Source organism: Syngnathoides biaculeatus, chromosome 17 (genome assembly GCF_019802595.1).
Source record: "Syngnathoides biaculeatus isolate LvHL_M chromosome 17, ASM1980259v1, whole genome shotgun sequence".
In the NCBI taxonomy this organism is placed as follows: domain Eukaryota; kingdom Metazoa; phylum Chordata; class Actinopteri; order Syngnathiformes; family Syngnathidae; genus Syngnathoides; species Syngnathoides biaculeatus.
In genome coordinates, this window is record NC_084656.1 from 6,736,217 (window position 1) to 7,224,235 (window position 488,019).

The 488,019-nt window shown below is 41.3% G+C and overlaps 22 protein-coding genes and 1 pseudogene across 45 annotated transcripts; 10 read left to right on the forward strand and 13 right to left on the reverse strand.

The window, feature by feature from the left end:
• Positions 1 to 13,554: 13,554 nt before the first annotated feature.
• LOC133490752 (growth arrest and DNA damage-inducible protein GADD45 gamma-like) lies at positions 13,555 to 14,179 on the reverse strand. The gene is made up of 3 exons (XM_061801200.1): positions 14,079 to 14,179; positions 13,782 to 13,989; positions 13,555 to 13,668 (listed from the first exon to the last, which is right to left on the reverse strand). Exons 1-3 carry the CDS (start codon positions 14,177 to 14,179, stop codon positions 13,555 to 13,557), a joined length of 423 nt encoding a protein of 140 aa, XP_061657184.1.
• A 2,939-nt stretch (positions 14,180 to 17,118) lies between these two features.
• On the forward strand, positions 17,119 to 18,418 carry gadd45gb.1 (growth arrest and DNA-damage-inducible, gamma b, tandem duplicate 1). The gene is made up of 3 exons (XM_061801198.1): positions 17,119 to 17,309; positions 17,402 to 17,609; positions 17,724 to 18,418. The coding sequence occupies exons 1-3, from the start codon at positions 17,167 to 17,169 to the stop codon at positions 17,835 to 17,837; spliced, it is 465 nt and encodes a 154-aa protein (XP_061657182.1). The 5' UTR covers positions 17,119 to 17,166; the 3' UTR covers positions 17,838 to 18,418.
• Positions 18,419 to 19,297: 879 nt separating this feature from the next.
• Positions 19,298 to 22,890, reverse strand: nim1kb (NIM1 serine/threonine protein kinase). Its single transcript, XM_061800906.1, has 3 exons — positions 22,613 to 22,890; positions 21,173 to 21,441; positions 19,298 to 20,642 (listed from the first exon to the last, which is right to left on the reverse strand). Exons 1-3 carry the CDS (start codon positions 22,884 to 22,886, stop codon positions 19,875 to 19,877), a joined length of 1,311 nt encoding a protein of 436 aa, XP_061656890.1. The 5' UTR covers positions 22,887 to 22,890; the 3' UTR covers positions 19,298 to 19,874.
• LOC133490623 (coiled-coil domain-containing protein 152-like) lies at positions 22,732 to 39,837 on the reverse strand. Of its 3 annotated transcripts, none has more exons than XM_061800907.1 (9): positions 39,628 to 39,835; positions 39,378 to 39,483; positions 38,112 to 38,180; positions 37,197 to 37,261; positions 36,656 to 36,791; positions 31,213 to 31,340; positions 26,746 to 26,841; positions 25,459 to 25,631; positions 22,732 to 22,871 (listed from the first exon to the last, which is right to left on the reverse strand). In XM_061800907.1, exons 1-8 carry the CDS (start codon positions 39,688 to 39,690, stop codon positions 25,506 to 25,508), a joined length of 789 nt encoding a protein of 262 aa, XP_061656891.1. In that variant the 5' UTR covers positions 39,691 to 39,835; the 3' UTR covers positions 22,732 to 22,871; positions 25,459 to 25,505. The 3 variants fall into 3 exon arrangements, with proteins under 3 accessions (XP_061656891.1, XP_061656893.1, XP_061656892.1); XM_061800909.1 differs by lacking the exon at positions 22,732 to 22,871 and adding an exon at positions 26,048 to 26,106 and having other exon boundaries at positions 25,494 to 25,631; positions 39,628 to 39,837; XM_061800908.1 differs by lacking the exon at positions 22,732 to 22,871 and having other exon boundaries at positions 25,494 to 25,631; positions 39,378 to 39,473; positions 39,628 to 39,787.
• A 4,323-nt stretch (positions 39,838 to 44,160) lies between these two features.
• Positions 44,161 to 59,472, reverse strand: ghrb (growth hormone receptor b). 3 transcript variants are annotated; one of them, XM_061801776.1, is made up of 9 exons: positions 59,082 to 59,217; positions 57,131 to 57,209; positions 51,568 to 51,703; positions 50,160 to 50,338; positions 49,836 to 50,014; positions 49,492 to 49,636; positions 48,660 to 48,750; positions 48,408 to 48,477; positions 44,161 to 46,296 (listed from the first exon to the last, which is right to left on the reverse strand). In XM_061801776.1, the coding sequence occupies exons 2-9, from the start codon at positions 57,198 to 57,200 to the stop codon at positions 45,424 to 45,426; spliced, it is 1,743 nt and encodes a 580-aa protein (XP_061657760.1). In that variant the 5' UTR covers positions 57,201 to 57,209; positions 59,082 to 59,217; the 3' UTR covers positions 44,161 to 45,423. The 3 variants fall into 3 exon arrangements, with proteins under 3 accessions (XP_061657760.1, XP_061657761.1, XP_061657759.1); XM_061801777.1 differs by lacking the exon at positions 59,082 to 59,217 and adding an exon at positions 57,290 to 58,093; XM_061801775.1 differs by having other exon boundaries at positions 44,164 to 46,296; positions 59,213 to 59,472.
• A 3,887-nt stretch (positions 59,473 to 63,359) lies between these two features.
• c7b (complement component 7b) lies at positions 63,360 to 78,900 on the forward strand. The gene is made up of 18 exons (XM_061801797.1): positions 63,360 to 63,427; positions 65,283 to 65,344; positions 65,585 to 65,660; positions 66,484 to 66,625; positions 66,733 to 66,877; positions 67,873 to 68,011; positions 68,765 to 68,893; positions 69,005 to 69,248; positions 69,495 to 69,608; positions 69,688 to 69,854; positions 71,821 to 72,049; positions 73,747 to 73,918; positions 74,045 to 74,132; positions 74,280 to 74,412; positions 77,108 to 77,299; positions 77,982 to 78,078; positions 78,181 to 78,341; positions 78,689 to 78,900. Exons 1-18 carry the CDS (start codon positions 63,362 to 63,364, stop codon positions 78,859 to 78,861), a joined length of 2,529 nt encoding a protein of 842 aa, XP_061657781.1. The 5' UTR covers positions 63,360 to 63,361; the 3' UTR covers positions 78,862 to 78,900.
• A 4,340-nt stretch (positions 78,901 to 83,240) lies between these two features.
• Positions 83,241 to 107,448, reverse strand: c6 (complement component 6). 3 transcript variants are annotated; one of them, XM_061801890.1, is made up of 21 exons: positions 106,562 to 107,448; positions 106,218 to 106,390; positions 105,497 to 105,627; positions 105,156 to 105,321; positions 99,720 to 99,821; positions 99,460 to 99,616; positions 98,642 to 98,786; positions 98,226 to 98,367; positions 96,663 to 96,801; positions 95,054 to 95,236; positions 89,210 to 89,453; positions 88,541 to 88,663; positions 88,282 to 88,448; positions 87,949 to 88,174; positions 86,615 to 86,783; positions 86,379 to 86,490; positions 85,282 to 85,414; positions 84,989 to 85,183; positions 84,760 to 84,847; positions 84,429 to 84,673; positions 83,241 to 84,314 (listed from the first exon to the last, which is right to left on the reverse strand). In XM_061801890.1, exons 1-21 carry the CDS (start codon positions 106,682 to 106,684, stop codon positions 84,133 to 84,135), a joined length of 3,345 nt encoding a protein of 1,114 aa, XP_061657874.1. In that variant the 5' UTR covers positions 106,685 to 107,448; the 3' UTR covers positions 83,241 to 84,132. The 3 variants fall into 3 exon arrangements, with proteins under 3 accessions (XP_061657874.1, XP_061657872.1, XP_061657873.1); XM_061801888.1 differs by lacking the exons at positions 105,156 to 105,321; positions 105,497 to 105,627; positions 106,218 to 106,390; positions 106,562 to 107,448 and adding an exon at positions 100,557 to 100,690 and having other exon boundaries at positions 99,720 to 99,887; XM_061801889.1 differs by lacking the exons at positions 95,054 to 95,236; positions 105,156 to 105,321; positions 105,497 to 105,627; positions 106,218 to 106,390; positions 106,562 to 107,448 and adding an exon at positions 100,557 to 100,690 and having other exon boundaries at positions 99,720 to 99,887.
• Positions 107,449 to 108,709: 1,261 nt separating this feature from the next.
• On the reverse strand, positions 108,710 to 120,425 carry LOC133491223 (E3 ubiquitin-protein ligase RNF180-like). 3 transcript variants are annotated; one of them, XM_061802171.1, is made up of 9 exons: positions 120,258 to 120,425; positions 119,902 to 119,993; positions 117,626 to 117,721; positions 117,205 to 117,520; positions 116,446 to 116,706; positions 114,334 to 114,446; positions 112,295 to 112,529; positions 110,609 to 110,734; positions 108,710 to 109,245 (listed from the first exon to the last, which is right to left on the reverse strand). In XM_061802171.1, exons 3-9 carry the CDS (start codon positions 117,671 to 117,673, stop codon positions 109,073 to 109,075), a joined length of 1,272 nt encoding a protein of 423 aa, XP_061658155.1. In that variant the 5' UTR covers positions 117,674 to 117,721; positions 119,902 to 119,993; positions 120,258 to 120,425; the 3' UTR covers positions 108,710 to 109,072. The 3 variants fall into 3 exon arrangements, with proteins under 3 accessions (XP_061658155.1, XP_061658154.1, XP_061658157.1); XM_061802170.1 differs by having other exon boundaries at positions 110,508 to 110,734; XM_061802173.1 differs by lacking the exon at positions 114,334 to 114,446 and having other exon boundaries at positions 110,508 to 110,734; positions 116,456 to 116,706.
• A 1,324-nt stretch (positions 120,426 to 121,749) lies between these two features.
• Positions 121,750 to 124,036, forward strand: LOC133490808 (5-hydroxytryptamine receptor 1A-beta-like). The gene has a single exon (XM_061801319.1). It carries the CDS (start codon positions 121,750 to 121,752, stop codon positions 123,001 to 123,003), a length of 1,254 nt encoding a protein of 417 aa, XP_061657303.1. The 3' UTR covers positions 123,004 to 124,036.
• Positions 124,037 to 132,661: 8,625 nt separating this feature from the next.
• On the reverse strand, positions 132,662 to 143,827 carry LOC133490815 (uncharacterized). Of its 2 annotated transcripts, none has more exons than XM_061801345.1 (4): positions 143,713 to 143,827; positions 135,410 to 135,765; positions 134,600 to 134,987; positions 132,662 to 133,246 (listed from the first exon to the last, which is right to left on the reverse strand). In XM_061801345.1, exons 2-4 carry the CDS (start codon positions 135,562 to 135,564, stop codon positions 133,151 to 133,153), a joined length of 639 nt encoding a protein of 212 aa, XP_061657329.1. In that variant the 5' UTR covers positions 135,565 to 135,765; positions 143,713 to 143,827; the 3' UTR covers positions 132,662 to 133,150. The 2 variants fall into 2 exon arrangements, with proteins under 2 accessions (XP_061657329.1, XP_061657330.1); XM_061801346.1 differs by lacking the exon at positions 143,713 to 143,827 and adding an exon at positions 136,417 to 136,486.
• Positions 143,828 to 156,612: 12,785 nt separating this feature from the next.
• Positions 156,613 to 158,005, forward strand: LOC133490992 (dentin sialophosphoprotein-like). Its single transcript, XM_061801796.1, has 3 exons — positions 156,613 to 156,692; positions 156,848 to 156,920; positions 157,342 to 158,005. The coding sequence occupies exons 2-3, from the start codon at positions 156,861 to 156,863 to the stop codon at positions 157,828 to 157,830; spliced, it is 549 nt and encodes a 182-aa protein (XP_061657780.1). The 5' UTR covers positions 156,613 to 156,692; positions 156,848 to 156,860; the 3' UTR covers positions 157,831 to 158,005.
• Positions 158,006 to 161,135: 3,130 nt separating this feature from the next.
• On the reverse strand, positions 161,136 to 166,566 carry spp1 (secreted phosphoprotein 1). The gene is made up of 8 exons (XM_061801427.1): positions 166,463 to 166,566; positions 164,814 to 164,883; positions 164,527 to 164,571; positions 164,344 to 164,418; positions 164,170 to 164,235; positions 163,903 to 164,061; positions 163,053 to 163,397; positions 161,136 to 161,944 (listed from the first exon to the last, which is right to left on the reverse strand). Exons 2-8 carry the CDS (start codon positions 164,865 to 164,867, stop codon positions 161,660 to 161,662), a joined length of 1,029 nt encoding a protein of 342 aa, XP_061657411.1. The 5' UTR covers positions 164,868 to 164,883; positions 166,463 to 166,566; the 3' UTR covers positions 161,136 to 161,659.
• Positions 166,567 to 197,771: 31,205 nt separating this feature from the next.
• Positions 197,772 to 228,348, forward strand: sh3bp2 (SH3-domain binding protein 2). Its single transcript, XM_061801818.1, has 13 exons — positions 197,772 to 198,321; positions 212,900 to 213,039; positions 214,946 to 215,048; positions 215,199 to 215,316; positions 215,434 to 215,501; positions 215,610 to 215,695; positions 215,766 to 215,837; positions 218,092 to 218,824; positions 219,173 to 219,296; positions 220,033 to 220,088; positions 226,775 to 226,850; positions 227,032 to 227,091; positions 227,196 to 228,348. The coding sequence occupies exons 2-13, from the start codon at positions 212,904 to 212,906 to the stop codon at positions 227,319 to 227,321; spliced, it is 1,758 nt and encodes a 585-aa protein (XP_061657802.1). The 5' UTR covers positions 197,772 to 198,321; positions 212,900 to 212,903; the 3' UTR covers positions 227,322 to 228,348.
• Positions 198,328 to 200,344, reverse strand: LOC133491007 (uncharacterized). The gene is made up of 2 exons (XM_061801819.1): positions 199,978 to 200,344; positions 198,328 to 199,735 (listed from the first exon to the last, which is right to left on the reverse strand). Exons 1-2 carry the CDS (start codon positions 200,050 to 200,052, stop codon positions 198,977 to 198,979), a joined length of 834 nt encoding a protein of 277 aa, XP_061657803.1. The 5' UTR covers positions 200,053 to 200,344; the 3' UTR covers positions 198,328 to 198,976.
• Positions 228,349 to 232,483: 4,135 nt separating the features above from the next.
• vldlr (very low density lipoprotein receptor) lies at positions 232,484 to 263,130 on the forward strand. 3 transcript variants are annotated; one of them, XM_061801217.1, is made up of 19 exons: positions 232,484 to 232,818; positions 240,692 to 240,811; positions 242,295 to 242,417; positions 243,919 to 244,041; positions 244,488 to 244,696; positions 245,269 to 245,431; positions 245,609 to 245,731; positions 245,948 to 246,070; positions 246,485 to 246,604; positions 246,858 to 246,983; positions 247,489 to 247,660; positions 251,085 to 251,309; positions 251,439 to 251,557; positions 251,941 to 252,080; positions 253,721 to 253,862; positions 255,560 to 255,709; positions 261,077 to 261,154; positions 261,505 to 261,656; positions 262,308 to 263,130. In XM_061801217.1, the coding sequence occupies exons 1-19, from the start codon at positions 232,746 to 232,748 to the stop codon at positions 262,341 to 262,343; spliced, it is 2,517 nt and encodes an 838-aa protein (XP_061657201.1). In that variant the 5' UTR covers positions 232,484 to 232,745; the 3' UTR covers positions 262,344 to 263,130. The 3 variants fall into 3 exon arrangements, with proteins under 3 accessions (XP_061657201.1, XP_061657202.1, XP_061657200.1); XM_061801218.1 differs by having other exon boundaries at positions 261,508 to 261,656; XM_061801216.1 differs by having other exon boundaries at positions 232,487 to 232,818; positions 261,487 to 261,656.
• A 780-nt stretch (positions 263,131 to 263,910) lies between these two features.
• Positions 263,911 to 272,633, forward strand: kcnv2a (potassium channel, subfamily V, member 2a). Its single transcript, XM_061800426.1, has 9 exons — positions 263,911 to 264,048; positions 264,524 to 264,646; positions 266,201 to 266,379; positions 266,481 to 266,652; positions 268,961 to 269,161; positions 269,784 to 270,038; positions 271,012 to 271,128; positions 271,200 to 271,325; positions 271,512 to 272,633. Exons 1-9 carry the CDS (start codon positions 263,911 to 263,913, stop codon positions 271,788 to 271,790), a joined length of 1,590 nt encoding a protein of 529 aa, XP_061656410.1. The 3' UTR covers positions 271,791 to 272,633.
• A 134-nt stretch (positions 272,634 to 272,767) lies between these two features.
• pum3 (pumilio RNA-binding family member 3) lies at positions 272,768 to 318,335 on the reverse strand. 3 transcript variants are annotated; one of them, XM_061800424.1, is made up of 19 exons: positions 318,301 to 318,335; positions 304,074 to 304,179; positions 288,819 to 288,889; positions 288,550 to 288,738; positions 288,069 to 288,267; positions 287,394 to 287,469; positions 287,209 to 287,302; positions 286,841 to 286,907; positions 285,216 to 285,390; positions 283,417 to 283,520; positions 283,025 to 283,103; positions 282,468 to 282,566; positions 279,770 to 279,823; positions 279,553 to 279,633; positions 279,328 to 279,470; positions 277,172 to 277,394; positions 276,844 to 276,931; positions 275,936 to 276,026; positions 272,768 to 273,541 (listed from the first exon to the last, which is right to left on the reverse strand). In XM_061800424.1, the coding sequence occupies exons 3-19, from the start codon at positions 288,883 to 288,885 to the stop codon at positions 273,418 to 273,420; spliced, it is 1,953 nt and encodes a 650-aa protein (XP_061656408.1). In that variant the 5' UTR covers positions 288,886 to 288,889; positions 304,074 to 304,179; positions 318,301 to 318,335; the 3' UTR covers positions 272,768 to 273,417. The 3 variants fall into 3 exon arrangements, with proteins under 3 accessions (XP_061656408.1, XP_061656407.1, XP_061656409.1); XM_061800423.1 differs by lacking the exons at positions 304,074 to 304,179; positions 318,301 to 318,335 and adding an exon at positions 289,334 to 289,488; XM_061800425.1 differs by lacking the exons at positions 288,819 to 288,889; positions 304,074 to 304,179; positions 318,301 to 318,335 and adding an exon at positions 289,334 to 289,450.
• On the forward strand, positions 290,230 to 312,246 carry LOC133490411 (cilia- and flagella-associated protein 44-like). The gene is made up of 34 exons (XM_061800428.1): positions 290,230 to 290,505; positions 290,902 to 291,032; positions 296,040 to 296,202; positions 297,139 to 297,241; positions 297,334 to 297,550; positions 297,807 to 297,921; positions 298,023 to 298,187; positions 298,275 to 298,430; positions 298,505 to 298,552; positions 298,896 to 298,995; positions 299,779 to 299,873; positions 299,959 to 300,153; positions 300,358 to 300,468; positions 300,546 to 300,698; positions 300,861 to 301,043; positions 301,220 to 301,362; positions 302,673 to 302,952; positions 303,036 to 303,091; positions 303,240 to 303,402; positions 303,521 to 303,651; positions 304,001 to 304,206; positions 304,278 to 304,422; positions 304,539 to 304,716; positions 304,905 to 305,146; positions 305,319 to 305,529; positions 305,604 to 305,807; positions 305,937 to 306,126; positions 306,192 to 306,293; positions 308,266 to 308,396; positions 309,933 to 310,049; positions 310,173 to 310,374; positions 310,468 to 310,628; positions 311,255 to 311,389; positions 311,819 to 312,246. The coding sequence occupies exons 1-34, from the start codon at positions 290,392 to 290,394 to the stop codon at positions 312,080 to 312,082; spliced, it is 5,310 nt and encodes a 1,769-aa protein (XP_061656412.1). The 5' UTR covers positions 290,230 to 290,391; the 3' UTR covers positions 312,083 to 312,246.
• On the forward strand, positions 317,656 to 349,833 carry LOC133490406 (cilia- and flagella-associated protein 44-like). 9 transcript variants are annotated; one of them, XM_061800419.1, is made up of 35 exons: positions 317,656 to 317,806; positions 318,109 to 318,247; positions 319,572 to 319,717; positions 319,948 to 320,110; positions 321,482 to 321,584; positions 321,664 to 321,880; positions 322,627 to 322,741; positions 323,202 to 323,366; positions 325,170 to 325,325; positions 325,423 to 325,470; positions 327,101 to 327,200; positions 330,751 to 330,845; positions 330,920 to 331,123; positions 332,235 to 332,345; positions 332,431 to 332,583; positions 332,697 to 332,888; positions 333,596 to 333,738; positions 333,831 to 334,110; positions 336,294 to 336,349; positions 336,557 to 336,719; positions 337,311 to 337,441; positions 341,723 to 341,928; positions 342,007 to 342,148; positions 342,248 to 342,425; positions 342,651 to 342,892; positions 342,985 to 343,195; positions 343,261 to 343,464; positions 343,681 to 343,873; positions 343,957 to 344,070; positions 345,236 to 345,366; positions 346,090 to 346,206; positions 346,307 to 346,508; positions 346,583 to 346,743; positions 346,842 to 346,976; positions 347,390 to 349,833. In XM_061800419.1, the coding sequence occupies exons 3-35, from the start codon at positions 319,635 to 319,637 to the stop codon at positions 347,654 to 347,656; spliced, it is 5,181 nt and encodes a 1,726-aa protein (XP_061656403.1). In that variant the 5' UTR covers positions 317,656 to 317,806; positions 318,109 to 318,247; positions 319,572 to 319,634; the 3' UTR covers positions 347,657 to 349,833. The 9 variants fall into 9 exon arrangements, 8 of the variants coding, with proteins under 8 accessions (XP_061656403.1, XP_061656402.1, XP_061656398.1 ...); XM_061800418.1 differs by lacking the exon at positions 317,656 to 317,806 and having other exon boundaries at positions 317,817 to 318,247; XM_061800414.1 differs by lacking the exons at positions 317,656 to 317,806; positions 318,109 to 318,247 and adding an exon at positions 318,465 to 318,603.
• Positions 349,834 to 350,154: 321 nt separating this feature from the next.
• Positions 350,155 to 351,378, reverse strand: brcc3 (BRCA1/BRCA2-containing complex, subunit 3). Its single transcript, XM_061800427.1, has one exon. The coding sequence runs from the start codon at positions 351,231 to 351,233 to the stop codon at positions 350,451 to 350,453; it is 783 nt and encodes a 260-aa protein (XP_061656411.1). The 5' UTR covers positions 351,234 to 351,378; the 3' UTR covers positions 350,155 to 350,450.
• Positions 351,379 to 356,658: 5,280 nt separating this feature from the next.
• On the forward strand, positions 356,659 to 416,134 carry rab27b (RAB27B, member RAS oncogene family). Of its 3 annotated transcripts, none has more exons than XM_061801751.1 (6): positions 356,659 to 356,797; positions 403,514 to 403,685; positions 410,190 to 410,278; positions 413,112 to 413,215; positions 413,337 to 413,460; positions 414,887 to 416,134. In XM_061801751.1, the coding sequence occupies exons 2-6, from the start codon at positions 403,533 to 403,535 to the stop codon at positions 415,071 to 415,073; spliced, it is 657 nt and encodes a 218-aa protein (XP_061657735.1). In that variant the 5' UTR covers positions 356,659 to 356,797; positions 403,514 to 403,532; the 3' UTR covers positions 415,074 to 416,134. The 3 variants fall into 3 exon arrangements, with proteins under 3 accessions (XP_061657735.1, XP_061657736.1, XP_061657737.1); XM_061801752.1 differs by lacking the exon at positions 356,659 to 356,797 and adding an exon at positions 356,889 to 357,015; XM_061801753.1 differs by lacking the exon at positions 356,659 to 356,797 and adding an exon at positions 392,909 to 393,020.
• A 3,340-nt stretch (positions 416,135 to 419,474) lies between these two features.
• On the reverse strand, positions 419,475 to 483,246 carry LOC133491124 (uncharacterized). The gene is made up of 24 exons (XM_061802024.1): positions 483,143 to 483,246; positions 482,998 to 483,040; positions 458,815 to 458,928; positions 448,365 to 448,492; positions 440,841 to 440,958; positions 440,418 to 440,602; positions 439,004 to 439,082; positions 433,869 to 434,351; positions 432,109 to 432,387; positions 431,292 to 431,393; positions 430,875 to 431,033; positions 430,674 to 430,775; positions 430,359 to 430,417; positions 429,623 to 429,770; positions 429,445 to 429,549; positions 429,028 to 429,180; positions 428,063 to 428,230; positions 427,798 to 427,971; positions 426,462 to 426,551; positions 426,276 to 426,359; positions 422,412 to 422,533; positions 422,175 to 422,283; positions 421,648 to 421,811; positions 419,475 to 421,493 (listed from the first exon to the last, which is right to left on the reverse strand). The coding sequence occupies exons 1-24, from the start codon at positions 483,244 to 483,246 to the stop codon at positions 421,346 to 421,348; spliced, it is 3,420 nt and encodes a 1,139-aa protein (XP_061658008.1). The 3' UTR covers positions 419,475 to 421,345.
• LOC133491290 (5S ribosomal RNA) lies at positions 427,250 to 427,358 on the reverse strand (annotated as a pseudogene).
• Positions 483,247 to 488,019: the final 4,773 nt, after the last annotated feature.

Genomic DNA, 488,019 nt, shown 5'->3' on the forward strand with positions numbered 1-488,019 from the left:
CAGAGTATGAATTTTAGAAAGTTACAAAAGGAAAGAAAATTAAATTGACTTTCAGATGACACCTGAATGTGCACTTTTTACCAGCACACATCTTTGGGATTTACACAACAATCTCAAACCGTAAAGCAATAAAAGGCACTACTAGCTAACCAACTCATTGAGGCACTTTCCTATTGACACCAACAAGGAGCCAATCAGAAACTAGAGACTTGTTGTCACTAGGTAGAGATGAGCGCAAGCATGAGCTGTTATTGGTTCAGACTGGATTTCTTTGGAGAACAGATGATGTGTGCGTCCATATGGTAGACCTCTAGGCCACCTTTGTTCTGTGACTGATTTGCCTCCTAACTTTAAAGGTTGCCCCCTGAACTTTAAATCCCCCCACCCCCCACCCCTTCAGATGATCGTCTGGCTGAATGACGAGTCAGCTCCATGTTCATCTGACAAAGTGTGCCTTTCGTTTTGTACTCCGACCCCAATGACCCACCCAAAACCCACCCCACCCCTACATCCATGCGCAACCCATCCTCTTCTGCAGCCTGCACACTCCCAGCTCCAGATTTTGTATTTGGGGTGAAAGCCACCATCTCAAATGTCTATTGCAACCCCAGCAGCTGCTACTGGCCCTCGTTTTTCTTTAGGACAAAGGAGGAGAGTGGGCCACGGTCCCTATGCATCTTTGTCTGAGGCCCCTCCCATCATTTTTCCACTCTTTGCGTCTATTGAAGCAGTTGCAGAAGTGTTGGCTGTAGCTTTTGTCTGAGTTTTGTTTTGGCAAGAGGAGTTGTGAAGGGGGTGCTGTAAAAACACATTTAGCCACCTGATCTTTTCCAGCAATGCACACGACACAGAACCACAGCACAAATTCACTGAGGATTCACTACATGAGCTCATGTGAACGCAAAAAGTCATTTTATAGCAAATCTAGTCTTGAAAATCATTCGTTACTTAAAAGAACAATTCTGGAAAACTGATTTGGTAATGGGCCTTCTGCCAGCTGCTGTGGACCTAAACCGTCAAAAACGTAATTGTAGGAGTCTGAAATAGGACAATTTAGGTTTTATCTTGTCCTACATGATGAAATAATTTTGTTGCAGCATTATACAAAATGAAGATCTAACCATTTCAGACCCACCCACAATGGGTGCAAATGTAGGGATAAGATAAAAAACACATTTTTGATGTAATGATCCCCTGCTATTTGTCAGCGGATGGAAACTGGGCTAGACTTTTTTCAGCATTCAGCAATTTCGGGGTCCCCCCCCCAAAAAAAAGTACTTAGCCGTCAATATGTGAGGATGTACTGTACAATGGCGCTTGGACATACAATTTAGGAGTCTCAAATTTTGAGTAGTTGCTTCTTGTTGCTGTTTGTTTTATTGCATTGTGTAGCAAACAAATATCAGATGGACAATTGAAGGTTTTTATGTTTTTTTTTTCTAATCGATGTATATTCTGCCCTCTTTGGGTGCGCTGTCTGCAGTTTGGCAGATAGCGAACATTTAAAGCAAAGTTCAAGTGTGCTTGCTTTAAGCTGTTTATTGCCTCTCCCAGTTATTACAAAAAAAGGGGAGAGAGAGAATCCCGTGTCATGTATTTAACCAAACCACATAATTTATACATCCTAGAAGGGGTAATCCCTCCTTCTGTGGTCCTTTGGTCGAAGTTCCTTCTTTTTCCCCCCAATCGGGTTTTGAGTTTTGTATTGCCCAGTGGGGGGATTTCGAATCGAGGCTGTCACCGATCTTCATCAACTGTGAGCCTGTGAAGCCATTTGACACTTTGATGAGAGGGCGAGACAAATGACCACTTGAAATCTGCATGCACAAACCAAGCCACCACTCACAAACGCCACAAACATGGTTGACATGCAGCGCTAAATACATGTTTTACATACGTTAGGCTGCGAAGAGACATTTCGTTGATTTATTAATTGTAATAAAAGCAGTCGTGGGCTATGTATGGTAAAAATTATGGTGCATTAAATACAGTACGTTAAATTCATACCAATGCATTATACTGTTATTGAATTTGTCTTTTTAATGTAAAATGTATCAAAAACAGCCCACAAAAATTAATGAGAGAAGGATTTTTGTCACCTGAGGACAAACTAAACTCATCTCAAGGCACCACTGTATTTTTACTATTGTGTATTTTGCATTAGTGTAGAACTGCAATGTATCATACAGAATGCTATTCCCTTTACTCCGTGTACCTCTGTCACGGCCAGAACACGGGGTTGGACCCAAATGCACAACTTGGGGGACGTTGAGGCAGTTTGGGAAAATGTATTTATTCAGTCCAGTGTCAGGGATCAGGCAGGCACTCAACGGGACCAGCAGTAACAAAAAAGTCAGGCGTACGAGACAGGTCAGTTGGCAGGGCCATGACAGTACCCCCCGCCATCCTGAATGGCCGGCCCCGGATGGCCTAGCCGCCTCGGGCGTGAAAGTCTCTGATGAGGGAGGGATCGACCACGAACCGGGACGTGATCCATGATCGTTCTTCGGGACTGTAGCCCTCCCAGTATACCAGGTATTGGACACCCCTTACCCGATGGCAGGACGACAGGAGCCGGCACACAGCGTAGACCGGGGCCCCATCAACCATGCGTGGGGGGAGGCGGGGGTTCGGCAGGTGGGACCAGCGGAGACAACCGAACAGGCTTGAGCAGACTGACATGAAAGGTAGGGTTACCCGCATTGATCTCAGGAGTTTCAAAGATACTGCAACAGGGTTGATCATCTTAGTGACAGGAAAAGACCAACAAACCTGGGGGCCAGCTTGCAAGATTCCATCCGTAGCGGGAGGTCTCTTGCCAACAGCCCGACGTGCTGTTCAACTTTATAGGTCGGTGCCCTCAACCTCCTGGGGTCCGCTGCGGCCTTGTTGGTGCGCCCATACATTGGAGCATTTGTCTGGCTCGCTCCCAGGTCTGCTTACAGTGCCTTACCACGGCCAACGCTGACAGCACCGGTGAGTCAGTGTCTAGAGACAAGAAGAGAGAGGGAGGGTAGCTATGCACTACATGGAAGGACAACATACCTGTCGGTGCGGTTATGGGAATATTTCAAGCGGCCGAGCTTCCGACTCTATGAGGCGGGGTCGCGGGAGGCCAGGCAATGGAGACCGGTTTCCATGTCCTGATTGACCTGTTCGGTATGGGCATTGGACTCTGGGTGCTAACTCGTGGACAGACTCGCCGTGGCCCCTATCAGCAAGCAAAACTCCCTCCAAAATCGGGAAATTTATTGGGGTCCACTGTCCAACACCACGTTGGTAGGCAAGCCGTGGTACTGGAACACTTTGTCCAGCAGGAGCTTGGCTGTCTGCTTGACGGAGGGGATTAGGGAGCGGGATAAAGTGAACCATCTTTGAGAACCAATCTACTACTGAAAGCACGGCAGTGTGACCTTGTGAAGACAGAAGAGGGTACCTGTTTTTTTATGGTGATGTCATTAAGCCCTTGGTAGTCAATGCAGGGACAGAGGGATTTCTCCTTTTTCTTTACGAAGAAAAAGCCCCCTCCGGTGTGTCATGACGAGGGTCGGATGAGACGTTCTGGCAGCGACACCTCCACATAGTCAATCATGGCTTGGTGTTCTGGGCCTGTAAGAGAGAAGTGTCTCCCTGATGGGGGCAGTAAATTAATAGCATAGTCATACGACCGGTGTTGCTGAAGGGACTTTGCCCTTGCTTCAGAGAACACCTCCTTCAGATCAGAGTAGAAGTCAGGGACCAAGGTTAAATCCGACTCCTCCGGAGGTTCTGAAGCGCCTTGCAAACCATCCTTATCAGGGGATGCGAAGCACATAGCACATGTTGCTTGAGCCAGGGGCTCCCCAAGATGATGTCACTGCTCCGTGAATCGAAAACATGAAAACTCAAGTGTTCAGTGTGTGGATCTGAGAACATCATGTCTAAGGTCTGAGTGCGGTGAGTAATCCGGCACAAAAACTTGCCACTGGCTGCATAAGCATGTTGGATATGCTGCGTTCTAAATGTCTCTAAGTCTAATAAGTCAATCAATCACGGGTTCAGGAGATTTACGTCAGACCCGGAGTCAATTAACGCTGTAGCCATGTATAAACATTCTCCTGCGCTTAGAGTCACCTGAAGCAGAGACCATGTCGGGCCGCCCGAGGCGTAATTCAGGCTGAACGTCGTGTGTGCGGGTCGTACGGGTTTGATTGGGCAGCGAGTCACAAGGTGGTCCAGCCGTCCACAGTAGTAACAGTGACCCTCTCGCCGGAGTCCTTGTCGTTCCTCCAGGGAGCCGTGGACCCCCTTGACTTGCATGTGCTCCATCTCAACAGCCTGAGCTGGTTGGTGTGTGGTTTGTGGTACGAGCTCCACCAGGCATCCCCCTGTAGCGTGTCAACCCTCCTCTGTATTGTGACCCTCTGGTCGACCCTCCGGGCAAGGGCCATGAGTGAGTCCGGGTCTGTGGGGAGTTCCACTGCGTCAAGGGGCAAGAGTCCCTGAAAGAATGCGTCGAGGAGTGCTCCCTCGTCCACCGGCTCTCCGCCACTGGGATGCGGAACTCGATGAAGTAATCCACAACGCTGCGTTGCCCCTGCCGGAGCGAGATCAAAGAAGCCGCCGCCCTCTGTTCCGAAGATGCATATTGAAACACCTGTGTCATTGCACACACAAAGGCGGACCAAGTGCGGCAGGTATCGTAACCGTGGCTCAATTCGGCTGTGGCCGAGGCCTCTGCTCTCCTCGTCAGGTGGGATATCACGAAGGCTATCCGGGAGCAGTCAGTGGGGAAGGTGGAGGGCTGCAATTCAAAATGGGGATCACAATGGGCGAGGAGGGCTTTAATATTACCTGTGTCTCCGGAGAAGCGCTCGGGTCGGGAGAGTGGCATAGACATGATCTGCTGGGCGCAGGTGTGGATGGACTTGGGCTCGGGGAGGCAGTGGCTGTCGGCGTCAGCAGCACTGGACATAGACGTGAAACACAAGTCCAGCCGAGCACATATCTCCTGTAACCCGGTGATGAGTTACCTGGATAGTGGCTTCCTGCTCGGCGATACGTCTGCCTTGGGTCTGCAGGGACTGGCGGATCGCAGCTGAGTCGGCTGGGTCCATGTATTGGCCAGATTGTTCTGTCATGGCCAGAACACGGGGTTGGACCCAAATGCGTGACTCGGGAGACCTAGAGACGAACTGTGGAAACATATTTATTCAGTCCAGTGTCGGGGATCCGACAGGCAGTCAGCGGCAGCAGCAGTTACAAGGACGTCAGGCGTAGGAGGCAAGTCAGTGGGCAGGCAGGGGTCGGTAGACAGGAGATCAGGAACGGGATTACGAGAGTGCCGGAACGATAAATAAATCAACGATCTGGCAAAGGCCAGACCGTACGTGTGGTTCTATATAACTGGGACGGGATTACTAGAGACGAGGCGCAGGTGTGCGCCCCCACTGATTGCGGCAGGTGCGTGCCACATCGGAGACCAGTACGGCCAGGACAGGGACCGGCGAGCCATGACACCTCAAGCAGTTTTATTCCTTGCTGTTATTAGCGTACGTGCAGTACTACTGCTGCTGCGATTGTCTGAAACCCTTAAGGGCTCCAACCCTCCAGTACTGAATCAAGGGGCGTACCAATATTTTTGCAACAGCTGTGCATACGTGTACATGTGATGGTAACAATGGAGCATAACATTAGTATAGCTACCAGACAGGGTATAGCCCGACTATGACATCTTTACAAATATCTCTCATTCACAATTTTTTTTAAACAGTATAAATTGTCCATAATATAAATTGTACTGTAAGTCATATACATTCTAACTTGAACTAACTTTGGCTGCATGTGTATGCTGTCTAACTGGTAGTGGCTGGAATTTGCACATTGAATATACTTTCTTTAGTAATCAAATCCATCATTGACTAACGACATTCATTAATTCGAAATCACAAACACACACACGAGCGCGCACAAACGCACACACACACACAAATTAAATGCAGTCCATCAGGACCATCTGCCGCAGCTCTCTGCATTCAGAAAAGATTTTGGAGGAGGGTAACTTTCGCACTGAAGGGACACTTGAGAAGCACCATGTGGCTGCAGCACCAGACTTTAACAGCTTAGGATGAGGAAGAGGGCAGACAAGGTTGCTCAGTGAGAAATTACACAAGCATCTGTTTTAGCAAATGTTTTGACAGTTTTTACTATGAGAGGCAAAAACTGGACTTTCAACCCAGTACAGTGTTTCTCCAATATATTCATCATACCCCCTTCCCACAATAATGGCAATTTACAGCAATCGTTTTATATTATTATCATTATTTTACGATATATAGACAAGATTAAAAGTTGCGCATTTTCAGTGTAGTACCACATTGTGCCACACTGGGAAGGAATCAACTGAGATCCAGAAATAGTCAATGTTTCCGCTGAGCAGAAAAATGCATGCCGGTGAATATTATTGTGTGCGCTGCCTGCATGTGTTGCTGCTCCATGCGTTAAACTAGTAGTTGTTTTAAAATTTATAATTATATACCCATTCATCCATTTTCTTAGCCGCTTATCCTCACAAGGGTCACGGGGAGTGCTGGAGCCTATCCCAAGTATCAACGGGCAGGAGGCGGGGTACACCCTGTAGAGGTGGCCAGCCAGTCGCAGGGCACATCGAGACAAACAGCCGCACCCACAATCACATGGAGGGGGCAATTTAAAACAAAAGATAAGAAAAAGTTGTTACCTTCCCGGTTCATTAGGATCTTCAAAATGTCATAACTTTTTTGTTTCTCAACGGATTTTCATGAAATTTCAGTAATGATATCTGGTCTAAAACATTGCCATTTGCACTGATTTTCATTATAATTCCATACAAACCAAAAAATCTGGAAATTTTACCGATTGTGCAATGCGACCAACATTTTTGTGACCGTTAAAATACACAGTGCGATCAATCATATCACCTTCATATTTCACTTACGCATCGATAAGTACATCCATCCATCCATTTTCTGTGCCACTTATCCTCACAATGGTCGCAGGGAATGCTGGAGCCTATCCCACCAGAACATGCAAACTCCACACAGGCGGGTCCAGGATTGAACCCTGGACCTCAGAACTGTGAGGCCAATGCTTTACCAGCTGATCCACCATGCCACCAGTTTATAATTAGTCTATGCTAATTTACACTGGCCCATCTATGGCTCTTTCCATTGTATATAAGCATTAAGCTAAAAAGGACTTTGGTTACACAAATTATATGGATTGGTTGAATATTTTGCTGTTTAAATACATATTGTTGTTTAATAGATTTACAGTGAACTTCTACTGAGAGTGAATAATAAAAAGCTTGAAGCAAGTATTCTCTACCTCTTATTTGGAGAACTGTATGAATGAGTTTGAGAACAGCCAGTAAGATATATTTTAAATGTACCTTTTAAGTCATTTAAATGTGTTGAAATCATTTGGTAAGAGAACAACTATAGAAGGAAAATGATCAGCTCTTCCTATAATGCAACTTTTTACCTGTAGAACCTGCAATAAACGTGGGGGTTGCCTGTATTTTTGTTTTTTTATTTTCCCATCACATGACCTATCAGTGATATGGAGAAGCCCCTGCCGTTGTTACCCTTCACCCTCTTTTTCTTACGCTAATTCAAATGAAAAGCAGGTGGAGTAAGTGGTGGGTGGGTTGCCAGGGAGATTTAAAGTGCTGATTGCGTTTCAGCTGGTCCCGCTTTGTGTGTGACTGTTGGGCGTGGAGGCTACAGCAACTGTTGACTCTGCAATCGTTACACAATACTTGCCGGTCACTTTGACTTGAGAGTGTGAATTCAAAGTGACAAAAGACTACGAACATTGGCTGAATCGCAAAAACACAAGAGAAGAAAATCCGCGTGCCAAGTCCCAAATTTCACATTCATTATCCTGTACCTCTTAGTTGGGTGGAATTTATTGGATTTTATAATGAGAAGAGGATCAAGATTTGAAATGATGAAGCTGTACCTCTTGTGAAATTATTTGACCCCCTTGAACTTTTCAACCTTTAGTCACATTTCACGCTTCAAACATAAAGATATAAAATGATTTTTTTTGTCAAGAATCAACAACAAGTGGGACACAATTGTGAAGTGGAACAAAATTTATTGGATATTTTATACTTTTTCAACAAATAAAAAACTGAAAAGTGGGGCGTGCAGTAATTTTTGGCCCCTTCACTTTCAGCGCAGCAAACCCACTCCAGAAGTTCAATGAGGATCTCTGAATGATCCAATGTTGACTGATGATGATAAATAGAATCCACCTGTGTGTAATCAAGTCTCCGTATAATTGCACCTGCTCTGTGACGGTCTCAGGGTTCTGTTTCAAGAGCAGAGAGCATCATGAAGACCAAGGAACACACCAGGCAGGTCCGATATACTTTTGTGGAAAAGTTTAAAACCGGATTTGGATACAAAAACATTTCCCAAGCTTTAAACATCTCAAGGAGCACTGTGCAAGCAATCATGTTGAAATGGAAGGAGTATCAGACCACTGCAAATCTACCAAGACCTGGCCGTCCCTCTAAAGTTTCACCTTGAACAAGGAGAAGCCTGACTAGAGATGCAACCAAGAGGGCCATGATCACTCTGAATGAACTGCAGAGATCTACAGCTAAGGTGGGGGAGTCTGTCCATTGGACAACAATCAGTCGTACACTGCAAAAATCTGACCTTTATGGAAGAGTGACAAGAAGAAAGCCTTTTCTCAAAGATATCCATAAAAAGTTTCATTTAAAGTTTGCTACAAGCTACAAGTTTGGGAGACACACCAAACATGTGGAAGAAGGTGCTCTGATCAGATGAAACCAAAATCAAACTTTTTTGCCACAATGCAAAACGATATGTTCGGCGTAAAAGCAACACAGCTCATCACCCTGAACACACCATCCCCACTGTCAAACACGATGGTGGCAGCCTCATGGTTTGGACCTGCTTTTCTTCAGAAGGGACGGGGGAAGATAGTTCAAATTGATGGGAAGATGGATGGAGACAAATACAGGACCATTCTGGAAGAAAACCTGTTGGAATCTGAAAAAGAAGAGACTGGGACAGAGATAAATCTTCCAACAGGCCAATGATCCAAAACATAAAGCCAAATCTACAATTGAATGGTTCACAAACGTATCTAGGTGTTAGAATGGCCAAGTCAAAGTCCAGACCTGAAACCAATTGAGTATCTGCAGGCAGAGCTGAAGATTGCTGTTCACAAACGCTCTCCATCCAACGTCACTAAGCTCGAATGTTTTGCAAGGAAGAATGGGCAAGAATATCAGTCTCTCGATGTGCAAAACTGATAGAGACATACCTCAAGTGACTTGCTGCTGTAATTGCAGCAAAAGGTGGCGCTACAAAGTATTAATGCAAGGGCGCCAAATAATATTGCACTCCCCACTTTTCAGGTTTTTATTTGTTAAAAAAGTTTAAAATATCCAAAAAATGTCATTCCACTTCATGATTGTGTTCCACTTGTTGATTCTTGACAAAAATATATATATATCTTCATTTGAAGCCTGAAATGTGTCAAAAGGTTAAACTTCAAGCAGGCTCAATACTTTCACAAGGCACTGTATATACAACGTGTGTGTGTGTGTGTGTGTGGTGTGTGTGTGTGTGTGTGTGGTGTGTGTGTGTGTGTGTTTTTCAGCAGGAAAATCATTAAGATTGAACTCTTGTAAAATTAGGTAAACAAGTAAAGCACATTTCCATCATCAATGTTCTCAGCCGCTTATCCTCACAAGGGTCGCGGGGAGTTGTGGAGCCTATCCCAGCTGTCAACGGACAGGGCACAGAGACAAAGAGTCACACAACCACACCTAGGGGCAATTTAGCATCTTCAATTAATGCATGTTTTTGGGATGTGGGAGGAAACTGGAGTGCCCAGAGTAAACCCACGCAGGCGCAGGGAGAACATGCAAACTCCACACAGGCGGGTCTGGGGTTAAACTCAGGACCTCAAAACTGTGAGGCCAATGCTTTCCAGCTTAGCCACCATGCCCCTCAAAGGACATTTGTTACAAAAAAAAATATTCTGCCTTTAACATTCTTTTTCAGATTTTATTGATACTATCCATCCGTCTGTTTTCCATAATGTTTATCCTCACTAGGGTTGCAGGCATGCTGGAATCTATCCTAGCTATCTATGGGCAAGGGGCAGGGTACACCCTGAACTGAACACCAGCCAATCACAGGGCACATACAATCAAACCTGTTTGCGCATGCATTCACACCTACGGGCAAGTCCGAGTATTCAATCAACTTACCAAGCATGTTTTTGGAAGGTGAGAGGAAACCAGAGTACCTGTAGAAAACACAAGAAGGTACAACTCCACTAAGGCAGTGCTGGGATTTAAATCCCTGCCATTAGTACAATACACTCTCATAGCACAAATTCCAGAATGCACTGTACATTCCCACCTCACTATTTTGTTCCACTGTTGCCTTGGAAATATGATTTTTATACATGTCACCATATATATTTGGAATCAGATGTGTCTCAAGCTAATTTCCTAATTTCTACTACTTTATCTCGTGGGGTGTGCTTTAAGGGCAATGGACCTTTCCGACCTGTCAATCACTCATACAATCATAGCCAATCAGATAGCCACATTGTCTTAACCCCTGGCTGACACGCCCCTATCGCCATGTTGTCCCACAAGCAATGCTGGTTGTCAGTAGCTTGTGCTTAAAAAAGTTAATGTTACGAAGAAAATGGTCCTCAGATGCACTTGAGAAACATGCAATTCTGATGAAAGATATCCTGCCAGGTGACAAGGGTAATTTTCAAAGCCTAAAACACAGTTAACGGTGGATTAAGGCTCGCGGAAGATCGCACGAACAACTGAATGTGGACAGTATCTACAACCACAAGGCTGTATGTTTGAAGGTAAGTGACGGAGAAGTATCTTCTCTGAGTTTGATTGAATTATTATCAGTGCATTATACAATGCAGGAGAAAAACTTTCACTTTGTTAGTGTATCACTGACCTGCTGAATGAAGTGTGTCATGTTTTATGCTGAAGAGTCGGGTTAGTGATACGTAAATGCTCGATGTCATGCAAGAGAAATGTCTACAGTATTTGCCTATTTATATCACATCAGACTTTTAAGAGCACTGGGTTCGATTACGAGCCAAGTCAAATGAATACACCCATTCACTTATAAAGACTACAATTATATTACTTGTGATCTTTCCAAGTAAAAAGTACTCACCCTGCTTTACATGCTCAGTACGATTCCACTATTTTATCCTGTTGGGTTTCAATATGAAGTTTGTGAGGCATCAAACTTTTTTGCATCGATCACCAACATTTCGCTGTAACTCTGACATTTCGTCCTGCTCCGTCCAAAATCTTAATTCCGTGTACATATCCTTGTGTGAAATAGTTGAGACCTCTCTGTCGAACTCTCTTTGACAAGTCTGACGCATTTGAGAAAAAATATACCTCAATATTATCTGGAATACGCAATAGAGAATCGACTTCAAACGTGTTCTGTTCAATTGCCGTTTTGGAAGCATGTGGGACATGGCTGAGGGGGCGGAGTTTAAGATTGCCATTGGCAAGGTCCATTAGGGACTGGAAGACATGTGGGAAAGGACTGACTTGTAAAAGTCTATCTTTTTGTAGCATATGTTCAAATGAAGATTGCGCATTTTGATTATTCTTAGCCATGTCAATTAAGATCTGCATAATTGGGTTGATTTTTAACTGAATTATGACATAGAAACGTTGACTGATTAAGATGGCAATGGTGTATTCCAATGTTGACCAGAATCTGAATTACCTTTGTTTGCAAAGTAGGTAAAAAACACACTCAGAATTTGTCTCGGATATTGGAGCCGTTTGAGTACTGAAAAAGTCATTGCAATAAAAGGTTTTCAGTAATGTGGTTATGCCAGCACATTTCTTTTATTTTATCCATTTATTTTTTCACAATTCTGCAAAAAGATGCAGAGTCCTCTAGCAATTAGAACAGTTTGAAATTACTAATAGAACAATAGTCCAGTGCAGTGGCCACTGTGCAAGGGCTCCAAGACTTCAAGAAATGTATGCAGATCAAAGGGACTTGTAGTGCAATAATCTGGGACAATGTCAATTGTACAAATGGTGCAGATGCTATTCAATTACATAAGTGGCCAGAATTGTCCAACAACAGATAAGCAAATAGTGCAGAGTAGTGAGACTACTGCAGTGAGTGCACAGTAATTTAAAAGTGGCCCAACAGAAATGTGACATCAGGTTTTGTGGTTTCATATTTTACACTAAAAATGAATTGAGTATCACCTTAGATGAAGAAATTCACAATGTCACTGAAAAAACAAAAAAAAGGGACCAAAATAGAACAGCTGCATGGGTGTAAAATCCTGTATGATTACGCCTGTAGTGGTCAGTGAAACATGGTCGTGGTAGTCTGATGGTGTGGTGGTGCTTCTCCATTCAGGACCTGAACCAGAAGGAGAAAGTTTGGTCATCACTTGGTCATCACTTGCAATCATAAAATAGGCTCAACAATATGATTTGAGATATAAACCCTATGTGATTAATCTGTTGCTTAATATTATTTATTGATCATTTTATGAATTTATTGTTTTCAATGTCATAAATATCCTGACTTTGGGGATATTTCACTGTAATGTTTATTGACATTTTTGTGAGTCAAATCAATTAATTTTGCAGCAAAGTGCTTTTAATCTTGAGCAAAACAAACCACAAACAGACACTTCAAAGGAAGGAAGCTCAATGTGGCAAACGGGTCCGACAGGAACATAAGTATTTGCATTACATATTCAAAAATGGTCCATTGGCCACAGAGTCAGAAAAAAAAAACGAGAGATATGATGAAGTCAAATATTTTATTTTTTTTACAAATAACAATTCCTGATACATTTCTAAAATGGCCCTTTTTTCAAGCTTTTTGTATTTCATTGTTCTTTTTAAACACGTTTGCAGTTTAACTTGACCTTTTCCAGTCAATATGAGTTAATCTACTTAAAAGCTTATATTGTGACGTTGACTTTTTTTTCTCTGTTTTTTTCTTATTCGGTCGGATTCTAAAATGAAACCTTTAGAGAATTAAGACACTTCTGGAAAGTGGGAAAGATTTTCGCTGAGGTCAAGCATTGTGACATCACTCAGCCAAGAGGTCCTCTGTCCAAAGTCTCTTCTTCAGAAGTCCTCTTCCTTAGCACCGCTTCTTCTCCTGCTGCGCATGCTTCAACGAGCGACGTGTGCATGAGCTGTGAGAGCGCAGCTCACGCATGTTGCTTCTCCTTCCTCTCCAAACCTCATCCGCACAGAGAATGAGGGTCGATGATGCGTCGCTCTTGAGGCATACCTGACCTCATTCACATAAAGAATGAAAGTCATCTTGGCATGGGCCGGACCAAGAGGCGACGGTTCCACAGGGGCCCCTGGGGCTGGAGCCGTGCTGCCCGGATTGGGAATTCTCCTCAGGAGTATCCAAGGATGAGCAGAGACAGCCTCACCCTGTCTGTCAGAATGAGGGTTTCGAATATAAGAAGCTTCATCAAGATCCCGCATCAGCGCCCGGGGAGACTAATGTTGGGAACCCAGTCGTTCAGAAGCCGTCTCTCCTCGCAGAAATGGTGCAGCTTCTCCAGAGAAGGGTCCTCCCAAGCCCCGTCAGATGGGTTCTGTTCCAGCAGCGAGACCAGATGGAATTTAGACATATACACGGTCCACTCTCCTGTTTCACACAAATTTATTGGTCAGAATCCCAGAGGTAGATGAGCTGTACCCTACGTACCGTGATGAGGACACAGTGGGCATCTTCCAGATGCTCCGACTTGTCAACAACAATCTCAGCCAGATGCTGCATGTCGCTCACTCTGACGATATTGATGTCGTTGTCGAAGCAGAAGGACTGGATGAGCGTGAAGTGGATCTGCAGACCCACATCGCACTCGAAATCCTCGCCCACGGCCAGCACGCAGAAAGACGCACTGTCTGGATCTCTGGGAAAACACGGAGAAACTGCCTGGTTGGCTGCTGCAACTGATTTGCTTGGATGTGCAAAGACACATTAAGACTTATTTTTACTTACTCGGTCATGATTTTGGCACTCTCGTAGACTCCAACTGTGAGACGATCCTCGCTCTGCGCACTGAGCAAAGCTTCCTTCAGGGATTTTCCAGGAGACCACATGGTGAGGTTATATCTTACAGTTCAGTTGATGGTGAGCTGTTTGACTCCCCCATCTTTTATACTATCGTGCCGGCACACGCCTGCTGTCTGATTGGCTCTTTCAGGGTACAATGGATACGACAGGCCTGCTGCCCTGTGCCTGCCCACAGGGACGCGTGCCTTTAGAAGTCTTCCAAAGTCATCCTTTGAAAGGGAGGATCAGATGTAGAGACTTTCTGACCTTTGGATTATTTGGGATAATGAAACCACACAAGAGAAACACACTTCTGTCAAAGTTCTAATTAAAACCAACATGTTTAGATTGCGATTTGAACGTAATTCTGGACAATTCAGAATGACAGTATTTGAATTAGTTTGATTCCATACCATTGTATAAAATACATTTTGTCGATCTGCTCAGGAACCTAGTTCCAAGAGAAATATGTAACTAGAAATGATCAATTATTGGGTCATACTAAACTGTTATTGATTGTAGCCTACATGGACGTTTTAGGAACATTTTACCACAATGAACTGTCATACAGTGGGAGAAAACTTGATGTATAACTTTTTATGTATCTGTTTGTCAAAGCAATTATAATTGTGATAATAGTTAATTCAAAAAAACTGTTAATAGCAGATTTGTAATTGGTTTACACCAAAGATGGATAATGTGAAAAAAGGAGAAGTTGTGGAAAAATACAGTGTACACTCTTGCAACATTTTTCATTTTTAATGGTAACTGTTTGTGCTTGACAAAGACTCAATACAATGTCAATATATGTTGCAGTTGTTCTATAAAATCATAAACGAAACAAAAACGACTTGGTCTGCTCTGGCATGCTATTTTAGGGAACATAATTGCATCTTCTGGATGCGTCATGAATTAAAAGGCACGTCGAGTCTGAGTCAGACTTTTGCAAAAAGTTACATGCAACGACACGCGCCACTAGTTTGCATACGTAAAGAGAGACTTGACTGGAGGCGCGTGGCATCTGGAGCTATACATCCGAGTCTTATCTCTTCTGTCTGCATCCATCTCCATGACGACCGAGGGGCGCCATCTGTCCCCCAGGGGAAGGTGGGGCGGCGGGTTGGACAAAGGAAGTCGGCCAACACCTGCTGCGCTCAGGCAAGGCCGCACACGAGCCACTTTTGCATTTGTTCATGCATTCACCACAATGTGTGAAACCACAACAACAGATACGTAAATGTTTAGCGTCATTTGCCATTTTTTTTTAATGTGTGCAACCTCCTCAAAAACTTTTCGACACTCTCCAGTGGTGGTGGTGGTGTGTGTGTGTGTGTGTGTGTGTGTGTGTGTTGTGTGTGTGTGTGTGTGTGTGTGTGTGTGTGTTTTGGTTGTCCCAGCACGGATCAGCAGCTAACAGATCCCCAACTAACACCTGCCAGGGAGGCCTCCGTGAGGCAGATTTTACAGCTACAAAGGATCGCATCGATTTGCACGCGCCTGCCTCGTAGCCACGCCAGTGTAGGAATCCTCAGTTTCAAACAGATCCATGTGTGACAGAGCCTCTGTCACCTGGTAAATAATCCAATCTGCACCCGCAAAAACTGAAAGTTGCAAGTTTGCGAATAAACACTTTTTGTTATTGTTGTTGCTGGTGTTGATGGTGAAATGATGACCCGACAAGGGTTTGTGGTCGCACAAAACCCACTCAGCATTCTTTTCGTATGTTTGCAGCACACACTGCAAGTGATTTTATCATGTCCATGAGATAACACATTTAAGGGGAAAGTCTATTTTTTTTTTTGTGGGGGGGGGGGGGGGTCATTCAAATTGAATCAAAACTCAGACAGGGCACCTCACGCATTTCGGGACAAAAGATCGGTCGGGTTGACCTGGCTTGAAGAAAGAGGCGGGGGGTGTAGGGGGGGCTCATGGCGACACTTCTCCATCTGCCGTTTTGCCTTCAGTTGAACAATCGAGGGAATCAATCAGCAGCAGCAACGCGCCCGACGACTCAACTATTATTATGCACACATGATTTTAAAAAAGTAAAATTACGATAAATGCAGCAACAAATCAAAAGTCACCTTGGAGGAGTTAATGATATACTGTGCGAACAACGTGAATTGAACTACAAATTTTTAATCAATAAGTATGCAAAAAAAAAAAAAAAAAACGTTGGGTCGCACATGTCCAAAATGCAGAAAAGTTGCATTAAGAGTTCAAGTCCTTGGGGTCGCTACCAGAGTAATTAAATAAAAAGCAGACAAGGACGTTCGTGGACAGCTGATGATCACGTGGTGTGCGTGACTCCCTCACCTCCCCCCGCAGCAGCACGCACAAGGTTCTGGCACGCGCTGCTCATTTCCATTTGTATAGGAGCTGTGATAATAGAAGGCTTCTGCGCAACACAATGGGACTGTTTTATGGGGAGGCCGCCCCCCAGCACACAGATGGCATCGTCCACCTGCCCTTTCTCTGCGTGGACTGCTGAGGGTCGGAGAGGAGGGGCGGGGGCGGGGGGTTCCACACTTTCTCTATATGCTAGTACTAATATCAAAACAAACCTTAAAAGTGACACAAACACATCAAGTTTCATTTGCGCGTTTTAGGCAGGGTTGACGAATGACAGCAACATCGCTGTCTGTCGCTATAAGTTAAGCAAGTGGGTATAACTTCCACATGCTGCCGTTCACCAGTTTTGTCTTTCGCAACCTGATAAAAAGAAGCACCACGCTTTTGTTGTGTGCGTAAATAAGACTATTTTTAGGCCGCTGGATGCCAAATTGGGGGGGGGGGGGGTCGTGGCTCTATGACCTCCATCAATCTGCCACGAGCCAGAAGAGTGACAATAGCATTATCATACCAATACATGACGCGGCTGCAGCCAATCGGAGAGCAGCTCAGTGACAGCCCCGCACGAGCTGCTCTGCATAAAAGAGGGAAGCCTCCGCCGAGAGAGCAGCCCACTGCTTCTGCGGATCTACCGTACAGCCTTTCCGAGCTTCCTTTGCTTTTGAGGACTCTTCTCATCAACATGACTCTTGAGGAAGTTCTGAGCCAGAAATCCGGCGAACGAGCCGAGTGCACCAGCCAAGCACTGGAAGAGGTGCTTGTGGCCGCCATGGGCAACGACTCGCTCACCGTGGGAGTCTACGAGTGCGCAAAAGTTATGAACCTGTAAGTACTGGATTGAAGAGAACTGAGCTTTTGCAAATTTATGTCACTGATAGCTAACTGAACTTTTTTTCTCCCTGTGTGTGTTTTCCCAGTGATCCAGACAGTGTGTCTTTCTGCGTGCTGGCCGTAGACGAGAATTTCGAGTGGGATGTGGCTCTGCAGATCCACTTCACGCTTATCCAGTCCTTCTGCTTCGACAACGACATCAGTATCGTCAGAGTGAGCGACATGCAGCGTCTGGCTGAGATTGTCGCTGACAAGTCGGAGCATCTGGAAGATGCCCACTGTGTCCTCATCACGGTACGTAGAGTACAGCTCATCTCCCTGTGGCATTCTGGCCAATAAATTTGTGTGAAACGGGAGAGTGGACCGCGGACGTGACTAAATTCCATCTGGTCATCTCTGCTGGAACAGAACCCAACTGACGGGTCTTGGGAGGACCCTTCCCTGGAGAAGCTGCACCATTTCTGCGAGGAGAGACGGCTTCTGAATGACTGGGTTCCCGAGATCAGCCTACCCGCGCGCTGATGGGGGATCTCGGTGAACCTTCTCATGTTGGAAACCCTCATCCTGACGGACAGGGTGAGGCTGTCTCTGCTCATCCTTGGATACTCCCGAGGAGGATTCCCAATCCGGGCAGCACCGCGTGCACAGCACGGCACCACAGGGGCCCCCATGGAACCGTCGCCTCTTGGCCCGGCCCATGCCAAGATGACTTTCATTCTTTATGTGAATGAGGTCAGGTATGCCTTAAGAGCGACGCATCATCGACCCTCATTCTTTGTGCGGATGAGGTTTGGAGAGGAAGGAGAAGCGACGTGCGTGAGCTGCGCTCTCATGGCTCGTGCACATGTTGCTCGTTGAAGCATGCGCAGCAGGAGAAGAAGCGGTGCTAAGGAAGAGGACTTCTGAAGAAGAGACTTTGGACAGAGGACCTCTTGGCTGAGTGACGTCACAACACTTGACCTCAGCGAAAATCTTTCCCACTTTCCAGAAGTGTCTTAATTCTCTAAAGGTTTCACTTTAGAAGTTTAACAACGACAACAAAAGAAAAGATAAATATTCATTTTTAAACAAACATGCCTGTTCTCTAAAGGTTTCACTTTGGAATCCGGCTCAATTAAATTAATGCTAAATATGAAAGTATTGTACATCTAATTCTTGGAAAAAATGTTTTTAAAATAAATCTGATATTGTTGGAATATCATAAGTGGAAAAGAATAAAAAAAAAATCAACAGAAATCTTCATTGTTATTGTGTTTTCGCCTTATCTTGCAAATACTGTTATTTGAATACATGCAGGGCTGATCGAGGTGAGGTGAACGGCAAACAAAAGTTTCCAACTCCACAAATTTGCCTGGGGGTAGGTGGGGGGGGGGGGGGGGGGCTGTTGTCTGTTCACTCCCCCTCTTCTAATCTGCATTTGTAAAGATACAATAGCGCAGCTCCTGGCCTGTCGGCTCCAGCGGCCCACACACAGCCCCTATTGTCTGGCCCGCAGATGGCTCTGCAGCCACGCCACGCCATCTGCTCTTGCTCCAGGGGGGGGGGGGGGGGGGGCAGCCGGGCAATGGCTCAGAGAGGAGGAGCTGAGGCTCCTAAGAGGGACACGTTGGGTTTGGGTCTACTGCTTTGGGCCGGTTGTGGAAAAAAAGAGGTGTCCCACCATGCAGAATCTGCTATCCTGCCACAACTGCTGTCGTTTCTATTGTTTACCCGTGAAGACTTGGGGAAACTTTGGTAAACAGCCCCATCACTTACCGAGTGTGTCTTTTAAGTACATAGTGCAGCCTGTTTGTTTTCAGATTTACAGAAATATTTTCACATTCTTTGGTCAGCTCATCATCTGAATGGCCTAGTGTACTATCCGTAAAATTTCTGTAATTGAGCAAAATGGTTTTATTGTGAATCAGACGAAATTAATTATGTTGTGATTTCACAAAATTTTAAAAACATGTCGAAACAAACATCACACACGCACACACAAATGAAAAACCTGGACCTTGCATTTTATTTAAAATATATGAAATTATAAACAAAGCAACAGAAAACTATTTTAGATCTAGAAAATAAAGTTGTAGAGATACCGATGCTGTCCATTATCTTCAGTGCAAGACGAAGCTCCAAAATCTTGACTACTCCTGATGTTGCATACAAATATTAATAATTGTTATACGAATCATGCATTGACTGAGCATGGCTGATCATGCTCCATTAATTCAACTAATACAGTAAACAAACTCAAAGAGTTAAAAGGTCCGGTTTAAGTGCACATTGAGTACTTTCACTGTTTCAACTTTCAGTAGAGCTGCATACTACTGGCGTTGTTCTATGAAAATAAACTTAGTTTGATTTAACGCCAATTGAATTGAATCAAAAAAGTAAAGAACATTGCAACTTCCAGAAGGCTTGAGCTGGCATGTATTGCAAAGGCATCTTGGGTCTTGAAAACTGATTTTTGTTTCCTTGTTCTAGTGATTGGTGGGTAATTCAAGATAAATGAATAAATGAAAATGCAAAAGCTGAATAATAAAAACATTAATTTAAGCCGACCCAAAAACCATATTATGAAAGCACACAGAGTTTGGACGTGTGCCTTAGGCCCCTGTATGCTCTAAGTCCCTCCCGCTTGGGGTCCCTCACCATCCCTCGGACCACCGGCAGGCTGTCGCATCCCCTCCTTCTCTGCGCTCGGTGCAGCAGGATTCGATAGACACCTGTGACAGGGCTGCGGCTGTCATTTAGTCGATTGTTCTGTAAGTGTGTTGAGGTGAACCCAAGCTTCTCCAGTGAGCACTGGACCTCCTCCATCTCTTCCTCCTCCTCCTCCAGGTCCCTACTTTCAGAATCCAACAGGCCTTGCAGAGGGCTCGCTGGTTCGGGAGATGCCAACGACCAAGGGAATTCCACGGGTAAAAGCCAATCACAACCCAGCATCTGGTCAACAGCACAGCGCTCAATGGGATCTGCCTTTAAGATGCCCCTGATGAGTCTCTGACAGGGACCAGGAACCCACGGGGGTATACTGTATGCACCCTGGATGACACAGCGCCTCAGCTTTCCCATGGTTTCAGCGCGGAACGGCATGGTGCCGGTCACCATGAAAAAAAGGAGGACCCCCATTGCCCACACATCCACCGGAGGACCCAGATAGCACTCATCCCTGAAGAGCTCCGGGGCGGCATATGGAGGTGAGCCGCAGAAGGTGTCGAGTGTGTCATTGCGGTTGGAAATCTGCGTGCTGAATCCAAAGTCTGCCACCTTGACACAGCCGCTGCCGGTGAAAAGAACATTCTCTGCCTTCAGGTCCCGGTGGATGATGTTACAATTGTGCTGCAAAGTAAATCAGTAAATCTGCATTAATTTCTTATTATTGCAAATATTATTTTGACATGTCAGGGCTATGATATAGAGATGCAACCAACTTTCTCACTTGGTCAAACTCGCACATAATTTGGTTGCATCATTCTTGGGGGGATACAGCAGGACCTTAATTGTCCTAAATGTCATACCATAGTTTCATATCAAGTACCGAGTGACAGTGACTCAAGCTATATTTGCAAAACATTTTACAGTAAAAATGAAATTAGTCTGTACAAGCAGTGGCTGACAAAATAGGTAATGCAGAATCTATAGAAAAGAGAATGAGGGCAACTTTCAACAATGTGTAATATAACTGCGAGAACAGCAAGTATAGCAAAATGTATGGAAATATTGAACAGCTGGACATGTGCACACAAATATTTAGGTCCTATTACCTGTAGGTTATGGTGCATTTTAGGTTTTTCCTGAAATTTTAGTTGACAGGTGAACATATCCCGAACTTTTTGTGAATAGCGTAGTTGCTCACTGCATTGACTCACCAAATATTTAATGGCAGAGAGGATCTGTGAGAATATGATCTTGCTTGTGTTGTCAGCAAGTTTTCCCTCATTGCAGATCTTGTTGTGAAGGTCTCCTCCACCGGCGTACTCCAGCACCAGGTAGAGGCGACTTGGCGTCTCCACCACTTCATAGAGACGGATGACGTTAGGGTGGTGCATGGAGTTCATGCTGCTGACTTCCCTGGAGAGAAGCCGCTGAGCCTGATTGTCAAATCTTGTCTTGTCCAAGATTTTAAGGGCCACTTTATCTATGAGAACAAATGATAGGACTTCAAAAACACTGGCTGCCAAGATAATTCATGATTCATTCATTCCGAATTCATAATGCACTCACAAGAGCACAGTTGTACAAAAATAATTGTAGTTTTATATGTGACAAATCAGAAACAAATTTAAATTTGTCATAGTTGGGTGATTGATGAAATGAATAGCAATTCTGGTAGGACAACCAAAGTGTGTTGGCAGATTATAGTGAATAGTGACAGCTAGTAGTAATGAACAGATTATTGATTGACTGAACATTTATTTCAGCAAGATTAATGTGCATCCATGTATTTTTTGATATCGCATATCTTCGTAAGGGTTGTGGATGAGGTGGAGCCTATGCCAGGTGACTTCAGTTGAGAGGAAAGGTACACCATGGACAGGTCACATATAGACAGATATTCACACTCACATTTAGACCTGAATTTAATGTAACATGCATGTGTTTCCAATGTCGGAACAAGATGTAATATAGCCTGAGAACCCTTATGCAAGTTCAGGGCAAAGGTGCAAATTCCCATTCCATTCCATTTTCTAAGCCGTTTATCCTCAAGGGTCGCCGAAGCGCTGGAGCCTATCCCAGTCAACTTCGGGCAAAAGGCAGACCCTGAACTGGTCGCCAGTCAGTTGGAGGGCACAAATTAACACCATCACTGAGCAGGAATCAATCTTACGCTGCCTGCACCAAAGTCAAGTGTGAGTACCACTACACTATCAGTGACACATGCAAATTCCATAAACTCGAAATGTTCATGTGCTAGCAGTTCAGTTACCACGCTGCCACCTAGAATACTGCATTTTGCAAAATTAAAAATTTAACGAAATGTATTATTTGTTTAAAAATGTTATTTGAAAAAAATGTCCAAATAATATTTTTGAAACTTTCTATTGACACTGCTTCTTCTTCTTTTCCTTTCGGCTTGTCCCGTTAGGGGTCGCCACAGCGTGTCATCTTTTGCCATCTCACTAAATGTTAGGGCATCCAAAAATATTTGAGCAACTGAATGGAACGCATCCATGATCCAAAGCCAGTTGTGTCGAGCTAGAGTTAAAACATTCAACGAACAATCAACCCAATACAACAATATGATGCCACACATCTAGATGTATACAGTGAATCATAAACTTACAATATTGTATAAGTGATAAGGGTACCTTTTGTCAGAGCGTGAAAAGCCAGTTTGACTCGGGAGAAAGTCCCATGGCCAATCTCCCCCCTAACCTTGTAGAAGCCCACCCTGCGGCCGATGACCAGTTCCTTGATTATTCTGTCATCCTTGTGCATGTCTGATGTGAGCTTCTGCAGTGGGGTAAGGCATCGCGGTCCATCTGCTACGTCACCCTCTTGTTCAGGGTCTGAGCTGTCTGTCAGGCTGTAAAGGCTGTGATGCAGTTTGGGGTTTGCAACCTGTATCTGTCCAGAACGCATTTTGTTATGTTTTCACCTGCAAGTGAATCATAGTCAATTGTAAGCAGTAGAAACATTCTCCATTTGCTTCCTAATCTACCGTATGTCACAGAAAATGTCTTCTTAACAGAAATATACAGTATTTGTGAATATTTGCATTTGGATCTGGATTTAATCTCTTTGAATACATCATCACATTTTCATTACACCATATTGTACCCCAGCAATGTCTCAACATTTGCTCTAAGGGCTGTATAGAAAAAAGTGGATGTGTGACTTGGACACTCCTCAACTTTACGGTCTCAAAAACTAAAACCAACGCATAAAGCAAAAATATATTAAATATTCTGACAGACTGCTACAACAAAGCTTGCACTAATTATACTAGAGTAGCTCCTGCCCTGATCGGATCTCCATATTCAAAAGAAAAACAACATGAATCTATAATAAACTGACAAACTTCAAAGCTGGCTTTACTTGAGGTTGATAATAAATCAATAATGTTGTATGTTCACAAACAGAAGAAATTGGACGAAAACATGCTTGCTTCTGAAACTTCCTCTTGATTTATGAAGCATGACAAAGAGATATTTTGTTGTAAACACTGTTTGCGGTGACACGGTGTATGACTGGGTGCAACATATGAACACAGTTCTGAGGACCAAGGTTCAAATCCCAGCCCCCGCCTGTTTGGAGATTGCATCTCCCCATGCCTGCTTGCATTTTTTTCAGAAACATCCTGCCACTCCACTCCAGCCTTTTCCAACAGACAATGATGGTCTCTCATTCAGAGGTTGTGATTTCATCCCAACTGTTTCGCACTTGGCTGCAAACCCCTTCAGTGAAAGTTGGAGATCACAGTTTAATGAAGCCAACAGCACTACATCATTTGCAAAAAGCAAAGATCCGATACTAATGCCACCAAACTGAACCCTTCTAAGCCTCGGATGTGCCTACAAATTCTATGCATAAAAGCGATGAACAGAATCTATGACAAAGGCCAACCCTCAACGGAAATGAATCTGACTTTCTGCAGGCCACGCAGACAAAACTCTGAAAGTAGTTGGGCAGGAACTGAACAACCCACGTCAGGGGGTTCGGTAACCCATACTCCCAAAGTACCCCCCAGAGGACTAACCCTGCGGTCCCACTTCTTAAAAAGGGGACCACCACCCCAATCTGCCACAACTGTCTTTTTTCAACACCAACAGCGTTATGGGCCTTATCAAATATATATATTTTTTTGTGTATATGCTGCAGGCCCAAAAATTTGACCACCGAGCCAAGTACTGAATTATCAAACAACACTACACATATTTAAAAAATATATGTTCTTACCAAGTTTCCAAATTACTGATTGCCATCAAAGCAAAACTGTTGTGTCCATTTTAAGGGGCAGAATTAAACATCCAAAATCTAGGACTCTTAACCCATCACAGCCCTCCAATGCACTGCAATACTCTGATGGGGAGGAAGATTTCTCAGGCCACACCCCTCAAATCCACCCATCCGTTAGTCTTTTGCCTTATTGAGGGAGGATGTATTACACTGGTGTAATGAGCTATAATCCTGTTCTTGTTGAAGTCTGTCCCAACCCATTTAAAAAGCCGCTGTCATGACGAAAAATGAGGCCCAACCTTATCGCTAAGAAAGGTAATGACATCAGTCAAATAAAATATAGATGCTTTCTTTCTGTTCTGTAGCTGTGGAATGTGGCGACAACTGATCTATCTCATCTTTTGTGAGATGAAATGTTATACAACAGTATTGCATAATGTTCTTGGTAAGATTAGCACGAGGCTCGTTCTCAAACACCGTCTGAGTAGAACAGATAAAGAGATTACAAAGCCTCGCCAGTCGGAGCTTCTCCATTCAGGTGTTTTGTCATGGTGAGCAGTAGCGTGAGAACACTGAGACAGATAGCAGTACATTGAACCTTTACCTCAACATTCCAAAAACATGTTCAGATCATTAAGGACATCAGATGTTATCTAAAGTAAAGGTGGATGGAAATGGACGAGATACACATCAACCATCAAAAATCCAGAAGTTGAACGAGGCATTCATACATCCATTTTCTACAGTTTGTCCTATGGACTCAAAGAGATACCGACAACCTTTCACGTTCACCCCTCCTGAAAACTGGAAATCTGCAACTGAACTGCAAACTGAACCCTGCAAAGTCAGACAAATATGTCACATGACTATCAGTGCTTTTGAGTTCAGATAACTTCCAAGAACTCAATCATCAAATGAATTAATGTGAACTACCTAGGGAAAACATCAATAGAATTGTTTTTTGAATAGCAGTTGGTCTCGTGTTTTTCTACTTACTGCTCCACCTGCCTGCCGCAAACCACTGCAGGCGTCTGATTGGATTTAAGCCTCAGACAGGAATACAGCATGTGTTTGTGATCTCAGTACAGTAGTCGACTGCCAGCATGGCAGTGAAACTGCAAATCAATGTATGACAGTGCACAGTGCACGGGAGACGATTTCCTTGTTAAATGTCCCAATGAGCGCTCATATATCTGAACTCAAAGAATCTGGAAATGTACAGATTAAAGACGAGTGAACTGTTGCTCAAACCTACAGAAGAGAAATGGTAGCAGCCTATTAGTACTATTAGCCTTAAATAATTTAGATCCTTCTTTTCTTCGCACGGCTGCAGAGACTGGCAGTTCGCTGGCTGGCTTCCAGCTCTTTGATTCTCTGACGTAGAGCCCCAATTTCCTTGTTCTTCTCTTCCTGGAAGAACTGCAGTTTCTAAAGGACAAACACAATAATAAAAACATGTGCAACCTGGATACAAAGATTACATTTCTCAAGACATTTACTAATGTATCCTGTATATATATTTTTAAAATAAATTACTCTTTACTCTAGTCACAATTGAAGTAAGCCATTTTCCCATCTATTCAAATGAAAACTAATAACAAATACGTGTTTGTCGAATCCTTCCATCAGAATCATTTTTTTCCCCTACTATTTGATGTACATAGGTCAAAAGGAGTCTGTGACATGGTTTGACATCAATCTGTTTTGATGACTGAATAAAAGAGAATAAACAGCATAAGGCCAGCAAATCAGGTGAATCTGAGATCACAGATTGTTCACGAAGTTTTGTCAATTACTATTCAAGTATGTGCCCAGATCACGGTTGATAACGGTTGGAAACTCACAGCACACTGTCACGGGCTGCAAGGGTCACGGTGCAGAGGGGCTAGAATGAGCAATGCAACTGGGAGGGAGGGAGAAAAAAAAAAAAAAAAATCAAAATCAGCAACGGGATGACTGGTTGTGCTGGGCATGTCCGCTCCCTCCACACCTTAGCCAGACGGGAGCCTGCTGACAATCCCCCGAAGAGGACCGAGGTGGGAGGAGCATGTCACTGTGGTGCAAATGAACTGAATGCGCGTTCAGTGTACACAATACAAATAATCCCCTTGTGAGGGACAAGAGACTTAATGTAGCACCGAAGGACGTGATGTCGCTATGAATGCTTGGGCGCCCCAAGATTTTAGAGTGATGCTACCAGACACCAATCAGAGCCACAATGTTTTTCATATTTAAATTGTGGATGATCAGAAATCCAATCAAACCAAATCTCATTTACATGTCACATATTAATAAGAAATTTGGCTGTCTTAAATGTCAGGTGTAAAAGTCTAACTAGAACAATGTTTTGGGCATGTCCAACCCGAATTCTCTTAAGGGATTTGAGGATATCACAGATTATGAAAATGAAATAAAAGAAAAATGATTGAAGCCAACCTTTATGCCTTAACAAAAGGTCCAAACAAACATTTTATAGAACATTAATATTGCTCTTACCAGAATAAAAAAAAAAAAATAAAAAAAAAAAAAAAATCATGCTTACCCCCATGAAGAAATTTTTCAGAGTAAAATTTGAGTCATGGTTTTTGTGCTGGTGCATCTCAGCACTATGCTGAATTCTTCCCAACTTTTCACCATACTACAAGAAACAAAAAAAAAAACAAATTATAAAAAATGCAATATGCTTGGAACACATGAAACAATATTCAAAATCAAAGCATAACTGTGGCACAAAATTACTCAACTTTAGAGCAACTGTGTGAGTACAAACATTGCCTTGTAATGTGGAGAATAGCATTCCTGTCATTGTCATGTGACCTTAAAGGTCAAGTGACATCCATATAAACATTCTAAAATAGATAGTGAAATGAAAAATACATATAACATTATTCACTTCAATGCCTACACGAAAAAAATAATTATGAGCGGAGAGCGCATCATCCATGCGCAGAGTTGCGGAAGTCTCATTCGACATCCAAGTTGTCGCCATATTGGCTGCATTTATTGTCCGTGACGTCACCCTGAAAATACGGCATTGAAAACACGCTGTGGCCCCTCTTGTGGGACACGGCCCTTCAGACACGGAAGCTCTTTTCGAAGAAGAGAACGTCTCACAATCGAGTCAAGTATCCGGGGCGATGTTATCCAATCGTTTCGAGCCATATATAGATTATATGCGGATCACTTCTAACTAACAACAGACTCCCCGACAGTCCGACAGTATGTAGCGTACTCAGCTCCGAGCGATCAAAACGCCGCGGCCCGGGTGTGACGAGACGATCAGCTTCAGACGGGGTGGCATCGAGGTGGCTCATCGCGGCGCCGAGCTGGGGTGGTTTAATGCGGCACCGAGCCGGGCCGCTTTACGGTGTTGTTGTCACTTGCGGCTGAGTGCGCCATAAACAACAAATCATCCATTTTCATGACAGTGGCTCTTTAAAGGTCCACTGTCATGAAACCTAACCTAACCTTAAAAAAATAATAGTTGGGGGTGGAGGGGTGACGTAATCCTTAAATCAGAGGTGCTCAATATGTCGATGTGCCACTCCGGCCAAAGCCGTGATTAGTGACGAGCCACCCGGGCGGCGCTGGGCTGCGGTGACTCATCTTCATCGCAGAGGTGGATCGGACGGGGAGGTGGTTTAGCCACGCCGCCACCGTTGTTTATCACCGCCGCGGAGATGGATTCAACAGGGAGGTGGTTTGGCTGCGCCATTGTCGTCGTTCACGGGCTGCGGCGTCATTGCTCGCCGTCGCGGGCACCGTTGTTGTCCACCGAGGTGGATCGGGCGGGTAGATGGTTTGGCCGCATGCAGTTTGGCTGGGATCCGCATATCATTTTAATATGGCTCGAAACGATGGGGTAATATTGCCACGGTCACTTCACTCAGTTGTGTGATGTTATCTACTTGGAAAAGAGCTTCCGTGTCAGAAGGAGCGTCGGAAAAATTTGAATATATCTGTTGTTTGTCTCACATAGTAGGTGGCACAGTGTCTTTTCTATGGCGAATGTCCCAATGTGACGTCACGGACAGAAGATGGAACCAATATGGCTACCAGTTGAATGTTGAATGAGACTTCCGCCACTTTGCGCATGGATGATGTGCTCTCCGCTCATATTTATTTTTTCGTATAGACATTGAAGTGAATAATGTTATATGTATTATTCACTACCATATCTATTTTAGAATGTTTATAGAGATGACACTTTGTCCAAAGTAATAGGAATGGGAGCACACATTAAAAGTTAATAGATGAGGGTTCAGTGTTTCTTTTAATGCCAGAGTTATTCACAGATTTCACCAAGAAACTGCTCTAAATTGGAAAAGTATTATCAAAATTTCTCTCTCTCAGACATTCCAATGAGCCCGGCTGGAAAACTGACAACCAATCAGCGTTTGCCACGCCTGCAGTGCTTCCTGTTCTGACCTCCCATTGCTTGTGGATATGTTTCACCGAACAGAGAACGTCCACTATTGGATTTTTGTGAAAAAAATAATTCCAAACAAACAAAAAAAATTGCATAATGTACAATGTTCAAGCCTGTGCGCTTGAGCAAGAATACACACAGCGTAACTTGACATGTTGGAGAGGGGGCGTGGCACTGACGACGAACAATAATCGTATTGTATGGACCACTGAGATTTGTTTGATGCTTTTCCGAGGAGTTGATTTAGATGTAGAGAATATACAACAGAGGTGGTCAGACTTTTGTTACCCCAAGATCTACTTTTCAAGCAGCGAGCCTCTCGCGATCGAATGGCAGCGAGGGGGTGGTGGTGGGGGGGGACGGTGCGTGCGCATGCGGTGTTGCTATTGGGTGCTAAGAGCCAATAAAGCGAGTATAACAGCGGGTTAATTCTCCGTGTTATTACTACTCCCGCCATTGAGCAAACAAAACACAAATAATGTACAATGCTCAATCAATGTTTGAGCCAGAATACACACAGGTGATACTTGACGTGTTGAGAGGGGGCGTGACGCTGATGAAGGAGCACAACACTCACATAACATGGACCTCAGAGATCTTCCAGACAGGCTCGTTTCAAAAGACGTGTTCGTGTTCTCTTTGTGACCTAATGCCAACTGTGGCAGAATGCCAGCGTTGTCGTGAGTTTGTAAAGGTCGAACAAAAAAAATGGAGCGTATCGGAATGAACTTGGATCACGATCAACTTGTCTGCATAACATAGACACTAGATAATAGATACAAAGTTGTTTATTAGGATGAAGACGTGTTCCATATCAATTTACTCATGATGCATGAGCTGGATGAAAGGACCACTTGTACATCCAGTGGAAAATCGGTGAGTACACATTTTTAACAGTCTTGGATTCCTATGTGAGCTATATGAAAGCTATGGGCTATGTCCAAAGTTTAGGAAAAATGCGATCTTATCTTCTGAGTATGGTGTAGGATTATCTAATGGTTTATTTATATGTGGAATATAAAATGCAAAAAATAAAATAAAATGGCGACTTCCCTAAAGTCATTACACACATATATATCCATCAATCCATTTTCTTTGCCGCATGAGGGTCGCGGGAGTGCTGGAGCCTATCCCAGCTGTCAATGGGCAGGAGGCAGGTTGCACACACGCAGACATGGGGAGAACACGCAAACTCCACAAACGGAGGTCCGGGATTCAACCCGAGTCGTCATAACTGTGAGGTCAAGCTTTAAAAGCTGCGCTACCGTGCTGCCTCATAAAGTATGCTGTTGCTATACAGGACCGGCACGAGACTACAGTATAAGATAATAACCAGTAATGCTTATATGCGTGCAAATTTCCCCGGCTGATGAACGAGCCTCAACTGTGACCGCCACCGCTTTATCTTGTCAGGTTGGCCCCACGGGAGGTGAAAGGACGACAAATTTGGGTGCCTTTCCAGTTTGGTTCACAACATGTCGGCATCTTGGCTTAGCTAGAACGAATTGTCTGTAATGCTCAGCACCGTCGACGTCAGGGGCGGGATTAAGGACATTTCTTCCGGGTCTGGCTTTGAAGGTTGGCTATTACCCAGATTTTGCTTGGATTTAAAAAATAGTCTTTATTTTCAATTTTTTTTCAATTAATGTCCAAAATATATGTAATGATAATATTACTTGACATTGGAGGGTTTATTGTACATATGAATTTGGGAGAGTCTTTTTTAAGTCAACTAACTTTGAATAGTAGTCGGCTCCATAGTCGTGGAGACCAACCTGCGTCTATAATGTTTTCACTTAAACTGCTGCACTTAAATAAAAAAAATACAAATGCAAATGTTAAAGGTCAAAAGACATAAGTGTTAAAAAATTTTCTTGATTATTCTTGAACTGCTTTTCAAACCATGTCATTTGAAAGTGATTATATAGCAGATATACAGCAGTTAAATTAATAAATGATTCAGAATGCCATTTTTGCTTTTTGTATCTATTTTAGTGCCTTCCGGTCTTCAGCTAATTCTAGGGCTGTGAGGTAACACTAGCCCTTTTTTTTCCTTTTGAACAGCTTTTAGTTGGTTTGTCGTCGTCGTCACTGTCAGGTTCTGACCTCCCAATTCAGCATGTTCAGTTGGACACTCCTGTATGTTGATACTCTCCTTCTCCTCATATTCCAACCTGTTACTCATCATTGTGTATTGAGTGTAGTGCACCATGTTTGGCAATTCCGTCACTTTCAGTATAGAGTAACTACACACCAGCGTTTTGATTTTTGGGTGCGTTTGGGGACTGCTCTTTATGTGTCATAAAAACGTAATGTTTAGCTAAACTACAGTTGACGAATTGCTGGAAATGACTTGCATGTATTATTTAACATCTAAGCAATTCAAATATAAATCTTAAGTGACCCCATAAAGTATTTATTCTGCGACCTTTTGACCAGCTTGATTAAAAATGAATTAATAGTATTAGGAATGTACTAATGACTAGAGTATTAACTGGGGATGAAAACCAAAGATTTTTAATTATATTTTTTTTATCATCCTGCATTTAGCACTTTGGCTGGTGGTGCATGAACACCTACCTCAATTTCTAACTTCAAAATCTCACTTTGCTGTTTTCTCTCCTGGTCCTTTAGCTTCCGGCTCATCTCCTCCAGATTTAGATCCTTTTGCTTCAGTAACTTCGTGAGTTCAGCCTCTTTGGCTTGCACTGCAGTAAAAGAAGAGCTGGAAGAAGTGGCTGGGGAAAAAGAAGTCTGGGTATCCCTGTTGAAGCTCCTTCCTCTGCGACCCGACACGGAGAAGCGGTAGACAGATGGATGGATGGATGGATGGTGGATGCACCTATAAATACTCTACATAGTCATTTACAAATTTGTTAAGACAATCTGTCATAAAAAGAGATGAGTACTTCCATCACCATGGAGTGATTTTATGTGAAATCAATTAGTGAGCTCTCAAAAGTTTTGCAATTTTGAACAGGAATTATACGTTTCAAACGGAATTCAGTTATTTGTATGTGATTTTGAACCGTCCTGCTGAGATTTTTTGAGAGGTCCTCAATGCATTAAGCATAACTTCTTCTTCTTTTCCTTTCGGCTTGTCCCATTAGGGGTCGCCACAGAGTCTCATCTCAGATGAACGCACATTTGTTTGATACAGTTTTACACCAGATGCCCTTCCTGACGCAACCCCTCTGCATTTTAGCCGGGGAGAGAAGCTTACAGCACCTGGTATTCCCAGGCGGTTTCCCATCCAAGTACGACCCAGGGCCAAACCCACTAAACTTCCGAGATCTGGTGTTCTCAGGGTAGCATGGTCGTAAGCCCATTACGCATATAACATAACAGTCAACTATATTTTCTGTTCAGAAATAAGAATAAGATACACCCTGAACTGGTAGCCAGTCATTTGCAGGGAACATTAAAACAGACAACCATTCACACTCACAATCACACTGAAACACCTCAACCCTAAATAGAATAAAAATAATTCCTGGGTTAGGATTACACTGAATAAAGCCAAAAACTGACTAATGGAGCCACAGAAAAATAATGTTAGAGGTTATTGCAATTTGACTCAGTTTGACAACATTTACATCTTTCTTTCAGCTTGTCCCTTTCGGGGTCACCACAGCGTGTCATTTCAGATGAACGCATATATATGTTTGGCACAATTTTTACGCCAGATGCCCTTCCTGGCACAACCCTTCTCAGGGAGTGGAGGCCCCAGTGGGATATGAACCCACAACCCCTGGTTTACCAAACCAGTGCTCTAACCACTGAGCTGCGGGGCCTCGTTGACAACATTTATATATAGTTTTGTGTTCTTATGCAATGCAATAGGTGTCAATTATCCTCAGGTGTCAATTGTCACTATCACCTGCAAATAACAGGGGTCCACTGTATCACTATTGACACCAATAATAACAACATCAGTACATGTTAGAATAAACTGTTAAAAGTATATTTCCTGTCAAATTTTTGAAACTATTTTCAGTCATCTCTGTGTAGCATATCTTACCATAAATTCTCAAGTATAATGCATCCTGAAGTATAATGTGCACCCCCAAAGTTGACCTGAAAAAAATCAGGAAAACCCTTATGCCAATGTACAATGCGCATCACAAATTTGATGCTAGTCATATGCTCAAAATTTGGGGAACTATCTGTATTTATATTTTGTTAGGTTTGTACTTGTACAGGGTTCATACTCAGTCTGACCAAAAAAATTTAAGGGCTTTTTAGGGGCATTGTTAGGGGCTGACACGAGAAATTTAGGGCTGACACGGAAAAAATTTAGGGGCGACACAAAAAAATTTAGGGCCATCGTGGGAAATCAAGAGTAAGAAAAAAAGACTCACCCAATGGTGCCATCAACCGTTCTTGGTTCATCAAATGTTCCAGTACCTCAGTACCTGTGACAATGATCACCTATCGCCCCTTGTGGTAGTTCTTAATGATATGACCATTGTCAATGTCTTCACATAACATAACAGTATACAGAAAAACAGATTCTAACCACAATTGCAACTATATACACAAATGTCTTCTACTGATGTCTATTTCAGCACCCCTACTCTAGCTCCTTGAGCCTACCCAGTGCCTCCTCTATTTGTTGCTGCAGAGGTTCCAAAGTGGCTCTCTTGTCCTTTGCTCTGCCTCTGAGTGCATTGGCCTAGGTGATAAACCTCAGATTCCTCCTTTCTTCTGCCTCCTCACACAGCCTGTCAGCTTTCTCAATAAGCGTTGATATGTCAGTCTCTATTCTGGCTTTTTTGCCTTTGAGGCAGTCGAGATGAAAGTGGGCAGCGATGCCAAATGTAGCCAGGTACGAAGTCTTCCTTTCCCCACAGTGGTAGTTTTTAGCAATGTCACTGTCTGGAAACATGACCGCAAACACTTTTGAATTATTTTCACAAGATTTGTAACTGTAATGGCTGCACATCACTTTTAAAGTCCACACGATCTCTGCCTTTAACGAGTCCGTCTTCGTGTATTGAACTATCTTCATAAAGCCTGACTTCTGACTGGACAACTGTAGGTGCGCATTAGGGATCGCAACCGGTCACAAATAACCGGTTTTCGTTTTTTTTTTTAAAGAACTGAAACCGTAATCGGACTTTCGGAATCGGTTAAAATTTCCAATCTTTTCTTCCGGTACTCCACATTGTGCTATTTTTTTCAACATCATTTCCACTTTTTTCAAGTTTCGCTGTTAGAGTAAAGTTGGACTCAAAAGAACATTCAGTTAAATCAAACAAACATCAAACATGGCATCGAGGAAACGCTCCAAAGTATGGGAGTAAACTTGTTTTATTGGCAGACATCAAAACACTACTCGCATAACGGGGGGGACTCTGTGAACTCGTCATTCCGGAAGAGCAACAACAAAAACAGTCTGTGCGGAACCCTAACCCCAACTCGAGGTCCCGCAGGTGAAATATGTAAACACCACTATGGTACCGTTTTTTTGCTACAGCTGTTCGGTTAAAACCGGTTATGAAAGTAGGCGTTTTTTTGCAATCCCTGGTGCGCATGCACTGCTAGTACCACTGCCTGAAGTTGATGCTTCACTATCTTGATATTTTAGAAACAGATTCATACCAACGGAAGATGAGGGAGTCTTCGCCAAATCAGCGTGTCTCCTGTTTTTCCGGTGCAACTCCAGCGCTTTGACACCCATCTTTTCAAGCTGGTAACTCTGCTTGCACAGATGGCAGTAAAACATGTGCCGATCTTTTGGATCTCGATGAACCCATCTCCCAAACTCCTTACTTTCAACCCAAGCTTCTTGAAAAATACACTTCCCCGTGATACAAGTTGGATCGATGAAAGAACTACGCTACGTCGTAATGAAGACGAAGTGAAATGCCTACTCACGGAAACAAACAATGGAATATCGACAAGATGGTGACAAGTTGTCAACACGGTGACTTCCGTTGACAATTTCTGGCTGATTTGGGTGCCAGACGGATCGCTATTTTTTTTTTAAATAAAACATTTATTTTTTATCGAGAATTTTGGCGGTAGAGGTCCTCTCTGATTTTTTTTTTTAATTTCAGGCCTTTTTAGTGGCTTGACCGTTTTTCGCGGATTTTAAGGACTTTTAGGAGCTCCTAAATGCACCTTCGAAAATGTAGGGGTTTTTAGGGACTTTTAGGGCTGCGTGTGAACCCTGTTGTATTGTTTTTCAAAAAACTGTCTGTACAACTATCATAATCATTGTGCACGTGCTGATGTAGCCGTAATATAATCTTGGAATTCAGAATAGAATCCCTCAACCAACTAAAATAAATGCTCAATGATGGCATAACATATTATTAATACTGTTGATAGCATATTACAGTCTTAAATAAATAATTAACACTGTTTGACTTAAACATTTTTTGCATTCAATATTTGTGCATAAAACGTTTGTGCATAGTGCCGTTTATCCTCTACATTACACATCCTTGGCCAAGACTTCAAAAGAAACATCCGGATCATCTCCAGTCTGAAAAATATCCATCGTAGCTACCTTTGGTGACTTGGTCCAGTTCGAGTGCCTCCTGAATTCATGAACAGTGATCCTATTTTTCTCCAACAGCATCTCATCCTCTGAGACAATCTATAGCATTTGTGGGTAAACATTTTTTGAATCCCAAGAGTTTTGGTTCCGCAGCGCAGCCTCTCGCCCACCTGGCTATCAAAACAATGTGAGCTCAAACTACATAGAAACTAGGGTAATGGGCACATTATAAAAAAAGCGACTATTTCAATTGTGTGTGCCCTACCATTTTTTTTTAATGTGCCCATGACGCTTGTATTACGTAGTTTGAGCTCACACTGTTTTGATACCCACCTAACCTGAAGCCATTGAGGTGAGCTATCGTTGTTTCGGATTGCGGCGCCACTTCCGGGTTGGCAGTGTCATCGGCACAGCTGATGACTCATTTTTTTTAAAAGCAGCTGCACAACGAGCCGTTGTAGTCGACATTTTTTTGTCTTGGTTTAAATTAAAACAAACACACGGCCAGCCATTTCTGATCTTTGATGTAGTAGATAAAAACATGCTACGCTAACGATCATAAAATGCAAGCTCCCCGAGGAGGTCATAGAGTTCAGGTTGGGGGTGCACACTACCATAATAAATGTGTAACATAAGACATTGTATATCATTTCAAAATGTATATGTATACGTTTTTTTTAATCACTCTATGTACTTGTATACACCTGTACAATATGATTGTATTTTTTATTTTTCATCCATACCTAAATATAATGCACTCTATTAACTTTTTGAAATTATTTTTGGAAAGATTTGTACATTATTTTCGAGAAACTACAGTAAAGCATTTTTAAACAAGCGAGAAACAATGCCAATGTAATGATCACCAACACTACAACGTCCTTCCTTTCTATGACTGATCAGGCTATTGATTAAGCTCTGTTAACTATTGGTCAACTTCCATCCATCTATCCATTTTCTTTGCCGCTTATCTTCACAAGAGTCGCGGGGAGTGCTGGAGCCTATCCCAGCTGTCAATGGGCAGGAGGCAGGGTACATCCTGGTTGCCAGCCAATCGCAGGGCACATGGAGCCAAACAGCTGCACTCACAATCACGCCTAGGGGCAATTTAGAATGTCCAATTAATGTTGCATATTTTTGGGATGTGGGAGGAAACCGGAGTGCCTGGAGAAGACCCACGCAGGCACTGGGAAAACATGCAAAGTCCACAGAGGCGGGGCCGGGATCGAACCCGGGTCTTCGGAACTGTGAGCCCAACGCCTTAACAGATGAAACACCGTGCCGCCATTGGTCAAATTCTCAATACCTATTTGACCTATATTTGGTAGGTATTAGGACACACAAATTGCCTTGATTGTACCTTAATTGTCCAAAACCCTCATGTATGCAATATGCATTCTACCAGCCTACTGAGGTCTCACATATCATATTGGGTGGATTAAGTCAATAGCAGAGCTAAGTGAAAAAGCTCTTTACACAGTGAGGTGGGGTGAGAGTAATGTTTATGGCGCTTACGTTGACTAAAACCTTCTTTGTGGGCCTCTGCCACCTGTCTCCGGCAGTCTCGTATTACAGTCTCTAGCTCCCTCTTGTGGCTCTCTCTCTGTGCTTTCATTTCACTAAGGAGTCGTTGGATCTCAGCCTTTCCATCCTGATGAGACATAAACAACACACAACACAACCGCTTAAATGTTTTTCTGCTCAAAGCAAAACAAAAAAGAAAAGAAAATATCAAGTTAAATATCTGCACAAAGGATCCATACTGAGGTTAGACATTGCAAGTAAACTATTATCTAACCATTCATTTTATAGACAGTTACCTGTTCAGGCTCACACCTATTTCAGCAGAGAACAGGCTACATGCAAACTAGCTAAACCCTGGACTGGTTCTAGTCAGTTGCAGGGTACATAAAACCATTCACATGAAAACTAAGTGGAGTCATCTCACACCGCCTGCACCACAAGACAAGCGCATAAACCACAACTCAGTCACACAACCACATAGTGTAAATTAAGCGCTTGAATAAAGCCACCTCTTCACTGATTGAAGTTTTACCTCTGCTGTTCTTTTACTTTGTTGGTTCAAGACTTCCATATTGGTCCGAAGTGTCTCATTCACAACTAGAACATGGAGAAGATATTTGCACTGCTATACTTATAAACCATACTGTAACATCAATTTTATTGTGATGTCATATCCATCCATTTTCCATTATCTCCATAAGGGTTGCGGGAGTGCTGGACCCTATCCCAGCTAACATTGGGAAGGAGGAGGGGTACACCCTGATCTGGTTGCCAGCCAATCGCAGGGCACATAGAGCCAGACAACAATCACACCTAGGGGCAATTTAGAGTCTCCATTTAATGCATGTTTTAAGGGATGTGGAAGGCAACCGGTGTGCCAGGAGAAAATGTAAGGCAGCACAGTAGCACAGCTGTAAACCGTTGGCCTCACAGTTGTGAGGACTAGAGTTCAATCCCGGCTTTCCCTGTGCCTGCGTGGGTTTTTTCCGGGCACTCTGGTTTCCTCTCACATCCCAATGACATACATTAATTGGACACTCTAAATTGCCCCATGGGTGTGATTCTGAGTGCGACTGTTCTGTCTCCATGTGCCCTGCAATTGGTGTGTGTGTGTTTTCATTTATATATATAATATATATATATAAATGAAAACAAACACACACACACACACCAATTGCAGGGCACATGGAGACAGAACAGTCGCACTCAGAATCACACCTATTGTAGAGTGTCCAATTAATGTCTATATCACACACACACACACACACACCACACACACACACACACACACACACCACACACACACACACACACACACACACACACACATCCAAATATTTGGGGGATAATCTATGGAGAAAGAAATTTAAATCCTATTTGACTAGTTCATGACAGATGGCCAAATGTAACAATAATTATCCTAATGCAACACAAGCACTTGTATTACCTCTGAGGTTGGACTGCTCCTGTAAAGCCTGCTGTAGCTTGTTCACTGTGGTCAGTAGGGCATCCCTTTCTGAAAGAGGTTGGTGAAAGAGTGGAGTGTGTTTGATCTCCTAGTCAGTCACATCACTGAGTAGATTTGCATTGCTGATGGTGTCTCATAATGTGGCTTGACATAAGGTATTTTGTGTCCATATATTTTTTAGGTTTTACCAGTCACTTCATTTGATACACTTGCAGAATCTAATACATAGAATCATTAAATCTGTTATCTTTACATTTTTTTGGGGGTAAAATGTGGCAATTAATATGTAAATAAATAAATAAATGTGGCAACCTACAAAATAAAAGCACACATTTTGAGATATGAGGATGCTGACTATAATAGCTCTCAGTATGATGCTGCACAATTCTATGTCGAGCATATTCTTAAATGATGAATTCTCAGAGAGATTTTATAATGACTGAGTATTATTTTTTGCATGCCTGTGGATGAAATCAATTCAACCTGAGGACATTCATTACTGTAATCTGACCAGCAGTAGGCAATCGGAATACACCTCAGAAAAAAAGACATCACTGAGGCATTCTAGTACGGTATATTGCTTACATGCTATATACTGTACATAGCCGTGTGCCATCAACAACATACAGTATGAGCCAGTAACTTTAAAATGAAAAAGGAATGTGGTATTGTGTTCATTCACTAATAAGTTCTATGACACGGCTTTAAATGTGTGTGCTAGAAGCATAAAAACACGGGTTAGATTAAGATGTACAGTAAACACACAGGTCCTTACAGGTGTTTAAACATAATCAAAATCATCCCACTACACCACTCATCAGCAGCACTGCCTTGCTCATTTCGCACATCCTGTTCTCTCTCATCTTGTCCTGTTTAGTTGTTGCATGTCCTCACTTGTGTGTGCACCCGCCCCGACAACAAATAAAAACACGATTTGACTGTTGTAACGTTTCGTGAGGTCTAATAGCTTGACTGTGTAGAGCCTTCTGTTGTAGTTCACACATAAATGTCTGTGCGCTCCTGTCTGTTACACAAAACAATTTTTATGTCCAGCTACATTTTCAATAAACAGCCGAAGAATTTAAAACATGAAAAAATAAGCAAAGGGAATATTTCATTCTCCACAGTTGCACGGCAAAACAATTCCAGCACAAAAGGCATACAAAGCCAACATTCTCGATAACCATGTAGCTCAACAGGTAGGGTTAAAAAAAATAACACATAAAAAATTAAACAGGAACTCACCACCTGTGACAACTTTTTCCTTGGTCTCATAAAACTTCACTTTTCTATTAGCGTCTTCGAGCGTCGTCTCCATCAGGATGGTTTTGCCATTTAACTCTGAAATTTTCTGTTTTACCAGTAAATATTCGACTATAACATTATTTTTCGATCATACTTTTTTGGGTTTGTACTCAATACACAGCAAAGCCATGTGCCTTCAAATACACTAAAGTACTAAAATATCTGTGATGATAGTTCAACATTTACTTACATTTTCAAGTACAGCGTATTCTTCTAGTAATTTATCAAGATTGATAACGTTTGAAAGAGCCATATAGAACACTAAAAGTTAGAATGAAATCTTAAAATGTCTTGGTTGATCAAAGGAGAAGAAAGCTAAAATGCATCCAAATAACAGCTGGCCACACCACTTTTATAGCTAACGGAACTAGCTACCGGACGTGACCACATGCTAATTGTTGAACGTCGTCTAAGTATCGAGTTTCAAAGATGTCATGCGCCATTAGGCCTAGTGTTTAAAAAGCTTGAACTTATATTATAGCTTAAATATCCATATAAATAGGTGTACAGTACCTGTAATTTCTCGCAGGAGGAATTAATGAATTAAGAGACAATGTATATACACTAAAATACCAAAACGCCAGATGTGACTACTGTACTCACACTGTATTTAAGTAGCTGTAAAGATGTGTTTACAAAAATAGTGATTTGTAATTGAATAAAAAAAATATATAAATTATTTTTACAGTCAAACAATTACAATAAGACCCCCCCCCTCCAATAATAAGACCACGTTAATTTATGAAGATTTAACTTTTTCAGAAAGTTGATAAATACTGTATCTGAGAAAGGCTTGCATGTCTATCTTCTATGGATATTCCTGATGAAGATCCACTCCCAAAAGAGCATCTTTTACAATGATGGGTTTCCGCCCATCTTCTGTAGAGAAAAAAATAGATGTTTTCCATGTATATAATATCAAGGTTCTTGCATTTTCAAAAATGGAGCAGGTTGTGTATAAAATCAATCAGACCAACATTATGAAGATGGAAAGCATGGGTGGGACTCAACCTTAGCACTATCATCCAGTTGTGAATGTAGATTTTGACATTTTATCATTCTTGTGATCACAACAAATATTTCAGAATGTATTAGAGCTGCTTATTATTAGATTTATACATTTGTAACTATACTGAAGTAGTTTGCGAGGTACAGTATCTGCACTTATTTTAATTTACTTTTTTATGTTGACTCTTGTAAATTCAAAAACAGATTACACAATGTAAATAAGGACGTAACTAGAGAGAGGTAAAGTCAATTGCCGCTGATATTTTGAGGCTATAAGACAAAAACCTAGGGAGAGAACAAAATGGAAACAGGACCATGAACAATGACGCAACGGATACCAAGAAACAAGATGGCATTATTTAAGAGAATTGCTTGATGGTAATCCTAACCCTAACTCCAAGAATGATTTGTGGTGAATGTCTTGTGCTTGCCTAAAAGCCACATTTCTGCTGATCAAAATTTTTATCTGGAAAAAAAAAACTACAAATAGAGTGGGGTTTCAGCCCCTTGGAGGAGGACCAGGGGCCCCCAAAACATTCACCGCCCTGGGACATTTGTCCCCTTTTTAAACTAGCTGTGTTGTCTGTTTGACCCAAATTATCATGTCAGAATTTATCTTGCATCAAAGCTGTGCCCAACACTTTATGTTTCCCTCTACATATGAGCACTAAAAATGTTAAAAGAGTAAAAGAGTTTTGTGTGCAAAGTCCCCCCCCTTCCCCATAAATAAGCCCATTTAATTTCTCCAAATTTGTTATCATTGTTAATGCTTTGTGGTTCATATTTCTCCATGTCACTGTTGTTGTTTTTCTGCCTTATTTTGTGAAGATCTCAATCAACAAATCAAGATTTCATCTTTACCGTTCTCTAGTTATGTGTTTACAGCCCTATAGGGGCACAAACCAGTGCAATCTGTAGGCCGGTCCCAAGCCTGGATAAATGAGGAGGGTTGCGTCAATAAGGGCATCCGGCGTAAAAACTGTGCTAAACAAATATGAGCGTTCATCTAAAGAATCCCATACCGGATCGGTCGTGGCCCGGGTTAACAACGCCCGCCCCCGGCACTGCTAACCTGCAGGGCGTCGGTGGAAATCCAGCTACTGTGGGTGGAAGACAAAGAAGAAGAAGGAAACCGGATCTGTCGTCAGAAGAAAAAGAGGAATGCACAGATCCTACGATTGAGTGTAGGGACTTTGAATGTTGGGACTATGACAGGAAAAGCCCAGGAGTTGGTTGACATGATGATTAGGAGAAAGGTTGATATTCTGTGAATCCAAGAGAGCAGGTGGAAAGGTAGTAAGGCTACAAGTTTAGGAGCAGGGTTTAAATTATTCTACCACGGAGTAGATGGGAAGAGAAATGAAGTAGGGGTTATTTTAAAGGAAGAGCTGGCTAAGAATGTCTTGGAGGTGGAAAGATTATCAGATCGAGTGATAAGACTAAAATTTGAAATTGAGGGTGTTATGTATAATGTGGCCCACAGGTAGGATGTGACCTAGAGTTGAAAGAGAAATTAATTAATTAAAGAACTAGATGAAGTAGTTCTGACCATCCCAGACAGCCAGAGAGTTGTGATTGGTGCAGATTGTAATGGACGTATTGGTAAAGGAAACAGGGGCGATGAAGAAGTGATGGGTAAGTACGGCATCCAGGAAAGGAACTTTGAGGGACAGATGGTGGTGGACTTTGCAAAAAGGATGGAGATGGCTGTAGTGAACACTTATTTCCAGAAGAGGGAGGAACATATAGTGACCTACAAGAGCAGAGGTAGAAGCACGCAGGTGGATTATATTTTGTGCAGACGATGTCATCTGAAGGAGAATACTGACTGTGAAGTAGTGCGAGGAGAGAGTGTAGCTCGACAGCATAGGATGGTGGTGTGTAGGATGACTCTGGTGGTGGTAGAAAGATCAAGAAGACAAAGGTAGAGCAGAGAACCATGAATGGAGGAAAAGTGTTCTAGTTCCCATTTTTAAGAACAAAGGCGATGTTCAAAGCTGTGGGAATAATAGAGGAATAAAGTTGATGAGCCGCACAATGAAGTTATGGGAAAGAGTAGTGGAGGCTAGACTCAGGACAGAAGTAAGTATCTGCGACCAACAGTATGGTTTCATGCCTAGAAAGAGTACCACAGATGCATTATTTGCCTTGAGGATGCTAGTGGAAAAGTACAGAGAAGGTCAGAAGGAGCTACATTGTGTCTTTGTGGATCTAGAGAAAGCCTATGACAGAGTACCAAGAGAGCAACAGTGGTACTGCATGCGTAAGTCTGGCGTGGCAGAGAAGTACGTTAAAATAGTACAAAACATGTATGATGGCAGCAGAACAATGGTGAGGTGTACCTTAGGTGTGACAGAAGAATTTAAGGTGGAGGTGGGACTGCATCAGGGATCAGCTCTGAGCCCCTTCCTGTTTGCAGTGGTCATGGATAGGCTGACAGATGAGGTTAGACTGGAATCCCCTTGGACCATGATGTTCGCAGATGATATTGTGATATGCAGTGAAAGCAGGGAGCATTCAGAGGAACAATTAGAAAGATGAGACATGCACTGGAAAGGAAAAGAATGAAGATTAGCCGAAGTAAAACAAAATATATGTGCGTGAATGAGAGAGGTGGAGGGGGAAGAGTGAGGCTACAGGGAGAAGAGATAGCGAGTGTGGAGGACTTCAAATATTTAGGTTCAACAATCCAGAGCAATGGTGAGTGTGGTAAGGAAGTGAAGAAACGGGTCCAAGCAGGTTGGAACAGCTGGCGGAAAGTGCCTGGTGTGTTATGTGACAGAAGAGTCTCTGCTAGGACGAAGGGCAAAGTTTACAAAACAGTAGTGAGGCCGGCCATGATGTACGGATTAGAGATGGTGGCACTGAATAACAACAACAGGAAGCAGAACTGGAGGTTGCAGAAATGAAGATGATGAGGTTCTCGCTCGGAGTGAGCAGGTTGGATAGGATTAGAAACGAGCTCATTAGAGGGACAGCCAAAGTTGGACGTTTAGCAGATAAGATTCGAGAGAGCAGACTTCGATGGTTTGGACATGTTCAGAGGCGAGAGAGTGAGTATATTGGTGGAAAGGTGCTGAGGATGGAGCTGCCAGGCAAAAGAGCGAGAGGAAGACCAAGGAGAAGGTTTATGGATGTGGTGAGGGAAGACATGAGGGCAGTTGGGGTTAGAGAGGAAGATGCAGGAGATAGGCTAAGATGGAAAAAGATGACACGCTGTGGCGACCCCTAACGGGACAAGCCGAAAGGAAAAGAAGAAGTTATGTATTTACTTATATTGTGTCATCATCCCTGAAGGATATAAAAAGTAGCAAGCCTGTTTTGACAAACGAGTAGAAAGTAGATGTCTACAAATCTATCCAGCCATCCATTTTCTTACCTGCTTATCCTCACTCGGGTTGCGGGAGTGCTGGAGCCTATCCCAGCTGTCAACAGGCAGGAGGCAGGGCACACCCTGAACTGGTTACCAGCCAATTGCAGGGACATTGAGACAAACAGCCGCACTCACAATCACACCTAGGGGCAATTTAGAGTTTCCAAATAATGTTGGATGTTTACGGATGTGGGAGGAAACCGGAGTCCCCTGAGAAAACCCACGCAGGCACGGGGAAAACATGCAAACTCCAGACAGGTGGGTCCGGCATCGAACCCGGTACCTCAGAACTGTGAAGGCAACGCTTTCCAGATGATCCACCGTGCCGCCATGCCTACAAATGTAGGGAGTACAATTAAAAAGGGGTCAGGAAAATAAATATGGATGTCCAAATGTTTATATATAAAAAAAAAACTATGATTGGCTATGCCAATAATATATATTATATATTTTTGTGTCACTTTTCCGACATTTATAGGCAAACATTTTTAATACATTATTTACAATATCAGTATAGCATGATATAAGTGCAGCATGAATTCCATAGGAGACCGTAAGTGCAAAATGAATGGTTTTATATGAGTTTTCATTCAGAATATGGAATATAAGGACCGTATAAGTAGAAATGTTTTCAGGATACAGAGTATGTTTACAGTATAAGAAGAAATAGATGCGTTTAAGATGTAAAACTATTTTTTCATGACTGCAGCTGTATAAAGTAAATTACAGAAGAGGGAAACAACACCCTGTCTGCGAGCTGACGGGGTTAGAGTGGGTAGAATTTAATGATGTTGACACAAAAATAATATATTGGTAAGCCCTTCCTATTTGGAGGGGCTTCAAAAATCTGCAAATAATTGAGCCCACTGAAAAAGGCATTTGCAACTTGTTACATACATAGAGTATATGCCACAAGAAGACAGAAAAGCACTTAAAAAAGGACCATAAAGCATCACCATGCTTCTAAATTGTACATAATCAATGGTACATAAAGTAATATTTAGTAAAATTATTCAACATAAACCACCTTCATTGAGTCTCATTGATAGTATTAGCTAGCAAAACCATATAAAAAAAACACATTCACGCAAACTGACGTGACATCACAAATGGAAAAGATATTAAAATCCTCACGTCCACAATCATCGGTTTTTAGGAAAACCCAAAACAATATAAAGAATGTTTGCAAGCCATTAACATTGCAGGGTCAGAGACCAATGCATTTTAAATACTTTAGATTGATCAATAATTTGGAAAAATAAAATAAAATAAAATACACCAATGTGGGGACTGACCAACGCAATCAATTTCTGAAAAATGAAAATGACCAAACTTGAACCTAGAGGAAATGGCAATAGAGTTAAATTCTGCTTTATGGTGTCTGTGTTCCCTTTTGTTCCCGCAGTAATGAGCATTCTTGCCAGTCGGGGGTAGTACAGACCAGAGCCTGTAGACTCGGTGGCAGGATGGTTATCCTTTTCTATTTTAGGCCAAGTGACATTCAATACTGAAGCATAAGAATCTCAGCCATTAATCATAAAGAATATTTTAGGAGTTTGTCTCTACTGTTAACTGACTGTACATTTTAAGTTTAGAACGGTCGGTTCAGGTTAATGGTGTAATACTTTCCAAAAGGTCGGGGGTCAGGTAGCCCTCTGGTGTCGGTAAGTCCTTTGAGACTGTCAGCTGCAGGCTAGGTATTGAATTTGTTGTCAGTACGAGGCTGTTTTGCCTGTCGACATCCTCTACTACAGTATAGACAAAAGTAGGGGAGAAGTGCGATAGGGGATTTATAACTGATTCATGGGAAGATTGATGGTAGTCCTCTAATGATGAACATGGGATAGAACTCAAGTCTTCCCCAGTTGAAAATGAGTCCCTGACATTGCACGTCAGCAAAGATTGGCTCATTGTTCCTGCATTGAGCTCTGAAGTGTAACCTCTGTCATCTGTATTTACCAAGAGGTTTTTTTCAGATGTTTTAATTTCTTTGGAGTCTTTGAGTGTGTTTTCCTCCATCTCATCCTCAGGGGACAACAGTACCTTACCGGAAGGCTTGACCTCGCTTACGTGTGTATACAATGCTTCTTTGACACTGACTACTGAAGGAGGCTCTCCTGCTGTGGTACTCGGGCTTGGAGAGCGAGGTCCGGCAGAGGTAGCATCAGCTGGCTCCTTATGGCGGATTTGGTTTGTGATGAGGGAATGGAAATGTGAAGTTTCCGGATCACTGGCAAGATCAGGATCACAGCAGCTTGCACGGCCTGAGTCATCATCCCTGAATCCGATGGAAAGATGTGACAAATTGGAGAACAAGGAGCGATCCATGAGGAAATCAGTGTACATGTTCGTTATTCGGTCGCTCTGCTCCTCAAAGTCTAGATCGATGAACTCCACCCAGGGATCATTGGTGCACAGCTCTGGCCTCAGGTCAGGGGGGGAGCCCAGGATGGAGGTAAACTCCTTTAGCTTCCCATTCTATGGAATTATAAAAACATATATTTGACAAAGAAGTTGGCAACTTTAGTTTTATAATGACATCAAATATATCAATATGTAATCACATTTAGGCAGCACGGTGGATCATCTGGAAAGCGTTGGCCTCACAGATCTGAGGTCCCGGGTTCAATCCCGGCCCCGCCTCTTTGGAGTTTGCATGTTCTCCCCGTGCCTGAATGGGTTTTCTCTGGGCACTCCCAAAAACATGTAACATTAATTGGACACTCTAAATTGCCCCTAGGTGTGATTGTGAGTGCGGCTGTTTGTCTCCATGTGCCCTGCGACTGGCTGGCAACCAGTTCAGGGTGTACCCCACCTCCTGCCTGTTGACAGCTGGGATGGGCTCCAGCACTCCCCGCAACCCTTGTGAGGATAAGCGGTTAAGAAAATGGATGGATGGATCATCACATATTCAACATTGGTCAAAAATGGGTCCTGTCCTCAAAATATGTTTTTTTGTCATGTTACCAACTGTTACTGTATTCACTATGCAACAAAATAAGGTGCTTGCTGTTAAAAACACCTTTAACAGCGGGGAGCACAACAGAGCCAGTGATAATGAATTAAAACTGTCACTGAAGGAAAAAAACAGTCACAGGGCATGTCAAATGCTAATAAAAAGCTGGCAACTCATGGATTACAACAACAAGCTGGGTAGCATTATTTGTTGGGTCTATCACAAGGTGGTTGTAGACATTTACTGAAGGACAGTTTTATTCAACTACTATGTGCGTCCATCCCTCGTCTAAGCCGCTTATCCTCACAAGTGTCGCGGGAGTGCTGGAGCCCATCCCAGCTATCGTCACCCAGGAGACTGGGCACACCTTCAATGAGTTGCCAGCCAATCTCAGGGCACATAGAAACAAACAACAATTCACAATCACACCTCAGGGCAATTAAAGTCTCCAATTAATGTATGGAAACTGGAATGCCTGGATAAAAAACACGCAGGCACGGAGAGAACATGCAAACTCCACACACGAGTGGCCGGGATTGGAATCCCGGTCCGCAGAACTGTGAGGTCTCTTCCTAGGACTACAATACTTATGCATTTTAATGTTGGTCATGATGGCAGGACTTGGAGAGCAAAGTATTTTTGTAGATGGTACTTAAGTTCTGTTACTCTTACTGTACTGGTACTGTTATTAAGCACTTCTTCCCTCTTATTTACAATTGCCTGGAAGTGCACAACAATAAACAAACAGTGCAACATTTTAACATTTCAGAAAACACAAAAACAAAACATGAAACATCCATTCATCCATTTTCCAAGCCTTTTGTCCTCACAAGGGTGGTGGGAGTGCTGGAGCTTTTACAAAAATATGAAACAAATTACAACTGCGGAAACCCAGAGAGGGAGGGGCCCATTTGACAGACATTCTTGGAAATCCCACGGGTTTGTAAGCCATGCTTCCCCGTTGCCTCAACTCAAGCCATATGAATAGTATAGAAAGCATCAAATGTGGTTTAACATAAATGCTATACTATATTCATAGTATATAATGTGCCTGTCAATGACAAAGCAAAGCTTGTGACCAGAAAGTGTGCAAGGTAGATTCCTCGCTCGATACGTTAAAAAATAAATGGAACAGGCATTTCATTTCCAGTGCCAGACTTTCCCATTAATTCTCACCATCATTCTCTCTCTTCATCAACCTGCTTCTTTCTTAAATCCTATTCTATCTTTTTATGGTTTAAGAAATGTGACCAAGTAATATTGTATATACAGCATCAAACGCCTATACTGCCTCACAGTTCAGGGCATCCATATATTATCACTATTAGGGATGGACTTCGCCTTCATCCGCATTGCCTACCTTTCCCACATTGCAGGAGCCAATCATGTGAAAGTCAGGTGGGTCTTGCCAAGAAAGCCAGTGGGATTTCCAAGAATAGCTATGAAATACACCCCCCCCTTTCTACATTTCCATAATTGTAATCTGTTTCATATTTTTGTAAAAGTGTTTCTGCTTTTGTTTTCGGGTTTGTTTTACAATTTATGTTGTTTTGCACTTCCAGGCCACCGTATTTAATGGAGGTGATAATTTATTTTTTCAGTCAAAATCAAGTATTAAACAGTGGATGAATACCTTTAGTAGCTCAGGGTCAATTCCTCGTATTTTAGGTCCAGGAACAGGTGGTAAAACGATGTCCATCAACCTTTAGTGAGGAAAAGCGAAACTTTCAATGCAAATAAAAATGCATAACATGCACATCTGGGTTAACATAATATTTTATTGTTATTGCACAGTTCTTGGTTTAAACAAGCTTTTCATGAGAGTGTTGAAGAAGAAATCAAAACTGTCGCTTTGACATAACGCCAGAAACAGTTTACCACTCACTTTTCCTGCTTCAATAAGATAACCAACATCAGGGTGGCCATCAAGCAAAAGGTGCCAAAGATGACCGAAGCCATTAAAGGAAATCTTGATGCTGGAGAAGTAAAGAAAAGTTCACAGTGAATCACACATTACAGTTCTTCAAAATAGAAAAAAACTAAAAAAGCTAATTGATCTGAGCCTGTGTGCGGTAGTTCTCTGTGTGGTATGCAATATCTAGGTATCTATTTTCTGTATATCTATAATACTTTTGAATCACATTCACATGATACAGAGTGCCAACTGGCATTAGACATCAACAGTGGCATGTTTTTACGAACCCTCAAAAATCCTAGTATTGCCTAGAAATATTTGTCCATTAAGTTTTGGTACAACTTCTGCTACATTGGTCATGGGCATGTTGATGCCTATACCTGCTCCATTTGGGCGAGAGGCGGGGTACATTCTAAACTGGTTGCCAGCCAAGTGCAGGGCACAAGTAGACAAACAACCATTCACGCTCATGTTTTCAATGAATCTACCATGCGTGTTTTTCAAATGATGGAGGAAACCGGAGTGCCCGGCGAAAACCCATGCAGGCACAGGGAGAACATGCAAACTCCACACAGGTGGTCCCGGGATCGAACCTGGGTCCTCAGAACTGTGAGGTCAATGCTTTACCAGCTGCATGTTAATATTTATAAACAAAATCTAGAATACAGTATAAAAAACATTTCTTATGATTAAATATCCTGATCTAATCCTAAAGCAATCCATTTTGTACTTGATTATAATACTAAATATTCCTATATAATGTTCCTATATAGTGTTGCAATACACTGCTGTGTTTGTTTACCTTCAGATGGAACGTGGACAAATATAGAGTCACTGAACTCTCCAAACCTCTTCTCGCCATGCTTTTTGCAGCGGACTCGGACTTCATAATTGACATTACTTTGAAATCCGTACAAGGAACGATGAGTGCTCTTTACGAGCTCAGTCTGTGGTCAACACAATAAAAGTCACATTTCCAAAACTATTTTGCATACATATTTCAAATATGAATGCAAATAAACTAAATAAAAAATAACCTAGCCTAAATGTAGAATAATTCCTTTACAATATGTGTATTTTTTTTTTTTAATAGAACACACAAATATAGTAAAATATTTGAAAAAATAACGCAGATTTAACACCGACCGTATCCCAGTGTTCTGAATCTTCTTTGCGGTATTGGACTTCATATTGCAAAGTCATCCATCCCATCTTCACGTCAGCAGATGGAGGCGGCTTCCAACTGAGCATTACATCATAGAAGCTTCCAGTCAAACTCACATTCAGTATTGTCCAGTTCAGGTCGAGAGGAGGATCTGGTTGCACTGCAAGGAAAAGTATATTTGTATATATTTTCAATTACTATATGATATTTTTAGTGACTCTACAGAAAATGTTTTTAAACCATATTTTCAATAACCTACTGCTGTACTGGATCATGGCGGCTAGATGGTCCAGCATCAAACTTACCAATGTCCTGGACATTGAAGTGTTTCTCATCGTAGAGGATGGTTTGATCTCTTGAACGGAGTTGAACTCTGTATTCTGTCCAAATTAATGTGTGGTTTTCATTGAAGTAACACTCGTTGAACCTTTCTAGGGAGTAGTGAGGACATTCACTCCACTCTTTAGAAGGTGCATCCCAGGCTCTGCGAGGATGGTAAAGAATATATGATCATCTATACTGTAAATTAGAGGTGGCCGGAAGTAACAATTTAGGGCGGAAACAATGTCCATGTTAATCACTGTGGAAATCAACTGCGTACTGTGGAAAATTTGCCTGAAGTTCTTTTTTCAGTTAAGGTAGAGTGGTTAAAAGCAATGGGTTTTGTCAAAAGAGTGATGTGAAGCACACTTGCAAATTGCAAATCGACCTTACGACTTTGTTATTAATTATAACAATTAGAGACATGTACATTGCATCTCACCAGCCACCCTCCAAATAATGCTGAGAATAACATTCAGTAGTCCAAATCTTAATCCAACACAGAGAAAATAATGCAGTACTTCCAGGCAGCCTTATTGCAGAGGATGTCAGCAAATCCGGTTTATTTTCCGCAAATTGTGTTAGGACTTGGGGAAGGCCAGCAATAAAAACACAGACTTTGCTCCAGGTGCACATACAAGATTGAAGTACCCTGGATGTTAAAGTAAAGTCAAAGTAAAACAGTACATAAATAATTGGCTAGCGTGTTGCTGCTCTGTTACTGCCGTGTCACAGTGATTTAGGTATGTTTTTCTTTTCTTTTACCGGCCCTGCTAGTGCTGTGCTACCGTATTGCAACTATGTAGCTGCTACGGCTGTTTTTTTTTTTTACTTTTTTTTTTTTTTACAGCCCTGTTCGTGGTACCGAGTTGTTGCTATGTTAAGCTAAGCTAAGGTATTAAAACTTTGAAAACTCTTTCTGTGTAACGTCTTTCTTTGTAAATGTGTCATGTTTCAATGTGGATTTCAATATGGGCACTTGTGGCTTTCACACAGGTGCGGCTTATGTATGTACCAAATGGTATTTCTTTTACAACTGTACTTGGTGAGGCTTATAAGCAGGTGCGCTCTGTAGGCCAGAAATTACGGTATTTCATATTCATTCATCATTCTTATGCACGATAAGGGTAGAGCTGTACGAGTATAAATGTAGATGTTTGGATGTGTTTGTGTCTGTAAGCGGAGGCCAATCCGTGACTGTCCATTGAACCATAACCTTCTGAGAATGCACTGATTTATAAAGAAGCTAAATTTAATTCATTTGTTACAATTTCCACTTCATTACACACAATATCATCAACAACAAAAACAAAAATAATTTTAGGGACAACGCTCTATTGTGTTGTTTGAAAGTAGTGACTTTGTTGATCACAGCTGAACTTTTCCCCTTACAATTTGCTGATGTAGAATAAGCGCACATCTTCTGGATTCGAGAGGTTCTGGAAGGTTCCAACATCCCATCTGCAGTAGAAAGTCTCCATGTTGGTGGACACACACCTCGTGAGATGTGGGTACTTCAAGAGTGATTCTAAGGAAGACAAAAAAAAAAACAACAAGAGAGCAATGCATTAAAACATGCCACATTAAGAGCTATTTTTGGTTTATTTTGCCTTCGAGGGAAGCTCAACTGTATCTTACTGGAGCAAGTGAACCTTTTAGTAATCCACAGTGCAAACATTCCATTCTTCCTAGAAAGATTGGAATGATGATTTTACTGGTGTTCAATGAAAGCTTGCCACGTTACCATCACATCTCTTATGGAAGCAGCGACTTTCGATATCCAATATCACACACTTGTTTTTTAGATCAGGTTTTACCGGCTTTAGGAACTCAACAAAAAGATTCTCATTCTTTTGTTTCCGAACCAAGTGTTGTTACCTCTACTCATGCAAGCTATCTTGTTGAAGCGACGACCAAACATTTACCAGGGAATATTAGCCACCATTAGTTTGTTGGGGAAAAAAGTTAATCAGTTACAAGGTTGTAGCACATTAATCTGTGGGTAAACTTAGGGTAAAGCTGTGGACCTTGGAAATGTTAGAGCCTATCACGTTATCGCTTGAAGCCAGGGGTCAGGAACCTATTGCTCGCGAGCTATATCTTACTCTTTTGATGGTTACATATGGCTCATCGACCCCTCATAACAACATACTATACATGCCGTTTGTGTCGCGAAGGCAATGCAAATGAGGTAGAGACAGTTTGTCCTAGTGGGGTTACTGTAGTTTGCTGTGGCACTCTATGGACGCAGGTGCTGAAGGGCGAATGCAGATCGGGTCGGAACAACTAATTGTGGAAACACTTTTGTATCCATGTATGTTGTAGATGTAAAAACCACTGACAAGAACAATTTTTGAAACGTTGAAAAAAATGCCTGTCTCACTTTTGACAGAGGCAACCAGTTGATTTGGAGCAACCTTTCCTGTTTACATTTCTGGGAAAGAGGTAACAGTCAAGCAAACCCAACATTGCAGTGAGGGAAGATAACAAGTCTGGATGGGTTGAGTACTGAGAAGCAAAGTGAGAACAAGATCTGAGGTAACACTCCCTTCATTACAGATGAGTAATGACTCCACAGCTTCAGGGAAGGAGCGTCAGGAGGTAATATAATCTGTTTACTACACGACAAGCGACTCCTTAAAAATATGCAGAGCTCAGGTTAAACGGAAAAATCTGTTTACAGTGCTTGCTGAGTGTCAGTCCATGCATCCAGCAGTCCCAAAAGAGTACACGATGTCAAATCACATTATTGGTTCTTAAAATGTGGGACATGATTTATACTGCAATTTCATCCAATATCCCCAACTTTTGTGTGAGTATGATGTGTGTGTCTATGCTGTATAGAGCCGATGGTGGCCAATGAAAACATTGTGGTGGTTGACAGCACAAGAAAGTAATTGCAACTGATGGAGCAAACCCAAGTGAGCAAAATCAAAAGGAAAAATAATGAGGAATGGAAGAAAAAAACAGCTAAAAAAATATGGAAGGTAAAAGCAACAGTCGAAACCACAGCTAGTCTGGGGACCCCTAAACTGGGAGTGGCTTCTGCAAATTTCAAGAACAACATCTCTGTGCAGAAAAGCATACAGTAGCCATAGAAATAGCTAAGAAAACCCCAAGCTTGAAACAGGAAACACAAACCTATTAAAATGTGGCAAGGGAGGATTATTGTGCTTTAATATACAGTGAAGAAAGTAAGTATTTGAACACATGCTACATTGCAAGTTCTCACTTAGAAATCATGGAGCGATCGGAAATTTTCATCGTAGGTCCATGGCCACTGTGAGAGAGATAATCAAAAAAGAATATTCCAGAAATCACAATGTATTATTTTTTTAACGATTTATTTGTGTGATACAGCTGCAAATAAGTATTAGAAGACCTGTCTATCAGCTAGATTTCTGACCCTCAAAGACCTGTTAGACCGTCTGTAAAAGTCCACCTCCACTCCATGTATTATCCTGAATCAGATGAACTTGTGTGAGGTCATAAACTGCATAAAGACGCCTTTCCACCCCATACAATCAGTAAGACTCAAACTTAAAACGTGGCCAAGACCAAAGAGCTGTCCAAAGACACCACAGACAAAATTGTACAACTCCACACAGCTGGAAAGAGCTACAGAGAAATTGCCAAGCAGCTTGGTGAAAAAAGGACCACTGTTGGAGCAATCATTAGAAAATGGAGGACACTTAGCATGACGATCAATCTCAATCGGAGTGGGGTCTCAATGATCCTTAGAAAGGTGAGGAATGAGCCCAGGACTACACGACAGAACTTGGTCAATGACCTGAAAAGAGCTGGGACCACCGTTTCCAAGGTGACTGTTGGTAATATACTAAGGAGTCATCGTTTGAAATCATGCATGGCACGGAAGGTTCCCCTGCTTAAAGCAGTACATGTCAAGGCCAGTCTTAAGTTTGCCAATGAACATTTGGATGATACAGAGGAGTCATGAGAGAAGGTTTTGTGGTCAGATGAGACCAAAATTTAACTTTTTGGTCATAATTCCACTAACTGTGTTTGGAGGAACACGAATGATGAGTTCCATCCCAAGAACACCATCCCTACTGTGAAGCATGGGGGTAGTATCATCATGTTCTGGGGGTATTTTTCTGAACATGGGACAGGACGACTGCACTGTATTAAGGAGAGTATGACCACGGCCATGTATGGTGAGATTTAGGGGAACAACCTCTTTCCCTCGGTCAGAGCATTGAAGATGGGTCGTGGCTGGGTGTTTCAACATGACAATGACCCGAAGCACACACCCTGGAAAACCAAGAAGAAGCATACAAAGGTTCTGGCGTGGCCTAGCCAGTCTCCAGACCTAAACCCAATAGTAAATCTTTGAAGGGAGCTGAAACTCTGTGTTTCTCAGCGACAGCCCAGAAACCTGTCTGATCCAGAGAAGATCTTTGTGGAGGAGTGGGCCAAAATCCCTCTTGCAGTGTGTGCAAACCTGGTGAACAACTACAGGAAACGTTTGACCTCTGTAATTGCTGTATTACACAAATAAATCATTAAAAAAATCATACATTGTGATTTCTAGATTTTTATTTTTAGATTATCTCTCTCACAGTGGACATGGCCCTACGGTGAAAATTTCAGACCCCTCCATGATTTGAAAGTTGGAGAACTGGCAACATAGCAGGGTGTTCAAATACTTATTTTCTTCACTGTAAAACAAATGGGGCCTTGTTTACAAAAGGTTTGCACATGCAAACCAGGCTCAAACTTTGTTGCTCACACATACAAATGTGGAAGCTAATCTAGACTGGGTCTGCTAACCACACCCGGGACGAATTATGGTGGTTGAGTTTGCCTCCTTGAAAATGCATTTGAAAAGCAGGTACAAACCAGAACTGCTGTGTGTAACCATGACTGCAGCATTTCTGGCAGGGAGAATCAACAGTTAAATGCCAGAAACAAAAATGATTGTAACATTTTGTCTAATCAGCAATAATATTTTGGAGCTTCTTAATTTAATTACAGCTGCACAATAATAATAATCATGCAGTCAAAACAATAATGATTATTTGATCATCGTTGAAATCACAATTAAGCACGACTATTTCTCATGTTAGTATAAAATCTTTATTTTTATTCGACTACTTTTCAACAAACAATACGTAACAGTTTTCAGGGTAAAATTAATCTTTAAATAAGAATAAATGATAATGATAAAAAAAGTGCACCTCCTGAAAAAACATTTACTTTACTCAGAGCTAACTGAATAAATGTGCGTTTTACAAAGTGCAATTACAAAATTTAACTTAACAGATGCAAATACAGTTAATGCATAGGCTGTAAGCACTTACTTTTTATTTGAAAAGCCCTGTTAATATAGTGAAGTATCAAGAATGGGTGTGCAAAGAACTCAACAAGTGATTTATGTGTCTTTTTTTTTAAATACAATAATCAGGCCATCTGAAAAGTTGTAGCCAAAGCAGCACACTAATGTAGCATTTATATTGTTATGGGAAATTTTGTACATTGTTCAACTCCTGAATTGCTGCATATGGAAACGCTAGAATGTCTTTTGCAGTCAACAAATAGTGGGCACCACCAAAAAAATAAATTCCTGAAATATTTTTTAAAAGGCCACTCCCCACATCCATTAAGCCTGTTTGCCCCCCCCCCCCCGAAAAAAGATCCCATCCACAATACAAACTATCAATCCTCTATACATACATTACATACATTGCTGAACAAATCTTTTATGATGTAGACCACCACATGTGGTTTGGCATTTGCGGATTCACCAGCTTGTGGATTTTTGAAGGGAACCTATCCCCCTTTATGTGGTACTTTTCCCAACCTTCTGCGTATTCAATTTTTTTTTACATACTGTAGTTTGTCCTGAGGGGAGTACTTTGACAATGGCTGTGAAAAACAGTACAACACATTTTTTTGTTAGAGCACATGATTAAAATAGTGTCAACCTGTAAACTGAGCAGACTACATTTCTTTGATTCCATGGATGTGTTTGCTCAATCTGTGTACCAGAACAAGAGCCTACTAGACTGTCAGTCTGTTCACACTCAGTACAGCGTCCAAACACATTTCTGTGACCGCAATATGTATTACCAATTACTGTTTCTGAAGCCAGGGGACCCCCCCCCCCTTTCTTTTGTTTAACTGCAGGCTACCAAAGTCTTAAGGGTAAATCCAGACATCCTCCATCATACATAGTACATAGTTCATATGCATTTACTTGTATTGATTTCCAGAAGAGCAGGAAAAATCCACTGCACATGTGTTACACATTTCAAGATTAAAAGCGATGGCTGACGACGTTGTCGATGGTCTTTAGAGAGGATGGTAATGTTCACAGTAACCAGACCGAGTTACATAACAGATGAAGCACAGGATGTTTGCATGGGAACGGTCAATGGGGGACCTATTTTGTGTCGACGGATAAAACAGGATCCATGTACACAAAGCTTTTCCTCTGCTCCAGAAGGGTTGAGTGGCCACAGAGCAGAGGTTCTGCACATTCAACAACTAGCGATTGTTCGAGTGGAGCTCTTTTTGCTCTGCAGAATTCCTGGAAAGTCACTTCCCTAGAAATCTGCAGAATGTTTTCCATGTGGAGGACTTTGTGGAAGGCATTTTACTGCCAAAGCAGGACTCTCCGATTCCACAGGCTGTGTGATATGCTACAATTTACTGGTAAACCTATTGAAAGGAAATTACCAGTGGAGTAGTGTTCTTTCCTGTGCATTTAAACCATGGAGAGTACGTTGTAGAGGGTGTCCAATGTCCATGGAACATTTGTGCAGTCAACGGGTGTTTAAAATCCAAAACACAATGTAATAATATGCAGCATATTAATCATTACGTGTGTACGTAACACTGAGTTGTCACACATGCTAACATCCGTCTATCAGGATAAAGTGAAGAAATAAGCGAGCCAATGGTGAGTAAATAGCGCCTTATTTCAAAAACATACCTTTGTCAGAAGTGGATTCCAACGCTGAGGCAGTGAGAAAATGAAGAAATAGAAAGAGGACAGCAGCCATGATTTTGATCTGTAGAGAAAACATATTGCAAGTGTGATCAGTGCAACCCACAGAGCTCAATACACATGGTCTGCACTGCGAATCCTTACTCATTCCTTAAGGCTCCGTCACACCATGACGTTCTTGTCAACGTTCTCTGAATATTTCAATCGTTCTGTTTTTCAGCGTTCTCAAACGCGGATGACACATCTGGCGTGTGATTAACGTGTGTCTAACGCATGACTTAACGTGTCTCTAACGCACGAGAAGCGTGTAACAGCGACCAAATAAGATACCCTTAAAAACAATTAGCGTGTGCTAACGTGTCACTGGCGCGCGACGAGCGATTTGTCAACATTAGACGAGCGTGTTGAGTGTGTGACTAAACGGGTGAATAATGACAGAATAGCGTTTTGCTGGCGTGTAATTTTTACAGTGGAACGGGAATGAAAACGGAAATTTCATACTCACTTCAGTTGGTCTCGTTTATTATTGGAAATGACTAAGTTTAATTTTCTTGAGTAGAATAATACATATAGAGAAAATGATGGTCAAATATTGTCTATTTGGACGCCATCGGTCCTCTACCTCAGTATGAGGAAAAACTAAAATAACAAAAGCCTTGCTCAAAGGGTCTTGACAGTTGTGACGGAAGCAAGCTTGCGTCTCTCCAAGATCTAATTCTCGTCAGCAACGGGACTTGAACCATAACTCTCTGGTCCAAAAGCCACTTTGAGGTATAGAATTAAAATTGTTTATGAAATGGAACTGGATTTTCATAGGTCAGCTGCTTCATATACAGTACAGGAAAGAATGCACAAATGACCTCATATCCTTTAAATTACAATGTGGACTTTTGAAAAAATACACACTTATGTGTTGCAGCTTGGGTTCTGGCCAGAACAAACAGGTCACAGCATATAACTCCAATTCTAAGGGCTTACACTGGCTTCCAGTCATCTTTAGAATAGATTTTAAAGTTTTGCTATTGGTCTATAAATCACAAAATGGTTTATGGGATGAAAACTAGTAGGGATCTGAGTTCGACTTACTTGGGTCAAATAGTGAGGCGCAGAATCCAAAGCAAAAATCATGTAAAAGCATATAGCTATTATGCTTTCCACAAATGGAATAAATTGCCAACAAAAGTGACGTTAGCCCAAGTGTGAATGTTTGTAAATCCAAGTTGAAATTTCCACTTTACAATCATACTTGCACTCTTCGCTGTTTTAATTAAACAGTGCCCCATTTAAAATGTTTTATTTCGATGTATTTAAATACTTTTAGTCATGTAAAGCACATTGAGTTATCTTGTGTACAAAAGGTGTTCTACAAATACATTTGGTTTGCTTTTGCTTTCCAACATCGAGTTCTCATCGGCAGCGGGACTTGACCCACAACTCTCTGGTTCCAAAGCCAGCTCCATAAATAGTATCAAAATTGTTTATGAAATTTAACTGCATTTTCATAGGGCAGCAGCTACGCATACAGCACAGGAAATATTGCATACATCAACTATTCTTTAAATTCCAATGTGGAATTTCGGGAAAAAAAAGACACTGCTATGTTGTCACCCCCTGTTTTTGTATAGTGCTGTATCTGCTCATTGCTAAAACAGACCTTGGTTAAACCTGTTCAAGTAAACCTCATCAGCATTTCATTTTCAGCTACTTTTAGGTTGGTGCGACAGGCTAAAGACACTTTTTAGAAATAAACAAATGCAACAACACCTAGCATCCACTTAGACAGATGTTTTGTCCGCTGTTTTAGGATATAAAGAACATTCCGTTTCCATCTCAGATCCATATAGTTTCCGCTGTAAAACGATTGTGGAGGATTTTGCAATACTTCCAGGGAAGACTAAAAACAACCGGGAAACAAAACTGAGGACCTGTAACTTGCCTTTTTTTAATTGTAGCACGTCAAACAGTCCGTACATTTAATGGCTGTTATGGGAGACCGAATGGTTAAACCAAGGAGTAAACATGCAGTAACACGGAGAGAAGACATGAGAGCCGACTCAACTCACTCACCGCCCAGAAAACAAACGTCGCACACCCGCAAGATTCCATCACTTTCGTTGGTTTAACTCCAGCAAACTGGAAGACTTAACTACCTCACTAACACCAGGGAATTGTCTATTTTCACAACCAAGAAAGTCGATCCACGCTACAATGTAAAAAAAAAAAAGTGTGGTGAGTAATCAGGCAGTCAGAGTTGTGAGTGTAGCAGCAGGTAAAACGTAGAGTTGGAGTTGCGCGCCACCTTTTGGTAAAACGTGGGAAACGCTACGACAACAACAGCAAAAAATTGGTTGATTGATGAACAATATCCAGGAAGTGCGTTCTCTGCATTCTGAGGGGTTCTCCTCCCAAAGGATACCTGAACCGTCTCGTGGGGGGGGGGGGGGGGGGGGGAGCCAAAATACCAATTCTGTTAAAGGTCTACTGTCATGAAATCCATGTTATTAATGAAAAATTGACAGCTAGAATGGACCCATTCATTTTTTCACCACACCACATGATTTTGACAAATGTCTTTTTGTCACTCCCACCTTGAAAATACTCTCAAGGGATTTGTTTTTGATAAGAAGCATTAAGAGACGTTAGTAGCAGACGGCCACTCAAGCGGTCTCATATGTTTCTACTGGTTTTACTTGCTGGAAGGTAGCTCTTTGTTCCTTCGTGTTAGCCAAAATGCGAGCTCGTTGTATTGCTGGATATTGCTCGAGCTCTCGGGAGGATGGATTCATTCTTCATACTTTTCAAAAAGACCCGCTTTGTCATGAAAAATGGATTGCATGGGTGCAAAGGACGAGAGCTTTGTGGGTTGCAAATGACAGTTAAGTGTGTATACGATGATTAACCGTAGCTCGATGTACCCGTCGGCGCCGAGCACGGCTTCGGAGGCGCCGAGCACGGGTTCGGACAACCCCACGGCTTCAGCCATCCTGGCTCATACATACTGTCTGGGAGTCCCTTGTTAATTAAGTGTTAGTTAAGGGATCTCCATATCATCCAAATATGGCTCGAAACTATAGCGTAATATTGCCCCGCTCACTTCACTGGGGTGTGAGATGTTCTCTTCTTCGAAAAGAGATTCCGTGTCAGAAGGGGCGTGTTCGTCTCTCATAGTAGGTGGCACAGCGTGTTTTCAATAGTGAATGTCCTGTCATGATCCTGCCGCTTCAGCACGAGCTGTGCGGGTGTCCGCGCAGGTGCGCTGATTGGAAGGTGCACACTTGCGCCTCATGCAGCCTGATTATGCTGTGGATTTATATGACCGGAATGACAACTGGCCGGCGCCAGTTCGTTGATTTTCATGTCCCGTTCGTGTGCTCCGGTATCCCTGATCGAACCTATGTGTACCGACCTTCGCCTGTTCTCCGACCAACCTTGTAAGCCTGACTCCTTCGTTACTTCTGCCTGCTTTGATTGTTCTCCTGTGTACCGACTCCTGCCTGCCCGCTCACCTGCTCTCTTCGCCCGACGTCGCAACTACCGCTGCGGCACCGGACTGCCTGCTCGATTCCCTACCTCTCCATATAATAAACGTGTCTCTTCTTGAACTACCTTGCGTCTTCCGAGTTCCTGCATTTGGCTCCCACTCTCGCTCTGATGGGACGTGACAGAACGAACTGGCCCATCACAGGACACAGCAGGAAAGACCCGGCGTCGCCGGGACCGACGCAAGGTAGACCGTCTGCCGGATGACCAAGCCTGTCCGATCCGGGTAGGCTCCCTGATGTCCTCCGCTTCCGTGTCTTACGCTCCGCCAGCGAGGTATGAATACGTCCCGAACACGACCCGTCCGGCTCCTCATATTCTTCTGGACTCTGACTTTTTTTTTTGTATGACCGGCTGCCTGAGTACGACTCCGATGACTTTGATTTTGAATCTCTTTGCCCGGCTTTTCATCCCAGTCAGTTTGTTTCACCTCCTGGCGTTTCCAGCACTCGAGCGACTTCGCCCTGTAGGTCCAAGTACACCAATCTGTACGAGGGAACCCGCTTGGCCATCTACCTGGGACCTCTGCGTGGCGACCAGAGGAGACGCCCCGGCCGGCCGCTCCCTTGTGCCTCCCGCTGCGCGGCAACTAAGACACAGTCCTCCCACTCCTCGCCGGCAACGGCGAAGCCCGCAGACCCGCAGATGGTGGCGAAGCTTCCAGCCCTGAGGGTGGAGGAGTCGCCAAATCACGAGGCATTCCGCCGCAAAATGCGGGCGGAGATAGAACGACAGAGCGCGGAATTGGCAGCTCTCACGGCCCAGGTCCGGTAAGGATTGGCGAACCAGCCGAGCTACTCCGACGTCGCAATGGCGATGGACTCGCTGCTGATGCAGGTTCACATGGCAGTTGGAACTGACGCGCTTCCGAGACACGCCCACGTGTCAGTTTCGACTGACTCTCCGCCTGCTCAGGTTCACGTTGCCGTGGAAACCAACCCGCCCCCTTGCCAAGTGCACGCCGCAGTGGGAACGGACTCGCCACCGCGCCAAGCACACGTAGCTGTGGAAACCGACCCGCCCACTTGCCAAGTGCACGCCGCAGTGGGAACGGACTCGCCACCTCAAGTGCACGTCGCAGTGGGTATGGACTCACCACCTCGCCAAGCGCACGTAGCTGTGGAAACTGACCCGCCTCCTCGCCATTCCCACGTCGAGGTTTTGGCTGTTCCGAGCAGAGTTCACGCGGCAGTCGGAACTGACCCGGTCCCGAGACACGCCCACGTGTCAGTTTCGACTGACTCTCTGCCGACTCTCGTTCACGTTGCCCTGGAAACGGATTCGCCACCGCGCCACGCCCACGTTGCTGTTTCAACGGATGCACTGCAAGCTCACGTGGCAGTGGGGACCGACCCGATGCCGCCTCACGTTGCTGTCCAGGAGGTGGCGACATCTCCACAGCCGCTTCTCGTCCGTGCTCTGGAGTACCAGTGGCGACCGGCTCGCGGACGCTCCACACTCCTGCTTCGTCGGCGACCGTCCCGCGGACGCTCCACACTCCTGCTCTGTCGGCAATGAGCACGCCCATACGTTCCCGTCCAGGAGGTGGCGACGGTGACACTGACGCTGCCTTCTCACGTTCCCGTCCAGGAGGTGGCGATGGTGTCGCCGCCTTCTCACGTTGCCGTCCAGGAGGGGGCGATGGTGTCGCCGCCTTCTCATGTTGCCGTCCAGGAGGGGGCGATGGTGTCGCCGCCTTCTCACGTTGCCGTCCAGGACGGGGCGATGGTGTCGCTGCCTTCTCACGTTGCCGTCCAGGAGGGGGCGATGGTGTCGCCGCCTTCTCACGTTGCCGTCCAGGAGGGGGCGATGGTGTCGCCGCCTTCTCACGTTGCCGTCCAGGAGGGGGCGATGGTGTCGCCGCCTTCTCACGTTGCTGTCCAGGAGGGGGCGATGGTGTCGCCGCCTTCTCACGTTCCTGTCCAGGAGGGGGCGATGGTGTCGCCGCCTTCTCACGTTCCTGTCCAGGAGGGGCCGATGGTGTCGCCGCCTTCTCACGTTCCTGTCCAGGAGGAGTTGGGGAGTTCTGTGGAGCCACCCTGGAGCTGGAGAGACTTCGGGATGGTGGCGGTCATGGCTCTGGTCCTTCTCTCCTTCATCCTATTCGCTCCAGATGGCTGCCAGGTGCTTCATGACCTGGCCTCGTTGGTGACCAATTCACGGCTGCCTACTGACCAAGCCTCGGTGGGGACCAATTCCTGGTCGTCTTGCAACAATGCGTGGGAGGTTCTCGTCCGGAGCAGTGGTCTGCCTCGTTCTGGTTCCTGCTTCGCCGTTTGGTTCCTCACAGAGGTCGTCCGCCCGAATCGCCCCTTGGGGACCCTGGTGCTTGGCGTCCGGGTCGTCCTCCTGACCTGTCCACCCGGACGCCTTGTGTTTGGTGGCCTGGATGGCCACCAGACTGGGGTTCGTTGGGGGCGTGCCCTCCTCCAGACACCCCTTCCGCCCACCCCTGCCTGTGTTAATTATTGTTTGCTTTTTCGTTTAGGCACGTCTGGGAGCCGTGCCTTTGGGGGGGGGGGTACTGTCATGATCCTGCCGCTTCAGCACGAGCTGTGCAGGTGTCCGCAGGTGCGCTGATTGGAAGGTGCACACCTGCGCCTCATGCAGCCTGATTATGCTGTGGATTTATATGACCGCGATGACAACTGGCCGGCGCCAGTTTGTATGATCTTCATGTCCCGTTCGTGTGCTCCGGTATACCTGTGTGTACCGACCTTCGTCCGTTCTCTGACCAACCTTGTAAGCCTGACTCCTTCGTTACTTCTGCCTGCTTTGATTGTTCTCCTGTGTACCGACTCCTGCCTGCCCGCTCACCTGCTCTCTTCGCCCGACGTCTCAACTACCGCTGCGGCACCCGACTGCCTGCTCGATCCCCTACCTCTGCATATAATAAACGTGTCTCTTCTTGAACTACCTTGCGTCTTCCGAGTTCCTGCATTTGGGTCCCACTCTCGCTCCGATGGGACGTGACATGTCCCAGTATGACGCAATGAACAGACGATGGAGGCAATATGGCTACCGCTTGGATGTCGAACGAGACTTCCGCCACTTTGTGCATGGATGGACATTGAAGTGAATAATGTAATGTGTATTTTTCATTACAATATCTATTTTAGAATGTTTATAGACACGACACTTGACCTTTAAACAGCGACAACCAAAACTAAACATTTCTAATTTGATAAGGTCGAGGAAAGGTGGGTAAACTGAATGGCATCCAAAGCCGGAATGCCTGCTCTGCTTTCAGGTAATTGTCACTTTAGCACCGTCACTTGCTAAAGAAAACAAGAAACACATTTTCCGAATTTGAAAAAAAGATTTTCGTAACATCTAATCTCTATTTTGATACTGTTTTTTTTAATGATACAACCCATAACACCCTTGAGCCATACCATGTATTGAACCACAAAATTCCCTATCCATTCATTTCTGAGCTGCTTATCCTCACAAGGGATATGTGAGTGCTGGAGCCTATCTTTGGCCAGGAGGCAGGGTACACCCTGAACTGGTTGCCAGCCAATCGCAGGGCACATGGAAACTGACAACAGTCACACTCAAAATCCCACCTAGGGGCAATTTAGAGTGTCCAATCAATGCATATGTTTGGGATGTGGGAGGAAACCGGAGTACCCGGAGAAAACCCACATAGGCATGGGGAAAACATGCAAACTCCACAAAGGCGGAGCTGGGATTCCAACCCCTGTCCTCATAACTGTGAGGTAAATGTTTTAACCTGTCTTCCACCGTGCCACGTCCTGTGAATGTTTAAAAGTTATTTTTAATACACATGTGAAAACATGTAATGTGGTATCAGTTTAACCTTGTTTATTCTTGTGATATACATTCAGATCAGATAACATTTAATGACCAATTTATACAGAATTTCAGAGTTAACATACTTTTTCCGTCCACTGTATTTTCCACTGTCCACTTTCTAATAAATCCATACTTGTTTTGTGTGACCATTTCAATCCAGCAATATAAACAAACAGTTTACCAAATAGGAACTTTGTCCTTTTCCCGCAGAGTCAGCTGCTGATGTTCCTATTCAGAATAAACAATGATTATGCAACTGTACACATAATGAAGTTCTGTGACAGAGTAGTATGCAGGTTTGCCTTCAATCATGATTGCAACACAGTGATTTTATTAAATTTCAATATACTCAAAATATTTAAGTTTAAATATCTTAATGGAAGTCTTGTAAAAGAAGACTGAGTCTGGTCACGTGTCGCCGTGTGTACTGTGAGATTTGAAATGAGCTTGTTCCAAGTTTGATAGATGAGACTTTCCCCAGCGGGGGGATTCCAAAATATGGTCTTGTGTTGAGTAATCTCTACATGCTGGTTATACAACACTAGGGTTTAGTATGCTGAACATCTAAGGAAGATATCATGAAGGTAAACATTCTGTTTTGCTGTACTTCATGGTTAAATACTTTTTGGATCAGATGAAGGCTCTTCATTTTGATGAGGTCATATTTGTTTCAGGGCTCATATTAAAATACTTAAATGCTCGATGCCAAAATGAATTTAATCCACTGAAATTCACTTTCATTACTCATATGTTTAATGTGCTTGTGATATGTTAATAGTTGGACCTGGCTGTGCCTTTGTCTTCTTTGGCTTTGCTGCTTGCATTTCTTTTTCCCGTTTGGTAAGTAATGAATAACCTTACAACCGAGCTAGAGACTATCTCACGACATAAGTATTTTTCCTTTTGACTTCTATGAACCTGTATTACTACTTCATTTATTTGACAACAATATTAAATTTTATTAGCTGTGACCCTAACCAGAAATGCTAATACTTGTATCTTTATGATACTGTAATTTATGCACAAAAGGCTGTGGTGTATGATATTCAATTTTTCATTGCTGTATTCCACTTGTTTCAGCTGTCATCAGCCAATAAACTGCAGATGGGGGTCTTTTGGAGATTGGTCCGAGTGTGATGGCTGCACCAAAACAAAGGTAAGCCTAACATACAAAAATAATATTTTGCATGCAATTGTAGTCATGGTTTGCCCTACATGGAACCTTAATATACGGTAATAACTTTGTTATTTATAGTTTACTTACAGGAAGCATGTACACTGAAATAACATCTATTTTAAATACACAAAATTGACATTATTATGGTCACATAATCCGGTTTCAGGGTCCATTATTAAGCTATGACTATATTTATTTGAATATTGTATTAATTTTGTTTGTAGGACAACTTAATCTTATTGGGCTTTACTGTATGTTGCTGAATTACAACACAATTACATATACAATGTATAAATGACTATTATTGTCACGACCCATCGGAACGGGAGTAGGACCCAAATGCAGGACTCGGACGATGCAAGGTAGTTCGGGGAGAAACGTTTATTATTTCGTGGTCGGGGATCGGGCAGGCAGTCAGGTGCAGCAGCGGTAGTTGAGACGTCGGGCGAAGAGAGCAGGTGAGCGGGCAGGCAGGAGTCGGTACACAGGAGAACAATCAAAGCAGGCAGAAGTAACGAAGGAGTCAGGCTTACAAGGTTGGTCGGAGAACAGGCGAAGGTCGGTACACACGGGTTGTCGATCAGGGATACGGGAGTACTCGAACGGGACATGAAGCTCAGCGATCTCGCCCGGACCAGTCGTCATCGGGGTCATATAAATACACAGAATAATCAGCCCGCAGGTGTGCGCCTCCCAATCAGCGCAACCGCGCTGGCACCCGCACAGCCCGGGCTGGAGTGGCAGGATCATGACAATTATTAATATTTTTAAATTCAAACTTTTTTCCCGTTATCTCCATTAGGTTCGTACTCGACATGTGGTTGTGTATGCCCAGTTCGGAGGTGTGCCATGTTCAGGGGAAAGCACTGAATCACACCCTTGTGTACCACAAAAGGGGTGTCCCCTCGAAACAGGGTGTGGAGCGAGGTTCCGATGCACATCTGGTGAGCTAAAAGCATTTTCCCATTTAAATCAAAATGGAATTTGTGGATTTTTGACATTTTCTTTCAATGTTATGCCAGTATAACTTCTTAAATGTCCCTCCATGAAGGTCAATGCATTAGCCAGTCCCTGGTGTGTAATGGAGACCAGGATTGTGAAGATGGTCTGGATGAGAGAGGCTGTCAGGAAGAGGATAGTCACTTTGTATGCGATATTGACAAAACACCGCCAAACTCTGATTTGACTGGAAGAGGGTGAGTAAATCCAACTTATATTGCAGGTGCAACTATTTTGCTTGTAGATACTTGATGCAGCACCACATCTAAGTGCAGTATGCGAGTTGTTAGTGGATTGTCAGATACTCCCATCTACTGTAATGTAGTAACTCTTACTTTGTAGTCCCTTTGACATGCTAAACCAGACAGGAAATATGGTTTAGTTTTATCCATCCTTCCATCCATTTTCTTAGCTGCTTATCCTCACAAGAGTTGCAGGGAGTGCTGGAGCCTATCCCAGCTGTCAACTGGCTGGAGGCAGGGTACACCCTGAACTGGTTGCCACCCAATCGCAGGGCACATCGAGAGAAACAGCCGCACTCACATTCACACCTTGGGGCAATTTAGAGTGTCCAATTAATGTTGTATGTTTTTGGGACGTGGGAGGAAACCGGAGTGTTCTACGCAGGCACGGGAAGATCATGCAAACTCCGGTTTAGTTTTATTTGGCTTTCATTGTGGCGGTAGGGTGGAGCAAATGGCTACACTGTTGGGCTCACAGTTCTGAAGACTGAGATTCAAATCCTGGTGTGGAGTTTGCATTTTTGTATGGGGGTTAACGTCACGTCTCACTACAAATACATGATTAACTCTCAAGCAGTTGGCAGGCAACCAGTTCGTGTGTACCTTGCCACCTGCCCGAAGATAGCTGTGATAGGTTCCAGCACTCTCGCCACCCTTGTGAGGATAAAGGGCTCAGAAAATGGATGGATGGATGAATATTAACAGATCAGTCAGATGTGTTGCATTTCCGTGAAAATTCATTCAGAAATGTGTCTTTGTAGCTATTGCCTTCAAAAGTTGATTTTCGTCAGGTCTTTCAAGACATAAAAGACACTTTTTCTTTTTAGCATAGTTCTGCTTTCCCAGTGTTATTACATTTTTGTGCAAAGTTTCAGTATTCCCGTATATATGTTTTAGATAATAGATTGTTTTTTTTCTAAAATTGAGGGGTTGGTTGTTGCTATTACCAGGTATGACGTGCTCACAGGGAAGCTGAGAGCAGGTGTGATCAATACTCTGAGTTTTGGAGGGCAGTGCAGGAAGGTGTTCAGTGGTGACCATAAAATTTATTATCGACTTCCACAGAACATTCTCAAGTACAACTTTGAGGTGAGTAAAACATTTAATGTGGTCACTGGCAATCATATGTGCTTGCAGTATGAAAACAAAACAAAACAACCCAACAAAAAAGAGCGGACAGACTTTCATTGAATTTCTTTTCATTTTCGTTTACAGCTCTCTATTATTATTATTATTATTATTATTATTATTATTAAATATGTTTACAGTATTTTACGATGAAAATAACGCAGCAGCAACAGCAACCCTTCTTTCCTTATTTAAGAACCTGAAGAGAGTAAAATGAACACTCCGTACTCTGTAGAATGCAGACCTCAGGCAAGGGAGATAATCAAATGTTCTTCGAATATAAACATAGTAAATAAACCATGCAACAATCCACCACCGATATGTGATGAAATCCGATTTTGGTACATTCATACTGACTTCAACCTCTGTGATTTCACATGATTCATTTGTTGAGAAATACAAAAGAAAATAATTTCTACAAAAAGAATAGGGATCTAGCAGAGGTTGCTGCTCGGTCCCTGAAGATCAATTTCACTGTCCAATTGTCACAACACAGTAATTACAGTTAACCTCTTATGTCCATAGGCATTTTTTTTTACATTTTTAAATGGAAATTCATACAAATCAAATATGTAACTACTCTTGATATGAAGATGCTGTTAATATCCAGGAATAAGAGTGCATGTGCAGTATGGTACAGGAGGGGGTAGCATAGTATTTCAAATGTTTTTGTGTTGAATCCTCCTGTTCAAACAATACATTTGTGATTTAAAGGTGAAAGTAGACAATGAGGAAAGTGACGAATCCTTTGAAAGCTCTTGGGCGTACATGCAACACATCCAGGGCACCGCTTTAGCGGGCCACGACCGTCGCACCTTTCACAAAGAGCTCACTGAAACAAAGGTAACAATTTGGTCAATCTGCATTAAAAATGATTTATGATGTAGGACACAAATTCTATTGGCTGGCCTAGCTTTCTTTTGTCTCTGTTAAATCCTCACTCATCTCAAACAGAACCAGAGACTCATCATTCTAAAGAACAAAGTGGAGTTGGCCCAGTTCCAAAACTCAGCCCCTCAGTATTTGACCCTGGCTGAAGAATTCTGGAAGACTTTAATGTCACTTCCGTTCACATACAACTATGCTGCCTATCGTCGACTACTCCAGACCTACGGCACACATTATCTGTCTGAAGGCTCTCTTGGAGGCGAATACCAAGGCTTGTTGGAGTTAGACCGCCAGGCTTTTGAATCATCAAGTAAGAGCCTCTAAATATTTTTGATGGTCCTTAAAACTTGAGCTTTTTTTTTTTTGGGGGGGGGGGTAGTTAAGTGTAGGAAAAAAAATTTCCTCAATAAAAACAAAGCTGAGTTGCTTTCCGAATAACCTGATATGAATAATTAATATGGAAAGTAAATCTGCACAGCAAAGATGTTGTAACTTGTTTGAATTGCAATAAAAAGCAGTTGATGTAATGTGGTCATGCTCTTGAAATTGTGTGAAGGCACAACAGAGATAGACTACAAGCACTGCTGGAGAAAGGTTAAACGACGGCTGTTCTGGAAAAAAGTCAAAACCGTATGTGAAAAATTCTTCAAGTCTCTATCATTTGATGAAGGTGAGTATATGTATTGGCCATGCTAAGATGGCATTACCTGTGGACAACTATCCATTGTCAAGATGTGTTTTCTCAACAGAAAGAGGTGTGAACAAGATGCCCATTAAGGTGAACACAATAGGAGGAGATCCATCATTTTCAGACATTTTAAAAGTACTAGACCTTGAAAATCCAGAAATAAATGGAGAGGCCTACGATAACTGGGCCTCCTCTGTTAAAGACTTTCCTGACATCATCGACCAGAAGGTATTACTGTGAGCTCTGACACTATTGACTCTATTGGAGGTCAAAGAATGCATCAGAAACAAGCTCACACATACCCGTATATGAACCACTGTGAAAAGAAATGTAAACATAGCTTTTAGACTTTGCCCAATAACACAACTGACTTTCAATTTGGTTAAACAAAAACTACTGGACCTATTGCTCAAGTACGCTATATTATTCGTGTGCATCCAAAGCTTAATTCATAACAAAATGCGAACCCTGTCATTTTTTGTACAGTTAACAAGTGTCTTTATTAAACAGAGCTTAGTGTTAAGTAACACTTGAAAACTTTCAGGGGGACTGAGACTCTCACAAACAAAAGTTAGTTATTTCAAATTTAATATTAGCAAAAATATAATTATTACATTCTGACATTTTCAAAACAAAGCTGTTTTGTTGTTTTTTTTTTTCTTTACCTCCAAGGGCTTGAGCACAAGATAGCTGGTCGCCGCCCCTTTACGCCACACTTGCTTATCATGGTAATAGGAAGCCATACAAGACAATTTCCACTTTTTTTCATGGACTCCCAGCAGAACTGAGAGTCCCCTCTGGGAATGCTGTCCAGCAGCCTCTCTAATGACTCCAAAATGGGTGGGTCCACTTGGAGGCTGTTCAGTGAATAGATGTACAAACAGTCACCCAGGCAAAGGGATACAGGACTACCCTCTCGTCCACTAGTGTGAACACCAAATTATAGTCACTGACCCAATTGACAAAAGGTATGACCACACCTACTCTCCGTCTCTCACCATGGGCAATGCCAGTGGTAGAAGTTAAACACCTCTCAAAAGGACTAGTACCAGAGCTCAAGTTGTGTGTTCATGCGAGTTTTGCTATGTCTAGTTAGAACCTTTCAATCTGTCACACCAGCTCAGGCTCCTTCCCCATCTGGGAGATGACATCCCACATCCATACAACTATCGTCTAAAGCTGGGGATGGAACCAGCGAGGCTGATTGTCTCTTTTTGCTGTGCCTGGCCATGTCCCATGGGTACATTAAGCCTTTTTAGACCTGGGAGGGCCTCAATGACCCATGACCGGGGCAGGGAGAACATACTGTATTACAATATTTTTGTTTGTCATAGTAGGTCAGTGGACCAGGCTTTGTCTGGTCCCTCACCTAGGACTTGTTTGTCTTGCTGGGAAAAATAGTCCCAGACAACTTAGCTCCTATGATCACTGTGACACAAAAACCCTTCTGTCACGGAAGAAGAAAGAGGAGGTTTATAATATCCTGATTAGGTTCTTTATCTACGCAAATGTAGTAAAAAAAAAAACATTAAAAAATCATATTACTCTGATACAGTGCAGTTCTGCCACTGCAAATGTTTTGTGGCATCTGTCCATCCCTGGAGACAATGGAGACTTCATCTTGGCCATCCCATGGTTGACTTTTAGCACTTGCTCTGCAACACCAGCACTGAAGTGCCCTCTCCAGATGCAGGTCTGGGCAAAGATTATTGAAGTTCAGTGTCCCCAATTGCCAGGGCTCCCCTCTCAGCCTTGCTGGCAGGGTCCGAAGGAAAGGTGAACTAATACGGATGGTCATAGATCCTGGAAGGGGTCACAATGCCTGACCAACACTCGCTTTTCTGTCTGGGTTGGCTCCCGAGGGCTTTGCTTCTTCTGAAGCAACCACAAGGCAGTGGGGAGGGTAGCGGACAGTCAGAGCTGAGATTCAAACTGCCAACCCTTCATTCACTGGACAGCCTTCTCTACCAACTACCACAGCTGCCAATCCAAACTACAAACACATTAATCAATCCACACTTCTCAGACAGGTTCAATCAGAACTCAACATTATTATTTTTGGAAAGGCTAAATTTGGTAGACAATTTATGTTGGTGTTTGTCCAGGTGTACACATACACAAGAGTAGCTACTGTTATTTGGTAGACCAATCACAAATAAAATGGTTTATTGATAGTCTTAAACCTGTATTCCAGCTGCGCCCTGTGTATGAGCTTGTAAAAGAGGTGCAGTGTGCAGGACTAAAGAGACTTCACTTGAAAAGGGCCATTGAAGAATACTTGGCAGAGGAGCATCCGTGTCACTGCCAACCTTGCCAGAACAATGGCCAGCCACTTCTAACTGGCTCAGAGTGTCGGTGCAGCTGCCGCCCTGGAACCTCAGGACAAGCATGCGAGCATGGAGCTGTGATTGGAGAGCAACCAGGTAAAGGACTGTTGTCACTAGGGTTAGAGGGAAAAAAACAGATAAACATTTTGATCTCTCAGGTGTACGGTTAAACTTGTATCCTATTGTTTGGTTGTGCAGCAGTAATCAGAGCCTAAAACATTCCTCGGATTCATTAATCAAGACTTACTTAAGCCATGTTCACCATTAGGTCTGCAGTTAAGGTGGGCGGGGTGATCACCAACTGACTTATTTACATGACAAAGGATTTCCCCCTCAAAACAGCCAAGAAAGAAAAGTTGAAAAGCGTGTTGTAGTTATTGATGCATTGGGGTTTTGGGCAAAAGAATGTCAGAAATATTTTTGAAACTGTTGAAAAATGTTTTACGAAAAAAGTGCTGAAGGTCTTCTTTAAAATCAAAAGCCATAGATAGATATATTATATAGGATATACTATTATACAATTATTTATTATAATTTTTATTTTATTATTATTTTTAATTGGTGGCACGGTGGCCCAGGTAGAAAGGGTTGGCCTCACAGTACTGAGGACCTCAATCTCAGCCCTCCCCGTGTAGAGTTTGTATGTTCTACGAGTGCCTGCTTGGGTTTTCTCTGGGCACTCCGGTTTCCTCCCACATCCCCAAAACATCCATCCATACATCCATCCATCCATTTTTTTAGCCGCTTATCCTCAGTAGGTTCGCGGGGTGTGCTGGAGCCTATCTCAGCTGTTGCCGGGCAGGAGGCGGGGTACACCCTGTACTGGTTGCCAGCCAATCGCAGGGCACATGGAGACAAACAGCCACACCTATCTCCACACCAAGGGGCAATTTAGAGTCTCCAATTAATGTTCCATGTTTTTAGAAACTGGAGGGCCCAGAGAAAACACGCACAGGCACTGGAAGAACATGCAAACTCCAGACAGGTGGGTCCATGATTGAACCAGGAACCTCAGAACTGTGAGGCAAACGCTTTCCAGCTGATCCACTGTGCCAACTCCCCAAAACAAGCAACATTAATGGTCTAAATTGCCCCGAGGTGTGATTGCGAGTGCGGCTGCTTGTCTCTATGTGCGATTGGTTGGCAACCAGTTCACTGTGTACCCAGCCTTCTGCTCGTTGACAGCTGGGATAGGATCCAGCACTCCCGCGACCCTTGTGAGGATAAGGGGTTAAGAAAATTGATGGATGTTTTTAACAAAAGACTTGGTAAATAAAGTGTTTAAATGCAAGTGAGTATGACTTTATGTTACCCTGACAATCAGGTCTGGCGCTAAGGGGTAGCTACTGGCCGGCTATCGCTCAGCAGTGTGCCTAAAGAAAAAAAAAAATCACTCATAATTCTATCTATTTTATTTATACAACACTTTTAATATCCAAGATTGGGCAATCACAATTTAACAGCTGTTTTTAGTCTGTAAACACACGTTTTTTTCCTCCAAAATGAGCCGTTCGATTGGCTCGCAGTGCTTACGTCATGGTCATGTGGCTGCCTTTTTTCGTCTGATTGGTAAAATGGAGTCAAGTGACATTAACATTCACATTTAATTGGCATAAGATTTGCAGAAGTCGAAGATGGACTCTAAAAATAGATAAATGTAGCGGATGGCATGTCAATCATTGCAATAGAGTAAAAGGCGATCCTTCTTCACATAAATACTCATGTAAAAATAAAAAGTACAGTGCATTTACATGCATAAAGTTTGTCCCATTTAAGTGTTAATATTTTCTGAGGGGTGATCCATGGGGGCTGGAGTTGCTGGTCATCCTGGAATTCTTGTTCTGGTGGTCAAAGGTCAAGGTCTCGCAGTTGCAATAACCCCAGCCCCAGCAGAGGTGGCCAGCACTGCTCTGGGGTATCTTTCGAGCAATTACCCTGTGAGGACGCAGACATACAGTATTTACAGTAAGGACAGACAAATGCCCATTCACACATTAAGCAATTATTGAGCTGATCTAATTAGAAAATGACAACAAATAACTAACAATGAGGATACTAATTCGTTTTTCCCCGTCTACAACCTGTGTGAAGTATGATGGAGCCCCAATGCTTCAGTCTGTCTGTGACACCACCAAAGACTTGTGGACCACCTCCAAACCTCAGAAATGGTTTCATTCAGGTAAACTTTGTATGACTAATATGCAGTTGTCGGTTGTCTGGATTTAACACAATTAGAAAGGTTATGATGTTTGTCTATAAATATGCAACTGGGAATGTCTTTAATTGTACTGACAACAAGTATACCAACTATCTGTGTGTTTTTCAGCATCCTAGTGATTTTTATGTAGCTGGAAACATGGTCCAATACTCCTGCATTGATGGTTATTACCTCAGTGGAAACCCATTGGGTGAATGTACTGAAAATCAGACCTGGAAGGTTGGAGCAAAGGTTTGTAAAAGTAAGTTTAATCTAGAATAACCCATGGAACAGATAGACTACTATTAAACAACTTCATTCAGGTCATCCTAATATAATAAAGATGAATGTACAACATCATTACATTTTGCCAATAGTATTAGAAACACAAATTTGAAACTACAGGTTGCCCAGTCTGAATCTAGCTTTGTTGATACATTATAAATCACATCAATCCAAGAGCATAATAAGCACTCCAGGGTAAGTGAAGCAAAACAAACTTTTTTTTTATAGTGCATTTCATACACAAGGTAAGTCAATGTGCGTTCGATGATTAAAAGTAAAACAAAGAAAAACACCTTTGAAACATTTAAAACAAGGAGAAAAATAGAAGAGTACAAATTAAAAACAGCAGACAGTGCAAGAAATATAATTTATGTGGAAATGCTCTAAAACGCATTGGAAAAAAAGAAGAGTTTTTAATCTGGAATTCAAAACATTCACACTTGGGTCTGATGTCACCTCTGTTGGCAACTGATTCCGTTTGTGTGCAGCAATAGCTAAATGCACTATTTGACCTGAGTCTGTCGATGTCAGAGCCCTACTGGGTTTATATTCCTTGAGGATTTCTTTCATCTATTCAGGACTGAAAGCATTTAGTGATTTATAGATAGCAGGTAGGTATAGGTAGCAGGAATTTAAAACATATTCTAAAGCTGACTGGGAGCCAGTGTAAAGACTTTAGAATTGGAGTTATATACTCTGACCTCTTTGTTTTGTGAAGAACTCTGCAGCATTCGGGATGAGCTCCACCTAGAAGACCATAACAATAGTCAAGTCTACTTGAGACAAAAACATGTATGAGCTTCTCCTGGTCTCTTTGACCCATACAAGGCTTCACGCTAGAAACTGTATGTTCTTCAGATAGAAGGTAGTTTTAGTAAATGTTTTGAATTGTCTTGCTGAAATGAGCAGGGATATCCATGAAAAACAGTTTCCCCAAAACCTGTATGTACCTTTCATCATTAATGGTGCCTTCACATATGTGTAAAGTACCCATGCCATTGACACTAATACAGCCCCACACCATCACAGATGCTGGCGTTTGAATTTTGCGTTTCTAACAGTCCAGATGACTTTTTCTCTGTGAGCTGGAGGACACAACGTCAACAATTTCCAAAAAGAATTTGAAATTTAGACTTGTTGAACCAAAGAACACATTTCCACTTTGGATCACTCAAATTTCAAGGAGAAAAGTAGAAGAAGATAGATAGATAGAAGATAGAAGAAATCAAAACTCAATGTTGGTTTTTGGCCTTGCTGGTTCTATGCAGTGATTACTCCAGATGCTCTGAAACCTTTGATTATATTATAAACTGTAAATGATGAAATCACTATCTTCTCCTTCTTTCGGCTTGTCCCGTTATGCAATTGGACATAGAAGAACATTGTCCTTAAACTGACATCTTTCTCACATATGTGTTCACATAGAGGTGAATCTTTCCCCATTTTTGCTTGTGAATGACTGAGCAATTCAGGGAAGCTCCTTTTATTATGGCACCTACTGTTCCCAATTAACCTGTTCACATGGGGATGCCCCAAACAGGTGTTAGTGTCACGGTCAGGGCTTGTGAAGGAGAGGAACACAAGGCAAGGACACGAAGGACTCAAATGCAGGGAAGCAGAAACAAAATTATATTTAATTCCCAAAAGGTACACCCAACAAGGTATCACAACTAATAACCAAAGTAATAAAGAAAACCATAAATAACCTAAATTGGAAACAAGACAAGATGTGGCAAAGAGAGAAAATGGCATGGGTATGGACAAACAGGACATCAACAAACAATGGACCGATGGGAACTGAAAGCAACCAGGGAGTTAGATACACAGAAAATAACAAACAATGAGGAATATCTGGACAAGACACGAGTGGCTGGAGAGAGCTGATTGGTCAACACAAGGCAGGAGGTTAAACCCGAACGGGCGGATAGAGCAAACAAAAGGAGCACACGAGATGTGAAAAATATGGAACTTGGGAAATATGAAACAAAACCAACCCAACCCAACCAAAATGTAGACAATGACAGTGTGATGAGCATTCCTAACTTTATAGCCACCTCTCCCAGCTTCTTTGGAATGTATTGCAGCCATAAAATTCCAAGTTAATGATTACAGTATTTGCTAAAAACATTTAAGTTTATCACTTTGAACATTAAATAGCTTGTGTTTGTAGTATATTCAATTAACCATAGATTGAACATGATTTGCAAATCATTGTATTCTGTTTGGATTTTAGCACAACTTCCCAACTTCATTGGATTTGGGTTTGTCATAGAAAAGGACGGCCCACAACATGTAGGAGCCTGTGTCGGTTCATTATTTAGCTACTATGTATACTCTTGCTTTTACAAGCTGGTGCCCATTGGAAATAATTATGAAGCCCTAATGACTTCCCATTACAGCCTGCTTCCATTCACATGTTTGTCCAAATATAAAATTTTTCGATGAAACAGAATTAGATACTTGTACCAAATGTAAGTTTTTTTGGGACACATTCTTCATCAGGAGAAATGCAAGCGAAGTAACACATGTGCTTAATCTACCATTGCGTTCAAAGCAATAATATTATGCTGTAACTCTCAGTCAGACTTTGTTTTCTGATTATGTACCACCGTCAATCGGGTCTCACCGTCATCATAATACCTGAAATACCCTTTCTTCACATTCATTCACAGGTTCAACATGTCGCATTCCTTACCTCAACGGTGACGTTATGGCCACACCCACTAAAGTGGACTATCAGATTGGAGATAGGATATTCTTGTCATGTCCCGAGGGATTGGTGCTGACTGGTGATGTGTCAGACATAATATGCAGTCCCAGTCTCCAATGGTCTCCTTCTCCCTCCACAGCTCACTGTAATAAAGGTGACAGTGGTAACATGAGAATTGCCTCATACACTCTAATAAAGCTCATCCATTCATTTTCTATGGTGCTGGTCACCAATAGGGTTACAAAGGAACTGGCGCTTATCCCTGCTGACTTTGGGCGTGAACGAGGCCATACCCAGAACTGTTGACAAGCCAATCTCAGGGCTCAATGACACAAACAATCATTGTTTTTCTCACCTGTGCAAGAGTTCCAATCTTCAAATTACCGACGCGTCACATTAGAGACTGAAGTGTGAGGTTTTTTTTTTTTTTTTTAAATACTGCATGGGCTCTTGGGACAAGAAAAGTTTTACTCTGTCTTTTGACTCTAACCAACTAGGATAGATGTTTTTTTTACTCTATGCCCTGAACAGGACAGGCTGTAGAAAATGGATGGAAAGAATGCGAAAGTCTTTGCGAGCTGACCAAATATCCTAAACAGTACTGCAGTTTTGCCGTGCTTATTTTTTATCAGTGAATCCAAATGGCTGCAATATTATTATATTAAATTCATCAAGTGTGTATTAACTTGAAAAGAATCCAATCTTGTGTCAATCTTATACTGAGCAAACCTTTTATTTTTATTAACAGCTCCTCTTGTACTTTTATATAACTACTATAATCCAACATTTGCCTGATTTTAAAATGTAACTTCAGTTTTGACACTTTTCCCTCTCAGCCCCCACAGCTCAAACTCCTAATATTGGCCTGAAGTGTAAATTGTGGGAGAATATTGGAAAAACTGAGTGTGTGTGTAAAATGCCACATCAGTGCCCGTAAGTATGATTTGTGTACATGTATTCAGTGGGTTAAATGAGTGAAAAGTGAACTGAAGGAAATTGAAAGTAGTTTATTGGTTTTCTCCATATGTTCTGCAGGACGTCTCTGGAATTGTGTGCCAAAGTAAGCCTGGGCCAGCCTCGAGTGCTTGGTGTTTGCCAGCTTGGAGCTCTGCGATGTTTAGGCCGCGGCTTTACGCTGGTCAACGATAGCGAGTGTGAGTGGTCAAAAGAGAGTGCTAGTGGAGCAAAATGCCAGGGTGAGTCAAGATTTGGATTTTAAATACAGTTTGCAGGTCTTAACCTGTTGAAAGAAAATGGATACAGATTTGAAACAGAATTTACAGGACTTAATGCATAAACTCAATTTCATGTAATTATGGCAAAAGTCATCTAGCAAAAGTGAAGGTTGTGTGAATGCAAGAATGTTTGTGTTTGTTTTTAACAAAGTTCAGTACCAGCATATTTATTTTTCAGTTGTTTACTATTGTTCCTTCTTTATTTAAATATATAGCGGATTTCCTCGTTTCTGTACGAATCAACCAGAGTATGAAAATCCACACCATTTACTGAATACTTTTCCTCTTTTTTTTTTTTCTCCAATTAGTTGGAAGTTGTCAATGTCAGAATGCATCCGAATGCCCAGAAGACTCGGCTCCTCTGTGTGTGACCTCAGCTGTTGGCAGTGTTGCCTTGACAATGACCGAATGCCAAGTGGGGTCCAGGAGGTGTGCTGGAGAGCAGCTCACTGTTATTGACATTGATGGATGTCCCCAATAAAGATACTTAATTTCCCCTCATCAAGTGTAGTCTGTATTTAAAATGTTTAATAAGTATGAGCAGCTTGTAAGGCCATGTCTTTCTTTTCATAAATGGCTCTGGAGAGATACAGTTTGCAAAGTGGAAAAATGATATTTATTACTAATATGACAAATCAAAAGATTAATGTCTTATAAACAAGATAATCTTGTCTTTTTAAACAAGGTACTTTTGTATTGATCAAATACACCCTTATGGAGGCACAAGCCAGTGAAAACAGTAACCAAGCCAGGATAAATGCAGAGAGTGTCATGATCCTGCCGCTCCAGCCTGGGCTGTGCGGGTGTCCGCTCAGTTGCTCTGATTGGGAGGAGCACACCTGCGCCTCATGCAGCCTGATTATGCTGTGTATTTATATCACCCCGATGACGACTGCTGGCTGCAAGTTCGTTGAGCTTCATGTCCCGGTCCAGCACTCTCCTATCCCTGATCGACAACCCGTGTGTACCGACCTTCGCCCGTTCTCCGACCAACCTTGTAAGCCTGACTCCTTTGATACTTCTGCCTGCCTTGATCGCTCTCCTGTGTACCGACTCCTGCCTGCCCACTCACCTGCTCTCTTCGCCCGACGTCCCAACTACCACTGCTGCACCGGACTGCCTGCTCGATCCCCGACCTCGGCATATAATAAACGTTTCTCCTTGAACTACCTTGCATCGTCCTAGTCCTGCATTTGGGTCCTACTCTCGTTCCGATGGGACTTGACAGAGAGTTGCGTCAGGAAGGGCATCTGTCCTGAAACTAGGCCAAACAACTATGAGCATTCATTCAAAGAATTCCATACTGTATTAGTCATGGTCCACATTCACAATGTCCTCTACCACCACCGTTAACCTACAGGATGGTGGTGGAAATTGAGCTCCTGTGGGTTGAAGAAAAAGGAGAGATGGAAAGTGAATTCTTGGGCAGACAAACAAGAGGAAAGCCGAGAGCCTAGATTTGAATGTGGGGACTTTGCCTGTTGGGACTGTGACAGGAAAAGCTTGGGAGTTGGTTGAAATGATGGTTGGAGGAGGTGGAATGGCCGTAAGATTGAAAGTTTACCGAGAGGCTGCAAACTATGGATATGGTAAGAGGAATGGAATAAGAGTGATTTTAAGGGAAGTGTTAGCTAGGAATGTCTTGAAGGTGAAAAAAGTATCAAAGCGAGACTGAGGGTGTTATGCACAGTATTATGTGGCAGCATCATGGAGCCGACTGGTTAGTATGTTTACCTTAAAATTCTGGTTTAAAAGAGGAACTGGCAAGATTAGATGTTCTAGAGACAAAATTAGAGAGAACAGACTGGTTTGGTCACATCATGAAGAGAGAGAGTGAGTATAATGGTAGGAGGAGGATGAGGATGGAGGTACCAGGCAAAAAAGCAAGAGGAAGACCAAAGAGAAGGTTGATGGTTGTAGTGAGGGAGGACATTGGTTTTTGAGATGAGTATGGAGGAGCTAGGCTATGCAAAAGGATGACAATGTGGCAACACCTTAACAGGATAAGCCAAAAGGATAATGAGAATCTTGTATTGATCCATGAATCCCCCCACGGGACATGAGTTTGCGGAACAAGTACAGAATAAAACAGGATACAGACAGGTGCTATAAAAGAAAAAGTTACAACTTTTCATTTATAACAAGTGAAATTGTTTTTGTATAATAGCAGATTTTAAACCAGGCATTGAGTCTATGTGCACGTCCTCACTGCTGTTGTACAGTTTGATGGCGATGGGCACAAAGTACCACCTCACGTACTCACTTTTGCTTCTAGGTGCTATTATGCACTAACTAAAGTAGCTGCCCATCTGCAATAGGTCAAGGGAAAATAAGTTGGCCAAGGTGTCCCTGATTCATTCCTTTATATATATATATATATATATATATATATATATATATATAAAATATAATATTCTAATTCTACTACAAAGCTTGCCTTCCTCACCACATTGTTGACCCTCTCGACTTCGAAAGTTTCAATGCCCCCCCCACCAGAACACCACTACATCACTGTCTACTGCACGAGGAATCTGAGAAGATCATTGATGCCTATTATAGATGCCAAATTATCTGAGTCTCCTCAAGGAGGATTGTTTGCTCTGTCACTTCCTAACGAGGGTATCTTGTATCGGACAATCCGCCAACCACAACAACCCAAAGAGCCACTCCATGACAGCACTATTTTGCCCTTGTCTTTGCCCTTCTGTTAGGGGCCACCAAATCTTGCTTCTAGGGATGGCCCTGTTTGCATGTGGTTAGCTTGCTTGAAGGGCACTGACCCTGAACTTTGGAGGTTAGTGATGGTGAGGCGCACAGGCCGGTGGGTGGTTGGCTGTGAGAGTGGCAGTGGGTGCCAGGCATCCTCCTGTACCAACCGGGTTGGTTGACTGCCCTTGGGCTCCTGCCAATGGGTGGTGTCCTGTGGAGCTAGTTCACCCATCCTTACTGTGTCTGCACAGCACCTCCATAATGTCAAATGACTAACTTCCATCCATCCATTTTATTTGCCGCTTATCCTCACGGGTGTCGCGGGCAGTGCTAGAGCCTATCCCAGCAGTCAACGGGCAGGAGGCGGGGGACACCCTGAACTGGTCACCAGCCAATCGCAAGGCACATAGAGACGAACAACCGCACTCACAATCACACTTTGGGGCAATTTAGAGTGTCCAATTACTGTCGCATTTTTTTTTGTTGGAGGAAACCGGAGTGCTCGGAGAAAACCCACACAGGGTTGGGGAAAACACGTAAACTCCACAGAGGCGGGGCTGGGATCAAACCCGGGTTCTCAGAACTCTGAGGCCAACACTTTACTAGCTGATCCACCGTGCCACTATTGACTCACGTTTTTTGGATAATGTCAGAGATGTTCCTATAAAAACAGCTAAGAAAAGCCTGAGGACTGGAGAGAGTGAACTCAAACCAACCAAGATTGTCTTTTCGTGCACGGGACAGACGGAGGAGACACTGTGAGAGTGTGCTACCTCAGACTGCCAAAGTGGTAGTCCCTGTCTGCTCTTTTTTATTGCATTCTCAGGTCAAAGGGTTCCATGGTTACACAGTGAAAATGCTGACACAGATGACTACACCAACAGCACACAAACACTAAGGTACATGTTTCTTCAAGGCCGCAAAAGTGTCCTGATAAACCCACAAGAGAAAAAGCAGGGCATTGTTTAAAGACATGTTTATGGCATTTGGGGGTATCCTCCTGCGGTAGAAGGGCGCTATCTCCTCCCGGTGTTGAGGAGTATCTGCTTAAGATCATAAGGGAAACATGTTGAGGCCAGGATGGAGACATCGCTTCCCAGTGTTTAGGGGCATCAGCTTGAGGTCGGCAGGGGGGCATCCCCTCCCAGGTGTCACTGTAATGATATACTTTTATCATGATAACTAACATAATAATAACTTCTTTATCAGATAATTACTCCAGTTGTTGTTTAACTACTAAGGCTATGATCACTTGAAATTTTTCCTGCCTGGATTAATGGCACAAGAAATGTTCTTTTGACGGTGAAATATAAAGTACATGTATAGTGTGCTAGATTCTACTCAGTTGTGCCTCGCTCAAACTAAATTCAAAACAGACTTCCCATTTAAAGTCTAAAACAGGGGCACAAGGCAAAGGAAACTGACCCTAACCCTAACCCTGTGACCACAGTATCAACTAAAGATGGACCCCGGATCTGTCCCTTAGAAGTGGCTACTCCAAAACCAATCAGTCTTTCTATCTTTCTTTGTGTTTATAACATCAACTCACATTTTCTTCTTCACCTACATGCCCCTGTGGATTGGATTCAAAATTTTGGGGAATAAACTTGGAAACAAAAAACCTATTAGGGTGGAACAGTGGGTAGCTGTAAAGCATTGGGCTCACAGTTCTGAAGACCTGGGTTCAAGCCTAGCCCCGTCTGTGTGGAGTTTGCATGTTCTCCCCGTGCCTGCGATTGGCTGGCAATCAGTTCAGGTTGTGCCCCGCCTCCTGCCTGTTGACTGCTGGGATAAACTCCAGCACTCCCTGCGACCCTTGTGAGGATAAGCAGTTAAGAAAATGGATGGATGGCAAAAAACTGTTGGGGTAGATCTTACAAGGCAACCCCAAAATCAAGTTTTTGTAAACATTTCAATCTAGGTCATGGAAGTCACTCATGTTTTGCCACCCAGGCCAGAAGTACCCTGATGCTTATTGTTTATATTGGTATTATTCTGAATTGGTCCCATGACCCTTGTGAGGATAAGTGGCAAAGAAAATGGATGGATGAATTCTGAATTGGTCTATTGTGGGACCAGTCCAGTATGTTGTTGTGTACCCCCAGCTGCAAATATGAAACATGTCTTTCAATCACACAGTACAATTTTAGAATAGTGCATCGTTATATTTTATTATGTCTACGTAAAAGTGTTCATCGCAAACAGAGGTTATTAGTACATACTGTATATTCATATACACTGAATTTAGAAGAGTAAATAGGTTAAAATTACTTGACAGTGCACAGTTTAAAAAATGAAAAATGATGAAAATTTAATAGTTTTAGTATGCACACTATATTTTTCCCACCTAGATGTTAAATTCCAAAAATGCTACAAAAGTAATTTAGTCTCTGGTAAGTTATATCAGCACACACAGGTAAGGTTAGTTTAGATACTTCATTTTTAGTTTCTTGAAAACCTCAATGCACATGCCTGCTAGTTTTTTTTTTAATATTATGGTGGAATCTCCAATCTGTAGATGAACTGATATTTATGAAAAGAAATATTGCTTTTACATCTGAATAAAAAGCTAAAAAGGTCGAATCATCATGATATGTGATGTCAGAAGAGAGACGTCAACAAATCTTATGGGACACCCTTTGACTTTTGATGTTTCTTTTGTGATGCCATAAAAAATGTGTACCAGTAATATCAAAGAGCAAAAGTAAAACAAAAACGAGCTGGCTTGGTCTCTTATGCAAATTAGTGATATGATCAAATATTCGTTAAATGTCCCATTATGTCCAGGCTGCTTGCACATTATGGCTTAATCAGCAATGGGAAAGCTACAGTAGTAAAAGAAGAAGAATGGAATCTTTACCAAAAAGTTGATCGTGTGTGACATCCTCCCTTTCTTCTGCATACTCACATTTTCCTCGCAAATCATAAAAAATATGGATGTCTGTTTTTTTTCTACATAGCTTTAGCATCTTTTGGAAATTTTGTTTTCAGAATTGAACAAACTGGTAGCACGTTTCATTGGAAATAATGAAGTCATTTTGGGTTATCTGGATTCACAGACACCTTCATTAAGGATCTCAAATTGATAGTTGGCACACTTCAGAGCAGCCATGGAGCAAAGGTCCACGCTGCGAGTTCTCTGGATGTTGGTCAGCATCAGACAGAACTTATGGTCCTCACCTCTAGGACAGTCCCGAGCAGCTAAGCAATCACACTTCTTAGATGCTGAAAAAAAAAAATGGAGAACAGACTATTCACTTCTTTTCATTGCCTTCATTCAATTGGAAAGAATCCAAAAACAAAAATTATAGAAAAGAAAAGAAATTCTTTCTCACTCACTTGAACAGCTTTCCCATTCGTAGCACGTATCAAGATCACACGACTTCTGGACAGAACTCTTTGAGGAAAACCTGGCTCTGAACCTGGTCCACTCCAGTTTATTTGAATCCACAGTGTCACAGGCACCTTCGCTGACAAAGAAGAGTGGATCGCCATGGCAACGGCCAGCGTAGAAGGCGCAGAGGGACATCGGCACAGTGACGTTGATGTCAATATTCAGGACGCAGAGATTCTCCGGTTCAGATCTGGGTTCGTGCACGCATGCACACACACAAACGGGTTACTGTATGACTTGTGAATGAGATAAAAAAAAATTGTGCTATAAACTTACAGGCAGCTTTCGCGCTGTATACAGACACATTGTGAGCCTTGACGTTTCTCACCTGGAGCACACTGATTGTCAGGTTCAAATGGGTCTTCTATAAAATTACAAGAGAAGCCTTTGTTTCTTAGAGAGAAATATGTTTATAAATAATTAATTGTAGATTAACCATTTCAATTGTATATAAAACAAATGACCTTTCTTTGACATATTTACCTGTAAAAGTACATGCACGTACCATTACTGCAGTGCAGCCCTGTGGGTAAAGGAGGTTCCCAGCTGAGACTCTTACTGCACTTGTAGGAGCCACGAGGGAGTGGCAACAAACCTGCCTCAACACACTCGAATGTCACTGAATCACCCACTTTGTACTCTTCTTTTTTAGGGAAGGGCATCATGCCATCGGGGAGATCAGGGGGGAGACAGATCTTTCCTAAAAGTGAAGGAGAACATGCAATTCAAAAAGAAAGACAGACTATTACATGACAGCATTTGTTCTCATCTGTTCTATTCTAAGAATTCAAAACTCACGGAGGCAACGTCCTTTTGGTTGAGTCCATGTCCCATCAGGAAGACAATTGATGAACTGGAAACCTTCCAGGTCGAATCCAGTGAAGCAGTTGAAGTCTTCACCCTCACCAAAGTTATAGTACTCCTTTGCTTTCTAGAAAAAAAAAACATAGAAAGATTGGGGGAAAGAAAAACCCAAAAGTAAAATTTAATTATAGACAACCACAAAGTATCCAACTAAACAGTCTCTAATTGTCTATGCACCAAACAAGTTGTTCAACAGAAATAGACTCCATTCAAAGGTATCTTTTGAATTATATAATGCCACTGTCCATCAAAGATTAAAAAAGAAGTGTCAAAACTGAAGGCTGAGGTCATAATTATTGATACTAACCATGTTTGAAATTTATCAAAATAAAATTAGCTCACCAGAAAATCATGGATAAATCAAATACAGTTCCTTAGTTCCCATGGTAGCATACAAGTGACTCATACAACTATCAATTGTCACACTGACGGGAAGGCCTGGCTTCACAAGTTGAGAGCACAGAAGTGTAAAATATTGGCCACTTAGTACCAATGAAAGGAACTCAGTATGCGTTATTATACCAAGAGATTTGGGAGAATTCTGTGCTAACACTACAGCTCCTCTTAATTTTGGTTTTGGCATGATAGAGAGCGAGCAACTTGAAATTAGTGTACTTTGAATCCGGTTGCCAGGGTATTGGCGGAGAAACTCAGCATTCAGGCGGGATTGTTTGTCAATCAGACTAACGGTTACATCAAAATTCGACAGAATTCAGAATTGCAGACTAAGATTTGTTCCTTTTTACATTGTTGGAACTTAATAGCTAATATAAAGATGACTTGTGTAATTTCACACTTGATGGGCGAGCCACCAGAGACCCAACTATTTATTTCCAAACAAGTAAAAAGCAAAATTGACATATTGTGTAGTATGTTAAACTGATACTGTAATAATAGTCAGCTTTGATTATAGATAAGCTCTATTAAAATAAGGAGACTAAAATTTTTCACTCCAATTTAAAAAAAATTTCCACCAATATTTGCTAAATTTGTTTTGTAACAAAAGTGTTCTTAAATGATATTGCTTTTACCCTGAGGAAGCTGTTGTCAGGCGGCTTTGGCCTGGGACAACCCTCCACACCAGGAGGAAGCTCTTCCCTCAATCCCGTAGTGTAGTCATCATCATTGTCACATGATTCATGTCTGGATTCAAGCACGAACATTAAAAAGTTATTTAACTGCTGGGGTTGTAAAATGACTATCATTGTGAGATTACAGGCATAGTTGAGTATTTGTACATGTGTGTTGTGATTTGAACTTCTCCTACTGTTTGAAAAGGGAGATGTGACATCGTTCCTCATCACTGTCAGGACCCTCGCAGGGTTGGCCTCCTCTCAAGGGAGCAGGGTTGTCACACTTCCTTCTGCGATGTCTCTTCATAGAGGCTCCACAGCGACTCCACGGGCCCCAACAGCTCCAAGAACCATCTACATCCTCTGTGAGAATCACACCATCCAAGTTGACATACGGGGATGTGTTATTTGAATATTTTAATTTATTATTGTAATTTAGCTTTACATGGACCTACAGCCAGTATCAGGGGGACTAGTACCCTGTACTGGACTATCAGAACTCCCAAAGGGACACAGTCCAACGCCTCTTTCAAGGCCACAAAGCACATGAGGACTGGTAGATTTCCATGCACCCACAATGAAGCCTTTAATGGTTCTACTGGTCCACAACCAGAAGATAAACCACATGACTTCTCCTGAATCTGAAGTATGACTTCCAAACAAACTCTACTTTACAGACCTTTAAAGACCTTTCCAAGGGAGGCTGAAGAGGGTAGTGCCCTTGTAATTGGAACACACACTTCCCTGGATGTCTGCCATGACAGATACTGACCACCATATGGCCGGAGCTATGGTCTGCCCCTTCAGCAAAGGCTGCACAGAAGATGGTCACTTGGTCTCAATGCTGGGTGCATAGACACAAACTACAGTCAAAACTCTCAAGGTCCCAAGGTGAAGGAAGGCCACGCTCTCACCCAGTGGGGTGAACCTGTACAGCGACAAAGCTGGGGGCACTAAATATGCCCACACATTCTTGCCACATCAAATCACACTCTCAAGGACTGGTTACAGAGCCCAAGGTCTCTTTTGACTTTGCATATCAGCTCAGGGTCCTGCAGGGGAGCAAGGTAAAGTTTCATTTCCTAAGTCTAGCTTCAGAAGCCGAGGATTGGAACACAAAAGTTCACACATTAAGCCACTGCTCAGGTCACACTGGACCTGATACCATTGGTCTCTCCCAGCTCCAGGAAGTCACCTGTGAGTCCCAGCTCCAGGCCTAGCTCCAGAGAGAGTCCCAGTGACCAAGGAGTGAAATTTACGTCCAACATTCGTCAGGATTATCAGAAGACATTTGAGGCAAACTTTGTCGAATCCTTCTTCTTCGAACTGTTTGTTCGAACCCTAACAACAGAGCTCCCTTGGATCATTTAGACGCATAAAACTCTCCACCACGACAGGGTGACGGGCAAGAAGAAGAGTCGTTTCAAACACATGTTTTGGAAAAAATATAGCTCAGGTGTTGGCTCTTCATATAATGTAGAGGTGAAAATATAGTATCTGATGTGTTTTCTGTAGTGGTAAGCAATACCTGAAGTGTAGTCAGGAGCACGCTGCTCACAGTTAGGGCCAAATGTGCCGGTCTGGCAGGCACACTTGCACTCAGTACCAGAAAGAAAAGCTCGGGCATTGTTAGGACACGGTACACACTTGCATGTATCAAACTCTTGCATGTACTGGAGCAAGGCTTTCCTCAGGTGCCTCCTCTTTGTGACCGCACAGGGAATTCCCTGCACAATGTCTATGATTGGCTGCACCTGGACAATCACAAATGTAAAGTTGTTCCTTTTTTATTACCAGTTTCATTTTGTTGAATTTAAAGGAATATATTTGATGTGTTAAAATGTTAACTTTTCTATTTAACCTTGAAGTCAACCACAACGGGATTATCAAGAACAGACTTGGCCCAGTTCTTGTAGGAGTTTTGATCAGGACGTGGGCCCTCCCTCTGTGAGGCAAGAGATGACGTCTCTCTGGTTCGTCCGCCTTTTGCCGCAGAGTAAGACTTCTCCGCTGCCTGAATGTACGAACCTGGCCCGGACAAAAAAGGTGAGAACATGCAGTATTCTAACAATACCCTTTTCTCGAAATGAATGATATTTGTTCTTCCTGTGTGTCAGAACCTTGATACTTTTGAGTCATTTTGTTGTCAGAGCACATCGGCAGAGGCCTCTGTGGAGTGTAGAGGACAACTGTCCATTTCGTCTCTCGGGCCAAACAACCTTTCACATGCTCCTCTGTTTCACCTGTTGGAGAGAAAAAAACAAGTGTCACCGCACAAAAGAACTACATGTACAGTATTTTTGCAATTAAGTCAAACTATTTTCGAAGTTTAGGATTACTCAACGCAGACATGGACTTCAGCACAAGACAATCCCCACATTTTTTTTTATTTTATGCTTTACTTTTGAGATTCTCAAGTTTTATTTTAGTGGATAACGGAAAAATCGATTTCCTTGGAAGAACCCAATGCATTTTATAACGGACTCAAATGAAGAAATGTTACATCTAATTGTTATTGGCACTTTTAAGATTGTTTTAAGATTTTATGAGAGCATTGTCTAAATGTTAATATAAATATGCAGGGTACCAACCGGTACGTGTGGAAAGGTGTAGTGTATTCAGCCTTGATGCATTATCTCTGTAAAGACAGTTATTGTGCTTCCATAACATGAATGTCTTAACTTAGTCTGTGGGAGAACGAAGAATTAAATGTTAACGGAGCAACTTTAGATGTTATTGTAATCTGGGGAGTCTTTTGAATTTTGTCCTCTGATCTTAACATAAGGTACCTGAACTGATGAGCTCCTCTCGGTTGTATTGGTAGAGCAGGTCATAGAGGCCTCCTAGTGAGCCTGAACTGTAGTAGTGTGTTCCAAAGCGCTGGAAGATGTTCCTGTACAGGGCATAATTGTACTGGAGGGGAAGAGCATGGAGGAACTTGAGGAAAGGTTCAGCCAAAACCAAATCGCTTGGATGCCGCACTCGGAATGTGGACACAGGCAGAACTTGATGCACCCGGAAAAATATGGAATCCTAGCATGAGAAAAGATAATATATGTTGTATATGAACTTGAGATAGCTTGGTAGAATGAATAATCATCTTGTAATCATTCAATATTTGTCATTTAATAAAATCTTGTTTATGAGATTTAGTCTAAAGCACCTAGTTTATAATTTCTGGTGTGTATTGCATTTAACATAGGTTGACTTCAGTTTAAAGTGCAACTGTCATGAAATGGATGATTTTTGGTATATTACGAATGAAAAACCCACACCCAATAAAGTCCCATGTGTTTTTTCACCACAAAACATGATTTTGACATACACAGCTTTTTGTAACTCCCACCATGAAAATCCTCTCAAGGGATTTGTTTTCGAGAAGCAGCAAGTGACGTAAAGGACAGCGGCACCCCGTAGTGGACTCATTTGTTTCCATTAGTTTTACCTCCGGGAAGGGAGCTCGTTGTTCTTTCGTGTTGGTCAAAATGCCAGCTCATAGCATTGCTCGACATTGGTTGAACACTCGGCAGAATGGAATTACCCTTCATAAGTTTGAAAGAGACCCTGTTCGTTGTGAAAAATGGATTGCATGGATGCAGAGGACGAGAGCTTCGTGGGTACCAAATAACAGGTAGGTGTGTATACAGCTACTAAAAAAAATAATAGTTTGGAGTGGACCACGTAATCGGTCTCTCTCATAACGGAATAAAAGATCCGCGTATGAAATGTGTTAATGTGCGTGTCGCCCAGTCAACAATGTCTCACTCAGCCTCGTCTCGATAGTGTTCATCGCGTACTGCGGTGGCTGTGAACAACCCTCTAAAGGAACAAGCCTCGGCTCCATTATATGTCACCACGGCGCCGAAAATCAGCCACACCGGCTGCGAAGGCTGCGCGTCAGGGTTTGCGACGGGGGCGGGTCTGAAGAACCCAGCCGAGAATGCATTCCTCAGTCGCGTGCGCGCATAAAGCGCCCCGGCTCGACTGTGTTGCTCAGTACTCCGGCGTCTGTGAACACCCCGCAAAAGCAGCACCGCTTGGCTCTGTCATAAGCCACACAGACAACTGCGATGAGCCACGATGGCTCATCTCCGCTGCGGAAGTGGATGGGATGGGGATGCAGTTTGGCCGTGATCGCATATCTGAATATGGCTCGAAACAATAGTGTAATATTGCCTTGAGGGCTCGAAACAATAGTGTAATATTGCCCTGGTAACTTCACTCGGTTCTTTGGTGTTGTCCTTTTCGAAAAGAGCTTCAGCGTTAGAAGGGGCATCGGAAAAATCAGAATATCTCTGTTGTTCGCCTTCCATAGTAGCAGGCACTGCGCGTTTTGAACGGCGGAAGTGTCGATGACGTCAAGGACAGAGGACGCGACTAATATGGCGACCACTTGGATGTCGAGGGACACTCAATTGAGCAACTTTGCGCATGGATGACACACGATCCGCTCATATTTATTTTTTCATATAGACATTGAAGTGAATACTGTTATATGTATTTTTCATTACGATATCTATTTTAGAATGTTTATAGGGATGACAGTCCCACTTTAAAGATATAACAATAGGACTTATTAAGTCATTTAAAAGTTACAACCAGGAGAAAACCCCTTTTTCTTCAGTTTCTTCTTCATATTATTGCTTGGTACCACTATGATATAATTACCTGAAGAATACAAAAAACATGACAAAAACAAAAAAGGCGATTCCATAATGCTGTGCTTTAGATCCCATTTGACATGCTTCAGTTTTTTTTTTTCCCTGTGACTTTGACTACTGGTATTGGCTTGCTATCTTAAATTAAAGTCTTTTGAGGTATTTTTATTGGCATCATTGTATTTGTCCAACCTAATGTACATTTAGTTTTACCAGGAATTAAAAATGAACAAAAAAAAAGGTGTCAAACTCCATGTTAATTGTACAGTTTAGAGTTCATAATATTTTTGGGGGGGAAAAATATGAAACACAAAATGCATTGGCCATGTAATTTTAGGGATTTTACTCTCATTGGCTTCAGATGAAACAGGCAATGTCATTTCACCTCTATCCATTTTTAACGGAATGTGGTGAGACATTACTCCAAGAATATTTTTTCATATCATAGCACATCTGCCTCACGGTTCAGAAGTCGTGGATTCAAAATCAAAACCAGTGTCTTGTTTTCCTTTGTTGAGTTTGCATATTCCTTCCGCCCATAATGTGTGGGTTCCTCCGACATTCCAAAAACATGCATGGTAGGTTGACCAGTCTAAAGGATGGATGGATGGATGGATGGATGAAAATGTTGCATTTGCAGGCTTGTGACACGACTGAACATCCCTGAAAATATTTCAACTTTTCTCACTAACATACACTGCTTCATCCCTTGCCTAAAGCGTTTTTTCCCCCAACTATACATGTAACCATCCATCCATTTTCTGAGCCACTTTTCCTCACAAGGGTTGTGGGAGTACTGGAGCCTATTCCAGCTTTTAACGGGCAGTGCCCTCCAACTGGTTACCAGCCAATTGGAGGGCACATGGAGACAGACAACAGTGGCACTCACAATCACATCAAGGGGCAACTTTAGAATCTTCAATTCGTGCATGTTTTTGGGGATATGGGAGGAAACCGGAGTGCCTGCAGAAAAAACATGCAGGCATGAGGAGAACATGCAAACTCCACACAGGTGGGGCTGGGATTTGAACCCCAGTCCTCAGAACTGTGAGGACAATGCTTTCCAGGTGCACCACCGTGCCACACTATCCATATAATTTCAGAAAAAAAAACATTTGTGTAGATACAAATGTTGTATTTAGGGTAGCTGTGCCAAACTTCAATGCAGGTGTAACCCGGTTAAAAGTTGGCACAGGTAAAATTTCAATATAATAGAGTAGCAATTAGGTTATAGGTTTTCTTTATGCAATGTGGTGGAATATCTGTTAAACTGCATGTTCTGACTTTATTTTCTTTTGGAGGGAATTGTATTTAAATGTGTTTGATTCATTTGTGAAAAATAAATACTTTTGTTTGTAATTTTATTGTTATAACCATTGTTTAAGAAGTGACGTGTTGAGGAGACGCGGGAAAAAGAGAGAGAGAAAAAAAGGCTAGGCGGAGTGCAAGGTACGAGTGGTTGGAGGGCGACGAAAGGACAAAGAAAGTGAACGTTGGACATTTATCAAAAGTTGATCGACTACTTCGACAAGGACTGTTGAAAGTTCAACTGGGATAGTGTGTCGTTTGAGTGGACTACTCAAATCACGCCGTAACGTGGTGGAGTTAGCCGCTACCTCAGGGGCTAAGTGCATGCATGTCACTTGGCTTCGGCGCTAGCAACCAGCTGACGCTAGCTAGCAAGGCCTGTGTGTTGGACCACGACAAGGGCGCTAGCATCGAGCTAACGCGGCTAGCGAGGCTGTGTTTGGACTTCAAGGAACAAAAAGGGACGAGGACCGTGAGGACGCCGGACAGAGGAAAAACCACCTTCATCTTTCTTCACTCCTGCCTTGGGAAGCACCGCAGTGACATTGGGGTTTGAATTTAGTTTGCTTGCTGGCTATATTCATATTTGTTTGGGCCATTAGCATGTGTGCATTGTGTACCTGTTTAATTGACTTTGTTTATTTGACTGTTGTGTATACATGTTTGATTTTTCCATCTTTTATTTTGTTATTAAATGTTCACACTTTTTGTTACATAACTAGGTTTATTATTTGATTAGCTGCAAGACAGTTAAAATAGTGGTGAGTTTATTTGGTTGCTTGATTATTTAAATTAGGATAATATTAACTCATAAGGGGAAATATTATTTCAGAGACTTTTGATAGAGAATTTAATGCACAAGTAAAGAGTAAAATTGTAATAGACATTTAGAGTAATTAACATTGAGTTAATTTATTAGTTTTGTACTTTGGAGTAAGTAAAGAACTCAGGTGGCTACCTCGTCGAAGTATTTTATACTAGAGAGGCCCTACACAAGTCTTGTAAGTTGTCCTGCATTTCTACATTTTTTTTTTTTTTTTTGCTTCAAACGAGGATGTTTCCACATAGAGAAAAAAGGCACAGTAATTAGATGCGTGTTTGACTGTTAGAACCACATTTAGAATTGACCCCTCCGTACAGGGCACTTAACCACGCCTCCTGACGTGACGTCACGCCACGTGCGCTGACGTCAGACAAACAATTAGGAAAAATATCGGCGCAGTAAGAAAGGAATAGAGCGAAACTGTCCAATTTACCGGCTGATTTCTCACTCGCATTCTTAGCTAACAGTGAAATATCATTGAAAAGCAGACAGCAGGGCTTCAAGTATTTCAGCAAAGGGTATTTCAATGGTATTTACATGCATATCGACGGAGAAACGCTTGATATTAGCTCGAGATCTTTCCAGAGTCAGAGGAAGACCGAGAAGCCACATAATATAGTATATTATAACCCAAAGACGAATTCGTCATTGACAGTTTCCTATTTTCATGGTACATATCACACTTGTGTGCAGAATCTGTATATGTATCTGTATAGCCGTTTGTGAACCGCCGTATGAAGGAAAAGAAGAAGGCGAGGCTTGATTTACGAGTTGTTTCTCTCGTTTTCTTTGTGTAACGTCATGCGCACCGCTCAATAATTATTCTTGAATTAGTGCCGAACCTACCTAAGTCCCGACTACTTTAGTGTCCTCAAACATCCTTCCTTCAGTCTTGGTGTCTCGGTGCACGTCGAAGGCTTTTAGAACTGCTAGTCCGGTTTAGCTTAGCTAATTAGTCGCGAACAAAGGGACACGTTTGTGCAGTCAGATCATCGCAAAATATCGGTCAACACAGATCAAGTGTGTCAATCATTCACACTTAGCTATGTTCTGCAAGTGAAGAACTGCTAATTCATTTATATGAGACATGTATTGAAAATCAAATATACGGCATACCTTTGTGCAAACAGTCCGGTTTAGCGTAACCGCGAACAAAGGGACACATTTGTGCAGTCAGATCATTGCAAAATATCGCTCAACACAGATCAAGTGTGTCAATCATTCACACTTAGCTATGTTATGCAAGCGAAGAAGTGCTAATTCATTACATGAGACGTGTATTGAAAATCAAATATAGGGCTTACCTTCGTGCAAACATATCTGTTCCGGTTGATGGATTCAGTTGATCATGCGGTCTTCCACAAAGTTTGATCCATCGAAGACATTTTTCGTAGTCGGTCTTCTGTTCCGGTTGATTTTAGATGGATTCAGTTGATGATGCGGTCTTCCACAAAGTTTGATCCATCGAAGACATTTTTCGTACTGGGTCTTCGGTTTTGGAAAGGGTACGAATTGAACTCCACCAACTAGCCTTTCAGGATACCTGTCGTCACTATTATAAAGTCCGTGACTACACCTCTTAACTATATCTATTGTTAAAGAACCCAAATACTCGATAAAATGCCAACAGAAGCTATACTGGACCATCCAGCGTTGTCTGGGAAAACTGCGGGTCCAAAAAGGGGGCGTGGTTTATGCAGATCTCTGGCCTCTGATTGGTCAGTGACGCGGATTGCGCAATTTCTACAGATGGGTCAATTGGGTCACGAAGTGAAATGAGGCCATCGGTAGCTCAAGCGTTCCAACATCGGCATAAATATTTACACTTGGTTTGATTCGCTCACCGTTTTCTTTGAGGCCTCAAATGCATCCTTAGAATTTATATGTGACGTCAAAGGGAAGAAAAAGTGCCATAACATATGTTGGTTTCTCTCTTCTTGAGTGGTAGTGGAAAAGGACTTCTTCACACTAATGGACTCAGAGTGCAGAGGTTTGGGATTTGTGCCAAAGTCTTCAATCACCCCAACCTGCATGACCACAAGAAGAATAAAATAAACAACGACTTTGTTTACATATTCAAGCAACAGATGTCAAATGGACTTTCTACAAGAGCGCATAGGCCACTCATATGTTTTGTTTAGTTATTTTAGTCCTTTTCGTAGAGTCCTTGTGGTTAGCGAGTACTTGTCATTTAATGGCCAATTAGTAGCTAGAACTATCATCAGAGATATTTTCCAAATGTCCTTAACTATGGAAGTAAATATGTGCCACCAGGATTTGAAGTAAAAATCCCACTGAAAATTTTATGTTGTAAAATTCACATAGTTATTTCAAAGTGATCACATTTTCAATAGCTCTATTTCAGTTTAACTTTTCAATGTTAACAAATTCGCTGTATAAAAAAAATTCAACCTTCAAAATTCAAACGCAATTCAACTGACCACAATTCGCTGTCTGAATTTAGTGTTTAGAAGGCAGGGTTACTTCAGGTCTTCTTCACACTGAAAACTGAATTGTAGGCAATTGAATTTCAGACAGCAAATTGTAGCCAGTGAAATCTCAGGAGACTGATCAGATTGTGTCGTATTTTAAATGTAGTATTTTTTTTATGAGACAAATTTGTTGACACTGAAAAGTTAAACTGGAATATGACTATTGAAAATGTGATCACTTTGAAAAACCAATGTGAATTTTACAACAGAAAATTTTCAGAGGCATTTTAATTCAAATCCTGTTGGCACATATTTACTTCCATACTTAACTCATTAAACCACAAGACAACGTTCTCCCCCTTATGCTGTTCAGCGCTGGATTGAGCTGGTGTTCTATCGCTTCTTGAACAAACTTTACACACAACAAAACTACACTTCATTACTTCACTGAGTAGAAAGTGAACCACACCTACACAAAAAGCGATCAATTTATTATCTGTACCTCAGGAATATGTTATTTTGCCTCTTCCACTAACAATTCCAATTCTGCTACTCAAACTTCCTCCCATATTGTCCATTGTGAAAACCATCAGTGCTCAGTGCAAAACCCTCTTTTAAGTAAGGCCATCTCTGCTATTTTTAGACCTGTCGGGAACAGTGTGCACATTCTGTTCAAGCGAGTGAACACAGTTTAGAGCCTGCTATTTAGGATCTTAGTAAAAGATTGTACTCTTAGTAAATCACTGGCAAGTGGTCCACCAGCAGTGTGTCCAATCTGTTTGTAAAAAAAAAAAAAAAAATGGGATTTGAGGAACTCGGGCATTTGCTGCATGTTTTGGGCAATTACTCAAAACAAAATTTTGTTTTTTCATTGTCTGAATCTGTTAGTGATTTTGCAAACAGGTTCAAAAGAATGCATAAAAAAAGAGTGCATAGTGCATCCAAACCAGATTGACCCCTTTAAAAATCTTGGATTCTGTAAGTAATACAAAATAGTGGAGAAGGATTTATTTCACGTTACCTTAATGTCAAAGCTCTCAAAGTTGTGAGGGATCCGATGGTAAAGCAGTGTGCTCTCAGGCCTCCTGATGATGCAACTTCCTCCCATAAACATGTTGTCCAGGACGACTGCCCTCGGCTCATTTGCAAGCACATCGAACCTTCCAAAATATATTAGTGAGCTTGTGAATCTTGCGCACGTGTTGTGTGACATAAGGTAAAGATGGTCTCAGGTTTAATTTGGAGGATTAGTTATACAAAAAACATTTTTAAAATGTATTTTCAGAATTTGCAAGTGCACTGGAGCCTATCCCAGCTGACCTAGAGTGGGAGGCAGTCCACAACCAGAACTAGTTGCCAGCCACTTGCAGTGGCCTTTCAGACAATAAACAATCATTCACAGCGAAACAGAACCTTCAGTTAAACTGACATGCATGTTTTGGGAATGTAGGAGGAAGTACATGGAAACATAAAAACGGAGGATATCATGCAAAGTCCATATTGGAAGGTGGAAGCCTTGTTTTGATCCCCCAACCCCAGAATGCAGGACAGATGAGCTGACCATTCGAGTAGCCTAATTTGGTTTTCAGTTTGTTTACTTTGGGCAAGAAAAAGGCAATCCAGCAGATGGTGCTGTGTCTGATTTTCCTAAACTTGTATTCCATCCATCCATCCATCCATTATCTACCGATTTTCCGGGTCAGGGCGTGGGTGAAGTAGCTCCAGAAGGGATACCTAGACTTCCCTTTCCTCAGCCACTTCTTCCAGCGCTTCCGGAAGGATCCCGAGGGGTTCCCAAGGCAGCCGAGAGACATAGTCTCTCCAGCGTGTCCTGGGTTGTCCTCTGGGTCTCTTTCCGGTGGGACATGCCCGGAACACCTCACCAGGGAGGTGTCCAGGAGGCGTCCGAATCAGATGCCCCAGCCACCTCATCTGGCTCCTTTCAATGTGGACACTGAGCCCCTCCCGGATGACCGAGCTTCTCACCCTATCGCTAAACGAGAGCCTGGACACCCTGCGGAGGAAACTTATTTTGGCCGCTTGTATCCAGGATCTTGTTCTTTCGGTCACGACTCACAGCCCATAGGTGAGGGTAGGAATGTAGATCGCCTGGTAAATTGAGAGCTTCGCCTTTCGACTTAGCTCCCTCTTTACCACAATGGACCAATGCAAAGTCTGCATCACTGTCATAGGCCAGAAATGTCCGATAGGACTCCTTCTACAGCTTGACAGCATCCCTCACTGTTGGTGTCCACCAACGTGTTTGTGGAGCCTCATCCTCCTCCTCCTCCCAACCCCAATCCTAAACTTCTATTATGAGCCTTAAAGTGCTGTTTCTGGAGCAATGTCTGTCTGCCAAACTTTTTTTTTCCACGCGCCCTGGCTTTTTTTTCAGATGTGGGGGAGAATCAAGATAATGCTACTGGGAAGCATGCACAAGTCAGCGTGTTCAGTCCAACTTATAATAATGTTTTTGAAGAAGCAGTAGACTTGGCTCATCACTTGATAGAAAGGAATTTAATTTATGGCCACAAGAGTATGGACTGCAAGAAGCTCAGAAGTGACGAATGGAGCTTTATCTCACCCATTCCCAACCAGGTCAGCACCAGGGGCCACCCTCTTCTCGGCTGGACAAACTACTTTGAAGTCACTGCAATCCCTCTCGTCAGAGTTATCTTCACAGTCGTTCTGTTTGTTGCAAGTTAGTGTGGCGTTGATGCAGCGTCCTAAAATGGAGGTGGATGATACAAGATCTAATCTGGATGAGATTTAAAATCATACTCATATTTTGCATTTACTTTCCTGTCTCCTGCCACATCAGAAATGCAAATGAGAATATATATATATATATAATATAAAAATAAATAATGTTCATATAAAACTTCCTTTTTGTTACTTTGGGGGGGGCAACGGACGTATTTGTTTGCAATATGATGATGATAAAGTGGACGCCACTGTAAAACTGAAAATATAGTACAGTCAAATGTACAGTGCTTATACCATTATCACATTTGAAGTTGTCCCTGCAGTCGATTGGTGGCAACTTGCACTCCGTGGCTGAATAACAGGGCCTCTCCTCCATCAGCTCCACGCTGCATGACGTACCACCAAACTGGGATGGGGTTTGGATAGACCTGGTCCGTAACTGTGACATCAACATACAGAGAAATGTCACTCAATGAAGTCTATGGAGATGCATTTGTTTGGATAATGTTTCATCCCATTTCTTCCATCCATCCACTTTCTTTGCCGCTTATCCTCACGAGGGCCGCGGGGAGTGCTGGAGCCTATCCCAGCTGCCAACGGGCAGGAGGCGGGGTACACCCTGAACTGGTTGCCGGCCAATCGCAGGTCACATTGAGACAAAAAGCCACACTCACAATCACACTTAAGGGGAATTTAGAGTGTCCAATTAATGTTGCTTGTTTTTGGGATGTGGGAGGAAACCGGAGTTCCCGGAGAAAATACACGCAGGCACGGGAAGAACATGCAAACTCCACACAGGCGGGGTTGTGATGGTACACGGGTCCTCAGAACTGTGAGCCCAACACTTTACCAGCTGATCCACCTGTTTTCATTCCAAATGTGTCTAATTTTGCTGTTGTATTTATTTCATAGACTTCAATACATCTACCCGATACAATTTCGGTACATGTTTGGGCAAGTACACAATACTCAATATTTTCTTGTGCAAAAGACTTGTGTATTCCATCCATTCATCTATTTTCTAGAGTGCTATGATCGAGGGTGAGCTTGAGCCTCTCACAGAAGTTTCCTAACGAAGGAACTTCGTGCAAGGGTTTTGCAATGCGTCTTGCCTGTTTCTTGGCACAGGGTGAGCAGTCAGACCAGGCCCCAAATTCTGTCAGCTGGCAATTTATGGGACAAGCCTGCACATTACAAGCCCTCTTGTCAACTTTCTCGCACAGCTGAAGACAGCTGCTTTTCCAGAAGTAACGGTCATATTCAAAGCTCCTGGTGAACAAATATGAAGAAAACAAATATAAGCCAAACATTTCTCATCAGAATCCATGATGTACTTATTTTGAACTGTTTTGTGTCAACACATGTGGCTCACCTATGTCTGGCCTGCGTTCCGTGGTTGCATGTCCGGGAGCATGCAGTCCACGAGCTCCAAGGGTACCGTTCACAAAAACAAGATCCACCAGCGGATATCAAGCTCAGGAGATAGAGCAGCGGGAACAAACCAGTGGAAGGCTCCATCAGGAGAGTTCCGAGAAGGGTTCTGAAGGAAAATTTAATATTTCACAAAATGATTTCCCCCCATAGATGCATCAGGTGAACTCTTCACATCAAGGTACTTCGCAAATACAGTATGTACAGTATATGTATACACAGAGGTACGTACAGTTAAAGTGGGTTCCCTTATGCAACAGTACATTCATGCATCCACTCATTCATCCATCCATACATACTGTATACTGCTTGTCATATCTATTATATGTTGACTAGACATTTAATATTTCCCAATATAACAATTTTTGTTCATGCTTTACTAAACAACTGTGAAAGCTCAGACAGTGGCCCAAGAAACAATTTTTTTTTACCAATATACTGCAATAATAACAGTCAACAATTATAGCAATGACTTTCAAGCAAATACTGAAATATATCAAATGTGAAAGTTGTCTAATATTTGGAATATCTGATTGAATGCAACAGCAGCAAGAATGATAGCAGTAATATACAAACTATACAACGATCAATAATATGTTAATACATTTACAGATTTTTATTAAAAAAAAACATTGAGTTTTCATTTGTAATCAAATGTTTGATTAACTTTTATTCTCTAATGGTGTTGCATGCGTCGGTACAACTGTGGTTTACATAATGCTATACAACAATCCAAGACTTTACACAATACAGAGATGGTTGCAATGGTCGGACTCACCGCACACAGCCAATAACTGTCGTGTAGGGGATGTTGTCTGTGCTGCGGGCAGACCTGAATCTGAACCCAAGTTCCCGTTGACAGATATATAAAACCTCCTGCTGGAGGTTCTCCAGGAATCCAGCTTGTTTTGGACCAACTTCCCTCTCAAAGATTCAAAAATGTCTCAATCCAGCAAGCCTTTTTTGATAACAAAATTCTGAAGATGAACTTACATAAACCATTTGTCCTTCCAAATTATGGGAAGCAAAACACAGTACAGTTGCAAGATGTGCTCCAGATGTTTTGTGTTTTGAATTGTGACACTTTCACATTGTGGGAGAAGAACAGCTTTCAATTTGCGCTTGCATAATCTTACACAATGAATTTTTTTTATTGATTAAACAACTGAAAATTATAGGAATTATGTTACACGTCGCTGATGATGTAGTGGGCAGCAGATTTTGGTGCGGGCAGCGTGGGATCCATTCCTGCTCTAGCACTCCTATTACCTTTGTGAGGATAAAAGGCTAGGAAAATGGATGGATGGATGAATTATGAATGGTACATGTCCATCCCTCTATCCATTTTCTGATCTGCTTATCCTCACGAGGGTCGCGGGACTGCTGGAGCCTATCCCCGCTGTCAATGGGCAGGAGGCAGGGTACACCCTCAACTGGTTGTGGGTACACATCCAAGAAGACTTAAAAATGTTGGTTGTCACTTATTCAGTCATATATCTTGTTTTCCATCCATCCATTTCTTCGCTGCTTATCCTCACAAGGGTCGTGGGAGTGCTGGAGCCAACCCAGCTGTCAACGGGCAGGAGGCAGAGTAGACCCTTAACTGGCTGCCAGTCAGTCACAGGGCAAGTATGAATGCCATCACTGACTGGGAATCGATCCCACGCTGCCTGCACAAAAGTCCAGCGTGTTGTTTTTCATTGTTTTCAAATATATAAATTTCATGTTTAGGTTCTTCTTATTCCTAACTCTCGACAAAACGCTGTGACTGAAATCATCATCTGTTCCATTGGAATAGTAAGGGCAGACATAGTGCTAATTCATAACACACTAATCTCTTGTTTGCCGCAGCGGGTACGTTCTACACTACCCATGTGAAAGACAAAATCTCCAAAAAGCTGTGAAAGAATATTTATTTTGTAAGAGTATTTCAAAGTTTCAGGCATACACAGTCCTATGGTCATAGGGTACAGGGCAGACAACAGTGGCAACAGAAATAACGATGACAACTCTTAGTGGATAAAGTTGTCATCGTCACATTTTACAGCACTGGAGTATCTGTGCCTACCTGTGAGGGTAAGGCCATGTCAGCACATTCGCCTCACAGTTTGGAGGTTTGAATCCAGGTGCTTGCTTTTTGCATGTTGTGCTTGGGGTTAGGTTAAGTGAAAAAAAAAATGTCTATAGGCGTGAATGTCACCGGAAATAGTAATTTAACATGTGCTGTGAGTGGCTGGGGAGCAGTCCAAAGGTGCAGCTCACCTCTCTGCCAAAAATCAGGGATAGGCTGCCGCTCATCTGAAAACCTTTGTTATGACAATAAACACTAGAAATTGATGGACGGATGAGATGTGAGCAATACATTTAAAATGAGTTATGTCAGTGCATGAATAAATCCAATAATTTGAAGCTAAAACATGTAAATAGCTTTATTTATCAATGGCCAGATTACAACGAGTAACCATGAAGTAAACAAAAGAAACGGCTCCGCAACTGGATAGAAAACTTTATTCACATTATAAAATTAAGCTGTACATACTTAGCTGTTGCTTTTCTACAATGAAGGACACTAACTACATAAAACATGCCGTGATAAAAAATAAAAATATACTATAACACACTTCACAAATGAATACAATACATTGCATTTACATTCAGTGGTAAACGAACAGATCAATGTCATATGAGAATTTAATCATTAGGCTTAATTTTAATTGTGTTCCGTCTATGTGAGGACAGGACTTCTTCCAAATGATGTACAGCTGAAAAAGATGCTTGGCATGCTGTGCAAATGAAGACGACTGCACGCTCTATTATTGTCCACCAGAGGGGGCAAAGATCAATTCATGCACGCATAATAAGAAACTCATGATGTAATTAAATTTGTATTAATGAATGGAGACTTTGAAGACTAATACTCAAGGTCCAGGGGGGAGAAGAGAGACACAGAGAAGGTCAGAGGTGGCCATTTTTTTTCACAGGTAGTCAATGGAAAATGTAGATTTATTTGATTCTATTTTTTTTTTTTAATACTGGACAGTCTGATCGTTAACTGGTGGTTGAAATGGCAACAGTGGGGATTCCCAAAACTAATTTTCATGCTAATAAATCTTGCAGTTTGAGACGTCATTGTGGATAGTCAGCACCAGATAGACCAAGCAACCAATACAACCATGCATCAACACCGTAAGGGTCAATTAAAATGAACAGCAGCTGCAAAGAATTACGGTTTGCCTTGTCAGATACTAAATGTAATTCCCATTCACACTCTCTAAAACAAAACATCATTGGAGCCAGTTGTGTGTATGTAACATAACACTAACACGCTATTTTGTCCACAGTGCGTATCGGTTCCCGAACATACAATGTCTGGGACTAAAACACTGCATATTGTGACACACATTAGGACGGGACACAAGCACAGAGAGAAAACAACATAAAAATGATAATGCTTGTGCATAGCCCAAATATATACAATTTAGTTCAATATATATGACGAAAAGTGTGATGAATGCAAAGATAAGTAAGTACCTGTTAACCTCCTCAAAACAGGACTAAAGCCTATAAGGCTGATGTAAGGTAAATAGTGCAGTTGATGGGGGTTGGGGGGGGTCACTTCTCATTAAATTCTGACAGAATGTCTGCTAACCAGGGAACTACAGTGTACTGTGCAAAGAAAAAAAAATGTTGCTGTACAGTACACAATGAATTGAATTGGGACTGTTAACCAGACACCATGCAGCAGAGTCCAGGGAAGCGCCTCTTCCTTTGGCGGACCAGCGGGTGTGGAGTCAGGTTCAACAAGCTGCTGTCATCTGCGACACACAGCACTCAGGTTTTGAAAATGTAAAATTTTAATGAATGAATATACCATCTGAACAGAATGAAGACAGTCATCATTAAGCAGAGAAAATATGGCAAATGCAAGAATTGGATGAGTTATTGTGAGTGTGGCTGTTTCTCAGTCTTCCTGTGTCCTGTGATTGGCTGGAAACCAGTTCAGGATGTACCCCGCCTCCTGCCCATTGACAGCTGGGATAGGCTTTAGCGCTCCCCGTGACCCCCGTGAGGATAAGCGGCAAAGAAAATGGATGGATGGAACAAGAAAACTGGTCAGAGAGGCTAAACAGCAACATTGATGGAGCTGCAACAATTTCTGGCAAGTGCCGGCTGTTTCGAACATGCCACAAAAAGTGTCTGGTTGATGGGGCAGGGTGGCTAAATAGGCACTTTATCTTCCAGAGAATAATGAAATGTGTGAAATCCTCAAATACGTGGGAAATTGTGTTATGGTATGATGAAACCGGTGTTGAACAATTTTGAGAATAATCTCAAAAGGTTTGGCACCAACATGACTCTGATTATCACCAAAAGAACACCGTACCTACTGTGAAACATGGTACTGACTGCATCACGCTTTGCTGATGTTTTTCTTAAGGCACAGGGGCCAAGTTAAGTTGGAGAGAAATGTCAAGAGTTCCAAATTTTTTGAAAAACAAAAAGGCCGATCAAGCCTACATGAACATCTGAACTTTAAATGGTGCCAGATGTGTGCTGACTCACATTTAGTTTGAGTGTGATGTGGTTAAATCTGAACAGCCACATGCCCTCTTTTTCATCCACCGACTTGAGGTTGTACACAGCCTCTTACGCAGAAGTCAGATGTGATAGTCCAAAAACCTAATTCGGATGAACAGTATAAAAAAATAGATGGATTATCGTACTTCTATCATATTTTCAGAGTCACGTGTTTTTTAACTTGGCCCTGTGTTTCCTTCCGGTCTGATTGTCTTCCCTGCCCTGATGAACTTTGTTACTTGTGTGTTTTCAGTTGTGCTAGCTCTGATGTGCCACCGTGATTCTCATTAAAGTCTTTTTCCAACCAAGCCCGCTGTTTCTACTACTATTGTTATTGTTCTATTGAGCGAACCGAGATTCGTCTTTGCACATATGATTCCCTCCAATTGAAGAGACGTTCGTTTGTCACTCCTGCAAAAGTGCTTGCTCATTACAAAGTATCATGTGTATAACGACCATGGGATTACATCTGTTATTATTCGATGCTATCAATAGAATTTAATTGAACCATCAGAGGCCAGCCTTTCAAAAGCAACTATCACATGAATTCCTTCAAATATGCCTCCACAGGGCTGAACTCGGTCATTTATACTGTGCAACAGTTGCTACACAACAAGCAAAATACATTGATACTGGAGCAGGAATAGCTGTAAAAATCCCATTTCACAAATGTTACGCACCTTGATTTTTCAGTGGCAAAGGCATTGTCTCCCTGAGTTTGCTGAGCAGATTTCTCATCTCCTGCATATCCCTGCCAATACAAGTAACGTCATTAAAAATCCATTTTACACCACTAAACCAAAATGACTCTGAAAAGTCTGCATACCGCTCTATGTTTTCAATATGGACTCCCACCAGCCACGGATCATGAGGGTAGTCAACGGGTGAGGAGGAGCGCTCTTCCAAGATGGGAACATCAGAACTTTCGTCCACCCTGAAGTCCATCTTCGGCTCTGAGTCGGTTCCTTTGGGGACAACCAGAATAATATTTCTTGAACCCCAAAAAAACAAAAACAAACAAAAAAAAAAAACAATCATCAAGCAATAAAAAACTATATACTGTACATAACAGGAATGGGACCATTTTAATGGATCAGCGTGCAATTATCATTCTCCATTATATTTTGCAGCGGTATGTACTTTTTCTGTGAAGCTGCAGCACCCCCAGCAGGCACATGGACTTCAGCATCTCCGTGATGAACATCTCCAAGCAACACTGCAGCTGGATGAAGAGGCGACATATCTCAGGGTGGATCTCTCCATCCTCTGGACTGCATCAGTAGGTGACAAGGGGAGGGTGGAGTGGGGGAGGGTGTACACAATTGGGAAGACAGAAGGAAATGTGCAAAAGTTTAGAATAGCAATATCGATAACATCATCACTGGATGATTAGATATGATGCATGAGTGGAGAGCACTGATTGTATCAAGAAAAATTATCAAGGAGGAGACAATAGGTATTGGCTTGCTACAAATCAATAAAACAGAACATTTCTTCATATTGGCTGACATTTATTAAGTTATGACAGCTGGCTTTGACTTCTGGTTAGTGCTATATTGGTAATTGTCATGTTGGTGCTAGTTCATGTTACATAGCCATGTGATGTGATAGCTAATGGACAGTAAATGCAATTTGGACAAATGAACATATAAAGATGTGGGAGTTGGGCCTGTTTTCGAGCTGAAACAGCTTTCATTATTCTGGAACAACTTCAGGATGTTGGATGGAGTTTCTGCGGGAATGTGTTTGATGTGTCTACAAATCGTGTGGAGTGAGTGTGTTGCATGAGAAAAAGGAAAAGCAAGTACCGCATTTTCGAGTCGATACATCCAAACAAGGTGATGTGCTTGAGTCTGCTTACCCAGACACAGCAATGAGGGCGAGGTCTTGGTGCGCAGTCCGGGCCATGGAGCATCCTTTAGCCCGCGTGTAGTGCATCTGAGCCCGCAGAGATGGACAGTCGGCTGGCATCTCCCCAACAGAAATGACCTGTTCTCGGTACAGCGCCACTAGGGTGTTGAATTCCTGCACAGTCTGATCACAATCATCGGTGTGCTGTTTTCCCAACAAACCAGCACGGATACTGTTGACGTGTAATGTGTTTTGAAAATGATTAGGCATCGGCAATAGTGACTTGTCGCTTTTGCGCCGGTGTCGCACCTGCACACCATGAAAAAAAAAGAAAAACACTTTGAACACACTCACCATCCTGCTGCCGTCCACGGTGCTCTCCCGGCGCTCCGACTCCGTCTGAAGCCCTCTCGTGATGGGCAAGATACTGCCTGCAGATCTGGGGCGCTTTTTCCGCCCGCTCGGTGCAGAACTCATGCATGCAGAGAGCGCCCGTATTCTTCTTGAATGTTTGCGGTGTCCCCTCTGCAGAGCACAAAGACGCCACCGGCTCGGACGCTGCAGACGAGTGCAGTCAACGTCTGGAGCCCCGGCTAAGTCCAACAGATGTTGCCCGGTTGAGGACAGTGTAGCGGGGCGGAAGCACCGCCAGCAGCTCCCTCTGCATCCCCAAGCCGAGAGGAGATCGAGTCACCTTCAGCCGCTCGTGAAGGCCGAGGGGGAGGCTCAGACGTCTTCCGCGCACGCTTGCTCCAGTGTTAACCCTTCAGATGCCATACACCAGGCAGGGGCCGCCAGGAAACCTGCAGTCGCCATCATACTGTTGTCTGCTTCTACCCTACAAGACATGAGTCTGACAGTTTGCTAAGTATTTCTCGTACTCCAAAAACCAGTAGGTCACAAAGTTGCTACAATTAAACTTGTTACTATAGATTCTTCAGGTGCATTGCTGTGAAAAGTATTGGTCCCCTTCTCAGATTCCAGTATTTTTCATTGTTTCCTGACTTGAATGTTTCAGATCATCAAGCACATATAAATATCAAACAAATATGACTGAAGTGAACTTAAAATGCTTTTTTTATATGGTGATTTCATTTTTTTGTGAAAAAAAAAAACTGCAGTTACCTCACTCCGTGTGAAACAGTAATTACCCCCTTGTTAAATCATGAATTAACTCTGGCTGATCACACCCAAGTACGTATTTCGAAATCTGTTCAACCAAGAAATCACAGAATCTGTTGGGCAGAACATCATAAAAGCTGCAACAAAAAGACATGATCCAAAGAAATTCCAGAACATTCAAGAAATAAAGTCATTGATATTTATCAGTCTGGAAAGGGTCACAAAACCCATGTCTAAAGTTGTAGGATTCCACCGAACCATAGACAGAGCAATTATCGCCACATGGAGAAAACATGGAACAGTGGTTACCCTTCCCAGCTGTGGCCGGGCTACAAAGATTACCCCAAAAGAACAGCATCGAATCGTTCAGTAGGCCACGAAGAAACTCGCAACAAGATCCAAACAACTGCAGGCCGTCCTTGCCTTACAGGCGGCATGGTGGTTCAGCTGGAAAGTGTTGGCCTCACAGTTCTGAGGTCCTGGGTTCAGTACAAATGTTGCACATGCTATTCAGGCACATGAGTGCCCATTATTGTTCAACAAAGAATAGTAATTACAAATATAGATTAAATGGAAAGAAAATAATAATTAGGCCAGCAAAGTTTTTTTTAATTTAACTAAATACATTCTTCAATATATAAGCTTAACTTTTGATCCATAAAAAAGTTAACAATAGGATTCATATGTTCTCCTGCTATCCTTTAATATTTGATTAGTTTGACACCATCTCTTTTGAATAAATAAATTCATTAACTACATTGAAAACACTTCTTTGATGGAAGTGATCATCTTAGCTATTGATTTTAAGTTTTACAAAACTGAATGTTTTCTGTAAGGTGCCACAGCTGTGCAGTGATAGATCATCTTACAAATGATCTTAAAACATTTTTAAATAATTACAGTTGATTTACCCCAATCTTGAGTTGCAGTTCTGTGTGGAGGTGGACCACAAGAAACTTACCTACGTCAATTTGGCTCACAGGCCAAGCTCGGTGGGCCCTTTCCCTAACCTGCTTTGACTTCTTGATCATCTACTGACTGGCCCCAAGGATTACCAACTCCGCTCTATTCTCGAGGCTCCATGAGTCTTCTTCGGTGGAACAACCCCTGGAGATGATCGTGCCCGTGGACTGTACCAAGGGAGGACACCGATGGGAGGTGGAGAAACAGGGGAACAAAGTGTTGAGGGACGTACAAGACCCAGATGGATGCCCGGATGGAAAGCTCTTCGTTCCTGCCGTTTTGTGCCCAGAGGGACCGCGGAAGGGTCACAAATCCAAGTAGGCCTGTCACCCAGGGGTTGGCTAGATCTGCTTTTTGGTGTCCCAGAGATTCTGGTGAATAGGGCTTCACCGAGACGTGTAATGATTTGTTGCAGCCTTCCCAGTTTATGCCTGCTCAAAGACCTTTTATTTCACATATGTTTTAAAAAATGGCATTATTATGTAAAGCACATTGTGTATGGAATGCACTAAAATAAATAATTTTGCTGTGTTACACTAAAATAACATCTCTAAAATAACATTAATTCTAGGTTAAAATTTGCATTTGTAAACATTTGCTTCATCACATTCCATACTCTTGAATTCATGTCTAACAAGTCATAATACTTGTCAACCTTGGCTTTTTCTGAGAAACTTGAAAACTGAAATTAAAGCTTTAACTTGAAGGTACCGAGTTAATAAAAAAAAATTGCAAAAACGTTAAAGGTTCTTTGCAAACTATTACATGCTCTCCCATGGCTTAAACATAGGAGTACATGAGCAAAAAAACAAACAGGAAAGCCAGCATCCAGTTGGCCAGTCTGATACCAAAAAACCAGCCACACACGTCAGAGATGTTGAAAGCCTGCAGCGTGAAGTTGACATTGGCGAAGTGCCAACTTCGGTGAGCCCTTGCTGCATGCCTCCTATGTCCTGAAAGGAAAAAGATCAAATGACAACGGGGCACCCAAAGTGATATACCACTCCAGCTCCAGGATTAAACCCTGAGACCTTCATGTGACAATTCCTTTTTAGTCCCTGTCTTATCTGATAGCGTTCAGTAGCGTATGCACTAAGCTAAGAAACAATGCATGCAGCATTACATCTGTCCAAGTTGTCTTTACATTTACTTTACATGGCCTGATCTCTTAACACAGTTAATGCAACGTCACGGCAAGGTGTGATAGATATTTTTGACTAATCAGATTACAAAAAAGTATGGCTATGTTCTCTATTTTCTGGACTAGCGCAAACCCGTAGCGTAACTCTGAGTGTGCGCGTTCAACAGATTTGTCATAATTTCGCAGATGGGACTGTCTACACCGGTGGGTGGAATTAACACAGCTGGTGGCTATGATGATAACCACGGGGAACTTCAATCTCAGCCCACTCTGCAAGGCGAGACCCCGTTTTGGTACTTTCGTGGACCAGTGTAACACCAGGCTAATGCAGCACCGCAAGTATGAGCAGGTCATTTAAAGATAATTCATATTCATTAATGTAAGCATGACGGTGCGAAGAAAATTAACTGGTGAGCACATGTCGTGAATCCAATAATGATTTTCCATATATGCTTAACTTGTGCACAGAGTAAGAACATTTCAAGACATTCATGTGAATGAAGCCCATGCAATTGACTTGGTCAAAATGTGAATTTGAAATAACCCAAATCAATGACAGCTTTAAGATTACTCATTGATTATTTCAGAGCAGTTTTGTTAATTACCTTGCTTAAATGTGGTGACCTAATCTTTGAGAATCATTGCTCCCTCGTTTGTTTTACCTATCGATTTGTCAAAAGTTGACATCACAACCAATGGGTAACAATTTTACCCAACATACTTGGCTTGTTTGGAAGAACATTAGAATCATTTTTTTTTTGCCTTTCGCAAGCTGGTTTACCCAAAACTTATTCAGGCATGCCATGACCAACACAAGTCTCTCATCCGCTGTTTATGTGACTGATCTAGACAGTTAGCTTGCATAAACGTTTTACAACACACACAAATATTTTTTTAATGGCTGTAATGTTGTACCCTTTCCTACCTTCTGTCATGGAATTTTATTATTCTGCCTGTCAAAATACAACACTAGCATAGCTAGCTAGAAAATAGCTACTGTGTTTGTAATTTATAATTTCATGTTCAATTCAGAGAAAATGTATCGTTTCCCATACACAGCCTCTAATTACTCACGGTTGGGAATCTCTCTCTCTCTCTCTCTCCACAATAGTTTCCTGTGTCTGTGTGTGGGAGCATTTGAGTCTGCAGAGACGAGATAACACCGAGTTTCTCACCCCAGAGGTTAAAGAAGGGTTTGCGGCAGCTGGGTAGAGGCCATTTAACACATGAGGCGTTTTGGAAGTACTGCTCACGAGCGCGGTGCACTCTAGGGTACAAGGCTTTTGCTTTGCAACTAAGATCTGAAAAAGAAGAAAGCAGAATGGATGGATCCATGAGAATGATTGACAGCTCCCTTTTGACCAATGAGTGAACGTCATTTTCTGAACTCTGCCCATGCTGCCTACAGCTGCGATCCTTTACCCACAAACAAAGAGAGCGCGTGGTTACTTTAAGCCTATGAATTGCGAGTGTTTTGTCCTGCTTATATCCAATTCGGAAATACAATATGGTGCTTCGATGTGGTTGGGGGACGTGTAATGGAGATGAGCGCTATGCGAAGAGTTTACTGGGAGGATATCTAGTGCGCTTTCCCACCACAATGCGTAATTTAGATAAATACAAACGGTGGATTAAGGCTTGTGGCCGACCTCACGACCAGCTGAACGTATCAAAGATAAATCAGCACAAAGCCATCTGCTCCAAGGTAAGTTATTTAACTAGTCGGTACAACACCAAAAAGGAAGGAAGAAGCTCTATCTGAACCGGGCGAAACTCAAAGCTTCCAGCCGCACCCCTGGCTGTGCTCTCAAGCGTTCTTATCCATGATTAAACACATCACATGAATACAAATATTTTGGGCCTACATTTATGTGTATGCTACGTCTGTTCAGACCGAAAGAGGACACGCATAATGCCACGATTCATGTAAATTAATTATCCACTCTGAACGTAGATATCATTTTGCAGAAACATTAACTGGCGTTCCCATTTGGGAAATCTTGACATTATGAATACATCCCTGTTGAAAATAATTCAAGCCTTTCTGTACACTCTTTGTCGATATTTCTCATACCATGGGCAGAAAGGAAACAAAAATACTATTGGGAATTCGCTGAATGAATCGCTTATAACATGCTTCGGCCGCACTGCATCCGCCATTTTGATCAGTAGTTTGGGGTGCATAACAACAGTATCTGAGTAGGCATGGCTTTAGGCGCCCTAAGCTGATCTATCCATACAGTGGTGTCTTGACTTACAAGTTTAATTCATTCCATGGCTAAGCTTGTAACTCAAACCAACTATTGGGTCTTTAAATGGCAGGGCCAACTGTATGCCGCCTCCTTCCTTGTCGCTCACTCCGCTCTCTGTTGCGGTCTCTCTCTTAATGTCTGTCTTCTTGGTACTTAAATGCTTTTAATCACGTAAAGCACATTGAGCTCCATTGTGGATAAAATGCGCTATACAAAAAGAATCGCTTTGCTTCTTAATGAGACAATCACTTGCACTTTTAATTTTCTTGAGAGCCATACTTAGGGCTCATTTACAATTTTAAAAATAAAAATATCTGTAATATGTGACGTGTTTACGCTGTGCAAGAAAAAGCATAGCTAAGGATTCCAAGTGGATGTTAGGAAGCAATATTTGTCCTGACTAATCAGTGAACCGAGGTTCCACTATTGACTAATAAGTTCCACCTTAACTGCTGCATTTCAAATGAGGTTCGGAAGCTCACTGGAGTAAATCGAGTCATTACTCACAAGTCAAAGCAACAGGTGGCATAATTCATGTACTTTTAAATTGAGGTACCACTGTATCTACAATACAACCAGCTGTGTAAGTACTGGTTCTGGACAATTCACCTGCATGAAATTCAGTGTACGAAATGAGGCCACGGCACAGAGGGCAAAGTGTGCTTTCCTCTCGGTTCTTTGCGAGCTTGCGGAGACACAGCTCGCAGAAAATGTGACTACAGGGTTGGCAGAGGTAGGGGTGGAAGTAGATGTCGAGACAGACTGCACACGTGAGGCCATGCCCGTCCCCTTCCTCTTCCTCACCCTCTTCACTGTTGAGCATCAAATCATTCAAACTTTTGACCTGGACAAAAACAACAACAGAATATTTTTTTCTTTACACTGGCTTCAAAATAGATTTGAAAGTTCTGCTACTGGTCTATACAGTAAATCACAAGATGGTTTCGGTCCTGAATGCATGAAAGAGATGTTTATGGAATACAAACCCATTAGGGCTCTGAGATCGACTGACTCAGGTCAATTAGTGGAGCGAAGAGTTCAAAGAAAACACGGTGAAGCAGTATTTAATCCATTATAGTGCACACAAATGTAATAAAGTTTCAAAAGAAGTGACATCAGCCCCCAAGTGTGAATGTTTTTAAATCCAGGTTAAAAATATATTTTTTGTCATGCTTTTAATTTCCATCCATCCATCAATCCATTTTCTTAGCTGCTTGTCCTCACGAGGGTCATGGGAGTGATGGAGCCTATTCCAGCTGTCAATGGGCAGGTACAGACAGAAAATTATTTGAACACAATTCTATATTGCAAGTCCTCCCACTTAGAAATCATGGAGGGTCTAAAATTTTCATCGTAGGTGCATGTCCACTGTGAGAGAGATAATCTAAAAAGAAAAATCCAGAAATCACAATGTATACTTTTTTTAACGATTTGTGTGATACAGCTGCAGATAAGTATTTGAACACCTGTCTATCAGTTAGAATTCTGACCTTCGAAGACCTGTTAGTCCGGCATTGAAAGTCCACCTTCACTCCATGTATTATTATCCTGAATCAGATGCACGCGTGTGAGATCGTTAGATGCATAAAGACACCTGTCCACCCCATACAATCAGTAAGACTCAAAACTTGTAACATGCCCAAAGAGCTGTCCAAAGACACCAGAGACAAAATTGGACAACTCCACATGGCTGGAAAGGGCTACAGAGAAATTGCCAAGCAGCTTGGTGAAAAAACGTCTTCTGTTGGAGCAATCATTAGAAAATGGAAGAAGCTGATCACGACAGTCAATCTCAATCGGTGTGGAGCTCATGCAAGAAATGGCCTTGTGGGGTCTCAATGATCCTTAGAAATGTGAGGAATCAGCCCAGGACTACACGACAGGACTTGGTCAATGACCTGGAAAGACCTGGGACCACCGTTTCCAAGGTGACTGTTGGTAATACATTGAGACGTCATAATTTGAAATCATGCACGGCAGGGAAGGTTCCCCTGCTTAAACCAGCACATGTCAAGGCCTGTCTTAAGTTTGGCAATGACCATTTGGATGATACAGAGGAGTCATGGGAGAAAGTTTTGTGGTCAGATGAGACCAAAATGGACCTTTTTGGTCATATTTCCACCAACTGTGTTTGGAAGAAGATGAATGATGAGTTGCATCCCAAGAACACCATCCCTACTGTGAAGCATCATGCTTTGGGGGTGTTTTTCTGCACCTGGGACAGAACGACTGCACCGTATTAAGGAGAGGATGACCGCGGCCATGTATGGTAAGATTTAAGGGAACAACCTTATATATTATACTTATTTGCAGCTGTATCACACAAATAAACCGTTAAAAAAAATCATACATTGTGATTTCTGGATTTTTCTTTTTAGACTATCTCTCTCACAGTGGACAAGTGGGAGAACTTGCAATATAGCAGGGTGTTCAAAATACTTATTTTCTTCACTGTAGTTTTACTTGTATTTTTGTCTCAGTCTTAAATGTTTTATTTCTTTTTTTTAAATGTTTTTATTCATGTAAAGCGCTTTGAGTTCGCTTATGTATGAAATGAGTAATATAAATATATTTGTTTTGCTAATTTTGATATCTTGTTCAACGAGTAACAGTGTGACATGTAATATCAAAGCGAAGCTATCTCTCACCTGCCTCGACAGCCACAGTTCCGCCGTCTCTTTTTCCTCCATAGGCTTTTCAGGTGGTTCTTTTCCTTCTTTCTTTGCCTGTGTAAGACTGTGGAGGCCTGCAAGTTTCCAGGCTGCATAATGTTTCACAAACATATATGCGAGGGCATAATCACTCACATGATTTGTTTGGTACTTTTTCTTATGCCAGTTGTCATTCCTAATGAAGCACACTCATTTTTATTTTATTTTTTTTAATTAGCGTGAGTCATAGGCAGGGGTGCCTGCAAGATAGTCAGTCAGCCACCAGGGGGCCAAAGCCGGGTGAAGGCTTCATGTGCTTAAACTCTTGCTCTGTGCTCTGGTGACAACGTCAAAATAAAAGCCTTAAAAATGGCTGCAAATGTCTAATGTATATAGTTCTATATGAATATGTTATGTTAAACTTGGCTATGAGCACGTTGAAGGAGAGGCAACAATTGACTATATTTATAATCATTGTGGTGCTGGGACTTCCAAGTTCTCAGTTCAATGAAAAAACACCGGGAGTAAATAGAGAAGGGAGTCACAACAGTTGAGTTCTTTGGAGTGTGCAATCAATAGTCGGTGAAGTACCGTCCTTGAGAATTTAGTGTAATGGTGAAGGAGATGTTCCAAATCTGGTGTCACGGTGGAGCATCTGCTTAGATCATTGGCCTCACAGTTCTGGGGACCAGGGTTCATATCCCCGCCCCGCCTGTGTAGAGTTTGCATGTTCTCCCCATGCCTGCATAGGTTTTCCCGGTTTCCTCCAACATTCCAAAACCATGCATTAAATGGAGACTCTAAATTGTGACTGTAACTGTTGTCTGTCTCTATGTGCCCTACGATTGGCTGGCAACCAGTTCAGGGTGTACCCCAGCTCCTGCCCGAAGATAGTTGGAATAGGCACCACCATTCCCGCGGCCCTTGTGAGGATAAGTGGCGATGAAACTGGATGGATACATGTTCTTACCCTTGATGCATTAAGTGCATTTGCTTCAATTAAGGTTGCAATTCATAATTGCACTTTGTAATAGCACATTTATTCATTTAGCCCTTCTTTGCTAAAGTAGAATTTTTGTACATTTTAAAAAAAATGTACCATTTATTCTTCGTTGAATATTCATTTTGAACTGAATCCTGTTACATTGTTTATTAAAAAGGGGTGCTTGAGGACTAATCATGATGACAACCATCCACCCATTTTCCGTAGTGGTTATCCTCACTGGGGTTCTGGGCAAACTGGAGCCTATCCCAACTAACTCTCAGTAAAACGTGGGGAATATTCTGAAGTGTTTAGCAGCCAATTGCTGGGCACATTAAAAAAAACTGTCGATTTGCACTTAGTCACACCAATTTAGGAAGCAATTTAGGGTTTTCTATCAACCTACCATTCCTGTCTTTGGGATGTGTGAGAAAAACCACGAAAGGACAGAGAAAACATGCAAACTCTACTAAGGCGAGGCCAGATTTGAACCCACGCTCTCAGAAACGTGATGCAAATGTGCTAACCAGTCATCCACTGTCCCACCCTCAGGATTCCAATATTGATCAAAATAATAATTTATTATTTTGGCCACAGTATTGCAGCCGACCAGCTATTTGTCAGAGAAGGTTTTGTTTTTTTCTTTTTTCTCTTTTATGTTATAACAACCAGTCTTGTGTTGAACTCTTTGTATACCTTAATTACAGTTCTTAAAAAAGAAGGTTAAAAAGGTTATCAGCAAGGCTGCAGTACTTTCTAACAAATTTACTGTAAATGGATGCTATACATGCTTTGACCTACAAAATGCCAGTCTGTGCAGATTATAGTTCACAAACAATATTTATCTACATATTATACACTACAATATACAGTTGTTTGTGTTTATTATAATTTACCATCTTGTCATTCCCCCATTTAGTATGATCCCGAGGGAAAAAAAATAATGGTGGCAAGGACTGACAGCAGACTCACACACACTTTAAGTTGACGAGTGAATGACCAATTGAACACATTTTGAAGTGAAAAGATAAAAATGAAAGGAATGCTGCAGTTAGTACAAGATCTAAAACATAATGCAACGGCATTAAAATATGGCAAAAAAAAGCAATAAAGGGGTCAGAACGAACTGGAACATACCACCATCACCTCTTCCTGCTGAGGTGCACTGTAAGACGTTGATGTCCCTCGAAGGTACAGTGAGATCTCCTCCTGGGCATTTTCTACAGATGATCCCTCATGTTCCTCAGTTTGCACCATCTGACATTCCGGAGGCGCCCGTCTTGCGGCAGACACAGATGCACCGCCTGTGGCAGTACTGAAGGCAGCTTCATCATCTTTTTCCATGGGATACAACACAGGGGACAGTGAAGACCTGTTTGCCAAGTCTCCTGAAAACCAGAACATATCATGTCATAGTCCCGTTCTATGCTATAGCTCCTCCTATGAGATGCAATGAAGAATATAGATGTCTCCTTCCAACTTTTTCACTGCTGATTTGATACCAATATTGCAGCCTTGAGTTTTGGCCAACGCAAATATCGTGAAGAAAGAAACTAAGTCTGTAATCGATTTGAACATTCAATAGGTCTATTTTTTTTATGTCTGTTTAGTTTTACAGCATGCAACATTCCTGTTTACTCCTCGCTCCAGAGTTAGCACCTTAGCAAGCTGTTGTTCTGATCATGTGGGCTCTGCATGCCATCCTGGCACTGCTAGATACAAGTGATGGAGTGGATCATAGAAAAGGATGCTCGTAAAAGATCAGAAAAATCTGAGATTTTTAGATGCAGTCTGTTACGATTCGATCCTTGTTTTTTGTGTGGGTTTTTTTTTACATCGGAAAGATCGGATCAAGACATCTTTAAGAAAGAATTACGTGCTCTTACTTTCTGTAAATACTTTTGAGGCTTCAGCGGGGTCAGGGAGAGGCGGGACGGCAATACTGTTGAGCTGTAAACCATTCAAAGACCACCTCTCATATTCAGCCCGACAGCCATCTGTAAGCAGCAGCCTCTCGCTCGGTCTTGTCGCTCTAGGCTGGACTGTGAGAAGGTTCTGCTTGTGGTCGTAGTCTACGCGACATTTGCTGAAGTGCACAGTGGTGTCCCCCCCGCAAGGACACTCAATGTGATGAATGAAGTTAAAGCAACCCATGCGAGCCCCACACTTCTGACAGTTCAGCCTCCCCACAGTCCACTGGGCCTAGGAAGAAAGAGAAACGACTGTGGATTGGAGAAACAACACTTGTAGAAAGTCAGACAGTTCTGTTAATAATCATTCATTTCCGAGATAACTTGTGCTCTGTACCTGGTGGATTGAGGTCAGTATCCAATCTGGAAGCGCATCAACATCCATGCGCCAAATGGTGCAAGCCGCCTCTGAGTTTTCATTGTTGACCTAAGCCTACAAACATACAATAAATAAGACATTTTCAATGTGATCCCATTGCAAGCTTTATCCTTCTTTAAGTCTTAGAACACACTTGGTTATATCGAAGTTGTCCAAACACTACATCCTGCAATAATAGAAGGTCTTATCAGTCATGACACCAATCTTTAGGCCAATGATTACAGCAGCAATCTTCCAAATGTTACTTTTGTGTAAGTGAACTGCTGCTATATCACCATTCATCATTCACGACCCAGTAAAACTGGCATTTTAAATGCAAATTTAGAGTTCTCCACATTCAGTGTAGTGTGTAACTTCGAAGAAAAAAGAAGGTCCACAACTAATTTAGGGCTATACATTAACTTTTGCACGCGGAGCACAAGCAAAAATAGTTGGTCGCACCAACTGAAAAAGTTGGTTGCATGATTTGGTCACACCATGTTTTTGTGGACATACAGCATGATCGTGGCATACAATATTTTTGATTAACAGTGACTCAAGACATAATTTTTGCAAAATATGTAACTGTGAACATCCATACATCCATTTTCTGAGCCAACTATCCTCACAAAAGTTGCGGGGGTACTGAAGCCTATCTAAGCTATCTTTGGGCAGGAGGCGGACTACACCCAGAACTGGTTGCCAGCCAATCGCTTGTGCCGCCATCAGATGAAACAGGTAAATTAAATATAACAACACATACAAAAACTTTAACTATAGTTTGATCATTTGCTTGACTCAAAGGGCCATTTCTTATTGTCACGTCTCCTAAACCTCTTCCCGGGGGAAAATCCCTTTGATTATGTCTAAAGAAAAATGCAGTCAATTAAGTTGCAGCAGGCAGCCAATCATATTGCAACGAGTCACTTTTAACTCAAATGGAATTCATAATGATTAGCATCACACTGCTCACTCTTTCACACGAGGAGATTGCAGTGGAACAAAGGCGACTTTCAACCATTAAAACATGCACCCGTGCAAATGTAACGTGATGAAATTTTCAATCACACACGTTAAAAAAAGGGTGGAACGGTGGAGCAGCTGGAGAGCATTGGCCTCACTGTTCTGAGGACCGGGGTTCAAATCCCGCCTCTGCCTGTGTGGAGTTAGCATGTGCTCCCCGTACCTGTATGGGTTTTCTCCGGGTACTCCGGTCTCCTCCCACATACCAAGAACATGCATTAATTGGAGATTCTAAGGTGTAATTGTTAGTGCAACTCTTGTCTGTCTCTATGTCCCCTGCATGTGACTGGCAACCAGTTGAGGGTGTATGCTGCCTCCTGCCCGATAACAGCTAGGATTGGCCCCAGCCCTTCCGCGACCCTCGTGAGGATAAGCGGCTCAGAAAATGGCTAGATGAAATAACTGTAACATTTATGCTAACTTAAATTGCCCCAGTTATAATGTTCCGTACTATGTTAGCAATAAATCAACATTCATGAAATTACAGGGTTTGATTTATCATTTTTAGTGTTAAGAGTTTCGTTTTTGTTTTGTTTTGTGTTGGTTGTACAGTAAACGTCAACAAGGGGTGACAAAAAGCTTGAAGTGCTTCGTTTCATTTCCCAAAAGTGTTGTACAGTAGTCTTTCAAGACAAGACAAAATATGTCTCCAAATTGGACATTTTCACCTATTGTGGGTGGACCTGTGTATGAAAAACAAGTTCACTACACTGTAGATGTGCATTTCACACATAACTATGCTATTATACATTATAATATTACTCTCTGGTTTTCTCCCACATCCCCCAAAAATACGACATTAATTGGACACTCTAAATGGCCTCCAGGTGTGATTGTGAGTGCGGCTGTTTGTCTCTATGTGCCCTGCGATTGGGTGGCAACCAGTTCAGCGTGTACACCGCCTCCTGCTCGTTGACAGCTGGGATAGGCTCCAGCACTCCTGCGACCCATATGAGGATAAGCGGCTAAGAAAATGGATGGATGGATAGAAATTGGAACAACATTCTCGATACAAGTTCACCACGAGATGCCCTTAAGCAAGACGCGGATCCTCCAACTACTCAAAGGGAAGATGCAGTTGCGCTGGACATGTGCAAATGTGTTCACTGGGTTCTGCTATGAATTCTTATAAAACAAACGCACTCTTGATTTATAATTGGGGGCTAAGTAAAGCATTGTACTGTATTGCTATTTGCAGAGAGCACATACAATGACGATAATATGTGAATCACCTTCTGCAGATTTTCGATGACAACCTTCAGGCATTTCCTGCACCGAAGCATTGTTTTCTTTTCTCAGTTTGTCGTCCACTGTTACGCCGACGCTGAGAAACCACACGGGAAAAATATGCCAATGAAAACACATTCAACCAAGTATGCGTTCAGTCACAAATTTCCATGCGATACTTGCTGGAGGAGACGATTCCATGTTCTCAACTCAAGCTAAAATTGACAATATTTCGTAAGATATCGTGGATAATAGGACGTCAAGTGTTCCCTGCCACACGTTTACATGTTTGCTTTAAGACTTGGAGACATGGTGTTCCATTACAATAAAATGAGTTCCACAAGTTTCGCATCTACATTACCCAAATGGCGTGGGGGCTGAAACGAGGTTCTTATACGTTGCTGGGTCAACAAAATGCGTTGATAGATGAAAGATTTCCCCCGTCTAACTCAAATTTAAATACATAAATAGTATTAATATGTGTCATGAACATTCTCCCAGAGAGAGAGAGAGTGAGAGAGAGAGAGAGCGAGAGAGAGAGAGAGAGAGTTCTCCATGAAGAACTTCCTGGCAGCCTAGGTACTACGGCGAGACGGATAGGACAAACGAGAAATTCTCTTCAGCGTGGAAAATTAAACCATCACATAAATATTTGAAGAAGTCCTGTATTGGTATCCATCTATGCTTTTTCTTAGCCGCTTATCCTCACAAAGGTCGCGAGAGTGCTGGAGCCAATCCCAGTTGTCAACGGGCAGGAAGCGAGTTTCACCCTGAAATGATTGCCGGCCAATTGCAGGGCGCATGGAGACAGACAATAGTCGCGCTCACAATTACACTTGTGGGATAATTTAGTCTCCAATGTTGCTTGTCTTGGGGATGTGCAAGGAAACCGGAGTGCCCGGAGGAAACCCGCGCAGAAACGGGGAGAACATGCAAACTCCACACAAGCGTTGCCGGGATTTGAACTCCTGTCCTCAGAACTGTGAGGCCAGCATTCTAACCAGTTGCTGCACGTTTAGTTTTAAATGCTGAAATGTAAAATTTGTCCATCAACAATCCCTCGTGCAGACAGACAGACAGACAGACAGATAGATAGATAGATAGATAGATAGATAGATAGATAGATAGATAGATAGATAGATAGATAGATAGATAGATAGATATAGATAGATAGATAGATAGATAGATAGATAGATAGATAGATAGATAGATAGATAGATAGATAGATAGATAGATAGATGATAGATAGATAGATAGATAGATAGATAGATAGATAGATAGATAGATAGATAGATAGATAGATAGATAGATAGATAGATAGATAGATATAGATAGATAGATAGATAAAACTACGTACATTCAAACAAAAAATATGTTTGCATTGATTGTTAATCGTTTTATTTCCAATATGCATGAGTGTGTACATCACTGCATCCCCTTTGAAGCTTGTTTTATTTTGTTGTATACACAATTTAGGGATGCACGATGTATAATTTGGTATTAAAACATCAAACGTAGGCAATGTTATATTCACTAAGCTATCTTGGGGAAACAATATGGTCACTTATATATTTTCATTAACACTCACAAAAGCAGCTGTACACCGCTTGTGTCCGAGCTTCCTCCCCGCAGCCTCACACACACAGTGACGCACCTGTATAAGTAGGCACCATCTCTTTCACGCGTGAGCCTAAAACAGCGGAGTAGCTCGCTATGTGCTCTCCAAGGTGGGACAGTGCGCTGTCTGCCAACTAGAAGCATCTCCCTCCACCCCCCTCCCTCCACAAAATATATATATATATATATATATATATATATATAAAAGAAAAGAAAAAAGAAAGCAAGAAAACGGCATGGAGGACACAAACAACACCACAGTTTTGTCTCAATTCGAGCTCCCCTTAAACAAAACCACTAAAGCAGCCGAAGACGAGGAGGTGAGGCTGAGTTCCCAAGTGGTGACTTCCTTCCTCCTTGGTGCGCTCATCCTGTGCGCAGTTTTCGGGAACGCGTGTGTGGTGGCGGCCATCGCCCTGGAGCGCTCTTTGCAGAATGTGGCCAACTATTTGATCGGTTCTCTGGCTGTTACCGATTTGATGGTGTCGGTGCTGGTTCTGCCTATGGCGGCACTGTACCAAGTCTTAAATCGCTGGACTCTGGGACAGATTCCGTGCGATATCTTCATCTCTCTGGATGTTTTATGCTGCACCTCGTCCATCCTGCACCTGTGCGCCATCGCGCTGGACCGATACTGGGCGATTACCGAGCCCATAGACTACATGAAGAAGAGGACACCTCGGAGAGCAGCGATTTTGATTAGCGTCACTTGGCTGGTCGGCTTTTCCATCTCTGTGCCCCCCATGCTGATTATGCGCTCCCAGCCGAACAGCGTGGAAGAAGACAGGAAGAACCCAAAACAGTGCAAAATCAGGCAAGATCTCGGGTACACCATTTACTCCACCTTTGGGGCTTTTTACATCCCGCTCACGCTCATGCTGGTTCTCTACGGGAGGATCTTTAAAGCCGCCCGGTTCCGCATCAGAAGGACCGTGCGTAAAAGTGAAAAAAAGAAAGTGGCCGACTCCTGCTCGGCTATATCCCCCGCGCTCTTCCACAAAAAGATAGGGAGAGAGGCGCAGACTAAAAGCTGGAAAAGGAGCGTGGAGCCCCGGCCGGTGCCGTGCGTCAACGGCGCAGTGAAACACACTGAGGACGGAGAATCTCTGGAGATCATCGAAGTCCACAGCAGTTTCAAAGGCAACCTCCCACTGCCCAACACCCCGAGCGGCGTGCCGTTGTTCGAGAGCAGGCACGAGAAGGCCACCGAGGCCAAAAGGAAGATCGCCCTTGCCCGGGAACGCAAAACGGTGAAGACGCTCGGCATCATCATGGGCACCTTCATCTTCTGCTGGCTTCCTTTCTTCATCGTCGCCCTGGTCATGCCCTTCTGCAAGGAGTCTTGCTACATGCCCGGCTGGCTGGAAGACGTGATCAACTGGCTGGGCTACTCCAACTCGCTGCTTAATCCCATCATTTACGCCTACTTCAACAAAGACTTTCAGGGTGCTTTTAAGAAAATCATCAAGTGTCATTTCTGCAGATCCTAAGTCGCCCTTTAATGATGCCAAACCTGAGCAGACTATTACTTGTGCAGCCAACGGGCCTAAAATTAAATAGATTGACTAGGACTCCACCATCTCCTTGCAAAGCAGTATTAATTATTACCCGAGGTATGTGCACAGAAATTAATCTCCGCGCTCCTCATCTTGTTCTGTATTGTTCAATAAAAATATGCTTTATAATAATAAGATCATAGGTTGCATCTGTGAAACTGAGTCTAAACTTATCACACAAATACAAAAACATGTAAGAGTAGATGACTGGCTTCGTTTGTGATTATGATTCAACATTTTTTTCAGGCATTAAAAATAATGTGGGTATTTCATGACCCCCGCCCCCCCATAGGTCCCTTTAGGTTATGTATTAATTAACCTTTATGGCTTTATCCTGTTAAATAATTCACTGCAAATATACTTTGATATTGTTTACGGCCAACTCATTCCAAGGCCTATTTATATAGCGACCATCACATCTTGACAAAATAATAAGAATAATATAGAATTTAGGCTTACCTTTTAAAAGAAATTCACATTTTAAATGTGACATTTCAGATGAAGCATAAGGGGTGGATAGTTTTTATTCTGCAAAATGTACCTTCTTTTGCAGTCCGTCTATTTTAGAACTATAATTTATGCTTGAATACTTCCTACTAAGGAGGGGCAAATACATGCAAATGTTGACCAAATAGCTGAAACTAAAAAAATTGTGTTACGGTATATGTGCATGGATATGTTTCTTTTCTTTTTCTTTTTCTTTTTTTATCACCCACATCACCAGCCCACTTAAAAAAAAAAACTGTTACAGGGGTCAGAGTGTGTCTCCATGCCCTTTCTCTCTGTCACTTTCAGACTCATAACAAACAGTGTACTGTATCTTGAAAGCCAGAGGTGGGGGGAACCAGATGGATGCTGGAGAGGTGGTTCCCATAGCAACATATGGGAGATGCAAACTCCGGGAGCCAAAGGGGCAATTAACTGATCAAAGGCCTGGTGCAACACACGAAAGCAGAGGTGTATTTGAGTGGCCCACAGCTGGCAACTATCATACACAATAAACAAGTGTATTCTTTTCCACTATTTTGTGTATTTTTTTTTTATCCGATTTTTTACCAAAAGCAATATGCCATATCTGTGAAAGAAGGAATCCAGTCTTTCCAAAACAAGTTTTTGAAATTATTTATTTCAAATGATCCCTGCATTTTACAAATTGCTTCCTCTTTTAATAATCCAGAAACGGAACGCAATTAAAAAAAAAAAAAAGGACGGACTGGAATGAAATAAGCATTGCTGACTCTAGAAAGTTAAAATTTGATGATAGTCGGCAGCAGTTGAAAAAAAAAGAGTTTGTGTTCTTCATCAAAATGTTTTAATTTAAATACATTTCTCAACATAATCTAATCACTTCTTGCCATAAATTCACCACATATAAACATTTCTAAGTTCAATGATGTAACACTTTAACACTATTAACTTTTATTTGAGAGAAGTGCACTCTTTAATAAAGCAAAAATGGAAAAAAATACTCATAATAGAAAGATGTATATGGACCATGTTTAGTACATTAAAAATAACTTGCCGTTTGCTTTTTCACTGAGTTGCAGTCTCATGTACTACATGCAGCACAAGATGATAGTTCCAACTAGTTATATCTTTCTCATCATAATTTTGAAGTTGTGTTGGCCACAGTTTTTTACACACAATGCTAAAGGAAGGAAGGAAGATATAAGAAGCGTTTTTCCCCATTCCCCGCCTAATTCCTTTGTGTGTAATGCATGAATCTTAATGATATCACACATAAAAAAAACCTATGGAAAATTGTTTGTTGATGAATCAATTGACAGTTCAGAGGTCCCAAACAGGATGCCATAGTGCCTTTACAGTATATGCCATAAGTGATCATTAGCGGTGCTGACATAAATTATCCAATACCACTTAATTGGTCAAGTAAGGATTTGATAATTAAAAATCTTCATGGAATATGAATATAATTTTGCCCCAAAAGATCTTTGATTAAATGGCAGAAGGTACAATAAATCATCCACCTGTTGCCCTTCATCCAAGAACAACAAGTGATGGTTCCCTGAGACTGTATCATCTTTGTATTCTAATTAAACCGATCCAGATTCTACACTGAGTCAAAACATTTGGCAGTAGACTGACTGGTGATCATCCCAGGTTTTAGTTTGCCTTTTAACCTTGACAGGATGCAACATCACTGTGACCCTGAGGAGGATGGATTTTATAGTAAATGGATGGCTGAACACAACCAAATCAGAACTTTTTGCAATCACTGCCAAGTGTAGTTGCCTGCAAGTAATTCTGCCTATTGAAGGAGGTGAAGAGCATGGATTAAATTCTTGCTTATGTTCAATTAATTTCCCCTGTAGAGGGACTTTCGGCACTTCGCTGTCAACAGAAATGATGTTATGACTTCGCACAACCATCCTGCACCACGACAAGGAAACGTCACAAGTATTAGTGAGTTAGTTGGATTGGGCCAGGGTTGGAAATCTAATCTGGTTTTTGCATCCATTAAATTTCAGATTTGGTGTTGGAAACAATGTGGCCATTGTCTATTTTCCAATCCGCTTATCTTCACAACAGTCGCAGGTGTGCCGGAGCCTATCCCATCTGAAATTGGGCCGAAAGTCAGACTACACCCTGGACTGGTCGCCACTCTGTCGCAGGGTACAGATCGCCACCATCACTGAAACGGAATCAATCCCACGCTGCCCGCACCAAAGTCCGGTGTGTGTACAACTACACTATCAAGTGACTCCACAGAAAAAAATGTGTATTATATATACCAAATTTGACCACACTCACCTGATGCAAATTCGCAAAAAGTATCCAGGTTAATCCACTGATCCCCTAAAATGTTGAAAACATTGCCATAGAAAATGTGGAGCTGGCAAAGTTAGAATTAAAGCCCAGTGCGGGTCGAAGACAAAGAAGAGGAGGAAACCGGATCCAGCGTCAGAAGAAAAAGAGGAATGCACAGAGCCTACAACTGAGTGTAGGGACTTTGAATGTTGGGACTATGACAGGAAAAGCTCAGGAGTTGGTTGACATGATGATTAGGAGAAAGGTTGATATTCTGTGCATCCAAGAGAGCAGGTGGAAAGGTAGTAAGGCTAGAAGTTTGGGAGCAGGGTTTAAATTATTCTACCACGGAATAGATGGGAAGAGAAATGGAGTAGGGGTTATTTTAAAGGAAGAGCTGGCTAAGAATGTCTTGGAGGTGAAAAGAGTATCAGATCGAGTGATGAGACTAAAATTTGAAATTGAGGGTGTTATGTACAATGTGGTTAGCGGCTATGCACCACAGGTAGGATGTGACCTAGAGTTGAAAGAGAAATTCTGGAAGGAACTAGATGAAGTAGTTCTGAGCATCCCAGACAGCGAGAGAGTTGTGATTGGTGCAGATTGTAATGGACATATTGGTAAAGGAAACAGGGGCGATGAAGAAGTGATGGGTAAGTACGGCATCCAGGAAAGGAACTTTGAAGGGCAGATGGTGGTGGACTTTGCAAAAAGGATGGAGATGGCTGTAGTGAACACTTATTTCCAGAAGAGGGAGGAGCATATAGTGACCTACAAGAGCGGAGGTAGAACCACGCAGGTAGATTATATTTTGTGCAGACGATGTAATCTGAAGGAGGTTACTGACTGTAAAGTAGTGGTAGGGGAGAGTGTAGCTCGACAGCATAGGATGGTAGTATGTAGGATGATTCTGGTGGTGGGTAGGAAGATTAAGAAGACAAAGGTAGAGCAGAGAACCATGTGGTGGAAGCTGAGAAAGGAAGAATGTTGTGCGGCCTTCCGGAAAGAGGTGAGACAGGCTCTCGATGGACAACCGAAGCTCCCGGAAGACTGGACGACGACAGCCAAGGTGATCAGAGAGACAGGCAGGAGAGTACTTGGTGTGTCATCTGGTAGGAAAGGGGAGAAGGAGACTTGGTGGTGGAACCCCAAAATACAGGGAGTCATACAAGGAAAAAGATTAGCGAAGAAGAAGTGGGATACTGAGAGGACTGAGGAGAGGCGAAAGGAGTACATCGAGATGCGACGTAGGGCAAAGGTAGAGGTGGCAAAGGCTAAACAAGAGGCATATGAAGACATGTACACCAGGTTGGACACGAAAGAAGGAGAAAAGGATCTCTACAGGTTGGCCAGACAGAGGGATAGAGATGGGAAGGATGTGCAGAAGGTTAGGGTGATTAAGGATAGAGATGGAAATGTGTTGACTGGTGCCGGTAGTGTGCTAAATAGATGGAAAGAATACTTTGAGAAGTTGATGAATGAAGAAAATGACAGAGAAGGAAGAGTTGAAGAGGCAAGAGTGAAGGACCAGGAAGTGGAAATTATTACTAAGGGGGAAGTCAGAAAGGCATTACAAAGGATGAAAAATGGGAAGGCAGTTGGTCCTGATGACATACCGGTAGAGGTATGGAAGCAATTTGGAGAGATGGCTGTGGAGTTTTTGACCAACTTATTCAACAGAATACTAGCGGGCGAAAAGATGCCTGAAGAATGGAGGAAAAGTGTTCTAGTTCCCATTTTTAAGAACAAAGGGGATGTTCAGAGCTGTGGGAACTATAGAGGAATAAAGTTGATGAGCCACACAATGAAGTTATGGGAAAGAGTAGTGGAGGCTAGACTCAGGACAGAAGTAAGTATCTGCGAGCAACAGTATGGTTTCATGCCTAGAAAGAGTACCACAGATGCATTATTTGCCTTGAGGATGCTCGTGGAAAAGTACAGAGAAGGTCAGAAGGAGCTACATTGTGTCTTTGTGGATCTAGAGAAAGCCTATGACAGAGTACCAAGAGAGGAACTGTGGTACTGCATGCGTAAGTCTGGTGTGGCAGAGAAGTATGTTAAAATAGTACAGGACATGTATGATGGCAGCAGAACAATGGTGAGGTGTGCCTTAGGTGTGACAGAGGAATTTAAGGTGGAGGTGGGACTGCATCAGGGATCAGCTCTGAGCCCCTTCCTGTTTGCAGTGGTAATGGATAGGCTGACAGATGAGGTTAGACTGGAATCCCCTTGGACCATGATGTTCGCAGATGATATTGTCATATGCAGTGAAAGCAGGGAGCACGCAGAGGAACAATTGGAAAGATGGAGACATGCACTGGAAAGGAGAGGAATGAAGATTAGCCGAAGTAAAACAGAATATATGTGCGTGAATGAGAAAAGTAGAGGGGGAAGAGTGAGGCTACAGGGAGAAGAGATAGCGAGGGTGGACGACTTCAAATACTTGGGGTCAACAATACAGAGCAATGGAGAGTGTGGTCAGGAAGTGAAGAAACGGGTCCAAGCAGGTTGGAACAGCTGGCGAAAGGTGTCTGGTGTGTTATGTGACAGAAGAGTCTCTGCTAGGATGAAGGGCAAAGTTTACAAAACAGTGGTGAGGCCGGCCATGATGTACGGATTAGAGACGGTGGCACTGAAGAAACAACAGGAAGCTGAACTGGAGGTGGCAGAAATGAAGATGTTGAGGTTCTCGCTCGGAGTGACCAGGTTGGATAGGATTAGAAATGAGCTCATTCAAGGGACAGCCAAAGCTGGATGCTTTGGAGACAAGATTCGAGAGAGCAGACTTCGATGGTTTGGACATGTTCAGAGGCGAGAGAGTGAGTATATTGGTAGAAGGATGCTGAGGATGGAGCTCCCAGGCAAAAGAGCGAGAGGAAGACCAAAGAGAAGGTTTATGGATGTGGTGAGGGAAGACATGAGGGCAGTTGGGGTTAGAGAGGAAGATGCAGGAGATAGGCTAAGATGGCAAAAGATGACACGCTGTGGCGACCCCTAACGGGACAAGCCAAAAGGAAAAGAAGAAGAAGAAGAAGAAGATTTCCAAAATAGGCGGCATGGTGGATCAGCTGGTCAAGCGTTGGCCTCACAGTTCTGAGGTCCCGGGTTTAATCCCTGACCCGCCTGTGTGGAGTTTGCATGTTGTCCCCGTGCCTGCGTGGGCTTTCCCCGGGCACTCCGGTTTCCTCCCACATTCCAAAAACATGCAACATTAATTGGAGACTCTAAATTGCCCCTCGGTGTGATCGTGAGTGTGGCTGTTCGTCTCTTTGTGCCCTGTGATTGGTTGGCAACCATTTCAGAGTCTACCCCACCTTCTGCGCATTGACAGCTGGGATAGGCTCCAGCACTTCCTATGACCCTTGTGAGGATAAGTGGCTTAGAAAATTGACGGATGGATGTTTCTGAAATATGTGGTTCGCCTCATTATGATGGCTTTTTTTGTTGATCAGTTGTTGTGATAGTCAATGGTAGTCTGGTTACTTGAGCTAGCGAGGAAGTGTTTATCCTCTCATCCACTTTTGTTGATCGCACATTCAAATATGGTTTCTTTGTGCTGCCGTGATGTTCTCGTGAGGCTGATAAAGTGATCAACGCTAATTGCACATTTGTATCCATGAGTTTGAAAGTGGTGTTGTGGTATCCTACAGAGTAGACAACTTGGCTGGCAATGGCAGCAATTACCATTTGCTTTCTCCACAGGTCGTTTGGAAATTAAAGAAGTAAATTACTAATCATGTGCCATGCACAAAATGCACATTGTCAGTTGACATAAATAAATTGGGCAACAAATGAACACTGTAAGTGGTGCTAATTCTATATTTATGGGGAAAATGTCTGATGCATCAAATAACTGCAAAGTGAAAGAACAGTTTTCACCAGTCATACAAGATCCAAGCGAATAGAAAAATATCCATCCATCCATCCATCCATCCACCCATTTTCTTAGCCGCTTATCCTCACAAGGGTCGCTGGAGTGCTGGAGACTATCTTAGCTGTCAACGGGCAGCCAATTGCAGGGCACATAGAGAAAAACAGCTGCACTCAAAATCACACCTGCGGGGCAATTTAGAGTGTTCAATTAATGTTGCATATTTTTGCGATGGGGGAGGAAACCGGAGTGTCCGAAGAAAACCCACGCAGGCACGGGGAGAACCTGCAAATCCCACACAGGGATGGCTGGGATTGAGCCCAAGTCCTCAGAATTGTGAAAATCAAAATCACGAGTTGCACAATTTATGTTGCCCTTCAAACTCCATGGAAACAAATGCAGGTCGATTGCCAGAGTATAGTCAGCCTTTTAGTTTATTCCTTTTATTAAACAATTCATCCATCCATCCATCCATCCATCCATCCATCCATCCATCATCTGAGCCACTTATCTTCACAAGGGTAATGGGAGTGTTGGACCCTATCCCAGCTATCTACGGGCATGAGGCGGGGTACACCTTGAACTGGTTGCCAGCCACTTGCAGGGCACTTGGAAAAAAACAAGCATTCACACTCACGATCACACCTAGTGGCAATTTAGAGTCTCCAATTAAAGCAAGTTTTTAGGAATATGGGAGGACACCAGAGTGGCCGGAGAAACCAATACAGGAACAGGAAGAACATGCAAACCCCACAGTCGGGGCCACGATTGGAACCCTGGTCCTCAAGAACTGTGAGGGAGACATTCTAACTTGTTATCCACTGTGCTGTCCTATAATGTAAATATTTTTTTTTATTCTTATTATGACCATATCATTGTTTGTAGTCGTAGGTAGTATTTTGCCAGATTTCAGTTGAAATGGACCCCAGCTCACTGTGACAAAAAAATGGATGCATGGAACTAATGGAAATGAATTTATATTTATATTTATATTTTTTATATCCATGTTTCTGTGTAAAAAAACAAAACAGAAAAAAAATCTCAACAAGCCTCTCAGAGAGCAATTGCAATTTTTTTTAAACTACAAACCCAATTCCAATGAATTTGGGACATTGTGTTAAACAAAACAGAATACAATAAATCGCAACTCATATTCCACCAATATTTAATTGAGTCACTTACTTAACGTTTAAACTGAAAAGTTTTTTTTTTTTAGCAAATGATCAACTTGATTGGAATTGGGTTTGTAGAATAACTTTTTCTCATTGAAGTGGTTCTGTTAATAAGTTTTTGAAAATTGAGAGCTTTTATATTTCAAGATGCCCAACACATTTTCATTGTTCCCGTTAGAGGGACAATGACCAATGTTAATATTTGGTACAGTAGCCTTTGTTTAAATTACAGAGCTCAAATGTTTCCTGTAGTTGTTCACCAGGTTTGCACACACTGCAGGAGGGATTTTGGCCCACTCCTCCACAAAGATCTTCTCTCGATCAGACAGGTTTCTGGGCTGTTACTGAGAAACACGGACTTTCAGCTCCCTCCAAAGATTTTCTATTGGGTTTAAGTCTGGAGAATGGCTAGGGCACGCCAGAACCTTGATATGCTTCTTACAGAGCCACTCCTTGATTTTCCTGGCTGTGTGCTTTGGGTCATTGTCATGTTGAAAGACCCAGCCACGACCCATCTTCAATGCTCTGACTGAGAGAAAGAGGTTGTTCTCCAAAATCTCACAATACATGGCCGTGGTCATTCTCTCCTTAATACAGTACAGGCGTCCTGTCCCATGTGCAGAAAAACACCCCCAAAGGATGATGCTACCACCCCCATGCTTCACAGTAGGGATGGTGTTCTTGGGATGGAACTCATCATTCGTCTTCCTCCAAACACGCTTAGTGGAATTATGAACAAAAAGTTCCATTTTGGTCTCATCTGACCACAAAACTTTCTCCCATGACTCCTTTGTATCATCCAAATGGTCATTGGCAAACTTAAGATGGGCCTTGACGTGCTTGTTTAAGCAGGGGAACCTTCCGTGCCATGCATGATTTCAAACCATGACGTCTTAATGTATTACCAACAGTCACCTTGGAAACGGTGGTCCCAGGTCTTTCCAGGTCATTGACCAAGTCCTGTCGTGTAGTCCTGTGCTGATTCCCCACCTTTCTAAGGATCATTGAGACCCGACAAAGTGATATCTTGCATTGGGCTCCACTCTGATTGAGACTGACCGTCATGTTTAGCTTCTTCCATTTTCTAATGATTGCTCCAACAGTGGACCTTTTTTCACCAAGCTGCTTGGCAATTCCTCCGCAGCCCTTTCCAGCCCTGTGGAGTGGTCCAATTATGTCTCTGGTGTCTTTGGACAGCTCTTTGGTCTTGGCCATGTTACAAGTTTGAGTCTTACTGATTGTATGCGGTCTATATGTCTATATGTGTCTATATATAACGACCCCCATCTTCTTCTTTTCCTTTCGGCTTGTCCCGTTAGGGGTCGCCACAGCATGTCATCTTTTTCCATCTAAGTCTATCTCGTGCATCTTCTCTAACACCCACTGTCCTCATGTCCTCCCATACAATATATATATATATATATATATATATATATATATATATATATATATATATATATATATATATATATATATGTGTATATAAATTCCTATTGTTTGCAGCCCCCAAATCCTGAAAATATTATAGAAATACTGAATACAAAACCAGTACCTAATTGTTTAGTATATCTTTTTCTTCACTGGTTTAATATGTTAAAGCCTTTTTTTCAATATAATATCCACAAATTTAGTTTTCTGATGTGCAGGGACATCTAAAGTCAAAGACAAAGAAGTAGCCAATGTTGGCTACAGGCTGACTAGCAGCCTGCCACAAACCTCGGGTACGAGGGCGGACCCAAATGCAGGACTTTGAGGCAGAGGCATAATGTTCAATGTAGTTTATTCCGGAAACTGGGTCATACACGGTGTAGCAGTCCAACAAGGCAGAGGTACAGAAACGATAGGCTAGGTGGAATCCTAAAGACATGCAGCAAGGTCCGATGACTATGGGGCAAACTAACAACTCAACAGGACAAGATCAAACAAAAGGACACAGAATCGCTGTGACTAGGATTACTCTAATTTACGCGTAGAGTGGAGAGTCCCACAAGCAGTGAATGCAACTCACTAACGCAAGGCAACGAACTGGCACATGCCAGTGACAAAAACTCCAACTTAAATGCCTGTCTAATGACAGTCCCAATGTGAAACAACTGTGAGCGGCGACAGATGTCACCGGCCAGAGCAGTGGCCAAGCCTTGCTGCTCATGACACAGCTGGCTTGAGAGGGAACAACATTTAACAGACAAGAATTAGACGATTTCACAAAGGTTGACTCACAATGGCATGGGCTTCATAAATGGCACGTGTAATTTCTGTACACAAACTATTATTCACACAAACACTTCAACATGCTGGCAAGTAGTTCAAGGTGTGCACTGCCTCTTGCCCGTTGACAGCTGGGATAGGTCCTCATGAGGATAAGCTGCAAAGAAAATGGATGGGGGGACACTTCAACATGTTTAAAAAGAAATCATGAAACTTCACAAAGGCATGCATACATGCATTATGTTCACATATACAATTTTTCAATTTCAATGCTAGAAATGAATATCTATCCATCCATCCATTTTCTGAGCCGTGCATCCTCACGAGAGTCACGGGATTTCTGGAGCCACACAGGACTGGCTGGGATTTGAAACCCGGTCCTCAGAACTGTTAGGCTTATGCTCTACAGCTGCACCACCGTGGTGCCTACAAAATCTTTATTGTATTTTTAGGAGTGAATATCTATTTATAGCAAATGTTTTTTTTGTTTGTTTTGTTTTCATTATATTGTGGAAACAGTACATTTCCATGTAAAGTAGGCCTGCGGTCATTTTATCATGTAGTTGGGCCATTAGTGTCTTATCAACAGCAATATTTACAGTACCATATTGTTAACTGTTATATTGTACTTCTAAATGTCAAGTCCTACTACTGTAGTTGTTTTGGGGAATGTGGCACAAAAGCGATGCAGTACAGTGATTCTTTTAAACTAATATTTCAAGTACGAGACGTCTAGTACTTGATGACATATTTTAATCAACAAAGTGAGAACAAAGAACTTTTTTTATGACGCACATGATTATTTGCCAATGTCTCCCTGGAGTGTGGCGCTACTTACTTGTGAGGAGTAACTCAATGTCAGATATTTTTTTCAAATACAAATACCCAGAATCTTGAAATGAGGCCGGTATCAGCTCGATGCAATACCTGGTATCAATATTCGCTCTTATTGTAATTAATAAGACTAATATAGTAATAATAGTAACAATGTCTGTCAAAGTTAAAGCATTAACTCATGACTAATAACTAATTACCCATGTATTGTTTGAGATTAATCACACTTAACTCATTCTGACCACATGCTCATCTCACGTAACTCCCAGATGGATATCTAAAATGTGGTGCAGACTGGTATCAAGTCAGTGATCACGTCAATTGTCATGCAAATATATGTGAGGAGACTCCTGAATGGTTTGCTCAGTGGCAAATTTTGATTCTAAGGTCACCCTGGTGGGACTTTCGAGAAAAAAATGTGTAATTTGGATTAAGCGCAGCAATAAAGTCCCTTTTCATCAAAGCACAAGTTTAAAATACTATCTGAAAGCAAAATATGGTACTTAGCACCTGTGCTCAAAAATTCCTGTGTGTTTAATTTGATTTAAAAACATGAATCGATTGACAGCCCTCATCCGTACTTGACAGCAATTAGCAATATGAAGGGAGAAGGAAAATAGACTTCATGATAAACAGTCAGCCCAGGTCAAAGAGATGAGTGTTCGAAAAGAATGACCTTTGAATGACTAGAAAGGCTCGAGAGCCTGGAGGGTCTGTACGCTCCAATACGAGAGTACACTTCGAGATCTGAGTAGGCACCCCACGGCTGGTGGGGACTTGGTGTGGCAGTGTCGATCACGGGCAGAGGAGGAGCCAGGAGTGGAGGCGTCATCTTGAATGAAGGTACTGCGGGTGCTAGGGGGAGTGGCATTGAGGCTGGAAGGGGTGGCAACGGGGCGGTGGCTACAGATGTTGCGGTGGCAACAGTTTGGACAGGTTGACCGGCGTCTGGAACTTTGCCGTTCGGCAGCTTATCATATGATGATGGGTGTTTGAACGTGTAGGTGGCCGTGTGGTAGAAGCTGTAATACTCCAGTGCATGTCTTGCACTCGCCATCCTTAACCTGCGGAAAGCCACAAAAGTTCAAAAGTGCATGATCATAATGCCAAAGTAATGAGTGCAATATCTGCCTTCCGATTTGAGCGTTCAATTTTATTAACAAGTGTAGACTTGATTAGGAGTCACGAGTTCAGTCCTCACTCAGTGACAGTGTGAATGTGACTGGTTATCTGGATCTATATGTGCCCTGCGATTGGAGACCGATCTAGGTTGTATTCCACTTATTACCAGAACTCAGCTAGGATCCATTTACCAGATATATAAGTATAGAACATGGAAAATGAAAAGTATAGAAAATGATTGGATGTCTATTGCAGTTCTTGGATGTCATTGGATCGGACTGTACGGATACAATTTATTGTACCTACAGTTTTTCTTAACATGAAGTAGAACAGCAATGTAATGACAGTAATGTTTCATACACACCTGTGTCGTGTTTGTAATAGTCTGTACAGAAGTACCAGGATGACAGCTCCAGCTAGAGTCACCAGGAGCATCACCACTCCGGCATCCAACCCCCAGCAGGATTTCCCAGCTGCTTCAGATGAGCTACAGGTCCGAGGGGGCTGTGCTGTCTCCATCTCTTCTTTGGATCTGACAACGGCTTGGACTTAGGCTGGCTGGCTGGTTGATGGCCAGCACAGCTGTCTCAGGATGGGGCAAGATCTTGTCAGGAGTGCTGTTTGGCAACCTCAGCTCAACTTGCATCACTCCAAGGTTTGACCAACAGAGGTGTCACTTGGCATAATCCATGCTGCCAGTGATGGCTGCCTTCAAATGGTCTTCAAAAAGAGAAAGTTCAAATTACTGATTACGTTAAAAATTTAAAGTAAGAGGCAACACCTACAAAGATCAAACATTGCAATCTAAAATAATTACCCCTCCAATGGAAAAGCCGTGAAATACATTTCCCCTTCACCTTCTCCACATAAGAACCAAAAATTGCAACCTGCACCGCCTTCACGCATAATACATGCAATCCAATGAAAGTTTAATGATCATAATCTGTGCAGTAATTGAATACCCTTTCATAAAATGGTACATTCTGTTCTTTAGTCTTTTGACAGTTGTGTTTGCACGTCTACATGTTTATTTAACTGCTGAAAATTTGGAGATGCCAAACTGACGTGTGACATTGACATTAAAGCTTTATTCTATTCCACTTGAAAAGATGCAGATCAATGTGTTCAAAAAAACAGCACTACTTAAAATCTCTTGTCAATTCTATCAGAATTTCCGAAAATTTTTTTGTCAACTCTGAACTAAAATGGAAATTTTTACCAAAAATATTTTACCCTTTTGATATTTTTGCGCATGCCTCTGAACCAGTGATGCATGTGAAATGTTTGAAAAGATGATGAAAACCATAAACAATACAAAAGGAATGGAAGTCACTCATGTTAGTCGGATTAATTTACAAAAGCACAACTTACCTCGAAAACAAGATCACGCTGGCTTTGTGGTTGTGCAGGTTTCAAGACTAAATGCAAAATTCCAGGCATCTACACTTGGGAGGGAAGCTGGTAAAAACAACAGGATACCGTCCACTTCCTATTGCCATGGTTACAGGGAAGTAGTCAAGAATGTCTTTTTTTTCCAAGACTTTAGAGACGAGTGTGTGCCTCAGTGATGTAGACAATAAACATGCCATTGCATGTGTCATCCCGCGTTTGTAAAAATCATTAAATATATTAAAGAATAAAACATCAAAACGTATATTAAAGTGGTAACAATGTTGGAAGATAGATGCACAAAATTAAAGTCATTTTAATCAGGGAACAACATTCCAGATGCAGAGATAGAACTTTCAGCCTGACTTTTGTAATTCTGGTTTATGTGGTCTGAAGACCAAGATAAACATAAGTTCTTTCAAAGGGGAAGTAAAGCTCCGCTTCTGTGCCACCAAAGCCCACAGCAACCGTGCCAATGCTGGTGTAGGTCAACAGATGCAGACAGATGGTAGGCTTTGCTACTATCTGATTTAGCCAGTGTTCAGGGAACAAATAAATGACATACTGGCACAAAAAAAAAGGCTTGCTTCAATGCAAGTCCAGCTGTCATTTATCGGTCTAATAAGTTTTGATTTGGGGCCAAGCCAAAAGGGAGCAACTCTTAGCTCCCTGCTCAATATCCCTGTCTGGTACCATGCCAATCCTTTGATATTGAAGAGAGTTATATTAAAAGATCTGTTATCACCAGTCCAATTGTGGTTGAGGGGAGAGGTGACCTGCCCAGACAACCTGACAGAAAATGGAACAATGAGCAATACTCGATCCAAAATCCACAGACCAAATAAAGGAAACTAGTATCATTTTGATTTTTGCATAAGTTAAGAAAAACATTTTTAAATTACTTTATCATTTTCTTGAATAATGATGTTGTGTCATTTGCCTCAAAGTTCTGATCTTCTTCTTTTTCTTTCAGCTTGTCCCGTTAGGGGTCACCACAGCGTGTCATCTGTTTCCATCTAAGTTTATCTTATGCATCTTCTTCTCGAACACCCACTGTCCTCATGCCCTCCCTCACAACATCCATCAACCATTTCTTTGGTCTTCCTCTCACTCTTTTGCCTGGCAGCTCCATCCTCAGCACCCTTCCACCAATATACTCACTCTTTCACCTCTGAACATGTCCAAACCATCGAAGTCTGCTCTCTCGAATCTTATCTGCTAAACGTCCAACTTTGGCTGTCCCTCTAATGAGCTCGTTTCTAATCCTATCCAACCTGGTCACTCCGAGCGAGAACCTCAACATCTTCATTTCTGCCACCTCCAGTTCTGCTTCCTGCTGTTTCTTCGGAGCCACAATCTCTAATCCGTACATCATGGCCGGCCTCACCACTGTTTTATAAACTTTGCCCTTCATCCTAGTGGATACTCTTTTGTCACATAGAACACCAGCCACCTTCGCCAACTGTTCCATCCCGCTTTGACCCCTTTCTTCACTTCCTTACCACACTCACCATTGCTTTGTATTGTTGACCCCAAGTATTTGAAGTCGTCCACCCTCTCTATCTCTTCTCCCTGGAGCTTCAATCTTCCTCCTCCGCCCCTTTCATTCATGCACATCTGTTCTGTTTTACTTGGGCTAATCTTCATTCCTCTCCTTTCCAGTGCATACCTCCATCTTTCCAACTGTTCCTCCACCTGTTCCCTGCTTTCATTGCAGATCACAATATCATCTGCGAACATTATGGTCCAAGGGGATTCCAGTCTAACCTCGTTTGTCAGCCTATCCATTACTATTGCAAACTGGAAGGGGCTCAGCATGGATCCCCGATGCAGTCCCACCTCTACCTTAAATTCTTCTGACACACCTACGGGGCACATCTCACCACTGTTCTGCTCCCCTCATACATGTCCTGTACTATTATAACATATTGCTCCGCCACACCAAACTTGCGCATGCAGTACCACAGTTACTCTCTTGGTACTCTGTCATAAGCTTTCTCTAGGGCTACAAAAACACAATGTAGTTCCTTCTGACCTTCTATATACTTTTCCACGAGCATCCTCAAGGCAAATAGTGCATCTGTGGTACTCTTTCTGGGCATGAAACCATACTGTTTCTTGCAGATACTTACTTCTGTCCTGAGCCTAGCCTCCACTACTCTTTCCCATAACATCAAAGTTCTGATGACCCCGGTACAAATCTGGCCTCGCCTGTGTGTGGGTTTCATTTGCTCTCTGTGCCTGTGTGAGTTTTCTCCGGGTATTCCTGTTTACTCTTACATCCCAGAATATAGATCGTAGGTGAATTGAGGATTCTAAATTGTTGTATTTGTGAATGTGAGCAGGAATGGTTGTTTGTTTATGTACCGTGCGATTTGCTGGCGACCAGTTCAGGGTGCATCCCACCTCTTGCCTAAAGGTGGCTGGGATAGGCTCCAGCACACCTGTGAGCCCAGTGAGGATAAGCAGTATGGAAAATGAATGAATAAATGAATGATCCTGTGTCAAAAGGTGAAGTATTTGATGTGTAATTAATTATCATGTAATTTAAATCAAGGCGAGAAGCCAGTTGACAAATTTCTATGTCACTATAGGAAAGTTGTCCCCATCAAGGTCGCAGAGGAGTTGGGAGTCTCCCTCTGACTGGGCGTGAGGCACATTACACCCTGGACTGATTTGCCAGCAAGACGCAGCCCAACCTAAGTCAAAATCCATCCATTATCTTTCCTGCTAATCCTACAAGGGTCACGGGAATTAAGTCAAAATATTTGGAAACAAAGGGACACAAATTTAGTCACATATCTGTAAGCTATCACCAAGGTTAATGGAAAGTGCATTATTATTATTTTTTTAACTAATCAGTGATGTACTTATTCATACATATATAATGACAGTGAGTTAATAAAAAATCATGAATAATAATAAAACACTTATACAACATATTTTTAAAGTTGTTTGTTTACAATTTTAAAATGATATGAAAATACTGTCAGTAAGTTTCTTTCGGCTTGTCCCTTTAGGGGTCGCCACAGCATGTTATCTCAGATGAACGCACATATATGTTCGGCACAATTTTTACGCCGGATGCCCTTCCTGACGCAACCCTTCTCAGGGAGTGGAGGCCCCAGTGGGATACGAACAGCAAAAAAAAAAATGTTGTGAAAACAACATATTGGACATTGACTGAAATGTAGATTCCACAGGTGCTGTGGCTGAGAATAGGATGAATTTATTGTCATTGAAAGTAATCAGAAACACAATTAGGATAGTATGTCAAAAACATCCCAGGAATTTCTCTACAATCAAATTCATCAGGACTGTATTCTCACTCTTGTTGGGTTTAGCAAGAGACTCTGGATTTAAACAACAAATTATGGTTTGATTTGCACTTCATGGTGCCATTATGAGCATTCATTAGCTGTTGTTGATGCCCCTTTTTGTACGGTTTTGTGATGCTTTGCACTCACGGCTGTATCAATTCCACGTACGTCACAATATTCAATCAGTGCAGTGGCACTTTCAGCGTCAATGGTGAAGGTCAATCATACTCACAACGGCTCATAAAGACACACTACAGATTCCCTAAGATGGTGGTGAAAATGAGGATGGTGATAGCTTTCAAATGATTGCAAAAGTAATGCCAATGCAGAAAAAAAAAGAAGAGGAATAGAGTAATAATCAGTAGAATGAGAATGGCAAATGAATAACTTGTGTGGTAATGACCACAACGTGTGTGCATATTCGACAGCACGGTGCTATTCAGCCCCCCAGAAAAAAAAAGAAATGCTGAACAAGGGTGAAATGATTATGAAATAATCAATAATGATGCTTCTGAGGAGGATGCAGATGATAATAGATGCAATTAAAATTTTGAATCCACATAATGATGAAGATTCATGAAAACTGATGACCTGCAGGAGCCTAATGCCTGGCAAAAAAAAAACACCATAGAGAATTCCCAAGTGATCCGAGATATGCAAATCTATTCATGAGCTTTAATATGAAGAGCAAAAGTGGTCATTTTCATATGTGGATTGCTGAGCTGCCACTCTGGCAGGCTTTCTGAGACAGTTGATGTCACTTGCCATCTGAAATCAAACTCCATCAAAGTGATTTCATCAACTTGCATTCTAAAGGAGAATGCCAGGCGAGTTAGTTATTTGCTCTTGCTTTTAGGCCCCCTGTAAGTTTTGCCTTCACTGCTGAGTACAAGACATACTCTGTAGAATGCAATACTGTATACCTTTATGGAGGAATCTCTTTCCTAACATTCAGAACTTTTAATTTGAAATGCTGTCAGCAAACACCTATTGGACAAATCAAGCAGTCACTGAGGATGCAGATTCAGCCAGTTGGTTATTTCTTGGACAAACTTGCTGATCCCGTTTAGAATGGAGAGAATTCATCTTTGTTGTATTTCAGGCCAAGTCTGTTGAAAATGAAACATGCCTCCTCCAACTTCATAAATAAAGGTAGAAGGTATAGTCAGGTCATGTTTAGAATTTTCTCGACAAAGTAAAACTCTTCCTTCAGCTTTCCATTTTGTCCTTATCTTGGACTTTAAAAATCCCCCATGTAAAAATGTTTCTGCCTCTAAAACCACCGCGTCAAATGACTAATTGCAGATCCGTAGTTGTTTAATTGACACGCCAAGTGTACAAAACCACACTGTCGATGTGGGGCAACTGAGAGAAAATCCGTCAAGCGTCCACGCCGGTTCTCGATGAGCACTTCCACATATATGTCTCCACCCTTTGGCCTCGTGCTGTCAGATCGACTTTTCACAGCAGACAGCACAAGGTCATCAGATGATGACTAGTAACCGGGGCTACCCCGCAGTCACTCAGCTGTCCATATTCATCCTCAGTGAGGCGGCACGGCACACTCACCAACCATTTTGGGATCCTGACCGCTTTGCAGTCAACCTGATGAATATCCATCTCAATACACACCAAGATGTGCGCTCTAGAAAGGTGTTCATCTCTCAATCACTTAAACTTACATTCACAAGAACCAGCCTGCCCTAAGCTTTGCCAACCTTAAACACATGAAATGAAGGAATCGATTCAATTCCTATCACCATTTCCTACTAGAATGATGTTAAATTCGTCCCACACAAGAAAAAGAATAGACAATTAAACAGTTAAGGCCATGTAAAATCAAGTAGAACAGGCATTTGTGGAAATGTCAAGAATATGGACAGCATACACTGAAAATTGTGTTTGTTTGAGACTTCAATCAAAATTCCCTCCTGAACACCAAGCTGAGACCCTCCACTCCTCCCTGACAACAAATACCATAGAGCTCTGAGCTTGAATGCTTAATAGATGAGTTAAGGACAAAACGTCAGCTGACTCTTGATGGCAATCATCGGGATGCCAAAGCGGAAATTGGTGCTGCTGTTTAATGTGCCTCTCGTTTTTGAAAGAAAAAAAAATACACTCAAGCAAGGACAAGGACCATCAGTTCACGCTGAACACAAATATACTCTCTCCCCTTTACATTCTCACCCAAGCTAACTGCTTCCTCCCTGTAATTCCATTCGCATGTACAGAATACGTCAAAGGCTGACAATATTTCTTATGAAGACCACTACGATGGGCCGCAATGCTTGAGATTTCTGAACACAATCACAATCATTGGGAGTACAGAAATAAAATATAAAGAAATATAGGATCCATCCATCCTTCCATCCATTTTCTTTAAGGAAGAACACTTTAAGACCAATCAGTTTAGAACCATCTCACTTGTCAGTGTTGAGAGCAAGGTATGGATCAGTGTCCTGTCACATTGATCGACAGAGTTCCTCTTACAAAACAATTATATTGACAAGCCAGTTGAAAATTCGAGGAGTGCCTAGCTGCTCGTAACACTTGGGAGTACTAACACATTTCATCAGGGTTGAGTACACAAGATTGGCTTTGGCTTGAGACATGAATTATCATGGGCTGCACCATCATAATCATCCTTTTTGCCCTTGCTGTGAACATGTTGAGCGTTCACGTGGGGTTGAATGCTGGGGGTCTTTGAAGAGGACGGAAATGCAGGCTCCCCTAAACATATATATATATATATATATATATATATAATTTTTTTTGTCACTGGCAATAAAGTCAAACTACTATTTTCTACCTTGTGCCATTGTTGGGACACATCCTCATATCCTGCTGATGAATCAGTATTTGTATAAACTGTATAAGCTTCACATAATGTGGGGTGTTCACGCACTCTGTTCCAAATGAAGAAGACTGAATCTTGCACATTCGTAACTGAATGTCTCTTGTTCTTTGTTCTTGTTTGTTTGTTTTTTGTTCTGAATGTCGTACCAGGGCAGCACAGACTACCGGAGACAAATTCCAATGGTCAATAATGCTGATTCTGATTTTGCACAGTGTATATACACTTTTGGCTTTGCTCACCTTCTGTTCTGGGGTGGTCTAAATATATAGGAATCCAATTTATTTCTTCACTTTGCTTTTCCACATCAAATTGAACCGAAACATTCAGTTTAGTCAGCTAAGTACTGTTTCCATCCTGACTCTAGATAAGGTGAATGATCTATTGAAATAATTTGAGAATTTACTAGGGCAGGAGGCGGCACGGGGGCCTTATAATTCTGAGGACCCGGGTTCAATCTCAGCCCTCCCTGTGTGGCGTTTGCATGTTCTCCCTGTGCATGTGTGGGTTTCTCCCACATCTCAAAAACATACATTAATTGGACACTCTAAATTGCCTCTAGGAGTGATTGTGAGTGCAGCTGTAGTCTGTCTCCATGTGCCCTGTGATTGATTGACAACCAATTCAGAGTTTACCCCGCCTCTTGCCCGATTAGAGCTGGGATAGGCTCCAGCCCTCATCACGATCCCTGTGAGGATAAGCGGCTAAGAAAAGGGATGGATGGACTAGTTTGGCAGATGATGCATCCTGTCTTCCCATTGCTTTCACCACTAGCATCCAACTTCTACACTTTGATCAACTAATATTCAATATTGTGATTCAAAGACAGCTAAACTGCTCTTGCAACACTTTCCAAGGAAAAGACAATCTTTTTATTTGGCTGTATCGATCACAAAAAGGAGGAACAACTGCAGTACAAGTATAGAAAGCCATATGGTAAACCTCAAACTAAGTCAACTAAGCTAATAGCATTCATATGCACGTAGTTCGTACTGACCACGTCCAAAGACCATGTAGTTAATCATTTTAAAATGCTAAGTAATAAAACAATATCAAAATGAGTCAAATAATAAAGTTTCATTAAAGCTGATTAACATTTACCTCTGGGTGTTACGGACATCATCTGAAGATTCAAGACTTTCTATTGTTCTACTTATGGCCTTAAGCTCCTCTTTCTAAAACCTCAGGGAAAACCAATTCCTGCTTTGAGGCCCTTGCACTACATTTCTATGTGACATAATCTTGAGAGAGGTTTGTTCATAAAGCTGTGTGACATAAAAATTATTAACCAAGAAAATGTATCTTTTAGAGCATTAAACAGCTGCTTTAACTAAGACAATGCCAAGTCATATTTTCCACTTGTTAGAACATGCATGGTAGGTTATTTAAAGACTAAATTGCTGCCCATAATTGGGAATGTGAGTGGTTATTTGTCCATGTGTGCCCTGTGATTGGTTGGCAACCAGTTCAGGGTGTCCCCCGCCTCCTGCCCAGATTCAACTGGAATAGGCTCCAGCACACACATCCCTAATGAGGATAAGCAGTAAAGAAGATGACTAGACAACGTCCCAACTTCATCGGGATTGGTGTTTGTACTAAAACTTCTGTTACAAGTATGGATTAAAAGAATTGGTTTGACAAAGTTATGTACTGTGCATGTGATACTATGGAGTGTTATTAATGCTACAAGCTGAAAAGATTCTGAAGGAGGAAGTACTGGCAGTGTCAAAACCACACAGTCTACTAATATCCGCAAAATGGAAGCACAGGAGGTGGCATGGTGACCTAAAGATCAACACATCTGCCTCACAGTTCTTAGGACCCGGGTTCAAATCTGGCCTCACCTGTGTGGAGTTTGCATGTTCTCCCCATGCTTGCGTGGGTTTTTTACCTCCCAGATCCCAAAAACATGAAGACTCTAAATTACCCGTAGGTGTGAATATGAGTGGTTGGTTGCTTGTATGAACCCTGTGATTGACTGGCAACCAGTTCAGGGTGTGTCTTCTCTTTTGCCCATAGATATCTAAGATAGACTCCAGACTGCGGCACGGAAATGAATGAATGAATAATGCACAGGGAGACTTGGTGTGGAAGCACGCATGCTTTTTTTAAACAGGTGGGTTTTCGCCCTTCAATATAGATAGGGTATCTGTTACCCAGATCAATGCCACAAGGTTCTATTCCTCGGGATCCTGAACCTGAATAGTAAAGGCTCTGCTTCACTTTTTACGTTGACATTTTCCGAGCCACTTATCCTCATAAGGGTCAAGGGAGTGCTGGAGCTTATCCTAGCTAACTTCGGGCAAAAGGCAAGATACACTCTCAACTGGTTGCCATCCAATCACAGGGCACATAGAAACAAACAAGCAGCCGCACTTACGTGTACCTATGTATGTATGTGTGTGTGTGTGTGTATATATATATCTATATATATATATCTATATATATATATATAGATATATATATAAGCTAAAGGCACACAGTGAATCATAGTTAACATTAAAGTGCATATTTCCACCTCAATACTGTATGTCCTCAAACCTTGCCGCATTTTGCAATAACACCTACTGAGAGACATTACATCTCATTGTCCATGTGGAAAATGTACTCATTTGAAAGAGGAGTGTTATCAGGCGACATCTTGCCCACACAGCCACTGATAGCTGCAATCAGCAGGAGGAGGAAAAGGGGGACTTGAGAAGGCAGCTCGTCAGCACTGATGGCCTTCCGCGTCACCTTTGATTGAGTTCAAATCCTTAAAGGATGCCCTGTAATGATTGTCATTTCAGCTAGTGCCTGGACAAGTTGTGGCTCCTGAAAAAAGCTGCAATTTTATGTTCTTGTGTTTGTTCATAAGTGCGTGCAAATGAACAAAAAAAAGTGAGGATGTGAGTCTGTCACCAGAAAATCCAGCTTCCTTCAAAGAGAAATTTGTCACATTCTAGGTTTTGTTTCATGTTTTCCTGTGTTCAGTGTTTTTCATGTCCATCCAACCATTATCCAAGCCGCTTGTCCTTCCGGGTGTTCCTCCTTGTCTTGTCAATGTGTTTGTATAAAGTTCCCTGGTTTCTTGCCAATGTCATTGTCTGGGGGTTTGCCATTGTTTGGCATATCATTTTGTGGCTCACATAGCAAATCATGTATATCCACTTCAATGATCCTTGCAAAAATATCAGAATTGCAAATTGTCCTCACTTTTAATAACTTTGAGATATTGCAAGCATTTTTTTTCATAAAAACCAAGCTATTGCAAGTATTTTTTTAAGTGACTGAGCACCCATTTAATAGAAATTTTAACATGATTGAAAACAGGTTTTAATAGCCTTCTGATTTCAAAACTAATTTCCATCAATTTGTTTTGTACATAGTATTATATGAAGTGATTGTTCATAAGTTTGTAGTTGTAACCCTAACCCAACGAGGAATGTTATGACTACAATGTGGCCTGTAACAAAAATGTGTCTGACACCTATGGTTTTAAAGTTTTTGGCTAGCATTTATTGTACCTAAAAAAAAGTAACACTAATATCGTGAGAGAACACTGTATAGAACTATTATTTAATTTCTGTTCTGAAGGAATTTTGTCAGGGAAAAATGATATTAATATTTGTTAAAAGTGAAGTAAAAATTTGCTCCCTTAAAGTTATCTTGAATAGGCTCCAACTCACCCACATTCAGAATGTGGTCAAGACCTATGGGAAATAAATAAATGGGTGGACATCAATCTTTGCATTTCTTGTCAATATGAGGTTGTCGATTTTGTATTAGAGATGTCTGATTGAGTGAAAGGATATTGTGAAAAGTCACAGATTTATTAAGTTCAGATGACTGAAGCACTACAACAATCAGTATGAAGGCATCAGCTGGCTCATGTTAACCATGAAGAACAAAGATATTGACAGATTTTAATGATAGCGAGATCTCAGAATTTTGCATTGATAGGCGACCTCACCAGTACGAAAAACATCACCAGTGGCACAGTGTGAACTTTTGTCAAATATTCTCACTCTAGCAACTCAGTATTTATTTATTTCCATGCCTAAAATGTCCATGGCCCTTGTTTGTTGACAGCTGTGAGGTGGCTAATCATGTTTATTATGTCAGTCATTTGGCCCGTTTCTATTCCGCTTCTATGGAGAAATGTGAGATATCAGGAAATTATGATTTTGAGTAGAAATGTGTGGTCCCCAGAAAATTACTATATGACTTGCATCCCTCAACATTGTTTCCCCAGAAAGTAATTTTCTTTTAATGTCCTTTATAATAAGCTTCAAAATTTTCTATACGCTGTTTTTTTTTTTGTGTGACTTGACATAGACCTCACTGTATCTTGGACCTGATGATGATGCGAAGGTTAAACCCGATTAAACGATTTAAATCACAGACCTTTCTCCACTTCAGGGATAACTACTTTCATTATTGTAGTGATGAAGTGGCACCTGAAAATCTTTTCAATGTTTTAAGCCGCATCATGCATTAGGCTTATAATGTATCAAAAAAAGCTCACACGACAGTACCAGAGTCGATTTTTATTTTGGTTTGGTTTGGTGTTCGCCAATTGTACGCCTCCTATATACGGTGGAGACAAATATTAAGATCATTGAGATTCAAACATGAACCACTTGTCTTCTTATTCTTTCATAGCAGCCTTTCCCTAATTAGTCTTCCTTGCACATTAGTTTTGCAAACTAATTACAGACTCTTGGCAACCAGGACAATTAATCAGATAGTCCAAGAAGGTATAGGGACTCAGGGTTCTCTTTCATAGTCACAGAACCTCGTGTATCTTGAGTTTGCAGAGCGTTGGCATCACAGTTCTGAAGACTGGGGTTAAAATCCCTGGCTCCACATGTGTCGAGTTTCCATGTTCTCCCTGTGCTTATGGGGGTTTTCTCTGGGCTTTCCAGTTTCATCCCACACCCCAAAAACATGCATTAATTGGAGACTCTAAATTGTCCCTAGGTGTTATTGTGAATGCGACTGTTGTCTGTCTCTGTGTGCCCTGCGATTGGCTGACAACCAATCCAGGGTTTATCCCGCCTCCTGCCTGATGACAGCTGGGATTGACTCCAGCACTCCCCACGACCCTCGTGAGGATAAACGGTGAAGAAAATGGATGGATGGAAAAACAAGTATATTGTTGTGAGTTTGACTTCTCTTTACACATGACCGTTCACAGTGAAGTCTTCACTTTGTCTTTCCTGTCAGGATATGCTTGTTCATGGAAATGAGGAATTTTCTGGAAAAAGAACCCAATCTCTGTGAGTGCTGCCGCTTCGGCACCCTGAAGTCCTGCCATTGTGTGTGTCGTGAGTGTTTTGCAGGTTTGACATGCTGTAGTCTAGCAGCTGCGTTTGGTCAGCCAAATGGCATCTGACTGCTCTTAAGCCACAGTGGGACTCCAACACGTCACTCGACTGTCAGTGCTGTATGCTTAGTTTGCTCTCCACCATTGCTTCCCGAAGTCTTTATGATTAAATCTGTAGCCCATCCTTGTTCATAGTCCCCAGTCTGCCATCCACCTGTCCTCCCTGCTAACTTGTGCTCCCCTCCTGTTGCCCACTGACAACCCAAACTTCTCACCCGCCAGACTGCTCCTCATTGGAACCCTGTAACCCCAGGAATAAGATCTCGGACTCCCTCTTTGTTTTGCTTCAAACAAGCCTCGCAATAAATAACACTCTTTCACCTGCTGCGCTCTCTCTCATCTCTGCATCTGGGTGCAACATGCAACCGGAGCCCTGAAAATCTCAAGTGCTATTGTAATGACCCGGGATGTGAAATTACAAAAATGTTCCCCGTTAAAACTATTTCATGTAAAAGCTAGCCATAAAATTATTTATTGTACAGTACATGCGAAATGAATTAAAAATGAAGGATGTTTTTTTATACATTTGTCAGAAATTGTGAGCATGTAGTAAATGAAGATGCACAAAACATTTAATACAGTACTGTATATACTGTAGGGATAGGAGTGTACATATATATTTTTGCTTGCCACTAGATGTCACTAATCACCAAATTCTATTCAAAAGTCAGAGTCACCTACATTATAGAAACTAACTAACAATTAACTAAATGTTCATTACTTATTGGATAAAAATAGTATTATGGGCTAGTTTTTTTTAAACCTATTTCTGAAATTGCAAATTTGGTCAAATGTATTATGTATGTAAGTGATTTCCAACCTTTATAAAGTCAAGGCACATATTTTACATTTGAAAAATCTCACGGCACACCAACAAAAGTAAATGTCACCAAAAATGGAGCCATTAATTACTGTATGTACATCCTGCCATCTAATAAAAGAGGATTTTTTTGTCCTGTCTGTCATTGTGCCTCACTCACATAAATAGCATGAATGAAAAATGAATAAAGATACATTAATATTTGGAATAAATGTTTTTTTAGCAATTACATAAAATTGGAGATCTTCACACGGCACACCTGAAGAGTGTACTGTTTGGGAATCATTGATGTTGTCAAGAACGAGACTCGAGGGCGGACCCAAATGCACGACTCAATTGACAGGTAAGCAGTGCGGAATAAGCCTTTATTCGTTCCTGTCACGACCCATCAGAACGGGAGTAGGACCCAAATGCAGGACTCGGAAGATGCAAGGTAGTTCGTGGAGAAATTATTCAGTGGTCGCGGATCGGGCAGGCAGTCAGGGGCAGCAGCGGTAGTTGGGACGTCGGGCGAAGAGAGCAGGTGAGCGGGCAGGCAGGAGTCGGTACACGAGAGAACGATCAAAGCAGGCAGAAGTGTCAAAGGAGTCAGGCTTACGAGGTTGGTCGGAGAACAGGCGAAGGTCAGTACACACGGGTAGTCCATCAGGGAAACTAGAGTGCTGGAACGGGACATGAACCTCAACGATCTGGCGCCGACCAGTCGTCATCAGGGTCAAATAAATACACAGGATAATCAGCCCGCATGAGGGGCAGGTGTGCGCCTCCCAATCAGCGCAACCGCGTGGGCACCCGCACAGCCCGGGCTGGAGCGGCAGGATCATGAGAGTTCCAGCATCAGTTACCAGGGAGTCAGTCCAAACAAGCAACAGGATCAGTAAAGGCAGGCTTACGGGGTAGGACGGGAGACAGGCGTTGGTCGGCACACGGGAGGTTGGCGTCAGGAATACAGAAGTGCGGGAACGAGGCATGCGAGGCAACGATCTGGCGAAGACCAGTCGTCCCCGGGGTCCTACAAATACCAAGGTTAATCAGTCAGGATGAGGCGCAGGTGTGCGCCTCCTAATCAGCGCCGGTGTGCTGGCCATGCCAGGACTGGAAGGCAGGATTATGACAGTCCCCCCCCCCCCCCCCCCGCCACCCTTAACGGCCGGCTCCAGACGGCCCAGGAGCATCAGGAAGGACCGCGTGGAAGTCCCTGATGAGGGTGGGGTTTACGATGAAGCGGGAGGGGATCCAGGAACACTCCTCCGGGCCGTACCCCTCCCACTCCACCAAGTACTGGACCCCCTGCCCCTGCGACGAGAAGACAGCAGCTGGCACACAGAATACACCGGACTGTCGTCCACCATGCGGGGGTGCGGGCGGCTTGACCGGAGGAACCAGCGGTGATGGACGGGTCGGGCGGAGCCTGCTCACGTGGAAGGTGAGGTGGACCCTCATCGACCTGGGGAGCTTCAGTGACATGGCGACATAACCATGCACGATGTGGAACGGAGCCATACCTGTGGAGGCTGAGGGCAGGGAGTTGTGAACATACTCCACCCATCTGAGGTGCTGGCTCCAAGTACTGTGGTTCCGAGATGCCAAGCAGCGCAGGCCGGTCTCCAAATCCTGGTTGACCCTATCGGTCTGGCCGTTGGACTCCGGGTGGTGGCCCGATGTCAGACTCGCTGAAGCGCCGATGAGGGTGCAGAACTCCCTCCAGAACCGGGAAATGAAGTGTGGTCCTCTGTCCGAAACGATATCCACCGGGAGCCCGTGATAGCAGATGACCTCGTCTAGCAGCAACTGGGTCGTCTGCTTGACGGATGGGATCTTCAGGGCCGGCACGAAATAGACCATCTTGGAGAACCAGTCGACTATGGAAAGTATCACCGTGTTCCCCTGGGAGGGAGGTAAACCGGTGAAGAAGTCCACCGCGATATGTGACCACGGGAGAGAGGGAATAGGCAGAGGCCGCAGCTCTCCCCAAGGACGCAGGCGGGATGTCTTGTTGGCCGCACATACCGGGCAGGCGTTGACGTACTCTCTCACGTCCTTACCTAGAGTGAGTCACCAGAACCATTGTTCGACGACCGAGCGCGTCTTTGCCATGTCCGGGTGGCAGACTATCTTGTTGGTGTGGGCCCAGTCAATGATGTCCTCCCGCAGCGCTGGTACCACAAACAGGCGACCAGGAGGACAACCAGCGGGACCCGGCGTGTCCCTCAGGGCCTCCTTCACCCGTGTCCCGACCACCCACGTGAAACCGGAAATGAAGCAGGCCACCGGCAGGATCGGAACGCTCGCAGGCTCTGCGCGATCCCCCTCGTGGATGCGCGAGAGTGCATCCGGTTTGCCATTCTTAGAGCCTGGGCGGAAAGACGAGGTGAAGTGAAAACGGGTGGAGAACAGAGCCCACCTGGCCTGACGAGCGTTCAGCCGCTTCGTGGTCCTCAGATATTCCAGGTCCTTATGATTGGTGAGGACCACGAACGGAACTTGCGACCCCTCCAACCAATGCTGCCTCTCCTCCATCGCCGTCTTGACCACCAGCAGCTCGCGGTCTCCCACGTCGTAGTTACGCTCTGGCGGGGTCAGTCTCCTCGACAGGAAGGCACACAGGTGGACCCTCCCGTCCTTGGTGCTTCTCTGAGATAGAATAGCTCCAATTCCCGAGTACGACGCGTCCACTTCGACCACGAACTGACGATCTGGGTCCGGCACAATGAGCGCGGTGGTAAAACTTGCCTTGAGCTTTTCGAAGGCATCCTGACAGGTCCTGGTCCCCTCAAAGGTGTTACGTGGGGATGTGAGAGCATGGAGAGGGGCGGCAATGGTACTGAAGTTCTGTATGAACTTCTGGTAGAAATTCGCGAAGCCAATGAACCTCTGGATGTCCTTCCTGCCTGCGGGACTGGTCCACTGAAGGACCACGTCGACCTTCCTGGGATCCATGCGGATCTCCCCTTCTGCCAGGATGAACCACAGGAAGAACACGGAGGCTTGGTGGAATTGGCACTTTTCCATATTCACGAACAGCTGGTGCTGTAGCACCTCTCTGACTTGTCTGATGGGGGAGGTCAGGTCCGAAGAAAAAAATCAAAATATCATCGAGGTACACAAACACATTTTTATTCAGTTGCTCCAGAAGCACGTCATCGATGAAGCTTTGGAAAATGGCCGGTCCGTTAGTCAGTCCAAACGGCATCACCAAGTACTCGTAGTGTCCAGTGGGGGTGTTGAATGCCGTCTTCCATTCGTCCCCCTACCGGTTCCGCACCAGATGGTATGCACTCCGCAGGTCCAACTTGGTGAAGATCCGGGCCCCCTGAACTTGTTCGAACACCGTCCCAATCAGGAGAAGAGGGTACCTGTTCTTCACGGTGTTGTCGTTGAGTCCTTGGTAGTCGATGCAGGACCGTAGTGAAGCGTCCTTCTTCTTAACGAAGAAAAACCCTGCACCGGATGGTGAGGACGACGGGCGAATGAGGCCGGCTGCCAGCGACTCCTCGACGTACTTCCTCATGGCCTGGTGGTCCGGTCCTGTTAGAGAAAACAACCTCCCTCGAGGGGGTGAGGTGCCAGGCAGGAAGGGAGAGTAGGTTGCAGGGAAGCAGCCGGAACGGACAGCCGCATTTCTCCTTCGGCCAGCGCGTCCATTTGTCCCTGGACGACAAATCTTTGATTGACCTTGAGTGCGAGCGCGATGAGTGCATCCAACGAAGGAGGGAGATCCACAGCGATGAGGAGACCGCGGATCTGCGGGGAGAGCCCCTGGAAGAGGGTGTCGTGGAGGGCGTCCTCGTTCCATCGGCTCTCGGCTGCCCGGATCCGGAACTCGATGGCGTATTCGGAAACACGGCGTTGACCCTGACGTAGCGTCATAAGCGAAGCCACTGCTCTGCGTTCCAGCGCCGTGTACTGGAACACCTGTTTCAAGGCACAGACGAAGGCCATCCAGGAACGACACGTCTCCGAGTTGCGGCTCCATTCCGCCGTGGCCCATGCCTCCGCCCCTTCCCGTCATGTGAGAGATGACAAAGACGATCCGGGAGTACCCCGGCACACTGTTTGGGAATCATTGATGTTGTCAAGAACGAGACTTGAGGGCGGACCCAAATGCACGACTCAGGTGACAGGTAAGCAGTGAGGAATAAGCCTTTATTCATTCCAGCGTCAGTTACCAGGGGGTCAGTCCAAACAAGCAACAGGATCAGTAAAGGCAGGCTTACGGGGTAGGACGGGAGACAGGCGTTGGTCGGTACATGGGAGGTTGGCATCAGGAGTACGGAAGTGCGGGAATGAGGCATGCGAGGCAACGATCTGGCGAAGACTAGTCGTCCCCAGGGTCCCATAAATACCGAGGTTAATCCGTCAGGATGAGGCGTAGGTGTGCGCCTCCTAATCAGCGCTGGTGTGCTGGCCACGCCCAGCCTTGACTAGAAGGCAGGATCATGACAGATGTATGTAATGTATAAAATGTTCATCTCCAGTATGTGAAGACACTGGCAATTATTTCTCACAATAATTATCACCAATGATTTAATAAAGTAGGAAAATCATAATCTATATACAATACTTGATCTATAAATCTCAAAGATTTGCAAGAGTTTACATTTTCAAATGATCACGTCTATAATATTCCTAGAAAATCACAAGCTCCCACCATGATGACCTATTTTCAGCCCACAGGTTCATCATGTGGTGCCTGGGGGCGTCATGTTGAGGGCCCCCATGACGGACACAATGATACAAGCTAGTTGTTGTGGGGCTGCAGCATGTACTGAGTGGTATTACCGAGTCATATTCAGGGTAACACGTTGGATTATTGCCCTTTCCACGTTCAAGAGCTTCACCATAGAAAGAAAGCTTTCAAGGACAAGTTATTTTTATTCAATCCACGATGCTTGCCTACGTCCTATTTGTTTAGACTTCATAATTTTTTAATGAGTAATATCAGAAGTACAGTTGTGCCACATGCCGTGCGACGAACTGGCGACCAGTTCAGGGTGTACTTTGCCTTTGGCCTGAAGTTAGCTGGGAGAGGCTCCAGGACTCCCGCGGCCCTTGTGAGTATAAGTGGCTTGGAAAATGGACATGAACCTTTAATATACTGTAGGTAATTTTAATCAAATTGGACAATATCAATTCTATCCACTATCTATGGTCGGACCTTTTCCACAGAAAAAGTGGGAACCCACTGTATAAAATGCTTCTTTCATGAAAATATAAAGTGGCAAAGTGACTGTATTTGTGGTTATAGCTTAATATTTACCCAGGTTTGTAGCAGTACTAATGACGCATAAGTGACGCCAGCGACAGGAAGTGTGATATGTGGATTGAGGTTATTTAGACAAGAGGAAGTGGTTTTCTTCAGGATATGGTGTGTATACGATGTCTGTGTGATGATGATGATGATGACTACAATTATTCATGTAGAGTAAATAACCAAATTCCCGCTTCGCACATAACACATTGGCATCGTATCCATTTTTTGTACGTAATAAGGTTTACCCTCTGTTTGGCAGAATATGACAACTGTGCTCTCCACAGTGCCTTAAGTTAACAGCTGAGGGTGAGTGTTAAAAACTATCATAATTTTTTTCAACACAAACAATCCCATGAACATTGTTCCATTCCAATGTACACATTGTCAACCAAATCAGTGTTCTCAGATATACCAAAGATTTCCGAGCAATGTTAAACTCAGAAAATGGTGGGGAGTGGGTTTCTGTTGTAAAAAGTTAGAGTAACTTTCACAATAGTTTCAAATAAATGAATCCTTCCATGCATCAATTTTCTTAGCCGCTTATCCTCACAAGGGTCACGGGAGTACTAGAGACTATCTCAGCTGTCAACAGGCAGGAGGCAGGGCACACACTGAACCGATCGCCAGGCAATAGCAGGGCACATAGAAACAAACAGCCGCACTCACAATCACACCTAGGGGCAATTTAGAGTGTCCAATTAATGTTGCATGTTTTTGGGATGCGGGAGGGAACTGGAGTGCCCGGAGAAAACCCACGCAGGCACGGGGAGAAAATGCAAACTCTTCACTGCTCGGGCCGCCATTGAACCCAGGTTCTCAGAACTGTAAGGTCACCGCTTTCTAGCTGAGACACGGTGCAGCCCGTTTCAAATAAATGTTAAAAACATTCTAAAATTTCAAGTTAATAATTGTATATTCAAAACAGTAAGGTTTATTAGTTTTAATATTAAATATCTTGTCTTTGAACTGTATTCAATATATTGTATAGGTTGAACACTATTTGCAATTTTTCTGTTTCCACACAAGGTCCCCACTTCATTTGAATTGGGTTTGGATTAAAAGAGCATGTTAGTTGTGTGGGAACCAAAAAACATATGAGATGTTGTGGTACGGCTATTATTTGATCCAATTTGCCTCATGATTCTGAATCAGATATTATTCAAAATAAAAATAGATTTGGTGCTGTGAAGATAACATGTGTCCTATTACTCAATCAATGAAATGTATTTGTGAAGCACTTAATAAGAAAGGTGTTACAAAGGGGTGATGACTCCATTACATCCAAGTCAAGGGTCATGGGAGTGTTGGAGCCTATCCCAGCTGACTTAAAAGTCACTTAAAAATAATTTCTTTCCTAAATTGGTTTGTGGATGTGCTCGAGGAGGCAGATTCCACTGCTAACAATAAAATGTGAATAGAACATGCAAATTGCCCACAGGTAGTTTACGTTATCTGTGTCTTTTGGAAGTTCTTTTAATTACAAATTGTCTTTATGATTCACCCTGAAGTAACAGGAAGAGGAGTTTCAGTAGCTATTTCACTACTGAAATAGCACACTTGTGTCACACAGACATACACGTACACACTTATCAAACTCTTATTACACTGTAAAATTCCACAGGCCGCCATTCAGTCTGTCTAAATGATGAATAAATTCTCTGATTCATCAAATACTATATTTCATGCAGTACTTCAGTCGTATCATTGCCATGACAAACTTCACAGGTATCAGATCAGTCCAGCCAAAAATACTAAAATCGGATGTAATTCACTGTCAAACACCCACTCCCATTTTTTTCCCCCTGAATTCTTTCCTTATGGAATATCTGCACAACAGGAAATAAAGATGGCTAGTTGAAATGTGGATAATGACACAGTTCTAATACATCTACAATGTAGTGAACAATGGATTAACATTACAGTAAATATCCACTTTTTATACTGCTAAATCTGTTTGAAATAGTGTTTGAAATTAGGGCTCTACACTGTTCCAAACCTAACTCATCCAAATATAGTAAACTGTGGACCTTGAAACGTGTTCTGCCACACATACAAGAACTTGAAAAAAAACAATGGTGGGGGGGGGTTTCCCCAAATTGTCCCCACAAAGGTGGAGGTTTACAAATGTTTTGCATTGCCCAAAATAATATAATTGCTAGTAAGACTCAAAGAATCCAGCACTGTGTTTTTAAGCATTTTAACTGTGACCTCTACTGTACACCATGTATCCACACTATAAACGCAACACAAACGGCAATGAGTTAAAGTTAATTTCCAATTAAACATTTAGCATTTAAATATTTGGATGTTTTCGAAACAGAAAAATTCCAACTGATGAACTGAATCTGAATTTTTTGTTGTCTGAACTTTCTGACCCCCACCCCCCACCCCACCCCACCCCCCCGCCCCCCCGCACACACGCACACACACACACACACACACACCGCAGATAACCTAGTCTTACTCAAGCCTCTCAACCAAAGACATAATAGCCCTGCCCAGCTTCTCCGCACAGCATATTTAAGCATCACATCACCCGAAATGACACACACACACACATATACTTTAGGACTCAACATTGACAACATTTTAGAGAACTGAAAGATCCAGGTGACTGTTCTGGTATCATAAGAAAAAAGGTAAATCTATTACTATGAATTACTATTTACACCAAATATATTTTTGAATCCCTGAAGTAATACAGTTTGTAATATTATGACAGTTTATTTAATATTATATGTAATATTTTTAATGTTATATGGACAGTGATTTTTGAAAATCTTTTTATTTTCAGGAACCAATTTAAGATGAATCTTTCAACATTTCCACTTCTTGTTGTATTTCTTGCTACAGCATCTGCCAAACCAGTAAGGCTTGCGCTCATCCTTCTCACTCACATATTGCCTTTTAAACACTAGTCTCATTCAAATCCTCATTATTTATTCAAGGAAAGGAATTTAGTTTGCATATGAGTAAAGTTAGTTAATTAGTTATATTTTAGTTATTATAATGTAACATACACACTTTGGGGAAAATGTAGAACATCAAAGTAGGAATCAATAGTGATATTTGTCTTCACAAATGGAAAGTTTTTGTCACTGACTTGGCATCATTAAACCCATAAATTTATTTATCATTTGAATTCAAAATAAGTATTGCTAAAATTGTGAATTTACACATTAATCTTCATCCAGAAAAGAAAATCTTTATTAAGTGGGACATTTGTTTTTCTGTATCAACATTGGTAAATGATATACAGTATCCTTTGATTTTATATTTTCTCTACAGATTGCAGAGAAATGGCAACAAGATGCTGACATAATTGCCAGAAACCAGAAACAAGGCTCACTAGATGGGGACAACTTGTGGCTTTCTGAGTCAGCTCAGTCACATGAGTCACTGGAATCCAGAGACGTCTATGACAGTGAATCGTCTGAGGAGTCGCTGCTCGAATCTTCCCAGGAGTCATCTGAAGAATCCTTTGAGGAGAGACCAAACAAGTCTTCTGAAGGGTCCAGCCAGCGTTCCTCTGATGAATCGTCTGAGGATTCCTCTGATGAGTCTTCCAAAGAATCATCTGAGGAATCTTCTGACGAGTCATCTGACGAATCCTCCGAGGAAGTGACGGTCACAGTTCCCACTACCACAACCGCAGATGACACAAACACCCCCACGTCCAAACCTGCCACGACAAGCCCTGGTGAGCCAGGAACAACCACACCTGCTGCAGGCGTCTCCGCAGAGGCTCCCACCACTGAAAGAAGAGGAGACAACTAAAGACGGAGCTCATGAACCTGAATGTATAACTATCGTAAAAATGAGGATTGTTGACTGAAAATTGATTGGAATCATTGTAACAAGCCATTTCTTGTTCCGAAGCAAATGTTTATTGTGGCAGCCTGCTGAATGGCTATAATATAATTAATACTGCATTACTTAATCATGTATTTATTCGAACATTTCAGGATAGTTAATAAATAATTGTGTTCTTGTATAAAATTGACTTGATCGTTTGTCCACATCTACCATATGATACATACACAGCTAATGTCCCATTTCTGACATTATGCTCCACAAAAACAATATACTGTAAGAAAAAGATGTCAAAATGTTCATCTTGTCACACACATTGTCACTTATGTAATGCATGTGGTGAACTCGTAAAAATACACCCACCCGTCTCAGCTACACTTGCACAACATCATCATATCCAGTGCAAGAGTTATGATACAAGAGTTGTGACATCGCAAAGACAGTGACTGCAAATATGTGGTGGTGTTGGCTGGCAACCAGGTCAGGGTATACGTCAGCTGGGATAGGCACCAGCATGCCGACAAACATAGTGAGGATAAGCGCTAAGGAAAACGGATGGATGGATAAGGTGGTGAGTAACAGAAGGCCGTGTTGGAGAAATTATAAGACTTGTGCATCTGGCGAGAGCTAATATTGTCGACTCGTCAAGAGAACATATAGAGACCCAAAAGACAGTCCCCCAAGAATGGCTTTGAGAGAAAAACTAGATATTGCTGAAAAGCCCTGATATGAAACCTATCGAACATGGATGGAAGGGATTGTCACATGCAATTTGAAGAAGGCACCTTTTAAACATAAAACAACTTGAGCTGTTTGCTTTGATGCAAATTTAAACAAAATATGTCTACTTCAGTACTGTATTTCCAAAGACTAACGTGGCTCAATAAGATGTAGCACTACGGCACACTACACCTCACAAGTGTGTTTCATGGTAGCGGAGAGTGTGTTTGTTGTATTTGTATTCTTTACTTCCCTTCTGCTGTTTCTCCATGGTGAGTTCTACAACATTGACTTGATATCATCATGGGGACGATTTGCATGACCTTAACGTGTATGGTTTCATATTTTTTCTCATCTTATTTTATGCATGATTTTTAGACTAAAGTAAGAATACAAAAAGACAGAAAAGTTAAATAGTGCAAGTTTAGTTGCCAATTGATATCTATTGTTTTCCGCTATTTGTACTGTAAATTACTCAAATCATGTAGCTTATTAAACAAATTGCTAGCCATGATTTGAACACAAGTAGATAGATTTAAAGGTCAAGTGTCATCCCTATAAACATTCTAAAATAGATATTGTAATGAAAAATACATATAACATTATTCACGTCAATGTATATATGAAAAAATAAATATGAACGGAGAACGCGTCATTCATACTCAAAGTTGCGGAAGTGTCATTCGAAGACATTCAAGTGGTCGCCATATTGGTTGCATCGCGGCCCATCGGTGCCGAGGTGACTTATCAAGGCGTCAAGCCCGGGCACATTACACCGTTGTTGTCGCAGGCGGCTGAGGGCAGCATTGTCGGCAGCGCTGTTCAGAGCCGCCGCCGTCCGCAAGCCCAACAAGCAGCCTTCGCCGAAGCCATGACCGGCGGACGCGGCGCCTCGGCCAGGGTGGCTCATTTTCGGCGCTGAGGTGGCTTACCACGGAGCTGTGTGCTTTACGGCGTTGTCGTTGCACGCGGCTGAGTGTGCCATCGTCGGGAGCGTTGTTCATAACCGCTGCCGTCAGCGAGGCGATGCAGCAGCCTTCGCTGGCAAGCATATCGACACATTTAGCACGCCTGTCACACGTACGCGTATCTTTTATTACGTTATGAGAGACCGATTACATGGTCCGCCTTAAACTATTATTTTTTTTTAGTAGCTGTATACACACCTACCTGTCATTTCGAACCCACGAATGGAATCCATTTTTCACGACAAACCGGGTCTCTTGCAAAGTTATGAAGGGTAAATCCATCCTCCCGAGTGTTCAAGCAATGTTCAGCAATGCAACGAGCCTGCATTTTGGCTAACTCGAAGGAACAATGAGCTACCTTCCCGGAGGTAAAACTAATAGAAACAAACGAGTCCACTTGAGGGCGGTCCTGCCATGTACGTCTCTTCCTGCTTCTTCTCGAAAAAAAATCCCTCGAGAGAATTTTCATGGCGGAAGTTACAAAAAGCTGTATACGTCAAAATCATGTTTTGTGGTGAAAAAACGCATGGGTCCATGTCGGCTGCCATTTTGTCATTAATAACATACTAAAAATCATGCATTTCATGACAGTGGCCCTTTAATGTTGTTATATCACAGTCCACCTGTTGCTGATTCATTGCATTGTAGACTTGTATTTTTCATTTCACACTGCATATAATGTACCATGTTGTAGGATTTTGAGCATATGCTGTAATTCTATTATTGGTGAAATAAACACATCCTAGTCTAAAACATTGAAACTTTTTTTTAATGAAAGAAAGATTCATCAAAACACTTATTACAAGGAATATAATATATGTCATGTACACAGTACTGTCCTGTACCTGTTTAAAATGTCGGTAAGTGTTTCTCTTTTGATAGGGGGAGGCAACCAATTGATGTATTGTCTGTAGTACAAACGGATGATATAGTGGTTGTCTGCAACGGTGGACCACATTAGTAGTTATTATAGAGGCAAAATTCTTCCCTTGTGCAGTACTTCATCATCTCATTACTGTGCAGTTGTGCCTAAATTTGTGGATTACAGTACAGTAGGGTTCAAAGTTTCGTACCGTCCGTCATCTAGTGGGGAAATGCGTGAATTGAAGGGAAAGTATCACGAGAAATTGATCGATGCTTCGATACAAATGTAAAACTAAAAATAAAGTTCACTTAACAATTTCTAATAATTTGACTTTGAGCAAGGCTTTCTGCATTTTAGCCCCACAAATTTGCAAAATAATTCACTGTTTCTCTGACCATGACACGACCAGCTAGGCCAGGCGAAGATCCAGATCCACTTTCTAGCCAAGCCGATTGATTTAGGTGTTGATTTAGCTATGATTAACTTTCAGCTATAAGTTAATAATCTCTTCTCAAATGCGCTCACAATATGATAGCAAGCAGAAATGTCGCTACCGGTCGAATATACAGTATGCAGTCAAAATTTTGCCACCCTTGCTTATTATGTGCACTCAGAAGATGTCTTTGCAACTTTGACACAACAGATGCATTTTACCAATATCTGACTTTGTCCAAGGCACGAGAGTTTGAACCGAAATAAAGAACCCATACACAGGGTGGATTTATGTAAAATAGTTTTATTTATACTTTAGAAATGGTACAAAATAATACATTACAGGAAACATGAGGGGGGAAATCCACATGTAGTGTAACTAAGAACTGAGACCACCAGCTGATTTTATTTTATAGCGAGCAATAAGATGAACCCCCCACAAGGCAAATACATAGCTTCGAAGATATATGATGCTTGAACTGATTACCAATCACATATTTGAATAAAACTCTCTGGCAACCCTCACGTGGTTTGGTTTAACTCGGTATTGTGCTGATTCATATTTTATTCTTGGTATTTGATCATTTAACCGTACCTATTGGGCCAAGATATAGAATTCAGCATCAAAGAATAAAATAACGCCAGAAAGATCAGAAATGCTTTCTGGACTCTGTAAATCGCTGATAGTAAATAAGCATTTGTTGCCTTGGATTGTCCCTGCCGCAGAAAATGTCTCAGAAGTGGACAGATTGCACCAGAATGTGGCATGGCCTTCTTATACGAATCTATGGGATGCTTTTGTGATGATTTATTTGGCGGTGATGACCACCGGGATGTCAGTGGTGGATTCAGGCTCCATCCCGTGCTCATCTGAGTCACTCTCCATGCTGTCACTCTCGTCAGAATCACTGTCTGCAGCTCCTGGTGTGGCTGTAGCTTCCTCGCTGCTTTGCTCGGGTTCAGATTCCTCTTCTTCCTCTTCCACATCCGCGGAGCTTCCACTATCGCTTCCTTCCTCCTCCTCTGGAAGAACATCCTGGTTCTCAGGAGTGCTGGTTTCCTCCTCCGTTAGGTCAGAGTGCTCCTGGTAAGTCTGAAACAAGGAATATGAGCATTGTTACAACAACACATAACTGCATGAAATATATATTATGTAGTACAGTAGTTGTTTCCCACAAGAAAATGACGTGCATTTAGAGCAGTGAATGTCTTACATGCAGAACTTGACACACAGCGTCACTCTGGCGAGACTAAAAGTTTAGTGCAGCTTTGAGCTGCATACCCCATGGAACGCATGGATCTGTGGTGTTCCCAAGGTCCAACAGTGCAACCTTTTTTAATCCTTACAGCCATCGTATTTCTCAATCGGGTTTCCATCATCTTGGTGAGGGATTGTGTTTCTGCTGTACTGCATATGTTTACTTAAAGACATAATGCAAATGTCAGGTTTATAAAATCAAAGAATGTGGACCTCTTAGGTGTCTACAGCCAGATGGACCAGTCTGAAATTCCTTAAAGCCAAGAGCCATTCAGCCGGCAATGTCAAGGCGCTTGTTGAAACTCTGTAATTAGGATTTTCTCAAATTATGCGACTGACTTTTTTCACGATTGTATTTTTTTTTTTTCCTTTGAAAGTTTGCACGCGGGGCATGACTAATTTGGCTTACTTAAGATATGTAGCGTACAGGCAACAACTATGGTGGTCTCAAAATTTTGAAAAAGAGTTTGGCAAAGTGTTGTGATGTAAAAACATTCTGTTTAGTTGCTGAGTTCTCTGTCACGATAACATTTACAACTGTATACCTACAGCATAACATCAGAAGTTAGTGTAACAATTCCTAACACGCAGTAGGTATTGGTGTATTGATTTGATGCGGAGTGGCGTTGGACCTTTTTTGCGTATCTTTCCAATTTGGCTTTGATTTTCCGTTGAGTGATCAAAAGACCGCGTTTTAGACTGTGGGGAAAAGATTCATGTCTTACACCACAAATATACAATTGGAGCTTCTATCCCAACAGCTAGTGGGAAATTGAGGTCCTGAAATTATAATATAGCCACTGCGTTTCTGATTAGAATGTGAAGGGGGGGTCTTTGCTGCTCTTGATTTCACGTTGAGGGTCATGTCAGGCCTGAACGTCATAGAAATAAGTTGCAACACCATATTAAAAAAAGAAACAATATTATAAACAGTTAAACTGACCTCACTCTTGTACATTTCTGGTGACTTCTCCACCTCATTGACAACGGGCATGTCATAACCCGATTTTTTTCCCGATTCAACGTATTCATAGGACTTGTAAGGTGAAGAAGCCTTGTGGTATGTCTTCTCTTCGCCATACACATAGCTCTTGTACTCGCTGGGGTATCGTCCCATGCTGTCACCGCGGCCTGAGTCTGTATCTGTGACAATAGTGGGCACCAGGGGCTCCTCTGTGGTTTCAAACAGGGGCTCCTCGGTCACAATTACAGGGGTGACTGTCTCAGGAGCGACAGTAGAAGACTCGCCTGACTCGGAGCTGTCTTCCTCATCTTCCTCCTCACTTTCCTAGAGGCACAAATCACATCTCAGCATGAATGGAGAAGTCTCCGGAACTGTACAAAGGGAAATAAATGTTTAATTGTTACAGTAATGTATTTTTATTTTAAAGCACTAAACAAATATATTCCATATTATAGAGAAAATGCTTTTTAAATAATTCATTTTGTTGTGCTTATGCTGATCGGTGTCACAGGTGAGCTGAAGCCTAACCCAGGTGACTAATAAATCAACACACTCAGTTACACCTATGGGCAATTTATAATCTTCAATGAACTTCACATGCATGTCTTTCGAAATTGGGGAGCAAGTTGAAGGACTCAGAGTAAAATTCATATAAACACAACGAAGCCAGGCGGACAAGGACACACGGGGGCTCGTGCCGAGTCTCAAACCCTGAACCTCGACTGTGAGGCAGAAACTGTATCCACATGTCGGTGGTCCAGCTCACCCACAACCCTAATGTGGAATACTAAATATGAGGGCAGGCAGTATTTGTTTTAACTTTACTCACGCTTTCCTCTGATTCATCATCATCATCATCGACGTCATCATCATCATCATCATTGCTGTCTTCAGTTGGTTCATCTTGGTTGTCGATGGAGGGCGTGTCAATTGCAACATCATCTGTAGTTTCAAAGTTGACTAAAGATGGACTCTCGACTGCTGCCTGCTGCAAAAATGCCAAAATCAAAAAGGTCACAAATCCTGAAATTATACTACAATAACAGTTCTGGTACCGTTTATTATGGTGTAAATGCATTCAGACTTGATGTCTTACCTCATCAGAACCGTCTGTGCTCTCATCTGAACCAGCGACAATGGGTGCTAAAAACCTTTGGAATAGCTGCAAGAACATTAGGCAATGTTGTTTTAATTGATTTATTTTCTTTCAGCAAATATGAATGAAAATGAAAAAAGTCAATTTTTAGTTTAATTTCAACGAATGTTGTACCCTAAATGGTGCCACGCGGAATCGAGTCAATTCGGCCATCTGTTTCCGGAAAAGCGAAGCTCCAGGTCGTCTGACCTGTGGACAGAACGAACAGTCGGCGTGGATGTCACATTTTCTTTCTCTGGCCGGCCGTCCATCCATCCATCCATCCATCCATCCATCTGTCCATCTATTTATACCCACCACTTCTTCAGAGCTCTCTGCAGAACTGTCAGAAAATTTTCTTGCCTGAAACGCAGACAAGACCATTCACTACAAAATACATAAAAGATATATTTATTGCCGAGAGAAAAAAATGCAACACATTGCGTTATAGAATTATAGACGTATCGTGCAAATGTGAAAATTGCAGTCTGTAAATGACGTTTTTTATATGATTGCGTGCTGAGTGACTTTCATTGAAATAGGATCAGAAATCACAGTTGCCAACGCAGATTAATTTTGAAGACAACAAAGAGGGAACAACTCACCGGTCGGCAGAGAACTGCAGCAAAGAGCAGAATAAAAACGAGTACCACTTTCATGGTGACTGTGTGGTGCCTGGGAAAAAAAAAAAAAGCAATTACAAATGGAACCATTCAAGTTGAATTGAAACATTATTTTTAGCAAACAACATATGTGTGAATTAGAATGTATATATATATATATATATATATATATATATATATATTATATATATATATATATATATATATATATATATCATCACATCATAGTGTAGCCCATGGCTTCTTGCATAGCTTGAATCACACATGGGAAACTATATTGCACAATCGATATATTGTATATTTAATACATCTTCATCCAATTAACACTTCAGCATCACATAACCATATAAAAGTGTTGGGTCAATGGAAATTGCCTTTTTAGTTTTTACATTGGCTTTCTCTGTGCTCATAATTTTCAGCTCTGTCAAGTAAGAAGAGAAAAGTTTGGACTCTGGTTGTGTAATTTACTATTTGTGTATAAGTGTACAAAACACATCATGAAAGAAGTAAATTGCAAGTTAATGTTAGTGCATCCGCCACAAGACAAAAAAAATGTTGGGACAACTGAAAGGCCGAGTGCCACACACGCACACGCACACACACACACACACACGCACACACACACACACACAGACACAAACAGCATACAGAGCAAAAACTAACATGTCATTCCAAAACCATGCCTAGTAATCTATTGCCGCTCAACCGCTCCTCGTCTCTTTTTTCGGGATTCCCAACAGGTTGCATGGATTTTTTTTTTTTAACCACTCGGCCTCGCAAGCAAGGCTGCTGTTGGTCAGGCTCACTTTACTTCTTTCTCAAGACGGGGTGCTATCAAGGAAAAATATGTCTTCCAGACTCTTGCTGGCATTAAAATGGATGTTTTCCACAAATTGGGAATCATTTGACAATCTACATTGGATCATGGCTGTCAAACTTTGTAGTTCAGGACCTACATACACCCTAATTTGATTTGAAAAGAGCCAGATCACTAACAACCTAGCATACTTAATCATAATAAATAATGATTCCTGTGACCCTTTGTTTTAATTAAACAGATTATTTTAGATTTAATGACATTTTGAAAATCATTGTCAAAAACAATCTCAGATTTTTTGAGAAAATTTGGCTGGAATGTCCTCTACAAGTGTACTTAATAACCAATCAAAGTGATATGGTGCAAAAGTTTAAGTCACAGGTATTTGGAACTGAAAAAAACATGTTGGGATTCAAGCAACGTGTGAAATATAGGGAATTATTACTGCTCAAATTCCAACAAGTGCATTACAATGCTCAAAATTAGCCTTATTCAATGCCCCACTATAATTTTTTCTCTTTCAAACTCATCCTTCCATGTCTGATTTAGCACGCCTGCTTTACATGTCCGTGCAACTGTACATTGCTCAAATTAAATGCTCCTGTCTAAGTATAGTATCTAGAACTATTTGTGTATTTGCTGTGGCACTTTGTACATGTAACACGTAATTCAGTTCCACTCTAACCCTTCTGCTACTTTCCAGATGTTACATAAGTTCTTGCAGCTATTAAAAGCTGCGCATAGAAAACAAATATTAGCCTCCTGCCGGGCACTCCATCTTGTCAACGTTCACATTTTATGAAGCTGTACGAACCTTATTTGCAGTAGCAGGAAGCGTCAGAGAGAAGAAGACTGAGAGGGGTTGATGGCCGTGTGTTCCTGGATGCTGCGCGCTGGCCCTGTGATGCTGCTCCTGTCTCCCTACTGGTCTTTAAATCTTCATGCTTCCGTCAACAGCCAATCAGGGCAGAGACTGTGACGTCATGAGGTTAACCGCGCCATGGTTCACCTCTTGTCTGTCTCCCCCACTTGCTTTGCTTTGTGGTGTGGGGGCTAACGTACGTACACACATATGGATGGAAGTTAATTTAAGAAAATAAACTTGCATGATGTAGATTTAAAAAAAAAACAAAGTGCTATGACAATGATTCAACTTCCCCAAAGACAGAAAAATGTCTGACTGTGGTCTCGCAGGATAATTGACAATTTGTCTGCATGATTACAAACTGTCACCTGAAGAGAATAACCAGATTGTATTCCCTTTGGCCTTTTTCACATGGGCATATCCTGTTTCTAACCAAATATGTCAGACATGATCCACAGAAGAAAAAAAAAATCCCAGCCAGAATCAAATGACTTAAATTGACCAAAATAAAATCTTTTGTGATATATAAATACAGTAAATGTAATGAGTTAGGTCATCAAAATTATGTTCTCACCATGGTTTAAAATGGCTAAGTTACATGTGTGATGTGTTACGCGGATTTTCTCCATCCGTCTTTCTCTCTGCTTTCCAAAATTATTCATATGTAATTAACTGAAAACTGAATTTTCCATATGGTGCAGCTGTCAATGATTGTGAATGGGTCATCATTTCTTATGTTCCCCGCAAATAACTGCAAAGCAGTCCAAAGTGTGGTTCACTTCTTGCTCTAAGTCGGCAGCAATAAAATGAATCTCGCCCGTGACCTGATGAGGTCACATAGATAAAGAAAACTCTGTGACTTAACTACACAAATAATTTTTAAAAATACAGCTTTTTTGTGGTTTTATTTTTAATTTGTTTATTTAACTTTTTGTGTATCTTGGATTGAACTAGTTGCAACATGGGGGAGCTGCATAGGTATCTGTATCCCGTTGAAGCTATGTCATTATTTTATGTACTGTACACCGCAACGACTCAGTGTGACGAGACACGCTTCCCGGCCACATTCAGCAATCCTCACATTACGTTCCTCCATCATGCGTGCAGTAAGCAAAATCAAGGATAAAAGTGATTATGGTGCATAATATTCATCGTATACAGTAGTGATTAACTTATTCTTTTATTTTTCTACTGCATAGGTGCCACTTTGCCTACGTTATGTGAGAAACAGTAAGAACATTTCACGTCATGATTATATACAGGGCGGCACGGTGGATCAGCTGGTAAAAGCATTAGCCTCACAGTTCTGAGGTCCTGGGTTTAATCTCGGCCACGCCTGTACCTGTGGAGTTTGCATGTTCTCCCCGTGGCTGCGTGGGTTTTCTCCGGGCACTCCGATTTCCTCCCACATCCCAAAAACATGCAACAATAATTGGACATTCTAAATTGCCCCTAGGTGTGATTGTGAGTGTGGTTGTTTGTCTCGATGTGCCCTGGGATTGGCTGGCAACCAGTTCAGGGTGTACGCCGCCTCCTGCCCATTGACAACTGGGATAGGCTCCAGGACTCCCCGCAACCCTCGTGAGGATAAACGGCTATGAAAATGGATGAATGGATGGATTATATACAGACAAAAATCAGATTTATGATATGGTTAAAAGAAATACAGCAAATACATTGCAACAACTTTGAATAAAAAAATGGCAAAATCAGCAACACGAGGCACTTTTCGCACATTAGAAATTGTCACAAAAATTTTATTTTTATGCACCGAAGACCACACAAAATCCAATTATATTAACTGGTGTACAATTTTCCATGGTGATCAGAATCAAAATCAGAATTATGTGTATTTGCAGATGTTATTTCAACAACTTCAAACAGTAATAGTAACCATCGGAAATGATATATAAAACTCAAGCCACATAATTTCTATTTTCTTTTAGTTGTAGCTTTAGTTTTTCTTTTTACCCAGCCCTTATTTGTGCATGTCTATGACTGTTAAGATGGTCATTTCACATATTTCCTGTACGGTTAATAAATCTTTTTAATGAAATATGGAATTTATATATGTATATATATATATATATATATATATATATATATATATATATACATATATATATATGTATTTAATTGGACCCTCTAAATTGGCACTCGGTGTGATTGTGAGTGCGGCTGTTTGTCTCCATGAGCCCTCCGATTGGCTGGTCACCGGTTCAGGGTGTCCCTCGTGAGAATAAGCAGTGAAGGGAAAAAAAAAAAAAATAATAAATATATATGTGTATATATATATATATATATATATATATATATATATATATATATATACATACATACACATAAATAACATTTAAAAACCCCATAAAACAAATAACTGCTTGGACTTTACATGGGTAATAATGTTTATTTATGGGTTTGTGCATGATGCAAAATTCACATCATGTGACTGTTGGGAGTATGAAAGATAGGACTACATTTCTATTTTAATGCTGTCGGAATTGTGACTCGGCTGCATCACATGTAATGAAAAAAATGATAACTCATGAAACAAGATGAAGAATACAAAAAGGTCTATCGTGTCGCATGGTTGAGCTAAATCCTACATTCAGTAAATACACAGTCATACCTATTTGTAGTCTTTATTCTCATGTCAATCTTTTGAATATATCTTTGTTTATTTGTTTGTTTATATCATCGTTTATGCAGTTCAGAGTTTGCCACAGTATGGTTTTACGACTCAGTTATGATTACTGTGATTGCTATGATTACTATTTAAAAGGTTGAAAACGGCAAGATCGCCACAGTGAATGACTGGTAAACACACCTGACTCACAGTTCTGAGGACCAGGTTTGAAATCTGGCCTTGCCTGTGTGGGTTTTATCTGGGTACTCCGGTTTCCTCCCACATCCCAAAAACATACATGGTGGATTGATTGAAGACTCTAAACTGCCCCTAGGTGTGAATGTGAGTCCAAATGATTGTTTGTTTATATGTGCCCTGCGACTGGCAGGCAACCAATTCAGGGTTTACCCTTCCTCTCATCCAAAGATTGCTTGGGATAGTCTCCAGCATGTCCACGACCCTAGTGAGGATAAGTGGTACAGATAATGAATGGATGGATTCATAGCTGAATGGATGAATTGCAAAACAATCAATAGTGCATTTCAATGTCATCCTACAGCATTTGTCACATTGTCTCAATAAAGCAGTGGGGAAAGGGAGGATATACCCGAAAGGATTAAAAGGAACATTCATTTAGGTAATGTAGCGTTGAAAAAGTTGAATGTTTTGCTCAGTTTATCTATCTATTATGAACCATTTCTGTCTCTTAGGCCAGCCATTATGATCGCCTGTCAGGAAAAATAAGCTTTTCAGATGTTCTTGACGCTAAACGTCCAAAGTACGGTGCACTGGAGATAAAACGGCAACACATTTATGAGGGTCCCCAACCACCAGACTCTCTATGGAATTGCAGAGATTAGACAAATTGACACAAGTGTACCAAAAACTCCAAATGACAGGAGCAGCCAATTAATACTCCCGACATCGATGGAAGAAAAGCTCACTACATGACTACACTAACATAACATATGTCTGTTGTCATCATGACTGCCTCTCCCAATTTCCCATGACGATTGGGTGAGTGGGTGATGTTTTCCCTCTGTCTGCTTTACTTCTCGTTTCCATTAACACATTTTAGTCTGGTAGTCTGGCTATTATAAAAACAATTAAATGTCATGAACTGACTACAGTTACATTTTAAGGTGGATCAAGTAGTGCTTGTACTTCTGTATATAATTAATCACCTGGTTGATTTAACTGTTGTTATTTTCCCTTTATCCGAACTGTCCTACGGGCCGTGGCGACTTGCTGGTGGAAACAAGCAATTTTTGACTGGAATAGAAACAAGGTGATCGGGATGTACCTTTTTAGCTGGTGGCATTTTTCAACAACTCAATCTGTATTTCAGAGGGGAATACGCTAACATTCAGTGGTTCAGTTGGATTGCTCTATCTTCTTCTGCATAAAGAGACATCTTCACACAAGCCTATTTGTGCCACTTTGAGAGGGAATGAGACAGTACTCGAGTATGATATGTATTGAAGTATGGTGTGGATGATCTTGACTGGTCTCAACCACATCAAACACGAATTAGAGGGAAAACTGTCAACCAGAACTGTTTTGTTGTTGTTGCTGGTGATAACTAGGCAGATGTCCTAAATCTTGTCAATATACTCCATCCATCCATTCATCTTCTTAGCCCCTTATCCTCACAATGTTCGCAGAGAGTGCTGGACCCTATTCCACCTTTCATTGGGCTGGAGGCAGGGTACACTCTGAACTGGTTGTCAGCCAATCAGAGGGCACATGGAGACAGACAACAGTCACCCTCACAATCACACCTAGGGGTAATTTAGAGTGTCCAATTAATGTTGCATGTTTTTGGGATGTGGGAGGAAACCAGAGTGCCCAGAGAAAACCCTCGCAGGCACAGGGAGAACATGGAAACTCCCCACAGGCGGGCCGGGATTTGAACCCCAGTCCTCAGAATTGTGAGGCCTACATCCTAACTAGTTGCTCCACTGTGCCAATCAGTAAAGCATCATAGATTAATATTCTAATAATATTATTTAGTTTAGTTTAAACAGATACATATTTGACCTCATTTAAAATGACACAACAACATCTTGAAATTTTTCTTTTTAGGAAGGTGCAACACCAAATAGTTTGTCTTCTTTTTCAGAAATGAAGGCTGTGGACATTCCTGTAATGCGATTGGTACGAAGACATTGAGGCATCATTAGGGCGGAGGGATAAAGGGAGTGGATCGTTCATTCAACAACCACTTTTTATGTGGTTAATCAGAGGAGTAGCTGCTTTACTTACTGCTGCTATTTACACGATGGAACAAAACAGTTTCATGATCACCTTCATCTGAATGTTTTCACCCCCCCCCCCCAGTTGTTATGTTGCAGTTAAAGGTGGATGGGGTTAGGGTTAACAGGCAGGAGGCAGTGTCATAAACAGAACGCTAGGGCGGACCCAAATGCACGACTCGGTAGACAGGGAGGCAGTTAATGGAAGATCTTTATTCAATCCAAGGTCGTATGCCGAGTCAGTCAGAGAGAGCAGCAGTATCAAGAGCGCCAAGCTTACGGAGTTGGTCGGAGGATAGGCAGAGGTCGGTAAACAAAGGTTCAGGATCAGGAATGAGGAAGTGCGGGAACGAGGGATGGATGGCAACGATCTGGCAAAGCCAAACCGTCCGCTGGGTCCTATATTTAATGGGGTTCATTATCACTGATGAGACGCAGGTGTGCAGGGGACCTGCACCGCCAGGGCTGGGACCAGCAGGACCATGACAGGTAGGGTACACCCTGAACTGGTTGCCAGCCAATCGCAGGGCACATCCAGACAAACAGCTGCACTCACAATCACACCGAGGAGCAATTTAGAGTGTCCAATTAATTTTGCATGTTTTTGGGATGTGGGAGGAAACTGGAGTGCCTGGAGAAAAGCCACGGAGGCACGGGGAGAACATGTAAACTCCACACAGGAAGGGCTGTGATTGAACCCAAGTCCTCAGAACTGTGAGGCCAATGCTTTCCAGCTGATCCACCGTGCCGATGTTTTAAAATGTTTTAAATTGTTCAGGCATTATTGAGAAAAGCTTCCTTGCACTCCTCCAACGTACGGGTGCTCAAACAAACTGGGTAGTGAGAGAAAGAAGTAAAAAAATGGATGGATGTAATCGAAATGTTCCAGGACTCATTTCACAAAAGATTTCAAATCTAAAATGTTCCCCTTCGAATTAATCCTACTACCGGATGCACGTTCCCACTTTCATGCTCTCCTGGAAGGATTATTTGAAGATCCTCTGGAGCATCCTCATCACAGCCATCTTGATGTCCTCCATGTCTTCAAATGGATTCCCTTTGATGAAAGAGGGGGAAAAAAATTAAAATCACACTGAGTCAGGTGGGGTGAGCAGAGGAGTTGCTCTTGCACGCCCATGTTCTTCCCGACAAGGAAATATCAGATGCTCAGGGCATAAAGCAGTCACAAATTGTCCTGCCGTAACTTTACTCCTTTCCCAGAATGGAGAAAAGTAAAACCAATCTGGAACCTTTCTGACACCTCGTATAACGTACTCAGAAGTTACTTATTCCCTAAAAGCCTACCACACAGGAAGTTCAAAGCATCATTGACACAATTAAAAGTCAGATTAGCCCAAAATCCCTTTTAAGGGGCTAAGGGAACTTTGTGGGATAATTTATGAATTAAATGTTCTCTTGTAATATAAATCCACCCATCCATTTTCTAAAACCACCTATTCTGTTTGTGTTTGCAGTCTTCAAAGCTGACTTTGTAAGAAAGGTAAACTACACTATAAGACTCTTTCTTGTGTGATACTGTATTTGTAAACTGGACTGTGCGTTCATGTGTACTGATTATCGATGCACATTGATATATCTGTGCATACTTTTGAAGTCCGTCGTGACACTTCTGTTGAAACTTGAAACTTGTGGACCTAGATTTTTGTGTCTTTTGGTCAATAGTTCCTCTCATTTTTAACAATATACCAGAGGTGAAAAAAAAGTTCTGTTTTCTGTGAAGTAAAAACAAATTTACATTCAATTGGGTTCAGTAAGAATATCAATAATGGAATGAAAGGCAGTTAAAAATTTGGACTCAGAGCATTACTTGCACCATCCATCCTTTCATTTTCTGAGCCGTGTATCCTCATGACAGTTCCGGGAGTGCTGGAGCCTATTCCTATTATCTTCAGGCAGGAGGCGGGGGACACCCTGAACTGGCTGTCAGCCAATCGCAGGGCACATGGAGACAGACAACTGTCGCACTCACAGTCACACCTAGGGGCAATTTAGAGTCTCCAATGAATGCAGGATGTGGGAGGAAACCGGAGTATCTGGAGAAAAACCCACGCAGGTGGGGCTGGGATTTGAACCCTGGTCCTCAGAACTGTGAAGCCAACGTTCTAACCAGTGCCATACCATGCTGCCCATTTGCATTGTGTTGTGGAAAAATATTGGATGCTGTTTTTCCTGAGGCTCATGCAGAAAAAAAAAACAACATACTGACACATTTTCAAATACTTTAAATTTTTGAGAGTGACTTTTTTTTCCCATTTACAATGTAAATAATCTTCAAGAATGGCAGGATTCAGGTTGCAAGGTGGGCCTAGATGCAGAGAGGACAGACAGTGAGGTTAGTTTGTGAATTATTGTTTATCATATTGAAAGTAAACAAAGGACCTCTGAAGACTAGATACGGGTTTCGCAGGTTTCCAACAGGGACCGGACTGGTCGGGTAGGAGTCCTGGTTCTCAAGGGGCCGCAAGAGGTGAAGCGAGGTGACATTTCAAGTACTTCGGGAAGCTAAAGATAGAGAAGATGGCTATGCAACGAAGTTGATAGTCTGGCGACGGATTGGAGTCCCACAACTTCTTAAGAGAAGTCAAGTGTAGTTAGGATGACAAAATACCATTGCTAGACTCGAACACGTCATCCTTCCAAAGCACTCATGACCCCACCCCCCAGCCCCCAACACACACACACACACACAGACATAGCAAAAGCTGCGGTTGGCAAAATGTCATATTATGTTGAAGTGAATGGGACCAAAGGATTAGCCTAACTTGAAAATATCCTCTCTTTTCATTTTCCCCCACAATCCCCTTGGGCTCCCGTTCCGTATTGTTGGGCCAACAATCCAATGAGTGTGAATTTTGCTCCACAATGACAGTTCAATCTCACATCGAAGGATCCAAACGTGATGTCACTATGAATGCTGGGCCGCCACAATCAATAAGATGCTCCGATATCCCAAAGACCCATTCAAAGCAAAGCTGTTTTCCATGTTCAAATCGAGAATAACAACGATCCAATCAGAGCGAAGCTCATTTACCTATTGAATATTAATGAGAAATCTGTCTGTTTCAATTGACCCCTCCGTGGATATTGCGCAATCCGCGTCACTGACCAATCAGAGGCCAGAGATCTGCATAAACCAAAGCCCGTTTTTGCTCCCGCCATTTTCTCAGACAACATTGCATGGTCCAGTATAGGTTTAGTTAGCGTTTTATCGCCTATTTGGGTTATTTAACAAAAAATATGGTTAAGAGGTGTAGTCACGGACTTTGTAATAGTGACGACAGGTATCCTCAAAGGCTAGTTGGTGGAGTTCGATTCGTACCCTTTCCAAAACCGAAGACCCAGTACGAAAAATGCCTTCGATGGAACAAACTTTGTGGAAGACCGCATCATCAACTAAATCCATCTAATATCAACCGGAACACATATGTTTGCACGAAGGTATGCCCTATATTTGATTTTCAATACATGTCTCGTATAAATGAATTCGAAGTTCTTCGCTAGCATAACACTGCTGCGTGTGAACGATTGACACACTTATTCTTTGTCGAGCGATATTTAGCGATGATCGGACTGCACAAACGTATTGATTTCTTGCTGGCTCGCGGCCGAAGCTTAACCAGACTGTGTTTGCACGAAGATATGCCCTAAATTTTTTATTTTTAATACACATCTCGTATAAATGAATGAGACGTTCTCCGCTAGCATAACACCGCTACGTGTGAACGATTGACACACTTATTCTTTGTTGAGCGATATTTAGCGATGATCAGACTGCACAAACATATTGATTTCTTGCTGGCTCGCGGCCGAAAGTTAACCAGAATGTGTTTGCACGAAGATATGCCCTAAATTTGATTTTTAATACGCGTCTCGTATAAATGAATGAGACGTTCTCCGCTAGCATAACATTGCTACGTGTGAATGATTGAATGAAATCAGAAGCATGGCGTCTCTCTCAGTTAAGAATGTATTGTATTTAGAATCTATAATATATCGTTGATTTGAATGAAATCAGAAGCATGGAGTCTGTCTCAGTTAAGAATGTATTGTATTGTATTTGCCATTTTTACTGTTTGTCTTACGTCACCGCACGTGGCGTGACGTCACATCAGGAGGCGTGGTTAAGTGCCCTGTACGGAGGGGTCAATTGTCAAGGGTAAACGACTCACTAAAATAGCTTGAAAACAGGCAGGTGGAACTAAATATTTTGCTGATATTTAAATCCAAACTTGGAGCAGCCAGAATTAACATTTAGATATCGATTTAACATTTAGGTGTAACATTTAATATTTTGATTTAATTATTCAAGTTGACAAATACTGATGTAAATGTGTTTAAAAAGTGACTCAAAAAAATTCCAACCAGTTCTTTAAACATCATTTGAATCTAAATCTACACAATGTTGTTGTTGTTTTCAGCATGAGCAATTTTTTTTAAAGGCATCCATAGAAAAGAGCCTACAAAGTACTGTTTTTCTTGTGTTTGTTTGTCTTTAATGGTGTAGTTTTGCATTCTTGCATGACCAATCCCAGTCTCCCCTGATTTCCCCTTCGCTAACCTGGTTTCATCACTGCCCTACTCCGAGTAGTAGACAATTCTGAAGACGTTCCGCGAATAGAAATCACAGTTATTTTGGAGTCGTTGGGTGAAGGAGGATGATTGTGTGGAACATCCTCCACATGTTGGCTACGAAGCTAAAAATATTCTCCACAACCATGTGTAGCCTTCACAGCAGGTAGTTTGCATTTCAGTTTCCTTTGCGAGTTGGACTTCAACATTTTTTGGGCCACACTAGCAGTTTTTGTGTAATCCACCCTACGTTCATTCACACAAAACAATACAGACAAATGCATGTTCTTCTGGAACTTCAATTTACGGTAGAGCACAGATCTCAAATTCTTCTGCACTTGGTGACTGCTGAATTATACCCTGCATGCAGCCATCAAATTTCTCCACTCAAAACTATGTTTCTTTTGGTGAGTGTTTTCGACAAGTTGTGCATTTGTCCCCAAGGTTGTTATTACTTTTTGGAACTTTCCTGTTTCACAGCAGACAGTAGAATGATTGTGTATTTTGTTGAAACTCTACTGATAGAGTTGCAAGACAAATTGCCAATGGAAACAATTGATCCATGGCTAAGCGGGTTGTAGGGTCGACTGTCTGCTGTCGAAGTGTCCTTGAGCAAGACACGGAACTTAATGTTGCCTCCAGCTCAGCAATGCACACGAGAATCTGTTTTTAATTGCCTTATCTGGGTGAACCAAGAAAATTGTTATTATACTTTTTGTGTAGTTATTTCTATCACACATGAAAGGTCAATCAATCAATTAATTGGTTAACAGAGAATTGCCATTTATATATATATGCACCACTTTGGACAACATGTCCTTCTCTGTTCATGCTGGACAGTTTACAATGTGACAGTGTTTGACTATCATTTAGTGAGCCTCAACAGGGTGTGTTCATCATAGTTGTGGCTCAGTGCTTGTTGGCAGGAGGATTATTGGGTGGAAAATGTAGAATGCATACGGTTCATGCGACAAAGTGCACTGCTGAACGGGTGTCTTGGGGAACGAATAAAAACAAATAGCTATTCGATGCAAATGTGACTTGATTGTGCAATTGTTCAGTGTTGCAATGTTTTACTTTTTCAGGGAAGGAATCCTGGAAGTAAAGAGTTGCATGGTGTTGTGTCACATTAAAATTAAGTACCAGTGTATATGAGGTGTAAAGGAAAGCACATTTTGCCCAATAAAATTGAATTCTCGCAAATGTCTTGTGAAGCCAAAGCTATTTTTTGTTTGAGGGTGTGGCTGGGGAGGGGCTGCATGGGTTATTTGCGTCTGTGAGGATGGCTGCTGTGGTCGTGTTGTGGTCTGACTAAGACCAGACTTTTACGCGCTTCAGAAAAATTGTGGGAAAGAAGGAACAAAGAAAAGTGAATACAGTTCTCCTAGCTACATTAAAATGATATCCATCTTGTCATCAGTTTTCTAAACAGCTTGCCCTTGCTAGGTCTGCCACGTGGCCCGGAGCCATCCAAGGTTTTTCAAATTACTTTGCTGCATTTCGGAGCATTTCCCTGTACCTCCGGAGGTCCATCTTAGACACTTAAATGGTCACTGGTGAGCTGGAACCTGGGCCAGTTGACTTTGCACATCTTGGAATGATCACCAGCCCATCACCCATAAAATGGTCTCATAAAGCTTTCATTTATCAGACTCTATAATGTGTGTTTTATGTTGATAATCCAGTGAATCGGTTTGCTACATCATTTACTGATGAATAGTGGGAGTATATTTTTAATCAATGAAATGCATGCGCATACCACATGAAAAACCTAAAGATCAGAATTTAGTCCTGCTTATGATCCAGTTCCACTGCAACTCCTCTCACTGAGCTTGTTTTGTTTATGGATTTTTTTCCCGACAAATGAGATACATTTCCAGAACTATTTATAGTACCAGTTCAGTCTGAGTGCACATGCTACAGTATTTGGGTGATGTAAACCACTACTGGTCACTCATTGCTTGGTCTTGCAGATTCGGCAAATAGCTCAAAAATACTCATACTGCATACTCATTCTGAAGCATCGTCGTTGTTTTTTGCCTGTCTCTGTAAGACAAATGTTTTCAAAGCAAAAATTTTCTTTCTTTGTAACAAACAATGAGCATTGATTCCCCCCTCCCCCATACCAATACATTATGTTAGGGGAGGCATTCCTTGTGGCTTATTTTACTTAGGAAACAGTATTGTTAACTCTTACAGAGGAACATAACCTCATACAATTTCATTGTGGTGTTTATGTGATAGTATTTTACTTCGGTCCCTTCCATTGTTCCCCAAACCAGCATTATAAGCAATAAAAATTTCAGTGAGGAAAAGCCCTTCATTGAGGCTCGATCCAGTTAATGTGTTCTAAAAAAATGTATTGGGCAAGGAAAACCAGAGACCTGTCAATGTTCTGTATATTTTGACCATACAGCAGATGTTTGACGGATGAAGATCTGAAGATACAATAGTTGCACAGAGCACAGTTGTCTTCAATGAATGCACACCTAAATTTGTTGGTTTGATTTTACTAGTTTAACCAACATGATTAAAAATGGGAAGAGTGTTTTTTTTTTAAATAATTGTAGCATTTGAAAGAGAGATAGTGGACACATCCTCTACTCGGATCAAGACAGAATAGTTATGGAAAGTAAGTAACATACAGAAACATGAAGGTACAGTATATGACATGAGTGTCAAACTCATTTTTGTCAGAGGCCACATTAAAATTATGACTTATAACACTATCACTGGAAACACATATAAATGAATTATTGCCTCAACAATTAAATATATCCAGCAGATTGATAGATAACAACAGTAGTTTTGAAGTCAGAAGGCTATAAAAAATGTTAATTGTTTAATTTATTTTCAAAAGAGGATTGGCAATAACAAAACTTGCAATATTCCAAGGTTTTACTTTATTACAAAAGAAAATAAATTGAATTTTTTGTATTTTGCAAGAAACAAAGTAGGATTTGCTGGCCACAAAAATATGTAGTGGGCCTGATCTGGCCTCCGTGCCACCTGAGATATGGCAATGAACCCATTGAAAAAGTAAGAAGGAGAGAGGAGAGTACTATACTTTGAACTGTCTCAGCAGTCTTGGACCATAGCTATCACAGTTTTTATGTGAATCATTAGTTTATTCATACACAGTACAGTTAGGAATATTGAAATTAAAGCAACAGGTAGAGTTTAGGTTCACACTATGTGCCCGGCAGCCATCCTCTTTTCTCGAAACATGGTGTGCTGTGGGATTTGAGTTTTTGTTTTTCTCCATGTTCAAGTCATACAAGCGGTGTGGTCAATGACACATAACAAAAACATCATCTTTTATGTGTCCGAGTCCTAATATAGACATTTTTCAGAGTCTTCAGAGGTTTTTCTAAAATGTGTTTTTGAGTGTGTGTACAGGTATGTCTGTTGTTTTTGTAGGCTTATTTTACATCTACTTGTCCACTACAGTCATTCATAAACATTGGAAAGTCCCCTTTCGTAGCTACAAATGACACCATCCCACATGTACTGTACTACAGTATTTAAAAAGTTCCCTTTGTACGAGCAAATTGGCTCAAGACCAGGTGACACTTCATTTGGTTGACCTGTACTGGATCGATATGGTCAGTTCCACAGTACGGTGGAACACTGGTTACCCTCTTTGCCTCATTGTTGCGAGGCTGCAGATTTGAATCTCAGCACATGGCCACGTCTATGGAGTTGTAAGTCCTTTTTCCAGACACTCTGTTTGACCCTTGCATTCCAAAACCATCTATGCCACAAGTTTATTGTAGAATCTGAGTCATTGATTGTCAACTGGTGGCTCAGTATCCAAAATGACTAGCCCTAATCAAGCGCGATACTTGGTGTAACCCTACAAGGAGGGAGGCTTGACCCAGTTTTAGTCATTTCATGGATCGGCGTACCCTGACCGCATTTAAAAGTGGGAAACCTGTGCAGCTGTGCTGGTCACCACACTCAACTTCAATCCTGTCCAATTGAGGTGTGTTCTCTCTCAGATGAGATGGAGATGTCATCACCGCCCTCCCCCCATCCACCCATCAACAATATTCTGTGGAGGCACCAAGCCGCCAACTAGAGGTGTCGCACAGGGCCGTTTGACCCATCATATAAAGCAAATCTCCAATGGCACACATGCAGTCCACAAGCATGTGCAGACCGGTTTGCCAAATTGCCAAAAAGGGGAACTGAGTCTTGCGCCTGCACGAAATTCAAGACATGCCAGGTTTTAGGCTGAACATAAAACAGAGCCCTAATTGTGAATGGATGTTTGTTCAAATGTGTCCTGTGATTGGCTGATGACAAGTTCTGGGTTGTTCTCTGCTTCTCCCCAAAAGTGATTCCCAAGCAGTGTGGCGGGGTAGATTAGTGTGCCACGAGCGCTCTTCAGGTGTGCCATGGGAAGTTATCCAATTTTATGTAATTGCTAAAAACAACATTTATTCCAAGAAATAATGTCTCTTTATTCATCTATTTATGCCAGCGAGGCACAATGGCAGACAGAACAATTTTCAATTGTAAAATATGTGCCATAGCTCTACAAAGAGAGGAAATCCCTGCTGTAGATCAATGTTCACTCGCGAGTCTTATGTTGAGAAAGAGGATAGAAAATGAAATGAATGGATTTTTGCATTGAGTCGCATTAGAGGGTTCTTTTATTCCTGTCTAGAATAGTAAACAGCATGTAAAAATATGTGTTTATGTGCTATAGGGAATGAATTCTGGTTGGGTTGAGGGCTGCAATTTTTGCAGTGCTGAAGTAAACGTTTCAAAGATATACACTGTATAACCACAACATCGCATTCAGATGCAACTGCCTGCTAGATTTTCATTGTATATGAAATATGGCTTCCAGAATTGTTTTTGACCACAAAGTGGGTGTGTACCTTTAATGGTAGAGTTAAGCAGCCTAAAAACCTTCAAATGCCCTTAAAGGTCTACTGACATGCCTATATACATTGTAAAATAGATACTGTCAGGAAAATTACATACATGTATTGCATTCCGGCTGCCTTTTTTTTTTCATTAAAACATATTAAAAATCATGATTTACGTGTCAGTAGACCTTTAAGTCAACATTGTCAACCACAGCATAAAACAAATTATAAGGTTTGTGTTTTTCTAATAAAGTACATTTACTTTAAAATATTTGACATTTACAGCTATCTATAGTACATAGCGAATCCTCAAAAGACAAACTTTGAAAGTCATACAATTTAGATTTCCTCCAACATTCTGAAAAAAACTTTTGAACCATTGTCATCGAGATGTGAAGAAACTTATGAGTAAAGGATACTTACTGAGACTCTTTGATGGTGACAGTTTAATACTGTTACACTATTTAGCTGTTGTATAATAGACTATGACTCGTTAGTATTGTTCACATCATCACGTTGGCTGCGGTTGTTGAGAAATCTATCTTCATGTTTCTCGCCTTCACGTGCTGAAATATGCATGTCTTTCACACAATGCTGATCTCAGAAGCCGTGGATGCATTCCAGAGCTTCTTCTGGGAAATAACTAAAACCACCATTACATTCGGGACTTACCCCAGATTGGTCAGTGTACGGTCCCATGGTTTGGCGTGTTTATACTGCTTTATACGTATGAATAGATGAGGAAAAAAAACAAAAGTTAAGTCATTGACCGCAGTCCCACCAAATGGAATCAGTCAGATCAAAAGAAATCATACACAGGCCTTACTGATGAAGAACTAAGAAGTCTTTCTGAGACTTCAATCTTAATTTCCTCCCTAATTTTACTGTTACAAGTCATTAACACCCATGGTTTGTCTGTGATCGCTTATTTTTAACTAGTATTATGCATTTTTTCGCAATCCAGTTCACACATTTATCAGGTGTCTTGATAAAAGGTCTTGTACAGTCTTCAACCAATGTAATCTCGCATGAAAGACTTAAAGCCCATTGACTATCTGGCTAGCACACTCTCACGCAAATCCTGACTGCACACTGCTTATGTTACCTCAATGACTGGGGACAGGGATGCTGTCATGAGCTGTGCGCGGCAGTTATGTTGTTAGAGTTTGGGTGGCACTTTGCGCTCTTCTCATCCTCTCTTCCTGCTTCCGTCTCATCACCGCCTGCACTTTAGCCTGTGAAATCGACAACTCCAATGCCACAGTATTAACGTTCACCCATGGTACACCGGCTCTACTTGCACATAAGCTAGGCGCTTTCCTCGTAATTGTTTATTTATCTGGTTATTTAATAACTTCAAACTTGATTTGTGGGCACTGGACAGGTCGGTCTTACACCCAATGACTTGTGTACCAGTAATTAAATGTACATTTTACATAACATGTCCCGTTTAAAGTACTATACTGTAAGCATTTTCATTGTATACTAATCATCCATCCATTATCTGAGCCACTTATCCAAGGTGCTGGAGCCTATCCCAGCTATCTTGAGGCAAGAGGTAGGGTACACCCTTCACTGGTCGCCAGCCAATCGCAGGGCACATATAAACAATCATTCACACTCACAATCACACCTTAGGGCAATTTAAAGTTCCAATTAATGCGTGTTTCTGAGATGTAGGAGGAAACTGGAGTGCCTGGAGAAAACCCCCATAGGGACGAGGAGAACATGTAAACTCCACACAAGCGGGGCTGGATTTGAACTGGGTGGCTGTCGTGCCACCATGCAGCCATATACAAATCATGGATCTCAAATAATTAATATTTCTAATATTTTTTATTAAAGGGTAAAACAGGGCGACATGATGAGCAACTGGTGAGCACATCTGCCTCACAGCTCTGAGGCCCCTGGTTTAAATTCATTGCATGTTCTCCCCTGTGCCCGCGTGGGTTTTCTCTGAGTACTCCGGTTTCCTCCCACATCCCAAAAACATCCATGGCAGAGTAATTGAAGACTTGCCTGTAAGTGTGAATGTTAGTGTGAATGGTTGTTTGTTTCTACGTGCTCTGTGATGGGTTGGTGATGAGTTCAGGGTGTACCCCGCCAGCTGGAATAGGCTCCTGCACTCCCACCCATGAGTGAGGATAAGCAGTACAAAAGAAGAATGACAGAATGAATCACGAATTTATGAGACTTGTAAATCATTAAATTATATTTTTATTTCCATTTATAATATTTTTCTGCCATTGGGGTATTCTTATTGTTTTTTATTGCAGTCCTGAACAAAAAAGTAAAGAAAAAAAAAGTAACTTTATGTTGCCATCTTGTACAAGCCCCGTACACGCGTGTTCATGGAAAAACGTGTCCAGACAATGAGATATTATGGAATGTACCATATACTGTTTAAACACTTCCTTTACATACGTAAGCATGTGATTACATGTTTATGCACGTGTGTTCCTGCTCTAATTTGAACCATTTTAGGAAAAGCAGCTACTTCTGAACTAGCACTCATGTGGCTGTCATTGGATCAGCCAAGCGTAATTACAGATCACTCCACATTCAAGGCTGACACTCCCTAAGAAGAGGTCCTGCTGCAGGGCCAAGGAAATGGCCTTATATGGGCACTTCCTTGGTGTGATTTGGGCCTAAAGATTACCAGAGTGATCTGCAACAACCTTTCCAAACATGAAAAAATAAAAATACACAATAGAAATAGACGCATGACTAAGATGTAAGAAGCACTGGAAGGTTAAGTGGCTTTCGGTTACTGTGAGGAACAGGACTCCAACCTCTTCCTCTAATCACAGATTTAAAAGCATGAAGTGGCCTGGCCCTTCTCAAAATTTGTGTGATGACTAACTTTTGTTAAAACAGCTGATGTACTCCAAAAACAGCTGATTGTGTCTTTTTGGGATATAAATGTCCCACACACGAGCATTTTCCTTGAAAAATATTGCTCTTGAACATTATTTAACACTGTAGTGTAACAAATTTGTATGGCGGCTTGGACAAGTGACAGGACGGGACAATCCAATCCAAACAAGAATGATCCAGAAATCACAATGTATGATTTTTTTAAAGTTTTATTTGTGTGATACAGCTGCAAATAAATACTTGAACACCTGAGAAAACCAATGTTAATATTTGGTACAGTAGCTTTTGTTTGCAATTACAGAGGTCAAAGGTTTCCTGAAGTTGTTCACCGGGTTGAAGGAGGGATTTTGGCCCACTCCTATAGACAGATCTTCTCTAGATCAGACAGGTTTCTGGGCTGTCACTGAGAAACACGGAGTTTCAGCTCCCTCCAAAGATTTTCTATTGGGTTTAAGTCTGGAGAATGGCTAGGCCACGCCAGAACCTTGATATGCCTCTTACGGAGCTACTCCTTGGTTTTCCTGGCTGTGTGCTTCGGGTCATTAACATGTTGAAAGACCCAGCCATGACTCAACTTCAATGCTCTGACTGAGGGAAAGAGGTTGTTCCCCAAAATCTCACAATACATCCTCTCCTTAATACGGTGCAGTCGTCCTGTCCCATGTGCAGAAAAACACCCCCAAAGGATGATGCTACAACCCCCATGCTTCACAGTAGCGATGGTGTTCTTGGGATGGAACACATCATTCGTTTTCCTTGGTTAGTGGAATTATGACCAAAAAGTTCCAATTTGGTCTCATCTGACCACAAAACTTTCTCCCATGACTCCTCTCTATCATCCAAATAGTCATTGGCAAACTTAAGACGGGCCTTGACATGTGCTGGTTTAAGCAGGGCAACCTTCCGTGCCAAACATAATTTCAAACCATAACATCTTAGTGTATTACCAACAGTCATCTTGGAAACGGTTGTCCCAGCTCTTTTCAGGTTATTGACCAGGTCCTGTCGTGTAGTCCTGGGCTGATTCCTCACCTTTCTAAGGATCATTGAGACCCCACGAGGAGAAATTTCTTGCATGGGGCTCCACTCCGATTTAGATTGACCATCATGTTTAGCTTCTTGCATTTTCTAATGATTGCTCCAACAGTCGACCTTTTTGCACCAAGCTGCTTGGCAATTTCTCTGTCGCTCTTTCCAGCCATGTGGAGTTGTAAAATTTTTGTCTCTGGTGTCGTTGGACAGCTCTTTGGTCTTGGCCATGTTACAGGTTTGAGTCTTACTGATTGTATGGGGTGGACAGGTGTCTTTAGGCAGCTAATGACCTCACACGGGTGCATCTTATTCAGTATAATATATGGAGGAGAGGTGGACTTTTAAAGCCAGACTAACAGGTCTTTGAGGGTCAGAATTTTAGCTGACAGACAGGTGTTCAAATACTATTTGCAGCTGTATCACACAAATAAATCGATTAAAAAAATTATACATTGTGATTTCTGGATTTCTCTTTTTCAATTATCTCTCTCACAGTGGACGTGCACCTATGATGAAAATTTCAGCCCCCTGGATGATTTCTCAGTGGGAGAACTTGCAGTATAGCAGGGTGTTCAAATACTTATTTTCTTCACTGTATTAAAAGTACAAGTGAGTTGATTTTTGTGAGGAAAAAAAAATACATCTTGCAATTGGCTGGTTGGGCTACCCTGCCTCTCGCTCCAGCAGGCCCTCAACCCTTCTGAGGATAAGTAGTATAGAAAATGGATGGATAGATGGATGGATTATATCTTGCACTTATTCTAGGTTTGTTGTTCAGCAGTTTTGTCACAGTTTTTAATGGTAATTTTTATTGAAGAGTGCCGTCAGCAATGGGATAAAGAAATCACTGTAAGTTGAAGAATGGATCTTTTACACATGGATTTGAGTAGGAAATACACTAAAATATTTTGATGTGCATTGGCTCAATAAAAACAACAGACATATTCACAGATTGTGACCATATTCAAAATGTCTTATTTTTTAAATCAGGTAAGTGTGTGGTTCTATGTGGCCCCCTAGTTGTATTGATGAAAAATTGCAGGCCTACTCCATTATTTAGGTTGCCCATCCCTGCTTCAGAAGGATGAATATGTAATTCAATTGATTTTTTTTTTTTTTTGTCCTAAGTCTTGTTTTAACTGGCATTTTAAATTGACGGATTTTAGATATAATTAAAAGTTCCAGATATTTGCTTTTGCTGATTATGCCACATTCTAAAGAAAGATTAATGTGTAACAACTGGCAATGCTTATTTTTCCCTAAAATGTTGGTTAACTTACTAATTGTACAAACTCAGCGACAATCCACTTTGGAGGATGCACTGTATTTAAACATTTCATCATATCTTCATTTATAACATGAATGGCAATCAGTGGATTACAGACTAACCTTCAGTTGTGCCCCTGATTGGATGTTTTCAAGTAATCGAATCACAAAGACATATGGGGTCGACCAAGGGTCAGTTCTAGGACCCATTTTGTTCATCCTGCATATGGTACACTTGTGTCATATTGTTCACAATTTAGTTGACTCTCATAGCTATGTAGATAGCACACACATATCTAGAAATGTCTCTAGATGACAGCAGTTCAATTGGGGTGTTGTGTTCCTGCCTAAAACAAATAACTGGATGAATCAAAATGTTCTTCAATTACACCACAACAAAATTAGTGCAAGTCTTTCTGTAAAGCAAAGGGGATTGCGTTTAGTATGGAGTCCCTCTCTTTAAAAACCTCACATCTCATATCTTATCACTGATCAAATCAATCACTATAAAAGTCTTCTACCAGCTGTAGGACATATCCAGAGTGAAGTGTTGCATGCTCCAAGCAGACCAGGAGAAGCTCATACATGCTTTTATAATAGTCTTCTGACTGGACTATTCCAAAAGAGCATTACATAGCTGCAAATTATTCAGAATACTACAGTTTGAGTTCTGACCAGCAGAAAGAGATCAGAGCATATTGTTCCAGTACTAAATAATCAGATGACTTCCAGTCAGCTATAAAACAGACTTTAAAGTTCTGCTACTGATCTATAAATCACTCAATGTTTTAGGTCCTTTAATACATTAAAGAAATGTGAAATAAACCTAGTAGATTTTTTAGATCTCCAGATTTAGGGCAGATAGGCGAAGGAAACAAAACTTCTCAACAGAGGTGAAAACAACCTCTGATGTATGTGTATGTGTGGGTGTGTGCGTGTATATTATATCCATCCATGCATTTTTTGAGGCCCTGTAGCTCAGTGGTTAGAGCACTGGTTTGGTAAACCAGGGGTGGTGGCTTCATATCCCACTGTGGCCTCTACTGCCTTAGAACAGTTGTGTCAGGAAGGGCATCCAGTGTAAAAATTGTGCCAAAACATATATGTGCGTTCATCTGAGATGACACGTGAAAGAAACTTTTTTATCCTCACAAGGGACATGGTAGTGCTGGAGCCTATCCCAGCTGTCATCAGGCAGGAGGCAGGGTACACCCTGAACTGGTTGCCATCCAATCGCGGCCCCACCTCTGTGGAGTTGACATGTTCTCCACGTGCCTGCGTGGCTTTTCTCCGGGCACTCTGGTTTCCTCCCACACCCCAAAAACACGCATTAATTGGAGACTCTAAATTGCCCCTAGATATTTTTGTGAGTGCAACTGCTGTCTGTCTCCATGTGTCCTGCGATTGGCTGGCATCCAGTTTAAGATTTACCCCGCCTCCTGTCCGCTGATAACTGGGATAGGCTCCAGCACACCTGTGACCCTTGTGAGGATAAGCAGCTCAGAAAATGGATGGATGGATGTCATACAAAAGAAAAAAACAAGCAATTAAATCCACAAAGCTAGTGATGCTGTAGAAAAATGTTTGCACACTACTTCAGTCTGGAAACAGAATGTATGATTGCAAGTGTGTGCAGTAGAGAAATTAGGTGAATTCATGGAAGAGATAAGATAACTATGAAAGTCAGTGAAATAAATGACTTTTTTTCCCTTCTAGATCTGGTTTGTTGTTGCACTTTGTGATGTTTTTCTTTGACTGGAACTTCATGCTTCATGCACTTTGATTTTGTGAGTGGGCATTTGGAATTTTCTGTGTCATTTGAGGTTTGGATCAGACTGCAGTGATGTCTCCTCCAAATATATGAAAAACATTTTCTTAAAGACATCACTAACCAAACTGTTTTTGTTTTTTCTTCCACTACACCACTTTACAGTAATGTAATTGAAGTAACTGGCAGGACTTTTAAATTGGCAACATGGTCAAAACTGTGAAAAGTTTTGACACAGAAGGTGAAATATGGTGACCTGGGAATGAGTGAATAATCAATCGTTCACACACATATCTACACGAACAGACAATTTAGAGTCTTCAATTAAACCACCATGTATGTTTTGGGAATGTGGAAGGAAACTGAAATACCTGGGGGAAAAATCCACATGGACATGGGGAGAACATACTGTGGAAACACCATACAGACCTCAGAACGCTATCGCGGATTTGCCAAGCAGTCGGTCAGCACGCTGCCACCATAAAATATTATAAAACATTATATTAGAGTTTCTATATAGTGGTGTGTTAACAAGCATAACGAGATCAAGCCATGATCAGTTGTCACAATCAGTTTAATAGGCTTTGTCTGGGCAATATTTGGATTAATTCAATACATGTTGTATCCTTGAAAGTTTCATAAGGCTGCAATGTTACGTAACTATGTCAAGACTGCTGCTTGCGTGTGCGTCTTCTCTTTGAGACACACACACACAAAAGCACAAAACTTTCCAGTCAAGGTGCCAGAGATCCGACAGTGGTGAGATGAGAGGGAGCTAAACATACACTCAAAATGTCTAGACCTGGGAACGGTTAACAGAAGGACAACCACAGACTATGCGCTATGTCTGTCTGCTATGTTGTGTGTTGCCTTTTTCAAATGACATGGGAAATTAACAAAATAGTTGTTGTTTTTTTTTTCATCATAAGGAATAATGTCTATTTATAGCTCTTAATATCTGTAATTCTTTTCTGTTACAAAAAAAAAGCCCTTTAATCTAAGCTATTGTCGTGATCAATGTTCTTTTTCTTGGCCATTTCTACAAGTAATACGGGAAATGAATAAATGAATGGAATCGTGTATAGAAACTGCATTATCTGAATTTTACCGTAAGATGTCGCCCTTTTTCGTTTTGGAATTAAATTTTTAATGGTTCTGCTGAGTTTTACGTTGCACCCCGTTGTAACAGAACTGTCACACTAGAGGGCAACATCATTCCTCAAATCCAACTGATTCAAAACAAATCAAACTATTGCTCCATAGAAAGATTGAGAAAATCCAATTTAATTTAATTTCAGGGACGTTAAAAACATTTCTTCTTCTTTTTTCTTATCCGTGTCTTCCAGGACAATGTATGACAAAATGCTTTGAATGAGGAACTTGTGAACCTTTTGAAGAAGTCGTTGATTACCAGCCATAACTGAGAATGTTTTTGTTTTAAAAGATCTTATTTAAAACTAGAAAAATGAAAGCTAGGCAGGTCTTCAAAAGCAAAACGAAAAAAAAGCAACTAACAAGGAAGTCAGTCGGCTCATTGATGCTGTTGTGGTTTAACACGTTTCCTGTGACTGCTAAAAATGGCGCAGTGTGTGTTGTCCTCTGTGAGCAGTGTGGGTTGAGAATCAACAGCTCATGTTCAACATGACATGTTTCTGTCACTATAGGGGAAACAGAAACATCCCCTTCAACAAAAACATGCATATTTTTGCCCTAACCAAACTTAATCCATCCATCCATCCATTTTCTGAGCTGCTTATCCTCACAAGGGTCATGGGGGACCTGGAGCCTATCCTCGCTGTCAATGAGCAGGAGGCGGGGTACACCCTGAACTGGTCTTTTGATCTGGTCTGAACTTTTCCAGGACGCCTATAAAACCAAACTGCCCGGGCACGTCCTCGACGACCTTCAGCTCCTCTCCGACATCTGCACCGTGGACTACCCGATGCCCGACAACCCGAAGAGGGCCATCCTTTACCGGAGGAGCGGCAGCGGCGGCGGAGGAGGAGCCGAAGACCAGAACTGGAACAGGAGAGGCTCGACGGCCGCTGAGGAGGAGCGGAGAGCGAAGCGGGACGAGGCCAAGAGACTCTGTGATTACCCGGTGCCTGCCCTGCACGTCCCCAAAGACGAGTATCCGTCTGTGCTGGCGGTGGAAGCCGCAAACACCAATCAAGTTGTCATAAGGTACATAGGCGAGAGCTACTCGCAGGCTCAGGAGCGGATGGAGGATGAAATGCGGGAATTTTACAGCCCGGACAGGAACAAGATGAATCCTTGCTCATCTCCATCCTCGGGCCAACTTGTGGCGGTCAAGGGTGAGGAGGAAGAGGAAGTTCTGAGGGCTCAGGTCTGCGAGCTCGTGGGAGACAAGGTTAAGGTGCACTTTGTGGATCACGGCTTCTCGGAAGTGGTCGGCAAAGCGAAACTTTTTGAGCTGCACGAGAAATTCTTCCAGCTTCCTTTCTAAGCCACCAAGGGCCAACTGGCGGGCCTGGAGCCCTTCTGCCAGGATCCCGCCGTGCTGGCGACATTTGAGGCGATGGCGAGCGGGCGGATCCTTTTGGCCGAAGTCCTGCAAAGAAGCCAGACCCCGTTGATGGTGTTGTACGACACGTCGCAGGATGACGACGTCAACATCAACGCCGCCTGCAATTTAGAGTGTCCAATTAATGTTGCATGTTTTAGGGAGGTGGGAGGGAACCGGAATGCCCGGAGAAAACCCACGCAGGCACAGGGCGAACATGCAAACTCCACACAGGCGGGGCTGGGACCGAACCCTGGACCTCAGAACAGTGAGGCCAACACTTGACAGCTGAGCCACCGTACCGCCCGTTTTGGGACCACTCATGCAAAATTATATAATTTAACACTGCACAATGGATGATTTCCCATGGTTGTTGTTGGGAATCATTGGACTAGAGTATTAGACCATTTGATGTTAACAATGTAAAACTTTAAATTGTAGAGAGGAAGTCTTCAGTATAGCATAATGGTAATTGCGTCGGGTGTGATGGTTTATTACTGATATTTTCCTGTTCTGTACCATTAGTAAGAAATGATTTTTTTTTTAATTCAAAGACTGGGATATAACTTATAGTGCACTTGAAAATATGGCAAATATGATAAGATGTCCCTGATGTTTCAGTCATTAAATATATTCAAATCCAGATAACCTGGAGCAACATTTATAGTTTGGAACAAGGGTGTTGATGCAAAAGGAATTTTATTTGGAATTTGATGTTATTTTATTAACACAAACTAATAAACATGCTGAATTAACATGACATGAAAATGTGCTAAAAATAAACCTTAGCATCTTCAATCTCATTCTGTTCTACATTTCAGTGGTTCTTCACACCACCTCCTACTCTTGTACATTCACCCACACATCTTTGCCCCTTTCTCTGCTGAGAAAAAAAAATGCTAATCATGGCCTCACTCCACCACAGTAAGAAACAGGTATTGAAGATTTTAGGCACACAATAGAAACCTTTACAGTCACATGTTTCATACTGAAAAAAACGTGGTGAATGTTGACAATTGTATACATATATTCTCCCATTAAATGTTAACCCACAATTGCACTGGTGAGATCATGGAAGAGCTATACTTGAAACAAATGGGGAAAAAAGAAGAATACCACATCAGCAGAAAATCTCATAGAGGTGGAAAAAAGCCACCCGGCATGAATATTTTTATCCCTTATATATCACGACCGGTGTGATGAATTTTTTTCTTGTTTGGACCGTGCTTGAGTATGCATGGCACCTGAAGTTCAATGATGATGAATGTGAGCACATTGTGGCACATTGAAGTTTAACACACTCCCATGGCACCAACATGCTTCGAGGGGGTGGATGTGGGCCAGGTACAATTGCTCTTATATGAGCACGCCAGTCATATGACTGGTAACAGCCAACTGGCATCTGAGAAATAAACACATTGACCCATGAATAATAATAATAATAGTAATAATAACGCATAATGGTAATGTTTAGTGATACTGAGGCCCAAATCAGTGTAAGTGCATGCATGTACACGGGAGGAAGGGACCGACAGTTAATCATGAATGATATGGGGTGGGGAAAGATTGGCCAACGGTCAGTGTGCCCTGAGTTCCTCTCCAGAAATTGTAATCTTAATTGTTCTACTTCTATCTTCTTGGATTGATCTTAAGTGTTGATATTTATTTGGACTGAGTTTGGATAGGGTTTTATGGGGAACGAGTTCCGTGTTTTATGCTTCCCGTTCTACTGTAGGTCAGTTTCACCTTTTCTCATGAACCATATCTTTCTTTGTTCCTCCCTGCAATTCTGCAAATCTTGTAAAGTCTAGTGACAGACCCAAAAGCTGATTTATTCACACAAATGTTTGGGTATTTACTACTAATGACTGTAGTATCATTTATTTTTCTCTTTTAGTACCTTGCTGTGTGTATCACTGTCCGTCATTTTAGGTCAAAGGGTTCATATTACATCACCACCGTTGGGATTGTTTCTCATACTCCAACTTTTGGAAACTAATTTTTTTTTCTGAAAATAAAGCTCCTCTTTTAAACTCTTAATTGATTGTGTTTTCTTTGACTAGCAAATTGTGAAACACCAAAATCCCAAATTCATTGATGAGTATATTTGAGCTACAATCATGCCACTATTTGGGCATTTTGCCTTACATAATGATAAAGAACCCTTGACCAATTTCTGCTTATTGACTTGTTTTCAACCTTGTGAGTCTTTCTGTTTGTTAATTGTAGTTTAAGATCGAATAGATATTAACCTTTAGTTTTGAAAACAATTATGAGATGTGGTTCAATGCTCAAGATAGGCTCTTTAACAAATGTAAATGCTCAATGGAAAGTGTTCAAAAGTTTTTGCGCTGTACCTTTCATTGAATCCCCACTTGAGAAAAAAAAAACTTTAATGAAATTATTAATTCCACTTCAAGTTGTGGAGAAATTCAGTGACAAATAAAGCAATGAATAAACATTTCCAAACATTACATGAAAATACATATCTTTAAAAGTATAAATTGTGCAGAGATGCTGAGGTTTCCCCCTGCCTTGCGTTATTTTTAAAAAATGACAAAAATGGCAGTTAACTTTAGCATGATAATTTGTGGCTTTTTAAAAAAATCTAAATATGAAAAGACCCACCTGTGATCATGAATATTTAAATGTATTGAGTAAAAATGTCAATTTTTATTTCCCCTTGTAGTGAACAAGGACACAATAGACATGGTGAGAAGTTAATCCAGCACTAGTGGCTGTTAAATAAAATCTCATTTGAGAGAATAAATTTAGTCAAGCACAATTTTTACCTACTGTTGGAAATAATACATAACTTTAAATCAATAAAAATAATCCAATCTTGATGTATGCGGCGTTATTTAACGTGAAGCTCCTGGTATGGGTGTTTATGACCAGACGTTTGAGGGAGTTTTCTCTAAAGGGGAAGTAAGTTCTGAAGCCTTGCTGCTGTCAAACCAGCCCACTCGTTGTAGGGATTTGGGCATTCGGTGGAACCCTAATTGTTTTTGTAGGTGCGATTGTTTAACCATCTGAGTGGAAAACTGTAGCTATTTTTTTCTCATCGCGGAATGGAGTGTGCCATGACAATGTATACAGTAGCGCTGAAAAGTCGTGTCAGGAAGTGATCTGGGCTGGGACTCGGCAGGACCGAGAGTCGCGATGACGCGCTCGGAAGAGCTGCACAACTGACGCTGCACTCGATGGGTGAGTTACTTGGAAAAATAACTAACTTCTTTTACCATGTGGATATACTTGAAAATTATACTTTCTTCAGTCGTCTATCTTTTCAAGATCCATGTAACATCTGTGAGAGTCCGTTTTTGCATATTGGGAAAATGTTGGGTAAACTCTTTCCATCATTGTCTCTGTACTGTATATCACATTTGAAAGACACGATTAGAAAAAGGTATTACAGGGGGTCCTTTTTGCACACACCACTTCAAAAACGACTTCTTGTTGTTGTACTTTTATTAACGTTTGCATTTCTGGATTGAACGAGTTTGGTATCGTAATTTTAGGAGGAAACCGTTATTACACTCTGCCTGATCATTTTGTCTTTATGCATGATAGCATTTGCTGTCAATCATATTACAAAGAAGGTAGGCGCTAAGTGGAATACATTAAACAAATTTAAAATAGCCACTTCTTCAAACTGATGGCAAATGCAAGTATTTAAGTCTCAACAATCCTGTGCATCCTGCCCATTCTGCTTTTCAAAGGGAAATTAGTGATGACAAAAAAGCAAGGTTATAGGCATTTTAAACAGGACTTCTATTTTTGTGGTTAAACTGTGGATGTCTAATGGTCCATAGTATGGAGTGGTCAAACGTACAAATACTTGGATCCAATAAATTCATCCAGTGTGTGCTAACAGAAAGAAGTTATATTGTTTAGATTTTAAAAGATATTTTTTCCTGTGTTATTAGTGGTGCAAGCCAGTATAAGCAAAGCAAAGCTGTAACTGTATGGCGCATTTCATACACAAGGTAACACAATGTGCTTTACATGATTAAAGGCATTTCAAAACAAAGAGATAAAACCTTTAAAATGGGATAAAAACAATAAAAATGACAAACAAAATATTTTAAAATAAAGACAATTAAAACTACATACAGTGGAAGTAATATGATCAAAAAGTGGACATATTCTAAAAAGCATGAGAAAAAAAGAGTTTTCAACCTGAATTTAAAAACATTCACAACTTACTTGGAAACTTATTCCATTTGTGTGCAGCATAATAGCTAAATGCTGCTTCACCATGTTTGCTTTGGACTCTGAGACTCCACTATTTGACCTGAGTCACTTGATCTCAGAGCTCTACTGGGTTTGTATTCCATAAGCATTTCTTTCATGTATTCAGGACCTATATCATTTAGTGATTTATAGACCAGTTAGCAGAACTTTACAATCTATTCTAAAGCTGACTGGAAGCCAGTGCAATGACTTTAGGATTGGGGTTATATGCTCTGACCGCTTTGTTTTGGTTAGAACACGAGCTGCAGCATTCTGAATGAGCTGCAGCTGTTTAATACTCTTTTTGGGGAGTCCAGTCAGAAGACCATTACAGTAATCAAGTCTACTTCAGATAAATGCATGGATGAGCTTTTCCTGGTCTGCTTGACACATACAAGACTTGACTCTGGATATGTTTTTCAGATGCTAGAAGACAGTTTTTGTGATTGATTTGATATGATTGTTGAAAGTCAGGTCGGAATCAATCAGTATAGCAAGCATTTATTGGCCACTTGAATCAAACCAAAACATTTTCTGAGTGATGACAATAGACAATAAATAGGAAAAACAAAACATTTGAAATGGGGTTACAAAGGCCACTTGAATTTGCACTGCAGATAATGCCCAGTTATGATTTCATCCTTTTTATTTTTCATTCTTGATGTATAACTCTTTCAAGTGATCAGAGCTGGCGAGAGTCAGCACAAATTGTACTCGAATAAGAGTACTGTAATTTTAGGATAATAAACCTTAGATTGAACAAGCAATGATGGGTTGATTAAAAAAAAGTAGCAAACAGACTATAGCTCAATATGAAGGGGAGTAGGTACAGCGTCTTCTTTAAATAAAAAGTGGCCAGGTAAATATACAAAATACAATAAAACTAGTTTCAAGTACAATTGATCCCAAAAATTCCATCATTAAATATTACTTACACTAGGTTTCTTTGGGTGTTGAAGGTGTTGTGTATTTTAAAGGAAACATACAGCATTATGCATTTTTTCATTAATTAAAACAGTTGTTCCATAACCCTATTGAGGATACTGTAAGATAGATGGTTGAATAGATAAAAGAGATTCAAGTTGACATGACAATGACATGCCCTCACCCTATACTTGATACTGCTGGGCCAATGGCAATAAAGTACAGATTACGTGATCTGATACAGATTACGACTAGGGGTGGAGGGATTCAGTGCCCAAACTGAAAACAAATGTGGCCATGAACTGTGAAATACATGCTACGCCATGACAAAGACAGCATGGATTCTAGTATATTTCTCTTGTACAGCTAGCAAAAAGCATGTGTATGCGTATGTGGAGCATCATGCAGCAGACATCAGCGAATACAACACCCGTGTTGGCAACTCGACTGAGCAAAGTAATTGACATTTATTAGAAGCTAAAATTGTTCGCTGACACTAATCCGTGCAACTAACCAAACTCAGTGCAGCTCTGCTTACATCTTGCATTTGACATATGTGAGTTCTTCACTCCTTTGAGGTCAGACTTAAAATGAAAAAACAACGCCACTTGCCACACCTTTACACTACCAAGATTCACTGTATATCCACATTCATACACATCCTGGATATCCAGTCTAAAGTTTAGTTTTCACAAGCCCAGACAAGAAAGATGTACTGTGTAACCACACCAAGCCACCAGGCTTGCCACAGCAGGTGTCTTCACATGAGAAATTGTCTCGGACGGGCCACCCAGAAACCTAAAGAAACAACTGGGTTGGAACTATCCATTTTCCTAGAAGGAAGTAGAAACTGCTTCAGGAAAGTTAAGTTGAGTGCTGTCGGCCCCAGTGGCGAGGCCAGCCCAAAACATACATTATTGCATAATGATGAGCTTGTTTTTGTTTCTTTTTTTGTGTAGTTGTTATACTGTATATACATTTCCAACAGTGGTGTATATCACTCCAGTCAAAAGGTGACATTATAACCAATTTATTTCTTCTTTAAAGCTAGACATAGCCAAAATGGTTTTAATATTCCTTTTCTCTGAGATACAAAATACTTATATTGTATTCATACTGTTACAGACGTCTTTGCTGACAACACACCAGTCATATAATGAATAAATCAAAATAATAAATAAATACAGAGATACAGTACAATAATAATTATCATCATAATCATAATAACATGTTGAGTCATTCACCAAATGGGGTATCGCCAGAATTATCACCTATTTAGTTTAGGCTTTGGACAAGATATCATATTCAAAATGTCATTTGCTTATCAATTCATGGAATGTAAAGTAATGTACGAAATGCCTCACAAACAAATTATTGCTCATTTTTCACAACTGACATTGACAGAGGGCTTTCTGACAGACAAAGACCTTGTGGTTTTAAACTACAGTGTATGTCTGACTTACTGTAACAGGAAGCAGTGACACTCAAAAATGTCAGACCTTTCAGCGTCTGCTGTGTATTCCACCTCTATAGATGCAGTTTTTGTGTGTACACCTTTAAATCACTCAATATATTGGGATACTTTTATATCAGTCCCTTAAATAAAAGTATAGGCAACATTGTTTGCAGTTTTTTTTATGGTCAGTTGTCAGTTAAATAAGAAGAAACATTACTTTTTTCTGGAAAACTTCCCCTATACAGTCATTGCATGGTTTGTGAAGATTAACTAATCAACTTAACTAATTAACTGTGTGGTGACCAGTTAAGATTGTACCTTGCCTCTCGCACAGTCAGCAGGAATAGGAATAGGCTACAGCACGCCCACGACCCTAATAAGGATTGGCTTTTTGGAAGATGTGTTCTTAATTTGCAAGAAGACTTCTTTAGTTGTATTAGCTAGACCTATTTTACTCTTGTTCAAGCCCATCATTTTGTCTAAATTAGTTTCACAACAGTTGGGAGTGTTGCAATTCTTAGTAGCAACTGACAGTAGGTTTTGTCATTCACAGCTGTTTCAGTGAGCCTATTTTCTTCTGTTTACCTAAAATGTCCATAGACTGAAGTTGTTGTGCATTGGTGAGGAAGGAAGTTGGAAGGAAAGTAGTATGCAATGCTGTGAAATGTGAAAAACCTTAATTTAGAGCCTGACTGTCCTAGAAGAAGTTTTAGTGTATGCAAATTCCATACAAAAATGAAGTATTATTATTCAAGTTGACAAGAGTCAAGCGCACTTGCAGCAAATATCCATAAAAGGAATGGCTATGTTGGTTGACAACAGTTTTTCTGGTCACAAAGGATGGAAACTCCCCTGTCTCTCGCAGGTCCTTTGTGTCCCCATGAAAGCTGTGTTTATGTAGTGGTGTGGGTTATTTCCCCAAACCAATCACATCGTGACTAAGACGAGGCAGGAAGGAAAATGCTTCAGGCTGCCTACCAATCACAAGGAAACCCCTGCAGGAAATAACTGACAAGAGTTGGAAGACTTCAAACACCCTCTGCAGAATTCAGGGAAGAGAAAACTCATTGACCTTTTCTTCTTACTTTGACCTTCCATATGTCCTTCTCGACATACTTTCTATCATCTCGTAACAACTGACAAACCGGTCCGCTTCTTCCGCCACTTCTCTTAAAAACAGACTCAACCTACCCAACTCGTGCACAATTGTAGTATCCAGTACTTTCACCCTCCGTCAAGCTACGTGAGGAAAAGAAAAATGCTGTACAGGGATTTCTCGCCTGCAGCATATATGTTCCATTTGTGAGGATGTCAACCACGTGGAGCTCCAAGCTACGGATTGGGATGTGTTTTCAGGAAAAAAGGGATTGTCGTGTAAGTAGGGTCCATTTTGTCTATTTTTCATTTTTATGAATATCTTTGCCCGGAAACAGTTGGGATAGGCTCCAGCACTCCCGTAACCTTTGTGAGGAGAAGCTGCTCAGAAAATGGATGGATGGATCATTATTGTCATTATTTTAGCTTTGATTGAATAAAACCTGATTCACTTGGTGCATCCTGGAAATTGAATTGAAAATTGAAAATGAAGATTTTAGTCCATGCATCTATCTAGTGTTGGCCAAAATGTTATCACTTGCCAACTTAACTTAGTTTACAAGTACAGGCCAATGAGTTTCAGTGTTCATACACATGGTCTAACAAGCTTCACACAAGGCTTTTATCTTCAATATTTAGCAATGCTCTATGACATCTTTTTTGGTCTATCTAAGAGAAATATGAACGTTTAAGCAGCAGCTCCTCTCGTCTCCATTAGGCTACCATCAACCTGATCTCTGCTGGTCTCTCCACTCTCTGGACTCTAGTGAGCTGGATCAGAAGGCAAAATATTATGTCCAGTCAAATATGTTGAGGACATATTGTAAATTACTTATTAAACTGACCGTAACATTACCAGAAGGCAAAATTTATTCCGTTTTCTTACCAATGTCAACATTGCTTCTTCCATCCAAGTGTGAAATGCAAATCACATTCAATTGAAGAAAAGGCTTTGTTCAAAGTAAAAGTGAATCTGTTGCCACCAACGACGGGAAAGGAGTCGATGGATACCGTGGCGTGAGAATCGGTCAGCAGCGCGTCTATCGAAACCGTGACGTGGGCAAAGGTGAGGTGGCGGATCTGTTTCCACTGCAACGTGAGCTTGGCTCGGTAGCGGATCAGTGGCTACCGCAGCGTGAGCTTGCAGTGAATCTATTGCAACCACGACGTGGGAATGGCGCGGCGGTGGATCCATTGCCACAGCAACATGAACTTTGCTCAGTAGCGGGTCCGTTGCTACTGCGGTGTGATCGTGATTTGTCAGAAAGTCCATTGCCACCACAGCGTGGGCGTGGCTCGGCTGGTTATATAATCCCCGCCGAACCTGGGCCGTGAGGGCCGCCAGTTCGACACTCTGCCGCTCTATTTCCACCCGCATTTCTCGATGGAAAACCTTGTGATCCTCAAGTCGCTGCACCTCAGGATTTGGTGAACCCACGTCCTTCTGGGCTGGAAGTTTCGCCACCAGCTCCGGGTCTGCTGGTTTGGTCGTTGCTGGTGAGGAGTGGATAGACGAGGACTGTGTCTTTGTCAGCGCGCAGCGGGAGGTACAAGGAGGCACCCTGCTTGGGCGTCTCCTCTTGCCGCCACGTGGAGGACCCGGGTAAATGGCCATGCAGGTTCCCAAAAAAGGATTGGAGGACGCGGACTTGGACCTACTGGGTGAAGACACTCGGGAACAAACTGACTGGGACTAAAAATAGGCAGAGGAAATTCACAGTCATAATCTGAATCGTAGTCAAGCAGCCGGTCTTATAAATCAAGGTCTTCCTCAAAGTCCCAAAGATCAGAGTCCAAAAAAATATAAGGTGGTGAGCGAGTCGTGGTTGGGACGTAATCATGACACACAGGCGGTGCGTGCCACATGGAAGAAGGGACTGACATCATAGAGCCTACCCAGATAGGACAGGTTTGGTCCTTCGGCAGTCGGATTACCTCGCGTCGGTCTCGGCGACACCGGGTCTTTCCTGCTGGGTCCTGTGTTGGCCAGATCGTTCTGTCACGACCCATCGGTACAGAGGAGGACCCAAATGCAGGACTCCGGAGACGCAAAGGCAGTGTGGGAAAATTGTTTATTTGTTCCAATGTCGGGGATCAGGTAGACAGTCAAGTAGAGCAGCGGTAACTCAGACGTCAGGCATAGAGAGCAGGTCCGCGGGCAAGCAGGGGTCGGTACACAGGAGATCGATCAGAGATTGCAGGAGTATCAAAGACATCAAGCTTACGGGGTCGGTCGGAGGACAGGCGGAGGTCGGTACACCAGGGTTCACAAGCACGAATACGGGAGTGCAGGAACAGGGCTTGGGTGGCGACGATCTAGCAAAGCCAGACCGTCCACTGAGTCCTATATATACAGGGGTTAATCACTCCCAATGAGGCGGAGGTGTGCGCCTCCTAATCAGTGCAGGTCCCCGCACAGCCATGGCTGGACCGGCAGGACCATGACACTGAGTCCTTCATTGTGTGACAAGTCCCGTCCCCCGGCTGCTTTCAGGTGGACTCATGGGACCAATCCCACTTCTGGTTTTATTATGAGGTTGTCCTGAGCCATTGTGGTTCAGGACACTCCGTTAGTCATGATGCATGTAAAAAGGTGTCACACCAGCACGTGTCTGCAGGAACAGACCCCTGAAACTTTTTCAATGCATGTGAGGCCTCTCACTTATTGCGATAAATAACTTGTGAAGATGCAAATTGCTTCTGTATCCCCTCACTCCTACTCTTTTTCAAAATACGTTTGTAATTTCCACAGTCACTACCATGACAATTCTGTTGTACAGCAGGTTCTAAACCTTTGTCCTGCATGCTTCTTCTCCTGTCCTTGTCCCTGTCAAAGGGAGTGCTTTGGGGCTTAGTATGTTTGCGCAGACATGAAAATTAGAGGGAACATTGGTGCTAGTGCTGACAATTTAAAACCCACCATCCTGACACCACCAGTTTGAAACCACTCTTTTCAACAGATCGACTAGCCAGTATAATACTCACAAACCACAGTGGGAGCTTATAAACTCCACTGTGACACAATAACACCGTTCTGGTAAAAAGAGATACAGATCCTCCATTCTGCCTAACCTAACAGCCGAACAGAACAAAAAAAGTGAGAAAAACAAATTTAACGAATGATAGATTTGTGAAACTTTCCTTCAGAGCGGGTCCAGTTCAATTAATTAAAATATTGTAAAAAAAAAAAAAAAGTCAACTTATTTCAGCACACAGTTCAAAGGAACAAACTCATGCATTATTCAGATTCATTGAGCATCCATCCATTATCTAAGCCGCTTATCCTCACTAGGGTCACGGGAGTGCTGGAGCCTATCCCAGCTGTCAATGGGCAGGAAGCGGGGTACACCCCGAACAGCTTGCCAGCCAATCGCGTGGCACATGGAGACAGACAACAGTCACACTCACAATCACACCTAAGGGCAATTTTGAGTCTCCAATTAATGTTGCATGTTTTTGGGATGTGGGAGGAAACCGGAGTGCCCGGAGGAAACTCACACAGGCATGGGGATAAAACGCAAACTCTACCTTACTCACCTAATTCCTATATTGGAAATGATTTTGTTTGTTTCCTTTGTGATGTTTACATTTCAAAAGATAATGAAATTTTGGTTTTTGTGAGCTGTAAGAGAAAAGCGAGAGAGAGAGAGAGCAAGAGATCGAGAGAGAGAGAGAAAGGAAATGATTTATATATATGTGTAGATTTTTTTTAATGTCAGACGTGAGTTTCACTTTTTGAATTTCGGAATCATGATTAGTAATTATTATTGACATTGAACTGGATGTCCTGCTATTCACTATTGTGGGAATAATCAAGTGAAACGAACGTGGGCAGGTTTTGTTTTGTTTTTTCCATTTTTTGTTTAACAATATTGTGTCATTTGTATCCATTATTGTCCTATTGAAGTTTTTCCTCAATGATGCAAATGTGTGGCTTTACAGAAATATAAAAACTTTGTATTTGTGTTGTATTTGTAAAAAAATATATTTTGAATATGGCAATCTCCTAAATATTTTTGTTTAATACGGCAATTTTAAGTTGATGGACTTGTAAACAGGTCTTGTTTCAGCCCATATGAAAGTTTAGTGGAACATTGAATACTCCAGAAGACATTCAGTTTGAAATTTGACTACGATGTTTGGGAGAAATGAAGTCGGATATTCTGCCATCAGGCATGGCATGAAAACATCAAAGGAAAAATTCTCAGTGTGTCTTTTGATTTTTCCTTAAGGCTCCGTCACACCATGACGTTCTGGTCAACGTCCTCTGAACATTTCAATCATCCTATTTTTCACCGTTCTCAAACGCGGATGACTTATGTGGCGTGTGATTAACGTGTGTCTAACACATGACTTAACGTGTGTCTAACGCATGAAAAGCGTGTCTACCGCACGAAAAGCGTGTAACAGCGACCAAATAAGATAGCCCTAAAAACCATTAGCGTGTGCAAACACGTCATTGGGGCGCGACGAGCGATTTGTCAACGTAAGACGAGTGTGTTGAGCGTGTGACCAATGGGTGAATAACGACAGAAAAGCGTTTTGCTGGCGTGGAATTTTTACAGTGGAACCGGCACTAAAACGTTGGAAAGTTGGGGGGGGGGGGGGCTCAGGAAATTCAACCCTCCAGTTGATAACTCGGACCTCTGCCACAATGAGCTGATGAGAGCGGTGGTGTTCACAGCAAAGAACATAACACACATATCTTCCGCGTGTCGTCTTGCATCCACTCCACCCTGATAATTGACTTGAGTTTACGTGTCTTATCTGCGTTGCGTTTCAACCTCCATTAGACATCATTCCTGAGGCTTGACTCATTGTTTCACTTTTAGCCAAAAAGAAAACAGCATGTCAAATCACAAGATTGTTCATACTGTAACTATGCTCTGAGTGCATTTAAATGGGACTTGGGCTTTAATTCTGTAACGTTTTAGTGATACTGGGTGTGTTCATTTCTTTGAACATAAAGTGACTGAGTGGCGTTAAACACGATCCCTTCTGAGCCAGTGGTGAGCACTTGTCACTGAAAATGACATAAACTTGTTTAAGGTTCAGATTTTCACATTAGAAATTCTGTTAAGGTAACATTTTCAGATTGAAACATTGAACTATGTAAGAGAACTGTTGTAGAATTAAAAGGGGGGAAAAAAGCACTGCCAAATGAAGGTATTTGAAGAGTGATACTGTCACCTTGTGGTGCTTTCGTGTTACTTGCGCAATTAGTGTTATTAGTGTTCGTGTATGTCTATTACTGTAAACTCTTGCTACATAATAACATAATTAATAACTAGGAAAAATACCAATTAGATGCATATCAAATAATTGCATTTATCATATTGTGTATTATTATAATAATATTTTATATTTTATTTTATATTTTACATATTTTTCTGTTTCTGTGGTTACACTCACACTTTTCTTTTCCATTAACAATGCTCTTCTATTGTGGTATCACAAAACAGCCTTTAGCTAGGAGCAAAACACAAATACAGTTAAGGCTTTAGACCTTCAGATTTGCTGATGTGTCAGGTGATGTCACTTACTGTATGTTGTAACGTTGCTTTGTTTGACACTTTTCTTGATGATACACTCAAATATAAGGGACACTCACATCATAACCCGAAACTGTCTTTACAGGCATAACACAAGTTTGACTTTTGACAACAATAATAACACGTTGTCATTTGTACCTAATGACATTGCAATGAAAGCTACTTAATGCCATCATACGTTAGTACATACACGTTAGTATTTAGGAATGCGGTTGGATTGTAGCACACCACAAAGACAAATGTTTTTATCAGTCTACATTATACTGTCACAGTGAAAGGGAGTAAATGCCTAAGGTCTTGGGCTGCACACACACACATCATCATCATCACATTATCATCCACCCTTCATTCCCCGGGACTGCTGATAAACTGGTAGTTAACTATAAACTTGTTTGAGGATGAAAGGCTTCACTTGGGATGTTTATTTGGACACATAAGCACTTGCCAGACACACATGCATGACACACACTCACACACACGCACGGACACACACACACATACCATACACTGTACACGATACCTCAAGACTCAGAGCATCGATATTTCCTGTTTGAAGTCAGATTGTTTGTCTACTGAAGTCAGCTTGAGTGTGTGAGGGAGAGCATGCATGGAAAACGTTTCCAGTAAAAGAGAAATTGACTATTGTCAACCTCAAGAGAGCAAGAGGAAAAGCAAAAGGAGTCTAGTGGACTTCATGTGGGTCAATTTAAAGGTCCTGCCACAGATCTGTCGCCAACTTTGGCATGCACGGTTGTTGCCTCAACTGTCAATCTTTGGAGGAACAGCAACGCAGGGACCAGCGTCAACACAAAGCTCGAGAGGAGGTAGGCAGAAAACCAGAAAAAGTCTAACCTTGTTCACGAGGTGCAAAGAAGGAGTGACGTCATCGTTTACAGTGTCCATGTGCCATTAAGATGTGCCAAAAAATGCTACAGCTAACATTTTGTGTTCAATTTGCAGTGATCACAACGTGATTAACGATCTGTTAGCATGAATGGGATTTGTGGAATGTTGTGCCAGTACTATTTTGACAGCACTTTTATCTTTTGTCTGTTTGTTTTTGGTGGGCCTCAGCCTCATAGTGTGCATTATTCCTGGACACCCTGTATGTTTACACAAAGACATTACACAGTATTTGCACTCTTCTTTCTCTAGCTCAGAATAATAAATGAGTTTAAATTGAAGAAGCTTATGAATGAATAAGGGAATTGTAGCTTGGGCTGGACTTTTGACAAAATTTGCCCCATCAACTATAGCAAATTGAATAACTTTGTATAAAGAGGAATACAATACTCCTTCCTGTGTCATGGTCCTGCCAGTCCAGCCCTGACTGATTAGGAGGCGCACACCTGCGCCTCATGCTGGCTGATTGGCCCCGGTGTGTATAGGACCATAGGGGCGACTGGTCCGGCGCCATATCGTTGCAACTCATGCCCCGTTCCAGCACTCCCATATCTCTGATCGTCAACCCGTGTGTACCGACCTCCACCTGTTCTCCGACTGACCCCGTAAGCCTGACTCCTTTGACACTTCTGTCTTCCGTGATCGATCTCCCGTGTACCAACTCCTGCCTGCCCGCGGACATGGCCTCCACGCCCAACGTCCTGACCTCCGCTGCTGCACCTGACTGCCTGCCCAATCCTCGACCTTGGAATGATAAATGTTTTCCCAAATTACCTCTGCGTCTCCCGACTCCTGCATTTGGGTCCTACTCCCATTTCGAAGGGTCGTGACAGAACGATCTGGAGAAAACAGGACCCAGCAGGAAAGACCGGGCGTCGCCGGGACTGACGGAAGGTAGACGGATTGCCGGAGGACCAAGCCTGTCCGATCCGTGTAGGCTCCATGACGTCCTCCACTTCCGTGTCACACGCTCCGCCGACGACCTATGAATACGTCCCGACCATGACCCGTCCAGCACTTCCTATTCTTTTGGACTCTGATTTTTTTGGACTATGAGGAGGACCTGGATTTATGTGACCGGCTGCCTGACTACGACTCAGATTATTTCGATTATGAATCTCTTCGCCCGATTGTTAATCCCAGTCAGTTTGTTTCACCTCCCCTCAACTCCAGCTCCCGAGTGTCTTCGCACGGTAGGTCCGAGGTCCCCAAATCCGTTTGTGGGAACCCGCTTCGCCATCTACCTGGGACCTCCGCGTGGCGGCCAGAGGAGACGCCCAGGCCGGGCACTCCCTTGTGCCACCCGCTGCGTGGCAACAAAGACGCCGTTCTCGTCCACCCACTCCTCACCGGCAACGGTTAAACCGGCACCGGGAGGAGGGTCCGCTAAATCACAAGGTGTTCTACCGCGAAATCCGTGTGGAGATAGAGCGGCAGAGCGCCGAACTGGCGGTCCTCACTGCTCAGGTCCGGAAAGGATTACTGAACCAGCCGAGTTATGCTGACATCGCAGTAGCAACGGACCCGCTACCAAGCAAGGCTTATGTCGTCTCGCGACGGATCCTTCCCGAGAAACGCCCACGTTGCAGTTTCAACAGACTCGTTGCTGATTTATGCACACGCGGCAGTGGCAACTGATCCGCTCCCGAGACACGCCCACGTTGTGGTTTTAACTGACTCTCTGCCTCCTCTCGTTCACGTTGCAGTGGCAACTGATCCGCGACCAAGCCAAGCGCACGTTGCAGTGGGAACGGATCCGCCACCTCGCCACGCCCACGCCGCGGTTTTGGCTGTTTCACTGGAGGCTCACGCTGCGGTGGCCACGGATCGGTCTCCACTGCCACGTGAGCTCTCCTCGGCAGCGGAGACCGATCCACCGCCGCCTCACGTTGCTGTCCAGGACGTGGCGACATCTCCGCAGCCGCTTCTTATCCGTGTCCTGGAGTACTGGTGGCGACCGGTCCACGGCCGCTCCACGGTCCTGCTTCAATGGCGACTCGATGGCACGCCCACACGTTCCCGTCCAGGAGTACCAGCAGCGACTAGCCCGCGGCCGCTCCATGCTCCTGCTTCGTCGGCGACTGGCACGTGGTTGTTCCACGCCCATGTCTCAACGGCAACAGAGGATGGCGACGGCTCATTGGCATCCTCACTTTCCTGTCCAGCAGACGGCGACAGTTGTCTTCATTCCAGTCTCGGCAGCGACCAGTCCGCGGCCGTTCCACGCCCTTGTCTCAACGGCGACAGGAGCTGGGGAGTTCTGTTGGGCCACCCTGGAACTGGAAAGGCCTGGGATGACTGTGATGGTGATTGTGGCCGTCATGGCTTTGGTCCTTCTCTCCGTCATCCTTTTCGCCCCTGATGGTTCCCAGCCGCTTTATGACCCGGCCTCGGCAGCGGGGACCGCTCCCTGGCCACCTTGTGGCTGAGCCTCGTTGGTGACCAGTCCACGGCTGTCTCCTGGCCAAGCCTTGCGGCGACCAATCCCTGGTCGTCTCGCAACCACAGCGTGGGAGGTCCTCATCCGGAGCAGTTGCCTGTCTTGGTCTGGTTCCTGCTTCGCCATTGGGTTCCTCACCGAGGTCGTCCACCCGAATCGCCACGTGGGGATCCTGGTGCTTGGCGTCCGGGTCGTCCTCCTGACCTGTCCAGCCGGACGCCTCACGTTTGGTGGCCTGGACGGTCACCAGACAGACTGGGGTTGGGGGGGTCCGGACGCCCTTCCGCCCGCCCCTGGACTTGTTAATTTTTGTGTGTGTTTCTTTTGTTTAGGCACGTCTGGGAGCCGTGCCTTAGAGGGGGGCGCCTGTCATGGTCCTGCCGGTCCAGCCCTGGCTGTTCCCGCACGGCCACACTGATTGAGAGGCGCACACCTGCGCCTCATGCTGGGTGATTGGCCCCGGTGTATATAGGACCATGGGGACGACTGGTCCGGTGCCAGATCGTTGCGGTTCATGCCCCGTTCCAGCACTCCCGTACCTCCGATTTTATTCCCGTGCGTACCGACCTCCGCCTGTTCTCCGACCGACCCCATAAGCCTGACTCCTTTGACACTTCTGCCTACCCGCGGATCTGCCCTCCACGCCCGATGTCCTGACTACCGCTGCTGCACCTGACTGCCTGCCCGATCCCGGACCTTGGAATAATAAACGTTTTTCCCGAATTACCTCTGCGTCTCCCAACTCCTGCATTTGGGTCCTACCTCCGTATCGATGGGTCGTGACATCCTGGAGGAACCATAGGGGAGGTCTATGTGATTGAAGCTCAATTTTTAACATCGAACATCTGCTAACAGAAGTGTGGACAACTGTGCCAAACAACAATAATATGCCCCTCCTTGATTTATATATTTGATTTATTTATTTAGTCTTTTGTTCGTATGACTCAGAAAAAAAAAACAGTGCAAACTACAAAGACAAGATATTTATTGTGCAAACTGATTAACATTATTGTTTTGTTTTTTTTTTCAAATATTCTCTCGTTTAAATTTGAGTCAATAATGGATGGAACAGGCAAAAAAAAAACCACATTTTTGGAACAATCTGCAGGTGAATGGGTTAATCGGGAACGGATGAGTGTCATACTTCTGTATAAAACGAGACTCCCCTAAAGGTTCAGCTGTTCACAAGAAAGGATGTTGCGAGCTTCACCTCTTTGTGAACATCTAGTTTGTATGTAAATAGTTGAAGAATGTGCGTCAACGTACACTTGCATTGAATTTACTGATAGGATTTCATCATCTACAATTTATGATATAATCAAAAGAGTCCAATAGTCTGGAGAAATCTCTGGTTGTAAGCAGCCAGCCTGAAGACTTACGTTGAATGCCTGTGACCTTTGACCCCTTAAGAAGCACTGCATTAAAAACTGGCATCAGTGAAAAAGGTTATTGCCATGTGGGCTCAGGAACACTTCAGAAAACCATTTTCAGTTAAGGCAGTTTGTCATGACATTTGCACAAATGCAAATTAAAATTCTACGACGCAAAGTGAACACTATATACAGTACTGCATCAACAATACCTACAAAACCCCATCGGTTTTTGTTGGGCCGAAGCTCATCTGAGACAACGCCAAAAAAAAAACACAAACAACTAACAAAATATGTAAAAAATATGCTGGGGTCTGACAAATCCACATTTCAAATGTGTTTTTTGGGTTTTTTTTTTTGTAAATCATGAACATGGTTCGCTCTGGGCCAAAGAGGAAAAGGACCATTTGGACTGTTACCAGTACAAAGTTCAAAAGCCAGGATCTGTGATGGATTGGGGTTGTATTAGTGCCCATGGTGTGAGTAACTTCCATATCTGAGGCCCCATTAATCCTGAAGGTTTTGGAGCATGAATACAGCATGCTGCCTTCTAAGCAACATCTTTTTCAGGGACATCTCTGTCTCTTTCAAATTCTGGCGGCGTGACTTTGTAGTAAATGAGTGCAAGTACTCGACGCGCCTTGCAGTAATGCAGACCTGTCTCCCAATAAAAATTTGTAGTGCATTATGAAGCCAAAATATGACAATGAAGACTGTTGAGCAACCAAAGTTGTATATCATGCCAGAATGGGAAGGAATTCCATCTATACACCTTCGACAATTACAGCCATCAGCTCCCAAATGCTTATTGAGTGTTGTTAAAAGGAAAGGTGATTCAACACTGATTTAAAAAATAAAATTCCCCTGTTCCAACTGATTGCGGAACATATGTAGGGATCAAATTCAGAATGAGTGAATATTTAAAAAAAAAAAGTTTCACACTTTGAACTTTAAATATTTTGTCTTTGTAGAATATTCATTTGAATACATGTTGGAAAGGAATTACATGCCTTAATCAGTTTTTATTTACATTTTGCAATGACCAACTTAATCGGAAATGGAATTTGCACATTGTAGAAATTTTACTTTTTTAAACAATGTGATTTGTGTTAGTGTATTGCTTTTGCTATTTATTCTGAGTTTGTTTGGACATTGTTAAAAGGACAGAATTTTGTTTGGACCAGGATTTAAAAAAACACTTGTCAAGCTTGTGTTTGAGTGTTGGTGTGGATTCACAATAAAGGATTTATGTTGCCATTAACTGACCAATATTTGTAAGTGTGTATATTATTGATTAAAGAAAGTGTGTTCCACGATTTCACTCCATTTAACCTTAGCGGAGCTATGTCCTCTTCTTCTTCTTCTTTTCGTTTCGTTTGTCCCGTTAGGGGTCGCCACAGCGAGTCATCTTTTTCCATCTTAGCCTATCTTCTGCATCTTCCTTTCTAACCCCAACTGCCCTCATGTCTTCCCTCACCACATCCATAAACCTTCTCTTTGGTCTTCCTCTCGCTCTTTTGCCTGGCAGCTCCATCCTCAGCATCCTTCTACCAATATACTCACTCTCTCGCCTCTGAACATGTCCAAACCATCGAAGTCTGCTCTCTTGAATTTTATCTCCAAAACATCCAACTTTGGCTGTCCCTCTAATGAGCTCATTTCAAATCCTATCCAACCTGCTCACTCCAAGCGAGAACCTCAACATCTTCATTTGAAGAGTTTGTTTTCAAAACGAGACATAGGCATTTTTTTTCAGATTTACGAAACTCGCGCCAAAATTATCCATTCGGAGCTGGATAATTTTGGCGCGAGTTTTGTAAATCTGAAAAAAATGCCTATGTCTTGTTTTGAAAACAAACTCTTCATTTCTGCTACCTCCAATTCTGCTTCCTGTTGTTTCTTCAGTGCCAACGTCTCTAATCCGTACATCATCGCCAGCCTCACCACTGTTTTGTAAACTTTATCCTTCAGCCGAGCAGAGACTCTTCTGTCACATAACACACCAGACACCTTCCGCCAGCTGTTCCAACCTGCTTGGACCCATTTCTTCACTTCCTTACCACACTCACCATTGCTCTGGATTGTTGACCGGAAATATTTGAAGTCCTCCACTGTTGCTATCCCTTCTTCCTGTAGCCTCACTCTTCCCCCTCCACCTTTCTCATTCACGCACATATATTCTGTTTTACTCCGGCTAATTTTCATTCCTCTCTTTTCCAGTGCATGTCTTCATCTTTCTAATTGTTCCTCTGCATGCTCCCTGCTTTCACTGCATATCACAATATCATCTGCGAACATCATGGTCCAAGGGGATTCCAGTCTAACCTCATCTGTCAGCCTATCGATGACCACTGCAAACAGGAAGGGGCTCAGAGCTGATCCTTGATGCAGTCCCACCTCCACCTTAAATTTTTCTGTCACACCTACGGCACACCTCACCATTGTTCTGCTGCCATCATACATGTCCTGTACTATTTTAACGTACTTCTCTGCCACGCCAGACTTACGCATGCAGTACCACAGTTCCTCTCTTGGTACTTTGTCATAGGCTTTCTCTAGATCCACAAAGACACAATGTAGCTCCTTCTGACCTTCTCTGTACTTTTCCACTAGCATCCTCAAGGCAAATAATGCATCTGTGGTACTCTTTCTAGGCATGAAACCAGACTGTTGCTCGCAGATACTTACTTCTGTCCTGAGTCTAGCCATTGTGTGGCTCATCAACTTTATTCCTCTGTAATTCCCATAGCTCTGAACATTTGCCTTTGTTCTTAAAAATGGGAACTAGAACACGTTTCATCCATTCTTAAGGCATCTTTTCGCCTGCTAGTATTCTGTTGAATAAGTTGGTCAAAAATTCCACAGCCATCTCTCCAAATTGCTTTCATACCTCCACGGGTATGTCATCAGGACCAACTGCCTTTCCATTTTTCATCCTTTTTAGTGCCTTTCTGACTTCCCCTTTACTAATCATTGCCACTTCCTGGTCCTTCACACTTGCCTCTTCAACTCTTCCTTCTCTTTCATTTTCTTCATTCATCAACTTCTCAGAGTATTCTTTCCATCTATTTAGCACACTACTGGCACCAGTCAACACATTTCCATCTCTATCCTGAATCACCCTTACCTGCTGCACATCCTTCTCATCTCTATTCCTCTGTCTGGCCAACCTGTAGAGATCCTTTTCTCCTTCTTTCGTGTCCAACCTGGTGTACATGTCTTCATATGCCTCTTGTTTAGCCTTTGCCACCTCTACCCTTTGCCCTACGTCGCATCTCGATGTACTCCTTTCGCCTCTCCTCAGTCCTCTTAGTGTCCCACTTCTTCTTCGCTAATCTCTTTCCTTGTATGACTCCCTGTATTTTGGGGTTCCACCTCCAAGTCTCCTTCTCCCCTTTCCTACCAAAGACACACCAAGTACTCTCCTGCCTGTCTCTCTGATTACCTTGGTTGTCGTAGTCCAGTCTTCCAGGAGCTTCTGCTGTACATCGAGAGCCTGTCTCACCTCTTTCCGAAAGGCCGCACAACATTCTTCCTTTCTCAGCTTCCACCACATGGTTCTCTGCTCTACCTTTGTCTTCTTAATCTTCCTACCCACCACCAGAGTCATCCTACACACCACCATCCTATGCTGTTGAGCTACACTAGGGATTGCAAAAAAACGCGTACTTTCATAATCGGTTTTAACCGAAGACCTGTAGCAAAAAACTGATTAATCAGTTTTAAAATCGGTACCATTGTGGTGTTTACATAATTCACCCACGGGACCTCGAGTTGGGGTGCGGGGTTCCGCACGGACTGTTTTTGTTGTTGCTCTTCCGGAGTGACGAGTTCACAGAGTTCCCGCCGTTATGCGAGTAGTGTTTTGATGTCTGGCAATAAAACAAGTTTTGTTCCTGTATCCGACACTCCGCCTCCGACTCCTTTTCTCCGGCGCTACACCATCGATCGTTAATTTACTCCGCGGTAATGGGGTAGTTTGTATACAATATTGACAAACAAGCTTGTTGAATGTGGCTTTCAACAAAGCACTCGTGTAAGTTAAATTTTTGTTCTTTTTTTTGTAAAAATGTTTTAATGTTAACATTCTTGAAAAAAGTGGAAATGATATTGAAAAAATAGCACAATGTGGAATACCGGAACCGGAAGAAATTATTGGAAATTTTAACCGATTTCAAAAGTCCGATTACGGTTTCGGTTTTAAACAATCGAAAACCGGTTTTAACCGATTAATTGTAACCGTTTTTGATCCCTAAACTACACTCTCCCCTACCACTACTTTACAGTCAGTAATCTACTTCAGATCACATCGTCTGCACAAAATATAATCTTTAGATGAACGCTCATATTTGTTTGGCACAGTTTTTATGCCACATGCCCTTCCAAACGCAACCCTGTGCATTTATCCGGGCTACATATTGCACTGGTTTGTGCCCCGTAGGGCTGCATTAGAGCTATGTCCTCACCAAGTTCTATGATAGTTTAAAATTTGCTTTAGTTCCTCAAATGTGTCTTTGTGTTTTCCTTTTGGCACAGAACAGTTGACTCGCTTTCATCGTAATTCTCCTTCAACTGCCTTCCCTTTCATGCAGAACAATGTCGTCTCTCGAGTTGTGCTGGCCAGTGCCAATGCGAGCCATTGGAGCACAGAATCTTCTTACGATGCCTGGAGGAGTTACTATAGCAGGATACCTCCACAAAAAGGGAGCCAGCCAGTTTAGTCTCATGAGATGTGAGTAACATTTAACACAACGTCCATCCATCCATCCATCCATCCATCCATCCATCCATCCATCCATCCATCCATCCATTCATCCATTTTCTTAGCCGCTTATCCTCAAAGCCTATCCCATCTGTAAACAGCCAGGAGGCAGGGTAGATCCTGAACCGGTGAACATGCAAACTCCACACAAGCAGGCCCGGGATTGAACCCTGTTCCTCAGCACTGTGAGGCCAATGCTTTACAGCTGCACCACCGTGCGTTCTTGACAGAACTTTTATCTCAAAATTAATTTCAATACACACGTATTGTGGAGATGCTCTGGGTGATGAGAGAGAAATAAAAAACAAGTGCATTCATTATTTACTCTCCATTTTTTTAAAATAACATTTGGTCATGGCTTGGTCGATGTATCTCTTATACAACCAGTGTCACTCCTTCTAACCTAGAAACAGGAGTCACTGGGAACCAGAAGTCATGCCCCACTTCCATGTACTTAAGGCTCACCCACTTGGTGATTGTCTTCTGACTATTGTGGGTCACTACACAAGACTCCAGAATTCATGATAGTCAGAAAGGTGAAACAGAACAGTGGCCCCTCATACAAAACTAAACATGTAACAATCAAAACAATGAGGGGGTGGATTTGGAGACCAAAACAAGTGCACTTCACAGGAGGGGGTTTCAGGGATGACATCGAGTTTTGAGAAATCACAGGAGCAAGGCTGGAGGCTGAACCAGACTTCCCACTATATTCCGAAACCTAGTTCAATGAGAGGTGGCTGACCAGGGACCTACAGCGGTTGGAAGAAACTCCCCACGTACACGGAGAGGCTACAAGCTGTGTGAATAGGGTCACGAGATCCTTCTTGGAACCAGAGCAACAGTTGAGTATAACCCATGCAAGGGGCTCAGCCCAGTAGGAGCAATCAAGTCCCATTGAAACTGCACGAGTCTACCTAGGCCTTGACACCTCTTCGTAGGCCAGGCCAGAGAAACCTTGTCCCCCACCATCTTAGCAGAGGTTGAATCACCTTGGTGGGAGTGGCCACGGATGATGTCAAAAACCTGACGTCTCTACCCACAGACGGCATGGGGCGTGGTTAGCCAGTGAAGAGTCGTCACACAATAATGTATCATTAGCAGTGTCAAACACCATGTCTTCCAGCTGCAGTGCAGTGGAGTAGGGGTGGCTAGCAAACACAGCTTGGTCCACTGCCAGACCTCCATAATCCAGCCCCAAGTGAATGGATTCAGTCACAGCCCAGGTCACAGTAAAAAAAATTTAAAAAGTGGGTGGGATGAGATTGTCCTTGCCAGCCACATTTTGCATGTCAGTAGTATATTCCAAAGTTGACATGGTTATGGATCAAAACAGCAGTTTTGGGCATGGCGAAAGTCAATGGGTTATGGTCAAAGGCTTTTAATCGCCAACACTGAAAACAGGAATGTTGAATGTCAAGAAAAAGACCAAGAAGGTCCCTGGTAAGGGCACCCTCTCCAACCCCTCAAGAAAGCGTGAATCAAAGTATTTCGAAGCACCACGGTATATTGATTTCAATTTCCATTGTATACCATGGATGGATTAAATGTAAAATCTGAGTACCTTATTAGGTGCATATGTCATCATTACGTAATTATTACAATTAGCTGGCGATCACTTCAGGGTGTACCTTGGCCCTCACTCAAAGTCAGATGGCATAGGCTTCAGCACACGTGATCTATGTGAGGCTAAACAAGCTAGAGAATGGAAGGATTGATATTTTTTAAAAATAAATAATCAAATAAGTAAGTAAACAAGCATTAGTGATACATTTGTAAAGTTAGAATTACATGTATGGTATAGCTCTTACTCTTGATGAGAATATAATATTAAGTGCATGTGTCGGTGAAAAAATATTGTTTGCTTTTCTCTCAGGGCCATTGAGGTATATCATCATCCACAAGGGCTGTGTGTACTACTTTAAAAGTAGTACTTCTCCTGCACCACAGGGGGCGTTCTCTCTAAATGGTTACAGTAGGTCAGCAGCAGTGTTCTGTTTGATTCTTGCAGAGATGATAAGATTTATATCTGAGTTTTTGAATGTATTTCATTCTCTGCTAACTAGTTGTTATATGTAGAGATAGCATATACCATTCCGATGTGAATTTTTGTTCATCCTCTCCGACAGAGTGATGAGAGCAGCAGAGGAGACAACATCCAACAATGTTTTCCCATTTAAGATGATCCACTTCAGTAGAAAACACAGGACATGGTTTTTCTCTGCGGCTAATGAAGATGAGAGGAGGGTAGGAATGATCACACCCACACATTATATATGAATAATAAAGTTTGAAGAGTTGTGATTTAAGGATGGATTAGTTAATGCACACCAACATAACATTTTATTTCATCCTTTAATACAGAAATGGATGCGATCCTTGCGACGGGAGATTGATCATTATAATGACAGAAAAGAGTCACATATTCCAAGGTAACCGGATTAAATCCATTCTGTTTCTCAAAAATAAAGTAAAACAAGGACACGTTTGTTCTTTCTACGTACAATCGTCTCATGATAAGATTGTCTTTGTTGCTATAGTGACTCTGATTCAGATGCAGACAGTTTCTATGGAACCATTGAGAGGCCTTTGGACATTAAACACCCGATCAATAATGCAGACGCTGGTAAGACATCCAGATGAAATTGATTTTGGACAAATTTACCACTGAGCTACTTTATCCTCTCTGCATGTAGATTATGGTGAGGATGATGATGATGAAGATGAGGAAGACTATCTGAAGCCAGATGGTGACTGTACGCCAACTGGTAAATAAAACACATTATTGTTCACATTATCTTCAGGGTGTAAACATATTGAACCCATTCAACTAATGTATATAGAAGTCCAAGATGTGTATTCATATTAAAGAAAGACTTTCTGTTGACATTGTTGTACAGGTATTTGTTTATTTGATTTATCATCATTTACATTTTTATCATTAAGTTTATAGGCGGTGTAAAAATGTCATACTGGGAGGTTTTTAAGCTTAAAGTGTTCTTTTGATTATTCATAGATTTGGTACTTAAAGAGCCATCTATTGGAGTGGTACATTTGGCCAACATTGCTGCAAGCAGCGTGGGTTTAATTCCCACTCAGTGATGGTGTGAATGTCAGTGCGAATGATTGTCCACGTTATGTTCCCCGCGACTGTCTGGCAGGCAGTTCAGGGTGTAGTCTGCCTTTTGGTCAAAGTCAGCTGGGATATGCTTCAGAACAGGATAAGCAGTATTGAGAATGCATGGCTGAATGGATAGATTCCCCTATTCCATTATTGTGCCTACCCCTAAGTGCTGGATAATTTCTCAGCATTGTTTTGCAGCCATCTTGTGTCAAGGAACCAGCATCTCTGTCAAAGTAGATCTAACCTCGGGGCTTTAGGTATAAATAAATGCTCTATAATCATCAATAAATGCATTTGTTTTATACTTACAGCGAATACATTAAAGTGCCAATGACATTCCTATATACATTGTAAAATACATATTTCACTACACCTCATGATGTTGTCATATATGGCTTCCGTGTCAGAAGGGGCGTCGGAAAAAAAATCTGAAAATCACTGTTGCTCATCTCCCATAGCAGGTGCCAAGCGTCTTCTCAATGGGGACTGTACCAGTGTGACAGCTGTAAATGACGTAGCAGGCAATATGGTTACCACTGGCCTGTTTAGTGAGACTTCCGCAAGTTTGCCCATGAATGACACGCTGTCCGCTCATATTTATTTTTTCGTATAGACATTGAAGTTAATAATATTATATGTAATTTTCATAACAATATCTATTTTACAATGCAAATAGGGATGTTAGAGGCACTTTAAGTATTGTAATCAGTATGTATTGTAAAGGTGAAACGAAAATATTAGAATAGATAGATAGATAGATAGATAGATAGATAGATAGATAGATAGATAGATAGATAGATAGATAGATAGATAGAAGATAGATAGATAGATAGATAGATAGATAGATAGATAGATAGATAGATAGATAGATAGATAGATAGATAGATAGATAGATAGATAGATAGATAGATAGATCGATAGATAGATAGATAGATATAGATAGATAGATAGATAGATAGATAGATAGATAGATAGATAGATAGATAGATAGATAGATATATAGATAGATAGATAGTATATGGCTTATCTTAAGAAGAACTGTAGGTGGTGGGTGTGTGCACTTTTCTAAATGCGATGGTGACCCTCGACTCAATAGTGCATTTTTAGGTTAAGGCTCTCCCAAATACAAGCTGGACCAATTGGACTTTTTATTTTATGAATCATTGTGACATAAAAACACATTTTCCAGAGTGCAGAACAAATTGTCGGTCATTGTTGGAAATGGCACCAAATGTTAGGCCAGATTTGACAACAGTCTGTTCACTTGGCATCACAATCAGACATCCATGGTACGCTACACTGACAGGATGGGAAGTGAACAAATTGCATCCGTTTTCTTAGCCACTTATCCTCACAAGGGTCATGGGAGTGCTTGTGCAATCCCAGCTGTCAACAGGCAGGAGGCAGGGTAGACCCTTAACTGGGTGCCAGCCAATCACAGGGCACATTGAGACAGACAACAGTTGCACTCACAATCACACCTTGGGGCACTTTAGAGTCTCTAATTAATGCATATTTTTGGGATGTGGGAAGAAATCAGAGTGCCCGGACAAAACCCACGCAGGCCTAGGGAGAACATGCAAACTCCACCCAGCGGGGGATTTGAACCCCAATCCTCAGAACTGTGAGGCCTTTCAGTGGTGGCATCCATTACTCGTGGAATCTTTGCTATTCATTGTAGGGCTCAAGCCCGACGCCCTGTAAACACTGTAGTATATCAGAATATTTTTATGTGTTATGGAAAACATAAAGAAGATGTGGCATAAAACATTAACATTAACCTTTACAGTACATGCATCTTGACCCTCTGAGTCAATATAAAACAATTAAAATACCTTTAGAAAACAGAGTGTAGTACAGGCTGTAGAAAATCAAAAATGTTGGTTCTACTTTCTCAGGTCAACCCACTGCGCCTCCACCTTCTTACCCCCCTCCTCCAGTTCCGATGATACCCCAGAGAAATCTAGTATCCTGTTCGGACATTCATAAAAGCATACCTCCTCCAGTCCCATCACACAACCGATTCCAAACCGGAGCAAATCCCAAAAGAACATTGCCATTGATACCGCCTCCCTTTCTGAAGGACCCAAACAAAGGACCGCCTCCTCCTCCTCCCCCCTTCGCCGCCCAGATGCACAATCACAACTCTGCTACCCCACCACCCCTTCCTCCCCCAAATTCACAGCGACCTCTCAGGGCACAATCTGTGATCGACCCAGGGATTGACAGAAGACACTTGAGGCCTGCATCAGCTGTGCCAGTCCAATCCACCATCAGCCTGCCCATCTGTGACCAGCTCGAGACAAGGATGATCATCAGTGATTCAGGCCACTGCTCTTGTAATGTCATAACCAACAACCACCTTGCACAATCAAGTAACCTCCGCAGCAAACCTACCCGATCAGTCACCAATGCTGCAAATTTTGAAAGCCCAAACCTAAAACCTCGGATGACATACCCCGTGTCGCCAACTCCAACACCTACGAACTACCCACCACTACCCCGCCACCCACCTCCATCTCCTCTTCTTCAAACTGAACTGGATAATAAGCGTACTAAACCAAAAGCTCCACCAGCAGTCAAGCCTCCACTGCTTTTAACAAAGCCCACACAGCCGGGGGCACCCCTTCAGTAAGTTTCAGTACTATGTTGTGTTGTGCTACACTATAAAAATACCTTGCAGGGTCCAATGAATATTCATTGAGGTGGTACCACTTGATTTACCTTAAATATTGGTCTCCATTCTAATAGACGCTATGCCTCAATTAATCAATGGGTGTATGTCATCCACTGGAATGAATAAAATCTTCACCTCAAATGGATAGTAACAGGTGGTGTTACAAAAGGGTAATGAACTTTTTTGTCACATTAGATATGACAATCCAACCAGATTCTACAGCTTTTGCCCTAATTAGGGTTGCAAATGTGCTATATTTTGGGGGAACCACTCTTGCTATGTGTCACGTGTTTTCCCACCAGAAGAGCAGCTCCAGAAGGTCAAAGTTTCCGTTCATCTGGAGACACGACCATATTGGAGCTTATAAATAAACAAGACTGGACCAAGAGTACAGAAGGAGAAGCTTCCGATGAAGATTACGATAATGTAAGAAAGAGAGGGAATTCGTTACACGAACAGTATTTATTTAAAATAGTAAGTTTCTTTCTGTTTGTCCCTTTTGGGGTCACCACAGCGGGTCATCTGAGATGAACACACATATTTGTCTGGCACAATTTTTACACCAGATGCCCTTCCTGACACAACCCTTCTCAGGGAGTGGAGACCCCAGTGGGATACGAACCCACAACCGCTGGTTTACCAAACCAATGCTCGAATTACTGAGCCACAGGGCCTCAAGTATTTAATCAAAATACGTTTATTTAAATTTCTTTAAACCTGAACAAACCAGCCCACCTTGTGAAGTGAGCTCATTTATTTCCACACTTACTGGGTAAAGTGGATTGTCCAGTGACCAAACGGTAGCTGGTTTCAATCCCAGCTCCGACTGTCTGTATTCTCTGTCCTTGGGCAAGACACTGAACACTAATTTGTTCCCAGTGAGCCTGGCAGCGCTTTGTACAGCACCAGTTGCCCATTGGTGTATGAACATGCGGCTTTGTAAAGTGCTTTGAGGACAGTGATAGTGTAGATTAAGTGCATTTTATTTACCATGTCAGATAAAATTGTAATTTAAAATCTGATACCTACTAACTTTATTCATAATGGATCATTTTTATAGAAATGTCAATTACTCAACTATATTCACATTCCCACTTCTTAATGCAAAGCTATCTTGATAAACCAACATGTAAATAATAGCTATAGCATACATTTCTTGCAGATACATCTGCCAGAGTCCGTTTTCATTGACTCAACGGAAACCAGCTTTGTAGAGAAGTATGACTCATATTTTGAATAGTAATTGTGCTACTTGTGCAAACATTTTCCATCCATCCATTTTCTTAGCCGCTTATCCTCACAAAGGTCATGGGGACTGCTGGAGCCTATGCCAGCTGTCAATGGGCCGGAGACGGGGTACACCCAGAACTGGTTGCCAGCCAAACACGGGGCACAAAGAGACAAACAACAGTCTTACTCACAATCACACCTCGGGGCAATTTAGAGCCTCCAATTAATGCATGTTTTTGGAATGTGGGAGGAAATTGAAGTGCCTGGAGAAAACTGTCATGAACATGGGACAAGGGGTTGCACCCAAATGCAAGACTCTTAGGCATTGACATGATCTCGAGGGTCCTTTTATTCCAGGCTGAGGTCATACACAGGTGAGCAGTCCAAAAAAAAAAAAAGGCAAAAGCACAAAAACATGTGGCGGAAGGTGAGATCCAAAAACAGGAAAAGAAGGTCAGATACAGTGAAGAAAATAAGTATTTGGTCAGATACAGTGAAGAAAATAAGTATTTGGTCAGATACAGTGAAGAAAATAAATATTTGGTCAGATACAGTGAAGGAATTAAGTATTTGAACACCCTGCTATATTGCAAGTTCTCCCTCTGAGAAATCATGGTGGGGTCTGAAATTTTCAACGTAGGTGCATGTCCACTGTGAGAGATAATCTTAAAAGAAAAATCCAGAAATCAAAATGTATGATCTCTTAACAATTTATTTGTGTGATACAGCTGGAAATAAGTATTTGAACACCTGAACACTGCTGAGTAGCCTCTGTTTTTAATTAAAAAATTAATTAATTAATTACAGAGGTAGAACATTTCCTGTAGTTGTTCACTACGTTTGCATACACTGCAGGAAGGATTTTGGCCCACTCCTCCACACAGATCTTTTCTAGATTACACAGGTTTCTGGGCTGTCACTGAGAAACAGAGTTTCAGCTCCCTCCAAAGATTTTTGATTGGGTTTAGGTCTGGAGACTGGCTAGGCCATGCCAGAACCTTGATATGCTTCTTACGGAGCCACTCCTTGGTTTTCCTGGCTGTGTGCTTCGGGTCATTGTCATATTAAAAGACACAGCCACGACCCATCTTCAATACTCTGACTGAGGGAAAGAGGTTGTTCCCCAAAATCTTACAATACATGGCCACGGTGATCCTCTCCTTAAAACCCAAGTGTCATCCCTATCTGTTCCTTTCGGCTTGTCCCGTTAGGGGTCGCCACAGCGTGTCATCTTTTTCCATCTTAGCCTATCTTCTGCATCTTCCTCTCTAAGTCCCAACTGCCCTCAGGTCTTCCCTCACCACATCCATAAACTTCTTTGGTCTTCCTCTCGCTCTTTTGCCTGGCAGCTCCATCCTCAGCATCCTTCCACCAATATACTCACACTCTCGCGTCCGAACATGTCCAAACCATCGAAGTCTGCTCTCTCGAATTTTATCTCCAAAACATCCAACTTTGGCTGTCTCTCTAATGAGCTCATTTCTAATCCTATCCAACCTGCTCACTCCGAGCGAGAACCTCAACATCTTCATTTCTGCTACCTCCAGTTCTGCTTCCTGTTGTTTCTTCAGTGCCACCGTCTCCAATCCGTACAGCTTGGCCGGCCTCACCACTCTTTTGTAAACTTTGCCCTTCATCCTAGCAGAGACTCTTCTGTCACATAACACACCAGACACCTTCTGCCAGCTGTTCCAACCTGCTTGGACCCATTTCTTCACTTCCTTACCACACTCACCATTGCTCTGGATCGTTGACCCAAAATATTTGAAGTCCTCCACCCACGCTATCTCTTCTCCCTGTAGCCTCACTCTTCCCCCTCACCTCTCTCATTCACGCACATATATTCTGTTTTACTTCGGCTAATCTTCATTCCTCTCTTTTCCAGTGCATGTCTCCATCTTTCTAATTGTTCCTCTGCATGCTCCCTCCTTTCACTGCATATCACAATATCATCTGCGAACATCATGGTCAAAGGGGATTCCAGTCTAACCTCATCTGTCAGTCTATCGATTACTACTGCAAACAGGAAGGGGCACAGAGCTGATCCCTGGTGCAGTCCCACCTCCACCTTAAATTCTTCTGTCACACCTAAGGCACACCTCACCGCTGTTCTGCTGCCATCACACATGTCCTGTACTATTTTAACGTACTTCTCTGCCACACCAGACTTCCGCATGCAGTACCACAGGTCCTCTCTTGGTACTCTGTCATAGGCTTTCTCTAGATCCACAAAGACACAATGTAGCTCCTTCTGACCTTCTCTGTACTTTTCCACTAGCATCCTCAAGGCAAATAATGCATCTGTGGTACTCTTTCTAGGCATGAAACCATACTGTTGCTCGCAGATACTTACTTCTGTCCTGAGTCTAGCCTCCACTACTCTTTCCCATAACTTCATTGTGTGGCTCATCAACTTTCTTCCTCTATAATTCCATCAGCTCTGAACATCGCCTTTGTTCTTAAAAATGGGAATTAGAACACTTTTACTCCATTCTTCAGGCATCTTTTCGCCCGCTGGTATTCTGTTGAATAAGTTGGTCAAAATCTCCACAGCCAACTCTCCAAATTGCTTCCATACCTCCACTGGTATGTCATCAGGACCAACTGCCTTTCCATTTTTCATCCTTTTTAGTGCCTTTCTGACTTCCCCTTTACTAATCATTGCCACTTCCTGGTCCTTCACACTTGCCTCTTCAACTCTTCCCTCTCTCTCATTTTCTTCATTCATCAACTTCTCAAAGTATTCTTTCCATCTATTTAGCACACTACTGGCACCAGTCAACACATTTCCATCTCTATCCTTAATCACCCTTACCTGTTGCACATCCTTCCCATCTCTATCCCTCTGTCTGGCCAACCTGTAGAGATCCTTTTCTCCTTCTTTCGTGTCCAACCTGGTGTACATGTCTTCATATGCCTCTTGTTTAGCCTTTGCCACCTCTACTTTTGCCCTACGTCGCATCGCGATGTACTCCTTTCGCCTCTCCTCAGTCCTCTCAGTGTCCCACTTCTTCTTCGCTAATTTCTTTCCTTGTATGCCTCCCTGTATTTTGGGGTTCCACCTCCAAGTCTCCTTCTCCCCTTTCCTACCAAAAGACACACCTGCCTGTCTCTCTGATTACCTTGGCTGTCGTTGTCTAGTCTTCCGGGAGCTTCTGCTGTCCATCGAGAGCCTGTCTTACCTCTTTCCGAAAGGCCGCACAACATTCTTCCTTTCTCAGCTTCTACCACATGGTTCTCTGCTCTACCTTTGTCTTCTTAATCTTCCTACCCACCACCAGAATCATCCTACATACTACCATCCTATGCTGTCGAGTCACACTCTCCCCTACCACTACTTTACAGTCAGTAACCTCCTTCAGATTACATCGTCTGCACAAAATATAATCTACCTGCGTGGTTCTACCGCCGCTCTTGTAGGTCACTATATGTTCCTCCCTCTTTTGGAAATAAGTGTTCACTACAGCCATCTCCATCCTTTTTTCAAAGTCCACCACCATCTGTCCCTCAAAGTCCCTTTCCTGGATGCCCTACTTCCCCATCATTTCTTCATCGCCCCTGTTTCCTTTACTAATATGTCCATTACAATCTGCACCAATCACAACTCTCTCGCTGTCTGGGATGCTCAGAACTACTTCATCTAGTTCCTTCCAGAATTTCTCTTTCAACTCGAGGTCACATCCTTCCTGTGGGGCATAGCCACTAACCACATTATACATAATTTAGATGAACGCTCATATTTGTTTGGCACAGTTTTTACGCCGGATGCCCTTCCTGACGCAACCCTCTGCATTTATCCGGGCTTGGGACCGGCCTACAGATTGCACTGGTTTGTGCCCCCATAGGGCTGCATTTCCCAAGTGTCATCCCTATAAACATTCTAAAATAGATACTGTGATGGAAAATACATATAGCATTATTCACTTCAATGTCTATATGAAAAAATAAACGTGAGCAGAGAGTGCGTCATCCATGCACAAATTTGCAGAAGTGTCATTCCACGATATCCAAGTGGTCGCCATATTGGCTGCATCCTCCGTCCGTGACGTGAAAATACGCAGTGCACCCTAACTATGGGAGATGAACGCGCCCCTTCTGACACGGAAGCTCTTTTCAAAAAGGAGAACACCACACAACCGACTGAAGTTACCGGGGCAATATTACACTATTGTTTCGAGCCCTCGGGGCAATATTACACTATTGTGTCGAGCCATATTCAGATGATATGTGATCACGGCCAAACCCCATCTCCGTCCGATCCACTTCCGCGGCGGAGATGAGCCATCGCGGCTCATCGCAGCCGGCCGGTGTGCCTTATGATGGAGCGGAGCGGTGCTGCGTTAGGGGGTTGTTCATAGACGCCGCAGTACGCAATGAACAACACAGTCGAGCCGGGGCGCTTTACGCAGCGCACGCAGCTGAGTGAGGCATTCTTGGCAGGGTTCTTCAGAGCCGCCCCCATCAGCAAAGCCTGATGCGCAGCCTTTGCAGAAGCCGTGACCGCCGAACATAGCGCCTCAGCTGGTGTGGCTGATTTTCGGCGCTGTGGTGGCATATAGTGGAGCCGAGCCGTGCTGCTTTTAGGGGGTTGTTCAAAGCTGCCACAATACTCGATGAACACTGTCGAGCCGGGGCGCATTACTGCGTGCATGCGGCTGAGTGAGGCATTCTTGGCTGGGTTCGAATTCGCCGCCATCCGCACAGCAGCTTGACGCCGTCCAACACGCACATCGACATATTTTGTACGTGGATCTTTTGTTAAGTTATGAGAGACCAATTATGTGGTCCGTCCTAAATTATTATTTTTTTAGTAGCTATATACACACCTACCTGTTATTTGGAACCCACGAAGCTCTCGTCCTCTGCACCCGTGCAATCCATTTTTCACGACGAACCGGGTCTCTTGCAAATTTATGAAGGGTATAGCCATTCTCCCGAGTGTTCAAGCAATGTCCAGCAATGCAATGAGCCGGCATTTTGGCTAACACGAAGGAACAACAAGCTACCTTCCCGGAGGTAAAACTAATGGAAACAAACGAGTCCACTTGGGGCCGCCGCTGGCCTTTACATCACTTCCTGCTTCTTCTCAAAAACAAATCCCTAAGAGGATTTTCATGGCGGGAGTTACAAAAAGCTGTATACGTCAAAATCATGTTGTGTGGTGAAAAAACGCATGGGACCATATTGGCTGACGTTTTTTCATTAACATACGAAAAATCATCCATTTCATGACAGTAGCCCTTTAATACAGTGCAGTCGTCCTGTCCCATGTGCAGAAAAACACCCCCAAAGCATGATGCTACCACCCCCATGCTTCACAGTAGGGATGGTGTTCTTGGGATGGAACTCATCTTTCGTGTTCCTCCAAACACGGTTAGTAGATTTATGACCAAAAAGTTCAATTTTGGTCTCATCTGACCACAACACTTTCTCCAATGACTCCTCTGTATCATCCAAATGGTCATTGGCAAACTTAAGATGGGCCTTGACATGTGCTGGTTTAAGCAGGAGAACCATGCATGATTTCAAATTATGACGTCTCAATGTATTACCAACAGTCACCTTGGAAACGGTGGTCCCAGCTCTTTTCAGGTCCTTGACCAATTCCTATCGTGTAGTCCTGTGCTGATTCCTCACCTTTCTATGGATCATTGAGACCCCACGGGGTGATATCTTGCATGGGGCTCTACTGCGATTGAGATTGACCGTCAAATTTAGCTTCTTCCATTTTCTAATGATTACTCCAACAGTGGAGCTTTTTGCACCAAGCTGCTTGGCAATTTCTCTGTAGCCCTTTCTAGCTGTGTGGAGTTGTACAATTTTGTCTCTGGTGTCTTTGGACAGCTCTTTGGTCTTGGCCATGTTACAAGTTTGAATCTTACTGATTGTATGGGGTGGACAGGTGTCTTTATGCAGGTAATGACCTCACACGGGTGCATCTGATTAAAAAGCAGACTAACAGGTCTTTGAAGGTCAGAATTTTAGCTGAAAGACAGGTGTTCAAATACTTATTTGCAGCTGTATCACACAAATAAATCATTAATAAAAATCATATATTGTGATTTCTGGATTTTTCTTTTTAGATTATCTCTCTCACAGTGGACATGGACCTATGATGAAAATTTCAGACCGCTCCATGATTTATAAGTGGGAGATCTTGCAATACAGCAGGGTGTTCAAATACTTATTTTCTTCACTGTCACTACCAGTACTAGGCAAAAACAAGACTTGACTATACTTGGCAATGGTGGCACAAAACCACTGGGCTGTGGCATCAAGGTAAATACAGTACAATAAGCTTCTATACTGACGCAAGCTCATGCAGTCTCACGCAATAAACTGGCCGTTAGTAACACAACGCATGAGGCTTGAATACCTGGCCTAATTATCCTCCATGAAGTGCAGGTGAGAAGCTGCTGCCGGAAGAAGACTGTTGTCTGTCTCTATGTGCCCTGCGATTGGCTGGCAACCAGTTTATGGTTTACCTTGCCTCCTGCCCAAAGATAGCTGGGATCGGCTCCAGCAACGCTTGTGAGGATAAGCAGCTTAGATTATGGGTAGATGGATCGATGTGAAATGTAATAGATTCACAGAAATACTTTGTTATTCTACGTGATCGCTGTTCACTTTTATTGCCTCCTTTGTCATATCATTGCTGACATTTGTTCCTGTAGATTATTTAAGGAGAGCTATGTCGTTCCACAAGATGGACTTTATGGCATTAGAAACTCTGGAACCAAAACCTCCAAGGTAAAAACCAATTAAGGACTGCAAAACAGATTTTAACAAATGTATTCTTTAAAATTATCAAATTGAATATACAGTGTAAAAATGACATGCCAATGTGTTGCCAATAGCTGATGGTTTGATTTTATTGTTTTACAATGGTTTGGACTCCAGACAAACACTGTATTATCATCAATGTGTTCAGGTACTGGTGGTATGGGATGTCAGCATAGGCAAAGCCAGAAACTACCGTTTGTTTGAAGAGGTATACAAAACAGTTGTTTTCATTATTTGACCATTTCAAAAACATTATATTACAGCTTCCACACTAATACTTTTTAATGTGAAATTTGATATCCTTTATAACAGGGTGACCAGGTGTTTCTCGACTCTGATGTGACCTTCCCCACTCTTTCAGCTCTGATAGAACACTACTACAGCCATCCTCTTCCTCACCAGGGTTCCCTTTGCCTGCAGAAACCTTACTCAAACTAAGCACCATGTTAACCAGGGATGAGAACTCGCAATGTTGAAATGCTGCTGACTCCCATGGAGACAGCCCTGCTTTAAATTCAGCATTGAGTCATACCTGTAGAGAAATAAATAAGACTTTTCACTTGGGGTTTCACAGCCATAGTAGTGTAAATGTTAAGTTGAGGGAATTGCTTGGATGAATATAGAACTCTTTAGATGGAGATAAAATTGGCATTAGAATGATTGACATCTCTTTTTTTTTGTTTTGTTTTTTGCTAGTTTAATAGTCGGTTTCACTCAGTAAGACGATAAAATTAAAGCTAGCTAGTCAACTCCAAAGGGAGGCATTCCTTAGTATGGCGGCCAAATGTGAATTTGTGTCTTGTGTTCACATGCAGTATGTCACTGAATCTTCCTAACAAGGAATATAATCTCTCTGTCCATTCCAAACTGAAGTGTCGATGTGTCTGAGCGCACTTTTATATAAGTTAAGAAGCTGACATTGAATTGGCTAGGACTGTCATAGAATGAGCTATTTTTATATACTGTACATGTATTTTTTTTACCGGTGGTCATCACTATTGAGTGTATTTATATTTAGTATTCATGATGTGTGTTAAGATGTAAAACAGTGTATGCAAATGTAAAAATGAATATTCACATTTGAGACTGAATAAGATGGTCCTGCTGTTGTTTCTTCTTCAAAAGAAGTTGCTGTTTGAAAGTAAAAAGTGTAGATTTGGGGACTGTCTCTCTCTCTCTCTCTCTGAAAACCTACCATATATTCATCGGGTTATTAAATATTTGTTAAAAACACCAAAGAGCTTTCAGTTGTTGCTTTGAAGAGCAGACAAAAAATTTCCAAAATCACGTTGAACAGTTGGCGGCACGGTGGAACAGCTGTAAAGTGTTTGCCTCACAGTTCAGAGGAACGGGGTTCAAATCCTGGCCCCGCCTCTGTGGAGTTTGCATGTTCCCCCCAGGCCTGCGTGGGTTTTTTTCGGGCCCTCCGGTTTCCTCCCACATCCCCAAAACATGCATTAATTGACTCAAAATGTGCCTTGCGATTGGCTGGTAACCAGTTCAGGGTGTACCCCATTGACAGGTGGGATAGGCTCCAACACTCCCGCGACCCTACTGAGGATAAGCGGTTGGACATGGATGGCTGGATAAATAAATAAATGAATATATATATATATATATATATTTTTTTTAGTCAATTTCTTTTAGTCAATTTCTTTTTTTCAATGTGGCCTCCCCATTTGCTTTTAAAATATTTATGCAAGCACCTACAAGACTTGACTGCAAACAGTTATAACAGACGGCAATGAGCACACACCAGTTATTCTTGACCATCTTCAAACCTACAGTAATCATAGAACTTGCAATTTCTCTTTATATCTCTTGCATTATTTTAATTGTGATTTCCAAAGTAATTGCTTATTTTTTGCTGCAGCCTCAACATACATTGCTTAAACTGTATTTGCAGAGGTTTAAATAGTATTTAGTTGTGCTTAGGCACATAAATTAGAATATCAAAAGATTGGATTTTTTTTTTACACAATGTTTTGGAATATTTTTTAACCTCAAAAGAAAAACAAACATTTATTTATTCAAGTATGATGACCTCGTGGACAATTGTTGGTATTTGTACCATCAAAACGCGTGAGATGATCCTTTGAGATGATTGCAGCCAGCATTTAGTGTCGCTGTCTCTGGTGCTGAAGGGTCTAAAAAGAAAGACAGGATGGGCAAACAAGATCAGCTTATCAATAGGCATGTTGTCATAGACGCGCTGTATTTAACAGGTTTAATCGTAAATGTATTTTTATTTTATATTTTATTCATTTTAATTTTAATATTTTGCCGGCAATTTGCTGGTGACTGTTCCTGGGTGTGCCCTGCCTCTCTCTCAAAGCCAGTGTGGTTTTCTTTATTAGTAAAGCTTCATAATAAGTGCAAAGTAGCAAAGATATCACATAATAGCAGATTCGCAACATTGAAAAGACCAAAAATCGTATCCTCCGCTAGCATTAAAATGAGATGATTTTGAGGTGATTTTTAATGAATACTTATATTTAAATAAAACAGTTTCTAATCAAGAGAATATGTACAGAAAGCATAACAGAATATTTTGGTATAATGGGTTAAGTTCTCTAAAAATTAAAATGGAAAAAAATTGTATACAAGTTTTACACAGAATATTTTGCCATTTTTAGCTGTAACTATGGAGTTAAAATGGAACTGGCTTCCAGTGCATCATCTAAGAAAGCTGAATAATTTCTCTCTGACATTGTTATTTTGAGAGTGATGAAGGATAAGAATATTTTGGAACATGATTCTTGCAATCAGGGATCAACTGTGACCATGAACACAATAAGTTTACAGTACATGCCTCATTTTTGCTGCACTTCACTGTGGATACTCGTGTATTGGACTGCAGTGAGAAAAGATAGATTATACTTGAAATGTAGGACAAATTTGCAGCTGTTCTTTCTTTCACACTGGTAAAAGCATAGTACTGCAATGCTACTGTAGAGTTGTCCTACTTTGAAAGAGACAACACTTTCAAAATATATTGGACTGAAAACTGAAAAAGAACTTTAAGGTCATACAACAGGCATGGTAGTAGAGTCACAATCTACTGAGAAAGTTTTTAGTTTTAGCAACCCTTTCCTTTGCTGTAAGTATTATGAACTTGTTTCAAGAACGATCAACCATTTGTTATCAAGACAGAGTGTGTAAATGGAAAAGTGCCCCAAGGAGGACAACGAGCCATAGAACAAGTGAATAAAGTATTTTCATAGAAAATTGGCACATGATAACAGTTGATGCAAACAAAACAAAAGTACAACCAAGAGTAATGTTGAAAAAAGGGCAATATGAGCCAAGTTACCCAAAACAATAACTCAGGGTGCACTTTTGCACAGTATGTAACTAAGAAAAAAATCCTGCACAAAACTATAAGCACAGTACTACAAACAATTGTTTTTTTAAAAAAAAGCAAAATAGTAATAAATAATAATAGTAAATAATAGTAGGACGTACTTGTACTTTTGAACCGTGGGCAATGAACTCAAGACTGTATATTGGGAATACAAAATGGGTAATGGTCCGCAGGAGCAATTATCTGACAATCCCTTTTTGGTGCTGCTGGGATTTCAATGTGACAGATTGCAAAACCTTGCATGTGTGCTTACCAGGGAAGACACCGAGTACAAGTGTAACTATAAGACAATGAAACCAAATGAACAGGAACACCTACTTAAAAACAGAACATTTGTAATAAACTAAATGTTTTCTACAGGTCTGCAGCCAAAAAACAGAGACAAAAGGCAAAACAGTGAATCCTGGTGGCATGCAGTGTTAATTCAATTGCTCAAACTGAGATATTAAATTACGTAACAACACAGTAATTTGAAAATTTTAAGAGTGCAACATTGCAGCCACAGCAATCCTGTTCAACACATATGTATATATTTCATGACCAATAATCATTACATCTGCAAGATGGCATAGACTTGGCAGTCAACAAACACATTTCAAATTGTTCAGTGGCTTTTGAGATTGTTTTTCCCAAAGAATGTAAAAATCTGGGCCACAAAAAGCTTTGGGGCGTATCTGCAGCCATCAGCTATCACGAAGGATGAAGTTCAATCCTCTGATATGAACAGAGTCTTTGAAATTTGGCAAGAGACAATACACTGGAACAGTCGAAGGCCCGATGATCTTCATGGTATCAAACAAAACTATGGCAGTAACAAAAACTGAGCTTGGTTCTAAGAGATGGTCTCTTCAGAAGTGTTACAATTGCCGTCTCAAAATAGCTATCAGTTACCACTGTGAGCAATAACTATTTCCATCGCTCCATTTTCTGAGCTGCTTATCCTCACAAGGGTCCGCGGGAGTGCTGGAGCCTATTCCAGCGATCAACGGTCCGGAGGGTCAGAGTATATTAAGCTTGGTGATAATGATCAAATACCACATAATATTATTGACTTACAACATTATAAAATATTTTGGGGGAATAAAACCTCTTTCTCTTTTTTGATGAAAACTCGAGCCTTTTACCCCTACTGCAGAGCTATCAAATATACGGCCCACGGGCCAGAACAAGCCTGTCATGGGGTCCAATCCGGCCCATAGGGATGGAGAACATATTCTCTGCTGTTTTTTAATAAAAGTAAAGCATGTTATTACTTTTGTCCACTGGAGGGTGCACTGACAACACTTAAATGAGCTTGATGCACTTTTGAAGGCCAACAATGACAAGTTTCAGTAGCACACTAATATACAAATGGTGTCCAATGTTCCCACTGTAAAAATACATATTGAATATTGCAAAATTTCAGTCAAAAGACGCAATTCAAAAGAGAAGTGTTAGAACCTTTTTTACCCCCATGCTCTGCCACAACTTATTTTTTTAGGTATACACTTACAAATTATGCGAATGGTGCACACTCACAATTTCATAATACTGTTGAAATATTTTTTTGTTAAAAATGTCAAAATGCTCATGTGATTTGTCACAAAATTTGCAACAAGACAAGAATGAATATGTGGATATTTTCCAAAGTACTTGAAATAATTCGCTTCAAAACAAAATTTTCAAACAGTTGTTATTTATGATTTTTTTTTTTAAGCTGAGTTCTAATTGCATTAAATGTGGTCAGCGAACTAAAAGGAGTTTGACGCCCCTGCCCTCCTGTATTTTAATTAGTCATGATAGTGTCGTTTGCTGAGCTCGGTATTTTTCAGTTCATTATTTAAAATTTGAGGACCACTTAAATATAAATATAAATCATAGTTGCTTAGTTGTCGCATATCTATTGTTGCAGTCCATGGATTTTTGTCATTTTTAATGTATTTTTTTAATACGAACTTGACATAACACTGATATCAGTGTGTATTACTATCTCCTGACCGAAACATTACATTTTTTATGAATATAATGAACTGAGTGAAATTAATAATTGAAACAAATGATTGGCGCACAATTTAATGCAGATAGTCAAGGGTTAACAAGCCATAGAGAAGGAGGGGAAAAAATCCACCTCGGTTGTGACGGGATCGGTATTGCACCAGCAAACCGATCAGCCGGGCCGCCCTTGAAACGCTCATGTAGAAAATGGATTTAGTGTGGAATCGAGTAAACCGGCTTCGGTAGCAACCACTAAGGCGCGTGACCATCTCCATTGATTCAGGAGGGAGCGTGCTGGTCGGTGTGTCCGCGTGCGCGCGTACGTAAGTACGTGCGAGTCCAAGCGCATTTGCGAGAACGCGCACGCGCCTACGTACGTGTATATGTGCTGGGCGCTCGAACGGTCCGACAGATCTGGAGCCCGAGCAGCACCGAGCCACGAGAAAGCCAAGCGGAGCTAAGCAGGCAGCCCGCGAGCGCTCGGCTAGCAACGAACCAACCAACCGCACGTTCCACAGCGAGACATGGTCGCTTCCATACCCGGAATCCTCCTGCTAGCGCTGCTAATATGCCTCCCGCACTCCACGACCGTTCACGGTACGTATTTACGCTCACCATAAGGCGAGGCTGGCAGCGTCCATTCGGTAATATTAGCTAATGTCATCTGGTTGGGACACCTGTCTTCGTGCTGCTTGTTTGCAATGGGACGATGGAGGCACGAGCCGAACTATTACTGTAACATCCCTATGATCATGTGTTTTATAGCTAATTATTTCGCGCTCCTAGGAGTAACAGTCGAAGTGGGCCTTTTTTAATTCGTGTTGCTCCAACACATTCATGTCGACTTAATCTTGCAGTCAATCACAGAACAACGCTCGTGTTCATTCATATATAAAATGTGATTTTTTTTTTTTTTGTTTGTTTTAATTTCCAATATTTCCTAGAACTACGGGATGCATGCTACTATTGATACTCCCGTTCTTCGTCCAATTGGTATACAGTGGTTTTTTTTTTCCGAAATGGTTTTAGATAACCTAACATAATCAAATTGTCGCTAATGTCCAATCAGCACTTCCATGTGGCGACAAGTGAGTTCACCTGCCGCAGGTGACTTAAATCTAGCAGTCATTGGTGCGGCTTTCCTTTCACGCTTCAGTCTTCAGCAAGTTAATAACTTTTAAATTTTAACCAGAGTTGCAGTAGTTAATCAACTATTTTGATTATTAATTAATCATTTGGTGTTTCACTTAAAATTGTCTAAATTATCTCAATTTAATATTCTCGTTTTTGTCGTGGACCATCAATGCAGCCTGGATATCTTTGTGCCAAATCCAAACAAGGCATTTGTAAAAATCTGCTTTTACTTTGGAAAACAATGAGCCACTTTTCTTGCTTTCTGACATGTTATGCTCCAATGCAGTCACTAATCATAAAAAGTTGTGAAAATAATTGTTGGCAATCATACAAATAACCTGCAAGTAACAATTTGGTTGAGTCTGAAGACCTTCAAAAGTGTACATCAAACGAGTAGCCCAGCTCAGTTTAAACTGTTTGTGACATCACTTGAGTGCTTATATTGTTCATGCATTAAACACAATAATAGTTGTAAAAAGCATATTTTTATCCAGTTTTTTGATTAATAAAGTACAAAAGATGACCATCCATTTTTAAAGTTCGTTTGTTTGCATCATCAATAAATGAAATGCACATTTTTGTTGGTCCTAAAACGCCAGAGATGATTAACTATAGTTTAGAAAGTTTGCACTGAAAACCACTGTCTCCAGCCTCAAGTGATGCGTGCTGACAGGAGGAGTGTACACTGGACTGATTGCAGGCCCCATATAGAGAAACCATTAGCAGTTTGGGACAGAGTAGAACAGGGGTGTCTAAACTTTCGTCTAACAGGGTTCGCACGCAGCCTTAAAAGTCCCTAAAAACCCCTAAATTTTCGAAGGTGCATTTAGGGGCTCCTAAAAGTCCTTAAAATCTGCGAAAACCGGTCAAGCCCCTAAAAAGGCTTTAAATTTAAAAAAAAAAAAATAAATCAAAGGGAGGACCTCTACTGCCAAAATTCTCCCTAAAAAAATAAATTAATCTTATTTGGAAAAAAAATAGCGATCGGTCTGGTGTCCAAATCAGCCGGAAATTGTCGCCATCTTGTCGGTATTCCATTGTTTCCGTGAGTAGGCATTTCACTTCGTCTTCGTTACGACGTAGCGTAGTTCTTTCATCGATCCAACTTGTATCACGTGGAAGTGCATTTTTCAAGAAGCTTGAGTCGAAAGTAAGGAGTTTGGGAGATGGGTTCATCGAGATCCAAAAGATCGGCACATGTTTTACTGCCATCTGTGCAAGCAGAGTTACCAGCTTGAAAAGATGGGCGTCAAAGCGCTGGAGTCGCACCAGAAAAATAGGAGACACGCTGATTTGGCGAAGATTCTCTCATCTTCCGTTAGTATGAATCTGTTTCTAAAATATCAAGATAGTGAAGCATCAACTTCAGGCAGTGGTACTAGCAGTGCATGTGCACCTACAGTTGTCCAGTCATCGACTTCAACCAGCCGGAAGTCAGGCTTTATGAACGTTGTTCAATACACGAAGACGGACTCGTTAAAGGCAGAGATCGCGTGGACTTTAAAAGTGATCTGCAACCATTACAGTTACAAATCTTGTGAAAATAATTCAAAAGTGTTTGCAATCATGGTCCCAGACATTGACATTGCTAAAAACTACCACTGTGGGGAAAGGAAGACTTCGTACCTGGCTACATTTGGCATCGTTGCCCACTTTTCATCTCTACTGCCTCAAAGCCAGAATAGAGACTGACATAGCAACGCTTATTGAGGAGGCAGAAGAAAAGAGGAATCTGAGGTTTATCACCGAGGCCAATGCACTCAGAGGCAGAGCAAAGGACGAGAGCCACTTTGGCACCTCTGCAGCAACAAATAGAGGAGGCACTGGGTAGGCTCAAGGGGCTAGAGTAGGGTTGCTGAAACAGAAGACATTTGTGTATATAGTTGCAATTGTAGTTAGAATCTGTTTTTCTGTATACTGTTATGTGCTGACGTTGACAATAGTCATATCAATGACAACTACCACAAGGGGCGACAGGTGATCACTGTCACAGGTACTGAGATACTGGAACATTTGATGGCACCATTGGGTGAGTCTTTTTTCCTTACTCTTGATTTCCCACGATGGCCCTAAATTTTTTTCGTGTCGGCCCCTAACAATGCCCCTAAAAAGCCCTTAAATTTTTTTTGGTCAGACTGAGTATGAACCCTGTCTAAGGACAGCATACTGTACGGAAACATTGAAGGATGCGAGAGCCACTTTTTTTTTTTTTTTTTTTTTTTAAATAACTTTTTAATTTACTTACAATAACATGGTAAAACTATGTAAGGTTCTGTTCAGTAAAAGTCCCTTCATATTTAGAGATTAGCGTTTGTGTTTTCCTCCCAATGCATCTTTAACTCATTGTCATCTATCTGCTTTTTTTTTTTTTTGTTTTTGCTGAGATCAAAGGAATATTGGTTTACAATTTTCTTTCCCTGCCCCCATATCCTCTTTTGAGCTGCCCTATTTTGGTCCTTGATCCCACCTCTTGCTCCATCAAAGTGAAGGTGGTATTTTGCTTCTCTCCTGATGTAGCTCCATAAAGCCTGTGCTTTATGTCAATGTTAGGATTTTTGTATTCTGACATTTATAATGGTGTATATAAAAGACTGGTTTAATAAATTTGACCATGTGTAAAGTCCTAGTGTGCCGTTTTCCCATGTGTTATGCCTATGCATCTTTTTTTTTTTTTTTTTTTTTTTTTTTTTTTTTTTTTTAATAAACATGCCAACAAATATGGGCAAGCTTCATGTGGACTTTGTTTCCATTGAATAATTCAATACCAATATCCCAGAGAAGTGATGCCAACACCGGGAGAACTTTCAAACTCTAGAAAAGCTCAAACCCAGATTCAAACCTGCAGCTTCTGAAATATGTGGTGGTTAACCACTTGCTGATTTATCACTCTCCTCTTATAAATAACCACATTTATCAAAAGCTAGGTTGGCATAACCAATTTCTCCAATGTTGAAGTCAGGCAACATCTCACAGCAATTTGTATCCTGTCACAAAGTGAGTTATAGCTCGCCCAAATTTTGTCAACACATGATTATCAATCATATTAAAGTAGGAAATTTCACCATCAACACAGGATAATTGGGCAGTATAAACTTTAGAGACAACCAATAAGTGGAGCTTTGCTATCTTCGAATGAAATCAGGCTCAAAATCCCAGTACAGTGGGCTTAAGCAGCTAAGTGTAACATTTTGCCTCATTCTTCATGCTTGAGAGAACTAGAAGGGAAGTTTGGCTTGGACCTCTGCCGTAGTTGTTCCACTTTAGTCAATGGCTGGCAGTTTTTTTTGCATTACAAAGTTGCTCTAGCAATCAATCCTTCCATTTTTCTCAACCGCTTATCACTGAAGTATACACTGAGAACCCCCACATTCCTGGCTCGGCACCTACGCATTTGGCTGTTCACTTTTTTACAATTTCCCTGTGAAATTAGATATTTTAATTTTGGAAACTACAATTATGGCTGTCAGTTGTTCACTAAACACTTGTCTAATCTTTGGCCCTATTCCTATCTCATGCAACTATTGGTGCAATGTATACGAACTAGCTATTTGGATGTGGTCACCTCAGCGCTTGTTTAAAGTTCCTTTGTTCCATCTTAAAAGAAAAAAACTAGAGCATTGTTTTAAATCTGTTTGTTCTTAGCCAGATTTTCAAAATTACCAATCTACAAAACAAAATGGTTTTGCTAGTATTGTACAGGTAATTTTATATCCTGAGAAGTATGTCATGACATAAGATACTTATGTAGACTGGCTGGCAAGGTACACAACTGGTTAGAGCATTGGCCTCACAGTTCTGAGGGCCACTTGTGGAGTTTGCGTGTTCTCACTGTACCTGTGTGGGGTTTCCTCCCACATCCCAAAAACATGCATTAATTGGAGACTCTAAGTTGGTGTGGTTGTGCGACTCTCTCGACCCTGCATTTGGCTGGCAACCAGTTCTGGGATAAACTTCAGCAATCCTGTGACCCTCATGAGGATAAGCAGCTCAAATGAATTTTATGTAGACTATACCAAATATCCTGTGGCCAAATACCATTCAAATTAAATCTGGTAGTGCGACCACTTGAAGTAATGCAGTAAAAAGCAAGAATTGAAATAAATGTACAACACAGTGCTTTAAGTAACATTAGATTATGCCTTTATCCATTACTGTGCTTGGGAAAATAAACTACAGGATTCCCTCAGTAGTAATTGATCTTTATGTTGGAGGATTATATCGTGCAATAGATGTTGCATGTCATTGCACAGGCCTAGATTGAATTATCACAATTGTTTTTATTGTTTTTTAATCCTTGCTGTAGGTTAGATGAAATGTGTGCATTGGCATGTTAATTCATAGTTCCCCTTGACTGTTCACGCATAAAGAAAACGCAGGCACAATTATCAAATGCTGTAGGGAGCGTTTGGTTCTTTGACAAGCATTGATTTCTTACATTTTTTTTCCCCATTTTGAGGCTCCTAATGCAACCGTACTTTTAATAACCAAACAATTGTCCTTAAAAGCACACAAGTAAATATAAATTGTAAGCGTCTCTGAGGCGATCTCACAAATTAGATCAGCAAGATGAGCAGCAGTGCCTGGCCTGATTAAAATGGATGTAGCTTCCCTTCACATTTACTGTGATGGCATCCTAGACCCAGATCCTCAGCTACATGAGCGCAGGCAGCGTGGGGGTGCGCTTGGCTCTTGAAGTGGGCGGGGTGGTGCACTGTAGGAGGAGGGGAAAACACTGCAACAGTTTCTGTTACTGGGGAAAATTTTTTTAACGTGACCGCCAGTATGACACCATTATATAAAGCACAGAGACATCCTATTTTTAGCAGGAGACCTAAGTGCAAATTGGTGCCTGTTTTAGTAGATAGTTTATCATATGATGGTACTTCAGTTGTCTTTTTTTATTCAGAATGTAGGTTTTTCTTCTTTCAAGGAACCATTTTGATCAAATTTTTGCACTATGAATAGATGTTCATTACGACCACCCATGTCAAGTGCGTGTGTGTGTGTTGCCTGCCAGGTCCTCAATTTGGACTTAAACTGGTGTTCTTTCAGATGAATTAGTTAAGGTAAACACTGGGTGATGGATTGGTGTTTTTGGTCCACTATTCCTTACCGCCACCCACCCCAATCATTTAAAGTTCCCTGAAAAGCAAAGTGTTGACATATTTAAATATCAAAGTATCTAACTATAACATAATACAACTTTTTTGTTGTTGAAGCTAATGTGGTTTGAATGGAGGCTTGCCGTCTCATGCAAGTGAGACTGTTGCTGAGAAGCTAATGTTCATCCAACAAAACTTTATAGCTGTTACTTCATTAGCTTTAATATCGTGTTTCAGATGGCTGTAAAATGGTGGATATTTTCCCAGACTATATAGTATTTCACTATGTCCCATTTAAGGACCATTGCAAACTTTTTGTTTCAGCAGCAAAATACTTTGTTTTTGAGTTGTGAGAGTACATTTAGTCAGCTTTACACCCTCAGGATTGTTGAGACCAATCAGTGATTTAAAAAAAAAAAAAAAAAAACTCACAATGGAGCAATAAGTTTTTAAATGACCTGTTCATTTAAAGTATATACTTGTGCACTTGTTTAAAAAAGTATATTTACAATTAATCAATTTATGGCACTGAGGCATAGTGACGGAACAAATGAAGTCTTCTATTAATTAGCTGGATCTGCTTTTTGTTTGCTGGTGTGCCATGAGATTTTTTTTTTTTAATTTTTATTTATTTTTCTTTCCAATTGTAAAGTATGTGAATTTGCTTGAAAGGTTGTCATTCGCTACTCTGGTCAGCCAATCTTCAACAGAACAGCAGAATGTTTGCATGCAACCACGAGTGCTAGCTCTAGATTGCGAGACTATGTATTTTGTTGGTGTGCAAGCTGTATAGTATTGAAAGCATGTGAATATACCTCAAGCAAGCCTAACACAACGTCCTCCCCTGTCCTGAGCACTGGTGATGACAGCACGTTTTTTTTCCCCCATTTTCTTATAAAACAGTCACCCCAATCCACTCACCTCCATGATAACGAGGGTACTCAGTCACATTTGAGGTGATCAGATAAAGCCCACTGATTGCATTAAAAAAAAAAGTCGTATCAGAAAAGATTTTGTCTAATCTGTGTTTGTTTGGTCTCAGCAATTTTTTTTAACTTCATTGGCCTTCAGATATTTATATAAATATTCCTAAATAACTTTTGGATACAGATACTGTGCAAGATGGTGACACGGGGTAAATTTCTGTCTTGGAGCAAGTCAGTGATATCAGCCAATTATTACATTAAAAAAAATGCCAATTATCAGCTAGGCCAATCAGTGTAATGTCTTGGGGAAAAAAAAAAAAGCCTCTTGGCTAGACATTAAGATTCATCTTAGAACCAGGACCAAGGTCAGATTTTGAAATATTTAAGTATTAGGTATTGTCACCTCCAGTATAACAGACTCTACAAATAACTGTTTAGAGATGCCGTAGAAAAGACAGTTTTGTTCAAATGGTGGAAAATCTTTTTTTGCTCCTAAGGCACAAAAAGAAAACTTGTACAAATACTTCATTTATAGAAAAAATCCTAATTAAATTGCCACGAAAAAAACATAACCAGTTCTATTAAATATTTCTTACACAAGCACTAAATGCAAACTTACTTCGCCTACTAAGGGTGCAAAGCTCCTGTATGTAGCCTGTGAACAACAGCTGACCAGCTGGCATGTAACATTGAAACAACTGCTCAGTAAAAAACATGCTCCCATAAATGTCATGTTTAATGTAAGACATGAACAGAACGACACCCGTGTTTTTTTTTTTTTTTTTTTTTTTTTTTTTTTTTTTTCTGTCATTGTGCCTGTAACCTTGCTGTATAGTGACCCTGGTGCCCACGCTCTTGTGTGGCAAAACAAAAGTTGGAGTGGGATGACTATTTTTATTCGTTCTACAGTGTGGGGCTAACCCAGCAACATGAATACAACATTACGTGCTCTACCGGCCACTTAAAGATGCATTTCTTGTAATTTGGTCAAATCAAATGTGTAGTTTTAGCATGAATGCATACCATCACCCAAATGGGGAACATGCACTCATGTTTGAAACTTTAGTGTGGAAAAATACCTGACGATTACTTGAGGTGCAGTTCCACTTGTATATTTAGCATAATTTTTTGGAGGTGGATGCATCTCATAAATCAGTTTGAAGTTTAGACTTTACATTAAAATATCTACAATGTAAACAAAAAATGTGACAAATGATATAATTATGAAACAAGAACTTGAGATTTAAACATCACAAAAATCTTTCGATAAGTCGTTACGTATATTTTATCATGGTCTTTGTCCTTCAGGAACCAGAACGGAATGTGAGGCAAACCTATTTCAGTGTGACAATGGGCGTTGCATCCAGTCTGTTTGGAAGTGTGATGGTGACGAGGACTGCAGTGATGGCAGTGATGAAAGCTCATGTGGTAAGAAATGCAAATCTCCTTTGAAACTGTTTTCCAAAATTAACTCTAAATTAAGACACCAAGAGATTCAACTGCAAGTTTGAAGGGCAGTGGGGACTTCATTGGCGATGACCCAAGGTGACTGTTGTACTACAGTGTTTCCATGTAGTGGAGTATAAATAAACTCTTGGGTGTGAGGGAACAAAATTAGTGTGGTTATGGTAACCATTGTAATATCTGCCGTCACACGGCAGCATAGAACTGGAGGAGCTCTTATCCCCTGGGAGGGAATGACTTGCTGAATAAAAAGGACACAGAGTAGTGCTAAATGTGGTTGTTTTAACCACTGAATTTCCTGTATATTGTAAATGCCTCCCTGTGAGTATAGTTTTTTTTTTTTTTTATCCCACCCAATGTTTCACCTCCTTCTGTATCTGGGTCATGTGAGACTGGCAGTGTGAAAGATGAAACTGTGGGAAGCCACCAAATGTCATGCTTGCAGGGGCAATAAATAACAGATTACTTGAATATCAAATGTGACTATCAATCAATTCGTATTAAAATAATGAAAAATTTTAAATTCAATGACAATGCGCAACCAGCCTGCTTCAATGACGTCTGTAGACTCATCCAGCTGCAGTGAGAAGCACAGTCTGCTATGTCCTTCCAAAGTTGGTTGGTCAAATCCTCGGCCATGGCTTCACTGTGTTGTGTAATGGTAGTTCTTCTTGGTTTGCTAGTGCAGTTATGTGCGCATACACAGTGGCATGTCAGAAAAGGCCAGGATTGGTCAAACTGTCAATCAACACAATTTACTTATTGGGCATATCTGAATCAAGCGATTGGATCGCTGATAGGCTGAAGTTTGTTTTTTTTTTTTGCCATGTGATCGGCCAATACTGCCTTCATGATCGAGCAACGGATTAAGGACCCCTATGGAAGTAAATATGTGCCACCAGGATTTTAATTAAAATGGCACTGAAAATTTTATGATGTAAAATTCACATTATTTTAAAGTGATTACATTTCCAATTGCTGTATTTCAGTTTAACTTGTCTGTGTTAACAAATTGGCCATATAAATAAATTCAAACGCAATATTTTCAGTCTCCTGAGATTCAACTGGCTACAATTCACTGTCTGAAATCCACCATCTAACAACCAGCCAATCCAGTTAGGCTATCTTAGTCACATGAAGTCACAGAGTAAGCGTAACTGGATATGATGGTTGTTAGATTTCATTGCATTTGGAAAAACTAAAACACAGCGGTTGGAAATTTGATCACTTTGAAAAAAACAATGTGAATTTTACGTGAAATTTTCAGTGGCATTTTTTAATTTTAATCCACATATTTATTTCCATACACCCCTGCATTAAATCATGCTTTGAGAAATTGTGAAAAATGCATACTGATACTGAAGTGGGAATAACATCCTGGGTGTGCTCAGCCGTTGTCTGTGATTGTCACGATGATTGCCTTTTTCCACCACCCTTCCCACAACAGTTAAGAAGGTGTGTCCAGAGACAGACTTTGTATGTCGTAATGGCCAGTGCGTTCCAAAAAGGTGGCAATGTGATGGGGAGCCAGACTGTGAGGACGGGTCAGACGAAAGTTCAGAAATCTGTCGTAAGTAGAGCTCAACCATGTCATCTTAAATTCTGATGTAACTTGAAGTGTTTCAGATGAATGTTTTTACAAGCTTTGGAAGTTTATTTTACATTACAATCAGCAAATTCTACTTTGTGCGTTCTTTACATATGCAACAAAGTACAATACTCATTTCAGGATTTGGTCACCATCTTAAGTACTAAAAAATAGTTTTGACTGATGTAAGGACCATATTAATCATTGCTAATAAATAGAGATCAAATTGATTAGAGAGACAGTCTTAACTAATAGTAAATGCAGTAAAATGAATGTATAAATCTCAGGCATGAGCATTTCACGGAAACGTTACGTTACCCAGCCTGAAAAAACACAGAACCAAAAGTCCGTTTCCCAGATCTCAGGGCTTACTTTTAATAAAATTCGCCCATGTGTGGAATGAAAAACAAGTTCTCAACGAAATACAACAATCTGTATAAAACGAACCTACATGAACCCCTTTATTTTTAATGATTAAAACGCCCAGCTTTGTCAGTGTGGTTTACAAACAGCACCGGTTTCCGCTTCTGCGCTCCGCATGCGCAAGGTCGAGTTATTCATATCCGGGTCACTCAAACGCTAGTCAAACATGTGGGTTGCTAAGCGTAAAAGACAAAATGCTCATGCCTGCTAAGGCTTTATTCTGAACTACATGTAAAAACCGGTCCCATGAGCATTATCAATGGGAACCGAAAAATCGTTTCCCAGGACAAAAATCAACGGAACCGAAAGATCGGTTACCATACTTGCCGAAATCCTCATGCCTGAATCTTAGTGACGGGGGAAAAAAAATTACTGTAATTGGATGTGTTCTTGCTGTCTGAGAGTCATGATTGCTTTGAGATGGTCTACTAAGAATGAACAAGTCCTGAGAAATGGGCAAGCTGAGCATTTCCCAAGCAAATTTAGTGCCTCAAAGATTGAGTTGATAAATCAATCTTAAGAGAATGTTACCATGGTTATGTAATTTTGCTTTGGACTGTCACTTTAAACAATAAGTAATTGCTCTAACATTGCAAAGTATTTACACGGAAGCAATATGAAATACTTAAAGCTAGTTTTTCTCTGCGCCTTTTGAACAATATTTAGGGTATGCTACCATTCAATTTGATAAGGGTGAGATTAAGAGCAGTGGTCTTTATGTAATCAATCTTTTGATCCGTTAACAAGCATACAGCCTGAGAGCTGTTTTTGGAATTTAGGATTCTAATAAAAGCATCTTTTGTATTTATCATTCCAGTACTCGGTGGGCCCATAATGTATGTATTAATTTGTTTTTCATTTTAACTGGATTTGCCCACTTGTCAGTGAGTATAGAAGTTCTCAGAGTAATTTAGTATCCTGAATGATTCAGTTCCAAACACAGAAATTTATATTAATAGTATTTTGATATGTTAGATCCTATTTTCTTTTTGTAGTGAGAGTATTACAAAAAATGATAAAACAAGCTTAACTTGTGGTATCTGTTTTTGGGATCATGCAGACATGCGTACATGCCGTTTGAATGAGTTCAGTTGCGGAGCAGGCTCCACTCAGTGTATCTCCAACTTCTGGAAGTGTGATGGTGAAAAGGACTGTGACAATGGAGAAGATGAAGTCAACTGTGGTAGGTGGACACTTATACTATATGCATTTATAGTCTTAACTTTGACCTCATTACTTTAGTGGTAGAATTTTAAATGGCTCTTAGGTTGCTCTTGTTTCAGAAATCAGTTTGTTCAGATTTAAATGTCAATTCTGTGCAAGGCCCTTCATCAAGTTTCTTGTGTTCATGTTTGTGCAGCTGCCAATAATTGTAATCTGCCAGGAAGGGATCTAACTGCCTCCATTTTTGCTCAAATTTAATCAGTTTCAAAATCATTACTCATAATTCCTTAAAGTCAGTGTAAGGGGGAGGAACATTTTCAAGGCTGCACACAATGCTCAGTGATATCATAGGATGGAGTGAAAGGTCACAGTCAAGTAATTGGGAGACAGGAAATGCGTACAACTGCAGGAAACAAATCTCAGGTAAAATTGCTTTGAATTCGTTGTTTGACTTTACACTTCCAGGTAATGTAACATGTGCTCCAAATGAGTTCACCTGTGCCAGCGAACGCTGCATCTCCCGAAACTTTGTATGCAATGGCAAGGATGACTGTGGTGATGGCTCTGATGAAGTGGGGTGTTCGCCGTCTTCCTGTGGCCCGAGTGAATTCCAGTGTGGAAATTCATCATGCATCCCAGATAGCTGGGTGTGTGATGAGGATGTTGACTGCCAGGTAAGGGAAACTCTGTAAAATTATAAGCACAGAACAAGAAAAGGTATTAACAGGAATGTCTTCATGCAAACGTACTGTTTGGACAAAAGTCAACTTACTAATGGTAGTGTCACTCAATGGCAGTTTGTGCTACCCTTTGTTCGCTGTGTAACTGCAAATCATCTGAGCTGGTTGACTGTTTACATTTCATGTAGAGGTTTATGCATTATCTGGGTTCATGACCACATACTGCAGTTGTCTTCATCCAAATCTGAAATTCATCAGATCCCCACCCCCATTAATTTCATCAACCATGTTCACCGCTACTTACCCTAAATTTGCGGTAAATAACACTGTTGAGAAAGTGTGCCCTTTATTTAAAACTATCATGGTGAGGACGTAATGCAGGGCTGATGGAGAAACAAATGGTTTTACTTGCGTAAGCTTTATTCTATCCTGTGCACCTAGTTAGGCATGTATCATTGGTTAGTACTTCCTCTTGGACGGTACAATCAATAATGTACTTGTGTACAGCTGTGCAAGGATTTAGTTTACATGCTCCATTTTGTTCCAACTTTTGTGTTCTTCTGCAGGATCAGTCAGATGAAGCACCATCACGTTGCGGTCGTCACCCAACTCCACCAGCCAAATGCTCAACTAGTGAAATGCAATGCCTTTCAGGAGAATGTATTCACAAAAAGTGGAGATGTGACGGCGACCCTGACTGCAAAGATGGCAGTGATGAAGCAAACTGTCGTATGTACAAACATTTCCATGATTTCCCCCCCCTCCAATTATCCTTCATACAATACATGATTAACTGATAGACTAAGTATCACACCAATAATTTTCAAATCACACTTTTTTTTTTTTTTTTTTTTGGAGGGTGTAAGGTTTGTCTAATATGTGGTTATTACGTGTATGTGTTGGCAGCTGTACGCACTTGTGGAGCAGATCAGTTCAAATGTGATGATGGGAACTGCATACTGGGGAACAGACAATGTAATGGCATCAGAGAGTGTGCTGATGGATCAGATGAAGTTAATTGCAGAAACTGTAAGTTTTCATCTCTTCAATAGCATCTTTTTTTTTTTTTTTAATTTACAATTTTTGTTCCACTCTCGCGTGTTAAAGCCAACAAACTATCATTTGAAATGGTAAGAAAGTAAAAGGTAGTTTTCTTTGAGAGTGGGACAATAATGAAGGGATTTCAAATGATGCTAGAAATGAGTTACTGCAAAGGTTGTGCAAATCACTTGTTCCTTGTCACAGTGACTCAGTGTCATGGACCCGAGAGGTTCAAATGTCGCAGCGGTGAGTGTATTGAAATGAGCAAAGTGTGCAACAAGAACAGAGACTGTCCTGACTGGAGCGACGAACCCATCAAGGAATGTGGTGAGTTTCGCAATGCTCATTACAGCATCCACAATTACATTGTTCTGATGAAGAACTATGTACTATATTTTGAAATTGGTGGTAATAGAGCAGCCAATTAGCCTAAAATGCATCCTGCATTTGACAACTTTATGCTAAAATTATGGGACAAATGGAGACGTTTGCTTCACAAGGCTCCTTAATCAGGGAAATTAGTCATGTTCTCCACAGTTGCTTAATGGTTAATTTTTTTATTTTTTTTTTTTTTTAAATTAGTAAGCAATTTATGCTCAAGCTGTCATGCAACTGACTTACGAAAAAAGCACTTTATTGTTGAATGTGCTTTAGCTATTTGACTGACTGGATAAGGCAGAAAGAACAGTCCCCTTTTCTAATCTGAAGTTTTATTAAATCCTGTGGTTTCATGTTTCACAGATCTCAACGAGTGCTTAATGAACAATGGGGGCTGCTCGCACATCTGTAAAGACATGACAATTGGTTTTGAATGTGACTGCACACCTGGGCTGCAGCTCATTGACCACAAGACCTGTGGAGGTATGGTTATTGTTCAGAAATGTTATTTCAAGAATTACTTGTTCATATTTAGCAACTGTTGAAATGGTACCAACAATTCAAAATCTGGTGTAGCCAAGCATTTTGCACTTACTAAAGATTTTAGAAAAAGTGGATGAATACATGAAGAGCTGCAGGGTATGCCATCAGTAAACAATTCCAGTACAATATGTAGCTGTTAATGGACTGACATTTTATTCTCTATTTTAAGTCATGATCTGCTTCTCCCCTTCAGACATTAATGAGTGTCTGAACCCAGGCATCTGCAGTCAGATCTGCATCAACCTGAAGGGAGGATACAAATGTGAATGCCACAATGGCTATCAGATGGATCCAAGTACCGGCGTCTGTAAGGCTGTAGGTGAGGGTGCCTGACCTAATCTCATACAACACCACCTAATCTAGCAAACAACAAACAGACCGTGAAATGTATGGCAAACGAGACGACGTGGTCTTATGTCTTTCCAGGTCAGAATACAAAAAAAATGTGCAAGTGAAGAGCAGATAGTCCTGCTATCTTAACTTAATATGATCATATAAACGCATAGGTGAGACACAAAAGAGTCACTATCAATTGGTTTGACTGTCTTCACATTCTATTTGACTACAAAAACATTTTTTTCAAACACTGGCATAAATGCACAATTCAAATGACTTGCTTACTCTGCCCCCACCCATGCAAACATGTAAAATTTTTCAAAATTTGAATGGGAAGTCCAACCAAATCGATGTCCCTCAAAACACAAATGCTCAGGGGTTTTTTTTTAAGTTTTCAATCAAAGGTGAATTTTGGTTGTTTACACTGTAGATGCCAAAATTTAAATGATTTTCTGTGTCTGTAGTGAAAAGTATTTTTCTGTTCTTAGGTAAGGAGCCCAGTCTGATTTTCACAAACCGCCGAGATGTTCGTCGTCTGGGTCTCGAGAGAAAGGAGTACACTCAGATTGTGGAACAGCAGAGGAACACAGTGGCACTGGATGCAGATTTTGACCAGCAGATGATATTTTGGGCTGACCTGGGACAGAAGGCCATATTTAGGTAACCTGCACATCATTTGGCCTTATCAAAAGCATAAAGTTGTACTGTTTTTTTTTTTTTTTTTTTTTGTCTTTTCACTTTTGGAAACTACCATAAATTAGTCAATTTGTTTATAGAATATAAACTACTGTACCTGGATCATTTAACCCTTGATACTACATTATGACAGTGTCGGGTTCGAAGCAATGAGTCCCAGCAACTCCTCACAGAATACTGTAATCCTCCACTACAGAATGGTACTGGCTTTGTGATCTCAGTTTTTAGGACTGATTTCCCCAAAAATATGACAATGTCATCCTGTTTTATGCCAATGATATACAGGAAGTCCTCGATTTCCGAACGAGTTACGTTCCTATGCGAGCGATGTAACCTGAATTTCCACAAGTCTAATTTCAACGTTAGTCGAAATTTACGTCAAAGTACTAAGATACATTAAAATAAAAAAGATTCTGTACTTGGTTACTCCTGAGAGGTGGATGGAGAAGGAAGGGGAGGCTGTGAGAGCTATTGCTAAGGAAGCATATGCAGGTAGCCCTTCCTTCTCGGCGTGCTTGCTTTTCTGCGCTTTCATCGTTTGGAAAATTATATTGTGCCTTTTTTTTCATTAGGTTAAGCCTACATTGATTTCAGAATGTAAGTAATCTTTCCATGTTGGCAAGGATTGTTTTTTTTCTTCACAAAAAAGTTGCTTTGTGTTCACTGAATCCCTCATAGGTGCGAATTCCTTCACATGCGCTAAAATACGTGATTTGTCCTTAATGATGGTCGACCGACCGACTGACTAAATCTTTAGACGTTCGTCTGTGTGTGTCTCCTTTCTTCGATCTTTTTAAGTTAAGCTTTGTTCACGTGGTAATTGATTCTCTCTTGGACCAACATTGGTAAAAGACCCAGGTTTCTTCTTTGAGGGCATAAAGTTAGATACAGCGCCGAAACCCTATGAAGCCCAGGACAAATTGGCAGATGAGGCACGAGTGTCAATGTCAGTTGAGTGTGTTGTAACTGGAGAACTTCCTGTATTAGAGGATAATCAAGTGAATCCTTAAGAACAGCTCTTTTTTTCAATTCTAATTTTAAGTGTAATGAACATTTTACTGGCCGGCACGGTGGTGCGTCTGATTTGAGCGTTAGCCTCACAGTTCTGAGAACCCGGGTTCATTTCCCAGCCCCGCTCGTGTGTTGTCTGCATGCTCCTGTGCTGTGTGGGGTTTCTCTGGGCACTCTGGTTTCCTCCCACACTCCAGAAATTAACTAAGTAGACTCCAAATGGCCCCTAGGTGTGATTGTGAGTGCGAATGGGTCTCTATTCTCTATGCCCTGCGACTGGCTGGTTGATCAGTTTAGGGTGTACCCCACCTCCTGCCAAAAGATAGCTGGAATAGGCTCAGCACTCCCACCACCCTTGTGAGAATAAGCCACTCAGAAAATTGTTGGATTAACATTTGTTGTAATGTAAAATGAAATGTCTAAGATTAAAAAATATAGATGTGCTCCATTCACAAAATTGGCACCTAAACAAATTTTAAATTTGCCTCAGATGTATAAACAATTTCCTTATACTGTACAGCCAATCAAGTTTCAATTTGTTAAAGTACCAACATTGACAACATAAGTAGATCAAAGCAACCTGTTCCAATTAGTTCTACTTTTCTTTTTACTCCACAATGTCCTATTTGCCTTGAAATCCATAATTCCAAACAGACTGAATCATTTCCCACCCTTCCCGTTGTCTGACGAAATTGGGTGTGAATGTTTAAAATTTGATTTTGTCATTGAGGTTTCAGTTGTCTTAGTACCTTGATACAGATTTTACATTTCAACTCATTTGGTGTTTGTGGATGAAGGGTTCATCTGGCTTGAATCCAAAATGTTTGCACATTGCCACTGGTGTTAGTCTTTTGGCCTATTTCCATATGCATCCATTTTCTGGATTGCTTTTCCTCACTAGGATCACAGGTGTGCTGGAGCCTATCTCTCGCACTGTCTCTGGGTGACAGGTGGGGTATTATCTGGTTCCAAGCCAATCGCAGGCCTTATAGACAGAACCATTTGCATTCACACCAATGGGTAATTTAGTCTGCCATGAAAACTACCATGCATGTTTTGGAATGTGGTAGGAAACTGAAATACCTGGAGAAAAGCCACACAGGCAGGGTGGAGAACATGCAAAGTCCACACAGGGCTGTGATTTGAACCCTTGTCCTCAGAACTGTGAAGCAGTTGTCCACTGTCCTGTCCTAAATTTGTATAGGCTGCTCAATTTTCTGTAATTGCAGCTACAGACTCACCCTTAAACTTTGCTTTGTGTGTGTGGGCCCTTATTTTAAATGCACTCACTACCACCAATCGAAAGGATGGTCCACACTCTCCACTCCCTGGTTTAGAGACCACAATTGTCAGATTCAGTATGCATATCAGACTATGAAAACGAGGTGGTATTATGAAATATTGGGAAAATTTTACCACGGCTGGGATGTAGGGCATGAGTTGAAAATGAGAAGTGAAACTGCTTGCTTCTTATTTGTAATGTGTCAATGTTGCAGCTGCCTGTCATTTTAGTGCATTTATACCATAAGTTTTATATGTATACTTTAAGTCTAAGCATGGCACAAAAAATCCTGGTCAACAGGCAAGGGTTTTAAGGCAGTGACAATGGTCACCCGTAAGACAAATTTAAAACATTGTCATATTTGTTATAGTAATATTTAATGGACTGTGTACACGTCATATTGCTAATGTGCTCACTTATTTTCACTGCTGCAAAGTTCCCCCACTTCCACTGTGGCGCATTCAGATGGAGAAGATGGTGGCTTGGACAGCTCTACAAATTCTTTCCTGTCATTTTAATTCCCACGCAATCTCATATGTTTACACTTAATTGTTTTGAAATGCTCCATTAGATGTGTTTTATACTGGTTTAATATAAGCAACTTAATATCCTGTGAATGCACCCTAAATACTATGCAATTTCAGAATGCATTAAGGTTTTTGCAATCTGAATTGGATAATTACAAATGGTGGATTTATGTACTTCACAGCAGATTGGCACCCGGTTGTATCACGAAAATCTGATTTGATGGCCTTTTATAATTGTGTTGGGCGTATTTATTTTTTTAGTTTTGAAACCCCCAAATGGTTTCTACTACCAAAAAAGGAAAACAAGTGGATTTTTTTTTTTTTTTTTAAGGTGAATACACAGGTGCTAAGCCCCACACACGCATACACTACATGTAACATTCTATAAATTTTTTTTTTTTTTTTTTAATACACTGAAAACAAGAACAATGGCAAGAAAGTGATTTTCCGCCCCGGCCCCCTTCTTCTTCTTTCTCTCCTGTGAAGTTGCTGTTTTAGGAAAAGTCTACAATTTGTGCATTGTGGTAGATATGAAGTATTTCAAGTTGAAATCATTTTTCTCTTACAGCACGCTGCTTGACAAACGAGGCGATGTGAGCACCCACAACAAAGTGATAGAAAATGTCCACTCTCCCCTTGGAATTGCTGTGGACTGGATTTATAAGAACCTGTACTGGTCTGATCTAGGTTCGAAAACTATTTCTGTTGCCAACTTTAATGGAACCAAGCAGAGAATTCTCTTTAAAAGAGGCCTGAAAGAACCAGCTTCCATTGCGGTAGATCCATTCTCAGGGTAGGTGTTGCAGGATTTTGAAGATGTTAATATAGGTTACTGTACTAACATCAAAATCTACTTACTGACTTTTTTTTTTTTTTTTTTTTTTTTTGGGGTGGGGTGGTGGTGGTCGTCCGTCAATTGAAGCTTTCTGTACTGGTCCGATTGGGGTGAGCCAGCCAAAATCGAGAAGTCTGGTATGAATGGAGTCGATAGGCAGATTCTGGTAGCAACAGACATCCAATGGCCAAATGGAATAACGCTTGGTAAGAAAGTTGTGCACACAAGCCAATCATTGACATTACTACTAAATATTTGACTGCTGATTTTAAATCTGAAGTCAACAGATAAGTCGTGGTTTCATGAAGTAATTTGCAACTATTTGGAACATTAAGTTCTTAGCCTGGAAAGTGACTTGTGGGTGCAGGATTATTTCAGTATTTGCTTAAACTACTACGTTTACTAGATTTTTGTCATAGAGTTTATAATTTTAAATGTGCAGTTTGATAATTTTTTGAATTTGAACAAAAAATTATTTCCTTGTCTTTGCAATTTGCTTCCCTATTTCATCTACAAATTGCCCCTTTTGATATTTTATTACCCTGGCTTTTTGTTCTACCCTTTTAATCTTCTGATTGTTCTTTTCTAGATCTAATCAAAGGCAGGTTGTACTGGGTTGATTCAAAGCTACACATACTCTGCAGTGTCGACCTGAATGGGGACAACAGGAAGAAAGTGCTACAGTCGTCAGACTACCTTGCTCACCCCTTTGCGCTCACTGTTTTTGAGGTATTGCTGTCAGCCTTTAGCATTTTTTTTTTTTTTTTCAGTTTACAAAACTGAACATTTCAGTCAGTTTGATCTCGTATCAGAAATGTTAAAATTATGTACAATCTGTATACTGTAAAAGCTAGTTGTGAAATGATCACCTACACTACAAAATTAAGTCTAGCTACAACTTTGTTACCCTATCATGTTTTTAGGATTTTTAATGGACTGTTAATTTTTAGAATTTGTACAACTAAGATTCATACTAGTTTGCTTCTGTGTATAATTTCATTTACCTTAAAGTGGGACTGTCATCCCTATAGATATTGTAATGAAAAATACATATAACAGTATTCAATTCAATGTCTACGAAAAAATAAATGAGCGAATCGTGCTTCATCCATGCGCAAAGTTGCGCAATTGAGTGTCTCTCGACAAATTAGTTGGGTCCTCTGTCCTTGACGTCATCGTAACTTCCGCCTGCTACCATGGAATCTGAACAAAAGAGATATTCGGATTTTTCCGATACCCCTTCTTGACACCGAAGCTCTTTTCGAAAAAGACAACAGAGTGAAGTTACCGGGGCAATATTACACTGTTTTGAGCACTCAGGGCAATATTACACTATTGTTTCGAGCCATATTCAGGTGACATGCGATCACGGCCAAACCACTTCCACGGCGGATATGAGCCATCGCGGCTCATCGCAGCCGGTCTGTGTGGCTTATGACAGAGCCGAGCGGTGCTGCTTTGGAGGGGTACTCACAAACGCCGCAGTACTAAGCAACACAGTTGGACCGGGGCGGTTTATGCGCGCACGCGACTAACGCGTTCTCGGCTGGGTTCTTCGGAGCTGCCTCCGTCTCAAAGCCCGACGCGCAGCCTTCGCAGAAGCTGTGACCGCCGAACGCAGCACCTCAGCCGGTGTGGCTGATTTTCTGCACCGTGGTGGCATATAAGGAGGAGGTGGAGCCGAGCCATGCTGCTTTTAGGGGTATGTTCAAAGCTGCCGCAGTACGCAATTAACACTATCGAGACGAGGCTGAGTGAGACATTGCTGGCTGGGCGACGTGCACGTCGACACATTTCGTACGCGCATCTTTTGTTATGAGAGAGACCGATTACGTGGTCTGCCCCAAACTTTTTTTTTTTTTTTTTTAAAGTAGCTGTATACACACGTACCTGTTATTTGGTACCCACGAAGCTCTCGTCCTCTGCACCCGTGCAATCCATTTTTCATAACGAACAGTCTCTTTCAAACTTATGAAGGGTAATTCCATTCTCCCGAGTGTTCAAGCAATGTCCGTCAATGCAATGAGGCAGCATTTTGGCTAACACGAAGGAACAACGAGCTACCGTCCCAGAGGTAAAACTAATGGAAACAAACAAGTCCACTAGGGGGCGCCGCTGTCCTTTACGTCACTTCCCGCTTCTTCTCAAACTAATCCCTGAGAGGATTTTCATAGCGGGAGTTACAAAATGCGGCATACGTCAAAATCATGTTTTGTGGTTGGGGGGGTGACACATGGGACCATATTGGCTGTGGGTTTTTCATTAATATACCAAAAATCTTTCATGACAGGCCCACTTTAAGTGCACCGTTGCTTTTGAGCTACTTTTGGGTGTTTTTTAAATACACATTTTGTGATCTTTTTTTCCAGGATCGTGTCTTCTGGACAGATGGTGAGAAGAAAGCCATCTATGGTGCTAACAAATTCACTGGATCAGACATTGTGACACTTGCTAGCAACCTGAATGATCCACAAGACATCATAGTATATCATGAGCTTATTCAGCTATCTGGTAAGAATTTAATTTATACTTTATACAGACCCACCGTGTAGTTTAATAAAGTCTAAAAGATTTGTGATTGAACAAAGTAATTGGTGGGGGGGTGGCCCAAGATGCTGTATTAGAGAACTCATGGAGTTTCTTGGACCTATAGCGTTGAAATGCATTAATCATTTTTGGGGACTCCAGAAAAAACGACTTAAAATGTTTTTGAGCAAGTGGTAAAATAACTCTTTAGGAAACTAGAAAAAAGTTTCGACACCACTTTGAAGTGTTAATCTTTCAAACTCTTGTGATGTGACGCTAATACAAGAATGAGCTGACTCAACATGTATAGGCAGAAATGGATTTGCATGCACTTCTTTTGTGGCCGGCTTCTTTCTGCAATAACAAACAACCCTTCTGAAATGCTGCATCTCACTATTTTCACTCTTTAGAATTAAAAAAAAAAAAAAATTTAAACATGGGAAACGATTATACTGAAGGTATCTGCAGAACAAGCCAATAGGCGGTTTTACAATAGACATTTTTGGATGTTTAAATTTGTTCTCAAACTGTTTTCACCACTTTAAATTGTTTATTGCATAAGAATAAAAAGCCATTATCGATTTTTGTGAAGCAACCAAAAATGTGTACTCCTAATAAGGAAATCTGTCGCTAATGCTTTCAGTCTAATGCTGGTTTGTACTTAAAATGTGGGTGACCCAATATCTGTCTGAAAATCAAAGGTCATCAAAAAAGGAAAGCCTGAAGTTACTGTTTTGGTGGAGTATCTGCAGATGAAGTTTTGAAGTCCAGATTTATGGAATGTGCCAATGTTTACAGGATCAGAAGCCCTGTAAAGTTTAAATTTTTTTTTATCTATATTTTGCATTTCACATAACTAATTCTTATTTTCATTAATGAGTATCCACCAGTTTACTGTCATGTACATCTTTCAGGAGGTAACCATGTGAGAGGGTCTCAGTCCAGTTTGTGAAATCCACGTTTTGTCAAATGCTAGGACTATCATTTTGGATTTTAAATCATAGCTTTTGAGAAGACTAATGATTGGGTGGTGAATCTCTTTGGAAGTTGGACCGGTTTAGTATTTGTGTATCTATGATGTAAACTGTATGCATAGCGATAGTGGTGTGATTGGGAGTAAATATATTTCATGGAGAGAATGAGGAATGCCATGGTGGGGAAAAAAAAAAAAAAAACTTTATACTCTAGCCATGCAATGATTTTTTTTTTTTTTTTTTTTTTAAACTACATCTAAATTTTGTCATGAAAAGCTCTTGTTTTTATAGTCTGATGCATCACAAAATCAAAAGCTGTTTTGTTAGGAAAAGTTGCTTATCTCCACGTTTTGGCCAGAAACTGTTTGGTGTAACCAAACCATGTTGTAATGTTAATCTTGCACATTCTGGTCTTGATTGCATTAAGTTTTTTTTTTTTTTTTTTTTTTTTTTTCTTCTGATTATCCAAATTCACTCAATAATTTGCCATTTTAAATTAATGAATGTATTAGATTCAATATTCCTTTAATTGTCCAACTAACTGTTGAGAAATCCCCAGGGTGTGCCTTTGCCTTTTGCAAACTGTCAGATTTAGGCACCAGTTTCCTTATTGTCCAGGAAAATGGAAGTGGTTATGAATAATAAATGGATTAAAATGTATTCACCTGCAACACAGCTACATGTAGAAACCTATGCTCTTGTTTGCAGGAACTAACTGGTGTGCAGAGAGAGGTGCAAATGGAGGCTGCAGCTACATGTGTGTGCCTGCACCACAAATCAACAAACACTCGCCGAAATTTACATGTCTCTGTCCAGGAGGACAGGAATTAGTTGCTGATGGTCAACTCTGCAGGCCTGGTAAATTTAAACCCACACCAAAGAAAAGTGTTGGGATATGTTTATTTCGCGATTATTTTAAATTTTTGGGGGACAATGTTAAACCTTTAACTGTCTTTGTACCCAGGTTTTCTATTGGCAGTTTTTTTTTTTTTTTAAAAGTACAATTTCTTGCAAAATTTGTGGTTCTCTGTATCATGGCTACTATGACTAGCTGAACACATCCATGCCAGCTACATACCCTATTAAGCTATGCTATAGTCTTGCATTAAAACTTTAATTTTTGACTCACAACCGTTTCCAATTTCATAACTGACGTTCTGTGTTTTGGCTCCTGCGATATCTGAGCTGCTTCGTTCGTTTCACTGTGTTGGTGTCATAAATGATAGCCAAGTCAATATTTATTCAATTGTGGGGTCTTGGAATTGGGCTCCTCCAAAGTTGTGAAACTGTAAGACAAACTGAAAAATGTTACATAGCACACTCATGAGGCATCCTGCCAAGTAGTTTCTGCTTGGACAGGCTCCACCTCCCCTGCAACCTAATACTGGACACGCTGTATAGCAAACAGATGGTTTCAGTACCATGTTAAACTTGAGTTTTGGTCAATTGTGACAAAGAGCCGGGCTAATCAAATTGATTGAAATGGTTCTTTAATATAAAGTTTATTTCCAGTGTCTGAATAATCTAAGATCTTCATTTTGTGAAGCAGGACATTTAATGGCAGCCATGCAAGCAGTCTTTCCATGGGGGATGCTCGTCTCTGCTCTTGTGGATTTTTTTTTCCTCCCCTTCAAGTGATCGTTATTTCTGTTCTCCCAGTTTTATTTAGTACTGAGACATTCAGAAACAAAGCCGGCAAGAGTTCTGTGCATATAAACTCCTAATTAGACTCTTGGCGGCAGACTGAGCGACTGGTGTACACAAAGCACTGGAACGTCTCACTGACAACTCTGTGCTTCTCAAAAGAAAAATGCCTTGTTAGCCCAAGTTGCAGAGAGAGAGAGAGAGAGAGAGAAAATATATATATATATATATATATATATATATAATTGTGTTAAGATGCCTGTCGGTGAATTTGTTGTGCTGAATTAATAGCTTGGGCGAGGGAGGTGTTCAAAAAGCTGACTGGGTTGTAGCCAAAAGCCTTTATACTCTTTCTTAATCTCTACCCAGTGTATTTATCACATTTGTTAAGCAATTGCAGCTGCACCAAATGGAGCTGGGCGTCATTGTAGTTCTAATCTAGTTTGTTAGGTTATGAACAATGCCATCCGTATGAGGGTGAACTCATATTTTGGGGCTTAAGTTGTTTCATCTTTTAGTCTCACGAGTTGTTGGGAAATTTATTGAAATATAGTAACGCTCAATGAATAGTTGCTCGCTTTGTTTGTACGCCATACCCACATTAATCAGTCACCAAAACTATAATCTGTATTTGCTTGACAGTACTGTCACTGTGCAAAATGAGTAATGTGAACCAAAGTTTGGTAAGTGGGTATTAGGTGTCCTAAAATACTTAATGTTTTGACTGAATTTTTTTTTTTTTTTTTTTTTTTTTTTATAAATAAAGACCTTGGGGAATAGTTTTGAATTGGAAAAAAAATGCATGTGACCCTTTAAAGGCTAAATGTAGTATCTCCTAAACCATGCAATTATACAAGAAAATTGTGAAAAGATTACTTCATTGTGAAATTAAATGTCATCTGGAATGTCAGAATTTGAAAATGGGGGACTAGAAAATCTTAAACTCCTTGACTAATCTAAATGTTCCATTTAAGGATTGTACTAAAGTTTTTTTATTGAAATATGATGCATATTATGGACCATAAAATCCCATTTCAAAACTGATGTGCATTTTTGAAACTGACCCTGGTTCAAATTATTCAATTCTGAACTGAACTAGTTTTATTTAAAATTTGAACTGAATTTTGTAGATTTCAGGCATACAAACTATCCCAAAACTGCATGACCGGTTGCTGTAAGAGCATTAGGCATGTGTGAAATCATCCAATTTCACTTCGTAATGTTCAAATAAAAATGCCATTATTAATTTGAGTGCCTGCAAGTACACTATAACCCACAATCATGCCATTCAAAAGCCCCACAGGAAGAGGCATTACCAACCACTGGATAGCATGTTGACTAACATCCTCCCAGATGGTGCCGACCGGCGTGGTCTACCAAAATCTCTTTGCCTCACTCTGTCGTGTGGCTGCAAATAAGAGACTCTTCAGTTGAAAGTTAAACAATGACACGTTAGTCAGCCTTTGTTTTCCAGTGCGGACATTTGAACACATGCTTTGAACGCAAACTGAATCTTTTTCACCATACTATAAAATATATAACACTTGGGATTTTAAACACTGAGCTGTTCTGTGAATTGTAACTGCATGAGTTGGTGGTAGAAATGGCCCAAGTTAGAGCAACTCCCAATTTAGATGGTTACTTCAAAAGACTACAGCATTCAACAATGCTTGTATCCTTTTTTTTTTTTTTTTGGTGGGGGGGGGGGTGTGCATGGAATTCAGGTTAATATTATACTTCTGGGTAAGGTTGGCCCTCTGACCAGATGGTCAGGAAGGAACACCACAGCAATTGTGCATACACTTATTGAAGATGGTAGAGGTTGTACTTTTGAGCTTGGCTAAAAATAAGACATTAAATCAGTGGTTGGCAGTAAATTGGGTTTGCTACGGAGATGTGAAAAGAGAATTTGGGAAATCAAACGGGTGGTAGTCATGGACAATTTGGACCAGTTTCTGCCCTCAAAGGTTTTCAAGTGGACATGATTCACATGAAAAAGTACTAGGTGGTCATAGGATTATTTTAGTTACTGTAACCCTGCTAGAATGGCAATACTGGCCTCGAAGTACACATTCTCCCCCACTCCTCGTTTTTTGATAGGTTCCATATGCTGCTAAACATGCACAAAAGATTTATTTTGAAAGGATCATACTGGTTTAAATCCATCTTTGCAGTGAGTGGGGTTGGGGTAGCTTTGATCCTGGTGTGGAATGTCAGCTAACGCAATCCAGGGGAGGACTGAAGCCTTAAACATGTGGTAGTTATGAAACTATAAAAGGCATCCAATATTTGTAGGTAATCTCATGCATTTTTTTGTATTTAAATAGATCATAGGTGCAGGAACTGTTTATTTCACAAAAATCTGGAGCAATTATCAATCCCATTTTCTTTGTACTATTCTTTTTTTTTTTTTTTTTTTTTTTTTTTTGCTATTTTTAATCTGTTTTGTTCATATTGAAAGCCTGATTTAGTTGATTTAAATTTGTTCTTGTAGCAGATTGGAGTGTTATGAATTGTTGGCGTAGTCACCATCTTTATTGGTGACGTTGAGCAGAAACCTCATTTCTCCACATCAATCTAAAGACAAAATGGTTGAACCAATAAGACAGCAAGCCATTTTCAGCACTTTATATTGGTCAATAATTTGTAAAAATATGGTCATATGCAGATTGACCAATAGTATCAATTTGTGATGAAATACAAAATTGACCAAATTTAGATGGGTTTTGGCCTGACGCCAGCGGTCTATCATTGTGATCCTCAGTGTCCTGGAATTTGACGAGGTTTTAGCTTGTTTCACTAAGTGGCTTTAAGTTTGTTGTTGGATACGAATCAGATACATCATACCAATAGTGTAAAAATTTGAATGGCCACTGTCATATCACAATCTGTCAACTTCAGCCCGAATATTAACCTGCCACTGCTGTTATGGTTTAACTGTTAACGTTCCTGTTCCTACCTGTTGTGGGGAACACGCACAAAAACTAAGTGCTGTCTTGACAATGTTCCAGTTGTCATTAGAGCATTTCAGCTCCAGCCCTTAACTCGTTATCTCTTAATGTAATAAACTGTTAACTTTTCCTTTGTCCTAGTTGTGTGCATCTATAGGGCAAACTCCATTCTGCCTACTGCATTGAGGGCTGTGGCAGGTGTTACCACAACAAACATTTATCAACGTCAGAAAAGTCACCAATTGGTGCCATGACACATCCTACTCTGCCTATGATTGGCTAGCACCAAGACGAGATTCATATTTTTAGTGTGTTGAAGCTCATCACTAACTCGCATATGTAGGGCAGGTTTTTAAGCACACGTGTACAGATGAAGTTTGAATATGCTTCATGCGTCCCTGCTCATTTTTCTGTCTCGGAGGCAGGATGCACAAATGAATGAATTCCTGAACTCGTGCCAGTTTTAACAGTGCAATCATAGGAATACTGAATATTGTGCTTTCGATATTCACATGGCTCTAATAAATTAAAATTGACTTGTTCAAAGCTTTTGAAAGCTCAAGCTCTTGACTCACAAGATAGCAGTTTTGTACTTGAGGCTCGATGACTGAGGTTTGTCTGAGTGCCGATGTCAGGGATACAGGGCCAATTTCCCGGTTTGCCTACATTACAGGAATGAGTAGACTGTGCTTGGACTGACTGTTTTTCCTCCGTTTGAAACGGGTTACACACAGTTTAGCCTCTTTGCTGCTGTCGCCCTTTCTTTATCGCTCCCTAACTTACAAAGGGTACGCACATGGTGTGACTGACTATGAGGGCCCAAGCAAGGGTGGGTGTGTGTGTGTGTGTGTGTGTGTGTGTGTGTGTGTGTGTGGAAAAGCAAAAGGGGCTTCTCTATTTTATTGTTGGGCTTGTCATAGTTGGCTAAACCAGCCACTGAACTAAACTGGGGTAACTCTGTTTTTGTCATTTTGCTCTGCTGCAATAAAAGATGACTTTTTGATTTTATACGGTGCTCCTGATGGAAATATGTTCACTAGTCCAGTCACATTCTATTTTGTCAACTGTGCAGATGGGACATTCATAAGGGGATGTCCACAGTGGGGGCTGAGCCCAGTGTTTGGGAGAGGGTTTTTTTCTTCCGCCACAAAGGTAGAAAAGTTTGTCCTTTCTTGTGCCCGTTTCTATAGTATGACTTAACATTTGCTGCAAAATAGGAGGCGCGAACTGAGAGGATACGTCTGTTATTCATGTAACTTATACGGAGAGTGGGAAAAGTGTGCATAAATCTCAGGGAAGATATGCTTGATACTAAGGTTGAGTAAATGAGTAACTAAAAAGTTTTTATATACCTGGACAGATCTACAGTCTTCCAAAATAGAGCCCCAAGACTGGTTGGTTTGGAGACATGAGTTTCTACTATTTAAATGGGGGGAAAATGGCAGCAAATCAAGGGTTGGGTGCAATGGAAATTGGTGCAAAGCAGTTTTATTTTCCTTACCAAAGCTTCTTCCTTCTTGAATGTCACTGACAGACCCAATTATCTGAACAATTGAGGTGGGAGTCTCAAACATTTTAGGAATCACGAAATTTATAGTGTACTTGGCTTTGACACTGTTTCTCTTTCCAGAAGCCAACGTTAGTACATCAATTCAGGTAAACACCACAGCCAGAGGTTCTGCAGCCGCTTGGGCCATACTGCCCGTGTGTAAGTGAACATCACATACTTTATATTTCTTTAACTTCTGTAGTGTATATTTTGCTCTGCGTTTATTATTCTCAAGCACAATTGCGCGACATGATCTGCATTGATGTTCCTCTTTCTGTAAACTGTGCCTGTAGTGTAGGAAATTACTAAATGTTGCCAACATTTTTATTTGAAATTTATTTTATATTTTGAAAGCATCTGTGCAAATCACATGGAGGCTACTTTTTAATTATTTGTAACTGAATGGCACAATTTTGACGTAGCATCCCCTCATGAAAGGTTTTATTTTTTGTTGCTGAGGATTCTCTGTAAATGTGCCCATTGTCACACAGTGCTGTTTGCCATGGCAGCAGCGGGCGGCTATTTGATGTGGAGAAACTGGACGGTGAAGAACCAGAAAAGCATGAACTTTGACAACCCAGTCTACTTGAAAACCACAGAAGAAGACCTCAACATTGACATCACACGGCACAGCGCCAATGTGGGGCACACGTACCCAGCGGTTAGTAAAAGCCTTGTAGCTAAACCTATTCAAGTAACCACAACATGCTCTTAACCTTAATCGCAATATAGTCTAGTTGGAAATTGTGGTCATTGATCCAGATTCCCTTACCATGAGATTAAAGTAGATTTTAAATATTCATCCCAATAGAGGATCCAATCATCCGCAGCATTCCATAATCTTGAGTTTGTTGGCTAGCCATAGAGCACATCCCCCGGTACACAGATTAAGCAGATTAACCTCGGTCCAGTGAAAGCTCCAAGGCGGGACGACACTAACCTCTGCTGTCACCCGCGCAGCTGCTGATGCAAGACTTGTGATCGTATTTTTAAAAAAAAAAAAAAAAAAGTAGTCTCTCACATTAGTAAACTAGTAATCATACTTTCAAAATGGAGCAATGTCATTTAAAGGCTTGAACTTGTGCTACAAACTTTTTTTTTTTTCAAGCATATCACTGCTAGCAGAGAATATACAGTATCTTGATTTTGTGCTTTGTCTAATTTAATATCCCAATTTTTTTCACCAAATATTTGGTCACTCAATTGTTCAGCATATAAGGCATTTGCAGTACAATGGTGTGTGTGTGTGTATAGTAGTTTGAAAGTGGCTATAGAGATGTATTCATGGTGTTCTTTTGTTCTCCTTTCTCAGATTTCAATAGTGAGCACAGAGGATGATCTCTCATGACCATGCCATCTCCCCCCCGCTTTTTTTCTTTTCATTGGAGCTCACTGCAGAGCATGTCATCCCCATGTGATGATTGTCCCAACAGCAGCAACATCGCTCATATTATGACCACATGCCTACTAAAGTGCATTATTGTCAGTGGTGACAGTCACTGAAAAATATTTATTTTGTAAATAATTGAATTGTTTCATTGTTCTAGTTTTCAAGTTTCTCTCCCCTCATCGGAGGAAAAAACTATCTCAATGTACTCAGTAGCCTTATGCTGCGCCATTTGTGGTCTATACAACTTAGCCATGGAAGGTCCAGAAGTTGTCAGTTCTCTTCTCACCAAACGGATCTGAATGAACTGTCCACTTTTTTTTTTTTATGATAGGCTATGTGGCATATCAAAAGGATCTAATTTTTGCGACACCTCCCAGAATGCATTCTCACTTTTTGTTTTTATGACATGTTTTCAGCATTTGTAAACATTGTACATATTTTGCCACCATCTCAAACGGTCTATCAGGATTCTATTTGATGCACTTTGAAATGTTTTGTGTAAATAAGATTGTATACACTTGATGAGATCTTTTTTGCTACGGTTGGGCATTGTACCAGGGTTACATTTCAAATATACTGAACGTGAGATAAATTCAATACAATTTGCTAAAACTATTTTGTATGTGTGCTGTGGCTCTTTTCTAGCCTTGTACAGTTGTTTGAACATTTGAAAGCGCTTATCTGTCCATGGGGGAAATGATTTTCAAATCACTTGAATTAAAATGAATCCAGAACATTGTTCCAATCTTGGCTTCCTGTCATTACTTTGTATGGAACAATAATTGGAGCTACCTTGTTTTTAAAGGTTTTTTTTTCTTTTTTTTTTTTTTGTGGAATTGTGAAAGACCCTTAGCTAGAAACATTTTTAAAAATATATTTCAAACCATTGGCTATTTTCATTTGTTTGAACCATATAGCAGATTTTGGTTGTATGCCATTCCTCCATTCTGTAAAATTGATGACTTGAACTTTTACAAGCCACTTAAGTGGTTGACTCTTTGTACTGAACGTTACCTGTGGAGTCAGGCATCTAACCTGCGTGACCAGACTACACTAGATCTCTGGTTTGTGGCTAAACAGGAGGGTGTGAATCAATTTCAATTTAGAAAGTCAATTAATGGAGTGGAAGAGCCACTGAATAATTTCCTTTGGTACAAGTAAAAAAAAAAAAAAAATGTAGACTTGGATTTCATTAAAAGTAAAATAAAAGAAATGTGCTATCCAAAGAATCTCAGTCCCATAGTTGAAGCAGATTGGTCAAGTTGTCAGATGGCTTCAGAGGGATAAGAGGATAATACCATGGAAAACACCCGAAGCACCCAAATCAACTTCTTACCTCAACTGTGTCATCAGCTCTGTTGTGATGTCATTCCTGTCCAAATGATTATGTAACTATTCCAATTGATTTTTGTTTTTCTAAACAAAATAGCTCATTTGCAAGATGTGTGTGTGTGTGTGTGTGTGTGTGTGTGTGTGTGTGTGGTGTGTGTGTGTGTGTGCACACCTTCGTGTATGATAGCTAAGGATGCTGAGACTCCTCAGAGCCCGCAGCAGGAGTTTGTTCCCTGGCTACAAACCCGCCAGCCAAACTGCAGCTTTAAGCGAACCGGACAACTTTGTGGATCTGACTAGGATCTTTATGAAGCCATGGAATTCTATGGAGGTCAGACATTATTTTATTTATTTTTTTCATATTTGGGAAGAAAAAAAATCAAGTTTCATCCTTATCTGATCTACATTTTTTTTTTTGCCTGTTCACATCATATTGAGAAGTTATTTTGACTCATGTATCTGAGGTAGCCAAAATATTAGTCAAAGCTCAATGAAGCAGTAAGATGTCAATTTCTACCCTATTGCAAAAAAATAAAAGAGTGTACTCATTCCTCTGCATCAATCGCATTACTTTGGAGAAGTCCATTTAGAGGCATTCTTAATGTATCACAATGTGGCTGCTGTGTATTTTTGCAAGGCTACAATATTGATCTGATTAATTTTTTTACAGTAGCCTTGCTGATTTTAATGAAACCCAAAAATGAAGATACCATATTTTAATCAGGGCAGATTTGAACACCGGCAAGTAACAGAACTCTGTGTAATGGTTTTACTGCCATTGATTCATCTTGTTCACATTTGTGTAGAATCTAGGCAAGGATGTCTATGATCTTTATGCTGAGGATGAAGAGGAGGAGGATGCGTTGCCCCCTCGCATTTTGCTTTCGCCTACAAAGCACTTCAAACTCAACATCAACGTTGGGGGAACTGTAAGTTTCTAAAAAGTCTGTTTTAACAGTTTACGTCAATTAAAAACCAAAGCTTTGTCATAGCGCTATACGTAGTACTACTAGTATTTTGGCATTTAGCATAATAGAAATAATTTTGTTCGTCCGAAGTGATCAAAAACAGGAAAGGTTTAGTTTCAAATTGTAGTATGTCAAAAAAGAAAACGTGTCTCTGTGTGTGGGTCTTCTGCATGGAGGTAACCAATCAGAGTAAAGAGGGCTGGCCTGAGCCAAATATGGACAAAGTGGACATAAAACTGGGTCAGAAACAAGTAGCTGTCTGCCGGGTTGTTTCCAGACAGTCCAAGGCGAATAACCAGATTAATCCATGCTTTCAGTACTTTATTTATTTTATTGCTACATCAATCAAATTACCAGTAGGTGCGGTAGTTTCTCAAAAAAAAAAAGACCCACCATTCGTTACATACACACCTTTAAGGGCCACTGACAGGAAAAGATTTTTAGTATGTGTTTAATAAAAAGAAAAAAACAGTCGGAATTGACCCATCCGTTTTTTCACCACACATGATTTTGACATATGGCTTTTTTTAACTCCCACCATGAAAATCCTCTCAAGGGGGTTGTTTTGCAAAAGAAGCAGGAAGTGACGTTGCCAGCAGGAGCCCACTCAGGCGGTCTTGCGTGTTTATAATGGTTTTACCTGCGGGAAGGTAGCTCTTTGTTCCTTTGTGTTAGCCAAAATGCCGGCTCGCTGTATTGCTGGACATTGCTCGAACACTCTGGTGGATGGCTTTACTCTTCATACTTTTCTAAAAGTCCCGGTTCGTTGTTAAAAATGGATTGCAAATGGCAGTGATATTAAATAGTTTGCGGGCCGACAACGTAATCCTTCTCTCAGAACGTAACAAAAAGATCCGTGCACGTAGGTCAGGGATGCTAAATGTGTCCGTGGTCGTCGGCGCAGTGTCTGCTGATCTCGGCTTTGGCGAGCCCGGCCGCTTTATGGCATTGTCATCATTCGCATACTGCCATACATACTGTCAGAGAGTCTGTTGTTAGTTCGAAGTGATCCGCATATCATCTAAATGATAAGGTTATATTGCCCCTTTCACTTCACTTGATTGTAAGATGTTCTTCTTCGAAAAGAGCTTCCATGTCAGAAGGGGTATCGGAAGAATCCGAAAATCTCTGTTTCTCCTCTCCCATAGCAAGTGCCACTACGTGTTTTCAATGGCAAATGTCTGTGTGACGTCTGCTGATGACATTGCAGGCAATATGGCTACCACTTGGATGTCGAGTGAGACTTCAGCAACTTTGAGCATGGATGACACTCTCTCCGCTCATATTTATTTTTTATTTTGAAGTGAATGTATGTATAATATGTATGCATTAATATATATATATAATATGTATTTTTCATTACAATATCTGTTGTAGAATGTTTATAGGCATGACAATGGCCCTTTAAGGTTGTGCAATTATGGGACAAGCTGAAATGAAAAGAAAAATTGGAGAATTTGTTGAAAGGGGTGTTTCCAAAAAAAAAAAGTTTGTTGTTGTTGTTCCAATTTACAGGTGTACCACATGCCCTACAGAGTAGCTGTCAGGTACCCCAAAACACGCATTGGCCGCCTCGCTACTTACACAGACCACAACAAGAAGTTGGAACTTTGCGACGACTACATTGTCCACAGCAGCGAGTTCTTCTTTGACCGGGATCCCACTATTTTCCAAAACATCTTCAACTTTTACAGGTAAAAAAACACTTGTGCCATGAAGGAACCCACTAATTGAAGTGAACCACGGGCCACACAAAAACAATGATGCTGGATCTTCTCTTGTCCTCTCCACCAAGGACTGGAGTGTTATGGATTAAAGACGAGCTTTGCCCTCAGAACTTCCTGGAGGAGATCAACTACTGGGGGGTCAGAATCAAGAACAGCCAACGTTGCTGTCGCGTCTCCTTTGAGGAGAGGCAGGACGAGCTGAACGAGCAGCTGAAAATCCAGAAGCAGCTGATGGCAGAGGTGGGTCAGCTGGGCCACTTTCTGGTGTTGATGTGACATTTTTGCCCCGTCATCACTTTTGTGGCTGTGACTCTCCATCTGCTGTTCTTGCAGATAAGCTCCGGTAGTTAGAGATAAGTACATGCTCTAATTAAAAAAAAAAAAAAAAAAAAAAAGCTCTCGTACCTGTTGCTACTCTTTTTCTTTGTTGCTGCTGTTTGCATACAAATGGGACTTAATCATATTAATGAATCTTTACCTTGTAAATGAGACTGCCCACAAAAATGTCATCTATTGGAATCTCCTTGCCCTGTTGTGGTTAGTTGTCTTACCTAATTAACTGTATGCGCTGGCTGACTTTTTCTGACCTTAAATCAGCACGCTTCTTGACAGATGGTGTGAAAGGAAAAGGCTTCTTCTTGGCACGCTTTTACCAATATGGTCCCATCCCAAAAGTCTTTAATCTGCCAGTTTGCCATGCGATGGTTAAACCTTGAGTTTTAGGTAAAGGTTGTTGGTTGTGGTGTTGGTCATGCTTTGTTGAGTGAAAATTTCTGAGAAATGGGAAATAAATATTCCAGTGAGTATTAACGTGGTCTGATCACAAAGTTGACATCAATTTGCTTGCAGTCAAGGTATCTTTCCTTGCAGACTAGGTTATAAATGGTGATATCCATTTTAACCAATGAATATAGTTGTAGAATGTTTTGACATTTCGCATTCACAATGGGTTTCCTACATCTATCCATTTTTTGAGCCGCTGATCCTCACAAGGGTCACAGGAGTGCTGGAGCCCGTCCCAGCTGTTAATTAGCAGGAGGCGGGGAACTGAACTGATTGGCTCCCAGCTAATCACAATCTAGGAGCAATTTAGAGTGTCCAATCAATGCATGTTTTGGGGATGTTGGAGGAAGCCCGGAGTGCCCGGAGAAAACCCATCCAAGAGAACATGCAAACTCCACACAGACTTGAACCCTGGTCTTCAGTGCTGTGATGCGGACGCTCTAGCCTGTGCCTTCTACCTGAGCCATGCCTGCAATGTTTGTTTGCCATTTTTTTTTTCTCCCATAAATCCAGATTCAAAAATAGATCAAATGCAGGGACCGTTTAACTAGAAGTATTTAGGAGGTATTGAGTACAGATGAAACTAACAAAACAATAAGAATATTAAAAACTTCAGTTTTATGTAGCATCTGTGTTAGGTTTATCACATGATTGCTTTGGACAAAGTGCACAAGAAACAGGGACAAGAAATTAGTCTTTCTGATCAGGAGGATGTGCGAGACTGGCCAGTAACGGTCTCAACAATGTTTTGAATCAGATTCCTGTGTACTTTCTTTATTTCGAAAACACAAGCTTAAAAGGAGGGGTGAGCAAGCAAGTTGACAAAAGCACATTCTTTGATAACGACGTGTGTGTGCGTTGATGAAGTTGTCCTTGGCCGCTTCTCGGAAGATTAGGAGTCACCTGGTGCACCTGCGTGGAGGCTGCTCATCCTGTATGCAAAGAATCTTAAAAACAAGAATAGTACTTTGTCTGGCTGTACACGTAAAAAATCTACCTACAATAATTCAAATGCATAATAAATGTATTTACAATAAATCAGAGTCTCTCAACATTAGAATAACAATATAATATTTCATTTTAAAGCAGCGCATTTTGTTTTTTATTGCAGTTATTTGCCTTGAACAATTTAAGTCAGATCGGTGTTTGTAGTTTGTTTCAGAGACTTCCCTCCTCGTGATAGAAACTAGCTTTGCACACATTGATAGTGTTCTGCATGATATTTGGTTCTCCCAACCTCAGAGGTGCAAGGTCGTGTTTTTCACACTCAAAAATTGTTTTTGTTGTTTTTTTTTTTTTTTTTATCAATGGCGGTTTCATTGATAGTAAACTCAAAATTTTGGCTGAAATCTAGTAAACTTTTTTTAAATTCTGGGTTTGCTCCTTGCATTTGCAGAGTACAAGCATTCATGTTAAAGTTCAGATTTACGATTATGTGAAGCATACTAAGGTTTATGTAGTCAAAACGATCCTTCTCAAAGCTTTTTGTTGCCATTACAGCCAGAAAGCTGCCGTATGTGGCCTTGCGGCTCTCAAGGCTGAAACGCGGGACAGTTGCGGTACTTGGCGACGTGACCAGTTTCCAGGCCGCATATCTTCACCTAAGTCGTGGGAGTGCTCGCGCCTGTTATCATTGAAACATTATAAAGCAAATATCAATTCAATCAATAGAATAATGGATATTGTAAATAGGACAAGATGACTCTCCTGGAATGCAGTACAACTTGCTTGTATTTCATAACCTAATACAGGGTTTCTTTCCCAGGTGGAGTTAGTGGCCATGGAGGAGGACGAGGCCTTGTATCAAAATATGGTCTTTGGACGCACCCGCTGGAAGATCTGGAACGTAATGGAAAAGCCCTTCTCATCTGTTGCCGCCAAGCTGATGGCCGTCGCATCGTCCATGTTTGTGCTGATCTCACTGGTTGCCATGACGCTGAACACCGTGGAGGAGATGCAGTATAAAGTGTGAAGGGGAGGGGTCAAACATTACTTTTGTCTAAATGAAATCCCTCGAATCACCTCAACAACATTCCATGGCACCAAGAGGCCACCACATTGCTCCAAAGTAATAATGGGGGGAAAAAAAAAAGCAATAGGTGAATTTGTGAATGTCAAACGCTAAATATTGGGGGTTCCACTGTCAGTGAAATATACTGTAATACAGCGACTAAAGAACCCCATTTATTAGTGTGGTTAGTTTGCTGTAAAGTGAAAATACTGTATTCCAGTAGATTGAGGGTGCCTATGGAACCCCTAAAGGGATATTCAACTGGTTTGTCATTGTAATGAGTAACTTATGAGTAAGTTAAGTTACTCATTACAATGAGTGCGTCCAAAAATGGCTACCTATCGTTCGTAGCTTATTTACCTGCTAGTGGTAGCTTTCTGAATAAGGAATATGGGTCTTTTATACATGCACACATGCAATGGACTAGTTACTCATTACAATGAGAAACTTACTCATTACAATGAGAGTTTCTCATTACAATGAGAAACCAGTTCGTTTTTTGTTTTTGGTTCCGCCAATGTCCCTTTAGGGGCTCCGTACGAAAATCAGTGATTAAAAAAGAACTTTTGCTTTCCAGATGCCATCGGGGCAGCTCAGTGGCAGGTTCTACGGTGAACACGTGGAGACTTTCTGCATCGCCTTCTTCACCCTGGAGTACCTTCTCCGGATTCTCTCAACACCCAAACTCGGACATTTTGGACGCAGCGTCCTCAACTCTGTTGACCTGATCGCCATCTTGCCACACTACCTCCAGATGGTCCTGGAGTGTTTTGACAAAGAAGACACACCCCTGCATTCCGGAGACAATGAGGCCATGTCACGTGTTGGGAAGGTAAAAGCAGCACGTGAGCTGTCTCCAGCTCATTCTTAAATTTTCATGACATTCTTCAAATTCAGAAGTTTACATACAGCAAGCATCCTAATCCCGATAGACAATTTGGAAAAATCCAGATGATGTCATGACTTCTGGAAGCTTTTGCTTTATTGACATCTGAATGAATTGTGGCACACCTGCAACACACTGCTTCATTATGTAACATCATTGGAATGTAAAAAAGAAAGCAGGAAGAGGTTTGTGTACTTTCACCAGTCTTGTTAATCCTTTGGTGAAATTTCTACATGCCAGAATGTGCGACGTTCATGTACTCAAATATACATTAATTATACGCAAACATGAAAACAATGGGAATGTCTGCCCTTCTACTGCTCAGGAAGGAGATGATCCACAAGACCTTATGAAGCTGTAAAACGTGTAGTCTAACGACATGGGTTGAAAGGTTGCTGTCCTCGGAAGAAGGTTAGAAGAAGAAGGCGGCTCTAAAAGTTTGCAAATGTATAAAGGGACTTTTTTTTTTTTTTTTTTAAACATGTCCTTTGGTCTAATGAAACACAAATTAGACTGTATGGCCGTAATGAGCATTGTTACCCTTGGGAAGAATAAGGGGACACTTACAAGCTTAAAAACACCATCCCAACTTTGAAATACAGCAGTGTCAGCATTATTTTGTGGCGTTATTTTGGTACAGGAGGGGGGAGGGACTGTTGCTCGGAGAAAATACAGTACCTAGGACTGTTGCAGTCATAATGCATTCCATTATTTCAGAACAAGAGGTAGACAAAAAAACTATGTACGTTTGTATGAATGCATATATTTATTTATTCAGCAGTTCCTGGGTTGTCACTTGTCTCACCCCCCCCCAAAAAAAAAAAAAGTGTTAGTAAGTACTGTTGTCAGTCATTATTTCTCAGAACATACACTAGAGTACGTGCTTGCTATCTCGTGCGTGTGTGTGTTGTCTCTGTAGTTGGGCCAAGTTCTAAAGATCATGCGATTGATGCGGATCTTTCGGATCCTGAAGCTGGCCCGCCACTCGACGGGCCTCAGAGCCTTCGGCTTCACTCTAAGACAGTGCTACCAGCAGGTCACATGCTCTGTGTACTTGAGTGCCCCTCAGTCGGACCACTTGTAGTGACATCATTTCTGTGCGTTTAGGTGGGCTGTTTGCTGCTTTTCATCAGCATGGGGATCTTTATGTTCTCGGCCATGGTGTACACTGTCGAACACGATGTTCCCAACACAAACTTCACTTGCATGCCACTCGCGTGGTGGTGGGCTGCTGTGAGTCAGTACTTTGACATTCTGCATTTCTCTTACGTTACTAGCCTCTATCACGCAGAAATCCTGCTCACTATGTCAGTTATGTAACAGAAATTATGGCCTTTAAATTAAATGGCCGGTATTTGTTGTTAAAAATGGCGGGATTGTATAAGACTGTACTGACATATCGTGTCTCCGATCACACAGGTAAGCATTTCCACAGTGGGCTACGGCGACATGTTCCCAGAGACCAACCTGGGCCGCATCTTTGCCTTCGCCTGCATCGCCTTCGGCATCATCCTCAACGGCATGCCCATCTCCGTCCTCTACAACAAGTTCTCGGACTATTACGGAAAGCTCAAGGCGCAAGAGTGCGCCACCGTCACCAAGGCTCGCGGTGATGTGCGCTTTGCCCGAAGGGCGGCCAAGAAGTTCACGGAAAGTTATCAGGACGCCGTTCAGTCGAAAGCTTCCAGGCTGCAATAAATCAGCAGTGGGGGAGGAAGCAAACCCCATGAAAGCTGATCGAGTCTCTCGCGGCCACACTTAGCAGACTTGATTAAATGTAATGGCTATCCATGCATAAAGGGATCATTTATTCAATGTCAAGAATATCAAATCCAGCATTTATTTGATCTGAAGGATTGGAAGTAAAGCCATTTTTTATATTTAGTTTTGTAAAGTAGTATGCAAAAGGTGGCACTAGTAATGGGGAAAAATGTTCCTAGTAAGTCTGCTGAATAGTCTTGAGTACAAAGGGTGTGCTAGTACAGGGGCGTAAATCTGGAGATCGGGAATCATGTATAACTTTGCAAATGACTTTGTCAGTCATTGTCACGACTGCTCATGCAACCTTGCACAAGGAGGAGGTGCAAGCTTCTGTATTGGACCAGTGCTGACTTCACTTTTTTTTTTTTATAAAGCGTCAGGTCTTGCACGGCAACAACATTGTGAGTGAGACCTGTCTAATGTGCGTTCACGTGTGTGCAAAGGGTACGTACGACAGATATGCTGTGAAAAGCGAGCTAGTGTGTAATGGAGGCAAGTGTTATGCGTCACTGTTGCCAATGGACCAGACGAAGACTTTGCAGCATAGAATTAACATTTGAGTCATCAAGCCTTTCACACGGTTCTAGGCTAGCTGTTAAATCACCAGTGACTCTTAAGTAGGGGGGGGGGGGGGGGCTGTGTCATGTTTTCAGTTGTTAATCTCAGAGTAGATGAGACAAAAACCACCTCTGCCATTGTCATGAAAATAGCACAAACTGGCAGAAACAATTGTGAAGGTAAAATGAACATTACCAGCTTTTTTGTACTGAACATATTGATTGGCCACAGGCCAGGTGTGGGCAAATGTGACATTGTAATTAGTTAAAATGGAACACACTGATCAACTGAAATAAACATGCAATGTATTCAAACTCAGACCCTTCCTTGTAATGTGAGCATTGATCCCCAAATAATCTAATTTTAAATGTTTTTTATTTTAGTATTTTATGCCATCATGTTGACTGGAGAAATCAATTTGTTAAAATGACAAATGTATTGACAAAACTGGTTAAAACTTTACAAGTGTAAAAAAATGACAATCTTTACAAAACTCAGTTACATGTGCCCGACCTTGCACTGAAATGTTGAGCCATATTCAACTGCTTAACAGTTACAGCAACTGATTCTCTTAATCTGGATGAGGAGAAACCTATGATGATACAATTTTGAGGTGGTTTGATCTGCATTTGTATTTTAGCTGGATGCTTTTCTAGGCACGACCTCAGCACTCACTTTTGTACTGTGGAAATGTTGTTACAGGGTATGTGCGCAAAACTAGCTAATTTGTCCATTTCTTGAACCCGATTACGTTACAAACTCCAAACCTTATTTTCCTTAGCCCAGAGTAGAAGATCTTAAAGTTGGAGCACAGATACGTTTAAAAATACTCATACATTAGCCCAAGGTTTGGTGCCCTTCACTTTGAACATTTTTTGGTGTTAAACATATCGCAACGAGCAGTTGAGATAAGGCCCTCATCGGTTGCTGATGTGACTCAGTCCCTGTTTGCATCTACTTCTTGACCCAAGGTGATGCTCTGTATACCGCCAGCTGTGTGTGACGACTAATTTCTCAAATTTTCAAGCAGGATTTCGGCTCCCTTGCTGCTGTTGGCGCTGTCGAGCTCAAAGTCCTGCAGAGCTGCTTTCACGTCCGCCACCACGGACTTGTCACAGCTGTTCAGGAGGCTGTGGACAGTAAAGGTAAACTTTTAAAGTGTCTCTACGCAATGCTTAAAAATATGTTCGGCTCTGAAAAGAATTTGCTACCTGGTAGCACCTCTTTACATAAATAAAAAGTTTATACACCCAAGTTCCAAGTGCCACTTTTTTTTTTTTTAGATATACATTCATACCTCTGCTTATGAACAGTTCTAATAATGAAAAATTGAGGTTACGAAAAGCCTCCCCGGAAAGGTTTTGTCTCTAGTTATGAAGGAAATTCAAGATATGAAAGGGAAAAAAATGGCACTGGATTCCACCACACATCAGCAACATCAGTACTGCATCTTGGTTTGAAAGCGGCGCAATAGAGCATGTAAATGTGTTTCAACTTATGAAACATTCAAGTTAAGAAACTACTTTCATAAGTAGAGTTACCGCTGTCAACAAAGGCAACAAAAACTGTTCCAACATACCGTAATTTCCAGCCTACAAACCGTGACTTTTTTTCCTGTGGTGATGCAGCTAATTTGTGCCTTTTTTTTCTCATGGCCGCAGGGGGCACTTAAGCGGAAAAAGTAAGAATGATACCAGTGGAATATATGTGCCGAGGAAGTGACTTTTACCGGCTGAGCTAGCGTGTTGCTCTTGTGTTACTGGCGTGTCACAGTGATATTTACTGGTAAGTTTTATTTTAACCGGCCCTATTTGCACCACGCCAGCGTTAAACTTTCTGTGTACCGTCTTTGTAAATATCTCGTATTTGAATGTGGGCACTTGTGGCTTTTACTCAGCTGGGGCGTATGCATGTACCAAATGGTATTTCCTTTACAAATGTACTCTGTGAGCCTTATAACCAGGTGCGCTATGTAGGGACTGTATATATAATATATATTCAATAGGTAATTACGGTACTGTAGTGACCTACGGTATAGTCTGCACAGCACCCCCCAAAAAAAATTTCAAGCGAAGTACAAATAAGTGAAAATCTAGCTGCACAAGTGTGCACACCCACTTATGAGTGGGACTGTGGCTGTTTTTAGAAATAATTCTTCGTGTAAAATGTGAATCAGCACGCAATTTAAAGTAAATAAGTTCAGCTGTTCTGGGAGGCTTTTTATTTAAAAAAAAAATTTGAACTGTTCATAATCCCTTTCCCCTTCACTCAGGTCCCAGATCCCGCTATGTTTGTATATGCCCATCTGTTTGCGCGGTTATCAACTATTTGGCTTGATGCTGATTCCATCAAGGAAAATACTCTTTGCAGGGATGTTTTAAGATTTGGGATTCTGAGTGCAGCCATCCCTACCTCTTAACAGTCATTCTTTTAAAATGGGCATCTGCCATTGGTCCAGCAACATTTAGTAGCATTAACAACCACTTGAAGAAAGGCTCAAGTCAGGTTAATTTCAGCCAAATCATAAACATTGTGTAAAGTGAAATTGCAATTCTTGATCTTATTTATATTGCCTGTCACAGACCTGCTTTTAAGATATCCGGGGGCTGTTTGAAATGCCCTGTAACTGGGTACCGACCTACCCACGGCGGACCCTGCCTCTCACCCAGACACTAATGAGGGTAAGCAGCTGGCTTTGCACGATCAGGATTTTTGAGGCAGACCATCAATCAGCGAGTTTGAAAACAACAACCAATCACTGATCCACTCACAAGATGGAGCAATGAGTCAATTTAAATGACCTGTATATACTTTTGTTGATGGCTTGTGAGCTTTATCGTATAAAAAGTATGTGAAAATGCCTCAAACAACCCGTACACGATTGTCCACTCTTATTCTGAGCGCCAGTGACCACCGATGCGTTCCCCCCGCCTCCCATTTTCTTCTTAAAATACAGTCGGCGCGATCCACCCATGCTGTCATCCCCACAGTAACGAGTGTATTTGGTCGCTTTTGAGTTGACAACATAAAGCCAATGATCGTAAGAAAACGGATGTGGTGGTATCGGAACATATGATTTTAATGGAGTCGTCCGACATAGTGCAATCATGAAACAGCTTATTCTCTGATCTGCGCATTATGTGTCATCTCCAGCTGTTTTGTCTCTCCCATTCTGCTTAAGTATTTTATTGGGCATCAGATATTTACATTGCTATGTCAAAGGACAAGCTATATAAAAATAAACTAGCTTTTGGATTCAGCTGCAGTGTGTGTGCAAGGCGACAATGTTTTTCTCAGAGCCAATCAATGAATGACAATTCGATCCGATCAGGCCAATCAAATTGGTGTAAAGTTTAGTCAGTGGTCTAGAAAACGCACGACTAGAACTGTTTCAAACTGAATAATGCATGACTCCTTGAAGAATGAAACAAAGCTTGCTTTGTGGTCCGACAGATTTGCAAACAGAGAAGCAGAGGAAGCACCACAGTACACTTGGTGGACCGTGAACATAAATACAAACTGACCTGCAGAGCACCATGGCACCTCTGTTGACTTTGCCCCAGCTCCTCAGTTTTTCCATCCCAACAGTGTCCACCAGGATCCTGGAAAAGCAGTCTGGGGGGAGGTGGAGGGTGTCATAAAAAGAAGTCACTCAGCATTATGTCGGCATCAACAGTCGTTTGGTAGAAAGCTCAACAAATGTATCAAATAAAGTGTGTTCAGCAAATTTACCCTTGTAGGATTCAAACGAACAAATTAGAAAAGGTAAATGGTATTTTGAATCTGTATGGTGTGAGTTCAACAAATGGATGATGTTCAGTATTACGCATTACGTTCACACAATTGATGACTTTCTCCAGACAATTAGTATATCTCAACGACTGTACATAATTATTTAAGTATTAGATGGATACAAAAATGGCAGCATGGTGGCTCAGCTGGTAAAGCTTTGGCCTCACAGTTCTGAGGTCCTGGGTTCAATCCCGGACCCGCCTGTGTAGAGTTTGCATGTTCTCCTCATGCCTGCGTGGGTCAACAATAATTGGACATTCTAAATTGCCCCTAGGTGTGATTGTGAGTGCGGCTGTTTGTCTCTATGTTCCCTGCGATTGGCTGGCAACCAGTTCAGTGTGTACCCCGCCTCAAGCCTGTTGACAGCTGGGATGGGCTGCAGCACTCTCTGTGACCCTCATGAGGATAAGCGGCAAAGAAAATGGATCGACACAAAAATAATAATTTAGCACTGGCAATTGTGTTGAGTCAAGCACTTGATTAACATCCAATCTATTTGCTCAACTCATGTGCTGCTCACAGCCAGATGGGAGCGTTCTACATTTACGTTTCAAATCCTATGTGATGCAGGACTGTACACAACAGCAACCTCAAAAATCAAAAGGAAATGATAAAGAAATACATTGCTCAAGATAGTTACCTTCTTTGCCAGCCTCTAACAGAGTGACGTCCTGCTCGATGAGCCATTTGAGCACCAAGTGTCCTGCGGGATGTTCTGCCATGTGGAGCTGGAAAAGAGGGGCATTTGATTTCACAATTACACCAGCAGCATTGAAGAGAAAATTTGCAAAAAGGAATAAGCCCTCTTCCTATTCTGATACTGACTCATAACTAACATAACAGATTTCCAAGATGCCATAAAGACTGACCAAAAATAAGCTCTTACAATTCACCCACAAAATGTCTTTGTATGCTTAGCACATGGAATGATTTAAAATGCAAAACAATTGCCATTCCCTCACACTTACCTGTCCTTGGACCCCTCCTGGAACAAGCTCCTGATTGGCCAGCTGAGCTACAGCTGCCATGGCAGGCTGCAGGTCGCCGCAGGCCGACGCCAGGATGTCGCTCACCGTCACGCTGGTGGCCTTATCCATGACCATGGCGGAGGCGTTGTCGCGGAGATAATCAAGAAGTGGTGGGGAGACGACCTCCAGCAGCTCCTTCTTTCGAAGGGCAGAGTCCTTTTTACTGGTGGGAGAAGAAGAGAGGGAGGGTGCGTATGTGTTGGTTGGTTACTTGATCACTCCAAACCTTTCCATCACGTGTGCCCAGAAACAATTAACCTTGATTGATTTCTCCATTACAAGCTCTAGCAAATATTTGCATTTTATTACCATTATTTGGTAATGATTCAAGATTTCTACTTTTGTTTTAAATCATTTGTTGTCTTCATTTGTTGGCAGTTACTAACTAGAAAACTATACTTACAGTGAAGAAAGTAAGTATTTAAACACCCTGCTATATTCCAAGTTCTCCCACTTAGAAATCATGGAGGGGTCTGAAATTTTCATTGTAGGTGCGTATCCACTGTGAGACAATCTAAAAAGAAAAATCCAGAAATCACAAAGTATGATTTTTTTTTTAAGATTTATTTGTGTGATACAGCTGCAAATAAGTATTTGAACACCTGTCTATCAGCTAGAATTCTGACCCTCAAAGACCTGTTAGTCCGCCTTTAAAAGTCCACCTCCGCTCCATGTATTTTCCTGAATCAGATACACCTGTGTGAGGTCATTAGCAGCATAAAGACACCTGTCCACCCCATACAATCAGTAAGACTCAAACTTGTAACATGGCCAACACCAAACAGCTGTCCAAAGACACCGGAGACAAAATTGTACAACTCCACATGGCTGGAAAGAGCGACAGAGAAATTGCCAAGCACCTTGGTGAAAAAAAGGTCCACTGTTGGAGCAATCATTACAAAACGGAAGAAGCTAAACATAACGGTCAATCTCAATCGGAGTGGAGCCCCATGAAAGAAATCCCCTCGTGGAGTCTCAATGATCCTTTGAAAGGTGAAGAATCAGCCCAGGACTACGTGACAGGACTTGGTCAATGACCTGAAAAGAGTTGGGACCACTGTTTCCAAGGTGACTGTTGGTAATACACTAAGACATCGTGGTTTGAAATCATGCATGGCACGCAAGGTTCTCCTGCTTAAACCAGAAAGGCCTGTCACAAGTTTGCCAATGACCATTTGGATGATACAAAGGAGTCATGGGAGAAGGTTTTGTGGTCAGATGAGACCAAAATGGAACTTTGTGGTCATAATTCCACGAACCATGTTTAGAGGAAGACAAATGATGAGTTCAATCCCAAGAACACCATGCCTACTGTGAAGCATGGTGGTGGTAGCATCATGCTTTGGGGGTATTTTTCTGCACATGGGACAGGATGACTGCACTGTATTAAGGAGAGGATGACCGCGCCCATGTATTGTGAGATTTTGGGGAACAACCTCTTTCCCCCCAGTCAGAGTATTGAAGATGGGTCGTGGCTGGGTTTTTCAACATGACAATGACCTGGAGCACACAGCAGGAAAACCAAACAGTGGCTCCGTAAGAGGCATATCAAGGTTCTGGCGTGGCCTAGCCAGTCTCCAGACCTAAACCCAATACAAAATCTTTGTAGGGAGCTGAAAATCCGTGTTTCTCAGTGACAGCCCAGAAACCTGTCTGATCGAGAGAAGATCTTTGTGGAGGAGTGGGCCAAAATCCCTCCTGCAGTGTACAAACCTGGTGAACAACTACAGGAAACGTTTGACCTCTGTAAAACAAACAAAGGCTACAGTAGCAAATATTAACATTGGTTTTCTCAGGTGTTCAAATACTTATTTGCAGCTGTATCACAAATCGTAAAAAAATAAATAAATCCTACATTGTGATTTCTGGATTTTTCTTTTTAGATTATCTCTCTCACAGTGGACATCCACCTACGATTAAAATTTCAGAGCTCTCAATGATTTCTGAGTGGGAGCACTTGCAATATAGCAGGGTGATCAAATATTTCTATTCTTCACTGTACTTAATACATATGTCTTTAGTTTTTGTTTCCTTTCACCACTACTAATCTGCAAAGCAAACCTTATTATTTCTGACATTGTTTTCCAATGTCTTACCTGTGTGCATTGCCATCTCCTCCTTCCAGCACCTTGATGATCTCGGGCAGCAGGTGAGCAGGGTCTCTGGGGCTAAGCAGGTACAACAGAACCTTCTTGCCGTACTTGTTACTGATGACTTCATCCAAAGACAACAAGAGCTCCTACGCAAGTGAGAAATAGAGAACCTCGTCATTTTGAAAGTCTTTAAACCAAAGAGTGCGGGGAAACAAAACTTGCACTTACAGACAACACTGCCTGTTTGACCAGTTTGGTGTCATCCACACAGTCAAAAATGGCGAGAAGAACCAGGTGACCAAACTCCCCCTAAGGAAGAACACAGGAGAAGCACACATTTTCTCTGCTCTCCTCCATTCTTAACTGTGTCAAGACGTCATCTACAGCAACATTTACTTCCTGATGTCCTTTAGCCTTAAGCAATGCAATTAATATGAAAACTCACCGTGGCAAACTTCACCATGTATGTCTTCATTGTTTTGATAATGATTTTTCTATCCTGAAGAAGAAAAATAAACAAAGATCAAAGCAAAAAGCAACATTTTTGCTACATTGCAATTTAAATGAGACAAATGGTCACAACTGGTTGCAGGTATTGTTCTGTTTCGCTAAGGTTGAATGATGTCACGATGTGGCAGAAACCACCAGAGGGTGCAATTAATGATGCTCAAACAGTAAATACTTGAGAACCACAGTAGAAAATCAAAGAGCAAGACTAGAGGATGCCAGCTGTATGTTCAGTGAAGAAAACAAGTATTTGAACACCCTGCTATATTGCAAGTTCTCCCACTTATAAATCATGGAGGGGTCTGAAATTTTCATCGTAGGTGCATGTCCACTGTGAGAGAGAGAATCTAAAAAGAAAAATCCAGAAATAACAATGTCCCTCCAAACATTTTATATTGGATTTAGGTCAGGAGACTGGCTAGGCCATGCCAGAACCTTGATATGCTGCTTATGGAGCCACTCCTTGGTTTTCCTGGCAGTGTGCTTCGGCTCACTGTCATGTTGAAAGACCCAGCCACGAGCCATCTTCAATGTTCTGACTGAGGGAAAGAGGTTGTTCCCCTAAAATCTCAATAGATGGCCGCGGTCATCCTCTCCTTAATACAGTGCAGTTGTCCTGTCCTATATGCAGAAAAATAACCCCAAAGCATGATGCTACCACCCCCGTGCTTCACAGTAGGGATGGTGTTGTTGTGATGGAACTCATCATTCGTGTTCCTCCAAACACGGTTAGTGGAATTGTGACCAAAAAGTTCAATTTTGGTCTCATCTGACCACAAAACTTTCTCCCATGACTCCTCTATCATCCAAATGGTCATTGGCAAACTTAAGATGGGCCTTGATATATGCTGGTTTAAGCAGCGAAATGATTTCAAATCATGATGTCTTAGTGTATTACCAACAGTTTCCTTGGAAACGGTGGTCCCAGCTCTTTTCAGGTCATTGACCAAGTCCTGTTGCGTAGTCCTGGGCTGATTCCTCACCTTTCGAAGGATCATTGAGACCCCACGAGGTGATATCTTGCATGGGGCTCCACTCCGATTGAGATTGACCGTCATGTTTAGCTTCTTCCGTTTTGTAATGATTGCTCCAACAGTGGACCTTTTTTTCACCAAGGTTCTTGGCAATTTCTCTGTCGCTCTTTCCAGCCATGTGGAGTTGTACAATTTTGTCTCTGGTGTCTTTGGATAGCTCTTTGCTCTTGACCATGTTACAAGTTTGAGTCTTACTGATTGTACGGGGTTGACAGGTGTCTTTATGCAGCTAACAACCTCACACGTGCATCCGATCCAGGATAACACATGGAGTGGAGGCGGACCTTTAAAGGCGGACTAACAGGTCTTTGAGGGTCAGAATTCTAGTTGATGGACAGGTGTTAAAATACTTTTTTAAAGCTGTATCACACACCAATAATTAAAAAAAAAAAAAATCATACATTGTGATTTCTGGATTTTTCTTTTTTACGATGAAAATTATACACCTCTCCATGTTTTTAAGTGGAAGAAGTTGCAATATACCAGGGTGTTCAAATACTTATTTTCTTCACTCTATGTATGTATATAGGTCTGCTGTATGGTACCGCTTTGGCATTATAATTACCGCTTTCTTTCGGGTTGTCCCGTTAGGGATTGCCACAGCATGTCATCTCAGATGGACGCTCATATTTGTTTGCTGTGCTGAAAAGCCTCCTTGTGATTAATGCGCATGCGTTACTAACAGGGGAACTCTGGGTACGTAGCAGACACTTACTGGGAAATCCCCCGGTCTCATAGTTCCCCTTCTACATAGAAGGAACTAACACACGTTATAACCTAACCCTAACCTAACATTTAAACAAAAGTTGATAAAGATATCCACAAATTGGGTTAGGGTGCGCTGTGATCATCTTTCTGAGACGTCTATAGCAAACATGAACACTCGGCGACAAGTTGTCGAATGGCACATGTTGAAGCATGGATGGGGATGTTTTAGACTGGCCGAAGCTTACAAAATATATGCGCATGTGCATTAACCACAGGGAGACTTTTCAGCACCGGGAGCGCTCAGACCTTCACACTGGATGCCCTTTCCTGACGCAACCCCTATTGAGGAGTGGGGGACCCAGTTAGAAACGAACTCACAACCTCAGGTTTACCAAATGAATGCTATAACCATTGAGCTATGGGGCCCCTTGCATTATTATCATGGTGATTGAAAAAAATAAAATGTAATACATTTTTAAAATGTCGACAAAACTTGTGTTCCACCATTCGTAAGTACAGAGCTTAGTACTTGTGAGTTGGGATTTTCTTTTGACTTGAAGGCTATGACTTGAGACACACATGAGACTACCTGCCACCTTTGACATACAGCCGTTAGGACTAAATTCACAGTCAAGTCCTACTACTCCCAGGGGATATGGGACCAAGCCTGGCTGCGAACAGTGAAAATCCACATGTAACTGACATCACCACTAAAAGGGTTTGCAACTGCCTACATATGCCCCTTGAGGGAAGCAAAGAATAACGTTTCTCTTGGAAGCTCTATTCTCACTTCAAATTGTTTCCTAGGTATCAGAGTACCAACTAATTTAGCCAAAGAATATGATATGATATAGTGTGATTACATGTGTGTGCCGGTGGGGGTGTGGGATTTACCTTGGCAGTCCCATGCCACAGACAGTGCATGGCCACTCGAGCTCCATCATGGGTGTGAGCCATATAGACAACTGATTCCCTTATTGACTCAATCATCTCCTGTAAAAAGTGATACCATATATCATTGAAGCGGGTTCCTGACGAGCTGACATGCTAGTTATAGAGAGGAAAAGCGGACATGGGAGAGGACAGCATGCAAACGCTACAGGGGGAAGTCTGGGCGTAGGGGAGGACGCTAAAGGCACGCCCCCCTGAAGGTAAATAATGCCGATATATGTTTTGTGCTAAACATCACTTTGGTTTAGGACCCCAAAAAAATGGCACCAATGAAGAGATACACTTAACAAGGCACAGTTAAACTCCAAGCTATTGGTTACGCCGAGAAACATGGGAATCAAGCAGCCGCGCATCACATATGTGAATCCCATCCTGGTGCTTGCCAATCAGAGGCAGAGTAAGGCAGGTTACCATTTCATGCAAAGGAAATGGGAGATTTTTCTGGACACGAGACAGACTGACTTTAAACATGACGTACTTATGAAACAATATACACTCACCGCTCTCTGTTTGTCAGGACTTAACAGGAAAAAGTCCAGGAAGACTTTGTGAACCAGAGAGTGCTTGATGACCTGCTCTCTGAAACACAATGGCATGAAAAATCAATCAACTGAAGACAAAAAAAACAAAATAAAAAACATTACACAATGCGACAGTATGCTGCAATCTTAACTTTAAATTCAAGTATGACAAACACCTAAATTAATAAATACCTGTCAGTCAAAAATTACCAATTCCTCTTGTATAGTTATATATCTTTTTCTTAAATATTATCGCCAAAACTTCGGTAGGATAGGCTCCAGCACTCCCGTGATAAGCACCTTGGAAAATGGACAAATCTTGGACTGTATCTAATTTGCATCGTAAGAGTATACATTTTCAGTAGTCTTACTTCTGTGCCATTGGCGTAAGAATTTGCTTCATATCAGTGATGATTTGATCCAGCTTGCCTGGGTTCGCCTCTGCAACCTTTTCGATGGTGTTGCACACTGATGACTGCACACACGGAGAGAAAAAAAATTGACAAATAGGGCTGGGTGATTACCGAAATAGCAGTGATCATGATTATTGCAGGGATGAGAATGACCAATTTGTAAAAACACTGAAAATGTCTGTCGATGGTGGTGGTGGTCGGTTTGATTTTCCTCCTGGATATTTTTTGCTCCTATCGGAACACAGAGTGCACAGCACTTTGCCGGGAATGTCCACTTTTTGTATGTGTTCGGTTAGACATGTTCTATCTGCACGGTTACACTTTTTTCAAGCCATCCCCGTCTGAAACAGTTTTTGATTCCAGCATCCTTGTCAATTGCCCTCGCTTGATCATCCTTTTTTTCTAACACTTTCGCCATCGTAAAACTTTGAACACACCGTCGTTCAATTCGTGCTAAGTCCCACGCGCCATTACTTGGCTAACTAACAAGTTACACTGCGATTTCTGAGAACCGAGAACACATGTACATGCCAATGGTGAAACTCGATTAACCACTAAGATACGCAAGATCCCCCCACCCCCCCCCCCCAAAAAAAAAAAAAAAAAAATTCAACGGATTTGTGCTTATCTCGAGAATGGTCATTTTGGTCTGAAAAAGTCGGAAATCTGCCGATCGACGGAAAATTCTCATCTCCGTTATTCTGACTGATATTGAAATGTCAATTACTAATAAACATGACACCAATTCACAAATTCTGAAACTTAGTATTTAATTCTTTTTGTTCTGTTTGGTAGTTAATAGTCAAGCAGAATGGAGGATCTGCATCCCTTTTATGCTGGAATAGTTTGTGTTTTTAAGGTGGGTCTGTGGCTCCTTAGCATTATAATTGAAATTTATTGAGAACCGGCGTCAATGAATTGATCGGAACCAAGTGTCTAGAGGGGGAGAGAAACAAAGACAAACTACCAAAATTTAATAGAACAAGAAAATAAATTAGTAAAAAGTAAAATAATATATTATAATAATACAAATAAAAAAAATACATCACTAAAATCATTGGAACACAAGAGAGGATTCCATTATCTATTACATAAATTTTAAAAAGTACTTTGCTCCATTTTATGGCATTTAGCAAAGAGAAATCATGTTGGCATTCCTAGATCTGATTTCATGTCAGAGTAAAAGGCATTTGTGTCTTTTTATGCAAAGCCACAACTGTATCTGATCTTCCTGCTATACAAGCCTAAGCCTCTTGGAGGCAGTGTGGGGCAATGGAGCTAGTTATGTTTCGTTTTCAGGGTGCGTTCACAATACAGGAACGTTTTTCTTCGATTAGAACCTATGACCAGTCGAAAACCAAAATCAAAATCATGGTTAAATTTCGATTAATCCCCCAATCTTTACAATACAACCAAGTCAATACTGCACATACAGTTGTACCATCAAAGTTGAATGCGTAAATGAAAGATATTATACAACGGTACCAATTAGTTCTCAGTCCCTTGCAATGAGCCTCAACTTATCAACACACACAATGGGTGAAAATGATACGTTACTTTAAATGTTGCTTGGAATTTTTTTGGGTTAAAAAAAAGGTAATCGTTGGGAATAATTTCTTTTAGAATCCAAAAACTTTACCTCAATTGGACTTCTGAAAGTCGCTCGAACTGAGTTCAACCGGCGTCACACAAAGGACAATTTTTACTTTAAATACAATATAATTCGATGTAGTTGCCATCTGGTTGTGAGTGTGTACCTTAAACACGGTGAAGGTAGTTCCGTACAGTTCCTCAGTGAGCATGTGTCTCTGCGCAAGGACAGCTTTGTCGTTGTAGGCGTATTCAATGATGGCAGAAGCGGCGGCGTGACGAAGCAACGGCCGTACGTTTCCTTTAAATGTTTGCATCACCGCTGCCACCAGCTCCTTATTCCTGTAGAAGCAAATACAACAGGTGCACAGCTCATTAAAAATTGTGCTCTTGTAATGCTTTCTACATTTCAAATAAATCTCAAAGTGATAAGTTTTAAAATAAATGCATTCAGACAAATAAAATACAGCTGGACAAGGTGGAGGCAGATAATATAGAAAAGCAAGGATTAGAACAGACACTTGGCCATTAAAGATGATTCAGATTTTTTTTTTTTTTCATGAAAATTTGTAACCTCTTTTTGGAGATTTCCGCCCTTTTGGACCCTGTGGGGACTGTCGTAGGGGGTCCAAAGATGTTAAAAAGAGGTGCTCAGAAGGCCCAGCCTCTCATGCTTGGAGAGTCTAGTTTTGGTTTGGTGGAGGGGGTGGGTGTTAGTGGACCAGAGGAATGTTGTGGTGGTATTAGGAGAAACACGGTGAGGTATGGAGCGGCTTTGCAGTTTGTACAGTAGTGGATTTGGTAGTGTACCAGAAGCCAGTATAGGGTCTGAGAATGGGTGAGATGTAACATTTGCAATTCTGTCAGGAGTCCAACAGTGTAGTTTGGATGTGCTGGAGTTTCTTGAGGGGGATGTGATGTCCAGTTTCAGGTATGGCTGAGTCTTTATGTTAGAACTGAGGCAACTGGTCACTTATTTTACCAAAGTTTAAACCACACTTTTAAGTGCTGCTATATGTTGTTGGGCCAATGCCAAAAGCATTAAGTGTGCATTCCTTGTTTGTGCTTGAAGTGCGTGTGGGCACTTCTACGTTGGTGTTCAGCAGGTTCTTCTTCAGGTCAGCAAACTAGGCTCGCTGACTTGTAAACTCCGAGTGAGCCTAGTACGCAAAACGCCAGAACATTTACCGTAATTTCCGGCCTATAATCCGTGACTTTTTTCACACGTTTTCAACTCTGTGGTTTATACGGTGATGCAGGTAATTTGTGCATTTTTTTCCTAACGGCCCCAAGGGGGCACTCGAGGGGAAAAGGTAAGATTGAGACTGGTGGAATATATGTGCCAAGGAAGTGACTTTTACCAATCTGACCCTGATAGCGCTGCGCTAGCATTTTACTGCCGCGTCTCAGAGATTTTTACCGGTATGCTTTTTTTTTTTAACCGGCCCTGTTAGCGCGGCGCTAGGGTTAGCACGATGCTAGCGTTACTGCGGCGCTAGCGTTAAACCCTCTGTGTACCATCTTTCTTTGTAAATATGTCGTGTTTCAATGTGGGTTTCAATGTTGGCACTTGCGGCTTTTACACATGTGTGGCTTATGTATGTACCAAACGGTATTTCCTTTACAAATGTACTGGGTGATGCTTGTAACCAGGTGCGCTCTGTCGGCCGTGAATTACGGTACACGCTATCCGTAACAATAGAATACATGGCAACAGTAAAAAAAAATAGACTTGTCATCTCTACTTGTGCAATGTGGTTGTGAAGGTGTTAAAATGGGAGGAGACACTCACCCATACATCAGCAACTTTTTCACCACGTGTTTGCCGTATGGCGACTTGCACAAAACAATGACTTCATCTGCAGAGCACAGGGAGAGGACATATATAACAAAATCAGGATTATTTTTGGACAAACAGCAATGGTTATCAAGTCTTTCAAAATTATCAATGTTTCACTTCTTCCACATGAAATATTTTTTCCAATAGGAATCATGGAAAATTAATTTGTTCAGTCCTCAAAATGCCTCTTTCTTAAAACCTTATAAATGCTACATTTAAGGACTTCAATGAACCTTGAATCTTCAATTGAAGCTAATATTGCAGATCCATGGCTGGATTGATAACTGCATTGAAAGATTCATATAGTCCAGATACCTCACCTTTAAGTTCCTCAAACACTTCCCATCTCTGCTCGTGGCTACCCCACTGGATGAAACACTGCAACACTCGCACAGAGTCATGAGCATACGCCATCTGGTGGAGGGAGAAATTGATTCTCAGCATATACAAAAACAGAAGACCATGTAAAAAGGAAAAACTGATTTTCAAACTCTTTGACAAATACCTGTTTGTACTTCCCCCTAATTAGTTCATGAAGATCCTTCATCAATTTCCTCTTTAAATCACTGTCACACTTCTTCCTGTGGACATGTGCACGGACGCACGCACGACATGAGAAAGGATACACAAATTAGTATTGTTTACTTTCAATATATTATATTTATGGTCAATGCTGAATACTAGGCTTTCCATGATTTTTGCTTGGGGTTTTTTCAGCACACTTCTCCTTGTGTACATTCTTCAGGTGCCCAATCAAATTTGTTGTTCAAGCATTTAAAAATACCATTCCCCACAATGTACTTAAGTTGTGCAGACTGCAAATAATTTACATTTGTCAAAATAGTCTCACACAGATTGTTTTTTCCACTGACAAGACTGAAAAAACATTATTGGCTATCAGATACTACAGTATTGCACCAAACGACACGTGACAAGGTTAAAATTAAACTAGCTTTTGGATTCATACATGACAAAGACGCAAAGTTAAATGTCTTGTGTGTAGCCAATCGATGCTGTCATTGATCGGATCAGAAAATAATGACATGAAACCCAATTAGCATAAAATACTATCGGCCCATACTTCCAAATACAAGCGTCAGGATTTACTGTATGGATACTATTAATCTACGAAGCCATCTGGAGCTTTACTTCCTGTGTGCACAATTCTGAGTTTACGCACATCCTTAGATCTCCCCACACTTGTTTGGCCTGGTTGATGATCTGGTACATGTCCTTTCGATCCGATTGCTGTCTGCTCTTCTTCAGGTCTTTCTTTTTCTGCAGCCTGTTTTTCTTCAGGTCTTCATCTGACGGCTGCACTCCCTCCTTCTTTTTCTTTGGCTTAAAGTCACCTTTCTTGAACCTCTTTGCCTGAGGGCCTGGTCACACACACAATTAAAATTACTATTTCAAATTTGTGTGTGGCAATTCTTAACATGGAAAAAATGTGCAATAAAACCTGTTGCCATGTAGGCTACAAATGTCTCAGTTGCAATAGTTACAGTTGGAGATTTGAATCCTTAGCATTTGGTCCAGCCTTTACTTGCATTTTATTTCTATGAATGTAGCTGTGGCGACCCCGAAAGGGACAAGCCGAAAGAAACTTACTTACTTACTTATTGTCTTTATATGAGATGGACTTAACGATTGAAATTTCTTACCTCTGTCCTGTTTTTCATTGTCTCCTTCCTCTTTGTCAAACTTTCTTTTTGGCCCTTTCCCACCTTTAGCTAATGTCTGTTTCTTGGCGTTATCGCCACTCTTCCCCATTTTGCCTTGTGTGTCCTTCTTGTATGCTTTGAAGGGCTTTTTACCAGGAGGCCGACTACCAGATACTGTTCCAGGAGAATCTGGATAGAGATTGATGACATTGAGCACATTAGGTGAACCTACATTGTGAGCTTGTAGTTTAAAAGTATATTCAGATTACCCTTTCCTTTCTGTTTCAATTTCTTTACTCCTTTGGGCGAATATGGTGTTTTGGGTTTAGCTTCCATTGTACTGAAATAACGGAAACATGATCAGTATATTTTAGATTATAAGATTATAAATGATAAATTATCTCGGCAGTCTAAAATCAAGATTGATTACACGAGTGAAGATGGGAAGGTTCTAAGAAAAGCTGTCTCACCAAGTGTAAATGTAATATAAAGAACACATGAAAAGGGGAAAATGATTTGTGAGGAAAGGACGTTTGCCCCGGTTATTACAGAAAAGGAACTGACTTAGAATGTATTTGAATCTGTTTCTCTGAAAACGTTGCGACTGAAAACTGTCGCCATTTTTATCTCGTGGGTTTGTGCTACGTTTGAATGAGCGTTCCCAGGACAAAAAATAACCAATCTTCAGAAAAAATATTAGTACACGATTGACAACTTCTATTAACACCGGCGTACAAATTGCAACACTGGCTATTATGCTATTTGATTTAATCGGCTGACTTACATTCAGAACGTACGCGTGAGTACACGCCGTGTCAAACTCTCATCATGCGTGTTTTTTCCTTCAACTGTTTACGGCACTGAAAAATCCAATCAAACCCAATGTTTGCTGCCGTAAAACGTCGAGTCGTTGCGACAGTGCTGAGGCACATAATGGAAGGCAAGGAAAAGTAATGAACGGTAACGAATGAGATTACATTTTAGTTTATTTTTCAGTCCAGTTTCGTTTACTATCTGACCCAGGCAATGTCCACAAACGCGTTTCTCTTTCTGATAATATATATTCTTGAAATGAGCATGTCGAGATGGATAGTCCTAAAAATATCCTAAGTTGTTTTAACTAAGAAAAAAAAACTACAAAAATGGAAGACCTACAATAACCATCAGCCAATGACGTAGAGTTTAGCAGTGTGAGGGATGTCTTCCTGTTGCCTAGCTACAGACGCAACCAAACTGGGCAACAGGATGGAATTAGATACGCGCGAAAATTGCGACGATCACGTAAAAGACGTAAGAGCAATCTACATTTGCCTGCACTCATTTTTTTCACATGGCTGACAATGTAATTTATGCATCTGCTGATTTTTGTTTGTTTGTTTTGAGACCACAAGGTAGTGAATTTTTTTTTTATTACCTCTGTCCATTATTGTTGCTGAAATGATGCAAATTTCCCCATTCTGGGAATGTTAAAGATTATCTTGCCTTAAATCCATGAGAGCAACATCTACAGTTAGACAGGGATTATTTGTCAAGAACAATTATGTTATCGTTGTCATGCTCCAGCCCGAGCTGTGCCCCGGTGTATATACGACCATGGGGACGACTGGTCCGGCGCCAGATCGTTGAAGTTAATGTCCCGTTCCAGCTCCCCCGTATCTCTGATCGTATTCCTGTGTGTACCGACTCCTGTCTGCCCGCTGACCTCTCTACGCCCGACGTCCTGATTACCGCTGCTATACTTGACTGCCTGCCCAATCCCCGACCTTGGATTAATAAACGTTCTTCCCGAATTACCTCTGCGTCTCCTGTGTCCTCCTGCATTTGGGTCCTACCTCCGTTCCGATGGGTCGTGACAGAACGATCTGGCCAAAACAGGACCCAGCAGGAAAGACCCGGCGTCGCTGGGACCGACGCAAGGTAGACCGGCTGCCAGAGGACCAAGTTTGTCTGATCCGGGTAGGCTCCATGACGTCCTCCGCTTCCGTGTCATACGCTCCGCCGGTGAGCTACGAATACGTCCCGACCACGACCCGTCCAGCACCTCATATTCTTTTGGACTGATTTTTCGGACTATGAGGAGGACCTTGATTTGTATGACCGGCTGCCTGACTATGACTCAGATTATTTCGATTATGAATCTCTTCGCCCGATCTTTCATCCCAGTCAGTTCGACGTCCTGATTACCGGTGCTATACCTGACTGCATCCCCGATCCCCGACCTTGGATTAATAAACGTTTTTCCCGAATTACCTTTGGGTCCTATCTCCATTCCGATGGGTCGTGACAATAGTTGCCTTCTGTAAAAATATACATAATGATTGGCTACAACTGTTATTTAATGTTTTGTCACAGAAGATGATTGTGATCACAGCAGCTGAGGAAAAACATCTCTCTTCAGACATGTACTACAAATACGAGCAGCTGTATTCGAGACCGTTCATCACCCCCGGCTCTGACATCCCAGAGAACCTCCTGAATCTCTCGTATCCTCCTAACCTATTAGCCATAAAGGTTATGATTTTACCTGTTTGCCCACCTGCCTACAAACAAGAAAGCTAATTGCAGTTCATGACTTTTACTTGTTGATTTATTGCTGTAAAATTGATCAAGTGGCCTGTGTTTTAAGAACTAAATCACTGAGAACTAATGAATGCCATCTATTTCATTGTACAACGAGATAGAAATTTTCCTTTATCAGATGATACATAAAAGCAAGCTGAAAATAAATAAAAATGAGAATAAAAATACATAAGTAAAAATAGATGTGTAAAACAATGCATACACTATAATGCCAAAATGTTGAAATCAGTGTCTTCACATTTAATAGTGCGGTAAGAGGAAAAATGAGAGGAAGTCTGAAGTCGGATCAGATCTGTTCCTCCTGAAGTCCACAATGATCTCCTTTGTTCTTTTAATGTTCAGTGTCAGATAGTTGTCTTAGCATCAAGTTGTGAGCTTCTGGACGTCCACACTGTAGGCTGCATCATCTCCCTTCCAGATGAGCCTGACCACTGTTGTGTCATCAGCAAACTTGATGATGTTATTATTGTAGGCTGATCTCCAGTCAAAGGTGTAGAGACCATAGAGGAGGGTGCTCAGCATGCAGCCCTTAAGTGAGCCAGTGCTCTGGGTGCAGGTGGAGAAAAGGTGGGAGCTGTATCTCACAGTCTGAGGTATGTTGGTCACAAAGTCTTTGTTCCAGGAGCAAGTGAGAGGATGGAGGCCCAGTATGTCTAATTTAGTATGATTGTGGTAAAGGCTGAGTTGTAATGCACAAATATTTTTTATTCACACACCCACATACAGAACTTCATGTAGTCCAGTACAGCCTCTGTGTATCTGTCCAGGTCCTGGTGTTCAGATAGGCCCCAATCTGTGTGGTGGAGAATCCTGAAGTTCACTAAATTCAGACTCAGGCTAGGTTATTAGAGTCTTTGTGGTGGGCCTGGATCTGCATCTGAGGGGGACGTGTGAAGGGAAGGCAGCAGAAAGATGTGGTCTGACTCACCAATGTGGGGGAGGGGTGTGGTTTTGTAGCCATGGTTAATGTTGGTGTACATGTGGTCTGAAGTGTTTTCACCTCTTGTTGGACGTTTAACATGCTCGTAGAACTTTGGGAGTACAGTCTTGAGACTGGTCGTATTAAAGTCCCCGGCTATAATGTGAATGCCTTCCAGGTGGGGCTGCTGCTCTTCATTGATGACGTTTAACAGGAGAGGGAGCACAGCATTAGTGTTAGCATCTGGTGGAATGTAAACAGCCGTGATGATGGCTACAGTCAGCTAAGAACTGAGTTTTGGAACAAACATTACAAAAACATTTAACCCTTGCAGAATTAATGGGCCCATAGTAATAGAAAATGAAACTACAATGTCTAGTCTAGACACTAATTCTTATATTTAACACACAAAAACCACAAACAAAAGAGAAACACCGTTGAAATTAGTCCACGTCTTGTTCTCCCAAGATTGTTCCCGAAGGTTGTAGCAGCTGCAATGTACACTGACAACGTTACTGTCACGATAAAAAACAGCATTGATTTCATGTTAGGAGTCTTTTCCTTTTGCCCAGTCCCATGAGGGTTTGCCACAGTGCGACAACTTTTTCCATCTATACATTTTCTGAGCCACTTATCCTCACAAGGGTCGTGGGAGTGCTGGAGCCTATCTCAGCTATCATTGGACAGAAGGCAGGGTACACCCCAAACTGGTTGCCAGCCAATCGTACGGCACATAGAGACAGTCAACAAAGGCAATTTAGAGTCTCCAAAAATGCAAGTTTTGGGGATGTTGGAAGAAACCAGAGCGCCCAGATAACACACACAGAGGCACGGCAAGAACATGCAAACTACACATTGGTGGGGCCGGGATTTGAATTCCAGTCCTCAGAACTGTGAGGCCACCGCTCTAACCAGCCACCATGCCACCTCACCTTTTTCCATGTCAGCCTATCTCCTACATCTTCCTCTGTAACACTAACAGCCTTCTTGGCTTCCTTCACAATATCCATCAACTTTCTGTTTGGTCATCCTTTTACTCTTTTTGCCTGGCAGCTTCTTCCTCATCACCGTTTTACTAATACTATTTACTGACTCCGTCCCCTCTATATATGTCCAAACCATCAAAGTCTGTTCTCTCTAACTTTGTGTCCAAACTATCTAACATCGGCTGTCCCACTAATTAGCACATTTCTAATCCTTTCCAATCTGCTCACTGCTAGAGAGAACTTCCATTTCTGCTTCCTGTTTTCTCTTCAGTGCCACAATTTCTAAACTGTACATCATGGCTGGCTACACCACTGTCTTATAAACTTTGCCTTTGATCTTAGCAGTGACACTTCTGTCACATAACCCATCTAACACCTTCCACCAGCTGTTCCAACTTGCTTTGACCCATATCCTCACTTCCTGACCACACTCACCATTGGTCTGGACTGCTAACCCCAAGTATTTGAAGTCCTCCACCCTTGATATCTCTTCTCCCTGTGGCCTCACTCTTCCCCCTCCACCTCTCTCATTATTGCATCTGTATTCTGTCTTTCTTCTAATAATCTTCATTCCTCTTTTCCAGTGCATGTCTTTGCCTTTGTAATTGGTTCTCCATCTGCTCCCTGCTTTCACTGCATATCACAATGTCATCTGTAAAACATCATGCTCCAAGGGGATTCCATTCTGACCTCATCTGTCAGCCCATCAATTAGCATTGCAAACAAGGAGGGGCTCAGAGCTGATCCCTGAATGCAGTCCCACCTCCACCTTGAACTCTTCTGTTACGGCACACCTCACCACTGTTCTGCTGCCACCATACATGTCCTGTACTATTCTAACCTATTTCTCTGCCACACCAGACTTATGCATGCAGTACCACAGTTCCTCTCATGGTACACTGTCATAGGCTTTCTCTAGATTCTCATTCATCCTCTGTACTTTTCCATGAGCATCCTCAAGGGAAATAATGCATCCGTGGTACTCTTTCTAGGCATGAAACCATACTGTTGCTCGCAGATACTTACTTCTGTCCTGAGTCTAGCCTCCACCACTCTTTCCCATGACTTCGTTGTGTGGCTTATTAACTTTATTCCTCTATAGTTCCGTCAGCTCTGCACATCACCTTAGTTCTTAAAACTGCGAACTAGCACACTTTTCCTCCATTCCTCAAGCATCTTCTCACCTGCTGGCATTCTGTTGAACCAGTTGGTTAAAAACTCCACACCCACCTCTTCAAAATGCTTCCATACCTCCACAGGTATGTCATCAGGACCAACTGCCTTTCCATTTTTCATTCTTTTTAGTGCCTTCTTACATTTTATTAATCATTGCCACTTCCTGGTCCACCACACTTGCGTCTTCTACTCTTCCCTCTCTATCATTTTCTTCATTCATCAACTTCTCATAGTATTCTTTCCATCTATTTTTCACACTACTGTGACCAGTCAAAACATTTCCATCTCCATCTTTAATCACGCTTACTTGCTGCACATCCTTCCCATCTCTTTACCTCTGTCTCACCAACCAGTAGAAATTATTTTCTCCTTCTTTAGTGTCCAACCTGGCATACATGGCTCTTGTTTAGCCTTCACCAACTCCAACTTTGACCAGTGTTGCATCTCAATGTATTCTTTTCTCCTCTCCGCAGTCCTCTCAGTCTCCCACTGCTTCTTCTCAAGCCTCTATGACTTCCTGTACTCTGAGGTTCCACCACCAAGTCACCTTCTCCTCATTCCGACCAGAAGAAATTACAAGTAGTCTCCTGCCTGTCTCTTCGATCACCTTGGCTGTAGCAGGGGAGCTCCTCCTATCCACCAAGAGCCTGTCTCACCTCTTTCAGAAAAGCCGCACAACAGTCTTTCTTTCTTCTTTCTCAGCCACGTGCTGCTCCGCTCTACCTTTGGCTTTTTAACTTCCCTCCCCACCACCAACGTCATCCTACACACCACCATTCTATGCTGTCTCACCACACTCTCCCGGACCACTACCTTACAGTCAGTCAACCCCTTCATATTATATCGTCTGCACAAAATGTAATTCACCTGCATACCTCTAACTCCTCTCTTGTAGGTCACCCTATGATCCTGCTTCTTGTGGAAAAAAGTGTTCACTACTGCTATGTTCATCCTTTTTACAAAGTCTACCACCAGCTGCCTTTCAAAATTCCTTTCCTGTATGCCCTACTTACCCAAAACTTCATCACCCCTGTTTCCTTCACCAACATGACCATTACAATCTGTACCAACCACAAGTCTCTCTGTGTCTGGAATGCTCAGAACTACTTCATCTAGTTCCCTCCAGAATTACTCTTTGTCATCTATGTCTCATTCTAGATGTGGGCTAAGCCGCTAGTCACATTACACGTAATACCCTGAACTTCAAGTTTCAGCCTCATAACTCGATCTGATACTCTTCAGCTCCAAGGCCTTCTTAGCTAACTCTTAATTTAAAATAACCCCTACTCCACCTATCTCACAATCTACCCCATAGTAAAATAATTTAAACCCTGCCCCTAAATGTATAGCCTTACTGCCTTTCCACCTGCTCTCTTGGTTCCACATCAACATTTCTCCTATTCATGTCAACCAATGAGCTTCGCCTGTCATTGTCCCAACATTCAAAGTCCCCACACTCAGTTGTGAGCTCTGAGCTTTCCTTTTCTATTCCTGCCAGAGAACCTGCTTTTCTCCTCTCCTTCGTATCCAAGCCCTTTAGCTGAATCTTCACTGGCGCCCTGTATGTTAACGAGTACCATGGGCGGACCATTTTAACCCAGGGCATGACCGTTTCGCATGGGATTCTTTGATGAACGCTCATATTTGTTTGCCAAAGTTTTATTGTGGATTCTCTTCATGAAGCAACCCTCTGCATTTATCTGGTCTTGGGACAACAGTTTGCACTGTCTCGTGCCTCCCATAGTGCTGCATTGTTTTCATGTTATGAGTACATAAAGTAAATTATTTAAATTAATCTGATCATGATCCTTGATTCCTTCCTCTTGAAGTCACTCCTTTGGCTACGACTGTAGGCGCAGAGCAAACTTGCAGCTGCTGGGAGACAGAACTGTGCTCTTTATAGCTGGTCAGCTGGTCATCCTGTTTGATGTTTCCACCAAGTATCAGAGATATATCCGGTCCTGTAGTGGCAGTGGAATTGGTTCAATTGGGGTAAGAATGAGGGGAATATACAAAGTAATACAATGTAAATTATAAGGGCGCAAAGACACACACTGTGCGGCTTGAGCCTAAGAGTTAGGACAGCACACTCTGTTTCCTCTATGAAACACATGGAATTGAGGTCCTTGAAGAAATTTTCTTCACCATTCCACAATATAACAAGTCAAGGTTAGCAGTGACCCATACCTAGCACACAGTTTTGAGGGTGAATTACTCCCACACCTGAGCTGCCAGTTGGTAAAATATCCGCAATTTGCTCAGCCTGCTGGCACCCACAGATCAAACAGGCAGAAACAACTCCATCTTCATCTTGACTAAGGGTTTGGGGAGTACCACTACAACAGCGACCCACCAACTTGTGGCCACAGCTCTAGTTGGCTCCAACTGGTTCACTTGTACTGAATATCTCCCGCCTCCTCCAAGATCATTGGTGAAGTTTTGGACGCGACAGGACTCTGAAAATGGAGTCTGCCAGAGGTTCCCAGCAAACCACTTGTTTCTCCTAGGCCTGGAAACCGTCATCCCCAACCATTAGAGGCAAGACACATCCTGGTGGTAACCAACTGATCTAGTTCCTAAAGTCCGTTTATGCAGTTAGGGAATATACTATTTCTGCAATCAAGGAATATACTGGATGTTGTCATCACAGTTATTATGTAAATGGCAGGATGCTTTCCCAAATTCAGACAAAAATGGTACCAACCCTTGCAATGGTCCAGGAGTGCACAAGCACTATAGAAAAAGGATAGATGTTCCTGTCAAGGTGCTAGTTTAAATATGGAGTGCTGCCTTCAAGCTCTCAAACCGGGAAAATCCTTGGGACATTAATGTGTTCAGACCCCTCAGTCTGATTTCTATCATTGCAATGTGTCCCTTCGTGCAACCACTATGTGTTGGCTAATTAATATTTGGTTTGTGCATGTGTAGGTACACCCAAGTCAAGAATACTTTATTGTGGGTGAGAAGGGGAACAAGCCTATACTGATAGTATATGAATATCCTTCATTAAAAGCATATCGTATTCTCAAAGGTAAATAGAACCAACATTAATCACTCGTGCTATTTCTCTTGCATGCCTGTGTTGCATGCCGATCATATATTCTTGTATGTGCGTGTGTGTAGATGGTGCACAGCGTGGGTTCAGCTCTGTGAACTTTAACAGTGACGGGAGTCTTCTGGCTAGCCTGGGCTGTATACCAGACTACATGCTGACAGTGTGGAACTGGAGGCAGGAGGAGGTGTTGCTCAGGTGCAAAGCCATTTCTCAGGAGGTTTACAAAGTGAGCTTCTCCCCATACAACCCTGAACTACTGATATCATCAGGATCTGGACACATCAAGTAAGTGACACAAAGTTTTCCCCTCCTAGAATATACTTGTTTTGTTGTTGGAGTTGTCATGGAAATCTTTCAAATCATGCTTTCCATCTTGTGGTTCAAATGTCCACTTTCATGGTCTCTGATCTGTCTTATAATTCCCGCACGCCTACCCGGGAGGATGGCAATTATTGTGTTGAATTTAATGAATTAATTTAACAACAAAATTACATGAGTTTGTTCCTTGTACATATAGGATTCAAATATTGTGCCTCCCCAGGTTCTGGAAAATGGCCAGCACATTTACAGGTCTCAAACTGGAAGGACTTATTGGCCATTTTGGAAAAACTGCAGCTACAGATATTGAAGACTACATAGAACTTCCCGATGGAAAGGTTTGTGCCCTGCTGGTCTGATAGGTTGGGTTTATACAGTATAAACACCAACCTATGTGGTTCAAAAACATTGGGCCTTTGATCAATGTCTGTCTACCCAGGTGGTGTCTGGCACAAACTGGGGAAACCTGCTTTTGTGGAATGGAAATTCCATTAAAGCAGAGCTCTGCAGCAAGGGAGGACAGTGTTGTCATGCAGGGGTTGTCCAGCCTTTTGCTTTGGAGGATGGACAACTGATGACCATTGGGTCTGATGGAGTGATTCGGGTAAAGCTGAACTAACTGGCATTGCTGAAAGGCTGCGATTATCCTGTTGGTTCAGACTGATATTTTAACTTTCCTGTGAGCATGCAGGGTTGGGACTTCGAGACAATTGACAATGCAGAGAGTAGCAGTGAAAACAGCAAGTTTGAGATGGAGCCAATGAATGAGATGGTGGTTGGGCGCCACGTATGCCTCTCCTCAATTGTAAAAAGCTCCCAGCCTGACTCAACTGTTTGGTTTGCCCAGGTCATTATCACCAGTCATCTCTCCCTCACCCTCACCCTGTGAGAAATTAAAACCTGATCTTTTTTTTTTTGTAGGATTCCAATGGCGCTATTTGGAAACTGGATCTTTCATTCACATATGCTGTGAGACTCGAAACAATTCAGAAAAGTGCTGTTTTCCGTGACTTATGAATCAAACTGAAATGATCAAAGATCATGTAGGGTGAACAATACCTTATTTTTCAACAGTACAAATTCCAATAGACATTGGCCAAATAATCCACGCTAAGAAGACTGTCAATATGTATAACTGAAAGGTTTGCCATAACCACTCCTTAAAAGAAGCACTGTGAACATCCCAGTCACAAATTACTTAAAACACCCTTAGAGAAAATGCAAGTTCAGAATCATCTGCTCAGCTGTAGTGAATAATCTACTCCAACTTGACACTTAAGTGACTTTATTTAACTGAAATCTTTGTATGCAGACTCCTGATCCAGAGTGTCTATTATCTTTCCATGCTGGACCAATACAGGGTCTTGATGTGTCAAAGAAAAGTCATCTCATGGCCACTACTGCTCTGGACCGTGAGTCTTCTTTTCCTTTCGGCTTGTTCTGTTAGGGTTCGCCACAGCGAGTCATCTTTTTCCAACTAACCCCATCTCGTGCATCTTCCTCTCTAACACCCACTGTCCTCATGTCATCCCTCACAACATCCATCAACCTTTTCTTTGATCCCGTGAGTCACTATTTCTATTTGTGCAGTACCTACACAAATCCAAAATTGTTGCTATCTTTCCACTCAAGACAGAAAAATCCACAATGATCACTGACAAAAGTAATAATTAACAGCATTTATTATTGTTGCGGTCCAGCTGTTATTTGTTTTTCCATTTTTTTTTTTTTATACCTGTGGAGCAAGCTTTTTTTTTTTTCATTAGGACCCTCGAAACAGTCCAATATTTTAAGCCATTTCCTGGGTCTTTTTATCTTTTTATGTCAATATCCCAATGGGACAAGCCGAAAGGAAAAGAAGAAGATGATTCTGCTGGGAGGGTCCATAACCTACGGCTGAGACTAAGCTTTCTGATAATGGGCAGTAGTAACCATAATCTTTTGAACTGCTTGAGATTTTATTGTACCACGCACAGATACAAGATGTTGCACAGCATTGCCAGAACTCACTTTATGTACAGTGTTCTGTTGATAAAGTGCCTAATTTTCACCAATGGACATTTTGAGAAGAGTTTGCGACAGTATTACTTTTTTCAGTTTGCCACTATGGATTTTTCTCTTTTTATCGAAAAAGTACTTACCAACAATTTTGTCACAACACACCTGCTACATTTCTGAATAAACTCAATTTCCAGGTTCAGTCCGAGTCTTTGACTTTCTGGCAAAAACAGAACTCATTAGTACCCGATTCAATCAGGGTGGAACCTCTCTGCACTGGGCCCCACTTTCAGTAAGTATGGATGTAGATTAATGCTATTTAATTTCCACAAAACTTAAATGATGAAATAAACAACTGGAGATGGTTTTTTTTGCAGGTGAACCATAGTGGAGGTTTACTGGTGACAGGCTTTGAAGATGGGGTGGTCCGCTTACTGGAGCTTTTTGACACCAAAGGAATGCACAACAATCAAGCAGATGCCCACATTCGACTCAAACAAGCCTTCAAGCCTCATAATGGCCCTGTCACCTCTGTCGCATTTGAGGGCAATGGGAAAATATTAGCCACAGGGGTAAGCACCTTTAATAATCCACTTAGAATGCTGTACATTATTTGATTACAAGACTCAAGCTCATAAGGATGTGGTTTTTATTTTCTCTGGAGGACTTTTCCTAAAAATCGAGCTGAAACCAAAACTGAAGAAGTCACAGAGCTTTTTTCCTAATTTTTGTTCATATTTGTACGCTGTCACAAGTCTTTTCTTACTCGTCCTCAGAGCTCAGATTGCACTGTGTTCTTCTTTACGGTTGGAGAAAAATATGAGCCAATCGGTTTTGTCCGTGTTCCCGGACCAGTAAAAATGCTGGAGTGGTCACCCCTGTCTCATGTAAGTTTCTATTTAAAGGGCAGTCTATTTTGAATCTTGCAAAATATATCAAGAAACCAATTCCCACTCTTACACAGCATGAAAACAGGTTGTTAATCCTGTGTCAGAATGGTCATATTGTGGAGGTACCTTGTCCTGAACACACTACCCTGAAGCCAAAAAAATCCTACGAACTTCTGGAATTGCCTAGAAGATCCTTCAGCTTCAAGAGCATCAAATCTCAAATTAAGGTTTCCCTTCATTTTTGTGAGGTTTTTAACAATGTACAGCATTTATTGGTATTTGGAGCATCAATGGTTCTTAATTTATAAGATAAAAAAATTGCAAATTTCTGCTACCATTTTTTGTTATACTTAAATAAAACTCATGACGTATATTTCCACGGGTTGTAGAGAGAAGAGGATATAGCCCGACGACCAGTTTTCCAGGTGAAACAGCAGAAAGAGCAAGAGGAGCACCAAGTCATACAAGAGGAGAAGCTGGAAGAGGATTTACCCCCTATTTTCATTTCTAACCCTCATAGTCCCCTTCACTGTGGTTTCTACTCACAGCCAGGCCATTTTTGGCTCTCTATGGTGTGGATACATTACATAAAGACCATTTAGATTATGACCAATTTGTTGATCAGATGATATGGTCAACTATCAAGCAATGCACCCTCGTTGAACGAATTGAACTGCAATGACAGGATATGGTCATTTCCTGTTGTTTTATTTATCTGCCTAATTTATGCTAACTCTTTTGTCTCCAGGGAGGGGTTGACTCAGGTTTCTTGTATCATTGCAAGTTTTCTGAGAATCAAGATGAGGATCAAAAGAAACATCAAGATGAGCCATTTGACTACCTGACTGTCCTGAATGCTGATGATGACCCAATTTGTTCAGTCACCTTCAAGTATGACAATTCAAGGAATTAAGAGTAAAAAGGTTTTACACCATAGTAGGGCTGCAGTCACTGAATATTTTAGTTTTCCAGTATCTTACTAAAATGGTGATTAAATAATCTGCTATTCAGAGCAGTTATATTTTTGCTAAGTTAAAGAACAATTATGAATGCACAAGAAAAAAAGAGCCATGTCACTTAAAAAGGATGACCAATTGTTTTTCTTTTTCAAAAAGTCATAGCTGTTTTTTATTTATTTCTTCTTTCTTGGACTATTCTCATTGAGCCAATTTAAAATACCAATAAAATTTTAAAAATTACTGTAATAAGAAAAAACTTCATAAACTGAACCTCTTTCCTTCTTAACATTTCATAAAAAAAAAAAAAAAAAAAAAAAGCATAAGGAAGCTTTTGTGCAATGCCATTGGAGCAGCTAGGGTTTTTAGCTGTGAAAACATAATACAGTCACTTCTTGGCTGTGCATTTAAGAGTTTAGACCAGACTAATTAAACTAAAATGAAAATGAAGACGGTTTGATAAGAAAGGCAAATATTGAAATATCTTCTTTGAAAAACTGCCACAAAGCAATTTATTTATTTTTACTGAGACGCGATGGCGACCCCCAACGGGACAAGGCGAAAGAAAAAGAAGACTGACAATACTTGACTCACAGTGCAGCCACATCCAGATATGATGCCCCTACACTGACAAGCAACACCCTGAATGAAGTCATATCATAGTCCTACACACTCATCGCCGTCGTACAGGCTGGCCAGTAATTCAACAGTAGTCATAATTAAGAGAAGCCTGAGCCCTCTATAGGGCTGGCATTGTGTGCATTAAAGTTAAAGTCACTGATGTGTATGACGTTCATCTTGCCTTTACCATTGCATTGTGTCTTGCATGAGAAAATATTTCCCTTTCTCCTCAGTCTGAAATCATCTCACACTTTTGGAATTTTGTCTTCTATACTAGCATGTCTTTTCTGAAGTTGTCACAATCTTCTCGTTCTTTTGTTGTGTTTGCACGGTTTGAAATTACTGTGTGCAATTAATTCGCACTTCTTTGACATAACCATGTGGTGCTAGTCAAGCCACTCCAATTTCACAATTGAGCTCTTTCTTGCCATTACTGTATAATACCAATCATATCAAACTGGGAGGGCTGGCAGTGAATGAGTCAAATCAACATATTCCAGAGGGAGAAAAAAATCCAAGCATGTCTTTCTACTGGAAATACTCTAAATATTCCGGTACTCATGGCAGCCCTGCTCTATAGTAATCAGGTCAGGCTTATGGTGTTTTTTTTTTTTCCTGTAAAAGCTCCAACAGGCAGCTGATGCTATGTGGCATGCACTCAGGCTCCATCCGAGTTTACCCTCTTGATCCAAACACCCAGACCCTAACCTCCATGGGGGAATACTGGGAATTGAGCATTCATGACAGCAGTTATGGACACCTGTGGCACATCTGCTGCAGCTTTGATGACCAGTTTGTGTTGACAGCAGGCGATGATGGGAACATATTCTCCTTCGAATTGCTTCCTCATGACGAGCTGGAAAAAGACTTGGAGAAAAAAAGGGCCATGGTTCCTTCTCCAAGCGTGAGTCAACTCTCTCCGTTAAGACTTCAACACATAAGCAACTGTAGCATGTCAAAAGTATTATATTGTGATCCTTCACCTAGGTCAGTCTTGAGAACGAGGCTTTGGCTCAGGACATTGATGACCCGGCAGCTGACAGGTTGAGTATGAATCGATTGTTACTGAATGTTGCCGTCTCTATGCATTGAGTAGCAGTGTAATATACACTGTGCCTTTCATGAACTTAGCCATTCAAATTCATCCATCATCCAACAAAAAAAGAATAATCTTCTAATCCATCCTCCCAGCATAGAGATGGTCAAACAGAAGTTAGAGAAAGACCATCAGTCTCGAGAAGCTGAGAAGAAAAAATCTGAGAAGCGGGGAAGGCTAGCTGCGATTCGGAGTTCATTCAAGAAATTGCTCGAGGAGAACCTTGACCTACCGGAACATTCCCGGCTGACAATTGCGGTACCACACAGTAAAATTTTGACAAGAAGAAGGACAAACCCAAAATTAAGTTGAACACAACTAAAATCGTTTCCTACCTCTTTTGTAATTTGTATTTTGTATTTGCACTTGTAAGCAGGAATTGCAGCTGGATGACTGTTTTCAAGAACAGTTTGAGAAGGAGAAGAGCCAAAAAATAAAAGAGGTCCAAGAACAGATGAGCTGGAAAGAGCAACACTCTCATATAGCACTAAAAAAATTACAGGACTGGTACTGACTAATCACTAATATGGCTTTTCTCACATTGTGACATACTCGTACCACTTCAAATTCTCCCCAGTCACAAGTTCTTTCTCGAGCTAAACTGTAATACAGTATTTATTTTTTGATTTAGATGGATTCCGCCTAGTCATTGAATCATTTCCCCTCTGTATTTGTTGGTTCCTGAATTTCCTCCTACATGTTCTCAAATATTTTTTTTTTTAAATTTAAGCGATAAGTGATTGTAATACCTATAAATTGAAGCATCTTGTAAAGGCTGTAAATGTGAAAACACAAACTAGACCGTATACAAGCCTAAAATCACAGTGAAAAGCCTTTTTTGGTGTTTTGCTTTTAGGTTCAAAGGCTCTTTGGAGACTAACATAGTCAGTGTGCTTGGCATTGGCACTCACCACAGAGTCTCTACCTACCATATTCCAGCACTTTCTTCAGCGGAGGTCCAACAGCAGAGCAGTTACAGAGAGGCCAACAGCAATGAAACTGCTCAAGTTGAACGCAGAAAATCCAGAGATCACACTGTTAAAAACAGTAGTGAAACAGATGGTGAGACCAGTATTTCTTTTACATGTCCAATAATGTAAATTAATGAATTATTGGTCATTTGTGCTCATCAGAGGAATATATGCCACATTCTCTGGTGATCCGATCTTCTGGGATAAAACTGGCAGATCGACAGATAGAGAGGCTCAGAAAAGCTGCAGAGAAAGCTGAACAGGCACGAGCCAAGATTGATAAGAGAAAGCAAGAATGGGACCAATTGTGAGTGCGGCACCATTGCAGAACTTTGTGCTAGTTCCACACCACACAAAAAACTGTCTCCAAATATTCCTTCAACCACTGTTGTTGAAACTAATGCAACTTCATTGGCATCTCAGTTACACAGAGAAACCCATGAAGAACTGTGAAGATCCACGAGATGTTCAAGCCATCTGTGAAGCCAAAGAAAACATTGGAGACTTGAAACTTAAAACAGACAAAAACTTCACTGTACCAAAACACTTACGAATGAGTGCAGACAGAAAGAAAGCAGAAATCACTGACCTGGAGGGCAACGTAAGCACATACATCATATTATTGTACACATTTGGTATAATTCTCAGCATTACCTTGCTCCAAGTTCTTTTGTAACTACAAATGTAACTGATATAATGATCTGCATGTAACTTTACAGTGATCTGTATGACAATGTATCAGCTAAATACAGGCATGACTTTTAGAAATCATTGCATCCATCCAACCAGATACGTCAGAAACAGATTGAGATGAACACAGAGATTGTCGCCTTGCGTGACTCCAAACTTCTCCTTTTATCAAAACTGCGGGCTGAGGCTAAGCAGTTCCAGAGGTTTCAGAGTCTTCTTCCATCCCATCTCCAACACCATCAACCACGCCTTCCCACTATACATCCACAAGAAATCAAAGACAAAATGGCACAATGCACACCCACCATCCTAGAGAGGTACAGGGTGCTGAGGGAACAGAGGTAGGAGTCTGTATCTTTGTCATGTCACATTAGCTACGGTTTCAAATATACCGTTCAGCAGTTACTTCATGGGAAAGAGATGAAGGATCAAACTGCATTTTCTGCATTGTTCTGAAAATGGTTTGTTGTATTATTCATAATTTTTTTTTAAAAAAAAACGTACCTGCTACAGGTTTCGCTGCACAGAGCCAGAGGATCAGGAGGGAGGCATAAGTTTGCTTAAACAACTGGAAAATGAGATGGAAGAAATGGAGGGAGTGGGAGACATGTCCGAGTTATCTGAAGCCACTGAAGGAAAAGAGGATCCCAAAGGAAAGGAACCAGTTCAGCTGAGCAAGGAAGAGAACAATTTTATGTACACGCAAGACTCCCTCCTGGAAAAGGTGTGTTGTGTATAGTTATAAAATGGAAATGTAAAATTGGTTATTTATTTTTTTTTTTTTGCCAAACTCACTAGATGGAGAAGATGGTGCATCAGTTTGATAAGGAGCACCTGATGTGCCTTCAGAAAGTACAGATGTTGGACTGTAGGCTAAAACTTGGAAAACTCCGTCAGCTGACACTCTATCAGGAACTGATTCTCCTCAAGGAGGTTGACAAGAGTGAAAATAGTCTGCAAGAGAGGCTTGACACACATGTGAAGGAGGAGAACAACTTGATGGTAAAAAAAAATTCTCACCTGCAGTGCTTCACTATTACAGCATGACTCATTCCTGTGGTACATTTTCTTAATTTTGGATTTTAAAAAATGCAGATTTTTTTTTTTATTTGTTTCATACTTCTGGAACAGTCCAAGCTGGAAGAATGTAAGGAAGAGCTGGAACTGAAGTATAAAGACATAACCAAGATCCAGCAGAAGGAGAAGGCTGTAACAAAAGCTTTTCAGGCTTCACTGGGTGATGACAACAAATTTGAAGAGTATCTGACAAAAGTTTTCAAAAGGAAAGTAAAACGAGCCAAGGAGGAGAAGCCAGGTGAAGGTGAGGGGATGATTCAGATTGTAAGTGGGAGTTGTGGTGTGTTATTTTTTTAATGTATTTTGTAGAAGAAGAGGACGAGGACGACTTTGACAATTATGAAAACTGGGATGACGATGATGATTGGGATCCAATGGATGGAGAAGCATTTGTAGAGGAATGCCCTTCAGGTCAATAGTTTCCTTTTCATTCTCAGTGGATTGGGTTGTTGAATATGCTCTATGTCAGCTGCTGTATTTAAAATATATGTCAGCACCCAATGCCTTTTTGCTAATAGTAGTTTTTAATTTTTTTAATTCAGAATTTTCTTTAAATTTTTTAATTAAGAATTCAGAATTCAAATCTGAAATTCGTTATGAAGGAAACTTTTTAATTTTCAATTATCGGCAACAAATGATTGCACAATGCTTGATCCGCCAGAAAAAACAACAGCGGAATTATGATGACTACACATGATGCGTCACTAAAGGTCACAACACGGCGACCATTGGAGTACATTGTGAGAATTGTCAGGTTTTAACAGCCTCGGACATTTAAAGTAAAATTATCAAGGAAAGAAGACAAGAGGAACTTCTGGCTCGCGAGGAGAACGTGGGATGTGTCTTTCACAATCTCTGACCAGTTCTAATCACATCTTCACGTCTCCACTTTTTTATTACTTCGGGTGGTCCGCATCACACAAAACAAATTGTGACAAACAAAGCAACCGTGACAAAAATAGTCCATGTGAGTCTTTGCGATCTCTTCACCATCCTCTGGATATCGTCAGTCTTTGTTGTCTTCTGCATCACTGTCTGGTGTTTCCACGGCACCCAATGTAAATTGATTGCATCACATTGTTAAAGTACATCATAGCAAAGTTTCCATGGCACCCAATGTGCTTCTTGATTCCATTGCATCACATAAGCATTAAAAACCCAAGAAAGCAAATATGAGAACTTTATATCCAATTAATCCAACAAGAATGACGAGGAATTTTCCGATATTTCGAGTGATAAACACTATTCTGAAGAGTCCCACAAAGACGGTGAAGAATACGAGCTTCATCAAGGCGTTAAAGGTTAGCAATTTGACCCAGTTAGACAGCACACACGTTCAAATGGAGACGAAATGGCTGGTCATGAAGTAGCAGTCAGACGCATGGAGCACCATACGGCTCGTTTTGGAAACAACGATTGGTAAGCATTTCGTTGAAAAGAATGCTTTCAGGGACAGAATTGAGCAACAGCATACTTAGTCCAAGATGAATGGAGTGCTGATGAAGTAGCAAGGGAATTTAAGAGTTCCTCAATGGTGAATTTGGGGCAGGATCTCATCCCCGACCTGCAGAGGGAATGCCACCCTTTTCCAACTGAGGATAATAGTCCGATTGAGGACCATGGTCTCAGATTTGGAAGTGCTGATTCTCATCCCATCTGCTTCACACTTGGCTTCGAACCGCACCAGTGAGCGTTGGAGATTACGATTTGACTTGACTCAAATTTTGAGTCGTTTGGGACCTCCAGGTACCAACAAAATTAAGATGCAGGATGGCAAGTGCTATATAAGGTTAGACAATTATACACTATACAGTATATACACCACAAGGGGGGCCCCCATAGCTCAGAGGTCCGAGCATTGTTTTGGTAAACCAGGGGTTGTGAGTTCGTTTCTTACTTGGGGCCTCCGCTCCCCCTGAGGAGTTGGGTCAGGAAGGGCATCCGACGTAAAAACTGTGCCAAACAAATCAGCCTTCATCTGAGATGACATGCTATGCCGACCCCTAACGGGACAAGTCGAAAGTAAGTTAGTTTAGTACAGTATATACACCATACCAAGACTTCACTTGGACAAAAACTTGTGGAGTTTACACAGTAACTTTGCAGACTGAAATTCTTGACAAGATCCTTTGAACGTAGTATTTGGTTAACTGATGACATTTAATCATTCCACACCAAGGACATGGCAGGGAAATGCTCGATTGGCAAGTTCTGATGATACACTATTACAATTGCTCAATCAGTATTCCAAGCACTCAGTGTATTTATGAGACATATTGTGAGGGTAATTTGTATTTGTTCAGTAATAATGATATATTAATGATTGGATCACACAACCCTTGGTAATGCATAATGAATCCTCTGGTTGTACTTTTGGTCACAGGCTGTGAGCCAAAGCTGTTTGCACACATACTGCAGCTCCGTGAACGTCGACTGGACCTGGAGGAACGGCAGACAGAGGAGAAGAAGAGTGCTGACGTTCTTGAGAAGGAAAGAGACTCCCTTGTTAAGAAGGTCAGGAGCTCATTAAATGTAACCTAGGACGTGATTTCCTGGCTTGTGTGTATGCATAGGGTTTGGATGTGTTGGGAAAGTTAATTTTCTACACAAACTAGTTCAAATTTCAGTTTACCATTCCACAAATGAACTACAAAGTAGTTTAGTTCATAATTCAAAATTTAATCTTTCAAATAATAGTTCATAAGTTTTTTTACTCCCAAGATGACACGGTAAAAATGACTGGTTAACAAATCTGCCTCAAAGTTCTGAGGACTGGGGTGGAGTTTGCATGTTCTACCAGTGCATGTGGGGGTGTTCTATTCTCCAGGTACTCCAGTGTCTTCACACATCCAACAAACATGGATCCTAGGTTAGTCGAGGACTCTAAATTTTGGCAGCATACACCCTGAAATATCACCAGCCAACAGACAGGGCACATAGAGCGATTCATACTCACATTCACATCTAAACTCAATTTAGATTCTTCAATTAATTTACCATGAATGTTTTTGGGGTTTGCACGGTCATCGAATGAATTTTGCATGTCTTCCCAGTGTCTGTGTGGGTTTTCTCTGGGCACTCCGGTTTCCTCCCACCTCTCAAAAACATGCATAATAGGTTAATCGAAGACTAAATTCTCGGTAGGTGTGAATGTGAGTGCAAATGGTTGTTTATATGTGAATGTGATTGGCTAGGAACCAGATTCGGGGTGCACCCCGCATCCTACCCGTCAATAACTGGGATAGGCTCCAGCATCCCCATTACTCTTGTGAGGATAAGCGGTTCAGAAACTGTATGAATGGATGTTTTTGGGACGCAGGAAGAAACTGGAGTACCAAGACAAAACCCACACAGGCACAGGGAGAACGTGCAACCTCGACACAGGTGGGGCCGGATTTTGAACCCTGTTTGAGGCAGATGTGCTAATCAGTTAACCTGTCATGAAGTACCACCTTACGTGGCCTCGGTATTATATTTTCTGTCTGGGTAATTTTTTACAGTGTAGCAGGCTCTTTTTTTTTATAGCGTATGAATGCGCATTATGTTCTGTATCCTGATTCGACAGGAAACCCTGCATCATGTTCTGCGTCCTGATTGGCTAAGGGATTGTAGACCGTTGTCAACAACCCTAAATACAAGGACTGTGGGCCGGGCGTTGCAGCTTTCTAGAAACCTGCAACGTGATGTTCACGCATTGTGCCCAGCCACGGCAGTATCGAGTTTGTATGTTCTCCCCATGCTTGCATGGGTTACCTCCAGACAGTGCGATTTCCTCCCACATCCCAAAAACACGCATTAATGTGATGCTCTAAATTGCGTTTAGGTGTGATTGTGAGTGCGGGTGGCTGTTTGTCTCTATGTACCCTGCGATTGGGTCGCAACCAGTCCAGGAGGTACTCTGCCTCCTGCCTGAAGATAGCTGGGATAGGCTCCAGCACTACTGCAACCCTTGTGAGGATAAACGATTTGGATAATGAATGGATGGATATATGTACAGACACACACACACAGAATATACACACACAGAAGTCTGTTTGTTTGAACTTGCAGCTTAAACCAGTGAAAATCGGTCGCAGGTCAGCAGAGGATGAGTTGGACCGAGTCAACAGGGAGAAACAGCAGATGATGAACCAACTAGATGTTGTGGTTCCTCTGAGAGTGCATCAGGTAAAAAATAGTAGTGTGAGGTATAGTCAATAATTCCAAGACAAGTGATAATACAGTATTCATGAGTGTCTTCTTTCAATTGATTTTCTGCAACCAACTTATTTACTTTCCCTTTTCTTCAAGATTGGGTTTGATATTGCGGTCCAAACGCCTCCAGACCTTGGTTCGGCTTTGTTACTCAAGAAAACAGAGCTTCAACGTCTGCAGGAGCGAGTGAAGCAGTTGGAGGTCGAAAAGAAGCAGCAGACAGAAATTTACACTCAAGCCCGGCAGCAGCATATCAGGCTGATTCAAGAACGCAAGGACATGAACACTGAGATCCAGTGTAAGACTCAAGTAGACAGATATCCAGGCCCCCAAATAGCAGAACCATGACACACTCGTAGAATTAATCTGATTCTGATTATGTTTCATGTAGTGCTGCAGAAGCGTTGCAACCAACTAATGATGAGAAGGTTTGGAAGAGAGGTGGATCTGGAAATTCTGCAGACACTGTCCGGTAACAGGACAGTTGAGGAACTGAAGCAGGAAAAACTTCTTCAAGAAGCTGCATATTCCAAAGAAATCAAACAATGGGATGTATGCAGACTTTTTGTGTATTAGTTTGGGGATGCATGTATTTATGAGCTTTACAAGATTTAACATCCAGTCGGGGACTTGGCAGTCATAGTAACAGGGGAAGGTGGGCTCTTGGTGCATTCTCACTTACTTACATAGTGGCGCTCCTGACCCTTCTGGGGCTGGATGACTGCTTGGCATTGGGGCTCCCCTCTCATGACCAGCTGTGTGGAGTGGGTGGTATGGGGAATGGCATTGGGTCCCTGTGGTCCCTAGTGGGTGGCCAGTTGCTTGGTCTTTAATGTAGGATGTGTCCCATCCACTATATTGCTCTGTGGTGGACCCTGGGCACAATCTATCTTGTCCTGTCCTTCCCTCACAGGGTTGTTGTAGATGTGTAATCATTTGCTTTTCTCATCCTGTTTACAAATTGTGCCATGTCTTTTGCCTTTGTTTCCCTCTCCTTTCTAGAACCTTTTTTCTATTCGACTGATCGACTCTAATGCTCAATAAAACCTCTTTTGTAATAGAAACCACAGCGGAAGCTTAAAAACGCAACTGTGACACAGTAAAAATGCTCCAGCATAAAAGGGATACAGATCCTCCATTCTTATGTTTGTATTTGTGTTTGTGTCTACTATCCATAGGTAAAAGTAGAAAAAGCTCGTGAGGCTCTGATGGAGGTGATAAGGAGCAATACAGAACGACTTCTCTGCTTGAACACTCTCTTTGAGCAGAAGCAGGAGCTGGAGCACAAACTCGATGCAAGACAGAAGAAAATTGTAATTTCTTTTAGATGTCATAACATTGCATGCTCCATCCATCCATCCATCCATTTTCTGAGCCACTTATGAGTGCTGGAGGCTATCCCAACAATCTTCGGGGAAGAGGTGGGGTTGTCTGAAATGAGTCTGACTTGGGTTCAAATCTGGCCTCTATCTGTATGGAGCTTGCATTTTCTTCCCGTGCCCGTGTGTTTTCTCTGGGTAACTCTAGAATATTCTCTGTAATAGATTCCAGCTTACCTACAACCCTAGTGAAGACAAGCGATAAATTAATAAATTAAATGTTTTTCTTGATTTCTGAGTTAATTTTTTACCCATCATTATCTTCTTCATCAATGCAGACAAGTATATTTTAAGGAAACTATTACCACAGCTGTTTAGGTCAACAACTTATTCCCTTGTGATACACTACATGTGTGTTCTCAGGGCAAACAGCTTCAAGACTCCACTAGGCAAACTGACAAGAAGGAAATCTTGAGTCTTCAAGAGCTGGTGAGAAAGCAGGCCCAGCAAGTGGAGAATCTCAGTAGAGAGATCAGCCTTCTATCCCATAAAGGAGCGTGCACCCTTCAAACCAGTCAGGCTAAGCTGCCTCCACTTGCTCCTTTGAACAACCGAACAGTTCAGAAACACATAAGGAAAACAGGTACACTATTTTTAAACAGTAACGACAGGAAGGCAGACAAGTGAATGTAGGTTATAAACACAAAAGAACAAATAAGTCATTCCTTAGAAGGCCATTAAGTGCTTCATCATATGTTGTCCGATTTATATTATTTGCCACATTGTCAAGATGAATAATAATAATAATAACTTGATCATGAAGTGCTAATATTTCCTCATGTCATTTCTTACAGTGAAGAAAATAAGTATTTGAACACCCAGCTATATTGCAGGTTCTCCAACTTAGAAATCATGGAGGGGTCTGAAGTTTTCATCGTAGGTACATGTCCATTGTAAGAGAGATAATCTAAAATGAAAAATCCAGAAATCACAATGTATGATTTTTTTAACAATTTAAAAAAGAAAATAAGTATTTGAACACCTGTCTATCACATAGAATTCTGACCCTCAAAGACCTGATAGTCTGCCTTTAAAAGTCGACCTCCTCTTCATGCATTATCCTGAATCAGATGCACCTGTTTGAGGTCGTTAGTTGAATAGAGACTCAAACTTCTAACATGGCCAAGACCAAAGAGCTGTCCAAAGACACCAGAGACAATATTTGTACAACCCCAAGCGGCTGGAAAGGGCTACAGAGAAATTGGCAAGCAGCTTGGTGAAAAAAGGTCCACTGTTGGAGCAATCATTAGAAAATGGAAGAAGCTAAACATGACAGTCAATCTCAATCGGAATGGAGCCCCATGTAAGATATCACCTTGTGGGGTCTCAATTATCCTTAGTAAGGTGAGGAATCAGCCCAGGACTACACAACAAAAGTTGGTCAATGGCCTGAAAAGAGCTGGGACGACTTTCCAAGGTGAATGTTGGTAATACCCTAAGACGTCATGGTTTGAAATCATGCATGGCACAGAAGTTCCCCTGCCTAAACCAGCACATGTCAAGGCCTGTCTTAAGTTTGCCAGTGACCATTTGGATGATACAAAGGAGTCATGGGAGAAAGTTTTGTGGTCAGATGAGACCAAAATGAAACGTTTTGGTCATAACTCCACTACCCATGTTTGGAAAAAGACGAATGATGAGTTTCATCCAAACAACACAATCCCTACTGTGAAGCATGGGGGTGCATGCTTTGGGGGTGTTTTTCTGCACATGGGACAGGACGACTGCACTGTATTACAGAGAGGATGACCACGGCCATGTATTGTGAGATTTTAGGGAACAACCTCTTTCCCTGAGTCAGAGCATTGAAGATGGGTCGTGGCTGGGTCTTTCAACATGACAATGACCAGAAGCACACAGCCAGAAAAACCAAGGAGGGGCTCCGTAAGAAGCATATCAAGGTTCTGGCGTGATACAGCTGCAAATAAGTATTTGAAGACCTGAGAAAACCAATGTTAATATTTGCTACAGTAGGCAGACTAACAGGTCTTTGATGGTCAGAATTCTAGCTGATAGACAGGTGTTCAAATACTTATTTGCAGCTGTATCACACAAATAAATTGTTGATAATCATACATTGTAATTTCTGGATTTTTCATTTTAGATTCTCTCTCTTACAATGGACATGCACCTATGATGAAAATTTCAGACCCCTCCATTATTTCTAAGTGGGAGAACTTGCAATATAGCAGGGTGTTCAAATACTTATTTTCTTCACTGTAATTCTGATTTCTGTACTTGTTCTGATTTGCAATATATGCAGTGTGTCTACTGTCAAAAGAAATATGCCCACATATTTAAGCACAAAATCAAGTACTGTAATGTAGATCTTTGAGAATCTGTTAAGATCTGGTCTTTGGACTTTGACAATTATTTTGTTGTTCCCGTTGTTCAAATTTCTGCTACATAACTGAATTACATTTTGATTTAACAATAAATAACAATAACAATAAATTATGACTTGTGTTTAAAGTGCTCGAAAGAAACTTCTTCTGCCCTGACCTATTAATGTATGTATGTTTTTTGTGGGGTAACCCTACACCTTAAAAAGGTTTTCAAAAAAGCAGAGTACCCTCATTCCTATGATGACTAATAGTGGCCAGCTGGCCTCATATTTTGCCATGCAAAGTAAAAATCACTCACAAATTAAATGCGACTGTTCAATGATACTGTACTTTAACAACGCCACAGGGAAATAGGGATTGAACATGAAATTTTCACATTAAAAAAATTATCTGTGTAATTTATCTACTGACATAAAACTGTTTTCACTCGAACTTGTTTTGCACCCACTAGTTACAGAATTAGGCACATACACAATCAAATCAGATACTGTATTTCTCTTGTACTGGTGGAGGATAAAAAACACATTCTGGCTTGATACACTATACATATAATGCCGCTATGATCAGACATTCGATACTATAAATGTGCCTCTGTCTTTGGATTGTTGAGTTTGCTTGTTTTCCACATCCGTGGATGGGTTTTCTTCTTCCTCCCGCATTCCAAAAACTTGCACGTTAAATTAATTTGAGACTTTCTAGTGTGAATGTGTAAATCGTTGTACTGTGCACCTACGTCATAAAATCATGTGATTTTTGTTTACCTCGCCACATTGTCGGTCAGACAAAACATTGATGCAAGTTAATTCCATTCACACGAAACGAAAATATGTCTTACAGCATGACGCCCAGAGTTTTGTTCGATACCGTTAAACATTTATACGGTGGGGATAAACGAGGGAACGTGGAAAAATCAGAGGCACTTGGCCTAGAGGATCCATATTTAATGCCGAAGTCGATGTTTTCGCAGATAAAAAATGTGATTGTTAATTCGCTTCCTCTTGTCTTAGACAACTGAATATACACATGTATCTGGTGAATAAGTCGTCGAGCTTTACACAGAAGAGTTTTAAACCGTATAAAAATCTGGATGCATAAAAATACTTCATTGCGGGATCTGTTCTCAATCAAGAACAAATCCCACATAGTGATGGTCCCACTCAGATTTTTTCAATACAAATACCAATATTTAAATAAATGAACCCTGGTTTTACACAAACTCGCATTCATTAACTATGACTGGAAAAAAACATTTAGGGCAGGGAGTCGTCTCTGCCGTACACGGAAACGTATTGCTGCCACATGTTAACCTCCGTAAACCTCTCCGTGGTAGACGGTTTATTATCTTTTTTAAATAGGCATTGTTCTCAAATGAGTTAACTTGGCATTATAAATACATCTTGATAATTCAAGATTGATAAGAATAATTCCTACCTGAAATGAAATGATTGCTAAACAGGGGTGTTTATTTCATAGGGCACCATCCATCCCATTTGATTGCCGAAATCCATCAAGCTTTTCTTGTCTTTTCAGGTGGTATTCCATAGAATGATCTGTTTGAAGAACTGTCTCGTCTATTCTGACTACCAACAGCACAATAGGTCTCGGGCATTGGGAAAAATCTGCTCCGGTTCAGCGTCTCCCGAGCAGCTTTGTTTGACCAGCAACCCATCGATTTTTTTTTCTGGTCTTTTGAGCGGGTATTCTAAAGAATTATATCTTTGAAGAACTGTGCCATGTATTGTGACAACCAACAGCACAACAGGTCTCGGGTAATTTGAAAATTCTGCTCCGGTTCAACGACTGCCGGACTGCCAAGCAGCTAGGTTTGACTGGCAATATGGCGCCGTGCAAACTGTGACGTCACGTGCTCGAGCTCTATATGTGCCCCGCGATTGACTGCTGACCAGACTACTGTAATGTGCACCTCACCTCAGCGACAATCTAATGAGGCCAAATGGTATACAAAATAAATGGAGTTGATGGGTGTTTCCCTCTATTTTTGGATGGATAGATAGATCTATCTCCTCTTGCCTATCCTAGCAATCTTCAGGCGAAACTGATCTCCAGCCAATCGCAGTGCACATATATACAAACAACCATTCACGTTCACATTCAGTCTATGGGCAATTTAGAGCCTTCACTCATCTTAAAATGTATGTTTTGGGATATAGGAGGAAATTGGAGTACCTGGAGAAAACCCACACAGGCATTGAGAGAACATGCAAACTCCACACAGGGTGTAGCCAGGATTTGAACCCCAGTCCTCAGAACTGTGAGGCCAATGCTCTACAGCTGCTCCACTGTGCCTTGGCTTTTGGAATTCAGTAGTCAATTTTAATGGAGTGTGGTAGAAATTGTATATGTGTTAATGACTTAGTGACATCCTGATTGCATTTTTGATGAAAAACCTTATTGGCATTTGCTACTTTCAGGCTCATTGGCTCTTGTCTAAAATTGTCAGTCTTCGCCCTCCACACATGATAAATATTAATTCTGCCACGTTTTGGTTTAGGTTCTGTTTGGTTTTGTTTCACGTGTTTCATGTCGTGTGTTCATTCAGTTAGTGGTGTCCACTTGTTCTCGTTAAACTTCTAACTTGTCGACCAACCCACTCCCCTCCAGCCGCTAATGTCTTGTCTCGGTATTCATCATTGTTTCGTCAATCTGTTTGCATTTAGTTCCCTGGTTTCTTTCAGTTCTTGTTGATCCATTGCCAATGTCAATGTTCCTGTCCATTTCCTTGTCAATGTCTTTCCTTGTCTATGTCCCTTTTAGTGTCATTATATGGTGTCATTGTCTGAAGAAAATGGATTGTTTAAACGTCTCATTTCCATCTCAACTAATTCGGATATTGTCATGATCCTGCCGCTTCAGCGCGGCTGCGCTGATTGGGAGGCGCACACCTGCTCCTCATGCGGGCTGATCATCCCCCGTATATATAGGACCCGGTGACGACTGGTCCTCGGCCAGTTCGTTGACCTTTATGTCCCGTTCCAGCACTCTCGTACTCCTGATTGATCCTGTGTGTACCGACCTTCGTCCGTTCTCCGACCAACCTTGCAAGCCTGACTCCTTGATACTTCTGCCTGCGTTGATTGTTTCCCCGTGTACCGACTCCTGCCTGTCCGCTCATCTGTTCTCTTCGCCCGACGTCACAACTACCGCTGCTGCACCGGACTGCCTGCTCGATCCCTGACCTCTGCATACAATAAACGTGTCTCTTCTTGAACTACCTTGCGTCTTCCGAGTTCCTGCATTTGGGTCCTACCTCTCGTTCCGATGGGACGTGACAGATATTTTTCTACCAAAGAATCAAGGTTTTGGTGTCACATTTCATAATGATTTCATCAGAACCTTTGAGCAAATATTTGACATAAAAAGCTGGATAAAATCCTAAATCCTGATCCGATTCTTATGAAGTAGGACTAATTTTATTTGTGTAACACTTATTATTATTATTATATCTTTTATGTCTTTTTGTATGAAGTTATTTTGAAAATTTTAGTAACAAACTTGAATGAAGCACAGCCTTCCTCATGCAAAGCTCATATATCTATTATCACAATGTTATTTTGTGTTATTGTTGTTGTTTTTAAGCATTTGTGCAATGCAATATTTGCTTCATAATTATGTATATTTAATTCTAAATGGGTGGGACAGTGGCACAGCTGTAAAGTGTTGTCCTCACAGTTCTGAGGACCTGGGTTCAATCCCGGCCCCGCCTGTGTGGAGTTTGCATGTTCTCCCCGTGTCTGTGTGGGTTTTCTCCGGGCACTCCGGTTTCCTCCCACATCCCAAATTGGACACTCCAAATTGCCCCTAGGTGTGATTGTGAGTGCACCTGTTGTGTGTCTCCATGCGCCCTGCGATTGGCTGGGAACCATTTCAGGGTGTACCCTGCCTTTTGCCCATTGACAGCTGGGATAGGCTACAGCACCCCCGCGACCCTTGTGAGGATGAGAGGCTAAGAAAATGGATGGATGGATAATTCTAAACGGGCAGCACGGTGAGAAAATGGATAGCATGGGTGCCTCACAGTTCTGTAGACTGCGATTTAAATCCCGGCGCCACCTGTGTGGAGTTTGCATGTTCTCCCTGCATGTGTGGGTTTTCTCAGGGCACTTTGGTTTTCCTCCTACATCCCCAAAACATGCGATTGTCTGGAGACCCGTTCAGCATATATCCTTTCCTCTGAATAGTTCTCAATAGACGGATGGGGTGGTGCCAAATAGGTGTAGCACAGTATGCCATACAAGCTAGGACTGCCACTAGTTGTCATCGCGGTCGCCTCCTTTTTGTTTTCATTAGTCAACAGACCACATCCTATCCGTTTGACTTCTACCCTGCTCTTATGAACTGGATTTAAACCAACTTTAGTCATTATCCCCGATGATATTGCATACTTCGACGACCTCCACTGGACGAAGGGGCGCGAGCTGGTTTACAGGTAACACGAGTAAACGACATTTCATCAGAAAATGTAACCAAAGCGAAACTCACCCTTTAGTTGTTGCTCAAAATGTGCTTTGTTGTTTCATCTAGCCCAATTTTTTAGTGTTCATCTCATGTCTGATTGTGACACTAGTGGTGACGTCATGTACGTAAGCACTTCCATACGAGGACGTCAAGACTTTTATGGTAATCGTCATGTTTTTCCCTCACGGGGAAAATGTTTGACGTGAACCTGAACCATCTTTATAGGTGTTTATTGTCATTTAAAGTATGTAGTACATTAGCAAGGCTATTTCCCTTCACCGAATTCAGAAAATATAAACGTCAGCTATGGATAAGCATGTCTCTCAGGTCAGGTATTATCCCCCCCCCCCACACACACACACACACGCACACTCACACACTATTTTAACTTTTCAAATTTCAGTCAGTGGTAACAAAATGTCTATTTAAAATTACCTGATTACACTGACGTTAGAATTTCCCATTTGTTAATAACTGCATGCAGCATGTATCATCCATTCATCAGTTTTCTGATGCTTATCCTCACAAGGGTCGCGGGAATGCTGGAGCTAATTCCAGCTGTCATCAGGCATGAGGCAGGGCGCACCCTGAACTAGTTGCCAGCCAATCGCAGGACACACCCAGACAGACTACAGTCACACTCACAATCACATCTAAGGGCAATTTAGAGTCTCCAATGAATGCAATTTTTTGGGGTGTGGGACATGGAACCGCTGACCTCAGAAGTGTGAGGCCAACAGTCTACAGCGGCACCACCATGCTGCCGTATCTGTTTATCTGTCTATAAGTGTAAATAAATGTCCATCTACCTCATGATGCACTGCAAAAAGGTGCACTCAACATCAAACTTATTGCTATAGAAGTTTTTACATAGAAACACTGTAATGACATTTTGAGTTTTTAACTAGTTTGTTCAATGACAATACGTTATCACTAGGCCAAAGAAGGCACGATTAGCTACAACTGTACTTGATAGAAGTGTTTGGAGAGAAATATTTACATATATAGATTATGGTGTTGTTCTGAGAAATTCAAAACTTCCTCGTAAACAGAGGACATCCCATATTGTTTTGTTAAAAATGTCATGAATACGGAGGTGGAGTTATTGCTATTGGTGGATTAACATTCCCCTAGTGCTCTTCCAAACCTTCCAGTCAGAGTTTTCTTGCGCTAGTTATGATTTATTAAATTAAAGAATTAGCAAGAGTAGCCACTTTCTGTTGTCTATATGCTGTAAAAACTAGTTGTAAATCCAGTGCGGAGAAATTAACGGCGTGACATGTCTTCTTACGCAGGAGGTCAAAGAGTTGCAGGATGAGAAGGAAATTGATGAAACACAGACGTTATTGCCAGTTGACATGCGTTACAGTTACGAGGACCTTTACTCCAAACCATTCATCACACCTGAGTCTGACATTCCGGAGAACCTCCTGTTCCTCTCGTAATTATTTTGTGACTATTTCAACCAACAAATATACATTATGCTTTGTTTTTGTCGCAGCAACTGTGGCAAATTTGTATCATGACAAAAAAACAAAAACTAAATGAGAGGCTCCTATAACAAACTTTATATGGAATTGTTGCATATGTTGATAGATACACAGAATATACATTTGTCAGAAACATGATTCCTTTTGAAATAATTTCTTTCTTGATTGGTTCTTCTTGAAGTCACTCTTTTGGCTACGACTGTGGGCGCAGAGCCAACCTCCAGCTGCTGGATGACAGAACTCTAGTCTTTATAGCTGGTCAGCTGCTCATCCTGCTTGATGTTTGCACCAAGCAACAGAAGTACCTCCGCTCCTCCAGTGGTTGTGGTATTGGCTCCATTGGGGTAAGAATACTCAATAAGCATGGATTTGTCCACAGGTACAAATATTTTGGGGGAAAACAAAATTTGTCGGAATGTATCTGAAAAGTTGTATAATTTTTGATATGGTGAAAGGAACTGTTCAGGATTTGTAGAATAAAAGTCATCAATTGGGGGATGGAATTTGAAGTTTTTAAGTCTTCTTTTTTCCTTTTGGCTTGTCCCAATAGGGGTCGCTACAGCGCTTTCATCTTCATGCAAGCCCATTTCCTGCAGTTTCTTCTCTATCACCCACTGCGCTCACGTCTTCCCTCACAACATCCATTAACCTTCTCTTTGGTCTTCCTCTTGCTCTTTTGCCTGGCAGCTCCATCCTCATCACCCCTCTAACAATATTGTATACTCACACTCTTCCACTCTTGACATGTTCAAACCATCAAAGTCTGCTCTCTCTAACTTTGGTTCCAAAACCTCTAAATTTGGTTGCCCACCTAATGAGCTAATTTGTCCTGTCCTCTTCTAACCTACTTCTCTGCCAATCCAGACTCACGCATGTAGTACCACAGTTCCTCTCTTGGTACTCTGCTCTACTAAGACACAATGTAACTCTTTCTGACTTCTTTGAATTTTTCCATTAGGCCGCTAATTACATTATGAATAACACACACAATTTCAAGTTTCACCCTTATCACTAAATCTGATACCCTTTTCACCTCCAAGACATTCTTAGATAACTTTCCTTTTAAAATAACCTCTACTCCAATTCTCTTCCCATCTATAACATGGTACAATAATTTAAACCCTGCCCCTAAACTTCTAGCCTTACTGTCTTTCCACTTGCTCTCTTGGTTTCACATCAACATTTCTCTTATTCATGTCAACCAATGAGCTTCTCCTGTCATCATCCCAACATTCAAAGTCCCCACACTGAGTTGTAGGCTCTGTACTTTCCTCTTCTCTTTCTGACGAAGAATCTGCTTTCCTCTTCTCCTTCGTCTTCAACCCACCAACGCCTTGCAGGTTGATGGTCTGGGGGCGGACTTTGTTAACGCGGACCACAGCCGATCTGATATGGGATTCTTTAGATGAAAGCTCACATTTGTTTAGAAAAGTTTTAAGCCCAATGCCCTTCCTGATGCAACCCTCTTCATTTATCCAGGCTTGGGACCAGTCTACAGTTTTCATTGGCTTGTTCCCCCCAAAGAGCTGCATTAAGTATTTAACAGTATGAATGAAAAAAGTGCTATATATTTCTAAGTTATGAGGTTCCGTTTGTGTCTGATCGTACTTTTACACTAGTATTTACAACATTGTACCATTAACACATGGTAAGAATAAGAGGTGATAAATAATACAAATAATTCATTTTTATTTTGTTCATGTATGTTTTCACAGGTAAGCCAAAGGAAAGAATATTTCGTTGTGGGAGAGAAGGGAAGAAAACCCATCTTGACAGTGTATAAATATCCTTCATTACAAGCATACCGCATCCTGAGACGTAAATAGAATCACAATCCATCATGGTTGTCATTATTTCTCTTGAGGGGTTGTATTGTAATTGTGTTACGTGTGTGTAGAGGGCACAGAGCGTGCATTCAGCTCTGTGAACTTTAACAGTGATGGGAGTCTTCTGGCCAGTCTGGGCAGTGCACCAGACTACATGCTGACAGTGTGGAACTGGAGGCAGGAGGAAGTTATGCTCAGGTGCAAAGCCATTTCTCAAGAGGTTTACAAAGTGAGCTTCTCCCCATACAACCCTGGACTACTGACATCGTCAGGATCTGGACACATTAAGTAAAGGACACACTGAGAATAGATTGCTTTTGATTATTGGAGGTTGACAGGCATGTCCCACCCTGTCATTCTCACAATTTTCAATATGGCTAAAAACATACAGGACAATCATCTTGTAAAAGTATTGGAACAGTGAAGCTCGTTTGTCAAAATCAGTTTGCATGGTTTCTTCCTGAACAGGCCCACTAATCTTCATTGATTAACAAAATGATTGCAGCAATGAAATGAACTCAGAAGTACGCAGAAGCTTTTCTTTTTTTATTTAAGGAAATGTATGACCAAGTGAATGGGAGATCCAGCATCCATCCAGCAAGATAATGATAATGACCCAAGACCCACTGCTAAAATAGATAATCATGGGCAAAAAGTGGTAGGTTTTAGACTTGCCAGGTGAAGCCCACACATTTCTACAAACAATAATTGAAAGAGGCTGTGGTGAAAGCCTCAAAAAAAAGATTTAAAAAATGAAAACTGCAAATGTTTGGTGAGACCTGTGGGTCACAGGTTGATGCATTTATTGCAAGCAAAGAAAACAACTATTGTACAGATACACATATGTATATTTAAGTCCAATGTGTTCCAATACTTTTTAGGGAGTGTACTTTAGATGACATTGTCACACATACCATATTTATAAAAGGGTATGTTTCATATCAAAAGATCATATTCAGATGCAAATCACAAGACATCAGATGTTAAATCTCAGAGTCGTTCACCTTCATAAATCAAACATTGTCCCACTTTAGGTTCTGGAAAATGGCCAGCACATTTACAGGTCTCAAATTGGAAGGGCTGATTGGCCATTTTGGAAAAACTGCAGCTACAGATATTGAAGGCTACATCGAACTTCCTGATGGAAAGGTCTGGTCCCTGCTCTGTTGCATATAAACACATTTTTTAATGTAAGTAGGTGTAGGTGTGTCTCATGATTGGTTTGCCTGTACAGTTGTTTTTTTTTTCCAAATCTATCACACATAAAGATTTCAAATAATCAAACCAGTTTTAATATCACTCAGACAATCCAAGGACATTCAAAATGCATTGTTCAAATGACAATTACATTTATGAAGGCACCATTTTTCACAGAGGGTCAGAAAGTTTTGGATTTTTTTGTGTGCCTTGATAAATTGAATTGTCGTTTGAAAACTGCATGTTGTATTTTCTTGGGTTGTTTCTGAGCAATATTAAAATGGCTTGTCATGATCTACTGGATTAGGCGTAGCAAAGAATACCAAATGGTAAAAACGTGGTTTGGTTACAGAAAATCCTGTGTGGTGTCCATGAAAACAAATTGTCATATGACCCTTGTACTTCCCCTCAGGTGGTATCTGGATCAAACTGGGGCAATTTACTGCTCTGGGATGGAAATGCCATTAAAGTGGAGCTCTGCAGCAAGGGCGGACAGTGTTGTCATGCTGGGGTTGTCCAGCCTTTTGCCCTGGAGGATGGACAGCTCATGACCTTTGGCGCTGATGGAATGATCCGGGTAAAATATAGTTATATTCACATTAGCTTAATTGTTCATATAAGGGCGGTTCTATGTGGGTTCTGACTTTTGGGGTGGGTTGGGGTGTTAGCCCAGAGGAAGCCACGAAGGCATATGACTTGGTAGCGGTGATTATAATGGTGATGCTGACTGTATATTGCGGTTATGATTTCTGACATTCTACTGCATATTAGACTGACCTAGTGGAGATCCTAAATTTATGCTGGTATCTCGGTAGATAGATAATAACAAAATCCTATCTATCTATCTATCTATCTATCTATCTATCTATCTATATCTATCTATCTATCTATCTATCTATCTATCTATCTATCTATCTATCTATCTATCTATCTATCTATCTATCTATCTATCTATCTATCTATCTATCTATCTAATACAATGTACACTTATCTGTCTGGTTTATGGTGAGAATAGGACACGCCTTTTGTAACAGTTTAACTTAAGGTAAATTAAAACTATAAATATGAGAACAGTATTTCATCTCAGAGAAAAGGAATGTTTTGGCTAGTTTTTAGCTCGGAAAAAAAAATTGTTTATAAACATTTTCATTTGAGTGTTCGACAACATTGTTCTAAATATATAGCCATGACTTTTCTTTTGTAAATTAATTTTGTCAGGAAGAAAGTTGTTATAATCCTCCACAATAATGCATAAAGCCAACAACCAGTGGGCCAAATGATGAGGTAAATACATCAATTTTAGTCCTGAAGTATAACTTGTCCATGTGCAGATGGACAGAACAGTTTTTAAAGATTGGGTAGATAAATACTGTATTGCTAAATGCAATAAATGTGGTCTGAGTGATGCTTAAGATTATGATTTTATTGACCACTCACGGCCCCCGCCCGTTTGTAATTTGCATATTCTCGCGGTGCCTGCATGGGTTTTCTCCGGGCACTCCGGTTTCCTCCCACATCCCAAAAACATGCGTTGATTGGAGACTCTAAATTCCCCCTAGTTGTGATTGTTACTGCAAATAGTTTTGTTTCTATGAATAATAAACAAATGTTTACAAACTAGAGAAATACAATCTCAACTGAGAACATATTGACTGTTTTCTTTTAATTTTCAAACTTAAACGAACCCCTTTGTAAACTTTTTCTTGTGCTTTCCACCCCATAAAACACCAGGTCTTAACATGCCCTATTTTGTCATAAGATAAGAAATGTCACTTATCAGATTAGATAACATGGGCCACAACTCTTTTTCATTTAATTAGCTAGCGCTAGCTCCTAGCGTTTATTTGTATTATTTGTGTTTGTTTATTTTCTATTTTCTTTTTTTGGTCATACTTTCAAATGGATGTCCTGAAGTTTCGTGTGTGAACCCAAAATAGCCCCCTGAGCACACCCACCAGAACAGTCCTCCACAATGAGGAAAATGCTTTTGCGTCCATAAAATTCTATATATTGGGGCCATCGTTCCAATATTTTCAGTGGTTGAAGTAGGCATACGTATACATGTTCACATACATTTGGGTGACGACTCGTCACAATGTTCTGACATTAAGTTAGGTTAAGCTTTTTCCATATAGTAAGTGCCCTAAGGAGAGGACTATAAAATTCTGAACACTGGACTGATTTGCTATTTCGACTTGATTGACTGTGTTAAATACTGCTTGGCTGCAGTATGAACTCTCCTCCAATTAAGGGTGCTGATTAACTATAAAACCGTCATGACCATTTACGCCTGTTCATTTTCCAGTATGAACAAAACAAGCTTGCGATTTAAAAAATAAATAAATAATTTGAGGCATTTTTGTTGACTTTGACCCTATAGGGCTGGGACTTTGAGACCATCGATGCCGCTGACAGTAGCAGTGAAAACAACAAGTTTGAGATGGAGGCCATCAATGAGATGACAGTTGGGCGCCATGTCTCCATTTTTTCCGTTGTTAAAAGCTCCCAGCCTGACTCTACAGTTTGGTTTGCTCAGGTCAGTGGCCACCATTCACTTATTGAAACACGAATTCCATATGAGCTTTGCCTCACTGAAGAATCTAAACTGTGTTATCTCCTCTGCGGTCTGGTAGGATACCAATGGAGCAATTTGGAAAGTGGATCTTTCATTCACATACACAGTAAGGCTACCTCATACCCCATTCCTTGATGATTTTTAAGTGATTGAGGGAAATGAAAATTGTATATATTTGTATACATTGGTACTTTTTTAATTTCCACATGTATATATTTTTGGTGTAAGAGATATTTTAACATTTTTGACCAAAACTGTCTTCTTAGTTTCAGTTCCAGTTTCCAACCTAACCCTAACACAATCACAACAAAGCCAGCATTATAAATCTGTCGATTTTGTCAAACCTTAAGAAACTCCCAGTGTACAACCCCTGACAGAAATTATGGAATCATTGCTCCTGGATGATGATCACTTAAATGTTTGATTTTTCAGAAAAAAGATAAATCAGATTTTTCACAATACTTTTAGTCAAACAAGCACTCCTCTGACTTTAAGAAACATGCAAAGAAAGCAAGAAATACATTTTGTTTAGTCACATTATTTTAATGCAGAATACACGTTTGCTCAATTCAGAGCAAAAAATGGAATCAGCTTCTAAAGTTCAGTCCTACATCACATTGAATCTGCTAAATATTCATCAGTTAAATAAGAGTGCTCACATAGAGCTGTTGCACCAGGTGGGTTGACATGAATCATGGCTCTGACATGAGAGAGGTATCCGTTGAAACAAAGGAGGGAATTATAAATATTCAAGAAGGTAAAACATCATGGAATGTTGCAAAAGATGTTGTTTTTGTTCCCTGTCAGCAGTGTCGAAAATCTGGACCCAGTACCAACAAAATGGGAAGGTAATAAAGTGTCCTAGTCAATCAAGGAAGACATTAAAACATCAAGAGTGAAAATATAAAGAATCTGGAGAAGGAAAAGAAAATGAACAACAACAAAAAAGAGGTACAATTGGCCAGAAACTGGAGTCAAGGTCTGTGGCGGAACTCAGCCAGCCAAAGCCATCTATTAATCATCCATCTATCTATTCCCACTCATACAAGGTTGGGTCTCAGAAGGAGTAATTTTAGCACTGAAGCCCAGACTTCCCTCAGCCACAACGTCCAATTCTCTAGAGGGACTCCCAATCTGTTACCAGGCCAGACGAAGACATAGTCTTTTCCTGGGTAGTCCCGCGGGCCTTTTTCGTTTCAGACATGCCCGAAACACCTCACCTGGGAGGCATCCTAACCAGATGTCCGTGCTTCTCTCGATGCAGAGGAACAATGGCCCAAGTCTGAGTCCTTCCCAGATAACTAAGCTTCTCACCCTATCTCTAGGGGAGAGCCCGGACACTTACTGAGGAAACTTAAATTCAGCCACTTGTATCTGCGATCTTCTTTTGGTCACAACCCAGAGCTCGTGACCATAGGTGTGGGTAGAAACCTATATTGAAGCCGCTAAATTGAGAGCTTTTCTTTTCAGCTCAGCTCCTTCCTCTCCATGACAGCCTGACACAGCATTGGCATGAAATCCATACTTAACACCTAAACAGAAGAAAACAAGACTATAGTGGGCTAAAGAAAAGTAATCATGAACTGTGGATGACTGGATGGCTGCATTGGGCAAGTTAATGATGCTGGAATTTTTGTTTGGTGCCATTCCAATGAGAATTGTGGAGATTACCGACTGAAGAAACCGTACATTTTTATTTTTTTGCGATAGTTGATGTTTTACGTTTATGCGAACAGACTCCTGATCCCGAGTGCCTGTTTTCCTTCCATGCTGGGGCAATTAACGGCCTTGATGTGTCAAAGAAGAGTCATCTCATGGCCACGACTGCTCTGGACCGTAAGTCATCTCACTAGAGTCACTCACATTTGAAAAATGAACAGGTGTGTTCAGTCATGGCCGCAGATATAAAGTTACGGGGGTGGTCCACCAGTCAGGCCCGCAGATATAAAGTTGCGGGTGTGCGTTCTGTTTGTAATTTATGAGTGTACCCCTTTAAGAACAGAGAGGAGGCGGTGTCAGGTAAACTAGGAAGTACAGTGAAGAAAATAAGTATTTGAACACCCTGCTATATTGCAAGTTCTTTCACTTAGAAATCATGGAGGGGTCTGAAATTTTCATCGTAGGTGCATGTCCACTGTGAGAGAGATAATCTAAAAAAAGAAATCCAGAAATCACAATGTATGATTTTTTTTTAATGATTTATTTATGTTATACAGCAGAAAATAAGTATTTGAACACCTGAGAAAACCAATGTTAATATTTGGTACAGTAGCCTTGTTTGCAATAACAGAAGTCCAATGCTTCCTGGAGTTGTTCACCAGTTTTGCACACACTGCAGGAGGGATTTTGGCCCACTCCTCCATGCAGATCTTCTCTAGATCAGACAGGTTTCTGGGCTGTCGCTGAGAAACAGGGTTTCAGCTCCCTCCAAAGATTTTCCATTTGGTTTAGGTCTGGAGACTGGCTGGGCCACACCAGAACCTTGTTATGCTTCTTACAGAGCCACCCGTTGGTTTTCCTGGCTGTTTTTCTTCGGGTCATTGGCATGTTGAAGACCCAGCCACGACCCATCTTCAATGCTCTGACTGAGGGAAAGAGGTTGTTCCCCAAAATCTCACAATACATCCTCTCCTTATTACGGTGCAGTCGTCCTGTCCCATGTGCAGAAAAACACCCCCAAAGTATGATGCTACCAGCCCCATTCTTCACAGTAGGGATGGTGTTCTTGGGATGGAACTCATCATTTGTCTTCCTCCCAACACAGTTAGTGGGATTATGACTAAAAAGTTCTATTTTGGTCTCTTCTGACCACAAAACATTTTCCCATGACTCCTCTGTGTTTCTTTCGGCTTGTCCCTTTCGGGTTCGCCACAGCGTATCATCTCAGATGAACGCATATATATGTTTGGCACAATTTTTACGCCAGATGCCCTTCCTGACGCAACCCTTCTCAGGGAGTGGAGGCCCCAGTGGGATACGTACCCACAAGCCCTGGTTTACCAAACCAGTGCTCTAACCACTGAGCTACGGGGCCTCCTTTCCCATGACTCCTCTGTATCATCCAAATGGTCATTGACAACCTTAAGACGGGCCTTGACATGTGCTGGTTTAAGGGGGGGGGGGCCTTCCGTGTAATGGATGATTTCAAACCATGACATCTTAGTGTATTACCAACAGTCACCTTGGAAACGGTGGTCCCACCTCTTTTCAGGTCATTGACCAAGTCCTGTCGTGTAGTCCTGGGCTGATTCCTCACCTTTCTAAGGATCATTGAGAGCTCACGAGGTGATATCTTGCATGGGGCTCTACTGCGATTGAGATTGACCGTCATGTTTAGCTTCTTCCATTTTCTAATTATTGCTCCAACATTGGACCTTTTTTCACCAAGCTGCTTGGCAATTTCTCCGTAGCCCTTTCCAGCTGTGTGGAGTTGTATAATTTTGTCTCTGGTGTCTTTTGGACAGCTCTTTGGTCTTGCCCATCTTGCCCTAAGTTTTAAGTCTCACTCATTGTATGGGGTGGACTCGTCTTTATGCAGCTCACGACCTCACACAGGTGCATATGATTCAGGATAATACATGGACTGGAGGTAGACTTTTAAAGGCGGACTAACAGGTGTTTGAGAGTCAGAATTCTAGCTCATAGACAGGTTTTCAAGTACATATTTGTAGCTCTATCACACAAATAAATCATTAAAAAAATCATAAATTGTGATTTCTGGATTTTTCATTTTAAATTATCTCTCTCACAGTGGACATGCACCTGTGATGAAAATTTTAGACGGCTCTTTGCTTTCTAAGCGGGAGAACTCGAAATTTTGCAGAGTGTTCAAATACTTATTTTCTTCACTGTAGAAGTAGACTGCGCACCAGCTCGTTGTTAGACTGTGTGCTTCCGTGTTAAACAAAAAAAAAAAAAGTCGTCAGGCTGTGGTTCACTGGGCTGGATCGGTTTTCATGTGCTCAGAGTGTGCGACAAGTGCGCAATTGCGCAGTGGGGAAGCTTAGAGGGAACAGTGGTCAAGACTACACAAAATAAGCGACGTATTTCTACTCGTAACAAATTTTACGCGTCTGATTTTTCGTGCTGGACTGTGCAGATTTGCGAGCACATATGCACCCTTCAAATCACAATGACTGTCACTATTCTACATACTTAAATGCTTAAAGCTGGGGTTGGGCATCAAAAATCGAGAACCTATTGGAAGTGGGACTAACATTGTATTTTTCCCGGAATTGTTAAAATTTAAACATTTTGGTTACCAGTTTCGATCGCTGCAGTCCAGCGACACAACAACCCAACGAAGAACGCGTACAAAGACATCCTTATGCCCAACAGTGGCACTGAACAAGTGTGCCTTAACTTTGTTCAAATAAATCACCATTTTGGAATAAGGTTATCTTGTGCAAAGAAGCTGAGCCTCAGCCTGTACCATGCAGCACTTCATTGAAGTCAAAATTAAACTATAACCTTGTGCTTGGTCGATGGGTAGGTAAAGGAATTGATTTTCATGCCATCACGGGTTAAATTTTTTTGTTTTCAGAATTCATCGGTGTCGTGTGAGGGTAATTTTCATGTGTCTACCCTTCAAAATAAAAGACGACAAACGTAAAACAGGAGGTCGAGTTAAACCTTGCACATATAAACAATTTGACATAACAAAAGTGTCCCAAAAAATATTTTTGAAAAATTTTCACTTTTCACTTTTTCACGGCATGGTGAATCAGCTGGTAAAGCGTTGTCCTCACAGTTCTGAGGTCCCGGGTTCAATTCCAGACCTGCCTGTGTGGAGTTTGCATGTTCTTCCCATGCCTGCGTGTGCTTCCTCCAGGCACTCCATATCCTCCCACATCCCAAAAACATGCAACATTAATTGGAAATGCTAAATTGCCCCTAGGTGTGATTGTGTGTGCAGCTGTTTGTCTCCATGTACTCTGCGATTGGCTGGCAACCAGTTCAGAGTGTACCCCGCAACCTCCCCGTTCACAGCTGAGATAGGGTCCAGCACTCCACGCGACCCTCGTGAGGATAAGGGGCAAAGATAATGGGTGGATGGACTTAACTTTTAACTGAAGCATACATTTTTGTATATTTGGCCACTTGGGTTAGTTCACACACACTGCTTTTTAGTTCATAGGTTTGATATTGATACTGGTTATGAAGAACCCCGAGTTAAATGTTGATCTTAGTCAAAGCTGCGGGCTGCAAAGAAAAGGAATGTTTATTATTTGGACACCCTTTATTCAAACCATGAAAACTTTTTTGGAATCAGAATCGAGAGTCGTTTGGAACCGGAATTAGAATCACTCAAATTGAAACGATCACCATCCTTACTTGCAACACACTGTCTCAACATGTGGCATCAACCTCCATATTTTAATTCCAGGTTCAGTCAGAGTCTTTGACTTTCTGGCAAAAACAGAACTGACATGTAACCGCTTCACTCAGGGTGGAACTGCTCTCCACTGGGCCCCACCTACGGTAAATGTACACGGATGCTACTTCCTTCCCAATAATTCGTGACAGAATAAAAACCCTCTTACATTTCTCTCTAGGTGAACCAGACTGGAAGTTTACTGGTGACTGGCTTTGAAGATGGCGTTGTGCGCTTATTGGAACTTTATGACCCATCAGGCCTTCAAATAGTAACCAGGCACAATCTTGAGGCCCAGCTGCGCCTCAAACAAGCCTTCAAACCCCATAATGCCCCAATCACCACAGTTGCATATGAATGCAATGGAGCGATATTAGCCACTGGGGTAAGAAGACTTTAGTTCAATAGAAGTTTCTACACTTAGTCTCCGTTGTATTTTACGCTTCATAATGCACTGTATAGTTTCAATGGGATACAGACCTGGAATATGACAGCATATGTTTCTCCAAAACCTGTGTGTACCTTCCAGGATAAATGGTGCCTTTACAGATTTGTCATTGACACAAACAGAGTCAACAAACAAAAAAACAAAACAACAAAAACTGCCACCCAGGCAACGTCTTTTTCCATGGATGCCCCTGCTTATTTCAGCAAGACAAACAGCATTCTGCACATGTTAAAAAAGCGTGGCTTCATAGTAAAAGAGTGTGGGTACTAGACTGGCCTGCCTGGAGTCCAGACCTGTCTCCCATTGAAAATGCGCGGCAGATTGTGAAGCAAAAATACGACAAAGAAGATCCCGGACTCTTGAACAGCTAAAGTGGTACATTAAGCATGAATTGGAAAGAAATCCACTTACAAAGCTTAAACAATCAGTGTCCTCAGTTCCCAAATATTTATTTAATGTTCTTAAAAGACAATGTTATGCAAACCGTGGTAAACATAACTTTTTTTAATTGTGTTGTAGCCATAAAATTCCAAGTTAATGAATATTTGCTAAAGCTATATGAGTTTGAACTTTGAATACCTGGTGTATGTAGTGCATTAAATTAAATATACGTTGAACATGATATGCAAATCATTGAATTCTTTTTTATTTATGCTTAACACTGTTCCTACGTCATTGGAATTGGGGTCATAAATTCCAAAAAGGACTAACCAGCTCTTACTCTTTTACTTTATACACAATTATATACATACACAATACACAACAGTTTTTATGCTGCAACATTTAGTGTCATTTTACTGTTCACTACTTTTAATTGCGACAAACATCTCGAGTTTTACATTATGAAAAAAAATGACTTTGTGTTAACGGTAAATCTAGACTGCTCCTCAGTTCGTTGTAATGTGTAATACAATTTGATAATGCGGTTATTTTCATCATCCTGTTCAACTCTTAATTAGTGTAGCAAATGCTGAAAGACTGCGGTCTTACATGATAATAATAGGATTCATTATTTCACTCTTTTCTTTTTTTCCACCTTAATTGTCAGAGCTCGGACTGCACTGTGTTCTTCTTCACTGTTGAAGAAAAGTATGAGCCAATCGGTTTTGTCTCTGTTCCTGGACCAGTACAGGTACTGGAGTGGTCACCTCATTCCCATGTAAGCCTTGCCTGTGAATGAAAGCGAGTACTCTTTTTGTGAAATCTAGTTATACGTAACTAAAACAATTTGCATTTTTACCCAGCAAGACAACAATCTGCTAATCCTGTGTCTAAGTGGTCATGTTGTAGAGGTACCGTGTCCTGATCCTAAAACCTTGCAGACAGCCAAATCCTACCAACTACTTGAACTGCCCAGAAGAACCTTTCGCTTCAAGAGCATCAAATCTCGAATCAGAGTATCACATATATTTTATATTTATTAACGTGAAGTTTAACAATCATATTGATGTGACTTAAAGGAGTACAAGTATAAATACAACTTTGATTTAGGCGCATCTGTGGTTTTCAGAGAGAGGAGGAAATAGCAAGACGGCAAGCATTTAAAGAAAAGCGGAAGAAGGAAAGGGAGAAAAATAAAATCACTGATGAAGAGGAAGAGGAAGAGGAAGAGGAGGAGTTGCCTCGTATCTATATCCCTGACCCGCCATGTCCTCTCTACTGCGGTTTCTATTCAAAGCCTGGCCAATTCTGGCTCTCAATGGTAATTACAAAGATAATATCAATTCTTATTATAACCTAAAACATTTGCAGCTATCATAAATTGATAGGGAAGGAAATTTATTATACACCACAGGTAGACGCATAGGTATTCAATATGCTAAGTATTTTGATAGAGCAGGATATGCGATAGCCCCATGGTAGATGACTGGTTAGAGCGTCAGCCTCAAAGTTCTCAGGATCTGTGGCCCAGGATGAGCCACTCAACTCACTCTCTGCACGCTCCCTCTTATGTCCTCTGCCCTCCTGAACTCTGAATGCTGACATCCCACAAACATAGATGCACACACACATACACACACGAGACTCAGGGTTGCAAGCCACTTTGGCAGCATTGAGGTTATGTGATCTACTGGTAATTTATCCATTCATTTCACCATCCTTTTTCCAAGCCGCTTATCCTCACGAGGGTCACCGATGTGCAGGAGCCTATCCAAGCTATGATCGGGGAGAAGTGAGGGCACACCCTGAACTGGTTGCCAGCTAATTGCAGGTCACATGGAGACAGACACTGGTCGCGGTCACAATCACACCGACGGGGCAATTTAGAGTGTCCAATTAATGTTGCATGTTTTTAGGATGTGGGAGAAAACCGGAGTGCCCGGAGAAAACCCACACAGGCACGGGAAGAACATGCAAGGATTGCCAATAGTCTTGTAAATTCAAAATAATCAACTTCATTTTCTTTAGGGAGGATATGACTCTGGTTTCTTGTACCACTGTAAATTCTCTAAGAATCAGGATGAGAATTCAGAAAAATGTCCAGTTGAGCCATTTGACTTCCTGGCTATCCAAAATGCTGATGGTGACCCCATTCGATCAGTGACCTTCAGGTATTACGTGTGTTTGTGGCTAATATTCAATTAGCAGGTATGATGAATTAATAGGGACCCATACTTTCAATGATTGATTGTTTCTATCACAGCTCCAACAGACATCTGATGTTCTGTGGCATGCACTCAGGCTCCATCAGAGTTTATCCTTTGGATCCTGACGATCACGCCCTAACCTCTATGCAGCCATACTGGGAACTTAGCATCCATGACAGTAATTATGGACACCTGCGGCACATCTGTTGCAGCTATGATGACCAGTTTGTGCTGACAGCGGGAGATGATGGGAACATCTTCTCCTTCAGCCTGCTTTCTGATGAGGAGCTGCAGAAAGAACTGCGGAAAAAAAAGGCCAAGGTTCCGTCACCAAGGGTGAGTTACAGGAAAAAAAAAAGTAGACATCTACTTTGACTTTCTGGATAAAGATGCACCTCACTAGATATTTTGTGAACATTACCGAGCAAACCAGACATAAAAGTAATGGTTTAAGGCTATGGAAAATGCATTTTGCCCCTTTGCAGTATTCAGTGGATTGTGCCCCAGAGTTACACTATGACATTAGGCAAATTACTATATTTAGTGCCTAGTTTTTAAATGAGGATTTTGCTGTTTTATTTTTGCTATCTCTGGTATCATCCACAACCATAGTGTATGTGGCATGGCCCATAAGATTTCCATTTGATCAATTGCTAGACAAAACTTACAGGGCTGGCAGGCAGAGTTGAGGCACAAAGGTCCATGAGTTTCTGTTTCCAGACTATTAATTAATTATTCTAGTTTATTCATAGGTCAGCTTCCTCCTCTGTCACTCACTGTGTGACTAAAGAGCACTGATGGTGTGGGAAAGCATTTCTCTGCTGTTAGATTTATCAGGAGTGAAGCATATTTTCTGAGTGTGAATTTAATCTTGCTGAAAGACACCAATGCCTACCTACCCATCCTCTCCTGTCCTGCCAAATGAAAAACGATCAATTATTTTTCTCTTCCCAAGTAACATATGAGTTAAGTTACAAGAATAACATCAAAAACTTTTAATGTGTGCCAGGCTTCACAGTAGGTGGTGCTATGATTCTGAGAAAATAATTATGTGTAGATGTCTTCAGGGCTGGACTCGCATCCACTGTGTGATACTTTGTTAAAACAGATTTTGTTGTCACAGTGAAATATAAAAAATCGCGTGCACACCAGTCGACAAAATAAAAAGCTTTTGATTGCTTTTCATCTTGAAACAGCTGAAGTTTGAAGTCAATCGGAGAAAATCTCTTGGAGGAGTTCATTAAAATATGACCTGTATGAAAGGCAGTAAATTAAAAATGTTTATGGGATCTCTCCAAGAGACTGTTTTTTTGGTCTGAGATAGTTACAAACTTATGTTGGCTTGCAAAACCAATATAACAAATTGTGAAACACTTCAACTTTTCAGAAAACACAAAAACAAACACACATTGTGCGTGGTTAAAAAACTGTCTCCGTCCCGTTCGACCAGATCGGAAAGTATGCAAGGTACATCCTTCCCTTGGTATGTTCAAAAATGAATGGAGCCGTCAGCTTCCTTTCCAATAGCCACACTTTCTCTTTAATTATCACCAGCATCCTCTCTCTTTAGCAACAAACTTCTTTCTTAACTTCTAATCTTTTCTTTTTATGGTTTAAGATATGTGATCAATTGTTCAATTAACATTGTATATACACCACCACACACCTATAGAGGCCTGCTGTTCAGGGCATTCAAAATACAATCATAATTTTGGCTGGACGTCACATTCCATCTATGGAACTGACCCTTCCATAGTACAGGAGGAAATCATCTTGAAGTGGGGCGGGACTTGCAGAGAAAGGGCGTGGGATTTCCAAGTATGTCTGTGAAATGGGCCCTTCTCTGTCTGGGTGTCCACAAGTGTAATTTGTGTGGTCTTTTGATTTTGTTTCCTGAAATGTGGAAGTGTTTCCTGTTTTGTTTTTGGCGTTCCTAAAATGTTTAAGTGTTTCGTGTTTTCTGAAATGTTAAAGTGTTTTGTCTTTTCTTTCTGTGTCTTCTGAAAAGTTAGTGTTTCACGATTTGTTGTATAGTTTTGCACTTCCTGGCCACCATAGTTTGAGGAGCTGTGAACCTCAATCCCCCAACATGTGCTACGTCTACCCCAGTTGGACACGGACATGTTATTGAGCAATGTAAAAATAAGTACTTAAAAATAAAAATAGATCAGTAACACCCCCAATTTTATTTATTTTGACAAAGCAGTCCCGGCTGTACGTTTCACCTAATTTGGAGGTATTGTACACAGTATTTATGGTTAAAAAATGTAAGGGGGTCTCCTGATGTATTTTTTTAAATTTATTTATTTATCTTTCAATTATTTATTAATTCATTTTACTTCACACCTCCTACTGGAAATGTCTCAGTATCACACATGTTGGATTAGAAGAGTTTCCTGGAACCAGAAATTCTGGGCACCCCCAATTAGACTGTTCTCCATGCAACCTGGGCCACAGTTGTCTAATGATGATTTTAAAGAATGACATTAATAAATAAAATCATGTTCTTCTATTAATAGGTGGGTTTGGAGAATGAGGTGTTAGCCAAAGACATTGATGACCCAGCAGCCTACAGGTTGAGTATGAATAAACACTTGTGGACTTTTACAGCGCTAGTGCACATTGTCTTTGTTGTTGTTTTTTTTTAAATCAAATAGAGCATTTCAGATTTTTAAATTGAAATGATGTGGTGAGTTCTTTCAGTACTTTACTCACAAACACTTCAGTACTGCTGTTCAACAAAATCTATGCTTTTAAACTCTCAGATTCTTACCTCTTCCAGCATAGAGACGGCCAAACAGAAGCAAGAGAAAGACCGCCGGCGTCGGGAAGCTGACAAGAAGATAATGACCAAACGAAAAAGGCTTGCTGTCCTCCAGAGCAAGTTTAAAATACTACTGAATGACAACCTTAACCTACCAGAACACATTCAGCTGACTCCTACGGTATGCATGCACACAGACACACGCTACACAATGGAAGAGTTGATGTATATTATTTGAAAAGAATTATTTAAATTAATACCACAGCAGAGACAGTGACTTACAAGGAATATTTTTCTTTCTTCCATTTGAAGAGTTTGTTTTCAAAACGAGACATAGGCATTTTTTTCAGATTTACGAAACTCGCGCCAAAATTATCCATTCGGAGCTGGATAATTTTGGCGCGAGTTTCGTAAATCTGAACAAAATGCCTATGTCTCATTTTGAAAACAAACTCTTCATTTGTTTGTCATATTTATCTCACTTTCAGGTAATTATTACAGTAGATGACATTACTGTGCACTGTGAGACCTTAGAGTTTTGTCTCTAAATCTGTGATACATTTGTTTTCTCTCTGACAATCAAACGGATCCTGATCATTTTTTGTGATCAGGACCTATTTAATTCTAATAAAATTAATTAATCATGGATGCACAAATGTAATTCCAACTGTCCTTTGGCTCTCTTCAAAGATCCAATTAAAAAAAAAAAAACTAGTCATAGAGCCAATAAATTAAAAGTTTTTAAATAATGCTCAATCATGTCTGTAAGTAGGAACTGATTTTGGACCAACGTTTCGAAGAGCAAGCTGAGAATGAGAAGATTAGGCGATTAAATGAAGTCCAACACCAGATGAGCTGGCAAGAGGAGCATTCCCATTTATCACTCACAAAGCTACAAGACTGGTACTGTACTGACTAATGACTAATAAGTCTTGGCTGGCATGTTAACCTATCACTTCTGCTGAATCATATTTCAATTTATTTTTTCAAACAACTGTTATCTGGCTGGCCTTTGTAAGAACTGTTTACAATAAAACCAAAAAAAAGAAAAGCGATATATATATATATATATATATATATATATATATATATGGAGCTGTGTTGTATTGGCTTTCCGAGCAACACGGTGGATCAGCTGGAATGCGTTGGCCTCACAGTTCTGAGGTCCTGGGTTCAATCCCTGACCTTCCTGTTTGGAGTTTGCATGTTCTCACTGTGCCTGTGTGGGTTTCCTCTGGGCATTCCAGTTTCCTCCCATATCACAAAAACTTCTTCCTTTCCTTTCGGCTTGTCCCGTTAGGGGTTGCCACAGTGTGTCATCTTTTTCCATCTAAGCTTATCCCGTGCATCTTCTCTTACTCCCACTCCCCTCATGCCTTCCCTTCACAACATCCATCAACCTTCTCTTTCTCTTCTCCTTCTTCTTCTTTTCCTTTCGGCTTGTCCCGTTAGGGGTCGCCACAGCGTGTCATCTTTTGCCATCTTAGCCTATCTCCTGCATCTTCCTCTCTAACCCCAACTGCCCTCATGTCTTCCCTCACCACATCCATAAACCTTCTCTTTGGTCTTCCTCTCGCTCTTTTGCCTGGGAGCTCCATCCTCAGCATCCTTCTACCAATATACTCACTCTCTCGCCTCTGAACATGTCCAAACCATCGAAGTCTGCTCTCTCGAATCTTGTCTCCAAAACATCCAGCTTTGGCTGTCCCTCTAATGAGCTCATTTCTAATCCTATCCAACCTGGTCACTCCGAGCGAGAACCTCAACATCTTCATTTCTGCCACCTCCAGTTCAGATTCCTGTTGTTTCTTCAGTGCCACTGTCTCTAATCCGTACATCATGGCCGGCCTCACCACTGTTTTGTAAACTTTGCCCTTCATCCTAGCAGACACTCTTCTGTCACATAACACACCAGACACATTTCGCCAGCTGTTCAAACCTGCTTGGACCCGTTTCTTCACTTCCTGACCACACTCTCCATTGCTCTGTATTGTTGACCCCAAGTATTTGAAGTCGTCCACCCTCGCTATCTCTTCTCCCTGTAGCCTCACTCTTCCCCCTCTACTTTTCTCATTCACGCACATATATTCTGTTTTACTTCGGCTAATCTTCATTCCTCTCCTTTCCAGTGCATGTCTCCATCTTTCCAATTGTTCCTCTGCATGCTCCCTGCTTTCACTGCATATGACAATATCATCTGCGAACATCATGGTCCAAGGGGATTCCAGTCTAACCTCATCTGTCAGCCTATCCATTACCACTGCAAACAGGAAGGGGCTCAGAGCTGATCCCTGATGCAGTCCCACCTCCACCTTAAATTCCTCTGTCACACCTAAGGCACACCTCACCATTGTTCTGCTGCCATCATACATGTCCTGTACTATTTTAACATACTTCTCTGCCACACCAGACTTACGCATGCAGTACCACAATTCCTCTCTTGGTACTCTGTCATAGGCTTTCTCTAGATCCACAAAGACACAATGTAGCTCCTTCTGACCTTCTCTGTACTTTTCCACGAGCATCCTCAAGGCAAATAATGCATCTGTGGTACTCTTTCTAGGCATGAAACCATACTGTTGCTCGCAGATACTTACTTCTGTCCTGAGTCTAGCCTCCACTACTCTTTCCCATAACTTCATTGTGTGGCTCATCAACTTTATTCCTCTATAGTTCCCACAGCTCTGAACATACCCTTTGTTCTTAAAAATGGGAACTAGAACACTTTTCCTCCATTCTTCAGGCATCTTTTCGCCCGCTAGTATTCTGTTGAATAAGTTGGTCAAAAACTCCACAGCCATCTCTCCAAATTGCTTCCATACCTCTACCGGTATGTCATCAGGACCAACTGCCTTCCCATTTTTCATCCTTTGTAATGCCTTTCTGACTTCCCCCTGAGTAATCATTTCCACTTCCTGGTCCTTCACTCTTGCCTCTTCAACTCTGACTTCTCTCTCATTTTCTTCATTCATCAACTTCTCAAAGTATTCTTTCCATCTATTTAGCACACTACCGGCACCAGTCAACACATTTCCATCTCTATCCTTAATCACCCTAACCTTCTGCACATCCTTCCCATCTCTATCCCTCTGTCTGGCCAACCTGTAGAGATCCTTTTCTCCTTCTTTCGTGTCCAACCTGGTGTACATGTCTTCATATGCCTCTTGTTTAGCCTTTGCCACCTCTACCTCTGCCCTACGTCGCATCTTGATGTACTCCTTTCGCCTCTCCTCAGTCCTCTCAGTATCCCACTTCTTCTTCGCTAATCTCTTTCCTTGTATGACTCCCTGTATTATGGGGTTCCACCACCAAGTCTCCTTCTCCCCTTTCCTACCAGATGACACACCAAGTACTCTCCTGCCTGTCTCTCTGATCACCTTGGCTGTCGTCGTCCAGTCTTCCGGGAGCTTCGGTTGTCCATCGAGAGCCTGTCTCACCTCTTTCCGGAAGGCCGCACAACATTCTTCCTTTCTCAGCTTCCACCACATGGTTCTCTGCTCTACCTTTGTCTTCTTAATCTTCCTACCCACCACCAGAATCATCCTACATACTTCCATCCTATGCTGTCGAGCTACACTCTCCCCTACCACTACTTTACAGTCAGTAACCTCCTTCAGATTACATCGTCTGCACAAAATATAATCTACCTGCGTGGTTCTACCGCCGCTCTTGTAGGTCACTATATGTTCCTCCCTCTTTTGGAAATAAGTGTTCACTACAGCCATCTCCATCCTTTTTGCAAAGTCCACCACCATCTGCCCTTCAAAGTTCCTTTCCTGGATGCCGTACTTACCCATCACTTCTTCATCGCCCCTGTTTCCTTTACCAATATGTCCATTACAATCTGCACCAATCACAACTCTCTCGCTGTCTGGGATGCTCAGAACTACTTCATCTAGTTCCTTCCAGAATTTCTCTTTCAACTCTAGGTCACATCCTACCTGTGGTGCATAGCCGCTAACCACATTATACATAACACCCTCAATTTCAAATTTTAGTCTCATCACTTGATCTGATACTCTTTTCACCTCCAAGACATTCTTAGCCAGCTCTTCCTTTAAAATAACCCCTACTCCATTTCTCTTCCCATCTACTCCGTGGTAGAATAATTTAAACCCTGCTCCCAAACTTCTAGCCTTACTACCTTTCCACTTGCTCTCTTGGATGCACAGAATATCAACCTTTCTCCTAATCATCATGTCAACCAACTCCTGAGCTGTTCCTGTCATAGTCCCAACATTCAAAGTCCCTACACTCCGTTGTAGGCTCTGTGCATTCCTCTTTTTCTTCTGACGCTGGATCCGGTTTCCTCCTCTTCTTTGTCTTCAACCCACAGTAGCTGAATTTCCACCGACGCCCTGCAGGTTAGCAGTGCCGGGGGCGGGCGTTGTTAACCCGGGCCACGACCGATCCGGTATGGGATTCTTTAGATGAACGCTCATATTTGTTTGGCACAGTTTTTACGCCGGATGCCCTTCCTGACGCAACCCTCTGCATTTATCCGGGCTTGGGACCGGCCTACAGATTGCACTGGTTTGTGCCCCCATAGGGCTGCATTCTCCCATATCACAAAAACATGCAACATTAATTGGACACTCTAAATTGCCCCTAGGTGTGATTGTGAGTGAGGCTGTTTGTCTCGATGTGCCCTGCGATTGGCTGGCAATCAGTTCAGGGTGTACCCTGTCGACTGCCTGTTGACAGCTGGGATAAGCTCCAGCAGTCCCCGCGATTTTGTGAGGATAAACAGTTAAGAAGATGGATGGATGGATGTCTTGGCTTTCCATGCCTTTTTGCACCTCACTTTATTCATCTGTTCAATACTTAGTCCCTGTGTCCTTTCACAATTTTACACAAAACCTTCATTTTCTAATCTTATTTGCTCAACATTCTTTGTTTGTATGAATTTCCTGGGTTGTTCCCAACATCTGGTGAAATTTTCTGGTCAATAGCACCTTCGGAAATATATTTAGTAAGAATAATTGGGATGTTTTTTCTATGTTTTATTTTGATGTTCAGCTGCTCTAATTACTACAGATAAAATGTTTAACTAAGCAAGTTTGTGGCTTTTGGGATCAGTAGTCCATTTTGATGGAATGTGGTAGTGATAGTCTGCGTTATGCATGTTTATGCATCCAGCCTGCATTTGCAATGAAAAACCTTGTTGGCATTTGCTACTTTCAGGTTCATTGGCTCTTCAGAGTCTAAAGTTGTCACTGTGTTCGCCATCCGCACTGACCACAGAGTCTCAACCTACTATATTCCAAGTCTTCCTTCAACCCGCCTCCAACAGCAGAGCGGTTCCATCCATTCTGGTATCGATGAAACCGCTCTGGCTGAATGCCAAAAATCCATAGACCATCCTGAAAAAGACAGTAGTGAAACAGATGGTGAGACAGTTTTTGTAGATTTGTTTTGCATATTAATTGCTGAAATTACACATTTTATTGCTGACGTTTGCTTGCCAGAGGAAGATGTACCTCCTACCCCTGTGTCTCGTGCTGGGGTGCAGGTAGCAGATCGGCAGGTTGAAAGGCTCCAAAAAGCTGCAGAGAAAGCTGAACAAGCACGAGCCAAGATTGCGAAAAGGAAGCAGGAATGGGATAAACTGTGAGTGTGGCATTTAACAACATTACTACTCTGGGATAGAAAATTTCCATTTAAGATCATGCTCAAGCAGTATACAATGGTTTGTCATTGATGTCTCAGTTATGCAGAGAAGCCACATAAGGACTGCGAAGATCCACGAGACGTGCAGGCCATCTTTGAAGCTGAAGAGAGCATTGGAGACTTGAAACTTAAAACAGACAAAAACTTCACCGTACCGAAACACCTACGAATGAGTGCAAACAGAAAGAAAGTTGAGATGATAAACCTAGAGGACAATGTAAATCAAAACACGCGCACACACACAGCTAATATTTCTGATCGTCTCTCTCTGGTCATGTGTCACTTTGGTGTAGTCTTAAACGTGAAATTTGCCCCATTTTATGCAATCCCATTACTTTGTATGGCAGTCCCTACAAATGAATGACAAGTGGAAAAAAAATAATCAATAATACTGAAAAAAGTCACAGCAGATTTTTCTAAAGGATTACATCCATCCCACTAGATACGTGAAAAACAGACTGAGATGAACCGAGAGATTTTGGCCTTGCGGGACTTCAAACTTCTCCTTTTATCAAAACTGGGAGCCCAGGCTAAGCAGTTTCAGAGGATCCAAAATCATCTGCCATCAAAGCTCCGCTGCTGTCCACCCCATGCACCCACCATACGACTCGAGGAAGTACCTGAGAAGAGCCTGCAATGCACCCGAGCCATCCTAGAGAGATACAGGGTCCTGAAGGAGAAAAGGTACTGGAGACATGTTTTACATGTCACTATTTTCAAAGAATCTGACTTTTGAGTGATAAATCCACTTGAAAAATATCATAATATTCAAACAGGTCAAAGGATGTAGAGCTGGAGGATCAGGAGAGCAGGATGAGTGTGGTAGATGACCTAGAAAAGGAGATTGAACTGCTGGAGAAAATGGAAAATGAATCAGGTACATCTCCAGAGGAGCCCGTGAAGGAGGAAGAAGAGCTGAATGAGGAGGAGCTTCAAAATATGAAACAGGACGCATTGCTAGACATGCGAGACTTTCTACTGGAACAGGTCTGTGCATTGAACATCTCAAGGTCAATAGCCCTAATCCTTGAATTGTATTATTTGTTTACTAGATGAATAGCTTGGTGGAGCAATTTGATAAGGAGCACCTGATGTGTCTTGAGAAGGTACAGATGCTGGACTGGAAGCTAAAACTTGGTAATCTCCGTCAGTTGACACTCTATCAGGAGCTTCTGCTCCTCAAAGAGGTGGACAAGAGTGAGATGATTCTGCAGGACAAGCTTGACAAACGTCTGAAAGAGGAGGATAACTTAAAGGTGGAAAATCATTCATATACCAATTATATTTTAAACTGTGGGTCATGCCTGTAGTGTAAAATCTATATTTCAAACCTTTGCTAGAGTTGTCATATGTGACTTTATGGTTTAAATTTCTTTGTCAGATGGATCTAACCAAGCCGTTGAGTTTTTAGCACATGCCATTTCCATATTGCCTCATGCATATATGTGTTTGTCCCATCCCTTTTGTAACAGTCCGAGCAGGAAAAATTTCGGAAGGCACTGGAACTGAAGCGTAAAGACATAGCAAAACGTCAGGAGAAAGAGAAATCTAATACTGCAGCCTTCCATGCCTTGCTCGGTGATGACAACAACTTTGAAGAGTATCTGACCAAAGTTTACAAGAAGAAGATCAAACGTGTCAAGAAGAAGGAGCAAGGAAGTGAAGGTGATTGGATGCAAGACCATAGAATGTGACACATTTGTGTGTCCTGTGTTCCAATAAATTCAAATGATCAAATTGTTTTCCAGAAGAGGACGAAGACAGCAATGATGACTTTGATGATTACGAAAACTGGGATGATGATGACGATGATGATTGGGATGCGTTAGATGGAGATGGTGCTGTGGAAGAATGCCCTCAAGGTCAGTACTGCATCATTATGTTCTCATGCTAGCCAGCAATTGTATTGTGTTAACAGTTTAAATAAAAAGAGTTACAATGTTGAATTGAAGTTGAAGTTGAGTGGAGTTGAATTGAAGTGCACCATCAAATTCTTCAGTAAATATTTTGACAACAGATCAAGGCTTTTGAATAATATTATTAACAAGGGAAGTTGACAGTGTCCATTTAAAAGGAATATGCCAGGTTGAGCTAGTGAGTTTTGAATTGTGATTGCAATGACACAGTACGATGAAGTCTGACTTGGTTTTCATGGGAGTTTAAGAGTCTGGGTACTGAGCAGGCACCCAGGTTTCTGTGACTTTACATGGGGATGGTGAGCAGTCAAACTGAGGTTAAGTGGACGATGCCTTCTGGGGTGTATTTATGTAGTGCAGGTGTGCCCGCTCTTTTTTGGGCCAAGATCTACTTTTCAAGCAGTCACCCTCTTGCGATCTACCGAGGGCGGCGGGGGGTGCTGAATGTATCGTGCCATAATGAGTGAAGAATGGGAGAAAACAAACAAACGGTAAATAGGAGGCCAGCTTGCTAGAATGTGCTCATGGGCAGTGACACATGTCGGAAGAGGCCAGAATTGGTCAAATCGACTGTCAATCAACATGCGCAATCGATGTATTGGCCACATCTGAATCAAGTTTATGAGATTGATGACAGGCTGATTTTTTATTTATTTATTTTTTTTTTTGGGTGGGGGGGCATGCGGTCAACCAAAAATGGCTCGCCGATTAACGGGTCAATCAAGATCGATGCATTGATCACCCCTGATTTATTGGATTTGACTCTGTAAAATGAACATTTGAATGTCTTTGGCTTGGGTGAAAAAAAGTGTTCACAGTTGAATTACATTTTCAAGACCAAATCGCTTATTTGTTCATTGTTGGATGAATTTAAAAGAAAATCAGTAACATTAAAATTATTTAAATTGTATTATTTGTCAAAATTGTTTTCAGTTGCTTAACTCCAAACCAAGGCATCTCTCGATATTAATACTAAACTTTTAATTGAAAATGTATCACTGAAAATCACCATGACACAGGTAAAGTACAGAGACACATTTTTAAGGTCACTACTACAAAGGCATCTACAAACTGTAACATCAATGAGACTGAAAGTATTCGTGTGCCACAGGATGTGACCCAAAACTGTATGACGATGTACTGGAGCTACGTGAACGTCGTCTGGATCTGGAAGAGCTGCTGGCAGAGGAGAAGAAGAATGCTGAACAGCTGGAGAAGGAGTGTGACGCCCTTGTAAAGAAGGTCAGAGATTTGTTTTGTTGGATTTCACCTTATTATCGTCCCCGAAAAGGCTTTGCACGGCATTACAGTTGATTTTCTATTTTTTTTTTTTTTTGTCGAAATTCTCAACAGAACTTCAAGAGATTATTTGTCCAATATGAAAGTGGGAAAATGTTTTAAATTCTTATCCCAAAATGAGTTGCTCTTTGCCAGTACACACTTATGGAGATTCGAAGCACATCTGTGCCATTTTTGCGAAGAAAATGGACAGAAATGTACAATTCAGACAAATATAGAAATAAATACTTGAAAAAATTTAGCACTGCATATGTGGCTGCATACATTCGCATGAATCCCAGTTGCCTTGTAGTCAAGGATTCACATGTAGCTGTCTTAATATTACTGAAGCTTTTACATTCCAACTTGTGTGAAAGTCGGCAGTTTTTGCCATACAAGCTGTCCACTTGATTTACTTTTTTAATATACCTTTGTCAATACTGAGTCTAATTGATGTGCTCCCAGTTTCACATTACTTTCTAGAAATTTCTATGAACTCGATTAAGTGTTGTTCAATGGGGGCAAAGTAATTGATTTAAAGTAACTGGAATACTAATAGAAAAATGTGCACTGGATAAACTACTCCCGAAGTTTCAGAAAACATACCTAATACGTTTCCATCTAATTGGAACCCTAGTTTCCCCCTTTTTTTTTGTACTGACTTAATTTTGAGCTATGGACTTGCAGATGAAATCAGTCAAAATCAGTCTTAAGGCAGCAGAGGATGACTTGGAGGAGGTCAACAGGGAAAAACAGCAGAAAATGAACCAACTAGATGTTGTGGTTCCTCTTAGGCTGCACCAGGTTAAGAAAACATGTCTCAATGAACCTTTATTTAAGTGATCACTGACATCATCAATATTAAAATGTCCTCTACCACTGCTGTCTCTTTGCTGACTCCCAGATTGAGATTGATATGTCTGGCCAAGTGCCTTCAGACCTAAGTTCGGCATTGGTCCTCACTAGGATGGAGCTACAGCGGCTCCAGGAGCGTGTGGATGAGTTGGAGGTAGAAAAGCTTCAGCAGACAGAGGTGTATCGTCAGGCCCGTCAGCAGCATATAAGGCTCATCAAAGAACGCAAGGACATGAGCAACGAGATCCAGTGTAAGACCGAAGCTGGGAAACACCTTAAGTCTTTCGTACCCAGGATATTCACTTGAATTTGTCTTTTGGTGCAGCGCTGGAGAAGCTCTGTCACCAGCTGATGATGACAAGGTTTGGGAGGGAGGTGGATATGGAGGTTTTGCAGACGCTGTGTGTCAACAAGACAGTTGCAGAGATGAAGCAGGAAAAAATCTTGCGAGACATTGCAAATGCCAAAGACATCCAACAATGGGATGTAAGCTAAGCTTTGCTTCTGTGTGTGTTTTGTGCGTCTTCCTGGATATGTTCGCCATTTCTGTTGATTTATTTATTTTTCCTGTGTGTGACATTTAGAGAAAAGTAGAAAGGGCTCGTGAAACGCTGATGGGGATGACAAGGAGTAACTCAGAGCGCCTCATCTGCTTGAATAGCCTCTTTGAACAGAAGAAGGAGCTGGAGCTGAAACTTTACTCAAGACAAAAGAAAATTGTAATTGTTACAAATGTGCCACTCAAGTGTGTTTGCACGTTCTCATGATGAGGGGTCCTTAAACTTGTCCCAACTAGTACTACCAAAAAAAATTAAAAAGTACCGTACCACTATCAGGACCAACATCAAAATGCACACTTTGAGAATCACTGTTGTCTATAATACCTATAGACAGATAAAAACTTAAAAAAAAATGCCAACCTCATTTTGAAAGGTAATTAAAAAGTTATTTTCAAAAATATATCTAAATATATATACATATAAACAAACCAGTCTATTAGAATTTGAGATTACGGGTGGTCAACAAAAACATTGTTGATTCTTTTGAGAATTTCAATGCTACCAGTACATTTTATTGTTGTCAAAATATATGTCAGCTGTGACAAAACCCCTCCGTACTTGTGTGTACTCAGGGCAAGCATCTTCAAGCCTGCAGCAGGCGGGCAGACAGAGGTCAGATTTGGAGTCTTCAGGAACTGGTGAGAAAACAGTCTGAGCAGATAGAGAGGCTATCCAAAGAGATCACCAGTCTTGGAACTACAGGAGGACACATGCTTCCCACTGGCCACGCCCATCTACCGCCGCTCCCTCCTCGGTCCACCCCCAGAGTCCATAAACGTACCAGGATACGAGGAAAATTTAAACTTGAGGATACTACTGAAAGTGAGACAAATGACTAAAAATAGAATGTACTTTTTTCATTATTATGGGCCGGCTTATGAAGCAAATCACTACTGCTGCTAAACTGGAGACAAATTACATAACCAGAGGCCCACCTGTTACTTATATATGCTACTTATTATATGACTAATATTACTACTACTTAATTACATTCAATGTAATTCCACAAATTAATGGGGAGCTCATAGCAAAACGTGATCAGATTATTTCCGGGGGTTGAAATCGCATTTGTCCATCCTCGGTAAGGCACTTGTGGACTTAGATTTGACAGTCTCGAACCAGTTGTGGTGCGCTCAAACATCGCCGTTGAGTCGTGTTAGCATTTATTAATTTCTCAGGGAGAAATCAAATGTGAACACCTCACTAAGTTTGTTCATGAGAAGCAAACGTTGATCTTTCTCAATGAAATACACATAAAGTGTCACAAAAACCGATAGCTGATATACAGCGGCTGGAATAACTATTTAACACATCACCATTTCACAACTCATGGAATATACTTCTAAACGTGATACTGATCTAAAATATTACCACATGTTGAAAACAAACCAAGTAATCCATACATACAAAGAAAGTTTAACAAATAAGATCAGAAATAGTTATGTGTAAAATAGTGAAATGACACAGGGAAAAAGTATCGAACACGTTAAGAAAGGGAAGTTAAAATGCGCGGTACAACACATAAAATGTACCAATTATCAAACAGCAATCTAGCCCCTACTGAGTGCAAGTTTATATCAGTTGGTTCAGTCCTTATTGAAGGTCAACAAAAAGGTTTCATTGCCAAGATGTGAGTGAAGACATCTTATGATGGGTAGAAGCACAGAGCTGTCTCGAGACCAGCATAAATTAATTGTTGCAAAACATAACATTAGTTACAGGCGTATATCTAAGATTCTGAACGTTTCAGTGAAAATGGTTTGGGCCATAATATGTCATTGGAAAGCCCAACATAACCACTAACCATAGCCAATTACAACCACCAAAGATTTTTCTGAATCAGGTGGTGCTCTGACAGAGGAGTGCAAAGAATAATAAGAAGTGTTGTCCAGGAGGCAAGGACTGCCTGTGGACAGCTTCCAAAGGAATTGGAATTAACAGATACTCTTGTCAGTAATGCACTCCACCGCCATGACCAAAGAACCCATTACTGGGGAATAAAAGCATGCCAACGCTCAATTGAAATTTGCTGAACAACATTTGGACCAGCCAATTAAATATTGGGGGATCATGGTCTGGTTGCATGAGAGTAAAATTAAACTGTTTGGATGCCATAATTCAGAGCACCTTTGGAGGAGTAATGGCACTGCAGATCACCCTAAAAACACCATACCAACAGAGAAGTTCAGAGGTGGGAACATAATGGTGTAGGTCTGATTTTCATCATATGGTACTGGTAAAGTTTACAATGTTGAAGGAAGGGTGAATTGGCAAATGTACCGAGGCATTCTTGACAAAAATGTGATGCCATCTACGAGGATGATAAAAATGAAACGAGGGTGGACATTTCATCATGATAATGATACAGCACGTACTCCCAAGTAAACTCTCAGTTGGTTTCAAAGAAAATAATAAAGCCCCCCAAATGGCCCGGTGAATCACCTGACTTGAATCCAATCCAAAATCTATGGAAAGAACTGAAACCCAAAGTCCATAAAAGAAGCCGATGTAACCTTAAACACTTGAAGAGTACCTGTGTGAAGGAATAGGGCAAAATAACACCCGAGGAATGCATGTGACTAGTTTCTCTATACAGGAAGCATCTTGAAACTGTCATTGCAAACAAAGGCTTTTGAACAAAGTATTGAATAAATACCAGTTGCAAAGTTCAATACTTTTTCCCAGTATCATATAACAATATTACACACAAGGTATTTTCTGGTATTTGTTCAACTTTCTTTGTATGTTTGGAATACATAGGTTCTTTCTAACATCTGGTGAAATGTTTATATCAGTAGGACCTTTGGAAATTTATTTGAGAAAAATGGTGATGTGTTAAATACTTCAGCCGGTGTATCTGGTGATATATTCCATGAATTTTTTTATTACTATTTGCTCTAAATAGTAGTTAGCATTTTATCTGGTATTTAGGTATATTAAACTGTACCTAAATGAATGATATAGACAAACTACATTTATTTCATTACTTTCATTTCAAAATAAATGTTTAAACCAATTCTCATGGGTCTATTCTTGTGCTTACTATGGTGAAGATGCTATCTTCATACAGTATATACTAAATGTTAGCATACCACGTTTGCATTTTGTTAATTCTCACCCGAAATACTACTCGGTACAAGGCATAGTGGGCATTCCTTAACACCTACTTTCAAGTGTTTTCTTTTACTTCTACAGGTGTTACAGCCCTCTACATACCTCATTAAGCCTTACAATTTCTAAAATTGTAATTTAGAAGTTTTTTTTCAACTTATTCCAATCTTATTCTATTTTTTGGGATTGCGTTAGGTTTTTTTTTTAATGAGGATAACGAAGCTTGTACATTTCAGTCTTTATGTACAATATACAGCATCTACAAGTGCACGCCCACTATTCTAAAGGCACATTTCTTTCATTCTGTACCAAATGATGCTCTTATTTAAATATGAACAGGTGATATGGACTGTTTGATCACTGCATGTCAACCAAGTTGGGTTACTTATAAATATATTTTTCAATGTGAGAAATCAATCAAATCAACAACCAGATGGTTAATGAGTGTCCCTTGGGGAGAGTTAATGGGGGACAAAGCAACAAAAAAAAAAAAAAGAATCAGCAGCCCCATCCCCTCCCCACTTAGAGGGCGCTCAGCTCCTGCTTCAGCCTCTCCTTCTCCCGCTGCAGTTCCACGATGCTCTGCTTGTTCTGCTCCAGGCGGTCCTCCAGCCACTGCAGCAGCGGCCCGCTCACCGCCGACATCTGGCTGCACAGGTTCTTGGTGAACACTGATCCGTTGTGGATCTTGGTGACCGGGTCCAAGTGGGCCAGGCTGTGGATCTTGCGGTATGTATCCTGTTCCTCCTGACAGAGAATCCGCGGCAGCTCCACGGCTGACTCCAGGCACACTTTACCAATGGAATCGCGGGGAACGACGTGGATCGGGATCTCCACACGCTCGTACTCAGAACCCTTCTGGGCCTGGACCGACTGAAAGCAGGTGTAAAGGATGCGGCCCGTCTTGGTGTTCTTATCCTCGATGAAGCAGGAGAAGATCAGGCCCACAAAGCCCTGATCCAGCATTTGGTACATCGCCTGAGTTCGCACGTCGACGTGCGAGGGCCACACGGTGATGTGCGGGTGGGAGTGGTACCAGCCCACAACTCGCATCGGCTTGCCCGTCATTTCGGCCAGCCTCTCCGCCTCCGTGGAGGCTGCAGACAGCTGCTCCGGGGAGATCTCCACTCGGTCTTTCCTCTTGTCCGAGCGACGGAGGATGATGACTGAGTGGATGTGAACGATCCTGGTGACTTCCACCTCTCCGATACACAAACCCATCACCTCTTCTTTCTCCGTGCTCAAAGCGTGATTCATACACACCAGGAACGCATCCGACTCCAGATGAACCGCACTGATAGCCATTGTATTTCTTTTTGTCAGTTTGTTTTTTATAGTGAGCAACGTTAAAAACGCCCACCGATTGAGAAACAAAGTTTACTTCCGGGTTTTAATGAGCTTCATTTAAAGCGATCCGACTTGCAGCAAAGAACAACAGAAGGTTCCGGCATCCGTAAGTAACTGCACGCTAAATTTTGCAAGAAAGCAACCGGTTTATCATAACACTACTTTAGATCAAGCTAATGCAAATCACTCTGCATGGATTATTCTGGACATTACTATACAACTGTATATCAATATTAAATATGAAGATGAATGTATATTTATTAAGTACGTTTCTATTTTTGTGTGTGCTGACTTCCAGGTATGACATAAATACGCTCTCATAGGACTCCAGTGCACCAATCAAATGACAAGCTAAAGTCACATGACCCAACACGCCGTCTTCTGCATGGCTTCGCAGGCGCAGGCGCAAACTTTAAATTCGCCAGATGGCCTAATCGACGTGCTTAACTGTTGGCCATGTTCGGAACGCCGTCGTTCCCTTTGAAGGTGTTTTTTAGGGAACCAAAGCAACAACTTTTGTGCATTCCATTATTTGCCTTGCATTGAGTGCCCAAATGTGGATATGCCTGTCCACTTACAAAAGTTAATAAAACAGCTTGTGCTAAGGTGCAGATGTTTTTCTTCAGCCTACACATATTAGCCAACACTAGTTCTAGTTTATGCTCTTTATTAATAGTAAAATATGCATCTTTTGTGTACGTGGTACTCTTGCTCTCTCTCACGCACACGCACGCAGAGAGAGAGAGAGAAACCGGTGAATGGAAGCTGTATGAACAAGTGAATAACTAATATGGCGGCACAGTGGACGACTGCAGCGTTATCCTCCAAATTCTGAGGCCTGGGGTTCAAATTCCAGCCTCACTTGTGGAGTTTGCATGTTGTCCCCATGCTTGTGTGGGTTTTCCCCAGGTACGCCAGTGCCCTCCCACATTAAACAAACATGGATGCTAGGTTAGTTGAGGACTCTCAATTGTGGCACCATACACCCTGAACTATCACCAGCCAATGGCAGGCAACAAAAAAGAACCATTCGTACTCCGATTCAACCCTAAAGGCAAATTAGTCTTCACTTAACTGACCACAATGACTTGGAAGGTGGCATGGTCGTCGACTTGTTAGAGCAGGGGTGTCAAACTAATTTTTGTCAGAGGACAGTTATGACTGAAACCATAAAAATCCATGTGTTCTCATTTTATTTTTCTTTATTTTACTGTTTGTAACATTCAATGAATGGCTGAAGGACCATCGGCATCTCAGATCCTTATTTTTTTCCACTTCACTTGAGGGGTGCATTGGCACCATATCTGAAGCTTGATCATATTTCATTTTTTTACTCGGAAATTTGAAATTTAAATTTAAAAGCAAGTTGGAATACTCGCAAGTCAATTAACTACTGTATCAGTTTAAATTACCATGTTTTTAGCCTTAATATCAACCACACTGTTGTAATGTATCTTACACAATGCCAGCTTGTGCGTAGGGTCAAACCCAAGGCTCAGGACAAGACATGGTCCACCATGTTGTTTTCTGTGGCCCACAAAAAGCACATCATGTACCTCAGCTTCCATGATTTTTGGTAAAATCTGTACCCAATTTTTAATTCATAGTTGATGAATAACAATGAGATATTGCAACCATTTTTTTGCTTCGTTTTGAAAAAAAAAAGATGTTCTGTATATGTAATAATACGATGAGGCAATGAAACATTTATATGGTTTCATAGTCATAACGGCTCACCGAGGGACACCATGTGTACAATGTGGTCAACAAGACAAATGAGTATGACATCTCTGGTGCAATGGTTCGTTTGCCTCAATTCTGTGCAGGCAACATGGTTCAGTTCCTGCACAGAGACTGTGAATGTGCAAGCTGGTCGTTTATCAGCCTTGGCAAACATTTCATGTTAGAGTTTGCCTTTCGCTAGAAGTCAGCTTGAATCGACTCCAGCCCGCAGTGAACCTGAACAGCAAAAGCTATGTGCAAGCAGTGTGCAGGATCAAGTAATAGAAGCTCAAATAATTAGCAAGTAATTAAAAATCATTAGCAGAGTGTAAAGCTTAATGTTGTATGTTGCATTACTTGTACCGTGCTTTTCATTTTTTTGTTCACAGGTCAAAGCTCAATGAGATTTATTAATTGCAGTTTCAGCAGGTAAATCAATACAATTTTAGCATCATATAGTTAATATACTGTATTTCAGTCATATAGTTAAATTTTCCAGCCACTCTGGCTTCCTCACACTTTTCCAAAACATCCACTCTAATTTAAATGAAGACTAAAAATTTTCCATACGTGTGAATGTGAGTGTCAACATTCATCTCTGTGGTTTAGCATGGCTAAATGTGCCCTGATATTGATTGTCGCCCAAAGCCCGCTGGGATAATCTTCAGCTCATGTGTGACATCCTAAGGAGGCAAATGCAAAAGAAAATGGATCGACATATAGTATAGTTTATTTTATTCAATCGTTATCATCGACAGGTCGAGACACTTTATTTTCGATCTCATCAGGAAGATTGTCTCAACTTGTGATTAGTTCTGTAAATATTAAATGATCACCCAGCACAAGCATACATTAATACACATACGACTGTGATACAATTATTTCTGTAATATAATAACACAACCCGTCGTAGCTGCTTTCATGTCTCCATGGCAACAGTTCAGTCACGTTATGACCATGACTTGAGACAAACACACGCACAGTTACACAGAGGCACACGCTTAAAAGTGAATTCAAGTTTGTCTTCCGCACGCCTCATGTACACGTGTGGGCCTGCACGTGCGCGTGCATGCAGACAAACGCACGCACACACCATGGGTTTGAGCAGAGATATCCATAGGCACAACATGCTACGAAGTGTGGTATCCATGACAACTGAGATGCAACTAATACAATTAAAGAATAAAATTAAGAGCAGTTAGTAGGAAAAGCATAAAGAAAATCTTGTTCTTGTCAGCGCTAAAAGACGTATGAATACTTCGTTTCCTAGTGTACAACGTCACTCAATCAACATATCTACAAAATGCTTTCAAGCTTGGAACTGTTAGTAGTAAGTCTGCACGATGTTGGAATAAAATGAAATAGTTTTTTTTTTTCAATATTTTCAAACCAGTAAAATATATTGTGATGTGAAATAATACAGGACCAGTGTTGGGAAAGTACATTTTCCTAGAAAACTAGTTGAAAGTTCAGTTTGTCATTCAAAAAATGAACTAGTTCACCTCATTGTGCATAATTCAAATTTTCATCTGTCCAAAAAATACATTCTTCATAGTTCTTCTTTTCCATTGTTGCTGATGGGCTATTACTCACAAAATAATGACATTTCATTTCACCATTGTTACTACCCTCTCTGTCCACACTAAAAGACAACTGCAGTTTTTCCCTTACAGTCTTAAAAAGATGAGGAAAAACTTTTTTTTTTAAATGAGCTATAAAACCAAAATCAGGAATTCTGTCCATTCATCCATTTTCTGAGCCGTTATCCTCACAAGGGTCGTGTGAGTGCTGGAGCCCATCCCAGCTATCATTGGGCAGGAGGCAGGGTACACCCTGAACTGGTTGCCAGCCAATCGCAGGGCACATAGAGACAAACAGTCACACTCACCCAGGGGCAATTTAGAGTGTCCAATTGATGTTGCATGTTTTTGGGATGTGGGAGGAAACCAGAGTGCCTGGAGAAAACCCACACAGGCATGGGGAAAACATCCAAACTCTACACAGGCGGTGCCCGGATTTGAACCCCGGCCCTCAGAACTCTGAGGCCAAAGCGCTACAGCTGCTTCACCATTGCACTTACAAATAATAATACTTTTCATGAATAGTTTTTAAACATTTGTTTACAATTATGTACTGTAATTCAAAAGAACATTTCTCTAACACTGTGTTGGCAGTTTTTTTTTTTCTGTCAACACCTCACCAAAATGATGACTGGAGTCTGGCCCCTCTAAAAAACAAAACAAGACAACAACAATAAAAAAACCACACACACACACAAAACAAAGAAATAAACAAACAAAACAATAACAACCCCTTGGTTCCAGTCTGGACACCGCACTAAAAACTGTCTAGAATGGCCACTAAATATAAAGATACAGTACACACACTTAGAGTGAAATATGTCTCGTTTTTTAATGTATGTAGAATTTTGATAATAGCTTACAGCAAATGAAAACTGCAAATTAACCATCTGTAGAACCTAGAATTTTTCATAGCAAGAATCCATCCATCCATCCATTTTCTTTGACACTTATTCTCACGAGGATCGTGGGGAGTGCTGGAGCCTAGCAGGGTACATACACCCTGAACTGGTTGCCAGCCAATCACAGGGCACATAAAGACAAACAGCCACACTCACAATCACACCTTGGGGCAATTTAGAATGTCCAATTAATGTTGCATGTTTTTGGGATGTGGGAGGAAACCGGAGTGCCCGGAGAAAACCCAAGCAGGCATGGGGAAAACATGCAAACTCCACACAGGCGGGGCCGAGTTCGAACCAAAGTCCTCAGTACTGTGAGGCCAATGCTTTACCAGCTGATCCACCGTGCCTCCCGTAGCAAGAATATGAATTTAAAAAAAAAAACCAATTGAATTGATTTTTCATTTGCAATGTTGAAGGAACTCTTGTTTCATGAATCTAGATCATGTATGACCGACTGCAATTAATGAACTTCTGAACAATACTGTAATTATCATGAGATGGTGTCAAATACCACAAAGTGAGTGTTCAGGAAGACGCATGTTCATCAACACCACTATCATGAAGTAAATGATCTGACCTATATACACGGACACGCACGCGCTCAGGGACGCGCGCGGACTCACACAAACACACAAATACATTCAGTTTATTTCCTTTATTTTGATATGAGCGCTTTGTTCTCATTCCACATTTCCCTTCATATATCAACATACATAACACTAAAATCCGGAGAAAATAAGAAATAATTATAAATATTTGCTCTATGTACTTGGTGGGTACATACAGCACATTTGCAATAACACGTGTAAATGCTTCCCTTTAAACGCTTTGTAAATGCAAACATTAGTATTTGCAGTAGTACAGTAGTAACATTAGTATCAAATGTGAATTAAAAAACGATCGAAAACAAAAATACATATGCACCATATGTTTAAATTGAGCTCAGGTCATTAGAATGAAAAGATGAGCGTAATCATGCATAAGGCGCCAGAGAAAACGCACGGCGAGTGAAAATGCAAAGTTTCCGAGGCGTTCCTGAATGCGTCCAGAACGCCAACCCTCCACCCCAGGAAACCACCGCTAAGCTGCCTCCATAATTGTGAGGTCCACTTCTACTTGCTAGAGCGTGTCCCTCCTCAGGAAACACTTCCACCGACTTCTGTGCACCTCGACCGGTCTGTTCCCTCTCCAGAAGGATCGCGGGAGCGATGCGACGTCTTGGAGGAGGAGGAAGAGGAGACGAACTGGCCAAAGATCAGCAGCAGCAGCAGCCACCTGCGAGGGAGATCTGAGTTTTCTTGTCTGAACATCAAAGGTAAGAAAAGGGGAGACGAATGAAACACCTCCGCAATCTGGAGCAGCTGCCTTGTTGAACTGCGAGCTAGTTCGCAGTTGCGTTTCCGTGTTGCTTGTCGCTCCCGGCATCAGTCAGCGGTATGTACGCGGCAGGCTATGAGTCATAACCCGGCAGGCGCAGGACTCATCGGGGCTCAGCTGTGGAGAATATCGGCTCTGCAGCATCTCAAAGCCAAGGTCTTTTTCGAACCGGCGTGTTTATACGAACAAATAAACAATTACAAAAAAAAAAAAAAAACGGATGCCATACGTGTGTCTTGACCCAAGATTTGCAGGTCGGGTCGGTTTTGACCACGGTAACTAGCGGTTAATGGAATAATAAGGCAACACGTGGAATGCACAACGTCGATTGCCATAGCTTGTACCCAATTTTGGATCAACAGGGGGCAGGACGCTTTCTGTTTTTAACGATAAATTGTATGTTGAGACATATTTTCAACAATCTGCTATTAAGGGTTTCAAATGCAAAATGATGGATAAATATCATTAGTGTTGGACCACTGCAGTGCCTAATTCGGAAAGGTATTCAAATTTGTTGCAAACTAATCTTTGTGTATAAGACCAAACTGACTCTCTTCAACTTGATGTTGTGTACTGCAATGCATTTATTTTTCACACAACATCAGTAGTGATTCCAGTATATCTATAATCTTTTTGCATGATGTTGTATCACAGGACTACGTCCTTATCAAACTTTGGGTCAAGGAGAGTTGTGGTGTGCTGCTGGTCATGTGAAAAGTACACCACACACCCTAATATTTTTCCCCCTTGCCTTGGTTGCAGTTTCATAAAAGCAACACACAAACCAAGGTATTCAAATTTGTGTGTACCACTACCTTGTACGGATAGTTGCTCACCAGACTAACTGAAATACATCAAATATTGTTACAACACTTTGTACAACTAGCATTGATTTATGACATCAATCATGAAGCAAATTTTGTGCATGCTTGGCAAAAAAGTAGGTTAACATTTGTTATTTCACTTAGTCAATCTGCAATTTCTTTTTTTTTTTTTTTAAATCTTTGGACCAAACTGTGATACTGTTTAAATTATGTGGTGACTATTGACAATATGTCCACAGGAACAGAAGTGGCTGCATTACTCGCTATCAGGTTCTTTAGGAATGTGGATCCAGATTAGATTTCAATTTTTTTTTTTCTCCAAACAATTATTGCCTATTCATCCGGGTTTTGGACCAACGCTTGACCATGTGTCACAGGCTAGTATCTGCACCCACAGCAGCTGCAGTATGCATCACTACTATCAGTTGTAACTCGTGTGAACTGCGATATTTGCTGCAAATTTAACAATCATGATTATTTTGATCAATGCTGTAATGGTTATTTTTTTTTTCCATATCTGACAATTTTCAAAATGATGAAAAAATACATTACACAAAAAAATCGCACTTCAGCAACGGCTAACGGAATAAATATGCAATCACGAATTGCAACTTAATGGACTCAAATACAGAAAGTCAATATAGTGAATTGTCAAGAACGGTACATCTCCGTTGTTCTCCTTTACCAGTGATCAGTTGCGCATGGTCACAAACTGCAAAAAATAAAAAAAAAAAAAAAAAAAAAATTATCTACCCCTCTGTGCCAGACGAAAAGTTGAAGTCAAGGCTGCCACTTGTTGTGGGTACTCCTGCAAATGGCAGCATTAAAAAAAAAAAATCACAGATGATCAGGCTTGTGGCAGCCAAAATCACAATTATAATTAAAATTCAATTAACTGTACAGCCCTAGTGTGTATGGAAGTAAATATGCCACCAGGATTTGAATTAAAAATGCCACTGAAAATTTTATGTTTGAAAATTCACATTATTTCAAAGTGATCACATTTTCAATAGCTGTATTTCAGTTTAATTTTTCAATGTTAACCAATTCGCTATGTAAAAAAACAGTGAACCTTTTAAAATTCAAAAATTTGCTGTGTGAAATTCCCCCTCTAAATTCAGTGTTAAGAAGGCAGGGTTACTTCAGGTCAGAACCCAACACTTATCCAATCAAGTTACGCTTTCTTAGTCACGTGACGACACATACTAAGCCAGTTGAATTTCAGACAGTGAACTGTAACCTGTTGAATCTTGGGAGAATGAAAACATTGTGTTTGAATTTTAAAGATAGAATTTTTATATATGGCAATTTTTTTTAACATTGAAAAGTTAAACTGAAATACAGCTGTTGAAAATGTGATCACTTTGAAATAACAATGAATTTTACAACATAAAATTTTCAGTGGCATTTTTAATTCAAATCCTGGTGGCACATATTTACCATAGGTGTGAGCTGATTTTGTATGTTGTTTGGCGCTTGATTTCCCAAGATTCCAAATCATCTGCACTAAATGCAAGGCTGTTGGTGGGTTTTCTGTGAGTGATCTACTAACATTGCAGTGCATTGGGCAACAGTTGAAAAGTGGTGAAGACCTTCCTATTTGATTAAGGGTTCTGTGCTTTTGGTAAATCTGATTGTCACCGTGTAAAAGCCCAAATTTAAGTGTGAAGTGATTGAATTGAAAGTGTTAGTCGGATAGAACTTTTCTGAGTCCCAGAAAAGATATCTACACATTTCTCAGCAAATTTTGGAAAAGCAAGTTATTGCATAAAAATCATATTTTGTGTGATTAACCGTGTATAGGAATTTGCTGTTGAGTATCTGGCCATCTTGTGTAATATTGTTTATAATTTGGGAGAGCTTGAAAAGCTGCTCTGGGAGAAGCTAGCACCAATTGCTGCAATGAACAGACATGATCCAGGCACAAGGAAATGGTGAATTGAGAGGAGTTTTGTCTGGTGATACCGGATGACTTTTACACGTGACTGCCTACAAGTCAGCCTTTAGATCATTCAGAAGTTCTCGGAATAAACAGATATGTTGCTATAATTGTTGTTTTCTGACACTTTAAAATGTAACAGAGTAGATGCCAGCCTTTTGCTTACGCCTCCTCTTCTAAATAACCGTTGTCATCATTATGCATGGTGATGCAGGTTTACCCCTGCCTTTCAGACACGGTATTTAAAAATGCCACTGCAGTTTGTATCACATTATATATGCTAAATTGATCTAAATTCAATACTCTTGATTCAAACATTTTTATTTATCCACTATTGGGTCTCAGACTTACGTGTGCAATGACAGTGAGACCTGGAAGGGCGTGATTGGATTGAACAGCCCCGTGATCAGAACCTGAACAGTTTCTGTGACCAGACTTCTGTGCTCATCACGGATTGTCCATAACAAACACCACGTTCAACCATAATGGTGTCCACAGATAGACCTGGCACCAAGACACCTTAGGTTACAGTTCAATGATCGGCTTTGTGGTGGTGTCATCAGAATTGCGTCTGGATGTCTTGGACGCTCGGGTAAAGAGAGGGGCGGAGCTGTCAACTGATAACCACCTCGTGGTGAGTTGGCTCAAATGGTGGGGGAAGTTGCTGGTGAGACGTGGCAGAGGCAAACGTATTGTGAGGGTCTGCTGGAAACATCTGGCAGAATCCCCTGTCAGAAGGAGTTTAATCTCCCATCTCAGACAGATTTTTGATCATGCTCCGAGGAAGCAAGGGACATTGACTCTGAGTGGACTATGTTCTGTGCCTCCATTACTGAGGTGTCAGACCAGAGCTGTGGTCGGTGCTTGTCGCGGTGGCAATCCCCAAACCTGTTGGTCGACACAAACGGTGAGGAACTGTGGGACTCCTGAGGCAGCTGATGGATACTGGTTGGCCAAGCCGAATGCAGCTTTGGTGGTCACTGATGCAAAAACTCGGGCATTAGAGTAGTTCAGTGAGGCCATGGAGATAGTGCACCAGAATTTCTTCAAACCTATCTGACATCTCGGGGTGGGGCTGGGGGAAGCAGTGCGCCATCAACACTGTGTATAGAGAGGATGGGGCACTGTTAACCTCAACTCGTGAGGTTGTGAGTCGGTGTGGAGAACACTTCGAAGACCTCCTCTAATCCATTAGCCTGCCTGCCCATGAGGAAGCAGAGTCTGTGTCCTCTGAAGGGACTCTACTTTCTCTGGGTTTGAGGTCACAGAGGTGGTCAAATAGCTCCTTTGTGGCAAAGTCCCCGAGGGTGGATGAGATTCGCTAGTTCGTTCCTAATAGTTCTGGATAATGTAGGGCTGTCCTGGTTGACACGCTTCTGAACATCGCATGGATATCGGGGACAATACCTCTGGGGTGGTGGGTTAGAGGTACCGGAGTGTGTGTTCCAACTACAGGGGAATCACACTCCTCAGTAACCCTAGTAAGGTCTATTCAGGGGTGCTGAAGAGGAGGGTCTATTGGGAAGTCGGATCTCAGATTCTGGAGGAGCAATGTGGTTTTTTGTTCCGGCCATAGTCCAGTGATAGCTCTACATTCGTGACAGCGTCCTCGAGGTTCCATGGGAGTTCACCCAGTCTACATGTGTCTTGTGGACTTGGAGAAGGCATTTGCCCGTTTCTTCAGGGAGTCCTGAGGAGGATGGGTGGAGGGAGTGCTCTGGGAGTGTAGTGTACCGAACCCCTGATATGGGCTGTTCGGTCCCTGTACAACTGGTCTCAGAGTTTGGTCTGCATTGCTGGCAGTAAGTTCTTGTTTCCGGTGAGGATTGGACTCCGCCAATCTTCTCTTTTCCCTTTTCCCTTCCCTTTTCAACAGTTCCTGACAACGCGGGGCGTGCGCCGTTAAGTGAGGCTCACTCTTGCCGTGGCGATGGGACTGAATGCCCTAGCAGTTCATAATAACGAGAAGGCGCTCTTTCCTCACAAAGGAGAGCGTGGAGATGGACGAGCTTGACTAAAGCAGTCAAAAAGACTGCGGCTTTCAAACACCATGTCTTTTATAGGAGATTGTTTCGGGAGCAATAAAGCACAAAATTTTTACCCCCACACACTGAAAAAAGGTCACATATGTGATCATTTTGTTTGCAGTTTCTAGCCCTGATATGTTTACCTGTAAAAACAAAGTTTACGTGGCTGTTTTGCTTCCCTGGTTGCAAAATTGCAAACTTCTCAAGTGAACTTTCAGATTTGTGACCGTTAGATTGGGAGAAAGTAAGCTTGTCTGCTTTATTCCCATTGAAAGTGCATTCAGTCTGTTTATTGAGTCCATAATTAATGTGACAGTTTTTCAAGTTTTCCTAGTATTGCTGCTGCTAAGTAGTGCTGTGAAAATGTCCTGTTGTTGCAGTAGTTCAATCACCTGCTGGTGCAGTGAGACAAACTCCTTTTGTGGCGGCAAATGGCAGTATTTTAAGACTCTCAGCAGTTGTCCAATTCTCTGAAATGTTCTCAAAAGACATATAACCGATGTGCGGGTTCCTTGAGGGCACTAACTAGTCGGTATTCATTTCGGTTAGCAACACACAGCATCAGAAATGGCTTTGACGTAAAAGTTAACTTTGCTGGAAAGCTTGCGCTTGGTGTGGCTAGACTTCAATTTGACAGCGCTGCCCAATGGTTTCATTTTACGGCAGCACACAGGTAGTTAACTGCAATTCCCAAAGGACTGTTTGACCTTCTTTCCATTTTTGTTTTGTACCTCCTGTATTTATCCAAAATAAATACCTTTTAAAATGAACACCAAAAGCTCCCATATGAAATGGACAAATATGACATTTTTGCTATAATTATAGTTTTTGTATTTTTTTTTTTTGTTTCGTAAATGTTACTCCATTTGGTTGGATGGCATTTCAGTTTTCAGGCTACTAGTTTGGTCACATAAAACAGTAATGACAAATGGGCACTTGTTGCCACAGTTGGCTTCATAAATAAAGCGTGTACAAATACACACAATCATTGCACACACAGTCACAACACAGTACCCAAAGCTGTGACAGTAATGAGTATTTTTCTGGATTCCGTTGTGAGACTCAAAATTTTAGTTGACTCTCAAATTTCTTTGTAAGGATCGAGTGTGAAGGGGTAATTAGTGTAAGCATGTATATTGGTTTGCTTATGCAGTTTGTGTCCCCTGAGCTGTTTGCAGGTAGGATGTTTCAGGTCACCAGTAATATTAACACTATTTCCAAGGAGTATAGTCACTCATATGCTCAAATTGGAAATTGAAGATTGCATTTGGCACGTGGTGAATTATTATTTTTCAAGTCACTATTTGTGTGTCATTATTTTTTGAATGGAAAATAATTGTTGCGCAAAGGCAGAGGACGAAAAATTTGATTCAGTGGTTTTCAGTCTTTACAACGAGTTATTCAGACATACTTTTACCCAATCTTTGCAGAGCTTTGGTTTTTGTGTTGAAGAGCAATGTGCAAGTGACTGTTTATGCCCCAAATAATTTTCAAGTGACTCCAGTGAAAGGTGGAAGTCAAAAACTCTTGCCCTCTGTTAAGACTGAGCTAAATAAGAACGCTAACCATTGTAAAATATAGCACACATTCACAGGTTATATTATGGTTGGTTTCTAAACCTTGCTCGAGCCTCCTTCCTCTTGTCCTCTCACCTAGTCTCTTCTTCCTCATAATATTGCCACCTCCAGTCTAACGACCAAGAACAGGTGGGTTCCGTTTGGAAGATGATTAATGCATACGAAAAAAAGATGTACACTAGGTTGTGAGTACATGGGCACTCTTGTACTCTCCAGGTCAATTGTAGTATGAGTGATATAAGTGGTATTGACAGAATTAAATGAAATTTGCCGACTCTTTTGTACATATGCCTCACAGTTCTGAGGACCCGGGTTCAAATTGGCTGGTGACCAGTTTGGTGTGTACCCTGCCTCTCCCCCAAAGATAGATAGGATAGGCTTCAGCATGTCCGTGATCCTATTGAGAATAAGAGGTACAGAAAACTTATGAATGAATGTCTTAGCAAAACTAATTTGGGTAGGTTGAATTTGAAGTTTTATTGCATATGGAGAAGTGTTAATTTGAGTGAAAAATTTTCATTGACTGCCTTTTTTGCGAATAAAATGAGACGATTATTCCATGAAAATTTACAACTAGGACGATAACGAAGTGTATTGTCATTGTCTACGAATTGAAAAGAGACAACAATGAGTAAAGACGAGAGCCAATCGGAACTAATTTTATTTGAAGAGGTGGGTTAAGTTGAAAAGAGAACCAATCAAAACAACAGCATAACGAAATAACCTAGTCAGGTCGATATTGAATTCCGTAGTCTTGAGCAGTCGGGTGCATTTAGCTATATGAATATAAAATAACTACACGACAGTATATATTTGGCCATGGATCCATTAGAATGTTTAAGAACATGAACAACTGGAAGTGACTACTACAGTCCAGCCATACTCAAATCCACCCATAGGTATGTTATGTGATTTAAAAATACTACTTATATTGATTTATTTCGTGGGACTTTCTCCTGTTTTGCGAACCTTCCTGTTGTCGTTTTATATCAGTATGATATAAACAGACGCGAACAATTGTGTTTATACTTTTTATGAAACTAGTTATTGTGTAGCCTTTTGTCCGCAGACACCTCGTATACTTTTTTTGTTGTTGTTTTAATTATTATTTTTTTTTTGCTAGATTCTGGATTCTATTACTTAATGTTTCCGAATTGTGATTGATGGTGATTACTGCACAGTTTTTTGACTGTCTGCTTTGAAGATAAGTCTGTTTGAAATATGCTGTTACGACAGCTGATCAGGAATGAAGTTTCACCGGCTTACACTAAAACTCCCGGCCGACTATAGGCAGGCTTTGAAGACAGGTGAGAAGGATGTGAAATGAGCTTGCGTTGTCTGGAGTAAACCTAAACAAATGTTTCAACTGAAGATTACTTGAGGACTCACTAGCTGAACTTATTTTGCATATGGTGGTAGGATTTTACCAAAGCGTTAACGCTTGTTTGGACAAAGACATGATTCAAAAGTGGAAAAGTCATGGAATCTAGAAGAACTCAAACGGTTGTGGGTAACAAGAGCCAATGTTGTCAAAGCCATCTCCCTCAAACAATGGGCCAACGTATCATGCTTTGGACATCTGTCTGTATGTATGTATGTGTATATATGTATGTATGTGTATATGTATGTATGTGTATATATGTATGTATGTGTATATATATATATATATATATATATATATATATATTAAAGACCAACATCGATATGGATCAAAATGTTCAACATCAGCCTGGCTGATAAAAACAAATTCTCAGATTGCACTACCTTTCAAAACCTATTGAGCATTGAGGCTCACACCTGATCAGTAAGATAGTCATACGATTCCCGAGTATCTCTCCTGTAGTGTTTTCCACCTAATATCTTACCATTAAAGTATGATTACAAGGTTTATCGCCTGGTATGCAAGACCAAAATCAATCAATAGAGCAATCCTTTCCCTTCTCTTTTTGTAGATTGTTGCATTTACTGGTTGTATGTTCATTTTAAGCTCTCGCTCTGTGAACTATGAGGGCTGATTCTGCAGTATGCTAACTGCTGTTTGACAGTGGTCGTACAAGCTCAGCTATGTGTATCCATTAGCACCGTGTTCCTGCATTGACAATGTGTAGTTGAGACCCATAAACATTAAAAACTAGACAAAAGCCAATAAAGCACATGCTAATATACCACCACCCAGCATTACAGGAAGCATGGTAATTATTTTCAAGTGATTAGTTTGTTCCTCTTATTATATTTCGTCCTGTGGTGGCTTCTACCATATGCGCTGAAAAGAACATTGCGAACAATATCATAATCAAATGTAATCTATTTACAAATAAATAGTGGACCGTGAATTTTTATTTTTTTTTTTTAAAAGGAGGATCAACAGCAGAAACTGGAAACGAATAAATCTAGGGATTAATTTGGGGAATGTGAGAATACTAGCTGATCCATATTGGAGCCTGTATTGGTGCTTGGGAGTACATTTTCTTCCCCTCAGCTGCCACTTTTATCTTCCCTCATAAAGCACCATGATTACAACTTCTCACGAAGGGGCACTCCTTATGAAGTGGTGCCGTTTTAATGACTTAGGCCCGATGTTGTTCTATAGACCAGCAGCAGACTGTTCTCTGAGTGTATCGTATTGAAAATAAAATCTGTCTCCAACCTTAAGCAGGACCGATTAAGCATTGCTGTCTGTTTGTTTTAAATCAAGTACAATTTATTTATTTTGCTCTTTACATAGATTAAAATGCTTTAATGGTTTAAATTAATTATTAACTATTAAAATGGTACAAAATATATATGACCCACCACTCCCATTGCTACATATACAGTGAATGCACAACACATCCACATATACATGAACACTCAGATGTACACATGCACTCATGTACAGTAGATACAGTATTGATAAATAGTAAAAGAGACATCCCAAGGCAATGAGGATCCAGTTGAGGAGTAACAAATCTGTGGAACCCATCCAGGGATTGAGAGGTGCTACAGCCTGCAGCAACGGGGTATCGCTTCACAAAGTCCATCAGGACCGCGAAAGCCCAAAATGGACTCCTCATTGTGCAGAGCCCACCTGAGCCCCCCGGACCATGGAGAAACTGCCGAATTACATCTCGTGGGGAGACTCCCAGCATGGAAGCTTCCATGAGATGACAGTGGAGTTAAACTTAAAAGGTTACGAAGACTAAAAGACAATATTAAAATATAAATAAAACTGAAGAACACTAACAAATACAATGCAAGATGGATACAAATGCAAGTAAATAATAGATAAATGAATAGATAAAACCCTTGTTTAAAAACATTAATAGACTGCGGTCCTGAAACCCTCTTGTTGGCTGTTCCAAAGGTGTGAGCCGTAGTGACTGAATGCACCGTGTAACTTTGGTTCTAGCCATAGGAATAATTAAAAAGACCAGTGCCCAAGGACTTCAGGACACTGTGAGGGCTGATGAGATAAAAGCTCGTTAGACTGATATAATGGCCCCAGATCATAAAGAGCAAATTCATAAACGATCCTTAAAATCGATCTGAAAACACAGGAGCAAATTCAATGATCTTAAAACGAGAATAATGTGTTCCTACTTTCTGCTCTTTGTCAGCACATGAGAAATTGAGTTCTGCATTATTTGTTGATTAGAGAGACAGAGCAGGCCACTGCAGTTGTCAAAACAACAGGAAATAAAGGCATGCTTCAGCACCACTAAGTTTTGAAGGTGAAAACAACACTCCTGCCTTTTTTCAGAATGAAATCACCCATTGGTGTCACTGTATGTGAGAATGCTGTATATGCGCCCTGCAATTGACTGGCAGTCACTTCTGTGTGGCGTACTCCCTTAAGAGTCAGCTGGGATAGGCTTCAACATGTCCACAACCCGATGAGGATAAGCGGTATGGCTAATGGAAGGATGGATTTTGTGTCTTTTTCAATGGGTTGTTTTCACATGAAGTCACTCGTTGTGCTGCCTCGAATGGCGGCCATTTTCGATCCCTGAGCTCAGTTACTCATACATACGCAAGGTGGACAATATTACGTTTCTAACTGCATTTATTGAAGACGCGACCGACAGCACATCAAGCCCAGACTGACTACTAGGCTACCTGGCATACACACATCATGGGACTCAGGACTGCGTCACAAAGGAGCAGTATCGCGCCCTTGATCTTTTACTCTAGGTGACAGAAATCACAATACCTGTATGGTAACACGGAAAATGAAAGGCGGTGGAATGTGCTTTTATATCAATAAATATTATTATATTATATTATTATATTTATATATTTTATATCAACGAGGAGTGGTGCATGGACGTTACAGAGCTCAGCACACACTGCACCAATTTTCGTTAGCTACAACAACCTAACTATAAAAAATATAAAACAGTCACTCACATTTGAAAAGTGTACAGGTGTGGTCAGTCATGCTCCCAGATAAAGTTGCGGGTGTGATTAGGGATGAAATCTCAAGTCCTTAAAATAACTTTAGATTAATATAACATAACTGTAAATTAAAAATAAAATAAATACATAACTAAAATAGAAAACAAATTAAAAACTCAAATGATTATTTTCAATTTCAGATGGTATTAGTACAACATGGTATTGAAAGTTTTTCATCAATAAAAATTCTTGATCTGACAAACTTTATCTGAAGACAAGTTAAATGCAGTGGTCTGTCAAGGAATAAACACGAATGGTCTGTACCAACAATGTTTTGAAAATGCTGAAAGTTTAGCTTAACATAATCGGCGTTAGTGGCAACAAGCTAGCGACACATTGTGTCAAATATTCCTGTCGGCAATTGCGTGACTGCTGTAAATAGGAGTCCGCCTTGCTCGAACGCGCCTTTATGTGCGTGCACCCGATGTATTGGCCACACCTGAATCAAGCGACGAGGTGGATGATAGTCTGTCTTTTTTTTTTTGGGTGGGGGGGGGGGGGGGGCACGCCGTCACACTGCCTCGCGGTTGATGCATTGAGCACCCTTGGTGTAACTGAATTTCCTTTGACATGGCTCATGATGTTGATGACTTTGGACGTAAATACGCTCACAGTACATGAAGCAGCCCGGAACATGTGCTTTTGGCATCACTTCCGTACATGCTCAGTACGGTTAACTTGAATTTCCTGTTTCTGGGTGAATATTGATTTTTTTTTTTTTTTTTTTTAGGAGCAGGCTTGTTTAGTTAACATTTATGAAATAAACACTTAAATTAATGTCAAGACTACACAAAATAAGCAACGTCATTCAATATCTATTTTTTTCTACTTGTGACAAATTTTACGCATGTGATTTTTCGTGCTTGAATGAGCAGATTTGCGAGCAGGAAGGCACGCGGTCGCACTCCTCAAATGTGAGTGACAATTAAATATATTAAAAATATATATGTATATGAGCACTTACCTGTATGCTAACATGGAAAAGGAAAGGTGGTGGAATATTATTATTTTAATATCAAGGCAAAATGGAGTTTGCCTTGACTCCATTTATTCAATCCCCCCCGCTCCAAAAAGTAAAACCTGTGTATTAGTTCTCCACAAGCAAAGCGAAATGTTTATTTGTTTAAAAATTAATGACAATGTTGGAAAGACAAAAGAATAATCAAATTCAGTATTTCACAAAATTCTCAAATCTTTCAAGTGACTAACCTAAAAGGATTTTATCTGTAATGTTGGCCATCTGAAAAGAGTATCGATTAAGATTGTTAGCTTGGCGACACATCAGCATGATCGAGGTTGAGACTGGGGAGCGTGATAGCACTGTCGGGCAATCATCCACAAAGCCAAGTCTCCATGAACCACAGAGCCGCGGAACGTCCACAGTCTTTCGTCGGAAGCGTTAGATGATGTCCCCGCTTACGCAGCCAGACGTGTACTGGATCGCGAGGCTTTGAAGAGTGCGCCGATAGCAACTTTGGATAAAGCTTCAGCGAATTGGTGGGAGTTGTTGAAAAAAAAAGTCAGAAGAAAAGTCAGAAAAAGGCTCTCTGATGGTTAGCAAGTCCTTTCTTATGTACTTGAGTCCCGAGACTCCCGTGAAACACAAATAATAACGGAGAGCATTCTGGAGTCTACAACACTGTTAGGCGTTAGCTAGAGAGGTTAAATGGCGGCGTGCAGTGGTGTATGGGTAATTCAGCAAAAAATGTGATGTCAGTGAAAACGACCCATAAGTTAGGTGAAAATCCCTGGTCAGTGAAAAATGTCCTCAGTGGCAGGCCCCAGTTGTGGATCAAGTTTGCTCGGAGTTCCTAAAGGCTTTTGATGTTTGGGTCTGTCCTAATTACATGCCTCTGTAATATTGTGTATACATCGGGGAGAGTGTCCGGATCGGCAAACCGGTGTTTTACGCATTTTTAAAACTCAATTACCTAATCCCAAAGACATAGCTTTGCGTCTTTCACGTTTTTTTTTTTTTTTTTTTTTTTTGAGTCACAGGCTTCAGGAGAGGGGCTGACATCACTCCTCACCAAAACATTATTAACAAACAACAGACAAAAATGGACACTAGATGCCAGGAGTACATCATACAATTTTTGTATAACTTACCTATGTGCTACCACTAATTTGTATAGGACAACGCACATTTCTTGGGCTTGAAGATGGAAGTGTAATCTTTTTCTGACTGGTGCTACATAAATGTAGCATACAATACAACATTCTGTCTTTCTTGAAAGATGGGTCAAATTACCTAAAATGGCGGGTACAGAGTTGGGTTCTCTTTTGAAAAATGGTTGGGATTTAATGAGTGAAATAAATGTAGTTCTAACTACCGGGGATCACACTCCTCAGCCTCCCCAATCTAGGGTCTATTCAGGGGTGCTGGAACAGGGGGTCCGTTGGGAAGTCGAATCTCAGATCCAGACGGAACACTGTGGTCTTTGTCGTAATTGTGGAACAGTGCACCAGCTCTACACCCTCAGCAGAGGCCTTGAGGTAGCATGGGAGTTCGCCCACCCAGTCTGCATATTTTGTGGACTTGGAGAAGTTGTTTGAAAATGTCCTTCGGGGAGGCCTGTTGGGTGTGCTTTAGGGGTATTAGACAACGAACCCCATGATTAAGACTGTTCGGTCCCTATACAACTGGTGTCAGTTTGGTCTGCATCACCAGCAGTAAGTTTGACTTGTTTCCGATGAGAGGTGGACTCCGCCAATGCTGCTCTTTGTCATCGATTCTGTTTATTGCTTTTATAGAGCTCGTGCACGTGGCATCACTATTTTCACTGCGCCATATTGCTGGTCAAAAAGAGCTGCTCGACAGTGTGGGGGACATTGAACCGGAGCAAAGTATTCACAATGCCCAGACTTGTTGTCCTGTTGCTTATTACAACAGATAAGACAGATATTCAAAGAGGTAATTCTAAATAATACCAGCTGAAAAGACCAGAAAAGATTGGATTTCAGCAATTAAACATGATGGATGGTGCTCAACCAAATACACATGACTGTGTAGCGATCACTTCATTTCAGGTAGAAATTATTCTTCTCAATCTCCTATTCCCAAGAATTTGAGAACAATGCATTTGGAAAAAAAAAAACAAAAAAAACCCGACAGGGAGTCGTTGTCAACATCTACGGAAGCGTGTTGCAGCCATATGTTAAACTTCGGTAAACCTCTCCCCGACAGGCTTTATTTATTTATTTTTTTAAATATGCATTGTTCTCAAATGAGTCCAATGCGTATTTAAAAAAAAAAAAAAAAAAAAAAGTTTGTTGCAGAGAGGTTTACGTATGTTAATGTGTGGCCGCAACACACTTCGTGTAAGGGGGCTGAAGCCTATCCCATTTGAGAACAATGCATATTTTAAAAAATAGTCTGCTACGAAGAGGGTTACCGAAGTTTCATGTGTTGCCGCAGCACGCTTCCGTGTACGTTGGAGATGTCTTATTATTTTTTTTAAACGCATTGTTCTCAAAGGAGCCAACTTGGCATTATAAATACTTCTTGGGAAACGCTACAGAGAAGCCGAATCGCTTGTTCTCTTTTTTTTTTTTTTTTCCCCCAATCATAGTTAACGAATGCGAGTTTGTGTAAAACCAGGGGTCATTTATTTAAATATTGGTATTTTTATTGAATACTAGCTGAAATCCATAACTTTTCTCACGTTCCGTGTGAGCAAAGCTGCACGTCTCTGCCACAGAAGTGGAATAAACCCACAGGGTCCAACATCAAACCAGTCCGGATGAGTGAAGTAGTTGTAGTTCGACCAACAGAAAGGAGGAAAAGAAAACCATTTTTTTGTCAAACGGATATGAACTACAAGTTAAAATAATTAAATAAATAGTGAATAATAGTGAAAATAATGGTATGGTCTTTGTCAATTTTTTGTGCAAACCCCTTGTTACATTCCAGGAAATATTCATCATCATTGTACTTTATAACTGTTACACACCGACTAATTGAGTAACTTACCTTGGAACAAACGGCTTTGTGCTGATTTATCTTCAATACGCTCAGCTGGTCGTGAGGTCGGTCACAAGCCTTAATCCACCGTTTGCATTTATCTAAATCACGCTTTGGGGTGTAAGCACACAAGCTGTCCTCCCAGTAATCTCTATGGATAGCACTTGTCTCCATGACACATTACCCAGCCACATCGAAGCACCATATTTCCGTATCGGATACAAACAGGACTATACACTCACTATTCAGAGGCTTAAAATAAGCACGCGTTCTCTTTGCTTGTGGGTACATGATCCTGGATTTGGATAGCATCTGCAGAGTTCAGAAAATGACTCTCACTGATTGGTCCAAAGGGAGCTGTCAATCATTCTCACGGATTCATCCATTGGCTGGCCACTTAACATAATTTGTTTTTCCCATCATGTGTTCCATCATCAATGGAAAATTAGTGGTCCTATTCCACAGCTACTTCCAGGAGAAAATGTGATCTGTCAAGCCATGTCATTATCTCCACAGTGCTTCCTAGACTGGCTTTTATTTTTGCGATTATGAACACATCCATCCTTTCATTCCCTTTCCCCTTTGGTAAAATGATTAACCTTTTATTATCAATCCATAAAATGTTTTTCCCTTGTACCTTTGTTAATGAATTCTTACCTGGAAAAATAGATTGTGATACCTTAACTCCTGCCCTCTGGAAGTTATTACTGATGTCACTAGTAGTTGTTTTAAGGTCTTTCTCTACAGCGCTCCAAATGTTTCTATTATGAAGTACAGTTGTTTTCCTTGGTCTGCTAGTTTGTCTGTTGCTACAACCGTGGTTTCTTCTTGTTGGTTAAGGCCAATGTTTGTGTGGTGCCTCATTGATTTTTCGTCTTTGCTTAGCTTTACAATAGTTTTTCACCTTGCGACTGCTGTCTGATATTCATGTTGGTTACACCTTGAAGTGTAAGTGTAGTCTGTACAGACAAAAAACAAATCCAACACTGAATATGGACAGCCTTCATTTTATGAATAATGAATCCAAATTACATTCTTTGGCAACAAAACGCACGTCAGTCAATGCTTGAGCTCACATGAAAAATGGGATGGCTAAAGCAAAAGGTGCTACCTTCCAAACTTTAATATAAATGGATATAAATATGGAAATAAAAATTGACTCCCTTTGCAAAAATTAAGGTATTGGCCCCACTGTTTGACTACTTGAAGTCAGTGTATTCTGTTGGAGTTATTTGATTGTCCTCTATGTTTAGCTTATACGATGTTTATTTTCCCTGACACATTGACTGTTTTATTGCTAGGTTTGTGTTTTCTTCTACTGACAGCCCCCATGGCATTTCAGCCCACCTGCACAATGCGTCGCGGCCGTGCATTGTGCCACGGGGGCTGTCCCAGTAGATGGGGTGGGCAATCGTGGCCCAAAAAAAGAGGGTGCGTACAGGTTCCCAGTGATGAGCCTTAACACATATATAGGACATGGGGGGAAAAAAAACAGTGGTAACAAAAAAGTGTAAATGGAAAAAAAAATTACTGTAAACAAAACACTGTAAATGGAAAAAAAAACATCCTGTAAATGAAAAAACATCCTGTAAATGAAAAAATATATACAATGAAAAAATGTGAACATAAAGAAAAAAAACTTCTACTACACAGATTTCACTTAACGCGGGTATTTTTTGGAATGTAACCCCCACGTTAAACAAGGGCACACTATATATAAATAATAGTATTACATTATATGATATATTGTATCATATTAATAATGTTAATATTAATCATATAATAGATTGGACAGAGGGCGATTCTTAGCACATCCACGTCGCAGTTCTGGGGTAATGTCCATAATAATCATAATAATTGGTAGACATTCTCAGCCAAATTCACACTATTTACAATGCATTCATTTTGAAAGCGCTCAAGTGCAAAATCTTGTGCAAGAGTAAAAGGTGTGTGCCTAAAAAAATGCATAGAGGAGTAATGTAAAAGAAAGTGACAAAGATGAGAGTGAATAAAGCATAAGGGAGAAACGGCTAGTTGCCTGGTGACAGAGACAGAACTACTGAAAGGAGAGCGAAGGTAAAGAAAGGAAACAAAATGAGGAGGAGGAGAAGTGTGGAGTTGTTTTACAGGAGTTACTGGTCACGATGTTGCTGCCTTCACTCCTACTGCACTTGCTTAGGCACTCTCAGAGGAGGAAGATGCATAAGCAGTTTTTCTTCCATTGTTTTAAACGGCAAACCACACAAGTTATTGCTAATTGCAAACTAACCATTTAAATGAACACGTTCACGTGGGATTATTCCAACTGGGCTGTGGACAAGCATCTTTTCAATTTTGCTATGCTGAACTCATAACTTTAGTTAGAGAATATTTAAAACTGTAAAATGAAATGGTATGAATATTTCATATCACTGTCTAAGCATGGGCTGGTATCAGATTCTGTCAGTATAATAAAAAAATATTGCACAATGGCAATTTTCCATTTCCATTTTTAAAATGTATTATTTTCATATAGTTGGATAATGCCTTTGTTTTCATTGAACTCATTCATTCATACATTCTCTGTACCGCTTATCCTCACTAGGGTTGTGAGCGTGCTGGAGCCTATCCTAGCTATCTTTAGGAAAGTGGTGGGGTAGACCCTGAACTGGTTGCCAGCAAATCACAGGGCACATATAAACAAACGTTCTCGCCTCTGGACAGTTAATCTACCATGCATGTTTTTGGGATGTAGGAGGAAATTAGAGTCATGGGAGAAAACCCACCCAGGTATGGGGAGAAAATGCAAACTCAACACAGGCGAGGCTTGATGCAAACCTGGGTTGTCAGAACTGTGTGGCATTTTAAACAAAGTACAGCTAAGTACTTTGATAAATGAGGATCGTGTTAAGTTAGGGTAAATACAATGCTATGTCTAAACGAGTAAAAAAACTGCGGCTCAATAATCGGTATTAAATATGGTGTATGTATATTTTTAAAACTATAGCACAAAAATGATCATTATAGATAATGGATTATTTTCGGACAAAAAAATTCTAACAGTGCAAAAGTGGACATTGCAGACTTTATATTTATCCTCATTCGATCAGTGCATATATCCACACACACAATACACACAATAGTGAGATTGAGTGTGTCGAGTTGCCAGTTTATTTACTGTGCGCACATGCTCGTGTCAAGGGTGTGTATGCCCAAAAAAGTGTGGAAAGTGTGTGCACGAATATTTCCATACAAAGTATGGGATCAATTAATTTTTAAGTGACAATGTTGGGGGGACGTGTGTAAATTTAAACAAATCTCTGACCGTGCGTACACACAAAACATTGTGGGAGAACAGTGAAACTACAAATCGAATGTGCCAAAATGGTCTCAAAGCTATCTGAGTGCATATTGAGCTGCCGTTGTCCCAGGCAGGAGATATGAGACTCATCTCGCAAACACTATAAACCAAATAATGCCAATGTGCAGTTACTTCCCTGGCCACAATTTGCATTCAGTTGGCATGCAAACATCGCCAGCAGGCCGAGATTAAACAAGTCCCCCCCCAAACCTAGTTGGAGCCTTACATTGCACCAAGCGCTATCACAACGAATTAACTTCAGTTCAATTCACAAATAATTTGCAAGCTGCATTGCTTGGAGGAACGCACCATTCATTCATTCATTCATTGTTGTATGAAAGTATCAATTCGTATTGTCACAGTATTGCTCCATCTTAAAAACAAGTGGATTATATTTAAAGATTATTCTTAATACAAAAAAATGCAGCAACAACCAAAATTTTATTGTCTTGCATGCAAAATCAGAATCACCTTTAATGGGTACGTATGTAACAACACAAGGAATTTGGCTCCGACAGTCAGTGGCTGCCCTGGTACGGCATTCATGTTGAGAACGGAGAAGAAGAACAATAGAAATTCAATTAATAGGGAACAATTCCTTATAGGTGACGTCACATCCGTTTAGAATTTTTTGTAGCCGCCATATTGGGAGGTCTCATTTCGCTGGTTACATTAGATTACATAAGACGCTTTTTGACTTCTGGGACGATGGTGCACACGTGTTGTGGTATTGGCTGCTATAACAAGTTCTGCAAAGAAGGGAACAGACGATTTTTCCGATTTCCGAAAATAATTACGCACCAAGGACCCCAAACAGAAGTCGAGCAAACGGCAAGCGAAGTGGCTCAGCAATATCTTGCGTGCAGATCTCACTCGTCCCACAGTTTCAAGTCGTGTGTTCAGCAATCACTTCATAAGTGGTAAGTTTAAGCCTAGTATTGCACTTTGACCATATCCTCCTACCGCTATTTTTACATGTATGCGTTTGCTGTGTTTTATATTACAAGACTAACGGTGTTTGATAGGTCTACATGTACTTGTACATCCAACTCGGCCCCCGATCGAAATCGGCCGCCAGTGACAGGCTTTTCATCTACAGTTTAGGATACAAACGTATGGATGTGTGTTGTGCGTTTACTGTCTGTAAACGTCAAATTATTTTTAAGAAGGAAATATACCGTATATATATTAAAAACAACACGAGTATGCATGTAGCACCTACCACTTACCAGGGCATTATTCACGCTAGCCCTAATACAACAGTAGCGGCTTTCTATATGCTGACATTTGAGTAAGGCAAATGTGAACAAATAGAAAGCCGCTACTGTTGTATTAGGGCTACATTCAGACATTCACGCTATAATTTGTTAGTACTTAGTAATTTACACCTTGTACATTTTAATTATTGTCACATAACTTAATGCTCCTTCAAATAAATTTAAAAGATGGTGTAATATTTATTTGTCATAGATCTTTTTCCTTAATTGGTCCGATTTGTCGGACCTGAAAAGGCCATAATGGCTAAGCAGAAACAACAACAACAGTGAGTTATGCACTCTGACCCGGGTGATTACAAGTTACTTACTCGGGCAATGATTAAAACCTTTTCTTCATACAACGTTTTGCTGAGGACATTCTGAATCCACCCGCTTACAAAGTAATTGTAAGCCTCCAAGGACTTGTAGGTCTTCATCTGTTGGTTAGTAAGGCTGTTGGTTGTAAGCACCAAGTAGTTCACAATGTCGGGGTATTCCACTCTCGGCCAACATTTTTCAGTCGCAAAATCAGCCTTCGATAGACTCTACGGGTCCAGATCCTCACATAAACAGATTTTCTGCCTGTAGAAGGGTTTCAGATCAGCCGACAGAGCCTCGAAATACTTGGAAAACGCCATAGAAAGTGGAGATACAATGAACGCGATGCTGGTATGTAGACAAACTTTAAGAACTGTTTACAAACTCCCAAAATGGCCGACACACAACAAATTCTTACCCACAATGAACTTGCTCTGAAGTTGTGTAAGTGACCTATAAGAGGGTGGCATGGTGGAACAGCTGTAAAGCGTTGGGCTCACAGTTCTGAGGTCCAGGGTTCATTCCTGGCCCTGCCTGTGTGAAGCTTGCATGTTCTCCCCGTGCCTGCGTGGGTTTTCTCCGGGCACTCTGGTTTCCTCCCACATCTCAAAAACATCTATTAATTGGAGAGTCTAAATTGCTCCTAGGTGTGATTGTGACTACGACTGTTCTCTGTCTCCATGTGCCCTGCGATTGGCTGGAAACCAGTTCAGGGTGTACCCCGCCTCCTGCATGATGACAACTGGGATAGGCTCTGGCACTTTAAAGGATGTACTTGAATTATTATGCCCCAATATCATTATATCAGTGGCATTAAAAAACAAAACTGAAATAAAAGTCTGTCCGACTGCGTGGGACTCTGAAGTAAGAAGCACGATGTAGCAGAAGATTAGTCTGTCTGTACAGTATTGTGTTCTGTTATAAGTTGCAGGGACTCATAGTTCCATGGCCACGACTCATCATTTCACATTCTCACTGTCTTACCTGAAAAATAAAATGATTTATGCTATCGTAAATAATGCAAGATTATTACTGATCGCAAAGAGCAACAAAAGCACTTTTTTTTTTTTTTTTTTTTACAATCAACCTCTGTGAATGCGAAGTGCTGGGAAAACACCTGCTGCCAGTTCCCGTTTACACACACTGAACAGCTTAATCATTTACGCTATTAAATTCTACACACCATGTCTCTACCGCATGCATATCAACTACTTGCCCGCAGGGTCTTATCCAAAAATGTTTTGAGTAAATTCTAATTTCCGAGTATTTGATGAATGGGATTCCATAATGTGTGTCTGGTGACATTAAAAATACACCTATGCTGGAGGACTTTTATCAAGCTCATTATTTGAAGTGACGAACACACATAATGGCTGTATGTTACAACATTGTGATCTACTCTCCTGTGCCGTTTTCTAGAAAAGATTCTGTAGCATTTTCAAAAACATCCAATTCTGAGCCACCTTTTGAATTTTTCTTATTTACAAAAATGCTCATGCATAAACATGGTTTCTTTCGGCTTTGTCCCTTTCAGGGTCGCCACAGCGTGTCATCTCAGATGAACGCACATATATGTTTGGCACAATTTTTACGCCGGATGCCCTTCCTGACGCAACTCTTCTCAGGGAGTGGAGGGCCCAGTGGGATACGAATCCACAACCCCTGGTTTACCAAACCAGTGCTCTAACCACTGAGCTACAGGGCCCTCATGCATAAACATATTTAAGATAATTCTTTCCTTTAGTTATTGCTGATTTTTTTTTTTTCTTTAATAAACAGATTTGACTAGTGTGATGAAACTTTGTGAAGAGTTGGCATATATGTCGAGGGAGAACTCACAGAATTTTTGTGCAAATCTGGATCCCAATGTATAGCAAAATATATTTACTTTCACTGTCTCCTAACATCCCACTTCCCTAAATCACCCACGCTTTAAAGTAAAAAAAGTGATTTCCCATCAAATAAATTGCAATTAATACTTACAATAGCTGCTCTCAACACGTGGTTGATCTTATTTTCGTATGTGCATGGTTTAAAGGCGAATCCATAATTCATGACATAATGTTGTGTAAAGGGAGAATCAACCGAGGGACAGCACACTTCCTGATAAACATCCACCTCATTTCCATTCGCTCTTGGTTTGCTTTTTTCAAGTCCAGTTGGAATGAAATATATGCTCATATTTGAAGTTGTAGTCGTCACCAAGCTGTCTCCTCTGTGATCTCTTAACTGAATCAACAACAACATAAAATATTTTCATGGAAACATTTGCTTCTGGCTGACTTCCATTTAGCAGTGCAAATGGAAGAGCAGTACATATGAAACATACCCAATATCAAGGGATGGTTTTAATATAGTCGTTTAATGTATTGATGTGCAACCCCTGTGCAGTGATATATTAGTGAGGTGTTAAATATCAGGTGTGGTGCGGGAACTTATCCAATTTTGCATAATTAATTTGAAAATTATTTATCTTATGTATCTTTGTTTAGATATTTGTCAGCCTTCCACAGAAACATTAAAAGAAGTAGCAGTAAATGATTTACAAATGTAGAAGAAGGTAAATAAATACTTGTCTCCAATTTTTGTCATCTCTATGTGCTACGAGATTTTTTTCCCCGAATATAAAATATGACCTTAACTCTGATAAGCAGAAGAAAATGGATGGATGGATGGATGGATTGTGTCAATAAAGGTTGGGAAACTTTTCTGTGGCTCAGTAAAAAAGAACAAAAAACATTTTTTCCCCATAAGGAACCATATATGGTACATACAGTATATTAAGGAGGCATCTCCTCAAAAGAAATGGACAATAATCTCTTGCCCTCGTGAAATCTTTTCATGTACATATAATGTAAATGAAACATGTTTGCTCTGATCACAAGAAATGCATTGCATTTTTTCCTCTTAAAGTGAAAAGCAGTATCGTTTAGAATGAACATGTTTCTGAGTCACTGTTGGTGAAGTGGCTCATTTGCCTGGTTTCTGATCGGGCCGTGTGGCTTTCCACTTTTTAACTGTGTGAGTGTGTGGTATAGAAAATGGACACTTAGCCTCTAATATTCTGTTGCTGTTTTAATTTTTTTTGGTGTTGAAGTTAACACATGTAACACATAGCATTAAAATGAAGCGCCTGTAGTGAATACTGGACATATAGTGTATATACTGTGCTGTAAAAAAGTATTAACCCATTCTCGAATTCTTATATATGTGCAATTTCCCCTCTTCAACATTTTCCAAAAAAATTAAATAAACAAATGTAAGCCAAGTAAACATTTCACCATTTCGCCAAATGATGATTTTATTCATCAGGGGGGGAATAAAATCTTTAAAGTTACTTGGTCCGGTGTGAAAAAGTAATAGCACCCCCTTCAGAAGCCACAACTGACATCAAGCTTTTTCTACAAGTAGTGATGAGATTTCACATCTCTATGGAGATATTTTGCCCCATTAATCTTTGTGACACCATGGTGAATAACTAGTTAACAACTCTGCCGCACAGTTCTGCTGATGAGGGTTCACTAATAGTGGGTAAACTATACTTTTTTTTTTAACTTTTTAAACCTACTCTATCAAGGCGATGTTCAGAGCTGTGGAAACTATAGAGGAATAAAGATGATGAGCCACACAATGAAGTTATGGGAAAGAGTAGTGGAAGCTAGACTCAGGACAGAAGTATCTGCGAGCAACACTATGGTTTCATGCCTAGAAATAGTACCACAGATGCTTTATTTGCTATGAGGATGCTCGTGGAAAAGTACAGAGAAGGTCAGAAGGAGCTACATTGTGTCTTTGTGGATCTAGAGAAAGCCTATGACAGAGTACCAAGAGAGGAACTGTGGTACTGCATGCGTAAGTCTGGTGTGGAGGAGAAATATGTTAGAATAGTACAGGACATGTATGAGGGCAGCAGACCAGCGGTGAGATGTGCCATTGGTGTGTCAGAAGAATTTAACATGGAGGTAGGACTGCATCAGGGATCCACGCTGAGCCCTTTCCTGTTTGCGATAGTAATGGATAGGCTGACAGATGAGGTTAGACTGGAATCCCGTTGCACTATGATGTCCACAGATGATATTTTGATCTGCAGTGAAAGCAGAGAGCAGGCGGAGCAGCAATTAGAATGATGGAGGCACGGACTGGAAAGGAGAGGAATGAAGATTAGCTGAAGTAAAACAGAATATATGTGCATGAATGTGGGGGGCGGAGGAGGAGGAGTGAAGCTCCAGGGAGAACAGATAGCGAGGGTGAATGACTTCAAATACTTGGGGTCAACAATACAGAGCAATGGAGAGTGTAGTAAAAAAGTGAAGAAACAGGTCAAAGTGGGGTGGAACACTTGGCGGGAAGTGTCTGGTGTTCTATGTGACAGAAGATGCTAGGATGCAGAGCAAAGTTTATAAAACAGTGGTGAGGCCGGACATGATGTATGGATTAGAGACTGTGGCACTAAAGAAACAACAGGAAGCAAAACTGGAGGTAGCAGAAATGAAGATGTTGAGGTTTTCGCTTGGAGTGAGCAGGTTGGATAGGATTAGAAATGAGCTCATTAAAGGAACATCCAAAGTTGGATGTTTTGGAGACAAGGTTAGAGAGAGCAGACTTCGATGGTTTGGACATGTCCAGAGGTGAGAGAGTGAGTATATTGGGAGAAGGGTGCTGAGGAAGGAGCTGCCAGGCAAAAGAGCAAGAGAAAGACCAAAGAAAAGGTTGATGGATGTTGTGAGGGAGGACATGAGGATGGCGGGTGTTAGAGAGGAGGATGCACGAGATAGGCTTAGGTGGAAAAAGATGACACGCTGTGGCGACCCCTAATGGGACAAGCTAAAAGAAAAAGAAGATATGTACTCTATCTCAATCGCTGTATTTTCCGCTTGAAATAAAACATAAGCCTATAATAAGTCATAAGACCTAATAAACAAAACCAGCCACAAAGCACAACTGTTGAGAGCAGAACATGACAATAAAGAACAGTAAATAACAAACACATGACTCAAGACAAGCCACCCCAGTGTTGACTTCCTTATCCCGACACACACACAGACAATCCACAGGAGGCAGGAGGTTCATACATGTTTTAAACTGTAGCCACCTCATGAATTCTTTCATTCTGTTTTTCCTTCAGGATCATTTAGATGATCAGCTTATGTATATCTTGCTTGGTATTTTTGTTGGGGGGAGAGAATCAGACTCTTTCACTGAATTACGTCTGATCCTAAGAATAGTTACGCAAATAGGACGTTTGCAGTTTTGACAGGCATAAATACAACTATTCGCTTGATTAATAGAAAGTATAATGGGTTTTGCAAATGCAGATTATGACATACTTTTACATATTTTCATGCATTTAAGTAAAAAATAGACTTTAAGGTGCCCCATATTCAGAAACTTGGAGACTCTTTTAATCAACTTGTATCTGTCGTCGATAATCACTCAATATACTGTTTTCAGCAGCATCTGTGTTGCTCACTCGGTAATTCTATCAGGATGAGACACCACTCTTGTCTTGTTGACTTCACTGTTGCCCAAGAAGATTATGCTGATCAGCAGGTGTGCTACAATGATTTTCATTGTGCAGGCTGGAGTTGACATTGCGTTCTTTCAGTCACATTTTGCCTCCGAATGGCTCAACACACAATATATGTTCTCACGTTTGTGAGAATCCGTTGTTGTCTTGTGACTCTGACCTCCTGGGTTGATGTTGTCAACCATCTGTAATTTTAATTCTTTAACCCATGTCCCCGAAATTATCATTGGCTCATCTGGAGTTAATGACAATGATAATTAGCAGATCAACATTTCTTGCTTGTGCATGTTATTAAATTAAGGCACATAGAAAAAAATCAACATCCCATAAAAGTTATAACAGTTTGTCAAAAGCAAACATTTGGCAAATATGTTGTTCAATATTAATCATTTAGAAATTTGGGCTGGTCAAGATTTAAAGTGTTTTCCATCGATATGAGTGATGCAACAGCAACATGTAAATAGTTTGTTTTAGTGGACACATTTGTCAATGCAGGGTAGCCTGTTTTTTTTAAAACTTTGTAAGTGTTCATAAATGTTATCACTGGGCCAACGTCCATGATGAGTTTCCTACAGGGATCCATTAAAAAATGCACAAGGGCCTGTTTATTATTTTTTTCACACGCTCATTTCAGCTAAGACAACGAGCCTGATTAGCTAAGATCCCAAATACTGGGTATTAAAGTGCGCGTTTACTCAAAAGGTATTGCACTTGATTTTTGCCACTGCTGGGTAGGGCACAGGGACGACAGGGCACAAGCTTGCAGGTTGCTTGACGACAAAACAGGAAGTCGTATGTTGTCCCTGTGGTTCGCATGTTAGATAGGCCACAGCTCTGCAATATGGGTTTGTTGTTCATGAGAATTATTGTTTAAAAAGTTGGGAAATCACACATTTGTATCACTTTCAACCAACCCGATACATTCAAAGCAGCTGAGATGTCCATCTATCACAGTAACTTTTTTACTACATCGTGGTACGACACTTGTCTACTTTCCCTGAGGTTGGTAATAATTTTTTGTTCCGTTTTGTCCATGTTGTTTTCAATGTACAACTTTGCCAAAATATCTTGCTGTTGTCAATCTGGAAACATTCCGCCATAATCTCTTCTATTGTTGCGGTGTTGCACTGTTACAGCAAATAAACAATGAATTGGATGTTCTGATGGTGCACTACGCTGACACGGTATTTAAAGACACGAAATTATCAACCGCAATTTTTTTCAGGTTTTATAAATCACATTACCCTTTCTAAATAAATATATTTACATCTACTCCTCCCTTTAATTTGCATGTTCGGTTAGTTGGGTAATGCCAGTGTTACCTCAGTGGATCAAATTTCACACCTGTTTCTGTGAACAATGAAGTTTGTACTTCTTTTTAGCACATCTAAACTTTTCACGAATCAGTTCTTTAGTGTGCAACATTTTTGTTTTTTTTATGACTGCCATTTCAATTAAAATTTCAGACCTTTGTAAAACATTACTATATAGAAATCACAATCAGAACTATGACTTTAATAGTTCATCATTTAACAGTTTAGGGTGAGTAAATATTACCCAGTTAAACAAACCAGCATTCAAAGTTAGCTGATATCCATACTTGGCTTCATACATCGTTGGGGAGATTTTGAACCCTATATTGTTATTTGTGTGTGCATGTGTCCGTATGTGTATGTTGACAACAGGATTAACGATTCAGCAGGAGACAACGTTTCAAAATTACAGTTGCAATCTTCACTAACTATATCCATTGTCTGATTGGAATGCACAAATAAAAGTTTTGCTGTCTCCTGACATGGTGCAGGAAAAGGACAAATTGCATGATTGGCAATGTCTTGGAGTTTTAGTGTCTCTGTGTCTTCAAGCAACTGCAGTCACATATTCTGTTTTTTTTTTTTTTCTTTTTTTTTTAAACCAAAGTATTTGAATGTCGGAAGTAACCTTTGCTTTGATGTAGCTGTCAAAACATTTTATTTTCACGTGAGTAACAGTGTGAAATAAACTGGTGAAAAAAAACCAAAACGGTAAAATCAACTGTCAATCGACCACAGATGCTTCCCAAGGTTCCCCAAATGCGTGTGTCCGCTATTGGATTAAAAAAAAAAAAAAAAAAGTAGAAGTTCAGGGGTACAGTAATCGACTCCAGTACTCTAAGTGAACCTTCATCTACCTGTTAATCAGTGTGAGTATTTCCCTATTTGCCCTCAATGCAAGTGGACTGGGATGTAATAAAGGAAACGAAATTCTGGTACATTTTCCATCATCTCCGGAGTTTAATTAGTTATAGCACCAACACTTCTCCACAAATTGTCATGGACATTATTTACTCTTGCTCTCTCTCGCTCTCTCTGTGTCTTTCTCTCGCTCTCTCTGTGTCTCTCTTATATATATCCATCTATCCATTTTCTTATCTGCTTATCCTCACAAGGGTCACTGGAGTGCTGGAGCCTATCCCAGGTGCCATCAGGCAGGAGGCGGGGAACACCCTGAACTGGTTGCCAGCCAGTCTGGGTGCACATGGAGACAGACAACAGTTGCAGTCACACTCGCACCTCGGGGCAATTTAGAGTCTCCAATAAATGCATGTTTTTGGGATGTGGGAGGAAAATGGAGTGCCTGGAGAAAACCCACACAGGCATGAGGAGGACATGCAAACTCCTCACAGGGGGGGCTGGGATTTGAACCCCAATCTTCAGAAGTGGTCGTGCCAACGCTCTACAGCTGACACACCATGCTGCCCTATATATTCATTTGTGCGTAATATGACAAAAAACAACCAACAAACAAAACATCGTGTTTGAAGATAAACATGAAAAAAGAGGAAATGGGTTGCTTTTATTAGGTGTGAAACATGGTTCCTAATATTGTATTCTGCTCATTAGTGAGTGCATTGTGTAGTTTGTTCAATGTCGTTTTTGTAACCATCAGTCATGGAATATGTTTACAAACTATCACTCTAAGCTTCCCCTGAACAGAAAGTCTGCATAGCATTCACACCATTCTCATTCGGCCATTGGAAGTTATAGCACCAATTACTGTTCGTTAGCCAGTGAACCGTAATGTGATGCCTGCTGTTTGTGTGTATGTGTGAGTTAGGGCTTCACGCATCGCCGTGAGCTCATTTCCATGTTAGATATGCATGTGTCATCTTTTCAATACATTAATAAGGACTTTTCTGGTTCACTGGGAAGTGTGACTTGCCATCCTCTAGGTGGAATTTTTGTTTGATTGTTGAAATCTTACCACATTGTTGTGGGCCGTGTTGCCCTTTTATCATTCGACTAATGGAAGTAGAGGGATTGTAACTGTTTCCCTGCTGTAGTTGGAGGCAGTTTACGTCAGCTGTTCTTGCTGATATGTGACAAAATACATTACCTACTGTAGCTACGGTTGAACTTTGTGCCTTAATATTCAAATGTTGTTCTTTGTATTTTGCAGATTTAGTCCAGAGGCCTTTTGTGTTTCTGCCTCCCCACAATGCCCATCTTGATTTAACATGTCATGTGGAACAAAATGATACAGTGAACTATGCATTATTTCGCATGATGTCACTCTTACTGACTTGGCCATCTCACAGGGTGACAGTTTTACACAGAGGATGTCCAAAAATCACTCGCTAAATTTAAACATAAAACATGTAACTTGATCATGGTATTCTTTCATTTAGTAGCTTGATATTCAGGATTTCATACAGTTTCATGTGATCTTGGGTAGCAATCCAGACACTGTGTGTGTGTGTGTGTGTGTGTGTGTGTGTGTGTGTGTGTGTGTGTGTGTCAGTGTGTGTGTGTGTCCGTGTGTCCCTCTAGTTACTCTGAGGAAAAAAATGGATGCAATAGCCTAACTCTGTCCACTCTCTACAGAGAACCTGAAGTCATCATGTGTACTGCTTCAGTGGTACAATTTTTCAGCTCACCCAGCATTGAGACAATTGTAGCATCCAGTGTTTGGCCTCTAAATACTCTTTTTCCAGACACAAATGCACTGAGTATTATGGGCTGTATATTGAATTATAGACATTTATAAACAGTGGAGCATAATAATCAGTTGGGTAATGTACATAATGGTGCAAGAGCAAAGTGAATACAGTGTTTAAGTGTGGTTTGTGCATGACCTGAATTTATGGTCTACAGTCAGTGGTAGAGTGTTCCAGGGAGAGATAATAAAAGGGGAAAGCAGAAAGGGAGTTGAGCATCCTGAGTGCATGGTAGAAAAAAACTTCCTTTGAGCCTCCTGGTTCTGACTCAAAGGCTTTGCAGTCTCCTCCCTGATGGCAGTAGTTTGAAGAGGCAGTGGGATGGGTGAGTCAGGTCACCTGCGATCCTGGTGGACTTCCAGCTAAGGCGAATGTGTTGAATGTCACGAAGGGAGGGGAGGGAGACACCGATAATCTCCTCAGGTCCTCTCAGTGTACTGCTGGTTCTTGCAGCAGGAGGTGATGCAGGTGCCGTGCCACACAGTGATGCTGCTGCACAGGATGCTCTCGATCATCCCTCTGTAAAAGATCATAATAGGTCACGGGGTTCTTGCTCTTTTCAGTTTCTGCAGGAATTAGAGCCACTGTTGAGCGTTTTTAGCCAATGCTGTGGTGATAGTGGTCCAGGACAGTTCTTTGGTGACGTGTACACCCAGGACTTTGGCATTGCTCACCTGCTCTCCTGCCACATCTTTGATGATTAGCAGGGGATGCTGGGTGTGCCCTCTCTTGTAGTCCACTAGAACTTCATCAGTCTTCTCTATGTTCAGGTGGAAATTGTTGTCCTTGCAAGATAAACCTCTATTTATTGCTGGATTATACGGTCTACTGTATTTGTTTAAAAAAAATGTTCTTTTCATAGTGCATCTCTGTGCTTCCAAAGTCTGGAATCAAAGTTCATGAGCTACTGCATAAAGCTAACTACCCCGATACCATTCCGATCATTGTCTGTTTGCTGTAATTTATTTGGACCCCGGGTGTCAGCCATGAAAAAAAACTTGGTAGGCAGTATAGACATTGAAAATAGGAAGGTGATTGTCCTTGGTTGATAATCGGAGTAATTGACAGATGACAAATACAGTTTACTATTCTGTTTGCTGCAAAATTCCCGACAGCTACTTCTCTAACATCAGTCTCTGAATCAAGAGGCCTCTGGGAAAGAGCAACAGGGGCATCCTGGTTCACAGCAAACCTGATGCATAGAATGGATCAGTGAGAGCCCAGGGTGTAGGCCCCACCCAGCAGGTGGAGGAAGCTTGAGATATATCTCGTCACAGTCTTTCTTTGTAGGTTACCTTTAACATCATCTAAATGTCACCAATATGAGCTGCACACTACCTCAGTCTCATAATAATTATAAACTCACTGAGAAAACATCTAATGGTATGGGATGTATGAGACATATGGAAAACCAAGTGAAAGGAGAATCCCATTCAGTCGAGGCATATGCTATATTGCCAAACGTACTACTCACCTGCCTTGGCTCACATGGGATTTTAAGTGGTATCCCATTGTAAATATATCATTATGATGTTGGTCTACACTCTACTGCTGTAATACTTACAGCTCTTGTAGGACAGATTTCAACAACGTTTAGGAATTAGTTGATGGGAATTTTTTCCCATTCTTCCTGTATTTGTGAGGTCTCGCAATAATATGACACAAGAAAGCTGGTCTCACTGTCCTCTTGAAATCCACTCAAAGGTGTTTTATCGGGTTTAAGGAAAGATTCTTTGCAGTCCAGTCAAGTTTATTCATATAAAATTCTCTCATCCATGTCTTGCTTGCCTTGTGCACTGGTGCACATACACATTAAAACAGAAAGTGTTAATCCCCTAAATGTCTTTCTGTTCAAAACCTTTTGGTATGATGAAGCATTCTGAGTTCCTTTCATTGAAGATCAATATTTTGAACATTTCCAACTTTGTGGGAACAGTTTGGAGACGGCAACTTCCTACTCCAAAATGACTGTGCATCAGTGCACAAATCAAGGTTCATGATTTCAGTATGGATGAATTTACTGTTCTGCGCAATCCAGATCTTAACGCTATAGAACATTTATAGATGATTGAGAGCAGAGACTGAGAGCCAAGCCTTCTAATCCATTCGTGTGTAACCTTACAAATGTGCTTCTGGTCAGTGATTCCCAGACACGCAATCATAAATCTTGAAGAAAGCCTTTTCAGAAGCATGAAAGATCGTATGATTGCAGTAGAGTGGACAGCTGCCATATAAATCCTATGGATTTAATATGGCATGTCACTTTCATTCATATCTTAGTCAAGGCAGGTAATCAAATATAGTGCCGTGAAAAAGTATTCACCACCTTCTTGATTTCAGTTTTTTTTTTCTATAACAAATTTTTCAAATCATCAAACCAATTTAAATATCACTCAGAGAGACTTCAATGAAATACAAAATGCATTTTTTAAATGACAAATTTATTAAAGCTCAGAAAAAAGATCTAAACCTTTCTGACCCTCTGTGAAAAAGTAAGTTTGTGCTACTCGCAGCAGAAATAATTGAAATCAAGTGTTTGCTATAGTTGGTGATGAGTGTTTCACATCGCTCTGGATTAATTTTGTCCCACAGAACGGTTTGAATTTTTTTTTTGTGCCTTAGTCAATGTAATTGCCATATGCCATTTGAAAATTGCATTTTCTATTTCCTTGGGTTGTGTCAGAGATTAAAATTGATTTGATGATTTGTAACCTTTGTGTGTAATAGATATGCAAAAAAACTGAAATCAGGTGAGGGGGATACTTTTTCACAGCACTGTACTTTAATGATGTGTATCTACGTCAAAGCATCTTATTTGTTAGCAGACATAAAAACTACATTGATTGTCTGACAAAGAGGTCCATTCAATGACTTCATAAAGCTGGAGGTAATGAGTCTGTTTTAAATTTAGTTAAGAATGTAAGTGCTGCATGTTACATTATACTGAGTTCTTCCTGTTTCTGGATGATAGTGTTGTTATCAAACCAATGACCTGTTTGGACAGTCTCTGTCTGAACATTCTTTGTTGAGGGAATAGATGTGACTTCACCATTTGCATCCTGGAGTGGGGCAAACAGTACTACTACTACTACTACTACTACTACTACTGAGCAATTTTCGTAAAAATTACAATATCAAGAATCAAAGAACCATAATTAGCTCATTTTCCCTCCCTTATTCAGCTATTAATTGTTTATGTTGTGAAGCTACCACGGCGATTAAGACCACCTTCAACACAATTAAGAGATTAGGAAGCTATATGTCATCATTATTATTATCATGATTAATATTATTAAAAACTGTCCAACTTGACATTTGTTAGCATGAAAACTATTGCAACACATAAGCAATTTTGCTCTGGTTCTCAAAGGAGCACCCGCTGTTGTTACTTGGTGCTGATTTTATTTCCCATCCTCATCGTTGGATTTAAAGACTTACACTTACTGTAAGTTATCAATGAATTTTGGCAGAGTGGTCTCGTCTTTTTTGCAATATGAACCAGTATCACCAAAAGACATGGGTATTTCCATATATCCAAATCCGTTGCCTTTAGGATAAATTTACCTTTTTGACCTCAAAATAAGCCATTTACATGAATTATATGGATTAACTATTTTCCTAGGGATGAGGGGATATTTTTGCACTGAGGTGCTGCATGTTGTGGCCCTGGTTGTGATACCAGCAGAACTGCGAAGCCCACCTACTGTAAAATTGGTCACAAGAGCTTGATTAAGAAATCTGTCCATCCATCCATCCATCCATCCATCCATCCATCCATCCATCCATCTATTATATACTGCTTTTCTGGTCTGGTCGCAGGGGAAGTAGCTTCAGCAGGGATACCCAGACTTCCCTTTCCCCAGCCACTTCTTTCTTTACCTCTCTTCCGGAGGTATCCCGAGGCGTTCCCAAGCCATCTGAGAGACATAGTCTCTCCAGCTTGTCCTGAGTCGTCCTTGGGTCTCTTTCCGGTGGGACATGCCCTGAACACCTCACCAGGGAATTGTCCAGGAGGCATCCGAATCAGATGCCCCAGCCACCTCATCTGGCTCCTCTCAATGCAGGGGAAGGAGTAGCGGCTCGACACTGAGCTCCTCCTGGATGACCGAGCTTTTCACCCTATCTCTAAGGGAGAGCCCGGACACCCTGCAGAGGAAACTCATTTTGGCCGCTTGTATCCGGGATCTTGATCTTTCCGTCACGACCCACAGCTCATGCCCACAGGTGAAGGTAGGAACATAGATCGACTGGTAAATTGAGAGCTTTGCCTTTAGACTTAGCTCCCTCTTTACCGCAACGGACCAATAGAAAGTCTGGATCACTGCAGACGCTGCACCAATCTGTCTGTCAATCTCCCGCTCCATTCTTCCCTCACTCGTGAACAAGACCCCAAGATATTTTAACTCCTCCACTTGGGGAAGTATCTCATCCCCGACGTGGAGAGGGCACACCACCCTTTTCCGACTCAGGACCATAGCCTCGGATTTGGAGGTGCTGCTTCTCATCCCAGCCGCTTCACACTCTGCTGCAAATCGCTCCAGTGAGAGCTGGAGATCATGGCTTGATGAAGCCAACAGAACCACGTCATCTGCAAAGAGCAGAGATGGAATGCTGAGGCCACCAAACAGGACACGCACTACGCCTCAGCTGAGCTTAGAAATTTGACTGGAAACGAGTCCGACTTATTGCTGGCAATGCGGACCCAACTCTAAAAGTGGCCGTACAGGGACCGAACACCTCGTATCAGGGGGTTCGGTATCCCATACTCCCGAAGAACCCCCCACAGGACTCCCCAAGGGACACTGTCGAATGCCTTCTCCAAGTCCACAAGACACATGTAGACTGGTTGGGCGAACTCCCATGCAACCTTGAGGATCCTACCAAGGGTGGAGAGCTGGTCCACTGTTCAACGGCCAGGATGAAAACCACATTGCTCCTCCTGAATCTGAGACTCGACTTCCTGAAGGAGCCTCCTCTCCAGTACCACTGAGTAGACCTTACCAGGGAGGCTGAGGAGTGTGATGCCTCTATAGTTGGAACACCCTTCTTAAAAAGGGGGACCACCAACCACCAACCCCAGTCTGCCAATGCAGAGGCACTGTCCCCGATGTCCACGTGATGTTGCAAAGGCATGTCAAGCAGGACAGCCCAACAACATCCGGAGCCTTTAGGAACTCCGGGCAAATCTCATCCACCCCCGGGGCCCTGCCACCAAGGCGCTTTTTAACCACCTCAGTGACCTCAACCCCAGAGATAGAAGAGCCCGCCTCAGAGCACCCAGACTCGGCTTCCTCGTGGGGCATGTTGATGGAATTGAGGAGGTCTTCGAAGTATTCTCCTCATCGACTCACAACATCCTGAGTTGAGGTCAGCAGCGCCCTGTCCCCACTATACACAGTCTTGACGGTGCACTGCTTCCCCCTCCTGAGACGCCGGACAGTGGACCAGCATTTCCTCGAAGTCGTCCTGAAGTTCTTCTCCACGGCCTCACCGAACTCCTCCCACTCCCGGATTTTTGCCTCAGCGACCACCGAAGCTGCATTCCACTTGGTCAGCCGGTACTTATTAGCAGCCTTGGGAGTCCCACAGGCCAGAAATGCCCGATAGGACTCCTTTTTTCAGCTTGACAGCATCCCTCACTGTTGGTGACCCGCTTTCAATTTTTATTTTATTTTTCGTTATCTTCATGCCTTTGGTGTTTTGATGTCTGTATTATGATTGGCCATCATTGGCGCGATGCAGCAAGATCAAGTTGCGTGCGAAGGCCACCCCTGCTCTTTATAGTAAAATAAGCAAATATGATGTAATTTACTGGCCTTCAGGCCTTATGACCTTTCATAGCCAGTGTGGCCAGTTGTAAGACTGTAACTAAGATAAACCGTGTCTGAAGTTGACATGTGCATGACCCTTTTAAGATTTACAGCAGTGAACAAATAGGACTGATTGTTCTGTCATAAATATACTGAAGGGGTTAAGTAATCTGTTTAGTTAAATTAAATTTAGATAAACTGTTGTATTCTCTTGGAAATCTCATGAAACAAAATTTAAATATATGGATGAACCAGCTCTCTGAACCAGGGAATTGGCTTTAGTTTATTTCTGTCAACTAGTGCAACATCTGAGTTGACTTGCGTAACAGCAATGACAGAATGTATTTCCTCCTTTCAAGAATTATCTTGTGCAGTCACATTTCAGGTCATTTATTTCCTGCTTTACTATGCCACCTGCATAACTCGAGGCTTGCTTCAAATGATTTGATGCGTATGTGTGTGCGTGCGCGCACACGCGCATGACTAGAGCGAGCTTACCAGAGCTTGGCCCCACCCACTAATTACACAGCACACTATTAGTAGTGTCAAACAGAAGCATGAGATAATAGCAGCGGAGGAAGAAAGGAAGAAGGGTAAGAAAGAATCCTTCAAACTACTAAAACTCAGTAGGTAAAAAAAATTTGATTAACAAGATGGTACCCATCAAGCGTAAACATGTTTTTCTTACAAATAACAGTTGTCTGTCTAGGTGAGATGCTGCAGTAGTAATGTATACATTATGTTGATTAGGTTATAATTTCGTCACTCCATTAGCTATTCCTTGTTGTGTGTTGCAAAATAGTATTCTTCCTTGCAGTTTGTTTGTTCACTTTTCTACAGATATGGAATTGTGTCTCAGCTGGTTGGTTGCGCACTTTTGTTGACTTACTTAATTAGAAAGCTACAGTAAGACGATTGGTTGGCTTAACTAAGTTATTCATCCTTCCCTTCAGCCAGCCAGCAAGTCAGCTGATCAGATAACTCGGTGGTTCTGCTTGTGGGGGGGAGTGGCTGTTAAAGTTGCTCGTCCTTGTCTGCCTTCAGCTGAATGGTAGTCGAACAGTCAGTTGGTGTATGTCGATGAGAGGCTGCTGGTCAGCTGCTCCCTCACGCTTCCTTTCCCCCTGCAGGACCTGACACTGTTTAATCAGCTGAGGATCCACTGAGCGGTAAGTCAGGCCTTGAAGCCACAGACATGGATGCATGTGACAGACTGTTGGAGAAACGCAGGGCAAGGGTGGTTGGCAAGAAGTAGCAGCGAAGATATAAGACACAACTTGATTGTTTGTACACAGAAATGCAAGTTTTTTGTTTGTGTGTTGCTGTGGAATGTGATCACACCCTTTTCTTTGAAAACTCCCAATATACTGTTTGCCTTTTGATAATGAAACAGACCTGCAATGAAAAAGGCTGGTCATGGATGTTCTGTCCAGGTCTGTCTCTTGATGATAGGCAGTTGAACAAAACTTTAGTCAAACGTAGAATTTGTACTTGGTCAGAAACTGCTTGAGCTTTATGAGCTGCTTCCTCAAACCATCAATTTTGCATCACTATAAAGGTGTAACTGCAGTCATTGGGACATACATTACGTATGTTGGTTATTCAGATTTCAGGAAATAGTGTGCTTTCTGGATGTTTTCTGAAGTATTTGCCAGTCACTATATTTGGTATACCTGCTCAAACCAGTAAATCACAGACAATAATACTCGTTAAAAAAAGGTAGTATGTTAGTGTGGTGTTAGTTAGCATTGCTAGTATTGTACTGCAGTTCCACTGAGTTTTACTTTGATGCCATACAGTTCCTACACCGCAGACATGATGTAATTACAGTAATCAGATTAGACATCTTAGCGTACATTTTATCTGAAAACAAGTAAAATGAAATTCTTTTTTTTTTGTAGTTCCATAACAATAATAATAATAGGTGGCATGGTTGGCAGGAATCGTTATAGCATCTGCCTCACAGTTCTGAGGTTCGCGGTTCAAATCCCAGCCCTGCCTGTGTTGAATTTGAATGTTCTCCCCGTGCCTGCGTGGGTTTTCTCCGTGCACTCCGGTTTCATGCCACATTCCAAAAAACATGCATTAATTGGAGACTCTAAATTGATTGTACGTGCAAAAAGTTGTCTGTTTCTATGTCCCGTGTGATTGGCTGGCAACCAGTTCAGGGTGTACCCCGCCTCCTACCCATTGACAGGTTGGATAGGCTCCAGCACTTCCACGACCCTTGTGAGGATAAGCGGCTCAGAAAATAGATGGATGGATAATAAAACACAACACATTGATGTAAAAAGTAAGAATTGGATACAGGTTTTGTATTTGATCTCAGCACAGTGACGTAGTGGTTAACACATCTGCTTCATAGTTGAGAGGTCTGGTGTTAGAAACTCAGCTCGGCTTCTTGTGTGATGATAACAGTTTTTCTCTACACTTCTGTGGGTTTTATATGGGTAAATAAAACAAATTAACTAACGGTCATAAATAATCCATTCATTTTCTTTACAGCACATGTCATTAAGGTCGCAGGTGTGCTGGAGCCTATTCCAGCTAACTCTGAACATTCACACCGACAGACTATACTGTCTTATTTTAATCCAACATGCATGTTTTTTGAATGTGGGAGGAAAGCGGAGCACACTGAGAAAACCACTGAGGCATGGGGAGAACATGCAAACCCCACACAGAATCGGCTTTAATCGCCAAGTATGTAACAACACACAAGGAATTTGTCTCCGGCATTCGGTGCTGCCCTCGTTCAACATTGTTGAGTACTGAGAAAAACACAAACTATTGTAGCACTTTTAAATTAAAAGAAAGTCTCAACATTCATGGATGTTGGCTCAGTTGAAGACGAGTAGATGGTGTGATTCTGAGTGTAAGTGCTTTTTTGTTTCTATCTGCCCAGAAATTGGCTGATGGCTAGTCCAGGGTGTACATTGCCTCCTACCCAAAGTCTCTGAAAATCTGGCTAGATGGTCCTTTAGCATTTAGTTTGCCAGCATTGGTCTACAAAAATACATTTTATGTTTTCTGGCATGCTCACTCATATTTCTTTTCCTCTGACACGATGCTTTATGTGGAGAGGTGGAACAATAAATGGCTAGTATTTGAAAATGTAAGTGGGAATAGTTGTCTGTCTTGATCTGTTCAAGATGACCTTACAAGCGCAGTCAGCCCGGATAGCTTCCCACTACCTGCTTCCCTGCACAAGATAAATAACATACTTCTTATGGTTATTGATTTTGTTGTAGTAACCCCCATTTTCCTTGTCAAAGGGGTTCTTGTATAGTATTTGTTTGGAGAACTCGGAAATATCTTATGTAATATCAGGGGTGTCCTCTTGCCCTCATATAAGAGGCTTCAACATGTGATACTTGTTGGCCAGGATTAACTTGATGAAGCCAGAACACTAAACAACGAGGCAGCATATGAACAATGCAGTAAGAAAAAGACCGGAACACAGTAGACTCACTGTTGTAGGCTTGCTATGTAATTTTTGTCACTAAGCAGAGACACGATATTTGGACTCAAATTACTTGTTGGTTGTTGTGCACTGTGGTTAGTATCAGTCTAAGGTAATTAAATCCAGTTCATCACGACTAAACTGTAGTGGCGCAAACGTTTCATTGAAAAAAAAATTGCTGGATGTGAGCACGTTGTCACTCTCATTATACCAGGATATATTTGCATTTTTAGTGCTTTTGAGGAATGTTTAACATTTTGTCATAAAACTGTCATTAGAAAAGAAAATGATGCCAAATCTATACTGGTACTCCTTCTGCATAATGTGTACATTGGAAACCCTCCCTTGACCAAGTTGTTTGGAAATTTGTGGGCGTCTGCCTTAATGTGTAGCAGTCAGTGATCATCTATGCAGAAATAGGTACAGTACATGAATATCTTAAAACAGGTTCAACTACACAGGGAAATACATTTGAACCATATTTTAGCATTTGTTGGAATGTGAGAACAGTTAATAGCTGCAAGACTGGATGGAGGCCTCAAAGTGTTGAGTAATTCCTGTTAGGCAAATGCATCACATTTGCATTGACCTTCTCACCCTTTTAAACGATCAGGTATTTTGTAGATGAATTTATGCTTAACCCCTAAACACTGCAATTTAGTCACTGGTCATCTTACCCTCCTGAACTCCGGGGTGTCGCAACTCAGGGACTCCATTATGGGTGGATCTGTTTTAAGCCCCATATAACAATTGCAATTTTGAAGAAAAGTAACCAAAACACAGAGAACGACAATAACCATTGCTTGTATTTTTGCAGCAATAAATGCGTGTGATGCAAGTCGCAGGCGCAGCACCAAACACATAATTCCTCAGAAGGAATTGTTGATAACAGCAACACTTATCCCTCAATAAGTTTTTTTTTCATGATGTTACTCTTCTAATATGACTTAGCAGAAGTGTTTCATTAATGTTTAGAGCAGTTTCTGCTTGTAGTTATTTTTCAACTTCCTCTTTGTATTCCAATTCAATTGGCTTGAAAGTACTCGATAGGTGCTGATATTTTTTTTCGTCTTCCAACAGAAGCCTTTGATATCTTCTTTGACTGGTGTCTCCTTGTGCTTTTGGAACAGAAGGCACGCTAAATAAATGTTGACTGCTCTGTTACTGTAGGTTTTCATGCTATATGCAACTGGATAGTTGCCATATCATCATGCTGTGTTTAAACATTTTTCATTCCATTTGATTTCATAGTTTTATAGTTGTGCAATGGTTACTTGAGAAATGAGTAAAAAAAAATGTGCCGATTGCACCGACATTGTTTGCCATTGTCTGTCTCGCTAATGTTAACAAAATAAAATGAGGTTCCCATCGAGAAGCTCATTTGAAATATGGAGCCACCTATTTTTAATAGTGCCATTGGGAATACAGTTACAAAAAAATAGTGCCATTCCTTTTCAGTGCATGAGGTATGGGATATAATGGCCTCTTTTGTGGTTGCTGTTCTGAGCCTGAATTTGGAGTCTTAGCTTTGTGGTTGTAACCCGACAGACAAGAGGACAACATACAGTGATGAAGTATTTCAACACCCTGCTATACTGCAAGTTCTCCCTCTTAGAAATCATGGAGGGGTCTGACATTTTCATCGTAGGTGCATGTCCACTGTGAGAGAGATCATCTAAAAAGAAAAATCCAGAAATCACAATGTATGATTTTTTTTTTTCAACAATTTGTGTGATACAGCTGCAAATAAGTATTTGAACACCTGAGAAAAACAATGTTAATATTTGGTACAGTAGCCTTTGTTTGTAATTACAGAGGTCAAATGTTTCCTGTACTTGTTCACCAAGTTTGCACACAGTGCAGGAGGGATTTTGGCCCACTCCTCCACACAGATCTTCTCTAGATCAGACAGGTTTCTGGGCTGTTGCTGTCAGCTCCCTCCAAATATTTTCATTTGGGTTTTGGTCTGGATACTGGCGAAGCCACGCCAGAACCTTGATATGCCTCTTACGGAGCCACTCTTTGGTTTTTCTGACTGTCTGCTTTGGGTCATTGTCATATTGAAAGACCCAGCCACGACCTATCTTCAATGCTCTGACTGAGGGAAAGAGGTTTTTCCCCAAAATCTCACAATTAATGGCCACGGTCATCCTCTCTGTAATACAGTGCAGTCGTCCTGTCCCATGTGGAGAAAAACACCCCAAAGCATGATGCTACCACCCATGCTTCACAGTAGGGATGGTGTTCTTGGGCTGGAACTCATCATTCGTCTTCCTCCAAACACGGTTTGTGGAATTATGACCAAAAAGTTAAATTTTGGTCTCATCTGACCACAAAACTTTCTCCCATGACTTCTCTGTATCATCCAGATGGTCAGTGCCAAACTTAAGATGGGCCTGGACATGTGCTGGTTCAAGCAGGGGAACCTTCCGTGCCATGCATGATTTCAAACCATGACGTCTTAGTGTATTATCAACAGTCACCTTGGAAATGGTAGTCCCAGCTCTTTTCAGGTCATTGACCAAGTCCTGTCGTGTAGTCCTGGGCTGATTCCTCACCTTTGTAAGGATAATTGCGAACCCACGAGGTGATATCTTGCATGGGGCTCCACTAGGGATCGCAAAAAAACGCTTACTTTCATAACTGGTTTTAACTGAACAGCTGCAGCAAAAAAAACGATTAGTCTGTTTTAAAACCGGTACCATTGTGGTGTTTACATAATTCACCCGCGGAACCTAGAGTTGGGGTGCGGGGTTCCGTTTCTGTTTTTGTTGTTGCTCTTCCGGAGTGACGAGTTCACAGAGTTCCCGCCATTATGAGAGTAGTGTTTTGATGTCTGCCAATAAAACACGTTTTGTTCCTGTGTCCGACACTCCGCCTCCGACTCCTTTTCTCCGGCGCTACACCATCGATCGTTAATTTACTCCGCGGTAATGGGGTAGTTTGTATACATTATTGACGAACAAGCTTGTTGAATGTGGCTTTCAACAACGCACTCGTGTAAGTTAAATTTTTGTTATTTTTTTTTTGTAAAAATGTTTTAATGTTAACATTCTTCTTTCGGACTTTCAGAAAGGGCATGAAAGTATACAGAGCGTTTCCTCGATGCCATGTTTGATGTTTCTTTGATTTAACTGAATGTTCTTTTGAATCCAACTTTACCCTAACAGCGAATCTTGAAAAAAGTGGAAATGATGTTGAAAAAATAGCGCAATGTGGAGTACCGGAACCGGAAGAAATGAGTGGAAATTTTAACCGATTTCGAAAGTCCGATTACAGTTTCGGTTTTAAAAAACCTATACATACACTGTAGGACGTCTGCTGATATACCGTTGCGGCAGCATTAAATGAACTGGACAGCGGCTTTTCAACATAGTGAAGGAAATACTGTCCTCCACCATATTTGTAGTTGAGATGAGGTTTTAATGGAAGGATGTAGTGGATTTTTTTCCTACATATATACTCAAACATTGTATTCCTTCCAAACACCTGAACTTGGGTTTTAACTGTCCATGCTGTAGAACATTATGTATTTATTTTTTTGGGACAGCAGTAGCTTTGTCCTTGTTCAGTGTTTTCCTTACAGGATCATAAATTTTTTGATAGACAGATGATCTGACAGGGATTTCTGTAAACACACGAGAATTTTATACAAAAAAAAAATCGGTCTTGCTGATGAACATCAAAGTCTAAAGTCTAAAGTCTGGTACTAAACCTTCCCAGCTTCATGCAAGGAAACAATTCTTAGTTGCAGGGAAACAGGGATTTTTTTTCACATGCATTTTGAGAAATGCAAACTCAAAAATGGTGTGTGATTGTTATAGTCCAGGGCAAGCTTGAACCACCATTTCCAATGTTGTCATGCTGATTGGACTCTAGTTTGGATGAGTCATGAACGCGAAGAGCTCGGAGCAGTCACTAACCCAAAGTTTTTACATAGTTTTTCCACCTTGCTCTGTAAATTATATTTGTCATGTGTCCAATAAAAACATGACAACATATAATTGTTTGTCTGCTCCATCTGTTTAAGCACAGTGTTGTCTTAGATGAAGACCAGATATAATCAATTTATGATGAAATCCAGGTAATTCCAAAAGATTCACATACTTTACTTGCTACTATCCAATATGTTAAATACATCCATCCATTTCATGAGCTGCTTATCCTCACAAGGGTCGTGGGAGGACTGGAGCCTTTCCCAGCTATCTTCGGGTAAAAGGTGGGCCACACCCTGAACTGGTTACCAGCCAATCACAGCTGTTAAAAACAGATGTCTCGTATCTGTGAACATTTTCACGTCAATTTTTTTGTAGATTAAAAAAATGAATATCAAAGGCAGCACAGTGATGCACTACTGTTACTCATTCTTAACAATACTGTAAAATGTTAAATTCTTCATTGAATACAAACAGACCTGAACAAGATAGAGATTTAATAAGAAGCTGTATAAGTAACTGTGATATTTTTGTAGTTGAAGTTTGCAGTGATATAGAACTGCACTGCATTAGTTTAATTGGTGTTTCCAAAGTGATTCGGTTAGGTTACATTTAAAAATTCTTCAATAAACCATTTCCAGCTATTTTAGAGTTCTTCGTCTTGGAATACCATCCTCCATGCTGACCTTTTAAGTCCAACTGTGGAGGCACTATGTGGCGTTTGTTGGTCTACGTGCTGCTGTGGGATTAAGGAGGGATTGAAGAAAATTGGCAATGCTTGCAAATTTCTCTTGGTGCCATCCTTAATATATGCTACTGAAGCATTTTTAAAAAAATGTTTGTCAGCAGAATTTTTTTTTCCACTCATTTTATCTTCTAATTTTAGATATGTCGTGAATAAAACAAATTGGTTAATGTACCTGATTTACCTAGTAATGTTAACGTAGCCACTTAGCATTGACCTAATGATTGAAACCGGGACTAAAGTCCCGGGTCTCCCAGCACCGTTCACCTTTCAACATTTTGGTTGTCAGTTGCAATTCTTAGTCAACTCCCCCCCCCGGAGAATAAGCGTGAAAAATCAATGAAGAGGAACATGCATAAAGACGTGCTTGTGCCCAACGGCGGCGGCAAAGGACAAAAGTCTCTCTGAACTTTAAAATGAATTACTAGTTGCCTCAGTGGAACATATGGAATAAGGGTTCTTGTGCAAATCAGGCTTTTTGGGACAAAATTGACATCAATATTGTTTCACAGTATCACAAACGCTAACCTTATACTTCATCTTTGGGTAAGGAAAGGAATCATGGCTTCCTTCCAATGGGGTGTGGGGGTCTCACCAGTGCCATGTAAAATTACTTTTTGGGCTAAAATGCCCGTGTTTTTTTCAAAATAAAAGGCTACAAGTTAAACTAGCAAGTCAAGTTAAAACCTCCCTATCTAAACCATCTGACTTGATAAAATTATGCTTTTACAATGCTATATTTAACTCTGAGCTGAAATATGAATGAAATATTAAGTTTATTAGGATAGTTCCACGCATTTCCTTTTAGTTCATATGTTTGACATTGATATTTGTTATAAATAAAGAACCACAAGTCAAATGTTTATTTTATTCTATACTGCGCTGTGCAAAGAAAATGGATATTCATAGTTTGGCCACCCTTTATTCAAACCACGCACTTTTATGACACAGCCCACTAAAGAATCAGAATCAAGAATCGTTTGGAATCGTAGTCTAAATAAGGAACCCGACTCAGGAGTGGCATCGCTCAAATTCAAACATGTCTATACCAAAACTTAACTTTCAAAAGTGGTATGACAAATGACACAACCGGGTCAGGTTTTGCCTGTATCATTGCAACCATTTGATTTGACTTGCCGGTACAGATTTTTCCAAAAATGCAGAAGCGCCGATCAATGATTCTTTTGTTGAAAATGCGATGGAGGTGTGAAAAAAGCCTTCTGCTCTCAAACGCTACAGATTGGTGAAGCAGAAGGACTCAGCGGGCACTGTCACATGTGTGCCTCGATGCTTGGTTAAGTGGCTCTGAAATACTCAAAGGTTTCAAATCTGCGAGGCAACCCAGACAATGTCTGGACAAAATAATTAAGGGTCAGCCTTTAGTCCCTTTAGCAGTTATTGATTATTGACTGTGGGAACCAGATTGTTGCTTTAAGCAAAGACCTTCACCAGTGTCCTCAGAGCAGGAACGAAACTAAACAAGTGTCTTCATCGTTTAAAATGATGTAGTCTCGAGGACACATCAGTCTGGGTTTCTCTGACCAATGTCAGTTGTCCTTTTCATGTGCAATTGACCATTAGTGAGCAATTTAGAAAATGTACACACCTATTCTTATACTGTATATACGCCAAGTTGTTTCCTCCATCCATTCTGCAATTCATGCCAGAGGCAGATAGTCTGGACTTATCATTTGTTCTTCAAAGGGTGACTGTAAAAAAAAATAAAAAAAAGGTAAAAGACCATGTTTAAAAAAAAACAAAAAACAGGAAATAGGGTTTCTTTAATCTTTGTTGATTGATTCATGCCTGTGAGTCGTACTGACTGATATAAACACATAAATGCTCATTTCTTAGATGGCAGGACCTACATACAGCAATTAATCAATTTACTTTTTGTGTCATTTTTGTTTGTTTTTGTGCGAGTAGATTTTTTCTTTTGTAAAATATGTGCCTTGGCTTCATAAAGATTGGAAATTACTGCCATAGAGCTACACACTGTTTGCATATACTGTGCCAGTTGTTTCCCATCTCCCCTGTTGTGTTTGATTCTTCATGAATTTTTAATGTCTCTGTGGTGCTTTATGTTTTTGTTCTTCCTTGTTATTGAGATAGAAGATTTAGCACGCTCTTGGGTCTACTTTTTCTTCTATGAGCTCGACAAATCTATGGAGCAATGATTCCGATAGTCGGTAAATATTGAATTTCTGTTCTGAAGGAGGCGCTGTACAGGCTGCATGTCGGGGTACCTCTTTTGCATAATGTTGTAAATTGTCACCTTTTTGTTGTTGTTGCAATTGTCACCGAAATTAAACTCTTCCTTCCTGATAATTCAGAGATGCTTGCATTACAGGGTTGCTTGATCTCCATGACAACCTATCAATAGGCTTAACTGCGCACATCCCCCCCTGCTTTTTCCATGTCAGGACTGACAGATATTTAGAAACAATACATTACATTGATCCTCAGTTTTCTACATTCAGTGCCGTGATTGATTACCTACTTTGTTTAAAATCATGAAACAAATGGACGTCTCAGGCAAGGATAACCCAAATAATGATAAAATCTTGTAGTTCTTTAGATGTTGTCTTGCATTCCATTGTGACCTCCTGGACGACTCTTAGCGGTTCACTTGGGGTGTTTTCTTTTAATTTTGTTTGCTGGCCACTCCGGGGAAGGTTCACTCGTGTTTCGTATTTTTGAATGGCTGTTACTGTGGTTGCCTGGAGTCCTTAAAGTATTAGAAATGACTTTGTATACCTTTGCCGACTGATAGATGTCAGTTACTGCCACAGTAAAGCCATGTTTTAATGAATGGCCGGGGAGAGTTTTTTTAACAGGGGTGCCTGGAAGCATTTAGTCTCCAATGAATGCATGTTTTTGGAGGAGAAGAGGAAAGCGGACTGCCCTTAGAAAATCCACGCAGGCACAGGGAGAACATGTAAACTCCACACAGGCGGGGCCGGGAATTAAACCCAGTTCCTCAGAACTGTAAGCTCAACGCTCTAAACAGTTGCGCCACCAGTTGATTATTTCCTGTAGCACATCAGACGAGCTCTCACAACACACTAATGTGCCACACCACACTAGTTGGGAGTCACTGGTAACTCAAGGTATGCATTGCCCTTTTGCCACCTTGCCAATGGCTACTTCAAAGAGGCTGTGGCAAAGCAAATATTGCCCACGAATCAAAATTACGTCTGTGAAAAATCAAAAGGCCTTTGTGATAAAAGGTAAACTGAGCGTACTCATTCTGTCGTGTGTGAAAGGTGTTAATGGTTTATTCCCCTCTGACGTCGCTTAGATTCAATCCACCAACCAGCTACTGCTGGCTAAAAATGTGGTCAAATTGTGATTTTCCCCCTTATTTTTAGATCAACATGAATGTATTCCTCTTTGAAATGAAGCTTGTAACGTTTCAAAATGTGGACAAGGTCAAGCACTCTGAATACCGTCCAGACATTTACCAAATCGAAAAAGTATGCACGGATGTTAACATGCATCTGTTTCTTTCCTGTTCAGGTTTCTCTTGGTCATCACTATGACTGATGGGGATTATGACTACCTGATAAAGCTCCTTGCCCTGGGAGACTCTGGTGTGGGGAAGACAACATTCTTGTACCGATACACAGATAACAAATTCAACCCCAAGTTCATCACCACAGTCGGCATCGACTTCAGGGAAAAAAGAGTGGTAAGGCTATGAACATCAAAAGTATGACACGTGAACGTTTCGCTCATCACCAAACAACATCTTCCTTATAAGTGATTAAGGCTTATTTATTTCTTACTTTTACCATGGAACCCTTCTGGACGATTGAAAACAAACTTAACGTGTTTACTGATAACATGCTGTTGCATCTCTTTAACCTTTTGTTAATTCAGATAAATTACCAATTCGGTGTCATTAGCATGGTCTTTGAGCAGTTTAATTTTCCCAGTTTCTATGTCAGACCTTTTCCGTTTGTCATTACTAGGTAATTGGATAGTTTGTCAATAACCTCTTTTAGATCATGACTCTTGCTCACACAGAGCGGCCAACTAGTGAAATCATTCAGTTCATTTCATGGCGGTGGTGTTTTTCATCGTGGATGATGGAAACGTTTGAAAATAGCACAAGTTAAACAGATTACATGGGGCAGTTTGTTGTGTCTGTTTGGCCTCATGTGACTGGTCTTAATTTGGAAGTAGGGGTTTCCACATGGGAAAACGGCTAGTTCCCAGCTGTCTGAAAGCTATTGACTATAAGTCAACCATGGAGTTAAGAGATGCAATAAACTCTTGGTTTCTTTTCCTGTAACATTTAGGACTTAATTGTACACATACACAAAGTTACTGATGCAATATACAAATGAGCAAAAACTAACAAGAGATTTAAAATATGGGCAAATGGTCGTATTGGTTTCCTTACATTCTTACACATGTCAATTTTACACCTGATTAATGTGTAGCTCAAGCAAAAGCATGTGCATTTCATTAATGTATATGAATACAACATTCAGTGAACTTTTCATAACATAGCCTTCTAACCTAAATATTTTCATTACATCAGGAGAGAGATAGAGAGAGAGAGTGAGAGAGAGAGAGAGAGAATATTGTCAACGCTAATTTTATCCTCCTGCTTCAGATGAGGTCCATGATAAATTACTGTTCCTCACTTCCAGTGTGCGCGTGGATGAACGCGCGTGATTGAGTGAGAAGTCCCCCCCTCCCCCCAAGTCATATAATCTAGTCAATGCCTCATTTTAAGGACCTTTATGTATGCATTATTAGCATTAGCTATTCCATTGTACCAAACATAATGCTTTAAATTTACCCAGGACTGTGGTTGGACTGTGATATTTGTAACTTGTAAGTTTGTAAAACAAGGTGAATTTCCAGGTGTCCTATCCTGTTCACGATCCATTACTGTTGCACCATATACCGATACCAGTTGTGTACCAAGGTACGTATTTTGACATTCAAAATAGCATGGTACCATTTTTTTTCTCTCATATTACCGTTAGTGTAATAAAGGAATAAAGTAAATTCCGGGACAGCACTCAGTTCATACGGTGTCCTAAAGGTCCCATATTTTCATTATTTAGACCTTCATAGAGTGACTTTTGAACATCGATAGACTTATCAAGTACATTAAGTGTCAATTTCACTGCAAAAATTACCGTGGGTTTGTCATATGAGCGACCAAAAAAGGCCCTTCTGACAGCTTGTTATTCTGCGATCCATTTTGATGGTTGTCTTCAGTTTTCGGCCATGTGTCTCTGGTTTTTCTCTCCATTTTAGCTGAATAGCCTATAATTTTTTGCACCTTGTTATAAGGTAGTATTGTATATCACCACTGGGTCGGGAGAAGGGAAGTTAGTGACTAACTTCACATGTGACCTAGATAAGTTCAAGAAATTCAGATGACCTGATTTCAGGCCTCTTGGTAGAAAAATACCTGAAACTCAGAAATGCGTCGGTTCACTTTAGTTCATTTTTTCCACATTTACTGAGGCACAATAGAGCCAGTATTACGTCCCAAATATGAGAAAAAGTTGGTTTGGTAAAATATGTGACCTTTAAAGGCCAGTACACAAAAGATCGACAGTCGGCCAATGTCTGTCTGTCTTCCCAGAGGTTGTCTGTATACGATTGTGTGGGAGCGTGGAAAATAAAATGGCTTCAAATTGCCAACCAGCTCCCGTCTTCTGCAGAGAGGTTCATGTAACCTCAAAGTCCGCAGCTCATGAGTTTATATGAGCAAACTCAGATCTATGTAGTTGATTATCATGTGCTGATAAGGATTATTGCAGTCGATGCACACGAGATTAAGTGTTACCAGCACGAGATCAATCGCATCGATAGCACGCGTGAACTTAGCACGAGCGCGCACCCATGGAAGCAAAGCATGAAGGGCTCCAACCCGGATACAGGCTTTACTCCATGTCGGAGACCGCTCCGGAAATCGGGTGGTGCGAGAAGACTAAAAATCCACCGAAGTGCAAATGGAAAGCCACTCACTAGCCACGTCTAGAACAAAGGTCCGCTTTTCGAGTGTCATGTCGCTGTACACAAAGAATAAACAGCATTGCGCTGAGTGGGTGCACAATGTATTGTTGACAATGGGAGATGTCATTAAAAGTTCAAACACACAGTATCAAGTTTGAGTAATTTGCTGTATGTACGTATAAATATAGGAATAATATAGTAATGGGAAAAATATTGGACCCCTTGTTTCATAAATTTCTTGTTCATTTTTAATGGCAAGTGCAGCTATAGGTACATTTCTTTGTAAAAATATGAGGACAATGAAAATAGCTCTCGGAGTTTAATAAAAAGTTAGCCTTTTTCCATGGTTTTCTTGATAATTACCAAATTTATATTTAATAATACAATTTAGCGTTTATATTCAGTGTTATTTTGTTGGACAGTACCACAGATTATAATGAACAAGAAACTGAAGAAAGAAGTGTGAGCAAATTGTTTTCATGATTGTATGTACACATTGTTTACAGATGTATTGTTATGCTCCTGGATTCCAGCCCAGGCTGGGTGTGGCCAGCTAATCAGAAGGCGCACACCTGCGCCTCATGACCACTGATTCGACCCAGTACATATAGAACCTGTGGGACGACTAGTCCTTTGCCAGATCGTTGCCTCTCATGCCAAGTTCCCGCACTACCGTATGCCTGACGTCTACCTTCCGTGTACTGTTCCCCGACCAACCTCGTAAGCCTGCCGCTACTGCTACTTCTGCTTGTTTGGACTGACTCACTGATTACCGACCTTGGAACGAATAAAGGCTTCCTCTGTACTGCCTGCTTGCCTCTGGAGTCGTGCATTTGGGTCCACACTCGAGTCTCGCTCATGACATGTACAATATTGTAAAAATCCAAATGCATGCATTGATTGTATACAATATGATAATGCAGGTATTGATCTAATTTTCCAAAAGTTATTAAAACTGAGCTAATTCCATACATGAATAATTACATATATTGTATATAATGTTGAGAATACATAAAGTATTTAAAGTTCATTTATCAATTTTCATTCCTCTGCTTTTAGTGATGTTTTAGATAAGGGGTGCCCAGACTTTTTTACCCCAAGATCTACTTTTCAAGCAGCCAGCCTCTCGTGAGCTACCGACGACGGGGTGTGATGATGCTCCCATGTTATATGATTATGTGACATATTATACTATATATATATATATATATATATATATATATGTATGTATATTTAAAATACAGAATTAGCTTTCTGTGCATTGTATTCTCTGTGCTTTCATTCTGGATCAGGCTGTGCCAAGGTGGAATTTTAAAGTTACACATCTGATCCTGCACTTTCTACTTTGGTTTCAGACCAGACCTTTCCCACTCGAAAAGAGAAAATCTCATCCAGTTTAACCACTCTTTCTTCGATTATTCACATACTCCGACAGTCATTCCATCTTAAAACAACAGCATTTCTTTAACTTTTTCCATTAATATTGAGAGTATTGCTCGTCTTTGGTCTCCGTTGCCCAGACTGTTTTGCGAACTAAAGGAGCGGTGGTTGACGCTGTGATTATAAAACACATTGATGGGCTGCGTAAGTACTGTAACATTTGTAATTATGAGTGTACGTCTTTAAGAGTGGGGATGGGGGGAGGGTGTAAGGTAAACTAGGAAAAAGAAAGTGTGGCGGAGCAGCGGTAGTGTTTAGAGACTTCTGTGTGCTGGCTAAAAGAAACCAGTGGCTTCGTTTCATTTTTTACAGTACGTATATGAATTGTGCCAATGGATGTAATAACTGGTCACCCCTCACTCATTAAATCACATTGCAAAATGCCACAAACTGAATAGCTGTATGTTATACTTTCAATTTGAATTCAGAATATCTGCAAAGAGACTGCATCAGCGGTGCACAATTGCGCACGCGCGCAGTTTAGAGCGAACACTGCCTGACGTTTTATTTATTTATTTTGATGTACGGATTAGAGACGGTGGCACTGAAGAAACAACAGGAAGCAGAACTGGATGTAGCAGAAATGAAGATGTTGAGGTTCTCGCTTGGTGTGAACAGGTTTGATAAGATTAGAAATTAGCTCATTTGAGGGACAGCCGAAGTTGGTTGTTTTGGAGACAAGGTTCGAGAGAGCAGACTTTGATGGTTTGGACATGTCCAGAGGCGAGAGAGTGAGTATATTTGAAGAAGGGTGCTGAAGGTGGAGCTGCCAGGCAAAAGAGTGAGAGGAAGACCAAAGAAAAGGTTGATGGATGTTGCGAGAGAGGACATGAAGACAGTGGGTGTTAGAGAGGAGGACGCACCAGAAAGGCTTCGATGGAAAAAGATGACACGCTGTGGTGACCCCTAACGGGACAAGCCAAAAGGAAAAGAAGTAGTAGTATTGTAATGCTCTTTGAATACAGATACATGAACATAGGTTTCCTCCAATTATGCTGTATTTTCCCCACATTTTACCAAAAATAAAAAAAAATGTTACCAGAACAGAACTGAACACTGCCTTAATTAAACTGTCATGATTTCATGGATTATTTTTTTAGTGTGTCTCATGTCAAAGACAGTGATTTTGTCTCATCTGTGACAATCAAAGATGTCAATGACACATCCCGAGGCAGGTACCCGTACACAAGCAGAGGACCACAGTATCCATTGTCCAGTTGTCTCTTTTCAGGCCTGTTGAGGTATACCTTCTTAGTTTGTGGTCCTCAAATGGAAAATTGAGAATCATAGATTTATTAGGTGAACTCCCACTCTCTGATTATCAAAGAAACCCTTGAAATGATCAGTCTCCCAGTAGATTGTAGTTGGATACATCAGAAACACTTTATTCGCCAAATGCCTCAATTAGACTCATTAGGCACAGAACATTCTGTAAACAGACATTTCAAATAATTACAAACAGGAGTCGAGTCCGCAACATGTGAATTGCAATGTGGTTGTTTTTGTTTGTTTTAGATAACCAGAATAAAAGCAAATAAAGATATAAAAATAGAAATAATCTTTGGCAGATATACTGAATACTGTATTTTCCGCACCATAAAAAGCAATGGATTCTAAAGCGCAGTCTCAATTATGCGGTTTATTTCTGGACTTTAAACATAGATAAGGCGCACCGTATAGTAGGGCACATCCTAAAACACATGGTCTACGAAAAAAGATAATGTATGCAAAACTGAGTTTAATTCAACATTCTATTCTGCTGCATTTAACAATACGCACACATTTAATCAACGTTTTCTTGTAATCCGCTGTTACACAACGCTAGTTCTTGCGCAGGTGGAGAGACGACGCCTTTTCATAAAACAAAACCACCACTATCGTCATTGCCCCGAGTCGAATGGTGACTTAAGAACCCTTCTCCCGACTGTTCTATGTCCATCAGCCATTGTCCAAGTACATCTTCTGTCGCCACCTCGCTTTGTTCCCATGTAAACCTTTTGGTCTTAACTTGGGGCAGTTCATTTTCTTGATTCCGCCACTTCCGCACCAAAGCTTCATCCATCCATCGATTTTCTTCACCGCTTATCCTCACAAGGGTTGCGGGGAGTGCTGGAGCCTATCCCAGCTGTCAACAACTAGCCACCCTGGCGCCACCAAAGATTCATTGATGTTGAATTCTTTCGCGGCTGCTCTATTACCATTTACATCCCAAGGTGGGGAGGTCAGCGGCAAATTTTCCCGCCCTCTTTCTTACCCTAATTTCATACGGGTGACTAATTGACAGCTGCCGTTGTCCAGTTAGCCTCATTGATGTGATGCAAATTACAAACTTGATAGATTATCCCTTTGATGTGCTGTGACACCAGTTTTAGTGCAGGATAGGAAACAACTGAAATACGTCATTAATGCTTTCATAGATGGATACTTTTTCTGATTCTGTGAGACCTATTAAATCGACAGCCAGGATTTTTTTTTAATTTTGAAATGTGGTCTCCAGTATATTGACCAGTACATTACAAGGAATGTCCAATCAGGTTGCACATTTATATGTACGATTTTTACAAGGAAAACTCTGGTATGATATTAAAGATGAAGTGAAGAATTGTGAATGTCAAGTGACTCATGACCAAATGGGTATTTTAAAAACACAATACTCGTACGTATTGTGCTGCTTTTCTCTTCGGTTCAACCCGTCGAACCAAATTGCTAATCCAACTACATATGCCTCAAACTGTCAAATTTAATCTGAAGTCGCTCTCCTCCCCAGGTGTACACGGCTTCCAACCCCAATGGAATGACCGCAGGAAAAACCTTCAAGGTTCACCTCCAGCTCTGGGACACAGCTGGACAGGAGAGGTGCGTAAATTTCAATTCTAGCTATCATTGCTTAGGTGCCCCATCAAATAAATAAGATTCGTAGTACATATATGTATGCTTTCTTAGCTCAGTTTGAAATAGTTAAATTATAATAAAATGAGAAAAATGGGGCCGAAAATACCAAAACCAACCTACAAACAGTAGAGATGACTCATTTGTGGTGATGGTGTGTGTTCATGTGCCTGGACTGTACTCTGTAAAAGGATTTGATCTGTTAAAAGGTCTTATTAGGGATGAATGACTCACTTTGGGGTGACTCAGTCACTTGCATAAGTTTTTTTTTTTAAATTATACTTTCTAGAGCTTTAAATAAAAAAGACAGACAAACTAATCGCACCAAATCAATACACGGCGTACAGGCTGTCATCTGTTGCACAGGGTTATGCATTTGTGTTGGATGTATTTACAAAACATTTACATGTAATACATATTTTTGCCTTTTTTATTACAGTCCATTTCTTGTATATAGCAAAACCACTACCTTTGAGCAAACTCGAAAAATACCATCTTGTTTGAGTTTCCAAACACTGCTTTGTTCAAAATGGTATTATACTTTATATTTACATCCAATACCATTTTTACACATCCACATTACTGTACAGTACTAGATTTTGTAGGTTTTTTTTTTTTCATGGCCTAAAATGGGCAGTACAGTACAAAGTTTTTGTAAACAAATAAATAAAAAGGCACCTCTTTTAGAACTGGTTCTTGTAATATTATGTATCTGACCCACAAATACATCACTCCCATTCTCTGCCTGAAGTGCGTCAGGGTCCCAGTAAACAAGACTGGCCAGTTCTGGGGCTAACAGTTTTTCCATCTATCCATTTTCCGAGCTGCTTATCCTCACAAGGGTCGCAGGAGTGCCGGAGCCTAGCCCAGCTGCTATCGGGCAGGAGGCAGGGTATACCCTGAACTGGTTGCCAGCTAATCTCAGGGCACTGAGAGACAAACAACCATCCACACTCACAAACATTCTTCTTCTTCTTCTTCTTTTCCTTTCGGCTTGTCCCGTTAGGGGTCGCCACAGCGTGTCATCTTTTGCCATCTTAGCCTATCTCCTGCATCTTCCTCTCTAACCCCAACTGCCCTCATGTCTTCCCTCACCACATCCATAAACCTTCTCTTTGGTCTTCCTCTCGCTCTTTTGCCTGGGAGCTCCATCCTCAGCATCCTTCTACCAATATACTCACTCTCTCGCCTCTGAACATGTCCAAACCATCGAAGTCTGCTCTCTCGAATCTTGTCTCCAAAACATCCAGCTTTGGCTGTCCCTCGAATGAGCTCATTTCTAATCCTATCCAACCTGGTCACTCCGAGCGAGAACCTCAACATCTTCATTTCTGCCACCTCCAGTTCAGCTTCCTGTTGTTTCTTCAGTGCCACCGTCTCTAATCCGTACATCATGGCCGGCCTCACCACTGTTTTGTAAACTTTGCCCTTCATCCTAGCAGAGACTCTTCTGTCACATAACACACCAGACACATTTCGCCAGCTGTTCAAACCTGCTTGGACCCGTTTCTTCACTTCCTGACCACACTCTCCATTGCTCTGTATTGTTGACCCCAAGTATTTGAAGTCGTCCACCCTCGCTATCTCTTCTCCCTGTAGCCTCACTCTTCCCCCTCTACTTTTCTCATTCACGCACATATATTCTGTTTTACTTCGGCTAATCTTCATTCCTCTCCTTTCCAGTGCATGTCTCCATCTTTCCAATTGTTCCTCTGCATGCTCCCTGCTTTCACTGCATATGACAATATCATCTGCGAACATCATGGTCCAAGGGGATTCCAGTCTAACCTCATCTGTCAGCCTATCCATTACCACTGCAAACAGGAAGGGGCTCAGAGCTGATCCCTGATGCAGTCCCACCTCCACCTTAAATTCCTCTGTCACACCTAAGGCACACCTCACCATTGTTCTGCTGCCATCATACATGTCCTGTACTATTTTAACATACTTCTCTGCCACACCAGACTTACGCATGCAGTACCACAATTCCTCTCTTGGTACTCTGTCATAGGCTTTCTCTAGATCCACAAAGACACAATGTAGCTCCTTCTGACCTTCTCTGTACTTTTCCACGAGCATCCTCAAGGCAAATAATGCATCTGTGCCACACTCACAAACATACCAAGGGCAATTTGGAGTCTCTAATCAATTTATGTTTTTGGGATGTGGAAGGAAACCAGATTGCTTCGAGAAAACCCACGTAGCCACAGGGAGAACATGCCAACTCTTACATTTTTTGTCAGCGGCGTTTCAATTGACAAATGGAAACTATTTTGAGAACATTGTTGAGTCTCAGTGGTATCCAGTATCCGTGAAGTCGAGGTCAGTTTTAACAAAGTTCCACTGTACAAGGTTTCTGCCCAACAGCTACAATAAACAGTACTTCTTCCCCAAAGCGTACAATGAACCGAGCAGCAATTTAGTGTGTTTGGCATATTCAATTCTGGTTGTGCCCACCCAGAAGATCAGTTTACAAATCTGTTTTTTGTGCCCAATCAAGTGTGCGCCCATTTTTGCACACACAAACCTACACTGTAAAAAATTATTAAAGATCATCTCAAATTTACATTATTAATTATTGCAAAGTGGTAGGTAAAGATAAACCACCCTATCATAAATATGGGGTAAACTTTATCCAAGTCTTGTATGTTATCAGTATTGAATTAAGGTATTCTCCACCCCAAAAACTGTTTAAGTTTACCAAATGGCAGCACAGTGGATGACTCTTGAGCACATGGAAATTTACCCAATTAAAATGGCTGCAAATGGTGCCCCTAAGTTTATTGGGTTTGCGTTCTAGGTTCCGCAGTCTGACTACAGCGTTCTTCAGAGATGCCATGGGGTTCCTGCTGATGTTTGATCTCACCAGCCAGCAGAGTTTCCTCAATGTCAGAAACTGGATGAGTACGTTGTTGACGTCGAGTCTCAGCTACTAAGACTGCCATAGAGAAAAGTGCGAATGTTTGTCGGATCCTTTAAAAAGAAAAAAAAAAAGCTCAATTGGATGCCTGATGTTGCCTTCCAGGCCAGCTGCAAGCCAACGCCTACTGTGAGAACCCGGACATAGTGTTGGTTGGAAACAAGGCAGACCTGGCTGACCAGCGTGAGGTTCAAGAAAAACAAGCCAAGGAACTGGCAGACAAATACGGGTACGTCCACAGTGTCATGTGCGATAGATATCAAAGGTCCACTCTCATGAAATGCATGATTTTTAGTATATTATTAATGTAAAAAAGGCAGGCCCATCCATTTTTTTCACCACAAAACCTGATTTTGACGTATGTGACTTTTTCTAACTCCTGCCATGAAAATCCTCTCGAGGGATTCTATTTCAATTTGAGAAGAAGGAGGAAGTGACGTTAACAGGCTGGCTCGTCTGTTTATACTCGTTTTACCTGGTCGTTGTTCCTTCGTGTTAGCCAAAATGCCGGCTCGCTGTATTGCTGGATATTGTTCGAACACTCGGGAGGATGGATTCGTTCTTCATACTTTTCAAAAAGACCGGTTCGTTGTGAAAAATGGATTGCACGGGTGTAAAGGACGAGACCTTCGTGGGTTCCAAATGACAAGTAGATGTGTATAGAGATAGTAAAAAAAAAAAACAAAAAAACTATAGTTTGTGGGGGGCGTAATCCTCTCACAACTTAACAAAAGATCCGCATACATAGGTCATGGGTGGTAAATGTGTTGACTTCAGCAGCTGGGGAAGGATGGCCCCCGCACGGCCTTGTGGCTCGCCGCAAGGCCAGGCCTGACGTTAACCCCGACGCGGAGGTCAATCGGGCAGGAAGGTGGCTTGGCCCGGCTCTCTCCCCACTCGCCACCGGTGTCCGGGCACCCTACTTTGCACATTGGCACGGAGGCAACGCTTTGGCTTGCCCGCCAGGGACAGCTTTCGCGTTGGCCCTGACGCGGAGGTGGTTTGGCTGGGTACTGGAGGAGAAAGGAGCTCTCCCCCCTGCCCGGCATGGATCCTCCCAAGTACGCTACATACTGGTGGGGAGTCTTTTGTTAGTTAGAACTGCTCCGCATACCATCTGAATATGGCTCGAAACGATAGGGTAATATTGCCAAGGTCATTTCACTCGATTGTCAGATGTTCTCTTCTTTGAAAAGAGCTTCCGTGATCCATAGCAAGTTGCCACTACATGTTTTCAATGGCGAATGTCCCAGTGTAACATCTGCTGATGACATTGCAGGCAATATGGGAGCCACTTGGATGTCAAATGAGACTTCCGCAACTTTGCGCATGGATGACGCGCTCTCCGCTCATATTTATTTTTTTGTATAGAAATTGAAGTGAACAATGTTATATGTATTTTTCATTACAATATCTAGTTTAGAATGTTTATAGGCATGAGAGTGGAGCTTTAAGTAATACTTTAAGCAGCTGCCTCCCAACAAGTTTGAGTTCTGTTTAAGGTTTCTTATTGAGCGCAAGCACTAAAGAGCTTACATGGCTTTTGTGTAAGCTTTTGTGCTTTCCTGCCATGGAAAGTGCCTCCAGATAACATTTGCTTGGAATTGGGGGCTATAAAAAAACTAAACCGACTTCACTTGCCTCCTTGCTGGCAGGATCCCATATTTCGAGACCAGCGCCGCCACCGGGGTGGAGGTGGAAAAGTCTGTGATCACGCTGTTGGACCTGGTCATGAAGAGAATGGAGCAGTGTGTGGACAAACCGCCTTCGGAGGCTTCCAATGGCACGGGGACCTCAAAGCTCGCCGCCCCGCAAGCCGATGAGAAGAAATGTGCATGCTAAAGCGCAAGAGCTCGTTCAGGAAGAGACTAAGCGTACTCTCTTCTTGCCGCACTTTCTTAGTCTTTCCTCATCTTCGCTTGCATGCCTCTTTGGTGTCATGTTATTCATCTCCTTTATTTCACTTCTCTCATTATCGCTCCCACCATTTAATTCTGTTGCCAAATTACACCATGGAGCGGAATTAACTCTTGTTTTTTCTCCAAGGGTTTTTCAAGGTACTGCAGTCTGATAACGTAAGCCTGAGTTCACTTTTAGGTGAAGTTTGGAGTCAAGGTCAGACATTTACTGTTCCTCATTCCTCCCACATTTTACCAGTCTGGTGCGTATCTCAGCTTCTGAGAGGTTTTGCGTTAAATGGATTGTTTTCATCATTTTCTGAAACGTGACTTCCTTTTTTTGGTTGGCTTTCAAAGAACATTCCATTGTCAGATTGAACAACTTCTCCCCCCCAATCTATATTTGTTGAAGCATTTCATTGTTTTGTGCCCTACCTTTTTTTTTTTTTTCTTTCTTTTTTGACACTGTATTGATGATATCCATGGTTTGGTCTTCTTCACTCTGTTGAAATTTTCATGGCATGCTCGACATACTAGTTCGCCATAGTCTTGGGCCTCCACAAGTTTTGTTGTTTTAAAAAGGTTTTCGTTCAAAAATTGCTGAAACTCCTCAAACTTAGAGGGCTGCATCACATTTTGGCTGGAGATATACTCTATATCATCAATATTGTCAAATAGAGATTTAGAAAAATATATATATTATCGAGCTATACATATTGTACAGTGCAACTGTGCTAAAACTACAGATCTAATGGTGGTCCAAGACTTGTATTCCATGTACTGTGCATGTTTACCTTTTATATGTAGGGTTAGAGTTAGGGTTGCATTTGTTTTCATAAATTGTCATCTGAAAAGTGTTTTATGTCTATAAATTGTACCGGGGGGGGGGGGGGGGGGTGAGATGTTGTTCAAAGCAAATTCATCTGGATATACGGTACATGTGTATCACTGGAGAGTGACAAAATTATGCCTTTCGCTAATGACTACTAGCCATCAGGTCATTTTTTTTTTAAATTGGTTTACGCTTAGCCAGCCTAATTTTGAATTTCTGGCAAAAGACCATTATTTACACTTTGCTTTCCATCAGTTAAATGTTTATCAAAGCCTCTGTCTAACTTTCAATCTCTAGATTATTTTGCGCAAGTCAGCCATTGATCTAAAATCATATGACACCTCTATCTGCCTTACATTATGGGAATGTGTGTTGAAGTGTTTGTTTTGTACAAGAATTGTGAATCGGCTTCTGGCTATGTGTGTATTTATTTCTTTCCCCAAATATGTATTTGTTGGGCTGTTGAATTCAAACAGCAGCCAAAAGAGTCCACAGTGTGTATCGTGTATGTCACTGCTTAATGATCACAAGTTCTGCTGCCCTTTAGTAGTAATAGTACAAAATAAGTTCTGTGTAAGAGAATACAGAGAATGGTGGTTTTTGTATTGTGAACGACGGATCCATTCAAAAGGTTTATGTGCCCTTAAGCTTTGGCTCCACTTTGTCACCTTTAATCTGCCAATGTGCCAAATCCAAATGATGATAATTATAATAAAAAAAAGTCACAAAGAAAAGCATTTGTTTTCACATAAACTTAATCTCATATAAAAACTACTTTCAGATTTTGTGTGTGTGTGTGTGTGTGTGTGTGTGTATGCACATGTGTGCAAAACATCTGATCCGAGTGCCATATAAAACTCAAAATGTGGTCCCGGCCTAAACTTTAGTAGACGGAATTATGTTTTTTGAAAATCTGCTTATTTTGGTTCTACTTCACATCTTGTCTCATCTTTACTTCACCCCAAATTGGATTGAGTCATAATAAGCAGTGTTACATCTTCATCCTTCCATCCGTTTACTGTACCATGCATGTTTTTGGAATGTGTGAGGAACCTGGTGTACCCAGAGAAAACCCACACAGGCACTGGAAGAACATGAAAACTCCACATGGGGAGGGCCAGATTTGAAATCGAGTCCTCAGAACTGTGAAGCAGATGTGATAACCAGTTGGCCACCGGAGTTGCATCTTATGAAGTAAATATTTATCTATCGAGATTTGAATAGCCTTTGCATTTCTGTCCATCCATTTTTAATTTCTATTTGAATGCTCACCTAAACCCGTTTGCACCCCCCCACCCCCTGACATGCCACCGAACACGTGAAAATGGTGCCAAAGTGAGTGCGGGTGGTTGTTCGTATCCAGCTCGCCTGCGACCCGAATGAGCGCCTTTGCAAAAATTGGTGGATAAGTGCATTCTGGAAGCAAGAGGTGGCTCCTTTACATATCCAGTACCAACTAAACCTTTATTCCACTTGCATTGATTTTCCTCAGGTGCTCGAGTTTCCAAATTGGTAATTTCCCAATGTTTGCCACCCAATTTGAGAAGGAAGTAGAGCTGCGCTTGTATTTTATTTCGCGAACTTTTATCCCCCCTGAAGTTTGGTTTTATTCAACCACTAGTAGAACTTCCCCCGGTTCTTCTCCATCACCAATACTGGTAGAAAAGATGAATGAGTCTCTCGAATGAAAACACGAACACGTGAAAATGGTGCCAAAGTGAGTGCGGGTGGTTGTTCGTATCCAGCTCGCCTGCGACCCGAATGAGCGCCTTTGCAAAAATTGGTGGATAAGTGCATTCTGGAAGCAAGAGGTGGCTCCTTTACATATCCAGTACCAACTAAACCTTTATTCCACTTGCATTGATTTTCCTCAGGTGCTCGAGTTTCCAAATTGGTAATTTCCCAATGTTTGCCACCCAATTTGAGAAGGAAGTAGAGCTGCGCTTGTATTTTATTTCGCTAACTTTTATCCCCCCTGAAGTTTGGTTTTATTCAACCACTAGTAGAACTTCCCCCGGTTCTTCTCCATCACCAATACTGGTAGAAAAGATGAATGAGTCTCTCGAATGAAAACATGAACTACTGCAATTTTAGCGACAGCTTTTCTTTCGTTGTACTTTCTCGTGCATGTCAGTGCTCACAATTTCCACCTCACGGCGTCTTCCCAAGTAAATCCGATGTACCCAAGCCTCCATATTGCTTATTAGGTTCTTCCCAGTTTTTTCACTGGACTTCCTGTCTTGACTGATGCTCCTCTTGATGCATGTTTTCCATAGGACTCAATCTCAAGTGTAGGTTAAATAACCTCTTAAAAGTTTACAACGTTTGAGGAGTCATTTGTGCCTGTCACCGAGTCTTCTCTCTGGTTTTCCGTCAAGTGTGTGAGCTTCTTGATATGTTGATGTTGTAATCGTTATGGAGAACGAGAGGATGACGTGTGTGTGTGCCAGAATTCAAAAGATCATAATACCAATAATCAAAGTACCTCGACGAGCTTTTATTTTTGGGACTCCTCTTTGTGTGAAATTTCTCAGACAACTGCAGTTTGTAAATGTGTTGTTTGATGACTGTGCGTGATTTCTATCTCTTATTTTCTTTTTAGGTTTTGTGGCAGCGCCAGGCAGCATGTTTGAAGCTATTGAGAATGAAATGATTGTGATGCATTTGGTGTTGCAAATAAATCTGTTTTAACCTGTGTGTGCTTTTATTTTGAAACTACACTAACAACTCTTCAGTTTTAAAATAATCATTTCCAGTCATAAGCAGTGTGTTATCTTTTGGTTGTCCCACAGCCGGTAGAACCTGTTTGACCACACACATGGAGTGTTTGGCTTCTGTGGTGCAGAAAGTAGCAGGAAAACTGCACAAACCTGAAGGTTGATACAGTAAATGCAATTGAAGTTCATAGCTCAACTTGAAAATATCCACAGATGAAGGACAAGTAAATAGTACTCAACTTTTTCACGTATTAAGACGAAAAGTAGGACTGATTGAGGTATGACCAAATACATTAATTTCCATTTCATTGAAGTGAAAAGAGGCCACAGCATCTTATTGCTCAATTAATATAAGAGTAGCGTAGGCGAAATACTTGCCACATTACTCAATGGTGTTGAAAATGGATGGATGGACTATTCATCCCGCTATATATAGGTTATGAATGCATGAAAGTCACACGATACAAAGCTGTGTGACGTAACACGTTGGGAGGCGGGGCCTCGAATGAAATTCTGCTTGGGACAGGTTAGGGTTCAACACTCATCGGCCTTGCAATAACGACTTACCTGTCCTGACACCTTCCGGACACAGGACGTATTGCAGTTTTATTTTCTTGAGCAACTCCATTCTTTGAACTGCATTGTTTTATGTTAAACTTTGTAACTTATTTGCATGATAGCAAATTAGACTTTTCGCACTGTGGATCTCAAATCAGATGATAAGATGAACCATCTTTTTTTTCATGCGCAGATTACCACAACATTTTGCTTTGGAGAAGAATTTATTCAGGAAATGTCTCACCAAAGACAGGGAATGTGGGAAAAACAACAATAAATATCTAAGATGAGCAGCATAACTAGTACAAATGTTTAATGAAATGGAAAATAAACTACAGGATCTTTTAATTTGTTGGAAATAATTATTGTAGCTTCTTTTCTTGAACACAGAAAGAACAGCAATAAGACAAGTCAGCAAGGGAATAAATCAAATTTGACTCCAAACAGCACAGAAAGTAAATACACCAACAAATGTAAACAAACTAGATGGTATAATCCTTGCTTTATCTGAATATTAGCCTTACAATAAACTTTATACTGTATATATAAAATAGCTCATTTATTCTCTGAGACCAAAAGAGGCACTGAGATGAAGTATCAAAGAACACCAAATGCGATTGTGAAGACCAAAATAAAAGAAGCCTAATTTTTCCAAGATTCAATTTATGCAGGCCTAGTATTTATTTTTTCCACATTAATTGCATTTTAAAACTTCGGGTTACAGTGTGGATGTTGAAAAAAAAAACAATGAGCACATCAGGCTCATTAACATTTTTTTTTCATTCAGTAGTATATACCAGCCTAAATTCTAGAGACGGAGCTTTAGAAGTATATTTTTCATTCTTGACAAACCTGTTTTGCCCACTCAGTGATTAGCAACGCAACTTCGTTTATTAATTTAAATACATTTGCAAAAGTTGTTGTGACTCCCACGCTCTGCACTTTTACACAGTTTTGTCATTTCCCTTTAATATAGTAACAAACAGTAAAATCATAATGACCCCCCCCCTGCCAAAAAATAAAAATAAAAACACATTTTAACATGAAAAACCCTCCTTAAAGATTGTCTGCAAACCTCCATAAAATCAAAATGAATCATTTTTATACTGAACCCATTATTTTTATGCATAAATGATCGCAAAACCTGGTAAAATAAACCCTAATTATTCTCGAATTTGATAACCTTTCTGTACAACGGCATGAAGTATAAAACACCTCCTTAAAAAAATTTAATAGCGAGTTTGTACTTGTTAAGGCACATTTAAAACTGAACAGTGAGTTTGGCAATCAGAACAGTAATAAATATATTAGACAAATTCTTTTGAAGTTCTAAGAATATTATTGCGTCGGTACTTATTTGTACACACGTTCCCTTCCCTGTTAATTAACCTCGCAAGTCAACTTAAACACGCAAATGTAGCGCTAAATAACATAAATATCTTTTTGACGGATATAATCTGTTCATACTTGGGGGGTAAAATTGATGCCACACTCACTGGCAGATCACATTAGGGATGCTTGCACAATGTAATAATTTCAAAGAACTGCATGGGGTGGGGGTGGGTGTGTTGGTGGGGGATTAATCAGCTCTGCTCAGTTTGTCACCATTAGAAGAGTCGACCACAAATTAAGACCAATGCAAAACTGCTACTATTAAATGACAGTTGTCTTCGTTAAAGGCAGAGTTTGTGATGCAACGTTACCTAATGAAGTTTAATTTTGTCCAAGATTATCTAGTTATTACTGATATATATATTTTCAAGAGATATTCAATATTTTGAAGACCTGGCATTATTCATAAGTTAGAAACAATTTGTTTCTCAGGTACTAGTCAGTAAGAAGGTCACACATGCTGTGGTAGAGTTGAAGCATGTTTCCAAATAATGCTAATACGTATGGACAAAATATCTGTGCTGTTTTGTCTTTTAGACTGATAAGAAACGCGCACAAATGCTCGCAAAGATGTGGCATAGAATTTGGCCCCCAAGAACACAACTAAACTCGATCCCATGGAACTATGTTGTGATTGTGATACACGTCGAAAGCTGCTGGTCGTGCAGGCCTATCGGGATCCTTCTTCCTCCTTTCTGACAAAGTGACGATGGATTTCTAAACCTCAGTGACCTTACTGATCTGCTCCGGCACTTTCTCCTCTTTCACTTCTTTTTTTTGAGGCAGGAGTTCATCTTCATCATCAATGCTGAGGTCCAGCCGCAGGTTATCAAGAGTCTGCCGGATTGTCAGAGTCTCCTTACGCCTAAACGGAGACAACAATGACATTTCCAAAATAGCCTTGAAAAGATTCACTTACACTAACTTCGATTCCTCCATATAATATATGATTTTCACACTTCAAGATAAAGTAATTATGTAGGCACCAAAATGCAAAATGAGTTGAAACTGGATCGTACTTTGTTTGCAAGTGTTGGTCGAGCAGCTGCCTCTGAAGGCGCCCGTTGGACTCCCGCTCCTCGGCCAGCTCCCGTTGAGTGTGACGGAGTTGAGCGTCTCTCCTGCTCGCCTCCTCCTCGGCCTCGTTCAGCTGACGCTTCAGCGAGCGGATTCTCTGCGCCATCTGCGCGACCAATCGCAGAAATTGAGTACATATCCAGAAAACAGAGTGCGTAGTCTTAACTAGGAATGGCAAAGCCACAATATATTGCGATCTAACATAAGCGCAATTTGTGAGAGAGAATATGTCATGATTGTATCATACTGCACAATGGAGGTGTTATTTTTTTTGCAATGGTGTTCAACAGCAGCAATAAGGAGGTGTTTTATATAGTTTTGTTACCTTTTCAAGAGGTATTAGCGAAGATGGCTGCAATGAAGTGAATATATAGACCAATATACATATATCCATATTTGTCCCATCTGTTAACTTATATTCAAGAACACTGTCAACATGAACTTTATGAGTGCATGGTGCGTGTTTTACCAAGTCTTTCTGCTCAGCAGCTATCCTGTGCTCTTCCTCCATCTGATCGTTCAGCTCGTTGATCTTCCTCTCCAGTTTACCGATTGTGTTCGAAAGAACGGCTTTGTTCCTGCATGAATAACATCAGCCATTTTCAAGTAATGCTCTTCTTTATATTGTCGTCTCAAAGAGGGCAACAGATGTGTGCATTTTTTTTTTTTTTTTTTTTTTTTTTTTTGGGGGGGGGGTATACAGTACCTCTCCTCAGTTCTCAGAAGGTTTTCCAGCTCTTTGACACGGCTCTCCGTCTTGGAGATGACGTCCTCTAAAGGTTTGCTGCTCTGAAGTTTCGTCTCTCTCCCACACGCAGTGTCCCGATACTTCAGACACAACACCACACACAAAGTTTTCACTAATACAAGTAATCTAAACTCACTTAACGTGTAATATCGATAATTCTTCTTCTTCTTCTTTTCCTTTCCGCTTGTCCCGTTAGGGGGCGCCACATGCGTGTCATCTTGTGCCATCGGGTTACCTATCTCCTGCATCTTCTCTCTAACCCCAACTGCCCTCATGTCTTCCCTCACCACATCCATAAACCTTCTCTTTGGTCCTTATCCCCTCTCGCTCTTTTGCCTGGGAGCTCCCATCCTCAGCATCCTTCTACCATATATGGCGCTACTGTCGTCGGTCGCCTCTGAACATGTCCAAAACCATCGAAGTCTGCTCTCTCGAATCTTGTCTCCAAAACATTCCAGCTTTGGCTGTCCCTCTAATGAGCTCATTTCTAATCCTATCCACCTGTTTCCAATCGGAACCTCCAACATCTTCATTTCTGCTTCTGCCACCTCCAGTTCAGATTCCTGTTGTTTTCTTCAGTGCCACCGTCTCCAATCCGTACAGCTTGGCCGGCCTCACCACTCTTTTGTAAACTTTGCCCTTCCATCCTAGCAACACTCTTCTGTCCACATAACACACCAGAACCCCTTTTCCGCCAGCTGTTCCAACCTGCCGTGGCACGTTTTCTTCCGTTTCCTTACCACATCTCACTCATTGCTCTGGATTGTTGACCCCATTATTTGAAGTCATCCACCCTCGCTATCTCTTCTCCCTGTGCCTCACTCTTCCTCCCCTCCACTTTTCTCAATTCACGCAAATATATTCTTTTTTACATTCGGCTAATCTTCATTCCTCTCCTTTCCAGTGCATGTCTCCATCTTTCCAATTGGTCCTCCTCTGCATGCTCCTGCTTTCACTGCATATGACAATATCATCTGCGAACATCATGGTCCAAGGGATTCCAGTCTAACCTCATCTGTCACCCTATCCATTACCACTGCAAATAGCAAGGGGGCTCAGAGCTGATCCCTGATGCAGTCCCACCTCCACCTTAAATTCCTCTGTCACACCTAAGGCACCCCTCACCATTGTTCTGCTGCCATCATACATGTCCTGTACTATTTTAACATACTTCTCTGCCACCCAGACTTACGCATGCAGTACCCACAGTTCCTCTCTCTTGTACTCAACTCTGTCATAGGCTTTTCTCTAGGCCACAAAGACGCAATGTAGCTCCTTCTGATCCTTCTCTGTACTTTTCCCGAGCATCCTCAAGGCAAATAATGCATCTGTGGTACTCTTTCTTCTCTAGGCATGAAACCATAACTGTTGCTCGCAGATACTTAACTTCTGTCCTGAGTCTAGCCTCCACTACTCTTTCCCATAACTTCATTGTGTGGCTCATCACTTATTTCCTCTATAGTTTCCCACAGCTCTGAACATCCCCTTTGTTCTTAAAAATGGGAACTAGAACACTTTTCCTCATTCTTCAGGCATCTTTTCGCCCCGCTAGTATTCTGTTGAATAAGTTTGTTCAAAAACTCCACAGCCATCTCTCCAAATTGCTTCCATACCTCTACCGGTATGTCCATCAGGACCAACTGCCTTTCCATTTTCATCTTTTTAGTGCCTTTCTGACTTCCCCCTTAGTAATCATTGCCACTTCCTGGTTCTTCACTCTTGCCTCTTCAACTCTTCCTTCTCTTTCATTTTTCTTCATTCATCAACTTCTCAAAGTATTCTTTCCATCTATTTAGTACACTACGGCACCAGTCAACACATTTCCATCTCTATCCTTAATCACCCTGACCTGCTGCACATCCTTTCCCATCTCTATCCCTCTGTCTGGCCAACCTGTAGAGATCCTTTTCTCCTTCTTTCGTGTCCAACCTGGTGTACAATCTTCATCATGCCTCTTGTTTAGCCTTTGCCACCTCTACCTTTTGCCCTACTCTCATCGCGATGTACTCTCTACTCCTTTCGCCTCTCCTCAGTCCTCTCAGTAATCCCCTTCTTCCTCGCTAATCTCTTTCTTGTATTTACTCCCTGTATTTTGGGGTTCACCCAAGTCCTCCTTCCTCCCCTTTCCTACCAGATGAACACACCAAGTACTCCCCTGCCTGTCTCTCTGATCACCTTGGCTGTCTCGTCCATCTTCCGGGAGCTTCGGTTGTCCATCGAGAGCCTGTCTCACCTCTTTCCGGAAGTCCGCACAACATTCTTCCTTTCTCTTATCTTCCACCACATGGTTCTCTGCTCTACCTTTGTCTTCTTAATCTTCCTACCCACCACCAGAGTCATCCTACACACTACCACCATCCTATGGCTTGTCGAGCTACCACTCTCCCCTATCACTACTTTACAGTCAGTAACCTCCTTCAGATTACATCGTCTGCACAAAATATATTCTACCTGCGTGGTTACCTCCTACTCCGCTCTTGTAGGTCCACTATGTGTTTCCTCCCTCTCTGGAAATAAAGTGTTCATCTACAGCCTCTCCATCCTTTTTGCAAGTCCACCACCATCTGCCCTTCAAAGTTCCTTTCCCTGGATGCCGGACTTACCCATCACTTCTTCATCGCCCCTGTTTCCTTTACCAATATGTCCATTACAATATGCACCAATCACAACTCTCTCGCTGTCTGGGATGCTCAGAACTACTTCATCTAGTTCCTTCCAGAATTTTTTTTCAACTCTAGGTCACATCCTACCTGTGGTGCATAGCCGCTAACCACATTATACATAACACCCTCAATTTCAAATTTTAGTCTCATCACTCGATCTGATATTCTTTTCACCTCCAGACATTCTTAGCCAGCTCTTCCTTTAAAATAACCCCTACTCCATTTCTCTTCCATCTACTCCGTGGTAGAATAATTTAAAACCTGCTCCCAACTTCTAGCCTTACTACCTTCACCTGCTCTCTTGGATGCACAGTACATTGACCTTGTCTCCTAATCATCATGTCAACCAACTCCTGTGCTTTTCCTGTCATAGTCCAACAGTCAAAGTCCCTACACTCAGTTGTAGGCTCTGTGCATTCCTCTTTTTCTTCTGACGGTGGATCCGTTTTCCTCCTCTTCTTTGTCTTCGACCCACAGTAGCTGAATTTCCACCGACGCCCTGCAGGTTAGCAGTGCCGGGGGCGGGCATTGTTAACCCGGCCACGCCGATCCGGTATGGATCTTTAGATGAACGCTCATATTTGTTTGGCACAGTTTTTTACGCCGGATGCCCTTCCTGACGCAACCCTCTGCATTTATCCGGGCTTGGGACCGGCCTACAGATTGCACTGGTTTGTGCCCCCATAGGGCTGCATGTGTAATATCGATAAATATTGTTTCAAATAAAAAATACCGCGAAATTAACCTCAGACGGATCGAGGGCAGATTCTAAACTTATACAGACTGTTTGTAAAAAAAAAATGCTTTTTCAAGACTCACTGTTACTCAGAATCTTGATAAACTTTAAAAGAATTTATCAGTCTTGTTTAAAAGAATTACATGTGTTTTTAAAGGGAAAATAACTAATGTGTGCTGGACTCCAGTTTATTTGCATGTTTGTTTAGTGGCTAGTCCAACAAGTTGAGATGCAAGTACAAAAGTGTGTTTCTCCATAAAGGGTATTTATTACAGTACATGTACATAAAATTGACATTTCTTGTATGCAGACAGTGGCTGCCAACCAAGTGTGAAAGTAAATCTTAGTTGACGTGTGTGCAAGTCCCACATGCACACGCACACGCACACACACACGCACACGCACACCTACATGCACACACACCTGTCTCTCCATGATGGCCTTCTCAGTTTCAAGTTGGTCGTTCAGATCTTTCTCCTGGATGAGCTTCATCTGCAGCTGCTCAGTCTTGAACATGAAGAGGATGTCAATATTTATGAGAATGGCAAAAGCCACGTCAAATTCAAAATAATAAAAAGAGAACTCTTTCCATGTGTCCGGTTTGTGTACCTGTTCGATATTTCTCTTGTGCTTGGCGGCCCATCTCTGCTCACTATCGTGCAGCTCCTCCACATCAGACTCAAGGTCAATCATTTTCTCCTAAGAGTAAGAAATAAATATTAAGTCAATTTTTTCCCCGTGTCGTGTTCATGACACAAATTTATCAGCGAAACACACTGAGTTTACATAGAAATGGGACAGATTTAGTACCTTAAAAAATAGCAACATGATGCGTTTTTGGGATTATGGAATTTGCACATTGATTGCTAAACAGGATTTGCATAATTAATACCCCATTAACCCTCAAACTGTTGCTATGCATAAATGATTAATTAAAGTGGACATCTCGGTGTTGTAAATAGAAAGTCCAGTTATGGCGTGAAACAGCAGGGTAAATTGTTCACATGCAACTTACACAAAAAAAAAAGTGCAAGAATGAATATTCTGGAAGGCACATGTGCTCATAGACCTTGAATGGTGCTCAAGCACCCGCCATTTTACCCTGGATGAAGAAAAGCACCCAATTTTTTGCAGCCCTTTTTTCTCCATTCAACAGTATTTACAAAAACTAACAATTTCCCATTTCTGTCATCTATTCCACCAACAGTATTTTGACATTTGAGGAGTATTTATTTGAGTCCTGAGGAGGTGTGTACATAGACTTCTTCTTCTTTTCGGCTCGTCACGTTATGGGTCACCACAGTGTGTCGTCTCAGATTAACGCACATTTGTTTGGCACAGTTTTACGCGGGATGCCCTTCCTGACGCAACCCCTCTGCACTTTAGCCGGGGAGAGAAGCTTACAGCACCTGCTATTCCCAGGCGGTCTCCCATCCAAGTACTAACCAGGGCCAAACCCGCTTAGCTTCCGAGATCGGGCATTCTCAGGGTAGCATGGCCATAAGCCAGGTGTGTACATACACACTCCCCTTAATTTATTTGCCATTAATCAGAGAAACCTGAAATGGTGGCAGCTGTGTGCTAACCCAAGTTAGCATGACTTTGAATGCAATTGCTTAATTCTTAACACGGTCAAATTCCCGTCTATGAGTGAGTGTGCAGTTCTGCAACCACATTACAATCATTTTTTTCTTCCCCTTTCATTTTTTCCCCAAATAAATTGCACAGATTATAGCTTAAATAATCAAACGCTTTAAAATGATTTTACTTGGTCTCATTTTTGTTAACACCCCCTCCTGCGATATTTGTTCATTGTTTTATTGTTGGTTATGTTGAAATAATTAACAACTCAAAAAGCCAACACAACACAACAATGAGACATAATAGAGGACACTCATCTGAATAAACACTTTTTTCCCCTTGCTTGATATAAAGCAGAGGATACCTGAGCCTGCTTGAGTTGTTTGGCCAGGTCGTCTTTGGCCTGGATGGTGGTCTGCAGCTCCATTTGGAGGTCATCCACGGTCCTCTCCGCCTGCTTGCACTGGAGCTGGAGTCTCTCTCTCAGCTGGATCTCCTCCTCCAACGTTTGCTCCTTGTCTATCAGCTTACCGGACACCTGCGTCGCAATCACACAGGTACCACATTATTGCACGCAAAAATGACTGCAGCTCTTGTGAGGTCCAGTTTTTTTGCACGGGGGGACTCACATCTCCCTGCAGTCTGATGATGAGTGCCTGATGTCTCTGAAGTTCCTGATCCTTCTCCAGCAGAGTCTCCTCCAGCTCCTCCATCCTCAGCTGCGCATCCTGACGCAATTTCTGCTGAAGGTTAAACTCTGCAGAAGACTGCGAGGACATCTGCAAGGCGTCGGCCAGCTGGAGACACAACAGATCTGAATGTCACACACTGCTAGTAAAGTCAATGATCATCCATGCATCCATTTTCCTAGTCGCTTATCCTCACAAAGGTCGCAGGAGTGCTGGAGCCCCTCCCAGCTGTCAACGGGCAGAAGGCAGGGTATACCCTGAACTGGTTGCCAGCCAATCGCAGGCCACATAGAGACAAACAGCCACACTCACAATCACACCTAGGGGCAATTTAGTGTCCAATTAATGTTGCATGATTTTTGGATGTTGGAGGAAACCAAAGTGCCCGGAGAAAACCCACACAGGCACTGGGAGAACAAGTAGTCTCCACACGAGAAGGGCTGGGATTGAACCCGGGTCCTCAGAACTGTACCAGAAACAGGTCTCGGATTGCCATTCAAATATAGACTCTAGGAGACATTTTTTCACATTACGATACAATATGCTATTCGTGGGTATTGCTCAATTAATTTGGAGGGAACTTTGGCTCAGTAAAATTTATCCCCATGCACACTTTTTAAGGGAAGTGAATTTAGCATCTGTTTTTACACACACACACACACACCACACACACACCACACACACAACACACACACACACACACACACACACACACACACACACACACACACACACACCACACACACATATATATATATATATATATATATATATATATATATATATAACAGCAATCAAATTGTACATCTGTGTGTTGTCTTGAAGAGCCACTTGATATTGAGATAAAGAAGGAGAAAATGCCTGACACAGCCTCTGAAAGTGCGTATTACTCTGTATTACTGCACCTCTGTCTCCAGTCTTAGGACAGTGTCGCTGAGTTCAGAGGTCTTCTTGCTTTTGCTGTCCTTGTCCACCTCCAGCTCCTCCAGCTGTCTCTCTGCCAGCCATAACTTCTCTGCCAGATTCTGAGAGTGCAGCGTCTGCTTCTCAAGGGAGTCCTACATGCATAGACACACGCACACGCACACGCACATCCACGCACACACACACACACACACACACACACACACACACACACACACACACACACACACACACAACTGTTAATTGAAAAACAATGCAAATACAGTATAAAAATACTTATTATATTTCATGTCCATTAGTTCTGCATTTTTTTGTTAGCTTCTACTTTGGATTCTAACATATGCTGATGGATTCAACGGGTTTCAAGAGTAGTTCACTATGTTGTTGTCATCGCATACCTCCGCATCCTGGATCTTGTTTTTAAGAGACTGCTGGAGGAAACCGAAGGCGTACTCCTGAGTGTTGGCCTCCACCATCATGTCACGGGCCTGCTTCACCTCAATCTGCACACGATGATCAGTCAAGTCACTACAGTTGTCTGTCAGTCACTGCAGTTGTCACATATCCAATTTGTACCTCCATCTCTCTCTGCTTCTCTGCCAAGTTCTGATTTGTTCTCTCCATCTCGATCATTTGCTCTCTCATTCTCTTCATCTCATTGGACAGCTGAGTGTTGGTCCTCAGCAGGTCTTCGTTGTTCACCAATAGGCTCCTCATTTCAAACCTGAAGCCATAGAACAAGATAAGTGCCCCAACTTACATGTTTTTCGAGTGACTGTTTGCTTTTGCTTGATGTTGCGAGGAGGGCTTGACATGAACATTTGTAACCCTGCCAAGTGCAGGTGAATTTTAGCCTTTGCCAGTTTGGTGGGGTTCATTTCAATGGGGAAACGGGTCTGTCACCACTAGACCCCACAGCTTCTGAGTGTTTGTGTGACTTTCATCTTAATTGTAGTTTATAAAAACAGTTCATTTATGTACATTTTTCTTTTTACTGTTTTATTATTTTACATTTCACAATACATTTATTTCACTCCTAGTTTTATCGCAGAGGATGCACCGAATCCAATTACTGTAATAGCATTTCAAAGGTAAAAATTGATTTGGCGTGTGACTCAAATGAGTTCTGAACATAGTCATGGAGTGAATTAAACTCATACATCAAAGTTTGACTGCAATGTGAAAGCACATGAGCCTGACGGTTAATACAACGTACTGTAAATATAAAACAAAATATGAGAAAGATGTATGTGAAATACAGCGATACTCTCGTCTAGAGACTGCAGGATGAGATTTATGAAGATGAGGTCACCTGATCTGGTTTCTCTCTTTTTCCATTTCCACACTCTCGGCCTCCAGAAACTGGTTACGCTGAAGAGGACATAGACTGCATGTAAATAATCTATTTTTGCTCACATACAGATGTCATATTTACCAAATTCCTGCAAAGTGTTTATAAATTAATTTAATCGGACAGTTTACGCAATAAAAATTCATAAAAAATCTACAAATTGAGAAAAAAAACATTCAATATTTTGGTCCCCTTAAAGGTTCAAAATATTAGAAACAAATGCTTGTAACCATTGCGATTGTTGACATATTGCATATTCTGACTGAGGAGGCCCACCTTCTGACAGTTATCCAACTGTAAGGTCAATTCCTCAATAAAGTCTTTTCTACTGAGGCCCCCCAGTGTGGCAGAACGCATGTTGTAGTGGGTTGATATCACCTAGAGCAAAGAAGAATCACGTCCGCATAGAAAAGAAAAAATAAAATTCGGGTTAAAGTAGAGTGTCAGATGTACAACTTGTGTTTTTGGGAGCCGTACAGGGTTGGGAACGTCGTTTCTCCTTTTTAACAGAGAATCGTAGGCAGAATATCTTATGCGTGTGGGCATGAGAGAGGGCCCGCTCATAGGCACGGGACTGCTGCTGCGGCTGTTGAAGGTGTGCAGGTTCAACTCTGAGGTGGCAGGCGAAATTCCACTCTGGATAGAAACAGAGGTGAGGTTCAGTCATGCTCACCGCAATGTAATTCGTTTTGATCTTGTTCTTTAGAAAAGAGTGCCGTGACTGATCATATACTGACATATTATATTCTCAGACAATCTCCAGTTATGGTTAGTTTCTTATTTTCACCCATTCTTTGTCCATATAGCGTGATAACTGACCAGAGGTTTTTTTTTTTTTGTATTGATAAACATTTTCAACATTTGCCATGTATTTTGAGCTGCAATATTGCTAACCTTAAACTCATTTGTCCGGTATATCGGGTTGTAATCAGAAGATGTGTTTATATTCATGGTGTAGGGACTGTTGAACACTCGAGGGCTTTCAGCAAAGATGGTCTGTAAAAAAAACAAAAACCAAAAAAAACCATGCACACACACACCAATGTTATATTTTAGTTAATTCACGATATAGATTTTACATCTGAAATCAAATGGCTCAGGAAATAATATTTATACTTTGCCTTACAAATGCATTAACACGTGGTAAAAAATGGATGTTTGGAAACAGCCAAAGGATACGTTAATTCATATTTTTACCAAAAGGTGGGGCTGTTTGACAATAGGTCGGTTGCATGTGGTCTCTACTTGGAAAAATAGCATCAGACGACCTACTCATTTATTTTCTACACCACTTGTCATCTTTAGTGTCAAGGATGAGAGACAGATTACCATGGACAGATTCCCAGTCTGTTGCATTGCACATTTACACAAACAACCATTACATTCACACCTATGGGCAATTTATTTACTCATGCATGTTTTTGGAACGTGACTAACTGGAGAAAACTCATGCGAACATGGGGAAAAAAATGCAAATTCCACAAAGGCGGTGCCGAGTTTGGGATCAAAACTATGACCATTCGAAGTGTGATGCAGACTTTCCGAAATAAATACTAAAAATATTTTAATTTATGGAGTGCCACATCAATGCCACACAATTTTTATGGACACCTTGGAATTTTTAACCTGTCCCTTGTCCAACCTATACCCACACCTATGAATCACACAAACACAACTCTCCAAAAGAAGGGCACTCATCACCCCAACCCACCCGATCAGTTTCTAAGTCCCGCGAGGCGACTGACTCCATGGACCCTTGGAAGTTGTTGAGCCCTGTCTGAGTGGTCTCCCACCGGGACAGCCTGGGGCCGTTCTCCCCCGGCGACCCTCCGCCTCCCGGACCATCTGCATCCTTTCCACTCAAGCCGTTGGTCTTCAGATCATTGTTGAGGAACAGCTGATATTTGGGGCTGGGCGGCACGACTCGGGGAGTGGAGGGCTCCTCCTCTGACAGGCTGTCTGTTTGCTTATTCGATTCGCTTTCAGGCTCCTGAAAAAAAAAAGAAAAAGAAAGAAACATTATTGTCACCATATACAAAGAGAAACAAGTGATTTTAGTGTTTTAATGAGCATGTGGTGATGTTGTTCAGTTGAAGTGAAATCAGTTGTAACACTTGGCAATTCCTATAAATTATGACTAAAGCTTTTAACGATGCACCTTTAAAATCAGCATGCCTTAAGCGACTATTATTTTTTGACAGAGACCCTCATAATCTTTTCTCAGATGTCCAAGATCCTGCTTCATATTTACTGAAAACGGCAGTATGTTACTGCTTTAAGAGTACACTGAGGATACACTACACAAATGTATTTTTTTTTTTTTCAGGATCCATCAAAAATGCTCTCGAACCTTTACAGATGAACTTTGTCATTTGATTTCTAAACTTTTGAATGCATGTCCAACTGTTCAATGTGTCTGTACTAATTTCTAACAAGGCAAAATTTTTGCACAAGCCATTATTCAATAACCAAAAACCTGGCTCAATATAAACATTTCTACTAATCATGCTGTTCACACATTCTGACCTCACAAGAGCAAGACATCAATTAGCAACTCATCAAATGTTCCTCACACTTGTGAGGCATCAAATGTGCTCTCAGAGCAAGAATGCTGAGCTAAGAGAGTCATCAGCAGGTTACAGAGGGAGAGAGACACTGGAAGAGTCACAGAAAGGTATAGATGCAGACGTCCTTGGAAATATGAAAAAAAAAAAAAAACTTTTGCTGTCGCTGGTCAGAGACAAGCATGTTGTGCAAAAAGTACTGAAATACTGAACAATTGGACATGTATTTAATAGTTTAGAAAAGGTCATGTTACATTTATATTAGAAGACATTTTAGGGTTATCACATTTTGTTGAATTTTAGGTTTTATTTCAAGAACATCAAAACAGAAATGTACACAAAGATAAACGAGGGTCACAACTTAACTTGGACAAAAATGAGTCGTGAATTAACCTTGGGTTGGGGTTTTTGAATCATTTTCTCACTAATATGTCTGGAGAATTCACAATAAATATTTTTTCTGATGCTTTTACAGATTTTATTCAGCCTCTGATTCCATATGGGGGTGAAAATAACTTAGAAGGGATTTTAAATGGAAGATGAATTATTAGTCGGTGCTTCGCCACAAGCATTGAAAAGACAAACACAATCAGCAATTAAAAAAAGGATAGTCTGTTATAACATATTTCATCATGCAGTAAAATTGTCATTTTGGCATAATCTACTATATTTAACTAAACTGAGGAGGGAAAGTGATGAGTAAAAGGTGACTCTAAAGCTATTGGATCAGCTTGATCATTGCATGCTTAAACTCTCCTTTGTCGTCCATGACACTGATTTCTATGAACTTTTTCTTAAATCATGCATTTCAAGAACATGCAGTGCCACGCTGTAATTTTGTCTCCATGCATAGAAAAATCACAGCTTTTCCCGTGCAAGATTTTGTATTTATTTATGTTTTGCTTACCGATCCCACGCCAGAGTCTGCCACCGAATCTCTACCAGAGTCTGTTGATTTGTTTGAATCAGTCTTTTGACTCCTCGCTCTTACTGGACAATCAGCTCTTGCAGTTATCTGGCTAATTCCCGCATCTCTTGGAGCGAATTCAGCAGCTCGCCGAATTTCCTCCCTGAACGGAGGCGTCACATAGATGCTCGGAAGTGGACTGTCGTATGGACCGATAACGGTCGAACGCAACTTGGACTTAGGAGGCAAAACAGTCTCAAAGGAAATGAACTTTGGACCTCTCCCTGCGGCTGAAAAAAGACCCAGAGAAGACCCAAGATATAAGTCATGCTCTGGACCAGAGAATTTACTGATAAGGTCTTTGACGCTGCTGGCTCGTTGCAGATTTGAGAGGCCTGTTTTCCTCTGACTGGCTCTCCAGTTCTGTACGTCTTCTTCTTTGTTGGTTGTAAGTGGGGATTGGGATGGAGGCGCAGGTGTATGCTGAAAGAGTTGAACACAATAACAAGCCGCCAAAATAAAGTTATGGAGGTGCAGTAGACACGCTTCACCCATTAAAAGTGCAGAGCAAAACAGACAGTTTTCATGAATAAGCCACAAAAAAATATTGATTTTCGATCGTGTGTGTGTATAAACCAGTCAAATCCTGTATTTTTTCTGGCATTGGTGAATTCCAATGTGACTATTTATTGAAATTCAAAATTATGTACTCTGGATTGGCAATCAGGTGTACATGATTGTACAGTACTTGTCAACAAGAAAAACACACACTCCTCACTGAAATACTCCGGAAATCCTGCTATTGCCGAGAAAATAGGTGACCACTACCATGAAAATCTACGAGTAATTGATGCCCACAAAAATAGTTTGTAGTTGCCTGCAGATGTCACAAGACGGTGTTTTATTTTATTTTTTAATTAGAAACATACGTGTCATCCCTCATCAAAGATGACCTATATTTATTGTAATTTATTTTGTTTTAGTATGAAGCCGTTAGCTTATTTTTTATAGTTGTCTGACAATTACGAATGTTAAAATGTTGAGTAGAATATTGCCCGTACATGCAGTATACATACAATATATGATATCATTAAGGCAAATTTGAGTGTTTACAGTTTACAATAAATGCTTTTTTTTTTCATTAGTCATTTTAGGAAAAATTGTTTTAGTCCTGGAATGGACTGATAATGTCAATGTCTTCCTCAAAGGTTCCACAATATTGAGAACAGAACGAAGTACTGTACAGCACTTTAATGGGAACCATCAAGTATCTTAACTGGAACTCCTTACCTTATTATCTCTACTTCTACTTTAGTTTGTTTGAAAAACATAATATTCAAAATGACATAAAGCCCAGAGAATGTGTGTTTGCGTGTATGTGTGGTCTAATACTGACATAAATCCCTCCCGAGAAACGGCAACATCTGCTCGGTCATCGAAAAACATTTCCCAGCGAAACAAACACCAGGCTGTCTCTTACCGAAATAGAAAAAAAAAAAAGAAATAGATAAAAGAGGTAGACTCCAAAATCCACTTAACTTAATATCTCAGAAGACAAGAATAAGCAAAACAGGAGACATTTTTCACTGTTATCCAACCAACCACTTGACTAAATCCAACTTTAATTAACAATGATAACAACACGGACAATGCCACTTAGAGAAATGAAGTGGCAGAAGTCCAACGGTTTAAATCATCGCGTGGCCTTAATCCAGGGACTCGCCTGCCTGCCTCCCCGTGGGACAGTGAGACGAGGCTGGGTTGGGAGAGCAGGGAAGCCCTGGAGGGCTGAAAAGGGGGGGGGGGGTGTCAGCAAAGGGTATCTGGGGTTTGGGATCACCGCTGAGCACTACAGTATAAACATGTTTGCAGGATTATCTTGAAGCTGATTATTTTTATGTTATTATATTCACCCTGGAAATCGAGCGCTCATTTTGACATGGACATGGAAATCACATTGGATTTTCATGTGTCCCCCCCTCTTTTAGAAAACATACGTTTTAAGATGTAGATTTCCACTCATGACATCTCTACATAGATGTCTTCTAATCCTTATATTCTCAGACATCTATTTGCTATTATCCTCAATAGGGTTGTCAGTGAGTTCGAGCCCATCCCAGTCCATTCACCAATCTCAGGGCACATATATAAGATCCAGTACCTTCGTGACCCTTGTGAGGATTAGCAGATCGAAAAATGGATGGATGGGTGGATGGATGGACTACAGTATTTTAGTGTTGGTCATTACTTTACAAGCTATGTATCTTTTTGTGGACTTCCTTAATGGATCTCGTAGAATTAAATCTCATATTCCGGCATTCCCAGAATGCTTCATGCAGCCCATGAAGAATCCTTGATATGACGTTAGTATTTAAAGTGCTGGCATGAGCTGTGAACTCCATGTTGTCCTCATGTCCTACCAGCCGTGATGATAGCGAGTAAAATTTGATTCGGTATCAAAAGTAATGGGGATGTTTGCAGAGCTTTCTTTTGATGGGACGACTTTGTTTACGAGGCACCCACAAAGAGATTAAAGTCATCTGCACAAAGATAACGGGATCTATAAACCCCATTTTTTAAATTAAAACAATCAATTTGATCAACTGTCAGGGCCCATCCATCTGTAGCCAAGTGGACTTTTCATTACTTTGGTGTTGGTGGCCACCTGACTGGTTCCCCCCACCTCATCAAAAAGCTATATATTCCAACTCAGAATATTCATTTCGTCATGTGAGTTTCAGGCATTCTATATTTTCTGATGCTTTGACTTGAGTTTTACCATTTTAAATATATATGATTTTGTTTGATGATTCCCTTAATTTCTTTTCAGATTCATAAGCGCTGATATAATATTTTTCTGCATCATCTTCATTTCAATCGATAATCATTTTATCCGAAGCTAGTGTCATGCATCACGAACTCTCAATGACACTTTAATCAGTATTATTTATTGGCAATTATAATGCAATCTGATCAAATCCAAGATATGTCTTTATCCTATGTGGGATTAATAAAAACGAGTTTACATGTCATTGGATTAAAACCAATTTACCAAACCCATTTAATGAGCTCCATCTCTTCAGGATCGCTTAAATAAGGATAATTGAAATAAAGAGGAATTTAATTACTCGAAAGGAAAAAAGGATTAGCTTGTTAAACAAATTAATGCAGTAAATCTGGTATTCAGGATTGACAGATGGATTTGTGTGATTGTGATATTTTAAAATATATATCACTGTTTCCTTCACTTCTGACATAATATTTCTGAATTCCCAAATATACGAGGTATTCAAGTATTGATCATGTAATTGTATGGAAGTCTATTATGTGTCACTGACATGTTCAAATATATTATTGAATACATATAATCATAGTGATGTGTGATTAGGACGATACTTGGATGGTTTTGTGACAGATTAAAGTCAAATAATCTGATGAGAAGGTTACAAATCATCTCTACGGACTGGATTGGCTCATCTAGATTAGGATAACCAAGCGTGAGAGTACAGGTTGGAATGCGCCTTGCTGCCGTTCCCACCCAACAGAACAGCATGCAGTCATTAGCCTTTCACCTTTAGAGCAAATTATTTGGGGTATCTTAAGAAAAACAGCAAGAGGATAAATCATTCATTATACTCCAGGTCAAAATGACAAACATTCACTTGTTGTTTTGTTGGTTTGTATTTCTCTGACATTCCACTGACACAAAAAAATGTAGTTTAGTAACTAATGCATCCCATGGGAATAGGATTCCATCATAATGGTCTTTTTTTAAATTATCATTTTCTGATCATTGCAATTACAGTGTCATCTTAATCTGAGTATTTCCATATTTTCTATTAATATACATCCCATAATGTCCTTTAAAGGCAATCTTCAGTATTGCCTACAGGTTCATGTACTGTATATGTTTGGACTATGTGTAGGTAGCATTTATTTATTTAAGGCACACACAGTTGCAGCAATATTCTGAGAATGATCCAGATTGTTAGTTAAGAAAAAAAAAAAAAAAACAGCTAAAAGTTTTTGCAACAGATAAGCTGTTAAATACAGCGGGAACTACAACAGTTACCGTAACTGTTACCCATCAAAATCAAGTGCACATTCACCCCAATGGTGCTGCTGTGCTTTACCTCTACTATAAACATTTTCTTACACGACTCAAAGTTTTGTTTATGTTGGCAGTTGGCCTATCGGCTGTTTGTGGTTAGGCTTCTCCGCTTAAACTCTGTCGACACTTTGACAGGTTTCCCGTTATAATAAGACTAAACCAACACCCCCCATCGTTACCTGTCACAACTGTATGTCTGTCTATTACCTGTTTTTTCGGGAATGATGTTAAATGTGTGCGAGTATGAATGTGTGTGTGTTTGTTTGTGTGTGAGTCAGACAGAGCCAGATGAGCAGGCAGATGTTTCCTCTGCATCTACTCCAACTGTCGAAGAAAGACTGACAACAGCTGGATCCATGCCAGACACACATGCACACACACGTTTTATTTAAATTTTCCAGGCTGTATTCTGTGTCTAAAGCCACATTGGCACATAAAGCGACACACAGGCACTGGGAGAACATGCAAACTCCGCACAGGCGGGGCTGGGATTTGAACTCCGGTTCTCACATCTGTGAGGCCAACGCTCTAACCAGTTAAATCACCCTTACGCTAATCTGCGAATATTCAACACCAATTATAATTTCGTTTAAGTAAATAAATCAAATAATTCAGAACGAAAATGCATGGGGATATACAGCCAATAAGCATCCAAAACAGAACAAAAAAAGTGTGAATAGGTGAATCTGAACCACAAGTACGCACAAGGTTCGCAGTATATACAGTATATCATAATGTAATATTTACCCCTAACGACTTGTGAATCTTATTTTTTTTTCTGCATATCAAAACACGTTACACTATATTTGATTTTGTTTTACACAATTGCGCCCCACCTGCACAGAACAAAGTCCATGAAGGCATGGCTGACCTTAAAGACCCAATTACAACAGAGACTATGAGCCAAAACCAGTGACCACTGACCTCACAAACAAGTGCTATACTGTATGACCTTGTTTTGCGAAACTTCACAAATGTGATGATTTCAAGAGATGAGTTTAGATCAGGGAGTTTTTCACCATACCATATTGTTTGTCTCGTTCTTTTCTTGCATGCTGTGGCCACTGGGGCTGTTGGTGGAAGTCTCCTCTTCCTCTTCTCGGCTGAAGGCAGAAGAAACACACAAAGATTTAAAAACACAACTTTTTACAACAACCAGTACAAGTTACAGTACGGCAATGCTTTCTGAAACAAAATGGTAACCTGATAATTGAGGCAAAACAAGTGCAGATTCTTTATCAGAGTTCAAACAATCATGTTTAAATTATTATTATATTATTATTATTGATGTCCAAGTAGAAATAGTCCAGATTTTTAAAGGATATCTTACCTTTGAAAAAATAAATAAGACAGCGTGAGATGACACAAAGCGACTCAATTTAAGATGATTTTCATCACCCTCAAGTGTTTGCAGTTTTTTTTTAAATTTGTGAACTCATTGCCAAAGGTTATTGAGTCATTTTCATATAATTTGATCAATAATGGCAAAGAAACTGAAATAAAATAAATAAATAAGAGAATCTACAAAATAAATAAATAAAATTCCATCTAAACCATGCTTAAAGTCTTATTTTCAGCAAGTTCTGATGATTAAAAAAACAGTAAGGACAAAAGTTCATAATAGGCATTCATACAATGAAATGCAATAGTTCCCATACTTTCACAAATTTATACATATTAATGTATATTTTGGTGTGTGCGATAGTGTGAATGCAAAGTAGCTGCCTCATCCTGGCATGTCAGCTCACTTATCCCTCTGGTGTACTGCAAATACCTCGCTATCCGTAATGGTTTAAAAAGCTTGAGTAACAAAAAAATGACATGAAAAATGACAAAAAAAAAAGAAAACCCTGAAAACTAAGATGCATTTGGGTTAGTTTTCACGGAAAAGGAAGTATTACACAATAAGGGATTGGGGGGATCTGAAATATCCAAACATGTAATCAGAATCTTCAGGAAACATGCTACAAATCATTCCTGAAGCTAATGTTATATTGGTTATAAAACTTTGACAAAAGTAATTTATAGTAGTTTTTTTTTTCCCTTAGAAACAATTATAATCATTTGATAGATAACAACTGGCAAAAATTCAAATACTCATATCAGTAAAATTGATTGATTGAAATTCAGTGGGCCACGTATTTATTACCACTGATCAAATGATCAGTAAATAACTCTTTTATAAAGATGATGGAAACCAGGAATTTGTTGCTCTCTAAAGGTTTCATGACGATGGTAAAATATTACTTATGACATCAGGTATATAAAATATGTTTTATTCAGTCCCTTGGAACATTTTTTTTTAAATTCTAAAAAAATATGAACAAATCCAACTTCAAACAGCCTGCTGGAACAACATGCATTTGAGTCTCAAGTCAGCTTTCTTTTTTCAAGCATTTATCATACTAGTGAGGATGTATTCTGTATGTAATGTGTACCTGTGTTTGAGAATTCTCTGTACGAAACAAACTAGTCTTTGCGTCTCTTCCCAGTATCTGTGCAGGTCTTGTGTAAGAAGGCTACGGAGCGTGCTCAGTGCCTCCTTTTGGAACACAAGCCTCTCTGACTGGACCAGACCCTCAGCAATAGAGGCCTGAAGGGCCCGACAAGCCCGCAACTGCAACTGTCAGGTAAGATAAAGGAGAGCAATATTACTAATACTTGTACTTGGTCGCTCTTCTCTCTTTACTGCTAACTACAAACACGGATCATTTTTCCCAACACTTTGATCGCACAACACAGCTGTCACTCGTAAGATGAAGATATAATACGGTCGGTGTCATATTTAGCTAATCATTGCAGCAATCGTCAACTTGTCAATTTCTACTGCATGTTTTGTTTTCACAGCCCCGTTCACTCACGGTTGATGTGTGAAGGGTGGGGTTACTTGTGAATTCTTGCTGGATTTGCTCCTTCTTCTCTCGCAGCGCAAACAACTCCGATGTCAGCTGCTGCAGACGGCCTTCAATGTGGAGTTGTCTGATGACACACAGGTAAAAGACGTTACCAAAGTGGACCTCAACTAACTTCTCACTTGAACTCTGAATCGATTCTTAGTAAAAGCCATCGAGCAGTAATTAAAATAATAACATTTTAGCTAATTCAGTACATTCTAACTACTTGCAGGTTAAATGCAGTACATGTGCATGTGTCGGGCAATTTTAATTTCTCACTATAAGTATTGTTGAAAAGGTCGTTCGTTAATTAGTTAGTGTGCCTGGGTGATGCCAGGAAGTACATGCAGTCATCAATGTGCATCTACTTTGTGTCATTTTTGTCTGTTGTTGTCCCGTGAGATTTTTCAATTGTTAAAATTGTGCCTTGGCTCCATAAAGGTTGGAAACCACTGACATCATTGACAATTGATCCACAAGGGGGAGCTAAATCTCTCTCCCAAAGAAGAAAGAAGAGTGAGCTGATGAGAATGTGAGAAATGTTCTGTAAGATAAAAAAAAAAAAAAAAAAAAAAAAATGGGGGATGAGCTGACGAAGGCCTTTGATTAGCAAACTGCAGATCAACATGCAGGGCAAGGCAAATCAGTGGAAATAACACAAAGAATAATACAAAAACACAAAGCTGTCCTATTATTAATGAGGTTGTCATGGAGGCCTAACAGCGTACCGGATGTTTTGACGACTGTTTATGTCATAATCAATTATTTACATTCCACCAGTCTGACTGAAACAATAACAGCACAGTAAAGTGAATTCCTGCTATATTGTGCTATACTGCAAATTTTTCAAGTGATTCTTGTTTTTTAAAAAAAATTCCTCATGTAGGCAAGTCTGCATTTAAAGTTGTGGTGCAAAAGGACAGCACAGAGAAAAATTTGAAAAGATGCAGCCTAATTAAAAGCAAGAAGTTTTGACGTTTTAAAATGTGTTGTTCTCAAGGAGCAGTGAGGATGTATGCTTGTGAATACGGTATTGATAAATGTTCATGATAAATTAATAAATGTTATGGTAGCAGATGTCCAACAATGTAACATCATTACATTTTCCATTAGACTGTCTATGGTAGGTGGGCCTACAGATTTTTGCCCCAAGATCTACTTTTCAAGCAGCCAATGGGGGGTGGGCTGAATGTATCATCACCGCGAAGGGAGGGTGGGGGGTGGCGCGACTGCAATGGAGAAAGCAAGACACAGTGCAATGACAAGCCAGAAGAAGCCAAGAATGGCTTAATACTCTGTCATGGTGCTAGGAATACAGTGTTATTTAAAAAAAAAAGCGGTTGGGTACAGGTGTCCAGTTGTTTGAGAAAGAAAAAAAACATTTCTGTGGCTTAAAAGAAGAATCATGAAACCCATTGTAGTATCTAAACCAGTGAGAGAAAGTGAAGAGTAGAAGCCTCCGATTGATTGCTGTGTGTGTGCGTGTGCTTATTTTAGAAATGTGGGTAGTTGCGTACATGAACCAAAGTTTTGATAACAAAGGTGGTAGCTGCACAGATAATGGAATAAAGAGAATTCCAAAAACTAGCGCCATCATGACGATGTGGAAACATTCTGAATTCAAGCCAAATGAACACTGCGATCCTGGTAACACCAACGAGCTCGCTCAAATTTTGTGTTGTCACAACAAATGCACAGCTATAACCTCAACATGACAAAATCCATTTTAAACACAAACTATGTCTTCAAATGGGAATTAAAAACATGGTGGGATATTTCCAGTCATCTTGCAATTATGGAACACTTCACAAATGTGAATATGCCACACATATGCGCTCATTCTAAAGAGTATACTGCTTCTATTGTAAGATATGTAGCCATACATGTTGACCAAACAGCATTAACATAAAGCATCCTAAAAAATATGCTATCATGACAGGCATAAACATATACAATATATTAAGAGAGCATGAGCAATGGATAACACAAACATATTGTACAACCAGTATAAAAAACAACAGAATAACAATGCGCACACGCACACGCACACACAAATATATATCTGTGTAAATATAAGAGAGTAAGAGAGAGAGACTTCATCTTTGTTTTGTAGAAGTCTTTCAAGTTTTCAAATGTCAATCAAAATTGATCTTATCCATTCAAATGTCTTCATTAAAAATGTGGCTTGTGACGACTGAGAATAAAAACCATGAACTTCATGGAAAATCCTGTAATTAACAGTGGTGCGTGTGTGTGTGTGTTGTTTTACGTGAGATTATGCCCACACATTTAGCATCCGTTTTTACACACACACACACACACACACACACACACACACACACACACCACACACACACACACACACACCACACACACACACACACACACACACACACACACACACACTCTACCAGCTGTCATTGTGTTCTGATTAGATACTTTTGTAAATAGGGCTCCATAAATATATGAATGTATGTGACAAACAAAAATCGTGGGTGTTTATTTCTTCCTTTTTGTGATCTTCTGTGGTTGTGAGAAATTGCTTCTCCCGCAATTCCTACATTACAACTTACTCGGATCACGCAAAGACATTCAAGCAGACAGAAAAAAAAAGTTTTTAACCTTTTGTATTATATAGGTAATTGTTAATATGTTGGTAAATATCCATTCATCCATTTTCTTAACTGCTTATCCTCAAAAAGGGTAGCAGGACTGCTGGTGCCAACCCAGCTATCAACGGGCAGGAGGCAGGGTACACCCTGAACTGGTTTCCAATATTAAAGAATAATTGCCAAGTCTTAAAGTCATTAATTTAGTTAAATTTGATCCGTTTTCTCTTAAAATGTGTCGTCACACATTTTTGTTTTATTCCAAAAACAACAAAAATACCCCTCCAAAGAAATAAATAAAACAATAAGCTGTTATGGCGATATGATACAACAGTCAATGAACACTGTCTTGTATAATAATAAATATTGCACCGCTAAACAGCTGTTTTATGTATGATGGAAACTTTATTTTGATTTCCTTTATCTATGTATTTAATATGTATTTTGGGGGTAGATACATAATTTATCATTGATGTTGCATGTACAGTATCTGTCATTATGTAGTTTAGTGGTAGACCTTGTAAACTACACATATATTAAAAATTGGTGCAAATGACATACACATAATATCATGTAGCTGGGATTGTGTTCTTTTAGGTTTCGAGTCAGAAGATGCAGACTTTGTCTCTTTTCTTTCACGTTTGAGGGGCTTTATCACCTCTAGAAAGAAACTCAACAAAGTCTTATGAAATGTGTCGAATGGGATGAAGTAAGAGGATTACACACTAACACTCACAGCACTAATGTACAGTAACACTCAATTTTCCACAGTGCCAAATGACATTTCCTACAGTAAACATGAATCATATTGCCATTATGATGAATTATTCTTCAATGCAGAGGAAAACCCTGGAAATAAATGCAAATACTGAGGTGATGGTCCTTTCGGGGTGGCCCATTGTGATGGGTACAATTCCTTGTACAATGGTTGTGAAACTATAACCTGGTCCGATGAAGCCTTTGATCTAAACTGTGATGTCAGTGTATTAATTGATGTGCCAAAATTCCAGTGAAATTAGGAGATTTCCAGGAAGTGTATCATAAGGCTAAGTGGCAAGTGGGCAGACTTCTTTGGCACACCTTAAATCTAGAGGTGTGTTTTAGCCTGCCGTATCTGTCACAGTCTAGTTAAATGGTGTTCTGCCAAACTACCTGTCATGGCAGGAGCATGTGGAGAGGGAGTAAATAAGGTGAGGCAGATGACACCAACGAACACCAGAAGATTCCCTTCATACACAAAGGGGTGAGTGATGTGAAAATTCAAAGTTAACTCATTCACTCCCAGCCCTCTCACCTAACATGAAGATTTGAAATATTTCTAATTGTGCAGGCATCGATTGCAGTGAATGAGTTGTTGAGTTGAGTAGCTGCTCCCAACTGTCAGCCAAGAGCAGTGAAAATGAACAGATTTTTGTGATTACATATTGTCCATTTACACACAGAGATGTCTCTATGCAAGACTGAGTGGGGTGAATTTAAAGGGAATAAGAGGAGCCACTTTGATTGGACAGGGTCAAAGTCAGTTGCGATCATGCTTCCAGCACCGCATAGCTCCCTATTTTGTGCTCTGGTGTGCTGGTCCACAAAATGACTAACACCGAGTCCAACATAGTATCTTCATATCCACACAGAGGTATCCCATGCACAGTGCCAGATTTACGGAAGTTACAAAAATAGTTAAATGGCATCACAGATGCAACGTTAGCCACAGTGGACATTTCATTTTTTTTTTTTTTAACGTTCACGTTTAGAAAAAAGATGTGTTGCCTGCATGGAGCCTACTGGATTAAAGGTAACGTGAAAAGCAAAAGTAATTTTGGGCTATAGTTAGACATTTAGTTTTCTGTTTAAAATAAGATTAAAAGCTCAATGTTCTTTCAGATGGCTCTGATAGTAGAAGCCATAGTAGAGACATAACCCCTATTATGCGGTTAGGATTGTGTAAAAAAACCACAAGTTAAACATGTAACAAAATAGCTAAATATGGCATTGCTTTGTGCTATGACAATTTTGTTAGAGTGCATTGCTGCAGGGTTCATATTTATAAAATATTTCACATGAACTATATTTAACTATTCACACTACATCCCACTGAATTCCTGTGAAAATGTGGTAAAATGTTGACTTAATCCTTGGGTAGTTCAGTCAAAGTTTCCACAAACCTCTTCAGCCTAGATCCAAAATTATGAATGTAATTCTTCCTCGGTTTCCTTACACTGTGTTAGACCGCAAGTGATTCCATTTGTTACGCATGACAAAGTTCCTGCAGTAATTAAAAAGATATGTCCAAATAAAGTTAACGAAGAACAAGTATGAACAGTTTCTCCTCCGAGGCATTCAACGTGCTGCTCTGTGTTTCACAGAATGTGCAGAATGACACACCTCTAGTGAGATAAACATGGCGTCGCCTTTGCACACCTTGATGTTCATTTTGTGATAGTTTGTTGGGTATTATTTTTTTTGTTGATATGATGAATGTGTGGTGGAAGAGCTCGAGACAATTTAGCAATTCACATCCCATCAATTTTTAATGTGCCTAATCCTTATTGGGTTTGGAGTGAGCAGGAGCCTATCCCTCCCAGCTGACTTCGGGCGACAGCCGGGGTACACATTGGATTTATTGCCAGCCAATCACAGAATTTTATAACACAACAAACTCTTAAAGTGAAGTTCGATCACACCTTTTGGCTGTAGAAAAAGTGTTGCATGAAAATAAGTCTTTTTACACAATGGTGACTGCATTATTGGCAGTGGCCTCATGTGGGAGGGTAATAGAAGTATTAGTAGTAATAGCAGCAGCAGTAGCGCTCCAACTTCAGGAATTGCCTCTACGAAGGTGGAGATACCGAAGAATTCCTGGTAACAACGAGACAACGTGGGTTCATTCCCACATCTACTAATTGAACTATCTGCTTTTTCTCTCGTTGCTCAACAGCAGCAGCAGTAGTAGTAGTTATTCGTAGCAAAGAGCCCCCTCCTGGCCAGGAATTGAATAGATTCCGAGGATTTGCTAAATCTATGCTTAATTGGGGAGGAAAATCTTGCAATGCATCGATTAGATACTTCTGCCCACCCTTGGAAGTAAACAAAGCAAAGAAAATTCATTTTTATAGCACATTTCATACACAAGCTTAACATGATTAAAAGCATGCAAATAGATTGAAAATTTTGAAAAAGTACAATTAAAACAGCTTTTAATGCAAGAAATATCACTGAAAAGTGAAAGTACTCTAAAACGCATGAGAAAAAAAAGAAGATTTGGATTTTAAAACACACCCTTGGGGCTGATGTCACCTCAGATGGCAACTCATTCCATTTTTTGCAGCATAAAAGTTAAATGCTGCTTCACCATGTTTGCTTTGGACTCTGTACTCCATTATTAGACCTGAGTCAGTCGATCTCAGAGCTCTACTGGGGATGTAATTCATTAGCATTTCGTTCATGTATTCAGGACTGAAACCATTCAGTAGCAGAACCAGTACCAGTACCTGTAGCAGAGCTTTAAAATGTATTGTAAAACTGACTGGAATTCAGTGTAAAGACTTCAGAAATGGAGTTATACGCTCTGACCACTTTGTTCTGGTCACAACCCGCGTTGCAACATTCTGAATGAGCTGCAGCTGTTTAACGCTCTTTTTGGGGAGCCCATTCAAAAGACAATTACAATAGTCTAGTCTACTTGAGATAAAAGCATGGATGACTCTCTCCTGGACTGCTTGACAGTCAGCCAAGATGTAACCTTGAGTGTGAGTTGGAATCTTAATAGTAATAGTAGTATAATGAATAATGCTAATGTAAAAAAAAAAAATGCAGCGTCTTGAAAGCGTTGGTTGCCTAGCTTCTCCTTTGCTTGCGTTGTACCAGTAATCCCAATCTATTATTGCCATTAAAATGTCTCCAAGGTTAGGACGGTGGAAGCTTGGTCCACGGATGACCTGGCTCACCAACAACTAAGTTTACAGCATATATAACAGCATGGCTCAAAATAAACAACCGCTATAAGTAGAGTTACTAAGGATCCAATATGTTTTACTTTTGGAAAAAGAGAAGTAACATGTGAATGGTGATCTTTTTTTGTGATCTTACTGTACATCTTTGATTGGCAAAATTTACCATCTGTGCTACTGTTAAGATCAAAGAGACCAAAAGGTAGCTGATATAATTAAATTCTCTGTTCTCAGTTAACTACTCAAAGTGCAATGTGACAACTCAAAGAGAGTCCAACAATACCAGCAATGCAAAAGCATAATCTACATATTCGACACCTAGAAGGGAACATTACAGAATTGATACTTGTTTCTTACGATGCAATTCAGTTGGGAAACAATGATAAAACAGGATAAATGTCAAGGACATTCATTCCTAACCTTTGGGAAAAGCTAAATGTGATGAAACCTCTAGGTTTCCAAAAAGAATGAAGACAGAAATGAGCTGATGCAATACTTTACTTTTTGCCTGAATTGGAACACAAGTAACTGGAAAAAAAAATACATACGACAGGCAGGATCCTGGTGATTTTTGTAATAGAGCATAGAGCTGCTGCGGTTATGAGATACAATGGAAACGGCTTAGTTGGGTTTCAGTTGTGTGACGAAACCTTCCAAATCCGCACTGAGCTGCCTTCGACTAACAAGTTCAAACACAACACAACTGGCCCTCATCTCATAAAAAACAATCAAGGATTTAACTGAAGCAGAAATGTTTTTGATGGTAAAACCTTTTATAGCACATTTTCTGGAACCTTTTTTTCCCAGAAGTATGTTTACATTTAATCAGTATTTCATTGTATGAAAGCCTTTTATGGTTGAAAACTAAAGTTGAACATATCCTGGAACATTCCCCAGTTTTCATGTGCTGTACTTCAGAAAAGTTATGTACTCACTGTGTCTGAGTGTTGTTGAGCTCGTGTTCCGTCTCTATCTGCAGCTCCTGGAGGTGAAAGATCAACTTCTTGCTCAAGACAGCAAACCACCACAGTCCTCCTCCAGTGTCCTCCGCAAACACCACACCCTACAACAAAGAATTCATATGACTTTAGACAGTATTACTGGCAACATATCAGGAGGTTGTGACAATTTTGGAATGATTAAATCTGAGCCAAGCAGAATGAATTTAAACACAGCACATTTCTTCCCGCATGGCTTTAATTCATATTCCTTTTCGGTAGTAATGGCGTATTACAGAGCATGGCACCTTTACTATAAATCCACTCATTCTAAAAGAGAATAAAAATATTGCAACATATCACTGAAAGGTTTGTTTTGCTGCTGAGAAAAGATGGAAATTTGCACAAACGTTGGTCATAGCCGATCCAACCATTTGGAATCTCTTGAGGGAAAATAAACAGTGTGGCGTACTAAATAAGGCTGACTAGATGTCAAATGGGATGACGAAGGAAAACGTATAATACTTCTCTCACAACAGAATATTTTAAATGCTGTAAGGAAAGACCATAAAAATATTGTTAGGGACAACAACCTTTAGAGCGCATGAGTGAATGTCATAAAGACAAACTACGGAACACAACATAGCGTACAAATACTGGAAGATGCCAAGGACTCATTTGAAAAAACAAGAGGAAGGCCAGGCTAGATTATGATACAAAAGTAGAAAAACACGTCCGAATTTGGAGATCAAATTGTATGGACTGATGAGACTGAGATATCAATGTTTACCATGATGAAAAGACTCTAGATTAGAGAAGGAAAAGCTGATCCCCAGTATACAAACTTATTTGAGGTAATGTCATGGCGTTAGTTTGGATTGCTTCTTCTGGGATGGACTCACTAAGCTTCATCGAGGATTTGTAACACGATGGTCACAGAAAATTTAATTAATGAGACTCAAATTTAAAAAAAAAAAGTAATTGACAAAAGAAACAAAGGAGTTCATCAAGAGCAATGTCAGGAAGGCTACTTTGGAAATGTAATTGGTTACAATAAATTACCCAGTTGAAAATCCAATAGTAGTGGAATTATTTCAATAACTTGCATTTAGATGGTTCCTCTAAAAAAATGGATTCAAACCATATATCATTATTTTGTGATTGAAAATTCTAAAACTTGGTTGTTGCATGTGTACAGTAAGTGGAAAACCACCATACCATACTATGCTTGATGTAATGATAAATGTGCTGAAATTAGACAATATCACCTCATATGATGACCCAGATTAGTGCATCCATCCAATCATTTATCCTCACTAGGGTCACGGACACACTACAGCAGGGGTGCTCAATGTGTCGATCACGAGACAGTCTTGGTCGATAGTGGGACCACGTGCCCCCCTCCAAAAAAAAACATCAGCCAATGTTCCCTTCTAAATTGAGCACATGTGTAATTGTGCACTGCTGATGCAGTCTCTTCGCAATTATTCTGCTTTGCGCGCAAAAAAAAAAAAATCCAATGCAAATTTTACATACAGCTATTCAGTTTGTGGCATTTTGCAATGTGATTCAAAGAGTGAGGGATGACTGGTTGTTTACATCCAATGGCACAACTCACATACGTACTGTAAAAAATGAAAGAGGAACCCACAGGTTTCTTTAGGCAGAACACGCAACATTCTCCAACAACGACCGCTGCTCCGCCACACTCTCTTTTTCCTACTTTACCTTATACCCGCCCGCTCTTAAAGATGTACACTCATAATTACAAATGTTACAGCACTTACGCAGCCCATCAATGTGTTTTTTAATGACAGCGTCCACCACCGCTGTTTTAGTTAGCAACACAGTCTGGGCAACGTCAAGTAAAGACGAGCTAGGCATGCTCCTTATGTTTACTTTCGATATTAACGGAGAAAGTTACAAAAGAAGTTCTGTTGTTTTAAGATGCAATGACTGTTGGAGTATGTAAATAATCAAAGAAAAAGTGGTTAAACTGGACGAGATTTTCTGTTTTCCGAGTGGGAAAGGTCTGGTCTGAAGACAAAGTAGAAAGTGCAAGATCAGATGATGTGTAACTTTAAAATTCCACATTCCACACATTCACACATATAACTTTAACCTTAAAAATTATGCTTTTCCCTCAGAGGGCCATTTTAACTATAACACATTTACGGTAAAATTTCCTCATCATATTACAAATGTAAAAAAAACAAGTCTGAAGTCTGAAAAAAGGTTTGCTCAAGTATTATTACATTTATTACAAACAAAAGTGTTTTGTATCCCTCCAAAATGTGTTCAATATATAAATGCTATTAATGAAGACAATTTGCAATTTTGGTACAGCTTTAGGAAAGAAACTTGATGTACAGACACATGCTATGCTTCACCTGGTCACATAAAACAATTTGGCAGGTAACCCCCCCCCCACCCCTCTCAGGCTATACAGCATGTATTTTACCTACTAAAGTGGAGACTGAGGGGGACTGATCCCCAAAAACAAACAACAAAAAAGAGTGCATAGTGAAAGTCTAAATCAAAATGTTTGGAAAACACACACTGTTCTAAAAACGACCACAGAATATTCATTCTAGACAGTAAATGGTAGGAGAAAGTAAAATTGTGAAACATTTCAGCAGACAAATGCGTCAGATTGTGACACGCAAGGCAACATGATGAGTAAAAGCAAAGCTTGCCATGAATCACCAGCTGAGGGAGAAAAGAGGAGAAGGCAGACAGACTGAGGAGGCAGGAGGAGGTGATCACAGACCACAGAGAGCAGAGGAGATGCACAAGGACATCACGTGGGAGGATTCAAGTTGGTGGCGGTAGCGTGGGCGTGTCTGAGCTCGTCCTTCCATGGCGGCTGTCGACTGAGAGACAGCAGCCTGGATGAGTCACCCTGGCAGAACATGCTGATCACGCTCAACGCCTCTGAGTCATGTGCTCGAACATGATTGGGTTTCAAATAAAGATCTCAGACTGAAACTGATAAAGTTAGTCAGATTTGCTTCTTTCATTTCCAGCCAGTTTACACAAAAAGACCATATTTTAATGACTTTTTAAAATCAATTTACGCTCTTTTGTATTATTTTGCGACAATGACCTGTTGTAAAGCAAATTTCTTGAATGCTTTAATTTACTATAGGTTTTATGCTATTGTATTGTAATGGTCAATGTCCAATTACCAGTGGTTAAGGAATGAGGCATTTACCATTCAAAGAGCTGCTTAAATAACTGTTAAACTGAAATTAATTTATATGACTCATTACACTGCAAAATGCAATTTTTGCTGACAAACAAAATACAGAGATGATTTCAGTTGAAAAATATGTTACCTTTAGTCACATAACACCCAAAAAATACCAAACCGCAGTGAAAAAACTGAGGCATGGAAAGTGCCATGTGTTGCTAGACCGTAGGTAGGTGCAGTACAATAATAATAACAATAATAATAATAATAATAATAATAATAATAATAATAATAATAATAATAATACATTTGCTGAGCTGCTTATCCTCACGCCGGTCATGGGAGTGCTGGAGCCTATCCCAGCTGTCATCGGGCAGGAGGCAGGGTACACCCTGAACTAGGTGCCAGCCAAATAATAATATTAATAATTCCAATATGTTAGATATAAACAGGTGGGGTAAACTTTGATGACAATTTCCAAGAGTTCTTCTTCATCTGGGGTGTCATCAAAGATAAAGTACTGTATACATGTAGTTTCCCAAAAACAGGCCCTGATGATGATGTGCGTGTTTCGGTAAGCATAAGTGAAGAAACTTGACTACAGGAATGTGTATGTGGCTAGCGATTTTAGCAGATATGAGCTTGGATTTAATGAGAATTTCCATGTTATTGCAAATGTGACTAACTAAAAGCTATTCCATTGTACCCCCTATATATAGAAAATCTACACTTGCATTTACAGCTAAAATGTTGACAAAAATGCCATATGTCTGTCATCACGAGGAATGTCACAATATTTACAATATCAACTTCTCTTGAAAAAAAATTGACACAATCTGCAGACTCAATAAATTTCCACTCCACAGCCTTGCTTCATGTTCAACATTTAGATTCACACAACAGAGACACTTAAGGGAACGCTAACCGTTTGTTGTGTTCAGTTAGCCTGCGAACGAATGAATTGAGCTAAACACCTCGCTCCACTGCAGTGATATTTAAAACATCACAGTTTTGCTCCGAGTTGTTTTTTGTGTGATTCCCCAGTTAAGACACATGGGGACATTAACATTTTTATTAATCATAACCTCAGTGGGATACATTATTCACCCAATAGTGGACTGCAGCAGAAGTCAACAGATATTTAATTGACAAGGGCTCATTTTCAGAGTGACAGTAGCCGGATTTACATGGAGACCTTTTGTCATTACAAATGAAATCATTCCGATTGAAAATATTTGGCCAACTATTTACATGTGCGGGCATCTATATGCATGTGGACGACTTAGAACAGCCTGTGACATGCGCACTTCGTTGTGAATGTCAAGATGGAGGTCGGTCATCTAGTCAGCACAGTACTAGGGAGTGTTTATTATTAAAATAAAAATAAAACTTAAGTAGCCATATTTACACTGTGTGTAAACAATGATCTCACCGCTCATTTACATCAAGATGAAGCGTACACAGACCCCAAAGAACCCCATACAGGTACATGACCAAAATTTGCTTCTGATCAGTTCAGCAAAAAGAATAGCCCACCCCTTTGAAACTGAATGAAATTCCATTTGGATACGGCCTGCTTATTCCGATTGAGGAATAAGTAACATGAGCATTTTCATTCAGTTTGGGGTTCTTAGAGGGCCACTGTCATGAAATGCATGATTTTTAGTATGTTATTAATGAAAAAAATGGCAGCCGACGTGGACCCATGCGTTTTTTTTTAACCACAAAACATGATTTTGACGTATACAGCTTTTTGTAACTCCCGCCATGAAAATCCTCTCGAGGGATTTGTTTTCGAGAAGAAGCAGGAAGTGACGTATATGGCAGGACCGCCCTCAAGTGGACTCGTTTGTTTCTATTAGTTTTACCTCCAGGAAGGGAACACATATTTCCTTCGTGTTAGCCAAAATGCCAGCTTGTTGCATTGCTGGACATTGCTTGAACACTCAGGATGATGGATTTACCCTTCATAAGTATGCAAGAGACCAGACTTGGTTCGTTGTGAAAAATGGATTGCATGGGTGCAATGGACGAGAGCTTCGTGGGTTCCAAATGACAGATAGGTGTGTATACAGCTACTAAAAAAAATAATAATTTGGGGCGAACCACGTAATTGGTCTCTCATAACATAACAAAAGATCCGCATACGTATGACATGCGTGCTAAATGTGTCGATGTGTGCGTCGGATGACGTCGCCGCGCCGGCGAAGGCTGCGTATCGGGCTCGTGGATGGCGGTGGCTCTGAGCAACGCTGCCGACAATGCTGCACTCAGCCGTGTGAGACAACAACGCCGTAAAGCGCCCGACTCGACATTGTTGTTCATCGCGGATGGCGGCGGCTATGAACAATGCCGTAAAGCGGCCCGGCTTGGTGCCATGATAAGCCACTTCGGCGTCAAAAATGAGCCACCCCGGCCAACAAGGCTGGCGGCCTTACGTAACAGAGAGGGAATGCAGCTAATATGGGGACCACATAGATGTCGTCGAATGACACTTCCGCAACTTTGGCATGGATGACGCACTCTCTGCTCATATTTATTTTTTGGTATTGACATTGAACTGAATAATGTTATATGTATTTTTCATTACAATATCTATTTTCAGACAGGTAGTATGTGATTTGTGTATCTTATGTGTGTATTTGAGTGCTTTCATCCGACTTTAACTATAACATAGATTAGGTAGTATGTGAATTGAGGCCCCGTAGCTCAGTGGTTAGAGAATTAGTTTGGTAAACCAGGGGTTGTGGGTTCGTATCCCACTGGGGCTGTCATGATCCTGCCGCTCCAGCCCGGGCTGTGCGGGTGTCCGCGCGGTTGCGCTGATTGGGAGGTGCACACCTGCGCATCATGCAGCCTGATTATGCTGTGTATTTATAGGACCCCGATGACAACTGGCCGGCGCCAGTTCGTTGAGCTTCATTTCACGTTCGAGTGCTCCGGTATCCCTGATGGACAACGTGTGTGTACCGACCTTTGCCTGTTCTCCGACCAACCCCGTAAGCCTAACTCCTTTGATACTTCTGCCTGCTTTGATCGTTCTCCCGTGTACCGACTCCTGCCTGCCCGCTCACCTGCTCTCTTCGCCCGATGTCCCAACTACCGCTGCTCCACGTGATCCCCGACCTCGGCATATAATAAACGTTTCTCCCTGAACTACCTTGTATCATCCGAGTCCTGCATTTGGGTCCTACTCCCGTTCCGATGGGTCGTGACAGGGGCCTCCACTCCCTGAAAAGGGTTGCGTCAGGAAGGGTATCCAGCGTAAAAATTGTGCCAAACATATATATGCGTTCATCTGAGATGATACGCTGTGGCGACCCCGAAACGGACAAGCCGAAAGAAACACACAGGTAGTATGTGAATTGTGTATCTCTTAGTTGTTAATATATTTATTATGGAGTTGCAACAAAGCCAAAGTGTCATCGTTGCTTTGAAGAGTCTTGTTCACAGGATGAGTTCCTACACACAGATGCAACAGTATCCTCCTACAAGTGGCCAAGGACAACTCCATTATAACCAAAGAATGTGCCACATCATCACCAAAACTGTATCTTTATTCATTTCATCTGCTCACCCCTCCTTTTGACCTTGTGTGTTTTCTAATTAAAAAAATTTTTTAAAAAAAGTACGTGACAGGCTGGTTCAGAACATGTTTGGAGACTGAAACTGGCCTGTCTTTCACGTCCTCCTGATCAGAAGAAAGACAACTTCTTGTCTATTTGTGCAAATATTCCAGCAAGTTAGGTGATAAACCTATCAGAATCTTATGTGCTGACTTCGTCTATTTGATTGCTTGTTTTGACTATCTGCAGTCCGAAGGGGGGCACAATTCCTGTGCAACCTGTAGGCCGGTCCCAAGCCCAGATAATTGCAGAGGGATCCGGCAGGAAGGGGATCTGGCAGGAAGGGCATCCGGCGTAAAACTGTGTGAAACATATATGAGCGTTCATCAAATGAATTCCATAACAGATAGGTCGTGGCCCGGGCTAACTACGCCCACCCCCGGCACTGTAAATCTGCAAGGCGTAGGTAGAAATTCAGATAATGTAGATCGAAGACAAAATAAGAGGAGGAAAGCGGCTTAGTCGTCAGAAGAAGAAGAGGAATGCACAGACCCTACAACTGTGTGTAAGGACATTGAATGTTGGGACTATGACAGGAAAAGCTCAGGAGTTAGTTGACATGATTATTAGGCGAATGGTTGCTATATTGTGCATCCAAGAGAGCAAGTGGAAAGGGAGTAAGGCTAGAAGTTTAGGAGCAGGGTTTAAATTATTTTACAATGGAGGAGATGGGAAGAGAAATGGAGTAGGGGTCATTCTAAAGGAAGAGCTGGCTAAAAATGTCTTGGAGGTGAAAGGGTATGAGATCGGGTGATGAGGATGAAATTTGAAATTGAGGGTATTATGTGATTAGCGGCTATGCCCCACAGGTACTATGTGACCTCGAGTTGAAAGACAAATTCTGGAAGGAACTAGACGAAGTAGTCATGAGCATCCCAGAATGAGACAGAGAGAGAGCGAGAAAGAGAGAGAGTGAGAGAGTTAGTTGGGATTGGTGCAGATTTCAATGGACATGTTGGAGAAGGAAACAGCAGTGATGAAAAAGTGATGGGTAAGTACGGCATTCAGCAAAGGATGGTGAACACTTATTTGCAGAAGAGACAGGAACATAGAGTGACCTACAAGAGTGGGTGGATTATATTTTGTGCAGACAATGTAATCTGAAGGAGGTTACTGATTGTAAGGTAGTGGTGGGGGAGAGTGTAGCTAAGCAGCATAGGATGATGGTGTGTAGAATGACTCTGGTATGAGGTAGGAAGTTTAAGAAGACAAAGGTAGAGCAGAGAATCATGTGGTGGAAGTTGGGAAAGGAAGAATGTTGTGTGGTCTTTCGGAAAGAGGTGAGACAGGCTCGAGATGGACAGGAAGAGCTCCCGGAAGACTGGAATACGACTGCCAAAATACTCAGAGAGGCAGGCAGGAGAGTACTTGGGGTGCCTTCTGGTAGGAAAGGGGAGAAGGAGACTTGGTGGTGGAACCCCAAAATACAGGAAGTCATCCAAGGAAAGATTAGCAAAGAAGAAGTGGGACATGGAAAGAACTGAGGAGAAGCGAAAGCAATACATTGAGATGCGACCTAGGGAAAAGGTAGAGGTAGCGAAGGTTCAACAAGAGCCATATGACGACATGTACACCAGGTTGGACACGAAAGAAGAAGAAAAGAATCTCTACAGGTTGGCCAGACAGAGGGATAGGGATGGGAAGGATGTGAAGCAAGTAAAGGTGATTAAGGATAGCGATGGATATATGTTGGCTGGTACCAGTAGTGCACTAAGTAGATGGAAAGAGTACTAAGTTAATGCATGAAGAAAATGGGAGAGAAGGTAGAGAACAAGAGGCAAGTGTGAATGACCAGGAATAAACAATGATTACGAAGGGGGAAGTCAGAAAGGCACTGAACAGAATGAAAAATGGAAAGTCAGTTGGTCACAATGACTTACCAGTGGAGGTATGGAAGTAATTTGGAGAGGTGGATGTGGAGTTTTGCCAACTTATTCAATAGAATACTAGCGGGCAAAAAGATGCCTGAAGTATGGAGGAAAAGTGTGCTAGTCCCCATTTTTAAGAACAAAGGTGATGTTCAGAGCTGTGGAAAGTATAGAGCAATAAAGATGATGAGCCACACAATGAAGTTATGGGAAAGTGGAGGCTAGACTCAGGACAGAAGTAAGTATCTGTGAGCAACAGTTTGTTTTCATGCATAGAAAGAGTACCACAGATGCATTATTTGCCTTGAGGATGGTTGTGGAAAAGTACAGAGAAGGTCAGAAGGAGCTACACTGTGTCTTTATAGACCTAGAGAAAGCATACGACAGAGTACAAAGAGAGGAACTGTGGTACTGCATGCGCAAGTCTGGTGTGGCGGAGAAATATGTTAGAATAGTACAGGACATGAATGAGGGCGGCAGAACAGCGATGAGATGTGCCCTAGGTGTGTCAGAAGAATTTCAGGTCGAGGTGGGACTGCATCAGGGATCCATGCTGAGCCCCTTCCGGTTTGCGGTAGTAATGGATAGGATGACAGATGAGACTGGAATACCCTTGGACTATGATGTTCGCAGATAATATTGTGATGTACAGTGAAAGCAGGGAGCTGGCGGAGGAGATGGAGCCACGGACAAGAAAGGAGAGGAATGAAGATTAGCCGAAGTAAAACAGAATATATGTCTATGAATGAGAGGGGCAGAGGAGGAAGAGTGAAGCTCCAGGGAGAAGAGATAGCGAGGGTGGACGACTTCAAATACTTGGGGTCAACAATAGAGAACAATGGAGAGTGCGGTAAGGAAGTGAAGAAACGGGTCCAAGCGGGGTGGAACAGTTGGCGGAAGGTGTCTGGTGTTTTATGTGACAGAAGAGTCTCTGCTAAGCTGAAGGATAAAGTTTACAAAACAGTGGTGAGGCCGGCCATGATGTACGGATTAGAGACGGTGGCACTGAAGAAACAACAGGAAGCAGAACTGGAGGTAGCACAAATCAAGATGTTCTCGCTTGGAGTGAGCAGGTTGGATAGGATTAGAAATGAGCTCATTAGAGGGACAGCCAAAGTTGGATGTTTTGGAGACAAGATTCGAGAGAGCAGACTTCGATGGTTTGGACATGACCAGAGGCGAGAGAGTGAGTATATTGGTAGAAGGGTGCTGAGGATGGAGCTGCCAGGCAAAAGAGCGAGAGGAAGACCAAAGAAAAGGTTGATGGATGTTGTGAGGGAGTACATGAGGACAGTGGGGTGTTAGAGAGGAAGATGCACGAGCTAGGCTTAGATGGAAAAAGATGACAGACTGTGGCGACCCCTAACGAGACAAGCCGAAAAAAAAGAAGAAGTATATATTGTACAACCCTGTTGTTGGATTTAAGCTCACAGAACTGGAGAAGCAACAAAAAGTTCGGTAACTGTCTCATTCTACAAGTTAAACTTATTTTTTCCTACCACGAAGTATTTCCCTATAATATTTAGATCTATTAAAATGTTCTTTTTCCTGCCTGCAATCTAGATTTTCCTCATTAAACTTCAGAAGCAAAGAAAATTGAGTTAAATGATATGCGTTTTGATGAAATGCATCTGGTGTGTTAAAAACTGCGTGACAAGCTTAAAAAAAAAAAAAAAGACTGACCAAAAAAAAAAAAAAAGTCCCTTATGTTCCATAAGCATTTATACATTACAGTAAAGGTTTGGAAATACTTAAATTACCTCTTGGTCCCCTGCGATATCAGAATGGAGAATTTGCACCTGGTCTTGAATTAGCTGCTGCAGTTTGCTGAGAGAAGCTGGGAAATCCCCTCTGTTCTTTTGGTACACTGAACCCTTGGAAAAAAAATTTTTTTTTAAATTAATAATGCTTTCATTCATTGATTTTAACTTTTACAAAAATACTTCAAGTATTTATTTGCATATTCCAAATGTTACCTCGCACCATATTTACTTTTGAACCACCACAAGCGTCCTATATACTGTAATTTATTGGAGCAGTAGTGAACAATTTGTGTAAAGATATCTACAAAATTCCTTTGTGAAGTTACGCAATGAGATAACGGAACAACTAAAATGCAACGAATCCCTTCCTCCAAATAAACCCAATTTAAATTAGCACTGAAGATGATGTCCTACACCAGAGACCAAAAATAAAATACTCTGTTTAATATCACTGTGGTGTATTCTTCACAAAACACAGGGCAGGGAACAGAAGCACTAAAATAAATACTGTACATCATTAACTATTCTGTGAAGTTAAATAATTACATGGTGTGCAGTTATATTCCTCTTTATCAGGAAGCTGTTCTTGCTTAAACCAAACTTTAGAGCAACGTAATTCTACTGTGTGTTGAATATAATGTATATCTTTTCATGATCAAACCACAGTAGAGTCGAGTTAGTCTGCCTATAGAACCATCTTCAAGGAGGAAGTTAATTATTACACAAATATAGTGTAAGACTTAAAGATGGCAATTAATTTCCCACTCACAGTATGAGTGATGACGTTCATTTCATGAGTGGGCTGGATGGTCATGACACATTGAGATAATGATAAAATCCACTTCATGGTATCGCTGTTTATGTTGTGAGATATGAACATAATGTCAACAAGAAACTAAAGAATAGAGATTTTTCTTGTAAAGCAATTTATAGATTATAACACAGTGTTTTTTTGTGTGTGTGTGTTTTGGTTCATGTCAGGAATTTGCATGTCCCAAGTCTGCTTCGGGAAATGTTGCCAAGACACAGTGGAAGGAAAAACAAATATTTCTCTGAGACAAGGCTATGCTGTTACACTGAAAGTGAGCACTGTTGCAGAATCCCTAGTCTTTCAAAACAAAAGTTGCACGGATAATACAAGAGCTATTTTTGAGCATATCAGAAAAATAAACTGACACATACTGCTGCACTGACACTGCATTTTCCCATGAATGTGAGTAAAATGGCACTAACCACAGATTTACGCAGTCATTGTCCTCATTACTCTTCAACACAAAAGCAACTGGAACGTGTATCTCTAAGATTTATTGTTTTATTTCAAAATACTCACTATAAGAAATGGAGCGTGCGAAGAATTCATGGTGACAGGATGACTTAAAACTTATTTCCTGACTGAGCTCCGACCACAGGGGGCTTGTCTCTGCATCTGTAAGTGTGGGTGGGCTGCTCGACTGTTTACATGGAGATGACCCTGACTACAACCCCCCCCAAATCACCAGAATGGACAAGCAAAGTGAGCAAGAGACAGAACTGGGTGAAAGAGAATGTAACATTGAGTTTGTTCAAATAAGAGAACAAAAAAATGACTATTTCATCAGTGACAAAATTACACCAAAGCCATATAAGAAAATAATATTGAAGATTGTCAAAAATGAGAAAATTCAAGAGGTCATTAAATTGGTTTGGCAATATTTCTTCCATTATTAGGCTTGGAGAACTGAGTCAAATCGGAGTAATTTATAGTCTTCCAAGTTGGAGAACTGCTAGTTAGCAGTAGTTACATGATCAAACTGGTGATGACCACAGTTGTTTTTATGAGAAAACAACAGTGGGACCTCTTTGGAAAGTTACATACCAGAAAAAGTACAGTACAGTACTATCTTCAGACACAGTAAGACAGACATGAATACTATTGTCAATTCAAAATGTCAAACTTATTATATAACTTTAAAATTTACTATCTAACAAATTTAAGACGATGGAAAACATTAGGTATAGTTTGTCACTTATTACAAGTACACAAATCGAGAATAAAGCATGCTTTGCGGGCAGGCATCCCCCAACCCCAGGAGTTCAGATCCCCACCCCAGGGTGTGCCTCCGTGCAGCCGGATAACTACAGAAGGACGCCAAGTCTGTCACACCTTAATCGGCAGGTAGCTGAAATGCTGGGTGGAGCATTCCTGCAGCTCTTGCGTCCCTTTTTTTATTGACTTAGTTTTTTCTGTCCTCATATCTGTCTACACCCAATATGACGTGAATACATAGTACAGGATTGTTCAGGTACTGCATACAACATATCATACAAAGTAGATGTTGTCATACTAAACTCAAGTATTTATGATAAAAAAAAAAAAGCTATGTACTGTATGTCTGTCATATGTGTATTGGTCAGGATCATTTGCATGTCAGGTGTGGTTTTTTTTTTTTCCGCATATTCGATATGCAGCCTTGCCACCTTGTGTACTGTCTGACCTCTTTGCAAAGATAATAAACTACACAAGTTAGATTGTTTTTAGTTGTATTCATTTCAGATAATCTCTATCAGTAAGTACTCTATTGGAGTAATGCGGGTGGACTTGCTTCCTCGTGTATTCCAAAAACATGAGGTTAAGTAAAGACTGAGTGTAAAGACGTGAATGTGAATGGAATGGCTGTTTGCCTGTATGTTCCCTGTGACTGATTGGAAATTTATTTGCTGATCAAATTTATTCTCAAATTACAACGAAAAAGCAAATCCTGAATCAGAATGTTCATATGCGAATGGAAATGAATGAAGTCAAGTATTGAATTCTGACAGGAGCTGCAATGAAGCAGACATCTGAATGGTGCAAAACAGACCACGACAATGTGGTGAGGGATAATGGCTAAATTAAGTAATTGTACACAAAAAAAAAAGTGTTTTAGCAATGTTTCCAAGAGGGATAATGTCTTTTATGATGTTGTGACTAACTCTGTGACCGCGAAAAACTGCGAGAGGAACTTAAACATGGGGCTATAAATACTGTAATTTCTGGCCTCCAAAGAGCACCTGATTATCAGCCTCACCCAGTACATTTGTAAAGGAAATGCCATTTGGTACATACATAAGCCGCACCTGTGTAAAAGCCGCAAGTGCCCACATTGAAACCCACATTGAAACACGAAATATTTACAAAGAAAGACGGTACACAGAAAGAGTTTTCAAAGTTTTAATACCTTAGCTTTGCTTAACATAGCAATAACACGGTAGCACAAACAAGCCTGAAAAAAAAATAACATACCGGTAAAAAAAAAAAAAAAAAAAAAAAAAAAAAACAGCTGTGGCTGTAGCAAAACGGTAGCACAGCACCAACAGGGCTAGTTAAAAAAAACGCATAGCTAAATAACTGAGATGCGGCAGTAACACGGCAGCAACACGTTAGCACAAACAAGCCTGAAAAAAAAATAACATACCGGTTAAAAAAAAAAAAAAAAAAAAAAACAGCTGTGGCTGTAGCAAAACGGTAGCACAGCACTAACAGGGCTAGTTAAAAAAAACACATAGCTAAATAACTGAGATGCGGCAGTAACACGGCAGCAACACGTTAGCGCGGCGCTAACAGGGCCGGTTAAAAAAAAATGTACCAGTAAAAATCACTGAGACACAGCAGTAACACAGCGCTAAAGCTAGCGCAGCGCTAACAAGGCCGGTTAAAAGAAAAACAGCCTCGGCAGCTACACAGTAGCAACACGGTAGCACGGCACTAACAGGGCCAGTTAAATAAAACATAGCGGTAAAAATCACTGAGACACGGCAGTAACACAGCAGCAACACGCTAGCACAGCGCCAATGTAGCGCTAACAGGGCCGGTAAAGAAAAAAAATACATACTGGTAAAAGTCACTTCCTCGGCACATATATTCCACTGGTCTCACTCTTATCTTTCACGGTCAAGTGCCCCCTTGCGGCTGTTAGAAAAAAAAAAGCACAAATTAAACGCATCACCGCATAAGACGCAGGGTTGAAATCGTGTGAAAAAAGTCGTGTCTTATAGACTACAAATGACGGTATTAGTTTTCAGATAAATTTTATTTGTTGACATGGCTTCATTTTGGAATTTTACAAAGAGTATGGATTTGTTTTTCGTTATTCTCTTGCCAATGTCAATGCAAGTTTGACCTCTCCAACGTGTTGTGCCCAGATTCTAGTTGCTCCTCAACCTAATGAGGACAAGCACAATCAAAAGTTCTGAAGTGCAGGGTTCAAATCTCATCTCCTGCCTTTCTGAGTTTCTGCAGGTACTCCTACCTCCTGAAAACATTTTTCCCAGGTTAATTGAATACTAAACTACTACTACTACTACTACTACTACTGAATAGTGACAGAGTGGACTGAAGCATGGATTAGGGAACATCATAATTCATTATTTGCAACCTTCCGGTTCTGAAATCCTTGCGCCTATATGTTAGCACTTCCTACCAGATAGCCCATCGATCAATCAAGGCAAATGAAAAAAAAGAAGATGAAAAGAAATTACATTCTTCTTGATATTGTAATTTCATGAAGATCTCAATTCAAGATATCGTTCTAAAGTCAACTGGGTCTGGGGGTGAATTATTACAGTCAAAAGACATCATCTACTGCACATGCTTTACGTCTCAAGTGGAATTAAATTCAACCTAAATATGATCAACAATGTTGGTCTCCACAACTTTGTATATAAAAAGGTTATTGTGACTGGCTACCCGAGGGCCTCATTGCTGACCCTACACACCCTAACAATATGGACCATATTGTACTTTCTTTATACGTCACTATGCATTATGCAATTAATAAAGTGAAAATACTTAATATATCCCTCTGTCCATTTTCTGAGCCGCTTATCCTCATGGGACGGACAACAGTGGCACTCACAATCACACCTATGGGCAATTTAGAGTCTCCAATTAATGCATATTTTGGGGATGTGGGAGGAAACTGGAGTGCCCAGAAAAACTCACGCCGGCACAAGGAGAACATGCAAACTCAACACAGAGGGAGGCTGGGATTTGAAGCCCAGTCCTCAGAACTGTGAGGCCAACAACCCTCTATAGCTGCTCCACCATGCTGCCCCCCAATGATATAGTTAGTTAATAATAATATCAAAACGCTTACAAATTAAAAAATACAAATTTGTACTACAATTATGACAACACTAGCATGAACACAGACATACAAAGGTTGCACTGTAAAAACAATTTTACAAGGAATGGAAAAATGGGCCGGGGTGGTGTCATAGGTTTATCCACTTCTGGTATGGTGAACAACTACAGCCTTGTATTCATATTCTTCATTAAACAGTCCAATGAGAGCCTTACGGTGACATTCTGAATGAAACACAAACACAACAATTCTTTGTTCCAATATCCACATTCTCGCCCACATTCAACTGTGTTTTAAACAATCTCATAATGTTTAATTCCCACGATTACATGTATTGCTCTGGTCCATAACCCGCCCTCGAGACACCACAGTGGAGAAATATACTTGTTAAAGAAAAAGATGACATGGAATTCTTTTAAGGTAAGGGAAAAGCTACCCATAATGTAATACTGCCCTACATTGAGCTTTTTAGGTGGATCTTTATGGATTGTATCTGTTTAGAAAACAACATAGAACACAACTTTAGCGATGTTCATACTAATATTAATACAATACCGAACACATTCTATCCACTAAATAGAATTGTTTATTAGCATATTGATCATTTATAGTTACAATAACAATAACAATAACGTTAAGATGAAAAATGACATATATACTATCATATCCTTACATTTAAGAGGCATATAGAACTATGCTAACACCGAGGCCAAGACGTGCACAGAAAGAACACCGAACACGTTAATAAAACTAAACCCCAGGTGCATCAAAATGTTCAAAAGTGTATTAGTGCAGGCTTTTTTTTTTTTTTTGCAGGGTACAAATGCGCATTGTGTTCTGTATCCTGATTTGCTAAGGTAAAAACCGGACTGTGTTCTACGTCCTGATTGGCTAGGGGACTGTAGACAATTTCAACCTCCTGAGTATTGTGTTTTCGCGCACCAGCACAACGTGTCACATCTTCAGTTCTCAAACATAATCGAAGTTGGATGGTCTGTTTATAAAAATATTCTCACCCAGAAGAAAAAAACAGCGCCAACAACAACCCATAGCTGTTTTTCACTCACAAGACACCCTCACCAAGGAAGCTACAGCAGAGCCACCAGAGGAACTGATATAAGAAAATACATCAGAGATGCTATTAATAATTAACAATAATTAATTTCTTGTGTGTCCAACCTAACAGATTATTCATTAAAATTAAATATGTTAATTTTCAAATATATTATATTTTTCCTTTTATTGGAAACGCTTTTACCCAGTCCTGGATAAAGTTGAAGAAAATGGATGGGGGGACATTTATGTATTTATTTCTCAAATTAGTGTCTTGGCCTCAAACAGGTTTTGATTTTTGGTTTAGTTATAGAATGCAGTAGTAGTGATCTATAATGGTTTGAACGTTGTGAGTGTATAAACAAGACAAATGTCAGAAACTGTTAATGCCCGTCTAAGAAGTGTCTTTAAAACATATATAAGAAACAAAAAGAAACTGTTGCAAAGTAGAATATCATTGTTTAAAGTAAGCAGTGGTTGTCTGCAATTAAAGTATTAATTTTTGTAATTGTTCTTTATTTTTCAAGATTTCCAAATATATATTTTTTACTTAATTTATTCAATTGTAGTTCTTCTTACGGTTAGTTTATGGAAACTATTCGTTAAATAATAAGTGGATCAAGTTTTTTTCATACCTACTGTTACTGATTATTGTTCGCTGTTTGAGGAATATTACTTCATCAAGCCTTGTCTAACATTTCATACTTCAAAACAGGTGAAGTTTAGAATTATCCCTGATATTGGCAATGGCCAAAATTCAAGGCTGCGATATCAATATTGGATAGTAAGCGAAGTGAAGTTGGATTGGAACATCCCTACAACTCAAGCATACAGGTATTCTCATTTGGTTAATGTCCAAATCTGCATGTAGATATTTAATTAAACATAACATCCAACCTTCAGTAAAGGCAGAACGCACCTGACACTCCTAACTCACGTCACTATAATATTATGCAAGTGTAAAATCACAGTCCCCAATATGAACTATAGTTTCCAGCGCGCTTTCCTCATGACTCACATCTCTGGTGCGTCACTTTGCGTGCCGAACTCTGAACCACTGAGCACTTGAAACTGGGAAGGAGTGGAAGCAGATGCCCTGCAGGTTCATTGATAGACCACGAATGGAAACTACACTATCAATGCGTCTATGAAATTGTTCTTTTTAACATGTTTTTCTGACCTGTATCCAAATTCTGTGCTGACCAAACATAATGATTTAATTACACATACTGAACACGCTTAACATTCGAGATGGGTCAGGATAATTTTTAAAAGAAATTAGATAATGCTAAAATTTAGCGTTACCATCAGTTTGTGGCTAACCATCTTAAATTTTGGGCACTACTTGAACAAAATTTGCTTCAAAATAAAGTGATCGGATGATGTCTGAGGGCGTGTGGGTAAACTTGAGGAGCTCTTCGAAGTATTCTACCCACTGACTCACAACTTCTCGAGTTCACTATACACAGTGTTGATGATGCAGTGCTTCCCCCTCCTGAGACGCTGGACGGTGCACCAGAATTTCTTCAAAGCAGTCTTGAAGTTGTTCTCCATGGCCCCACTGAAGTCCTCCTATGCCTGTTTTTTTGCATCAGCAACCACCAAAGCTGCATTCTGCCTGGCCAGCCTTTACCTATCAGTTGCCTTGGAAATCCCACAGGCCAAAAGCCTTCTTCAGCTTGACGGCATCCCTCACTGTTGGTGTCCATCAATGTGTTCAAGGGTTGCCGCCATTACACTTACCACCTTATGCCCACAGCTCTGGTTGGCCGCCTCAGCAATGGAAGATCGGTACCTCATCCACTCGGACTCAATGTACCCTGCTTCCTCAGGAACATGAGCAAAGTTCTTTTGAATATGGTAGTTGAAATTCATTTTGACAGGGGAATCTGCCAGCCGTTCCCAGCAGACTCTCATTATACGTTTGGGCCTGCCACATTGGACTGGCATCTTCCCCCACCATCGGAGCCAACTCACCACTGGGTGGTGATCAATTGACAGCTCTGACCCTCTCATCACCCCAGTGTCCAAGACACGAGACTCCAAGTCCGATGACATGACAACAAAGTCAATCATCGAACTGCGAACTAGGGTGTCCTGGCCCCAAGTGCACATGTGGACACCCTTATGACTGAACATAGTGTTCATTATGGACAATCAGTAATGAGCACAGAAATCCAGTAACAGAACATTACTTGGGTTCTGATCGGGGGCCCTTTCTTCCCAATAACACCCTTCCAAGTCTCACTGTCATTGCCCACGTGAGCACTGGAGTCCCCCAGCAGAACCATGGCACAACCAGAGGGAGCGCTCTCCAGCACCCTAACCCTAACCACTCCCTCTAACGACTACAAAAAGAGTTGGCACCCTGAACTGTTGTTTGGTGAATAGGCATGAACAACATCCCTTCCCCCAAGGGCAGAGTGAGGCTTCACTCTCATTCACTGGTGGTGAACCCCAACGTACAGGCGACGAGCTGAGGGGCGATATGTATACTCACACCTGCTCGGCGCCTCTCACCGTGGGCAACTCCGGCGTGGAACAGACCCTAACCCCTTTCAAGAATATTTAAAATGTAGAAGATGATCTTTCTAACCAAAGCAAAACTATATAGGTCAAATAATAAGGAGAAATATGACTGTCAAATGCCAGGCAGAAAAGACCTACTGATATAGCATCAAAAATGACAGTTTAGGCATTTTGGCAACCAAAATTATGCAAACACGATAAAAGGTCATCAAAGACTATCAAAATTACATTAAAGATAGTGATGGTAGCACACCTTTAACAGAGTAAACAGTAAAAAGTAGTTGATGGTATTATTCTGCTGTGCACTGCTCTGTGCAAATGCAATAAACTGTAAAACTTTCACTATTCAAAAAGAGAAATACGTGTTCATAATGTAAAGCTGTTCATTACATCTTTCTCTTCCATTCTTCATTCAACTTTGTGAAGCAAGGCTGTGTAAGGTACTACTCAGTAGTCAGTGCACACAGTCAAGTTGCTGACAGTTGCCCAAACACTGTTTGGGTGGTAGGCGCGGGAACCCGCATTTAGCAACATATTATGTAATGTAGATAACACATTCTCGACAACAGAGTTTTACCACCAACAAATGAAAACTATGAAATATTTACAGGTAACTTAGAATTCTTCCGTGCTTAATATGCCATCAGAAAGCTTTAAAAAAAAATCAAATTCCATATTGCTTTGTGAACAACTGGTGTATAGTGTTAAAAGACCCCAAATGTTTGCTCTTTTAGTGAGACTGATATGAAGATTGAAAGCCATGATTTATGTATAATTTAACCAGTTCATATAGACTTCCTACCTGAAGTCGTAATAATAGGTTGCTCCCTTCACAACATTACTGGAAATTTGTCAAGTAGTTGTTATTCCAAACAGCAATAAAACCCTACCCTACTTGGTGGAGGCAATAAGTAAAAAAGAAGCCCCTCCCCTCAAAAAAAAAAAAAAAAAAAAACCACACAAAATGGAATACTTGTTTCTGAGTTTTAGGTGACATAATTTTGCCCCCTTATGTTTCCAAATTCTTATTGAACTTATTAATCCATGTATTAATTGGACTGGCATCGCACAACATCAGAAATGTCGCAACAAACAAAAAAAAAAAAAGAAAAAAAAAACGGATTGATGTACTGCATATAACTTAGCATTTGGTAAAACATTTTGTGTATTATAAAACTGTTTTATGTTGCCAACAGTTTGGACCTGAACTTCCTATGGAAAAATGTTTGTTGGTGTTAATGTTAAAACATTTACATAAAAACAGCACCACTATTCAATGTTCACATTGGTCTGTTTATTTTAAGTGACATATGATGTATTGTACTCACCAACTTATACTGATTTTCATTATCAACTAAAACTAGGAGGAGCCCAAGATAAAAGAAAGATTCCACTTTGTTATCATGCTTGATTAGCAGTGTTACTAATGTATACAGTGTGTGTTCAAGTGCAAATAGACATGCATAAATGATTCGCTGTGCATTTTAAACTGTTTCACCTTTCCATCTTCTCCATCACTTCAAAAAGTAGAACATCGACAAACAACAACAATAACAACATCTACTCTCCAAGCACTGCAGCTCCCACGAAGCCTGCACCCATTCGGCCCTCTGACGAGGCTTAATGAGTAATAAGCACTGGGTGACCACAGTTTTGGAGTCAAGCCAACACTCCCAGATGCCAAAGTGAAGCCTGAAGGTACTGCATAATGCAAAACAACACTCATTAAAACTTGAAGGAGAAAAAAACAAGTCACTATAAAATGCAAAAATTCACCAAGATGCATTTCAGGAGAAGCTTGGTGGCAATTTCTCCACAATGGCGATGAATAATTAGAGCTCTCCAGCATGCATTATGGGAAGAAATTACTACATGTAAAAATGGGTTTCATGACCTTGACTGTATGGGTTAAATTATGTTGAGGGGGATGGAGAGAGCTTGGAAAGAAAGAAGAGATGGAATAAAGGTCAAGGAAGGGAGATTTGCAGGTTAGAGGTCAGCAGGTTGACGTTTTTGATTTTCTGATATGTGAAGAAGAAATTCATGCCAATAAAGGCAAAGGAAAACATTATCCACCCATCCATATTCTCGCTTAACGCTTAGCGTCTTGAGGGTCACAGAGAGCTAGACCCTAACCCACCTGAGTTCAGGTGAAAGGGGGACTACGGTGGATTGGTCCAGCACACCTGCGAGACTAGTGAGGATAAGATAACTAGAATATGAATAAATGGATACTGAAAAAGTACATAATTCTACTCTGACACCCGGTTTCTCTGCCCATGACTTGGCATCAATGCTGGTAATACAATACTTTATTCTTGAGGTATTTTTTTTGTTTAGATACCAATGAACATGTTTAAACAGTGAAAACAGCAATGTATTTGATTTTTTTTTTTTTTTACAAATACAAAGGTTCACATATGTCCTCATTCAGACATTTTTCCTATATATATTTTTCTTTTCCACAAACAATACTGCAATTAAAGTCACAGTCTCCATGCGGAACACGAAGTTGTGCTTTCTCTCAGTGTGACCGTCATCCATTATTTGGCACATATTTTACAGCGATAACATTTTTTGTTTTATTCTCTACATATGCCATCAATATAGCTCCCAAAAGGTGAACCATCCAATGGTTTGCCATGCTCACCCGTTGCCAGATATGGTGGCCTCACCTTCTGTGTCTGTGCTGGGTGCATGAGAAGGCAATCTGGTTCTTGGGCAGGACAGAATCCATTCCATTTTCATTCATTTTCATAGGAAAAACGTCTTCAGTTCAATGAACATTTGGGTCCACAAACAAACTCTCAGAATATTCATGAACGGAGGTTCCACAGTGAATAGATAGAAAAGCACGTTCTTTTATACAATGCCATCACTACTCCAAAATGTATCTGCTGACTATATTTTGGGAAGTAAATCGTCTGCACCTGATATGAGCTATCAGCAGCTTGTGTGTTTACCCAAAGTACCTTGACTCCAGGGTAATACAAACACAACATAACAGGTTTGTTAATTCAAACATCCAACCATTTTCTGAGCTGCTAATCCTCACAAAGGTCACGGGAGTGCTGGAGCCAAGCTCAGCTGTGATCGGGCAGGAGGCAGGGTACACCCTGAACTGGATGCCAGCCAATCGCAGGGCACATAGAGACAGACAACAGTCACCCTCACAATCGCACCTAAGGGAAATTTAGAGTGTCCAATGAATGCATGATTTTGGGATCTGAGAGGAAATTCGAGTGGCCGGAGAAAACCCACCCATGCACGGGGAGAATATGCAAACCCCGCAGAGTCAAGCCAACACTCCCAGATGCCAAAGTGAAGCCTGAAGGTACTGCATAATGCAAAACAACACTCATTAAAACTTGAAGGAGAAAAAAACAAGACACTATAAAATGCAAAAATTCACCTAGATCCATTTCAGGAGAAGCTTGGTGGCAATTTCTCCACAACGGCGATGAATAATTAGAGCTTTCCAGCATCCATTATGGGAAGAAATTACTACATGTAAAAGTGGGTTTCATTCACGGAATTGAAACCTGGTCCTCAGAACTGTGAGGACAACACTCTACAGCTGCACCACCGTGCCGCCTAATTCAAACATATACAGTGAAGAAAATAAGTATTTGAACACCCTGCTATATTCCAAGTTCTCCTACTTAGAAATCATGGAGGGGTACCTCCATTCCATGTATTATCCTGAATCAGATGCACCTGTGTGAGGTCATGAGCTGCATAAAGACACCTGTCCACCCCATACAATCAGTAAGACTCAAACTTGTAAAATGGCCAAGACCAAAGAGCTGTCCAAAGACACCTGAGACAAAATTGTACAACTCCACATGGTTGGAAAGGGCTACGGAGAAATTGCCCAGCAGCCTGGTGAAAAAAGGTCCAATGTTGGAGCAATCATTAGAAAATAGAAGAAGCTAAACATGACGGTCAATCTCAATCAGAGTGGAGCCCCATGCAAGATATCACCTCGTGGGGTCTCAATGATCCTTAGAAAGGTGAGGAATAAGCCCAGGACGACATGACAGGACCTGGTCAATAACCTGAAAAGAGCTGGGACTACCGTTTCCAAGGTGACTGTTGGTAATACATTAAGCCGTCATGGTTTGAAATCATGCATGGCACCGAAGGTTCCCCTGCTTAAACCAGCACATGTCCAGGCCCATCTTAAGTTTGCCAATGACCAAAGGAGTCATAGGAGAAAGTTTTGTGGTCAGATGAGACTAAATTGGAACTTTTTGGTCATAATTCCACTAACCGTGTTTGGAGGAAAACGAATGATAAGTTCCATCCCAAGAACACCATCCCAATTGTGAAGCACGGGGGTGGTAGCATCATTTCGGGGTGTTTTTCTGCACATGGGACAGGACGACTGCACTGTATTAAAGAGAGGATGACCGTGACCATGTATTGTGAGATTTTGGGGAACAAGTTCTTTCCGTCAGTCAAAGCATTGAAGATGGCTCGTGGCTGGGTCTTTCAACATGACAATGACTCGAAGAACACAGCCAGGAAAACCAAGGAGTGGCTCCGTAAGAAGCATATCAAGGTTCTGGTGTGGCCTAGCCAGTCTCCAGACCTAACTAGCTGAAACTCCATGTTTCTCAGCGACAGCCCAGAAACCTGTCTGAGCTAGAGAAGATCTGTATAGACGAGTGGGCCAAAATCCCTCCTGCAGTGTGTGCAAACCTCGCGAACAACTACAGGAAATGTTTGACCTCTGTAATTGTAAAGAACGGCTACTGTGCCAAAAATTAACATTGGTTTTCTCGGGTGTTCAAATAATTACTTGCAGCTGTATCCCACAAATAAATCATTCAAAAAATCATACATTGTGATTTCTGGATTTTTCTTTTTAGATTATCTCTCTCACAGTGGACATGCACCTATGATGAAATTTTCAGAACCTTACATGATTTCAAAGTGGGAGAATTTGCAATATAGCAGGGTGTTCAAATACTTGGTTTCTTCACTGTAAAGTAATTATATAAAGAAGGGCTTTTTATAAGGGTAATCTATACTTATACGTCTGACCCTTATGTTATTATGGAAAACGATGTTGAGTGAGGCTTTACTTTAAAGGTAAACAACACGGAAAAAATTCTTTTCATAATAATTTGTAGGAACAACTTGGGGAAAGCCTTTTCCTGTTCTAACTTGATTGTAGAAAGTCTTCATAGAAGAGTGTAAGTTTTCCTTTTCAAATTCATTTCTTGTATTTGTAATGCTCACATGTTGCCGTTCGTTTGCCAGTTCAGTGAAGCTATGTCATGGGTTAGGTTTCAATCTCGTCAACTGTAGCATGAAGCGAGTAAACATAAACACATGCAAGAAATTCATTCAGTCAAGCTGCTTTACCTTGACACACCATCTAGCGCATTATTGCAAAGTAAACAAAGTCTGCTCTTGGTTGGTCTGTAGATTTGCGGTGGTGAGAGGATTCAGAGTTAAAGACAAAAAATAACAAGACTGCAAAGCTTCTTTTCTGTTGACATTTGGAACTTCTGGACACTTCTAAAAAGTAACAAACTGATCTTAACCGCATTATGTTTATGTGAGTCCCCATTAATTTCATTCTCACCTCCCAATTCCGTTTGCATGTACAGTAAATACCTTTAACCTCTGTCCCAGAAAACAATCCCAGATGATTCATGGGTATTACTGGTAGTAAAAGGTTGAATACCTCCCTTCAGATCATTTGCCAGAATAGTTACATAAATCATAAATTCTCAAAATGCATTACATTCCAAGAGTTGTTGCCTCAAGAGCTGCACCTGCTGTCTATTTAGAAAGGATTTGTAACATAGCTGTAGACCTTAAGAAAGTTGTGCTTTTAAGAGGAGAATATAATAATATATACTATACATCCACTATACATGCGATTACAAAATGCGTGAGAACGCCTGTACAAGGTGTGTATTTTTTTTAACCTCTTTTGACGTCCATTTTCCCAAAATATTTGGATTGTTTTGGTTATAACTTTTCCACAACCTCATTCCCCCTTAGTCTTGCTTACACCTTTGTCTTACTATATTCCTTTAGATATATTACTATATTTTGTTTGTAAAAAGGACAGAAAATATTAGGGGAAAAAATTGGAAAAGAAAGCATGTACCTGCCATTTTATTTTTGACTTCTTGCCACTACCTTTAGTGCAGGGGTCTCAAACTGGCAGACTGTGGGCCATTTGCAGCCCCTAAAATGATATTTTGTGGCCCCTAGCTTACTATGAAAATTTAATGTTAGTGTGGCCCTTAAGTTTTGTATATGTATGGCACTTTTACAGTGTTATGTGCGGAGCTGAAGAACCTACCAATCATGGTGGGGTGTATGGTTCTCGGGGACATGACATCCACCAGACTTGATGCAAGCAGGGAAACATTTTTCATTAAGTGAATGTTACAGCAGTGTTGCCTTGGAGTTTTATTTGTAATTTTTCAGACGTGTTTACACCAGCTTCTTTGTTTATCTTAATTTGTGTTAAAAAATAAAAAATGACATTTGAGATAATTGGATTTTTTTTTTTAAATTTCTGATTTAAATTGTTCTGTCTCCATGTGCCCTGCGATTGACTGGCAAAAAGTTCAGGGTCTGCCTCCTGTCCTTTGACAGCTGGGATAGGCTCCAGCACTCCCGCGACCCTCATGAGCATGAGTGGCTAAGAAAATGGATGGATGTATGATTTAAACTGCGCGCACGTGCATCACCCTCAGTCAGACTCAGCCTTCAACGACCTAAAGGTATTGAGTTTGAGACCCCTACTTTCGTGGAACTGGTTCAGCAATAATTGAATCAGGTAAGATTTAACAAGGACGGGTAAAAAGAAGAAATACCGCAAGTCACTTAACCAGTTCATCAGCTATTTATGTCTCTGAGTGGAGAAGAATCCTCAAAATAGTCATAAACAACTAATTGCACTCATGTCAGATTGTAATCAACCATCCATCCTCATATCATTTCAAATATAAGGAGCAATGTTAATAACTGATGCAAAAAACGCTTCAATATGTGGCATTTTGGTGCAAATGATCGATTAAAATGCGAAGCAAATGAATCGTCCGGCAAGCATCAGGCTCTTTCCACAAATCTCTGCGTGGATAGATCATACTGATTTAAACCTGTTGGGGCTGTCAATGCAATAATAGGTTGTAAGCATTAATGAGTGATGAACTACATTTACAAGTCAAGAACAGTAGAATGTCTGCAATGGCAAAGTATGCCCTTATGTGACCCACCTCACAGAGTGTCAATGCTAAATCTGGCAAAATGATGAGAGGCAAACAAAGTGATTATGACAACATCCCAACTTGTTTCAACTATGTAAAATATCAATTTGGGGATGACAAAAATAAGCCCTGTTTTAAACGTTAACACGCAAACACACACATGATCAAATATTGCAAATATTTGCAGGAACAGTATGTGATGTGAGCGATCTAAACTATTTAGCGTGTGCTACCATTCTGCTCACGCCCTCATTCTTAACATACTGAGTACATCCATCCAACTTCCTACATTCCCATCATTCACCCTTAACTGGCAGATTGGGCTATTCTGGTCAGGCTGTGATCTCATTAGTTCTGTGGTGCAAACTTCCACAGATCAATATGAAATAATAAATTCAAATGACTTGGGAAACAGTTTAGGTACAGCGAGCGTCCATGGTAGCAATTTGAAATTCAAAAAAGTAAATGAAAAAACACATTCCAAAAGAATCTACTGAAAACAGAAAAGAATTGGGCCTTGCCCCAGCATACTGTGGTAATAAAAAATCTACACACCCATCTCCTGATTACAGGTTTTGATGATACAATTTAATGATAGTAAGATACGGTAACCATTTATTTTTTTTCCACCATTAAAGTCATACTCAATTGTATAAAAAAAAGCAGAAATCAAATTGAAGGAGATAATGTGGTTGCAAAAACAAGTAAATTCTCCTATAATGACGTGATTTGGCCGTCTTCAGAATGAACCATTAACCAGTATTCAAACTCATTGGAGTTAGTGCGAATCTGCAACCATTTAGAATGGAAATGAAGAACTCCAAAAACAGGTCAGGAGTTGTAGTTAGCGTTTAGTCACATCTTACAGCACAAGCCATGATACATAAAAAGCTTCCACAGCATCAAAGAGAGCCCATTGTGTCGCCAAGAACTAGAAATCCCTTCCAAAATTCACGAAAAGGCCAAGTAAATCCTGACACTTAACACTCAGTTTGAATTTGTAAGAGGTTGATGTAAAATGCATTTACATGGAGAACATATTTCTTCAAAGTTTTGACCAAAGGTTAGAGTGAAACTATAATTAGTTAGATCAAAACTATGTACAGTGAAACACATTGCATTTAGCAGAACTGAAACCTCCACCACTGCTGAACAATCCCAAATTAGATCAACAAAAAATTATACTACTTCATTGATTGCCCCTACTTCACATGACATGAAAATATTTAAATTCATGCTATATTCATTGAGAAATTCAACACCTTGATTCAGTATAATGTTGTGTTCCTGGTGGATATGTAGCTTTTGTTTAAGAAGAGTGCCCATAAATGAGAATACTGTATATATTATGGTTTGATTATGAGTTTTATAATACAATATAAGAAATATTTCCCTCTGAATTGAAAGTATCTCAAAGATACTTTAAGTAATCATAAGAATAAAAAAAACAATGTGTCATTTATCATTTGTGAATAATGAGCAACAGAGTGCCACTTGTACTTGGTGACTCCGTTGAGATGAGAACATTCTTCTGCTGTACATGAATTCCACGCGATTAATGATTGATGGGCAGTAAATGCCACCTCAGGGAGTTCCTCATACCAGAAGACTTGACATTTGACGTATAATAAAGACCGATGGTACACATAATGGGCGGTTTGTTCACTAAATGACCACTTCATCCAGCCTGTTACCACATATGATAAGACCAAAGCAAGTCTTGCCCAACTACCAACCATTCAATGGCCATTGAGGAACTGCAAAATTTATACTGGAGGAATACAAATGCACAACAGTTATTGCACTGTATGTTGCAAATATCAAATTAGATGATACAGACATGTTCCAGGTTTGCAATATTGACCGAGCCACTTATCCTCACAAGGATTGCGGGAGTGCTGGAGCCTATCCCGGCTATCATCAGGGAGGAAGCAAGGTAGACCTTGAACTGGTTGCCAGTCAATCGTAGGGCACGTAGAGACAGACAAGAGCCTCACTAACATTCACACCTAGGGGCAAACTAGAGTCCCCAATGAATGCATATTTTTGGAATGTGGGAGGAAACCAGTGTGCTCAGAGAAAACCACGCAGGTACGGGGAGAACATGCAAACTCCACAGAGGCAGGGCCGGTAATTAAACCCCGGTCCTCAGAACTGTGAGGTCAACATTCTACCCAATTGTGCGACCGTGCCGTTATGTACATATATACTGTGATTATATCTATCTTTGGTTGTTTTTTTTTTTTTTTATTGAGTCATAATTTGTGTCATCCCCATGTGACTGAATAGTGTGAAATTTTATTGTAAACAGAACAAGCAGAGACGAATGACAAAATAACAACAACATCCTTCAGTCATCCCAATCAGTGACATATTGACAACACCATGAATTCAAGATCGCGTAAGAGGCAACACTTTCACGCGATCAGACAACTGTATATGTTAGTTACAGGAGTAACAAGAAATTTGTCACATGCAAAACAAACATGTGAAGAGAATATTGTTAGTTAGGAACAAACTTATTTCCCATTATGGATAATTATTGTTGTGCTTTGCACACTAATTGGACTCGTATGTAAATAAGGTAACCATAGCGATATTCCTCAGTGTAATGCTGTGCAGTGTAGCGTAGCTACAGCTTCAGCAATAAACACACTGTTACATATACCTTACCAAACCTGTTTGTACAATATCTTTGTAAATGTTTAATAGTTTGCTGATAGACCTTATGCAAGTGTATTTAATAGTGTCCGGTAACTATGTACACATTTTTTTGTCATCAGATGAAATGTTGCATCCTTACCAGAAACATGTGGATCAGAACCTTTACTCACTTTTTATCAAGTGTCTAATGTTCCACAAAAATATGGATACAAATAAATTGTGATCCAATACTGAGAGAAGTGCTGGACGAATACAGATCATGTAGTTTCGCACCCCTTATTGGGTGAAAATGTGGTGTGTGTTGTGAGACAGAGATGGAGCTTGAGCTAGTGAAAAGGAAAAGAGAGAGAGAGAGAGAGAGAGAGAGAGAGAGAGAAGAGAGAGAGAGAGAGAGAGGAGAGAGAGAGAGAGAGAGAGAGAGAGAGACTGTGGGAGCAGAACAAGGGTTAGAATGGAAAGAACAATAAATAACTACTTCGAATTGAGATTCTTATCCAGTGCTGTTCTTACTTTTCTGTACATCAGAGGAAATTTTCATGTAACTCTTGATAATAATACTTATTTGAACAGTAGTGTAGCTTGGATTAAAATACAGTGGGTGTGTGAAAGCCAGGAGTTGTGCTTTCTTGTTAGTCTGGTTGGTTAACTGTCAGTACTGAAGTCAAGGGAAAGAATGCGGGCCCATTAAACATTGAAGAGACAGTGAGAAATACTGTGAGAGAATGAGAGAGAGAGAGAGAGAGAGAGAGAGAGTGAGAGAGAAAGAAAGAGAGCGAGTGAGGGAGGGAGAGAGAGACAGTGAAACAGTGTGAGAGAGAGAGAGAGAGAGAGAGAGAGAGAGAGAGAGAGAGAGAGAGAGAGAGTGAAAGGGTGTGTGTATGTATGTGTAAGAGATGTGTATGAAGACCAATTTCAACATCAGTAGATATTTGAGTCTTCCGATAACACTTTTAGTTCCATACAGCCACTCATCCTCACAAGAGTCACGGGGGTGCAGGAACCAATCCCAGCTATTTTCGGGCAGGAGGCGGGGAACATCCTGAACTGGTTTGCCAGCCAATCGTAGGGAACATAGAAAGAAACAACTATTCACACTCACAATCATCTGCATGGAAGCAGAACTTGGGTAAAGACAACAAGGGATATGGGTGTAAATCCATCCATCTGTTATCTGAGCCGCATATCCTTACAAGGGTCACGCCAGTGCTGGAGCCTATCCCAACTATTATTGGGCAAGAGGTGCAGTACACCCTGAACTGGTTGCCAGTCAATCGCAAGCCACATGGAGACAACAGTCGCACTCACAATCACAGCTGAGGGCAATTTAGAGTCTTCGATTAATGCATGTTTTGGGGATGTGGGAAGAAACTGGAGTGCCCGGAGAAAACCCACGCAGGCATGGGGAGAACACAAACTCCACACAGACGGGCCCCGGATTTGAACCCCGGTATGGGTATAAATTTAAACCCAGTATATACGAAAACACTTTAAACAGCAGCACAATGCATTTTGTGGTTGAAGTGGGTTCCAACTTAACTGCATAATAATATAATGTTGTGATTACCTTATTCACCTATTCTACATGAGTGAGAAAAATTTCAAAAACGCTCCAATGTAATATGGCGTATAATAATTTCCCCACCAAAGCAAACAGCTTCACATTTTAAAGCAGTGTTAAACAAATAGATCTACAACATAGTCAATCAAAAGTAAGCATTTTTTAAAAGATGAAGTACAATTTTTGATACAGCTGTTGTGTTAGGTCTCAATAGATGAACATTTCCCAATATTGTACACACCCTGCACTTGTAGAAAACCATTTACTACAACTGTTCATATTTCAACATTAACTGAACCATTTTCATACTTCCTGATATCATGCAGTGAAACGCAACAGCTGATTTTGAGTTGACTTTCAGCATTCCTGAAATTGGGAAGACACTTTCACTTACATGACTGATTGCTATGTCTGCCACTGCGAGAGGACACCGTGACAATGTTTCACCTGCAGAATGTAGCGTAGCAACTTAGAAGCCTTTACACATTACAGCACGTCAGCTGTTTTATGGTCATAATTAGTGCATAACAATTGTTTTACGGGCTTTTGCAAATTCAATCTGCAGACACACTAAACTTGTGTGCACAAATCTGTAGCGTGTTCTGACAAAACATGTCATGACATACATGTCAAAGTTGGGGAAAAAATTAAGGGAAATTAAAAGTGTCAATGTTGCCTGCATCCTAAAGCCAAGATACCACTTGTTTGAATAACTGAGTTCAGAATCATTGTTTCATCTTTCACCGGTGGTTGGACTGCCATTAACATCCAAACTCTTCAGCATAAGAAGCCAGAAAAGCAATTTTGTAAGTGTAGTAGATACAATAGAAAGTAAGTTTCTTTCGGCTTGTCCCGTTAGGGGTCGCCACAGCGTGTCATCTCGGATGAACAAACATATTTGTTTGGCACAGTTTTTACACTGGATGCCCTTCCTGACGCAACCCTTCTCAGGGAGTGTAGTAGATACAATAGTGTTCAAAATAATAGCTGTCCAACGTGACTAACCAGATTAATCCATGTTTTCTGTGCATTTTTTATTGCTACATGTCAAACAAGTAACCAGTAGGTTCAGTAAATTCTCAGAAAACCAACAAGACACGGCATTCATGATAAACACGCCCTTAATTTGTTGAAAGAGGAGTGGCATTAAATCAGTGAGGTCATCAATGTTGTGAAAAATAAGTGTGAATTAGGGGACCCCGATTTAAGGATGAAGCCAGCACCTAATGACCATGCATTTCTCCTTGAAAGCCTGAGAAAAATGGGTCGCTTCACACATTGTTCAGAAGAACAGCGTACTTTGATTAAAATTTTGATTGGAGACGGCAAACCTTATAGAGGTGCAAAAAATTATAGGTTGTTCAGTGGAAATGATCTCTAACGGCAGAAAACTGAAGACAAGCATCAAAATAGATCGCAAAATAATCAGAATGGCAAAGGCTCAGCGAACGTTCAGCTCAAGAATGATCAAAGACAGTCTGAAGTTACCTGTAAGTGCTGTGACAGTGAGGATACGTCTGTGTGAAGCTAATCTATTGACAAAAATCCAACACAAAGTCCCTCTGTTAAAAAAGAAGAAGTGACAATTTGCCAAAGAACACATCAACTGGACTAAAGACAAATGGAGGAACATTTTATGGACTGATGAGAGTAAAACTGTTCTTTTTGGGTCCAGGGCCTGAAGACAGTTAGTGAGACGACCCTCAAACTTTGAATTTAAGACAGTACAAAGTGAAGACAGTAAAGCACAGTGGTACAAGCATCATTATATGGACGTTTCTCCGACTACAGTGTTGGGCCTATTTATCACATACAAAGGCTGATGGATCTGTTTGCATATGTCAAAATACTTGAAGAGGTCATGTTGCCTTATGGTGAAGAGGACACGCCTTTGAAATTGGCTTTTCAACAAGACAATGACCCCAAACGCAACAGTAAACAGGCAAAGTCTTGGTTCCAAACCAACAAAATTAATGTCATGGAGTGGGCTGCCCAATTCCTGGACCTTAATCCCACCGAGAACTTGTGTGGTGACATAAAAAAATGCTGTTTCTGAACCAAAACCAAGAAATGTAAGTGAATTGTGGATTCTCGGTAAGGAATTTTGGAGTGGATGAACAGCTGAAAGGTTCCACAAGATGGTTGACTCCATGCCCTACAGATGTGAAGCGGTTTCTTAAAAAATGGTGGTCATACAGCTAAATATTAGTTCAGTGATTCAAAGGATTGGTAAACTCTACAGACAAAATAGTGCTTACAAAATAGTTTTGAGTTTGTACAGTCACGGCAGACTCCTATTTTTTAATTAATTTTTTTCAAACACACCTCTTTCAGCAAATTGCCCAAATGCAAAGGCTTCAGTGTGTATGTAATGAAAACTGGGTCTTCTGGGAATCTACCGTACCTACAGGTAACTTGTTTGACATGTAGCAATTAAAAAAGTAGACTGAAAATGTGGATCGATCTGGTTAGTCACATTGGACTGGTATTATTTTGAACATTACTGTATAAAACGATTCTATGTCTGGAGCCAGACAATGAGAAGAAGCAATGTATTTGATTTTACATTATAAAATGCCCTTCAGTCACATTCTCTTCGACTCAGTGCTCATCTACAATTAATGATGTGGTTCGCTTCACAAAGCTTGCACTCCACCCCGGTGTATGGTGGTTTTGAGAAGCTCAGTACATGTACACTATGTGTGGCTTCATGTGAACTGAAGTAGTAGGGGACATTAGCGATCCTCCACCCAGCTGAGATAAAGATTCTTTTTGCGCAGTCTTCTTATCGGCACGCAGTGCATAGTACAGTCAGACTCGCCCTTTGACTCAACATAGAGTTTAGCTTTAAGAAAACAACAACTGTAAAAATTAAGTCATAGAACAAATGCAACTGATTCCTGAATTGTTCAACAGAATGGCTTCAGTATAATGTTCGGTATTTTAAATGAGGTAACAAGGTGCAGTATTAAGTAGAGGTATGCATCAATCTTTCCCTCCCCATTTAATCACCAGCATTTCCCAACAATGCTCCAATCGTGACCTCCCTCAGTTAAAATACTATTTTACTGTGATTGAAGTTGTTTGTTGTTCTGCTGGTCTAGCCAGACTTTGGGTCAGATATTACATTGTTCGCATAGATTTTTTAGGGTGAGCTATCCGCGTAAACAGTCCTTCACAATAAAAGAGTACCGCTACTCATTTCCAAAAGCATCCGACCTTAAATTATCACAATGACACATAATCTATATCATAAAAACTGCAAAGTGCTCTGTGAGCTGTGCAAAATAAATCAATTATTAACACTGATCGGCTTATGACTGCTGTTATTGTTAGTGATGTTAGTATCATGATGATGATAATAATAATACAAAATTATTATAATGTGTGGAACCTCTGGGAATTATATTAAAGTGAAAAAAAAACAGCTTTATGCTGTTCTATACCACTCAAATAAAGTCGACAATGTGACCCAAAAATGAACTTATTCCATGGAGTGGTTTTTTTTACATCTATTTTCGTTGTATTTTTTTACTCCATTCTTTGCGCTGGAACCTAATTACTGCAAGATATGGTGTGGCCTGGTGATGATTATAATGCAGCATTAGGACATGGAGTGAGCACATAATATAGTGGATCGTACTGTATATTCACAGGTCTGTAGTAGAAATCTTGTACACAAAATAACTTTTAATTTCAGCATTGCTCTTAAATCAATAAAGAGAACCTCCCATGGTTGACATCGTCTTGTTCCTAAAATATTTGCATGGCATTTGTGTATCCTCTATACTTCTAATGAGCCATGAGAGTTGTCAGAGTTGCTGAACGTTGTTTTCATAGTTTACTTGTCGCGCTCAAAGAGTGTGTCTGCTCAGCGGCCGTCCATCCGCCACACGTATTTAAAAAGTTGTTAGTCAAGCCCGAGTCACGCCAGCGGAAGTCACAAAAGGCCACCAACAACGAACTTCAGCCGTTGCACCTGCCATGTGAGAAACTCACGAAATGTCAACTTTAATGGTCACTATCCTCTTACCTGTCGGAGAGCTCTCTGTGGTGCTCTTCTGCACACTGACAGGCTGCACGAGTTCGCCCGTCAGGAGTTCGCCTGGTGGGTGGCTCCAAGGCTACACCTGGCGCATTACGCCGAGATGGGCGTGCTCGGAGGGACGTGATGTCACCGACGCATGCTCAGTAAATGTTGCTCAACTTCGGGTGCAGGAAGACTGGACGCGCGCAGCAAAGTGTGCTGGGATGAGTGGGCAGGAGCGCATTGCGAGCACATTTTCGGGAAGTACACACCCCCTTTCCTACCTACTCTATCTATCTATCTATCTATCTATCTATCTATCTATCTATCTATATATCTATCTATCTATCTATCTATATCTATCTATCTATCTATCTATCTATCTATCTATCTATCTATCTATCTATCTATCTATCTATCTATCTATCTATCTATCTATCTCTCTCTCTCTCTCTCTCTATCTCTCTCTCTCTCTCTCTCTCTCTCTCTCTCTCTCCTCTCTCTCTCTCTCTCTCTCTCTCTCTCTCTCTCTCTCTCTCTCTATCTATCTATCTATAAGGGGCGTTCATTAAAGATTTCCCCTGACCTACTTCCAACGAGCCGAGAGAATTGAATCTTGGCACAAATATTCGTCTTTCTCTACATAGGCTCTTGCAAGGGAGACACACTTCTCCCATCGCTTTATGCAGTTTTGGAGACCTCTTCTGTAGAACTCAGCAGGTTGTGCCTGAAGCCATGCCTTGACTTCAGAAATGAGGCTTTCATCGTTTTTGAATCGCTTTCCTTTTAAAAATGACTTCACGGATGGAAGTCCACACTTGAACTGACGATGCCAGTGTTTGACAACGTCATATGATGGGGCATCCTCCCCATGAAAATCTTTCATCTCATCAAATGCCTCCGTCGGAGTGTGACCTTTCAAATACAGGAACCTGATGACTGCTCTGTACTCAACTTGCACCATCACGCTGCCTTACTTTACTTCGGCACCTGAAAATGAGAAATGAATTATATATCAGAGCTACCAATTACTCTGTGATCTATAGAGGTGTAAGGTAATGTCCGTGTACAATTTCAACTTCCTACCTTATCCGAAAGTAGATCAGGGAAAATCTTTAATGAACGCCCTTCGTATCTGTCTGTCTGTCACACACATCTGCTTTAGTAGAAGTACAGAATATTTAATACAGTTTCCAGTAAAAGTGGAACTGTACGGAAGCATATTGGTGCCACTCCCCCCAAAAATAGAAATACTCACAATTACGTTATGTGATATGTTTAAACACATCACATAATAGTGTATTCATCCATCCATCCATCCATCCATCCATCCATCCATCCATCCATCCATCCATCCATCCATCCATCCATCCATTTCTTTGCTGCTCATCCTCATGAGGGTCATGGGGAGTGCTGGAGCCTATCCCAGCTGTCATCGGGCAGGAGGCGGGGTACACCCTGAACTGGTTGCCAGCCAATCGCAGGGCTCATCAAGACAAACAGCCGCACTCACAATCACACCTAGGGGCAATTTAGAGTGTCCAATTAATGTTGCATGTTTTTGGGATGTGGGAGGAAACCATAGTGCCCGAAGAAAACCCACTCAGGCACAGGGAGAACATGCAAACTCCACACAGGCATGGCTGGGATCGAACCTGGCTCCTCAGAGAACTGTGAGGTCAACGCTTCACCAGCTGATCTACCATGCCGCCGATAATAGTAATAATGATGTAATTGACTAATAATGTGAAACGTTTCACGTTATAATGTGAAGTGAATTATGTTAACATGAAATTATTCACGTTATAATGTGTAATTAACCACATTATGACGTGAAACATATGTCTACTTTTTTTTTGTGTGTGTGGCAGCAATACACTACTGTAGATACACTTCCGTATTGATGGAAACTAAATTAGGATATTTTAATCAGCATACTACTGACATGTCCAGCATGAGCTATATAAACAAATACATACATACATAAAAATAAAATAGCATAACAAATGTGCAAAATTAGCTAAAAAATAACAACGGAAAGCAAATACTGGCATGTCTATTTTCAGAGTCTAACTCTAACACCTGAAGCTTGTGTTTTTTACGCTCGCACTTGTAATGCAATCCCACAAATAATTCTTGAAGGCAACAAGATAAAACAATTCTTTTAAACACCCCGTGAATACCATCCTCCTCCAAATCTGCTGCCATCATTGTTAATGTTCCCTCATTCATATTCCTCCATGTTGCTGTTGTTTTTTTCCCTACACCTCTTCTTCTTCTTGTCCTTCTTTTCCTTTCCGCTTGTCCCATTAGGGGTCGCCACAGCATGTCATGTTTTCCCATCCCAGCCTATCTCATGCATCTTCCTCTTTAACACCCACTGTTCTCATGTCTTCTCTCACAACATCCACCAACCTTTTCTTTGGTCTTCCTTTCGCTCATTTGCCTGGCAGCTCCATCCTCAGCCCCCTTCTACCAATATACTCACTCTCTCGCCTCTGGACATGTCCAAACCATCGAAGTCTGCTTTCTCGAACCACATCCATAACATCCAACTTTGGCTGTCCCTCTAATGAGCTCATTTCTAATCCTATCCATCCTGTTCACACCAAGCGAGAACCTCAGAATCTTCATTTCTGCCGCCTCATGTTCTGCTTCCTGTTGTCTCTTCAGTGTCACCGTCTCTAATCCGTACATCATGGCCGGCCTCACCACTGTTATATAAACTTTGCCCTTCATCCGAGCAGAGACTATCGTCACATAACACACCAGACACCTTCTACCAGCTGTTCCAACCTGCTCGGACCCGTTTCTTCACTTCCTTACCACACTCACCATTGCTCTGGATTGTTGACGCCAAGTATTTGAAGTCCTCCACCCTCGCTATCTCTTCTCCCTGTAACCTCACTCTTCCCCCTCCACCTCTCTCATTCATGCACACATTCTGTTTTACTTCGGCTAATATTCATTCCTCTCCTTTGCACCATCTTTCTAATTGTTCCTCTACCTGATCCCTGCTTTCACTGCATATCACAATATCCTTTGCGAACATCATGGTCCAAGGAGATTCCAGTCTAACCTCATCTGTCAACCTTTCCATTACCAAAGCGAACAGGAAGGGGCTCCCTGATGCAATCCCTGTCACGAACGAGGCTTGAGGGCGGACCCAAAGCCAAATGCACGACTGAAGAGGCAGGCAGTACAAAGGAGGTCTTTATTTGTTCCGAGGTTGGTTACCAGCAAGTCAGTCCAAACGAAGTACTAGTAGCAGTAGGCTTACAAGGGTATCAGGGGACAGGCGAGGGTCGGTACACAGAAGGCAGAAGTCAGGCAAACGTGAGTGCGGGAACAAGGCATCCAAGGCAACGATCTAGCAGAGGGCTAGTCGTCCCCCGACTCCTATATATACTGAGACTCATTAGGGTTCATGAGGTGCAGGTGTGTGAGTGCTGATTGCCTGGCCCGGAGCATGACAATCCCACCTTCACCTGAAAGTGCCACTGACATGAAATGCATGATTTTTAGTATGTTATTCATGAAAAAACGGCAGCTGACATGGACCCGTGCGGTTTTTCACCACAAAACATGTTTTTGAGGTATGCAGCCTTTTGTAACTCCCGCCATGAAAATCCTCTCGAGGGATTTGTTTTCGAAAAGAAGCAGGAAGTGACGTTATGGACAGACCCTCCCTCAAGTGGACTCGTTTGTTTCCATTAGTTTTACCTCCGGGAAGGTAGCTTGTTGTTCCTTCATGTTTGCCAAAATGCCGGCTCGTTGGATTGCTGGACATTGCTTGAACACTCGGGAGAATGGATTTACCCTCCATAGGTTTGCAAGAGACCCGGTTCGTCGTGAAAAATGGATTGCACTGGTGCAGAGGACGAGTGCTTCGTGGGTTCCAAATGACAGGTAGGTGTGTATATAGCTACTAAAAAAAATAATAGTTTGGGGCGGACCACGTAATCCGTCTCTCATAACGTAACAAAAGGTCCGTGTACGAAATGTGTCGATGTGTGCGACGGATGGTGTTGGGCTTCTGCGTCGCTTCGACAGCGAAGAGAATGGGCTCCCGGACAGCGGCGGCTCTGAAGTACGCTGCCACAACGCAGTAGAGAGCCCCGGCTCAACGGTGTTGTTCATCGTGTACTGCGGCGTCTATGAACAACCCCCTAAAGCAGCACGGCTCGGCTCTGCCTCACTCAGCCGCGTGCAACAACAATGCAGTAAAGCGCCCGGCTCGACGGCATTGTTCATTGCGTACTGCAGCGGCTGTGAACAACCCCCTAAGGCACAGCTCGGCTCCGTGATTAGCCACCTCGGATCTGAAAATGAGCCACACCGGCCGGCTCCAATGAGCCGCGATGGCTCATGTCCGCCTCGGAAGTGGATCGGACGGGAGGCGGTTTTGCCGTGATCGCATATCATCTGAATATGGCTCGAAACAATTGTGTAACATTGCCCCGGTAACTTCATTCGGTCGTGTGGTGTTCTCCTTTTTGAAAAGAGCTTCTGTGTCAGAAGGGGCGTGTTCCTCTCCCATAGTTAGGGTGCACTGCGTGTTTTCATTGGCGAATGTCCAGGTGACGTCACATACAGAGGATGCAGCCAATATGGCGACCACTTGGATATCGTAGAATGACACTTCTGTAACTTTGCGCATGGATGACACACTCCCCGCTCACATTTATTTTTTCGTATAGACATTGAAGTGAATAATGTTATATGTATTTTTCATTACAATATCTATTTTAGAATGTTTATAGGGATGAGACTTGGCCTTCAAATTCTTCTGTTACGCCTACGGCACACCTCACCACTGTTCTGCTGCCCTCATACATGTCCTGTACTATTCTAACATACTTCTCCACCACACCAGACTTCCACATGCAGTACCACAGTTTCTCTCTTGGGACTCTGTCATATGCTTTCTCTAGATCCACAAACACACTCCTTCTGACGTTCTCTGTACTTTTCAATTAGTATCCTCAAGGCAAATAATGCATCTGTTGTACTCTTTCTAGGCATGAA

What these genes read in the sequence shown, in the direction of transcription:
- LOC133490752 (XM_061801200.1), bottom strand. Translation starts at nt 14,179, where the DNA reads ATGTGGTCTCCTGGAAAATCCCTGAAGGAAGCTTTGCTCAGTGCGCAG. An exon ending in AGTGCCAAAATCATGACCGA is followed by an intron (nt 13,990 to 14,078) that starts GTAAGTAAAAAT and finishes GTGTTTTCCCAG; the next exon opens with AGATCCAGACAGTGCGTCTT. An exon ending in CCCACTGTGTCCTCATCACG is followed by an intron (nt 13,669 to 13,781) that starts GTACGTAGGGTA and finishes CTGCTGGAACAG; the next exon opens with AACCCATCTGACGGGGCTTG.
- gadd45gb.1 (XM_061801198.1), top strand. Translation starts at nt 17,167, where the DNA reads ATGACTCTTGAGGAAGTTCTGAGCCAGAAATCCGGCGAACGAGCCGAG. An exon ending in TGCGCAAAAGTTATGAACCT is followed by an intron (nt 17,310 to 17,401) that starts GTAAGTACTGGA and finishes GTGTTTTCCCAG; the next exon opens with TGATCCAGACAGTGTGTCTT. An exon ending in CCCACTGTGTCCTCATCACG is followed by an intron (nt 17,610 to 17,723) that starts GTACGTAGAGTA and finishes CTGCTGGAACAG; the next exon opens with AACCCAACTGACGGGTCTTG.
- nim1kb (XM_061800906.1), bottom strand. Translation starts at nt 22,886, where the DNA reads ATGCGTTCTGGACAGATACAGGTTGCAAACCCCAAACTGCATCACAGC. An exon ending in TTTTCACGCTCTGACAAAAG is followed by an intron (nt 21,442 to 22,612) that starts GTACCCTTATCA and finishes TTGTTCTCATAG; the next exon opens with ATAAAGTGGCCCTTAAAATC. An exon ending in TCTCTGCCATTAAATATTTG is followed by an intron (nt 20,643 to 21,172) that starts GTGAGTCAATGC and finishes TTTACTTTGCAG; the next exon opens with CACAATTGTAACATCATCCA.
- LOC133490623 (XM_061800907.1), bottom strand. Translation starts at nt 39,690, where the DNA reads ATGGCTCTTTCAAACGTTATCAATCTTGATAAATTACTAGAAGAATAC. An exon ending in AATACGCTGTACTTGAAAAT is followed by an intron (nt 39,484 to 39,627) that starts GTAAGTAAATGT and finishes CTGGTAAAACAG; the next exon opens with AAAATTTCAGAGTTAAATGG. An exon ending in GGAAAAAGTTGTCACAGGTG is followed by an intron (nt 38,181 to 39,377) that starts GTGAGTTCCTGT and finishes AACCTCTTTCAG; the next exon opens with AAAGGGATGCCCTACTGACC.
- ghrb (XM_061801775.1), bottom strand. Translation starts at nt 59,251, where the DNA reads ATGGAATCTTGCGGGTGTGCGACGTTTGTTTTCTGGGCG. An exon ending in TTATTCTACATCAGCAAATT is followed by an intron (nt 50,339 to 51,567) that starts GTAAGGGGAAAA and finishes CCATCCTCGCAG; the next exon opens with AGCCTGGGATGCACCTTCTA. An exon ending in CTTCAATGTCCAGGACATTG is followed by an intron (nt 50,015 to 50,159) that starts GTAAGTTTGATG and finishes TTTTCCTTGCAG; the next exon opens with TGCAACCAGATCCTCCTCTC.
- c7b (XM_061801797.1), top strand. Translation starts at nt 63,362, where the DNA reads ATGTCCCGTTCGTGTGCTCCGGTATACCTGTGTGTACCGACCTTCGTC. An exon ending in GAGGTTCCGATGCACATCTG is followed by an intron (nt 66,626 to 66,732) that starts GTGAGCTAAAAG and finishes CCCTCCATGAAG; the next exon opens with GTCAATGCATTAGCCAGTCC. An exon ending in TGGAGCAAAGGTTTGTAAAA is followed by an intron (nt 74,413 to 77,107) that starts GTAAGTTTAATC and finishes ATTCATTCACAG; the next exon opens with GTTCAACATGTCGCATTCCT.
- c6 (XM_061801890.1), bottom strand. Translation starts at nt 106,684, where the DNA reads ATGAGTTCTGCACCGAGCGGGCGGAAAAAGCGCCCCAGATCTGCAGGC. An exon ending in CACATCTCCCTTTTCAAACA is followed by an intron (nt 86,491 to 86,614) that starts GTAGGAGAAGTT and finishes GCTTGAATCCAG; the next exon opens with ACATGAATCATGTGACAATG. An exon ending in AGGGCTGCACTGCAGTAATG is followed by an intron (nt 84,848 to 84,988) that starts GTACGTGCATGT and finishes GTAATTTTATAG; the next exon opens with AAGACCCATTTGAACCTGAC.
- LOC133491223 (XM_061802170.1), bottom strand. Translation starts at nt 117,673, where the DNA reads ATGGATGTTGATGCGCTTCCAGATTGGATACTGACCTCAATCCACCAG. An exon ending in CTCAAAAGTATTTACAGAAA is followed by an intron (nt 116,707 to 117,204) that starts GTAAGAGCACGT and finishes TCTGGTTTTCAG; the next exon opens with GAGACTTGGCAAACAGGTCT. An exon ending in GGTGATGGTGGTATGTTCCA is followed by an intron (nt 114,447 to 116,445) that starts GTTCGTTCTGAC and finishes AACATTATGCAG; the next exon opens with CCTGGAAACTTGCAGGCCTC.
- LOC133490808 (XM_061801319.1), top strand. Translation starts at nt 121,750, where the DNA reads ATGGAGGACACAAACAACACCACAGTTTTGTCTCAATTCGAGCTCCCC.
- LOC133490815 (XM_061801345.1), bottom strand. Translation starts at nt 135,564, where the DNA reads ATGGAGACAGCACAGCCCCCTCGGACCTGTAGCTCATCTGAAGCAGCT. An exon ending in CTATTACAAACACGACACAG is followed by an intron (nt 134,988 to 135,409) that starts GTGTGTATGAAA and finishes GGCTTTCCGCAG; the next exon opens with GTTAAGGATGGCGAGTGCAA. An exon ending in GCCTTTCTAGTCATTCAAAG is followed by an intron (nt 133,247 to 134,599) that starts GTCATTCTTTTC and finishes TTTTCTTTGCAG; the next exon opens with CTTATCCTCATGAGGACCTA.
- LOC133490992 (XM_061801796.1), top strand. Translation starts at nt 156,861, where the DNA reads ATGAATCTTTCAACATTTCCACTTCTTGTTGTATTTCTTGCTACAGCA. An exon ending in CTACAGCATCTGCCAAACCA is followed by an intron (nt 156,921 to 157,341) that starts GTAAGGCTTGCG and finishes TTTTCTCTACAG; the next exon opens with ATTGCAGAGAAATGGCAACA.
- spp1 (XM_061801427.1), bottom strand. Translation starts at nt 164,867, where the DNA reads ATGAAAGTGGTACTCGTTTTTATTCTGCTCTTTGCTGCAGTTCTCTGC. An exon ending in CTGCAGTTCTCTGCCGACCG is followed by an intron (nt 164,572 to 164,813) that starts GTGAGTTGTTCC and finishes TCTGCGTTTCAG; the next exon opens with GCAAGAAAATTTTCTGACAG. An exon ending in GCACAGACGGTTCTGATGAG is followed by an intron (nt 164,062 to 164,169) that starts GTAAGACATCAA and finishes GCATTTTTGCAG; the next exon opens with CAGGCAGCAGTCGAGAGTCC.
- LOC133491007 (XM_061801819.1), bottom strand. Translation starts at nt 200,052, where the DNA reads ATGGGTCGTGACAGAACGATCTGGCCAACACAGGACCCAGCAGGAAAG. An exon ending in GTCGCCGAGACCGACGCGAG is followed by an intron (nt 199,736 to 199,977) that starts GTAATCCGACTG and finishes GCCTATTTTTAG; the next exon opens with TCCCAGTCAGTTTGTTCCCG.
- sh3bp2 (XM_061801818.1), top strand. Translation starts at nt 212,904, where the DNA reads ATGTCGTCTCTCGAGTTGTGCTGGCCAGTGCCAATGCGAGCCATTGGA. An exon ending in TGGTGACTGTACGCCAACTG is followed by an intron (nt 215,838 to 218,091) that starts GTAAATAAAACA and finishes CTACTTTCTCAG; the next exon opens with GTCAACCCACTGCGCCTCCA. An exon ending in CTGGAACCAAAACCTCCAAG is followed by an intron (nt 226,851 to 227,031) that starts GTAAAAACCAAT and finishes CAATGTGTTCAG; the next exon opens with GTACTGGTGGTATGGGATGT.
- vldlr (XM_061801216.1), top strand. Translation starts at nt 232,746, where the DNA reads ATGGTCGCTTCCATACCCGGAATCCTCCTGCTAGCGCTGCTAATATGC. An exon ending in GCCAAATGGAATAACGCTTG is followed by an intron (nt 251,558 to 251,940) that starts GTAAGAAAGTTG and finishes GTTCTTTTCTAG; the next exon opens with ATCTAATCAAAGGCAGGTTG. An exon ending in TGAGCTTATTCAGCTATCTG is followed by an intron (nt 253,863 to 255,559) that starts GTAAGAATTTAA and finishes TCTTGTTTGCAG; the next exon opens with GAACTAACTGGTGTGCAGAG.
- kcnv2a (XM_061800426.1), top strand. Translation starts at nt 263,911, where the DNA reads ATGCTGAGACTCCTCAGAGCCCGCAGCAGGAGTTTGTTCCCTGGCTAC. An exon ending in TGGAGGAGATGCAGTATAAA is followed by an intron (nt 269,162 to 269,783) that starts GTGTGAAGGGGA and finishes TTTGCTTTCCAG; the next exon opens with ATGCCATCGGGGCAGCTCAG. An exon ending in TCGCGTGGTGGTGGGCTGCT is followed by an intron (nt 271,326 to 271,511) that starts GTGAGTCAGTAC and finishes CCGATCACACAG; the next exon opens with GTAAGCATTTCCACAGTGGG.
- pum3 (XM_061800424.1), bottom strand. Translation starts at nt 288,885, where the DNA reads ATGGAAGCTAAACCCAAAACACCATATTCGCCCAAAGGAGTAAAGAAA. An exon ending in GTGTGGGGAGATCTAAGGAT is followed by an intron (nt 287,470 to 288,068) that starts GTGCGTAAACTC and finishes ACATGTCCACAG; the next exon opens with GAAGAAGTGTGACAGTGATT. An exon ending in CTACCTTCACCGTGTTTAAG is followed by an intron (nt 283,521 to 285,215) that starts GTACACACTCAC and finishes CCGTGTGTGCAG; the next exon opens with TCATCAGTGTGCAACACCAT.
- LOC133490411 (XM_061800428.1), top strand. Translation starts at nt 290,392, where the DNA reads ATGGGTCGTGACAGAACGATCTGGCCAAAACAGGACCCAGCAGGAAAG. An exon ending in ACCAAGTTTGTCTGATCCGG is followed by an intron (nt 290,506 to 290,901) that starts GTAGGCTCCATG and finishes GTTTTGTCACAG; the next exon opens with AAGATGATTGTGATCACAGC. An exon ending in AGGAGGAGAACAACTTGATG is followed by an intron (nt 305,808 to 305,936) that starts GTAAAAAAAAAT and finishes CTTCTGGAACAG; the next exon opens with TCCAAGCTGGAAGAATGTAA.
- LOC133490406 (XM_061800414.1), top strand. Translation starts at nt 318,583, where the DNA reads ATGGATAAGCATGTCTCTCAG. An exon ending in GCATCAAATCTCGAATCAGA is followed by an intron (nt 332,584 to 332,696) that starts GTATCACATATA and finishes TGTGGTTTTCAG; the next exon opens with AGAGAGGAGGAAATAGCAAG. An exon ending in GATGACCCAGCAGCCTACAG is followed by an intron (nt 336,350 to 336,556) that starts GTTGAGTATGAA and finishes TACCTCTTCCAG; the next exon opens with CATAGAGACGGCCAAACAGA.
- brcc3 (XM_061800427.1), bottom strand. Translation starts at nt 351,233, where the DNA reads ATGGCTATCAGTGCGGTTCATCTGGAGTCGGATGCGTTCCTGGTGTGT.
- rab27b (XM_061801751.1), top strand. Translation starts at nt 403,533, where the DNA reads ATGACTGATGGGGATTATGACTACCTGATAAAGCTCCTTGCCCTGGGA. An exon ending in ACTTCAGGGAAAAAAGAGTG is followed by an intron (nt 403,686 to 410,189) that starts GTAAGGCTATGA and finishes TCTCCTCCCCAG; the next exon opens with GTGTACACGGCTTCCAACCC. An exon ending in GACACAGCTGGACAGGAGAG is followed by an intron (nt 410,279 to 413,111) that starts GTGCGTAAATTT and finishes TTTGCGTTCTAG; the next exon opens with GTTCCGCAGTCTGACTACAG.
- LOC133491124 (XM_061802024.1), bottom strand. Translation starts at nt 483,246, where the DNA reads ATGTGCTCGCAATGCGCTCCTGCCCACTCATCCCAGCACACTTTGCTG. An exon ending in CATTTACTGAGCATGCGTCG is followed by an intron (nt 483,041 to 483,142) that starts GTGACATCACGT and finishes GAACTCGTGCAG; the next exon opens with CCTGTCAGTGTGCAGAAGAG. An exon ending in ACAAGAGAAATATCGAACAG is followed by an intron (nt 426,360 to 426,461) that starts GTACACAAACCG and finishes TTCATGTTCAAG; the next exon opens with ACTGAGCAGCTGCAGATGAA.